General features: G+C 39.3%; 30 protein-coding genes, 16 long non-coding RNA genes and 13 pseudogenes across 92 annotated transcripts in view; 28 read left to right on the top strand and 31 right to left on the bottom strand.

Annotated features, from left to right (window-relative positions):
* Positions 1–44,827: 44,827 nt before the first annotated feature.
* Positions 44,828–46,502, bottom strand: LOC148725991 (uncharacterized). The gene has a single exon (XM_088729335.1). It carries the CDS (start codon positions 46,417–46,419, stop codon positions 45,847–45,849), a length of 573 nt encoding a protein of 190 aa, XP_088585461.1. The 5' UTR covers positions 46,420–46,502; the 3' UTR covers positions 44,828–45,846.
* Positions 46,503–52,242: 5,740 nt separating this feature from the next.
* On the bottom strand, positions 52,243–69,891 carry LOC111346006 (uncharacterized). Its single transcript, XM_088731681.1, is given in 18 exon segments — positions 52,243–52,444; positions 53,156–53,363; positions 53,674–53,862; positions 53,954–54,040; positions 54,278–54,390; positions 55,480–55,546; positions 55,809–55,859; positions 56,326–56,440; positions 57,029–57,098; positions 57,481–57,557; positions 58,218–58,264; positions 58,392–58,517; positions 58,975–59,103; positions 59,653–59,746; positions 60,240–60,347; positions 61,825–61,861; positions 69,126–69,200; positions 69,539–69,891. Coding segments are annotated over 18 exon segments (1,914 nt in total). The 5' UTR covers positions 69,661–69,891; the 3' UTR covers positions 52,243–52,245.
* LOC148725990 (uncharacterized) lies at positions 62,791–67,298 on the top strand (annotated as a pseudogene). Its single transcript, XR_015991166.1, has 5 exons — positions 62,791–62,892; positions 63,338–63,420; positions 64,199–64,254; positions 64,754–66,656; positions 66,862–67,298. The product of XR_015991166.1 is annotated as an uncharacterized LOC148725990 (transcript).
* A 15,772-nt stretch (positions 69,892–85,663) lies between the features above and the next one.
* Positions 85,664–88,148, bottom strand: LOC111346002 (uncharacterized). The gene is made up of 3 exons (XM_022953288.2): positions 87,962–88,148; positions 87,140–87,298; positions 85,664–87,057 (listed from the first exon to the last, which is right to left on the bottom strand). The coding sequence occupies exons 1-3, from the start codon at positions 88,146–88,148 to the stop codon at positions 85,664–85,666; spliced, it is 1,740 nt and encodes a 579-aa protein (XP_022809023.2).
* Positions 88,149–90,290: 2,142 nt separating this feature from the next.
* On the bottom strand, positions 90,291–97,543 carry LOC148725989 (uncharacterized). Its single transcript, XM_088731568.1, has 4 exons — positions 97,457–97,543; positions 92,546–93,895; positions 91,003–91,035; positions 90,291–90,599 (listed from the first exon to the last, which is right to left on the bottom strand). Exons 1-4 carry the CDS (start codon positions 97,541–97,543, stop codon positions 90,291–90,293), a joined length of 1,779 nt encoding a protein of 592 aa, XP_088587694.1.
* Positions 97,544–99,980: 2,437 nt separating this feature from the next.
* LOC148725988 (uncharacterized) lies at positions 99,981–108,224 on the bottom strand. 3 transcript variants are annotated; one of them, XR_015990997.1, is made up of 6 exons: positions 108,169–108,224; positions 105,977–106,755; positions 103,506–103,741; positions 101,777–101,812; positions 100,487–100,554; positions 99,981–100,081 (listed from the first exon to the last, which is right to left on the bottom strand). It is a non-coding gene; the product is annotated as an uncharacterized LOC148725988 (long non-coding RNA). The 3 variants fall into 3 exon arrangements; XR_015990998.1 differs by lacking the exons at positions 105,977–106,755; positions 108,169–108,224 and adding an exon at positions 104,108–104,194; XR_015990996.1 differs by lacking the exons at positions 105,977–106,755; positions 108,169–108,224 and having other exon boundaries at positions 103,506–104,009.
* Positions 108,225–113,288: 5,064 nt separating this feature from the next.
* LOC111319981 (uncharacterized protein K02A2.6) lies at positions 113,289–114,374 on the bottom strand. Its single transcript, XM_088731567.1, has one exon. It carries the CDS (start codon positions 114,372–114,374, stop codon positions 113,289–113,291), a length of 1,086 nt encoding a protein of 361 aa, XP_088587693.1.
* Positions 114,375–119,836: 5,462 nt separating this feature from the next.
* On the top strand, positions 119,837–126,246 carry LOC148725987 (protein brambleberry-like; annotated as a pseudogene).
* Positions 126,247–133,079: 6,833 nt separating this feature from the next.
* LOC148725986 (uncharacterized) lies at positions 133,080–134,139 on the top strand. Its single transcript, XM_088731566.1, has 2 exons — positions 133,080–133,476; positions 133,892–134,139. Exons 1-2 carry the CDS (start codon positions 133,080–133,082, stop codon positions 134,137–134,139), a joined length of 645 nt encoding a protein of 214 aa, XP_088587692.1.
* A 2,907-nt stretch (positions 134,140–137,046) lies between these two features.
* On the top strand, positions 137,047–138,069 carry LOC148725985 (endonuclease V-like). Its single transcript, XM_088731564.1, has 3 exons — positions 137,047–137,187; positions 137,381–137,420; positions 137,855–138,069. Exons 1-3 carry the CDS (start codon positions 137,047–137,049, stop codon positions 137,878–137,880), a joined length of 207 nt encoding a protein of 68 aa, XP_088587690.1. The 3' UTR covers positions 137,881–138,069.
* A 1,012-nt stretch (positions 138,070–139,081) lies between these two features.
* LOC148725982 (uncharacterized) lies at positions 139,082–158,210 on the bottom strand (annotated as a pseudogene). The gene is made up of 3 exons (XR_015990597.1): positions 157,838–158,210; positions 155,782–156,873; positions 139,082–139,613 (listed from the first exon to the last, which is right to left on the bottom strand). The product of XR_015990597.1 is annotated as an uncharacterized LOC148725982 (transcript).
* Positions 141,564–142,121, bottom strand: LOC148725984 (anaphase-promoting complex subunit 10 pseudogene; annotated as a pseudogene).
* LOC148725983 (uncharacterized) lies at positions 145,601–147,793 on the top strand. Its single transcript, XR_015990254.1, has 4 exons — positions 145,601–145,696; positions 146,064–146,109; positions 146,666–147,287; positions 147,403–147,793. It is a non-coding gene; the product is annotated as an uncharacterized LOC148725983 (long non-coding RNA).
* Positions 158,211–158,261: 51 nt separating the features above from the next.
* On the top strand, positions 158,262–159,399 carry LOC148725981 (uncharacterized). Its single transcript, XM_088730133.1, has 3 exons — positions 158,262–158,395; positions 158,518–158,676; positions 159,083–159,399. Exons 1-3 carry the CDS (start codon positions 158,378–158,380, stop codon positions 159,326–159,328), a joined length of 423 nt encoding a protein of 140 aa, XP_088586259.1. The 5' UTR covers positions 158,262–158,377; the 3' UTR covers positions 159,329–159,399.
* Positions 159,400–165,738: 6,339 nt separating this feature from the next.
* On the top strand, positions 165,739–178,631 carry LOC111332480 (unconventional myosin-X-like). 3 transcript variants are annotated; one of them, XM_088730130.1, is made up of 21 exons: positions 165,739–165,896; positions 166,405–166,501; positions 166,870–166,947; positions 167,060–167,134; positions 167,433–167,517; positions 168,604–168,716; positions 168,866–168,992; positions 169,242–169,360; positions 169,659–169,884; positions 170,612–170,718; positions 171,086–171,183; positions 171,295–171,370; positions 171,901–171,947; positions 172,660–172,716; positions 172,917–172,974; positions 173,580–173,660; positions 174,032–174,156; positions 176,998–177,147; positions 177,504–177,540; positions 177,795–177,866; positions 178,508–178,631. In XM_088730130.1, exons 3-18 carry the CDS (start codon positions 166,945–166,947, stop codon positions 177,059–177,061), a joined length of 1,461 nt encoding a protein of 486 aa, XP_088586256.1. In that variant the 5' UTR covers positions 165,739–165,896; positions 166,405–166,501; positions 166,870–166,944; the 3' UTR covers positions 177,062–177,147; positions 177,504–177,540; positions 177,795–177,866; positions 178,508–178,631. The 3 variants fall into 3 exon arrangements, with proteins under 3 accessions (XP_088586256.1, XP_088586258.1, XP_088586257.1); XM_088730132.1 differs by lacking the exons at positions 177,504–177,540; positions 177,795–177,866; positions 178,508–178,631 and adding an exon at positions 176,495–176,543 and having other exon boundaries at positions 176,998–177,145; XM_088730131.1 differs by lacking the exons at positions 177,504–177,540; positions 177,795–177,866; positions 178,508–178,631 and having other exon boundaries at positions 176,495–177,145.
* On the top strand, positions 177,202–179,636 carry LOC148725980 (splicing factor 3B subunit 5-like). The gene is made up of 6 exons (XM_088730134.1): positions 177,202–177,351; positions 177,504–177,540; positions 177,908–177,953; positions 178,508–178,631; positions 179,050–179,134; positions 179,250–179,636. Exons 1-5 carry the CDS (start codon positions 177,349–177,351, stop codon positions 179,095–179,097), a joined length of 258 nt encoding a protein of 85 aa, XP_088586260.1. The 5' UTR covers positions 177,202–177,348; the 3' UTR covers positions 179,098–179,134; positions 179,250–179,636.
* Positions 179,637–183,507: 3,871 nt separating this feature from the next.
* On the bottom strand, positions 183,508–184,310 carry LOC148725979 (uncharacterized; annotated as a pseudogene).
* Positions 184,311–185,468: 1,158 nt separating this feature from the next.
* On the top strand, positions 185,469–189,930 carry LOC148725978 (kinesin-like protein KIF20A; annotated as a pseudogene).
* A 14,222-nt stretch (positions 189,931–204,152) lies between these two features.
* LOC148725977 (protein brambleberry-like) lies at positions 204,153–209,906 on the top strand. Its single transcript, XM_088731563.1, has 9 exons — positions 204,153–204,386; positions 205,334–205,462; positions 205,595–205,780; positions 206,251–206,467; positions 206,857–206,973; positions 207,613–207,722; positions 207,990–208,266; positions 208,496–208,624; positions 209,617–209,906. The coding sequence occupies exons 1-9, from the start codon at positions 204,153–204,155 to the stop codon at positions 209,904–209,906; spliced, it is 1,689 nt and encodes a 562-aa protein (XP_088587689.1).
* An 11,189-nt stretch (positions 209,907–221,095) lies between these two features.
* LOC148725976 (endonuclease V-like) lies at positions 221,096–224,316 on the top strand (annotated as a pseudogene). The gene is made up of 6 exons (XR_015991122.1): positions 221,096–221,236; positions 221,430–221,469; positions 221,904–222,007; positions 222,327–222,398; positions 223,160–223,288; positions 223,761–224,316. The product of XR_015991122.1 is annotated as an endonuclease V-like (transcript).
* On the bottom strand, positions 223,133–226,189 carry LOC148725975 (anaphase-promoting complex subunit 10 pseudogene; annotated as a pseudogene). The gene is made up of 2 exons (XR_015990892.1): positions 225,409–226,189; positions 223,133–223,664 (listed from the first exon to the last, which is right to left on the bottom strand). The product of XR_015990892.1 is annotated as an anaphase-promoting complex subunit 10 pseudogene (transcript).
* A 3,513-nt stretch (positions 226,190–229,702) lies between these two features.
* Positions 229,703–231,846, top strand: LOC148725974 (uncharacterized). 2 transcript variants are annotated; one of them, XR_015990280.1, is made up of 4 exons: positions 229,703–229,745; positions 230,000–230,158; positions 230,712–231,340; positions 231,456–231,846. It is a non-coding gene; the product is annotated as an uncharacterized LOC148725974 (long non-coding RNA). The 2 variants fall into 2 exon arrangements; XR_015990279.1 differs by lacking the exon at positions 229,703–229,745 and having other exon boundaries at positions 229,879–230,158.
* A 4,564-nt stretch (positions 231,847–236,410) lies between these two features.
* LOC148725973 (uncharacterized) lies at positions 236,411–238,008 on the bottom strand. The gene is made up of 3 exons (XR_015991133.1): positions 237,711–238,008; positions 237,489–237,521; positions 236,411–237,102 (listed from the first exon to the last, which is right to left on the bottom strand). It is a non-coding gene; the product is annotated as an uncharacterized LOC148725973 (long non-coding RNA).
* Positions 238,009–238,844: 836 nt separating this feature from the next.
* Positions 238,845–243,607, top strand: LOC148725972 (uncharacterized). 2 transcript variants are annotated; one of them, XR_015991135.1, is made up of 3 exons: positions 238,845–239,328; positions 239,989–240,044; positions 240,946–243,607. It is a non-coding gene; the product is annotated as an uncharacterized LOC148725972 (long non-coding RNA). The 2 variants fall into 2 exon arrangements; XR_015991134.1 differs by lacking the exon at positions 238,845–239,328 and having other exon boundaries at positions 239,335–240,044.
* Positions 243,407–251,069, bottom strand: LOC148725971 (uncharacterized; annotated as a pseudogene). The gene is made up of 9 exons (XR_015991132.1): positions 249,750–251,069; positions 248,803–248,945; positions 248,416–248,470; positions 247,190–247,393; positions 246,924–246,994; positions 246,206–246,389; positions 245,630–245,743; positions 245,065–245,245; positions 243,407–244,505 (listed from the first exon to the last, which is right to left on the bottom strand). The product of XR_015991132.1 is annotated as an uncharacterized LOC148725971 (transcript).
* A 922-nt stretch (positions 251,070–251,991) lies between these two features.
* LOC148725970 (maternal protein exuperantia-like) lies at positions 251,992–255,739 on the bottom strand. The gene is made up of 3 exons (XM_088731607.1): positions 254,321–255,739; positions 253,731–254,069; positions 251,992–253,191 (listed from the first exon to the last, which is right to left on the bottom strand). Exons 2-3 carry the CDS (start codon positions 253,993–253,995, stop codon positions 252,395–252,397), a joined length of 1,062 nt encoding a protein of 353 aa, XP_088587733.1. The 5' UTR covers positions 253,996–254,069; positions 254,321–255,739; the 3' UTR covers positions 251,992–252,394.
* A 1,375-nt stretch (positions 255,740–257,114) lies between these two features.
* Positions 257,115–280,307, top strand: LOC111345675 (uncharacterized). Of its 2 annotated transcripts, XM_022952962.2 has the most exons (30): positions 257,115–257,607; positions 258,674–258,762; positions 259,502–259,717; positions 260,259–260,470; positions 261,103–261,181; positions 261,313–261,527; positions 262,577–262,620; positions 263,051–263,091; positions 263,196–263,293; positions 264,514–264,592; positions 265,140–265,256; positions 265,903–266,098; positions 267,262–267,354; positions 267,547–267,639; positions 269,351–269,471; positions 269,742–269,837; positions 270,432–270,480; positions 271,014–271,122; positions 271,418–271,484; positions 271,587–271,669; positions 272,180–272,264; positions 272,538–272,664; positions 274,068–274,131; positions 274,349–274,387; positions 274,640–276,501; positions 276,731–276,808; positions 277,434–277,482; positions 277,745–277,930; positions 278,412–278,483; positions 279,670–280,307. In XM_022952962.2, exons 1-30 carry the CDS (start codon positions 257,494–257,496, stop codon positions 279,805–279,807), a joined length of 4,911 nt encoding a protein of 1,636 aa, XP_022808697.2. In that variant the 5' UTR covers positions 257,115–257,493; the 3' UTR covers positions 279,808–280,307. The 2 variants fall into 2 exon arrangements, with proteins under 2 accessions (XP_022808697.2, XP_022808698.2); XM_022952963.2 differs by lacking the exons at positions 257,115–257,607; positions 258,674–258,762; positions 259,502–259,717 and adding an exon at positions 260,012–260,123.
* On the bottom strand, positions 264,594–266,752 carry LOC148725969 (uncharacterized). The gene is made up of 2 exons (XR_015991136.1): positions 266,202–266,752; positions 264,594–265,302 (listed from the first exon to the last, which is right to left on the bottom strand). It is a non-coding gene; the product is annotated as an uncharacterized LOC148725969 (long non-coding RNA).
* A 4,791-nt stretch (positions 280,308–285,098) lies between the features above and the next one.
* LOC148725968 (uncharacterized) lies at positions 285,099–288,865 on the top strand. 5 transcript variants are annotated; one of them, XM_088731611.1, is made up of 5 exons: positions 285,099–285,396; positions 285,549–285,711; positions 286,156–286,939; positions 287,343–287,747; positions 288,266–288,865. In XM_088731611.1, the coding sequence occupies exons 3-4, from the start codon at positions 286,528–286,530 to the stop codon at positions 287,411–287,413; spliced, it is 483 nt and encodes a 160-aa protein (XP_088587737.1). In that variant the 5' UTR covers positions 285,099–285,396; positions 285,549–285,711; positions 286,156–286,527; the 3' UTR covers positions 287,414–287,747; positions 288,266–288,865. The 5 variants fall into 5 exon arrangements, with proteins under 5 accessions (XP_088587737.1, XP_088587734.1, XP_088587735.1 ...); XM_088731608.1 differs by having other exon boundaries at positions 285,103–285,396; positions 287,256–287,747; XM_088731612.1 differs by having other exon boundaries at positions 285,106–285,396; positions 287,256–287,747.
* Positions 288,866–296,478: 7,613 nt separating this feature from the next.
* On the bottom strand, positions 296,479–299,459 carry LOC111345681 (high-affinity lysophosphatidic acid receptor). The gene is given in 1 exon segment (XM_022952973.2): positions 296,479–299,459. A coding segment is annotated over 1 exon segment (1,143 nt). The 5' UTR covers positions 298,878–299,459; the 3' UTR covers positions 296,479–297,734.
* Positions 299,460–299,880: 421 nt separating this feature from the next.
* Positions 299,881–317,569, top strand: LOC111345676 (uncharacterized). 3 transcript variants are annotated; one of them, XM_022952966.2, is made up of 13 exons: positions 299,882–300,105; positions 300,268–300,377; positions 301,185–301,359; positions 302,663–302,800; positions 302,949–303,034; positions 309,521–309,806; positions 310,224–310,350; positions 310,495–312,331; positions 312,534–312,770; positions 313,133–313,919; positions 314,085–314,387; positions 315,006–315,051; positions 315,276–317,569. In XM_022952966.2, exons 1-13 carry the CDS (start codon positions 300,021–300,023, stop codon positions 315,331–315,333), a joined length of 4,275 nt encoding a protein of 1,424 aa, XP_022808701.2. In that variant the 5' UTR covers positions 299,882–300,020; the 3' UTR covers positions 315,334–317,569. The 3 variants fall into 3 exon arrangements, with proteins under 3 accessions (XP_088587727.1, XP_022808701.2, XP_022808700.2); XM_022952965.2 differs by having other exon boundaries at positions 310,221–310,350; XM_088731601.1 differs by lacking the exons at positions 315,006–315,051; positions 315,276–317,569 and having other exon boundaries at positions 299,881–300,105; positions 310,221–310,350; positions 313,133–314,228.
* Positions 304,887–306,275, top strand: LOC148725967 (uncharacterized; annotated as a pseudogene).
* Positions 317,570–317,720: 151 nt separating the features above from the next.
* On the top strand, positions 317,721–323,476 carry LOC111345679 (dnaJ homolog subfamily C member 28). Of its 3 annotated transcripts, XM_022952970.2 has the most exons (5): positions 317,721–318,612; positions 319,792–320,090; positions 320,885–321,324; positions 322,848–322,915; positions 323,355–323,425. In XM_022952970.2, the coding sequence occupies exons 1-4, from the start codon at positions 318,212–318,214 to the stop codon at positions 322,866–322,868; spliced, it is 1,161 nt and encodes a 386-aa protein (XP_022808705.2). In that variant the 5' UTR covers positions 317,721–318,211; the 3' UTR covers positions 322,869–322,915; positions 323,355–323,425. The 3 variants fall into 3 exon arrangements, with proteins under 3 accessions (XP_022808705.2, XP_088587731.1, XP_088587730.1); XM_088731605.1 differs by lacking the exon at positions 322,848–322,915 and having other exon boundaries at positions 323,355–323,476; XM_088731604.1 differs by lacking the exons at positions 322,848–322,915; positions 323,355–323,425 and having other exon boundaries at positions 320,885–321,990.
* Positions 322,774–326,578, top strand: LOC148725966 (uncharacterized). Its single transcript, XM_088731613.1, has 3 exons — positions 322,774–322,915; positions 323,355–323,476; positions 325,355–326,578. The coding sequence occupies exons 1-3, from the start codon at positions 322,909–322,911 to the stop codon at positions 325,766–325,768; spliced, it is 543 nt and encodes a 180-aa protein (XP_088587739.1). The 5' UTR covers positions 322,774–322,908; the 3' UTR covers positions 325,769–326,578.
* On the bottom strand, positions 326,356–335,701 carry LOC111345677 (coadhesin). Of its 4 annotated transcripts, XM_022952967.2 has the most exons (9): positions 334,425–334,784; positions 332,382–332,453; positions 330,714–330,885; positions 330,053–330,282; positions 329,576–329,758; positions 328,797–328,964; positions 327,623–328,041; positions 326,962–327,127; positions 326,356–326,468 (listed from the first exon to the last, which is right to left on the bottom strand). In XM_022952967.2, coding segments are annotated over exons 1-9 (1,530 nt in total). In that variant the 5' UTR covers positions 334,543–334,784; the 3' UTR covers positions 326,356–326,466. The 4 variants fall into 4 exon arrangements, with proteins under 4 accessions (XP_022808702.2, XP_022808703.2, XP_088587729.1 ...); XM_022952968.2 differs by lacking the exons at positions 326,356–326,468; positions 334,425–334,784 and adding an exon at positions 335,605–335,701 and having other exon boundaries at positions 326,954–327,127; XM_088731603.1 differs by lacking the exons at positions 326,356–326,468; positions 334,425–334,784 and adding an exon at positions 335,562–335,579 and having other exon boundaries at positions 326,954–327,127.
* A 2,073-nt stretch (positions 335,702–337,774) lies between these two features.
* LOC111345680 (cyclic GMP-AMP synthase-like receptor 2) lies at positions 337,775–342,523 on the bottom strand. Its single transcript, XM_022952972.2, has 2 exons — positions 342,453–342,523; positions 337,775–340,876 (listed from the first exon to the last, which is right to left on the bottom strand). The coding sequence occupies exon 2, from the start codon at positions 340,846–340,848 to the stop codon at positions 338,824–338,826; it is 2,025 nt and encodes a 674-aa protein (XP_022808707.2). The 5' UTR covers positions 340,849–340,876; positions 342,453–342,523; the 3' UTR covers positions 337,775–338,823.
* A 3,154-nt stretch (positions 342,524–345,677) lies between these two features.
* On the top strand, positions 345,678–352,619 carry LOC148725965 (tRNA wybutosine-synthesizing protein 5-like). The gene is made up of 10 exons (XM_088731044.1): positions 345,678–346,300; positions 347,127–347,193; positions 347,874–347,996; positions 348,905–348,948; positions 349,328–349,420; positions 350,122–350,289; positions 350,373–350,448; positions 350,598–350,657; positions 350,926–350,997; positions 351,622–352,619. The coding sequence occupies exons 1-10, from the start codon at positions 345,876–345,878 to the stop codon at positions 351,766–351,768; spliced, it is 1,275 nt and encodes a 424-aa protein (XP_088587170.1). The 5' UTR covers positions 345,678–345,875; the 3' UTR covers positions 351,769–352,619.
* A 3,182-nt stretch (positions 352,620–355,801) lies between these two features.
* Positions 355,802–357,137, bottom strand: LOC148725964 (uncharacterized). Its single transcript, XR_015990329.1, has 3 exons — positions 356,951–357,137; positions 356,624–356,686; positions 355,802–356,024 (listed from the first exon to the last, which is right to left on the bottom strand). It is a non-coding gene; the product is annotated as an uncharacterized LOC148725964 (long non-coding RNA).
* Positions 357,138–362,578: 5,441 nt separating this feature from the next.
* On the top strand, positions 362,579–369,511 carry LOC111340629 (tRNA wybutosine-synthesizing protein 5-like). 2 transcript variants are annotated; one of them, XM_088730986.1, is made up of 11 exons: positions 362,579–363,181; positions 364,008–364,074; positions 364,207–364,244; positions 364,757–364,778; positions 365,788–365,831; positions 366,213–366,305; positions 367,007–367,174; positions 367,258–367,333; positions 367,483–367,542; positions 367,811–367,882; positions 368,513–369,511. In XM_088730986.1, exons 1-11 carry the CDS (start codon positions 362,757–362,759, stop codon positions 368,654–368,656), a joined length of 1,209 nt encoding a protein of 402 aa, XP_088587112.1. In that variant the 5' UTR covers positions 362,579–362,756; the 3' UTR covers positions 368,657–369,511. The 2 variants fall into 2 exon arrangements, with proteins under 2 accessions (XP_088587112.1, XP_088587113.1); XM_088730987.1 differs by lacking the exon at positions 364,207–364,244 and having other exon boundaries at positions 364,757–364,879.
* A 3,772-nt stretch (positions 369,512–373,283) lies between these two features.
* LOC148725963 (uncharacterized) lies at positions 373,284–374,510 on the bottom strand. The gene is made up of 3 exons (XR_015990912.1): positions 374,353–374,510; positions 374,026–374,088; positions 373,284–373,426 (listed from the first exon to the last, which is right to left on the bottom strand). It is a non-coding gene; the product is annotated as an uncharacterized LOC148725963 (long non-coding RNA).
* A 2,105-nt stretch (positions 374,511–376,615) lies between these two features.
* Positions 376,616–377,683, bottom strand: LOC148725962 (uncharacterized). Its single transcript, XR_015990913.1, has 3 exons — positions 377,425–377,683; positions 377,103–377,150; positions 376,616–376,813 (listed from the first exon to the last, which is right to left on the bottom strand). It is a non-coding gene; the product is annotated as an uncharacterized LOC148725962 (long non-coding RNA).
* Positions 377,684–380,000: 2,317 nt separating this feature from the next.
* On the bottom strand, positions 380,001–442,785 carry LOC148725959 (uncharacterized). 3 transcript variants are annotated; one of them, XR_015990896.1, is made up of 3 exons: positions 442,384–442,543; positions 442,072–442,119; positions 380,001–380,262 (listed from the first exon to the last, which is right to left on the bottom strand). It is a non-coding gene; the product is annotated as an uncharacterized LOC148725959 (long non-coding RNA). The 3 variants fall into 3 exon arrangements; XR_015990898.1 differs by lacking the exons at positions 442,072–442,119; positions 442,384–442,543 and adding exons at positions 380,554–380,601; positions 380,862–381,020; XR_015990897.1 differs by lacking the exon at positions 380,001–380,262 and adding an exon at positions 404,017–404,372 and having other exon boundaries at positions 442,384–442,785.
* LOC148725961 (solute carrier family 67 member A2-like) lies at positions 383,932–412,602 on the top strand. 4 transcript variants are annotated; one of them, XM_088731016.1, is made up of 5 exons: positions 399,670–399,815; positions 408,270–408,357; positions 408,745–408,788; positions 410,010–410,139; positions 410,367–412,602. In XM_088731016.1, the coding sequence occupies exons 3-5, from the start codon at positions 408,786–408,788 to the stop codon at positions 411,377–411,379; spliced, it is 1,146 nt and encodes a 381-aa protein (XP_088587142.1). In that variant the 5' UTR covers positions 399,670–399,815; positions 408,270–408,357; positions 408,745–408,785; the 3' UTR covers positions 411,380–412,602. The 4 variants fall into 4 exon arrangements, with proteins under 4 accessions (XP_088587144.1, XP_088587142.1, XP_088587141.1 ...); XM_088731015.1 differs by lacking the exon at positions 399,670–399,815 and adding an exon at positions 407,963–408,159; XM_088731017.1 differs by lacking the exon at positions 399,670–399,815 and adding an exon at positions 408,031–408,159 and having other exon boundaries at positions 408,314–408,357.
* Positions 411,835–418,942, bottom strand: LOC111340624 (peroxisomal targeting signal 2 receptor). Its single transcript, XM_088731019.1, has 11 exons — positions 418,705–418,942; positions 418,485–418,542; positions 417,324–417,438; positions 417,062–417,097; positions 416,816–416,893; positions 416,238–416,346; positions 415,165–415,274; positions 414,679–414,716; positions 414,383–414,458; positions 413,271–413,426; positions 411,835–412,733 (listed from the first exon to the last, which is right to left on the bottom strand). The coding sequence occupies exons 1-11, from the start codon at positions 418,811–418,813 to the stop codon at positions 412,674–412,676; spliced, it is 945 nt and encodes a 314-aa protein (XP_088587145.1). The 5' UTR covers positions 418,814–418,942; the 3' UTR covers positions 411,835–412,673.
* LOC148725960 (uncharacterized) lies at positions 435,741–439,766 on the bottom strand. Of its 2 annotated transcripts, XR_015990900.1 has the most exons (5): positions 439,497–439,766; positions 439,177–439,224; positions 436,892–438,865; positions 436,566–436,628; positions 435,741–435,965 (listed from the first exon to the last, which is right to left on the bottom strand). It is a non-coding gene; the product is annotated as an uncharacterized LOC148725960 (long non-coding RNA). The 2 variants fall into 2 exon arrangements; XR_015990899.1 differs by lacking the exons at positions 439,177–439,224; positions 439,497–439,766 and having other exon boundaries at positions 436,892–437,050.
* Positions 442,786–450,265: 7,480 nt separating the features above from the next.
* Positions 450,266–453,496, top strand: LOC148725958 (uncharacterized). The gene is made up of 4 exons (XM_088731021.1): positions 450,266–450,425; positions 450,509–450,584; positions 450,735–450,794; positions 451,760–453,496. Exons 1-4 carry the CDS (start codon positions 450,289–450,291, stop codon positions 451,904–451,906), a joined length of 420 nt encoding a protein of 139 aa, XP_088587147.1. The 5' UTR covers positions 450,266–450,288; the 3' UTR covers positions 451,907–453,496.
* A 2,449-nt stretch (positions 453,497–455,945) lies between these two features.
* Positions 455,946–457,390, bottom strand: LOC148725957 (uncharacterized). The gene is made up of 3 exons (XR_015990901.1): positions 457,095–457,390; positions 456,768–456,830; positions 455,946–456,168 (listed from the first exon to the last, which is right to left on the bottom strand). It is a non-coding gene; the product is annotated as an uncharacterized LOC148725957 (long non-coding RNA).
* A 2,048-nt stretch (positions 457,391–459,438) lies between these two features.
* Positions 459,439–478,214, bottom strand: LOC148725956 (uncharacterized). Of its 4 annotated transcripts, XM_088731022.1 has the most exons (6): positions 478,107–478,190; positions 477,636–477,848; positions 477,314–477,361; positions 474,485–477,024; positions 474,157–474,219; positions 473,415–473,557 (listed from the first exon to the last, which is right to left on the bottom strand). In XM_088731022.1, exons 1-4 carry the CDS (start codon positions 478,173–478,175, stop codon positions 476,944–476,946), a joined length of 411 nt encoding a protein of 136 aa, XP_088587148.1. In that variant the 5' UTR covers positions 478,176–478,190; the 3' UTR covers positions 473,415–473,557; positions 474,157–474,219; positions 474,485–476,943. The 4 variants fall into 4 exon arrangements, with proteins under 4 accessions (XP_088587149.1, XP_088587152.1, XP_088587148.1 ...); XM_088731024.1 differs by lacking the exon at positions 477,314–477,361; XM_088731023.1 differs by lacking the exons at positions 473,415–473,557; positions 474,157–474,219; positions 474,485–477,024 and adding an exon at positions 459,439–459,636.
* On the top strand, positions 462,703–469,646 carry LOC111345674 (tRNA wybutosine-synthesizing protein 5). 3 transcript variants are annotated; one of them, XM_088730892.1, is made up of 11 exons: positions 462,703–463,305; positions 464,132–464,198; positions 464,331–464,368; positions 464,881–464,902; positions 465,912–465,955; positions 466,337–466,429; positions 467,131–467,298; positions 467,383–467,458; positions 467,609–467,668; positions 467,938–468,009; positions 468,644–469,646. In XM_088730892.1, exons 1-11 carry the CDS (start codon positions 462,881–462,883, stop codon positions 468,788–468,790), a joined length of 1,212 nt encoding a protein of 403 aa, XP_088587018.1. In that variant the 5' UTR covers positions 462,703–462,880; the 3' UTR covers positions 468,791–469,646. The 3 variants fall into 3 exon arrangements, with proteins under 3 accessions (XP_088587018.1, XP_088587017.1, XP_088587019.1); XM_088730891.1 differs by lacking the exon at positions 464,331–464,368 and having other exon boundaries at positions 464,881–465,003; XM_088730893.1 differs by lacking the exons at positions 464,331–464,368; positions 467,938–468,009 and having other exon boundaries at positions 464,881–465,003.
* Positions 478,215–479,510: 1,296 nt separating the features above from the next.
* LOC111319535 (uncharacterized) lies at positions 479,511–480,531 on the bottom strand. Its single transcript, XR_002693778.2, has 3 exons — positions 480,372–480,531; positions 480,064–480,111; positions 479,511–479,772 (listed from the first exon to the last, which is right to left on the bottom strand). It is a non-coding gene; the product is annotated as an uncharacterized LOC111319535 (long non-coding RNA).
* Positions 480,532–480,656: 125 nt separating this feature from the next.
* LOC148725954 (uncharacterized) lies at positions 480,657–504,556 on the top strand. Its single transcript, XM_088731020.1, has 11 exons — positions 480,657–480,794; positions 483,109–483,334; positions 483,585–483,662; positions 484,049–484,092; positions 485,291–485,977; positions 486,061–486,136; positions 486,286–486,345; positions 486,615–486,686; positions 487,888–489,503; positions 495,642–495,919; positions 504,346–504,556. Exons 5-9 carry the CDS (start codon positions 485,841–485,843, stop codon positions 488,026–488,028), a joined length of 486 nt encoding a protein of 161 aa, XP_088587146.1. The 5' UTR covers positions 480,657–480,794; positions 483,109–483,334; positions 483,585–483,662; positions 484,049–484,092; positions 485,291–485,840; the 3' UTR covers positions 488,029–489,503; positions 495,642–495,919; positions 504,346–504,556.
* On the bottom strand, positions 493,406–528,816 carry LOC148725952 (uncharacterized). 6 transcript variants are annotated; one of them, XR_015990907.1, is made up of 4 exons: positions 528,678–528,816; positions 525,583–528,060; positions 494,230–494,292; positions 493,406–493,630 (listed from the first exon to the last, which is right to left on the bottom strand). It is a non-coding gene; the product is annotated as an uncharacterized LOC148725952 (long non-coding RNA). The 6 variants fall into 6 exon arrangements; XR_015990906.1 differs by lacking the exon at positions 525,583–528,060 and having other exon boundaries at positions 528,678–528,812; XR_015990904.1 differs by lacking the exon at positions 528,678–528,816 and having other exon boundaries at positions 525,583–525,741.
* LOC148725955 (uncharacterized) lies at positions 498,124–501,784 on the bottom strand. 3 transcript variants are annotated; one of them, XR_015990911.1, is made up of 4 exons: positions 501,517–501,784; positions 501,190–501,237; positions 499,220–500,897; positions 498,124–498,321 (listed from the first exon to the last, which is right to left on the bottom strand). It is a non-coding gene; the product is annotated as an uncharacterized LOC148725955 (long non-coding RNA). The 3 variants fall into 3 exon arrangements; XR_015990910.1 differs by having other exon boundaries at positions 498,124–498,437; positions 501,517–501,783; XR_015990909.1 differs by lacking the exon at positions 498,124–498,321 and having other exon boundaries at positions 500,542–500,897; positions 501,517–501,669.
* Positions 505,224–509,042, top strand: LOC111340616 (solute carrier family 67 member A2-like; annotated as a pseudogene). Its single transcript, XR_015990894.1, has 5 exons — positions 505,224–505,346; positions 505,457–505,544; positions 505,919–505,962; positions 507,139–507,269; positions 507,497–509,042. The product of XR_015990894.1 is annotated as a solute carrier family 67 member A2-like (transcript).
* On the bottom strand, positions 508,968–516,121 carry LOC148725953 (peroxisomal targeting signal 2 receptor-like; annotated as a pseudogene). The gene is made up of 11 exons (XR_015990895.1): positions 515,796–516,121; positions 515,576–515,633; positions 514,418–514,532; positions 514,156–514,191; positions 513,911–513,987; positions 513,329–513,437; positions 512,292–512,401; positions 511,806–511,843; positions 511,510–511,585; positions 510,404–510,559; positions 508,968–509,866 (listed from the first exon to the last, which is right to left on the bottom strand). The product of XR_015990895.1 is annotated as a peroxisomal targeting signal 2 receptor-like (transcript).
* Positions 528,817–532,248: 3,432 nt separating the features above from the next.
* Positions 532,249–533,302, bottom strand: LOC111340631 (uncharacterized). Its single transcript, XR_002695776.2, has 3 exons — positions 533,144–533,302; positions 532,808–532,855; positions 532,249–532,516 (listed from the first exon to the last, which is right to left on the bottom strand). It is a non-coding gene; the product is annotated as an uncharacterized LOC111340631 (long non-coding RNA).
* A 3,312-nt stretch (positions 533,303–536,614) lies between these two features.
* LOC111340628 (solute carrier family 67 member A2-like) lies at positions 536,615–541,340 on the top strand. Of its 2 annotated transcripts, none has more exons than XM_088731014.1 (5): positions 536,615–536,786; positions 536,900–536,987; positions 537,372–537,415; positions 538,753–538,882; positions 539,346–541,340. In XM_088731014.1, the coding sequence occupies exons 1-5, from the start codon at positions 536,679–536,681 to the stop codon at positions 540,122–540,124; spliced, it is 1,149 nt and encodes a 382-aa protein (XP_088587140.1). In that variant the 5' UTR covers positions 536,615–536,678; the 3' UTR covers positions 540,125–541,340. The 2 variants fall into 2 exon arrangements, with proteins under 2 accessions (XP_088587140.1, XP_088587139.1); XM_088731013.1 differs by having other exon boundaries at positions 536,617–536,786; positions 539,109–541,340.
* LOC111340626 (diphthine methyltransferase) lies at positions 540,687–543,242 on the bottom strand (the record flags this gene model as incomplete). The annotated part of the gene is made up of 4 exons (XM_088731029.1): positions 540,687–541,473; positions 542,012–542,167; positions 542,898–542,973; positions 543,184–543,242. Coding segments are annotated over 4 exons (351 nt in total), but the record flags the coding sequence as incomplete, so codon positions are not given.
* Positions 543,243–550,183: 6,941 nt separating this feature from the next.
* The window catches only part of LOC148725951 (uncharacterized), a 2,642-nt pseudogene continuing 1,504 nt past the window's right edge, over positions 550,184–551,321 (top strand). The window contains exons 1-2 of the transcript XR_015990840.1: positions 550,184–550,620; positions 550,957–551,321. The exon at positions 550,957–551,321 is cut by the window's right edge and continues 1,504 nt beyond it. The product of XR_015990840.1 is annotated as an uncharacterized LOC148725951 (transcript). The remainder of the gene's footprint in view (positions 550,621–550,956) is intronic.

The following is a 551,321-nucleotide window of genomic DNA, read 5'->3' as shown; positions in this document are numbered from 1 at the left end:
GCTTAAACAAAGGAATAGAGGATACCCGTCGAAGTTCCGGAGGAATATATGATTAGGTTATCTGCTCCGGTAGAGAAGGGTCACTCAAAAACAAAGAGAGTAGCACACAGAGTAAAACAGTCTTTTGTAACGTACTGTCACCCGGCTGTATCTAGCCTCAAGAACCTCCTGATAGGGAAATGGCACCTCTTTCAAAACCAACGAAATTAATCACATCGCAAAGGAAAGTCATCAAAATGTCTCCTGGTCAGAACTAATCTATGAAAGTAGAAGGTTAAAATCGCTAGCGAAAGGCGAAGTCAAGCAGGCTCATCAATAGTTCAAGTTCTAACTGGTCATTTGCTTCCTGTGACCTCGGCACTTCGTGCGAAGCTTGTCCACGCTTTAATGAAGCAAAATATCCCTAAATTGGTTGACTCTTAATGCTTGGACTATCCTTTTTGTCATTCGGCTGGTTGAAGTTTCTCGTCTGCTCCGTGGATTTAGGTCTTCATGTGAAGGAACGCCAGATACCATCGACGGTCCCTGTTATAAACAGAACTCTCTCGAGAAAATTGCTAGAAACCACTAAATTAACCATTCGGAATAAACCACAGGTATCCAGAGCACTGCCATGACAATTTAAGTCCTCAATATATTTAAAACGCTCAGATGCACTCGGATGAGAGACCACAATGAAAATTTCACTAATTTAGATGACATAGACTAGTAGTTTCAACGTTAAAGTGGATGCTGGCGTCAGAGCTTGAAGGAAATACTGATAATACGATTTGAAACTGAAACGGTATAGTAGGGGTTGATGTGGCTTTTTAAAAGAGAATTACGATTTTTCCAACTAGTTTTGTTTTAAAGGGCTTTTTGAAACAGCAACAGAGCCCCAAACTTTTTTCTTGAGTCAAGAAAAGAACGATTACTGCGATTGGAAGCATTTTTGCCTGAGCTCCATGAAGTAACTCCATTCGCAAATATTCGGCAAAATCTGCTCACATAATAGAGCAGCCAAACACATGAAAATCTCTTGTCTTCCTCGAGAGTCATCACCAAACCGTTCATGATCTTAATGAATACTTCTACAAGCTATTGAGTTAAGACATCTATTTTAAAAACTCCCCTCGTTTACCGTGTCCTTGATTTCAAGCAGAGCGGGACGGTTGTACACAGCTATTGTTTGAAATCGATCGATATTTCCATGTCCATTTTACGTGATGTCGTCACAAACACCCGGATATATGTCTCCGATCCTAAATCCCACAAATTTTGGCTTTTTCTCGTTATTGTAAAGAATAGGCTGCTGCCTCGCTAGGGTCCGCCGGCAAAAATAGCGGACTAACCGCGTAATGTCTTGTGGTTAAGCCAATTCATGCTGCCTGAGGTATTCCTCAGTATTGCACTGCGCAACCTGTACTGCGCATAAAAATCACGTACTCCGGCGAATCAGCTCTCGCATATTCTAAGAACATGGTATTCTTTTTCATTTAATAGACCGGGGAAAGAGGTTGGATAGCCTTAAGCTCTTGAACGAGCACGGTGACCTTTTTTTTATCTTTGCGTAGTTTTGGTGCACAAATTATCCCCTTTAAATTGGAGAACTTCAAAAAAATTAATCGAAGGAAAAAAAGGATATACCGTAAGAGCCCGAGGATAAATCTCACTCTTTTTTCTTAAAATCGTCGCTAGAAATTTGGGTTGCGGCTTATCTACGGGAACATTTGAGAAAGGTGTCGCGAATGTCCACTTTCAAGTCCAATCTAATGCCTGGTTACTAAGCTTGGAATGTTTTGCCCACGTTCTTGTTTTAATGTAAAAATCTATGGAAACAGTGCGTTGAATGAAGAAATTCCTGTCAACAAAGACCAGAAAAAGACCAATCATATGTCAAAGTAGGTAGAAACAGTGTTCATTACATTAAAGTGCTAACATTGTGGGTAACACTTTGAAGTATATTCCGTTGCATAGTCAATAACGAGTTTATGTTCGATGAACAGTGGATGAAGAAGACCTCTTAAGACTCAACTTTGGATTTCTTTTGATTTCTGTCTAAAAACTTTCCAAAAATTTGAGCTGCTAAATTCGGGATGCAGCTTATCCGCGGGCATTTAGGTATCTAAAAGCGTGCGTAAAGCGCGTTACTCGAAGAAGCAAATGATTACCTCGAAAGCAACGACTCGAGCAACGTTTTAGATCAGTGTCGTTTAAAATTTCTTGATTTTTCACAAATTATAAATCAAATTGTTCCATACACTCGAGACTTTCTACCTTTCCGATTTTTTTTCAAAAGTTTTTTCAAGTGTTTCCTCAAAAACCCTTGCTTCCTGCTACCTCAAAATATACCGTGAACCAATGACATGCAGTCTGTGTACACCCGCCCCCCTACCCTACAAAAGAGAATCGGGAAGGGCCCCCTTCTTTTGAATGGTAGGGGGGCGGCTGTACACAGACTAATTGAGTAACGCGTGTGAAAAGTGCCAGCACAGGCATAAATGGAGTAAGTTTGGCCCAGAATCTCTCCTAAACAAGCATGGAGACCTATCTTCTCGAATGAATTCTTCGAAACAGACATTGATAGGAAACATTTAAAGAAAATTTAAAAAACTTATTCGATAACTTCTTTCTGAGGAATCAACTTGACAACTCTTCCCTACAGCTTTTTAAGGGCTCATTCGTTAGTTGGGCAATTCTCTTATTTTTTCGTAGGCGAAGTCGCCCGAGCACAAGATAATCGGCAAAAAACAAACGGACGACATCCGCGACAAAGTGGACGATTTTACCCGCAAAACAGTCGTCAGCGGTAAGGTTATCTGATTCTATTACCTGATTAACACGCGTCAGTTTGTTCAATGAAGAAGTAGTCAATGGATATTGGAGTTGTGAATTCTGAGTTGCTTTAGCCTGCGTAGTGGCCCTAGAGAGAGGGGGAAGGGGGTGGGGAGCCGAGCGGAGAGAGGCTTGGGGAAGGGATAGGAGGGCGAGCGGAGCGAGGCTTGGGGAGAGGATAGGAAGCGCCTGCAAGCGACCACGTGGATTCTTCGAAATATCCGATCTCTCATGGACGAAGAATTCTCATTGGTCGAGATCAAATAACTGTCACTCAGCCGTTAAAGTGATAAGAAACGGGCATCCTAGAACAACGCGGAATCGATCTGATAAACGATCAGCGCCAAGCTTTGGAACAGCTCTACGTCAAAAAGAAGGATCTTGTAGCTATTTTGCTAACTGGGTTTGGAAAAAGTTTAATTTTCCAAGCTCTAGTGTTGCTTACACGCTTCGAGGCCAACGATGATAAACGGCCCGTAGTGTTGGTTATAACTCCACTTACAAGCATCATACAGGATCAAATATTCCAACTTGAATCTCTTGGTTTAACTGGTTGTAATCTAACCGAAGTTCTCGGTAATTTGGATTCATTATGACAAGTTGATCTGGTATACGCTTCGGCCGAGAGTGCAATCGATGAACGTTTCACAAACTTCCTTAAAGATAAAGATAAGGGATTTGTGTCCAGATCAGTTGCTCTGATAGTTGATGAATCACACACGATTCAAACTTGGACTGGCTTGAGGTAAGAAAAACTAAAATTCGAATACTTTGCTGTGCATGATACGATCAACACGAGAGGAATTCCGAGCCGCTCGCGAAGTAACTTTGTGTTCTGTGTACTAAATAACACTTACGACCAACATATTGAATTATAGCTCGAGTTCTCAACCGAAGATGGACATGAAGCTTTTTCCAAGAGTTCATAAAACTTGCAAGAAGTGTTCACTTTTCGGGCACAGGTAAGGCAAACAATTTGGGAGAGATTTGGCTGTTTTGCGAAGTAAAATCCAAGATCTCGAAGGCGATCCGCGATAACATATTGGAATTCTTCTCTCTGACTTGCTTTAAAGATACTAATAAAGCTTTTGAACCCAGTTCCTAAGTTGATTCTTAACTTATCTCTACAAAAGCGGCAAATTGACGGAATATTTATATTAGGCTTTCTACCCCTGTGAGGTTTTTCTTTCAAATTTTCCTTGTCGTCCGACATTTTCATTCACGTGCGGCAGTGTTTTGACAGTTTGCATGGGTCAGCGCTCTGTTATTTTTAGTATTTTCCATGCTTCACTGGCGTACGTCTTAAAATGGCGCTTCGTGATTGAATAGTTTTGACAGTTGTTAATTGACATTCGGAACACGATATGCATAATTAATCGGTGGGAGTTTGGAAGAAACCACGGGGTCGCTGGCAGGCTCTTTCTTCCCTTTCCCCAAGCCTCTCTCCGCCCAGCTCCCCATCCCTTTCCCCCTCCCTCTAGGGCCGCTACGCAGGCTAAGTTGCTTTGTTCGAGTGCCCATTAAATGCTGAATTGAAATCTCTTCGCAGGTCGAGACAGAGTCACTCAAAGTAGAATCAAAAAAGAGAAAACTTCTCCAAGACTTGCAAGATAACGTTGCAGGTATAAAGTTTTGTGAAGTTGTGATGCAATCTCGAGCCATGGACATTTCCTAATTCGTACAGGCGTGACTCTTATCGAGCTTTGAAGTGTATATCTCTTTCTCAGGTGAGGACAATGAAAAGGGCACATCGCCAACGGTAACTCAATCCTCCGCGGAAAAGAGAAAAAAAGCTGTTTAAGAAACGTGCGGTGCCAGCATATTTGTCTCCGGCAAAACAGGTACAATGATCCCCGTGAGGCACAATCCATCCAGTTTGAAATCACACGTTTTTTTCTGTCACAAAGAGTTTAAGGTGTAGCTCACTTTATATTTAATCTTTTGATACCTTTAGGGATGTCGTGAAGCAAAAACAGAGGAAGACTCCACAAGAGTAGAATAGTGTTATCCGTCCTTTCAAAAAACAGCGCCTGGAGTCATAAAATATACTATTCCAAAACAGTATAGTTTATGAATTAATTTTATGAATTCCACAAGAGTGTTTTAAAAGATATAACTGCGTTTCAGTATAAGCTATACCAAAAGATTGTTTTTATATGAGTATATATATATATATATAAATATATATATATACATAGAGAAAAGTATATTCAGCTATATTTTACATTCTTTTTTCGTGAAGAAAAATTCATATGTACACTACATGAGATGGCGGTGGCTTTGGTGATTAACAGCATAAAGTTGGTGTAAAATAAAGATCTACGCTGCCTTTAGTTGGCGTAAGGTTAGTGTAAAGCTGCCGTAAAGTTCTACTTTACACAGCTTTACGCCATATTTTCAATTCGTAAAGGCGTGCTTTACGAAATGTAAAAACGCGGCCTTTACGCACTGACGTAAAGCTAGAGTAATGAGACTTCTTTAAGAGACCTTTACGTACAGCCTAAAGATGGAGTAGTGTAGAGATTTACGCCGGCTTTACGTACACGCGTAAATATAGAGTGTAGGCGGCTTTAAGGTAAATTTACGCCTGACGTAAAGTTAGCTTCAATTTTTTTGTATGAATCAACTGTATCGACTGCTCAGATTGGGGATATCAGCTTTGTTTTATATTTAAGGGAAACATAAGAGCAAAGCTGATCAATCGGTTTTCCACTATCAAAGTTGAAAGTTGTGTGTACGGAATCGAGACAGTCAATGAATCAATCAATCTGCTGTTTAATATATTATTAATTTAATATATTATGAATATTTTTTAAAATGGCTGCAAAAACGTGACAAAATTGTACAATAAATGAAAAGGAAGTTAGAAATTTGAAAACACTGTTTCTATTTTATCTGTAGTATGACAACTTTGTAAACACAACGGATTGAAAATTGGGCGTATTGAATATTAAAAACCTTGCTCTGAAATCACTTATAATGGTGTAAAAAGAAAAATAGTAATTGAAAACATTGTTCTACAACTGCATTTAACATTAACATCTGAAATTGGAGCAAATGTCATCTTTAATTATTTTAATTACCTGGGGCATACGCGCATTTCAAATTTTGTGGTACACTTGCTTTCACAAAATTCTGCCCTCCCCAAACTATATTTTTGTGACCTTGTCTTGAAAACCTAACATATTTTAATTAGATTGATACTAATGATTAAATTTTCAGCTTATACCCTTAAAACTTCGAGATACATTCACACGAAATGCCAGTTAGTCCAAATTAAATAAATTGTATGCACAGATACATGTAGTTAAAAAAAATTCAACACATGAAAGTAGATTGACAATTGTTTTATTTGCAATTAAACTTCAAATTCTTGCCTATCTTTCTACAATTATAATGCTATTTAAATAACAAAACTATCACTCAATAGCTCTAAAACTCTCATTAAAAGTGCTCTAAACAACAATTTAAATGAAATAAAGGAAAAGTCGACCAAAAATTATGGGGCTTCAAAAAATTATAGACATTTACAAATTATTGGTTCAAAGTTACATTAAACCTTGATTTATTTACACTGATGCCAAATACCTTCTTTTTCAACAGTAATCAAGTCATGACTCTCTTTTTGAAAATAACTTAAGAAGTTGACTGATCAACAGAACCAAGCGAAAATATGAAAACTGCAAGGAATGTCTTACTTGGGTTTCAAATAGACTTATAGGCTAGTAGATCATGCTATACTTTTGGGTGGTCTTTGCTTATTTGAAAGAATGATAGAGTAAACTCCGCAGTTAAATTTCAACAGAATATACTGTGATATACTGACAATACACCAACTGGATGAGTTCTTAGCATCTTAAATCAAGTTTGTGCACAAACTGCCATAACCTTTTTTGTGACATCACGCAAAAGGCTGTTGTAGTCTTGTTTGTAATTAATTTAAACAAACCACCAGGAGCAATATCTAGCTTCATATGCACTTCACAGTGCAGCTCCTCATAAAACTTTGCAGTGATAAGTACAAACTATTTTAAAGCAGCTTACAATTGAGTATCGAAAGTAAATCTGGAATTGCTTTGATTTTGCTCCACTACGTACACTCTTGTGATTGGTTTAATAAACTCACACCACCTATTCAACCAATCAGATGCAAAACCTAAACCAATCACAACTTGGTCATGTGAGTTCTAATTTCCCATAATTGACATCAATTATGTGTGTTTGCTTTCAGCCTCCTTTTTTTGGCCTCAGTGTATGAAAATTGTCTGAGGGTTATTCAACAGGACTTTAGTTTCAGCAAGAAATAACATTGAACTAATAAAATAAGTAACTATAATTAACTACAAGTAAGGTCGTTGGTGTTCAACACATATGTACATTACTGTTCTATGTCGTCAGTATACAGTTGCCTCAAATATGCTTGATGTTTCTGTTTAGGACAAGTACACTTGATGTTTCTGTTTAGGACAAGTAATTGTTATTTCAGCTTTTGATATGTTAAGACAGGTCGCGCGTGGTTTTTCTTGGTCTTTCTTCAGCCACCACTGCTTTCGGCTCTTGGATTTGTTTCTCTATGCATTGAGTCCAAGTTTGGAACAGACATCCCTGTTGAAGGAGCGATCGGTATATTTTAAGGCCTCAATAAGGTTAAGCAGGCTTTATTCGGGCGTGTACTCTCTTTTTCGGCCTAGCGCACATTGCGTGAGGGACGTGTACAATGAGAGAACACGATCTTGTTGGTGGTGTGACAAAACAATAGCTTCCTTTGAACAATTGAGGTCGAAGGCCAACTATCGCACGAGCGGCCGAGGGAAACATTTTTGCGCGAGACTTAAGCCACATGTTGAGATGGAGCGGTAAAAAACTCAACTATGTCGGTTTTTCAAAAGTTTAAGCTTCCTCAGCTATTACGAAGAGGGTCACCTGGCAGCGAAATTGCAGAAGAGATTCTACGCTTCAAATGTAGTGAATTGCCGGTAAAACAGAGAATAGGAAAAGGTTCCTTTGGAGATGTTTACACAACCGAATACAAAAGTTCAGGAGATAGGAAGTGTTATACCGTTGTCGTTAAAAAAAATGCTGTAGTTTTAACTTGGGGGCGGTAGACGGCCATTTCTTATACATTTGAAAGTGAGGAAGGTGATTGTAGAATTTTCTAATAATAAAGTGTTAATAACACAACTGGACTGTGTTGATTTCGATCATTTCCATTCTTGATAGACCCTGGTACAGGTATTCCAATCAAAAATGCAAAACAAGATAACACAGTTATTCGCAAGATCGTGTCTCGTTCACTGTACAAGTCCGTCAGGCAGTGCGCGCTAGGCCAAAAAAGAGTACGCGCCCGAATAAAGCCTGCTTAACCTTATTGAGGCCCTAAAATATTCCGATAGCTCCTTCGACAGGGATGTCTGTTCCAAACTTGGACTCAATGCATAGAAAAACGAATCCAAGAGCCGAAAGTAGTGGTGGTTGAAAAAAGACCAAGAAAAACCACGCGCGACCTGTCTTAACATATCAAAAGCTGAAATAACAATTACTAGTGCTCGGGGTACTTCTACAATCGTACTTTCAAAGGATTGTCTGCTTTTAATAAAGGAATAAAGGCTGATAGTTTCGAAAGAAACTGTTTGGGGCTGCGTCGGTGGGAGTAACGAAATAATTTGGATATATCAACCAAGTTGAAATGGTAAATTGACCACCGTAACGATTACAATGATTAGGTAAATTAAAATGTCTAGCGACTGGTTACGATGATTCCTTGTCATTCTTTTCCACGTCTTGAAGGTGTTCTCGGAATCGGTCACCTAGTCTTCTGCCTGTTTCGCCGAGTGTATATCTTTTTGCGATAAGTGCATGTTATGCAATAGATTACATTGGCGGAGGTGCACGTGAAGTGACGGTGATCTTAATGGATCGTTTAGGTCCCGATATTTTATCAGTGTTGTGAATGAAAGGACACGTTTTGCATCGAGCACGAGCGCATTTAAAAAGTGCCTGGTTGGTCATTAGTCTGAAAAGAACTTCTGACCAAAAAATTGCCTATGTTTTTGTCGCGTTTGAATGTAACGAGCGGAGTTTTTAAGAATGATGGATTTAACTGAGTGGTTGTGATGGTGAAACGTGAGAGTGAATGGAATGCGGTCGGAATCTTCCTTATACGACGTTTGTAGTGCTGAATGTCGATCAATAAGTTGGGCGCGGTGGTAATCCGCTTGAACGACAGAAAAAGGGTAACCACGTTTATCGAAAAACTGGCACATTGACTCTGATCTGTGGTGGAAATCAGAGTCATCGCTACATAAACGACGAGGTCTTAGAAACTGACAGAAAGGAATGGAATTCTTAACGTGAGATGGATGCGAAGACGAATATAACAGTAATTATGCGAGTCTGTAGGTTTGTAATACACACTAGTGCATAAACCGTTGCCTTCAATTGAAACTTTGATGTCTAAAAAGGATAAAGAATTGTCAGAAATTTCCCAGATATATTTCAAGGCCGGGTGAAAAGAATTGACTGCTCTTATGAATTGAGTGAGCTCCTCTCTGGTAGAGGAGGTAGCGCCGATGTAGTCGTCGATGTAGCGACCGTAGAGTTCATTTTAATTTACCTAATCATTTTAAGCAACATATGGCAATCTGCGGTCTTTCCTTTCACTTAGGTAGCACGGAAAGCCGTAGAACTCTTGAACAAAAGCTCATCTTTCAAACAGGCAGTCTAAATTCCACAGGGATCAACGAACGCTTTTCATTCCAGTAATTTATTCGCGTTTTTCTCGTTGCCATGTTCCCACCAATAACGTAGCTCCATTTTCTGCCTTTAAAAGCACACACAACCCACAATTCCTCTATTCGCTCCGACGAAGGGCTAACGCTCGAAACGTCAACTTTTGTAATCGTTACGGTGGCCAATTTACGATTTCAACCTTGTTGATATATCCAAATTACTTTAATAAAGGGTCTTCGTTTTCGCACTACGAAAACAAATGACCCTGCATTAGCCAAAAGAATTGCTTATTTTTTAACTACAATTTTCCAGCAGAGAAAGCTTAACGACCGTCAGAATCTATTTTAGCAACGAAATACAGTGGAAATCGATTATTTATTGTCAGAACCCGAGTCATTTTTTCCTGTACAGAACGCTTTCTCTGTTATTCTGTCACGCAATGATAACTATAAATCTAAGGCGGCTGGCGACGGAATTCTGCCTGCTGTTCCAGAATAATAATATGTGTGGTAAGTTTACCCGGGGAAACCCTCGAGAATATCAAGAACCAAATTGGCTCGCATAGCGAAGCAGAACAGACAAGATGGGCCGTATAATAATACGGGCAGTATAATAATGGGAAGAAACGCGTGAAGTGTAATGTATTATATTACTAAGCGTTGTTACTGTTTAATGTGCGGTTAACTTGTAATTTCTAAGGTTTTCTGTTTACAGGGTCTTCGTTTTCGTACTACTTCGTTTTTCGGGTCTTAGGTTTTAGTTCTTCGTTTTCGATGGTCTTCGTTTTCGTAACACCCCTTAAGGATTTTTTTCTTAAAATGCGTCTTGGAGTGAGGAACAGGAAGTTCTAAAGATGGCGATTGATATCACTCAAAATGAGTGTAATTATCAGTTCTCAAAACAAGGAATGTGCACTGACAGTGAGTGACAAATACTGCCTAAAACTGATAGCAGAGTCCTAACTTTAAGGTGACTGAAGTTTCTCATAGTAAGACCTATTTTTCTCAAAATGATTAATTAAAGATCTCAAAAGAGAGCACTTACTCCCCAGAGATTGTTAAATAATACAGCATCCCCATGTCCTTGAGACAAGGATCCTAACTTCAGGAAGTGGTTCTTTCTAGTAATATTTTTTGCATGTAACACAGGTTAGCCAGGCCATACTACAAACTCAACAACAACTTTTAATCTGGCATGATAAACCTAAATTGCGCTTTCTTTTAAAATGTTTTACATTATTTTGAACTTAAAATACCTGCACAGAAACATGTTAAGACTTAGGTTACACCTCACTTCATTTGATGTAGATCAAATGTACAGCAAAGTGACATGACTTCATACCTAACATCAATTCCTCAAGAAATGGCACAGCTACATGTTAACTTAATATGCTGAAATTTTAACTATGCAATAAAAATCTTCATGCAGGTTTACCAATACCAAAATAAACATTATATAGCAGCTTCATGACAAACACAAATTCACCACGGAATAGGTATAGTAGCCTTTCCTTTGAATCATACTGAAGATTACTCTATCTCTTTGTCAAAAATCTTGTTACAGATTTCCCTGTACCTAAATGTTCGTCATAGAGGCTATACACCTAGGACATGTTCTTCAAGAAATTGATAGAGCAACTTTTCTTTTGAATCATATTGAGGATTAAAACAATAATAAGTTGACAGTGACAACAACAATCCCTTTACAAGGATGAATAACCTAGCTGATGTATGACTATAATTCTGTCAACTAGTGGTTTATATTTAGTTTGAGATTCTTTACTCTGGTTCAGTAATTTTTCGTATAATAATCACATGATTGTAAGTAAAAAATTACAAATGGTAGCAGTTTACATTCCATGCTTATTCTTCTGGAAGTTATAAATTTATGATTTATTTTGACAACCACTTTGATTGTCATTTGAAATTAAAAATTCTTGTGAATTACATGCAACAAGGATATTCCTAATGCTTTATATTTAGGGTAAACTAGGAACACTCAAAACTGTGGTTTTGTTTCATGAATCACAGATATTGTGTGTTGAAAGAAAAATTAATGTAAAAAAGTTTTTCAAATTATATTTATAGTTATATTTCCTTGGGAATTTGACAAGCACAATTCCACAAGTATTCCTGAAATTTTGGCAAGCATTTATCATATATCTAGTTGGACGAAGAACCTTACTACATAGTATGAATACTTGCTAAAGGCAAGGATTTGAGATATTTATTCAATAGTGGAAATACCCTTAAAATTAGAATTCAAAGTCATAGTTCTTAAAACAAGGAGTGTGAATCTTATTTTTCATGGTGGTATTCTTAAACTGGGGAACTTTCATTGGAGAGTATAAGATTCTTAAAAGCAGAAATCTTAATCCTTACATGTCAAGGAATTGACTCTCAAAATAAGGAAAAAATCCTTGTTTTGAGTATCCACTGACTTACCATAAGAATTCCGAAAAACATAAACTTTAGAGTGGTGTGAACATCGTTGTACTTGTTTTCATCCTCGTTGTAATCATTATCTCAGAAGTGCGAGACAGGCTTCAAGCGCTCTACTCAGTTGCAACACAAGCATAGGCCTAAACATAACAAGCTAATGCGCAGGTGCATAGCACAGCTGCAACATAAACATGAGCACAAGTGCTCAGTCGATGTTATGTTAAATAGGGACATGGTTGGTATAAGCAGTGTAGTGCTTGCTGATTGCCTGAAAGTCTTCCGCTTATGTTAATCCTTACGCTTATGCCAACCAAGTCTTAACTAGACAATATAAGCATAAAAAGAAAGCAACGTTTTGATAATCATATGCATATTATGCTTATTCTTATGTCCGTGCGTTCCATCCAGCGCATAAGCTTTTACATGCCTATCCTTATGCTTGCATCGCAAGTTAATACTGAGCTCAATATTCAGTGGAACAATAGTTTTATGATAAACAAAACAGCACCGTTTTGAACTTTTATTCCACCAGCCTTTACAGTAAAATCTAGAACAGTGATTGTCTTGCACTAAATCCTAATCGGGCCATATTTTCTGTCTTTGAGGCCTAATTTAGTTTCACATCATATTCCTCATAATGCTCATTTACCAGTCTAACGATTCATACCCTAGTATGGAAATCAAACACCCGTTTCTATTGAACACAGATTACATTGGCTTATCCAATTCACGAGTTGGCTCACAGGGCCTTTGATCTTGGTCATCGTTTTCTAGGTCATCGTTTACTAGGTAACCGTTTTCTAGGTCATACACTACTATCTCGCGGGGTACATGAAACGAAGGTGTACATTAATCATTAAATCAATTTTCCGCATAAGCGCGAAAATTTCTCAAATTTGGACTTTTAAAAATAGTTCGTTCCCCAATCCTGTTTTTATTAACACACTCCGGGATCGCTCATGAAAATAACCCTATGCAGTTTAAGTCAGTAAACACCTCAGTGGATCGTGTTCTAGCTCGCCGTTTTCTGGATCATCTTTTTCTAGGTCATAGGTCTTCGTTTTCTATGTCACCGTCTTCTAGACACCCCGCAGTCGTTGCATGTCAAGGCGATGAAATTTTCCTGTGTTCTTGCGGACCTGGTGAGCGTTCAGTATGGTTTCACAATTAATATGTTATGAGTACATCCGCGACACAGAAACCTGGTGAACTCTACTTGCTTACTTGTACGAACGTTTGCACATCGCAGCTTGATTAGCTAAACGTAAATTTACGTTATCATGCGGTCGCAATCGACTTTACCTTCTTTATCATTGCCGGTGCAAAGTTTTGTACAACGAAAGAAGAGAATTGGCAAGTGAATTTTGATACGAAAATCGCTTGATAGACATTACTCATATGATCACTTTCTAACAATATCAGCGCTGATAAAAAACGCGGCAAAACTGTTGTGGCTTTTTCTACAGAATTCTATCCCAAAGCGAAATAGAAAGAATGTATTGTGATACCGCAAAAATCATAATAGTAGTGACAAAGTTTAGAAATACATTTGATAATAAAAATTAACGGTAAAAAACTACGACGTTTCGAAGTCTGCATGACCTCATTATCAAGTAAAATGTTAAAACTGATGTAAAATTGTAGCTCAGAGATTATATACAAATAAAATGTGATAACTTCATTAGAATAATGAGCGTTCATTGTTATTGGTGTTTAGCATGTCAGATCGTGCAGTATATGTTTAAATAAATAATATTTAAACATATACTGCACGATCTGACATGCTAAACACCAATAACAATGAACGCTCATTATTCTAATGAAGTTATCACATTTTATTTGTATATAATCTCTGAGCTACAATTTTACATCAGGTTTAACATTTTACTTGATAATGAGGTCATGCAGACTTCGAAACGTCGTAGTTTTTTACCGTTAATTTTTATTATCAAAAGTAGTGACAAAGCTTTAAAAAATGCTTGAATATGCCGATCGCTAAATCAGAATTGCACAGTTTAATTTATCGCAGACAGAACTCAATTTGCAGGGAAACATTGCTCCCAGAGAGGAAATGTTCCATCAATTTAACAATTGGTTCATGCTATTGCGTGCACTATCGAGTTGTGGAGCACGCTGGAAGTTTGGAGAGCACAAAGGAAGAGTAAGAGATGCCCGAGGCGATAGGCGAGGGTAACTTTAGCTTCTTGAGTGCTCTCCAAACTTCCCAAGTGCTCCCTAACTCGATAGTGCACTGCTAAAAGCCTGAACCACTTGTTTCATAACATAGCCGGTGAAATTTTGCATCCGAAATCCGACGCGAATAACGGACAACACTATCTTAGGAGTGTTTGTTCAGGGAAGCGAATCGTGACGGCGCTGATACTGAGTCTCGTTTCCCGTTGTTTTTCTCTTTTTCTGCCTCAGTTAAGAATTCCAGCCAAAGGGAAAAAGTCGCAAAATTGTCTTCGTTTTGGGATTGGTGGGCCGAGGCTCTAATTTAGGACTTAGTTCCTAAAGAGCAAAGTCCATATTACAAACCAAATCTGATTGGTTGACACAGGAACCTACTTCCCAGAGAACTCATTAAAAATGTTTTTGAGATCTGATTGGCTTATTCAGGAACTAAGATACCTTTAATGTCAAGTACACTTGAAATGGTGATGTACACAAGTCAAAACAGTCTTCCCCGGCAATGTTGCTCTTGCGATCAGTTTTTAGACCGGTTTATGTTGCTTATCATAACATAGCTTGTAACAATTTTTTTTTCGCGAGAGTGACTTCAGCATTTGTGGCCTCTCACGCGAAAACGTTCCTAACGGTCGCCGTTCGAACAGTGAACGGAACGGCAAGCGAACGGGTGATGAACGGCTAGGAAAGCCGTTCGAGACGGATGCTATGAACGGATGAACAGCTAAATAAAATTTTTGAACGACTGAGGTCAAACGGATGAACGGCTTGTCAATTTTTTCGAACGGATGAACGGCTAATTAAAATTTTCATACGGATTAGGTCGAACAGATGAATTATGGCTAATTAAAATTATCGAAAGGATGAACGGCTAATTTTTCGATCACAGAGATGAGCTTCACAGATGAGATCGAATGGATAAACGGCTAAGCGGTCGAACAAGTGATTGCCTGTAGAAATTATTTGAACAGATGGTTTCGTCAAAACGAATGCCGACACAGGCGTCCCAAGCCCTCGTCTTGAGCCAAAGCGAAGGATTATTTCATGAAAGCGTTATGCGTTGGGTGACGCGGTGTTACGTTACGCGAGGTATTTGACACAAGCTGTGAAAAGATCACGTGAAAAAAGTCGAAACCCGATCGTTTGAATAACTCAACTTCGTTTTCGGCGCATTCAAACGTATTATAATTAATATTTTTATTATTGAATTCGACCGATTAAGATAAGGTACAACCAAGGAACTTGCACGCGAAAAGCATACAATTCGATACTTCTCAACTTCAATTCAGGTTTAAATTTCGATAATCCCAGCTTCCCTGTCAGTTCATCAAAATGCGTTGCCTTGGCAACTGCTAACAATTTGTGTCAATTATCGCCATTTCACACAATCACAAAATGGAGAATACAACGAGAGAAGATATGGATTGCGATCACACCGAAAATGTTTCTACCATCGTTGCCAAAGTGCCAAGTGAACGGCTGATGAATTTTCTAGAACGAAGAGCTCCAACCGTTCGAACGGATGATGAATATTCAAGAACGGATAGCTTGAGATTAGGTTTCCACTAGAGGAGAGTTTTCCAGATTCGTAAATGTTTCCGGATTCATCAATCTTGGAGTATTCGGATTCGAAGGCGTTTACACTGAAAGGATATTCGGATTCTTGACCGTTTACACACAATGACAACTCCGGGAACATTCGAATTGGAATGGTTACCAAGCCGAGTGTTGTTTCGTCGTTCGATCAACGAAGTGAAAATATGCCTCCCAAAAAAGGCTAGAGTAGATCCAGATGTCACTGAGGCTAATTTGAGTTGGACAGATGCCAAGCCATCTACGTCGTCGGCGATTAAGTGTGGCTGACGTTAAACTTCCTTGCAATAATAACTTGCGTTTCCTCAGAAATACTGCGGTACGCATGACAAAATTTATCGCCTGAACCTGCAACAAGATTAGGCAACCGGAGACCGCCAGCAATGTTAGCACCGGATCCTCCATTTTGGTTTCGTGGCAAACTCAAAAGATTGCAGGCGGAAATAATATCCGGATTCGAGAAAAAAAGCGGTTACACGACAAAACTTTCCGGATTCAAAGTTCCCACTTTAAATTGCGGATTCAAAATCTCCGGAGACACGACCAAACCGGGGAGTGTTTATTTCGGACTCGTCCACTTTCGTGTAAACGGAAAAATCAATCCGGTACCAAAACGTTTCGGATTCATCACGAATCCGGAACAATTTCCTCTAGTGTAAACCTAGTCTGAGGCGTTCAAACGGCATGCCAATCCAGTCGAACGAATGGTGAACGGCTATCCGTTTAAAAACGGCTAACCGTTCGGAACGTCTTCCCGTGAGAGCTCACATTTCTCATTAAAAACCGGGGAAAACTTTCGTAAAAAAGTTAAACTAGACATGGCAACAAGCGAATAAGCCGATGAAGATCTGCCTAATTTTTCTTTGGAAATGGACTTTTTAACTCGCGAGAGAGAAGAGGAAAACAAAGAACTCAACGCTGATTTCATCTCGTTTCGCGACTGTAAGTTCATTTCCACGCATGGATACACCTGTCAGTTTTTGACCGACCCGAGACCAGATCATTGAAGCGAAGCAAAATACTCTTCCGAAACAAAATAAACAACGCATTTGAAGGGTAGGAGAGGAAATTTCTGCCCTTTACACCTACACTACAGCGTTAAAAACGTTAAAAAACGATTGGTTGAGTAAATATTTCACGCGGTATCTGTACCCTAGAGTATCGGTTAAACAGATTTTCTCGCATTGCGCAAGCGAAGAGTGGTGGATTTGTGGCTGTTTCGAAAACGCGAAGTGCGGAGTCTAAAAAAATTTATAAAAAATAAAATGAAACAATTAAAAGAATAATTAAAAACATAAATACACTAGAAATAGAAATTTAAGAAATGAAAATAATAGTTATTAAAAAATTCACGCCGCCTGAAGTATGGTATATTAAACTCAAGATTTCCATAGCAGTTCACTTTTACCACTTATTACCAGCCTTAAATGAATATATTAAGTACGTTTAACCCCGTCACATGCCTTTCCATGTCAATTAATTGAATGCCTGGGCTAGAGGAGACAACTCATTCCTCAGCCTCTTCCAGGCGTTCGGTTAGTTGAGTCATAGCTCGGAAAACGGTGAGCGAAAAAATCGGGAAAAAGTGCTTTTTTTGCTCTGTTTTGCGTTAAAAGCCGTCAAGGACTGTGTATCAATTTAACTTTATTTCCACCTTGAAATCAGTAATTTTCTTCCAGAGAAGATATTAGATTCTAGCAGAAAAAAATACATGGCCGCAGTCACGGTAGTTGCACGTAGAATTGACGAGACAAGCAACCCTGTGCCGTTAAATGGCTTTTTGGGAAAACATTTTATTTTTATTATTTGATTTCTCAAAGTGCAGCTTTACCTGTGTATTGACTTGTTTCTCTATCTGTCAATCTATATTTTTCATCTTGCTATTTTTTCAGCGCTGAATATCTTTCAAGGTTTTAGGTTGACCTTTGCGAGAGCTTTAGGACGCGCAGTTGACAAGTTGTAAGAATGGTTCAAGGGTTAATTCACACGGGCAGTTTATTTTCGGAAAGCAAAGCTTGAGATTGTTTCGAGGCAGTACGACTCTCCAGCAAAATCGAGGGTGCAATTTCTCGCATTTCCTAGACATGGTCAAAACTGGACTGATCTTTACTTTTTTTCCGTTAAAGTGAACCGCTAACTGTGAAAATCTTGAGTTTAATTTACCATATTAGTAATATACATGAAAAAATTTCTCAGTTCTGATTGGTTAAGATAAATGCAGTTTTCAGTTAATTCAGTGCCGAAGAGAGTTAATTCAGTGCAGAAGAGGGTTAACTCAGTGCAGAGAAAGAAACAAACCAGACATTCTGATTGGTCAGAATGACTGGTCAATGTAAATGCCAAGGTCAAAGTCAAAGTCAATGTCACTTGCAGGGTTTGAATAAATTATTTTTGCACCTGCTGCGCGCTCTTTTCTTCTGCGTAGTTATGAGAAGCTACCTCGTATTTTTTCATGTGTATTATTAATACATAATCACATGATTTTCTCGTGCAATTTGGCATAAATAAGCAGTTGTAAATTATTTCAAATACCACAAATTGCACTCGCCCTACGGGCTTATGCAATTTTGTTGGTCTTTGATATTCTTTTAGGCTCCGCGCTCCGCACTCCGCACTCCGCATTCCGCGCTCCGCACTCCGCGCTTCGCACTCCGCACTCCGCACTCCGCACTCCGCGCTCCGCACTCCGCACTCCGCGCTCCGCACTCCGCACTCCGCACTCCGCACTCCGCACTCCGCACTCCGCACTCCGCGCTCCGCACTCCGCACTCTGCACTCCGCACTCCGCACTCCGCACTCCGCACTCCAGCCGTGGATTTGTAGTTAAATGACGAAAAACGGAACGGCAGACAATTTGAATCATATATCCGACGACGAAGAGTCAGAATGGCTGGCAAATATAGATCCAAGGTTACTAGATGAATCAAACGAAGAAGAACAGCTCGATGTCCAGGAAACTTCTTCCTTTAATTTTTTGAAGAAAATAGAAACGGCAACAAAACAACGGGCCAGTTTGGTACCGCTTGTTGTAGAACCTTTACACCCATTATTAGGACTTTGCTTGTTTTGTTATATTTCGCATGACTAGCGGCACACTAAGTGAGTTATTGTTTCTTTACCTCTAATAGAGACAGGTAGAATTTTTGCGGATTTGACACTAAATTTACTCCTATATAAGCCATTCTTGGCGGAAAACGTTATTTTGGACAGCACAAAATAGTTTCATATGATGCACGATCCTCGCAGCTGATAGCGCTATTTAAGCAATAGCGAAAATCAGACCTGAAAAAAATCAGGCCTGTACGGGATTCGAGCCACTGACCTCTGCGATACTAGTGCAGCGCTCTACCAATTGAGCTAACAATCCAACTGGGAGCAGGCTGTTAAGTTGATTCGTAATAAACCCGTGAAAGTGATAAATGAGATACAATAAAATATATGAAGCTCATATATTTTTTACTGCGGTATTAGATAAATATGATGCACGTTCCTCGCAGTAGATAGCGCTATTTAAGCAATAGCGAAAATCAGACCTGAAAAAAGCAGGCCTGTACAGGCTTCGAACCACTGACCTCTGCGATACTAGTGCAGCGCTCTACCAATTGAGCTAACAAGCCAACTGGGAGCAGGCCGTTAAGTTGATTCGTAATAAACCCGTGAAAGTGATAAATGAGATACAATGAAATATATGAAGTTCATATATTTTGTACTGCGGTATTAGATACATATGATACACGATCCTCGCAGTAGATAGCGCTATTTAAGCAATAGCGAAAATCAGACCTGAAAAAAAATCAGGCCTGTACGGGACTCGAACCACTGACCTCAGCGATACTAGTGCAGCGCTCTACCAATTGAGCTAACAAGCTCAATTGGTAGAGCTTGTTAGCTCAACTTAACGGCCTGCTCCCAGTTGGCTTGTTAGCTCAATTGGTAGAGCGCTGCACTAGTATCGCAGAGGTCAGTGGTTCGAATCCCGTACAGGCCTGATTTTTTTCAAGTCTGATTTTCGCTATTGCTGAAATAGCGCTATCTACTGCGAGGATCGTGCATCATATGTATCTCATACCGCAGACAATATATATGAACCTCATATATTTTATTGTATCTCACAAAATAGTTTGGAAAGTGTTTTAGTTTCGAGTAGACAAATGGTCATGATCTTGTATTTTTTAGAGTTTAGATTCTTGTTGTTCTACTGGGCCCATTGCGAAATGCAGTCGATATTGTTCTGCAGAGATGACGCCTCCCCCAAGCTGGTAGCCTCGGATATTGTAACATCATCGACATACTTCCAGTGGCTCGAGCGGAGGGGAGAGTGAATAGCCAGGTCATTAATCATTATCAGAACATGTACGGTCATCCACTCTGAGACGGAGTCCAAGAGCTTAACAGCCTGACGGCGGTCACTGAGGAAGCTGCAAATCCAACTGATCAACCCATCCTCCAACACCTAGATGGATTAGCTTGGTCACCAGGATGGTGTGGTCAATATGATCAAATGCTTTGCCAAAGTCTAGAAAGCACACACGGAGGAACTTGCCAGGGCAGTCAAGGGACGACAGCAAGTTGTGCAGCATATCCAATAGGCAGTAGGTTGTGTGGAAGTACCTTTAAGGCTACCGAACTGTTGGGGATCAATATGATGTTTAAGGTCAAACCCGTCACCGGTGACGGGTTTGACCTTTGGGACGGGTGTTAGATGAGACTCCTTCCACCGTTCTGGAAACACGCCAGATGACACTGAGCAATTGAAGATCGCAGTTACTGGTTCAGCAAACTCGGGTGCAAATTCTTTGACTGAGGATGTGCGCAGGAATGCGCTAGAGCATATCTGCTTTTCATTTCATCAATGAGTTGTTCAAGGCCCTAACTTTAATGCTATTGCAAAGGAAAACTCACAGATAACTTCCGACTTACATTGACAAGCCATGGACAGGACAGTATTTCAATATTTCGAGTTTCGAAATTTGGCTCGATCCGCACTTAACCGTTTTTATTTAATTACTCTCAAATAAAAAATTAGAACAAACTAACCCTGTTTTCGATACTTTGGTACAAGGGTCAATCAATATAGAAAGTATGAGCGAAGTCGATTTTTCAGCTGTGTCCGCGATTTTGATGATCAAAGCTCATTTTTACTGACACTGCCTCTAATTCTTCCGGTGGGTTAAAAAAAAAATTGGCGCTAATACCGAATCGAAAATAAGCTTTCTGTCAATGATTTAGGAAATTAGCACATGAGCACTTAATCAATTCTTTTGCGTTGTTTGAAAAAAAACTCCTTGGCGCAAATACCGAAAATAAGCTTTCGGTCATTAATTTGAAGAATGTTAATGAAGGAACTTGTTTGATCTAACAACAAATTGTCAGAGCTGAAATCTTGTTAAAATAAGTAGCGGAGAGTTCGGAGAATTGTTTATCTTGCGGGGGGGGGACGATTGGGAGTGAAAAGATTAAGGAAAAGCTTCCATTGGACCTCAGGGTAACAATGAACTGAGGTTTCTAGAGTTCACTGCTCAGTTCAGAAGTGCTCAGTAAACATTAACGAAATCAAAATAACGACGATCGGTTAGTTTCAACTGTAGCTTTCTCAATGTCCATTTATGAACCTCGAGATGAGTTGCTTTAGTCAATGACAATCGCCCTCTCTGATAATAGGGACCTTAAGAAACGCGACGGCGACGGCAACGAGGACGTGGAAAAACAAGAGATCTAATTGGCAGAACAATAGCCCAGCACGTGCGTTTTGAAACTTTGTACATTTCTTAGCCGTCCAATGCAAAACAAATGAATAAAGGCTGATAGTTTCGAAAGAAACTGATTGGGGCTGCGTCGGTGGGAGTAACGAAATAATTTGGATATATCAACAAAGTTGAAATGGTAAATTGGCCACCGTAATGATTAAAAAAGCTGACGTTTCGAGCGTTAGCCCTCCGTCGGAGGGAATAGAGGAATTGTGGGTTGTGTGTGCTTTTAAAGGCAGAAAATAGAGCTACGCTATTGGTGGGTGCATGGCAACGAGAAAAACATGAATAAAGAGAATAATGCAAAACATGAATAAAGAGAATAATGGAAGCCCGGGTGCACTAGATAGTCCCAAGGGAGTTGGGGAGTAGACGCGCTCCTCCTGCAAATCACCGACGCCGGAGTGGCAGGCGTGCGAGTGAGAGGCTGTCCACTATGAGGCACATGTGCTAGAGAAGGCGGTAAGCCTTGTCCTCACGCCTGCCACTTCCACGAAAGGCATAACAACGCGGCAAAAATGAAATACCAGGTGCACTAGATCTAGGGGAGCCTCGGGAATAGACGCACAACTCCGGGAGATCACGGGCGACGGAGTGGCATGCGTGAGAGTGAGGGGCTGTGCAAAAGGAAAGGGTGAGCCTTGTACTCAGGCCTGCCACTTCCACGAAACGCATGCCAACGCGGCCAAAATGGATTCCCGGGTGCACTGGATAGTCCCAGGGGAGTTGGGGAGTAGGCGCGCACCTCCTGCAAATAACGTGCGCCGGAGTGGCAGGCGTGCGACTGAGAGGCTGTGCAAAAGAAGAGGGTGCGCCTTCAACTCAGGCCTGCCACTTCCACGAGACACATGACAACGCGGACAGAGTGGAATACCGGGTGCACTAGATAGTCCCAAGGGAGTTGGGGAGTAGACGCGCACCTCCTGCAAATCACCGGCGCCGGAGTGCCAGGCGTGCGAGTGAGAGGCTGTGCACTATGAGGCACATGTGCTAAAAAAGGCGGTAAGCCTTGTCCTCACGCCTGCCACTTCCACGAAAGGCATAACACCGCGGCCAAAATGAAATCCCAGGTGAACTAGACCTAGGGGAGCCTCGGGAATAGACGCACAACTCCGGGAGATCACGGGCGACGGAGTGGCATGCGTGAGAGTGAGAGGCTGTGAAAAAGGAAAGGGTGAGCCTTGTACTCAGGCCTGTCACTTCCACGAAACGCATGCGAACGCGGCCAAAATGGATTCCCGGGTGCACTAGATAGTCCCAGGGGAGTTGGGGAGTAGACGCGCACCTCCTCCAAATCACGGGCGACGGAGTGGCAGGCGTGCGCGTGAGACGCCGTGCAAAAGAAGAGGTTGCGCCTTAAACTCAGGCCTGCCACTTCCACGAGACACATAACAACGGGGACAGAATGGAATACCGGGTGCACTAGATAGTCCTAAGGGAGTTGGAGAGTAGCCGCGCACCTCCTGCAAATCACGGGCGCCGGAATGACAGGCGTGCGAGTGAGAGGCTGTGCAAAAGAAGAGTGTGCCCCTTCAACTCAGGCCTGCCACTTCCACGAGACACATGAGAACGCGGACAGAATGGAATACTGGGTGCACTAGATAGTCCCAAGGGAGTTGGGGAGTAGACGCGCACCTCCTGCAAATCACCGGCGCCGGAGTGCCAGGCGTGCGAGTGAGAGGTTGTGCACTATGAGGCACATGTGCTACCGAAGGCGGTAAGCCTTGTCCTCACGCCGGCCAATTCCACGAAAGGCATAAACACGCGGCCAAAATGAAATCCCAGGTGCACTAGACCTAGGGGAGCCTCGGGAATAGACGCACAACTCCGGGAGATCACGGACGACGGAGTGGCATGCGTGAGACTGAGAGGCTGTGCAAAAGGAAAGGGTGAGCCTTGTACTCAGGCCTGCCACTTCCACGAAACGCATGCCAGGGCGGCCAAAATGGATTCCCGGGTGCACTAGATAGTCCCAGGGGAGTTGGGGAGTAGACACGCACCTCCTGCAAATCACCGGCGCCGGAGTGGCAGGCGTGCGAGTAAGAGGCTCTGCACTATGAGGCACATGTGCTACAAAAGGCGGTCAGCCTTGTCCTCACTCCTACCACTTCCATGAAACGTATGACAGCGCGGCCAAAATGAAATCCCAGGTGCACTAGACCTAGGGGAGCCTCTGGAATAGACGAACAACTCCGGGAGATCACGGGCAATTGAGTGGCATGCGTGAGAGTGAGACGCTGTGCAAAAGGAAAGGGTGAGCCTTGTACTCAGGCCTGCCACTTCCACGAAACGCATGCCAACGCGGCCAAAATGGATTCCCGAGTGCACTGGATAGTCCCAGGGGAGTTGGGGAGTAGACGCGCACCTCCTGCAAATCACCGGCGCCGGAGTGGCAAGCGTGCGAGTGAGAGGCTGTGCACTATGAGGCACATGTGCTAGAGAAGGCGGTAAGCCTTGTCCTCACGCCTGCAACTTCCACGAAAGGCATAACAACGCAGCCAAAATGAAATCCCAGGTGCACTAGACCTAGGGGAGCCTCGGGAATAGACGGACAACTCCGGGAGATCACGGGCGACGGAGTGGCATGCGTGAGACTGAGAGGCTGTGCAAATGGAAGGGATGAGCCTTGTAGTCACGCCTGCTACTACCACCAATCACATGAAAACGCGGCCAAAATGGATTCCCGGGTGCACTAGATGGTCCCAGGAGAGTTGGGGAGTAGGAGCGCACCTCCTGCAAATCACGGGCGCCTGCGTGGCAGGCCTGCGAGTGAGAGGCTGAGAAACTATGAGGCACATGTGCTAAAAAACGCGGTGAGTTTTGTACTCACGCCTGCTACTTCCACCAAACAAATGACAACGCGGCCAAAATGGATTCCCGGGTGCAGTAGATAGTCTCAGAGGAATTGGGGAGTAGGCGCGCTTCTCCTGCAAATCGCTGGCGTCGGCGTGACACGCCTGCGAGTGAGAGACTGTGCACTAAGAGGCACATGTGCTAAAGAAGGCGGTAGGCCTTCCACTCACGCCTGCCACTTCCACGAAACGCATGACAACGCAACCAAAATGAAATCCCAGGTGCACCAGGCCCAGGGCAACCTCGGCAATAGAGGCGCAACTCCGGGAAATCTCGGTCGACGGAGTGGCTTGCGTGAGAGTGAGAGGCTGTGCAAAAGGAAGGGGTGAGCCTTGTACTCACGCCTGCTACTTCCACCAGACACATGACACCGCGGCCAAAATGGATTCCTTTGTACACTAGATAGTCCCAGGGGAGTTGGGGAGTAGGAGCGCACCTCCTGCAAATGACGGGCGCCGGAGTGGCACGCCTGCGAGTGAGAGGCTGTGCACTATGAGGCACACGTCCTAAAGAAGGCGGTGAGCCTTGTACTTACGCCTGCCACTTCCACGAAACGCACGAAAACGCCACGAAAATGAAATCCCAAGTGCACTAGACACAGGGGAGCCTCGGTAATAGAGACGCAACTCCGAGAAATCACGGGCGACGGAGTGGCATGCGTGAGAGTGAGAGGCTGTGCAAAAGGAAGGGGTGAGCCTTGTAGTCACGCCTGCTACTCCCACCAATCACATGACAACGCGGCCAAAATGGATTCCCGAGTGCACTAGATAGTCCCAGGGGAGATAGGGAGTAGGCGCGCACCTCCTGCAAATGACGGGCGCCAGCGTGGCACGCCTGCGAGTGAGAGGCTGTGCACTATGAGGCACATGTGCTAAAAAAGGCGGTGAGTCTTGTACTCACGCCTGCTACTTCCACCAAACAAATGACAACGCGGCCAAAATAGATTTCCGGGTGCAGTAGATAGTCTCAGAGGAGTTGGGGAGTAGGCGCGATCCTCCTGCAAATCACTGGCGTCGGCGTGACACGCCTGCAAGTGAGAGACTGTCAACTAAGAGGCACATGTGCTAAAGAAGGCGGTGAGCCTTATACTCACGCCTGCCACTTCCACGAAACGCATGACAACGCAACCAAAATGAAATGCCAGGTGCACCAGACACAGGGGAACCTCGGCAATAGAAGCGCAACTCCGAGAAATCACGCTCGACGGAGTGGCTTGCGTAAGAGTGAGAGGCTGTGCAAAAGGAAGGCGTGAGCCTTGTACTCACGCCTGCTACTTCCACCAAACACATGACACCGCGGCCAAAATGGATTTCCGGTTGGACTAGATAGTCTCAGGGGAGTTGCGGAGTAGGCACGCACCTCCTGCAATTGACGGGTGCCGGAGTGGCACGCCTGCGAGTGAGAGGCTGTGCACTATGAGGCACACGTGCTAAAGAAGGCGGTGAGCCTTGTACTCACGCCTGCCACTTCCACGAAACGCAGGAAAACGCCACCACAATGAAATCAAAGCTGCACTAGACACAGGGGACCCTCGGAAATAAAGATGCAACTCCGAGAAATCACGGGCGACGGAGTGGCATGCGTGAGAGTGAGAGGCTGTGCAAAAGGAAAGGGGTGAGCCTTGTAGTCACGCCTGCTACTTCCACGAAACACATGACAACGTGGCCAAAATGGATTCCCGGGTGCACTAGATAGTCCCAAGGGAGTTGGGGAGTAGGCGCGAACCTCCTGCAAATCACGGGTACCGGCGTGGCACGCCTGCGAGTGAGAGGCTGTGCACTATGAGACACATGTGCTAAAAAAGGCGGTGAGTCTTGTACTCACGCCTGCTACTTCCACCAAACAAATGACAACGCGGCCAAAATGGATTCCCGGGTGCAGTAGATAGTCTTAGGGAAATTGAAAGGTAGGCCCGCTCCTCCTGCAGATCACTGACGACGGCGTGACACGCCTGCGAGTGAGAGACAGTGCAATAAGAGGCACATGTGCTAAAGAAGGCGGTAAGCCTTGTACTCACGCCTGCCACTTCCACGAAACGCGTGACAACGCAACCAAAATGAAATCCCAGGTGCACCAGACCTAGGGCAACCTCGGCAATAGACGCGCAACTCCGGGAAATACCGGTCGACGGAGTGGCTTGCGTAAGAGTGAGAGGCTGTGCAAAAGGAAGGGGTGAGCCTTGTAGTCAAGCCTTCTACTTCCACCAAACACATGACAACGCGACCAAAATGGATTCCCGGGTGCACTAGATAGTCCCAGAGGAGTTGGGGAGTAGGCGCGCACCTCCTGCAAATGACGGGCGCCGGAGTCGCAGGCCTGCGAGTAAGAGGCTGTGCACTATGAGGCACACGTGCTTTTTAAGGCGGTGACCCTCGTACTCACGCCTGCCACTTCCACTAAACGTATCAAAAAGCAACCAAAATGAAATCCCAGATGCACTAAACACAGGGGAACCTCGGTAATAGAGAAGCAACTCCGAGAAATCACGGACGACGGAGTGGCATGCGTGAGAATGAGAGGCTGTGCAAAACAAAGGGGTGAGCGTTGTAGTCACGCCTGCAACTTCCACCAAACACATGACAACTCGGCCAAAATGGATTCCCGGGTGCAGTAGATAGTGTCAGGGGAATTGGGGAGTAGGCGCGCTCCTCCTGGAAATCACGGGCGTCGGCGTGGCACGCCTGCGAGCTAGAGGCTCTGCACTATGAGGCACATGTGCTAAAAAAGGCGGTGAGTCTTGTACTCACGCCTGCTACTTCCACGAATCAAATGAGAACGCGGCCAAAATGGATTCCCGGGTGCAGTAGATAGTCTCAGGGAAATTGGAAGGTAGGCGCGCTCCTCCTGCAAATCACTGGCGTCGGCGTGACACGCCTGCGAGTGAGAGACTGTGCACTAAGAGGCACATGTGCTAAATAAGGCGGTGACCCTTGTACTCACGCCTGCCACTTCCACGAAAAGCATGAAAACGCAACCAAAATGAAATCCCAGATGCACTAAACACAGGGGAACCTCGGTAATAGAGAAGCAACTCCGAGAAATCACGGGCGACGGAGTGGCATGCGTGAGAGTGAGAGGTTGTGCAAAACGAAGGGGTGAGCGTTGTAGTCACGCCTGCTACTTCCACCAAACACATGACAACGCGGCCAAAATGGATTTCCGGGTGCAGTAGATAGTGTCAGGGGAATTGGGGAGTATGCGCGCTCCTCCTGCAAATAACTGGCGTCGGCGTGACACGCCTGCGAGTGAGAGACTGTGCACTAAGAGGCACATGTGCTAAAGAAGGCGTTGAGCCTTGTACTCGCGCCTGCCAGTTACACGAAACGCATGACAACGCAACCAAAATGAAATCCCAGGTGCACGAGACCAAGGGGAAACCTCGGCAATAGAGGTGAAACTCCGGGAAATCACGGTCGACGGAGTGGCTTGCGTGAGAGTGAGAAGCTGTGCAAAAGGAAGGGGTGAGCCTTGTACTCACGCCTGCTACTTCCACCAAACACATGACACCGCAGCCAAATTGGATTCCGGGTGCACTAGATAGTCCCAGGGGAGATGGGGAGTACGCGCACCTCCTGCAAATCACGGGCGCCGGAGTTGCACGCCTCCGAGTGAGAGGCTGTGCACTATGAGGCACATGTGCTAAAGAAGGCGGTGAGCCTTGTACTCACGCCTGCCCCTTCCACGAAACGCATGAGAACGCCACCAAAATGAAATCCCAGATGCAGTACACCCTGGGAAACCTCGGCAATAGAGATGGAACTCCGACAAATCACGGGCGACGGAGTGGCATGCGCGAGAGGGAGAGGCTGTGCAAAAGGATGGGGTGGGCCATGTAGTCACGCCTGCGACTTCCACCAAACACATGACAACGCGGTCAAAATGGATTCCCGGGTGCACTACATAGTCGCAGGGAAGTTGGGCAGTAGGCGCGCACCTCCTGGAAATCACGGATGCCGGCGTGGCACGCCTGTGAGTGAGAGGCTGTGCACTATGAGGCACATGTGCTAAAAAAGGTGGTGAGTCTTGTACTGACGCCTGTTACATCCACGGAACAAATGACAACGCGGCCAAAATGGATTTCCGCCTGCAGTAGATAGTCTGAGAGGAATTGGGGAGTAGGCGCCGACCTCCTGCAAATAACGGCCGCTGGAGTGGCACGGGTAAGAGTGAGAGGCTGTGCAAAAGGAAGGGGTGAACCTTGTACTCACGCCTGCCACTTCCACGAAACGCATAACAACGCCTCCAAAATGAAATCCCAGGTGCACTAGACCCAAGGGAAGCTCGGCAATAGAGACGCAGCTCCGAGAAATCACGGGCGACGGAGTGGCATGCGTGAGAGTGAGAGACTGTGCAAAAGGAAGGGGTGAGCCATGTAGTCACGCCTGCTACTTCCACCAAACACATGACAACACGGCCAAAATGCATTCCCGGGTGCAGTAGATAGTCTGAGAAAAATTGCGGAGTTGGAGGGCTCCTCCTGCAAATCACTGGCGTCGGCGTGACACGCCTGCGACTAAAGAACTGTGTACTAAGAGGCACATGTGCTAAAAGAGGCGGTGAGTCTTGTACTCACGCCTGCTACTTCCACGAAACAAATGACAACGCGGCCAAAATGGATTCCCGGGTGCAGTAGATACTCTCAGGGGAGTTGGGGAGTAGGCGCGCACCTCCTGCAAGTCACTAGCGCGGGAGTGGCACGTGTGAGAGTGAGAGTTTGTGCAAAAGGAAGGGGTGACCCTTGTACTCACGCCTGCCACTTCCACGAAACGCATGACAACGCAACCAAAATGAAATCCCAGGTGCACTAGACCCAGAGAAACCTCGGATATAGAGGCGCAACTCCGGGAAATCACGCTCGACGGAGTGGCTGGCGTGAGAGTGAGAGGCTGTGCAAAAGGAAGGGGTGAGCCTTGTACTCACGCCTGCTACTTCCACCAAAGACATAACAACGGGGCCAAAATGGACTCTCGGGTGCACTAGATAGTCCTAGGGGAGTTGGGGAGTAAGCGCGCACCTCTTGCAAATCACGGGCGCCGGCGTGGCACGCCTGCTAGTGAGAGGCGGTGCACTATGAGGCAATTGTGCTAAAGAAGGCTGTGAGTCTTGTACGCACGCCTGCTACTTCCACGAAACAAATGACAACGCGGCGAAAATGGATTCTCGGCTGCAGTAGATAGTCTCAGAGGATTTGGGGAGTAGGCGCCCCCCTCTTGCAAATAGCGGGCGCTGGAGTGGGACGCTTGAGAGAGAGAAGCTGTGCAAAAGGAAGGGGTGACCGTTGTACTCACGCCTGCCACTTCCACGAAACGCATGACAACGCCACCAAAATAAAATCCCAGGTGCACTAGACCCAGGCGAACCTCGGCAATAGAGACGCAACTCCCAGAAATCACGGGCGACGGAGTGGCATGCGTGAGAGTTCGAGGCTGTGCAAAAGGAAAGGGTAAGCCTTGTACTCACGCCTGCTACTTCCACCAAACACACGAAAACGCGGCCAAAATGGATTCCCGGGTGCACTAGATAGTCCCAGGGGATTTGAAGAGTAGGTGCGCTCCTCCTGCAAATCACTGGCGTCGGCGTGAAACGCCTGCGAGTGAGACACTGTGCGCTAAGGGGCACATGTGCTAAACAAGGCGGTGAACCTTGTCATCACGCCTGCCACTTCCACGAAACGCATGACAACGCACCCAAAATAAAATCTCAGGTGCACTAGACCCAGGGCAATCTCGGCAATAGAGACGCAACTCCGGGAAATCAAGGTCGACGGAGTGGCTTGCGTGAGAGTGAGAGGCTGTGCAAAAGGGAAGGGTTGAGCCCTGTACTCACGCCTGCTACTTCCATGAAAACGCGGCCAAAATGGATTCCCGGGTGCAGTAGATAGTCCCAGGGGAGTTGGGGAGTAGGCGCGCACCTCCTGCAAATGACGGGCGCCGGAGTGGCACGCCTCCGAGAAAGAGGCTGTGCACTATGAGGCACACATGCTAAGAAAGGCGGTAAGCCTTGTACTTACGCCTGCCACTTCCACAAAACACATGACAACGCAAGGAAAATGAAATCCCAGCTGCACTAGACACAGGGAAACCTCGGCAATAGAGGCGCCACTCCGGTAAATCACGGGCGACGGAGTGGCATGCGTGAGAGTCAGAGACGGTGAAAAAGGAAGGGGTGAGCCTTGTACTCACGCCTGCCCCTTCCACCAAACACCTGACAACGCGGCCAAAATGGCTTCCTGGGTGCACTAGATAGTCCCAGGGGAAATGGGGAGTAGACGCGCACCTCCTGCAAATTACGGGCGCCGGAGGGGCACGCCTGCGAGTTAGAAGCTGTGCACTATGAGCCACACGTGCTAAAGAAGGCGGTGAGGCTTGTACCCACGCCTGCCAGTTCCACGAAACGCATGAAAACGCCACCAAAATAAAATCCCAGGTGCACTAGACCCAGGGGAACCTCCGCAATAGACGCGCAACTCCAGGAAATCACGGGCGACGGAATGGCATGCCTGAGAGTGAGAGGCTTTGCAAAAGAAAGGGCTGAGACTTGAACTCACGCCTGCTACTTCCACGAAACACATCACAACGCGGCCAAACTGTATTCCCGGGTGCACTAGATAGTCCCAGGAGAGTTGCGAGTAGGCGCGGTCCTCCTGCAAATAACATGCGCCGGCGTGGCACGTTTGACAGTGGGAGGCTCTGCAAAAGAAGAAGGGGCTGAGCCTTGACCTCACGCCTGCCACTTCCACGAAACCCATGACATTGCGGCCAAAATTGACTCCCGGGTGCACTAGATAGTCCCAGGGGAGTTGGCGAGCAGGCGCGCTCCTCCTGCAAATCACTGGCGCCGTCGTGGCACGCCTGCTAGTGAAAGGCTGTGCACTATGAGGCAACTTTGCTAACGAAGGCAGTGAGTCTTGTCCACACGCCTGCTACTGCATGCTACTTCCACGAAACACGGGAAATCAGGGGCGACAGAGTGGCATGCGTAAGTGTGAGAGGCTGTAAAAAACGAAAGGGTAAGGCTTGTACTCACGCCTGCTACTTCCACCAAACAAATGACAACGCGGCCAAAAAGGATTCCCGGGTGCACTAGATAGTCCCAGGGGAGTTGGAATGTAGGTGCGCACCTCCTGCAAATTAAGGGCGCCGGAGTGGCACGTGTAAGAGTGGGAGGCTCTGCAAAAGAAGGGGGTGAGCCTTGAACTCACGCGTGCCACTTCCACGAAACCCATGACAACGCGGCCAAAATGGATTCTCGGGTGCAACAGATATTCCCAGGAAAGTTGGCGAGTAGGCGCGCTCCTCCTGCAAATAACGGACGCCGGCGTAGCACGCCTGCGAGTGAGAAGCTGTGCACTATGAGGCACATGTGCTAAAGAAGGCGGTGAGTCTTGTACTCACGCCTGCCACTTCCACGAAACGCATTACAACGCCACCAAAATAAAATTCCAAGTGCACTAGACCCAGGGGAACCTCGGCAATAGAGGCGCTACTCCGGGAAATCACGGACGACGGAGTGGCATGCGTGAGAGCTAGAGGCTGTGCAAAAGGAAGGGGTGAGCCTTGTACTCAAGCTTGCTACTTCAACCAAACACATGACAACGCGGCAAAAATAGATTCCCGGGTGCACTAGATAGTCCCAGGGGAGTCGGGGAGTAGGCGTCCACCTCCTGCAAATCACGAGCGCCGGAGTGGCACGCGTGAGAGTGGGATGCTCTGCAAAAGAAGGGGCTGAGCCTTGAACTGACGCCTGCCACTTCCACGAAGCCCATAACAGCGCGGCCAAAATGGATTTCCGGGTGCAGTATATAGTCCCAGGGGAGTTGGGGAGTAGGCGCGCTCGCCCTGCAAATCACGGGCACCGGCGTGGCACGCCTTCGTGTGACAGGCTGTGCACTATGAGGCACACTTGCTAAAGAAGGCAGTGAGCCTTGGACTAACGCATGCCACTTCCACGAAACGCCTGACAACGCTACAAAAATGAAATCCCAGGTGCACTAGACCCAGGGGAATCTCGGCAATAGAGGCGCAACTCCGGAAAATCATGGGCGACGGAGTGGCCTGCGTGAAAGTGAGAGACTGTGAAAAAGGAAGGGGTTAGCCTTGTACTCACGCCTGCTACTTCCACCAAACACATGACAACGCGGCCAAAATGGATTCCCGGGTACAGTAGAGAGGCTCAGAGGAATTGGAGAGTAGGCGCGCACCTCCTGCAAATAACGGGCGCTGGAGTGGCACACGTGAGAGTGAGAGGCTGTGCAAAAGGAAGGGGTGAGTCTTCTACTCACGCCGGTTACTTCCACAAGACACATGACAAAGTGGCCAAAATGGATTTCGGGTGCAGTAAATAGTCCCAGGGGAGTTGGGGAGTAGACGCACACCTCCTTCAAATCATGGGCGCTGGAGTGGCACGCGTGAGAGTGGGAGGCTCTGCAAAAGAAAGGAGCCTACCTACCCTAACGCATGCCACTTCCACGAAACCCATGACAACGCGGCCAAAACGAATTCCCGGGTGCACTAGATAGTCCCAGGAGAGTTGGACAGTAGGTACGCTCCTCCAGCAAATCACAGGCAGCGGCGTGGCACACCTGCGACTGAGAGGCTGTGGACTATAAGGCACATATGCTCAAAAAGGCGGTAAGTCGCACTGACGCCAGCTACATCCACAAAACACATGACAACGCAGCCAAAATGGATTCCCCGGTGCAGTAGATAGTCCCAGGGGAGTTGGGGAGTAGGCGTGCATCTTCTGCAAATTACGGGCGCTGGAGTGGGACGGGTGAGAGTGGGAGGCTCTGCAAAAGAAGGGGATGAGCCTTGAACTCACGCCTTCCCACTCCACGAAACACATGACAACGAGGCCAAAATGAAATCCCGGGTGCACTAGATAGTCCCAGGAGAGTTGGGGAGTAGGCGCGCTCCTCCTGCAAATCACGGACGCCGGCGTGGCACGCCTGCGAGTGAGAGACTGTACACTATGAGGCACCTGTGCTAAAGAAGGCGGTGAGTCTTGTACTCACGCCACTTCCACGAAAAACATGACAACGTGGCCAAAATTAATTCCCGGGTGCAGTAGATAGTCCCAGGGGAGATGGGGAGTAGGCGGGTACCTCCTATAAATCACGGGCAACGAAGTGGCACGCGTAAAAGTGGGAGGCTCTGCAAAAAAGGGGGTGAGCCTTGAACTCATGCCTGCCACTTCCACAAAACACATGACAACACGGCCAAAATGGATTCCGGAGTGCACTAGATAGTCCTAGGAAAGTTGAGGAGTAGGCGCGAGCCTCCTGCAAATGACGGGCGCCCGAGTGGCACGCCTGCGAGTGAGAGGCTGTGCACTATAAGGCACCTGTGCTAAAGAAAGCAGTAAGCCTTGTACTCACGCCTGCCACTTCTACGAAACGCATGACAACGCCACCAAAATAAAATCTTAAGTGCACTAGACCCAGGGGAACCTCGGCAATAGAGGCGCAACTCCGGGAAATCACGGGCGACAGAGTGACATGCGTGAGAGCTAGAGGCTGTGCAAAAGGAAGGGGTGAGCCTTGTACTCACGCCTGTTACTTCCACCAAACACATGACAACGCGGCCAAAATGGATTCCCGGGTGCACTACATACACCCAGGGGAGTTGGGGAGTAGGCACGCAGCTCCTGCAAATCACGGGCGCCGGAGTGGCATGCGTGAAAGTGTAAGTCTCTGCAAAAGATGGGGATGAGCCTTGAACTCACGCTTGCCACTTCCCCGAGACCCATGACAACGCAGCCAAAATGGGTTCCCGGGTGCACTAGATAGTCCCAGGGGAGTTGGCCAGTAGGCGCACTCCTCCTGCAAATCACGGGCGCCGGCGTGGCACGCCTGCGAGTAAGAGGCTGTGCACTATCAGGCACATGTGCTAAAGAAGGCGGTCAGTCTTGTACTCCCTCCTGCTACTTCCACGAAACACATGACAACGCGGCCAAAATGGATTCCCGGGTGCAGTAGATAGTCTCAGAGGAATTGGGAAGTAGGCGCGCACCTCCTGCAAATAACGGGTGCTGGAGTGGCACGCGTGAGAGTGAGAGGCTCTGCAAAAGGAAGGGGTGAGCCTTGTACTCACGACTGCCACTTCCAGAAAACACATGACAACGCGGCCAAAATGGATTCCCGGGTGCAGTAGATAGTCCCAGGGCAGTTGGGGAGTAGGCGCGCACCTCCTGCAAATCACGGGCACCGGAGTTGCACGCGTGCGAGTGGGAGGCACTGCCAAAGAATGGGGTGAGCCTTAAACTCACGCCTGCCACTTCCACGAAACACATAACAACGCGGCCAAAATGGATTCCCGGGTGCACTACATAGTCCCAGGGGAGTTTGGGACTAGGCGCACTCCTCCTGCAGGTCACGGGTGCCGGCGTGGCTTGCCTGCGAGTGAGAGGCTGTGCACTATGAGGCACATGTCCTAAAGAAGGCGATGAGTCTTGTACCCACGCCTGCTACTTCCACAAAACACATGCCAACGCGGCCAAAAGGAATTCCCGGGTGCACTACCTAGTCCCAGGGGAGTTGGGGAGTAGGCGCGCACCTCCTTCAAATCACGGGCGCCAGAGTGGTACGCGTGAGAGTGGGAGGCTTTGCAAAAGAAGGGGGGTGAGCCTTGAACTCACGCCTGCCACTTCCACCAAACACATGACAACGCGGCCAAAATGGATATCCGGGTGCACTAGATAGTCCTAGGGAAGTATGTGAGTAGGCGCACAGCTCTTGCAAATTACTGGCACGGAGTGGCACACGTGAGAGTGGGAGTCTCTGCAAAAGAAGGGGGTGAGACTTGAATTCACGCCTGCCACCTCCACGAAAAACTTGACAACGCGGCCAAAATTAATTCTCGGGTGCACTAGATGGTCGCAGGGGAGTTGGGGAGTAGGCACTCAACTCCTGCAGATCACGGGCGCCGGATTGGCACGCTTGCGAGTGAGAGGCTGTGCACTATGAGGCACATGTGCTAAAGAGGGCGTGAGCCTTGTACTCACGCCTGCCACTTCCACGAAAAGCATGACAACGCGACCAAAATGGAATCCCAGGTGCACTAGCACCAGGGGAACCTCGGGAATAGACGCGCAACTCCAGGAAATCACGGTCGACGGAGTGGCATGCGTGAGAGTAAGAGGCTGTGCAAAAGGAAGTAGTGAGCCTTGTACTCTCGCCTGCCACTTTATCGGAACACATGACAACGCGGCCAAAATGGATTCCCAAGTGCTCTAGATAGTCCCAGGGGAGATGGGGAGTAGGCGAGCACCTCCTGCAAATCACAGCTGCCGGAGTGGCACGCATGCGACGAAGAGGCTCTGCACTATGAGGCACATGTGCTAAAGAGGGTGGTAAGTCTTGTACCTACGCCTGCCACTTTATCGAAACGCATGACAACGCGGCCAAAATGGAATCCCAGGTGCACTAGACCCAGGGGAACTTCGGGAATAGACGCGCAACTCAATGAAATCACGGGCGACGGAGTGGCATGCGTGAGAGTGACAGGCTGTGCAAAAGGAAGCGGTAAGCCTTGTAATCACGCCTGCCACTTCCATGGAACACATGACAACGCGGCCAAAATGGATTGCCGGGTGCACTAAATAGTCCCAGAGGAGTGGGGGAGTAGGCGCGCACCTCCTGCAAATCACGGGCGCCGTAGTGGCACGCCTGCGAGTGAGAGACTGTGCACTATAAGGCACATGTGCTACAGAAGGCGGCGAGCCTTGTACTCACGCCTGCCACCTCCACGAAACGCATGACAACCCGACGGATATGGAATCCCAGGCGCACTAGACCCAAGGGAACCTCTAGAATGGACGCGCAACTGCGAGAAATAAAGGCCGACGAAGTGGCATGCATGAGAGTGAGAGGCTGTGAAAAAGGAAGGGTTGAGCCTTGTACTCACCCCTGACAATTGCACGAAACACATGACAACGCGGTTAAAATGGATTCCCAGATGCACTAAATAGTCCCAGGGGTGTTGGGGAGTAGGCGCGCACCTCCTGCAAATCACGGGAGCCGGAGTGGCATGCGTGCGAGTGAGAGGCTATGCGCTATGAGGCACATTTGCTAAAGAGGGTGGTGAGCCTTGTACTCACGCCTGCCACCTCCATTAAACGACTCACAACGCAACCAAAATAGAATCCCAGGTGCACTAGATTCAGGGAAACCTCGGGAAAAGACGGGCAACTCCAGGAAATCACGGGCGACGGAGTGGCATACGTGAGAGTGAGAGGCTGTGCAAAAGGAAGGGGTGAGCCTTGTACTCACGCTTGCCACTTTCACGAAACAAATGACAACGCGGCCAAAATGGATTCCCAGGTGCACTAGATAGTCCCAGGGCAGTTGGGGAGTAGGCGCGCACCTCCTGCCAATCACGGGCGCCGGAGTGGCACGCGTGCGAGTGAGAGCCTGCGCACTATAAGGCAGATGTGCAAAAAGGGGCGGTGACCCTTGTAATCACCCCTGCCAGTTCCACGAGACGCATGACAACGCGACCAAAATGGAATCCCAGGTGCACTAGACGCACGGGAACGTCGAGAATAGACGCGCAACTCCGGGAAATCACGGGCGACGGAGTGGCATGCGTGAGAGTGAGAGGCTTTGCGAAAGGAAGGAATTATGAGCCTTGTACTCATGCTTGCCACTTCCAAGGAACAAATGACAACGTGGCCAAAATAGATTCCCAGGTGCACTAGATAGTCCGACGGAAGTTGGGGAATAGGCGCGCACCTCCTGAAAATCACGGGCGCCGGAGTGCCACGCGTGCTAGTGAGAGGCTGTGCACTATGAGGCACATGTGCTGAAGAAGGCGGTGAGCTTTGTTCTCACGCATGCCACTTCCACAAAACGCATGACAACGCGGCCAAAATAGGGTACCAGCTGCACAAGAGCCAGGAAAACCTCGGAAATAGACGCGCAACTTCGGGAAGTCACAAGTGACGGAGTGGCATTTGTGAGAGTGAGAGACTGTGGAAAACGAAGGGGTAAGCCTTGTACTCACGCCTGCCACTTCCACGAAACATATGACAACGCGACCAAAATGGAATCCCAGGTGCACTAGACCCTGGGGAACCTCGGAAATAGACGCGCAGCTGCGGGTAGTCACGAACGACGGAGTGGCAGGCGTGAGAGTGAGAAGCTGTGCAAAAGAAAGGGGTGAGCTTTGTACTCACGCCTGCCACCTCCACGAAACATATGACAACGCGACCAAAATGGAATCCCAGGTGCACTAGACCCTGGGGAACCTCGGAAATAGACGCGCAGCTGCGGGTAGTCACGAACGACGGAGTGGCAGGCGTGAGAGTGAGAAGCTGTGCAAAAGGAAGGGGTGAGCTTTGTACTCACGCCTGCCACTTCCACGAAACACAAGACAACGCGGCCAAAATGGATTCCGGAGTGCAATAGATAGTCCTAGGGGAGTTGGGGAGTAGCCACGCACCTCCTGAAAATCACGGGCACCGGAGTGGCACTTGTGCAAGTGAGAGCCTGTGCACTATGAGGCACATGTGCTAAAAAGGGCGGAGAGCCTTGTACTCACGCCTGCCAATTCCACGAAACGCATGACAACGCGACCAAAATGGGATCCCAGGTGCACTAGACCCAGGGCAACCTCGGGAATAGACGCACAACTCCGGGAAATCACAATCGACCGAGTGGCATTCGCGAGAGTGAGAGGCTGTGCAAAAGGAAGGGGTGAGCCTTGTAGTCACGCCTGCCACTTCCACGAAACACATCATAACGCGGCCAAAATGGAATCCCGGGTGCACTAGATAGTCCCAGGGGAGTTGGGGAGAAGACGCTTTCCTCCTGCAGATCACGGGTGCTGGAGTGTTAGGGATGAGAGTGGCAGGCTGTGCAAAAGAAGGGGGTGAGCCTCGAACTCACGCCGGCCATTTCCATGGAACACACGACAACGCGGCCAAAATGGATTTTCGGGTGAACTAGATAGTCCCAGAGGAGTTGGGGAGTAGGCGCGCACCTCCTGCAAATCACGGGCGCCGGAGTGATACGCGTGCCAGTGAGAGGCTGTGCACTATAGAGCACATGTCCTAAAGAAGGCGGGGAGCCTTGTACTTATTCCTGCCACCTCCACGAAACGCATGACAACGCGACCAAAATGGAATCCCAAGTGCACTAGACCCAGGGAAACCTCGAAAATAGACGCACAAATCCGGGAAATCACGGGCGACGGAGTGGCATGCGTGAGAGTGAGAGGCTGTGCAAAGGGAAGGGGTGAGCCTGGTACTCACGCTTGCCACTTCTACGGAACAAATGACAACGCGGCCAAAATGGGTTCCCAGGTGCACTAGATAGTCGCAGGGGAGTTGGGGAGTAGGCGCGCACCTCGTGCAAATCACGGGCGCCAGAGTGCCACGCGTGCGAGTGAGAGGCTGTGCACTATGAGGCACATGTGCTAAAGAAGGCGGTGAGCCTTGTTCTCACGCCTGCCACTTTTACGAAACGCATGACAACGCGACCGAAATGGAATCCCAGGTGTACAAGACCCAGGGGAACCTCGGGAGTAGACGCGCAACTCCGGGAAGCTACGGGCGACGGAGTGGCATTCGTGAGAGTGCGAGGCTGTGCAAAAGGAAGGGGTGAGCCTTGTATTCACGCCTGCTACTTCCAAGGAACGCATGACAACGCGACCAAAATGTAATCCCAAGTGCACTAGACTCAGGGGAACCTTACGAATAGACGCACAACTCCGGGAAATCACGGGCGACGGAATGGCATGCGTGAAGGTGAGAGGCTGTGCAAAAGGAAGGGGTGAGCCTTGTACTCACGCCTGCCACTTCAACGAAACACATAACAACGCGCCCAAAATGGAATCCAGGGTGCACTAGATAGTTTCAGGGGAATTGGGGAGTAGACGCGCACCTCCTGCAGATCACGTGTGCCGGAATGGCACGGTTGAGAGTGAGAGGCTGTGCAATATGAGGCACATGTGCTAAAGAAGGCGGTGAGCCTTGTACTCACTCCTGCCATTTTCACGAAACCCATGATAACAAGACCAAAATAGAATCCCGGGTGCACTAGACCCATGGGAACCTCGGGAATAGACGTGCAACTCCGGGAAATCTCGCTCGATGGAGTGGCATGTGTGAGAGTGAGAGGCTGTGCAGAAGGAAGGAGTGAGCCTTGTATTCACGCATGCCACTTCCAAGGAACGCACGACAACGCAACCAAAATGCAATCCCAGGTGCACTAGACCCAGGGGAACGTTGGGAATAGACGCGGAACTCCGGGAAATCACGGGCGACGGAATGGCATGCGTGATGGTGAGAGCCTGTGCAAAAGGAAGGGGTGAGCCTTGTACTCACGCCTGCCACCTCCACGAAACACATGACAACGCGGCCAAAGTGGAATCCCGGGTGCACTAGATAGTCCCAGGGGAGTTGGAAAGTAGATGCGCACCTGTTGCAGATCACGGGCGCTGGAGTGGCAGGGATGAGAGTGGCAGGCTGTGCAAAAGAAGGGGGTGAGCCTCGAACTCACGCCGGCCATTTCCATGGAACACACGACAACGCGGCCAAAATGGATTTTCGGGTGAACTAGATAGTCCCAGAGGAGTTGGGGAGTAGGCGCGCACCTCCTGCAAATCACGGGCGCCGGAGTGATACGCGTGCCAGTGAGAGGCTATGCACTATAGAGCACATGTCCTAAAGAAGGCGGGGAGCCTTGTACTTATGCCTGCCACCTCCACGAAACGCATGACAACGCGACCAAAATGGAATCCCAAGTGCACTAGACCCAGGGAAACCTCGAGAATAGACGCACAAATCCGGGAAATCACGGGCGACGGAGTGGCATGCGTGAGAGTGAGAGGCTGTGCAAAGGGAAGGGGTGAGCCTTGTACTCACGCCTGCCACCTCCACGAAACACATGACAACGCGGCCAAAGTGGAATCCCGGGTGCACTAGATAGTCCCAGGGGAGTTGGAAAGTAGATGCGCACCTGTTGCAGATCACGGGCGCCGGAGTGGCACGCGTAAGAGTGAGAGGCTGTGCACTATGAGGCACATGTGCTAAAGAAGGCGGTGAGCCTTGTACTCACTTCTGCCACTTCCACGAAACGCATGACAACGCCTTAAAAATGGATTCCCGGGTGCACTAGATAGTCTTAAGGAAGTTGGGGAGTAGACGCGCAACTCCTGCAAATCATGGGTGCCTGAGTGGCAGGCGTGAGAGTGAGAAGCTGTGCAAAAGGAGGGGGTGAGTTTTGTACCCACGCGCGCCACTTCCACGAAAAACATGAAAACGCGTCCAAAATGGAATTTAGGGTTCACTAGAGTCCCAAGTCCCAGGAGAGTTGGTGAGTAAAAGCGCAACCCCTGCAAATCACGGGCGCCGGAGTGGCACGCGTGAGAGAGAGAGAGGCTGTGCACTATGAGGCACATGTGCTAAAGAAGGCGGTGAGCCTTGTACTCACGCTTGCCACTTCCACGAAACGCATTACAACACCACCACAATAGAATCCCAGGTGCATTAGATAGACCCAGGGGAGTTGGGGAATAGACGCGCAACTCCTGGAAAGCACGGACGCTCGAGTAGCGTGCATCTGAGTGAGAGGCTGGGCAAAAGGAGAGGGTGAGCCTTGTACGCACGCCTGCCACTTCCACGAAACGCATGACATCGCGGCAAAAATGGAATCCCAGGTGCAATAGACCCAGGGGAACCTCGGGAATAGACGCGCAACTCCGGGAAATCACAGGCGCCCGAGTGGCATGCGTGAGAGTGAGAGGCTGTGCAAAAGAAGGGGGTGAGCCTTGTACTCACGCGTGCCACTTCCACGAAACCCATGACAGCGCGGCCACAATGGAATCCCAGGTGCCCTAGATAGACCCAGGGGAGTTGGGAAATAGACGCGCAATTCCTGGAGAGCACAGACGCCGGAATAGCGTGCGTGAGAGATAGAGGCTGTGCACTTTGAGGCACACGTGCAAAAGGAGGGGGTGAGCCTTGTACTCACGCCCTCCACTTCCACGAAACCCATGACAACGCGGCCACAATGGAATCCGAAGTGCACTAGATAGACCCAAGGGAGGTGGGGAATAGACGCGCAACTCCTGGAAAGCACGGACGTCGGAGTGGCGTGTGTGAGAGTGAGAGGCTGTGGAAAAGGAGAGGGTGAGCCTTGTACTCACGCCTGCCACTTCCACAAAACCCATGACAACGCGGCCACAATGGAATCCCAGGTGCACTAGATAGACCCAGGGGAGTTGAGAAATAGACTCGCAACTCCTGGAAAGCACGGACGCCGGAATAGCGTGCGTGAGAGTGAGAGGCTGTGTACTGTGAGGCACACGTGCAAAAGGAGGGGGTGAGACTTGTACTCACGCCTGCCACTTCCACGAAACCCATGACAACGCGGCCACAATGGAATCCGAAGTGCACTAGATAGACCCAAGGGAGGTGGGGAATAGACGCGCAACTCCTGGAAAGCACGGACGTCGGAGTGGCGTGCGTGAGAGTGAGAGGCTGTGGAAAAGGAGAGGGTGAGTCTTGTACTCACGCGTGCCACTTCCACAAAACCCATGACAACGCGGCCACAATGGAATCCCAGGTGCACTAGATAGACCCAGGGGAGTTGGGAAATAGACGCGCAATTCCTGGAAAGCATGGACGCCGGAATAGCGTGCGTGAGAGTGAGAGGCTGTGTACTGTGAGGCACACGTGCGAAAGGAGGGGGTGAGCCTTGTACTCACGCCTGCCACTTCCACGAAACCCATGACAACATAGCCACAATGAAATCCCAGGTGCTCTAGAGAGACCCAGGGGAGTTGGGGAATAGACGCGCAACTCCTGGAAAGCACGGACGCCAGAGCGGCGTGCGTGAGAGTGAGAGGCTGTGGAAAAGGAGAGGGTGAGCCTTGTACTCACGCCTGCCACTTCCACGAAACGCATGACAACGCAGCCAAAATGGAATTCCAGATCCCCAATAGACCCAGGGCAACCTAGGGAATAGACTCGCAACTCCGGGAAATTACGGGCGCCGGAGTGGCATGCGTGAAAGGGAGAGGCTGTGCAAAAGAAGGGGGTGAGCCTTGTACTCACGCGTGCCTTATCCACGAAACCCATGAAAACGTGGCCACAATGGAATCCCAGGTGCACTAGATAGACCCAGGGGAGTTGGGGAATAGACGGTCAACTCCTGGAAAGCACGGACGCCGGTATGGCGTGCGTGAGAGGGAGAGGCTGTGCACTATGAGGCACACAAGCAAAAGGAGGGGGTGAGCCTTGTACTCACGCCTGCCACTTTCACGAAACGGATGACAACGCGGCCACAATAGGATCCCAGGTGCACTAGACCCAGGGGAGTTGGGGAATAGACGCGCAACTCCGGGAAATCACGGGCGCCGGAGTGGCATGCGTGAGAGTGAGAGGCTGTGCAAAAGAAGGAGGTGAGACGTACTCACGCGTGCCACTTCCACGAAACCCATGACAACGCGGCCACCATGGAATTCCAGGTGCACTAGATAGACCAAGGGGATCCTCGGGAATAGACGCGTAACTTCTTTAAGGCACGGACGCCGGAATGGCTTGGGTGAGAGTGAGAGGTTGTACCAGTTAGGAGTTCCTCTCCAAAAGGTACATTTTCTTTTACCTTTCAGAAAAAAAATCTTCATAACAATATATGTGCATTGATATAATGCACCAAAGGTCCCATTTCCACTAAGGAATGCATTTCTTCTTCTCTACGATTTGCCAAATACCACATAGAAAACAAAATTTATTCATACCTCTTTCTAATAACATCAACGAAAGAAGAAGATAGAAGGAAGAAGAACAACAACAACTCGGAGATGGGGAGACTTTTTCGAATATTATCGGATCACGACCGGTGCATACAGTGGTGTAAGGATCACAACCTGCTTGTGACGTCGGTAAAGTATCTTCGAGCTGGGTGCAGCAATGAAGTTAGCTGGACGCGACGTGCTTGATCGCGAGACGGGTACGACGGGCAATGTTCAAAAAAGCGTTGCGATGGAATGGCTTCAATGCGCCGGAATTCACCGCACTAGTCCCTGCGGAGTTCTATTGTTATCGCTATTATTTTAATTGAACAAAGACTGAATGCATAATTATTGTATGGGGTTATATGGTACTCTTGCCCAGTGGAACTCTTCACACGGGATTTGATGCGCCACTCGGTAGTTTAGAGTTATGATGCCTTCAATCAGCGAGAGAATTGAACGAAAGCTTTTTATCGAAGCACAACATCCCTTACAGGAAATCTGGGGGCTTTATTGTAGCATGGAACGAAGAAAATCTGGAGAAATTGCCGAAAATTGTGGCTATTTCTCACAAAGCAGGAGTTTCGGACGTAAGGCAGATAACAGCTGAAGAACTTCTTGAGAAAGAACCGTACTTAAATAGTAATGCTCTTGGTGCTGTACATGTGCCTGGAGAGAGCATTTTGGATCCATGGAGAATTTCCGTCACGTTGGCCAGCTTAGCTCTGGCACAGAACGCAACTACTCAAACAACTGTCACGTGATCGGCGGAAAAGGCAAGGAAGGGATTGGCAGCTGTCAACATCTAAAGGTCCAATCATGGCTTCAGTTGTAGTCAGTTGTGCTGGTTTATATGGTGATGCGCTAGAAACAATACACAGACTAAGTCCATTTACCATCAAACCTCGGAAAGGAGAGTATGCGGTTTGACAAGTCTGCAGGCAAACTTTTGAACTCAATTGTAGTTCCTGTACCTACAACAAAAACTAAAGGGGTTCTTGTTTTTTCAACAGTCTATGGTAACATAAAAGTTGGGCCCACAGCAGAAGACCAAGCAGATCATTGCAATGCAGAGATTGACAGGACAGTTATTGACACCTTAATTAAACAAGCAAAGAGCATTCTTCCATCACTCAAAGAACATTCTGTGATTGGGACGTAGGCAGGTCTGCGGCCTGCAACAGAGTTTGAAGACTACTGCATCGAGTGTCAACCAGATAAAGCATGGATCACAGTGGGTGGCATTCGCTCAACTGGGTTGTCTGCTTGTCTTGGGATTGCAAAACATGTGGCATCTTTTTTACGTTCTCTTGGTTTTACAAACTGTAATAGTTCACCTGATAATGGTTTGACAAATGATGTACAAAAATGGAAAATCATGCATCCAATTACAAAGTTTGGGTTGTTAACTGACAAGAAAACAGTCCCCTAAATTGGACTTTGTAAAGTTGGTATACCTGTTTCACACCATGTATGCATTCAATTTCCAGATCTACAGTCAACATGGACATTAGAAAAACATTGAATTGGGTTCCATTCCCTTGTCTTTTAAACCAGATCAATTCTCAACATACATGTAACATGCAAAATTACAAATATAAATTCAAAAAAATCACCAAACCTCCCCAAAATTTAATAAATTGATTAGATACAATTACATCCATTATGCATGGTTGTGATGCTGCCATTAATTTATTACTACATATTGATAATATCATGATAATAATAAGTTTGAATTATTTATCTTTATTAACGAGATTGATCTGACATGTTTTATCATTAGAATAGAGAATTTTATAATCACAACCAAAAATTGTAAATTGAAAGCGCATTATTGCATTGCTCTCTATAATAAATAAATATACTTTGAAGACTGCAATAAAGTAAGGTCATAATAGATGTCAAAGTATTTTTTTAGAGTCATAACTATTATTGATAAATAAAGTGAATAATTATTTGTTCTGATATGAAATTCTCCTAAATTTTGACATGGAACTCTTTACTTTGCACATGCTGTGATGAAATGGAAGGCAAAGTTGAATGGAAAATAAATGATTAATTTCTAAAAAAGGCTTCTTTCGCTCGACACAAAAGAGACACACTCATAGACATTGCCCAACAATAGATTACTAAAAATAATAATAACAAAAAAAAATGATCATTTAAACTCCTTGTTAACCCTTTAACTACCAAAAGCAATTAACATGTAATTCCTCGCTGAGATAATTATCCCTACATTGTCCAGGTAAAGAGACTACTCAAATGTATCAGTTAAAAATTATCATCTTGATCTAACACCAACCTCTTAATACAAACTCACATGGAAATGTACAGCAGCTACATGTAGAGCAGAGGCTAAAAAATCACCTTGAGAGTTAAGGTGTGCGGGACATGCTGGACTATATGTTAGTGGACTCCAGATTGAGTAGTTTGGGTTTCGAGACCTGGCCGAGTCAATTTGCTGTTATCTTGGGCAAAACACTTCACTCTCACAGTGTCTATCTCTGCCCAGGAGTGTAAATGAGTACCAGCATAGTCTCATGAAAGGCTGGTGGGGGGAGGGGGGGAGGGAGGCAATATTGTGATGGACTAGCTTCCCATCCGAGGGGGAGTAGTAACACTCCTAATTGATTCATGATATCTCTTCCTAATGATGTCAATATATATCAGTCTGGAATTTAATGCCAAACTTGACTGGCCTTATAAGAGTCATAATTTCAACTCAGAGCTATTTCAGTTATGCCATTAAACAGATGAAACATGTAACTGTGGATTTTCTTTACAGGACAAATCATCAAGCTCATTATCAGATGCTAGATTGGTAGTCACATCTCCAGGGTCAGCTTTCTCTTTTTCTTTCTTGGCATCCCATGAAATCCACCAAGATGCCCACACTGAATCAGCCACAAGAATTCCAAGATGAATTAAAATCAGTGGCAAGCTTAGCAAACCTTGTTCAGCTTGTGTAAATGGAAGAAAACCAGCTATTGTTACAACAACTGCCAGGGATTTTTTAGTGGCCATTATCACAACTGACTTGAGAACAGGTTTTTCCAGTTTCAAAAGAAAACATGGAAAAATGACGATGATGATAAAGAGAAGGTGCACTGCCAGGCCCCATCCAACAACAGCGAAAAGGCTTCCAACAGAGATCCCAGTGAAAGCTCTTTGTGCACTTGCTTGACTGACCTTCAGCCAGGGAATCATGGTTAATAGTATGATGCTGATCACTTTCAGTGTATTGGAGTATTTCTTAACACATGGCTTCACGTGGGGTATGTATCTTAAACCCTTGCCAACCTGTATAGAGCATAACATTGAAAAGTTTATCTTAGCCTCGGCAGTGAAAGTCACCCTAAACTCCCAGGAGTTATCAAGACAGAAGTTCTCCTTACAATATCAATACACGTATGATGCACGATCCTCGCAGTAGATAGCGCTATTTAAGTAATAGCGAAATTCAGACCTGAAAAAAATCAGGCCTGTACGGGACTCGAACCACTGACCTCTGCGATACTAGTGCAGCGCTCTAACCAATTGAGCTAACAAGCCAACTGAGAGCAGGCCGTTAAGTTGATTCGTAATGAACCCGTGAAAGTGATAAATGAGATAGAATAAATATATGAAAATCATATATTTTGAACTGCGGTATTTGATACGTATGATGCACGATCCTCGCAGTAGATAGCGCTATTTAAGTAATAGCGAAATTCAGACCTGAAAAAAATCAGGCCTGTACGGGACTCGAACCACTGACCTCTGCGATACTAGTGCAGCGCTCTAACCAATTGAGCTAACAAGCCAACTGAGAGCAGGCCGTTAAGTTGATTCGTAATGAACCCGTGAAAGTGATAAATGAGATAGAATAAATATATGAAAATCATATATTTTGAACTGCGGTATTTGATACGTATGATGCACGATCCTCGCAGTAGATAGCGCTATTTAAGTAATAGCGAAATTCAGACCTGAAAAAAATCAGGCCTGTACGGGACTCGAACCACTGACCTCTGCGATACTAGTGCAGCGCTCTAACCAATTGAGCTAACAAGCCAACTGAGAGCAGGCCGTTAAGTTGATTCGTAATGAACCCGTGAAAGTGATAAATGAGATAGAATAAATATATGAAAATCATATATTTTGAACTGCGGTATTTGATACGTATGATGCACGATCCTCGCAGTAGATAGCGCTATTTAAGTAATAGCGAAATTCAGACCTGAAAAAAAAAAAAAAAAAAATCAGGCCTGTACGGGACTTGAACCACTGACCTCTGCGATACTAGTGCAGCGCTCTAACCAATTGAGCTAACAAGCCAACTGAGAGCAGGCCGTTAAGTTGATTCGTAATGAACCCGTGAAAGTGATAAATGAGATATCAATACAATATGAAGAGAGATAGATAGATAGTTTATTCACCTTAAAAAAACTTGCAGCCAAGAGCTGAATTGCGATGAGGTTTACAAATGCAAAATTTCTAACTTACTAAATTACAACTAATTGGTTAATTTAATAGTTAAAAAATGTTACAGAATGACAAATTCACAAACGTGAATCGAATTCCCATGTAAAGTAAGAAACAAAATAATATCTAACTATCACTTACAATATACGTAACTTAAAAGAAAACTATTCTTGCACCTTTCAGTTTTAGACCTCGCACGAATAAAACAATATTCTTTGTTCTCTCATATAGTAGCCAGGTTGGTATTTGCTTGGAAGTAGTTTATGAAGACTGTGAGATTGATTTTCACATATTTCATTGAACATTGAAGTTGGCAAGTACTGAAAATGAGGAAAAATATCAGTTAGGCAGTCATTAGTCTGTACAAAAATACAGTCTCTGAACTAATATAATAAGAACTGTATGCATACAGCAAGAAAAGTTACTAATTAATGAGATCGTAAAAGTATGTGTGTGAAATGTTTGTCAGGTTCACTAGCCCCAAGGGACCTAGGGAATAGACGCGCAACTCCGGGAAATCACGGGCGCCAGAGTGGCATCCGTGAGAGCGAGAAGCAGTGCACTATGGGGCACATGTGCGAAAGAAGGGAGTGAGCCTCGTACTCACGCATGGCACTTCCAGGAAACGCATGACAACGCAGCCAAAATGGAATCCCAGGTTCACAAGACCCAGGGGAGTTGGGGAATAGACGCGCAACTCCGGGAAATCACATGCGCCGGAGTGGCATACGTGAGAGCGAGAGACTGTGCCAAAAAAGGGGCTGAGCCTTGTACTCACGCATGCCACTTCCACGAAACGCATGACAACGCGGCCAAAATGGAATCCCAGACTCACTAAACCCAAGGGAACTCGGGAATAGACGCGCAACTCGGGGAAATCAGGGACACCGGAAAGGCATGCGTGAGAGTGAGAGCCTGTGCACTATGAAGCACATGGCACGTATGCGAAACAGGGAGTGAGCGTTGTACTCACGCATGCCACTTCCACGAAACGCATGACAACGCGGCCAAAATGGAATCCCAGGTTCACTAGACCCAAGGGACCTCAGGAATACACGCCAACTCCGGGAAATCAGGGGCGCCGGAGTAGCAAGCGTGAGAGTGCGTCCTACCGCAGTATGAGGCACATGTGCGAAACAAGGAGTGAGCGTTGCACTCATGCATGCCACTCCCACGAAACGCATGACAACACGGCCAAAATGGAATCGCAGGTTCACTAGACCCAAAGGACTTTGGGAAAAGACGCGCAACTCCGGGATATCAGGGGCGCCAAGGTGGCATGCGCAAGAGTGCGTACCGCCGCACTATAAGGCACAAGTGCGAAAAAAGGGATTAGCGTTGCACTCACGCATGCCACTTCCACGAAACGCATGAGAACGCGGCCAAAATGGAATCCCAGGTTCACTAGACCCAATGAACCTCGAGAATACACGCGCAACTTCGGGAAATCAAGACCGCCGGAGTGGCATGCGTGAGAGTGTGTACCCCTTACTATAAGGCACACGTGCGAAACAGGGGGTGAGCGTTGCACTCACGCATGCCACTTCCAGGAAACGCATGACAACGCGGCCGAAATGGAATCCCAGGTTTACTAGACCCAGGGGAGTTGGGGAATAGACGCGCAACTCCGAGAAATAACGGGCGCCGGAGTGGCATGCGTGAGAGTGAGAGGCAGTGCACTATGAGGCACATGTGCGAAAGAAGAGGGTGAGCCTTGTACTCACGCATGGCACTTCCAGGAAACGCATCACAACACGGCCAAAAAAGAACGCCAGGTTCACAAGATCCAGGGGAGTTGGGGAATAGACGCGCAACTCCGGCAAATCACGGGTGCTGGAGTGACATGCGTGAGAGTGACAGGCTGTGCCAAAGAAGGTAGTGAGCCTTGTACTCACGCATGCCACTTTCACGAAACGCATAACAATGAGGCCAAAATGGAATCCCAGGCTCACTAGACCCAGAGGAGTTGAGGAATAGACGCGCAACTCCGGGAAATCACGAGCGCCGGAGTGGCATCCGTGAGAGTGAGAGGCAGTGCACTATGAGGCACATGTGCAAAATAAGGGGGTGAGCCTTGTACTCACGCATGGCACTACCAGGAATAGAGGTGCAACTCCGGGAAATCACGGACGCTGGAGTAGCATGCGTGAGAGTCAGTCCCACCTGCGTTAAAGGCACATGTGCTAATTAAGGAGAGAGCCCTGCACGCACGCATGCCACGTCTAAGAAACGCATGACAACGTGGCCAAAATAGAAACCCAGGTTCACTAGACCAAAGGGAGTTCGGGACTAGAGGTGCAACTCCGGGAAATCACGGACGCCGCAGTGGCATGCGTGAGAGTCAGCCTCACCGCACTATTAGCCACATGTGCGAATGAAAGGGTGAGCCCTGCACGCACGCGTCCTGCTTCTAGGAGAGGCATGACAACGCGGCCAAAATGGAATCCCAGGTTCACTAGACCCAAGGGAGGTAGGGAATAGAGGCGCAACTCTGGGAAATCATGGACGCCGGAGTGGGATGCGTGAGAGGCAGTCCCACCCGCGTTAAAGGCACATGTGCCAATAAGGGGTGAGCCCTGCACGCACGCATGCCACGTCTAGGAAACGCATGACAACGCGGCCAAAATGGAATCCCAGTTTTACTAGACCCAAGGGAGGTCGGGAATAGAGGTGTAACTCCGGGGAATCACGGACGCCGGAGTGGCATGCGTGAGAGTCAGTCCCACCTGCGTTAAAGGCACATGTGCCAATAAAGGGGTGAGCCCTGCACGCATGCATGCCACGTCTAGGAAATGCATGACAACGCAACCAAAATGGAATCCCAGGTTCACTAGACGCAAGGGAGTTCGGGAATAGAGGTGCAACTCCGGGAAATCACGGCTGCTGGAGTAGCATGCGTGAGAGTCAGTCCCACCTGCGTTAAAGGCACATGTGCCAATTAAGGGGCGAGCCCTGCACGCACGCATGCCACGTCTAGGAAACGCATGACAACACGGCCAAAATAGAATCCCAGGTTCACTAGACCCAAGGGAGTTCGGGAATAGAGGTGCAACTCCGGGAAATCACGGACGCCGGAGTGGCATGCGTGAGAGTCAGTCCCACCACACTATTAGCCACATGTGCGAATGAAAGGGTGAGTCCTGCACGCACGCGTCCCGCTTCTAGGGAAGGCATGACAATGCGGCCAAAATGGAATCCCAGGTTGACTAGACCCAAGGGAGGTAGGAAATAGAGGCGCAACTCCGGAAAATCACGGACGCCGGAGTGGCATGCGTGAGAGGCAGTCCCACCTTCGTTAAATGCACATGTGCCAATGAAGAGGTGAGCCCTGCACGCACGCATGCCACGTCTAGGAGACGCATGACAACGCGGCCAAAATGGAATCCCAGTTTTACTAGACCCAAGGGAGGTCGGGAATAGAGGTGTAACTCCGGGAAATCACGGACGCCGGAGTGGCGTGCGTGAGAGTCAGTCCCACCTGCGTTAAAGGCACATGTGCCAATAAAGGGGTGAGCACGCATGCCACGTCTAGGAAACGCATGACAACGCAACCAAAATGGAATCCCAGGTTCACTAGATCCAAGGCCGTTCGGGAATAGAGGCGCAACTCCGGGAAATCATGGACGCCGGAGTGCCATGCGTGAGAGTTAGTCCCACCTGCGGTAAAGGCACATGTGCGAATGAAGGACAGGGCTCTGAACGCACGCATGCCACCTCTAGGAAACGCATGACAACACGGCCAAAATGGAATCCCAGGTTCACTAGACGCAAGGGAGGTCGGAGATAGACGCGGAACTCCGAGAAATCACGGACGCCGGAGTGGCATGCGTGAGAGTCAGTCCCACCTGCGTTAAAGGCACATGTGCCAATGAAGGGGTGAGTCCTGCACGGGATGGAATCCCAGGGATCTCGCAACTGAGATCAATGAACAGGAAAAAGCGAGAAAAGTTGGGAAACCAGTAGGAACTAATGTGTCACGTTATGACATTCCTGTAACTCAATCTGGAAGGTAACAACCATTAAAAGCAGCATTTAAAAAAGTTCTTTATGTATTTAAAAGTTCTCTTCGTTTTAAACTATTTAATCGTAATTATGTATGACGACTCCAGGATTAACAATTGAACCAACTGAGCGCGTTTCGTTGTTGTGTGTTATGAAGCTAAACTCATAGCAATCGTCACAGCCAATCGGGAGGAGGCAGACACTCGAGGGAGCCAATGAGAACTCAATGTAAATGACCAGAAGCGCAGGAAAACGTGCGTGATTTAGTCGCAGCAAGCTTTAGTGTGATTCTGATTGCTCGGGAAGGTAGCGAGCGTAAGTTTTCCAAACCAACCACAAATCAAAACCAACGAATCCCAGAGCAACTTCAAGACAGTTGAAAATAACGAAATGTTTTCAGTTTTTGTCAAGACTTCTTCGCAGCTAAAAACAGCGTTCGACCTGCTCTGAAATTTTTAGAGCGATAACAGATGGGGGAAGCCTAAATTTCCCACTAGGGGAATCAAAGATCGACAGAACGAAGCTTACAATGCACTTAAACTTAAGCAGCTCTTTAATTAGTTCATCATACGTGCCATATAATCACTCCTTGTACTCATAATCAACAAACTTGTAATGATCCACTCCCAATCTTGACTTCTCTGGAGCAACTCCACTTATCACCAAGTCCATAAATCGCTACGTAAAGTCCAGTCTCTTCTCCTTAAATTCTAAAGAAGTCATTTCCACATCCGGAGACATCAAGAGTTCAGGTGACAGCACTGGCTTTGGAGATGATTCAAAAGTTGACGGGGAATGTCGACAGATGGGTTTTAACCTACAAAATGAGAGGGATTTTCTTTTTCTCAAGTTTGATTGCGGTATTCTCTAAGCTCGACTGAATTGTCCTGAAGCTCCATCCAACTTAGGTATTATATATACAAGGCTAAAAGATTAGGAAAAATTTATTAAAATGTTTAAAATGTTTTTATTAAAAATGTGATTCCCGATGGAATCCCGATCACAACAATAGATTTCCGGCTAACCAAAACAGGTGCTTTCAATGACTATCGAAAAAGAACAACTCACAGTGTATAGCTAAACCTGTACATGTCTTTCACAATTACGCGCACTAGATGTACTCAGAGCGGTTTTTCCTTTTTTGCTTTCATTGGCAATAGTGATATCTCAAGTCTTTGTGGATAAAGATGTTTGCTAAATAATTTTGCGAATGTTTTAGGGAGAATTTAATTATCAATCACATCTTGGAATTTTAAAAAGTGTTAACAATGCGCCCTTCTAATTAACAATTATTCCACGAGCGCGCGTTGGATATGAGGTGATAGATACGCGCCTCGTTGGCTATAATCATCTCATATCCAACAAGCGCGAGTGGAATAATTGTTTTATTAAAAACGCCCCCAAGAAATTATTTTGTAAGAAGAAAATGGATTTTTTAGCTCCCTTTTGATTTTAAGCTGGCGCGTACGCTTACCATAATTGTAGATTATGGTATATTGGCTGATATACCATAATGGCTAAGCCAATAAAAAGTCTTGAATTGCATTATCCAATGATCCAGTTTTTAATAATTCACATTATCCTCCACTTTTATTGCTGTCTACTCACCACTGTCCCCACAGGGGTTCGTTGTCCCGCCAAGCATGGACTTCTCCTCACAGGACTCCCCAAACTTCCATAGCAGACCACGTGACGTCTTCTCAGTACATCTTTCCCGTTATTTGATCTTCTGCGGGATACCTTATTGTAACGATCATGACGTTTGTAATGGCCTACAGGCTTTTTAAGACCGCCTGCTACAAGAACAAGAAAGGGATATTACATGTGATTACAAAAAAAAGTTGACTGTAATTATGAATTCTTGGCAGGAATGGGTGCGTGACTGTGACATTACTCTCTGCAGGGATAGAGAAGAAAAATGTATGCGACCTTCTGCTTTAGTTGTCCTCTTGAGGTTCGAAAAAAACCCTTGTTCTTGGGTTTGATGTCAACACTTTTAACTGTTTTAAAAGCACTGCCAAGTGTAACTTGGCACTATAGATTTGCTACGGATTCACACGCTATTTCGTGACATGGGGCAGTTTATCGAGTGCCGATGACACAAACCTCTCCCGTGCTGTGCCTTTAGGGCTCCTACCGCTGAACAGCATAAGGAGGGCGTCAGTATACTTGGATTCTGCCCGCTGACCACAGAAAATTTAATCATCTTGATGTCAGTTGTAAATTTGGCCTCTGATTCGTCGTTCGAAGAAAAAAGTCCATTAAAGCGCTGGAAAAAGGACGGTTCAGCTGGTGCTACATGAAACGGAAAACAGCAAACATGAAAATATGATACATTTAGAAACAATTCTTTTCCTCATTTTCTAAATGCCTTTTGTTTATCTACCTTGAGAGGTTTGGTTGCTTAGGGTTCGTTGTCTTTTCCTGTTTCTGTCCTCATTGTGATTGTGCAAATTTCTCTTGTTACTCTTTGCTGTCAAGTCAAGGAATGAAAGTGTATCAATAAATCCGCCTAATGCAAATCATTCCTTCGTGAGGTAAAACCAGATGCAAAACAGAGGACTCGTGACAAAATCAAACTTCCTTTCCCAATTTTACAATTGGGAAAAATTGGGACAAATTGATGTCAGGCAAAAGGAGTCACTCAGCCAATAAGATTGCTGGAAACTCTTACATTTTTAAAGGTACACAACAAGGAAAATGAACACACTACCTTTACAACCAGCCTTTTCTTCATCTAGTATGGCTTGAATTGAGTCAATTTCCCACCTCAGAATTGGTTTCACTTTCCAAATTGCTGCAACTAGCTTTTCACGAGTGATCCTGAGGAGGCCATAAAACGGGACTCAACCCCTCATCCAGAGCTAATGAACCCTTTACACTTACATAAATGATATATTCTCCACACATTCATGCAAACATTTACTATGGTACCTACATGGAGAATTTGTTTGATGATCACAAAGCTCTTTAGTCAGTATCACTTCCTAGACTCTTGTATGTAAGGAGAGATTAGATGCTAGTTGCCTCTAAGGATTAAATGGTCAAACGATGAATAAAGATGCCAGACAGCTTGTTCATGCAGACAATTCTTTAAAGCTCTTTTTCACTTAATACCAAAGACTGTTTTGTTTTGTTAACACTCTTCATCTAAGCATTCATTTCTGGTGTCTTTTCATTGGTTCATGCATATCTATGTCTAGGAGGTGCAATTGCCTAGTAGTAGGTGAGCTGGACTCTCAGCTGAGAAGTTTGGGTTCAGGTCATTGCATTGTGCTGTTAGGGAATGCCTTAATGCATTGTGCTGTTACGCAATGCCTCAATGCATTGTGCTGTTAGGCAATGCTTCAATGCATTGTGCTGTTAGGCAATGCCTCGATGCAATAATTTGGATATATCAATTATTTCGTTACTCCCACCGACGCAGCCCCAAACAGTTTCTTTCGAAACTATCAGTCTTTATTCAATGACTCAATGCATTGTGCTGTTAGGCAATGCCTCAATGCATTGTGCTGTTAGGCAATGCTCAATGCATTGTGCTGTTAGGCAATGCCTCAATGCATTGTGCTGTTAGGCAATGCCTCAATGCATTGTGCCGTTAGGCAATGCCTCAATGCCTCTCTCCAGCTAGGAGTATAAATGATGGACCCTGAAAAGTGATAAAATGCATCTTTAACCTTATGATGGAATGGCATCCCATCAAGAGGGAAGTGGTAACAACCTTAGTCACTTCACATTACATGGAAACAGGGATAAGCTCCGACTGATTGGGTCACTTTGCTTGAGTACAGACTTAATCATACTTTACTGTCACTTCCCCGAGACAGCCATCTCTCTTGTAACAAAGTTCAACTGCATTACTCATGAGAAGAGAGCATTTGTTTACCATTCAATAAAGTTAAAATGACTTACAAACTTGCCGGAGGATGCAGCAATATTGGCAGCACTTGAGCTATTTCTGTCAAAGGAAGGATCTCGACTGCAACACCAAAGAATAATAACATTTGTGACTACCAGTGTCAAAAAGAACAAGTGCTACTTAAGTCATACACAAGCAGTGTCTTTGCATTCTCCAGGGTGGTTAAAAAAGTGGAGAAAAAAGACATGGGGTCTCTATTTGACACATTGCACAGCACCATGGATCAAACAACTTCTTCATTGTACAGCTAATGGATGTAATTCTTAACTACTTATAACCGCTACACCAAAAACAATATCAAGAATCAAACAAAATATCAAACCTGATAAAATATCCAGAAGTGCAAGGGCAACTTGGAAGGTAATAGACAGGCCTGAAATTGAGATGAGCAAAAATCAATCTATACGAAACTTTGCACACTTCTTGTTGTGTAAATATTGTTCTTCACTTGTGTCTAGTTTAACTTTTATTTTTGTCTATAATTGAAAAATTTGAACAAAGGATAAAATCAGCCTATAAGTAATGATTGTATGCAATGGAGGCAAAGTATTAAAAAAAAACCCTCTCTTTTTTTTTAACAGTTCAACCTTTAAGCGTGACTAGCATTTATATTCTGGTTACAATAATTATTACCCCTGAATCACTTTAAGGTCATAAGAATAAAGAGATTACCACCAACTAAAGAAGCTCTTGATCGTGCAAATAATTTTGCCCTCGTCAGCACTTTAGGAAAAGTACATTTAAAGAGAACAGTATGGAGAATATGGATGAAACTGATGTTACGGTGCATACGGTTACTCACAAAGAAAACCTCATTTATCACAACCACAGCTCATTACCTTCTGAGAGAAGTAAATCCCAAATGGTGAGCACAGCATCCCAGCATGGAAGAGATGTAAATAGGGCCATAAACCATGGGGTCAGGTACATGAGTGGTGACACACCTTGCACCTCCTAAGATTCAGATTTTAACATCACTACATGTAATTCTTGCTAAAAAAGAAGTCTTAATAAAATTATGTGCACTGCACTGCTCTGCTTTTCTCCAAAGAAGAAAGCTATGAATGTCAAAACCTGTGGATTTTTACAATTATACTTTAAAGCTTACCAAATTTTGAAAAAAGATGGCCTTGAAACAATACCTTTTTTAGATATTGGGCCACTGTAGCAACATGCACATTACAATGTCATGCTTCTCACAAATAACACTGATGATAAATTTTTTTAACCTCCCCTTCCTTTCTTAAAATTTCAATTCATCAATGTAACTACTTTGATTGTCAGGTTTTCTTCTAATTGGTCAAACACCCCGGGAGATTGCTGACCTGTCTGTTTAGTGTGATAGAAATGCTCATGATACACTCAAATGAAGGGGCCTGATACCAAGCTGATAAGAATCAATTATGAACCTAGTATTCAAAACTATTGTGGCACAACTTCATCACAATATAGCAAAGACCAGTTTTATCACTCCCAACCTCAAGAAGGCAGAAATGAAAGTGTACAACTAAGCAACCAGAAAAACATCAAAAAGGACTCTACCAGGTGTTTGTATAGCTTGGGACGTCTCTGTTGCATTAGTTTTTCAAAAACTGATGCATGTCTTTGTATCCTGTAGAAGTAATGAATGTCAGACTGTTATATCTTGTGACAATAAATTGATATGTAGTTCGTATCTGCAGGGAAGCTAGTTACACCACACAATCTGCTTTTCTTACATTATTTTGTTATACGATCTTTTAGAATTATTTCTCAGATTAAAAGTGCAATGCTAAAAAGTGTTAAATAGAATCAGCCACTGGGAACTCAAGTAAAACAAAAGAAAAGGAGTTGGCGAGGAAACTTGTTTTCAAAAAAGGAAAGAAGTTTTAATCATTATATCAGATAAATTGGTTGAATCACAGAGTGCAATAAAGCATAGTTCGTTGAAAAAGGAACAGGACAATATGGTCAATTACAAAGCTTTCTCATTGTGTTACTGTCAGGGAACTCACTTGCCAAGTGAATCATTGAAATAGCCAGCTAAGTACTTTGGTCTCTCAAACATGGACACCAAACACCAAAAGGAATCCTACAGGAAGAGGATGTATGTAGATACTTTTAAAACATTGTTGGAGAGTCAATTTTGTCACTGTATTCAATGCTGTGCTCTACGAAAAATTGAATGGAGCCCAGTGCTCTGAAAATGTGAAATCTAGGGTGCCCAGCATATGCTTTGTAGGAAAAAACTAAAATTCCTGAGTCACCCAAGAGCAAAAGTAAGGCGCCAGGGGCCGCCAGACACTGCTAGACCACAGCCTTCGTATTGCGAAAAAGGTTGAGCGTTTGAATAAATTAATTATAGTGTGAAAGCAAGCCCTGAAGTGCTGTTTTTTAAATTCCAAACAATTTGAATTCTGACAAAAAAAATTCTGTTGTTTCTTAATCATAAAATAAAAAATTAATTTGTCATTTTTTTCAAATTGTCTTTATTTTAGGGCAAAGTTATTCAGTGACAAACACATTCAAGAGTGCATGCTCCATTCAGATGTAAGATGTGGAATGGACCATCCTATTTTACATACTAGATCAATGAAACCCTTGGTTTATAGCATATTTATTTTTAAAATATAATCCAACATAACTTTCAATGCACCCCTTAGTGTTCTCTAATACCCTGTTTGCACTTGTTGAATAATTATTGAAAGGAGTCTAATAATTGAGAGAAGAGTCAAACATCGGATCAACCTACCTCCTCGCTCATGTTCATGAGAAGCATTCCTGCATTGTAGGACATGCCTGTGAAAATAAGTAGGAAAAATAGGAAAATGTTTCTTAAAAACTAAATATTAAGTGGGTAAAAAAAGTAGTTATTGAGAATCAAGGATCAAGACTCGAAGCTTGAGTGTCAGGTATCAAGGTTTACCTTGGCAATATGACACTTGGGGATTATACATTGCATAGACTGCCACAACTCTAAAGAGTGTGGCTCTTCCTTCTTTTCCTTCACGTGTCCCCTCTATGAACATCTTATGGCTGGGGAAAGATCTGTCTAAATTGATAATAACACACCCAATCCATTCATGAATAGCACATCAGTATAATTCAATTTATTACAATTAGACTGGTAAGTAATTATAGTGCCTAATACAATGCACCATCCACTATTTGAACCAAACTTTTCTGTAATCATCAATCAGAATGTATTTTCACTTTTTTTGTAAATAGTAACAGTACAATACTTGTGCTGTTACATGTATCTAGATTTATCATTTTGTTTGTGAGGGGAAACATGGATGTGACAAAGCACAGTACATGTGGAAGGAATTTTGTGATTCTTTAATTTGGGCTTCGCATGAGGCAGACAAAAACACACACATTAGTACAGGTATATTTAACTCATATCCTGTCAAAGAAGTCAAGTTTCATTTCCAGTTACTAGAGAGGTACAATTAAACTTCAAGTGGTATACAGCATATTAAGTAAAGATTACAAACTGTTACATTTACCTACGTCCAACATGATTTGTCTAAAAACTGAGATCTGTTTAATATGAAGATTCCTTTTCCACTCCCTTGTCATGATGACTGTATTGGGGTTATCTATTAGATTTTCCTTGTTGCCATCAGCCAGTGATCCTACAAATCAGAAATACAACGTACAGGTACATGTACAAGTACAAGTACATTGATCTGACTCCATAACAAAAGAGTTTGTAGGAAAGAGTTCTTGCCATTCAAGCAGAAATAAGGAATAATGAGTTTAACAACTATCTAACAATTGGAATGAAAAGAAAATCCTTGACTTTTGCATATTATAAAATAATTTATTCTTCTGTATCCATGCCACATGTTAATGGCTCTTAGATTGTTTTCTTCCAAGCTAAACTGTTTGAAAACCTGAAGCTGCCGTTGGGTATTTAAGACAGCTTATTATCGCAAACATTTAAGAGTAGAAAGTTGTCACCATTTTGGAATACATGTACAGCTGAGTTGGTTGGCTTGGAATTGAGGTGTCAGGTCAACTATAAAAACCAGTAGAAATCAAGGAGGAGCCTTTTTAAAGAGGCTCTTTACAATTTATCATTCCATGGCATGGATTATACTAAAGGGAAGATAGAAATCACACTTGAAAGCATTATACATTACGAAGGTAAGATCAGATTGAAATGCTTATCTTAATCTCACCAACAATATGTCCCAATCTTCAAATACAGTTTGCCACTCCATATTCACTGACTCCCAGGTCAACAAGAAGTTGGCGTATCTCTGCTAGGCAGGCCTAAGAAATAAATGCATGAAATTAAGTCTAGTAACTAAACCAAACAGGTACTTTCAAGTTTCTTAGGCTCAATGCCTACAGGTTAGGTTTTGTGCATCGTAAAATTATATGTAAACCTGTACCTCCCACTTGAGAAAAACTATAAAAATTAGTTTAGGAAAATATAGTTAGCCCAGAAAGAAACAAAATTTGCATGCATAACAATGTAGAGGAATTAACAAAGGCTACAAATGCTGGAGAAGAAGTAGTATAAATATAAAGCTGTTGAACATTGGCTTTTACAAACGTTTCAGCGGAAGTTGTGGTTTTCCAGGTTTGACCCTTATAAAAAACTTCCTTTAAATAAATGTTCAAAATGTTCAAATGCTCAACTTGGAAACTTTAAGTTAAACTTTTCATGATAGACGAGAACTGCGACATTTTCACAGTATCATGAGTTATACTAGCATTGTCAGGTCAATGAAATACTGATAATAACTGTCCTTGTGATTACCTGGTAATCAAATAAGGAGATAGCCTTGATCGCTTGGCTTCCAACCATTTTGTTCCAAATCTTTCCTCTCATGTCATCAGGTATACTTTGCTTAATGAAGCGCCGCACCTGTGTATGTGGAGATGCTTCACAGTATATATATCTTATTAACCAAGTGCGAGGGCTGTACTGGGAGAATATCGGCCTGAGGTCTTGACAGTACGGACTGAGCGCAGCGAGGCCCGTACAATAAAGACCGAGGGCCGATATTCTTCCAGTACGGTCCCGAGCAAGCTTGGTTTATAACAGATTTATTATGCGACTGAAGTTCAAAGGGACACAAGTGCGGTATCATTCAGGACCATTCGGGAGTGCCCGTCCAATACTGAGAGAATATTGACCGGCGATAGAGCATTTTGATTGGTTGATTTTAGTTATTGGCCCTCTGACTGCCCGAGTCTTGTAATAAGATTATGATCATGAACATGTAGGAATCCCTTAGTCAAAGAACCATATTGCAGCTATAGCTACAGTATGTACAAGGTACCTCAATTAGGGACTGACTGTCCTTAGTTTACTTAGAAATACTGCTAGATTGTGGGAACAAATTATAGGGTGAGGTCAGATTAATGAATAGTTGATGTTGGATTGATATACCTGTCAATGGTTGTACGATAGTGGACCAAATGTCAACCAACAGAGGGAAGATTACCAGTTCACTCACATTTCCTAAGAAATCACTTGTTTTTTATAACCTCATGATTTATGTGCAATAGTCATTAAATAAACAATTTATAACGACACTTGTTTATTCAAGACTGGTTAGCTCAATTGGTTAGAGCACTGGATTGTGTTGCGCAGGAGGTCGAGGGTTTGAGCCCTGGCCGGACCAATACTCATGGTCTTAAAATAACTGAGGATAATTTGCTACCTTTCTATAATATCAAGAAATGGATAGATATTCTAGTCTTCTCGGATAAGGACAAATAAAACCGTAGGTCCCATCTCCTGCAGGGTTAGGGGTAAGAGACGTTAATTTCCCACACACAAGATTACTGTGTGGTGGATGTCCTCCCCGGGGTGGGATGGTGGGCACAAAGGGGTTAGGTGTCAATTGGGATGAAAGCTCTGTTCCTTTCTCCTGCCATTTCTGTGGCGAACAAATTAAATTCCTAAATTCCAAACACTTTCACAATAGTTTTTATGTAATAAGTTGAAATACTCACACATTTTGGTCTTATTTAATGGAGGACAGATGTATAGATGTCATCACCATAAACAATTTTTTGATTTGTTATTGTATAAAAGAAATAGATTCTATGTTGTCAAGATAGATTATAGAAGATATCAAAATGTGATAAGTATATCAGTGACACACTCAGCTGTATCTTGTGTGCCACTTTTTCGTTCTTACCACATTTTCACATTATCTGTGATCTAGCTAGTATTGAACAGGCGCATGGCAACCTAGAATCTATTTGAAGTTGATATCACTATTTTCCACTTGTTGATCAACATCTAAACTGAGACAGCAGCCATGTGTCGCTTCCAAAAAATTTAATATTGCTTTCATTCATGAATGTCTTGACACATCTTTTTTGCTCACCCGTTTAGGAGAAAAGAGTTGATTTTCCTCGTAGTTACTAAAAGTTGGAATCACCTGAAACCACCTGAAACCACCTGAAACCATCTGCAACCCCCATGGAAACCATCTGAAATTACCTGAAACCACCCAAGAAGCCATCTAAACCCACGTGAATTAAACATTATCGCAAATCGGTATCTTAATTTTCAGCATGACGCAAAGCTTCTGCATTGCTAATTTACTCTACTTTACGTCTATTTTTATCTGTTATCCCACTGTCACTGACAATGAAAATAGTTTCAGTTTCGCGACGCATTCCAAGATCTCGTTTGATAGCGAAGGGAAGAGAGATAAATCTTGTAATTACACACTGTGTACACGTTTTTCGAGCTGCGCGGTCTGCGGTCTGCGTTGCGTTCTGCGTTTTTGAGGTCTGTGTTAACGAGACACCTGAGTTGCTTTGTACGATTGTACCAAAAATGATTTCATATAATAGAAGTACTTTAACGTGAAAACAGATATTCCGAGATCTTGTCTGATAACATCAATGACAAAAGAGAGATAGATAAATCTGGTAATTACACACTGTATACACAAAGGAAAACTGATTGCGCACACGTCGACTGACTCAAAAGGCGCACACATAACCTATGCAAGACTGGTACGGCTCGACAGTGGAGGGTCGTAACATAACCTAAGCAAGACTGGTACGGCTCGACAGTGGAGGGTCGTAACTGCGATATCTTCAATAAGAATTCAACTCCAATGTTTACATAGCAGTTTCGCTTACGCATTCCGTGATCTCGTTTGATAACAAATGGAGGAGAGATAAATCTGGTAATTACACACTGTGTAGACCTTTTTCGAGGCGTGGGTATTCGAGGTGTGCGGTTTGCGGTCTGCGGTCTGCGTTTTCGAGGTCTGTGTTAACGAAACACCTGAGAGAATATTGCTTTGTACGATATCACACGTACGTGTCATTGATCATCTAAAAGTATTGCATTTCTTCACGGTAGTACTTTGTGTGCCCCGGGCCTAAAGAACTTATGGCAGCTTCTAGAAAGCACTTGAGCTGGGAAGATCCTGAAGGTAAATCATCAAGTTGAACTTAGTATTGTAGTGCTAACCTAAAATATTTTGTTGTCCGAATACTTTAGAATATCAAAGTAAATAGCTGATGATGCACGGGTTTTGTTTAAGCCGGCGTTCAACATGTGTTAAGTAGCATTGTCAATGGAGGTCGATCCCTATCTCAGTCAGAAACACCAAAGTAACATGGCTAGAGTACAGTTCTAAATAGAATCTACATTAGTAAATCCTTTCCAAATAACTAAATAAAAAAGTAACAATTCTATAGCTGATAGTGTACATACTTCACATAGCAGATTGCCTGAAAATAAAATAACCTTTCCTGGACCCTGCCATCCAGGCAAAATATTTTTATTCGAGCTGTGGGTGCAGTAGAGTAGGTGCTAAATAAAACTCTGTCCTGTGTCAGTAATTTTTATAAGTGACAATTTGAACTTTTTTTCAGAAATAATATGTATTGATTCCGATGATGATTGCAGTACTAGTAAAGAAAATGTAACAGTTGCTCCGCCGCAGAAAGTGCCTAAGGTAAGTATTTTCGGCTAAATGTTTGGTGTAAATTGTATTCGTACGCTAAGTATTACTCGATAATGACACAGTTTTATGGTGTTGTGTTGTACGCGATTTAAACTCGAACCGAGATAAAAAGCTTTGAAGTTGTGTAAACAATGACTCTCTTTCTATCTGTCGTCGGGGTTACGATTGGTCACTTCATGCTTTCGCGGGAACTAACAAGATTGAATCACGAGCTGAGAAAATACACTAGAACGCGTCAAGAAGGTTAGAATTAAAAATCCTAAGCACAAACAGCGTTTGTTGCGTAATAACCACGAGAATATAATGAGCCCGATATATTCAGATCATATTTTTGTGCGAGAAGTGGTACGGGAATCTGTCACGTAAAGGTTTAGCTGCAAACAGTTTTTGAAGAAAGACAAGAAAAGATTACCGTATTACATATAAAAAAACTCAATATTTTTTAAAGTGTGTTTGCTATTTCTTTCTTTGAGCTCTTCCGTCTGATATTACCTCTTTTGCTGAAAGTTTGCTTCAAAATTTGATAACCAAACTTGAAAAAAGTCTTCTTTCCATTTTCGCTTTCCTCTTATTTTACACATTTATCATTTCGCTTTTCGTTTCACTTAATTGCCCTTGGTCAATTGGTTTTGCGGCGCAAGTTTAAAAAGTAAACCATAACAGGGAAAAATAACCCCATATCAAATATATGCACATTTGTCAATGATGTGATGGAATCAATTGCAAATATATCGTATTTTAACATATTTTCATATATTATTATCTGCAGATTGAAGATTCAGAAAACAATGTCTCGAAAGCTAGAGGGAATAACGGCGAAGAAAGGTAAGAACTCACAATTAGGCTTTCCAATATGATTGTTAAGATCAATTTGATGTCACTTTTTTAAACAAATATTGGGTTTTCGGAAATACTCTCTTAATATGCTAATTTGCATATTATTGGCTTTCACGGAAAACCATTGTTTCGGTACATGTGAAGTACAGACACCAAAAAATGTTCCAAGCAATCTGTGCAGTTACCTAATAATTATTTATTATATGGATAACAGTGTTTTACCTGAAACAGAAACACTCCTATTTTCCATATTTGTACTAGTGAAGTTATGCAAAGTTATGTTCCACGTCACATCCAGCCCGATGTACCTGCGTGTCTTCAAACAATTTCCTGCCAATTTCTTATGTTTCTACTTAATTTTGCCTCAGTTTGGCTTGAAGATATGAATTACACTGCACTCGCCCCTTATATATTGTTTTTACCAATCAAACATAAAATCGCGCAACCGTGTGATTTGTTTATTTATTCAATAAACTTTTTTTTTCAGTTCTACAATCCTCAATATCTTACTGGAAAGTCCCGAAGAGCTCATTTTAAAACATAAACCATCTGCTATTAGAGAAGACAAAATTTTTACACTGGACATGCGTGAGATACCAATATCATCAGCAGAAGCAGATGATAATGGTGCCTACATATCAAAAGGAAACGCGAAGAGGTTGTTTCAGTACAATGCCGATGGATCACGTATAGTCCACAATGAAAATAGAACCTACTATGCCAACGTTAAGACAGCCAAAGGATACCGACGGGATTACGTACCAGATACTGAAGTTTTCGAGCTTACAAGATTCTATAGAGCAAGTAAATGGAACCCAACATTCACTCGAACAATTGCTACTGTGAAGGGAATCAAAGAGAAAGAGTTAAAACCTTACTACCTCGTTATTTACAAGTGGACAGAGGGAGAAAAGGAGTTTGTAACTCAACGACATGGGAACGCAAAGAAGCCCACATCTTCAAGTTACTTCTGTAAGGACCCAGAGGTTTTCAATACCATCGACAACCTACTAGATAAAGGGATGTCCACCGACAGAATATACAGTGAAATGGCTGACAGGAATACCGATACTGTTAGTCAAACTATCTCTGACCCAAAAATGATCGCAAACAGGCGGTACCATGACAAATCGTCTGGTGATACAAGCACGGCAACAGAGTACAGTGAAGCGGAAAGTTTGATAGCTGGTCTACATAAAGTTCCCAGACTTAACAGCGTTACTTTCACGAAAGAGCAATATACATCTGTAAATGTACCAAGTCACGTGATGAATGACATTTATCGTTTCTGTGTTCTTGGTAACAGCATACTCCATGTGGATACCACCTTCGAGCTCGTTGACGGGCTGTGGCTTACAGACACTTCGTTTCAGCATGAAGGTCTTATCAACGAAAGAAATGCCAATAAACACCCAGAATTTCCCGGCCCAAGTTTCTGGCACTTTCGAAAAAACCGTGAGACCTATCGCAGATTTGCTGGCGAACTGCTGATACAGAAACCAGAATTGTCAGGCATACAAAAAATTGGTCACGATCTCGATAAAGCCATCGCCAGGGGAATGACAGATGTTTTCCAAGATGCAAAGAATGTGTGGTGCACGCAGCATATTAAAGAACGCGACCTACACCATCTGAAGTCAATTGGGGCTAACGAAAAGACACAGAAACGTATCCTGACCGATATTTATGGCTGTCAGCAAGATATTCTTCAGCAAGATGGCCTTGCAGATTCAGACGACGAAGAAGACTTTGACGCCAAACTTCAAAGTCTGAGACCTATTTGGGAAACCTTAGCGCCAGGGTTTCACTCCTTGTTCATCAAACACAGGTCAGAACAGTTCAAAAGCTGTTTAATTCACTCCGCCCGAGAAGATCTGGGCTTGGACGGAAGGTTTTATACTAACGGCCTTGAACTTAAGCATAAGCTCCAGAAAAAGCGTCTCCGAGAGGACGAAGTACCAAAAGAGGTCGCCGAAGTTTCTTCTACGCTGGAGAAGTGGACCAACGAATTTTATGTCGAAGAAGAGAGGGCCCTAAGGGGAATGGGAAAATACCGCCTTGCTCCTGGCTACGACCAGTTTAAGATCGATCCCGTTACCTGGAACAAGTGGGGGCCGGAACGACAGTCACAGCATCTGATTGCATTTAGGAATTTTCTGCCTAAATCCTTCAACATGTACAAAAGACCAAGCTCTGCTGGGCTAAAAAGTTTACCCAGTCACAAAGTTAGAAGGGCCAACCTTCCCGAACCAGAGGTGTTCGCCGATAGAGTGGACACTACTGCCTCACATGCATATTCCAGCGCCAAGCCAACTACCCAATCTGGCGCACAGCCCAAAACTGTCACTCCGGTACGAATAAGAAAAACTACGGATAACCAACAATGGGAGGTAACCTCATATTTCATTATTTTTTAATATTTTACTGTTGTTCATTTCCTTTTATCGTCTGGTCTTTTCTTTTCCTTTCTCTGTTTTAATTTAATTGATATAAGTGTTTGTTAGACAGGGAAAATGAGTGAATGGGATGAGACGCAGACGTGCTTAGAGCTGCCAAAGCAATTCCTCATAATTTAAATGTTCTGTCTTTGTCTAGGTTCAGAAAAGTACTTCCAACAACAAGAATGCTGCTGTGAATTTTCTTGACCCAGATAGAATTTCAGGGAAGTAGTATGAATTGGTTAGCAGGGATGACAATAAGCTGTGTCCAAGGGCCGTACAACGTTGTGAGCAGTGTAGAGTGTCCTTCAATCAGGCTGACATAGTGTTGGTCAAAAGTGTGGGAGTCCGTGAGCGGACCGATAAGTCTGGAAAGGTTGTGAGATATACCGGAAATGTGTACTTTCATTTTCTAACGAAGTGTTTGAAAGAATACGACCAGAAATTTGAATTTTCCGCCATTACTGTACCGTCACGCATTCTTCAGTTTCTTCCAGATGGCGGAAAAGCAATGCTTCAAGCCAAAGGTCTTCATGTCGAAAATTAGCTAATACGATCACGGTGCACTCAATACAGTTGCTCATGCAGTTTTTGTTCCAGTTCTATGTAAATCAAAGTAGTTTTTATGTCATGATAGACCTTGTACACACGGCATACATGCCTTGCAAATTAGTGATGATAATTATGATGTTGTTAAGGTATATCACTTTTTATTACGAAAACGTAGTGATTGGCCCAAAGATAAGATAAATAATTATTTTGCCCTATCTGTTAAAAGGAGTTGGTGCTCCGGCTCTATTATTTTTATGACACTTTTGTGATTTTTTATTTGATACATATGTAACTATGATTTGTTTAATAACACATGATACATGTATAATTTTTTGGATTAAAGTTGTAATCACTGATATTTAATATGTAGTAATTGCATTTAACAACGTGTAGTTAGCCATCGAGAAATATAGCCTAAATAATTTATTTGGAATATTTCGGTCTTAGCCCCTGTCTTTGTAATTTTGTGCAAGACATTTAAGGCACAGAAAAATATCCAAAGCGAGTACAGAGTGACAAAACAATCTATTGTTTTTGTTGAAAACACACTCTATTAGCTCTACAAATGGCTGGGAGTTGCACGGGAATATGCGAATTTATTTCTTGACAAAGCACTTGCGTGACAATATCAACATGCCGCCTGAAACCACCTGAAACAATCTAAAACCACAAAGGAAATCACCTGAAACCACCTAAGAAGCCATCTAAACCCACGTAAATCCATCTGAAATCGACAAAACAACTCGAAATAACCTAAAACGTCATCAAACTTAACAAACTAAAACGGACATAGTTCAAATTTATAAATACAGTTAACTCTCTCGTAAGCGACCACCTCGGGTCAGGAGAAAGTGGTCGCTTATGGAAGATAGTCGCTTACTAAAGAGGAAGACAGGAAGCCCAAATAATGACAATCCCAACAAAGGTAGTCCAAACAATTCACAATTTGATCTTGTGTAACAGCCATCAAAGGCTCGACTGCTTTATCAAAAATTTGAACGTTTTAAATGATAAAATGTCGTACAGCACTGTATAACCATTATCGCAAATCGGTATCTTAATTTTCAGCATGACGCAAAGCTTCTGCATTGCTAATTTACTCTACTTTACGTCTATTTTTATCTGTTATCTCACTGTCACTGACAATGAAATTAGTCTCAGTTTCATGACGCATTCCAAGATCTCGTTTGATAACAAAGGGAAGAGAGATAAATCTTGTAATTACACACTGGGTACACGTTTTTCGAGCTGTGCGGTCTGCGTTCTGCGTTTTTGAGGTCTGTGTTAACGAGACACCTGAGTTGCTTTGTACGATTGTACCAAAAATGATTTCATATAGCAAAAGTACGTTAACGTGAAAACAGATATTCCGAGATCTCGTCTGATAACATCAATGACAAAAGAAAGATAAATCTGGTAATTACCCACTGTATACACAAAGGAAAACTGACTGCGCATACGTCGACTGACTCAAAAGGCACACACATAACCTATGCAAGACTGGTACGGCTCGACAGTGGAGGGTCGTAACTGCGATATCTTCAATAAGAATTCAACTCCAATGTTTACATAGCAGTTTCGCTTACGCATTCCGTGATCTCGTTTGATAACAAAGGGCAGAGAGATAAATCTCGTAATTACACACTGTGTAAACCTTTTTCGAGGCGTGGGTATTCGAGGTGTGCGGTTTGCGGTCTGCGGTTTGCGGTCTGCGGTCTGCGTTCATGTCTGCGTGCTTTCATGTAATTTTCAGGTAATTTCAGATGGTTTCCGGTGGTTTCATTGGTGGTTTCAGATGGTTTCAGATGGTTTCAGATGGTTTCAGGTGGTTTCAGGTGGTTTCAGGTGATTCCAACTTTTAGTAACTACCGATTTTCCTCCCAGTTTTCCAGCATCTTTTCCCAAAATTGTATAACTCTGGACCTTTTGGCATCTGAAAGTTCTCTAGTTGAAAAAATGGAAGAAACATTTGGTCGAAAGTTAAAGGAACTTTCTCTAAAAGCACTAGGGAATGGTCTCAATTCTTCAACTGGAGATCACAATGAGAACCAGCTTTGGATTAGAGAAATTTAACTATACTTTTTAATACGTGAATGCGAAGCAACAATGTTTACGACAAAGTAATAACGCATTGTTTGATTTTATATCGGGCGTTTTGTTTAAACAAAGCAGCCCCGTCCGGTATGGCTAGTCTACAGAAAAATTTTTGTGAGCGAGCTGACCTCGAGGGCAGATCTATCTTAAACGCGCAACAATACCGTGAGAAATGACCACCATCTCACCTATATTCGTGGATTCTACAGTCATCAGCTGCAAATTCTGAACCTGGATCATACACTGCAAAGCCGTAGCGATCGTAAGAAGTTGCAAGCAAAACACGCGTTTCATTGGCACCACCTGCCATGTTTGTCTCCCTCTCTTGGCCTAAGAATAATTATTTTGCTTTTATCGAAGTTTTCAAGTGTTCAATCGTTATGTTCCCACAACTGGGAAATAGAGAACTTCCTTTTCTGTGAGACACGAAAGCTAAACTCGTTCGATGATGAGTGGCGTTGATTTTAGCTTAATATTTTCCTCTGAGTTCAACACTAACACTTTCGAAAACAACCGTCTTTTATGGCAAGTAATTCATGGCAGTCTCCATTTTGACTCCCTGTTACCCAGTCTCCGTATAGACTCCCTGTTACCCATTCTCCCTGTGTATCCTGTGTACCCTGTGTACCCATGTGTACCCTGTGTACCCATGTGTACCCTGTGTACCCATGTGTACCCTGTGTACCCTGTCTACCCTGTGTACCCATGTGTACCCTGTGTACCCTGTGTACCCTGTGTACCCTGTGTACCCTGTGTACCCTGTGTACCCTGTGTACCCTGTGTAACCTGTGTACCCTGTGTACCCTGTGTACCCATTATACACTTTGTACCCATGTATATCATGTATATCCTTGTATACTTCGTATACCCTGTCTACCTTGTGTACCCTGTACACCCTGTATTTAACAATTATTCCACGAGCGCGCGTTGCATTTGAGATGATAAATAGCCAACGAGGCGCTACGCGCCTCGTTGGCTTTAATCATCTCATATCCAACACGCGCGAGTGGAATAATTGTTTTATCAAAAACGCCCCCATGAAATTATTATTTTGTAAGAAGAAACTGGATTTTTTATCTCCCTTTTGATTTTAAGCTGACGCGTACGCTTACCATATTTGTAGATCATGGTATATTGGCTGATATACCATAATGGCCAAGCCAATAAAAAGTCTTGAGTTGCATTATCCAATGATCCAGTTTTTAATAAATTCATGTATACCCAAGTATATTCATGTACACCCAAGTGTACCCTGTATACCATGTATACAGGAAACCTGGCAAACATCAGTTGGAATCAATGGAAGCTCTCTGGCCGATCACAATCCCGTTTTGTACGTGCACAAATAGATTATGAATAACTTATTATGATTTTATTAGCCCGGGGGGGAAATCCCATATAAAATGGACAGGGATGTTCGTCTGGAATTTTGAAATAAACTCCTAAAGGAGGGAAATGTATGCGTGGCCCAACCGTTTTTGGGTACACAGGGTACACAGGGTACACATGGGTACACATGGGTACACATGGGTACACAGGGTACACAGGGTACACAGGGTACACAGGATACACAGGATACACAGGGTACACAGGGAGAATGGGTAACAGGGAGTGTATATGGAGACTGGGTAACAGGGAGTCTATATGGAGACTGCCATGAATTACTTGCCCCTTTTATTCGGTGGGGGATTGAGTCGAGGAATTTAGACACCAGTGCTAGCCCGGCCAACTACCAAAGAGCGTGAGATGCGCGCAAAAGGTGTCATGGGTAAGTTTTTTGGTTTAGTAAAGGCTGGTTTTCACTTGCGACGGAGTCGTAATCAGAAGCGTGGAGCGATGCGATCTAGTGAAAATCAAACCAACGGAGTCGGAAGCAGAACACCGACTCTGCCTATGACTCCGTCGCTTACGATCTAGTGAAAACTGCATTGTCGGAGTCGGAAGCGGAAGCGGAAGCATAAACCAACCACAATCCTCGATTCCATCTTTCCAAAATGCACAAATAGCCGTAACAAATTTAAACGTGTGAGCTTGACGGTAAAATTACGAAATTAAAAGTTAAAATACTCGAACTGAACCTACCGAAAGTACGATTCACGATCACCAAGTCTTAGTTCGCTGTTGAAGTTAGGATACTCTTCCTAGGCTGCTCGACGTCGATAGATATCACGAACCCAAAATTGCTTTCCTTTTCAAACGATATTATTCCTGCATTGTCTCTAGCTGCGCAAAATAATGATGAATAAGCGCCAAAGTTGCTCTTCGTCCGCCATGTTGTCTTTGGCGCCAAAACTTGTACTTTCGCGGGCCTGGAATCGAGCATTGTGATTGATTTATTCTTCCGCTTCCGCTTCCGACTCCGACAATGCAGTTTTCACTAGATCGTAAGCGACGGAGTAATAAGCGGAATCGGAAGAAAATGGGAACGATCTGATTCTTCCGACTCCGATTCCGTCGAGCTTACGACTCCGCTTACGACTCCCTTTTACGATTTTCACTGGGTCATAAGCGCTCTTACGACTCCGACTACGACTCCGACTCCGACTCTGTCGCTAATGAAAACCAGCCTTAAGAGAACATAATCATTAGTTACTCAAGTTCACAAGAGACTAAAACCACACAGTTGAGCAGTTTTAACCAAATTTGATAAAGATAAAAATAATCTTTTAAATTTTCTCAATTTCCCCACGAGATGGAAAGGAGTAAGAAAGTTTAGATTACTTTGTTACGTCATGAAAAATGTTTATTACGCAATAGTAATACTATAAACTAACAGTAAACCTCTTTCACTTAGCCTTATTTCTTCCAATGATTTCCCCTTTTCAAACAACGAATCTGGCCACTTTCCAAAACCCACGACATATGCTAGGGTAAGAAACCAAAACAGAGATTTGTTGTCAAGATGAACTAAATAAGAACAGAAAAATTTCATCGATAACAAAATCCATCCTCGTTTTCATTTAGCTATGCAGGCCATTGTCACCAAGCCAAGTTCTGGAATTATGGCGACACATTCGGTAACACCACAGCGAAGTATTTCCAGGACAGAAGGATAGCAAAGCTGAACAATAGTAAGGCGACACAGCCAGGAACATACGGTGATGGTAGACCTGAATTTCTCTCTGTTTACTCCAACACGCCTAACTTGGTCCTCGCTGCTCGAATGAAAACAAGAGAACGGCGGCGCAATGCTAAGAAATACTCTCTGTTTAACGAGCACGAAAGGGGACGAGAAGTAAAGAAATTTGACCAGTTATTTACTTCGGATAACTTGAGCGCGTCTAAAGTGAGCTTTGCGCTGAAGCAGCACGTACAAAAGAGGAGGTACGCTTCGCGGTGCGTCAATGCTCTACGCGCACCAAACTGAGTGCATGCTACACAGACCATCGCGTTGCAAAGTGCCATGCATTATTAATATTTTATGTCATAAGGCACATATCATGCCGGGTTCACTGGCTAACATGGTTACAGCGTAGAGTTCTGCCGGCGCTGTAAGTATCTAAAACTCCTTGAGAAGCCAAGCTCAGCCTATGGGCGGTTCACAAGAAAGTCTAATGAGTCGATTTAAGACCCCACCTTTTGAATTCTGACTCAAAACTTAGAAAGTTGCTCTTAAATCTGCAAAATCAGAACAGAAAGACTATTCGTAAAATTTGGTGGCAAAAATGCACGAGCCGTGATTTAGCACTGGAAAAATTAATTCGGCGTCTTTACAATATGGAGGACATCCTGATGCTTTCAGTAAAGTGATTCTACTCTAAGGCCAGTTTTCTGAAGTCACTTGTAAAAATCTCCAACTGAGCTTAAGAACTATAATCGTGTTTGATTGTTTGTTGCATTTTTGATCAAGCTTGCTCAGAGTCATCGGGAAAATTACAAGGATAGAAGTGGTACAGTTCTAAGAGTGGAGCAGTTTGTTATCCCCCGGAAAGTGCAGCCAGCAATAACCAGGTAAGATAAAATCGTAACGTAGCAGTCATTATTTAGAGCCGAGATGGAAGAGGGGGGGTGGGGGTGGGGAAGAAGGTTGGAGGATTTTGTGGGGATCACACGGTTTTCAGGGAAACCGGAGGAGGATCAGTCGTCTCTTACAGAGTTCAAAATGGAGGTCTATGGGAAATCGATTGCTAGTGATCTGAGAGATCAATAGAATGATTAGAATAATACAGAGCTTATGGGGGATTAAGTAAACTGTACTGTGATACAAACAAAATCCTTCGACCCTCTCCTCCCTACCCGGTGATAAAAAAAGGACTGGTTACCAATGCAAAACTTACATCGTAGAATTAAAGCTTGTTTAACACTTTTTTCCTTTCATGTCGGACAGAAGTCCGCTATGTGAAATGCTTGTAGAAGAGAATGGCTGTGCGTTCACCACCAATCACGGACTATCTTACGAAATGAGCCCTCCTATGGCCTGCACCTGGAGGGACCGGGGTCTCAGAGATGTGTACTTTGAGAAGAGATAAGATAAGGGACCTTCATAGCTTTAGACCTGTTACAATATGAAAATATTAGAGCTGTTTTATTTTAAATCAAAGATTTTTTACTCGTAAGGCTTTATCTATTTATTTTTTGCTCCAGAGAGTTTTTTTTCTGTATTCCTTACTAATTCATCTCTTAGTTGTTTATAGAGATGCTGTCACTATCTAGTTAACGCGAAAAAATTTAATGACTGGATCAATTTACAAGACATCTCTCTTACAACGTTGCAAATCCTGCAACTATTGCGAGATTCTAAGATAAACTACAATTCTTTTAACAGGTACATTTAATATTGGAATCAAAGTCGTCTTGAAGGTTCCTATCAGCGGTGTTCGGTGCTTTACTGTGTGCGGGGCTCTGCTGGGAAAAGTGTCAACGATGTAGACTTACGATGCCTTCCCTTCACACCGCTTCCTTGCGATTTCACTTGTTACTTGCCGAGCACATTGACAACCCTGCACGGCCGTTGTTATCACTGATGGATTCAATTTTGAACGAGAGGACGTACCGACGCACTGACCCGATAAATTGAGATGAGTCCCTTGGAACTGAGAGATTAGGTGTAACCTTGACAGAGAACAGTCATTCAATTTCGTCTAGGACCTGTTGCGACAGAACACTTGGGGATGGTGGAATACTGGAATAACGTGTCACGATCTTAATTCAGACAAATGATTTCATCGTCATCACCTGACTCAACCAGGTGAGCTCGTGAGGAAAGCTTTGTACGTTTAACACTCCTGGCAAAGTCATTACCATTGCAGTAATCTACGATGTTCGATGAATTGTGGATTGTCTTTGTGATACTCTTAACGTCAGGAGGATCAGTCATTTTTCTCACCAACTGTGCCATTCTTTCCATCCAGATCTGAGGAATTCAGAGTACGCTTGCGCGTCTTCTTCCTAATCTAGGCATACCAGAAGAAAAGAAAAAGTATAATAAAATTGAACTCAAATGTCAGTGTTTCCAGCCCGATCTCAGGCTAGATATTCTGGGAGAAATAAGGATGTGTGCTCTTCTCTGTCATAGCCGTATTGCGGAAGCGACTCACTAGACGATTAACACCCAGCTTGAAAATGTCTGTTACGTCAGACTACCTGTCATTCGTCCGGTGTGCCCGTCCCTGCGATTATGTTTGCTAATCGCTTTACAATTTCCTCGACAAGTGCTCCTGTCAAGTCAGTTACTCTCACCGAGAATTCTTCCATTGCAAATTCTTCCTTAATCTCCTTTGCGGCCTTGGAATATCTCTTAGCGAAACGTAGAGCGACTGCCGTTACCTTTGACAAGTCTCCCCTTTAAAAAACTGTTATGCCAAGCTTTGGAAACAGAAAATCTCATTATAAATATTTTTATCTGTTTTAACAAGATGTCAACTAACATTTTTCTGACAAGAATTCGTCCTGAGGTTCATGAATATCCTTTTGGCTCCTGATTTCACGACTCGCCTTGGATCCAGGTGGCACGTAGCTAATAGTTGAATATGGGGTAAAATGAAAATCTTCTCGCAACACGCCCTCTAGCAGCAAATAAACTATCACTCGTTCACAGTCTTCCCGCGAAAGATCCGGGAACTTGACTTCCCGCACGCGCAGACTCACCTGTCCTTTCCCGTTCCAGACGTCTACGAGTTTTACAGGAGTGACACGTTCCGAAAGAGAAACTGCTTGCTGGAGAATTTTGAGAATACCTTAACAGTGGTTTGTAAATGAAGATGACCCTGAACAGGAAAAATGTATCTTTTTTAAGAATCTGTTTTACAGTGCTAAAGGATTGCCTTGAACATTTGACGTGCTGCACTAACGCTGCAACTGTTTTCAATAGACTACAGAAAACTGACACTCTAAGGTATAACTACTCGTCGTCACAACTTCAACGTCTACGTGCATCTTACAAACAACGTATTCAGGATAAAAAGCGACCTTAGTCAACCGTGCTCCTTTTCTTGTTTACGAAAATCCTCGAAAAACTCTCCCGTCATAGAGCAATTTTCAACTGAGTGTCAAATTGGGGTTACTTTGCTCTTGCTTTAATTCACTCGCGATTGGTTTAGAAAAACCACACACCTCATTGACCAATCGGATTCTATCTTTCCTTGCTCACACGCGTTTTCCCGCGCTTCAGGCAGCTTGCTTGTTTTACTCGAGTTCTCATTGGTTCCTTTAATTACTTTCCTTTGTTCTGATTGACTATTCTAAAAATTTCGATACAAAATTCATCTTTAATTTTTCTAAGTCGTCATTGGCAATCCGTTTTTCAAATTTTCTCCATTCGCAACAATTCCCGTTCTTTTATCTTTTATCACTACTTAAGTTTAGCAAGCTACTGTAAACGCTGTATGCTGAAAGGACTTAATATATATTGACGTAGCTAAGCTAATATATATTGACGTAGCCCAGTCTTTTTACAGTTGTCGCACATTTCGTGGCAATCAACTGGGTTCCAGGACTCGCCGAAATGACGTCCAATAAGAGAGCGCCTGCAAACTTTTTGTTCTTGACAGTAAGCCAACATTCCATAGAGATTTTCCAAACCTGTGTAAAGAATATAGTGCAGTGTCGCGAGTTGCTTTCCGTGTAACTATTTTAAACTAACCGAAACGATTTAGAAAAGATTGCAAACGGCAAAGTTTATCCCAGCTGGCCAACACCACTGTTACATTAGCTCTGACGAAGGGCTAACGCTCGAAACGTCACCTTTTTAACTCGTTACGGTGGCCACTTTACTATTTCAACTTAGTTGATATAACCTATTACCTTTACAGTACTTGGTCACTCAATATATTTACTTAACTAATGAAGGCATACGGCTTTGAATAAAGCTTTCAAAAAGCGTAAAAAGGAGAATGAAATCTTAGTTTGAACTATAACAATCAAGAGAGCCATGAAAATTTCATCAAGAGAACAAAGGGCGACAACCAAGGCTCAAGTAACGACGAACGAATTTCCCAACGACCAAAGTTATTACCCATGATCTGAATTAATCGATTCATAATGAATGAAAAAACTTGCCAGTTTGCTTCGTGAAGACCATTGTGCTTTGTTGGAACACGTCAAAGGAACGATAGAACAAAATGCAGTGAGACTCTCTCTCATCCCTCCCTGCCCGTCAGCTTTCTTGATAAAAGTTCTCCATGGATTTGCTAAGGGAGTGATGTATAACAAACCGGACACCAGGCTTATCAATTCCCATTCCAAAAGCTACTGTAGCTACCACAACCGGGACAAATAAAGCAACAAACAACATCATAATTGATTTTAATTCTTCTTTCTCTTAAGAGTAATAGAAAAAAAGTCATCGTTGCTTTAATGGGCTCTCTTCAATATTAAGGAGTGGGTGGGTGGGTGGGTGTGGTGGCACAATGATTAGCATGCTGGTCTCTCAGTCGAGAGGTCTGCTCTCAAAGCCAGGCTGCAGCCATTTCGCTGTTTTCTTGGGTAGAACTCTTTACCCTCACAGTGCCCCTCTCCACCCAAGAGAGATCAGGTAATGGATTACGAGCAGTCACTCTTTTCCCACTAAGTCCATCACGTAAGTTAAAAAAATCAGTGGAAAGAAGAAATGATGTTAGACCAGAGTTCCGCATTGTGGGCCGTCATCAATGTTTTTCTCACTGCTTTTTTTTTTTGACTTGCATGACAGATATCTCCAACAAGAGGGGCTGCTTGTAGTCTAGTCAGCCAAGACCAAGTTAGTTCTCTGGGGATAACCTGCAGTGGACAAGCATACTACCCAGGCGGCAGCAAACGTACTTGTAGTCACTTTGTGCTTCAGAAACATTCATTTAATAAGTTTGATCCATTTAGCTTCTAAAGAAACTCAACCTTCCACGCACGCATGCCACTTCTAGGAAACGCATGAAAACGCGATTAAAATGGAATCCCAGGTTCCCTAGACCCAAGGCAGTTCGGGAATAGACGCACCACTCCGGGAAATCACGGACGCCGGAGTGGCATGCGTAAGAGTCAGCCCCACCGCACTATTAGCCACATGTGTGAATTAAGGGGTGAGCCCTGCACGCACGCATGCCACGTCTAGGAAACGCATGACAACGCAGTCAAAATGGATTCCCACGTTCAATACACCAAAGGGAGTTCGGGAATGAAGGCGCAACTCTGGGAAATCACGGACGCCGGAGTGGCATGCGTGAGAGTCAGTACCACATGCGTTTTAGCCACATGTGAGAATAAAGGGGTGAGCCCTGCACGCACGCATGCCACTTCTAGGAAACACATGACAACGCGGCCAAGATGGAATCCCAGATTCACTAGACCCAAAGCAGTTCGGCAATAGACGAAAAACTCCGGGAAATCACGGACGCAGGAGTGGCGTGCGTGAGAGTCAAGCCCACCGCACTATTAGCCACATGTGCGAATAAAGGGGTGAGCCCTGCACGCACGCATGCCGCTTCTAGGAAACGCATGACAACGCGACCAAAATGGAATCCCAGGCTCACTAGACCCAAGGCAGCTCGGGAATAGACGCACAACTCCGGGAAATCACGGAAGCTGGAGTGGTATCCGTGAGGGTCAGCCCCACCACACTATTAGCCACATGTGCGAATGAAGGGGTGAGCCCTGCACGCACGCACGCCACGTCTAGGAAACGCATGACAACGCGGCCAAAATGGTATCCCAGGTTCACTAGACCTAAGGGAGTTCAGGAATAAGGGCGCAACTCCGGGAAATTACGTACGCTGGAGTGGCTAGCGTGAGAGTCAGTCCCACCTGGGTTAAAGGCACATGTGCGAATGCAGGGGTGAGCCCTGCACGCACGCATGCCACTCCTGGGAAACGCATGACAACGCGGCCAAAAAATAATCCCAAGTTCACTAGTCCCAAGGGAGATCTGGAATAGACTCACAACTCCGGGAAATCACGGACGCCAGAGTGGCATGCGTAAGAGTCAGTCCCACTTGCGTTAAAGGCACAAAATGGAATCCCAAGTTCACTAGTCCCAAGGGAGATCTGGAATAGACTCACAACTCCGGGAAATCACGGACGCCAGAGTGGCATGCGTAAGAGTCAGTCCCACTTGCATTAAAGGCACAAAATGGAATCCCAAGTTCACTAGTCCCAAGGGAGTTCTGGAATAGACTCACAACTCCGGGAAATCACGGACGCCAGAGTGGCATGCGTAAGAGTCAGTCCCACTTGCGTTAAAGGCACATGTGCGAATGAAGGGGTGAGCCCTGCACGCATGCATGCCACTTCTGGGAAACGCATGACAACGCGACTAAAATGGAATCTTAGGTTTACTAGACCCAAGGGAGTTGGGGAATAGCCGCGCAACTCCGGGAGATCACAGACACAGGAGTGGCATGCGTGAGAGTCAGCCCCACCGCACAACTAGCCACATCTGCGAATGAAGCGGTGAGCCCTGCACGCACGCATGCCATGTCTAGGAAACGCATGACAACGCCGCCAAAATGGAATCCCAGGTTCACTAGACCCAAGGCAAATCGGGAATAGAGGCGCACTTCCGGGAAATCACGAACGCCGGAGTGGCATGCGTAAGAGTCAGCCCCACCGCACTATTAGCCATATATGTGAGTGAAGGGGTGAGCCCCGCACGCACGCATGCCACGTCTAGGAAACGCATGACAAAGCGGTCAAAATGGATTCCCAGGTTCACTAGACCAAAGGCAGCTCGGGAATAGAGGCGCACTTCCGGGAAATTACGAACGCCGGAGTGGCATGCGTGAGAGTCAGTCCCACCTGGGTTAAAGACGCATGTGTGAATGAAGGGGTAAGCCCTGCACGCACGCATGCTACTTCTGGGAAACGCATGACAACGCGGCCAAAATGGAATCCCAGGTTCACTAGACCCAAGGGAGTTCAGGACTAGACGCACAACTCCGGGAAACTACGGACGCTAGAGTGGCATGCGTGAGAGGCATTCCCACCTGTATTAAAGGCACGTGTGCGAATAAAGGGGTGAGCATGGCAGCATGCATGCCACTTCTGGGAAACGCATGACAACGCAGACAACGCAGCCAAAATGGAATCCCAGGTTCACTAGACCTAAGGGTGTTCGAAAATAGACGCATAACTCCGGGATATCACGGACGCCGGAGTGGCATGCGTGAAAGTCAGTCCCACCTGCGTTAAAGGCACATGTGCGAATGAAGGGGTGAGCCCTCCACGCATGCATGCCACTTCTGGGAAATGCATGACCACGCGACCAAAATGGAATCCTAGGTTCACTAGACCTAAGGGGGTTCTGGAAGAGACGCACAACTCCGGGATATCACGGACACCAGAGTGGCATGCGTGAGAGAATCCACCCCACCGCACTGTCAGCCACATGCGCAAAAGAAGGGGTAAGCCCTGCACGCACGCGTGCCGCTTCTAGGAAAGGAATGACAACGCGCCCAAAATGGAATCCCAGGCTCACTAGACCCAGGGGAGTTGGGGAATAGACGCTCATCTCCAGGAAGTGACGGACACTAGAGTGGCATGCGTGAGTGTCAGTCGCACCTGCGTTTTAGCCGCATTTGTGAATAAAGGGATGAGCCCTGCACGCACGCATGCCACTTCTAGGAAACGCATGACAACGCGGCCAAAATGAAATCCCAGACTTACTAGACCCAAGGAAGTTCGGAAACAGATGCACAACTCCAGAAATCACGGACGCCGGAGTGGCATGCGTGAGAGTCAGCCCCACCGCACTATTAGCCACATGTGCGAATGAATGGGTGAGCCCTGCACGTACGCATGCCACGTCTACGAAATGCATGATAACGCGGCAAAAATGGAATCCCAGGTTCACTAGACCCAAGGCAGTTCGGGAATAGACGCACAACTCCAAGAAGGCACAGAATCCGGAGTGGTATGCGTGAGAGTCAGAGTGGGTTAAAGTCACATGTGCGAATGCAGGGGTGAGCCCTGCACGCACGCATGCCACGTCTAGGAAACGCATAACAACGCAGCCAAAATAAAATCACAGGCTCACTAGACCCAAAGTAGTTGGGGAAAAGACGCACAACTCTGGGAAATCACGACGCCTGAGTGGCATGCGTGAGAGTCAGCCCCACCGCACTATTAGCCACCTGTGCGAATGAAGAGGTCAGCCCTGCACGCACACGTGCCGCTTCTAGGAAAGGCATGACAACGCAGCGAAAATGGAATCCCAGGTACACTAGACCCAAGGGAGTTTGGCAATAGACGCGCAACTCCGGGAAATCATGGACGCTGGAGTGGCCTGCGTGACAGTCAGTCCCACCTGCGTTAAAGACACATGTGCGAATAAGGGGGAGGGCCCTACACGCACGCATGCCACTTCTAGGAAACGCATGACAACGCGGCCAAAATGGAATCCCAAATTCACTAGACCCAAGGAAGTTCCGGAATAGACGCACAACTCCGTAAAATCACGGACGCTGGAGTGGCATGCGCGAGAGTCAGCCCCACCGCACTATAAGCCACATGTGCGAATGAAGGAGTGAGCCCTGCACGCACGCATACCACGTCTAGGAAACGCATGAAAACGTGGCCAAAATGGATTCTCCGGTTCACTAGACCCAAGAGAGTTCGAAAATAGGGGCGCAAGTCCGGAAAATCACGGACGCCGGAGTGGCATGCGTGAGAGTCAGTCCAACCCGGTTTAAAGGCAGATATGCGAATGAAGGGGTAAGCCCTGCATGCACGCATGCCACTTCTGGGAAACGTATGGCAACGCAGGGAAAACGGAATCCCAGGTTCACTAGACCCAAGGGAGTTCGGGAATAGACGCACAACTCCGGGAAATCACGGACGCCGGAGTGGCATGCGTGAGAGTCAGTCCCACCTGCATTAAAGGGACATGTGTGAATGAAGGGGTGAGCCCTGCACGCATGCATGCCACTTCTGGGAAACCCATTACAACGCGACTAAAATGCAACTTTAGGTTCACTAGACCCAAGGAAGTTCGGGAATAGACGCACAACTCCGGGAAATCATGGACGCCCTAGTGGCATGGGTAAGAGTCAGCCCCACCCCACTATTAGCCACATGTGCAATTTAAGGGGTGAGCCCTGCACGCACGCATGCCACGTCTAGGAAACGCGTGACAACGCGGCCAAAATTAAATCCCAGGTTCACTAGACCCAAGGCAGTTCGGGAATAGACGCACAGCTTCAGGAAATCGCGGAGTGGCATGCGTGAGAGCCAGCCCCACCGCACTATTAGCCTCATGTGCCAATGAAGGAGTGAGCCCTACAAGCACGCATGCCACGTCTAGGAAACGCATGACAACGCAGTTAAAATGGAATCCCAGGTTCACTAGACCCAAGGGAGTTCGGGAATAGAGGTGCAACTCCGGGAAATCACGAACGCTGGAGTGGCATGCGTGAGAGTCAGTCCCACCTGCGTTAAAGGCACATGTGCGAATGAAGGGGTGAACCCTGCATGCACGCGTGCCACTTCTAGGAAACGGATGACAACGCGGGAAAAATGGAATTCCAGGTTCACTAGACCCAAGGCAGTTCGGGAATAGACGCACAACTCCGGGAAATCACGGACGCCGGAGTGGCATGCGTGAGAGTCAGCCCCACCGCACTATTAGCCACATGTGCGAATGAAGTATCAGCTCAAAGTATCAGCTTAGAAAGTCTCATGGTTGCCAATGTACATTATCAACACAGTTGCCAAAGCAAAATAATTAATTTTTGTCATGTTTTTTTTTTTCCTTTTTAATAGAACCTTGTCATTAATTATTGTACTCTGCAGCCATTGTGTGGGATATTATAAAAGACTTCCCGCAATAAAAAGGCTGTGAAGGAAATTAGAGATTGGTTTTCCTCTTTCTTTACCCGTAGAATGTAGAAAACCATAGGTTTCACACTGCAAACAAAAATAACTTGAGATGGCATGTAGAGCTATCAGATTGATTGCATAGAGGTATAGATACCCATCTATCAATTAAACAATTACCTTTTATTCAGTTTGTACTTTTCTGCATGGTTATTTGTATAATTTGTTGGATATCGCTCCCATTGTATTTTTATTTCGTGATGATTAAATAATTACTTATCGATATCTAGAATTCATAATAAAAATCCAAGAACCCATACGGAAAGAGACCATCCAATAATAATGAAAATAAATTGATGAGACTAATGGAATAATTTATCTCGAGATGTAACAATTTACTTGAATTGGGAAGGTTACCAGCGAGCCTCAAGTTGGATTTACTGTCAAAAAAGTATGCTAACTTTCACGTTTCTCGCTGATTAGCCGTTGTTTAAGTTAAAGGCAACCTACCTTGGGTGTATTACCGAGCGATCGATGAAGTTAATGCATCTCATAAAGGGAAAGAAGACCTGTTAAAGAGAAAGAGGAAGCTGGAAGGCAAGAACGTATTGCGCATATTTACGGACAAAAATAAATAGCGACATTCGTTGTTCAAAGCTTCATTAGTGGTTCAATGTAGGACCCAGATCTAGATCGACATTCAACATTCATAAGGAAACGTTTAACATTCAAGCGAACACTCAATATTCAGACTCGAAAGTCTAAATGGACTCCCCCAGAGGGCCAGTTCGCATCATTAGACCTTTTTATCAAAAAATTCCGCCACGATATCAACAAACTCAATTTCAAACATATTAACAAATTTTCTAATCTCTCTTCTGAAGAGTGGGAGGCTCTAAAAAGTCTTAGAAAACGCCAAGACATAGTTATCAAAGCGGCCGATAAGGGCGGCTCAGTCGTTGTTTGGCGCACCGACCTCTACCAAAAAGAAGCTCTGCGGCAACCTTCTGACACCTCTTTTTAGCAAAAGGTCCACAAAGACCTCACTGCCAGCAATCAAAATTCCGTCAAGAATACGATCAACCAACTCATAACTAAACAAGAATTGCCGGCCACAGCAATAAATTTCATCATAACCACTCCTACAACTTCTCGTATTTACTTTTTACCTAAAATTCACAAACCTAACAGCCCAGATCGGCCCATTGTCTCGGCTTGCAGTTGCCCTACCAAACTTATCTCCAGCTATCTAGACAAAGTTTTGGCTCCCATCGTCAAAACTTTACCATCGTATATTAAAGATAGCCAACACGCGCTTCAAATTTTTCGAGACTTTATTTTCCTTGGCCAAAACAAACTTGTTTTCACCATGGATATTACGTCTCTTTACACTGTCATTCCTAATGGCGAAGGCCTTCTGGCCCTTAAACATTTTTTTTTGATCAACGTACTGTTAAGGAACCTAAATCTGAAACACTACTACGCTTAGCTGAACTAGTGCTCACGCTCAATTGTTTTTCATTCGGAAACAACTTCTTCAAACAAACCCATGGTGTAGCCATGGGCACTAAAATGGGACCTAGCTATGCCAATCTTTTTGTAGGTTTTGTCGAACATCAATTTTTCAGCCAATACAACGGGTCCAAACCTGAGCTCTACGGTCCCTACATCGACGACTGTATCGGCGCCACCTCCTGTACCAGAGAGGAGTTCAATCAATTCATAACCTCAGTCAATTTTTTTCACCCGGCTTTGAAATATACCTGGGAAATTTCTGACAATTCTTTATCCTTTTTAGACATCAAAGTTTCAAAGTGAAGGTGACGGTTTTTGCACTAGTGTGTATTACAAACCTAAAGACTCGCAAAATTACTTGTTATATTTGACTTCGCATCCATCTCACGTTAAGAATTCCATCATTCGCTCCGACAAAGGGCTAACGCTCGAAACTTCAGCTTTTGTCATCGTTACGGTGGCCAATTTACCATTTCAACTTTGTTGATAAATCCAAATTAATTCAATATTCAAGACAACTCGTCGTTCACGGTAACATTCATTACTCGTACCAAGCTTCTACATGCGGCGACAGAGCTTAATAACGTACACGCATTTGCCAGGTTTTTCCGCGGAAACACGGATTTTGAGTCGTTCGCATGGTTGATTTCCTATTCTGTTGCTTCGAGGCGTTGTTTTCCTTGCCGCTTTTCTTTTACAGAACAACCTCCAAAAATTTGGTGCACCTCCTGGTGGATTTTAAAAAATTAATATTCTCCTTTAAACCTTTGGAAATAGGAAAGTGCCTTCGACGAAAACAGAGTTCCTCGGTTTTAAAGGTCAGCCCTTATTATTTTCCGCTAATTTCGCTAAATTTTAGACCTAGAACACTTAAGCTCGCTTGTTGACCGCATACCTGCTGACGTAGCATTTCATTATTCAGCTCTGTCCATGCGTGCCAGACGATGATTATTTAGCATGCGTAGCCTGGCTCTTTTAAGGGAGGCGGGGTGGTAGGGAGGGTTTGGGAGTTTGGGGCAGAAAAAAAGCCTGCTCTCAGCCTATTCAAATTTTCATAACGCCCACTTTCGCGATGAAATTACCCTGGCCAATCAGCGATCAACGGAAGTGTAAACTGACTCAACACGCAACGCTTTACACAAACTGAAAATGAAGTAACACAGTTCGGAACATCCTCCCGCCAGATGCAGGGAGTGCATCACTACATGTAACTTGCCAACAAAGTTCAATAAAGTTCAACTGAAATATTCAACAAGTTCTCATCAAGTTCAGTTAAGTTCAGCAGCTAAGTCAGCATCACAGGCTTCAAATAAGTGTAGCCGTTGTACTGGACGACGGGTAACACTTCCAGATGAGGTTCAAAGAGTAACGGATCGGAAAAGACCATCGCGGCCTGTGTGGGTGTCTTCCACTCATGCACGTGACCACTGACCCCGAGCTAGGCAATCCTCACTCACCAGGACCAAGTCACCTTTACGGATTTTACGACCACTCTTATGCCATTTCTTGAGGGGTGTCAGGTATTTCAGATACGCTGCATGCCAGCGCTTCCAAAATCCATTTATGAGCCTCTGATGATACTAAAAACGTTTGGTGAGGGCTCTTGACGTCTGTTCTGAAACACGAGTGTCTTTAGTTGGACATACTTGAAGATTTCTGCCAATCAGAATATGTGCAGGGGTAATCACACTGTAGCCATCAGGGTCTGCACCAAGGTAAGTAAGAGGACGACTGTTTAGCTGTGCTTTAATTTCAGCCAAAATAGTAGTTAACTGCTCGGTGTCCAACATTGCTTTGGCAAATAGTTTCTTCAATGGCGTCTTGACGCTCTTTATAACTCGCTCATAAAACCCACCCCACCACGGGGCCTTCTCCACAATGAACTTCCACTGAATCTTCTTTTCGGACAAAACACTCTGTGTTTGGTCTGATTGCAATACTCTCCAACATTGCCGTAGCTCCTTGTGAGCAGCCTTGAAATTTTTTGCATTATCTGACCAAATAATGCTGCACATTCCTCTTCTTGCAATCATGCGTCTCAAAGCAAGGAGAAAGCGCTCAGCCGTCATATCACACACCAACTCTAAATGTACCGCACGGGTAACTGCACATGTAAATAAACAGATGTAGACTTTATCACCACTGTCTTTCAAATACAAAAGACCGGCAAAGTCTAAACCCACATTAGTGAACGGCGGCGCAGGCTTAATTCTGTCTTCAGGAAGTGGTGCCATCCGCTGACCAAAGGGCTTTGTAAGGTAATGGCCACAAAGTAGACAGTTCCTTAGTGTCTGACGGACAGTTAATCGTCCTTTGATCAACCGAAATTTCTGTCGCAAAACTGAGAAAGTGTGTTCAACTCCAGCATGTAGTTCACGACGGTGAACATCATCAATCAGCAACTTAACAACAGGATGATTAGAAGGCAAGATAATAGGATGCTTCTCCTCTTCTGGTAACAGTGACTTGTGAATTCTTCCTCGAACACGAAGAAAACCACTAGTAGTATACATGAACGGGTTCAAATTGGCCAGGTTGCCGTCTTTCTCTGGACCATGCTGTTTACTTGACGTAATTTCTTCAGGAAAACTTGCTTTTTGTACATGAGATATCAACCATCTTTCTGCATTCTGTATCTCTGAACTGGTTAAGATGCTGTCAATTCTTTCGTCTTCTTTCACCCTTGAGTTGGTAACAAATCTTTTGATCCAAGCAACAGTTCGTAGCAAGCGACTATACTTGCTGAACCTTGTGAAATCAATAAATGGCTCTTTGGGTTCAACAATACAACTGACACTAGCTTTACTCTTCCTCTCTTGATCAACAATTTCATCGGAAGGTTTTGACCTTAGATCCTCGTGCCAATCTTTCTCGGACTCTTGCAACCAAAAGGGTCCTTTCCACCACAAATGACTCTCTCCTAGCTGACTTGCAGATAAGCCTCGGGTAGGTAGATCGGCTCGGTTCTGCGGTCCTGGAGAATATTAATTTTTTAAGGAGAATATTAATTTTTTAAAATCCACCAAATGCGTGTAGCTCCACTTTAGGATTCTGACTTAATGGCAAATCAGTGTAACATCTTGGAATGGGAAGGTGTTCAAGTTCTGAAAGCTCTTGAACCCACTGATTCCGTTTCAATGAGACTTCCACGGGAACTTCTTCATCCCATCCAACACCTTGGGTCCACAAACTTTGCAGAATCAATTTTGACCTCACTGAAAAGGGTGCAATTAGACCAATCGGATCAAATATCTTTGCTGCTAAAGACGCCACCTTTCTTTTAGTGTACTCTGTCTTCGATCTCGACCTAACAATGTTCACATCAATTGCAAAGACGAGGCTGTCAGTTATCGTATTCCACTTTAATCCTAGTGCTTTTGTGATTGAATGTTATTCTGCTAGATTACTCTCCAAGTTGACAAGACTAACAGCTGCTCTGTCCCTCTCGGGTATGGCCTCCATAAGCTCAGACGAATTACTTGACCATTTTTTCAGACTAAAGGCAACTTTCTGCATAAGCTCAGTCGTACTTCGTTGCAATTTCAGCAACATAAGTGTTTCTCAAAATTTCGCTTGATGCAACAGGGAATGTTTCCTCACATCTTTTCACATGCTTTTGAAAAGTACCGATGGCAAGAAACAGACTGGAAACAACTCCAAATGTGACCCTTGCCATTCTATAAATCTTAGGCGTTACCTTGGGGTCCAAATCTCTCCATAGATACCGGTGTGAATCTCTGTCTTCTTCTTTTAATAAAATCTGCAGAAACATCCTCTCTATGTCACCTATTATGCCAACATAATTCTTTCGAAAACGCAGAAGAATTCCGACAAATACAATGCTGGCCCTGGCTCTAAGCAGCTGTTCAGAGAGATACCACAGCTATCTTTCGCTGACGCATCAAACACAACTCTTCTCTTGGTTGTCTGCTTGTCTTTTCTGATGACTGCATGATGAGGCAGATAGAACACAGGACGCCCATCTGTCGGTGTTATTTCATCACAAAGTACTTCTTCTGCAACACCATTGTCAACATACTTGTTAATCGCTTCTATGTACGACATAGCTTTCATTGGCTCTTGGAGCAGCTTTTTTTCTAGATTGTACAACCTACTTTCTGCTTGCTGGTAATTATCTTTCAATGCTATATTTCGAAGATAGACCATCTCGCTGGATGAAGATCCATAGCTTCAGCTGGCCGGCATATCACTGCTGTAGTAAGTGCTTCAATACGCTGAGGTTGTCCAGATTTGTCAACAGGTGCCACAGTAAATGCAATTCTCTTCCACAAAGTGCTTTTGGTAGCCTCTCCTCCAAATCCAGAGACTGCCCTTTTGACACTCTTCCCATCAAGACCAAGCTCATCAATTACACTCTACCGAACATACGATGTTTGAGAACTAAGATCAAAGAAACATCTCACAACTTTTGAACACCCATTCAGTCCACAAAAAATAGCTGGCACAGTCTGCAGAATCACTTTTCCAACTGAGCCCACTGCAACAGAATTTGCCACAACTGAAGATGGCACAGGAGGACCTGAGGACGAGGATGGTAATTCAGGGGCTGATTTCACCTTGACTTCGCACAAGTGAGGCCGAGCTGAATCCTGATGCAGGACACTGATGTCTTCCTTGGCAGTGCTTGCATGGAGGCTTCTGGCACACTTCAGCTCTATGACCAGTTTCAAGGCATCGGAAACACACGCCTTTAGACGTTGCCTTTCTGAAACTTTCTTTTACAGGCAATGATAGAAAACTGAGACACGACTTTAAACCATGGTTTTTGTAGCAAATGACTAACTTGCCCTCTTGCGTTGTCGCACATAATGCAGAGGTGGATGACTTTTTGTGAGCAGTTAAACTTGAAAAGTTTTTCACGATCTCCCGGATTTTCCTTTGCTGGTGTTTTTTAATCAAGAGAAGGAGGCTGGGAAGACTCTTTAGCTCTGATCAATTGTTTCAAGAAAGCAAACCGTGTTTTCACGTCTACACGGTCCTGCTTAGCCTTTTCCTTGCTGACCTCCAGTTCCCATTTTTCCATAACCTCCTTTGGCAGCTTGTCCACTATAAGGGGCACCAGAACTGGAGCCAAAGTCTCAGAGTTAAACTTTTCACCCATGGACAAGACAGAACGAACATGACCTATCACTTCATCGTAAAATTTACGCATGGAAGTTGCATCATCACAGTTCAAACGTGGCAAATGAATCAAGGATCTTACATGTGCATCAAGTATTAACCTTGTGTGCCCAGAGCTTTTCTTCACGATTTCTAAAACTGGTTCATAATTCGCTTGAACCACTGCAAAACCTTTCACTGCTTCAGCGGCCGAACCATTTAGCGACCTCATCACATACGCTAGCCTTTGGACATGTGCCAAAGGCTGGTAGATTGATCTTGGGTAGCTGAACTTGTACTTGAGAAGATGACTGGGATGCGGGTGGACTGTTCCCAGCCAATTTCACTTCTGAAACATGTTTACTTGCAAAATAACTCGTCATTTTGGCCATGCTCTCAATTATACGCGCTTCATACTCATTGTGAATCTCACATTCAGCATCAATGTCTGCATCTTCCAACATAATGCACATTGTGCCTTGCACCTCTTGCAAGTCGCTCCACTTACTTGCGATATTATCCTTCAACACTTGAACTCGTCCATGGCTATCTTGTTCTGACAGGGCTTCGTCGATTGACTTCAGCGTGTCTGTGACAGATTTTCTCAGAAATCTCCTCTTTTTCTTGATAGCCTCTAAATCTTTCCACATTTTCAAACACCACAAATTTCACTGACCTCAACTAATCGAAGTAACACAGTTTTTGCAAATTCAAAGACGTTCCACTCGATCAAGGTGCTGATGCAATACACATGTGTTTTGGCGCCAATCGCCGATATGCGAAAACCGACTTCTTCGCAGCAACAAACGAGAGTCAAACATTCCTTTTCGTTCGACCAGTCGTCGTTACCGTTTCTCCAAATGAACACGAAAGTACCATGAAAGTAAATGATTTACTCACTAAACGCAACGAACAACTTTGACATTACATCTCATTCCGACCATCTCGACCCGAACGTCGAGCTTACGTGTTTGCAATAAGTCATAAACTCCCACGCAGTCTCCACTCACTTGGACCCAGTGTCCACTCACTCAACACGCAACATCTTGCACAAACTGAAAATGAAGTAACACAAAACATAAGTTTTCAGTTCGGAACACTTTGTAACAAACCAAAACCAACCTGAGCTGTAAGTACTGTACTGTGTGAATACCCAGCAGCTAGTTTGGTCACTTGATAGTCATCAAGTGCTTGCACATGTGTTGGGAGGAGTGCATCTTTAATGCTGTCCACTCCTAACTGTCCATGGACTCCCCACCCCCACGACCCCACCCGGTTATCTGCTGACTGAGCCATGGAGTGATAATGTCCACACATAACTGCTATACATTTCTTGCCCAATAGCTCGGTAATGTAGACAGGCCTTGTCTGTTGCAGTGTGTCTCCTTGGCCAAGCTTTCGTCAAAATAACACAACATTGTTAAAAAAAATTATCATGTGAATCATGAAATTATTTCTAAATGCATTGTCTGATTCAAAGATTTTGTGTTCCAAGTTGAAAACTACCACCTCAGAAAAGGCATTCAGGTAGGGCTCTGCCTTTTATCCTTCAAGTCCCTATAACATCCATATAAATTATTATCCTGTAAACATGTAGTGAGATACTCAAACTTATCATGTAGAAATTGCTATCTTGATCTAACGTAAAATTCTTGTAACTAATTTCCAAGGAAATGTGTAGCAGTTAGAGGGGAGAATTGACAATCAGACTTTGGGGTTAAGTTAAAGGGTTAAAATCGAAAGGGACATCTTGCAAGGATGCTGATAAAATTTGCATTGACAAAGTTGTATTTCTTACCTGTCCATACTCTGATGATCCCCGAGAATACACCTATATGAGGGAAAATAATCAAATTAATCCCTGACCCATACTTCTTGCCAGCTGCCCTCACATCAATGAATCAAAATGTATCACATTTTGCTCAGAATAGAGGTCATGGTTAATAGTTCCTGCTTAAAATGAGAGCAGTTCTTCATACAAGTCTGCTGGGAATAATAATAAAATAAAAGACTTATACCGCGCCAGTATCCTACTGTTCAAAGGCGCCTACAAAGACTTTAACATTAACACTTAAGACAGCTAATATTAATTATAAAAGGCTTTTCTAAAAAGGAAAAGTTTTTAATCTACTTTTAAAAACAAACACAGACTGAGCATTTCTAATTTTACTTGGCAAAGCATTCCATAATGATGGTGCTGCTACAGAGAAGGATCTTGCGCCATATGTTTTCAAGTTATAGGATAGAGAAACCAGAAGGTGCTTGGATGATGAGCGTAGTTGACCCGATGGGGTGTAACATGTAAGCAAATCACAAATGTAGGTTATAAGTAAAGTCATAAATAATACGTTGATTAACGGGAAGCCAATGAAGATTGAAAAGAACAGGCGTAATGTGATCATGCTTTTTTTATAAGTGTGACGAGGCGCGACCCGGCATTCTGGACGTGTTGTAGCTTTTTTATAGTATAGGCTGGTAGGCCATACAAAAGGGAATTACAGTAATCCAGCTTCGAAGATACAAACATATGAACCAGCAATTCAGTAGTGGTCGCTGAAAGATATTTTCTGATATAGCTAATATTTCGCAAATGATAAAATGAAGATTTGCAAATGTCAGTAATATGATCCTTAAAGCAAAACTGGCTGTCGAGCATAGTGCCGATATTCCTCGCCTTTTGCACGGAATGGATAGTCTCACCAGCAATTGAAATTTCGTGAAGGAGTGGTCTTGGAAGATGTTTAGCGGAGATCACCAATAATTCAGTTTTCTTTATTTAATTTAAGGCGATTAACCATCATCCAATGACTGATTTCATCCACACAGCTCTCGATGCTACAAACCGCTAGATCCCTATCACCTAGTACGGTTGGTTGGAAAGACAAGTAAAGCTGTGAGTCGTCAGCATAAAAGTGATAGCTCAGGTTAAATCTCTTTACGATATCTGAAAGCGGTGAAGTATAAAGCAAATACAAAATGGGTCCCAGGACAGATCCTTGTGGCACTCCACATTTAAGGTGATGTTTTGTAGAAGTACCACCATCAACGGAGACATATTGGGTGCGACTCGATAAATAAGATTGCAACCATAATAGAGGCTTTCCAGCTATCCCAAACCGTACACGTAAACGAGAGAGGAGGATGGTATGATCGACTGTATCGAAGGCAGCGGAAAGGTCTAACAACAGTAAAACTACGACTCGACCATTATCCATGGCAGAAAGAATATCATTGTGAACACGAATAAGTGCAGTTTCAGTACTGTGATATTGCTTGTACGCCGACTAGAATGTCTCATTTAACTAATATTCGCTAATGTAGGAGATAAGTTGATTAGCTACCAATTTTTCAATTGCTTTGCTAATAAATGAAAGATTCGATACAAGGCGATAATTGCAGAACTGAGTATGATCCAAAGAAGGTTTCTTAAGGAGCGGGCGTAACATGGCAACCTTGAGTTGCGAAGGCATCTGACCAGATTCCAATGAGATATTTATTATTATGGAAATGAAATGCAACAGAACACTAAGTGCATTTCTTGTAACATAACCAGGAAGAGGATCAAGAGCACATGACTTAGCAGCCAGATTCATGATACTTGTATGAAATTCGTCCGCTGTTACCATTTTGAAAATATCAAAAGAATATGGACAGGCGTTATCAACGACAGGAACTGTATCTCGATGAGAGAAAGCAGCAGTCGTTATATGACCCCGTATTCTATCTATCTTTGTAGTGAAGTACTCAATAAACTTGTTGGCAAGATCAGTGGGCGATTTGCAGGGGGGATATTGAATATCTGTTTTCCTTTGTAGTAGTTTATCAGTTATCTTAAAAAGCTGTTTATAATTTGACTGATTCTCATTGATTAATGATGCGAAATAATTCCTCTTGGAGTCACGAATTAAGATGTTGACAGCATCACATCCCTTAATAAACAACTTACGATCAGAAGGAAGTTTGGTCATTCGCGAGCGTCGTTCAAGTTTTCTACGGGATCTCTTTAAATTATTTATCTCCTCAGAATACCAAGGTGAAGCGGGACGCAAAGTAACTATCTTGGTTTGCAGTGGAGCATGAGTCTCAGGTATGGAAGTAAGGACTCTGTTATATTGATCAATCAAATAATCCAAGGATGAAGATGACGAGGCAAAAAGATCAGGAGGGCTCCAATTCGTAACATCAGCATTGAAATTATCAAAATCAATCGATCGTAGCTTTCTGAATGAAATAATCTTCTTGTCGAGCGGCGGCTTATTAAGCGAGAGCTGGAAGTGAACAGCAGCGTGATCAGAGATGACAAAAGGAGAACCAATTGTTAAATTCGAAACAATATTATCATCAGATCTTGTAATCACAAGATCTAAGGTGTGTCGATCTTTATGTGTTGAGCCATGTTTATGTCGAGTAAGACTGAAAGAATCCAACAATTGGAGAACTTCAGTTGAGTGTTGAAAAGAACAGGTGTCAACGTGTATATTAAAATCACCAACTACTAATAGTCCACCGGGATCAGCGATATAGTGCTCCAGGAACGTAGAAAACTCATTAAGGAACAATGAGGGTGTTAAACCATTCAAGGTCGAGGGAGGTGGGCGATAAACAATAATAACTCTGAGTTTTAAACCGACTGTACTTGGCAATAACAAATCCATATATTCAAAGGACAAAAACCTCTTGAGCGGCTGCAACTTTAAGTTGAAAGATGATCGAAATAACAAGCTAACTCCACCTCCACGAGTAGAACCGGGTCTAGGAACATGATGAAATGAATAACCTGAAGGACATAAATCACGAATAATTAATTCATTGTCAGCATCAGATACGTATGATGCACGATCCTCGCAGTAGAGAGCGCTAGTTATGCAATGGCGAAAATCAGACCCGAAAAAAATCAGGCCTGTACGGGTTTATTGCGAATAATCACAGATTGATTGGTGTAAAACGGTATCAGTCAGAAGTAAAACGTTTCAATGAAAATCCCCAAAAAACTAGCGGTTCCTCAAATCGCATCGTTAAGACGCCTACTTTCAGAGGCCATAAGAAGGCCCCATAGTCTACAACCCAAAATTTTATCAACATGTGGAGCAACTAGTATAAAAAGAAACTGTTTCGCAGTTTCAATCGTTAGTCCTTCGCGAAAGCTACATCGATAGGCTCAAGATGTTTGCAGCGCGTTGAACTCCATTACAGGATCACACTTCTGGTTATGGTTATGTCAAGCTCTATTGGGCAAGATCAAAATGAAGATATACAAACACAAACAAAATAAGTAAATGAATAAATAAATGATAATAAAAATATAATTAAAAAATTGATAAAAAAATTTAAGGCCCAAAAGGGATGGGCACACTCACACCCATGCGGGGTGCCTACCCTAGGAAAATATTAGAATTTAAAATATGTACAAGTAAAAGATAAAATAAAATCTAGTTTAGTAAGAGGAAAATCTAATTGTTGGAGAATCTAATTGTACAAAATTGTCATCTAAAAGTAGAGAAATCTAAAGGAAATGAAAAATAAGATATAATCTTGATGCTATTCCTTTTGGAGTAGCCACAAGATTGAAAAGAAATTGCTCTGAAAAAGTATTTTTTGCCGAGAGAACAGCTGAGTACAAAGAGTACCTTGTTAACCGGGGTTACCCTTCTAAATTAGTTCTAAACAATTCTCCAAGGCCTCCGCCATTCCTAGAAATAATTTACTCAGGACTCGTGGAAAAGAAACGAAGAAACTATTTCCATTTATTATTAGATTTAATCCTAACTTGCCTGACGTAGGCAACATAATCAGAAAGCATTTGTTTATTCTGCAATCTAACCCCAAATTGAAAGAACTTTTTCCTCGAAGTTCTATCATATCATCTTTTCGTCGATCGAAAAATCTCAGAGACCAACCATTCCTCATAACAATGGCTGCTTTAAGTGCGATGGGAAAAGATGCGACCTCTGTCAGAATTTCTTTGTTAAATCTAAAACATTTCTCAGCTTTCAGACGGGCGAAAACTACACCATTCACTCTAGACTTTCCTGAGATTCTAAAAATGTGATTTACTTGGCTTCTTGCAAGAAATGTCGCCTGCAATACGTGGGATCTACTACTACCGACTTTAAAGTTAGATTTGGAAATCACAAACCTGCTATACTCACAAAGAAACCAACTTGTGAAGTAGCGATACACTTTAACAAAACACCACACACCCTGGACGATTTTTCGTTCCAATGCATTGATCAGGCACAGGCCCCTAGTTGCTCTGAGGAGATCGATAGGCTTTTAATCACAAAAGAGGCTCATTGGAGTGCTCAGTTGTTCTCTTTGGCACCCCAAAGTTTGAATAAAAGAAAGGAATTTCATTCTAAAAATAGAACTTGCTACAATTAATTTTCCATCTTATATTAGGCGCTACTAATTGATCGTTCAAAGGCCCTTTTCTTGGATTTTGTCGGCCCTTTAGGTGTGGATTGGACTCAGAGGCCCTGCCAAGGGATCTTATTATGATTAATATCATTTAAGGGCCCCGCCAGGGATTTTGTTGCTAATTTGCCCTTTCGGCCTCCAAAGCCCTTGTTTTGGGATCTTGTTACGGTTTACAGTTGTAGTTAAAAAGGGGCCTCTCCCTTTCTTTGCTTGCCGCATTGCTTCTTTGCAATTGGTCACGCCACTCATTTAACATATTTAGTATTCTTATCTCTTAGTATTTTGTCCACTGTTTTCTTTGTAATTAGGTTTTTTGTGATCTTTTTATTAGCACCAGTTCATTAGTCGTTATCTGTAGTTACGTAATCAGTAGCACTTCGATCTTATTTAATGCTCTTTTTTTATTTCAAAAGTTGTAAATAACTGAAGAAGGTCTCTGACCGCAACGTTTTCTATTAAACTATTTTATATTTTTGACGTCAGAAGTTGTCCATCCTCGCAATTTTTAAACTTTCTACGTTCGTGTTTGCTGTGAGGATTGGACTGCTAGTCTTTATTGATCCTCCTGGCGCGGTGCACCTTTATTGGCCTGATCGAGAATTCCACTAGCGACATATGAATATATATGAATATATATATATATAACTATACCTCAAGATTTAGGTTACTTGAACTTTTACTGCAACTCTCTCATGAGTTGCAGTAAAAGTTCAAGTAGCCTAAATCTTGGGGTATAATTATCCATAGCTCTAGCCCTGCTATTGAGCACTTTTTAGTAGATGATGATCTCATTCCGCTATTTTGGTTATATATATATAAAAATTCGCAGTCCAAACCTCACAGCAAACGCGAACGTAGAAAGTTTAAAAATTGCGAGGATGGACAACCTCTGACATAAAAATAAAAAGAATTTTAGTAAAAAACGTTTCGGTCAGAGACCCTCTTCAGTTATTTAAATAACTGGGTAAATAATTGAAGAAGGTCTCTGACCGAAACGTCTTTTATTAAAATTTTTTATATTTTTTTTTATATCTTTTACGTCAGAAGTTGTCCATCCTCTCAATTCTTAAACTTTCTGCGTTCGTGTTTGCTGTGAGGCTTGGACTCCGAATCTTTATTGATCCTCCCGGCGCGGTGCACCTTTGTTGGCCTGAGAGTTCCACTAACGACTTGCGATATATACATATATATATATATATATATATATATATATATATATATATATACAATATGTATCAAGCAATGTTTCACGGATATCAAGTTTAACCGTTCTATATATATATGTATTCAGTTAGTGACATGAACACTCGGTTAGACCACTTTGTTACATTTGTGGGCTATATACTGTCACATAATGGTTTTTAGATATCACTTCGTCGCATATCTATCAAATTCAATTACAATTTGATGTTAACAATAATAATAGCTAGAGCAACATTAACGATAACAGCATAAATTGACTGCTTCCCCAATAGTGCTTTACAGGGTTGATAAAACCAAATTGCAAACAAACATTGTAAATAACATAATGTTAAAAAATTCCAACTGGCAGGAGGCAGACCAGTCGACTATATACAAAGCACAGCCAAAGAGTTAAACCAATGAGAAGCAGCTGGAGGCTTGAACATAGAGCCACCAGATTACCAGTCCAACACTGTACTGCTTCTCTCATTTAAGGGATAATGCCTAACGTTTAATAGATTTGATTTATTTATTATTGAGATTTTCTATTTGAGGCTAAACGTGCATTTTTTAAAATAATGTAAAGAGAACCATACATCAAGTTGTCATAGGGTCATAATTTTTAACTGATATTGACTTCATGATTTGCTCACCTGATAACCATCTGCCTCGTTGTCTAATTCCCAGCCTTCCTTAAGATCCTCAAGTCTCACATTTATCTTTTCGCTGCTATTGTACATTTTGAAGGGTTTCTCAATCCAAGCGGGCCTCTATGATCTAAAAGACTGCTTGTCTTGGTTCTCCACCCGCTTATTAAGGCAAGATATGTACATCAGCGAAGTGGCGCACTGAGCATTTTCAAGAGTGACTACATGTAAGAGTGTTATTCTCTAAATTTCTAGCAAACTGCTTTTTTTTCTTTTGTTTTGCAAACGCAATACAAACCCCCTTCACACAAGTAGACATCTTTTTATCTACACTGCACCAATATACTCTCTGTACATAAAAATGCTGGTGGGAGACGCGATGACATTAAGGTTCGCACGTTAATCACAGGAATGTACAAGGAGTTGTATCCGACTAAAAGAAGTAGTAATATTCGTTGTCGCTTCAAGTCCTTGAGACTGGGTTATAATTATGCTCCAGCAGTAAGAGATCTGTCCCTAGTTGTTCGAAGTTTAATTGGGTAGCGTTATTCACCGGATGAGTTGCTATCCTTTGAATAGCGCCTTATGTTTTATGTTATATTAACCCTTTCCGCTGGATACCGATTTATCTGTAGAATAGTGTTATACTTCCTTTCAAAAAACGGCGCCTGGAGTCATAACATATACTATTCCAAAACAGGGATCACATTTTGTTCCTGGGCAACCGAGCTCGATATGCATTTGCCGTACTCGATTACCATTCCTGCTCGATGAGCAAACCACGTTTTATAATCGAGCTCGATAACTACAAGTCGAGCTCGATTGGATCACTCACAGTTTCTGGGCAACCAGTCGATTTTAAATCGTCACGATTTATAAGTCACTCGATAAACGATTTAAAGCGAGACTCGTTTGTTTGTGAATAGAAACGAGACTCGTTTATAGAAACGAGACTCGTTTTTAGGAACGAGACTCGTTTTTAGAAACGAGACTCGTTTGTAGAAACGACACTCATTTTTAAAAACGAGACTCGTTTGACGACGAAACGAGAGTCGTTTTGCGAAAGAATGCTCGTGTGCCAAACTTTGCTCTTGGCGCATGCGCGGATGTATATATTTTTTTTTTCCAGGGTAAAGTTTTAGGTTCAAGATAAGCTGGGATTTTGCTGAAATATGTTAAGGTAATCTCTATTTTCTTTTTCTTGGGATTATAAAGTGCAGGGAAGGCCTTAACCGATATTTTTATAGAGCTTCTAGCATGAATTTCAGCACATAAAGTAGCACTAATTAATTAACTAATTAATTAAGTTGAAATCTTGAATCGGATCCTATCCCATTACTAAAGTTACTTCATCTTTCCACAACAAGAGGGAAACCAGAAATTAAAACCATGAAAGATGTACATTTTGATAAATAAAAATTAAATGCTGAAACTTCGTATTCATTATGCAAGGAATATTTCATCATATTTTGCTGTTTTAGACTTTTTTTTCCCTTTAAGTAGACGCATAGCTGCTTCAACTTGGGCTTTCTATATCGCACATCTGGAGTTATCTTTAGGAGACTGCCCTGTTGCCATTGTTACTGTCGTTACGAAATTTTTTCATTTCCAATCATGAATAAGTCTACTTGTTTTTATTTTTGCTTGCTGGAGTGTAATGAATGTTGTTATGGTACTAGACAATAATCAAAATAATAGGAGTAGGTTCCTACAGGTGCTAAAGGTTGAAATTGAAGGGCTTTTCAATGACTTTGCCAAGTTTTAGATAAATTGAAGGACCTCTTTTGGAAAGGTTTGCATAAGAAAGTTTAAAAATTATTTAACATTATTTCTCAGCTTTTCTATTAAAGTACTGCAATTTTTTACTTGAAAATTGTTGAGAAAAAGCATTGCAAAAATCAAGTTCTAGTCCTCAAATTCAAGTACTTTCAAGACCTTGAATTTGTAATTTTTGAATTCAAGCATCTTCAAAGACTTTCAAGGCTTTTATGAACTATGAGTAGGTAATGTACTTGCCTTTAACTGCAAGGAGAAGGGAATTTTTTATCTATTATTGATATCGAATCAAAGTTTGTTGCAAAATGTTCACCCAAGGGGAGTTTTCACAAATCAGTTGATTGAAGCAATATTACTTTTCAATAGTTCATGTTGTTTTTAATAGAAAAATGTCTGAATATTGAATATCGCTGATGGCCACAACAAGAGAAGTTGTACTATTTACAGTTTTAGTATATTCAATTAGAGGGATTTGACTTTCATTAGATACCAAGAGGCAATACACATATTTTGACCTTTTAGTGGGTTAAAAATACATGTCATAAAAAAAGAACTGAAAACCTCATTGAAAACCCTGTGCATTCATTATTATTTCTTACAAGATTTTCAAGAACTGATTTGCTATTAACTGAATCAGACATTGTTCCTTCACTGTAATCACTTTTAGGATCTAAACTTAATTTAATTCAGATGGTTCTTATTATCTCCCTTTTTTTTTCCATGCTACAATAACTATTTTGCATAAGTCAGCCAGTACATTTCGATGATTTTTTATTAATATTCAAGATTTATTTATTTAACACATGATAAATATCATTGGTTTGCATTTCTGTGAATTCCCATCCCAGTCATCAACTGTGGAAGAGAAACAAATACAAAGAGTTAGGTGTGAATTGTGAGTGAAAGTCAATTTAAGATGACAGGCATGGGTAATAGAAAGATGAAACAATCTTCAACTAAAAAGGCCTTCTAGATGGATGATTTGACTTCCAAGAGACAAGAAGGAACTCTAGGCCAAAAATGATAAATAAGGTAAACCCAGAAATGGCAGTGATTATAACCATGGCAAAGAAGGGAATTAAAGAAAAAGGAGAGGAAGTTATGAACTAAATCAACTAACTTGTAAGAGAAAGGGCTGACAACTTGGCGTTTAGTATTCTGGTTATTTCCTTTTTTTTTTTTTTTTTGGGGGGGGGGGGAGGAAAGGTGGGGCATGTTACCTTAAAATTCCACAATAGGATTTAAATCATTCACACCTACCACCTCTATTCATTCACAGGTTCATTGTTACAATGTAAAGATCCATTACTTGACATCAGAAAGTTGTACTGGGGAAAAAAAGAGCAAAAAAGAAGTGGGAGTATGTCTTTCTAATGACAGAAAGACATACTCCCACTACAACTAACCCTATTTCAGAAAATTTGGCTGAAATAATTTTTTATTATAGCAATACCAAACATCTCAGTGAGTCAACCAGACTCGTTCTCAGCAAGCCAACTAGACTTATTCTCAGCGAGCCAACCAGACTTATTCTCAGCGAGCCAACCAGAATTATTCTCAGCGAGCCAACCAGACTCATTCTCAGCGAGCCAACCAGACTTATTCTCAGCGAGCCAACCAGACCTATTCTCAGCAAGCCAACCAGACTTATTCTCAGCGAGCCAACCAGACCTATTCTCAGCGAGCCAACCAGACTTATTCTCAGCGAGCCAACCAGACTTATTCTCAGCGAGCCAACCAGACTTATTCTCAGCGAGCCAACCAGACTTATTCTCAGCGAGCCAACCAGACTTATTCTCAGCGAGCCAACCAGAATTATTCTCAGCGAGCCAACCAGACTTGTTCTCAGCGAGCCAACCAGAATTATTCTCAGCGAGTCAACCAGACTTCTTCTCAATGAGCCAGACTTACAAAGTCCAGTATCCTCAGCAAGTCAAAGCCCAGTATCCTCAGCGAGTCAAAGACCAGTATCCTCAACGAGTCAAAGACCAGTATCCTCAGCGAGTCAAAGACCAGTATCCTCAGCCAGTCAAAGACCAGTATCCTCAGCAAGTCAAAGACCAGTATCCTCAGCGAGTCAAAGACCAGTATCCTCAGCGAGTCAAAGCCCAGTATCCTCAGCCAGTCAAAGACCAGTATCCTCAGCGAGTCAAAGCCCAGTATCCTCAGCGAGTCAAAGCCCAGTATCCTCAGCGAGTCAAAGTCCAGTATCCTCAGCGAGTCAAAGACCAGTATCCTCAGCGAGTCAAAGACCAGTATCCTCAGTGAGTCAAAGACCAGTATCCTCAGCGAGTCAAAGACCAGTATCCTCAGCGAGTCAAAGACCAGTATCCTCAGTGAGTCAAAGACCAGTATCCTCAGCAAGTCTAAGAGCAGTATCCTAAACAAGCTAAAAAGAAAGCATTTAATTTGGGGCCAGTCAAGGTATATGGATCCTCTACAAGTGATAGCTTTAGATTTGCAGCAAATTTAATTCCATTAAACACTATGAGTCTTAGTATTATAAGCAAGTTGAACTATAGATACAAAATAAGGGACAATCATACTAACCTTTGGAATAAAGCTCCAGGGGAATTGTCCAAATTTCTGTAAAAGAACAAATATGTTAGCCAAGTCACTGGTACCACTAAATGAGGAAAAAATCTAAATGAGAGTGAAAAGGAACCATTGAGTGCTGTATAATTTTTTAAATATCACCCTGAACTTTAATCAAGTGGAAACTATTTTAAGAAGTTGATTCTGTTTGCTTTACTTGCCTTTCATAAAAAAATAGCTGTTGATAATGGGTGCATAAATACTCCTTTTCTGAATTTTAACCTTGATTTCAATGTTTCCCATCAGCGGAGAGAGTGATCTCAGGATAAACAATGTTCTTCCTATTTTAAAATTTATAAATGAACTCTTAACATATTTCCAAGGTTGTGATAATTCCACTACCTAATTGACTTGGCAATTACCTGGTTTTTGATAATACATTTTTTACTAAGCCAAGTCATCTCCTACCTCTCCTGGGCTGGATATTCAAGCTCTTCCCCTTTATAACTTGGTTATGCAATATGGTTAAATTACTACAGATTGCTAAAATTTCTGTGCCTTTTCTCCTGAGCGAATAAATATGAAATGGAAAGTACAGAAACATATCTGCCTTCTGAGTTGTTTCAATTCTTCATAATGCATGAGATAAATGAATGAAGATCCATCAAAATCATAACCTCCACACATCATGGCTAATGTGGCATTACATTTCTATGTTTCTTTCCTTTTACTTCATCTGGTAATTTGTCTTTCAAATGGCTCTAACCCAATGATAAAGTTCAGTGGTTGAGATTCTGAACTTGCATCCATTGTTTGGACCTCACAATGAATTACAATAATTTATAAACAATATTTGGCAAATGAAAAGGTCAACTTTTGGTTTCACCGTGGAACAGCATACGAAGATCACTGTACTTAATTCTCACCTTGAAAAAAAATAAGGGGCCACCCTTACACTGGTTTTTCAAGTGAATAACCTTTTCACAGGGACAAAGCATTGAGCCCTACTGACTAAGATTTACCTAATATTATGGAAATAACAAGAAAAGGCCTTGAACCAGTTAGGAGCTTTCTTTTTAAATTGTTTATTGAATAAGAAATGTGGAGACAAATAATACCGCAAACAATGCTTAATGATAGTTGCTTGGTCGCGCCAGTTACTTATTAAAATTAGCTTTAATTTTTAATCCAAGAAAAAGGTAATCTTCGGAACGAACCAACATGACAGGGTTAAAAATCGATATTTTGACGTACTTGGTTAAAGTAGTCGATTAGCTTCTTCGTGTCCTTGAAAAATTCGGCGTTGTAACTGGGCCAGACTCCAAATCAAAGTAAGTTAAGAACGTATCCTCGTTTGCAAGTGAACTCAGTTCAAGGTCAGATCATGGGTCATCTTTACTTTCGGAACGTAGTGACACAGATTTCACAGGGAACTTTATAAAGAAAAATTTCCCAAATCCTTAGAGGAGCTGCGTTCGTTTTTGGATCCATCTCAAACCTCCAGTAAACAAGCCTGATTGTAAATAGTTATTGAATAATGAAACGCTGGGGCCAAATTTATTTAAACATGGAATTGTTTCGCGTAATTCCGCCCAAAAACCCTTTGGCTATTGGACAGGAGGGTAATCAAACCCTTTGCTTGGCATGTATGATACTGTAATAAGAATACGTGGCACTAGCTTACTTGTAACATAAGTTGAACTGTGAACTTATAAAATTCAGCTGAATTTAGTCACGTACTTACCCGACTCTCGACTCTTGCCTTGTAAACAACGTAGCAACCGGTATCATTTCAAAAGCATAGATGTGTCATCATGTAACAGAAATGGATTGTTTATGTGATGTATTCCACTACATTCTCGTTAAGCAACTTCTAAAACGACTGCCATTCTCGACACACGCGTACCATTGTGGCTGTAGCTGCTGGTTTCCTCTCTAAGCCATAACTAAGTCTAAGCTGTCACATCAAGTTGGAACACGCTGTGCTTGTTAAAAATTAAAAAAGCATCGAAGGGAGAAAAAGATAAGGCTGAAGGCGTGCACGAAGCCAGTAAATCTAAGATGTAAAATTACGACCTTGATGGCAAAGTAAAAATTTGAATGACATTGCGATTGACTCAAGGACCTTTGCCGGCGTGGGATAGTTCAATCTCGAGCCTAGGGGCATCTTGGCGTTTGTCAGCGGTATGACCTCAGGGAGAATGGGTTACCATAAGCGCCCAGCCTCAAATAAGCGCCCAGCCTCAAAAAAGCGCCCAGCCTCAAATAAGCGCCCAGCCTCAAATAAGCGCCCAGCCTCAAATAAGCGCCCAACCTGAAAGCCCAAAAATTAAGGTTACCTCCTACCTTCGCGGATGTCCTTCGGGAGAAAATTCGTACGCGCGCTAGTTGGAAGAAAACCCTAACAAACTAGACATCAAAACAAAGGTTACTAAATGCAATTTACGATAAAAATATAATTTCGGCGATTTTTTCACTTAGGAAGTGTCAGGAGCCGGAAAGGCGTGAAACGACCGAGTGTTTTTCTATTGAATTTATCAGGTATCGGATCCCGCGGCACGAGAAAAATGGCTGCCTAGTCTCATTCACAAGGTATCAATCAACAAAAGTGTGTCAGGCTTTTCCAATATTCTGATTGGTTGTCTGGATATTCGCATCTAAAGTTAGAGTAGCGAAAAATATGCGAAGCGTTTTGCGTAAATGGACACCACGTAAAAAATATTTAAAAGATCAAAATTTCCTGACACACTTTTGTTCGTCATCATCCCGGGAATGTTTTGGCGAAATTTCACGAAAATAGGTCAAATCTACATACCCTATAAATTCGTTCAAAGTGGATGTATTCCTCTCAAAATCAAATGCGAGATTTTAGCTCCCAAAGGTTTGTAAACAACTTGCGCCACACCAGGAGATTATCTCGCCTCCTGAAATCGCAAACCAATGAGAAAGACGAGACCCGCCGTCAATGACAATGGATCAAGATTGTCCCGGGAAAAGTATCGTGTAGCAGTCTTTTTTTTTTTTTTCTCGCCCTGTTGATCGTTTTGTAATGGACAAAGTCGGCGAAGAGAAAACCCTCGGCAGAAAGGGTAAATCTGTCGCATTCTTCTTTTTCTCCATCGGTTTCGTCAGATTCCAACGAAGAATCTTGTTTACAACCTTCTGTGGTGTTGACTTTAATTTTTCCGCTCTTTGCTCCAAGGATAATTGAATGCTGTCGATCTTCAGTGGATGCCAAGCTTGTCGACGGCTCCTGGCCAAACCAAGAACCTTTGTCGCTTTGTTTTGTTTTGTTTTGTTTTTTCTTTTTTTTTTGACAAAATGCTGCCATCTCTCTCTTCTTTGGACCTTATTTTCTTTTTCTTTACCCAAGGACTCTTCTGTAATTTTGAGTTTTGTGTTATATCCACGAGAAAAGACTTTCTACGAGCAGATTACTTCCACGTCTGAAATTTGTCAAGGGCGCGATGTAATATTCCTCCTAATATTCGAATATTACCCCGGGGGGTTCGCCCATTTACGAGATTATGACACCTTCCTGATTTATTAACTTTTATTCGAAAATACTTTTTTTTTTAAATAAGTCGGACGCTTTTTGAAATTTTTAATTTTTTTTCTTTTGCAAACACTAGTTAAAAAGTGTAACTTCAATCTAGTCCCAAAACAAATTAGCCTCTGAAGGTAGGAAGTAACCTTAAATAAGCGCGCTTAATAATGATAAATAATAATAATAATAACAATAATAATAATGGTCTCTATTGATTCAAAACAGAAAAATACAGTCCTAATGTTACAAGCAATTTGAGTTAAAAGAGTTAAAAGGTTAATAATTCCACAAAATTAAATTTACCACCTGATTACAGTTAAAAATTGTCATATAGGTTATGTCTAAAAATTAAACGACCAACGACTGTATTTTTAAAACGTTTACTTTTGATGCTTGTTCTGGTGCCAGACGTAGTCCGTAAACTGTAGCTGCAGGCCTTTACAAGCGGAATAAAAAGCGACAGGGGTGATTGGCGGCCTTAGAAACCTTTTTAAAAATACTACTGCTTCTGTAAAATTGATCGTAAATTGTGATTTCTTGTAATAAAATTCCTTTTCCAACGATCGAAAAAAACATTGTAGTGGGGTGAGGTCGGAGTCTGATGCTCCATATGGGCATATGTGAAATCGGGGAAGTACTAAGGAATCGAAAAGAAAGTCTATTTGTACCTGCTTATACCCCTCTTTACGTAGACATCTAAGGACATAGAGGCATTTAACATGTGTATTGAACCTACAGTCACTCTGAAAGGTGACACCTAGAATGCTCACATAAGTACAACTAGGGATCCCTAACACAGGAGGGTACAATTCATGATTGCCTTTCAAGGACTGTAAGCTCCTTACATTTGCTGGGGTTAAATAACATTCCATTTTTTCTATCCACTCTAAGAAATGTTTGACCAATGTCTGAGACATGTCTTTAACTTTGTAAACAGGAGCAATGATATTTCAGTGAAACAGCAGCATACTAGAATAACACTGGCAGGGTATCTAAATAGATCTCTAGATCATTTATAAAAATATGGAATAGTTAGTGTCCGCTTACGCTACCTTGAGTAGTACCTTGATTCAATAATTTCCAATCAGAAGAAATATTATTGTAGCAAATTCTTTGGTTTCTACCTTTCAAAACACACGGGTATAGTTTAATTATATATGGATTTAATTGGAGGATTCTCAACTTTCTTGCGAGCAAGAATCAGAATACGGCAATTGAATTTTTTTTATTGGTTGATTGAAAAGGTGATGGACTCAACACAGAAAGTGTGTTTTTCTGAAGGGATCGATCGATGTTTTAACAGTTTTTTTTTTTTTTGTCTTAATCAAAGTTTTCCATTGTAAACTCCCAAACTGCCACTCGATGCGTGGAAAACATCCAACCAAAGCCACTGCACAAAGCAATGACGGGAAGATGTTTTTCATGAAACGATGGATTGCTGTTGTTCCTGCCAAAGACGTACAAGTAGATATAAGTCATTTCATTAACTTGTTTGGAATAAAAAGTAGAAAAGAAGAGATTGTAGAGCCGGTGCAAGCGAGCGGATATGTAAATGTAGAAAAGTAAGATGTCATAATAGAATGAAATAACAAATTCAAAAAAAGAAAGTCTGTGATCATGATCAGCATCAAAGGAGAAATCGAGATGTTTTTCTTGATATGTAAAGAAAATCGCGAAAAATGGTTGGATGTTTGAAAACACAGAAATGAGGTGCGTCGCCATTCAAAGCCTTTCTCAGGCCACACTTTCAGCATCTGCTTACACTTAAAAGTAAACCGTTCTGAAAATCCATCACACCCACGTCTAGGGTAATCCGAGAAGAAACTTCAGATGTTAATACAGAGGGTTTCCTTTCATATTTATATATGAATCTTAAGCTGGCCTGTACTTCTGTGATGCACTTCACCCAAATATTAGTAAGATGTCATGGCCTCCGAAACCTACCGAGGTATGTGATAGTGCAGTCAAACTTTCAGAAGAACTAGATGCGTTTCTATACTCTAAACTGGCAACACACACACATCTCGGCGGAATATTCTGATCGCGTGCGGCGCCTTGTTACCTCTTTTGGCCAGGACATTATTTAAGGAGTTACGGCAGGAGTACAAAAACCACCCAAGCAAATACTGTTACCATATGCCGAACAATGTTCAACTTATCCAGATGCCACACCGATTGGGGCATGAGATCGGTCCTTTGCCTGAAACTATCAAGCCATCTATCAAAGCAACACTCCCGTGGGGTATTATAGATAGATTGGAGGAGACCCTTTCTGGTGCAGGAACCAAAAAGCCAGTGGCTAGGATGGATTTAACATTTCTGTCCTTAATGAGGTTCAACTGTCTCACCGGCTGTCAACAGGTATCTCCCGAGTATCGATGTGCCTGCTAATGACATGGCTACCGTTCACAAGGTTCTAGTGCAGTCTCTCAAGGTAAAGAACACGCTCAACTTAAAGAGCATCGGCTTCGTCATTGACTTAACACTGTATGCAAAGGCAAGCGAGGGACAATGGAAACAAAGCGCAAAATTGAAAGATATGGTTATGAAAATGGAAGTATTCCACACAGCATGCACCATGTTGTCCAACACTGGCAAACGCTTCCAGGATGCTGGCTTGCGGGAACTGTGTGTAGAGTGTGATGTGATAGCAGAAGGTTCTATTGCAGAAGTTCTAAAGGGACTTACTCGTGTATGAAGCCCGATACTGATAAATCCCTTGATTCCCCTATTCCTGGTAAGTGGAAAACTTTTCTTTACAGAATTTTAAAAAATTAAAAATGAAAAAATGAAGCTGTAAACCTATTTGTTTCTGTACTTCTAAACATAGCAAACTTTACATAGAGTAACAAGAAATCACCTTTATAAAGTTATGTTTTTATAGACTCATGCATAATACAAATTTAACTGCCAACTGGAAGAAGAAAAAAAATCAAGGCCTTTCCCTTTAACTTTAAAGATGACAAGGACATGGGAGGGCAAAGACATGACATTGAGGAGAGAAAAACTTTAAGTGAGGGTAAGATTTAACAAACAAAATTCATTAAGTTTCATGGCTGAAGAATTTCTCCAGTTTTCTAATTTGCTCAAAGCATTCCAAAATGGGAAATTCAGGCCAATCCCGCATGATCAAAAACCTATAAACAACTGACGACAACAATTTCTTCTTACTATCCTCACAGAACCAGAAAGGAAGAAAAAGAAGACCCGAAAGAGAAGAAAGAAGAAAAATAATGAATCTCAGCAAGAAGGAAACGAAAAACCTAGTTAAAGTGTAGATGAAGTTATTAATAAGTGCAAAAATTATCATGCAATGTCTTCTATATTGAAATAGCCTTAACTTTTCTTTCAATACCTGTCAAAAAGTTATCTTTGCAAATGTGATGAGAATAAATGATATAAAGTTTTCCAATATGTATTAGTCGACTGTAATCGGGCCAGATGGTATAATTTGACAACATTTTCCAGAGGCAAAGAGGTCAACGAGCTATAATTATATGCAACTGATAACAAAAGTTTTTGTTTCAGTCATCATGGTCATTATGCACTTATCAGCGGCCGTCCCAGGGGGGGAGAGGGTGACCCCGGGGAACCCCTGGGCATTTGCAAAGGAATTTCCTAAGCCCCCTAACCAACAATAACATTGTTCAATATAAAGCTACCGATGCCCTTCCCCTGGGGACAAAGAAGTATGCTCTACTAACTCAAACAATGTAATGCTCCAAAAGAATGTTATTTGCCACAAACTAAAACTTACTTCAGCTTGTGTTTACTATACAGGGCTATACAGGGCTCAAAGTTAAAAACATCCTATGTGGCTTTTTGCCGGCGACTAACTGGAAAAAGTAGTAGTAGTTGTAGTATTTTTACATCTGTAGGTATCAATGGTAATAGCCAGTCACCATGGTAAGGATCTTTTATTCTCAAGATGGCGGCAATGGTAAAAATCCAGTGGGTGTTTTCCCATGTGTCTCGTCTCGGAGGTGCAAATGCACTTCAATGCAAAATTGGCGACGAAAGTCTATTCCCCCGTATGACCCCAGGGTCGACCCCCAGGATGGCAGCTGCTAAGTGCATAATTATTAATATCGTCATCTGTTTCTTAAAAATTCACAAACAATCACTAAATCAAAGCTCTCTTTCTTAAAAATATCCTTACCGAAGCAATCTCATCTCTGTAATAATCTAGAAAATTTTCCTAAACATAAACATGTCAGAGCATTTTTTCATAGCGAATTAGATTTGTCATTTTGATTTGCGTTTATCTTGATGAGATCCCTGAGATAAAAGATAGTTTACGACGAAAAAATTCATTTTAAGAAAGAAATGATCATGTACTTTTAGATCATGTATTCTATGAATACAGTTTTCATAAATTACTCGGGCTTTCCGAAGGAAACGCCCGAAATAAATTCGGCTTTTTTTTTTTTCAATTTGAACCTTTGGCATCTGTAAGAACCTACTGCTATATAGTAACATATTTTTTTGATTATTGTCTAGTACCATAACAACATTCATTACACTCTAGCAGGCAAAAATAAAAACAAGTAGACTTATCCATGATTGGAAATGACAAAATTGCGTAACGACAGCACAAATGGCAATAGGGCAGTCTCCTAAAGATAACTCCAGATGTGTGATAGAGAAAGCCCAAGTTCAAGCAGCTATGCGTCTGCTTGAAGGGAAAAAAAGTCTAAAACAGCAAAATATGATGAAATATTCCTTGCATAATGAATATGAAGTTTCTGCATTTAATTTTTATTTATTAAAATGTACATCTTTCATGGTTTTAATTTCTGGTTTCCCTCTTGTTGTGGAAAAATGAAGTAACCTTAGTAATGGGATAGGATCCGATTCAAGCTTTGAACTTAATTCGACACAAATATCCAGTGCTACTTTATCTGCTGAAATTTATGCCAGAAGCTCTATAAAAATATCGGTTTAGGCCTTCCCTGCACTTTGTAATCCCAAAAAAAAGAAAATAGAGATTACCTTAACATATTGCAGCAAAATCCCAGCTTATCTTGAACCTAAAACTTTACCCTGGAAAAAAACTATACTTCTGCGCATGCGCCAAGAGCAAAGTTTGGCACACGAGCCTTCTTTCGCAAAACGACTCTCGTTTTGTCAAACGAGTCTCGTTTCTAAAAACGAGTCTCGTTTCTACAAACGAGTCTCGTTTCTACAAACGAGTCTCGTTTCTATAAACGAGTCTCGTTTCTATTCACAAACAAACGAGTCTCGCTTTAAATCGTTTATCGAGTGACTTATAAATCGTGACGATTTAAAATCGACTGGTTGCCCAGAAACTGTGAGTGATCCGCTCGATTACTAATCGAGTACGATTGCTAATCGAGCTCCATAACTTATCGAGCTCGATAACTTATCGAGCTCGATAACTTATCGAGCTCGATAACAAATGGAGCTCGATATTTTGTCGAGAGCGGTTAATAACGAGAAAGACTGGGAACGAGTCAAACACTGATTGAGGAGGACGATGGTGGGTAGTGGTGTCTTTGCAAGAACCTTGATCATTGGGTGAGTACTTCGTACGTTTTTAAGTTTCAGCGATAGAATTCAAAGGGAAGGTATAAAAGAAGTGGGAGCAAATATATTGGAAACAGAAGTTTTCTCAAAGCATGAAAACCCCGGGTCAGGTGTAGTCATTTCGGGTAAAGAAGGATACACTTTAATCTACACTTGATTAAAACTTCGCTCGAATGGGACTTAACACAGACAAGAACTTTAGTAATCCTTATTTTATTGTAAAACGTAAAAATTTGATGGTGAACTACGCAGGGGAATACTTGTATCCCTTATTTTCACTTAAGTTCTTCACTTGATTTCGATAGAAGAAATTAAAGGTCTCATCTTTACGTTCACTATAAAATTATGTACACTTTTTTAAACTCAAATAAAGCAACCTATGGTTTATAGCGAGATTTTTTAAACCATTCCATCACCTTGCAACGCAATTCCTTTCCTTTTTACTTAAGTAGCCAAAAGTAGCAACCTTTTAAAGCAAACTTGTGTCTCGAAAACCTCGACCTGGAGGTAACACTTCTGAGCACAGTGATATGGCTACTTAACTATGTTTTTCAAACTCTCATTCACAATAAGAGAAAAAATAATAAAATAACCCGGCTGAATATTTAGGCTTGCAGCTTAGAAAATCACTTAAGTGCTTGTAAATATGAGGATTTTTGTCTCTCACTGGATGTTCGTTTGGCCTTAGCTAGTGGAAGAATGTTGAGTTGTCTTACTATTAAATGTAACCTTGGTTACATCCAGCCCATCTACACTGACAACTAACAAGGGATTCTGAGGCATCCGAAGTTTGATCTATAGGGCTTAAGAGGCTTTCTCTTTTATTTCCACTCAGTCAATTTCGCCTGAAACTCTTTCAACAGAAATATTATACTTAGGAAAGAACTAAATTAGATCTGGTTTGATTCGAAATAATTTTCTGACTGCATTGGGGGCCATAATTATTTTGGGACTTTTGCAAGATCTTGAAAATTGAATTATAGGCATATTTGTAACATTGCTATATATTTGATTTGCATAGTTCAGCTACGAAATTCATATTAGATTGCTTAAAAACCTTTCTAGTTTGCAAAGAAAGTTTGAATTACCCTCTCAATATAATTATTTGAAAAGGCAAACTTAAGCATATTCTGGCCCCTATAAATCAGGCAAAATTATTTTTGACACAAAACTGACCGAGTGGAAATAAGGGAGACAACCTCTTAAGTATTTTTTTTTGTTTGGAAGAAATGGAGATGATCCTTTAGTCAAGGTGTTCGCAGAAATCCTTACAGCCTTATTATTAAGATTCTGGACTCAATGAACATACGGCCTAATTATAACAGAGGCATGGTATAGTGGATCTTCACTGAACTGAATGAACACAACTTTATAGGGAATCACTATCTTAAAAAGCTAAGGCTATGATTAATCCTTTGACTCCTATGAGTGACTAGCATCTAACTTCTCCTTACAATGTCACCCCTGAACTACACATTCAGGCCACAAAAATGAAGGAAATGATCACCAACTAAACACACTCTAGATTGTTAAAACTAATTTTTGTTGTTAAAACTTTGGAAATGTATTAAGACAGGTATTGAGAATATCCCTTCCTGATATTAGGGTTTAAAGGGTTAACAGTACACTTTCTGAATGAATGCAGTCATTGTTGTATTGTAGCCTTAACATGTTGTGTTCATTCAACTTTGGTATGACTTGTATCAACCCTCTACACTCTAGCATTAGTATGCACATTCTCCATACTGTTCTCTACACATTTCCTAAGGTGCTGACAAGGAGAGTTTGTTTATTTATCACGAGCGTCTCCAGTTAATGATCATTTCCTCAAACCCTCGTGGCCTTGTGTGTGATTGAAGGATGATATTGTATGGAGAAATTAGATCCAAGTCCCTTTAAAGGTTTAAGTAGGAGATTTTAAGTTATTGGGACAGTGGAACCTCGATTTAATGAACCTCTATACAACGAAGTTGTTGGTATAATGAACTGATACTTCAGTTCCAGCCTGGCTAAAGTTACAGTAATAGGAATGCTGTAGAACCTCTATAATTATAACGAACCCTCCATATAGGTAAGCAATTTCCCCAGTCCCTTGGCACTTCATTAAATCGAGCTTCCACTGTACATGTTATCTATTTCTATTTACTACTTGAAAGGAAAAGTTGAAGAAAAAAGTTGTGTTCCTGTTGAATTCGAACCTTTAATAGGCCTTACTTCACTTAGAACCTAACTAAAGACTAAATACAAGATGGCGGTTACGATAATAAATAGCCATAAAGTGAAACCGCTGGTCATGCAAAATGCGGGCAGGGCACAGGGAGCCCAGCCTTAACAACAGAACGGCAATATTACAACATTCTCCCTCCCTTAAAACGTAGCTAACTAACAGGGGGAGGCAGTGTTCAATGTTCCAAGCTTATAGTCGGCAGTGTTCTACCATCCATACCGGGATGGTGGCTTAATCACACGAGTAGAGCGTCTTACAGCAGGTGGCGTGACCGAATCATGATTAACTGCTCCATCTTGGCACTCAGTTGGCAAATCTTTGCTTTCAGTTGGTTGTTGGTCCAAAGGTATCGGAGCAGGGCACTGTGGTTCATTAACAGTTTGCACGATGACTGGAGGGCTTTGTGCCGAGGCTTGTGGGCACGGTGCTAAATCTCTGATGGATACAGTTGACTCTCGACCATCCATGTATTTTACGCGTGCATATGTAGGGTTTGCTTCTTTTAGTTCCACTTGGTCAACGATGGGATCATTCTTTCTTGTCCTCACATATCGACGAAGCAGCACTGGTCCAGCTGATTGTAGACAGGTAGGCAGTGAGGTGCCATGTGACGAACGACGCTGGAAGTTGAAGAACCTCTCATGTGGAGTTGGGTTGGTAGCAGCGGAGAGGAGGGATCTTATTGAATGAAGTACGTCTGGGAGTATCATCTCCCATTTGCTGTCAGGCAGGTTTGCTGACTTTAGGGACAGACGGACGGCCTTCCATATTATGCCGTTATAGCGTTCTACTTGGCCGTTACCTATTGGGTGGTAAGGTGTTGTCCTGCTCGTAGCAATGCCTCGCTGTGATAGGTATTCTTTGAGTTCCTGGGACATAAAAGAGGGACCTCTGTCTGAGTGGATAAACCCTGGTGTTCCACAAAGAGTAAATATCTGGTCCAGGCACTTGATGACAGTTGATGAATTCATGTTTGGGCAGGAAAAAGCAAAAGGGAAGCGTGAATATTCGTCCACAACTGTCAGCATGTAGGGGTTATTAGTGGTTGTGGGTAGTGGGCCCTTGAAGTCAATGCTCAGTCTCTCCATTGGTTGGGTAGCCTTAATGAGGACTCCTTGCTCTGGTCGATAAAATTGTGGTTTAAGCTCAGCACAGGCTCTACAGTTAGAGCACACCTTCTTGACATCCTCAGTAGAGTAAGGTAGGTTCTTTGACCTTACAAAGTGCAACATCCGTGTGACACTAGGATGGCATAGTGCAACATGAATTTCGCTGAGGCTCGTTGTCGGCATAGAAGCTGTGAATGCTCGGGTAAATGAGTCCGGAGCAACATTGTCCTTCCCAGGTCAGTAGTACAGGACTTGGGGCTCTAAAAAAACCAAAACGCCAAAAATGGTAAAAAATCAAGCTTTACCAAAGCAATTTATATCATTCTTCAACCGATTCGCAGCGATTCATTTTCGGTAGGCTCAGGACGACTTGATTTTCACCCTCTATAAAACCAAAAATAGTGAAAAATGAAGCTCTATCAAACTGTTTTGTATTACCATCAACCCTGATTATTCACAAGTTTGATAAAAAAACACTTAAAGAAAACTCACGTTAACAAAATATTTAGCATAAAAATCAAAGTAAAACTTGTGAGTAAACTTTTTGAGTAAAGATTGCTAAAATATTTTACTCCTAAAATTTATAATGTGTGTATTTTGAAATTTATAATGATGGAAATCATGAGAAAATTTATAATGAAGTGTATTTTGAAATTTATAATGATGGAAATCATGAGAAAAAATGAAAGTCGAAAAAATCAAAATACACTTAAAGAAAAATCACGTTTACAAAATATTTAGCATAAAAATTAAAGTAAAACTTGTGAGTAAACTTCTTGAGTAACGATTGCTAAAATATTTTACTCACAAAATTTATAATGAAATTTATAATGATGGAAATCATGAGAAAAAATGAAAATCGAAAAAATCAAAATACACTTAAAGAAAATTCACGTTCACAAAATATGAAGGAAATTATGGAAATATTGAATACAGAAAATCAAAATACACTTAAAGAAAATTCGCGTTTACAAAATATGAAGGAAACTTTGGAAATATTGAATACACAAAATCAAATGAAACAAAAATTATCTAACCAATATATAGACATGAATAGAAACGAATTACAGAATCTGACAAAAGATCGACTGGTTGAAATAATCATGAATTTAAGACCTGTTCCAAAATATCAACCCAATACATTGAAGCGTAAATTTAAATTCGCTCCACAGTTCAAAAATGTGAAACAGATGGCTCAAGATTATGAAGAAAACATTATCAAACCACCTATTCCTCTACCAAGAACAAAAAACCCTGTTCCTCTAACAAGAACAAAAATCAATGAGACAAATAAGGCCTTGAAAGGATATACTAAATCATATGAAATAAACATAAAAAATGATAAAGATCCATTACTTCAAATGCAAAGCATAAGATTAGCTGTTGGTAAATATCTTAAAAAGGTATTAGGCAAAATGAAAGGTTTCAAATTCACAGAGACGATGAAAATTACCTTTGAGAAACATATTGGTGATGAAGTTCAAACAAAAACGGCATACTTTAATAGCAAACCCCAAACAATAATAAATGGAACAGAAATAGTAGACTCTTTAAAATTAACAGAAGAACATATAACATTACAAATCGCACAATGGATTTCTGAAGGATCTGGTTGGCGTATTCAATCAGTTGATAATCACTACATAAATATTGTGAAATATAATCCAACCAAAGGTTCATCTTACATTGAGCTTCCATCAGAACTTAGGCATCATATGAAAGGTTTGATCAATCTAAAAAATACAGATAATGAATGTTTCCGCTGGTGTCATATAAGACACTTAAATCCACAAGAGAAGTATCCTGAGAGGATCAAAAAAGTTGACAGAGCTTTTGTTGAGAAATTAGATTACACAGGAATTGAATTTCCGGTGACTATTAATCAAATCAACAAGATTGAAAAACAAAATAAAATCAACGTCAACGTATTTGGCTATGAGAATAAAGAAAAATACCCAATATACATCAGTAAGGAAATGAATAAAAATCATATGAATCTTTTATTAATAACAGAAGAAAATAAGAATTCACATTACATACTAATTAAAGATTTTAATAGGTTTATGTATAGCCAAACTAAACATAAAGCGAGAAAGCACTTCTGTATGTATTGTTTACAGTGTTTTAGTTCTGAAAGAGTTTTAACTGACCACAAAGCTAATTGTCTCCTAATCAATGGAGTCCAAGCTGTTAAGATGCCGCCTAAAAACCACAACATATTAAAATTCAATAATCATCATAAGCAACTACCACTTCCATTTGTAATCTACGCTGACTTTGAAGCAATAACCGAAAAAGTCCAAGGTTGTCAACAAACTGATGTAAAATCTTTCACTGAAGCTTATCAAAAACATACTGACTGTGGATATGGCTACAAAGTTGTTTGCACTTACGATGACAAGTATACGAAACCTATTCAAATATATCGTGGCGAGAAAGCTGTTTATAAATTCATGGAACACATGCTTGAAGAGGCGAGATATTGTAAAAAGATTATCAAATCCAAATTTAACAAACCGCTTAAAATGACTGAAGAAGATGAAAAACAATTTCAAAACGCTGATACATGCCATATTTGTGAACAGAAGTATACCAATGAAGATATTAGAGTGAGAGATCATTGTCACATCACTGGAAAATTCAGAGGCTCAGCTCATCAAGACTGTAATCTGAATTTTCGGATCAGTGATAAAATACCTGTGATATTTCATAATCTGAGAGGTTACGACTCACATTTCATTATGCAAGAAATTGGGGAGATTGTAAAGTTTATTCTCATTAAATCCCCTGATGAGTGGGCGACCACGAAACAGGCTTGTAGGGATGAACTTGTAGTTTACTTGTCTTTTTCCTACCACAATATATACTTCGCTCTACTTCTATGTATTGAGCACTGTTCTACGAAAATCAAGTCACACTTTATATATATATATATATATATATATATATATACACAGAGAAAAGTATATTCAGCTATATTTTAAACTCTTTTTTCGTGAAGATAAATTCATATGTACACTTCGTGAAATGGCTGTGGCTTTGGTGATTAACACGCCACTGCATGTTTTTGATAATGACAACGGCAAAATCTTCACTTTCCTCCTTCTTCCTTTAGTTTAAAGCTTTTTTTTATCGGACTTGTAAAAACAAAATAGAAAAATTGTAACAGATGCAAAAAGTTTCACTCAAGTGTACAAATTACCTACTGCTGAAAGCAGACGGTATAAACGATCAATGGTTGCAGCGAAGGCAAACTTTCAACTGAGCTTGCTATAATTACCACTGACTTCGCTCTCTAACCCCTAAGTTTTTCAAACAGAAAGATTAATAACTTACCTCATTCACAGCCAGCAGGTTTTATGATTCTGTCACAACAAAAGTAAATATTTACAATTTACTTTAAACTGTTTAAAGGCACTCCGCAAAAGTTTGATTTTGCCGTTTGCCTTTCGCTAAAACGTGACATTTATATTTGTTTTCCTCATTGTAACAAAAATTTTTTTCCTTCTTTTTTCGATGGCATGACATGCATCAGTGCAAAGGCATAAATAAGTGATTATTCCAGATTTCTTTCTTGGGTTGCGTAGCGTATGAGTAGGGTAGCGTATGGGTAGCCATAGCGTATTGGTAGCGTTGATCCTGGATGCGATGGCGAGGGGAAAAAACTGCAAACGGGTTTTAAATCTTGAGATTTAAGTGCTTCAATTGACTGAGTTGGGTCTGACTGAGTCGATTGACTGATTTGTTTGGCTCTCAGTCGTGACTCACGGACCTAGTGTTGTCAAAAAGATTTTGATCAACCGGACTGGGATATAAAATAGGCGGCATATGGGGTCATCGATGACATGCCCCTAAGTTGCAAATTGGGCTACACACATTCGGAATAAATGACACGTTTGTAAGAGTAGACATTGAATCGCACCAATTTTCCAGCTTCCATGGACAACACTGTGAACCGTGAGATCTTGTTCGGCTGCACCAAACTCCGTCAATAGGTACATGGTATTAGCGGAACCCAAAAGGTATAATTTTGGTCTGGAATTTGCGTTCAAAACGCACGCATTTGAAATTTTTATGGACTTCGGTCTCTTTAAAAGTTTGAGGTTATTGCTATATTGAGTACAAATTTATGATATCTTTGTACTAAAACTCTTTATCTCAAAATTATGATATTCGGAGGCATTTCAACTGTGGGTCTGTTTCAATAAAGCTTAAAACTTTTCAGATGAATTGTGTGCGATTATTAGGCTGTTTGAAGGAAGTTGGGGATTATGTCTTAGAAACAAGAGGGGTTCCGCGGCCACGAGCTCCACCTTCCCGTCCCTACTACCCATGCCTCGGTCTCAGCCCTCGGCTTAAGAGCCGCCAAAGAGGACCGATAACATTTTAAAACAGGTACGAAATTATCTGCACTGGTGAAGTGACTAGAAATTGTTGGTCTCATCGGGATACAGAATCCCTCGTGACATTTTTCCGACCTCGACCTCTTTGCCTCAAGTTCTGACGTAGTCATGTTATGATGGTGAGGTATGGACTTCAATTACACTCGTTAGCTCACTCAGGAGATGGGTTCCTGGCCCATTCCATTCCTATCTGCCATGCTGGGTTAGGCGTATTTTCTTCGGCCTCCTCTTCCTAGGTTAGCTTCTGTCCCAGAGTCATGCTTTTGTTTATATCTGCCTTGCCGCTATCATTTCGGCGCCCCTTGGGGAAGAGAACGCGTAAAACAGTATACGGTATATTCATACCGTTAGAACAGTCTATTGTATATTCATACGGCTGCCAGCAAGCCCTCTGTTGCTCGCGTACTTTTAGAGGCAGCTGCGTAAGTATTGAGTAGTGTGGAATCCGCATGGGAAACTCAATTTTCTTTGTTTCACGTTCCTTGCAAATAACTAAACAGTGATTGCAGCCTTTCAAGTTTTCATTTGGACAAAAAAAAACGACTTTTGACACCTGCTCTTTCCTTCAAAGATAACGCGCGAATAATAAAACGTCAAAGAGGTCCTTTGAGAATTAGTTCGTGCGGTTAAAATTTCACGTGCAACTGTGCGCAGTACATTTAAAAGTCAACTACGAGGGTGTACTCAAATATTTCACTGCAAGGGAAAGTTTTTCAGGTAAGTTCTGAAGGCTCCTGGAAAATGTGCGCTCTGTTTGGCAAAGTCGAGTGACAGCTAGAAGCTCATATGCGTTTAGGCAGTAAATTTTTAGAAAGCTCCCGAGCGCGGAATTTAATAGCACGGTTACCTTGGCGAGAATGCATGCGTACGTTCGTCGAATGTTGTGGCTCGTTATTTCTAGAGCGACCACTGTTGCCTACGGTTTGAAATCAGCTATCTTTTTTTCAAATAACTTCCTAAGTAGACCTTTTTCAGAGCAAAACGAGGGGTTGACGACGAAAGGCTCTGACAAAGGATTAATGCTCGAATCGTCCGCTCGTTAGGATCTCTCTCTGTGGCAATTTACTCAACTCACTTGGAAAAGTAAATTATAATACCTATTGAGCATAAGTATCGCGCCTCTAGAACTTGAGGCTGTAATATGCTTTCAAAAATAGTCTTGGGATGTCACAATTGTTTTACCGTTGCATTGTTATTCTAAATCACCAATCCCCATCTTATTTTTTTTTTAGTAGATACAGAATGAATTTAAAGCGTTGTTTGTTCATTGGCAAGTTCTTGTGCATGTTGCTGGTATCCACCAATGCTTGGTGGCCATTTTATAGTTCGTCTACTGAAGAGACCGAAGCTGAGAAAGGGCGTGATTTGAAGAGCAGTCCAGTTCCTTTTGAAATGACGACCGTCGAAGAAAAAATTTTGGCCAAGGACAAGAGGTATATGGAAAATCTTGCACCACTGGACACCTGTCATCAGATTGTAAGTATGAAATCATCAAAGTATACAAACAGTTTTTAATTTCACAAATCTTGTTTTGGTAATAGCAGTAAATGTTATATTTTCCAATTAAAAGCAATTACATTGGTAAATGCAAATTAATTCCTATTCTGTCACGCGTAGCTCGTTGCGTTACACGTTTTCACGTATTGTTTTGTTAAGAATTGTGGGATAGCAGGAGGCATACTGTCGAAATAGAAAACTGTAATTTGTAGGTGCTTCGGTGAAGACGCTTTCTCGTTTCACCTTAAACGTTTGTTTTCAATAAACCCGGTTACACTGCCGAAGAAGAGTTCTGATCTCGTCTATTTCTCGGGTAATGGATCAGAGCTTGACAGATCGGAACGTTTCCGCTCTAGAGATGTTTTTGTATTACGGGGCATGCTTAGCACGCGAATATAAATACACGTGGGGTTTTCAACGCACGACTACATGTTCGTGACATTCGATTTGGATCACTTGCACCTTGTTCTTAAAGTTACAAATGAGTGCAACGAGGTTCATTGCTTCAAGGACAGCATACTATTAGAATGATTTTAAACGCAACCCTGAACCTTGAGCTAACTAACCCTTAAACTCCGAGGACCAAGACAAAAATTGTTCTGTCAGTATCAATCCTATATAAGGCAGACCAGGAAGCCGTTACCGGGCAGACAAGCTAGTGATGAGAATAAAGTGTAACTTGGGGGATCATTAGATAATCCAATAGCAAATGCTTCAGACTTAAATTCATAGAAGTCTATGGCGCGCAGTTAGGAGAATTACTATTGAGATCTGGGAGTGAAAGGGGGTGAGAGGGCAACAGGACTCGGTAATCGTTTAGATATTTTCCGCCAGTGTTAATTAAGCTCCAAATTGAGCCAAAAATAATAAAACTGTCATACAATTTAGTCATGTCAAAAATCCTTGCGACCATTTTTGATCCCTAGGTCATTGACCAAATCTCGAAATCATGTAGCGATATCAACGAAGTTGAACTGGCAAGGCTGGGCGTGGCTCTCTTAAACTGTCAATCGAAATGCGAAGGAAGGAAAACGTACGAATGCACAGACGACATGGTAAATGTTTAATTTCGTTTATCCATCGATCGCTTCTGAGTAGCAAGGTCAGTTTGGACAATCGCTACGTCCAAAAAGATGTGCAAACTAAAGTGAGGGTAACAAATTTTTTTTTTTGCAATTTCGGTTTAGGAATTGCGTGATTGCACAGCTGATATGGATGCCAATACTTGGGACAGTTATCGCATCATAAGCAGCAGGGCGCGGTCGATCTGCTATGCCACCCGGCAGCAGCAGCTCAGATTGAAGACAGAATTCACTGTCAATCAGCTGGCCGGTGAAGCAGAAAATCAAATGGAGCTTATGAACGGTTTAAAAGTAAGTTTCAATCACCCTTATTCTCTCCTCAAACAAGATATGTGTCAATTGGTGTGGGAACTTCAAGACATCCCAACATGACGATAGATCTGTGTTAAAGGTGGAAGCATCTCATTTAAAACACCTTTAAGTTGGGAGAAAATAACTAATGAGATTTTGTACTATATGAAGGTTGTGATAAGGAATGTTTCTCAGCAGATGTTCTGACAGTCATTAGAATATTTCATTAATATTTTGATCAATAAATAAAAACATTAATTAACCTGTCACTGACAGGCTTTGCTTGGAGGGGCTGAGAAAGAAATGGGTTCGAGTGAGGTGGGCGGCGCAAGGGGGACGGGAGGAGCGACGGGCTTTCTTGTTAGCCCCCCTCTCTCTGTTATCTCTTTTCCTCCTGCTTTCCTCCTCGCCCAACGCCCTACCAGAACGCCCGTTGATACGCGCAACTTCCATTTTTGTTGAATTGAAAAGGAAGGTCAAAGGACTCTGATAGAAGCGGCAGATGATACTGTGATTAGAGTGACCGCTTGTCAGGAACGTCTTGTGAAACAGCAAGAGCAACTGCATTCCAACTATGACGATGTACAGCGGTCGATCGCGTACTCATTGACAGGAAATGTCAGGGCGCTCATAGACAGTGGTTGGAAACAGCTCAAAGATATGGCAAAGGCGCTCAAAGAAAAGCTTGGTCAGTTTAGAGTTTCTTATCAAAGAAAAAGATTCTTCCTTCAACCCTACTTGATTATCGTCTCCCTCTTTTTACTGCCCGAGATTAATCACCTTTGAACTACAATCTTCAAATCACACTGAGGATCAATTTTCTACCTTGTCCTGGTAACGTATTCTCACGTAGCAATGTTTTCTTCTAGTGTGGTCGATCGATCCAAATCAAATCGTCATTGAAATAGATAAAAATGCATACACATTTATTAGTGTCTCGGGCAGTTTTGTTCTCAGCTGGGAAATTAGATGCAAATAAAATATTGAGGTGAAATTTAAATTAGAGTATAAAGAGTTAGAGATGCTTTTCATTGCACAATAACATAAAAGTTAGTATCTTCCGTTCTTAATCAACAGAGAATGCTACAATAGAAATTCAGAAGCATGATTTGGACCATGAAAAGAGACACCGTAGAATTGTAGAGGACTTGAACAAGATTCGCAGTAAGGCAGAAGAAGTGTGGAATAAGATAGGTAACTAAGACTCTGACTACATGGAGAAAATTAATGACCACATGAATAAGGTATCTCGAAAGAGAATACTAACAGTTTATATTGTCTTGTGAATGATTAACCCTTTACACTTCTACATTGGTATTCATACTCTCCATACTGTTCTATACGTTTCTTGTAGTGCTGGCAAGGAGAATTTGTTTGACAATCAGGAGTTTCTTGAGGTAGCGATTGTTTCCTTTATTCTTGTGACCTTAATGTGTAATTCGGAGAAATTAGATGCCGGTCACTCAAGGAGTTAAGGGGTTAATTTTTGATTATGAGCTCAACTGACAACCACCGAAAAAAATTTGATTGGTGCAGCTGAACAGAGCTGTATTCCACCAATTGTAATGTAGTATAACCTAGGGGATAGTCATCACAACGGCTAATCGTTATAAAGGAAACTATCGGGTGCTAAAGCGTGGGAAAGCGCGACAGAGCTTTCTGGATTGTTCTTAGTTTTGCATCTGATTGGCTGAGGAGGTGGCACGAACCTTCTGCGCCAATCACTGAGCACTGGTCCTTCTACCTCCGCTGGTTCACGACATTTTGAATCAAATCAGATGCCAATCGTTATTGTTTTACCTTCTGAGAAAGTTTGTTTGAATTCGGTTGTAGACCACAGCACACTTCAAATAAAATCGTACCACAGTGAGACCACTCAACATTACAATGAGACCATGGAAAATCTGAAGACTATCACCGATACGATTGGATACTTAATAGAGGTAAGAAAAATCTGGTTTGACTTATTGCAAGTGTGTGAGTAAATTAGAACTGCGCGTGATCACTTGTCTTTTAATTGAGTCTTTTGTGCTTAGAACCCCTCGCATATAAACTATATTGTTAAAAGATCGGCTTTTAATATTAAATTTAGGATGTTACTTTTATATTTCCAAATTAATTTTTTGAATAGAACCTCAACGATTTGCGTGAAATGATTTCTTCTTGAAAAGCTTCTGAAGCAACTATTATCGTGTAATTTATTTTAACAGGTAACCGATCACATGCAAGATAAGATCGACAACAGACTCGGTTGGTTGACGCGACATCTGGGAGGGACAGGAGACAAACCAGCGTTAGTCACCACCTGCTTGATGCATGCTGGGTATTTCCTCCTAGCAACTCTGTGTATCTTCTTCCTGAATACTCCTCTGTTTACTTGGCTTTTTGTCCTGGTTTTTGTACCGATCATTGCATGGATGGAGATCAGTTTTGACTCCAATTTTACGTGCGGTACACTTTCTTGTATCATCGCTGAAGCTCTGCTAGGTATGTAATGGTATTTACATTTTCATTTACGTGCCAATCGTATCACTGCCACAACAAAACAAAACAAAGCAAGCCTTGCTTTGATCAAAATCCTCAAGATAACTCGCAAATGTGAAATTCGTATGTTTTCCTTCAAATTGTCTCCATTTACGATGAAACGCGACCAGTTCACTGACGTGGTATTTTGCACACTTATCAATGGCTTATAATAGTTCCTATGATCCTATAGGGAAATGGTTATACATTTACCTGAAAAAGAAATTTTTTAATTACTTAAATTGGGCGAGCTCTCCTTGTCGACAAGAAACTCCAAATGATACAGAGAACATGCTGGATACAATAGGTAGGTGTTTGTTTTTTTTTTTTTTTTGGAATTATGTATCTACATACGTATCTACATAAATATATGCATGTTTTCGTTCCGAAATTACGCTTCAATTTTTTTCCTTAAACATTTTAAATTGTTCTCATACTTCGAGGCTAAAACTCGTATCACTGTGAAAGGTTTTCGAACACCCCCAATCTCTAATGGAGTTGCCTTCTTCATTCTGAATTCAACGCTTTACGCAAGGAAGAATAGACCACTTTCATAAATGGCTGCCGGATTAATACTCTTTTGTTTAAATTTAAATTTGCCTAGGTGGCCTCGTTCTCCAGTACAAAATTCAAAAGAATACATTATCTCAAGCGAGGCCACCCAGGCAAGTTTAAATGTAAACAAAAGAATATTAATCTGGCAGCCATTTATGAAAGTGGTCTATAGAATTCAACAGAAAAGCGCTTCATCCTAACGTCCCAGAACATGGCGAGGCAACGCAGGTGAGTCGACCAAGTAGGTCAATCCTGTCGAAGGTAATCCTGGATTGCATTGGTTTGGTCCACTTCGCTCTGTCATTGGTCCAAAAAACTTGCTACTTTCTCTCAACCAATCAGATGCAAAACTAGAACCAATCACGACTTGGTCGCCTGCGTTTCCTGCACGTTATTTTCAGTTCTCATTGGCTCTAAGGGTATTTTTCTTTCTTCTGATTGGTTGATGTGATAACTTTGGCTTTGGCTTACGGCACTTGAACACGATGGCGGGCTATAAAAGGAGAGGTGCCTTGGGTACCTCTGGACCATTTGTCAAACAACCGTCGTGTGATGTAGAACTTCAATAGTCAAGTCAGCTTGAGCTATAGCTGATCCAAAGCAGTGAAGAGCGGGCGCATTCCTCAAAATTGTTTCATGTTCTCATCACAATACAAGAATTTTTGAGATTTGTATTTCTTTTCTCCAATGGAAACTGTCTTTATTCGTGGCAGTAAGTTTGAAATGGAAGAAGGTGGCTCGCATTTTACATCATTGCCACCATGCTGGTGGAAGTAAACATCTCGTTAGCTCCATTTGTTTGTCTACCAGGCACCTAAGGGACCTCTCCTTTTATAGCGCACCTTCGAGTTTAATCGAAAAACGCTTCAAGGCCCTTTCTGTTGATAACTTCCATAGTTAATAAACCTTTCCCTTTTCCCTATTTCAGATAGTATCGAGAGCCTGGATGACTCAGCTGTAACTTTGAAACCCAAGGGACATGTGGGAAATACCAGACGTCAGTTAAACCTTGCATTCCCAGATGCAGCCTCGACCCCGAGTAGTAAGATAACCACTACACGCAGGCGCTGTGGTGCTCGAACAAAAACAGGCTTAGTCTGTAAGAGAGTGCTCTGTGATGGAAGCTTTAAATGTACTGCGCATTTACGATGTATTCCAGTTATATCCCGGATGAGTGTTAAGGAACAGACGCGTAACGGAGCTAAATTTAAGCATTAATATAAATATTGCAGAGAAATGCCTTAAAAATGGCAGGACAGAGCTATTTTTTGTATTTATCTATATCTATGAGTAGATGCCATGTATTATGTATAGCTAGAGCTTTTGCGTTATGTCCGAGTTATGTGATCGAGGCAGCGAGTCTCGCTTGTAACGGCACTATTTCTTGTAAGCGCAGTAGTATAGAAAGACAGCCGAATGGCCCTCGATGTCCTTAATTTGACCTTTCATCAGCACTCAATAAAATTCTCCAGTTTGAAATCAGACGTTTTTTCTGCCACAAAGAGGTTTTGGTGTAGCTCACTTTATATTTAATCTTTGGATACCTTTGGGATGTCGTGAAGCAAAAACAGAGCAAGACTCCACAAGAACCATAATTCCCAGACGATTGCGTCCGCGAGCTGTCAAATATAACTATAACTATTAAGTCAATTGCAAGTTAGCGCAGAAATAAAGTGACAGTTTTTCACTTGAGAATAGCACAGCATGAAAAAAACACTTAAGTTGGCGTAATATTATCCCAAAGCTACCGTAAAGGTCTACTTTACACAGCTTTACGCCACATTTACACTTCGTAAAGGCACTCTTTACGCGGCCATTACGCAGTGACGTAAAGTTTGAGTAATGAGACTAATTTAAGAGACCTTTACGCACAGCGTAAAGTTGGTGTAAAATAGAGATTTACGCTGCCTTTAGTTCGCTTAAGGTTAGTGTAAGGCTGCCGTAAAGGTCTACTTTACACAGCTTTACCCTGTCTTGAAAACCTAACATATTTTAATTAGATTGATACTAATGGTTAAATTTTCAGCTTAAACCCTGAAAACTTCGAGATACATTCACACGAAATGCCAGTTAGTCCAAATTAAATACATTGTATGGACAGATACATGTAGTCAAAAAGAAATTCAACACAAAGTAGATTGACAATTGTTTATTTGCAATTTAACTTAAAATTCTTGCATATCTCTCTACAATTATAGTGCTACTGAAATAACAAAACTATCACTCAAAAGCTCTAAACAACAATTTCATTGAAATAAAGGAAAGGTCGACCAAAAATTATGGGGCTTCAAAAAATTATAGACAATTACAAATTATTGGTTCGAAGTTACATTAAACCTTGATTTATTTATACTGATGCCAAATACCTTATTTTTCTACAGTAATCAAGTCATGACTTCTCTTTTCCAAAATAACTTAAGAGGTTGACTGATCAACAGAACCAAGTGAAAATATGAAAACTGCAAGGAATTTTTTACTTGGGCTTCAAATAGACTTATAGGCTAGTAGATCAGGCTATACTTTTGGGCGGTCTTTGCTTATTTGAAAGAATGATAGAGCAAGCTACAGTTACATTTCAACAGAATATACTGTGATATACTGACAACACACCAACTGGATGAGTTCTTGGCATCTTAAATCAAGTTTGTGCACAAACTGCCATAACCTTTTTTTGTGACATCACGCAAAAGGCTGTTGTAGTCTTGTTGGTAATTGATTTAAACAAACCACCAGGAGCAATATCCAGCTTCATATGCACTTCACAGTGCAGCTCCTCATAAAACTTTGCAGTGATATGTTAAGACAGGTTGCGCGTGCTTTTTCTTGGTCTTTCTTCAGCCACCACTGCTTTCGGCTCTTGAATTTGTTTCTCTATGCATTGCGTCCAAGTTTGGAACAGACATCCCTGTTAAAGGAGCAATCGGAATATTTAAGGGCCTCAACAAGGTTAAGCAGGCTTTATTCGGGCGCGCACGCTCTTTTTCGGCCTAACGCACATTGCGTGACGGACGTGTACTGTGAGAGAATACGATCTTGGTGGTGGTGTGACAAAACAATAGCTTCCTTTGAACAATTGAGGTCAAAGGCCGACTATCACACGAGCGGCCGAGGGAAACATTTTTGCGCGAAACTTAAGCGACATGTTCAGATGGAGCGATAAAAAATTCAACTATGTCGGTTTTTCGAAAGTTTAAGCTTCCTCAGCTAATACGAAGAGGGTCACCTGGCAGCGAAATTGCAGAAGAGATTCTACGCTTCAAATGTAGTGAATTGCCGGTAAATCAGAGAGTAGGAAAAGGTTCCTTTGGAGATGTTTACACAACTGAATACAAAAGTTCACGAGATAGGAAGTGTCATACCGTTGTCGTTAAAAAAATGCTGTAGTTTTAACTTGGGGGCGGGGGACGTCCATTTCTAATACAATTGAAAGTGAAGAAGGTGATTGTAGAATTTTTTTTAATAAAGTGTTAAGAACATAACTGGACTGTGTTTATTTCGATCATTTCCATTCCTGATAGACCCTGGTACAGTTATTCCAAGCAAAAATGCAAAACAAGATAAAACGGTTATTCGCAAGATCATGTCTCGTTCACTGTACAAATCCGTCAGGCAGTGCGCGCTAGGCCAAAAAAGAGAGTATGCGCCCGAATAAAGCTAGTTTCCCTCGCAGCCGTTTTTTGGATGTCACACAATGCTCTCCCAAAAGAATGGCTGCTGACAACCAAACTACATTCCTTTCTAATTGTCCTTACGTTTTGTTCGTGGTCTATTGAACAGACCAATCACATACCAGAAAATCTGAATGACGTAAGGTTTCACGCGAAAATGCGGATGTGGCAGATGATCTAGCTATCATGTCGGGAGAAACACTGAAGAAATTTGTCAATGAGAGTTCAAATGTTTCACATGTTCATCGTTGTGCCCTGGTAAAGATAGATTGTTTGAGCGGTTGTTAAAGTTTCAGCGAGCAACTGAGAAAGTAGAAGAGGCTAAAAACTGGACTGAGACTCTTTATTCGCACTACTTCAAGAGGTTACTACAGACTATAAAAGTCAGAATATATAAGAAACAGTAAATTACAACTGGACTGAGACTCTTTATTCGCACTACTTCAAGAGGTTACTACAGATTATAAAAGTCACAATATATAAGAAACAGTAAATTACATCAATAATCAAAACGAAATACAAGACGCCTTTCAATCGAGGCCAAGGGCTAAACACTTGCTTCGACCTACAGATGGAGATCAGGAGGAAAAAAGCGCGTGCTTGCCGTCAACAAACCGGGCAAAGGCTTCGAGAACACTGCAATTTAGGTCGGCCAACGTCTCCTACCCTACTTGTACTTCTTCATTTGCCAGTCTGCTGCTAGTTGAAGTGAACCCGATTAGTTATGTTTGTAGCTTCTTATCACTGGTACAGGTTTCCGCACGTTGGTACAACGCAACAACAGCAATATGACCACTTTCATCGGTAACATGGTGAAACATGAGCAGGAGTGCTTGATATATTAACTATTTCCCGGATCCTGTAGGCAGCTTAACAAAAACATCTTCTTTCTCGACTAAAACTTTTCTAATTGCAAGCTTCTGGTGAGCATTAAGCTCGAAAATTTTGAACTTTGACGACGCTTTGCAAAAAGCTCCTTCAAGCACCGCCATTTCTCTTGTGTTTTCCACATGAGGATCGTGATAGAAAACGATATCTGATTGGACGAGTCTCAAAATGTGAGTCTGGCGCGAAAAGATTCCTGAAAATGGAAACCGAGCTGCGATTGGCCAATTCGGAGAAAGGAATGTAGTTCGGTTGTCAGCAGCCGTTCTTTTGGGGGAGCGTTGCGTGACATCCAAAAAAAAACGGCTGCGAGGGAGACTAGAATAAAGCCTGCTTAACCTTATTGAGGCCCTAAAATATTCCGATCGCTCCTTCGACAGGGATGTCTGTTCCAAACTTGGATTTAATGCATAGAAAAACGAATCCAAGAGCCGAAACCAGTGGTGGTTGAAGAAGGACCAAGAAAAACCACGCGCGACCTGTCTTAACAAATCAAAAGCTGAAATAACAATTACTAGTGCTCGGGGTACTTCTACAATCGTACTTTCAAAGGATTGTCTGCTTTTAATAAAGCAATAAAGGCTGATAGTTTCGAAAGAAACTGTTTCATGCTATGTCGGTGGGAGTAACGAAATAATTTGGATATATCAACAAAGTCGAAATGGTAAATTGGTGACCGTAACGATTACAAAAGCTGACGTTTCGAGGGTTAGCCCTTCGTCGGAGTGTATAGAGGAATTGTGGGTTGTGTGTGCTTTTAAAGGCAGAAAAGGGAGCTATGTTATTGGTGGGAACATGGCAGCGAGAAAAACACGAATAAATTAGTGGAATGAAAAGCCTTTGTTGATCCCTGTGGGATTTAGACTGCCGGTTTGAAAGATGAGCTTTTGTTTAAGAGTTTTACGGCTTTCCGTGCTACCTGAGTGTAAGGAAAGACCACAGATTGCCGTATGTTGCTTAGAATGATTAGGTAAGTTAAAATGTCTAGCGACTGGTTTCGATGTATCCTTGTCATTCTTTTCCATGTCTCAAAGGTGTTCTCAGAATCGGTCACCTAGTCCTCTGCCTGTTTCGCCGATGTATCTTTTTGCAATAAGTGCAAGTTATGCAATAGATTACATTGGCGGAGGTGCACGTGAAGTGATCGGTGATCTTAATGGATTGTTTAGGTCCCGATATTTTATCAGTGTTGTGAATGAAAGGACACGTTTTGCATCGTGCACGAGCGCATTTAAAAGTGCCTGGTTGGTCATTGGTCTGAAATGAACTTCTGACCAAAAAATTGCCTATGTTTTTGTCGCATTTGAATGAAACGAGCGGATGGCTGCAAAAAGATAGTGCTTGTCTCTGGATCGTTTTGAAGTAATTTAAAGTTTTTAGGAATGATGGATTTAACTGAGTGGTTGTGAGGGTGAAACGTGAGAGTAAATGGAATGCCGTCGGAATCTTCTTTATGCGACGTTTGTAGTGCTGAGTGTCGATCAATAAGTTGGGCGCGGTGGTAAACCCCTTGAACAACAGAAACAGGGTAACCACGTTTATCAAAAAACTGGCAGATTGATTCTGATTTGTGGTGGAAATCAAAGTCATCACTACATAGACGACGAAGTCTTAGAAACTGAGAAAAAGGAATGGAATTCTTTCAGTCGCTCCTTGCAAATCGAGGCAATGTATGAGGCTGAGTATCGTCGTAGCAAAGGTCGGTCGGTTCGAGTTGTACAGGAGTCGCCGGTGGGCGAGAACAGCGAACTCGTTGAACTCCTCAGACAGAATACAGCTGCCATGAACCGAATGGTTAATTTCGTGCAACAACAACAGCAACTGCCATTGAAGGCAAACAAGCCCAAACAAAACGGTCGGGGACCAGGACCGAACGCAGGACGCGCGAGGGATCTTCATTTCCGGCTTTGTTTCAAGTGCCATAAAAAGGGACATTTTATGGCAGATTGTAAACAAACGTCTGTGGTATCGGGAAACAAGTCGTGATCGAGGCTGCGGGTCGAGCGTCGGTCTGGAAACTCAGGAAGACCCCAAAAACTAAAGAATATGTTAAAACGGCTGTAGGAATTCATAGTGTTTCTTGTGACACTGCTGTTTATGTGCCTGGTCGTGTTGGGGGCAACTTGTTGACATTTTGGTTGATACTGGCTCAGCAGTGACACTTGTGCATTCCCGTGTGTTAGACAAAGCAAAAATTGATCTCAAATTAGGAATGGTTGGTGAACCAGTAGTATCTGCATTAAGGGAAAATGTGAGTTGGACATTTCTCTTGGTGGGGTGAGTGTTGTTCACCCAGTGTTGCTGGCCACAGACGTGATGCAAGATTGTTTGCTAGGGATGGATTTCCTGGGCAAGCATAGTTGCACAATTGACCTAAATGAGAAATCAATTAAAATTGGCAAAGAGGTTGTATGCCTCAAGGGTAAAAATGAGTTGTCAAAAGTTTTTCAAATAGCATCGGCAGAAACTCTTGTGGTCCCAGGTTGTCATGAGATGATATTGCTGGCTAAATTTAAGGGCGCAGTGTTTGGTGATAGCGTACTAAGGATAGTTGAGCCGTCTCTGGGTTTTGCCGAACAGCATGATCTCTTGTTGGCCCGAGTGCTGGCGCAGCCGAAAGATGACATGGTGCCGATTCGTGTTATCAATCCATCACCAACTCCAGTGACCCTCTACCAGAACACCTCTGTTGTTACCTTCAGCCAGCTAGAAGACAGTGCTTTAAAACCAGCCTGTTGTAACCAGCTTACAACTAGGAAGCCAGAACAGGCGAGGCTGTTGGTGTCAGAACAGTTTAACCTGAACACCATGAACCTAACCAGCCCACATAGGAAAGAACTCACTAACCTCTTGGATGAGTTTACAGATATCTTCTCATCAGGCCCAGCAGACCTTGGACAAACAGGTATTGTGCAGCACCGTATTGATACTGGAGACCACCCTCATATTAAGCAGGCACCGAGAAGGGTACCAATGCACCAACAGGGGACAGTACGCCAACACATTGATGACATGTTGCAGCATGGGGTAATACAACCCTCCACCAGTCCGTGGGCCGCACCAATTGTCCTGGTCAGGAAAAAAGGACGGTACGACACGCTTCTCGTAGACTATCGCAAGCTGAATGACGTGACCAGAAAGGACGCTTACCCCCTGCCGCACATTGACGAGACATTGGATGCATTGGCTGGTGCAAAAGTGTTTACAACCCTGGATTTGGCTAGTGGTTATTGGCAGGTCGAGGTAGACGTTGCTGACCGTGAGAAGACAGCATTCACGACCCGCCATGGCCTCTTCGAATTCCAGGTTATGCCCATTGGTCTCTGCAATGCTCCAGGAACCCTCCAGAGGCTTATGGTATTTGTCCTGGCTGGGCTGCAGTGGCAGACATGTCTGGTTTATCTGGATGATGTCATCGTTTATGGTCGAGACTTTGACGAGCACCTGAAGCGGTTAAGGGAAGTCTTCGAACGACTCCACTAGTCAGGCCTGAAGTTGAAATCATCAAAATGTTTCCTGTTACGTCCCAGAGTGCCATATCTTGGTCATGCGATCTCCGCCGAGGGTGTCAGCACGGATCCAGCAAAGATTGCAGCAGTTCAACAGTGGCCAGTATCGTCGAAAGTGACTGATGTCAGAACTTTCCTGGGCTCAGCGTCTTATTACCGGAGATTTATCCAGAACTTTGCCGAGATTGCTTTACCTCTGCATCGCCTTACTGCCAAGACAGCAGAGAAGTTTAAGTGGAATGCAGATTGTGACGTTGCCTTTAGAGTCCTAAAACAAAAGTTGGTAGCAGCTCCTGCGTTGGCCTTCCCTTCCTTCAACCAAGAATTTGTAGTGGATTGTGATGCCAGTGACTATGGTCTGGGAGCAGTCATATCACAGTGGCAAGACTGAGAAGAGAAAGTGATCGCATACGCCAACCGAGTGCTCGAGGACCGCGAGCATCGGTACAGCACCACCAAGAAGGAGATGTTGGCCATGGTGTACGCTATCAAGCACTTCCGCCACTACCTGTATGGAAGACCCTTCACAGTTAGGACAGACCATAACGCACTTAAATGGCTTCAGAATTTCAAAGAGCCAGAAGGTCAGGTAGCCAGATGGTTGGAGACACTTGCACAATATGACCACAAGATCGAACACCGCCCTGGGAAAAAGCACCAGAATGCTGATGCACTATCCAGGAACCCCCTGCCAGTTGTAGAACATGTTCGCGTAACTGAGACTAACGCAGTAGACAGCAATGACCGAGCATGGCTTCAAGGTTGGACCGCGGCTGAGTTAAAGTTAAAGCAAGAAGCAGACCCAGACCTGAGACAGATACTGCGATGGAAACGGAACCAGGCTGCCCAACCAACACAGCAAGAAGTACAAGGTACCAGTAAAGCCACCAAGAGCCTGTAGGCACAGTGGAATCGAATACTGTTGGAAAACGGCATGCTCTACCGCCAGTGGCAGACCGAAGATGGTTGGGGTACCCGGTTGCAGCTTGTGCCTCCTCGCTCGTTAGTACCAGATATCCTCACAACATTCCATGATGCCCCATCAGCTGGACACCTTGGTGTGACCAAAACTGTTGAACGAGTACGAGAACAAGTGCGCTAGGAGGAAGTCCCCTCAGGCTACAGCCCGTGCACCACTAGTTAGCAACTGCCCGGGTTATCCGTTTAAAAGAATTGCACTGGACATCATGGGACCAATGCCAACGACTGAGTCTGGTAACAAGTACATCCTGGTGGTTGGAGATTATTTCACCAAATGGAAACAGGCGTTTGCTATCTGAAACCAAGAAGCAAAGACTGTAGCAGAAAAGCTGGTGAAAGAAGTCATTTCCAGGTACGGAGCGCCTGAAAAGATTCATTTGGACCAGGGCCAAAACTTTGAGGCCCAGTTGTTCCAGGAAAAGTGTGTCATGTTCAACATGGACAAAAGCAGAACCTCTCCATACCACCCAGAAAGTGATGGAGTGGTTGAACGAATGAACCGTACCCTGCAAGACATGTTGGCTAAGTACCTATCTGACCATCAGCGTGACTAAGATGACCACCTGCTGCTGGTGATGTTGGCCTATCGTTCCAGTGTACATGCCTCCACGCAGTACACTCCGTTTTACCTTTTGTTTGGCCATGAGGTACGACTACCAATTGATGTTATGTTTGGACGACAACCAAACCACAGGCCAGAAGTGTCAGAATATGTGAGGAACCTGCGTGACACCCTCGAAGAAGTCCACGAGCATTCCAGGGAGCATCTTTGAGCTGCCCAGAAACGTCATAAGGACCATGACGATCAGCGAATTGCTGGAGAGCAAATCGCGGTTGGCGATCAAGTATTCCTTCATGACCCAGCTGTGAAGAAAGGACAGACTAGGAAGCTACACTCACCATGGCAAGGTCCTAACATTGTGATGACTAAAATTGGTGATGTAACCTATTGCATCCAGGCAGTCGACAATACCCGAAAAAGGAAAGTGGTACACTTCAATCGCTTGAAACTCTGTGGAGTACCTAACCCGGTAGATCAGAGGAATAGTCCTACTCAGAATGCCATTATAGCAACACCTGGCATTCCAGTGCGTAATTAGACCGCCAACATGGATGAGCGACTTTGTATCTTGGTCAGTAGTTCTCTAACTCTATTGATTTCAGCAATTAGCAAAAGACATGCTTTTGATAGGAAAACGCTAGTTCTGTTACAATCTAGTCAGTCATATTTCTCTATAGCCCAGGCATGGGGACATGCCTTTTCAAGGGGAGGAATAGTGTTGTAAAGTTAAGCATAGCGTGACAAAGCGTGACAAACACGTAGGAACACTAGTTCCGCAGGATCCACTAAAGTGTCCTCCCATATCTGTGAAATTGCGGATACGTGGTAATTAAGTTGTTTATTCCAAGGGAAACTCGTATTATCTTCTGTATTTTGTATCACGTATGATTTAGCTACCATTATGTATATAAGACCCTTGATTCAAGCAATAAAGTAGATTAAGTTGATTGTAAAGCAGTCGAGTGTCCTGCACCCTGTGTGTAAGCTCACGTTAAACCCAACGTTTGCCTAAGCATCGAAACAGCTCGACGCTAACCGACCCTTGGCCGAAATTATACTACAATTTGAATTGCTCAAATCTTGTAATCGTTGGGCTTTTCTCTGACGTTTTATTGGCAGTGTGCATTAGTTTACTTTAATAAAACAAAGAAACGGTTACTTTTACGCAATGGATATAAATCGTTAGCAAGTCCTTTTTGAGAGGTGGCTGAAGGACACGACCAAGAGTCACCGGTTGAAGATTCAATCCTTGAATGTTGGAAAATGTTGGGTATATAGTGAATACCTAAGATAAACCGGCATTCTGAAAGCTTAATGCATTCCTAATTTTGACTTAAAAGTTACTCAAAGAACTCATGAAGTAAATTTTGATTTATTTGAGAAATTATAATTGATTTTGTTTCACAAATGTTTAGCTACTTTTTTTTATGTTGATAACCGAATCAGAAACGCTATTTTGCATTGTAGGGAACAACTTGAGTTAAAAAAGAAGCTGGTTTGCGAGGACTGCATCAGTTGGGGTGAATCCACTGATAAACCATCTAGTAACTTGCGTCTGATCGCAGGAGTTGACATATCATTTGTCAATTATGATCTTACACACGCTTGTGCTTGCTTGGTGGTGCTTTCCTTCCCTAAACTTGAGGTCTGATCTGATTATTAATTCTTCCTTCCAGCTGCTACACATTTCTTTGTAAATTAGTCATGAGAAATTGGTGTTGGATCAAGATAACAACTACCTGATAAGTTTGACTATTCTCATTACCTTTTTGTTGGATAATGTAGTATTGTTTCTTGTGCAAAGTAAAGTTTTGCGTGCGCTTTCTTTGTGTCATTACGTAACGTAGCATGTATTTAAACCATATTGTTCATCGTAGTTTGTGCAGTTTTTCCCAGTGCAGTTTTGTCAACTGTAGTTTGTATATTTGTTCTTTTCGCTTCGTGCAGCTTGTTCGCCACTAGGCAGGATTCACAACATCGCAACAAATGTAAGTTTGTATTATGTAGTTTTCATCGTCGTTTTCTTTGCAGCTTTCCAGGGTATTTAGTTTAGTTTATATTATAATAGGTTTTCGTTTGCTGTTTTATTTGCAGTTTTAACCGGGTTGTTTCGTGTCATGTCGTTTCGCCGTGTTAAAATCATGCTTGTTAGAATTAGTCGCCCGTGGCAGTAAGAAATGTATTTGATATCGCATGGAGAAGTTTCATGTTAAAAAACGGGAATTTATATTTGTTTGGCCTGAAAACTGGAACCTGAAAACATATAAATACCCTGGCTGTTCACACTGGCTTCCAAAAGCTAAAAGAATAGATTTAAAAAATAATCTCTCACAGCCTTTGAATCACTGGTATGGAGCCTTCGTAATAAGTGAACTATAACCTCCACACATTCCCTGTGGAAAATTATGCTTCTTCAATAAATTTTTTTTATTCTTATTTGTAAGCTAAAATATTGCGAATATATATATCTTATTAACCAAGTGCGAGGGCCGCACTGGGAGAATATCGGTCTGAGGTCTTGAAAAAGACCAAGGGCCGATATTCTTACAGTATGGTCCCGAGCAAGCTTGGTTAATAAGAGATTTATTATAAGACTGAAGTTCAAAGGGACGCAATTGCGGTATCACTCGGGACCATTCGGGACAGTGCCCGGTCCAATACTGAGAGAATATTGACCGGCAATAGAGAATTTTGATTGGTTGATTTTAGTTATTGGCCCCCTGACTGCCCGAGTTGTGTAATAAAGAAATTTATTCAACTCTACCTCAGTATCCTGAAGTAACTTGTAGTAAACATTACTACTTTTGGATACTGTAGAAGGTTCATCAAAACTGTGAACATTCTGAGTGCTGTTGGGATTCATTTCATGGTGTATTGTATCTCATGAATATTTAGTTTAATGCAGGTTGTGTATAAGGATCTTACCCTTGTACATCTGGAATTACCTTACATACCAGAATACCTGGCTTTCAGAGAAGTTGGGTTCCTAGTTGAAGCAGTTTCCAAGCTAAGGAGAGCTAAACCACATCTACTTCCACAGGTAAAAATATCCTTAAGATGGTTTTTATATCAATTAAAAGCTATACTGACCATTTTTTCATTAGTCAAAATAAAATAAAAATTAATTGTTATTTGGTATTAATATAAAACTTATTTAATAAGAAAGAAAATAAATCTAGATCAGATGAGTTCATGTGATTCCCTTAGTGTTTTTATTGTAGTCATTGTTTTAGATTATTTTAGTTGATGGGAATGGAATGTTGCACCCTAGAGGTATGTTTCTCAGTTTATCATTTTGATAAAGTATATTATAATCAGGATAGCTCACCGAATTTAATTATTTGTTTGGTTTCTTGGGCTGAACAAAGTCAATTGATCAGGATGATAAAATCATTTCACTTTTCACTACCTAAAAGACCAGTCACTGGGAAAGAGCCTTAATTTTTTTCCTTGAAAGACAAATTATATCATTTTAACCCTTTAACTCACAGAAGTGATTAACATGTAACTTTTCTCTTTAATATCCATACATGATCCAACAACAGGTATGGAGAATAATCAAACTTATCAGGCAGAAGTTGTAACCTTGATTGAACACCAAATTCTCACAACCAATGTACACAGAAATGTGTATCAGCTAAAGAGGAGAATTTATAATCAGATCTTGGGAAATATAGGGTTAACTTACTAGATCTTGTTATATGCAGGTTTTGGGATTGCTTGTCACCTATGAGTGCTGACAGATATCCCTACTGTAGGAGTGGCCAAGACTCTCTTCCATGTGGATGGGATTGAGAAACATGCAGACGAGGTCTCTTAATAAGAACAAAATTTCTTCTCCATTTGATGGTGTTAAAAATTTTTAAAGAGATGGATAGTACCAGAAAATATCCATACCAACCCTGGCCTAAGAAATGCTGTTAAAAACTGTAAAAGGTAAAGTGTGTTCAGCCAGGAGCCATCACTTTTAAAGAAATCGAGGCAAAATGAAACTGAAACTCCAGAGGAGTGAGAAGGTTCATGCAGACCAATAACCCTTTCTGGTGGGTGGGGGGGGGGGGGTTGTAGTTTGAGTGATTGGCTGACTCTCTTCTGTAGTATTACCAATAACAAATCCTTTCTTGTCAGATCAAAAACTGTTTAAAATCTAGCAGAGACAGTTTTCCATTGGAGGGCAACTCTGGCACAATTTGGGGAATGGTAAGATAAGTCAAATTTCCAAACTGTAACTAAAGGATAACAAAAAGAATGAAAAAATTGTGCAAATATTTTAATTCCAACTCCTGCTGCTTCTCCCCAGAAATGAGACTCTTACCTTTTCTTTCAGTGTTTTGTCCCAGCTTAATAAGCTATGATCAGACTCTTGTATGCTATAAAAAAAATTGATTTTTCAAGCAGATTAAAAATGGCAGGAGAGCATCTGAAGTAAACCAACAATATGTTAAAGTCTGGCACGTGAACTAGAATCTTATCAGTCTCATCAACTGATTTGGTGACAGATTTTTGAAAAAAAGTAACATTAGTTACTTCTTGAAGCATGATGCAAAATCTCTTTACTGTTTCTACTGTGACAAGTTTGACCGCCTCCCAATTAGCTCAATGGATAGAGCGCTGGACTGTTGGGCGGGAGGTCGAGGGTTTGAAGCCCGGCTGGACCAACACTCAAGGTCTTAAAATAATTCAGAAGAATATGCTGCCTTTCTATAACATCAAGAACTGGTTAGATATTCTAGTCTTCTCGGATAGGGACGAATAAATGGAGGTCCCGTCTCCTGCAGGGTTAGGGTTAGGAGACGTTAATTTCCCATGCACGAGATTACTGTGTGGTGGATGTCCTCCCCTGGGGTGGAATGGGTTGGGAGTATTTGATGAGGGCCACAGGTTAGAAAACTGTAACAGGTTATCGCACTTCCCTCTTTAAGTTAAAGAACATCACAATTTATTGTATTTTATTTACTCAGGCATTGAGAAGTACCCAACAATCTCATAACCCTATCTACATATCAGTGGGCCACAAGACAGGACTGGAGACAGCAGTGAGACTTGCACATGCCTGCTGTCAGTACAGAATACCCGAACCTATCAGACAAGTAAGGATCAAAACAGAGACTACTAAAAATTATAACTATGTACATATTACCTGAGTTTTGTCAGGCTGCTTGGGAAAATAGTTGGCTCTTGGTCATGACATATGGTGAGGTCTGTGCATCACAACAGAGAACCAAATATTTTCCCATCCTGCCCAACCAACTCAGTCAAAGAGTACATGATAATAGTTTTTAAGAATATATCGAGTTCAACACATACCAATCACTGAAAAAGAAACCAGCTCATTAACTGTATTTGTGTACTAGGTAAATGTCATAATTTGCTCCATGAACCATAAAAACATCTTTGCTGTCAAATGTACCCTTGATCCAATCAACTTTGTTTCTTTCTCAGTCAAGACCAATATTTCACCAAAAACTAGCATGAAAGGAACAAAAACAGAATATAAATGCTTTTTTAGTTGCTTTAAATAGTATTAAAAAAAGGTAGGTCTTATTTTTTTCATATTTCCAGGCAGATATCAGATCTAGAGCATACATCAAAGAGCATTCCCCTAAAGAATTGGAAACATGTTCCTGCAGGCTACAAAATGATGAAAGTAATCTCCTGAAAGAGGAAGATGATACAAAAAAGGAAGGGCAAGATCTAGTACATGAGACCTGCCAAAATTTTGAACAACTTAACATTAGTTAATTAACAAATAGATTCCATGTTGTCGTATGTTTGTTCAGTGATAGAGCACGGATGATGTTTAAATGGTAAGAACAAACATGTTGCAAAGAATAAGCAGCCTAGGAGAGATGGCTAAAAGAAGTTAATTCATCATACAAGGTTCCTCTTTTTAAACTGTATCAAGGTTGGAATATTCAGAATGTTTTTGTGAAACTGAATCTGAGCTGTAATAACTTTTATGAGCACATTGTAGTAATAACATTTCATCAATTTTTAAGCATTTTAAACATACCTCTTTAATACACTGCCTACTTTAATCAAGAGATGACAAAGGGTATTTGTACATCTTGTAAATAGTTTTATAAACTAAAAAAATACACTTTTTACTGGCAAAGTATTTTAGTCCAACCATAAATGTTTACAAAGCACACAGAGGATGCCTTGCCTGGGATAGTCTGGATCAACGTCATGGTTCAAAGATCTCTTCAATCCAGGTGTATCACAGGAACTAACAAATCCACTTTAGACAGGGATTTGTTAGTTCTTTTGATGCCCTATAATTGCATAATCTTGGATAACTCACCCACATTTACATTACCCCAACCGATTACACGATGAGGAGATAACCAGCCTTCACCCAGCACTTAACTACTTGCCATATGGGTGCCCTATACTTTAGCTTAAACACAGAGGCACGCTATAAAAGGAGCCTTATGTCCCACTGGACCAATTGTCAATCAACCGTCGTATGATATAGAACTCTTAGAGTGAAGTCAGCTTGAGCTTCAGCTACTCCAAAGCAGTGAACAGCGGGCGCATTCCTCAAAATTGTTTTTTTGTCTTCATCACAATACAAGAATTTTTGAGATTTGTATTTCCTTTCTCCAATATAAACTGTCTTTATTTGTGGCGGTAAATTTGAGATCGAAGTAGGTGGTTTGCACGTTACCTCATGCCACCATGCTGGCGGAAGTAAACAATAGATATCTCATTAGCTCCTTTTGTTCGTCTACCAGCATTTGAATTTGACCCGCACACGTCAATGGTGAGTGACAAATAAGCCTAGGTCTTCCCAGGGAAGACTTCCTTATATAGTGTACCTTCGTGTTTAAGATGTTGAGCATTTCATCCCCATTCCCCATGTAAATATTAAGCAATTACTGGATGAGGTTGAGCATGATACGAATTGTCAATGCCAAGGTCTGAGTAATTAGCTGAGACCAAGAGCTGAGGCAGATAACACAGACATGAAGTTTGATAGTTCACAATGTCATGCAAAAACTAAATTCAATAATTGTTTCGTATTTTTTAATCAAACTGCAAAAGAAAACACCTCTCTGAGTTTGGAAAAGTTTGAGAACACTACACAAACTAGGCAGACTTTGAACTCGACATGTATAATAACCCATGTCAACTTCACATGCTATTGGATATTGATTGTACGTTCTTAACCAATTTTAAGTCTATTTCATAATACCTTAAAACCTACCATCAAATGGTGTATCTCCAGATAAACTTGGCAGCCCTTCTTATCATACCAAATTGAACTACTTCAATTGATACAGTACACCAATAATCTACATGTACCCTTGGCTAACCCTATCTCCCACCATCTGCTGACAAACAGTGTAACGCGCGTTAACCAAAGCCAAATTCTAATTGCAGTCAAAGGTTAAAAACTATTTAACAGCTGTTTCACTTGATTGTGGTGTACATAGCACACTCTACAGATGTAAAAGTGGGCATTTTGTACGCCCCAGTATCTGTTAAAGGCGCACGAATCTTTTTCTGTCTCATGTGGGTGTCCCTTCCATTTTGATGATTGGACAAAACAGCTATTTGCAACATGTAAGTTTTCAAAGGCTTGTCCCCATCCAACAAAGACACTGTCAGCCATCCACTCGGTTCCTCAAGCTATATAAATTCTATCTGGTGCAGGTCATGAAAGTGATTCCCAGCACGAATGGATATTTTACTCGGTGTGTAGCTCTCATCGGCCTTGTAATCGGCATACAAGCAAATGTTTTGAATCGCTGTTTTCCGCTGGAACTGAATGCTCACCAAATGCGGTTGTGGTCCATCGGATTGCCAATACGTTTCTAGGTTTCCATCACGAAGCTTCTCCACTCCAAAGCCAGGTTTACATGACGATAACGACCAAACAGCTTGATCTCCTATCTCTCGGTATTTCTCGCCGTTAATGCCGTCAATTTGCGTCTCGGTGTTTGATAGCTCCTCCACCCGAACTGCCATTTTCGAATTTAGCGCGCAATAAGCATGCGTCGGCTAAAATAACCGCTGAGATGATAACACATACATGCGACACCGACGCCGTACTAACGCCATCGTGGATAATGATGATGATCATCATCATCATAGTTTATTTGATAAAGCAGGTTGAGGGATAGGCAAGACATTACGTCCTGATGTGGACCTGCATTAATTAAACTATCAATTAATAAATACCTAATTAGTGAATAGACTGAAAATGGTACGTAAATAATGACAATTAAAAGAAATAAATATTAATAACAATACGGAGTAAATGTTAAAAGTATTTAAAGTCAACAGATTTGTAGGAAACGCTGCAGGAAGCTTTAGCAAAACTGATAGATTTCAGAATTCTCTTATTTTCCCTGAGTTTTCTCATGAAGGAAGTTAAGTTTGAACTGTTCCTCATGTCTTCGGGAAGGAGGTTCCAGGATAGTGCAGCTCTGTGCTTAAACGAAGATCTTCCCATTTCTGTTCTTGGTCTATGAACCTTAACTTTTAGGGATTTTCTTAAGTCATAAGGAGTCTCGGATTTCACTATTAAGCATTTAGAGGATCGATGCTATTTCCATGATAGATATTCTACGTAATAACTAAAAGTCTCCTGATGTAAAATGAAACAATAGAGTTCCAGTGTGGAGCGTTCATGATGTCATCCCTGTGGATGCTATGGGGTAGGTTGTAAATAATTCTAGTAGCTCTTAAATGAATTCGATCATTATCATCCGTCAAGGTTGAAGAACAAGACCCCCCAGACTACAATGCCATACAAAACGCTAGGGATAATAGTTTTATAATAAATGTTTTCTAAGGTTGGTATCGGTAAAAACTTTATCCGATTCAGTACTGCGACTTTGTTGCTGAATGACTTACAAACGTTCTTTATGTGCTCCTGCCATGATAGCTTGCTGTCAATTGTCACCCCAAGACATTTATATGATGATTTGTACTCAATAAAGCTATTACCAAAGGCCAAGCGTGGCAGGGAGCCAATAAAGTTCTGGCTAGAAATTATCAGGGCTTCAGATTTCGATTCGTTGGCGATTAATCTGTTTGATTGACACCAGGTGTACAGCTGGTCTAGTACAGACTGGAGTGTTAAGATGATATCGTCGATGTTGTTTCCAATTGTAAAAATAGTGGTATCATCGGCAAACATAAATAATTCACCACTAGTTATTGATTCTGTAAGATCGTTTACAAATATTGAAAATAATAATGGCCCTTGTATTGAGCCTAGGGGAACTCCATGTGTGATGGTTTTGGGCCCGGACTGATATCCTGATATTTGGACAAATTGTTTACGTGCAGACATGTAATAGGTACGCCACGAATGAAAATCGCCAGATATCCCAATTGCCTTTAGCTTCTCTAGAAGGATGGTATGGTTCACTGTGTCGAATGCTTTTCGAAAGTCAATAAAAAGCACGCCCACTTTAAGGCCCTTGTCCAGCGCATTTTTCCAGGTCTCTGTTAGGTGAAGTAAGAGGCTTTCAGTTGAATAATTTTTCCGAAAACCCCACTGCCTATGAGATAACAAGCCTTGTGTGTGCAAATGGTTGTTCAGGGTATCACTGACAACATCTTCTAAGATTTTCCCAGGGATACTGAGGAGGGAGATAGGTCTGTAGTTGTTCACATCTGTTGGAGAGCCTTTCTTAAATATGGGGTTAACGCATGATAATTTCCAGCTTGAAGGGAAAGATGCGTCACATATACTCTTCCTGAAGATTGGTAAAAGACTGTGGATAACAGGGTCACCAATCATGGAGAGGACCCTGGGGGATACTTGGTCTGGACCAGTAGCCTTCTTGGGGTTGGCAGCTTTAGTCAGTTTGTTTTTTACCATTTCCCAGCTCATGTCAGTTTTGTCCCTGGTAGGAGTGACTCTAGTGATAAAGGTGTTTATTGATGACAAGTTCAATGGGTCAAGTTGCTTAGTGAGGTCTTTGCTGACATTCACAAAAAAGTCATTAAAATACTCTGTCTCCTCTAAATCCAACACGATCTCGTCCCCGAATGAAGGATTATCATAACTTCTCAATGTGACAAAATGAAGTGTAATCATTCAACATCGAGATGACCGTGAGTCCAATGGTAGACTGGAGATACTCAGGTAGCGCAAGTCACTAAGTAAAAAATGGCGGCGAAGAAGGCGCCAAGAACAAACATGAACAAACATGATCTTGATGCTCTGCTACAAGAGCAAAAAAGTCATTAAAATACTTTGTCTTCTCTAAATCATGGGTTATTATCTCCTCGTTGTGATCACAGATTGGACCAATGTTTTTAACTTTGTGTTTCCTCAAAACTTGGTTGGTCAATTTCCAATATTCACTAGAATCAGTAGCTTCATTGAATAATTTTTGCCAATAATCAGCCTCAGTACTTCTTAGTAGCTTCTTAACCTCATATCGCTTCTGTTTGTAGAGACCCCATAATTCAGGGTCGCCTGATGAATTTGCCTTTTTAAGGAGCTTCTATCTTTTGTTCATTTCTTTCCTGATGGAGGTGTTGATCCAAGGAAGAGACTTATCTCTTATTTTAGCATCTCGCGGGGGTAGGTGGTGATGTAATATTTCATTGTATAGACATTGCCAAGCGTCTACACTGTCATCGATGTCGTCGAATAAATTAGTTATATGCCAGGGAGCCCGGTCGAAGTCACTTCTAAGTTGCCTTGTGTCTAGTGATTTATAATTCCTGGTTGGGATAACTTTGGGTTTTGCATTACCTCTTGTAACTTTGAAGACTGCAAATATTAGGTTGTGGTCAGAGATACCCAGGTCGATGGAGCCAGAGGTTTGGATTTTTGAGGGTTGACTAGTGATCACGAGGTCAATAAGTGACTTGGAGGTGACAGTAATACAGGTTGGGCTGTTGATAATGTTCTTTAGTCCACAGCTACATAGAATCTCTCGTAGGCGTTTTCCATATTCAGATTCCCTATTGTTAAGTTTGTGCAACATATCAGAGTTGAAGTCACCAACAAGTATTACATTTTTTCTTTTCAGCCAGATATCAGAAATCAGGTCTCTGAAAGAGTCGAAAAAGGAGGAGTCATCGGGTGGTCTGTAGACACAGCCAACAAGGAAGGATTCAGATCTCATGGTGATGTTCAGCCATGATGCTTCTAAATTTGGTCTTTCCCAAGAAACAGAAGGGTATACAGTAAGATCTTCTTTAAAATGTATCTGAATACCACCTCCACAGGAACCGCGATCCCTCCTCAAGAATTTATATCCAGAAATTCTGATCCAATCGTCTGACACACTTGAGTTAAGGTGGGTCTCAGTAATACCAAGAAGGTCAAACTTGATCTTGTACAAGAGGTGCTGGACCTATGATTTGAAAGCCGCATTAAAATGGGGAGTTTAAGTCTTGTTTTAGGACTCAAAATGCTCGAAAACAAGATCGGTTTGGTTTTAGTCAAAGAAAGATAACTCATCGAATAACTATTTAACTCGCCAAATAATTTATTTGTAATTTAATGTAAGATTTTTGTCATTTTATCTTGCAGACAGATAGATACAACATTCACAGTCAACTTGAACATTGTAAGCATGCTTACACGTAACAAATTATTGATCATAATTAAGTATACAGCACTGTCACTGGCATTATTAAATCATAATCACCAGAGTCTATAATTTGATAATCATTTTTTAGTTACCTTTTTAAACAAAGAACTAAATAACTCGTGGTGTGTCGCTCGCATCAATCATATTTCCGCATATTTTTTACCTACGTATCGCATCATTAAACTTAAAGTTGAAAATGACAGTTTCAATCTCTGCTTTCGTCGACAAAGGGTGATCATTCTGCTGTTGGTGTGCCTGGTGGATGCGTTAAGATAGTAAAGCTTGCCAGGAAGGACCACATGGCAAAATTATACCGTTTAGCAAACTTTCTTCCTTGTTTCAGTACAATCAAAGTATGTTGGCACTGGCCATTCAGACACAACTAAATTGTCAGTCTTTTCATTTATTGCTAAATATTGTGTTGATCAATCAAGTATTGTTGTCAATATGTGGTTGATACAGAACTGAGATTGAAAATCTATTTCCTGGCATCTCTCATGCATGCTAATTCTCCCAGATTATCTAGGAATCTCTTGCTCTCCCATATGGTCCGCCAAATCTCCAGGATAAAAGCAATGGACTGGCTTTCAAAGACTTTGCTCGGCTGTAGGCTAACGTGGCATCCCAGATTTACTCAAATCAAAAACATTTTGCTTTTTGAAACTCTTCTTGCAGTTTCTCAAAAAATTTGTTATGCAACCATATCCTCACAGAAACTAAACAAAAGCTTTCTCTGTTTTCAGGGAAGGGAGAATGATTTAATGGGCGGGGGGGGGGGGGAGGCACCAGTTTGTTAGTTTGGAGGTGATGCTGTGGTGGCATAGGAAAAAATCTCCAAATTATAGATCTCAGGTTGGCATCTCTGATCTTATCCCAATCACGGAGATGCAGTATTGTTCTTGTCCATGTTTTTATTTAACATTGTGTTTGTTTTGATTTTGTCAGTGAGTGGCTAGTGAACCAGCACAGAGATAGTGCAGCTTCATATATTGGCCACTATAATCTACTGGATTACTTTGCTTTGGTTGAGAATGAAACACGAGCCAGAACAAAATTCAACCTTCTAGAGGTAAGTGTCTAAGTTAAGTATTTAGTGGACTTTTATGTCACTGAAATCTTGAACCAATGCTTGTCATGAATGAAAAAATTTATTACTCTTTCCACCATAGTTTTGCATAAAAAGTTCACGATGGCAAGAAAACCTCTCACAGAGATGCGGATCACTGTCCCTCTAAAATGCACTTGTGCTGCAGGCTAGTCCAATAGTGCAGCTTCTAAAGTATTGATCAGAAGGTTTTCATTTGTAACACTGAATTTTGGTTGACCTGCAGTTATAACCCCTACAATACCATGACTTTTATAAATTACATCACATTCTCACTGTATTGACCGTATTGCTCTTTAGCTTAATGCACTTTGATATAAATGTTAGATAAATAACATTGTCAGTTTGCCAACAAAATCATGCAATTTGTGTGATGGAAAATCGTACAGCCTTGTGGAAACCCACCTCACAGACCAGAGGACTGAAAAAACAGTACATGCATTTTGGACTGGATTAAACCTGGTAAGAAAAAATAAAGAAAACAAGCAAGGATGATTTGATAGTCCCTTTATGCCTGTTTGACTCCATTTCTTCTCGCATGTCTACTAATTACTCATTTGTCTTTTGTTTTTCCTAGATCGAAATCTTCCAGTAATCACATGTTCCCGCAAAATCTTAATGCGGTTTCCTAGCAAGAATCTGTAAACCTAACCCACAACTCAGGCAAATACCTTGTCTCTCTAATTTGTCTCTAGCTCTGCCAGTTGGGTCAAAGTGGCTTTTGTATCCAAACTTTTTGTCGAACTTTTTGATTGTTTATACTTTATGCCATGCTTTTTCTAGGCCAGTGCTTTGTTCATAGCAGTTATCTACCAGCAGTTGATTACATCTCATCTTAAGACACTGATTGTTCGCAGAGGCAGCTTTCTTAGTTTAAATGATCGTTTGCCAATCTAAAACGCAAGAAAAGAAGTGATTCCCAATTGTAGAGCTGAGCGTCTTCAAAATAAAATGAACTCGTTGAGGAAGTCTGTGCATCTTAGAGAATTTCGTGTGCCATGTTTGTCACCAACGTTAACCTTTTTCAGTCTGAAATTCTCGTTTTCCCTCTTACATACTTTCTACTTCTTCTTAATCAACCTAACCAACAGTTATTTGGAGACCCTCTATCTTGAGGGTAAATCTTTTGCGAGAGAAAAAGACGGACACGGCTCCTTAAGTATTGCTTATCCCATATTTGATTAAACTATATCTCGATGTGGATGTCTTACTAAGCAGAGGGTTGACGAGGAGAAAGAGGAGGAGAAAGACAAGGAACTTTCCTCGATGACACACCAAACTCTTAGCAATTAAAATACAAGGGATCGTTTCGGAGAATTCGAACTCCGATAGCCACTAAACAGCCATAGGCTCTTAGCGCAAAAATGGCGTTACATACTTTTATCGCCTTTGCTTTGCCCGTCTCTCGAGACGCCCGTTGGTTCCTGGCCCTGAAAAGCTAGTTTTTGTTTGCTGTGTTTACATACAAGGGAGACCTATGAAATGAAAACAATTAGAGTATCAAGACCCACTCCTCTCTTACTTCCTTGATATGGATTTTTCGAATGCATTCAGGCCCGTAATTTAGGGTGCAACTATTAGTTTTTCCTCTGTCATCTACAATTATCCCAAAGTTTTACACCTACCCCCTAGAAGAATCCACAACGCATTACCACCATTTTTCACCAGACAACCAGCCAGTTTAGTTCAAAACAACAGAAAAGGAACAAGATCGCTAACTGTAACTGCTGGTATTGGCGTACTGTTCAACCACTTAGTTATGTTTGGGAGTCCTTTGCCGGGGCGAATAACGCCAGTAAGTAGAAAACAAAACAAAACTTTCGGCAGTACAAAAACCTCAGGTGAAACTCAAAAAAAAAACGTGATCTTTCTCTTTTCGCCAGATTTAAGACCAGCCTGCTGGTCACAAAAGATTTTTTTATCCCCCAAATGGTAATTAGTACACAGTACTGATTATTGACTTGCACATCTAAATGAATGCGATCGAGCGTTCACCATGTCCCGCGAACGTTAAAGCGTATGTTTGTTCCTTGTTGAGGCAGACGTTGGAGGAGTCACTGTTGATCACTTTTGACTTCTCTTATCCACAAATGTGTATTTCTGTTTGATTAAGCCCTCTTAGGTGAAAAGCTAAGCTGACGCTTTGTTAGCCTTGAGGGGTCAATACCAATGCTACAGACGGCCATTAGTAAGGCTGTTAGTCATTCAGTTTTTTGTTGTTTTTTTTTTTTGCTCAATCAGTTCATGATTCTTGAATTATCGCGTTCTGTTCGGCTTTTTTAATTGGTTTTCATGAGTTAGACGAACGCTAATTTCTATTTCGCCACCCCAAAATCAGAAATTGCTAGGTTATCTTTAGTGTTAATTTTAGATGGAGGTAACTCTAAAACAAAATGAAAGGAAAGTAAAATTGGAATTATTTTTCCGTTTTACTGACTTTTCTTCAAAAAGCGGCTAAAGCCCACAATTACGAAATAAAGATTTTGATCTCCCTCGCTTTAATACCTGCTATTTGTCCATAAGAGCAATTTAGCAGGCATACAGATTGCAAGCGACAAAGACAGGCTTTTAATCTGAGCACAATGAACGCTTTCTTTTTTATTTCCTTCAGAAATACGGAAAATAAAGTTTGACAACTAACACACCAGATCTGAAAGTGAGAGATAACGGAATCTGCACTTCTTAAGGCAATTAAGTGTCCTCCTAATTTTGTAACCATCTTTTACTGTTTGAAAACAGATCACTGCGGCGGCACTGTCGTTCAGTAAATTAACCTATTGTGAGAGGGTTCTCAGTTTTCTTAGTGCAATATCATGTGTAATCAATAGAATTCATTATTTGCGAATTAAAACCCCCATGACAAACCTTTTGCTTTGTTTACTGTTCGAACAACGTGAAATTCTAATGAAATTTTTACAGAAACCAAGAACTACAGCCAACGAGACCTCTCAACGGAGTTGTAAAACTTAGTATTTTTGCAACCAGACACCTTAAAGACGCAATTTATATGGATTTGCTTGTTCCTTCAGCCCTTTTGGCTCCGTGAGAATCGAGCTCGGTTAGCAAAACAAGCCACTTTAAAACCAAAAGTCGGCAAGGCCAAAAAAAAATATCTGCATAAATGTCAATGATCATCTAATTCACTAATCCAGGCCACCAAAAACGAAGTGGAATCATTTAGCTATCATTATCATATGGTTTATTCGCGTGTACTAGCAAATGCTGCTTATTTATCTTAAGCTCAAGCTAGAGACAGATCGTGTGCAGTTGGAAACGCGCCGCAAAATCCACAAGGAAACCTTGCATTTTGAGGTCCGAACGATGCGTGGCGATAATTGATTACGGCTCAGTTGAAAGTTACTTTTTCGTTTTGCTTAATGAAAAAGCAGTATTTTTTTGTTTCTTGTTTATAATAACCTTTACATATGATGCACGATCCTTGCAGTAGATAGCGCTATTTAAGCAATAGCAAAAATCAGACCTGAAAAAAATTAGGCCTGTACGGCATTCGAACCACTGACCTCTGCGATACTAGTGCAGCGCTCTACCAATTGAGCTAACAAGCCAACTGGGAGCAGGCCGTTAAGTTGATTCATAATAAACCCGTGAAAGTGATAAATGAGATACAATGAAATATATGAAGTTCATATATTTTGTACTGCGATATTAGATACATATGATGCACGATCCTCGCAGTAGATAGCGCTATTTAAGCAATAGCAAAAATCAGACCTGAAAAAAATTAGGTCTGTACGGGATTTGAACCACTGACCTCTGCGATACTAGTGCAGCGCTCTACCAATTGAGCTAACAAGCCAACTGGGAGCATGCCGTTAAGTTGATTCGTAATAAACCCGTGAAAGTGATAAATGAGATACAATGAAATATATGAAGTTCATATATTTTGCACTGCGATATTAGATACATATGATGCACGACCCTTGCAGTAGATAGCGCTATTTAAGCAATAGCAAAAATCAGACCTGAAAAAAATTAGGCCTGTACGGCATTCGAACCACTGACCTCTGCGATACTAGTGCAGCGCTCTACCAATTGAGCTAACAAGCCAACTGGGAGCAGGCCGTTAAGTTGATTCGTAATAAATCCGTGAAAGTGATAAATGAGATACAATGAAATATATGAAGTTCATATATTGTACTGTAGTATTAGATACATATGATGCACTATCCTCGCAGTAGATAGAGCTATTTAAGCAATAGCGAAAATCAGACCTGAAAAAATTTAGGCCTGTACAGGATTCGAACCACTGACCTCTGCGATACAGGCCGGAATTTTTTTCAGGTCTGATTTTCACTATTGCTTAAATAGTGCTTTACTGTGAAGGATCGTGCACATATACGTTTCATAAGCGCAGTTCATATATATGTATTTCATATGTTTGTTGTTTGATTTATCATCTACGGGTTTATGTCGAATTAATTTGATGGCCTGCTCCCAGTTGGCTTGTTAGCTCAATTGGTAGAGCGCTGCACTAGTATCACAGAGGTCAGTGGTTCGAATCCCGTACAGGCCTGAATTTTTTTCAGGTCTGATTTTCACTCTTGCTTAAATGGTGCTTTACTGCGAAGGATCGTGCACATATATGATCTTTCTTATGTAACTCTTAAAGGTTATGTAACCCTCGAATGTTATGTAACTTTCTGGACTGATTATGTAATCACTTCGGACATTCCAATCGAGTTCTCGAGTTACACAAGTGAACATTGAGATAAGTTAGTCGTTGCCATGTTGTTGTTATATCGTTTGCTCTAAAGGTAACCTGCCCCTCAAGCAATTAAAGTTTGTGTTGAAAGAAGCTTACTGGACTCAGATTCCCTATCTTGCTCTCTCGCATCCTAAAGGACAAAACTAAAAGTACCGTTCACCTCTGAGCAGCCAATATAGGACAATTTGTTTTGGTTTTTGTGTGGGATATACTAAAACAATTATTCACCTCAGAGCTGGTTAACTAGAAGATACTTTTCTTGATGATGATGACAATCTTTAATGAGGAAACTTTTTCACTAAAAAGTGGTTTACAAAAAGGACCTCGAAAATTAAAAATTAAAAATTTACAATGAATAAAAATGCTAAAAGATGCTACTAAAAACTAATGTATCTTATGTGTAATACAAAACTTAAATCAATGAATTAAAAATCTTACGCTTCAAAATATTTACATTATCAGCGGCTCGTATAGTTTTGTCCAGCGAGTTAAAATCACTTACAGCATGATAGCCAGTTCTTTGTTTGCCCCAGTTTCTTTTAACGGATGGAATTTTGAGGTTTGCTTTATTTCTTGTGTTGTAACTATGCTGTTCTTGCTGAGTGACTAATGTTAGTTCGTGATGCGTGAGACTATTAAGACATTTATATACATGTACGCATCGGCGCTGGAAGCGCCTTTTTTCTAGTGTTAACCACTTCAGTGTAGTTAACGCATCAGACGCAGAGGAATACAGTGGTCGATCTAATATTATTTTAGCCGCCTTATTTTGAAGCACTTGCAAACTAGACATTAAAGTTACATTATGTTTGTCTCCCCAAACTAAATCAGCATACTCGAATAAGGGCATAACAAGGCTTTTATAAAAAAGGATGCGCGCCTTAAACGGTAACAAATGCTTAATGCGTCTAAGTAGGCCAAGCCTTTGATTAACTTTCCCTGCCATGTATTCGACATGATTTGTCCACGAAAAATCAGACGATATTAAGATTCCAAGATATTTAAAACAAGTAACATTGTTTATACAATGATCAAAAATTGAAACAGTTAGAGCTATTTTCCTCTGTAGCTTCTTGTTACTGCCTATGAGCATGCATTTGGTTTTATCCAGATTCAGTGTTAACTTATGTTCATTCAGCCATTTCGCCACAGCCAGGAGGTCTTGGTTGAGCTTTTCAGTCAGCTCCTGAGAGGAAGACCCATAGCAGTAGATCACCGTGTCATCTGCATAAAGTGATGCTTGACAGGCATCTAGAACGCTTGGCAAATCGTTAATGTAGATGACAAATAGCAGAGGACCCAGAATACTTCCCTGAGGGACCCCATGGGTAACTGGCAATTCATCAGACAACTCATTCCCACAACATGTACGCTGTTTCCTGTCAGTAATGTAAGAGCGGAACCACTGAAGCGAGTTCTCACATAAACCAATTTTGGAGAGCTTGCGTAACAAAATCCGATGGTCCACAGTGTCGAAAGCCTTGGTTAAATCCAAAAACACGGCCCCACACAGTTTACCTTGTTCCATGTTCAATAAGACTTCATCAGCAAATGATGTCAAAGCAGATTCAGTAGTGAGTCCCTTCCTGAATCCAAACTGTTTCCTTGTGAGAAGGTTGTTAATTACCAAGTGCTGGTACAGCTGGGAATGCACGGCTTTCTCGAGAATTTTACTGAGTGTCGGTAAAATAGAGATAGGTCGATAGTTCGATGCATTTGACCGGTCGCCTGATTTAAACAAGGCTGTAATTTTTGAGCATTTCCACAATTTAGGAAATTTACCAGTAAGAATCGATCGATTCAACAGCTTAGTGATGGAGGGAGTGATTGTATTAGCAGAGCTCTTGAGTAGTCTAGCACTAATTTTGTCCAAACCAATTGCTTTATTTGTCTTCAAAGAGGTAAGCTGCTGAAACACAAACGATTCCTCTAGTTCAGTTAACTGGAACTGAGACAACGGTTGTTCTAAAACCAAGTTGCAATTCGACCAGGTAGTCGTTATTTTGTCAGCTAGGCGCTTGCCTATGGATGCAAAGAAGCTATTCAAAGCAACAGCAATGGATTTGGAAGTGGTGTGCTGAATGCCATCGGAAATGATGCACTGAACCTTTTCTGAGGATGAATTACGATTGCATGCTTCGTTTACAGCTTTCCACATTTTGCCGTGATCTCCTCTGGCTTCCTCGATCATTTCGCAGTAATATTTCGACTTAGCAGATTTTACTAAGCGGTTTACTTTGTTCCTCAGTTTCCTGTAAGTGTTCCAGTGCCTTTCTGAGTTCGATTTACGTGCTTTACGATGATACCAGTCTCGATCTCTCATTGATTCGCTAATTTTGCTATTCATCCAAGGAATAGGTGTTCCCTTCACGCGTCGTCGTTTGACAGGTGCATGATCGTCTGCAACTTCTGAAAACAGTTTGTTCCAAGTTAATAAAGCGTCATCGATATTGTTTTCATTGTCAACGACGTGCCAAGGAACATTCCTAAGATCTTCGTTAAATGAATTCGCATCGAAATTCTTGTAAGAGCGATACTCAAACATTCTTGGATGTGCTTTTGTGTGCACACCAGTCTTTAGAATGCAAAACACCAGGTAATGGTCGCTCAATGGAAACGGAACAACACCAGATTTTACAATACGATGTTCATTATTGACAAAAATCAGGTCAATCAAGGTCCGTGAGGTGTCAGATATTCGAGTAGGCTCTTTTATCAGCTGTGTGAAGTCAAAAGCGCGCGAGAAGGTGAGAAGTAGTTGTTTGTCTTTCTTGGGCAATTTTGAATTAGGCATCATGTTTGCGTTTAGATCTCCTAAAATGATTACATCCGATTTTTCAAGATCAACAGCAGGCATACCATCCCGCAGAGACGAAATAAAAGTGCAGAGATCGGCATCTGGTGATCTATAAGCGCAGCATAATAACGTTGGCTTACATTTATCTCGAATTAACTCAATCCATAAACATTCCTGTCCACCAGTATTGATATCATTCCGCAAACGAAACGCCAGATCTTCTCTTACATACATAGCAACTCCGCCATATCCCTCTTTATTGCCAGTGCGATCTAACCTTATGCACACAAATCCAGGGAGTTTTATTTCAGCATCACTTGTTGAGGAATCCAGCCAAGTCTCGGACAGAGTTAGCACGTCAAAAGTTTTGTTGTTAATTCCCTCAAGACGCAAAGAGTCGGTTTTGTTTGCGAGACTTCGTATATTCAAGTGAGCAATCTTGAGACCTCTAGTGGACTTGATATCAGCAAATGTCTGGTAGCCGGGATTAATCTCAATGTCACCAGCAAGAGCAATAAGAGTCAAAGCAAAACAGGCACGATGAAAAAGCTTACAAAGCATAACACTCTTCAGTCGTCCATTAGACTCTTGCCTCCGGGTCGGTTCGTTTCGATGAAATGAAGCACCAGCAACTTCAGCCCTACAATACGTCTGGGAAACAAAAAACGTCTCTCTATCGTTAAGCAAAGTGTTCTCATATACATCTGAGAGCCTGAAGAACTCCAAAGTGATGTAAATACAGAGAAACACACATAAATTTGCGGAGAGCTTGAAGCCGCGTCCGAACGCCATGTTTGTCGAACCAGTCCCGAACGCCATATTTGTCGAACCAGTCCCAGTTCTTCACTTTGGTGAATAATAATATTGTTAAATAATTTGTAAATAACAAAATGGCAAAACAGTCTTCAAGAGAGATGTCTATCATATCCGTTACAAGTGTGATATGAAGAAAGAATCTGAGTCCCCCACAAGGAAATGAACTCCAGACTTAGTCAATTTTATGATTATAAAACCGCCTCCCAGTTAGCTCAATGGATAGAGCGCTCAGGACTGCTGTGCAGGAGGTCGAGGGTTCGAGCCCAGACTGGACCAACACTCAAGCTCTTAAAATAATTGGGAAGAATATGCTACCTTTCTATAACATCAAGAAATGGTTAGATATTCTAGTCTTCTCAGATAGGGACGAACAAATGGAGGTCACGTCTCCTGCAGGGTTAGGGGTAGGAGATGTTAATTTCCCACGCACGAGATCACTGTGTGATGGATGTCCTCCCCTGGGGTGGGATGGGTGGGTTTGTTGGAGCTTAAACCTCGTAGGGGACCCATGTCGTATTGTTTCTGCTCCAGTACTTGGTACAAATCATTAAATAAATAAATAAAATAAATAAATAAATATATTACCTGTCGATGAATTATACTTTTGACCTGCTCACCTGTCTGTGGTAGTTTGTTCCATTCTTTGTAAGACAGCTAATGCTCCCTCGACCCTTTCCTTCAACATCTGCTCTTTTAAAACCAAATTCTCCAATGTTTCACTGTTAACATCCATCAACATGCCTGTCAATTTATCAGCTTTTCCAGGATACCAATCATTTATTATATCATAGAGCTTCTCTCCTAAACTTTTTCTTGTTTCTGCTTCAGATTTTTCAGATGTTGGTAAATTGTATTGTGTTTCACTGTTGGTTTTTGTTCGGTTGAGAATGCTAGCAGCATATGCAGCTTTTTCTTGTAGTGCTGCAGAATCATTAAGCAACAGTTCTAGAGTGGCAACATTCATTTCAAGTAACATACCAGAGATTTTGTCTGCATTCTCTGGGAACCATTCACAAATTTTGTAAATAAATACAGTTGTTCACCATAAATTGCTTTGTCTTCCTGTTCTGTTGGGGGTGTTACTGTTTCAATTACTTCACTTACATCACTCTGATTGTTGAGTGCCATCAATACCCGATTTACTTTTTCTTTCAATACATCTTGGTCTCTGAGGATCACTTCTAAATCACGACCATCCATTTCAAGAAGCATTCCCGTTATCTTGTCAGCTTGATCACAGTCAATTTCACTAACCAAACCATAAAGTTCTTGTCCCATAGAGGTCTTATCTCCACATTGTCTCTGTGCTGGCTCCCTATGCCTATTTTCGATTTGTCCAGAGTCATTTTCCAAAAGTGATATGAATTCACCAGTTTTTTTCTAACAAGTTTGAATCCTCGATCATGAGCTCTAAACTTTGAACATCCATTTCCAGCAAAACTGCTGTCAATTTTTCTGCATCATCTGGATATCACTCTTCAATCAAAGCATACATCTGTTCACTTAAGCCTTCCTTTATTTGAAAACTGTCATTGTGGTATGTGGAAGTTCCAGATGATAAAAGTTTAGCTCTCTCCAATGTATTACTTATACCAGATATGTCAGTAGATGAGTCTCCTAAGTGTGAATTCCCCCTGAGAGAAGAGCAAAGATTTTCAGGGTTTCCACCATGTTCACTGTTGCTATGTTTGACCAGTTGACAATCTAATCTGCAGAAGTAGTGTATACATTGTTGTTCAAATATTTCTTTAATTCAATTTTTTTTCAAACTGTAACCATTCAAGTTGATTTTACCTTATTTCAGAAAATCTCATGGTACAACAGTTATGACAAAGAGAAAAATTTTTATCGAGCTTGAAATTTTTCATCCTAATAAAAATTTGAAACACAAGAAAGAGGAATCAGAACAAAATTTAACTTTTGTCATTTCAAAGTGATATGTTTTTTCTAAAAAGTTATTTTTACATGGAAAATGAAATTCACACTTGGATTCAAAACAATAAATTTTTATCACTAGCTCTATTTTCACTTTAAAAATGTCCATTTAAAAGATTCTAAACCTTGATAAATGATACTAACACTTATTTCTGTTACAATTATCGTTGTGGCAAGAACCCAAGATAGACAAACAGGCACCAAGCATGGTTTGTCATAATTCAAATTTGTTGATTTTTATAAATCTTTGTCAGAGTAATTTTGCATTCATTGGACAATTTCATGGACAAGAGGTATTTACGAGGGCTCTGTTGTTTGACGGAAATATATGGAATATCAACTAAAATACAAACTGGGAGTTTACCAACTATAGGGTCATTTGTTTAAGGTAAACTGAAAAAACAGCTGATCTGTTTTTATCTAAATCTTGCAAAGAATAATATCAAATCTACAAAAAGTTCAACAAGATTTAACACTTCTAATTGATGCTGTCATCTTTACCAATAGGAGATAGAAGAGGGATACAACTTTTGTGGAAAAAAATTAAAGAACACGACATTTAGAAAATCGTGGGAAAGCTACTGTGATAATTAATTTTAGGAACAACAGCTGTCTTTAATTCAGCTTCGAAATAAATTGAGAGGATATCAATCACGCGATCTTGAAGGTCGTTGGGGAAAAGATCTCAACTGTCGAAAGGGGAGTCTTTATGCTCACTAATTGGTAATTTTGACTTACCTTTCGGGGAGAAAGTGTTTTGCAGCTTGGTGAATCTTACAAAGAAGCTCTTCATGATTTGTTGAGGTTAGACTTCGTTTGAGTTCATTGTTGTCTAACTCCAATAACATACCAGTAATGTAATCAGCATGTTCTGGATATATTTCTTCCACTATTTCGTATAATTTCTCACCAAATTCAGCTTAATTTTTCTCGCGTTCACTCTGTGAATTTCCCATTTTTTCTGCAGAAAGCGCTCAAGCGAATTACGAGGCTTAAGTTAAAGCCTTTCTAGGGTGGGGGGAGTTTAGAAGCGATTTAGGCAGTATTTTATTACTTAATAAGATATAATCCTTTCTTAAGTTAAAAAAATACAGAAAATTTAAAATTTAAATGCCTTCCATCTTGTCTGAATAGTGTTTTTCTAAAGCTTGTTTATTTTGATGTATTCTTTAAGCAAACCATATCCTCCCTCCCCCACAGGTGAGACAAGGTCCGTTTTTGCTCGAACCCAGGTCGTTGCTCTTATATGGACTTACCGCAGATTGGTCTTGGGTTCAAATGGCGCGGGAACTCCAGGTACACAGTCCTTCTGCATTTCTCTTTCTGTCTTGGCTTCCCCATGATTCAGCAAAGTTTCTTAACGCAATACTTGGAATAAGCACTTCGAGTCTAACGCTACTGAACATTTTTTTTTTCAGGAAAAACATTCAGTGGAGATGCCATCTTGTTTGCGTGAGTTCTTTGAACAAACAAGCACTGAACAGCCAGACAAATGGTTTGCAAACAACGCTCGTTTTTCGACGAAATCGCGCAAATCGATACTGTCATTCAATGGCATGGACCTTCCACCACCTCTGGTAGGATTTTGAGTGCTATAGTCGTTATAGAAAGAAAACATTTGGAGCCGTAAACCTCAAATCCGATTTACTTTCTGTTGCGAGCTTAAATGTTGACACAATGTTTTGGCGTCATCGCCAAATAAATTTAGTTTGTAAATACAGATGTACTCGTATTCTGTTTTCCTTAGCTCTCTCCATGCTCTTTTGAATCGGTAATCGCACCGAAACTCACCACTCGCTCCTGCACTCGGATGTTGTAGATGCAGTTTTATGCTTAAATTTGTTTCCTTAATCAAATTTTAAACAATTCTCCACAGTACACAAGTTATAAACAGCAGCCTTTCAGTTTTAAAATTAAACATGTCTAATTATGTATTAGTGAGTATTATTTGAATTATTATTTCTTTAAATTGATGTTTTTTAGCTTACAGAGAAAGAACGAGCTGAAATGCGTCAGTATAGAAGAGAGGCAGTCAAATGTGAAGCCAAAATGTTTGAAAGAAGAACAGAGAGGTACTCAGATCTACTCTTACAAGTCATGTCTGTCACAGATAGGATTCAGGTGAGATATATGACAAAAAAAACTAGCTCTTTAACCGTAAGGAAAACATTGCTAACAAATACAGAATATAGAGCATATTCCCTGAAAGAGGTAGTTTCTAATTTATAACAATTTACTGCAATAATCATTCTTGTGATGAAGTCACTTTTCAAAGGAAACAAAAAGAATCAACTGCAGACTGTTACTTTTAATCAGTATTTTAATGAGGATAATGATTGTTTTGTTTTTTAAGAAACAAAGGGATTTGAAGAAGTCAACTGAAGCTCAATTTGATGATCAAGATTTGAGAAAGAGGACACATACTACTGAAAACGATGAGACAGGAAGCCGAACTTTACATCTCGATAATATGCAATCTACTTTATTTGAAACCAACTTTGACAGAAGATATTCCTGGGATGCTAGTTCTGGTAATGAAAGAAATTCAAAACGATTACAGTTCGATTCATCACTGCGAGATTGGACTGAAAGCAGCATTTATAATGAGCAACCAAGCAGAGTGAACAGCCAAATGGATTATTTATCAGAATCTACAAATACTAACTCTACAAATCAAAGAGAAACATACAAATACCATGGCCAGCTGCCAAGAAATGGGAATTCCAGAGAAGAAGTTACAAGTTTGCATAGAGAATTTGCAAGAAAAGATTTCCCATTTAGCTCTACCCAAAATGAGGAAACCTTTGAGTTCAAAAGACCATTTCCAAAACTCTATGTTACTTCTAATGGATTGAGTTATCCTGAAGATGAATCAGACATTACTTTGCGAGGCTCCACTGCATTGTTTCCAGAGAAGAGTGGGCAAGTGTCTGATTCACTTGCATCTACTGTTTTGTCTGTGGCAGCCTCGGGTGAGATTTTAAGGGAATTATTTTTAATTGCTTTTCCCCTTTTTGTCATAAAGCTAATTTACTTAAACTACTACATGTGCTGCTGTTATGTGTTTTCAATTTTGTAAGGCATGGCATCTATGATTTGATAAGAAAGTGTTCAACAATGTTGCATTTTCAGAAACAGTGTGAATATTATAACTTCATATCAACTTAAACATTTCTTTTAAGAATTGTATTATAACCTATGCAGTTACCTCTTATGGTGACATTACTTAGAGGACTGTAAAAACTTAATGAATAAAGGCTGATAGTTTCTAAAGAAACTGTTTGGGGCTGCGTCGGTGGGGGTAACGAAATAATTTGAAGATATCAACAAAGTTGAAATGGTAAATTGGCCACTGTTACAATTATAAAAGCTGACGTTTCGACCGTTAGTCCTTAGTCGGAGCAAATAGGGGAATTGTGGGTTGTGTGTGTGAATTAGTATTAAATAAATTATGACAATTATCACAATATTGATAAAGTTGGTGGCTGTGCCAGAGTGTTCGCTCAGAGTACCATGTGCTCCTGTAGAGGGTAACAGCAACAGTAAAAAAAAAATAGATGTTTATCTAATAAAGAAAAAACTAAAATTGGAATAGTTAAATACATTTTTTTTAAATTATTGGACGTAATTTTTTCATCCATGAGTACAGTAAGTAATGTAAGTCAAACAACAATTCATTAAATTTTTAAGTCAGAGGATTATTGTTAGTATTATTTTACTCTATAGATTACAGTGCCACAGCTATACGATCATCTTTTATAGAATCTCAGCCCACAAGATCTTCCATTAAACAGAGTAGAGATTTAACGGCTAAGAGCATTGGATTCCATGACAAAAACTCTGAAGACCAGACAGGGTTGCCATCCACAAGGCAAATAACAAACCGTCAGACTGACTCAAAGACAGTTTCAGAAAAACAAGAGTCTGAGAAACAAAAAGCTAGAAATATAACAGTTGTCCAAGACCAAGATAAAACTCTGGCAAATTTGGAAAAACTGAGACAAAAACTGCTTGAGGAGAAACAAAAGCAACTAGATGCTCTGAGGCAACAGGAGCTGAAAAGGCTCCGAAAACAAAAAAGGGGACAAGGAATTGATTTTGAGCATACCCATGCTTCATTTTATAGCCACAGCCAACACCCTTCAACAGGGAGACGACAGTCTAGTTCTGTACCTTTGACAAAGCAATCAGACTTGACACAGGCACTCCTTGAGGAATCAGAAAAAGATACAGTTACTGACAGATCATCTGCGGATTATCACAGACCAGGAAAAGCACCCCTGCGTAGACCTATTTCAATGCATCCAGGTGAAATGTACTCTATTTTGGAGCTAAGTGGAGAGAATCTTGATTTTGATAACCGCGATGAAGACAATGTTGAACCTGAATCATCTTCTGATAAAGAGAACCATGTTGGAGAGGAAGCTTTAAGAGGAAACAGACACAACACTGTTGCTGAGAATATTCTTGGTGGTGTTACGGTTAGAAGAAAAAGTGAGCAGAAACACATGAATCCTTTCATTACACAGATGGATCCCAAGATCTTCCCACAAGAAGTGGATGATAGGGTATTGTTAACTTCTATATTGGACATATCAACTGTGATATTTAAACTTGATGACAATTCCATTTCAAGATACCCAGGGCTGCAAATAACGGCCGGTCAATGGACAATGTCTGGTCAAAATTGGGTACTGATCGGACAAATCCTTGGTTTGCCGGACATCTTGTCCGGTCCTTTACCGACTCGTTCAAAGAAATTTTTAATTTTTAACCATTTGCTAATCACAAGGGACACAGTCATGTTTCCAAAAGAAAAAAAAACCAATATAAAAGTAGACAAATTAGTGGTTGAGAAATTCCCGGCAGTTGGAAATTTCCGCGATGTCATCAAGTCCTGTCGCGACCGCAAATCACCATGTCTGCCGTTATTTTATTTACTTTATTTAAGTGTTTCCAGTTAGTAGAGGGTTTTACCTTTGGCTAGATACCATCATTTACTCTTCAATAAAGTGATTGATTGTTTGATCGATTGAATGATCAGAAAGCACCCTCACGAAGAATAATCTTGTTGCATCGAGAATACTCCAAGTAGCATTTGTTGCAAAGTGCAAAAAGCGAGCAAAAGGCCCAAAACCTGGAGATTCCGACTACTCTTTTACTCTAAAAAAAAATTAACAACTGTAACTTTAAAAAAAAGGGCTTTGAGTGTAATTATTAATTATAAGTGATTTTGCCAGATGTAAAGTAAAACGGACAATTGCGGTTTTATCTTGCATAACCATTCCACGTACTCAATGCAAGGCTGCTTCTGCAGTAAAGAGTAGTAAAATTATTGACTTGTAATTTTTATTGTCAGACCGACTTGGATTCAGTTGTTTTTTAGTTGTAAAAGGATTACTGTGCAATCTGGGTTCACTATCACAAGAGTTCGGACTGTTAAAATTTGACCGGCCAAAAACGGGTAGTGTCCGAGCAAAAGCATGTTTGACCGGACAACGTGACCGGCGACTGTCCATTAGTTATTTGCAGCCTTGATACCTGTAGTTGAGTCATCTTTAGTTAATGGAGTGGTTGTCTATGTATTATTGTGTCTGCTCATTTGCTGAAATTTCAACCATCTTGCCTTGTTTGCACTAGATATTTGTTGCACCTCTTTTGGTTTTGTTTCTTCATTTTGGCATTCTTTTGATCTTAATGCTTTGGAAAAATGTTCTTACCAAGACTTAATAATTCTGCTCTGTGGAAGTGAGGCTAGGGTGAAATCTGCTTTACTTTATGGAAAATTCCAGTTCTCCAATTTTTCTATATCACTTTGAGATTTTAATCATCTCCCAAAGAATTGAGTCCAGTCAGTTTATTTTCATATGATAAATTCTTTCTGTACAATATCTGGGAGGAATCAATTTTGTAGAGTCACTTTGGGTCTCAGACAGTTTGTATTACATTCCTTAGTTTGTGTACAATGGAAGGGATAAATTTGCCAAACTCTCAGCCCATGCCAAAGGATTTCTAACAAGATTGTTGATGACAACTGACAAAGTACAAGGCCTGATAAAGACAGTCAAGGTAAGGAAGCTTTTTTAAGAACTTGTACTTTATTTTTAAATGGGAAAGCATGACAATGAGTACAATCAACTCAGCACAATTATTAGTAGTATATTAACATCAGCTTTGCTTTTACAGGACACCAGAGATGTCTTGGAAGATATATGTAAAGAAGAGACACAGTCTGTCCAGGAAAAGATGCTCAAAGAGAATGTTGAGGGCCATGTATGTTTCACTTCAACTGAATTAATTGACAAATTTTGGGGAGATTTCCCTGGCCATCTCATTGTGGGCACTTATGTTTGAGTTCCAATTGAGTGAACTACTTTTCTGCCCCCTCTTTTTGCTTCCATGATTAAAGTTCTGGTTTGGAAAGTCTTTTTGAAAATGAAAACTACCTTTCCTTTATTATAGCTAAGGATAGCAAGAGGTAGTCTACATGACGTGTTCTTTAAGATATCTGTGAAGGAGAGAATGTCCTACATAGCCCATTCCAGGGAACTAGCAAGAACTAAAGAAGCTAAGTGTAGAAACACCAGGGTTAGTGAGAACTGTTTAAAGCATTTTTCTTATTTGTTGATGCAGTGAAACCTTATGACAATGATAGTCTTAATTATTAACAGAACTCCCTTGCGAGTGTGAAGTTGGAGAAGGTGGAGTATTTGAACAAGTGGCATGATGCATTTGGAGTTGAACAAGATAGATTGGCTTTTAACTGAATAACAGCTTATAACAAATTTAGGAAAAAAATTGTCTTGTATGCTGTTCTCAGTTTTTTTACAGCTCTTTATTGATAAGAAAATGGAAGTGAAGTGGTCCTTCCCTATTTTATCATCCACTTTCACTGAAGCATTGGTTTAATCTTACAAACCTGTATTAACAAATCATATTTTCTTCATTTTTTGACATAATCAGAGCTGGATAGGTCAATCAAAACTATCTGCTGTCACTTTACGGGCAATACAGAGAAGACAGGAAGGATTGGACAGGTATCCTTACCATGATTATAGAATTATTTTGATTGAGAATTCAAATAACATTGCCATTTTAAAGACAACATTGTTTTTGTCTAATTGTTTATAGTCCTTAATTTTTTAATTTCAAGCTCTGTGACACAAACTGCCAATTCAGAGGTGAAGCCAAAACCTGAACCAAAGGAAGAGAAGAAGAGAAAAACTTGGAACATTAGGTTAGTTTGTGTGGGAGCAATTGGCAAACGTATAGTTCTCTTTAAATATTATGTTAAAACTTGATTTTCTTGGGCATGCATCTGAATTTTTTCTGTAGGTATGATGTAGCCAGAACAGTAGCAGTAATGATTAACTAAGTGCTTGTGGCCATTCTGAGGTGGCATAAAACTCAAGGTAGCATTCACTGATAATGACTTCAATGCGTCATTTACCAACTTTAATGTGTTTGAATGTGCACAGGGTTCTAAAACCACAGCAAGGACACACTTCTCCACCTCTACCGGACAGAACAAGGTATCTTTAATAATTTTTTTTCTAACCAGAATCATTTTGCAAATGCACACACACCGTAGACTCATTAATTTGCTGTTTCTCACGGGTCAGTTACTCTGTTATCAGTTAACTCTCCTGATAAGGCAGTGAAATTCTGGGGATATTTCTTGTTTTCTTTATTTTCTGAGTTTGATTGATAAAATGTTTTGTTTAAAAACTTTATATAGTGTTAGTTTGGTCAGTGATTAGTCTGTTTGATCAAGACTGGTTTCATTTGCTTTTTGAATCTTTTCTGTATAATCTCTAAATTCATCTGTTTTCTCAGGTTTGTGTTCAGAAATGCAGATTGTAGGTTTCATATCTGGGAAATCAATATGATTTGCTATTTACATTTTGTGGTGCTCAAGGTTTTGAATATCCAAGATATATTAATCGTTGTCAAATAACTGAAACTAAGCTATCATTTATTGCACAGATATACCCATAAAAAACTAAAGTTTATTTATTAAACTGATAGACTACTCTTTTTTACATGCTTTCCAGTGTAATAACTCAGTTGGGATGCTAGGAGAAACTAAAAAAGTTTGAAAATCACTCATCTAGCCTTGAATAAGGGAAAGAGATAGATGACCTCAAAGTTTTTTTCCTAATCCATTTTCTCTTTTTTTTAATAATAATAATAATAATAACTTTTATTTATATAGCGCTCATATCCTGAGCTCATGGCGCTTTCCAACACTGTACAGGGGACTTTTACCAGACTGCTAAGCAGTTTACCATCAAATAAAGGCAAATCTAACAGATGCCCCCTCCCCCCAATTCCCAATAAACAGGCCAGACCACATCACAGTAATCTCATGAGTGGGTTCTTTAACGTCCCCTGCCTAACCAAATTAACTAATTAATAGATGCAGGAGATGGGACCTTCGGTTTATTTGTCCTTATCCGAGAAGACTAGAATGTCTATCCATTTCTTGATGTTATAGAAAGGTAGCACATTCTCCTCAGTTATTTTAAGACCCTGAGTGTTGGTCCGGCTGGGGTTTGAACCCTTGACCTCCCACACAACAGTCCAGCACTTAACCAATTGAGCTAACCGGGAGGCGGTTTTTCATTTCTCAGACTCATTTAGGTTCTGTGATGATTGCCATTAATTCATTTGATCAAACTCAGTCAAAGACAGGCCTGCCTCAGAGCTTCTCCGATAATCAAAGACTACAGACAGTTATTCAAAGAGTGACAAGGAGGTTGGCCTATTCCAGTGTTCCACAAGTTATTGTTCTAAGGTAGATGTTTATATTTCTTCCCTGTAAATTTTTAACAACACCATACAGAGCAGTCTCAGTCTCGAAATTGAGAACAACATTGACATTTCCTAATGACGAGAAAACATATTAATTAAAAAAACACTTCACCAATCTTTGATCACTACTAGCTGCAGTAGAGATAAACTGCATCAAACCAAAATATTGAATATCTTTGCCTGGACCTCCTAATTAATCCAGCAAACAGTGCACTGGACTGGGCAAGAGGTTAATAATACACCTTCCTCATGTAAAATAAAAAGGGATTAACCCTTTGATTGCCAAGATCTGATTATTAAATCTCCCCTCTAGGAGCCCTATAAATTTCTTAGGAGAATTTGGAGTTAGATCAAGATAACATCTACCTGATAATTTGAATATTCTCACTACCTGTTTGCTGGATAATGTATAGGATATTGTTGGGAGAAGTTACATGTGAATCACTTCTGAGAGTTGAAGGGTAGAGTTTGTTTGTTTTTTTTTTCTTCAGCGGGAGTGGAGGCAGTGGCAAGACGTTTACAGCCCAGGCTCTCGTCCATCATCTGTTAGAATAGGCTGGGGGAGGACTAGATTCTGATATCAGTAAGGTTAGGATTTATTTATAGAAACATCCACTACAGTGCTGAAGATCCAGTGGGTAATTTTTATGATAACAAGGAGGAACGTGTCTGTGACTGAGGTCATCTACTTTATGAAATCAGCCTCCTGGGCAACAGCAATATTAACGTCAGGAATAAATGATAATTTACAGATCGGAGGATTTGGCCATAATATTATCTATTGAACATCTTCATATCTAGATCTGAGTAAAAGAAAGGAAGTTAACTTGGCAATGCAATGATTACAGGCCATAAATAGAGCTGTCCAATGCTAAGAATGTTAATTTAGAGAGCTTAGATCATATCTGAGTTCATTGTCCTTTGATAGTGATTGTCCACTCTGTTTTATTCATCAGCATTTTCTTGCCTCTGTTGCTGTGATACAATCTTTAGGAAATGCAAAGACCACAGCAAACTCAGATTCCTCCAGGATGGTATGATTTTACTATCAGAATTTTACTGCTAGTGTGTTTTATTTCTTCCATATTCAATTTTTTTTTTGTTTGAATAATATTAATTTGCTGATTGTGTTTCTTGACATCCTAGGGAACTCTTTTTGAATTCCATTTGTCTGATGGTTTGATATCAAGAACCAAAATCCAGTGCTATCTCCTTGATTCTGTAAGTATCTGCAAAGTGTTCTGAATGAAGAAAGAATTTACCCTTGGAAATCTTAATCGAGTTTCTAGTTTATGCTTATGATCAAAGCCATCTTGCACTTCAACCCTTATGTTGCGAACACTTCATTAAGAGTGTGCAGGGAGTAAGGGACAGGTCAGAGGTATTACAACTCTTGTTCCAACCTGAGATTGGGAAAAATGTTGTTATCAGGATTGTCTTTGAGTTGGCTCATTTTTATATGAACTGGCAAACCATTTCCTTTGCAAAAACCCTGAGTGCTAACCTTTTGTCTTTACAGACAAGAGTTGTACATCCACCAGACAAGGAAAGAAATTTTCATATATTCTATCAGCTGTTATATGGGATCACCCAGGAGGAAAGAGGTTCTGTATTGAAGCCGTGTTTCAAATATATTTTTGTTTAACCCTTTCACCACCAAGATCTAAATACCAATAACAGTTTTCCACACTGTTGGCTGTACATTTCTTAGAATTTTAGGTCTGAGATTTTAATAATTATAATAATTATAATAAACTTTATTTACCCTGCAAAAAATGTGTCAGCAATTCCATGAGGAACCACTGGCTTTAATACATGTGCAGCAAATATAAAACTATTAAAAATATTAAAATGGAAAATTATATATATACATACATATATACAATATAACTATGTTAAAACTATGTTAAAAAAAAATTAGTTACTATTGAACAGAACAATTATGATCACGCTTATCACATTGAAATAAAAAAATTATAAATATTTGATTTGAATTTGTGGAAGATTTAATAGGTGTTCATCTTTCAGTGTTCTTGTTCGAAGGCTCGAGCATTTTGGCAAATAAGAAACCAAATGTTCAGGGACATTTGTAATTGTACACAATTTTAAAAATAAGTTGAAAGCGAAGAAATCGCCTACGGTTTCTTAACGACAGTATACCATACGTCTCATTCATCACTTGGGAACAAGTGTTTTGGTGTTAACTTATGCAATACATCTACTTGCATAAGTTATCATCAACACATGTTCAATTCTGCTTGAACATGTGTTCATGTTATAAGTGGAAATTCATCTTTGGTCCCTTTAAAAGACAAATGCATGACAAGTTTATTGAATTTACCATTAGGTCCTTTGTCGTATGAAAGCATGCAGGTACAGCTGTATAGAGACTGATTTTAAATCAAAGGTGTCTTCCCTTAAGATGATTGTTTATGAAATTATTTATATAGCATCAATTTGAACTCTGCCCATGTCTGTTGTATTTTCAATTATTTACAATCACCTTCATGCCAATGAAGGCATTCTTGTATCGTGTTCACAGGCAAGACACTCCCCAAATTTTTTACTTCTTCATTCAAGACCAAACTTTCAGTTTGCCTCAAATAGACTTACACTAAGGAGAAGCAGTTCCACTGGTTGTGGAACATTGGGCTGCCTTAACTTGCGCTTTTGCCCTTCATATTTTTTAGTGAAGCTTCATCTTCAAGGCTATAGTGTACACTCTTTGTCCTACCTGAGTGGCAGTCCTATTCCGTACAGTGAAGACGAGGAGGTCTTCAGAGCTAAATTTGAGAGATGGAGGGTAACTTTTCAATCATCTATTACTGTTCATTTTAACTCTTACTGAATGATATTGTACTCTGTTCGTCTGCCATGGATCTTTGAGTCTTGGTTTTCCATGATATGATTAAGCATTTTTTCCACGTTGATGGATTTTTCTTTTTTCCACAGGAAGCTCTGGCCTCATTAGGCATCCCATTTGTGGATGTTCTCAGAATTTTAGTGGCAATTCTTTTGCTTGGAAATGTAGAGTTTGTTGACAGTGAAGGTCTCGAACTTGATGTCAAGGGAAATAATGGTAGGTGAAATAATTCAAGTATAGTCAAACCTGTATTAAGCGGAACCATTTTAAGCTGACACCCTGTATTAAACAGTCAGTTGTCAAAGTCCCAAATTTTGTTCCCTTAATCACTTTAATATTAAGTGGTCGGGTGACTATTCAACACAGGTTTGACTGTATCAGGGAATAATCCACTCATCAAATGAAGGGTCTCAATTATGATATTAAAGGGTTGAAAATAATAATTCTTTTTTATTTTTTTGACAGAAATCAAAGCTGTTGCAGCTCTTCTTGGTGTTTCTGGGGTTTCATTGTACAGAGGTCTGACTACAAAAACGAAGAATGTGAGAGGACAGATTCTTAGATCACTGTGTGACTCTGTTACTGTAAGTTGATCAAAGTTTAGGTGACTGTGTAACTGAGTGACAATGTCCACTAACTAAGGTGGTGAACAAGTGGAAATTTGTGGTATACCTAAATATGAATGTAGATAAACAGTGAAAAAAATGGAAGACTGGATTGTGCAGTGTTGCTTAGTATGCTAAGTTGAGAGTAAAATGGGGTCTAATTTGTTGTGTACAGAAAAACTCCAAAATTCCATTAGCTTCAAATTACTTTCAACTCTTCCAATCCACTTCTCCATGCAGGACTGACTCAAAGGGTCATTTGATTCCCTTTTGTTAGGCAAATTCAAACAGAGACTGTCTTGCCAAGGCACTATACTGCAGGACAGTAGCTGCTATTGTGCGGCGAGTCAACAGCTATAAGAGACCAGCAAGTATGATATCAGTGTCGCCCCAAGGATCTCATGAGTCATTACGGGCTGCATTGACTTCTCAAGGATCAACAGGGTCACTGGGTAAAAGTCCAGTAACCTCCAGCAACGGTTTGCTGATGGCATCATTTCCTGGTATTGTAAAATTTAAAATGTTGATTTTAAAATGATTTTTTTGGAACCTTGTGCAATTTGTTTGCAAGTAAATAAACTTCTTCGGCTAGAGTGTAACCTCATTTTTTTCTTTTGAGAAGACTGGAGCAATATATTCATCCTCTTGTTATTCAGCTGGTAGCATGCATTTCTTTCGAGAACAACAAGAGTATCATGCAGTTGTTAAGCCTGCTGATAGAAATTTGTTTGGCTCATTCCGAAAAAAAAATTATTTTAAGAGGCGAGAAGGTTTATGGATTTCTCCAGACGTACATCAGTGAATCAGTGAGTTAACATTTTCTGATTTTTTTTTTTTTTAGCATAAAACTCTTAAGGGTTGACTAATGTAGACCTAGATATTCAAGGTTCAGAGGCTGCCATTTGTTGGTTTCTTTTTTTTGTTTTTTTTTTTTAATAATTTGTTAGTCGAGATTTTCATGTATTTTTCGATTTTTAAGGATTTTATCTTAATTTTTTTGTAACTATTTTTGAGGATTAGAGTGAATTATCGTTATCATAGTGTGTATCCTCTAGTTTTTCTTACATTTTTATGAGACATTTTAACACATTTTTTTCGATTTTCAAGCATTTTATCATAATTTTTGTTATAACTTTTTGTGATTATGGTGAATAAAGGATTATTTTCTTGTAATTAAGGGTTGACTCACTACCTCCAATTTATTTTCCATCTTGTTCAATATTTTGTCAGTGATTACTCCCCCATCCACTCCCAGCCTTGATGGTAGTTTCCAGTTCACCAACGGAGCCTCTGGACTCGTCGGCATCATTGATATGTTTGGCTTTGAAAACAGCGAGGTATGACATAGACTAATTACTGTCAATAAGTCAAGAAATGCACTAGGTATGTTTAACATGAAAGCTACAAACTTCAGTGTTTTTTCCCAACAAGTTTTGTACCTGTAAGAGGATGTCTCCCCTATCCGTCCCTCTTTTTGTTACCAGAGTAGCCCGTCCTTTTCCTGTCACCATCGCTGAGACGAAGAATCTTTGTAAGTGTCATGGTCTCGGAGGTGTTTTTTTGTCGTTGTTGTTTTTTTTGTTTTGTTTTGTTTTGTTTTGTTTTTTTTTAGAGAAACATGCCCTTATCTATCTAACAGAATAGACGTGTTAGCAATTCTGGTACCCATTCATTGTTGTGTTTTGGCCCCTTTTTCTGTCATAGGTAAATCATCTGGAACAGCTCTGCGTGAATCTGTGCTCTGAAACATTACAACATTTCTACAACACTCACATATTCAAGAGTAGAGAAGAGTACAGCAGGTATTACTTCGCACTTGTTTTTTTTTTGTTTACTCGAGATTTATTCGCGAGGGAGAATACAAGGAAAGTTTGACATAAGTGCTTTTTTTTTTAACTCTCCTCATGCTACAGGGAAGAAGGTGTTCTTTCAGATTTTGGAGTGGATTATTTTGATAACGCTCTGTGTATTGAGCTACTCACTTGCCAGGTACGTATCCAAGCCTGAGAGAAATTTCCAAAACGTTTAACAAGAATGTTGAAAGCTATTCGGGAATACATTGGTTTTGCTCTCTATAATTGGTCGAGGAATCTCTCGCCATTTTCCTAGCCAATTAGATGCAGAAATGAAACAAATTGCGTGTTGGTTGTTTGCGTTTTCCTACGCTTGAAGCGCCCTCTGCTCCCTGTCATTGGTCCATGAAACTCTCGCCATTTTGTTAACCAATCAGATGCAAGACCTAGAGGAACCGTGTCATGATCGTCCGTGTTTTCCCGCGCTTGTGGTCATTTGCGTGTATCTGTCTTGAGTTCTCATTGGCTCCTTTTGAAGTTGACCTTTGTTCTGTTTAGCAGTAGTCATGTACAGTGTACTTTAGTGAAAGCCACCCTATAAGCTGTTAATCGCGCTATCAAAAAATTCTTAATATCTAATATGCAGAACTGTTATGATTACAACTTGCCATAGTAGGTAGACTTTAAAGTTGTTAGGTTTTGATTTCTTGTGATTCTTTATTATAGCGTGCTGGAATTTTGACAATGTTGGATAAAGAAAGCCTATTCGCAAGGTAAGGCGTGATCACGTTTTGCAACCCCTGTTTTTTTGGAAAAATCTTTCCGTAAATAGTGCAGGTCTAGCTTTGTTGCATTCTGTCAGAATCGTTGTCTTTTCCACTTTTCTTATTCGTACACGTATAGAGTAATTTTCAGTTGGTTATTAAAAACATTTAGGATTCCTTTGGTTTTACTTAACTTCGCTCTGTGATTGGTCCAGAAAACTCACAAAATTCCTTCAACCAATTAGATGGTAAACTAAAAACAATCGTGACTTGTACATTCGCAATTCTCCCGCGCTTTGAGTTCTCATTGGCTAATTATGATGTAAACCCTTGTTCTGATTGGTAGCTAAGATTACTTTGGATTTGGTTTTTCGACACTCAGTGGAAACCTGTTCAAACAGGTATAATAACAACAAAAAATTCATGAAAAAACCAAAAAACAAAAAAAATTAATCCTTCCAACTGTTAGTGCTAAGGCGGGAAAACCTGTGACGCGTTTCTATCATGCTGGGAAAACGAGTAAAAAGGTATATGTATCAACAATATATGAGCAACGGTTCTTTTTAAAACTGTCTATGTGTAATAAATGGTAAAAGAAAAATTGTTAATGATCAATCCAACGCAATGAAGAACTGTTCAGAAAGTTATGGATTTACAGCGAAGATTGTACGTGAAATGATAATGTTGTGAAAGTATCAACAAGGCTAAATATTTCTTACAGAGGAAGCTACCAGAATTTCTTACAAAAAGTTAAGGGACAGCATAAAGACAGCAATTGGTAAGTTTAAAAAGGTTAATTGATGTTCAATAGCAACTTTGAATGATGGAGAACTGTATTTTGGACAGAATTTAAAGGAGAGGATCAAAATTATATAATGTGTTTGTATAGTTCGATACGGAAGGTGGTCAGATTCCAAACCGGTACGGGAATAGTCAATCAGAAACTTTGTACTTTCTGAGATGTTTCCTTCGTTTCAGTTTTTTCGATCCAGATTCCGAAAGTTCGTGTTTTGGAGTATCGCACTACAATGGAAACGTGAGTCGAAGCCTGTTACTGTCAATCTCGTTTCCAGGTTCTTTTCTCTCCTTTTCTTACCTCTACTCTCTCTCCTTCTCGCTTCAGTGCAGAGGGAAAACGGGTTGGGGGGAGGGGGAGGGGAGGGGGAAGGAGAGAGGTCCTTGGAAAGAGGTTACTTCTTCCCTCCTTTTAAACATTACAGGGTTAGATTGTCGTCAAACCGAAGCAGTGTCATCTCACTCTTTTCTGATTGGGCACCTGTTATGGAAGGGTCTTCTGAGACAGCGACGTACTAAACGCAACGTTTTTCTGTACGCTTTTCATTCCACTAATTTATTCGTGTTTTTCTCGTCGCCATGTTCCCACCAATGGCGTAGGTCTGCTTTTTGCATATAAACCCACATATAATCCACAATTCCTCCATTCGCTCTGACGAAGGGCTAACGCTCGAAACGTCAGCTTTTTTATTCGTTACGGTGGCCAATTTACAATTTCAACTTAGTTGATATAACCAAATTACCTTGTTACCCCCACCAACGCAGCACCACAGTCTCTTTAGAAACTTTTAGCCTTTATTCGTCTGTTTTTCTGTACAGACTGACATTTGTTCTGCTTCTCTGTAGATCGTTTACGATGCCAGCTCTCTTTTGAACATAAACAGAGACTCCATCACTGATGACATTATCTGTGTGTTCTCGAGACAGGTATTTTATTCAGAGTGACTTCTTCTCCGGGTATGTCATTGAGACTGCCGGGCTGATAAGCACACCTGGAGAAGATATTTGACGCGAATCTATAAGTTAGTGCTTTAGCAACATTTCTACACAATTTAGACATGCGGCCAGATGCAAAGTGGCGAAAGACTGAATGTGTCTTGTTATTTCTACCTTCCTCCCTTTAATGGTTTGATTTTTTATTAACTGGCGGTAGACAATAAAGCTATTCTGTCACACCAATCGTGTTCACCAATTATTGTTTTTTGTGGCTCCTAATCAGACTAAAAACGCGGATTAACAGACAAGTGGAAGTGGTATATGACGGCGAGTGTATTTTTTTTTATTTTTTTTATTTTCAGAACTGTAATTTTGGTTTCGCCACGCATCTTTTCACCAGTGATTTGAAACCGCAGCAAGGGCAGGCAACTGCTCCCAAAGGGGTGCTATACAGGATATCACCCACCCCCACTCAGGAGGCGCAAAGGTGAGAGGCAAAGCGCCGGAAAGCACGAGTAGTTGCCAGGTTGCGCTCGGTTGCAGTTTGCATCTGATTGGTGGAGAGAGTGCTGTTACTTTACTTGACCAATCACAGAACGATGTAAAGAAAAACCATTGCAATACAGGACTGCTTTCGAACTTGAATTGAGAGAATAGTACAGGCTAAAGATACTGTGTTAGCCCTCTAACCCTTAACACTGACAAGCATCTATTTCTGTTTACGTTATTACTGCTGAAAATACGGGAAGCGACCATCCACTTAAGAAGCTCTTGATGTTCGGACAAATGCTCCTTGTCAATACAATGGTAAATGTATAGAGAACAGTGTGGAAAATATGCACACTGGTGTTAGGGTGTCAGTGGTCAAAAGAATAAGTACTGGCCTCTAACGGTATCATTTGATTTACTTAAATAACAAAGGCTGATAGTTTCGAAAGAAACTGTTTGGGGCTGCGTTGGTGGGAGTAACGAAAAAATTTGGATATATCAACAAAGTTGAAGTGGTAAATTGGCCACCGTAACGATTCCAAAAGCTGACGTTTCGAGCGTTAGCCCTTCGTCGGAGCGAATATTTGCTTCGCGGCCAAATATTCATTTTTCGGATAATCTCTCAGCTGCGGACATTATCAGCTGACATACCAGCAACCCGAAGGGGTTTATTTACTAAATATACCCCATTCGATTCTATATCTATCGCCCAATTTTATAGACAAGACAAAACAAATGAACAAGGTCAAATTTTCAGGTCCAACTTTTTAATAAAATCTGTGTATCTTTTTAAACAGTGTGAAAAAGAAACACCTTCTCGACCAACTGTCCATTCTTTAGTAATTTGAATATATCAACAAAGTTGAAATGGTAAATTGGCCACCATTACAATTATAAAAGGTGACGTTTCGAGCGTTAGCCCTTCATCGGGGCGAATAGAGGAATTGTGGGTATTGAAAATATTTGGTTATATTAACTATGTTGTTGAATTGTAAATTGGCCACTGTAATGACTAAAAAAGTTGACGTTTCGAGCATCAGCCCTTTGTCATTCGCTCTGACAAAGGGCCAAGGCTAGAAACGTCAGCTTTTTTACTCGTTACAGTGGCCAATTTACAATTTCAACTTTGCTGATATAACCAAATTACCCTTGTTACCCCCACCAACGCAGCAACACAGTTTCTTTTGAAACTTTCAGCCTTTATTGAAAATATTGGCAAACATAGCCCTACCCCTCATACATCAGGGTAGAGAAAGATGGAAATTGCATTGATGAAAACAATATATTAGCTCATGGCCTTTTATTTAATTAACTTTGAACCCCTTGCTATCAGTTGTAAGTGAGACAGTGCGAACTCAAATTGACAGCTTTCCCACGTGTGCAACTATTAGCGTACGAATGACGCCGAAGTATCGGCCGCGCTTAAAAGGAGATGGTATTCTATATATTTATAGAAAACATATGGACTACTGATCAAACAAAAATTCGAAAATATGTTCAAAGAATACAGAAGCCATAACGTTGACAACCTCAGTGTAATTTTTGCGGCGGCTATTTTGGCGACCCCAGTCGAGAAGAAGCCCGCAGATAAAACCGTCGACTACAATTTAAGCACTTGAGAATTTTATGTATTTCTCTAGCATTTACCAGGGCACTCTAAACTTACATTTTGTTGAGAACCTTAAAGCTGAATGTTAATTGGAAAATTGGAATGCTTGAAAAATATATGTATCATTCGCAATCACGTACTCATGAATATTCACCAGCATCTAATGTCTGAGTAATTCATAACTTATTATACGAAAACAATGTTTACTTACCTTCCATGACAGCGGACGCCATGAATCAAAATGATAGCCCGAAAAAAGCGAGGAAAGCGAACACAAGTGACCGAATAAGGCACCTACGACAGCACCGAAGCAATCGAAATCACCCGGGAAAATCATCTCTCAATAGATCTGGTACCCAGGGTTCACCGGCCTCACGGTCATCTCGATGTTGAATGATTATACTTCATTTTGTCACATTTGAGAAGTTATGATAATGCTTCATTCGGGAAGGAGATCGTGTTGCTAAATCATGGGTTATTATCTCCTCGTTGTGATCACAGATTGGACCAATGTTTTTAACTTTGTGTTTCCTCAAGACTTGGTTGGTCAATTTCCAATATTCATTAGAATCAGTAGCTTCATTGAATAATTTTTGCCAATAATCAGCCTCAGCATTTCTTAACCTCATATCGCTTCTGTTTGTAGAGACCCCATAATTCGGGGTTGCCTGATGACTTTGCCTTTTTAAGGAGCTTGTATCTTTTGTTTATTTCTTTCCTGATGGAGGTGTTGATCCAAGGAAGAGACTTATCTCTTATTTTAGCATCTCGTGGGGGTAGGTGGTGATGTAATATTTCATTGTATAGACATTGCCAAGCATCTACACTGTCATCGATGTCGTCGAATAAACTAGTTATATGCCAGGGAGCCCGGTCGAAGTCACTTTTAAGTTGCCTTGTGTCTAGTGATTTATAATTCCTGATTGGGATAACTTTGGGTTTTGCATTACCTCTTGTAACTTTGAAGACTGCGAATATTAGGTTGTGGTCAGAGATACCCAGGTCGATGGAGCCAGAGGTTTGGATTTTTGAGGGTTGACTAGTGATCACGAGGTCAATAAGTGACTTGGAGGTGACAGTAATACGGGTTGGGCTGTTGATAATGTTCTTTAGTCCACAGCTACACAGAATCCCTCATAGGCGTTTTCCATATTCGGATTCCCTATTGTTAGGTTTGTGCAACATATCAGAGTTGAAGTCGCCAACAAGTATTACATTTTTTCTTTTCAGCCAGATATCAGAAATCAGGTCTCTGAAAGAGTCGAAAAAGGAGGAGTCATTGGGTGGTCTTTAGACACAGCCAACAAGGAAGGATTGAGATCTCATGGTGATGTTCAGCCATGATGCTTCTAAATTTGGTCTTTCCCAAGAAACAGAAGGGTACACAGTAAGATCTTCTTTGAAATATATCAGAATACCACCTCCACAGGAACCGCGATCCCTCCTCACGAATTTATATCCAGAAATTCTGATCCAATCGTCTGACACACTTGAGTTAAGGTGGGTCTCAGTAATACCAAGAAGGTCAAACTTGATCTCGTACAAGAGGTGCTGGACCTATGATTTGAAAGCCGCGTTAAAATGGTGAGTTTAATTCTTGTTTTAGGACTCAAAACGTTCGAAAACGAGGTCGGTTTGGTTATAGTCAAGGAAAGATAACTCATCGAATAACTATTTAACTCGCCAAATAATTTATTTGTAATTTAAAGTAAGATTTTTGTCATTTTATCTTGCAGACAGATAGATACAACATTCACAGTCAACTTGAACATTGTAAGCATGCTTATGCGTAACAAATTATTGATCATAATTAAGTATACTGCACTGTTACTGGCATTATTAAATCATAATCACCAGAGTCTATAATTTGATAATCATTTTTTAGTTACCTTTTTAAACAAAGAACTAAATACCTTGTGGTGTGTCGCTCGCATCAATCATATTTCCGCATATTTTTTACCTACGTATCGCATCATTAAACTTAGAGTTGAAAATGACAGTTTCAATCTCTGCTTTCGTCGACAAAGGGTGATCATTCTGCTGTTGGTGTGCCTGGTGGATGCGTTAAGATAGTAAAGCTTGCCAGGAAGGACCACATGGTAAAATTATACCGTTTAGCAAACTTTCTTCCTTGTTTCAGTACAATCAAAGTATGTTGGCACTGGCCATTCAGACACAACTAAATTGTCAGTCTTTTCATTTATTGCTAAAGATTGTTTTGATCAATCAAGTGTTGTTGTCAATATGTGGTTGATACAGAACTGAGATTGAAAATCTATTTCCTGGCATCTCTCATGCATGCTAATTCTCCCAGATTATCTGGGAATCTCTTGCTCTCCCATATGGTCTGCCAAATCTCCAGGATAAAAGCAATGGACTGGCTTTCAAAGACTTTGCTCAGCTGTAGGCTAACATGGCATCCCAGATTTACTCAAATCAAAAACATTTTGCTTTTTGAAACTCTTGCAGTTTCTCAAAAAATTTGTTATGCAACCATATCTTGACAGAAACTAAACAAAAGCTTTCTCTGTTTTCTGGGAAGGGAGAATGATTTAATGGGGGGGGAGGGGGGGGGAGGCACCAGTCTGTTAGTTTGGAGGTGATGCTGTGGTGGCGTAGGAAAAAATCTCCAAATTATAGATCTCAGGTTGGCATCTCTGATCTTATCCCAATCACGGAGATGCAGTATTGTTCTTGTCCATGTTTTTATTTAACATTGTGTTTGTTTTGATTTTGTCAGTGAGTGGCTAGTGAACCAGCACAGAGATAGTGCAGCTTCATATATTGGCCACTATAATCTACTGGATTACTTTGCTTTGGTTGAGAATGAAACACGAGCCAGAACAAAATTCAACCTTCTAGAGGTAAGTGTCTAAGTTAAGTATTTAGTGGACTTTTATGTCACAAATCTTGAACCAATGCTGAATGTTTGTCATGAATGAAGAAATTTATTACTCTTTCCACCATAGTTTTGCATAAAAAGTTCACGATGGCAAGAAAACCTCTCGCAGAGATGCTGATCACTGTCCCTCTAAAATGCACTTTTGCTGCAGGCTAGTCCAATAGTGCAGCTTCTAAAGTATTGATCAGAAGGTTTTCATTTGTAACACTGAATTTTGGTTGACCTGCAGTTATAACCCCTACAATACCATGACTTTTATAAATTACATCACATTCTCACTGTATTGACCGTATTGCTCTTTAGCTTAATGCACTTTGATATAAATGTTAGATAAATAACATTGTCAGTTTGCCAATAAAATCATGCAATTTGTGTGATAGAAAATGGTACAGCCTTGTGGAAACCCACCTCACAGACCAGAGGACTGAAAAAACAGTACATGCATTTTGGACTGGATTAAACCTGGTAAGAAAAAATAAAGAAAACAGGCAAGGATGATTTGATAGTCCCTTTATGCCTGTTTGACTCCATTTCTTCTCGCATGTCTACTAATTACTCATTTGTCTTGTGTTTTTCCTAGATCGAAATCTTCCAGTAATCACATGTTCCCGGAAAATCTTAATGCGGTTTCCTAGCAAGAATCTGTAAACCTAACCCACAACTCAGGCAAATACCTTGTCTCTCTAATTTGTCTCTAGCTCTGCCAGTTGGGTCAAAGTGGCTTTTGTATCCAAACTTTTTGTCGAACTTTTTTATTGTTTATACTTTATGCCATGCTTTTTCTAGGCCAGTGCTTTGTTCATAGCAGTTATCTACCAGCAGTTGATTACATCTCATCTTAAGACACTGATTGTTCGCAGAGGCAGCTTTCTTAGTTTAAATGATCGTTTGCCAATTTAAAACGCAAGAAAAGAAGTGATTCCCAATTGTAGAGCTGAGCGTCTTCAAAATAAAATGAACTCGTTGAGGAAGTCTGTGCATCTTAGAGAATTTCGTGTGCCATGTTTGTAACCAACGTTAACTTTCTCGATATTAAGCTTTTTCAGTCTGAAATTCTCGTTTTCCCTCTTACATACTTTCTACTTCTTCTTAATCAACCTAACCAACAGTTATTTGGAGACCCTCTATCTTGAGGGTAAATCTTTTGTGAGAGAAAAAGACGGACACGGCTCCTTAAGTATTGCTTATCCCATATTTGATTAAACTATATCTCGATGTGGATGTCTTACTAAGCAGAGGGTTGACGAGGAGAAAGAGGAGGAGAAAGACAAGGAACTTTCCTCGATGACACACCAAACTCTTAGCAATTAAAATACAAGGGATCGATGCGGAGAATTAGAACTCCGATAGCCACTAAACAGCCATAGGCTCTTAGCGCAAAAATGGCGTTACATACTTTTATCGCCTTTGCTTTGCCCGTCTCTCGAGACGCCCGTTGGTTCCTGGCCCTGAAAAGCTAGTTTTTGTTTGCTGTGTTTACATACAAGGGAGACCTATGAAATGAAAACAATTAGAATGTCAAGACCCACTCCTCTCTTACTTCCTTGATATGGATTTTTCGAATGCATTCAGGCACGTAAATTAGGGTGCAACAATTAGTTTTTGCTCTGTCGTCTGCGATTATCCCAAAGTTTTACACCTACCCCCCAGAAGAATTCACGACGCGTTACCACCAATTTTCACCAGACAACCAGCCAGTTTAGTTCAAAACAACAGAAAAGGAACAAGATCGATAACTGTAACTGCTGGTATTGGCGTACTGTTCAACCACCTAGTTATGCTTGGGAGTCCTTTGCCGGGGCGAATAACGCCAGTAAGTAGAAAACAAAACAAAACTTTCCGCAGTACAAAAACCTCGGGTGAAACTCAAAAAAAGAACGCGATCTTTCTCTTTTCGCCAGATTTAAGACCAGCCTGCTGGTCACAAAAGATTTTTTTATCCCCCAAATGGTAATTAGTACACAGTACTGATTATTGACTTGCACGTCTAAATGAAAGCGATCGTGCGTTCACCATGTCCGGCTAACGTTAAAGCGTGTGATTGTTCCTTGGTGAGGCAGACGTTGGAGGAGTCACTGTTCCCTTTTGACTTCTCTTATCCACAAATGTGTATTTCTGTTTGATTAAGCCCTCTTAGGTGAAAAGCTAAGCTGACGCTTTGTTAGCCTTGAGGGGTCAATACCAATGCTACAGACGGCCATTAGTAAGGCTGTTAGTCATTCAGTTTTTTGTTGGTTTTTTTTTTTTTGCTCAATCAGTTCATGATTCTTGAATTATCGCGTTCTGTTCGGCTTTTTTAATTGGTTTCCATGAGTTAGACGAACGCTAATTTCTATTTCGCCTCCCCAAAATCAGAAATTGCTAGGTTATCTTTAGTGTTAATTTTAGATGGAGGTAACTCTAAAACAAAATGAAAGGAAAGTAAAATTGGAATTATTTTTCCGTTTTACTGACTTTTCTTCAAAAAGCGGCTAAAGCCCACAATTGCGAAATAAAGATCTGATCTCCCTCGCTTTAATACCTGCTATTTGTCCATAAGAGCAATTTAGGAGGCATACAGATTGCAAGCGACAAAGACAGGCTTTTAATCTGAGCACAATGAACGCTTTCTTTTTTATTTCCTTCAGAAATACGGAAAATAAAGTTTGACAACTAACACCAGATCTGAAAGTGAGAGATGACGGAATCTGCACTTCTTAGGGCAATGAAGTGTCCCCCTAATTTTGTAACCATCTTTTACTGTTTGAAAACAGATCACTGCGGCGGCACTGTCGTTCAGTAAATTAACCTATTGTGAGAGGGTTCTCAGTTTTCTTAGTGCAATATCACGTGTAATCAATAGAATTCATTATTTGCGAATTAAAACCCCCATGACAAACCTTTTTCTTTGTTTACTGTTCGAACAACGTGAAATTCTAATGAAATTTTTACAGGAACCAAGAACTACAGCCAACGAGACCTCTCAACGGAGTTGTAAAACTTAGTTTTTTTGCAACCAGACACCTTAAAGACGCAATTTATATGGATTTGCTTGTTCCTTCAGCCCTTTTGGCTCCGTGAGAATCGAGCTCGGTTAGCAAAACAAGCCACTTTAAAACCAAAAGTCGGCAAGGCCAAAAAAAAATATCTGCATAAATGTCAATGATCATCTAATTCACTAATCCAGGCCAACAAAAGCGAAGTGGAATCATTTAGCTATCATTATCATATTGTTTATTCGCGTGTACTAGCAAATGTTGCTTATTTATCTTAAGCTCAAGCTAGAGACAGATCGTGTGCAGTTGGAAACGCGCCGCAAAATCCACAAGGAAACCTTGCATTTCGAGGTCCGTACGATGCGTGGCGATAATTGATTACGGCTCAGTTGAAAGTTACTTTTTCGTTTTGCTTAATGAAAAAGCAGTATTTTTTTTTGTTTCTTGTTTATAATAACCTTTACATATGATGCACGATCCTCGCAGTAGATAGCGCTATTTAAGCAATGGCGAAAATCAGACCTGAAAGAAATTAGGCCTGTACGGGATTCCAACCACTAAACTCTGCGATACTAGTGCAGCGCTCTACCAATTGAGCTAACAAGCCAACTGGGAGCATGCCGTTAAGCTGATTCGTAATAAACCCGTGAAAGTGATAAATGAGATACAATGAAATATATGAAGTTCATATATTTTGTACTGCGATATTAGATACATATGATGCACGATCCTCGCAGTAGATAGCGCTTTTTAAGCAATAGCGAAAATCAGACCTGAAAATAATTAGGCCTGTACGGGATTGGAACCACTGACCTCTGCGATACTAGTGCAGCGCTCTACCAATTGAGCTAACAAGCCAACTGGGAGCAGGCCGTTAAGTTGATTCGTAATAAACCCGTGAAAGTGATAAATGAGATACAATGAAATATATGAAGTTCATATATTTTGTACTGCGGTATTAGATACATATGATGCACGATCCTCGCAGTAGATAGCGCTATTTAAGCAATAGCGAAAATCAGACCTGAAAATAATTAGGTCTGTACGGGATTCGAACCACTGACCTCTGCGATACTAGTGCAGCGCTCTACCAATTGAGCTAACAAGCTAGCTGGGAGCAGGCCGTTAAGTTGATTCGTAATAAACCCGTGAAAGTGATAAATGAGATACAATGAAATATATGAAGTTCATATATTTTGTACAGCGGTATTAGATACATATGATGCACTATCCTCGCAGTAGATAGCGCTATTTAAGCAGTAGCGAAAATCAGACCTGAAAAAAGTTAGGCCTGTACGGGATTGGAACCACTGACCTCTGCGATACTAGTGCAGCACTCTACCAATTGAGCTAACAAGCCAACTGGGAACAGGCCGTTAAGTTGATTCGTATTTTGTACTGCGGTATTAGATACATATGATACACGATCCTCGCAGTAGATAGCGCTATTTGAGCAATAGCAAAAATCAGACCTGAAAAAAATTAGGCCTGTACGGGATTGGAACCACTGACCTCTGCGATACTAGTGCAGCGCTCTACCAATTGAGCTAACAAGCCAACTGGGAGCAGGCCGTTAAGTTGATTCGTAATAAACCCGTGAAAGTGATAAATGAGATACAATGAAATATATGAAGTTCATATATTCTGTACTGCGGTATTAGATACATATGATGCACTATCCTCGCAGTAGATAGCGCTATTTAAGCAATAGCGAAAATCAGACCTGAAAATAGTTAGGCCTGTACGGGATTGGAACCACTGACCTCTGCGATACTAGTGCAGCGCTCTACCAATTGAGCTAACAAGCCAACTGGGAACAGGCCGTTAAGTTGATTCGTAATAAGCAATAAAGTTAAACTAAACTTAACATGTTTTTATTCTGTCTACTGCTTCTTGGCAAGCTCTTGCAGCACAGCCACTAGTGCCTGGTTCTGTTGTTGTTGTTGCTGCATTATAGTAATTTGCATCTGGCTTAGCTGTTGAAGCTGCTGATGTTGCTGGTGCTGGAGGTTAGCAAACATTGTTCGCTGCTGCTCCTGTTGATGGATCAGTTGCTGTATCATTTCCTCTTGCTGCTTTGCTTGGGCACACTGTTCCTTTTCTTTAAGTTCTAGCTCTTCTTGCCTGATTTTAAATTCTTTTTCTTACTTCTCCCTCAGATATACCATGGTCTCTGCAGCAGATCTCCTTGTTCTTTTCTCTTTTTTCTCGGGCTCTTCACTAACCTCATCACCAACCACTCTTTTTCTTGTTGCTCCAACTTTCTCCAAAGCCTTGGCTCTAATATCCTCCACTTGCTTTTTCTCTTTCTCTGCACTGGCTTTTCTTTCCACTGATATCATTTGCTGATTTCTCTCTGCACCCTCAGCTTTCTCACATATTTCTTTAATTGCTGCATCAAACTCTGAAGGCTCATCAACTGCTATTCCACTGGCTTTGCTTTCTTCTGCAGCCTTTCTTTTGTGTTTCTTTATTAGAACCCGGTTTACACGGTCTCTTACAGACCTCAAAGAAACTGAGAAACGGGGCTCAGACACTGCACTCAGGTTCGAGGCAATTTCTTCCAACAGTCTCGCTCTCTCCCTACTTCCCTTCGGCTGGCTATAGGGATCAACAGTTAGCACTTCTCTTACTAAAAGTAAATCGTGATATTTCGTCTAGTACATTGGAGTATTCGACCTTAAACATAAACAAAGTTGATTGAACTGCCAGTACAAAACAGCTGATGAAGCACACTTATCATAGGGTAACCTTTCGACTAAAGAAAAAATAATAGCCTGCAGAATACAGGGCAACTTTCCATGGTTTAGTAACAAGTTCGGCTGGTTTAATTCACACAAAAAATGCCACGAAACCTATGTAATAAAATGTTATAACTTTTTTTAAATTGTGCCTTTCTATAAAAATACAGACTAGTTAATTAAATGTTATCATCTGCGGATAATAAAGCGACGGAAGCCTCGAAACGTCAAGATATTTTTTCCTTGTTTTAAGATTGCATTGGATTATTTTCACCTTCACAATCTCGAACATATTTACAAGCGATACACAGTCAAAAACTTTAAAGTTTTTGTTGCAGTAAATGCAGATTGTGGAGTTGAACGAACCACTGGATTCGCCTTCAAATAAGGCTCTGCCGTTGTGATGTTGAACCCAAAAATACGTTATAAAACCTAACATAAAGTATCATAATCCTACAAAGTAAATTGGAAGAATATATTCTCGTAAGATGTTTGTTGTGCTCGCAGATAAAAAACCCAAAACGGCTACAGAAGTTGTAGTGCTGTCTGCACTTTTAAATCTGGAAAGAATATCTTCTTTGTCAAACTGTTTGACTTTTGAGTGATTCTCAGCGGATAATTTTCGATTGATATCAGTGTGAGCCAAGTTTATTTACATTACAATTTCTTACTTACATGTTCGTCAATGGTTTAAGTCTCGACGTTTCTGTTTAAAAACAAACCATCAATTTAAAGAATAATCTCATTTTATGAAAGAAAAAAGCGATGAAAGTTATTTTTGATTGTCTCATGGGAATATTTAACGTTTAGATAGCAGAGAAAGGAATGCTCGCGTCGATAGCAGAGAAAGGAATACTCACGTTTTCGGCCAACGTCAAATTTTTGTTCGTAAATACGCGCCATAAGAACGAACCTGCCCACGATTCAATATGAGCGGCGGCATTCGCTGACGAACCAATCAGAAGAAAGTTAAATCAAGGAGTGGCAAGTTCAAAACTGTTTGTTCTCGTGTTTTTAGAAGGGAGTTGTTTGTGCACATTTGTTTGGTAAATATTGTTAGATCTACCGATTTTATCCGTTGAATATATTTCTTTGGTTGAACGAAATGTCTGAGCATCCACGTAGTTGTATTTCAGACGGCGAAGAAGAGCCTGATGATTGTCAGAACGACTATCCTATCTGTGACAATTATGCCGACATTCGCAAGAATCTCTTATATGAATTTGATGTTGTCACAAAAGAAAAGACCTCTTCCGGAACTTCTGGGAGAGAATGCGTGAAGGTTTATTTACGAGCACGGCCATTTAGTAGCGAAGAACTCGAGGCAAACGAAGATCAACAATGTGTAGAGAGAGAAAGCCGTACCACGGTTTTGATGAAGGCGCCAAAGGAATCGTTCGCATTTAAAAACAGCACTCGCGCTGGCGGTGAGATTTCGCATCGATTTTCGTTCACAAATGTGTTTAGTGAGGATACAACACAGAAAGAGTTCTTCGATGAAACAACTCTTCCTCTTGTGACGGACTTCATAAACGGACAAAATTGTTTGGTTTTCACCTACGGGGTGGCAAACTCGGGTAAGGTAAGCAAGCTTTCTGTTTTGTTTGTACATTTTGTAACTGCGCGTTCAGTGAGCTGTAACTTCTTTATCTTCTCTCGAATGCTATTGGATTCATGATGGTGTTGTTCCGATGTCATTTACACGGTGATTTTTTTTTTTATTTTCGTTCAGTTGTTCATTAACTTTAAAACATCTTTGTTCACGGTATGTTTTTAGACTTACACAATTCAGGGAACCCCCAAAGATGGCGGGATTCTACCTCGAAGTCTTGATGTGCTGTTCAACAGTATAGCGGGAAAGAGTTATGAGAGAATGAACCTCAAACCAAGATTCTGCACAGATATTATTAGGCTTACAGATGACGAGGAACAGAAGGAGAATAATTTCAAGAGTGCGTTACTCTCGTCTCTCAACAAAGTGAGTTACAGTAATTATAGGCACTGTTGGGTTGTGAGGTAAGCCTTTGAGGTATATCAACAAAGTTGAAATGGTAAATTGGCCACCGTAACGATTACAAAAGCTGACGTTTCGAGCGTTAGCCCTTCGTCGGAGCAAATAGAGGAATTGTGGGTTTTGGGCGCTTTTAAAGGCAGAAAATGGAGCTACGTTATTGGTGGGAGCATGGCAACGAGAAAAACAGGAATAAATTAGTGGAATGAAAAGCGTTTGTTGATCCCTGTGAGATTAAGACTGGTGGTTTGAAAGATGAGCTTTTGTTTGATTATTTAGTTACTCCCACCGACGCAGCCCCAAACAGTTTCTTTCGAAACTATCAGCCTTTATTCATAAACCTTTGAGGGTTTCCTAGCCGGGAAATATTTTTTTTAACCGAACTCTCACAATTATTAAATGAATACACTCTCTTTTAATAAAAACGTCTAACAAAAAATGGGCAAATAAGGACGTTTTTATTTAACTGACACTCAGTCTGGGTAGTTAGTATGTTCTTAAAATTTATTTTTGATCTCAGCCTTGTTTGGCTGATAGTGAAAAAATAGAGATTGTTTTGAAAGTAGGATACTTTTTGAGATGAGAAACTTATAGACGTGGCTATGGTATTACATGATATTTATCTGAATAAGCAGTGCATTGCATTGTTCTTTCAGACTTTTGACATAAATGCATTTCTCAAACTGCTCCAAGACTCTACAGCTCATTTGTCAAAAGTCAGTTGCATTGATGACTCCACTCTGCAGAGCCAGGATGAAGGAAATGAAGGCAAGCAACATTTGAACTAGATTGAATGCAAATTTACCTCAGCTGTAACAGAGTTTGCTAAGGACCTTTCCCAAGAAAGCAGTTCATCAGTATTTTCTCTAAATTCGATTTTTAGAGTCTTCCATTGATAACAAGGAGAATGTCTCCAGGGTTGCAGATGACACCACAATCAATGTAGATACACAAGGACCAGTTAAATTCTCTGTTTGGGTTTCTTTCGCCGAAATCTACAATGAAACAATCTTTGATCTGTTGGAGCCATATCCTACAGGGATCGGTAAAAAAAGAACAGCACTCAGACTAGGTGATGACTCAAATGGGAATCCCTATATCAAAGGTATGTGCTGATTAAAGACCAAAGTCAAACCTTTGAGATAGCCTTGTTGCTTTATTAATTGCTCAGAAATGATTAATAATTTAGTTTATTTTATTATTTTTACAAATTTGCATGTAATAAAATAGGTGACTGTCATGTTCCCTTTAGCTTGTATGGCACTGTATGCTTCATTTTGTTTTCCTTTGGCCTCTTCCTGGCAAACAGTGTGGTTTATTTATTACATTTGAAACATCCAGATTTTGAGGTGCAAGCTAGTAGTTTTTAACATACCTTGGCAGATTTGTGTTTTCTGTCTTCAGAAACAACAAGGACCTTGTGCTTGAGAATCTGTCATAGCTATCTATGGTTTCTCACTTTCAGAACTAATTTGTTTTAATGGTCAAGTTTTTTGACAAAACTGCACACTCAGCTAGACCTATCAAACGGATCATCAGTTGACAAGGATGTGACAATTAAGGAGGACTAAATTACCAATACCTGACTTTTCTCTTCCAATATGTTTTTGTTAATTTATTGTAACTTAAGACACTATTAGCAGTAAATAAATAATGCTATTAATAATGATAATTACCTCATAAAGTGGAAAATTTAAGGCAAGTTGCTAATGATGCCTATATACATTTATTAATAAAGGATTGAGAGAAATTTACGTCTCCAATGCTGATGAAGCCTACAAGGTAAGATATGCTTCCATCCTGCTTCCTTTCCACCTTCTGTTTTCCCTTCTCAGGTTACCTGCTCACAATTACCAATAATTCAAATATGGCTTGTTTACTTGCTCAGAGGGGTGACATATTCTGATATTAAACAATCTTTCTTTTCTTCGTGTATAGATTCTTAAGATTGGCCAGAACAATCAAAGAATAGCTTCCACAAAGTTAAATCAATGTTCCAGTCGTAGGTAAAAACAACAAAATGTTATTGTGAGCTACATTAGGGTCTTTTTTGGTCCATTCTATGGCATATTTGTTGCCAACTAGCTATGGTGAGGTGATGATGACGATGATGGTGGTTGTAATAGTAGTGATGATAATGATGACACATGGAAGTGGATCTTATCATTGCATACCAGTATTACTAACAAAGTAATTCTTTCAATCTTCAGTCACTGTATCTTCAACATTAAGGCTCTGCGAGTTGTAGATGATGCTCATGTAGCAAGAGTTAGCAGGTAAGAGGTGAACATATCATGCACTTTCTCTCAAAATTATTAATTTAGAAATCACAAATAGTTCAAAAGACATTGATTGAAAAATATTACATGTCATCTACTTGTAGTAAAGTATCCTCCAGAACCTTTATATTTATAGACATCTACAACTCCATGTTCTTACATGGATTCTCTTGACACTTTTCCCCTCTATATCTTCATCAACCTCTGTGAGGGTATCATCACAAGGGGCTGGGGTGTGAAGTGCCCCTTTGATCCATGGCACAGAGGGCCTAACTGGTTTGGAGTGTGTTTTCATTGCTCAGAGGGGAGACAATGCTCCACTTAAAGCAGTTACAATTAACATAACTTTTTTTTCTGCAGACTTTCATTTGTGGATTTAGCAGCATCTGAGCGCTACTCAAAAACCCAGAGCAAGGGAGACAGACTCAAAGAAGCTGGTAACATCAACACCTCCTTGATGACTTTAAGAAAATGCCTGAAATATTTACGTTACAATCAGAAAAACCCGTAAGTATAAGTTGTCCAGCAGACTGCAAATCCATGTTCATAGTAGTTTTCAGCTTTAGAATAAATGTCAATCATACTGTACCTTATGTTTTTATTAAAAAAAACTGTCATCTTTTACCTCAAGCGAAACTTTTAATTTATTTTTATAGGAATCAAACACTTACCATCCCATTCCGTGAAAGTAAACTCACCAGACTGTTCCAGGGATTTTTCTGTGGAAAAGGAAGGGCTGCTATGATTGTCAATGGTAACATGTGCGCTTCCATGTTTGATGAAACATTCCATGTCATGAAGTTTTCGGCTATCGCCAAAAAGGTGAGAAAATATGTAGATATTTCTCGTCTTTACGTGCTGGATATTACCTGACATATATCATTCATTGGCGAATTTAGTGCAGAAAGTTAATAATTAAAAGCCAAATCTTTCAGTATACAATTATTGATGTCTAATTCTCTCCTTGTTTATTGTCAGGTGACCACCAGAGTGTCCAAACCGGTGGATTAACCTCCCCCAGCAAAGAGGGCCGGTGCCTTGGCATCTACACCAGTTGTTATAATAACCCACAACTCAGGCAAATACCTTGTCTCTCTAATTTGTCTCTAGCTCTGCAAGTTGGGCCAAAGTGGCTTTTGTACCAAAACTTTTTGTCGAACTTTTTTTATTGTTTATACTTTATGCCATGCTTTTTCTAGGCCAGTGCTTTCTTCATAGCAGTTATCTACCAGCAGTTGATTACATCTCATCTTAAGACACTGAATGTTCACAGAGGCAGCTTTCTTAGTATAAATGATCGTTTGCCAATCTAAAATGCAAGAAAAGAAGTGATTCCCAATTGTAGAGCTGAGCGTCTTCAAAATAAAATGAACTCGTTGAGGAAGTCTGTGCATCTTAGAGAATTTCTTGTGCCATGTTTGTAACCAACGTTAACCTTCTAGATATTAAGCTTTTTCAGTCTGAAATTCTCGTTTTCCCTCTAACATACTTTCTACTTCCTCTTAATCAACCTAACCAACAGTTATTTGGAGACCCTTTATCTTGAGGGTAAATCTTTTGCTAGAGAAAAAAGACGGACACGGCTCCTTAAGTATTGCTTATCCCATATTTGATTAAACTATATCTCGATGTGGATGTCTTACTAAGCAGACGGTTGACGAGGAGAGAGAGGAGGAGAAAGACAAGGAACTTTCCTCGATGACACACCAAACTCTTAGCAATTAAAATACAAGGGATCGATGCGGAGAATTAGAACTCCGATAGCCACTAAACAGCCATAGGCTCTTAGCGCAAAAATGGCGTTACATACTTTTATCGCCTTTGCTTTGCCCGTCTCTCGAGACGCCCGTTGGTTCCTGGCCCTGAAAAGCTAGTTTTTGTTTGCTGTGTTTACATACAAGGGAGACCTATGAAATGAAAACAATTAGAATGTCAAGACCCACTCCTCTCTTACTTCCTTGATATGGATTTTTCGAATGCATTCAGGCACGTAAATTAGGGTGCAACAATTAGTTTTTGCTCTGTCGTCTGCGATTATCCCAAAGTTTTACACCTACCCCCTAGAAGAATCCACGACGCGTTACCACCAATTTTCACCAGACAACCAGCCAGTTTAGTTCAAAACAACAGAAAAGGAACAAGATCGCTAACTGTAACTGCTGGTATTGGCGTACTGCTCAACTACTTAGTTATGCTTGGGAGTCCTTTGCCGGGGCGAATAACGCCAGTAAGTAGAAAACAAAACAAAACTTTCGGCAGTACAAAAACCTCGGGTGAAACTCAAAAAGAGAACGTGATCTTTCTCTTTTCGCCAGATTTAAGACCAGCCTGCTGGTCACAAAAGATTTTTTTATCCCCCAAATGGTAATTAGTACACAGTACTGATTATTGACTTGCACGTCTAAATGAAAGCGATCGTGCGTTCACCATGTCCGGCTAACGTTAAAGCGTGTGATTGTTCCTTGTTGAGGCAGAAGTTGGAGGAGTCACTGTTCCCTTTTGACTTCTCTTATCCACAAATGTGTATTTCTGTTTGCTTAAGCCCTCTTAGGTGAAAAGCTAAGCTGACGCTTTGTTAGCCTTGAGTGGTCAATACCAATGCTACAGACGGCCATTAGTAAGGCTTTTAGTCATTCAGTTTTTTGTTGTGTTTCTTTTGCTCAATCAGTTCATGATTCTTGAATTATCGCGTTCTGTTCGGCTTTTTTAATTGGTTTTCATGAGTTAGACGAACGCTAATTTCTATTTCGTCCCCCCAAAATCAGAAATTGCTAGGTTATCTTTAGTGTTAATTTTAGATGGAGGTAACTCTAAAACAAAATGAAAGGAAAGTAAAATTGGAATTATTTTTCCGTTTTACTGACTTTTCTTCAAAAAGCGGCTAAAGCCCACAATTACGAAATAAAGATTTTGATCTCCCTCGCTTTAATACCTGCTATTTCTCCATCAGAGCAATTTAGCAGGCATACAGATTGCAAGCGACAAAGACAGGCTTTTAATGTGAGCACAGTGAACGCTTTAATTTTTATTTCCCTCAGAAATACGGAAAATAAAGTTTGACAACTAACACACCAGATCTGAAAGTGAGAGATAACGGAATCTTTTTTCTACTGCGGTATTAGATACATATGATGCACGATCCTCGCAGTAGATAGCGCTATTTAAGCAATAGCAAAAATCAGACCTGAAAAAAATTAGGCCTATACGGGATTCGAACCACTGACCTCTGCGATACTAGTGCAGCGATCTACCAATTGAGCTAACAAGCCTACTGGGAGCAGGCCGTTAAGTTGATTCGTAATAAACCCGTGAAAGTGATAAATGAGATACAATGAAATATATGAAGTTCATATATTTTGTACTGCGGTATTAGATACATATGATGCACGATCTTCGCAGTAGATAGCGCTATTTAAGCAATAGCAAAAATCAGACCTGAAAAAAATTAGGTCTGCACGGGATTCGAACCACTGACCTCTGCGATACTAGTGCAGCACTCTACCAATTGAGCTAACAAGCCAACTGGGAGCAGGCCGTTAAGTTGATTCGTAATAAACCCGTGAAAGTGATAAATGAGATACAATGAAATATATGAAGTTCATATATTTTGTACTGCGGTATTAGATACATATGATGCACTATCCTCGCAGTAGATAGCGCTATTTAAGCAATAGCGAAAATCAGACCTGAAAATAATTAGGTCTGTACGGGATTCGAATTACTGAGCTCTGCGATACTAGTGCAGCGCTCTACCAATTGAGCTCACAAGCCAACTGGGAACAAGCCGTTAAGTTGATTTGTAACAAGCAATAAACTTAAACTAAACTTAACATGTTTTTATTCTGTCTACTGCTTCTTGGCAAGTCTTGCAGCACAGCCACTAGTGCCTTTTCGCCGATATGCGAAAACCGACTTCTTCGCAGCAACAAACGAGAGTCAAACACTCCTTTACGTTCGACCAGTCGTCGATACTGTTTCTCCAAATGAACCCGAAAGTACCATGAAAGTAAATGATTTACTCACTAAACGCAACGAACAACTTTGACATTACATCTCATTCCGACCATCTCGACCCGAACGTCGAGCCTAAGTGTTTGCAATAAGTCATAAACTCCCACGCAGTCTCCACTCACTTGGACCCAGTGTCCACTCACTCAACACGCAACATCTTACACAAACTGAAAATGAAGTAACACAAAACATAAATTTTCAGTTCGGAACACTTTGCAACAAACCAAAACCAACCTGAGCTGTAAGTACCGTACTGTGTGAATACCCAGCAGCTAGTTTGGTCACTTGATAGTCATCAAGTGCTTGCAGATGTGTTGGGAGGAGTGCATCTTTAATGCTGTCCACTCCTAACTGTCCATGGACTCCCCACCCCCACGACCCCACCCGGTTATCTGCTGACTGAGCCATGGAGTGATAATGTCCACACATAACTGCTATACATTTCTTGCCCAATAGCTCGGTAATGTAGACAGGCCTTGTCTGTTGCAGTGTGTCTCCTTGGCCAAGCTTTCGTCAAAATAACACAACATTGTTAAAAAAAATTATCATGTGAATCATGAAATTATTTCTAAATGCATTGTCTGATTCAAAGATTTTGTGTTCAAAGTTGAAAACTACCACCTCAGAAATGGCATTCAGGTAGGGCTCTGCCTTTTATCCTTCAAGTCCCTATAACATCCATATAAATTATTATCCTGTAAACATGTAGTGAGATACTCAAACTTATCATGTAGAAATTGCTATCTTGATCTAACGTAAAATTCTTGTAACTAATTTTCAAGGAAATGTGTAGCAGTTAGAGGGGAGAATTGACAATCAGACTTTGGGGTTAAGTTAAAGGGTTAAAATCGAAAGGAACATCTTGCAAGGATGCTGATAAAATTTGCATTGACAAAGTTGTATTTCTTACCTGTCCATACTCTGATGATCCCCGAGAATACACCTATGTGAGGGAAAATAATCAAATTAATCCCTGACCCATACTTCTTGCCAGCTGCCCTCACATCAATGAATCAAAATGTATCACATTTTACTCAGAATAGAGGTCATGGTTAATAGTTTCTGCTTAAAATGAGAGCAGTTCTTCATACAAGTCTGCTGGGAATAATAATAAAATAAAAGACTTATACCGCGCCAGTATCCTACTGTTCAAAGGCGCCTACAAAAACTTTAACATTAACACTTAAGACAGCTAATATAAATTATAAAAGGCTTTTCTAAAAAGAAAAGTTTTTAATCTACTTTTAAAAACAGACACAGACTGAGCATTTCTAATTTCACTTGGCAAAGCATTCCATAATGATGGTGTTGCTACAGAGAAGGATCTTGCGCCATATGTTTTCAAGTTATAGGATGGAGAAACCAGAAGGTGCTTGGATGATGAGCGTAGTTGACGCGATGGGGTGTAAGATGTAAGCAAATCATAAATGTAGGTTATAAGTAAAGTCTTATAAATAATATGTTGATTAACGGGAAGCTAATGAAGATTGAAAAGAACAGGCGTAATGTGATCATGCTTTTTTTGTAAGTGTGACGAGGCGCGCCGCGGCATTCTGGACGTGTTGTAGCTTTTTTATAGTGAAGGCTGGTGGGCCATACAAAAGGGAATTACAGTAATCCAGCTTCGAAGATACAAACATATGAACCAGCAATTCAGTAGTGGTCGCTGAAAGATATTTCCTGATATAGCTAATATTTCGCAAATGATAAAATGAAGATTTGCAAATGTCAGTAATATGATCCTTAAAGCAAAAATGGCTGTCGAACATAGTGCCGATATTCCTCGCCTTTTGCACGGAATGGATAGTCTCACCAGCAATTGAGATTTCGTGAAGGAGTGGTCTTGGAAGATGTTTAGCGGAGATCACCAATAATTCAGTTTTGTCTTTATTTAATTTAAGGTGATTAACCATCATCCAATGATTGATTTCATCCACACAGCTCTCAATGCTAGAATCCGCTAGATCCCTATCACCCAGTACAGTTGGTTGGAAAGACAAGTAAAGCTGTGAGTCGTCAGCATAAAAGTGATAGCTCAGGTTAAATTTCTTTACGATATTTGAAAGCGGTGAAGTATAAAGCAAATACAAAATGGGTCCCAGGACAGATCCTTGTGGCACTCCACATTTAAGGTGATGTTTCGTAGAAGTACCACCATCTACGGAGACATATTGCGTGCGACTCGATAAATAAGATTGCAACCATAATAGAGGCTTTCCAGCTATCCCAAACCGTACACGTAAACGAGAGAGGAGGATGGTAAGATCGACTGTATCGAAGGCAGCGGAAAGGTCTAACAACAGTAAAATTACGATTCGAGGATTATCAATGGCAGAAAGAATATCATTGTGAACACGAATAAGTGCAGTTTCAGTACTGTGATATTGCTTGTGCGCCGACTGGAATGTCTCATTTAACTCATATTCGCTAATGTAGGAGATAAGTTGATTAGCTACCAATTTTTCAATTGCTTTGCTAATAAATGAAAGATTCGATACAAGGCGATAATTGCAGAACTGAGTATGATCCAAAGAAGGTTTCTTAAGGAGCGGGCGTAACATGGCAACCTTGAGTTGCGAAGGCATCTGACCAGATTCCAATGAGATATTTATTATTATGGAAATGAAATGCAACAGAACACTAAGTGCATTTCTTGTAACATAACCAGGAAGAGGATCAAGAGCACATGACTTAGCAGCCAGATTCATGATACTTGTATAAACTTCGTCCGCTGTTACCATTTTGAAAATATCAAAAGAATATGGACAGGCGTTATCAACAACAGGAACTGTATCTCGATGAGAGAAAGCAGCAGTCGTTATATGACCCCGTATTCTATCTATCTTTGTAGTGAAGTACTCAATAAACTTGTTGGCAAGATCAGTGGGTGATTTGCAGGGGGGATATTGAATATCTGTTTTCCTTTGTAGTAGTTTATCAATTATCTTAAAAAGCTGTTTATAATTTGACTGATTCTCATTGATTAATGATGCGAAATAATTCCTCTTGGAGTCACGAATTAAGATGTTGACAGCATCACATCCCTTAATAAACAACTTACGATCAGAAGGAAGTTTGGTCATTCGCGAGCGTCGTTCAAGTTTTCTACGGGATCTCTTTAAATTATTTATCTCCTTAGAATACCAAGGTGAAGCGGGACGCAAATTAACTATCTTGGTTTGCAGTGGAGCATGAGTCTCAAGTATGGAAGTAAGGACTCTGTTATATTGATCAATCAAATAATCCAAGGATGAAGATGACGAGACAAAAAGATCAGGAGGGCTCCAATTCGTAACATCAGCATTGAAATTATCAAAATCAATCGATCGTAGCTTTCTGAATGAAATAATCTTCTTGTCGAGCGGCGGCTTATTAAGCGAGAGCTGGAAGTGAACAGCAGCGTGATCAGAGATGACAAAAGGAGAACCAATTGTTAAATTCGAAACAATATTATCATCAGATCTTGTAATCAAAAGATCTAAGGTGTGTCGATCTTTATTTGTTGAGCCATGTTTATGTCGAGTAAGACTGAAAGAATCCAACAATTGGAGAAATTCAGTTGAGTGTTGGGAAGAATAGGTGTCAACATGTATATTAAAATCACCAACTAATAATAGTCCACCGGGATCAGCGATATAGTGCTCCAGGAACTTAGAAAACTCATTAAGGAACAATGAGGGTGTTAAACCATTCAAGGTCGAGGGAGGTGGGCGATAAACAATAATAACTCTGAGTTTTAAACCGACTGTACTTGACGATAACAAATCCATATATTCAAAGGACAAAAACCTCTTGAGCGGCTGCAACTTTAAGTTGAAAGATGATCGAAATAACAAGCTAACTCCTCCTCCACGAGTAGAACCGGGTCTAGGAACATGATGAAATGAATAACCTGAAGGACATAAATCACGAATAATTAATTCATTGTCAGCATCAGATACGTATGATGCACGATCCTCGCAGTAGAGAGCGCTAGTTATGCAATGGCGAAAATCAGACCCGACAAAAATCAGGCCTGTACGGGTTTATTGCGAATAATCCCAGATTGATTGGTGCAAAACGGTATCAGTCAGGAGTAAAACGTTTCAATGAAAATCCCCAGAATACTAGCGGTTCCTCAAATCGCATCGTTAAGACGCCTACTTTCAGAGGCCATCAGAACGCCCCATAATCTACAACCCAAAATTTTATCAACATGTGGAGCAACTAGTATAAACAGAAACTGTTTTGCAGTTTCAATCGTTAGTCCTTCGCGAAAGCTACATCGATAAGCTCAAGATGTTTGCAGCGCGTTGAACTCCATTACAGGATTCCACTTCTGGATATGGTTATGTCAAGCTCTATTGGGCAAGATCAAAATGAAGATATACAAACACAAAAAAAAAATAAATAAATAAATGAATAAATAAATGATAATAAAAATATAATTAAAAAATTGAAAAAAAAATTTAAGGCCCAAAAGGGATGGGCACACTCACACCCATGCGGGGTGCCTACCCTAGGAAAATATTAGAATTTGAAATATGTACAAGTAAAAGATAAAATAAAATCTAGTTTAGTAAGAGGAAAATCTAATTGTTGGAGAATCTAATTGTACAAAATTGTCATCTAAAAGTAGAGAAATCTAAAGGAAATGAAAAATAAGATATAATCTTGAGGCTATTCCTTTTGGAGTAGCCACAAGATTGAAAAGAAATTGCTCTGAAAAAGTATTTTTTGCCGAGAGAACAGCTGAGTACAAAGAGTACCTTGTTAACCGGGGTTACCCTTCTAAATTAGTTCTAGACAATTCTCCAAAGCCTCCGCCATTCCTAGAAATAATTTACTCAGGACTCGTGGAAAAGAAACGAAGAAACTATTTCCATTTATTATTAGATTTAATCCTAACATGCCCGACGAAGGCAACATAATCAGAAAGCATTTGTTTATTCTGCAATCTAACTCCAAATTAAAAGAACTTTTTCCTCGAAGTTCTATCATATCATCTTTTCGTCGATCGAAAAATCTCAGAGAGACAAACCATTCCTCATAACAATGGCTGCTTTAAGTGCGATAGGAAAAGATGCGGCCTCTGTCAGAATTTCTTTGTTAAATCTAAAACATTTCTCAGCTTTCAGACGGGCAAAAATTACACCATTCACTCTAGACTTTCCTGAGATTCTAAAAATGTGATTTACTTGGCTTCTTGCAAGAAATGTCGCCTGCAATACGTGGGATCTACTACTACCGACTTTAAAGTTAGATTTGGAAATCACAAACCTGCTATACTCACAAAGAAAACAACTTGTGAAGTAGCGATACACTTTAACAAAACACCACACACCCTGGACGATTTTTCGTTCCAATGCATTGATCAGGCACAGGCCCCTAGTTGCTCTGAGGAGATCGATAGGCTTTTAATCACAAAAGAGGCTCATTGGAGTGCTCAGTTGTTCTCTTTGGCACCCCATGGTTTGAATAAAAGAAAGGAATTTCATTCTAAAAATAGAACTTGCTACAATTAATTTTCCATCTTATATAAGGCGCTACTAATTGATCGTTCAAAGGCCCTTTTCTTGGATTTTGTCGGCCCTTTAGGTGTGGATTGGACTCAGAGGCCCTGCCAAGGGATCTTATTATGATTAATATCATTTAAGGGCCCCGCCAGGGATTTTGTTGCTAATTTGCCCTTTCGGCCTCCAAAGCCCTTGTTTTGGGATCTTGTTACGGTTTATAGTTGTAGTTAAAAAGGGGCCTCTCCGTTTCTTTGCTTGCCGCATTGCTTCTTTGCAATTGGTCACGCCACTCATTTTAACATATTTAGTATTCTTATCTCTTAGTATTTTGTCCACTGTTTTCTTTGTAATTAGGTTTTTTGTGATCTTTTTATTAGCACCAGTTCATTAGTCGTTATCTGTAATTACGTAATCAGTAGCACTTCGATCTTATTTAATGCTCTTTTTTTATTTCAAAAGTTGTAAATAGCTGAAGAAGGTCTCTGACCGCAACGTTTTCTATTAAACTATTTTATATTTTTGACGTCAGAAGTTGTCCATCCTCGCAATTTTTAAACTTTCTACGTTCGTGTTTGCTGTGAGGATTGGACTGCTAGTCTTTATTGATCCTCCTGGCGCGGTGCACCTTTGTTGGCCTGATCGAGAGTTCCACTAGCGAGATATGAATATATATATATGAATATAGGAAGTCTGCAAGTCGATTTTCGCGTGGAACAGTGCTCAATACGTTGAAGCAGAGCAGAATAAATATTATGAGAGGAAAAAAGGACGTAACTACATTTCCCGACAAGCCTGTTTCGTGAATCGCTTCACTCTTCAGGGGTTTAAACCCCTGAAGAGTGAAGCGATTCACGAAACAGGCTTGTCGGGAAATGTAGTTACGTCCTTTTTTCCTCTCATAATATATATGAATATATATATATATATATATATATATATATGAATATATATGAATATATATATATATATATATATTCATATCTCATATCTATTCATATATATATATATATAACTATACCTCAAGATTTAGGTTACTTGAACTTTTACTACAACTCTCTCATGAGTTGCAGTAAAAGTTCAAGTAACCTAAATCTTGGGGTATAATTATCCATAGCTCTAGCCCTGCTATTGAGAACTTTTTAGTAGATGATGATCTCATTCCGCTATTTTGGTTAAATATATATAAAAATTCGCAGTCCAAACCTCACAGCAAACGCGAACGTAGAAAGTTTAAAAATTGCGAGGATGGACAACCTCTGACATAAAAATATAAAGAATTTTAATGAAAAACGTTTCGGTCAGAGACCCTCTTCAGTTATTTAAATAACTGGGTAAATAATTGAAGAAGGTCTCTGACCGAAACGTCTTTTATTAAAATTTTTTATTTTTTTTTTTATATCTTTTACGTCAGAAGTTGTCCATCCTCTCAATTCTTAAACTTTCTGCGTTCGTGTTTGCTGTGAGGCTTGGACTCCGAATCTTTATTGATCCTCCCGGCGCGGTGCACCTTTGTTGGCCTGAGAGTTCCACTAACGACTTGCGATATATACATATATATATATATATATATATATATATATATATATATATATACAATATGTATCAAGCAATGTTTCACGGATATCAAGTTTAACCGTTCTATATATATATGTATTCAGTTAGTGACATGAACACTCGGTTAGACCACTTTGTTACATTTGTGGGCTATATACTGTCACATAATGGTTTTTAGATGTCACTTATCTATCACATTCAATTACAATTTGATATCAACAATAATAATAGCTAGAGCAACATTAACGATAACAGCATAAATTGACTGCTTCCCCAATAGTGCTTTACAGGGTTGATAAAACCAAATTGCAAACAAACATTGTAAATAACATAATGTTAAAAAATTCCAACTGGCAGGAGGCAGACCAGTCGACTATACACAAAGCACAGCCAAGGAGTTAAACCAATGAGAAGCAGCAGCAGGTTTGAACATAGAGCCACCAGATTACCAGTCCAACACTGTACTGCTTCTCTCATTTAAGGGATAATGCCTAACGTTTAATAGATTTGATTTATTTATTATTGAGATTTTCTATTAGAGGCTAAACGTGCATTTTTTAAAATAATGTAAAGAGAACCATACATCAAGTTGTCATAGGGTCATAATTTTTAACTGATATTGACTTAATGATTTGCTCACCTGATAACCATCTGCCTCGTTGTCTAATTCCCAGCCTTCCTTAAGATCCTCAAGTCTCACATTTATCTTTTCGCTGCTATTGTACATTTTGAAGGGTTTCTCAATCGAAGCGGGCCTCTATGATCTAAAAGACTGCTTGTCTTGGTTCTCCACCCGCTTGTTAAGGCAAGATATGTACATCAGCGAAGTGGTGCACTGAGCATTTTCAAGAGTGACTACATGTAAGAGTGTTATTCTCTAAATTTCTAGCAAACTGCTTTTTTTTCTTTTGTTTTGCAAACGCAATACAAACCCCCTTCACACAAGTAGACATCTTTTTATCTACAATGCACCAATATACTCTCTGTACATAAAAATGCTGGTGGGAGACGCGATGACATTAAGGTTCGCACGTTAATCACAGGAATGTACAAGGAGTTGTATCCGACTAAAAGAAGTAGTAATATTCGTTGTCGCTTCAAGTCCTTGAGACTGGGTTATAATTATGCTCCAGCAGTAAGAGATCTGTCCCTAGTTGTTCGAAGTTTAATTGGGTAGCGTTATTCACCGGATGAGTTGCTATCCTTTGAATAGCGCCTTATGTTTTATGTTATATTAACCCTTTCCGCTGGATAGCGATTTATCTGTAGAATAGTGTTATACTTCCTTTCAAAAAACGGCGCCTGGAGTCTTAACATATACTATTCCAAAACAGTATAGTTTATGAGTTAATTTTATGAATTCCTCAAGAGTGTTTTAAAAGATACAACTGCGTTTCAGTATAAGCTATACCAAAAGATTGTTTTTATATATATATATATATATATATATATAACTAACTGCAGACAGTACTGTTTCGGCCTTCTGGGCCTCATCAGTGCAGTGCTAATGCTAGGATGGAGGAGAACCAATATGGTCACCCCAAACGATCCAACCTTTGTGGTATCGTCTAAGTCATGCCAGAGTGCTCAAACTAGAGTACACTAGCGAGCATGCGCAATTGCAGAGCAATGACTCATCCTAGTTAGAGTGCTCAATTTGGACATGAAAGCAAAGCTTTGTATGCCAAAGAGCTATATATATATATACACAGAGAAAAGTATATCCAGCTATATTTTAAATTCATTTTTCGTGAAGAAAAATTCATATGTACACTTCATGAAATGGCTGTGGCTTTGGTGATTAACACGCCACTGCATGTTTTTGATAATGACAACGGCAAAATCTTCACTTTCCTCCTTCTTCCTTTAGTTTAAAGCTTTTTTTTATCGGACTTGTAAAAACAAAATAGAAAAATTGTAACAGATGCAAAAAGTTTCACTCAAGTGTACAAATTACCTACTGCTGAAAGCAGACGGTATAAACGATCAATGGTTGCAGCGAAGGCAAACTTTCAACTGAGCTTGCTATAATTACCACTGACTTCGCTCTCTAACCCCTAAGTTCTTCAAACAGAAAGATTAATAACTTACCTCATTCACAGCCAGCAGGTTTTATGATTCTTTCACAACAAAAGTAAATATTTACAATTTACTTTAGTCTGTTTAAAGGCACTCCGCAAAAGTTTGATTTTGCCGTTTGCCTTTCGCTAAAACGTGACATTTATATTTGTTTTCCTCATTGTAACAAGAATTTTTTTCTTTTTTTTTTTCGATGGCATGACATGCATCAGTGCAAAGGCATAAATAAGTGATTATTCCAGATTTCTTTCTTGGTTTGCGTAGCGTATGAGTAGGGTAGCCTATGGGTAGCCATAGCGTATTGGTAGCGTTGATCCTGGATGCGATGGCGAGGGGAAAAAACTGCGAACGGGTTTTAAATCTTTAGATTTAAGTGCTTCAATTGACTGAGTTGGGTCTGACTGAGTCGATTGACTGATTTGTTTGGCTCTCAGTCGTGACTCACGGACCTAGTGTTGTCAAAAAGATTTTGATCAACCGGACTGGGATATAAAATAGGCGGCATATGGGGTCATCGATGACATGCCCCTAAGTTGCAAATTGGGCTACACACATTCGGAATAAATGACACGTTTGTAAGAGTAGACATTGAATCGCACCAATTTTCCAGCTTCCATGGACAACACTGTGAACCGTGAGATCTTGTTCGGCTGCACCAAACTCCGTCAATAGGTACATGGTATTAGCGGAACCCAAAAGGTATAATTTTGGTCTGGAATTTGCGTTTAAAACGCACGCATTTGAAATTTTTATGGACTTCGGTCTCTTTAAAAGTTTGAGGTTATTGCTATATTGAGTAGAAATTTATGATATCTTTGTACTAAAACTTTTTATCTCAAAATTATGATATTCGGAGGCATTTCAACTGTGCGTCTGTTTGAATAAAGCTTAAAACGTTTCTGATGAATTGTGTGCGATTATTAGGCTGTTTGAAGGAAGTTGGGGATTATGTCTTAGAAACAAGAGGGGTTCCGCGGCCACGAGCTCCACCTTCCCGTCCCTACTACCCATGCCTCGGTCTCAGCAACGAAATTGTCTCAGCCCTCGGCTTAAGAGCCGCCAAAGAGGACCGATAACATTTTAAAACAGGTACGAAATTATCTGCACTGGTGAAGTGACTAGAAATTGTTGGTCTCATCGGGATACAGAATCCCTCGTGACATTTTTCCGACCTCGACCTCTTTGCCTCAAGTTCTGACGTAGTCATGTTATGATGGTGAGGTATGGACTTCAATTACACTCGTTAGCTCACTCAGGAGATGGGTTCCTGGCCCATTCCATTCCTATCTGCCATGCTGGGTTAGGCGTATTTTCTTCGGCCTCCTCTTCCTAGGTTAGCTTCTGTCCCAGAGTCATGCTTTTGTTTATATCTGCCTTGCCGCTATCATTTCGGCGCCCCTTGGGGAAGAGAACGCGTAAAACAGTATACGGTATATTCATACCGTTAGAACAGTCTATTGTATATTCATACGGCTGCCAGCAAGCCCTCTGTTGCTCGCGTACTTTTAGAGGCAGCTGCGTAAGTATTGAGTAGTGTGGAATCCGCATGGGAAACTCAATTTTCTTTGTTTCACGTTCGTTGCAAATAACTAAACAGTGATTGCAGCCTTTCAAGTTTTCATTTGGACAAAAAAAGACGACTTTTGACACCTGCTCTTTCCTTCAAAGATAACGCGCGAATAATAAAACGTCAAAGAGGTCCTTTGAGAATTAGTTCGTGCGGTTAAAATTTCACGTGCAACTGTGCGCAGTACATTTAAAAGTCAACTACGAGGGTGTACTCAAATATTTCACTGCAAGGGAAAGTTTTTCAGGTAAGTTCTGAAGGCTCCTGGAAAATGTGCGCTCTGTTTGGCAAAGTCGAGTGACAGCTAGAAGCTCATATGCGTTTAGGCAGTAAATTTTTAGAAAGCTCCCGAGCGCGGAATTTAATAGCACGGTTACCTTGGCGAGAATGCATGCGTACGTTCGTCGAATGTTGTGGCTCGTTATTTCTAGAGCGACCACTGTTGCCTACGGTTTGAAATCAGCTATCTTTTTTTCAAATAACTTCCTAAGTAGACCTTTTTCAGAGCAAAACGAGGGGTTGACGACGAAAGGCTCTGACAAAGGATTAATGCTCGAATCGTCCGCTCGTTAGGATCTCTCTCTGTGGCAATTTACTCAACTCACTTGGAAAAGTAAATTATAATACCTATTGAGCATAAGTATCGCGCCTCTAGAACTTGAGGCTGTAATATGCTTTCAAAAATAGTCTTGGGATGTCACAATTGTTTTACCGTTGCATTGTTATTCTAAATCACCAATCCCCATCTTATTTTTTTTTAGTAGATACAGAATGAATTTAAAGCGTTGTTTGTTCATTGGCAAGTTCTTGTGCATGTTGCTGGTATCCACCAATGCTTGGTGGCCATTTTATAGTTCGTCTACTGAAGAGACCGAAGCTGAGAAAGGGCGTGATTTGAAGAGCAGTCCAGTTCCTTTTGAAATGACGACCGTCGAAGAAAAAATTTTGGCCAAGGACAAGAGGTATATGGAAAATCTTGCACCACTGGACACCTGTCATCAGATTGTAAGTATGAAATCATCAAAGTATACAAACAGTTTTTAATTTCACAAATCTTGTTTTGGTAATAGCAGTAAATGTTATATTTTCCAATTAAAAGCAATTACACTGGTAAATGCAAATTAATTCCTATTCTGTCACGCGTAGCTGGTTGCGTTACACGTTTTCACGTATTGTTTTGTTAAGAATTGTGGGATAGCAGGAGGCATACTGTCGAAATAGAAAACTGTAATTTGTAGGTGCTTCGGTGAAGACGCTTTCTCGTTTCACCTTAAACGTTTGTTTTCAATAAACCCGGTTACACTGCCGAAGAAGAGTTCTGATCTCGTCTATTTCTCGGGTAATGGATCAGAGCTTGACAGATCGGAACGTTTCCGCTCTAGAGATGTTTTTGTATTACGGGGCATGCTTAGCACGCGAATATAAATACACGTGGGGTTTTCAACGCACGACTACATGTTCGTGACATTCGATTTGGATCACTTGCACCTTGTTCTTAAAGTTACAAATGAGTGCAACGAGGTTCATTGCTTCAAGGACAGCATACTATTAGAATGATTTTAAACGCAACCCTGAACCTTGAGCTAACTAACCCTTAAACTCCGAGGACCAAGACAAAAATTGTTCTGTCAGTATCAATCCTATATAAGGCAGACCAGGAAGCCGTTACCGGGCAGACAAGCTAGTGATGAGAATAAAGTGTAACTTGGGGGATCATTAGATAATCCAATAGCAAATGCTTCAGACTTAAATTCATAGAAGTCTATGGCGCGCAGTTAGGAGAATTACTATTGAGATCTGGGAGTGAAAGGGGGTGAGAGGGCAACAGGACTCGGTAATCGTTTAGATATTTTCCGCCAGTGTTAATTAAGCTCCAAATTGAGCCAAAAATAATAAAACTGTCATACAATTTAGTCATGTCAAAAATCCTTGCGACCATTTTTGATCCCTAGGTCATTGACCAAATCTCGAAATCATGTAGCGATATCAACGAAGTTGAACTGGCAAGGCTGGGCGTGGCTCTCTTAAACTGTCAATCGAAATGCGAAGGAAGGAAAACGTACGAATGCACAGACGACATGGTAAATGTTTAATTTCGTTTATCCATCGATCGCTTCTGAGTAGCAAGGTCAGTTTGGACAATCGCTACGTCCAAAAAGATGTGCAAACTAAAGTGAGGGTAACAAATTTTTTTTTTTGCAATTTCGGTTTAGGAATTGCGTGATTGCACAGCTGATATGGATGCCAATACTTGGGACAGTTATCGCATCATAAGCAGCAGGGCGCGGTCGATCTGCTATGCCACCCGGCAGCAGCAGCTCAGATTGAAGACAGAATTCACTGTCAATCAGCTGGCCGGTGAAGCAGAAAATCAAATGGAGCTTATGAACGGTTTACAAGTAAGTTTCAATCACCCTTATTCTCTCCTCAAACAAGATGTGTCAATTGGTGTGGGAACTTCAAGACATCCCAACATGACGATAGATCTGTGTTAAAGGTGGAAGCATCTCATTTAAAACACCTTTAAGTTGGGAGAAAATAACTAATGAGATTTTGTACTATATGAAGGTTGTGATAAGAAATGTTTCTCAGCAGATGTTTTGACAGTCATTAGAATATTTCATTAATATTTTTATCAATAAATAAAAACATTAATTAACCTGTCACTGACAGGCTTTGCTTGGAGGGGCTGAGAAAGAAATGGGTTCGAGTGAGGTGGGCGGCGCAAGGGGGACGGGAGGAGCGACGGGGCTTTCTTGTTAGCCCCCCTCTCTCTGTTATCTCTTTTCCTCCTGCTTTCCTCCTCGCCCAACGCCCTACCAGAACGCCCGTTGATACGCGCAACTTCCATTTTTGTTGAATTGAAAAGGAAGGTCAAAGGACTCTGATAGAAGCGGCAGATGATACTGTGATTAGAGTGACCGCTGGTCAGGAACGTCTTGTGAAACAGCAAGAGCAACTGCATTCCAACTATGACGATGTACAGCGGTCGATCGCGTACTCATTGACAGGAAATGTCAGGGCGCTCATAGACAGTGGTTGGAAACAGCTCAAAGATATGGCAAAGGCGCTCAAAGAAAAGCTTGGTCAGTTTAGAGTTTCTTATCAAAGAAAAAGATTCTTCCTTCAACCCTACTTGATTATCGTCTCCCTCTTTTTACTGCCCGAGATTAATCACCTTTGAACTACAATCTTCAAATCACACTGAGGATCAATTTTCTACCTTGTCCTGGTAACGTATTCTCACGTAGCAATGTTTTCTTCTAGTGTGGTCGATCGATCCAAATCAAATCGTCATTGAAATAGATAAAAATGCATACACATTTATTAGTGTCTCGGGCAGTTTTGTTCTCAGCTGGGAAATTAGATGCAAATAAAATATTGAGGTGAAATTTAAATTAGAGTATAAAGAGTTAGAGATGCTTTTCATTGCACAATAACATAAAAGTTAGTATCTTCCGTTCTTAATCAACAGAGAATGCTACAATAGAAATTCAGAAGCATGATTTGGACCATGAAAAGAGACACCGCAGAATTGTAGAGGACTTGAACAAGATTCGCAGTAAGGCAGAAGAAGTGTGGAATAAGATAGGTAACTAAGACTCTGACTACATGGAGAAAATTAATGACCACATGAATAAGGTATCTCGAAAGAGAATACTAACAGTTTATATTGTCTTGTGAATGATTAACCCTTTACACTTCTACATTGGTATTCATACTCTCCATACTGTTCTATACGTCTCTTGTAGTGCTGGCAAGGAGAATTTGTTTGACAATCAGGAGTTTCTTGAGGTGGCGATTGTTTCCTTTATTCTTGTGACCTTAATGTGTAATTCGGAGAAATTAGATGCCGGTCACTCAAGGAGTTAAGGGGTTAATTTTTGATTATGAGCTCAACTGACAACCACCGAATAAAATTTGATTGGTGCAGCTGAACAGAGCTGTATTCCACCGATTGTAATGTAGTATAACCTAGGGGATAGTCATCACAACGGCTAATCGTTATAAAGGAAACTATCGGGTGCTAAAGCGTGGGAAAGCGCGACAGAGCTTTCTGGATTGTTCTTAGTTTTGCATCTGATTGGCTGAGGAGGTGGCACGAACCTTCTGCGCCAATCACTGAGCACTGGTCCTTCTACCTCCGCTGGTTCACGACATTTTGAATCAAATCAGATGCCAATCGTTATTGTTTTACCTTCTGAGAAAGTTTGTTTGAATTCGGTTGTAGACCACGGCACACTTCAAATGAAATCGTACCACAGTGAGACCACTCAACATTACAATGAGACCATGGAAAATCTGAAGACTATCACCGATACGATTGGATACTTAATAGAGGTAAGAAAAATCTGGTTTGACTTATTGCAAGTGTGTGAGTAAATTAGAACTGCGCGTGATCACTTGTCTTTTAATTGAGTCTTTTGTGCTTGGAACCCCTCGCATATAAACTATATTGTTAAAAGATCGGCTTTTAATATTAAATTTAGGATGTTACTTTTATATTTCCAAATTAATTTTTTGAATAGAACCTCAACGATTTGCGTGAAATGATTGCTTCTTGAAAAGCTTCTGAAGCAACTATTATCGTGTAATTTATTTTAACAGGTAACCGATCACATGCAAGATAAGATCGACAACAGACTCGGTTGGTTGACGCGACATCTGGGAGGGACAGGAGACAAACCAGCGTTAGTCACCACCTGCTTGATGCATGCTGGGTATTTCCTCCTAGCAACTCTGTGTATCTTCTTCCTGAATACCCCTCTGTTTACTTGGCTTTTTGTCCTGGTTTTTGTACCGATCATTGCATGGATGGAGATCAGTTTTGACTCCAGTTTTACGTGCGGTACACTTTCTTGTATCATCGCTGAAGCTCTGCTAGGTATGTAATGGTATTTACATTTTCATTTACGTGCCAATCGTATCACTGCCACAACAAAACAAAACAAAGCAAGCCTTGCTTTGATCAAAATCCTCAAGATAACTCGCAAATGTGAAATTCGTATGTTTTCCTTCAAATTGTCTCCATTTACGATGAAACGCGACCAGTTCACTGACGTGGTATTTTGCACACTTATCAATGGCTTATAATAGTTCCTATGATCCTATAGGGAAATGGTTATACATTTACCTGAAAAAGAAATTTTTCTCATCGAACGCTGAAAATTACTTAAATTGGGCGAGCTCTCCTTGTCGACAAGAAACTCCAAATGATACAGAGAACATGCTGGATACAATAGGTAGGTGTTTGTTTTTTTTTTTTTTTGGAATTATGTATCTACATACGTATCTACATAAATATATGCATGTTTTCGTTCCGAAATTAGGCTTCAATTTTTTTCCTTAAACATTTTAAATTGTTCTCATACTTCGAGGCTAAAACTCGTATCACTGTGAAAGGTTTTCGAACACCCCCAATCTCTAATGGAGTTGCCTTCTTCATTCTGAATTCAACGCTTTACGCAAGGAAGAATAGAATTCAACAGAAAAGCGCTTCATCCTAACGTCCCAGAACATGGCGAGGCAACGCAGGTGAGTCGACCAAGTAGGTTAATCCTGTCGAAGGTAATCCTGGATTGCATTGGTTTGGTCCACTTCGCTCTGTCATTGGTCCAAAAAACTTGCTACTTTCTCTCAACCAATCAGATGCAAAACTAGAACCAATCACGACTTGGTCGCCTGCGTTTCCTGCACGTTATTTTCAGTTCTCATTGGCTCTAAGGGTATTTTTCTTTCTTCTGATTGGTTGATGTGATAACTTTGGCTTTGGCTTACGGCACTTGAACACGATGGCGGGCTATAAAAGGAGAGGTGCCTTGGGTACCTCTGGACCATTTGTCAAACAACCGTCGTGTGATGTAGAACTTCAATAGTCAAGTCAGCTTGAGCTATAGCTGATCCAAAGCAGTGAAGAGCGGGCGCATTCCTCAAAATTGTTTCATGTTCTCATCACACTACAAGAATTTTTGAGATTTGTATTTCTTTTCTCCAATGGAAACTGTCTTTATTCGTGGCAGTAAATTTGAAATGGAAGAAGGTGGCTCGCATTTTACATCATTGCCACCATGCTGGTGGAAGTAAACATCTCGTTAGCTCCATTTGTTTGTCTACCAGGCACCTAAGGGACCTCTCCTTTTATAGCGCACCTTCGAGTTTAATCGAAAAACGCTTCAAGGCCCTTTCTGTTGATAACTTCCATAGTTAATAAACCTTTCCCTTTTCCCTATTTCAGATAGTATCGAGAGCCTGGATGACTCAGCTGTAACTTTGAAACCCAAGGGACATGTGGGAAATACCAGACGTCAGTTAAACCTTGCATTCCCAGATGCAGCCTCGACCCCGAGTAGTAAGATAACCACTACACGCAGGCGCTGTGGTGCTCGAACAAAAACAGGCTTAGTCTGTAAGAGAGTGCTCTGTGATGGAAGCTTTAAATGTACTGCGCATTTACGATGTATTCCAGTTATATCCCGGATGAGTATTAAGGAACAGACGCGTAACGGAGCTAAATTTAAGCATTAATATAAATATTGCAGAGAAATGCCTTAAAAATGGCAGGACAGAGCTATTTTTTGTATTTATCTATATCTATGAGTAGATGCCATGTATTATGTATAGCTAGAGCTTTTGCGTTATGTCCGAGTTATGTGATCGAGGCAGCGAGTCTCGCTTGTAACGGCACTATTTCTTGTAAGCGCAGTAGTATAGAAAGACAGCCGAATGGCCCTCGATGTCCTTAATTTGACCTTTCATCAGCACTCAATAAAATTCTCCAGTTTGAAATCAGACGTTTTTTCTGCCACAAAGAGGTTTTGGTGTAGCTCACTTTATATTTAATCTTTGGATACCTTTGGGATGTCGTGAAGCAAAAACAGAGCAAGACTCCACAAGAACCATAATTCCCAGACGATTGCGTCCGCGAGCTGTCAAATATAACTATAACTATTAAGTCAATTGCAAGTTAGCGCAGAAATAAAGTGACAGTTTTTCACTTGAGAATAGCACAGCATGAAAAAAACACTTAAGTTGGCGTAATATTATCCCAAAGCTACCGTAAAGGTCTACTTTACACAGCTTTACGCCACATTTACACTTCGTAAAGGCACTCTTTACGCGGCCATTACGCAGTGACGTAAAGTTTGAGTAATGAGACTAATTTAAGAGACCTTTACGCACAGCGTAAAGTTGGTGTAAAATAGAGATTTACGCTGCCTTTAGTTCGCTTAAGGTTAGTGTAAGGCTGCCGTAAAGGTCTACTTTACACAGCTTTACCCTGTCTTGAAAACCTAACATATTTCAATTAGATTGATACTAATGGTTAAATTTTCAGCTTAAACCCTGAAAACTTCGAGATACATTCACACGAAATGCCAGTTAGTCCAAATTAAATACATTGTATGGACAGATACATGTAGTCAAAAAGAAATTCAACACAAAGTAGATTGACAATTGTTTATTTGCAATTTAACTTAAAATTCTTGCATATCTCTCTACAATTATAATGCTACTGAAATAACAAAACTATCACTCAAAAGCTCTAAACAACAATTTCATTGAAATAAAGGAAAGGTCGACCAAAAATTATGGGGCTTCAAAAAATTATAGACAATTACAAATTATTGGTTCGAAGTTACATTAAACCTTGATTTATTTATACTGATGCCAAATACCTTATTTTTCTACAGTAATCAAGTCATGACTTCTCTTTTCCAAAATAACTTAAGAGGTTGACTGATCAACAGAACCAAGTGAAAATATGAAAACTGCAAGGAATTTTTTACTTGGGCTTCAAATAGACTTATAGGCTAGTAGATCAGGCTATACTTTTGGGCGGTCTTTGCTTATTTGAAAGAATGATAGAGCAAGCTACAGTTACATTTCAACAGAATATACTGTGATATACTGACAACACACCAACTGGATGAGTTCTTGGCATCTTAAATCAAGTTTGTGCACAAACTGCCATAACCTTTTTTTGTGACATCACGCAAAAGGCTGTTGTAGTCTTGTTGGTAATTGATTTAAACAAACCACCAGGAGCAATATCCAGCTTCATATGCACTTCACAGTGCAGCTCCTCATAAAACTTTGCAGTGATATGTTAAGACAGGTTGCGCGTGCTTTTTCTTGGTCTTTCTTCAGCCACCACTGCTTTCGGCTCTTGGATTTGTTTCTCTATGCATTGCGTCCAAGTTTGGAACAGACATCCCTGTTAAAGGAGCAATCGGAATATTTAAGGGCCTCAACAAGGTTAAGCAGGCTTTATTCGGGCGCGCACGCTCTTTTTCGGCCTAACGCACATTGCGTGACGGACGTGTACTGTGAGAGAATACGATCTTGGTGGTGGTGTGACAAAACAATAGCTTCCTTTGAACAATTGAGGTCAAAGGCCGACTATCACACGAGCGGCCGAGGGAAACATTTTTGCGCGAAACTTAAGCGACATGTTCAGATGGAGCGATAAAAAATTCAACTATGTCGGTTTTTCGAAAGTTTAAGCTTCCTCAGCTAATACGAAGAGGGTCACCTGGCAGCGAAATTGCAGAAGAGATTCTACGCTTCAAATGTAGTGAATTGCCGGTAAATCAGAGAGTAGGAAAAGGTTCCTTTGGAGATGTTTACACAACTGAATACAAAAGTTCAGGAGATAGGAAGTGTCATACCGTTGTCGTTAAAAAAATGCTGTAGTTTTAACTTGGGGGCGGGGGACGTCCATTTCTAATACAATTGAAAGTGAAGAAGGTGATTGTAGAATTTTTTTTAATAAAGTGTTAAGAACATAACTGGACTGTGTTTATTTCGATCATTTCCATTCCTGATAGACCCTGGTACAGTTATTCCAAGCAAAAATGCAAAACAAGATAAAACGGTTATTCGCAAGATCATGTCTCGTTCACTGTACAAATCCGTCAGGCAGTGCGCGCTAGGCCAAAAAAGAGAGTACGCGCCCGAATAAAGCTAGTTTCCCTCGCAGCCGTTTTTTGGATGTCACACAATGCTCTCTCAAAAGAATGGCTGCTGACAACCAAACTACATTCCTTTCTAATTGTCCTTACGTTTTGTTCGTGGTCTATTGAACAGACCAATCACATACCAGAAAATCTGAATGACGTAAGGTTTCACGCGAAAATGCGGATGTGGCAGATGATCTAGCTATCATGTTGGGAGAAACACTGAAGAAATTTGTCAATGAGAGCTCAAATGTTTCACATGTTCATCGTTGTGCCCTGGTAAAGATAGATTGTTTGAGCGGTTGTTAAAGTTTCAGCGAGCAACTGAGAAAGTAGAAGAGGCTAAAAACTGGACTGAGACTCTTTATTCGCACTACTTCAAGAGGTTACTACAGATTATAAAAGTCACAATATATAAGAAACAGTAAATTACATCAATAATCAAAACGAAATACAAGACGCCTTTCAATCGAGGCCAAGGGCTAAACACTTGCTTCGACCTACAGATGGAGATCAGGAGGAAAAAAGCGCGTGCTTGCCGTCAACAAACCGGGCAAAGGCTTCGAGAACACTGCAATTTAGGTCGGCCAACGTCTCCTACCCTACTTGTACTTCTTCATTTGCCAGTCTGCTGCTAGTTGGAGTGAACCCGATTAGTTATGTTTGTAGCTTCTTATCACCGGTACAGGTTTCCGCACGTTGGTACAACGCAACAACAACAATATGACCACTTTCATCGGTAACATGGTGAAACATGAGCAGGAGTGCTTGATATATTAACTATTTCCCGGATCCTGTAGGCAGCTTAACAAAAACATCTTCTTTCTCGACTAAAACTTTTCTAATTGCAAGCTTCTGGTGAGCATTAAGCTCGAAAATTTTGAACTTTGACGACGCTTTGCAAAAAGCTCCTTCAAGCACCGCCATTTCTCTTGTGTTTTCCACATGAGGATCGTGATAGAAAACGATATCTGATTGGACGAGTCTCAAAATGTGAGTCTGGCGCGAAAAGATTCCTGAAAATGGAAACCGAGCTGTGATTGGCCAATTCGGAGAAAGGAATGTAGTTCGGTTGTCAGCAGCCGTTCTTTTGGGGGAGCGTTGCGTGACATCCAAAAAAAAAACGGCTGCGAGGGAGACTAGAATAAAGCCTGCTTAACCTTATTGAGGCCCTAAAATATTCCGATCGCTCCTTCGACAGGGATGTCTGTTCCAAACTTGGATTTAATGCATAGAAAAACGAATCCAAGAGCCGAAACCAGTGGTGGTTGAAGAAGGACCAAGAAAAACCACGCGCGACCTGTCTTAACAAATCAAAAGCTGAAATAACAATTACTAGTGCTCGGGGTACTTCTACAATCGTACTTTCAAAGGATTGTCTGCTTTTAATAAAGCAATAAAGGCTGATAGTTTCGAAAGAAACTGTTTCATGCTATGTCGGTGGGAGTAACGAAATAATTTGGATATATCAACAAAGTCGAAATGGTAAATTGGTGACCGTAACGATTACAAAAGCTGACGTTTCGAGGGTTAGCCCTTCGTCGGAGTGTATAGAGGAATTGTCGGTTGTGTGTGCTTTTAAAGGCAGAAAAGGGAGCTATGTTATTGGTGGGAACATGGCAGCGAGAAAAACACGAATAAATTAGTGGAATGAAAAGCCTTTGTTGATCCCTGTGGGATTTAGACTGCCGGTTTGAAAGATGAGCTTTTGTTCAAGAGTTTTACGGCTTTCCGTGCTACCTGAGTGTAAGGAAAGACCACAGATTGCCGTATGTTGCTTAGAATGATTAGGTAAGTTAAAATGTCTAGCGACTGATTTCGATGTAGCCTTGTCATTCTTTTCCATGTCTCAAAGGTGTTCTCAGAATCGGTCACCTAGTCCTCTGCCTGTTTCGCCGATGTATCTTTTTGCAATAAGTGCAAGTTATGCAATAGATTACATTGGCGGAGGTGCACGTGAAGTGATCGGTGATCTTAATGGATTGTTTAGGTCCCGATATTTTATCAGTGTTGTGAATGAAAGGACACGTTTTGCATCGTGCACGAGCGCATTTAAAAGTGCCTGGTTGGTCATTGGTCTGAAATGAACTTCTGACCAAAAAATTGCCTATGTTTTTGTCGCATTTGAATGAAACGAGCGGATGGCTGCAAAAAGATAGTGCTTGTCTCTGGATCGTTTTGAAGTAATTTAAAGTTTTTAGGAATGATGGATTTAACTGAGTGGTTGTGAGGGTGAAACGTGAGAGTAAATGGAATGCCGTCGGAATCTTCCTTATGCGACGACGTTTGTAGTGCTGAGTGTCGATCAATAAGTTGGGCGCGGTGGTAAACCCCTTGAACAACAGAAACAGGGTAACCACGTTTATCAAAAAACTGGCAGATTGATTCTGATTTGTGGTGGAAATCAAAGTCATCACTACATAGACGACGAAGTCCTAGAAACTGAGAAAAAGGAATGGAATTCTTTCAGTCGCTCCTTGCAAATCGAGGCAATGTATGAGGCTGAGTATCGTCGTAGCAAAGGTCGGTCGGTTCGAGTTGTACAGGAGTCGCCGGTGGGCGAGAACAGCGAACTCGTTGAACTCCTCAGACAGAATACAGCTGCCATGAACCGAATGGTTAATTTCGTGCAACAACAACAGCAACTGCCATTGAAGGCAAACAAGCCCAAACAAAACGGTCGGGGACCAGGACCGAACGCAGGACGCGCGAGGGATCTTCATTTCCGGCTTTGTTTCAAGTGCCATAAAAAGGGACATTTTATGGCAGATTGTGAACAAACGTCTGTGGCATCGGGAACAAGTCGTGATCGAGGCTGCGGGTCGAGCGTCGGTCTGGAAACTCAGGAAGACCCCAAAAACTAAAGAATATGTTAAAACTGCTGTAGGAATTCATAGTGTTTCTTGTGACACTGCTGTTTATGTGCCTGGTCGTGTTGGGGGCAACTTGTTGACATTTTGGTTGATACTGGCTCAGCAGTGACACTTGTGCATTCCCGTGTGTTAGACAAAGCAAAAATTGATCTCAAATTAGGAATGGTTGGTGAACCAGTAGTATCTGCATTAAGGGAAAATGTGAGTTGGAAATTTCTCTTGGTGGGGTGAGTGTTGTTCACCCAGTGTTGCTGGCCACAGACGTGATGCAAGATTGTTTGCTAGGGATGGATTTCCTGGGCAAGCATAGTTGCACAATTGACCTAAATGAGAAATCAATTAAAATTGGCAAAGAGGTTGTATGCCTCAAGGGTAAAAATGAGTTGTCAAAAGTTTTTCAAATAGCATTGGCAGAAACTCTTGTGGTCCCAGGTTGTCATGAGATGATATTGCTGGCTAAATTTAAGGGCGCAGTGTTTGGTGATAGCGTACTAAGGATAGTTGAGCCGTCTCTGGGTTTTGCCGAACAGCATGATCTCTTGTTGGCCCGAGTGCTGGCGCAGCCGAAAGATGACATGGTGCCGATTCGTGTTATCAATCCATCACCAACTCCAGTGACCCTCTACCAGAACACCTCTGTTGTTACCTTCAGCCAGCTAGAAGACAGTGCTTTAAAACCAGCCTGTTGTAACCAGCTTACAACTAGGAAGCCAGAACAGGCGAGGCTGTTGGTGTCAGAACAGTTTAACCTGAACACCATGAACCTAACCAGCCCACATAGGAAAGAACTCACTAACCTCTTGGATGAGTTTACAGATATCTTCTCATCAGGCCCAGCAGACCTTGGACAAACAGGTATTGTGCAGCACCGTATTGATACTGGAGACCACCCTCATATTAAGCAGGCACCGAGAAGGGTACCAATGCACCAACAGGGGACAGTACGCCAACACATTGATGACATGTTGCAGCATGGGGTAATACAACCCTCCACCAGTCCGTGGGCCGCACCAATTGTCCTGGTCAGGAAAAAAGGACGGTATGACACGCTTATCGTAGACTATCGCAAGCTGAATGACGTGACCAGAAAGGACGCTTACCCCCTGCCGCACATTGACGAGACATTGGATGCATTGGCTGGTGCAAAAGTGTTTACAACCCTGGATTTGGCTAGTGGTTATTGGCAGGTCGAGGTAGACGTTGCTGACCGTGAGAAGACAGCATTCACGACCCGCCATGGCCTCTTCGAATTCCAGGTTATGCCCATTGGTCTCTGCAATGCTCCAGGAACCCTCCAGAGGCTTATGGTATTTGTCCTGGCTGGGCTGCAGTGGCAGACATGTCTGGTTTATCTGGATGATGTCATCGTTTATGGTCGAGACTTTGACGAGCACCTGAAGCGGTTAAGGGAAGTCTTCGAACGACTCCACTAGTCAGGCCTGAAGTTGAAATCATCAAAATGTTTCCTGTTACGTCCCAGAGTGCCATATCTTGGTCATGCGATCTCCGCCGAGGGTGTCAGCACGGATCCAGCAAAGATTGCAGCAGTTCAACAGTGGCCAGTATCGTCGAAAGTGACTGATGTCAGAACTTTCCTGGGCTCAGCGTCTTATTACCGGAGATTTATCCAGAACTTTGCCGAGATTGCTTTACCTCTGCATCGCCTTACTGCCAAGACAGCAGAGAAGTTTAAGTGGAATGCAGATTGTGACGTTGCCTTTAGAGTCCTAAAACAAAAGTTGGTAGCAGCTCCTGCGTTGGCCTTCCCTTCCTTCAACCAAGAATTTGTAGTGGATTGTGATGCCAGTGACTATGGTCTGGGAGCAGTCATATCACAGCGGCAAGACTGAGAAGAGAAAGTGATCGCATACGCCAACCGAGTGCTCGAGGACCGCGAGCATCGGTACAGCACCACCAAGAAGGAGATGTTGGCCATGGTGTACGCTATCAAGCACTTCCGCCACTACCTGTATGGAAGACCCTTCACAGTTAGGACAGACCATAACGCACTTAAATGGCTTCAGAATTTCAAAGAGCCAGAAGGTCAGGTAGCCAGATGGTTGGAGACACTTGCACAATATGACCACAAGATCGAACACCGCCCTGGGAAAAAGCACCAGAATGCTGATGCACTATCCAGGAACCCCCTGCCAGTTGTAGAACATGTTCGCGTAACTGAGACTAACGCAGTAGACAGCAATGACCGAGCATGGCTTCAAGGTTGGACCGCGGCTGAGTTAAAGTTAAAGCAAGAAGCAGACCCAGACCTGAGACAGATACTGCGATGGAAACGGAACCAGGCTGCCCAACCAACACAGCAAGAAGTACAAGGTACCAGTAAAGCCACCAAGAGCCTGTAGGCACAGTGGAATCGATTACTGTTGGAAAACGGCATGCTCTACCGCCAGTGGCAGACCGAAGATGGTTGGGGTACCCGGTTGCAGCTTGTGCCTCCTCGCTCGTTTGTACCAGATATCCTCACAACATTCCATGATGCCCCATCAGCTGGACACCTTGGTGTGACCAAAACTGTTGAACGAGTACGAGAACAAGTGCGCTAGGAGGAAGTCCCCTCAGGCTACAGCCCGTGCACCACTAGTTAGCAACTGCCCGGGTTATCTGTTTAAAAGAATTGCACTGGACATCATGGGACCAATGCCAACGACTGAGTCTGGTAACAAGTACATCCTGGTGGTTGGAGATTATTTCACCAAATGGAAAGAGGCGTTTGCTATCTGAAACCAAGAAGCAAAGACTGTAGCAGAAAAGCTGGTGAAAGAAGTCATTTCCAGGTACGGAGCGCCTGAAAAGATTCATTTGGACCAGGGCCAAAACTTTGAGGCCCAGTTGTTCCAGGAAAAGTGTGTCATGTTCAACATGGACAAAAGCAGAACCTCTCCATACCACCCAGAAAGTGATGGAGTGGTTGAACGAATGAACCGTACCCTGCAAGACATGTTGGCTAAGTACCTATCTGACCATCAGCGTGACTGGGATGACCACCTGCCGCTGGTGATGTTGGCCTATCGTTCCAGTGTACATGCCTCCACGCAGTACACTCCGTTTTACCTTTTGTTTGGCCATGAGGTACGACTACCAATTGATGTTACGTTTGGACGACAACCAAACCACAGGCCAGAAGTGTCAGAATATGTGAGGAACCTGCGTGACACCCTCGAAGAAGTCCACGAGCATTCCAGGGAGCATCTTCGAGCTGCCCAGAAACGTCAGAAGGACCATTACGATCAGCGAATTGCTGGAGAGCAAATCGCGGTTGGCGATCAAGTATTCCCTCATGACCCAGCTGTGAAGAAAGGACAGACTAGGAAGCTCCACTCACCATGGCAAGGTCCTAACATTGTGATGACTAAAATTGGTGATGTAACCTATTGCATCCAGGCAGTCGACAATCCCCGAAAAAGGAAAGTGGTACACTTCAATCGCTTGAAACTCTGTGGAGTACCTAACCCGGTAGATCAGAGGAATAGTCCTACTCAGAATGCCATTATAGCAACACCTGGCATTCCAGTGCGTAATTAGACCGCCAACATGGTTGAGCGACTTTGTATCTTGGTCAGTAGTTCTCTAACTCTATTGATTTCAGCAATTAGCAAAAGACATGCTTTTGATAGGAAAACGCTAGTTCTGTTACAATCTAGTCAGTCATATTTCTCTATAGCCCAGGCATGGGGACATGCCTTTTCAAGGGGAGGAATAGTGTTGTAAAGTTAAGCATAGCGTGACAAAGCGTGACAAACACGTAGGAACACTAGTTCCGCAGGATCCACTAAAGTGTCCTCCCATATCTGTGAAATTGCGGATACGTGGTAATTAAGTTGTTTATTCCAAGGGAAACTCGTATTATCTTCTGTATTTTGTATCACGTATGATTTAGCTACCATTATGTATATAAGACCCTTGATTCAAGCAATAAAGTAGATTAAGTTGATTGTAAAGCAGTCGAGTGTCCTGCACCCTGTGTGTAAGCTCACGTTAAACCCAACGTTTGCCTAAGCATCGAAACAGCTCGACGCTAACCGACCCTCGGCCGAAATTATACTACAATTTGAATTGCTCAAATCTTGTAATCGTTGGGCTTTTCTCTGACGTTTTATTGGCAGTGTGCATTAGTTTACTTTAATAAAACAAAGAAACGGTTACTTTTACGCAATGGATATAAATCGTTAGCAAGTCCTTTTTGAGAGGTGGCTGAAGGACACGACCAAGAGTCACCGGTTGAAGATTCAATCCTTGAATGTTGGAAAATGTTGGGTATATAGTGAATACCTAAGATAAACCGGCATTCTGAAAGCTTAATGCATTCCTAATTTTGACTTAAAAGTTGCTCAAAGAACTCATGAAGTAAATTTTGATTTATTTGAGAAATTATAATTGATTTTGTTTCACAAATGTTTAGCTACTTTTTTTTATGTTGATAACCGAATCAGAAACGCTATTTTGCATTGTAGGGAACAACTTGAGTTAAAAAAGAAGCTGGTTTGCGAGGACTGCATCAGTTGGGGTGAATCCACTGATAAACCATCTAGTAACTTGTGTCTGATCGCAGGAGTTGACATATCATTTGTCAATTATGATCTTACACACGCTTGTGCTTGCTTGGTGGTGCTTTCCTTCCCTAAACTTGAGGTCTGATCTGATTATTAATTCTTCCTTCCAGCTGCTACACATTTCTTTGTAAATTAGTCATGAGAAATTGGTGTTGGATCAAGATAACAACTACCTGATAAGTTTGACTATTCTCATTACCTTTTTGTTGGATAATGTAGTATTGTTTCTTGTGCAAAGTAAAGTTTTGCGTGCGCTTTCTTTGTGTCATTACGTAACGTAGCATGTATTTAAACCATATTGTTCATCGTAGTTTGTGCAGTTTTGTCAACTGTAGTTTGTATATTTGTTCTTTTCGCTTCGTGCAGCTTGTTCGCCACTAGGCAGGATTCACAACATCGCAACAAATGTAAGTTTGTATTATGTAGTTTTCATCGTCGTTTTCTTTGCAGCTTTCCAGGGTATTTAGTTTAGTTTATATTATAATAGGTTTTCGTTTGCTGTTTTATTTGCAGTTTTAACCGGGTTGTTTCGTGTCATGTCGTTTCGCCGTGTTAAAATCATGCTTGTTAGAATTAGTCGCCCGTGGCAGTAAGAAATGTATTTGATATCGCATGGAGAAGTTTCATGTTAAAAAAACGGGAATTTATATTTGTTTGGCCTGAAAACTGGAACCTGAAAACATATAAATACCCTGGCTGTTCACACTGGCTTCCAAAAGCTAAAAGAATAGATTTAAAAAATAATCTCTCACAGCTTTTGAATCACTGGTATGGAGCCTTCGTAATAAGTGAACTATAACCTCCACACATTCCTACTGGAAAATTATGCTTCTTCAATAAATTTTTTTTATTCTTATTTGTAAGCTAAAATATTGCGAATATATATATCTTATTAACCAAGTGCGAGGGCCGCACTGGGAGAATATCGGTCTGAGGTCTTGAAAAAGACCAAGGGCCGATATTCTTACAGTATGGTCCCGAGCAAGCTTGGTTAATAAGAGATTTATTATAAGACTGAAGTTCAAAGGGACGCAATTGCGGTATCACTCGGGACCATTCGGGACAGTGCCCGGTCCAATACTGAGAGAATATTGACCGGCAATAGAGAATTTTGATTGGTTGATTTTAGTTATTGGCCCCCTGACTGCCCGAGTTGTGTAATAAAGAAATTTATTCAACTCTACCTCAGTATCCTGAAGTAACTTGTAGTGAACATTACTACTTTTGGATACTGTAGAAGGTTCATCAAAACTGTGAACATTCTGAGTGCTGTTGGGATTCATTTCATGGTGTATTGTATCTCATGAATATTTAGTTTAATGCAGGTTGTGTATAAGGATCTTACCCTTGTACATCTGGAATTACCTTACATACCAGAATACCTGGCTTTCAGAGAAGTTGGGTTCCTAGTTGAAGCAGTTTCCAAGCTAAGGAGAGCTAAACCACATCTACTTCCACAGGTAAAAATATCCTTAAGATGGTTTTTATATCAATTAAAAGCTATACTGACCATTTTTTCATTAGTCAAAATAAAATAAAAATTAATTGTTATTTGGTATTAATATAAAACTTATTTAATAAGAAAGAAAATAAATCTAGATCAGATGAGTTCATGTGATTCCCTTAGTGTTTTTATTGTAGTCATTGTTTTAGATTATTTTAGTTGATGGGAATGGAATGTTGCACCCTAGAGGTATGTTTCTCAGTTTATCATTTTGATAAAGTATATTATAATCAGGATAGCTCACCGAATTTAATTATTTGTTTGGTTTCTTGGGCTGAACAAAGTCAATTGATCAGGATGATAAAATCATTTCACTTTTCACTACCTAAAAGACCAGTCAATGGGAAAGAGCCTTAATTTTTTTCCTTGAAAGACAAATTATATCATTTTAACCCTTTAACTCACAGAAGTGATTAACATGTAACTTTTCTCTTTAATATCCATACATGATCCAACAACAGGTATGGAGAATAATCAAACTTATCAGGCAGAAGTTGTAACCTTGATTGAACACCAAATTCTCACAACCAATGTACACAGAAATGTGTATCAGCTAAAGGGGAGAATTTATAATCAGATCTTGGGAAATATAGGGTTAACTTACTAGATCTTGTTATATGCAGGTTTTGGGATTGCTTGTCACCTATGAGTGCTGACAGATATCCCTAATGTAGGAGTGGCCAAGACTCTCTTCCATGTGGATGGGATTGAGAAACATGCAGATGAGGTCTCTTCATAAGAACAAAATTTCTTCTCGATTTAATGGTGTTAAAAATTTTTAAAGAGATGGATAGTACCAGAAAATATCCATACCAACCCTGGCCTAAGAAATGCTGTTGGAAACTGTAAAAGGTAAAGTGTGTTCAGCCAGGAGCCATCACTTTTAAAGAAATCGAGGCAAAATGAAACTGAAACTCCAGAGGAGTGAGAAGGTTCATGCAGACCAATAACCCTTTCTGGTGGGTGGGGGGGGGGGGGGGTTGTAGTTTGAGTGATTGGCTGACTCTCTTCTGTAGTATTACCAATAACAAATCCTTTCTTGACAGATCAAAAACTGTTTAAAATCTAGCAGAGACAGTTTTCCATTGGAGGGCAACTCTGGCACAATTTGGGGAATGGTAAGATAAGTCAAATTTCCAAACTGTAACTAAAGGATAACAAAAAGAATAAAAAAATTGTGCAAATATTTTAATTCCAACTCCTGCTGCTTCTCCCCAGAAATGAGACTCTTACCTTTTCTTTCAGTGTTTTGTCCCAGCTTAATAAGCTATGATCAGACTCTTGTATGCTATAAAAAAAATTGATTTTTCAAGCAGATTAAAAATGGCAGGGGAGCATCTGAAGTAAACCAACAATATGTTAAAGTCTGGCACTTGAACTAGAATCTTATCAGTCTCATCAACTGATTTGGTGACAGATTTTTGAAAAAAAGTAACATTAGTTACTTCTTGAAGCATGATGCAAAATCTCTTTACTGTTTCTACTGTGACAAGTTTGACCGCCTCCCAATTAGCTCAATGGATAGAGCGCTGGACTGTTGGGCGGGAGGTCGAGGGTTTGAAGCCCGGCTGGACCAACACTCAAGGTCTTAAAATAATTCAGAAGAATATGCTGCCTTTCTATAACATCAAGAACTGGTTAGATATTCTAGTCTTCTCGGATAGGGACAAATAAATGGAGGTCCCGTCTCCTGCAGGGTTAGGGTCAGGAGACGTTAATTTCCCATGCACGAGATTACTGTGTGGTGGATGTCCTCCCCTGGGGTGGGATGGGTTGGGAGTATTTGATGAGGGCCACAGGTTAGAAAACTGTAACAGGTTATCGCACTTCCCTCTTTAAGTTAAAGAACATCACAATTTATTGTATTTTATTTACTCAGGCATTGAGAAGTACCCAACAATCTCATAACCCTATCTACATATCAGTGGGCAACAAGACAGGACTGGAGACAGCAGTGAGACTTGCACATGCCTGCTGTCAGTACAGAATACCCGAACCTATCAGACAAGTAAGGATCAAAACAGAGACTACTAAAAATTATAACTATGTACATATTACCTGAGTTTTGTCAGGCTGCTTGGGAAAATAGTTGGCTCTTGGTCATGACATATGGTGAGGTCTGTGCATCACAACAGAGAACCAAATATTTTCCCATCCTGCCCAACCAACTCAGTCAAAGAGTACATGATAATAGTTTTTAAGAATATATCGAGTTCAACACATACCAATCACTGAAAAAGAAACCAGCTCATTAACTGTATTTGTGTACTAGGTAAATGTCATATTTTGCTCCATGAACCATAAAAACATCTTTGCTGCCAAATGTACCCTTGATCCAATCAACTTTGTTTCTTTCCCAGTCAAGACCAATATTTCACCAAAAACTAGCATGAAAGGAACAAAAACAGAATATAAATGCTTTTTTAGTTGCTTTAAATAGTATTAAAAAAAGGTAGGTCTTATTTTTTTCATATTTCCAGGCAGATATCAGATCTAGAGCATACATCAAAGAGCATTTCCCTAAAGAATTGGAAACATGTTCCTGCAGGCTACAAAATGATGAAAGTAATCTCCTGAAAGAGGAAGATGATACAAAAAAGGAAGGGCAAGATCTAGTACATGAGACCTGCCAGAATTTTGAACAACTTAACATTAGTTAATTAACAAATAGATTCCATGTTGTCGTATGTTTGTTCAGTGATAGAGCACGGATGATGTTTAAATGGTAAGAACAAACATGTTGCAAAGAATAAGCAGCCTAGGAGAGATGGCTAAAAGAAGTTAATTCATCATACAAGGTTCCTCTTTTTTAACCGTATCAAGGTTGGAATATTCAGAATGTTTTTGTGAAACTGAATCTGAGCTGTAATAACTTTTATGAGCACATTGTAGTAATAACATTTCATCAATTTTTAAGCATTTTAAACATACCTCTTTAATACACTGCCTACTTTAATCAAGAGATGACAAAGGGTATTTGTACATCTTGTAAATAGTTTTATAAACTACAAAAATACACTTTTTACTGGCAAAGTATTTTAGTCCAACCATAAATGTTTACAAAGCACACAGAGGATGCCTTGCCTGGGATAGTCTGGATCAACGTCATGGTTCAAAGATCTCTTCAATCCAGGTGTATCACAGCAACTAACAAATCCACTTTAGACAGGGATTTGTTAGTTCTTTTGATGCCCTATAATTGCATAATCTTGGATAACTCACCCACATTTACATTACCCCAACCGATTACACGATGAGGAGATAACCAGCCTTCACCCAGCACGTAACTACTTGCCATATGGGTGCCCTATACTTTAGCTTAAACACAGAGGCACGCTATAAAAGGAGCCTTATGTCCCACTGGACCAATTGTCAATCAACCGTCGTATGATATAGAACTCTTAGAGTGAAGTCAGCTTGAGCTTCAGCTACTCCAAAGCAGTGAACAGCGGGCGCATTCCTCAAAATTGTTTTTTTGTCTTCATCACAATACTAGAATTTTTGAGATTTGTATTTCCTTTCTCCAATATAAACTGTCTTTATTTGTGGCGGTAAATTTGAGATTGAAGTAGGTGGTTTGCACGTTACCTCATGCCACCATGCTGGCGGAAGTAAACAATAGATATCTCATTAGCTCCTTTTGTTCGTCTACCAGCATTTGAATTTGACCCGCACACGTCAATGGTGAGTGACAAATAAGCCTAGGTCTTCCCAGGGAAGACTTCCTTATATAGTGTACCTTCGTGTTTAAGATGTTGAGCATTTCATCCCCATTCCCCATGTAAATATTAAGCAATTACTGGATGAGGTTGAGCATGATATGAATTGTCAATGCCAAGGTCTGAGTAATTAGCTGAGACCAAAGGCTGAGGCAGATAACACAGACATGAAGTTTGATAGTTCACAATGTCATGCAAAAACTAAATTCAATAATTCTTTCGTATTTTTTAATCAAACTGCAAAAGAAAACACCTCTCTGAGTTTGGAAAAGTTTGAGAACACTACACAAACTAGGCAGACTTTGAACTCGACATGTATAATAACCCATGTCAACTTCACATGCTATTGGATATTGATTGTACGTTCTTAACCAATTTTAAGTCTATTTCATAATACCTTAAAACCTACCATCAAATGGTGTATCTCCAGATAAACTTGGCAGCCCTTCTTATCATGCCAAATTGAACTACTTCAATTGATACAGTACACCAATAATCTACATGTACCCTTGGCTAACCCTATCTCCCACCATCTGCTGACAAACAGTGTAACGCGCGTTAACCAAAGCCAAATTCTAATTGCAGTCAAAGGTTAAAAACTATTTAACAGCTGTTTCACTTGATTGTGGTGTGCATAGCACACTCTACAGATGTAAAAGTGGGCATTTTGTATGCCCCAGTATCTGTTAAAGGCGCACGAATCTTTTTCTGTCTCATGTGGGTGTCCCTTCCATTTTGATGATTGGACAAAACAGCTATTTGCAACATGAAAGTTTTCAAAGGCTTGTCCCCATCCAACAAAGACACTGTCAGCCATCCACTCGGTTCCTCAAGCTCTATAAATTCTATCTGGTGCAGGTCATGAAAGTGATTCCCAGCACGAATGGATATTTTACTCGGTGTGTAGCTCTCATCGGCCTTGTAATCGGCATACAAGCAAATGTTTTGAATCGCTGTTTTCCGCCGGAACTGAATGCTCACCAAATGCGGTTGTGGTCCATCGGATTGCCAATACGTTTCTAGGTTTCCATCACGAAGCTGCTCCACTCCAAAGCCAGGTTTACATGACGATAACGACCAAACAGCTTGATCTCCTATCTCTCGGTATTTCTCGCCGTTAATGCCGTCAATTTGCGTCTCGGTGTTTGATAGCTCCTCCACCCGAACTGCCATTTTCGAATTTAGCGCGCAATAAGCATGCGTCGGCTAAAATAACCGCTGAGATGATAACACATACATGCGACACCGACGCCGTACTAACGCCATCGTGGATAATGATGATGATCATCATCATCATAGTTTATTTGATAAAGCAGGTTGAGGGATAGGCAAGACATTACGTCCTGATGTGGACCTGCATTAATTAAACTATCAATTAATAAATACCTAATTAGTGAATAGACTGAAAATGGTACGTAAATAATGACAATTAAAAGAAATAAATATTAATAACAATACGGAGTAAATGTTAAAAGTATTTAAAGTCAACAGATTTGTAGGAAACGCTGCAGGAAGCTTTAGCAAAACTGATAGATTTCAGAATTCTCTTATTTTCCCTGAGTTTTCTCTTGAAGGAAGTTAAGTTTGAACTGTTCCTCATGTCTTCGGGAAGGAGGTTCCAGGATAGTGCAGCTCTGTGCTTAAACGAAGATCTTCCCATTTCTGTTCTTGGTCTATGAACCTTAACTTTTAGGGATTTTCTTAAGTCATAAGGAGTCTCGGATTTCACTATTAAGCATTTAGAGGATCGATGCTATTTCCATGATAGATATTCTACGTAATAACTAAAAGTCTCCCGATGTAAAATGAAACAATAGAGTTCCAGTGTGGAGCGTTCATGATGTCATCCCTGTGGATGCTATGGGGTAGGTTGTAAATAATTCTAGTAGCTCTTAAATGAATTCGATCATTATCATCCGTCAAGGTTGAAGAACAAGACCCCCCAGACTACAATGCCATACAAAACGCTAGGGATAATAGTTTTATAATAAATGTTTTCTAAGGTTGGTATCGGTAAAAACTTTATCCGATTCAGTACTGCGACTTTGTTGCTGAATGACTTACAAACGTTCTTTATGTGCTCCTGCCATGATAGCTTGCTGTCAATTGTCACCCCAAGACATTGATATGATGATTTGTACTCAATAAAGCTATTACCAAAGGCCAAGCGTGGCAGGGAGCCAATAAAGTTCTGGCTAGAAATTATCAGGGCTTCAGATTTCGATTCGTTGGCGATTAATCTGTTTGATTGACACCAGGTGTACAGCTGGTCTAGTACAGACTGGAGTGTTAAGATGATATCGTCGATGTTGTTTCCAATTGTAAAAATAGTGGTATCATCGGCAAACATAAATAATTCACCACTAGTTATTGATTCTGTAAGATCGTTTACAAATATTGAAAATAATAATGGCCCTAGTATTGAGCCTAGGGGAACTCCATGTGTGATGGTTTTGGGCCCGGACTGATATCCTGATATTTGGACAAATTGTTTACGTGCAGACATGTAATAGGTAAGCCACGAATGAAAATCGCCAGATATCCCAATTGCCTTAAGCTTCTCTAGAAGGATGGTATGGTTCACTGTGTCGAATGCTTTTCGAAAGTCAATAAAAAGCACGCCCACTTTAAGGCCCTTGTCCAGCGCATTTTTCCAGGTCTCTGTTAGGTGAAGTAAGAGGCTTTCAGTTGAATAATTTTTCCGAAAACCCCACTGCCTATGAGATAACAAGCCTTGTGTGTGCAAATGGTTGTTCAGGGTATCACTGACAACATCTTCTAAGATTTTCCCAGGGATACTGAGGAGGGAGATAGGTCTGTAGTTGTTCACATCTGTTGGAGAGCCTTTCTTAAATATGGGGTTAACGCATGATAATTTCCAGCTTGAAGGGAAAGATGCGTCACATATACTCTTCCTGAAGATTGGTAAAAGTCTGTGGATAACAGGGTCACCAATCATGGAGAGGACCCTGGGGGATACTTGGTCTGGACCAGTAGCCTTCTTGGGGTTAGCAGCTTTAGTCAGTTTGTTTTTTACCATTTCCCAGCTCATGTCAGTTTTGTCCCTGGTAGGAGTGACTCTAGTGATAAAGGTGTTTATTGATGACAAGTTCAATGGGTCAAGTTGCTTAGTGAGGTCTTTGCTGACATTCACAAAAAGGTCATTAAAATACTGTCTTCTCTAAATCCAACACGATCTCGTCCCCGAATGAAGGATTATCATAACTTCTCAATGTGACAAAATGAAGTGTAATCATTCAACATCGAGATGACCGTGAGTCCAACGGTAGACTGGAGATACTCAGGTAGCGCAAGTCACTAAGTAAAAAATGGCGGCGAAGAAGGCGCCAAGAACAAACATGAACAAACATGATCTCGATGCTCTGCTACAAGAACAAAAAAGTCATTAAAATACTTTGTCTTCTCTAAATCATGGGTTATTATCTCCTCGTTGTGATCACAGATTGGACCAATGTTTTTAACTTTGTGTTTCCTCAAGACTTGGTTGGTCAATTTCCAATATTCACTAGAATCAGTAGCTTCATTGAATAATTTTTGCCAATAATCAGCCTCAGCACTTCTTAGTAGCTTCTTAACCTCATATCGCTTCTGTTTGTAGAGACCCCATAATTCGGGGTCGCCTGATGACTTTGCCTTTTTAAGGAGCTTCTATCTTTTGTTCATTTCTTTCCTGATGGAGGTGTTGATCCAAGGAAGAGACTTATCTCTTATTTTAGCATCTCGCGGGGGTAGGTGGTGATGTAATATTTCATTGTATAGACATTGCCAAGCGTCTACACTGTCATCGATGTCGTCGAATAAACTACTTATATGCCAGGGAGCCCGGTCGAAGTCACTTCTAAGTTGCCTTGTGTCTAGTGATTTATAATTCCTGGTTGGGTTAACTTTGGGTTTTGCATTACCCCTTGTAACTTTGAAGACTGCAAATATTAGGTTGTGGTCAGAGATACCCAGGTCGATGGAGCCAGAGGTTTGGATTTTTGAGGGTTGACTAGTGATCACGAGGTCAATAAGTGACTTGGAGGTGACAGTAATACAGGTTGGGCTGTTGATAATGTTCTTTAGTCCACAGCTACATAGAATCTCTCGTAGGCGTTTTCCATATTCAGATTCCCTATTGTTAAGTTTGTGCAACATATCAGAGTTGAAGTCACCAACAAGTATTACATTTTTTCTTTTCAGCCAGATATCAGAAATCAGGTCTCTGAAAGAGTCGAAAAAGGAGGAGTCATCGGGTGGTCTGTAGACACAGCCAACAAAGAAGGATTCAGATCTCATGGTGATGTTCAGCCATGATGCTTCTAAATTTGGTCTTTCCCAAGAAACAGAAGGGTATACAGTAAGATCTTCTTTAAAATATATCTGAATACCACCTCCACAGGAACCGCGATCCCTCCTCAAGAATTTATATCCAGAAATTCTGATCCAATCGTCTGACACACTTGAGTTAAGGTGGGTCTCAGTAATACCAAGAAGGTCAAACTTGATCTTGTACAAGAGGTGCTGGACCTATGATTTGAAAGCCGCATTAAAATGGGGAGTTTAAGTCTTGTTTTAGGACTCAAAATGCTCGAAAACAAGATCGGTTTGGTTTTAGTCAAGGAAAGATAACTCATAGAATAACTATTTAACTCGCCAAATAATTTATTTGTAATTTAATGTAAGATTTTTGTCATTTTATCTTGCAGACAGATAGATACAACATTCACAGTCAACTTGAACATTGTAAGCATGCTTACACGTAACAAATTATTGATCATAATTAAGTATACAGCACTGTCACTGGCATTATTAAATCATAATCACCAGAGTCTATAATTTGATAATCATTTTTTAGTTACCTTTTTAAACAAAGAACTAAATAACTCGTGGTGTGTCGCTCGCATCAATCATATTTCCGCATATTTTTTACCTACGTATCGCATCATTAAACTTAAAGTTGAAAATGACAGTTTCAATCTCTGCTTTCGTCGACAAAGGGTGATCATTCTGCTGTTGGTGTGCCTGGTGGATGCGTTAAGATAGTAAAGCTTGCCAGGAAGGACCACATGGCAAAATTATACCATTTAGCAAACTTTCTTCCTTGTTTCAGTACAATTAAAGTATGTTGGCACTGGCCATTCAGACACAACTAAATTGTCAGTCTTTTCATTTATTGCTAAATATTGTTTTGATCAATCAAGTATTGTTGTCAATATGTGGTTGATACAGAACTGAGATTGAAAATCTATTTCCTGGCATCTCTCATGCATGCTAATTCTCCCAGATTATCTAGGAATCTCTTGCTCTCCCATATGGTCCGCCAAATCTCCAGGATAAAAGCAATGGACTGGCTTTCAAAGACTTTGCTCGGCTGTAGGCTAACGTGGCATCCCAGATTTACTCAAATCAAAAACATTTTGCTTTTTGAAACTCTTCTTGCAGTTTCTCAAAAAATTTGTTATGCAACCATATCTTCACAGAAACTAAACAAAAGCTTTCTCTGTTTTTTGGGAAGGGAGAATGATTTAATGGGCGGGGGGGGGGAGGCACCAGTTTGTTAGTTTGGAGGTGATGCTGTGGTGGCATAGGAAAAAATCTCCAAATTATAGATCTCAGGTTGGCATCTCTGATCTTATCCCAATCACGGTGATGCAGTATTGTTCTTGTCCATGTTTTTATTTAACATTGTGTTTGTTTTGATTTTGTCAGTGAGTGGCTAGTGAACCAGCACAGAGATAGTGCAGCTTCATATATTGGCCACTATAATCTACTGGATTACTTTGCTTTGGTTGAGAATGAAACACGAGCCAGAACAAAATTCAACCTTCTAGAGGTAAGTGTCTAAGTTAAGTATTTAGTGGACTTTTATGTCACTGAAATCTTGAACCAATGCTGAATGTTTGTCATGAATGAAAAAATTTATTACTCTTTCCACCATAGTTTTGCATAAAAACTTCACGATGGCAAGAAAACCTCTCACAGAGATGCGGATCACTGTCCCTCTAAAATGCACTTGTGCTGCAGGCTAGTCCAATAGTGCAGCTTCTAAAGTATTGATCAGAAGGTTTTCATTTGTAACACTGAATTTTGGTTGACCTGCAGTTATAACCCCTACAATACCATGACTTTTATAAATTACATCACATTCTCACTGTATTGACCGTATTGCTCTTTAGCTTAATGCACTTTGATATAAATGTTAGATAAATAACATTGTCAGTTTGCCAACAAAATCATGCAATTTGTGTGATGGAAAATCGTACAGCCTTGTGGAAACCCACCTCACAGACCAGAGGACTGAAAAAACAGTACATGCATTTTGGACTGGATTAAACCTGGTAAGAAAAAATAAAGAAAACAAGCAAGGATGATTTGATAGTCCCTTTATGCCTGTTTGACTCCATTTCTTCTCGCATGTCTACTAATTACTCATTTGTCTTTTGTTTTTCCTAGATCGAAATCTTCCAGTAATCACATGTTCCCGCAAAATCTTAATGCGGTTTCCTAGCAAGAATCTGTAAACCTAACCCACAACTCAGGCAAATACCTTGTCTCTCTAATTTGTCTCTAGCTCTGCCAGTTGGGTCAAAGTGGCTTTTGTATCCAAACTTTTTGTCGAACTTTTTTATTGTTTATACTTTATGCCATGCTTTTTCTAGGCCAGTGCTTTGTTCATAGCAGTTATCTACCAGCAGTTGATTACATCTCATCTTAAGACACTGATTGTTCGCAGAGGCAGCTTTCTTAGTTTAAATGATCGTTTGCCAATCTAAAACGCAAGAAAAGAAGTGATTCCCAATTGTAGAGCTGAGCGTCTTCAAAATAAAATGAACTCGTTGAGGAAGTCTGTGCATCTTAGAGAATTTCGTGTGCCATGTTTGTCACCAACGTTAACCTTTTCCAGTCTGAAATTCTCGTTTTCCCTCTTACATACTTTCTACTTCTTCTTAATCAACCTAACCAACAGTTATTTGGAGACCCTCTATCTTGAGGGTAAATCTTTTGCGAGAGAAAAAGACGGACATGGCTCCTTAAGTATTGCTTATCCCATATTTGATTAAACTATATCTCGATGTGGATGTCTTACTAAGCAGAGGGTTGACGAGGAGAAAGAGGAGGAGAAAGACAAGGAACTTTCCTCGATGACACACCAAACTCTTAGCAATTAAAATACAAGGGATCGTTTCGGAGAATTCGAACTCCGATAGCCACTAAACAGCCATAGGCTCTTAGCGCAAAAATGGCGTTACATACTTTTATCGCCTTTGCTTTGCCCGTCTCTCGAGACGCCCGTTGGTTCCTGGCCCTGAAAAGCTAGTTTTTGTTTGCTGTGTTTACATACAAGGGAGACCTATGAAATGAAAACAATTAGAGTATCAAGACCCACTCCTCTCTTACTTCCTTGATATGGATTTTTCGAATGCATTCAGGCCCGTAATTTAGGGTGCAACTATTAGTTTTTCCTCTGTCATCTGCAATTATCCCAAAGTTTTACACCTACCCCCTAGAAGAATCCACAACACATTACCACCATTTTTCACCAGACAACCAGCCAGTTTAGTTCAAAACAACAGAAAAGGAACAAGATCGCTAACTGTAACTGCTGGTATTGGCGTACTGTTCAACCACTTAGTTATGTTTGGGAGTCCTTTGCCGGGGCGAATAACGCCAGTAAGTAGAAAACAAAACAAAACTTTCGGCAGTACAAAAACCTCAGGTGAAACTCAAAAAAAGAACGTGATCTTTCTCTTTTCGCCAGATTTAAGACCAGCCTGCTGGTCACAAAAGATTTTTTTATCCCCCAAATGGTAATTAGTACACAGTACTGATTATTGACTTGCACATCTAAATGAATGCGATCGAGCATTCACCATGTCCGGCTAACGTTAAAGCGTATGTTTGTTCCTTGTTGAGGCAGACGTTGGAGGAGTCACTGTTGATCACTTTTGACTTCTCTTATCCACAAATGTGTATTTCTGTTTGATTAAGCCCTCTTAGGTGAAAAGCTAAGCTGACGCTTTGTTAGCCTTGAGGGGTCAATACCAATGCTACAGACGGCCATTAGTAAGGCTGTTAGTCATTCAGTTTTTTGTTGTTTTTTTTTTTTGCTCAATCAGTTCATGATTCTTGAATTATCGCGTTCTGTTCGGCTTTTTTAATTGGTTTTCATGAGTTAGACGAACGCTAATTTCTATTTCGCCACCCCAAAATCAGAAATTGCTAGGTTATCTTTAGTATTAATTTTAGATGGAGGTAACTCTAAAACAAAATGAAAGGAAAGTAAAATTGGAATTATTTTTCCGTTTTACTGACTTTTCTTCAAAAAGCGGCTAAAGCCCACAATTACGAAATAAAGATTTTGATCTCCCTCGCTTTAATACCTGCTATTTGTCCATAAGAGCAATTTAGGAGGCATACAGATTGCAAGCGACAAAGACAGGCTTTTAATCTGAGCACAATGAACGCTTTCTTTTTTATTTCCTTCAGAAATACGGAAAATAAAGTTTGACAACTAACACACCAGATCTGAAAGTGAGAGATAACGGAATCTGCACTTCTTAGGGCAATGAAGTGTCCTCCTAATTTTGTAACCATCTTTTACTGTTTGAAAACAGATCACTGCGGCGGCACTGTCGTTCAGTAAATTAACCTATTGTGAGAGGGTTCTCAGTTTTCTTAGTGGAATATCACGTGTAATCAATAGAATTCATTATTTGCGAATTAAAACCCCCATGACAAACCTTTTGCTTTGTTTACTGTTCGAACAACGTGAAATTCTAATGAAATTTTTACAGAAACCAAGAACTACAGCCAACGAGACCTCTCAACGGAGTTGTAAAACTTAGTTTTTTTGCAACCAGACACCTTAAAGACGCAATTTATATGGATTTGCTTGTTCCTTCAGCCCTTTTGGCTCCGTGAGAATCGAGCTCGGTTAGCAAAACAAGCCACTTTAAAACCAAAAGTCGGCAAGGCCAAAAAAAAATATCTGCATAAATGTCAATGATCATCTAATTCACTAATCCAGGCCACCAAAAGCGAAGTGGAATCATTTAGCTATCATTATCATATGGTTTATTCGCGTGTACTAGCAAATGCTGCTTATTTATCTTAAGCTCAAGCTAGAGACAGGTCGTGTGCAGTTGGAAACGCGCCGCAAAATCCACAAGGAAACCTTGCATTTCGAGGTCCGTACGATGCGTGGCGATAATTGATTACGGCTCAGTTGAAAGTTACTTTTTCGTTTTGCTTAATGAAAAAGCAGTATTTTTTTGTTTCTTGTTTATAATAACCTTTACATATGATGCACGATCCTTGCAGTAGATAGCGCTATTTAAGCAATAGCAAAAATCAGACCTGAAAAAAATTAGGTCTGTACGGGATTCGAACCACTGACCTCTGCGATACTAGTGCAGCGCTCTACCAATTGAGCTAACAAGCCAACTGGGAGCATGCCGTTAAGTTGATTCGTAATAAACCCGTGAAAGTGATAAATGAGATACAATGAAATATATGAAGTTCATATATTTTGTACTGCGATATTAGATACATATGATGCACGATCCTCGCAGTAGATAGCGCTATTTAAGCAATAGCAAAAATCAGACCTGAAAAAAATTAGGTCTGTACGGGATTCGAACCACTGACCTCTGCGATACTAGTGCAGCGCTCTACCAATTGAGCTAACAAGCCAACTGGGAGCATGCCGTTAAGTTGATTCGTAATAAACCCGTGAAAGTGATAAATGAGATACAATGAAATATATGAAGTTCATATATTTTGTACTGCGATATTAGTTACATATGATGCACGATCCTCGCAGTAGATAGCGCTATTTAAGCAATAGCAAAAATCAGACCTGAAAAAAATTAGGTCTGTACGGGATTCGAACCACTGACCTCTGCGATACTAGTGCAGCGCTCTACCAATTGAGCTAACAAGCCAACTGGGAGCATGCCGTTAAGTTGATTCGTAATAAACCCGTGAAAGTGATAAATGAGATACAATGAAATATATGAAGTTCATATATTTTGTACTGCGATATTAGATACATATGATGCACGATCCTCGCAGTAGATAGCGCTATTTAAGCAATAGCAAAAATCAGACCTGAAAAAAATTAGGTCTGTACGGGATTCGAACCACTGACCTCTGCGATACTAGTGCAGCGCTCTACCAATTGAGCTAACAAGCCAACTGGGAGCATGCCGTTAAGTTGATTCGTAATAAACCCGTGAAAGTGATAAATGAGATACAATGAAATATATGAAGTTCATATATTTTGTACTGCGATATTAGTTACATATGATGCACGATCCTCGCAGTAGATAGCGCTATTTAAGCAATAGCAAAAATCAGACCTGAAAAAAATTAGGTCTGTACGGGATTCGAACCACTGACCTCTGCGATACTAGTGCAGCGCTCTACCAATTGAGCTAACAAGCCAACTGGGAGCATGCCGTTAAGTTGATTCGTAATAAACCCGTGAAAGTGATAAATGAGATACAATGAAATATATGAAGTTCATATATTTTGTACTGCGATATTAGATACATATGATGCACGATCCTTGCAGTAGATAGCGCTATTTAAGCAATAGCAAAAATCAGACCTGAAAAAAATTAGGCCTGTACGGGATTCGAACCACTGACCTCTGCGATACTAGTGCAGCGCTCTACCAATTGAGCTAACAAGCCAACTGGGAGCAGGCCGTTAAGTAGATTCGTAATAAACCCGTGAAAGTGATAAATGAGATACAATGAAATATATGAAGTTCATATATTTTGTACTGTGGTATTAGATACATATGATGCACTATCCTCGCAGTAGATAGCGCTATTTAAGCAATAGCGAAAATCAGACCTGAAAAAAATTAGGCCTGTACGGGATTCGAACCACTGACCTCTGCGATACAGGCCTGAATTTTTTTCAGGTCTGATTTTCACTATTGCTTAAATAGTGCTTTACTGTGAAGGATCGTGCACATATACGTTTCATAAGCGCAGTTCATATATATGTATTTCATATGTTTGTTGTTTGATTTATCATCTACTGGTTTATGTCGAATTAATTTGATGGCCTGCTCCCAGTTGGCTTGTTAGCTCAATTGGTAGAGCGCTGCACTAGTATCACAGAGGTCAGTGGTTCGAATCCCGTACAGGCCTGAATTTTTTTCAGGTCTGATTTTCACTCTTGCTTAAATGGTGCTTTACTGCGAAGGATCGTGCACATATATGATCTTTCTTATGTAACTCTTAAAGGTTATGTAACCCTCGAATGTTATGTAACTTTCTGGACTGATTATGTACCGTATTTACCCGTGTATAATGCGGGCCCGTGTATAATACGAATCCCAATTTCAGACCAAATTTTGAGAAAAAAGAAAAATAAACTACTCAACAAGAAGGTAAAATTGTATAACATTATTTATTTCAATTAACTTGGCAAACTAACGAAATGATGGTTACAACATCTTTCACATATCAAATCCTTCAAACTCGGACTCGGAGTCTGACTGGAACAGTTCTCTTGCAAACGAGTCATCGAGCTCGTTGTTGCAGTCATCGTTGGCCTCGTAAACTAGGTCGTCCTCGGATCCATCAAGGCTGTTGGTGATCCCGCATTTTAGTTTTTCCTCTTTAAATTAAGTTTTTCCACTTTAAATTAATATGCCTCCCTCTAAGCCAACCTCCCCCCCAAAGTCCGTGGAATAAATAAGCTCCCCCCTTCCCCTCCGGGAAGGCTTATTATAGGATTGATGGTATTCAGGTGCAGATTGAATTGACTTTGACACAAACCAAAACCAACCTGAGCTGTAAGTACTGCACTGTGTGAATACCCAGGATCTAGTTTGGTCACTTGATACTGATCAAGTGCTTGCACATGTGTTGGGAGGAGTGGATCTTCAATGCTACCCACTCCTAACTGTCCATGGTCTCCCCATCCCCACGACCACAACCGGTGATCTCCTGACAGAGCCATGGAGTGATAATGTACAAACATAACTGCTATACATTTGTCCAGTAGCTCGGTAATGTAGACAGGCCTTGTCTGTTGCAGTGTGTCTCCTTGGCCAAGCTTTCGTCAAAATAACACAACACTGTTAAAAAAAATTATCATGTGAATCAGGAAATTATTTCTAAATGCATTATCTGATTCAAAGATGCTGTGATCAAAGTTGAAAACTACCACCTCAGAAATGGCATTCTGGTAGGGTTCTGCCTTTTTATCCTTCAAGTCCCTATAATATCCATATAAATTATTACCCAGTAAACAGGTTGTGAGATACTCAAACTTATCATGTAGAAATTGCTGTCTTGATCTAATGTAAAATTCTTGTCACTAATTTACAAGGACATGTGTAGCAGTTGGAGGGGAGAATTGACAATCAGACTTTGGGGTTAAATTAAAGGGTTAAAATCAAAAGGAACATCTTGCAAGGATGCTGATCAATAATATTTGTATTGATAAAGTTGTATTTCTTACCTCTCCATACTCTGATGATCCCCAAGAATACACCTATGCGAGGGAAAATAATCAAATTAATCCCCGACGCATACTTCTTGCCAGCTGGCCTCACATCAATGAATCAAAATGTATCACATTTTACTCAGAATAGAGATCATGGTTAATGGCTCCTGCTTAAAATGAGAGCAGTTCTTCATACGAGTCTGCTGGGAATGTTTAGTCCCACTGCATACTACTCACTTTGAAAATTCAACTCTCTTGCTGAGATGGATAAGCTAAACCTCTCATCATGATCTTCTTGGGAGCTAGCAGTTCATGTTAATTAACTATGATTCCTTAGCCCATCACTGCAGAGAGCCAACATATGTACCATTCCTCAAGCCACTGATAACACATTAATCCCAAAACAAACAACATAATTACACTCAGTACATCAATAGCCATTTGCAACCAAAATTAAAACAATTAAAAAACACCATGAGAAAGATAAAAAATTGTTTTTGCAGCATCTCAAAATAATTTGAAAGCCTAAATCTCACTCCAATAAGACCAACCTGTGCATGTGGAGAATTTCAACTCGAAAAGGAACGGATTTTCCTTCTTCCTCACTTAAATCTCCATGTGACCCAATCTGCAGCAAAAAATTTGAAAGATTGTTTGTTCATACTCCACAAGATCTAATCAGCGTGATGAAGGCAGAACTGGTAAGTTCTAGAGTATAGAAAAATGCACTGGGTGAGTCGACCTGGTTTAGCCAGCAAATACCAACCAAAAATTTCCCACTCACCACGCAATATCTAAAGAAGTGTGGACTTCTTTCCACGTTGAAAATTTTCTGGTCCTCCGTGATAGCCAGCTGAAAACAGAGTATTCGTCATACCCTAATCATAACTCTGAAAACTTTCCTATTACTATTACTATTTTTTAATATTAAGGTAATTCCCTTGAAATTCTTCTACTATCAAAGGTTGTTTGAAACTTGGTATAATTAACATTCATGATATAAACATTGAAGAAATGTAATAAAAAAATGGTGTCACCGTGCTTGTTTATGCGTGAGCAGGCAAATAAAATGGGGTATTTTTACTGGTTGTGCGTTAAAAATTCGAATCACCTCCCTACAGAATTTAGCCTTGGTAACTTGAAAGAAACAAAATTTTATTTTGAAATTGAAGGTTCTTTTATCAAAATAAGCAGTATTGCTTCATTTTAGCTGTTTTTGATTGCTCGGTTGTGGGGATTTTGCACTTTTTCGGACAGTTCCGTTGTTAGCTTGAAGTGCGGAACTATTCTCCAAAAAAAAAATCATGTTCTACTATCAAACTTTTTTTATTCTTCAAATATGTTCTTTATTAGATTGTTCAAAGCAAATACCTGAAAAAAGAATCGGGTGTCACCGTTCTTGTTTCCTCACAGACTGCAGTGAAAGGTGGACATGGTTTACAGATCGTAGTGACAGGGCTGAATAACGTCTGCGCATGCGCGAGATGTCATTACAACAAGATCAGAAATTTGGGCGCGTACGTGATGCGTGGTTCTTTCCTGTTCAGTTGAATAACGACAAGAAAGGAACTGAAAATCTTCCATTATTTTTGCACCTAAACACAAATATCTCCTTTCTATGCTTTGGAAATTGAAAATTTGAACAATCCGAAGTTTTTCCCCAAAGAAATGCCGAGAAATACGAGAAAACTTGTCGTTAGCGCGGTAAATATTCTGAGCTTTGGAGACGACTTTTGATTCAACCGCCACGACGCGTTCTTCGTTTCGATTTACACTCGTCTGCTTCGTTTGAGAAAGAAATGATGTTTGGGAGACATTGATGGCAACATGAGAGTTTGGAAAAGTGTCGCTAGAGGTGAGTATTACGATCTTAGTTTGTTTTGTAATCAAAACGGCACCTTTCTTGCGCTAGTCGTAAGTTAATATTTATGTGAATACAAACGCTGTGTGTTATACCATGCCAGATGTCACCGCGGAAATACGTTTTTTAGGGCACGATACAGTATTTTACTGGTCAGCGGACACCTCAACGAATCCACGAAATGCCGGTAACTTTTACAATGTTTTTCGCCGTCAGTCAAATCGACAGCGTAAAAAGTCAAAACTTAGAAAGAATACGGTAAACTTAGCTTTGAAACTCGGCTCACCTTTTGGATAGTTTTAAAGCTCAATTATATAATTTGCCAAAGCCGAACTGAAGTTGCACACGATATGAAATTGTTGTTTTTCGCTGGCGGCTCCGTGGCAACTAAGGTTTGTTGTTTATAAAAGAGCTTATGCATCAAGGCTAACAATGAGACGATTTTTGAATGGTTGAGGCGGTGATCCGAGGACGCTGCACTATCAGGTCTGTAAAGCAGTGGCTTGAGCCGTATAAATCGGCATGTCAACGGCATTTCGGTCAGATTCGCCGAAAAGAAGACAACACATGCCCGTGTAGCACGGCCACCCTATCCCCACTAGTTACTGTATGTATCATAGTTGGCCAAAAAACCTATGACAGTACCATGCATAGGACTGAAGCCCCCAAAAGTACAAAGACTGGCTCAACTAGAGGAAGAATAAACCGAGGTATGCTTTAAGTACAAAATGCTCATTATAATGATAATAAAGAAGTTTTCACTTTCCACCTTAGTTTGTAATTTTTTTTTTTCTGAGAAGCTGCAATTTTATTTCTGAGCAATAGTTTTACTTTCCCAACAAGTATTTCTCATCACAATTATGAATAATTTGTAGTATGTCTTTATTTTAAGCTGCTTTTCCCTCACTAATCATTTTATTTTATTTATTTTTGCTTTTTCTTTTCTTTCTTTACTAACTTAATGCCATCTGCAACATAAAATGTACTGAGCTAACAGAATACTTCTTCTTTATTTAGCTCCCTGATTCACAGAGTAACATTACCATATTGGTACTACTAGAAAACAAATTTTTAAGAAACAAAACTACTGTAAGGTAAAATAATTATTATAATATAATTTAATCTATGTGAATAAAGCACTGCATTGTCTTTTCTCGTATTGCACCAGCCTTGAATGAATCAACTATCTTCTAAACTTGATTTCTTATATTCATAAGCTGCCTGAGTTATAAACAAAGAACTCTTGTTGGTGTTTATGGAGGTGTAAAGAACATAATGATTATGATGATTAATCTTCCAAATTAGAAATGTCAGAGGGAAATTATCAGAAGTATTTTCTGAAGTCGAACAAATGAAGTTAAAAAATGTTCAGGAGCAAATTGATTAGATTAAGTCAGCTGTTAATTCCCAGTTAACAGTAAGTCATGAGGAGTAACCAAAAGCTTGTAATTAGCCTGTGTACTGCTGTGCCCATCTAGTCAAATAAAAATCAGGGATGGGATATCCCCAAACATGAGCAATGATAGCACCACGCAGATGTCCTTTTCCCAACTTATTACAGTTCTACTGACAACAATCATTCACTTGACTCTGATGATGACTTCCGCACAGGTTGTCAAAACGTCAGTCACTGCCACCGACAACAGTCCTTCTCAGGACTACACTCACCCGGACGATCAGACTACACCTTCACATGTTACCCCCGGGTTCAAACCATTTACTGCACACAGTAACAAGCCGTAACAAGCCGTCACAAGTAGTAACTGGCCGTTACACACCGTCACAGATCGTCACAAGCCACTATACACAGTAACAAGCCGTAACAAGGCGTCACAAGCAGTAACTGGCCGTTACACACCGTCACAGATCGTCACAAGCCGGTTAACCGATATCTTTAAATGAAAAGCGAAAAATACACTGAGATACTGGAGAAAATCGAAGCTGAATGAATTGTGTCAAGATGAAATGTTTGAGTTTCTTTCGGCCAAAATTTGCCGGAGCTGGTCTTCCGAAAAATTTGCGAAACTTGCAACTTGCGAGTTTTCTTCCACTTTATTTTTTCTTATGGTAGGATTCGGACCTAAAAGGTCAATGTATATGTTGTACATATTTTTTTTTCTTTTTGATAAATTTATTTAAAGCATTTTATTACGTTTCCATAATACTTTTGTTGAAAAAAATAGTTACAATAAACGAATTTACTTTCGTTTATTGTAACTATTTTATAATTTACTCTAAATTGATTTCTATTTATTTTTTTCAACAGGACCCGCATTGATAGCAGTTTTATTTCCTAAATTGAAGCAGCAATCCTGTATAAATATGTTTAAATTATTATTAGTATCATTATTATTATGAAAAAAACAACTAGACACACGCACAAACACCCGTAGAGATAGAAAAATATTAAGCTGAAAGCCATACACAAATCTTCTACAGAAAATACAGTTACCCAGTATATAAGACAGGAATTGTGCCTTTGAGACGTACACAAAATAATAAAACTGTGAGCTCCACTTTTAGGCGTGGCTAGATCGATATATTAAGTCGTAAGGACTTTACACACCTTGACAGGTTGTAACATGTCAAAATTTATCCTTTATCAGTACCATGACTTATCCTATAGCCCTTTAGAGTAGCTTAGAAGTTGACAAGAATAATTGTGAAGAAAAGACTAAGTTCTTTTACAATAGTGTTTAATCGTGACAGTATTTGGTTGTGACAGTCGGCACCCTCGATTAGTCCTTTATCACTGGAATAAGCTCCCAACATTCCTCACCCTAACCCTCTTCAAATAAGCACCCACTTTGATTAAGCCACGCAAGTTCTAAAAATTTGATAAAGCTTCCAGCGGCTCATTTTCTCGAAAGGCTCGTTAACTTTTAGGTCGAAATCAACTTTTCAAATCGAACTAATATGCAAGTAACACCTTGTACAGACGTCCATACAGTTATAAGTCGCAATTTTTCAGCTTTATGTGTTACTACCATTTTTATGATGACGTGCTTCGCTGCGAGCTCCGCTATAAAGACTAACGAGCGTGGGTCCTGACCAACAAGCGACTCCATTTTGTTGCATTAACGGACAATTTTTTCACGTAAGATAAAAAGCTATCGAAACTTTTATAATAATAATATTAATAATAATGATAATAATAATAACTATATTATTATCAATATAATTAGTGGACAAGGCGCGCAAGATGGTAACACTACTGGAGATGAGCTGCCCATGGACCACAAAGACGAGGAGAAGATCATGAAGTACGCCCCGCTTCTTCTAGAGCTCAAGAGACAGTACCCGGGTTTTAATATCATTCAGTACAACATAATCATCGATGTCCTGGGAGGGTACTCGAAAGACCTCAAGAAGAGCGTCAGGGAGCTTGTTGGATCAGAAAGGAGTACAGGAGTGTTAGGTAGAATGCAGAAGTCTGTAGTCAGCAGTTCACTCAAGATCTTTGAAAGTCATGAGTTGAAGACTTCATCTTAGCCATATGTTATTTTGTTGAGTTTTTAAGACATAAGGAACTAGCCACTAGGGCTTTTTTTTTTAGAAGTTTTTTTTTTATCATTTTGTATAAGTTTTTCTTTTTTTTGGGGGGGGGGGGGGGTACATATGTAAATTCTAAACTTGTTAGCTGGCCAGGTCCTAGACGCCCAGCTTTCGTGTATAAGAGTTCTGGCATCCAGACATTTTAACTGCCACATAATATATATATATATATATAGACGTATTTTATTATTTCATGTTTTTTATTTATTTCTTTATTTACGTTCTCAAAGTTTAGGAAGATTTTAATCCTACGTGCAGCCTAGGTTATGTTTATCGCCCCAGTCCCCAGTCTTTGTATGATCTTATGGCAACATAACCTTTTAAAACTGTCGGATATTAATAATATTTTATTCAACTACATATCCGCTCAAACCTATGATACACGCAACAGATTTGAAAAAGTGAACCACGAGGCTATACCTATGAAAGGTCCCCTAACTAAACTGTAAAAACACGGATAAAAAAATCATTAGTGCAGGAGAAAAATGACATCATTAGGAATAATATTTTGATGAAATTTTATACAACAACAACAACAACTTTATTAGGTACTTCCATAAGTAGTACATGGCATTACCTAAGTAAGAATAAGTAAGAATAAATATTTAACATCAATTCGTCTTTAACAGAACTTCTTGTCTGATATTCATTATTTGGAATATAAAAGCAGAAATGAGTCTACAATAAATGATGACAATAAATGTTGTTTTCCACACAATGGCAAGTGGGATTCATAGTTAAATCAGGCAAGGTCATAACATGCAGATACTAAGCAAAGTGGCAGCTACGTAGAAACGCGAGCTGAGTAATAATAAGAATCATTGCCACCAAAACTATTTGATTATTTGGTGCACTGCTCCTTCCCAACAGTGTCCAGGAAACAGGTTCTTCCACTTGAAGTGTCTAAAGTTGACAAGAGTCCCAAAAGAGGATCCATGGTGAGTGCAGTGGAAGGGGATAAGAGAGATGGATTTATCTCAAGATTGCACTTTAAACCCATGAATACCGATCACATACCAATTCACCAAAATTATCTCTAAATTACCACAGAACAAGTAGATTAAGGCATTCTTTTCTCTTGCATGATTACTTTATTCATCCACACAACCTTTTCTCCTAACTATCTATTGATAATCACTGTTTGTCATGTTTGAGAATGAAGGGAAACTGGGCTATTAGCAATATAGTAATTTGGTTCCTTCATTAGCTGTCAATTTGCCTCATCTTTACAGAGCTTTCTTATTAAACTGGTTGTCAAAAGACATGTTTTAAGGTAAAGGCAAAGTGTAATGAGGTTTGCATAATATAGAAGTGAATATACATGTTGAATCACATATGATTACAGAAACGGGAAAGCCAAACAAAGGTCTGCTCTGCTGCCATAGTGTTAACATTTGGTAACTCCTCCTTCAGTTGGGCTGGATTGTACTTTGTCTTGCACTGTGGATCTCTATGGTTCTTGAGGTGCAAACTATCTATGAGTGTTTATTCCAGACCACATTTTGTCAAATGGTGGTGGTTAAGTGGCATGGTTTGGACGCAGCTTTCATGCCATCAACATGACACATGTTGTCGTATGCCAAGTATATATCACCCCAAGAAGATGGTCATAAGGCCTTCAAAACGATTAAGAGCCAATTAATTATTATCAAAAATGCTTGTGATGGACTCTCCACCCTGTTGGCATGAAATAGATATATAACCCTTCATAAGAAAACATTAAATAAAATTGATACCTCTGGTTTAACTTAATGGAGAGTCTAGCATATTAGATAACAAAATTCTCATGACTCATTTCAATAATCATAGGCATGGCTAAACCTACACTGAGGTCCAATTTTACATGTTTAACTGTATAAGTACAGGTAAGAGAAATGTACACCTGAGTTAAAGTACATAAAATGCAAACTCTGCTTGACTGGCTCAAAGATGAATCAAATCAACTCTGCAAATTAAGTCAAAGCAGTAGCAACATTTTTAATGTGATACTGTTTGCGTCTATTTATCTTTAACTTGACAATCGATCTGCACCTGCAAAAGGTGATATTATCATTAAAAAGAAAATTGTCCGGGGAAACATGACTCAAATCATACATATATATGTAAGCGGAAAGGGCAACATTTCAAAACAGCTATATATATAGTGAAAGAAGATTAACCAAGGTTCGCATATACCGGAAAAGGGGATTCCATTTGTCAATAAATCCACTGCCTCGAACAATAAAAAAATGTCCACGGGACCATTTCTGCAGGCGTTTTTTTTCACCAGTTTCTTTATTACAAGATGTTGGTGTTTCCTCTGCACAGTCAGCTAGTAATGCAGCCGAGGTAGGTTGAGATAAAATCTCTTCATTTCCTGTTGTGTGAGCAAGAAAAAATGAGTTTTTTTTCTTTTGGCACTTCAAATGTAACTAAAAGCTAATAAAACATGGTATGGTAGCATATCATAAAAAGGCAAACCTATTTATACGATTTCAAAACCATTATGCAGCCCTTAACCTGCAATGTGGAATATGTTTGACATCAACAGGCTCAGGGAGAAGTCAAAGATAACAGGAGTCGTGCACTTAAAAACGACACACTAAAAACAAAATTTTTTCCCTTAAAGCTGCATTGCTTTCAAACTTGTCATGGGTGATGCCTTTACAATTTCAGAAACATTTCAGCTGTACAAAAAGTTAAATATGCACAATTGGAAATGAATAGGCAAACTTATGGAGGGCCTAGGGGATAGGTTTACCTTGGGATAACACTGCTGATTGACCTACAGGTGTACTTGCAGTATCCAAAATGGAGTCTACCACAGATTCTACCTTTTTAGTTTCATCAGTGGTTAGGGTGATATTGTCGGCAACTGAGAAGTAAAAAATACGAATAAGTATATGAATAAGTGAGTGCTCGCATTTTAACTGGAAGGAAGTAGTGCTAAAAAGCACTGCCCAGAATTGAAATTGCATACAGCAATTACCAGACATGAGAGTGAAATAACATGTACTGACCAATATCAACATGACCCTCTAGCTAAGAAGATTGCTCACACAAATACTTTGGGAAACCTTCAACTTGAGTCATCTGATACTCAACCTCTTCTATCAGTTAGCAAGTGCAATTATTTGCACCATCTGGCAACCCACATATCAAAAGGGTAACATGTCGGATCTTTTATCGAAACATATTTATGATTTTTCATTTGGTATAGCAGGAAAAGATGAAAATGGTTGCACAAGAAAATTAAGGAACATCTATTCATCCTTCATGCGAAGTTGATGACGTGAAGAAATGAATCGTAAACATCCGAATGTAAATCACCACTTACCTTCAACAGCACTTGCATCCTTTAAAACACCACAATGTTTTAAAAAGCCTCTAATATCAGAAGGAATACTTGGATGCCTGGAGGAAAGAAAATCTAAATGTTACTGGCAAAATGCCATTCCATGGACAGGGGCAGCAGTGCAGACATCAGGATAATTTACCAGGGGAAGTCCATTGATAACATTCTAATGAAAAAATGTTAAAAAAAAGGAGATTCAACAGTAATGACCAAATGATTATTATTAAATTGTCAAATGTTTTAAAAAAGTGTGCCATTCTCAAATATAAGGGCTCCATAGCGAACATAACTGAAATCACATTCAGTGGAAGCACATTCATAATATCAGAATCCATTAGAGTCCAAACTGATTCATCCAAACCCTGACTCCATCAGATTTTTTTCACACTGGTCCTTCAAAATTTTATGCATCTATGAAATTTATTGTTATTTTTAAATAGCAACAAAACAAATGCAGTTCAATAAGAAAGTGAACATAGTAATTTACAACAAATTTTAAACTATGAATGTGATGTATTTTCTTTTAAAAGAAAAGTGAAAAAGCTTAAAGAAGAGAAAAAAATATGATAATCAAATGCCCAGAGAGTAATGTAAAACACTTTTTGTTGACCTTTCTCAAAAATATTGAAGGTGGATGAGTGGAAACAAGGATTTCAATTCTTAATGATATGAATCAGAAAATAAACATTAGGGCTTGCACCTTTCTCTTCATCATACAATGTGCGAACATCAACTTCCATTACCCGTCTGCAACCCAAAGCTTACCACATCCTTTCAAAGTAATAATGAAAGAGTCATTCCTAATCACAGATTGTATTTATAAATGACTTAGAAAATCCTCCAATCCAATCTGCTATTGGCTCCTCTGGTTTCAGCATTAATAGGAAACTACATTTCATGCAAAATGAAGGTTTGGGAAAAAAACAACTGCAAAAAGAGGGAACAGTTTACATTGCCATTCATCACCTCTAGCATTACAGTCTTCAGTGCAGTCTCCACGAGGATGTGAATAATTTGCCTGGGCTCTAAGCTTGTCAATGTGAGCCATGATTGCCTCTCTGTCAGCATCAACAAACATCATCCAGAACATGTCAAGTGCCTTTCTTTCTCTTAGTTCAGCTTCCAGCTCTCCATTCCAGAAAGCATTTGTCACTCTTTTCTCACTTAATCCTGAGGAGAAGAAACACATCTTAATTTTTACAAAGGATTTACAAAATAAAGATACAAAAAGCTTCCTTCTTGAATTTTGGATCTAAAACGAAACTATAGACCCGAAATGGCTGCTAGATTCATATTCTTTTCAGTATTAGTCGGTTTCCTTTTTTTTGCTTTTTTTATAGGGCATCCTCGGCCACGGTCAGTGCAATGGCCAAACAACTATACTTAACAAAGCCGAAGTGCAATGGTTTTGCCAAGTAACGCCTGAAGGAGGGTACAACAGTACACCAAATTCGCCCAGGAATTCAACTAATGGCCCCCCGAGGATTGTAGTGTATTAAACAAGTGCAGGGATAAACACCACAAGTGATATTTCAAAATACAAATGTGTAAACTTGTATTTGCAGAACTAGTTTTCCTCTTTAACAAGTGCAGTCATAGGGGCTTCGTCCACCGGGAGCAGTTCTCGACCACAAGAGTGTGCAAGATTGCAAATAAACAACGCGTTATTACCACTCATTGTGGTTTCAAATTATCTTTAAAAGCCCACGTTAGAAAAAGAAGCTTTTGATCACCTAGTTTTTCCCTAAATGTAGTCAAGCGGGGCTTTTTCTAATGCTAATTAATTCAAGTACTTTACATTCATTATCTTCACGAAAACTATGAGCGCCTTTTAGTTTTGGTGGCCATCTGCAGGGTGGCCGACGAAACTGCGAGAAATTAATGAGATATTTAGAAGAGAATTTAAATCACAAATAAAAGAGGCCAAATAAAGTTTACATTTCAAAGATAGCTTTATCACTCGACCTTAATTATGGAAAGAAATGGCCGATTTGGGCCTTATATACAAATAAAATTTAAACTATATTCCAATAGCCGTAATGCGCCACCTACCTTCGCGTCCCCTCGACCTGCTCAAATTATAGAGTAGCTGTAAACTCCAAACTCGACAGGACGAAAAAGAACAGTTACCTTTTGGAAATAATTGCTTTTATTTATATTCATGGGCCCCATACTGGAATGGTACCACTTACCTGAATTAAGTCCATGGACTTCGTTAAAGGCGACTGCAAAGCCACTAAACGAGACCTAAGAACGACAACTTCCAAATTAAAAAACAAAGTCAACTAAAAGGAGTTGTGTCCAATAATTATCAACAAAAACAATAATAAATAACAGATTATAGAGAAAGACTTACGTTCACAAAAACAAGGTAACGAACAAATGGTTAACCGGCTGTACATTTAGATGGTAACGAACAGAGGTGTACATTTTGAGATTTAATTCAGTTTCACGCGGGGTCACGCTAATGCTCGCGAAAATTTAAACGACTATTGACTGGCAATTCAACAGTATTAAACGGCTCTATGTGCAAAAAGGAATTATAACAAAATTTCCGGAAACATTCAACAAGAACTTACGCAAAGGAAATTTGCCATTTTAAAAGAGACTTGTCCACAAAACACACATCCGAAACTTCAACAGCATTCCTTTCTTCTCCGGACAAATGCCATCCCATCCGTGGATTTATACCATGCCAGATATATTTTTCGTGCAACCCAGCCTAATCCAGGTGAAATACAATCATACAATAGCTAAAGCGACGCTAAACGAGGCTTTTATACGGGCACAACGTAACCACATCCGTAACTAAAAAAATTCGCAACAAAGAAATCAAAGTACTTCGTAAACAAATTCGACTTAGGCTAAATGAATCCTTTGAGTATCCTTAAAAGTCAGTCTGATGAATGAGTCAAGTTCAGTCAATCGTTTTTGTATCCTTAACAGTCTGACGAGTGAGTCAAGCTCAGTCTACCCTCTGTTGTGACGGCTGTGACGGCTGTGACGGCTGTGACGGCGTCACACGCTCAAAGAACGAAATCGTACAGAATATATCGGGCATCAGATGTCGAAGTATGCACTCGATATTACGCTTATTTTCGGTTGTTTTTATGTGTTTGATATCCCCAAAACGGAAATTCATACTTGGAAAGGGTGAAAAAATAACATAGAATGGGGTAATTCAAGATTTAATGAGATTTTGAAGTTATAAGCATATAAGATGCAATGAATATATGAAGTTCATATATTTTGCACTGCGGTATTAGATACGTATGATGTGCGATCCTCGCAGTAGATAGCGCTATTTATGCAATAGCGAAAATCAGACCTGAAAAAAAAAATCAGGCCTGTACGGGACTCGAACCACTGACCTCTGCGATACTAGTGCAGCGCTCTACCAGTTGAGGTAGATTCCACAAGTCTCTCTTTGCAGCAATAGAGCTGTGAATTTGACATGTTAACAACTATTATTATAATTGTTATTTTATTTTTTATTTTTATTATTACTTACCTGGTTAGTAATTACCTTTTGACTAGATCAACACAAACATCAGCTTCCATAGCTTTTGACGAGCCTTCCCAGTTGAGCCTGCAGTTGTGCATGCGAGAGTTTTTCGACTGTCTGTTGGCAGTTTCACATGTTGCACACCTTTACAAAAGACATTATGAGTAAAGGTCCTGGGTAACACTTTCAAGAGGAGACAAATATGGGTGCTGTCATATGTTGAATGATTCTGTACTTTTTTGGTCAAATTGAAAAAAAAAAACATCGCTCTTGTTGTTTACAACAAGGTGCTAGTAGACAAAATATATTTCTATACATTACTTCTTTGACCTTGAACCATAGCAAATCACCTTGCCAGTTTTTAGGCCAACCATGGAGCCAACACCTAGTGGTGAAAGTAAGGATATATTTTATTTATTTATTAATTATTTAGTTCATTAACTTTGACCATTGGCTGACACCAAAACTGTCAGTAAGCTAAAGAACAATCCAGAGAAAAAAACAGCAGCTTTCTAAGAAAATGCATAACCAAATGCACCCTTTTTAATTCTTTCAGACGTTGAATTTGCAGTGTACCTCTCAGGCTGTTGTGGGCTTTTCCCCTTTTTCGCCATTCCATGTCATATGACGCTCCTATCTCCACATTTTCCTTTTCACTATCATCTTTCCACATGTTTCTTTCGCTTTCTAAACTTTTCAGACATGATTCCTTGGCCAACTCTTCAACTTGGAGCCCCACTTCCCTCTCGCGAGCCTTCAGCGTGGACTCTCCAAGTGATGGTATATTGATGGATGATAACTACTCGTTTACGTGGGTAGGATCTATGCCTGCGTGTAGCATCCCTGTAAATATTTCGATTCAACTTATTAACAAATTGGCTAGATGTTAAATGGATGCTGTAATGGTGGAAAACAAGATTTTTAGCCACGTTTAATGTAAATAAACCTGCAGCGAGCTTCGTGTTTACATCAAAGATTGGTCTCCCTCGCGTTGTTCCGGTGCTACGGTGGGTCTTGTTTGTACGACAGGTATTTGTCTCTCCACACTCAGAGTTTGAAGAGGATATGTACAGTAGTGATCCTAACCCAGACACCGGTTCTTTTATGCAGTCGAAGAGCTGTAGAGCTGCCTCACAGGGGGACATTGAATTCCACAACTCGACGGCCGCGAAGTGGAAATCCACTGCAGACTTCCGGATCACGCACATTCTTTCCATTTTCTTGTCTTACCAGAGCATTACCAGAAGCTTTCAGCCGATTTGCGGCATTCTTATTGCAAATAAAAGCTTTCGCTCTGCAAAAGCGGCCCTTGTTTGTTTTTCTAACGCTAGCATGAAGAACGGCCGCCATCTTGGATGTCGCAATGTTATGCGCAGAAAAGGTTGCGCAGTGCAAAACAAGGGAATCGCCTTAAGGTAATTCCCTTGAAATTGCTCTACTATCAAACGTTTTTTGAAACTTGGTATGATTAACATTCATGATATAAACATTAAAAAAATGTAAAAAAAAAATGGGGTCACCGTGCTTGTTTATGCGTCGGCAGGCTAATAAAATGGGCTATTTTTATTGGTTGTGCGTTAAAAATTCGAATCACCTTCCAACAGAATTTAGCCTTGGTTACTTGAAAGAAACAAAATTTTATTTTGAAATTGAAGGTTCCTTTATCAAAATAAGCGGTATTGCTTCATTTTAGCTGTTTTTGATTGCTCGGTTGTGGGGATTTTGCCCTTTTTCGGACAGTTCCGTGGTTAGCTTGAAGTCCTCGCCTTGGCCAAAATACACAAAGTACGGAACTATTTTCCAAAAAAAAAATAATGTTCTACCGTCAAACTTTTTTTATTCTTCAAATATGTTCTTTATTAGATTGTTCATAGCAAAAACCTGAAAAAAAAATCGGGTGTCACCGTGCTTGTTTCCTCACAAACTGCCGTAAAAGGTGGACATGGTTTTCAGATCGTAGTCAGGATGAAGAATTTGCACGGTGGGGACTGGGACGAGACAAAATGGTGTCCATCGTGCTCGAAGTATGCACTCGATAATAAGCTTCTTTTCGGTTGTTTTTATGTGTTTGATGTCACCAACACAGAAATTCATACTTGGAAAGCGTGAAAAAATAACAAAAAATGAGGTAAGTCAAGATTTGATGAGATTTTGAAGTTATAAGCATATAGTTGAAACAGTTTCGTAGCGCTGGCGTTTTGTTAATTCCAGTGAGCTAGGGTTCGATTTGTTTTGCTTGGGCAATAAAGGTTTGACAAAAAACTTGAAGAAAAGACTGTTGATTCGTATTTATATTTATATTTATCAATTTAATGGCAACATAGTAAACAAAAGAGAGAGAAAAAGGAGAAAAAATAATGCCATAGGGATAGTCCTTAAAGGAGTCAAGGACCCCATGCTAGACAGACAACCCAAATTCTTTGTATTCTTTGTATGTTGTCTTGTTTGGTTTCCATACACAGCAAAATGTGAATTCTTCACCCATCACTCTAACAGGAGTGATATATACAGTACAATGTAGTATACTCTGAAAAATACGAACTGCACTTTAAAATTTGCTTTTTATACTTCAGAACCACACTCCAATGTCTCACTGGTCCTCATTCTGACTACTACATTTTCCGTGCAAAAATTATTTCAAAACATTAATTGCACAAATCACAATCTTAATTTGCATTATCTGTAAAGTACTGACATATTTGCACCAGCACCCGCTTGTTTGAGGAGACTCTGGGTTTGTTGTCAAACCTCTCCATCAGAACTTGCTTCACCCCTTCTTCCTTGCCTCTTTGGTATACCACTCTCAGGTGAGGGAGACCCAAACCTGAGCTTGCACACTTAATGGCCATTGAGGCTGAAATGTACTTCTCTCTAACTAATGGCTGCAGGGTATTAACCAGAAGTTTCTTTTCTTTTAGGAGCTTCTGATAGGATGCCACCCATGAAACTTTGAAGCTGTGCTTTTGTAGCAGTTTGACATTTAGAAACTTGTTCACCAGCTGGTAAAGTGTTTGCACATCTGCAAGAGCATTGTGAGCTTCATAGGATTTACCCAGAAGACCTTGTACCAGGTTTTCTTGGCTTTGGGATTTCCTTTCAGGAAGCAATTCCCTGAATGCTGAAAGAGGGTCTGTAAAGCCAGAAACTGTTTTAACTAAGTCATCCATGACTCCATTTTTCTCTGCTGCTTGCACCAAGAACCTGGCATCAAAGGATTTGCAATTGTGTGCTACTAAAATGCAAGGCATTCTTGATTTGAGCCACTCAATGAAGGTCTTCAGTGCCACATCAATTGCAACAGCATCAGTTATTGGCTTCCCATCATAAAACAGTATTGCTCTTTGGAAGGTGAGTTTGTTCACAGCAGATGCTTCTGCTGATAGTACATTACGAGGCTTGATATAAATAGAGAACTCATCATTACCATCTGTTGCTGCAATTTGTAGGATTTCAGCATCATTACCTGTTTTAAGATATTGTAATCCAATTAATACTTTACAAAGATATTACAAAGAAAAATGTAATAAAAAGGCTTAGTGCATCTATGCAGGGTATATCTAAAATAAAAATAGGAGTGATTTCTGAACACCTGTCCTGCTAATTTGCATCTGACCTATTTTCTTTAAGAACAAGGCATGATAAAACAAAGGAATCTATGGGATGCAAATTAGCAGGACGAGTATTCAGCAATCTAGCAAAATAGCAAAACAATTCCATGATTAAATATAATTATTCTCTAATGTGCAATTCCAAAACACCCTGCTGGGACAAACATGGTTATATTCCAAGGCTGTGCTCTAACAGCGCCCAGTGGCCCCTGGCGCCTTACTTTTCTACTTGGGTGACTCGGAAATTTTAGTTTTTTTTTTATACAAAGCATATGCTGGGCACCCTAGATTTCACAGTTTCAGAGCACTGGGCTCCATTCAATTTTCCTTAGAGCACAGCCTTGTATTCACTTTGTTACTTTTTTGCCAAACTTCACCCTGCAAAGCTAATTACCCCTTCCAGATGTTTCCAAGTCAAATATGAATTGATGATAGTCTTTGGTTAACGATACTTTCTCAATCTTTGAGGCTACAGGTGGTGCTGAAATTTCCTGAGCAGCATCACGCCCATCAAAGCCCATTCCAGAACTATACTGTTGTCCTTCTCTGTTCTCAAGCTGTTTTGTCTTTTTCAACTGCTTCGCTTTCTTCTCAATTCTTTTCTTCTTGTACTCTCTTGTTTTCTGTTTCTGTTTCAAAATTAGTATTTTCTTGTCCATTTTCTTTACAAACTTTAAAGAATTGCCTGGCTCGACCCAAGGGGAGCTAGCTTCTTGGCATTTGAAGCATAAACCTAAATTGAAGAAGTAAATGGTTTTTATTCACTACAATTTGGTATCTCTTAAAGCTTGTGAAACGGAAAAAGAGGTTGATAGTCCTCTAACACTTATAGCGTTATCCCTTGCAGTTATTAATTTAATTTAGAATACAATCATAAGCACTAACACTATTTTCTAAGAGTTGTGTTCCTCTACAGGTAAAATGGTTGGCATTGGGAATTTGTGAGGAGCGAGCTGTGCCAGCATACATGTACACTGTACTTACTACTATGATCTTTTCCAGTGACTGCCTCAACCTTTTGTCCATCAGATCCTTGCCATGGGGAAGGCCTCTGTGTTTGTAGGACGCAGGACTTTTTAAGTAGCCACACCAGTCGCCACAAGAAGAATGGTCACCATGAGCATGGGGCACAATAGAAATGTTTTCCTCACCTTAAGAAAGTATCAACAGTGGTGCAAAGACTAAAATATAAAGTAAGAAAATTTGGCTAAATTACTTACACTTTCAAATGATCCACAACAAATTAAGTAAAGTTTCTCATTCTTTAAAGTCCGTACAAGCACTGGAAGTGTCTGCTTACTATTGTTTCCCAGTCCTAACTGACCATACAGTCCTAAGTAAAACAAACACCACAAGATACATACCTAAATGTCTTTACAAAATCAGAGACAACTAACCTAAACATCATTAAGGGATTAACATGAGCCAGGTAGTTCTGGAGAGCACAATGTATGTAGAGACAAAAAGTGTCCAACTACATGGATTTGTATTTTATATTCAGCCTAAACCATAAATTAAATCTGAGATCCAATAATACTAGCTTATCACTGGGAGAGTATCGAATTATAACACTGCTTAAAATTCAACACAGGGTTTTGCCCGATTGCCCTTCCCCTGTAAATCTCCAAAGTTCATAGCAACAGTCTTTTGTCTCATAACCCAGCTTAGTAAAACTTAGGTCAAAATATAATATTTGGTCAGGGCACAAAACCCACTAGGTGGGAAACATGGTAAACCATGGCCATCAGTTTGTGTGCTGAAGAATATTACTAGCACTCTGTGTTTCATTTTGTTCAAAAAGAAGTGATACTTATGAAGTTTTTCCTCTTTAAATTAAGTTTTTCCACTTTAAATTAATAAGCCTCCCTCTAAGCCACCCCCCCCCCAAAGTCCGTGGAATAAATAAGCTCCCCCCTCCCCCGGGAAGGCTTATTATAGGATTTATGGTATTCAGGTGCAGATTGAATTGACTTTGTAACAAACCAAAGCCAACCTAAGCTGTAAGTACTGCACTGTGTGAATACCCAGCAGCTAGTTTGGTCACTTGATACTGATCAAGTGCTTGCACATGTGTTGGGAGGAGTGCATCTTTAATGCTACCCACTCCTAACTGTCCATGGACTCCCCATCCCCACGACCACACCCGGTGATCTGCTCACAGAGCCATGGAGTGATAATGTCCACACATAACTGCTATACATTTGTTGTCCGATAGCTCGGTAATGTAGACAGGCCTTGTCTGTTGCTTTGTGTCTCCTTGGCCAAACTTTCCTCAAAATAACACAACATTGAGATAGAATAAATATATGAAGTTCATATATTTTGAACTGCAGTATTAGATACGTATGATGCACGATCCTTGCAGTAGATAGCGCTATTTATGCAATAGCGAAAATCAGACCTGAAAAAAATCAGGCCTGTACGGGACTCGAACCACTGATCTCTGCGATACTAGTGCAGCGCTCTACCAATTGAGCTAACAAGCCAACTGGGAGCAGGCCGATAAGTTGGTTCGTAATAAACCCGTGAAAGTGATAAATGAGATAGAATAAATATATGAAGTTCATATATTTTGAACTGCGGTATTAGATACGTCTGATGCACGATCCTGGCAGTAGATAGCGCTATTTATGCAATAGCGAAAATCAGACCTGAAAAAAATTTGCCCAGTCCGGCCCTTAGGATATGTGAATTTCACTACTACCGAATCCACCGTAGTGTGGAATGGGCACGAATTTTCACATTGCTGCCCCGCCCACTTTTGTTGATAAATACCTGAAATTCCTTTCTCCTTCGTCGCTGTGTGATAATGGAAAAGTATACGAGAAGTAAAGTGGGAAGAGTTTACATCAGAGGAAAGGCTTTATCCGAAGACATGAAAATGACCATTATTCAAGATATAGTTGAAAAGGGTGGAGATATTGTAGCCAAACAAACCCAGAATTCTTTGTAGGATGCCTTACAAGATTCTGGTATGGCGGATGCCGCGTGGAAAACTTAAAAGAGAAAGTGACTGCAAAAAGAGGGAAGAAGCGTGATGCAGGAGATACAACGCATAAATTAATTAAAGGAAAGGAGCTGTATAATAATAACTGTCGAATTCAACGAAGAATAAGAGCCGTTTGCTCACGGTGGGTTTCGCAATGGATACAAAGAAACCACAAAGCACCCACAGTTCAAGGGGACTACCTGGGTAATTAAAAGATACCTTCCTGATGCTGTGAAGGGAATAAATGACATTGGGCAAACTGTCCAACAACACACCCAAAGGGCGGTTCTGATGTATCTTCTTGCAAGGAATTTTGCTCGCCAGTTGGAACAAAAAATCATTGGAAAACATCCATTTGGAGAGGTCCTAAGGTATAGAAAGATCTACTACGATGAAGATGATAAAGGAGAATTTGTGACTGCGGAGGAGATTATTGATGGACAGTTTACCAAGTACTTAAACAATACTGGTGATTGTTGGGTCGAGGAAACAGATGTTATGGGTCAGAAGGCTCAATGTCTAACCCATTTTTCTTATGAAAAGTCAGACAAAAAAACTCATGCTGCTAGACATACAAGGAAATGGGTATGAATTATTCGACCCAGAAATTGCTTCTCATGAACTTTTTGATGGTAGTGCATTCTGGGTTTGTTTGGCAGCCCTCGGCCATGTGGCAGCGTTCGGCCATGAACAATTTTTTATTTTTCCGACCACGAAAAAAAAAAAAAAATACTAGTGGCAGCGCTCGGCCGGGTAGTATTTAATTTTGATTTGATTCATTTATCTTTGGTTTCATTTTATTTCTATTTTACATTTTACTTTCACTTGCTTTTATTTTAAAAAGAAAAATGAGAAATAAATCGAAATTAAAAAAAAAGAAAATAACAAAAATTATTCCTACAGATTTGAATATTTTTAATGGCAGTTCTCGGCCACCATACAGGTGCACACTGATGGCGGACTAGCCTACATACCATATATGGAAGTAGCGCGAGAGACCCAACTCAGTCACACAGCGACTTCTCTGTCTAGCGACTCACGGAGCGGGAAGAGAGGGAATGCGTTGGAGGCGGGAGTGAATAATCCAGTTTGTTTATTATAGAGAGTCGCTCCAGAAGTCACACATGAAGGGCATGTGCACCCGGGATTTGAAATAGATGTAATAGTTATGAGACTTTACATTCGTAACAAAGTGAAATACGACCCATCGAATGCTGGAAAGCCATTGATATTTGTTGAATTCCCAGATCCGCGTGCGTTTACCGTTGGCCAAGTGAAAGAGGTAAGCGCGACGAAGTATCCTTCAGGTCGTTTCCATCCAAGCACGAGCTCAAAACAGCTGATTCGAAGTTTGCAAAACTTAATTCATCGTTGGATCGTTGTGCAAAATGCTTTGTTACGTTTAGAACCGAAGGATAAGAGTTTTTAATGGGCAAAAAGTGCTCAAGCCCATCTGAGGGAGCTCGCCACCCGAATCAATTTGTTGCCTTAAGTTAAGGCAATCTGTCGGATAACGGCGACTATCGGTAAACCCGACTTTCTATTCAACTGCCTAGCAATATGTCCGAAGGCCGATCGTGGGATGGTCTACTTCAACAAGAGTTGGGTTACCGGTGTAGGTTGCTGATGTAAAATTATGCGGTAATATGTTTCCACGACCTGTAATTTAATTTTGTACTGACAGCGATGGGTTGTCCTCTCTCTGGAAAGGTAAATTCTGTCAATATATTACACGGTTATGCATTGATCAATATTTGGAGCAGATTAGACTGCCCTGATCGATATCACCAGGCTCACACCCACTGGGGGGGGGGGGGGAGGGGGGAAGGCGGGAGATGCTCTTGTGCGGTTAGGCAAGATTGTTTAGGTGAAGCTGTGACAATGGTGTTGATGGCAAATTATACTCTGAATAATGAGAACCCTCATTAATTTTACTTGAAGGGTCTAGCTGTGTAGAGGCAACTATACTATTGATACAGCAACTGGTTTGAATGTGGGAGTGACATTAATTTTTGTGGTCTGATCATCGAATTGAAAGTAGTCCAGAGAAATACTGCTGTCAGTGGAGGTGACAGACATTTCGACAGTCTTAGTGTAAGTTGTCATCAGTCACTGTGAGGAGTTGTTGTTAATCAAATGTCAAATATCTGTTTTTTGTAAACTTAGTGGTTTGTTAATCTACAGTGTCATCAGCTGTGAGAGGAAAGTATTGTTACATTATTATCGTTTGGAATGGTAATCTTTGCTCTTCTCCTTAATGTGTATTGTAGAAAGAAAAATTATTTTTCAGAGGTTAGAAATACCTGTTGAGAAGATACTCTTTCACAGTTTTTGTTTCCTATTCTCAGGAATTCAAAAAGAAAGCCAGAGCAGCCAGAATAGACTCTTTGTACCTTTGTCAAGATGATGGTTCTTATGAGGTTTTAGCGGATGATAGGTAAGGTGTCCCAATATCAATTTCAGGAAATAAACGTGGATTAAATAGACTTGAAAGCTTGTGGCTCTTTTTATTTGAGTGGTTCTGCTCTAAGTGCAAGGGTTTTTTTATTAAGGGTTAGGCACCATGTAAATAGACTGGTTGCAAAGAGAGTTTTGCCCTCCTAGTTTGATGATCTGGAGGAAAGTTTATCTTATAAAGAAGTTCTGTTCAAAAAGTTTCGTCAGCTTGTGAAAACCAGTTGCCCTACTGCTGAAAACATTAATGAAACCCCTATAAGTGACTGTTCAATACAGGTGGAAAACAATAGAAACAGGCCGTTAAGACTCAAAAAGGGTGAACATGATTGCTGGATAAAAGAGATAAAGTTACAGTCTTTAAGGGAAAAGAATTTCGTGACTTTATCAATTGATCCCTTAGTACAGGATGACCGCCAAATATGATGGTGACTGTGAACTTATGCTGTACTAGCCAAAATAGTGTCCTATATTCAAATTGTCAGTCCAGGGTTCCCCCACCCTCCCCCCCCCCACCATGTGCAAATGCACTTAAGAGATCCACTTCTTAAAATATTTCTAACCATAGAATCCTCACTTTTTCTTCTGAGACCCTCAACATTAGGTTATGGGAATCCGAGGGAACCCTAAAAGAAAATTTTGAGAGAAAACCCTGTCAGTCAATACTGAATTATCCTATCAGTTAATTTTACATGAAAGAAAATTGCTTTAATTTGTTAAAGGACTGTGGGCTTCTACAACATACAAAATAATGATGTTTTGGAAACAACAAGCAATCCTTTTTGGGCTGCGACAATCTACTATAGACTGCGAGAGGTGGAAAAAGATCACAGTGGTGCATATTACACAGATGCAGACCTAAGGGCAAGTAGAGGATTGGAACAATCTTCCATCCAGAAGTACATGGCCTTAGGAATCCTTTTCAATGGAGGGAACAAGTAAGTCAGAAAGAATATATTTTTGTCAAAGAACTTCTTTTTGTTTTACTCCTTTTAAAAGGAGAACCTCACAGGAGAAAACAGAGCAATTAATTATGTAGCAAGTGACAAGTACATAAATTTTAGTTATAGCTTTTAATATGGAAGTTTTAATTATTATAGCAAACGGAATTGCTATGAAAGCCATTTTCATCACATCCTGTATATTTTCTTCAAGTCACTCAGGTGAATTGTCTCCATTTATCTTCCTGCAGCTATAAATTTGCATGAGGATACACTGATCAAAAATCATGTGATCGCTTACCTGAGAAACTTTGACCGTAATACAAGTCCTTTGTACCAGTACCAAAAGAAAACATAAGGGAAGGGTACAAAGATAGTGAATGCAGATGTTAGGGGTGTAAAGGTAAGTGGGGTGTGGGCAGGGGGAGCATGTCAAAGAGAAGAATATTACATGTACCTTCTGGATCTTAGATAATAAATTAACTAGAATACTGAAAATGACCCTATAATTAAGAAAGATGTTGTGTTTCTCCTTCAGTCGAACACAGCAGCAACCTCCATACTTTGCAGAGGTAGATCAGCTATTTGACCACCTTCAAACAGCTGGCAAAAAGCCAGTTCACATGTCACAACAAACCTTGGCCACACTAAAACAGCTGAAAGATGAGTATGAACAGAACGATATCCATGAAAAGGATTCCATTGGCCACTTTGTTCAAAGACAGGCTTTGAAATTAGGACTTATTTCAAGTAAGATACTAAATATACTGTGAAAGGTTTGAAGATTAATTTAAAATAAGTCATTGGGTGTGAAACATGGAATGATTTGTTGCTATTTTATCAGGCAAAAATATCAGTCTGCTTTTCACATTTCACCATTATTATTTTGCACAGTTTCATGGTATACATAGCTGGCTGAATTGAATTACGCTTGTATAGTGAGCATGGTATATTGCTAAGCAACAAGCCCCTTTTGAGGGGTCCAAGTCATTTTCTCTCCCCTCCTCCGGAAAAAAAAAATTGAAATTTGAGACTCGCAGAGAGGTGATTTCCTCCATTTTGGGGGGTGTTTGAATGAGAAACTTTCATTTGTAGCCAAGACATTGATGTTAGAATTTCAGAAAAAAATTAGTTTTCTGTCATTGATCACAGTTTACAAAGCAGCTTACACTAAATAGTCTGACAGCCAGCAGGTTTCCACTGCCTACCTCCTTCTAACTACAGGTCCCTGATTAAAGGCATCCATATGAGACAGTGCCCTATGTGTGTGAAAGAAATATAAGAGACACCAACTAAGGTTAATTGATTTTCTCCAGAAAAGGTTCTGTAGCACTGCTTTCAAGTTAGTAAAAGTGTATTTTTGGTGTTGTCTTTACTAAAAGGGGAGTCACTTCAAAATGGTGAAGAGTGTAGTGGAAACAATTTATATGCAAATGGAAGGGATGTGGGTGCAGTTCAGAGGTAAGTAACACTAAAATTTTCTGTCTGTGTATGTGAAAGGGAGGGGATAAATTCTGTCTGTTTGTGTTATATTGCTTGTTTGAAATTCTGTCAGCATTTGCACATCATATCTCTTCATATGATCACAATAGAGGTGGCGGAAATAAGGCTAGCAAAGGAGGGAGAACAGTCAATGGGGCTGGAAAAGGGGCAAGAAAAGCTCCACAGAGGCAGCGAATGTGTGGAGACTGTGAAGAAAATGTGGCTACTCTGTTCTGTCCTGACTGTCAGCCATCCTTGGTGCTCTGTGATGACTGTGCAGTTGTACTTCACAGGGGAGTAACAAGAAGAAATCACCATTTGAAGGGTGAGTTTTCATTGCTCAGTCACAAATTTAATTTTTGGCGCACTAACCCTTCGGGCTAGTAGACATCTCTTTTACTAACCAAATTATAAAGTTTGGTATCCAAGCTCACAAGTTATGATATCTCAAATATTCAACATTTTGATAATAATGAGTAGGACAAATTAAAGAGTAGCTGAAATTGCATGGTGACCTTAAAAACATTGACAATTATGCACTTAGTTTGGTTTAGTTTATTGAGATTTGCCACTGAAAAATACAATTAACAAGTAAATATATGAACAGAGACACGCAATAAATAAACAAAAATATAATGGCAGGAGAAAAATACCGGGTGAGCCCCAATTGATATTTGTCCCCTTACAAAATACAAAGAAGAGAAAAATATGGGTTACATAAATTATGAACTTATGTAGTTTGTCTATAGAATAAAATAATTTGCCAACCGACTGCGACACTTATTTTATTTCCCTCTCATTTACCATGATTAGTCAGGAACAGTACATCTAAAGCACATTCTCTAAAAAGAGTTTAAGTTGATTTAACAACTTGAGTATTTTAAGTATTCCTCTGAGAGTCGGGTCTACGTGCTCTTTGTCCCAAGGTCTACCAATGTTTAAATATGTTAAAAAATCTTACTAACCATGTCGGGTTAGTTGGACACATTTTTAGTAACCAAACATTGAAAATTACTAACCATTGGTTAACAGGTTACCGTCAATTTCGAGCCCTGCTCAGTGTAGTGTGCCTTATACCATGCATAAAATATTGCAGGCTTAAAAATTGTCCAAGAAGGTCCAATTTACACCACCTGTTCTTTTTCAGAATGCCTGTTAGGTACAATCATTGCTTTTGTTTGCATTCGAGAGAATGCCATATTTTCATAAGAGTCCACAGCTTCAGGGCAGCTGTTTAATTCCAGTCCACTGCACATACCACTGTTGTCAAATGGTGTGTTCTTACTAGCCAAAGTTAAGGGTTTTACTGATTAGAGCAGTTTCTTGAGAATACTTGTGGCTGGTAATACTTGTATCATCTTTCTGTTTTATTAGATGTAGTAGAAGCACCAGCCCCAAGCAAAGGCTATACCCCTAAGGTAACTACTGTATCATTATTGTAAGCTTATTTAGAAAGCCATTTTAGCACTGCCTTATTATATAGCTTTGAAAAGGCTTGAAAACTGGGCTTGTGAGTCTTCCATTTATAATGTGATGGAGTACCGATATATCACTGCCTATTTCAAACAGTTAGTAAATGTCTTTCATTGGGATATAAGAAATGAGAACTATTTTAAATTTACACAAAAAAACTTAAAAAGTTGCATTTTCAAAACCCACTAAAATATATAGGGTGCTGAGTAGGCTGCACAAACTCTTGTAAATGAAGACTAATTGTTATAATAATAAAATTTAATTTTTGGCAGATATAAGACCAGTTAATAGTATTTTTATAACTGACAGATGTAACTGATAGAATGAATAATAAAGTTCTCTCCTACTCAGGATTAAAAATGCTTCATTTTCCAGGCCTACAGAGCACCATTTGCCATGTTGGTTGCATTTCACAGGTAAGTTATAATAATTTTAGCTGTTGAATCAGTTGTTAAAGATAGTGTAAATAATGTTTTGGTTCAGCAAAGTATGTAATGAGAATTTCTCATCATGCTGACAGGGCTGCCAATGAAGTTCACAGCAAAATGAGTTTGACTGAAGATGAGTTAAAATCTAGAGCCCAGCCTCTAACAAACACAGATTTGGAGATCAAACAAGGTAACTGAATGTTTTGTCCTAATAAATAATGTCACCTAAAGTGATCATACCACTGACCAAACACTCTTTGATGTGTGAGAACTGTATTTTGATTCCAAACGAATCTTTACATTAAACAAAAATGGTGACTAAAACCAAAGCCAAAAAACAACAACAACACCATTAGGTCTCGAATTACGTCATTATCACATGATGTCAATCATAGGTACGTAAAGCGTACAAATTGAACTATAACAATGTAGTTATAGTCGCGACAAATAGAGACATTACTGAATAACCACAAGCAGTGAATTTCTCTCTGATTTTGTTATCTTTTGGAAAAAAGTTCCCATCAAGCCAGAATGAAGATCAACTTTATGCTTCACTTTCAGGAGGTGAAGTTAATGAATCATGCAATGTTGGGGCCTGCAGAGTTTAAATGTCTTTTTTTTTATTGAACTTGAAGAGAAGAAGCAGTTCTTGCTCATTGAAATAATTTGGATATATCAACAAAGTTGAAATGGTAAATTGGCCACCGTAACGATAACAAAAGCTGACGTTCCGAGCGTTAGCCCTTCGTTGGAGCAAAAGGGCTAACGCTCCGACTATTTTCACTCCGACAAAGGGCTAACGCTCGAAACATCAGCTTTTGTAATCATTACGGTGGCCAATTTACCATTTTGACTTTGTTGATATATCCAAATTATTTCGTTACTCCCACCGACGCAGCCCCAAACAGTTTCTTTCAAAACTATCAGCCTTTATTCTCCTGCTCAATGAGGTTGTTAAACTCTAGGAGAATGACTTAATAGTTTCTGTCTTACACACCAGAAATAATTATGATTTGAGAATAGCATGCAAGGGTTAAACCTAGATTCTTCAGTGCTAGAAAAAACAGGTGATAGAAATGTGCAAACTATGTGTAGTTTTCAAGAGCTGGGAAAACTTTACAGTTGCAATTGAAGAATTATCCATACTCTGGCACAAACCTTTGATAAAGATACATTTAGCCTCCATTGGCCTATAGAGGTCCCAAGATTTTTAAGACTTAAAAAGTCTAGAAAATTCCTTCAGTTTTTTGTACAGAAGTATACACAAACCCAATGTTCAGTAAAGTTTTGAAAAGGCCAGTTTTTTGTAACAAATGATGTTTGTTGGTGTGCAGAGGCAGTAACAAATAAAAAAAACAAAGACCTCATAAGCTTAGTGGCTCTAATTGTATACTTCTTTTTGATTTGCAGGTCGATGGTCGGGCTTTGACTCAATGGAGAGTGCCTTATTGAAGAATGAGCTGGTACAGAAAGAGGCTAGAACACCAAAGTAAATTAATCATTTCACTTTGTACTATGTTTTTAATTATGGTTTTTGTCACAGCCAGAGGGCCAAGTCAAGCGGCTACCTTTATCTATGCATGCATTTATTCTCCCATGTGCTTTCATTGTGTTAGCGTGGTGTTGTCATTGGTGAGGATAGCTTCTTAGTGTTCCCTACCTCCCTTCCCATTTTGATTTTTTTAAGGGGTTTTTGTGGGTTATACATTTGTTCACATATATATTTATCTATTTATTTATTTGTCTCCTTATTTTCTCTTCCACTAAGCCTTCCAGCTCTAGTGTGACAGGTGCTTGTTGGGGCTCAGCGCAGGGGGCTTGTGGCTGGGTTGTGGGTTGGGCAGGCCAGTCAGGTGTTCTTAAGTACTTTGGGTGCAACTGTGGTTGCAGTCCCCGGGCCCCTTGAGCACCTGACCTCCATTTGTGACTTGATTTTTGTCATGGCCTGATGGGTTCATCAGGATGCACTAAATTCTTGAGCTCAGTACTAAGCTTTTTCACCATCAATTGTGCAACTTCCCTCTTCAAATTTTTAGGTACTCTCTCATGGAAAAAGGCCAGCCTCTTGCTGCAAGGTGCTCTGAATTTGATTATGCTGTCCAGAATCTAAAACAAGCAGCTTCTATTCCAACCATACCAATTATGGCAGTGAGGTATTTGTCTTTTGATGATGTCTGATATAAGCAAAACTTTTCTGTTCTGTTGAGAGAAACCTTCATCACTGTTTCATTGAATACTTTATCAAAAGATAAGTTTGGAGCTGTTGCCTAAGTATGCAATGGCGTGGAGCTATGTACTAGGTAATTGTGGTAACCATGCAAGTACCAACCACCTGGCCTGGTCTCTGAACAAGGTGGTAGAAAATACACACCAATACCCTACTTACTTCCATTACGGTGGGGATTGTTGGGAGCAAGATCCAACAGCTACTGCTGGTGTAAATGGGAAATGGTCCAGAAAAATTGGCCCATGATGATTCATGAAAACAAGCAAAGCTCAATAATGCAAACACAAATTGGGTCAGCTCTTGAAGTCTTAGCTGCCGCATTGTATAATTCCTTCCTGCATTGGATGGAAGTCAAGTTAACTTTGCCCAAACTTAATTCAGACCCTCTGTTGAAAGTGACATTAGATTGATGTGGCAATTTAACAAAGGTTCTTTAAAGCAGGGCAACAATGGCAAAAAAGTCACATAAAAGCCTGCATGGTTAGTAAGATTTGTCAGTAGTGTTCAATTGTATCTTTATGTGAACTAGTAAATTAATTACAGTGTAGTATATAGTTTCCTATGTTTTGCAGGCCAGTTTTCAGAAGTCGCCAAGTATGCTTGTTAGTTGATAGTGAGGAACCTTCAAGGGAACGCTTTGTCAGAGTGGTGCAGCAGCATGGAATGTCAGCGAAGACCAGAAAACTACCTGTAGGTGATTTCCTTTGGGTCCTTCTACCCCCTGGAGTCAATCCTGATACAGTCAGAGACATGCCAGATCAGGAATTGGTATGTAGAAGTATGGCATACTTAATGCTAAAGATCTTCTATTTGGTTGATATTCATTTCTTTGTGTAAGAATATTTCAGATGACAAAAGATGACTCACTAACCTTGAACAAGACTAGTGTGCTACATATCCAGTCAAACTGAGCAAATTCTGGAAAGTCTGAAGCCCTGTTGGTTAATGGTTGCACTGAAATATCACTGTATGAGTTGCCAGCATTTTTCATCAGATTGCAATCATAACAGTCATTTGGTTATGGTTAGATGGAAGTTGTAGTATACTAGGACAGTGGTTGTACATGTGAAAGTATACATCTGGGAGAGTGTGAGTGCAGGAAGAGAGTGTTAAAACATGTACTCTGTGTACTATTGTCTTTCGCTTTCATGGCTGCCTTTTGTGGCTTACTTTTCATGGTAACACGACAGAAGATCAAGCTCGTAAACTTGATAGGACCCTTATAAGCTATCTGTTTGGCTATGATTGTAGGTTCCAAACGGACATTTCATGATTTTAACATGACACATCTCTAGTCGTTACCAGGCCGAGCGAGTGATCTTGTTCGGCCATGTGTATGATGAATTTTGTTCTGAAGATCGTGAATGTGAATCGTTTTTCATCCTATCGATTTCGACGAACATTTTCCAGTTATTTTGAGAAGGAACCCTTAGATTGTTTGTAAGTGTTCGACAATTCGATTTATTTGAGCTTTGTATACTTTCATTTTGCTTTATTTTGCTTCGCGTTTGCAAGTTTCGATGTGTAATTCTACTTTCAGAAACATATTTGTATGCCGTTTATTTGATGAACCTGGATTAAAAGACTCTAAAATTAACTGATCGATTCAGCGGCTACAATAATCGTGCAACTGGGATCCATTACTTTGTCTTTAAAAAAGGCTCTTCTCTTTTTCTGACTAAAAATCCTTACAACCTCAAGCTTTCCAGAGTCATATGATCATGGGCAAATGGAAATGGGAGGTTGATGATTGAAATCATTCTTGGTGTACATTCTTCATTAAACTCAGAGTTCTACCAATGTTAATCAGCTTTCTGAGTTTAAAAATGTAAACCCATCTGGGCATAAAGTGCTTATTGAAAGAAACATTTGTTTTGAGGTTCTACAGCCAAAGCAATTTACTTCATAGACACTTGCATAATTCTCTACAGGTTCTCCCCATGGTTGTAGAGAGGAAAACATGGGATGACTTGTGGTCCAGTCTTAAATCTACAAGATTTCTCAACCAAGTCAAAAGAATGAAGGTGACCTTAGAACAGAATAACTAATGTATTTCTCAGAATTTTAGGATCGATGCAAAAAAACAACATTAAAATTAAAGAGAGTTTTCTGTAATTTTAAAAGAAGAGTAGTTAGCAGTATAATCAGAAAGCTGTTTTCAGCTGTATTGCATTGTTATATAAAGAGTGTCGGGTTTAAGTGTAATTCTCTTTCAGAACTGTGGCTTAGAAAATCTGTTCTATCTTGTGGAGGGTAACCCTAAAGAACTGAAAGGAAATCCAGGCCCTGAAGTTGCACGTTTCTTGCAGGTACATAGTGCCAATAACCTGGGTTGAATGTATATAAAGCACAATGCACGATCATTCAGTGTGCCAGATTGGATAAATGTGACCTCTCATGTGAAAACATTCCTAACAGTAGCTGTTTGAACAGGGAACGGAATGGCAAGCGAACGGGTGACGAACAGCTAGGAAAGCTGTTCGAAATGGATACTGTGAACAGATGAACGGCTAATTAAAATTTTCGAATGGATGAGGTCAAACGGATGAACGGCTAGTGAAAAATTTGCGAACGGACAAGGTCGAACAGATGAACGGCTAATTAAGATTTTCGAATGGATGAGGTCGCATGGATGAACGGCTAATTAAAATTTTCAAACAGATGAGGTTGAATGGATGAACGACTAATGAAAATTATTGAATGAATGAACGGCTAATTTTTCGAACACTGAGATGAGCCTCACAGACGAGATCGGATGGGTAAACGGCTAAGCGGTCGAACAAGTGATCGCCTGTAGAAATTATTTGAACAGATGGTTTCGTCAAAATGGATACTGACACAGGCGTCCCAAGCTCTCGTCTTGAGCCAAAGCAAAGGATTATTTCATGAAAGCATCACGCCTTGGGTGACGCGGTGTTAAGTAACGTGAGGTATTTGACACAATCTGTGAAAAGATAACTTGAAATGAGTCGAAACTCGATTGTTTGAATAACTCGACTTCGTTTTCGGCGCATTCAAATGGATTATAATTAATATTTTTATTATTGAATTTGACCGATTAAGATAAGGTACAACCAAGGAACTTGCACGCAAAAAGCATAGTTCTCAACTTTAATTTGGGTTTAAATTTCCATAATCCCAGCTTCCCTGTCACTCCATCAAAAATGTGTTGCCTTGGTAACTGCTAACAACTTGTGTCAATTACTGCCATTTCACACAATCACAATTCAACGAGAGAAGATGTGGATTGCGATCACACCGAAAATGTTTCTACCATCATTGCCAAAGTGCCAAGTGAACGGCTGATGAATTTTCTCGAAAGGATAGCTCGAACCGTTCGAACGGATGATGAATATTCAAGAACGGATAGCTGGAGGCGTTCCAACGGATTATGAATATTCAAGAACTGATAGCTAGAGGTGTTCGAACGGATGATGAAGTTTCTGAAACGGATAGCTCGAATGTTTCGAACAGATGATGAATATTTCAGAACGGATAGCTTGAGGCATTCAAACGGCATGCCAATCCAGTCGAACTGCTGGTGAACGGCTATCCATTTAAGAACGGCTAACCGTTCGGAACGTTTTCTTGCGAGAGGTCACAAATTTTATATTTCCTTCATGTGGTCGATATTTTTGGGTGGTGATATGTTGTGTATGTCCCATAATCTCATTTGGAGGTAGGCCCCAGTCTTCTCCCTTAGTATTATGCCAAGTAAAATACATTTTGAAACCAGTAGAGCAATCCTTTTATCTCTTGAATTTTCAGGAATTCCAAGCTATTTTAGATGGTAATAAGAAATACTACAGGCAGTAATTTTTACTGGTTAAACTGCCCATACAAAATGAGATGTGTCTGCTTTACTTTGAAGAAGTTACCTAATGAAAAGCTTATGTTGCTTCTGTTGAGGGTTTTGAGAGTACACTTAACTTTACATGGCTAACTGTGGTAACATTATCATGATCACTGTTTCTGTTGAATTGTTCATATTTCTTTTGCAACAATGATTTTACCTTTAAGGATAAACTTGATAGTTTGGTATTAGAGGAGCAGTTTCTTGTGAATCGCACTGGCTCATGGATGAAAACTGTGGAATGGCTCTGCCATTTAACCAACTTGACAATAGAAGTTCTGCAGTCTGGTATGCAATACATCACTATGTCTTTTTCTTGAGGCAGGGTGGTTAAGTTTCATTCATATCAGATACAATGAAATATATGAAGTTCATATATTTTGAACTTTCATTCATATGTTGGTCAAGTGAATAAACTAGATGCTTTATAGTGATAAGATGTCTGTCAGTAATGATACGTAATTTTTGGAAAATGAGAGATTGTAGCCATTTTTAAGGCAAGAAATCAATATATACTATAATTTTTTTCTGAGAACCTTTTGTGAATCCCTTTTACAGAAGGAAGTCCCCAGTTGAAGACATACAGTGAATTCTCAAGAGGAAGAAAATCACAGAGAAACTTAGCTAACCTTGATGCAGTATCTGCCAATCCAGGTACATGCAGGTTTTCTCTGAAAGCTTATGAATATTCTTCACTACACAAGAAGGAGAATCAATTTGAGAAATATGCATACAGTCATGTAGAAGCATGAACCCTTTTAGTATTATTTCAAGATGTTTGAGAGGTATTTTGAAATTAAGTACAAAATGAGTGACTCAGAAAATTTTGTTCTCAGTTAGGAAGACATTTTTCCCGAAGAACTCCATTTTAAATTGCAGCAGTGCTTGTCCTTTGACTTCATAAAAGTTTATGATACCACCCTTTATAGTAAAACTTTGTAAAATACAGGTAATTTGCTAGGGAAGCCAGTCAGAGTAACTGCTGTGGGGTAACCTTAGGGTGGACTGTCAACTGATCCAGGGGGAAGTACTAATACTCCTGGTGGCTTTATGATAAATTGAGATAAGCTGCAGCTAGATGGGCCAATTGGCTCAATTACATGCTTTATCTACCTATAAATGTAGAATGAATTGATTGAAAGCAAAACATCAGGACTTTATTTTAAGGATCCAACACTACAACATCTGCAAATGGTGGAAGGGATGTTTTAATGAGGAGATTCATTTCTGCCTTCTTTTTGTCCTTAGTGGCTGCAACTGTCTGGTCAGCATCAGAGTTCACTGACATCATTAGAAGGTAGTAACTAAAATAGACTAAAGCAAATCTGTGGTAATTTTCAATTTGTTATGAAAGTTTAAGGCAGTCACTTGGTTATTGTGGTCTTTTCCTTGCCGGTTTATTGGTTCATTTTTTGTATTTTATGAAATAAATCAATATCATAATGAAAGAGTGCATTTTAAATGACTTTGTGAACCCTTTTCTCTCTAATTTGCATCACAAGCAACTAGCAATTTAAAAATGATAATGATTTGAGTTAAAATATGGAAGATGTGGTATAGTCATGATATAATTTAAAAGTGATGAGAAAACATTTTCAATTTACTTTCTTACAACTAGATTGACCTCAGCTGCTTAGTTTGCTAAAGTGTGTATCCTAGCTATGTTAATATCATTCTTTGGAAATTAATTTGAAATGCTATAAGTCACAAAAGTATGAAATTAATTCCAGCTTGGACTTTACTGGGACTGTAAATCCTATAGACATGTAACATTCCTGTATCTTCAAAAATTTTAATTAGTTTTGATTCATTTTCACATGTTATATTTAGCCATGGCCGTGGTGGGATGGAACTTCATAGTTTACCAGTCAGGGGTGGAAATGGTTTACAAGAAGAAAGATCTTTGATTGTGATTCAAGGCCTTACTCTTTATAACAAGGTAAGTCTTTTCAACCAATGCAATGAAATGTAAGGTATATGTTAACCAGCATCTGGGAGAAGAAAACAGAAAAGGGCTGTCAGCCATATGCCATGTACTTCATGAAAAAATTAATTTTTTTTATCAGTCTTTCTGTCAAAGTATATAAAATCAAGGTTGTGGATGATTCTAACAACCTTCTCTCTAACTAAGTAAGGACAAGATGAACAGGATGTAATTTGGTCAATAGTCATATTAATTTTAATGTTTTCTTATTAACTGACTCTTATTAACCTGTTGTGGATACGATATTTAGCAATGTCACAAGTTATTGGACAAAGCCCTGGCTGATCTTCTGAACAGCACGCATGAAACTGCAGAGGGTAATTCATTTGTTAGTCATCTTTTTATCAGTTGTTGAGTATGTTAGCATTATTTTAATACTTAGAGAATTGGAATTTTCAATTACCATTTTGCTCCCTCAGCTTGTGTTCAAAAACATCTTCAAGGTGTCACTGACCAGCTTGTTCATGAAGATGTTCCACAGTGGTACATTCTTTGGTTACAGGTTAGCATTCTCTAAAAATAACAAACAGTATTGAAAATAGGTTATTGACCCCTTCAATCATAGGAGTGATCAAGAAGTAGTTTCACGGAGCAATGTTTTACACACCATTGGCAAACAGGTGATTAGAACAAATATCAAAAAAGAAAATTTTTTTGGATTTTGACACCAAATTCTCAGAACTAATGTTATAAGAAATGTATGCAAGACAGTAAGGAGAAGTACTATTCATATCTTGGGATTGAAAGGGATACAAGATTTGTCGTAAGCACAGGTGAAGCTCCTGTAAGTGGGCTGGTAAGGTAGATCTCCATTGTTAGGGCACACATTGTACTTGCTTTAGCACAAAGAAAAAACGTATAAAATTACAAACAGTCCATGGATATCTTGAATGTTGAAAGCTGGAACTGATGGTAATGCGTCCAACAGGAAATAAGTAAAATTTTGCTTTTTATTCAAATTCCCTTAGTCCTAAATCAGGTGGAAGGTAAATTTGCTTTACTGTGCATGTAGGTTTCTAAAGGAGCAATGGTGCGAAGAACCGAGACAGCAGAAGAAACAGCAGAAATTTTGAGCAAGTTTTACCAAATGTCAGGAGGTAGGACAAATTGTTAAAAATTAGAAATGTCAGTGGTACAATATTACTGTGACTTGGTAGTAGATAAGTAGTTTTTCTTTGCTGCTGTATCGTGATCATTATCACCCTGTTTCCTGAAACGAGCCTTCAGGTAAGCTGGGATTTTATTTGAGAGCAAATCTTTGTTTCTTTTATAATTTATGATTGTTTGAACTAAGATCAAGACCTGAGAAAGGTTAAGAATAGAATGGTGATGCAAATGGCCAGAGGGTTTAATTGTGTCATTCATGTCAGGTGTCATAGATGTGCCCCTGCCTACTCTTAGTGATGGCAAGATTGGTGATGGCAAGATTGGCGATGGCAAGATTGGTGATAGCAAGATTGGTGATGGCACTCAGTTTGGGATCCAACCAGAGGAGAGGTACAAAGTTAAGCAATAAATTAATCAATACTTTGACAACATAACAGAAGCACTATAACAGCTAGTTAGTGAAACAGTAGCTTCGCAAGGGAACCACCACAACTTGCTATAGTAGTTATAATGAAGAGAAATGCACCAGTGACCACTTCTAAAACTGCTTGAAAAAAGCTGCCATGCCTCATACAACACAACATGAATAGCATGACACAAAAATTGTTGTTCAACCACATCACCTGCTACAAGTACAAGGACCAAAGGTATGGAACTCTCTTGGGCAAGATATAAAGTCAACCACTTTCAGTAAATTAAAAAAAAAAATTAAAAATGAATTACTATGCCAATATTAATGTCACCCTGGCTTTTTGCATTTACCAGAGTAATCAGTTTCTTCCTCTCTATTACTGTGATTTATTTGTTGCTCTACGCTTTTTCCTTTATTATAATTGTCTAGGATTTCATTTCTAATATATACATATATTTCCTTTACATATATATATATTTCTTTTTTTTTTCCATGACTTGTAAATTTCGTTTATTGATAATTATTTTTAGTTTAATTCTGTGTGGGTGTGTCCCGACCTAAACATTGTAATTCATTCTAGTGAAATTTGGCTTCCTAGCCTCGTTAACCTTCTGGTTATTTTAGGAAGCCAACACCCTCTTAATTTTAAATTTTATTTGATGTTAATTTAACCTTCCCAAGAGTAAGGGTGAATAAAGTTGTTGTTGTTGTTGTTGTTGTTTTGTTGTTTTGTTGTTGTTGTTGTCGTTACTGTACAGCAGACCAGAGCTTGACATTAACTTTTCAACTTACTAGCCAAGTGGCTAGTGACAACTTAGATGTTACAACAATTTTTTGTTTACCAGCCAAACTGGTTAGTGGAAATAAAAAACCACTAGCCAAAACTGAATTTCTACTAGTCTGTGGCTAGTTGGCTACCGTAAGTGTTGAGCCCTGGCAGACAAAAAATCTCAAATTTCATTAATTTAAGTTAATTAACAGTAAATATTTATATCGGTCTAACCATGATGAACAAAACATCTATTGTTTCTGCAATGTACATATGTGTCATAGCTTCCAAATAGGCTCTAAAATCTTAACAAGGGTTAACTGATGTCAAGTACAGTTGAAGCTCTCAATAGGATTTGTTTTGGCAGTGCTAAGACTACAGGACTGAAACATACATGTATACATGAATGTATATTAATTCACTTATTTAAGGAACATTGATGCACAGTAATGTATTCGGAGAACTTTTTTTAACAGCCTGGTAAGATTTGTTTCTTTATGGTTATCCATCATAAAAGGGACAAAACTTGCAACAGTTCTTTTCCATTGCTCTTACAATGCTTACAATAGTTTGCTATTTAAAACTTGTTTAAAATTTTTGTTTCATTGTTAGACTACCAGGGGATGAACTTGTGTTTGCTAGTGATTCACAAGAGGAAGATGCAATGATTCAACAGGTTTGACAGAGTTGTTTGCCTTAAAGTTTTTATTTATTCCTTCTCTCTTTGTGCTTTAATTTGTGATTCACATGCGGGAAAGAGAAAGAAAACTGTTAATCACTGTGTCACATGTGCTCATATCACACTCCTACTGTTTTGACCAGCCTGTCATTGTTCTTAGCCTTTTTTATTTCTTGTTAGATTTTTTGTTAATCAGCCTTAGTTTTCTTTGTAGGCTTTGCAAGCATCACAATATCAAGCCAAGGTTGTTGAGGTGTGTAACATTTATGTTTTTTATTTAGGTTGCTATAGACAGTATGTTGTTATCAGGAACAAGTACGATTCAACCTAGATGTCCTTGACTTAATCCCACTAAAGGCCTATACTTTTCTTGTTCTTTCTTGATACCAATTGATACACACTGGGACATAATTATGTAATATGTTATGATTTACAGACTAAGATTAATTTTAATTTCCCAAATTCACTCTTTTCATGCAATACGATGTCTTGAATTCTTTTCCAGGTCAGGCCACGAGCAGTTCAGCCATTCATTCCTTCCAGCTCAGATTGTGAACTTCAGAAATATTCCTTAGAATCTATTAATGAAAGAGAACAGCTGGTGCTGGCTATGAATCTCAGCAAAGTAGAATATGATTCTGAAAGATCTTACAAAGACATCAATCCTAACCAATCTGGTAAAATGACTGCAAGAAGTTTCACAGCAGATAAGCATATTCACAGCAACCCAAAAACTAAAGTGGATGTCTTCAAGCCAAAATGTACTACAGTTTTTGGTGGTAACACAAAGGCTAGCACTGCACATGATGAGCTTGAGAAAGTACTTAAACAAAGTCTGGAAGAGTTTGAAAACCTGAAGAAAATTCAGGAAGAAAAGAGGAAGATGTCAGATGCTAACAGGGACTTGCAGAAAGCTTTGGAACTGAGCAGATTGGAGTATACTCAGTTACAGTGCAGTGTCACATGTGACGAACTGATAGAAAGGCAAGTACATAATGGCAGCTGTTTGTCAAACAAAGATAGAGAGCTAGAAAGAGCATTGGATTTAAGTAAGCTGGAGGCTCAAACTGCCAAAAAGGATCATTGTACTGGCATGGTAGAAAAAGCCTGCAGTAGAGGGGAAAAACAATCAAGGGAACGTGAAGGAATTAACTTTGTGGAAAGTGACCTCCAAAAAGCCTTAGAACTAAGCAAAGGGGAGTATGAACAAGGAAAAACAAAAGCATCCATGAATTTGAATGCTGGAGGTAAATTAATGGAGACATCCACTTTGGAAGGCAAAGAACCAGGGAGCAATTCTTTGTCCAGCAACGAGGGTGACTTAGCCAAAGCCATACAAATAAGCAGAAATGATTGTGACAAAGTTGTAGAACATAATGGTGATGGAGTGTTAGACAAGGAAGAGCAGTACAACCGAGGCAAGGGTACAATGGTCTCTTTACAAGTAGAAGAGAATGCAGCAAAGGTATTGATACAAAGTTTTGATGGTAGCAGAGGACATTCCAGTGGCAGTGATCTTCACAGGGTCTTAGAGTTGAGTAGAGGTGAATATCCAAAAACTACTCGGGATGAGAAAGATAAACACACTGATGCTGATGTAGTGTTACAAGGATCAAATGCTGCATTGGTGCAGTCTAGGGAAAGACACGAGCTTGATCAAAATGCAAAGTATTCAACACCAGTTCAGGGGTGTGTTGCTAATGGTGATGTTGTTCCTTCTAGGGTACCCTTAGAATTAGATCAAGATCATGATTACCCTTGTACCTTTCCTGCACTGGGACATTCCACGCCAGCAGGTAGTGCAAAGTGTTCTGCAATCTTGCTGGATTCTCAGGAATTAGGTGACGAGCGTGAGAGTATGGATGCATCAGAACTTCAGATTGAAGAGGTAGCAGAGGATATTCCAGCAAACAAGAAACAGTTATGTCCTGCAGAAGGCAGAAGTGTTGATGATGACTATTCATATGCATTAAAACTCCAAAAGGAGCTCAATAGTTATGAACAAAGCTTTGATGGCCCTGTCAGGAGAAACAAGACTTCAGCAGCTGCTGCTGAGGTCCAAGATCAACTCAAGCTCTATCGAGAGTCACAGAAAGAGAAATATGGGACACGCGCTGGGAAGGGAGATAAATCCTCTCGTGGAATTGATTTCAGGAGAAATGTGGCTGCGATTGCCTGTGGTAAACCAGTGCAAATTGGTGTTGCTAATCCCATAAGTAGATCAGAACTTTCTCAGCGGAAGCAGGATCCACCTAGAGACCATAGGGACATGTCCTCACCTAAAAAACGGATCGAGAGAGAAGGAAAAAAATTACACTATTCACCCAAGAAACTAGGCTTTCACAGAGAGGATGTGTTTGTCATCAGGTGAGAAGAGAGATCATAAGGGAGCATAGTGATCCCGTAATTTTTCTCTGTTTGTTTGTTTCCCACCCATTTCCTACAGTTTGAAAGTATTGAAAAGTATCCATAAGAGAAAAGTATCCTTCAATAGGTAGTGGGTGTTGGTAATGATTTAATTTCATAGTTTCTACCCAAGCCCATTCTTCAATTTGGTGAAACAAGCGCAGTATATGTATTTGCGTTGACGTTTCAGGGATGAGGATGATGATGACATAGAACCTAAACCAGGTGGTTTTCCATTTTCTTCAAGGCCGTCCTCGTCAGGTTCAAGGTAGAGTTGGTCCTGTTCTGCACGTAAAGCCAGTTAAAAGAACAAATTGAAAAAAAAAACTTGCATTTAATCGTTTAAAAAGCCTTGATGCAGAAATATTTTAGTGTTGACATTAGAAAGAGTAATACAATCATGTGTGATCTGAACAGAGCAGGCGGCTGAATTGAATTAAGCCTGCACAGGAAGCATGGCGTCTTGCAATACGGTTCCAGGACCAAGCTCCTTGGAAAACTTTGAAATTTTGAAAGTCGTGTTTTGAGACTTATTTGAGTAACTTTATTTAACCAGTGAAGTTGTAATTAGTTCAGAGATACTTACAAGTTTTCTGTCTTTGATCACCACCCACAATATAGCCAGCGCAAAATGGCCTGAAAACTGGCGTGTTTCTATCACTTACCAGCTTCTGGTGACAACCCTACCTTTGAAATGTTTCGTGACTTCTCCTAAAACCTTCAAATCTTGCCAGAATGCGAATTCTTGATTTTTTTCTTGATACATGTACGTTTGCTTATAACCCAAAGTTTTTGTATTGGCTAACAAAACCGTATTGGTTAGAATGACTTTGTTACTATCATTCAGAGTAATTGATATTTCTGGTCTTTTTTTTTTTCTTTTTTTTTTGCAGCACTTTTGAGAGAGTTCATCCACGTCCTCCCTCTTTTTCAGGTGCTATGGTGGGTGGAATTAAAGCTTGTTCCATTGTCACTGATGTGTGAAAAAAAACAACGACAACAGCCAAAAACAAAGACAAAAATAAACAACAACAACGAAAAAACTAAAACAAGCAAAACAAGAAACATCATCTTTAGTGACAGCACCAAATTTTTTCCTCACCACATTTGAAGTCATCTGTGATCTTTTACTTAACAGAAGTACGGCAAGATGGAATCTTTTCGTCAATTTTAACTAAATTTTATTCTTTTTTTATTTTTTCAGCCTTCCCCTTCCCACCCCTTCCATCGTTCACCATGTGAGCCAAAAGATTCATCTACTAATCATGTTTCAAGCAGCAGTGACAAGCCGATGGGACCAAAGTGTAGCTCGTGTGGAACAGTTGGACATAACAAGAATTCAAAAGTATGCCCTAACTACTTTTCAGCAGAAGCTGTTCAGAGAAGAGAGGTATAGTACACTCAGCTGATTTAAGGGTGATTAACAGTCTCAGTAGGGCAGTTCCAAACATTTAGATGTTGTTCGATTTTGTTTGTATGTCTGAAAGCTAGGGTGTGCAATATCTATATCTAGTATAGGCTGAAAAGGTCAAAAGGTCGATCCTCAAGCACTTCCTGACATTGATTTGTCAAACATGAGCGCATGTTTGATCAGTTTGTGGCCTCGGGTTAGACTGTGACTAATAAGAATCCAATTGTTAATTCTCCCCTCTTGTTGCTACAAATTTATTCGTAAATTAGTTATAAGAATTGGGTAATAGATCAGGATAACAAAATTCTACCCGGTAAGCTTGAGTAATCTCATTATCTGTTTGTAGGATAATGTATCGATATTACTGGGGGAAGCTACTCGTTAATCTCTTCCGGGTGTTTCTTGGTTAAGGTTTTCTTTTAGCCCGATAAGGAGACTGTTTGATTCCATATCTTCTCAGGAACAATCAAGGAAGAGGAAAGCAAAGAGAGAGGAAGAAGAGAGAGAGTTTAATGATCGCCTGGGTGCATTGGTATGTCGGGTTATGCTAAGTCGCAAACTGTTTTGAACTTGAGTTGATTTCACACAGAATGAGATTTACACTGTGAGGTACTATCGTTCGTGTCTCTGTGTGGACAGAGGATGTATTTTCATAGTCGTTCGCTTTAATTCTTTGAAATGTGTCGGTCAGTTAGAATAAATCTCAGTAAGCATAAAATGAAAACGTCGTCCATGGAAAATGCTTGAACGATTTTTATTCACTGTTTGCGATGCGTAAAAAAAACTCATTCGTTCGCTGCGCGTACTCTTTCGTTTTTCGATTCCTTTGCAACTCGTGAATAAAAATCGTTCGTGCGCGCTTTCCATGGAATAATCTCTCTATACGGATAACTAAACAAAGCTTATAAGCCAAAAAGTCCTTCCTGTTGGAGTTTCTTCGGGTTCCAGGAGCATGGGGCAACTAGAAGGCCGGTATATACGATTGCTCTTCCTCTCTGGACCCCGAAATACTGGGTTACGTCTCAGCATTTGCTTAAAGATTTTGGGCAGTTTGACTGTGCCCATTGCCTCGTCCAAAACAACTGAGTGACACGGCCAAGGCTCAGTGTTTACTTCCAGTTTCAATCTCTGACTTCCAACGTCAAACCGTTCATATGTGACACTTGTCCAGCTTACTGCCAGGATCATCAATGTCAAAATCGTCATGTGCGTTAATAAAAAGAGAAAGATGTTTTTATGTTTCACGACTGTAGGACAAGGAAAAATTGAGGTTGTTTGTTCACCATAAGATGACCTTGAAATAGAAATCGTAGGTCTATCTTGCTAGACGTTTTGGTGGGTATTGTCGCTGAGTATTTGTACGAGTTTTACCGTATTTTCACCTACCCGTAGGGCGAGTCATAGTACAAACAACTACACACCGAAACGTTTAGTAAGTTACTTATTATCCAACTTCTTTATTTAATATACATTTCTGAAAAGGAGGGAAAAGCGAAGCAGTTAGAGAAGTTAGAGAAGAAGCGTAACACGCGCAGCAGACTGGTTAAACAGGTTTTTTTTTTAGAGTACAAAATAACCAACCGCTCAAATATCGTGTACTCGATTCACACGTTGTACTCTACTTAATGCAGTGGGATAGTAAATGTAACAATAATCAGTTTTCACAACCGGGCTGTTCTTGATTTATATAATTTTTTGTTGGATTTTTTCCTCTTCAGGCTGCTCAAAGATTGGCAATAGAGGATCGATCCAGAACATTGGGTGAACAACTGGATGAACTTAGAAGACAGTCGCAAAACATGGCTAACACCCAGAAGATGGTTGAAGATGCGATAAAAAGAAGAAGAAAGCGATAGTAAAGAAACAAAAAGACATGGATAAACTAAGTCATAACAAACTTTCGCACAGTGCTATAGAGCTTTTACTTCCTGAGTGGTATAATTGTATTTTGAGAGGTTTATTAGTGACCGAGTGCTACACCACTCAAGAAAATAGCTTTTTCATGTAATAGTTCATTTGTTTAATTTAGTGAGATATCGTTTTGTTGGTGATATTTTAATATGATCGTACAGCGCTAAAGAGCTTCTATTTCCAGAATATTTTAATTGTATTAATGGTTTTTGTGGGAGGTTTATAGGCGACCCTATGCCACACCACAAAATGAAATAATTTTTCATTTGTTAAATGTAGTGGGACATTGTTTTGTAACATTTTAATTGATTGTACATAATGTAAGACCATTAATTCAGAATTGAGAAAAAAAAGTTCGTCTTTTATTTTGGGATATTTTATTGGTTTATATAAGTGTAATGGTTTTTACCTACAAATAGAATAAAAAGTTGAAGATTTAAAACCATTTTTAGATGAATATTGAAATATTTTAAAGCCTTGCATAGCATACACATGTATGAAGATGAAAAAGGCGGGCAATTACAGTGTACAGTAGAAAAAATCGGTTACTTTAATAACATTGATGAAAATTACTTGTGAATTTCTCATTTAAAAGCTTCATGCATATATCTATGGAAGGTAAAGGAGGCTAAATTCCTTCAAAAGTAAAATTTAAAAGAAAAACTGTTGAAAATGAGATACAATGAAATATATGAAGTTCATATATTTTGAACTGCGGTATTAGATACATATGATGCACGATCCTCGCAGTAGATAGCGCTATTTAAGCAATAGCGAAAATCAGGACTGCCTTTAAAAGCACACACAACCCACACAAATTACATCAATTTGATTGTTGACCTTTGTACAAATGTTTTTATCATAGCTGTTGATCTACAGATTTTTGTCAATGTTCGCTCCTGAGAGGTCAATGTTATCTTTTACCGGAATATTGGGGGTCATTCACTGTAAAACTGAAGGTGTAGTTTGTATTCCTGCGTAGTATTTGTCAGGATTTGTAATCATGCAATTGACATTTATACCAAACCCGGTTTCGAAGAGTTGGCATTGAAGTTTCATTTGTAACTTCACTGGATCTTTATCAGAGGCATAAATTTGCTCATCATCAGCATAAGCATTGATACAGACTCCTTTCAAGAGGTAAAAGAAATCATTCATGAATACATTGAAGAAAAGGGGTCCAAGGGACGGATCCCTGAGGTTCTCCTTCTATAACCGGCAGCCAAGAAGAAAACTTGTCGCCTACTTTTACTCTCTGCGATCTTCCAGATAACAACTTCGCAACAGAGCAACGCCATGTTCAGCGAACCCGTAAGCCTTCAACTTAGCTCGCAGAAACTCGTGTGGTACACAATCAAAGGCCTTGGAAAGGTCTAAAGATATCACAGCAACGAGTTCTTTATTATCTAAGCCAGCCCTCCAATCTTCTGTTAGACGCAGCAGTGTGGTCTCACAGCTATAATTCTTGCGCTATGCAGAAATGAAGTCAGACAATATGTCTTTGAAATATACCGATAATTGGTCAGACAAGACTCTCTCATAGATGTTATTTGAAATTGGTAGTACCATCAGCGGTCGATAATTCTTCTGCTAGAGCTCATCATCTTCTTTAAATAGCGGTGTTACTTGGTCCATTTTCCACCTAACACGAAATGATTGAGGAATTAATTATTTTTGACACTGGAAGCGCTGTAATCGGAGCAGATAATTTGAGTCAGCTTCGGATGTAGCATATCATGACCACAGGATTTGCGACTGTTTGTAGAACATAATAGATTATCCACTTGGGGTGAATTCACAAGGTCAAAGCTGAAGGCTTCCCTTTCCACCTTATTGTGCATTATTGCTCTGATACTTGCATGTTCAATGAAATCTGTACCATAATCCATTTCCGTGATCTCACGCTCATTGGTAACTTCCAAGATGTTTACAAAGTAATCATGAAAAAGCTCAGCAAGAACTTTTTTGTCATTATGAAGTTACCATCTTCTTTAAGTAATATGTCGTTTGCTTGGCCAGAGCTCCTGGAGTGCAGGAATGGACGATACATTTTCCAAAAGTTAGCTGGGTTTTGGGATCATTCAGCTTTGTTGTGAAAATATTTCTTTACTGCTTTGCGTCGAAGTGATGTGCATAAATTCCTTTGCGCTTTGTAAATATCATAATTTGCGTCGGTCCGCTCTTTTGCAAAACGTCTCCAGAGACTATTTCTTTTCCGTATGGCTGAACGGCATTGATTGTTCATATATGGTACATGATTACATGATTTCCACGTACGTGTGCCTATTTCAGTGGCGAATGCTCATCAAGAATGTCATTGTAAAGTGCTTCAAAAACATACGACAACATGTCATCTGGATCATCGAAAATGTCCATAATATGAAAAGGAGCGGCACTGAGACCTCCATAAATTTATCTCGATCAAAATTTTTAAGACTACGCAATGCGACTTTTCTTGACCTTAGTCGCGTTGATGTAACTCGCATAATAGTGTAAACCAGCCAGTGATCGCTGATTTGTGTATCTACGACACCAGTTTGAAGAAATCTTCTTTTGCTGTTAGTCAGTATCAAATCGATAAGCGTTTCCATAGATTTTGTTACTCGTGTGGATTGCGCAACCAAGTTTTTAAGATGATGAACATCCAGTAAGTCCATGAGACGTATGGTGGAAAGGCGAAATATCCTACTACGCGGAATGCCTTGTTGCAGAAGACAAAAGTCTCACAAAAGAAATAGGAAAAGAATTTGAAATTAACAGGCAAAATTAAAAGGAGCATAGTTTAATAATTATTGGAGCTTATTAGAGGATTGATTCATAGAGGAACAGTGAGTTTCTCAATCTGTGGGATGCGGCAGGTTTCCTGTTTCGAGACAAATCTTCTGCATGCAACACTACCTTCTAGCATCATGATATAAAAATTATGCTGTATCCGTAGCTACATGCAGTCTTAAACTGCCTATTTTTCAGTTCTTGCTGTGACAAAGGATGATAAAATAAATTTCACAGTGGTATCTCCGGCGCGTAGTTGAAACCAAGACTTTTCCTTTGATCCGCGCATTGCGAAAACTCCTGAAGGAAAATTTTATGTGAGATTTGGAGCTTGCGGACAAGGAGTAACACGAGTCAAACTGGTCTGGGGGCCGAATAACTCCTCTCCGTGAAGTTCGCATTTTGTCTTTGCTGTCTTTTTTACTTTTTCCCATATTATCGTCATTTTTTATTTTCTTATTTCCTTTTTTTGCACCGATGCACGTTTGCACCAAGATGTTTAAAGATTGACTTGGATAAAAGGTACTGTGCATAATATCTAAGGGACTAGGGTGTAGGAAAAATCTGGTGTAACATTTGTAACCGTTGTATAAATACGTTATTTATCGAGCGGGAGGTTCGTATTGGAAAAAAATGTGCTCGAAGTCTTGAGTTGAGCACAGTTTTAATTTTTTGCATACGGACCAACTCAGACCCAAAGACAGTAGACTACACTTAAAGACCGGTCATTTATTAGAGGGGGGTGGGCTGGTGCATTTTAATTTTCCTTTACATAATTTCCCGTGGGCCTGTTCTTGCTACTGCATAACATAATGTGGCCCCCTTTCGAGTGTGTACATGAAATAAGATGGCCCGCCCTCAACCAAAGAAACAGTTTTAATACAACTTAAATAAAGCTCACCGAACTTGTATTTAAAGCAAATAGCGAAAATGAGAGAAAGGCACACTGAGAAGAGAAAAGCTAGACGAGAAGAAGAGAATTCTGGTTTAATCTCCAAACTACTGTCTGATGGTGAGATTCCAGTTAAGGAAGTCAGTGTGGCTGCTCTAATATCCTTAAGTGGGACGCAAGTTTACTGGCTAAAGCAAATGATGGAAAGAGGGCTTATAAGTCATCAAGCTTGTACACTAATTAAAGAGTACTTGCCCTTTATCAGCTCTTCAAACGGTGAATCAGAGCTAGGACAGTGATGCTAAGTAATACTGAGAAATCACTTAGGGGCCTAGTCTCCCTCGCAGCCGTTATTTTTGGATGTCACGTAACGCTCCCCAAAAAGAACGGCTGCTGACAACCGAACTACATTCCTTTCTCTGAATTGGCCAATCACAGCTCGGGTTCCATTTTCAGGAACCTTTTCGCACCAGACTCACCTTTGGAGACTCGTCCAATCAGATATCGTTTTCTATCGCGATCCTCATGTGGAAAACACAAGACAAATGGCGGTGCTTGAAGGAGCTTTTCGCAAAGCGTCGTCAAAGTTCAAAATTTTCGAGCTTAAAGCTCACCAGAAGCTTGCAATTAAAAGTTTTAGTCGAGAAAGAAGATGTTTTTGTTAAGTTGCCTACAGGATCCGGGAAATCGTTAATATATCAAACACTCCCGCTCGTGTTTGACCATGTTACCGATGAAAGTGGTCATATTATTGTTATTGTTGTTGCGTTGTACCAACGTGCGGAAACACTCGATAATTCGGGCCGATTTCCTGTACCGGTGATAAGAAGCCACGAACATAACTAATCGGGTACGCTCCAGCTAGCAGCGGACTGGCAAATGAAAAAGTACAAGTAGTGTTGGAGACGTTGGCCGAGCTAAATTGCAGTGTTCTCGAAGCTTCGCCCGGTTTGTTGACGGCAAACACGCGCTTTTTTCCTCCTGATCTCCATCTGTAGGTCGAAACAAGCGTTTAGCCCTTGGCCTAGATTGAAAGGCATCTTGTATTTCCTTTTGATTATTGATGTAATTTACTGTTTCTTAAATATTCTGACTTTTATAATCTGTAGTAACCTCTTGAAATAGTGCGAATAAAGAGTTTCAGTTCAGTTTTTAGCTTCTTCTACTTTCTCAGTTGCTCGCTGAAATTTTAACAACCGCTCAAACAATCTAGCGTTCGTGTCGTTGACGTGGCAGTTGACGTCTACGTTAAGCTTAGATTCTATGATTTCAACGAAATTGTGAGAAGTTTTCCCAAAAATATATACTCTATCTTTACCAGGGCACAACGATGAACATGAGAAACATTTCGAGCTCTCATTCACAAATTTCTTCAGTGTTTCTCCCAACATCTACATTTTCGCGTGAAACCTTACGTCATTCAAATTTTCTGGTATGTGATTGGTCTGTTCAATAGACCGCGACCAAACCGCAAGGACAATGAGAAAGGAATGTAGTTCGGTCGTCAGCAGCCGTTCTTTTGGGGGAGCGTTGCGTGACATCTCAAAAAAAAGGCTGCGAGGGAGACTATTAGGGGCCCGAACCACCCCCTAAATGTTTAATCAGAATTTGGGAAAAAAATTTCAAGATGGCGGTAAACAAGCGCGCAAAGGCCTCTGGGTGTGCTGGCCGTTTCAAGGGGGGCTGAAAAAAGTCAGTTTTCCGGGGCCTGGTACAAAATACAGCTTACAGGCGGGCATTTTCAACTTGTTCGGCTCACAAGCTTTGCAATGGTCTGTCTTGAAGCCATATTGGTGGTAGTAGCGGCGAACAATTAGAGGATGATTGGAGGAGAAAATATCGAACTTGACGTTCCTAAAGAGTCCCCACGGTGAGTTTTTCCTTTGCAGTTTTCTTTGTTTGTCGAAGTTCATTTGAAAATCGAAAACCATACGATTTTAGTTTGACATCCCCTCGATTTGTCTGTATATTTATTCCCGCGCTTTGTCCTCGTTTAACTGAGAAAAACCAATGCTCTTTTAGGGCACATTCAAAGAAACGCTTCCCATTGGGACTGTACAGTCACCTTAGAAAGGAGCGAATGCGTAACGAATTGCAAAAGAAATTGGATGGTGATGAGAAGATTAAAGCAATGGAGGCTCAACTTCACCGTACAGAAGAGCGAATTCGTCATAAGAAACGGAAGGTAGTGAGCTTAATTACTGAGGTAGCTAGATGTATGTTTAAAATCCAGCTAGTGTCAGGATTTAATGCATGGAAACTAAGTAGTAAGTTATATTTATTTAGTACTCACTGGCCTCACTTTCTTTCTCATTTATCTACTTCTAATTAATTAATCATGTACTCTATATATGCATAAACACAGTATAACTGTATTGAATTAAATTTACTTTCCAATTTTACCATTTATTTTATTTGTAGGTCTTATTTAATGTTATATAATTAAAAATATGTTATGGGTGAGAGAAGAAAGCCCTAAGTGATTTCTGATAAACTGTGTAATTCTCCTTTCAAGTTGCCCTTGGTACAGTGCATTTCCATGTGAACAAAAGGAAAATTTTACATTACATCAAAAGTCAGTTAAAGCTTTTATTCCATGCACCCCTTTTTTAAATTTATTATCCTACAGATTGATGAGGTGACAGATCAGAGTGAATGTGAAATAGTAGAAAACAAAAAAGCAAGACTCCCTCACACAACAAGTGAGCTTCATTTGCTGTCAAGTTAGAAACTAAATCATTTGAGGGCACAGGCTATGCAAAGGAGAAGAAAAACTCTTGAATTACTGAGGCCAATTCATTGTGGGAGAAAGAAAATATCAAACCAGCCTGACAAACCTATCATGGGTGGTATGTGGACTACACTGATAAACACTGCCCCCAAACAATGCATGAAAGAATACATTACCAAGTAAAAAACCTGTACAGATTTTATAATACCACAAATTGTACAGACCAACATCCACGAGTACGAGAACAGTTTGCAAAATAAAGTGTGAAGCATGCGTGTTCTGTATGAAGGTGGGCTTCTAAGCAGAAAAAAGTACACCAGTATTCGGAACACCACAGATGTAGTAAAGGAAAGTGGAAAAAATTGTAAAAACAAGAAAACTGAATTTATGAAAAATTGTGAAATTCCCAAGATTGTGTCTTACAAGGCCTTGACAAGTTTTATTCAAAGCATTGATGCTGGTGAGATGATTGATTTGGAGACATTGGCTGCCAGATTTAATGTTGATGCATTTCCTGGAGTGTACAGGCCTCTGAAGCCATTTCTCTTACACCTGGCTGACCTGTATCTGTTTCTTGATGAGAGAGTACCTTGCCAACATTGGTTTAACGGGGAAAAGAATGTTTTGTACAGTGCTATTGGGGCAGATAGGGCTCCTTTCGGAAGGAATGATACTGTGACTGGTAGGTAATTTATATATATCTTGTTAATAAAGCATAGGGCAATAATCATATACCCACTTTGCCGTAGTATTACAGTGGGGGATCCAGACCTTACGATAAGGGGGGGTGGTCTCGAAATTTTTGTTTGGCCCTTAGAGCCATAGCCTGCGAAGCGTAGCCTCGGTTTGGTCTAAAAGTAATGGGGGGGGGGGGGGCTTGGGCCCCTCCCTGGATGTGCCACTGTATTATGTGTATGGTTATAAAAATTAGTAATAACAAGCACTCAGGAATAGTGTGAATTTTTCTCATGTTTCGATTTGTATTTAATTACTTGCAGCATACCTTGTTAGTATCCTAAACTTATTACAAAGGGTTCAAAGTTGCAATGACGATCATTTACTAATGGGTTCAAACTCTCCTGAAGACAGCCCATTAATGAAGCATTACACTGATCATTTGAGAAGAGAGATGGAAGAAGTTGAAGGACAGCAGTAAACTACTCCAAAGGGCTATCAGATTACATTCAGAATGAAGCTGATCCCCTGTGACATGAAGTGGGCATCATCAATTTCAGGTGAACTAAACAACTCTGCCAGCCACTTTTCAGCATTTGCAAATGTAAACCAGAACACCAAAACAACAATGGATGGGTCAATTGGTGGTCCTAATGACACATGGCAAGAATGGGAGTATGAGAAGAGAATTGCAACAGCCAAAAAAGTTGAAGCACTGAAAGCAAAACTTCAGGATCCCTCAGGAAAGGAAAGAAGAAAGGTCACACAACTGATTTCAAAGGAAAAGTCACGACAGGAGTTTATCCCTCCTTTGGGTAAGTTTGTCAATCTGATAAAAGCAGAGCCCTTGCAATAACACAAATAATGCGTGGCGGCGTTAGTTTACTGATCTACTAACAGTAGTTATGCAGTACACTGACAATGTCCAACTTAAATCAGCAACAAGTTTATCAGATATGCCAGATGATTCACCAGTGACAAACTTTCTGACACATGTGAGAGAAAATGCAAAGTGTGGTAGGCTGTATAATTCTTTTGTCAGATTGTTTGGGGAAAAGAGAAAGAAAGGAATTTCTTTCACCTACTGATTTACAGGGTTATAATCTAAGAACTTTTCCTGGTACTTTAATGCTTTAATCCAGGATTAGCCCTGTCAATTATTCCAAGACTTTCACCAGACTCAGTTCAAAACCTCCATGCTTTGGCATTTATTGGTCTAATACTTAGGGATGCAGCATCCCTCTATTCAAGAGTAGACATTGCAAAGAAACGAGTAGATGAGTTAAAAACCTTGTGCCATGATTATTTCAAAGCTAATATGTTGTTTCTGAAGGGTGTGAACTCGACTGTTTGGACCCTGGGGTATGCCATACTACACCACACCACACCAAGAGGTTATTTAAAGAACTAGGGCATGGCCTTGGACTAAATTCAGTGCAAGGCCATGAGGCCAAGCATGTAAAGTTGGCAATGTACATTAAGAATACATGCAATCTGAAGAAGTCCAGGTGGCCAACTGTATTCAGACAGGAGTATGTGTCTTTGATTTGGCTGAAGAATCCCTATAGTGGATCCCTATAGTGTGTCCTATAAGCAGGGGTAAGGAAAGAGGAGTGAATCTTACATTCCAAAGAGTGTGAGAGAGAATGACGCGAGGTTCTGTCAATGTGGTCTGTTAGAGCACAACAACACTGGTTGCAATAATTATCTTCACCAGTTCAGTCACAAATCATATCAGGGAAAGTGTGGCTCCTGGAAAGATCGTCCAAAGAGCAGTAGATGTACAGCATTTGTAATGCTGACTACCAAAATTTCAGTCAAGATAAAGTTTTCTTCAAGATGGAAAATACAATATCATTTGTATTGTCATCCAGCTTGCATTCTCAGATTAAAACATGATCATTTCTCATCTAAACTGTGAATTTATGTTTTGTTCAAAGTTATTGTTCCCTGTGGGAGGGAGGGGGGTTCTTAGTTCACAAATTTGAAAGAATCAGTAATTAAAAATAATTTATACAGTATACTGAGCATGATAGATAAAAAGAAACATGTTGGCATGTGATGGTTATATTAAGTAGCTGCATATAAAGTGTTTTGCTTTGAAGGGTTTCTTTTTTAAATCATCAATGTAATGGAAATGGTGCTTTTTACCCTATGTGATTTTAGTGGGCATAAAGTTCAGTAATATTGAAAAAATGCTGTTGCAGATTTTTTCACATTGCTTGGTTTGAAAAATAAGGGAACTGCTGCTTTAGCCCAGCATGCTATGATATTTTAAGGGCGGCCCCATGAAAGATAGTGGGCATAAACTTGAATAATCAGCCTGGTCATAGTATCTATCAATGAAACCAAGCAGCAAATTCAACAAAAACTCTAATCATAACAGACTCAAACAGCAACATTTGATATCAACAACTAAACTATTACATAAAAGTATCAGCTTTGCTGTACAGTGTATAACTCTGCACTTTGAAAGAGTGCATTAAGGTATTCAGACAGTATAAATCTGGGTTATAGTATATGTGAAACATTTTGGTTTACAAGCCCAAAATTCAAGTTACAGAAATGTGAAACATTTTCCCTGCTTTAGCAACACTGCTTGACACCTACTTATATCTTATACTATTGAAATGTTGCTGCAAATTATTTTTATATTGCTAGGTTTGAAAAACAAGGGAACCGCTGCTTTTGTCCAGCTTGCTGTGATATTTTAAAGGCGGCCCCATGAAATATAGTGGGCATAAACTTGAGTAATCAGCCTGGTCTTAGGATCTGTCATTAAAATCAAGCAGCAAATTCAACAAAAAGTCTGATCCTAAGAGACTAAACCAGCAACATTTGATATCAACAACTAAACTATTACATGTAAGTATCAGTTTTGCTGTACAGTTTATAACTCTCCACTTTGCAAGAGCTCATCAAGGTATTCAGACAGTATAAATCTGGCTTGTAGTATATGTGAAACATTTTTGGTTGACAAGCCCAGAATTCAAGTAACAGAAATGTGAAAATGTGAAATATTTTCACTCCTTTAGGGACACTGCTTGACACCTACTTATTTCTTAATATACTATTAAAATGTTGCAGCATATTATTTTTACATTGCTCGGTTTGAAAAACAAGGGAACCGCTGCTTTTGCCCAGCTTGCTGTGATATTTTAAGGGTGGCCCCATGAAACATAGTGGGCATAAACTTGAATAATCAGCCTGGTCTTAGCATTTGTCATTGAAACCAAGTAGCAAATTCAACAACAACTCTGATCCTAACAGACTAAAACAGCAACATTTGATATCAAACATTAAACTATTACATAAAAGTATCAGTTTTGCTGTACACTGTATAACTCTACACTTTAAAAGATCTCATCAAGGTATTGAGACAGTATAAATCTGACTTATAGTATATGTGAAACATTTTTGGTTTACACGCCCAGAATTCAAGTTACAGAAATGTGAAACGTTTTCCCTGCTTTAGTGACACTGCTTGAGACCTACTTATATCTTATATTATTGAAATGGTGCTGCATATTATTTTTACATTGCTGGGTTTGAAAAACAAGGGAACCGTTGCTTTTGCCCAGCTTGCTGTGATATTTTAAGGGCAGCCCCATGAAAGATAGTGAGCATAAACTTGAATAATCAGCCTGGTCTTAGCATCTGTCATTGAAACCAAGCAGCAAATTCAACAAAAAGTCTCATCCTAAGAGACTAAAACCGCAACATTTGATATCAACAACTAAACTATTACATAGAAGCATCAGTTTCGCCGTACAGTGTGTAACTGCACTTTGAAAGAGCTCAATAAGGTATTTAGACAGTATAACTCTGACTTATAGTATATGTGAAACATTTTTGGTTTACACCCCCAGAATTCAAGTTACAGAAATGTGAAACATTTTCCCTGCTTTAGTGACACTGCTTGACACCTACTTATATCTTATACTACTGAAATGTTGCTGCATGTTATATTTACATTGCTGGGTGTAAAAAACAAGGCAACCACTGCTTTTGCCCAGCTTGCTGTGATATTTTAAGGGCAGCCCTATGAAAGATAGTGTTCATAAACTTGAATAATCAGCCTGGTCTTAGCATATGTCATTGAAACCAAACAGGAAATTCATCAACAAGTCTGATACTAACAGACTAAAACAGCAACATTTGATATCAACTGGTAAACTATTACATAAAAGTATCAGTTTTGCTGTACAGTGTATAACTCTGCACTTTGAAAGAGCTCATCAAGGTATTCAGACAGTATAAATCTGGGTTGTAGTATAATTATGTGAAACATTAAATCTTTTGGTTTACAAGCCCAGAATTGAAGACACTGCTTGACACCTACTTATATCTTAATATACTATTGAAATGTTGCTGCATATTATTTTTACATTGCTGGGTTTGAAAAACAAGGGAACCCTGCTTCTGCCCAGCTTACTGTGATATTTTAAGGGCGGCCCCATGAAACATAGTGGGTATAAACTTGAATAATCACCCTGGTCTTAGCATCTGTCATTGAAACCAAGCAGCAAATTCAACAAAAAGTCTGATCCTAACAGACTAAACCAGCAACATTTGATATCAACAACTAAACTATTACATAAAAGTATCAGTTTTGCTGTACAGTGTATAACTCTGCACTTTGAAAGAGCTCATTAAGGTATTCAGACAGTATAAATCTGGGTTATAGTATATGTGAAACATTTTTGGTTTAGAAGCCCAGAATTCAAGTTACAGAAATGTGAAACATGTTCCCTGCTTTAGCGACACTGCTTGACACCTACTTATATCTTGTACTATTGAAATGTTTCTGCATATTATTTTTATATTGCTGGGTTTGAAAAACAAGGGCACCACTGCTTTTGCCCAGCTTGCTGTGATATTTTAAGGGCGGCCCCATGAAAGATAGTGGGCATAAACTTGAATAATCACCCTGGTCTTGGCATCTGTCATTGAAACCAAGCAGCTAATTCAACAAAAAGTCTGATCCCAACGGACTAAAACAGCAATATTATTTTGATATCAACAACTAAACTATTACATAAAAGTATCATTTTTGCCGTACAGTGTATAACTCTGCACTTTGAAAGAGCTCATCAAGGTATTGAGACAGTATAAATCTGGGTTGTAGTATATGTAAAACATGTTTGGTTTACAAGCCCAGAATTCAAGTTACCATCTTGCACCCGTGATCACCAAAATTTTCAACTATGGCCCTTATTAAGTGCCAACACTTTTGGCTTGAGCGACTAGACCGAGATGCAGCTTTTGTAAGAGCCTTCTCATTCGATTTCAGTAAGGCCTTTGATTCAGTCTCCCATTGCATTCTATTCAGCAAGCTGGTGTCGTATGACATCAATCCATACATTAAGAACTGGATAATAAGCTTCCTGTGTGATCGCCGACAGAGAGTAGTGGTTGATGGGGTGGTTACCACTTTTCTCAACGTTAATAGAGGGGTTCCCCAGGGAACTGTGCTGGGACCCTTACTTTTCTCTATCATGGTCAATGATATTAAACCGGTCAGCCCCCAAACCCTACTGATCAATTATGCTGATGACATTACAGCAAGTGTGCCTGTCACAACTGGCCCTAATCTTACAGATTTATCACATTATGAAGTAGAAAATATCAAACCTTAGGGGGATAAAAACCTGATGACACTAAACATGAAGAAAACCTTTGAGATGGTTGTTAAAGGTAAAACCACAATGCCCCTTCCAGAGCCCGTGGACGGAATAACCAGAAAAAAGTGAACTAAACCTGCTAGGAGTTACAGTAAATGAAGATCCATGTAACTGGGATGTTCAATTTGAAAACATGCTGAGCAAAGCAACTTCTAGACTGTACATCCTCAGAGTCTGTAAATACTATGGCTTTTCACTACAAGAACTTACACTGCTGTTTGACAGTCTAATTATGTCACTTTTCACTTACGCAATTGAGGTGTGGGCTCCTGCCCACTACAGTAAATATCTCTCTCATATTGATAAGTTCTGTACGCGAGCTTTACGTTATGGTTACACCAGCAAATACACTCCCATAATGGATGTAATTAAAATGAAAGACAGGCTTCTTTGGGACGAGATAACCTCTGACAGCGCAAATCCATTACATGAACTTTTACCAGCTCAGAGAGCTAGGAGCCTCAGGAAAAGAGGACATAATTACAGCCTGCCTCTAGTTAGAACTGAACATTTTAAACATTGCTTTTTAAATAGATGTCTTTTCGAATTTGTGTAGCCACTTAGTCTTGTATATACATAATGAATTGATATATGTAGGAAATTGTAAGTCCAGACGTTTTGTCTCAGGTCATGTTTCTTTTATTTTTTCCAAGTCAATAAAGATCTTATCTAACCTCTGGAACCTCATAAAATCCAAGTTAAACTTCATACTTTTCTTAGGTTTTTGTTTTCAAAAAATCAACTCTGTCCTAGTCCTTTTAAATTCCAATCTTTTCTTGTAGAAGGAGCATTGAGATTTTCTGGAACTAAACTTGAAAGTAAATGTTTATGAACTTAATGGTGTGGGATACCATACTGGTTCCAGTACTCATGACAAAAATACACAGATAAGACATCAGTGTTCTTGTGGTATTTCAGTACCAGGAGTTTTTCTACACTGATAACCACCTCACACCTCTCTAACTCGTCAGAGATTCCTAAAACCCTTTTCAGAAGCTTGGTACGGGACACGATAACACAGTCTACGTTCATTTCGTTAAAAATGAAAACTGCCTTCCTCGTATCTGTAATGGAAACTTTGATGTAGGCTGGCGTTTCATCAAACCGGTGACCAAAATTGTTACTTTGAATGATGTGACGTAAGGTCACTTCAAATACCTCAAGTGGGACATCCATTGTAAAATCGCCCCTCCGTGGCGTCGCTAGACTTGGTCGCAGCCTTCTGATGATCTTGTCATGAATTTTCCTTAACATTCGAAGCACCATTCCTTGGCTCGGCAGGAGCTGATGTATTTCTCAATCTATGCTTCGTGACACATTGGACGCGTACTTTTCTTCTAAAGTGTTGACAGCTACCTCAAGTTGGGAATAAAAACTCCAAATTTACCTTATCCGTTTGAGACGTATATCGCCCCATATTCCGGCGCAAAAATCTGTTTATTTCCCTCGAAGAGGGATTCTCTTTAAGAAAACCTTCCGCCATCTTGAATTTTACCAAAGCCCACAAAAAAGAAAATCTCCCATGATATATCGCGCGCCTCTGAGCAAACATTTAGGGGGTGGTTGGCCCCTACGTGAATACATGAGGTTTTTTAACAATGTGAAAGGACTGCTATATACATCATGTTATGTTGATTTGTTATGCCATCATTTTGATAATAAATCATATTTGACTTGTTGTTGATTCCTTCAGTGTTGTTTGCTTTTTGTGGAACGGAAATTGAAATGCACAGAAATACATGGCCCTTTAGAAATGGTTGCACAATTTTATGTAGCCCCCCCATTTTCAAGTGCACAAAAAGGTATGACCCCCATCTCATTTGCACCAGCCCACCCCACCTCCCATCTAATAACTGACCGGTTCTCTACACATGCTGGGAAGCCCTCGTTTTTACCGGCAAAATCGTAACCGCGGTTGTTTAACGTGGAGGGTAATATCGTTTACTTCAATCTGATGTTTCAAATTTTGTTCACAAACAGGAAAGCTAAAGCTGTAGTTAATGAGACTTACGAATTAAATCTTCATGGCAACTCTGAGAAAAATTAAGTCTGAGTCAATTGTTTTGCAGTCGACAAAGTTTCTTCTTCAAAAATACAATATTGTCATTTGCGGATCTTCCATCGACTATTCCCCATAGATTGCATCCTCAGTAAAAAATGATCTTCGGCACAGTTCAGCATAGAGAGGTCTTCCTGAAGACAAAGAAAAAAAGCAGAGTTTTAATGTGTCACTGAAATCATTCATCGTCTAAAGTGACAAATTTAGATATTTTGAATTTTAATAATGTGTACTATGACGGCTGTTGGCCAAATGGCATTTAGCTGTAAGTTATAAATAGAAAACTGTGTTGATTTTTATAAAGAGATAATGCACAAATAGACCTCTTATGCAAAAAGGAAGTTGTAACCAAAATACATAATTTCACAACTTTAACAGTGAGATTTTTAATGAAAACCACAACTGAACAACTTGGTAATTTTAGTACCAAGCTAACTCCAACACCTTGACCTTTCATTGTGTTTCAGTTAATTTTTTGCATCCTGTGTAATGGCTTAGGGACAAAATGATTACTTAATGTGCATAATGTCTTTTGCAATTTAGTGCCTTTTAAATAACCTAGTATATTATATATTGTTAAAAACTAGATCATTGGATAATGCAATTCAAGACTTTTAATTGGCTTAGCCATTATGGTATATCAGCCAATATACCATAATCTACAAATATGGCAAGTTTACATGTCAGCTTAACTTTAAAAGGGAGCTAAAAGTTTAATGAAATTGAATAATTTAATTTAATGTTTTTAATAAAACAATTATTCCACTCGCGCTTGTTGGATATGAGATGATTGTAGCCAACTCAGCACTACGCGCCTCGTTGGCTATCTATCATCTCATATTCAGCGCGCAGTCATGGAATAATTGTTAAACATTCACTCTTTAAGTATATTATATAACATTCATCTTAAATGTCAAATGGTAGAAATAATCGTTCCCCTTTTTTCATAATTATTTTCTTTTTTGCCAAATTATTGCTGAACAACTGTGGAGGTAATTTTTTTCATCTAAGAAAATATGGTTCTGTTTGAAGCAAGTGTACCATTTCTTCACAACAGTGCAAATGCATTGGACTTACAGCACCTGCAATACTAAGCATGAATTATTTTCTTTCTCTTAGGGGTAGAACAGTAATCATCCTTTTAAATTTGAAGCCTTTTATGAGGTCCTCTGTCAATATGGCAAATGGGTAAATGTATAGTCCTTCTATGACCAAAATATTCATAAATGTTATTGAGAATGAGGTAAGCTCCATAGAATTTGATTTTAGGTGGAAACAAACAGTGATCATTAGGTGAATGAACTAATTTTAGAAAGCAGTATGGCACTTTCTGGTTTTTCCCCCTCCCCCTATGTTTTCTTTCAAGGTGGGGGTTTCAAAATTTTGAAAATTATACAGTAAAACCATCATCTCAAGAAGCAAGATAATTTGACTGGTAAGGGTGCCAGACCCTGCTTTGCTATTCTTTAAATTTTGACTTTAAAATATGGCTGGTTCAGTAACCAGGACTTTTAAGAAACAGGTCCCAGGGCACAGATCCAGAGTTCTAATTTCTAACCAACAAACCACATGCACTCCCTTTTTAACTTGGCAATTTTGCTAACCTAGACTGATTTCCTTTTCCTTGTCAAACATTAATTCTAAACTTGACTTTTCAAGCAACCTTATTACTCAAACCAGTTTTGTTTTCCTTTAACAGGTTGGATTCCTCTATGATATCTAATCCCTTTCAAGTTAAAACAAATATAAATTTCATTTTTTTTTTGCACCAGTTTCAGCTTGCAATGAAAGCATCAACAACTGTTCTTGCACTGTATTCCCTGACTTTATTAATACTTTTAATTCTGAATTATTATTTATAATTTCCAACTCTATTTATTTGAAATCTACTTCATTGCAATATAGCTACTATAATTCAGTGGACTTTGCTAAAAGAGAAATGATTTTGACCCCTAAACCACAAAATGAATCTGGACAAACTGACATACAAGGCCTCTCAAGGACCTAATTAAGCTTCAAACATGACTCTGTGTAGAACCCTAAGTAGTGGAAAACAACTTCAACATGTTGCGATAAATATGTCTGATTCACTGATGTAAGGGGCATTCTCACAGGACAGTGGCTGTTCACATTTTGGGAATGTAGCAGTTGTAAAATATTCTTAGGGAAGTCTGTAAATGCCAGTTTCTTAAATATTTTAAATAATTTTTATAACTTAACCACATTGTGTAAACTGCTATTGGGCAATTGTCATACTCTTGGAAATAATTAAAACTGAGTAACCGATGTGTTATTCTCACATGGATACAAAAGGTTCAGAGACAGTAAGATTTGAAAAACTCAAGAAGACATCAGAAATGTTTGGTTCTTCTGCTTGTAAGAAACACAGAGCTCTTCCTTGTCCTTAGAAGCCTCATTTGGCCATTTCAATCCCAGGGGTGACCAATAAGTAATTTCTCTGTATGGTATCTGCAGTACATTGATCAGCAGAACGGTGATGAGAAGACAAAATGAATCAGGAAATATCGCATGATTGATCTAAAACCAAATCCTCAAAGGTAAACAGTGAGAAGCATGTAGCACAGAGTAAGGAAAACTGATATTAATGTAATTAAGTGACATGTTTTTGGATCCAATTTGACTCTGCATTCTAACTTAAGGTCTTGAGTACAGAATTATAAATAATACATTATCCACATGCAGTCCTGAAGATTCATCTGTCTCAAACACTAGCTGCAATAGTTGTGGAAGCTTTAAGACTATGCTGAAATTGCAGGCAATTGAAACTCACAAATGAAACTAAATGGCAGGTTAAACAGAACTTAAATGCAGTAAATATCTCATTAAGAGTGTTATTTGTATGATGTTTTAAATTTACAACCACATTAACTTACAATAATTAATCTTTATAAATATATTTTTCAGGTATTGACACTCGACCAGCCTTTATCTATTGTTCACAGTTTGTGGCATGTGCAAGAAAAGTATAAAAATTTAAGTATCACTGTTAGTCTTCCTAAAATATCTTAAACAAAACTTTGTGGCGTAGCTCGGTGCTGTTAGAGCACTGATGTTGCAAATTTTTTGTCCACCTCATAAACCACATGTGGTCGTATGCGCCTCATTGTTCGTCCTGGTAGACAGTGTGGAACGTGGCACCAAGAAGGCATGATATCCAAGCAAGCTTCTCGGAATTTACTGATGCGAATGTAATAAATTATGGGCTTCAGGGTAGAGTTTAAGTAGGCTATTAATACAACCACAAGATCGGCTGTGTAAGACAATGACTTTTCATATCCTTCAAAAAGCAAATGAAAGCGGATCATAGTGAAAGGAAAACCGCAGATCACGAACAGAATAAACAGGATTAATATGGTGGTGAAAGCCCTTGTCTTGAAACTGTAGTCGATGTTCATCTTGCCTGGTCGGTGCATTTTCGTCATCACTCCACCAGGTACGGGTGGGTGATTTTGAATGCGAGTTGAGTTCCTTCGAACGGTTCTTAAAATAGACCCGAAGCAATATGTCATTACAAGTAGCGGAATTGAAAATGTTGCAATAAAAAAGAAAAGACCGTATGATAAATCAACGGCGTTTCGGCTGGGCCATTCCAGCGAGCACTGAATTTGACCCACCTCATAACCATATTTACCCCAGCCGAATACAGGAGGCAAAACTACCACAAAAGCCAAAATCCAAGAGATCACGATGTACATTTTCGCCTTTCGAGGGGTGAGAGTGTCTTTGCGTTGAACAATTATCATGAAACGGTCCACTGATATAGTTATCAATACGAATGTTCCTTCTGTCACCAAGAAGCTAAACAAAAAGGCATTTATTTCACAAAATATATCGCCAAAAAGCCACCTCTGAGCGATCAAGGTTACGATAGTAAAAGGCATACACAGCGATGCTGTGAGCACATCGGCCATCGCTAATGTCGCCAATAAGATGTTTATGGCTGATCGCATAGCAGGTTTTTGATAAACGATGTAGCAAACGATCGAATTTCCCAATATACTGACCAAACACATCAAAATAAACAGCAAACCAAAAGCTACCACACATGCTGTTGAAAATGGCATGACACTCGACGAGACTCGACTTAAACTTGAGGAACTGGTTGCACTCGGGTGTCCACTTCCACTCGTTAACTACACATTACTGCTCGCGTTGGGTATATTTTCTGTGTTGTTCAACATTACCTGTCAGCGGCAGGTTTTCTGTTTTAACGGCAGTAATCTCTTAGGTTCCCACTCGATAAAAAAAATCGCCGCTTTGGCAGCGTAGAGATTCGTGTGAGAATACGGACCACACAGGTTACTATCTGAGCTCGGCGTTCAATATCTCGATGGAAAGTCAAATTAAAAATACCAGATCGTTGGTCCTTTGTAACTTGATGTTTGTCTTTTCCGCTTATTTAACCACTGTCAATGGAAGCTAAGTTCCAAACTTGTACCGCGTAATTCTGATATCATTTCAAATAAAACCATGGCTACAGTCCGCAATTTAAAGATCTCCCGTTTAAATCAGGAGACAGCAGATGTTCAGTTGTATCCTCGGAGGATCACCGCTGTCGCCAACGGAAAAATGAACGTTCAGTGTCCTTCCATCTTATGAGCGAAATTCTACCTCGTCAAAGCTTCTGAGTGCAGTGCAGCTTTTTCTTGACGTGTTTCCATTCAAACGAAAGTAACTAAATTGAATTTCGTGCACATGTACGTACGGTTACAATATTCACGTCCTTCTTGAAAGCGATTGGAACCTTTACATAACTTTGAGCCCGCAAAAGTACAGCGGCAGCATGGAAATTTATTTTCTTATTATGTAACGTGTAATTAATCTGTAACTTCTTGATGCAAGGTAAAACTGAATTTAACTGAGTCTTTTTCAGCTGTACAGCAGCTTTTCCCTACTTCTCCTGACATGAGGACGATTAGAATGACGGACTGCTGGAAGAGTACGATTTATTTTATGAGAATTTTTTTGTTTGCTATTTTATTAATCCTTTGTTTCCTTTTTCCTTTCCATTTTCTCAGAGTGCGTTAGTTTTCGAGGAACACGTAAGAGAATGTTACTAGCTATTTGAGTTTTATCTATGAAAACACGATGACGTTTAAAAAAGTCCATTCCTCTCCTGCCACCCCTCCCCCGCCCATCACCATAGATCCCGCGCGGAAGATCTGGTGAGCAGTTGTATCAAATTTCATGCAAATTAACAAGACTTCCTGTCAACGCTCGAACTACCAAATTTGTGGCTCGCATTTTCATGCTTTTAACGAACAAATGAAATGTTCTGGGTGGTAATTGACCGTTGAGGAACTGAAACTGTTGTTGTCTGTGAGATGCAGTGCCCATTTTGCCAAGAAGAAGTTGGCAGTGAAGACGAATTGCAGCTTCACTGTTTGGTCTGCACATCGGCCTATGCAGGTAAGGTTGTCATGTGTTTGATAAACTTTTGTAGCTTGTGTTACGATGCGTTAGAACTTGAATATTTTGGCCTGCAAGAGTAGGGTAACGAGTTATTTCATTAGGAATAAGGCAATTGAAGATAAAGGCTGTTTAACTTTCGTTTTATTTACGATTTTACAGATTCTGTTAGCGCTCCAATTGTTCCTGGAGTGGACAGTGTTGTTGTTCGTTTTCGTTGGGTAAAATCGAGACCATGCATCGAGAGAGAAGTTCACCTCATAAGCTCGCTGGTAAGTTTTAAAAGCCCAAAAAGAGATTTCTAAGTGTCTCTGTAGGAACAGAAACTATTTTGAAGTGTATTGTATTAATCTTTTCTTTTGTTTCGTTACTTTGGTAATCTGATTTGGAAGATATCCGGAAGTTAAAGTGAAGAAATTGATTGTGCTTCTTTTGTTTACCTTTCAAAACGCGTTTCGTTGTCTTGAGTTGCTGTCTCAAAAACAACTTTTCATCCGAAATAAACTATTGTTGTTTCTCTAAAAGCTTAAGCAGTTAATTTATCTCGTATTGGTGTGAGTTCTTCTATCTAAGCATTTCTCGTCTCTGTACCAGCTTGATTGTGTAGTAACAGCATCTCTCTGCGAATGGATCTTTGTTTTCTTTCCACTTTCGTTTTCCCCGTTTCAACAATCTTGCTCCAAGCTGTTAGGCTGAACTCGTCTAAACAATTTTCAAGTGGCGAGACGTGTCTAACGTAACAAGAAGGTTCTTCATAAAATTTTAATGGCGATGTTTTGTCGTCGTAGAACTGAACAAATGACTTCTTCAAAGTTTAACGAGCCAGTTAAAAATGGCAAATGTTTATTGAGTTTTAGGTTAGATAAGTCAAATTTTCTCTTTGTGATTTTTCATTAGCATGTGGTAAATGAGTACAATTTCATAGTATAGATACAAAAGCTTTGTATTGACTGGCGTTTTTAAGTTAACAGGTTTTATTTTAAAAATGTGTTCTTGACACGGGCTTCAAAGCATGGATGGGACGATCAGCGCTTTTAACAGTAACCTAAGTTTCTGCATCAATTTTTTCGCTTCAATAGGCTGGCTCTGTGACTCTGAGAGGAAAGTTTGGAGAAGGATATTATGAGTCAGAAACTGTTGGGGTCCCAGTTGGAGAACACATCTGTCAGCTTGCTATTGGTGGTGATGTTATTTCCACTGAACCGTTTGAAGTCAATGCAGACAGTGATGTTATTTTTGTTATACCTCAAGAAGGTAATGCATTTCCACTTGGTCACTTTCCTAGTACAGGCGCAAAATAAGATACCTTGGAAGTGCAACCAAGAAAAAGTTCAAGATATAACGGTGATCTTGAGGTCTTAGTGAGCCCAGTATAGTTGAATTATGCAACCAGTAAGGCTGTTTGATGCTAGAATAATGAATTGTTAATTGAAGGTAATATTATAGAATGTGTTTGATTACTGTAATCATAGACGAGCATTTGCATGACTTCGAAATAGTTAATGACCCTGTAACTCCTTGAAGTGATTAACATGTAACTTCTCCCTTTTAATATCTATACATTATCCAGCAAACAGGTAATGAGAATACTCAAACTTATCAGATAGAAGTTGTTATCTTGATCTAACACCACATTCTCATAACTACTTTACAAAGAATTGTATAACAATCAGATCTTGGGTGTGAAAGGGTGAAGAGTTTGATCTAGGAACTCACCTGTGTCTCCAAAGCAAGTAGTATTATTATACATTCCCTTGCATCATACCTGCAGACAATAGAATTTATATATGTAAAAGTGATGTCATACCTACAGTCAATAGTTTTATGTCCTGTTATCTTTACAAGTGCAACTCAGGAATATGCATAATAAAACAATTATTGGATTCGGTTTTCACATGATAGTGATAATTATCAAGGCCTTAGTTTGTGTCATCTGCCTCAGCCCTCAGCTTCAGCAGATGTTGCAAACTTTAGCCTTGATAGTTATCGCTATCATGCGAAAATCGAATCCAATAATTGTTCATTATGACCAGTCCTTCTTGGTTAGATCCACCACAGGTTTCACTTTCTAGGTTCCACACACAGTTCAGGTGGGAGATTAGGGTGACCTTATGGTTGGTACATATAGTCTCTGGGTCAAGAGGTCTGGGTCCAATACCTGGATGGGTCAATGTGTTGTGTACTTGGGCAGAACGATTTATTCTCACAGTGTGTATCTGCCCCAAGGAGTATAAGTGGGTATTGACAAATTGTCAAGGAAGCCTGATGAAATGCAAGGGGGTTACCTTGCTATGGGTTAGCTTCCCATTCAGGGAGGAGTAGTGATACTCCTAGGTGGGGTGGGTGGGTAGGCCACTTGGCTTTAGTACAGACTTTTCCTTTTCTCACCATTCACAGAGGGATCCATCTTTTACTCCTTTGATGGAGAGAGAGCTGCTCTTAGGGTAAAGTTACTTCATCAGAATACTGCACAGTGTTGTGAAGCTCAATGGTCTTCAGGCAGTAGGCCATCATGTCTCTTACAGGCAGTACTAATTCTAATGTAACTAATTTCCAGATCCTTGTCAAAGTGAATTCAGCCATTTGACATTTGGTGAACGTGATAGGAGAGCAAGAATTAGCACTGATGAAGTGGGCTCTCCTCGACTTGAAACAGAACCAACAGAAACCGGTCACAGACTCCTACATCTACTTGGTAAGAAATGCTTACTGATAGTAACTCCTTGATTTAGACTGTGAGTCATCAACTTGCAGCTTCCTTTGCCAAGATTTATCATTTTAAATAACTTAAATATTTTCATTAGTGGAATGAAAAGTTTTCTTGATATTTTTTTTTTCTGCAGATATGGAAGCAAGAGAAACAAGAGAAAATACAGCTGAAGTTGAGAATGAGATGAGTCCACTTTACAGGGAGCTACTTCAACATCAGGTGAGCACAAGATCATTCATCACTGCTGAAGACCAGTCTCTATTGAGGTGTCTCTTAAAATTTTAAAATTTTATAGGGCTTGTTTTTTCTGTTTTGATGATCAATTTGTATTTGACATTGTTGGTCTGTTTGAATTGACAAGAAACCATATGCATGAAACTAATTAAAAGCTCTCAAACACTGACAACCATGTCATGTTCATGATCTTGATATTAAAGATAATTAAATTGCCTGAAACACTACTTGCTATTTTTGATAAATGTTCTTGCAAGTAACAAAATACATTACAACTTTGAACAAGTGGAAGTCTTTTAGAATTTCAGAGCGACCTGAAGTTAGAGATTTAACTCATCCAAGTAGTTGATTTACAGGTTCTACATTCAATTCAACCTTTTCTTTTATGATTTGGACACTTTCTGTGTTATCAACTAATTCCAAATCTAAAGCCAACTGTTGTCATGTATTCCAAGGGCCTTAGTTCAGTCTGAGATTTGAATGATGATTGCAACTGTTGAATCAGAATATGAGATTGATGGTATCCGAACCAACGTACAGTCTTGAAAATTTATCTATTGAAAATAGTTTGTAGGCTAATATCTGTTCCTGTCATTATGAAGAGTTAGCCCGATAAACTCCTAACACCTGAGCGCAGTTTAGCCCGACTGCCTAGGTACAATCCTCAACATACACTTCGCTCTAGTAATGCACCTTTGATAGAAATTTCTCTAATGAAGGGTACTTTTCAGGACTTATCAGTAACTTTATTACATCCATTTTGAAATCACTGGTGGTCCCTGTAATCTGATTGGCTTTAATTGGTGCGATTTATTCACGAATCACACCATTTTTGCTCTAAATCGCATCATTGTATGCTTGACTGAGTTTTTGACACATGACGTCAGTCTTTCTGTTTTGCATACAAAATAAGATGTAAAAGCGTTTCCGATTCCGTTTTTTATTTAAAAAACTGGCTCAGTACTGCATCAGTAAAATAATTATTTGAATTGATCGACCAAGTCCTGTATTTGGGCGATTTCAAAGTGCATATAATGAAGTGGTAATTGAACCTTGTGTCATGCAATTTTGGTCTGAAATCATACTTGTGATTTCAAATTGAACTTGCACAGGGCGCTCGTTCGATTTTGAAATCACACATATGATTTCAGCCCAAATTGCACTCCACTCAGTTAAATTACCATTATTTATTCAATGCCCTACCTGCAAGTGTGAATTAAGCAGTGTTCAGAGGTCAATATTTTCAAATTAAAATAATTGTTGTACAATTCTTAAGCACAGAGCAAACATGCATTTAACCTCATAAGTTTTCTTGATAAGGTTTCCTAGTTATGGTCTCTCATGATATCTATAGTATTTTAGATTATATTGTTTTAACAGTTTTTAGTGCTTTATGTGAGTAGTGAATGCTTCTTGAATAACATCATATAAGTCATTAGTTTTTAGTTAGTATGACAGATGTAGAGCTACCATGTAGAAATAGTGTCAATAAATCCTTACTATTACCTGTTATTATTAGTATTATTATTATTTTTATGATAGATTATTTAAAATTATTATTTTTATAGTAATTTTTTGTTATTATTCTTTTACGTTGAACTTTTGAAGACTTTGCATTTCCTTTGTCAAGAGACTTGAAGTAAGATATAGACTACCTAAACAGGACATTATAATTTTATTATTCATAGCCATATAATTATGTAGTTTAGGTTAGTGATATTTTTCTTTAAAGGAGAATTGTAACTTGCAAGATTTTTTTTATTTTTTTATACACTTTCATGTTAGATTTGATAAAGATTATTTCTTACATTATTATTATTATTATTATTATTATTATTATTATTATTATATTATGTTGACGAAAAAATTGAGGAATGGGTTGCACAAGTAACCAGACTGGCGGATTCGCTACAACACACCCTCAATCTAGTTATGCAGCCTTTGTGTTTGGACTAAGGCACCATTGGACATATCTCTTAAGAACTCTGCCAGGCTTAGCCCCTTTTCTCGAACGGCTAGAGCGTGCCATAGCGGATTTGCTTGTGCCGGCTATCACTGAGCATGCTACCACAAATGAAGAACAGGATCTTTTAGAACTCCCAGTTCGCTTAGGCGGGCTAGGGCTAATCAATCCAGCCAGAACCGCATCACAAGAGTATGAGGCGTCTGTTAAGATCACAGGCCCTCTTGTGCGGCAAATTATTAAGCAAGCCCAAGAGCCACCAGATGAGATGGAAATTAAGACCTTGCAAGCAAATGCACGAAGAGAAAAAGATGAATTGTTAAAGAGGCAGTGTGAGCAAGTGAGGGAATCCTTGTCTAGCAAAACTGAACGCGCGGTAGAGCTGGCTGCGGAGAAAGGGGCCTCGAATTGGTTGACAGTGATCCTGATAAAGGAGATGAATTTTAATTTGAACTAAAGAGAATTCAGAGATGTAATTAAATTGAGGTATGACTGGGAGATCGCTGACCTACCTGCCATGTGCACATGTGGGGACTTTTTTACGTTGATCATGCTATGGTCTGCTGGCATGGTGGGCTGATCATTCAAAGGCATAATGAGATTAGGGATCTAGAAGCGGAAATGTTGCGCATGGTTTGCACTGACGTAGAGACAGAACCAGTTCTTCAGGAAATCACTGGGGAAGAGCTAAACAGAGGCACAAACAGAGCACCCTATGCTCGACTAGATATCCACGCTCGCGGGTTTTGGGACAGACAACAATCTGCATTCTTTGATGTTTGGGTGTGTCACCCAAACGCAGATTCATATCGAGAACTGTCTCCGAAACAGATATTTTAACTACATGAAAATGAGAAGAAGAGGCAATACAGAAGGTGGGTTTTGGAAGTGGAGCAAGCGACATTCACACCATTAGTTTTTACAAGTACAGGTGGAATGGCCGATGAATATAAGAGATTCCATTGCTGCCTCGCAGAGTTACTTGCTTTGAAGAAAGGAGATAACTACGCTACAACCATATCTTGGATAAGGGGGAAGATATCCTTTGCCATTCTACGTTCAGCTTTGCTGTGTCTCAGAGGAACCAGGAGAAAGAGAAGAGTAGCCAATATATCTGAGACTGACATTACATCGGAAAGTGCGCAAGCCAGAATTTAAGTAGTCAATTTTTTAGTATGTAGCTTAGTTTACTGAACTTTTAATTTTTTTTTAGAGAACTGCTTTTTGTGAAATATTTTTAAGGAAAAATCTATTATTATTCTTAAGTTATAGCAAAGAGATTCAAAACTTTTCTCTCAGTTATAGACTTTTTAAACTTGTTTTGTAATATTTATACCTTAATTATGATCATCATTATAACTATTATAAGAAGTGTGTATCCATGAGCTTTTTCTGGGATTTTTACAGGACATTTTGACGCATTTGTTTTCGATTTTTAAGCATTTCATCATAATTTTTGTAAATACTTTTAGTGATTATAGTGAATAAAATTATTATTAAAAAATTATTATTAACTGAGAGAAAAGTTTCGAATCTCTTGGCTATTAACTAAATAATAATAATAGATTTTTCCTTAAAAATATTTCACAAAAAGCAGTTCTCTAAAAAAAAATTAAAAGTTCAGTAAACTAAGCTGTAGCGGCAAGCGAACATCAAGGCCGAACGAAGCGCCGAGAAAATCGCGACCGGAGAAATACGACCAAGCCAGGGGATACGTTACGGAGACTTATCTTTAATAGATCTCGTAAACTGTAGGCGAATTAAAAAGGAAATTTATATAATCGATTGTACTCAATTGAAACACGTGGCGACTTAACAGCGTAAATAAATCTAACATAACGAAAAGAACTAGTAAATGAACTAAGTGCCATGGCAAACAAAAAATATATATTTATAAAGATGAAAGAGCTTGCTCGAAACGAGATAAAGGAAAATTATGACTAGAAATAGCCGCTAGACGATACGACGGCGGCGAGTAAATAACACACACACAAAGCATAAAATCAGATCAAGAGAAACGCTACCTTGCATAAATGAGGCAAGCTACAGAGTGAGAACAAACGAATGCAACTTACATATCGGTCCCTATACGTCGGTGGCTTGAAATCAAAACTTAAGAAGTAACCTTAGGATGGACGCCGGACATAACAGTGAACAGTAAAGGAGCGTGCGATGCAACAACTAAAGAAAGAAAAACTATCCGAAAGGCTCAAATGGCACAAAGGCCAACTGTAACTGAAATGTCACGCAAACTTCAAGTCACACAATTAAAGTCGCGCATTTACATAAGCTACATACTAAAAAATTGACTACTTAAATTCTGGCTTGCGCACTTTCGGATGTAATGTCAGTCTCAGATAAATTGGCTACTCTTCTCTTTCTCCTGGTTCCTCTGAGACACAGCAAAGCTGAACGTAGAATGGCAAAGGATATTTTCGCCCTTTACTATTATTATTATTATTATTATTATTATTAATTCTCCCCTCTGGCTGTTATACATTTCATTGTGAAGAAGTGATAAGATTTTGGTGTAAGATCAAGTTAGCAAGTTGTACCTGACAAATTGGAATATTCTCATTACCTGTTTGCTGGATAATGTATGGATAGTGTAAGGAGAGGTTACATTGTAAATAGGTTGTGGTTTGTCATTATGGTATATAACACTTTAGTAGAGAAATGATTTTGTTTTTCTCACAATTTGGTCACTTCTGGATGTGGATTGTGAGATTTTGACTGCATGCTGCAAGTGTTCTACAGGTGATGAAGTCGAATGAGTAACCATTGAGTAGTTACATGCTATTCACTTCTGGGCCAGGTTGTTCAAAGCTGGGCTAAGGTAACCCAGGGTTAGCGAAAAATTTGATTTCATATCTGAAAGTATTAAAGGAAAAATTCGATTTAAATTATTTTGTCTACAATTAAATGATTGTATTTTTAAAAAGAATAACGAAAATTTTCCCAAAAAGGCTTTTGAACAGAGGATTAAAGAAACCTGGATTAAAATTTAACACTGGGTTAATGTTAATTGGCCTTCAAACAACTGGGCCCTGGGAGTTAAAGGGTTAGCTTTGTTTATTTGGACATGGTTGTGCAAGCTAAGTTGACATAAAAATAATAATATTACCTAAAACTGCAAAGTAGTTTAGCCTACTTGTGTACATCCATTTAATAGTCCAAAAAAATTTCTTTCTTGACTATTAATTTTGTAGAGATGGTGAGATCTTTACAACATAATTGTTGATGCACCTGATTTTTTCAGTGTCAATAACAGAACTATTGATTGGCAATATTCTTCCAGTCATAAAATTAAGTATTTGTTACTCCCAGAAGTGATTGAGATGCAACCTCTCCCAGAACATTTGTACCTCTCTTGACAAACAGATAATAAGAATATTCAATGTTATCAGGTAGAAGTTGCTGTTTTGATCTAACACTAAATTCTGAGAACTAAATTACAAGGAAATGTGCAGCAGCTAGAGAGGAGAATTAGCAATCAGATTTCGAGAGTTGAAGAGTTATGGATTTAGTGTTTGGTAGTATTGTAGTCACAGTTGCTGTACTGAATTGAGGTAAATATTTTTAATTAGTTGTCTTCATTGTGAAGAAGCATTTTATTTTGACTTCCAATCATTAAGTATTCATTAACAATCATGATAATTAACCACACTGTTGTCATTGAACACAAGAGGTACCCCATGATGTGCTTGTAAATTATTAGTGCATTCTTAATGATCTGTAATACTGGTAATTATTTTCTTAGTATATAAATTAAAATTTTCATTTGGGAAGTTTTTAGTTATCCAAAATCAGATGAAGACAAAACAAATATGTAAAATAAATTGCTTTCAATTATAATGTATTTTATGTCAGTATAACTAAATTGTTAATGGTATCTTCTTTAAAATGTAAATCTCCTTAATTATTTTTAAGTTAATGTTGCTTTAGTTAAAGTTTTGTAAACAGTGTGAATTTCAACATTGTACCATAAAATTTCAACAACTCTTCAGTCATATAACAGGATCTTCAGGCAAGAACTCTTTTCATTTACAATGTTGAGGCCATTTTTTCAACCATTTAACATAGAATGGTAATTAAAGGTTATTACATGTAGAATGGAAAAAAACATTTAGCATGCATGTTGATGATGCATGTTTCAATTTTAATTTTCAATTGGATCATGGATCATCGTAATAAAGAAGGATAATGCTATAAGCTTTTGCACTGATAAACTTGTTTTTGAAGTGTTGTTCAGTAGGAATAATTTTACGTCTTTGTATGTGGTTGTGCAATCTTATAACTTGATGATGTCTGGCAATTATGTGTTTTCTAAAACTTTATCAGATATTCACTCTTACACACTAAACAGACTTTGGGTGGAAGAATCAGTATTTCTGAAGTTAGTACAATCTTTTTGCAGTAAGCAAGGTAGGTAATTACCTTATGTTCTCTGAATATGGCTCTTTAAATTCCTGTAAATCAAACAATATCACTACTTTGTTTCTATGCAGCTAAGCCATGGTGCACCTTCTTGGGTCCCTGGAAGTGGTGTTCAGTCACCAGTAATGTCAGAAGTGGATTTCAGTGATCTTGCTGGCCTGAGACGCAGCAACGAGTCCCCTTCTCTGACACCTCAGCCAGATTCCATGGAGGAGTTACAACCACAGAGTCCACTCCCAATACGTCCTGTCCCTTTACAAGCAGGACATGAGGTGGAGGGCCTGCCAGGAGACCTTTCAGGTGAAAGCGACGGTGTTCAGTCACATGCTGGGGAGCAAGAGGATCAGGATCAAAGTGGTTAGATACTTTGAACTGTATTATTAGCATCCTTTATAACTTTCTGGCATAAGCTTTATCTTTTTGGTCCCAGAAATTAAGCAGGATTCTAACCCCATCCAACAAAAGTAGTTACTTGAAGGTATAGCGGGTGAAATGCCAATTTACTCAAACTGTCAAGGAAAAGCATGACAGGAATTTTCATTCTGAGCTTTTTGAAAGGGTGTTTTTTCTCGAAAGCCATTTGCCATCCAGATGTTACAAAAATATCAATTTGGAATCACCAAGCATACCAACCTGACTTATGTTAAGTGAACCATTACGGTAGAGTTTGGTGTAAAGATATTGGTCATTTTGGAGTTTTATCAATAATGCTTGTCTTGTTTTCATTACAATACAAAGTAGACTATTTTTTATAAATTGGGTTGTAACTAGCAGAAAATGAAGCAGAGGAAGTACAGGAAAGTTCCAGGCCTCCAGCAGCCCATTTATCCTCGTCTCCAGTCCCTAGTAGCCATAGTGAGCATGAAAGTCGATTATCATCACGAAACAGCCCTGCTAATAGGTTAGCAAGATTTCAATTGCTTTGTTTTGGCTCATTATTCTTATAATAATCCACATTCTGTTTATTTTTGTCAATAATTGAAAGAACACTTTCAATTCATACCTTTCTATTTCTGAGAGCATATATTGTCATTTGTGTTCGCAGTGTACCAAGTGAAGTAAGCGCCAGAGATGACGTCGTAATAAGTCCCTTACCAGATGAGACCCTGAGGCATGGAAGTCCACCTCCAATAAGTGGAAATCAATTTACTGAAGAACACACAAATGTTATTTCCCCACACACGTCTCCACGGATCACGCCAGGGGGAGGTCACCTCCCCACGGAAGAAACGGTCCATAGATCCTCTGCAGTTCAGACCTCTACTGAAGGTTTTGCTGTGGAATATGCCCATTCCTCATCTAGGACTAGTCCCGTGGGTTCTGTTCTTGAGACTGTTACAGTTCCTGTCACTGGCACCAATACATCAAACCGTGCAGAAATGCATAGTGATCGTGAAGCCAACACTCTCCCTCAGAGACACAGTCCTGCAGGATCAGTACACAGCAGTTCCTTGTTCTCATCTGGTTTACCAACTCCAATTATGTCTCCAAGAGGTCGCAGCCAGTCTGCTACGGATATGCCACCCGCTTCAAGAGGAAACCCTCTTGGATCCATACACGTCCAAACGCAGCTGCCATTAAGACCTCAGAGCCTTGGTGGGTCTGTAAATCTCACAGACATGGTCCCAATTTCAGCAAGTTTGTTAGCAGATCTAAACCCCTCATTGCAGCAGGAAAGTCCTCGGATACCCATTTCTGGTGTAGAGGGATCGCAATCCCCTCCAGCCATGAGGCGAAGTCCTCCAGGTTCCATTCATGGCTCCAGTGTCCAACCACCAAGGGGATTTGGAGTGGCTGATGATTCTTGCAGACACTCGAGCCAACGAAATACTCCCGTACTTTCCGTTCATAGTGGATCTGGAAGAGCGGCCAGCCATTTCATAGCTCCTCCAAGGAATTTGCCTTTGAGTGATCATGGGAGTGGTAATAGCACGTCTGTAGCACACAGTCCACAACAAAGGACATCAGGATCAGGGAGTCCGACTCAGTTTCTCATGGAGGCAATTTATGCACCAGCTACCGAGTCAGGTACAGCACCATCGCGTACTGGCTCAGCAGAGGCACCTCCCCCTGTTACGCCATTAGCAAATTTAATTGGAGACCACCGAGAACGTGAAAACAGCACGCCTGTTGTGGAGGATCCAAGACGTGGAACATCGGGAGATGAAAGTACATCAGATCACAATCCACCTTTAGTTCCCTGTAATGTCGCTGCCTCAGTACCACCTCTTGTATTGTCCTCATCAAGTTTTAGGGCAGGCCATCGAGAAAGCGAGAACAGTACACCCATCCTGAACCACTCAATTCATAGAACATCAACACCAGGAAGCCAGTCAGAACTTCTAGCAGAAACTACCCGCAGACAAGGTACGCCATCGACTGTTTCCCGCCATGGATCGATTCCAGGAACTCCTCCAGTACTGCCATCAACAAGCCCGAGGGCAAGCAACAGAGGCAGCGAGAATGGTACTCCAACCATTCTTAGCTCAGGGCTTAGAAGGTCAGGAGCGAGAAGTCCATCAGAACTGCTCGCAGAGATAGCCCACAGGCGAGGCACACCTCCAGTTTCCACACATGCCACCCAGAGGATGGGCTCTAGCAGGCAAAGCTCGGCTTCATCTGTCCACAGTCGACCCAAGCATTCACCTCCTCGTGTCGTTTCTCCCCCATTTCCTCATGAATCAGCCATCCCAAGCCGTGTGAGTGCATTTGCCGCTGTGGATGGGCAACGCGGGGCATCTTCAGCGGGACTAGCATCAGAGATAGAGGCTCTAAGAGTGGAAAGGGACTTGCTCACCAGGGACTTAAGGCAAAGGACGGCAGAGCTTAGGCAGACTCAGTCCATAAATCAGGACCTTCAACAGCAGATTTTGAGCATTGAGGTAGGTGTATTGCATAAAAATTTCATATTTCTCAGTGCCTCATCTAATTGGGTGCAATGAAATTTTGGATTGTTAAAGAGAAGTCCCTCGCTTGATCTACAATCTGATTTCTGTAAATGGAATACTCATGTGTTGGTTTTAAATCTCATTTTTCTGAGGAACATCTTAGAAACTTGGCGAGCTTGACTTTTTTCCTTTTCAGACTGTGGCCAATCTAACCAAACAAGATGGCGAGAAAACACGTGAGCTTGAGCAAACAGTACAGAATCTCAACCGAACCCTGCGCGATAAAGAGGAGGAAATGGGCTCACTACAGGAGTCCATGAGGACACTGGAGCGAACAAATCAACAGCTGAAGGAGGAGCTGGAGAGTTTGAAAACTGTGAACGAGCTACAACTTGATGACATAAAAAGAATCAATAAAGATCTCGAAACGGAGGTTTGTATACTTATTATACCTACTTTAAAAACTGCCGTGTATGTATCTGTAAAAATGCGATTGGGAGGCATCCCCAGCTTTCAATGTATTGCTGTGATCCGGTAGAGCCTATGTGTCACACGAGACCAACTTTTGTCACGGGCAGACTTGTCTAGTTTTGCTGTTATAAGGGCTTTAACGAGCTGGTCGCAGTCCAGGTCGCTGAAATCAGAGCCCCTTTATGTGAAACGTCTTAGTGCCATTAAGGCAGGGAAAGAAGGGTAAAGTGAGTCAGTTTGTCTTCTCTTGGGTAGGGTTACTTCAGGTAAGACTCCTCAAAGTCATTAGCTGAAGCATTGCTGATACTTGTTTTTACTTTTCAGTTGTCAACTACGCGGTTAGCTTTAGACTCAAGCAAAACCAAACGAGGAAGGGAGGAAGGAAAGGTTATAGAGTTGAAAACACTCAATAATACGTATGAGCAGCACATACGGCGACTCGAAGAAGAAAAGGCAGGTCTCAAAGAAAAATTAAAGAAAGCCAAGCGAGAGATTGAAACAATGAAAGCATGGGGTAGTTCTAGACTTGGCAGAGCCAAAAGTGAAACAGACCTGTCCAGAAAATTTGAGAAATACCCTGCAGTCGACGAGCGTTTTTACAGAGATCCAAAATCCTCAAGAGCGGTTAACTTTACCACTTCGAGTCGCCACTCCTCAGTGCTCGGAACCACTCGGTTTAACTCGTGGGATACGAATTACACACGATCGCCCGACATTGAAGTGTCGTCTCCCGTGATAATGAACGGTCATGGTTCGCTGAGGTCCGAAACCAAACCAAACTTTTCATATACGTGTTTCCGGGATGCGCTTCCACGCGAGCCATACACCACCAGGACCACAGTACCGAGGCACCGCGTAGGTTCCTTAGGAGAAGAAAGTGACATGTCGGATGATCTAGACCACGGTGTTGTTGGTTATCACACTGCAACTCAATCAAGATTGCGCCCACAAAGCCCTGATTCTTCAGCCTCATCTGTTGTTTCGTGGGACCGCGATTACAGTACAGATGAGTCAAGGTCGCCGAGGGCTAGCGCCTATAACCAAAGTTCGTCTCTCTATCGTGATGATAGAGGTGGGGGGCGTAGAGCAAGGCCGCACTCGTATCACGGAGGTAAGTGAATAGCTGATTGTAATTTTTTGTTGTTGAAGGAGTTGGCATGCTAACAACAAAGACGATCAATACCAATAAAACTGACTTCTTAGAGTCGCTATCCAGTGGGGAGTTTGGAAGTTTAATCACGGTGTTTGTGTTTCCCATCAATGATCATATCGTTAGGAATCATGGACAATCTGCACAGCAGCAGAGACGAAAGCTCTTCTTCACCTCTTCATCGTCATAGCGGTGCGTCAGGATTACTCGCTTCAAAACCTCACCCTCCCTCAACCAGTGCTACCCAATCACGTGCGAAACTCTGTGCAAAGCCTTTTGCGCCGAATTCAAGTCAGGATGTCCAACTGGGTATGGAGGTGCTAGTGACTAGGTCACGTGGACAGATTGGCCGTGGAGTAGTGAGGTATGTCGGGCCGATACCAGGCCGCAGAGACACATATATCGGACTGGAACTGGGACCTGGTCAAGGTAAGTACACATTAGAGCGAGGACTCAGGAAAATGATACTGTATGTACTCGCGTCACAGGCCCTTTCCTATCAAAAAGTTTTAATCCGTTCATCAGGGACATCTTTCTGACTTGTTTGCCAAGATAGCAATGAACAGGCTGGGAAATTTTCCATTCGCACTCCACTCCGGTCATCGGTTAATGGCACGAATTCTGAAAGACCGCGCCTTGTTTGCTCCCCAAATCGAACAAAAATTACCTTTATGGGCAGTGATAGGTCTGGAAACTCAGCTCTGACGGCTGAAATTTCCCACATAAATAAAGCCAATTTTTTCCCGTTGATTGGGCCTGAGCTTAGTTCCCGGCCGGGGCTCATGTTAAGAAGCTGTTAATATTTGTGTGTTTGCTTACGAGATTACAGCATTTGAATGGTGGAAAATGCACCGTTAAGTTTAGACCATAGAGTGGTTCAGGTGAACATAGCAGAGACATGTATTTGAATGAGGATGTACTGAGGTATACATTTTACAGACCAAAGAAAACTCCGCAATTTTATATACAATGCTCTTCATTATAAGGATGTTGTTTTTGTAAGTGGTATGTGGTATGCACTTGTTAACTTTTTATCTATATATGTAGAGGGTAAACACGATGGATCTCTTGATGGTCAAAGATTGTTTACCTGGTAAGTAAGAATTGAGCGAGTTACTTCATCTGTGCAAGGTTCTTATTATCTTGCAATTTCAATTAATTCACTGCCGCCCTTTTTTTTCTTTTTTTTTTTTTTTTTTTTTTTTTTTTTCTGAAATCATTAAAAACGACGAGTCATTTTTTTACCCCGGTTGAGTCAGGTGAAGCTGCCATGGATGGAGTTAAAAATGTTTTCCTTTTTTTTTTCTCTTTTCATAGTAAACCAAACCAAGGCATTTTCGTCTCCTTTAACAAAGTAGTCATGTGTTATGGTTAAGGATCAGACGACGAAGTTCCATTTTTACTCTGTGTGTAAAGAGAAGCTCGACTGTGACATTTGGAAGTGAGACATCCTGCGAAAAACCTTTTAATGAGCGAGGACAATTCCCTACAAGATACATTGCATATCTTACAACAGGTTTCCCTTAGTGACTCAAACACAAAACTACACAGTTGGATGGTTTTATAGAACTTTGAGCGTTGTTTTAGATGTTAACTTTCAGTATTTAATTCTAAACGTGAGACAGGTCTTTTAAAACGATGTAATATTCAGAACTCGCCAAGACCCCACATTCTACTGATATCAAGAATGCGGAGAGGGCCTTTCCCTCTTACTTACTGTTGTTTTAGTCCAGCATTCCTGTCCGGCTTTTGCTTTTAAAAAAGGTCTAAACTTAACGGTGCATTGGAGCTGTATCAAATGAATCTGACATCGAGATTAGTTCAAGAAGAGAACATAAGCCCGTCTCCATGCGCCTAATAGGTGACCAACGTAGTCAACAGACTTTCCGGCCTGCACGACTGGTCAAAACTCGGCCTAGATTCAAATTGAAGTGGAAAAAGAGAACGCTGAGAGGAGCGTGAAACGGTCAAACTAATAAAACAGTTTTGCAGGAGAAATACAGCGAGATACGTTTTCAGAAAGCAGGGGATGGGTGAAGTTTTTTTTTTGTGTAGTCGTTTCTTTTTGTGTTTGTATCATACTTTCGTAAGTACTTTATATACCTTGAATACGGATGGAAGTTTTTACTTCTATTACCAGAACATCATTTTATAAACTTTACGTTCACTTTTAGAATTAATAACGGGCACTCTCATCTCAGCATTTATTGATGCAGATTTTTACAACGCGTTGATATTTGACCTAACCTCAGCATGACGTAATTTATGATATTTATGAGTTGATATCGTACATTCGTGGTATAAAGGTATATTATGTATCTTGTAGAAATCACCCAAAGCTTAACATTGTTTTAGTGCTTGTAGACTGTGGAGGTTACAGGTATTTTCTCTACGCTCTTTTTCTCATGGTATTTATAACCCAGTTTATTATCCAACTACACTTCGTAGAGTACAAATAACGCCATAGACGAGTACAAATAGGTGGTTTGCACGTTACGTCATTTCCGCCATGTTGGTGGACGTAAACAATAGATACATCATTAGCTCCGTTTGTTCGTCCACCAGCATTTGTTCCTTTCACCATTGTTACCTGTGTCTCAAGAGATTGATTGCAAACCACCTATATCACGCGGTATTTGTACTCTAGAGTACCGGTTAAACAGGTTTTCTCGCATCGCGCAAGCGAAGAATTGGATTGTAATTACGAAAAAACAACTGGCGGACAATTTGAATCATATTTCCGACGACAAAGAGTTAGAATGGCTGGCAAATATAGATCCAAGTTTATTAGATGAATCGAACGAAGAAAAACAGCTAGACGACCAGGAAATTTCTTCATTTATTGAAGAAAGTAGAAACAGCAACACGATAATGCGCCAATTCCGTTCCGCTTCGCATACTTCTGTCACGCACTCCCCGTAAATAAATATCCGCGAAATTCGCCCGCCCTGAAATAACAGTTTGGCGTGTTAGATAATAAATGACTTATTAGACGTTTTGTTGTGTAGTATCGCTGATTATTTTTACTTGTTATTTGTATTTTGACTCGCCCTACGGGCTCGTCAAAATACGGTACAACTCGTAAAAATACTCAGCGATACTACACATTAAAACGTCTAATGAGATATATAGATTCCATATTTTACCTCAAACGTGTGCGAATATTTTACACTGTATTCGATTTTTAGAGGGAAAAAATCGGTAGACTGCCCGTAGCATTCTTATTTTTATGTGTTCGTCTGCTGATTATCTGTTTGTCCCATGAAAACTGTGATAAACAAGAGAGCTGTGCAGAAGGGGGTAGAAGGCGGGGAAAGTGATGAGATTTTTTGCTCGCCTTGCCCTCAAACTAACCCCTTAGTAGTTGGTGGCTGGTTCTCACTGTGTAGGTTGCATTGTTAGTTCAAGGTTTTCCCTAGGGTTTTAACATCCAAAGCGGACTGGTTATCGTATTAATCCAAAGAATAACTTATTTCAACTTGTTTGATAGAAGCGCTAAAATTAAGTTCATGTTTATAGATTTGATTATATTTACATACCCAAAATAATCATTATTCAAGTCTTCACTCTCAATTGTACTGTTTCGTATTAAACAGTGACATTCTGATTCAGCAGTGGTGCCAATTATTGTTTATGCAAACAAAAGGCAAGTTTTTTCCAGCTCCCTACCCGCCTCCCTTTCTCTCGTCATGACCCAGTGTATGAGCGTCAAGTTGGTGTGTTTGTTGCGTACGTCACAGTTCAGGTTGGAAAAGTTTGCTTGAAAGGCCGACGTGCCTATCTACCGAAGCATATACCGATCCCTGCCGTACAGAACTGAGAGTTTCTCCTGAAATATTCAGCTAGTTATTGTTTTACGATCCCGTGCATTAAAAACTCTACGTTGTGCGCTTCTAACATTTCCTCAGAGAATTGCATACAACTGGAAGACGATAGGTTGTACCAATGGTGTAAGCAAGAGGAACGCCTTTGCTAGGAAGAGCCTTTTTTCTTTTTAACCTCAAGAAATCTTTAAAGATAACCTTTCCCAAATTATTGTGTCACTCACTAATTTGCATGATGCTCATATGAGGTCATTTTCCCACCGACTTGTCAAGAAATTTACTTCAGTCAGCGAGTAACAATTCGTCCAGGAAGCTAATTCTAATACTGTCCACGAGACAGGATTCTTTACACATCAGCGGTTGCTATAACTGGTGAAAGGTACTTTATGTAACTAAGATTATGTAACAACCTCTGTATCAGCAACAAACATGGCTTCCCGAGTTTCAGGTACATTTCATTCCATTTTGTCGTGCATCCATAGAAATAAAACATATGTGAAGTTACAAGGCTACGTCCCCTTCACACTCGAATACCGTATGCTATGCACCTGGGAACGGAGTATAAAGGTGAAGGACTGCTATCTTATATTGGGAGTAGATTGGAGTGCCACTGTCATTGATGTTCGAGAGGCTTATCTGAAGCTCGCCAAGGTATATCACCCGGATTGTGGGAGAAGTACGGCCGATGCCACAGAGTTTTCCAAAATAGAACAGGCTTATAGAGTGGTCATGGATCATGTAACACGTACGTCCCAGAAAGGCTCAGAAGTAAGCGATCAAGAGTTCGAAAAAGAGATCTTCGATATTCATCACACGGCACCACAACATAGGTACTGTCCTTCACCGGCTGCCGGTGGTTATTAAAAATTCTGACCAATGAATGGTTAGAAGGGATCTTGTAGTGGGAATTTAATGGTGTTGTGGGGGGGGGGGGGGGTGGTTTGGTGGGGAGGGCTCAGCGTTAGCTCAGGTTGGGCAATGCCTCTGAGACCCTAAAGTCTTCACGACCCAGATTTAGACAAAGCAGGTTCTTGATTCACAATCACTTGTCATTATAATTGATCTAATTAACAGTTTATTTTGTCTTAGAATAGAATATCGTCTTGTTGCGAGAGTGGATCTAAGAAAAAACATCTGAGAAGTAACATGGAGATTCTAACACAGATTCTGTGCTCCAGAGGAGGTTCAATTTCATACACTTTCTCCAATTTTTTGTTTGTCCCACACTGGCGACAAAATGAATAATTGTTTTCTTTATTTGTTTGTTTGTTTTGTGAACCAATGCAAAAGAATTACGAGGGACACTTCCTAGTGCCAGGTGGTGGTAGATTTATTCTGTTGTCCTATCAAAGATTTAGGGTGTGATTGTCTAAGTAATCTAAATTTCTTCAATCAGGAAGAAACCAACCTGTTTAAAGAAGTTCCTAAAATCTCCTATTTAGCACATCAGGTCAACTCTAACACTATGGTTGTTTACTAGATGTTTTCTCATCAGTCCCTTGACAAGTCAATTGCTTGGGAGGGAGTGGGGGGTCAGTGGATTTTGGGGAATCGTGTGGGGCAAAAGAAAATTGACAGCCAATTAAGAGCCAATGAGGCTAGATCATAAGAATATTACAGAGCCTTATGGGAGGGATCAGGTATTTTTCATGCATACACCGTATGCTTAAGGGTTACATTTATCATGGCTCCAAACAAGACCAGGGGCCCGTCTCTACAAAGTCCCAGTAGCTTAATGGGCCCATAAAGCTGTTCTGTTTTCATTCAAGATGGAGATTTCAAAAGTTTTGAAAATGATGAAACAAAAATATCAGCTAAAGAAGCTAAAAGGACTGGTTTGGGTGCGGGAACCTGCTTTCCTATCTTTTGGGTCCATAAAGTTACCGGAACTTTCGGGAAACAGGCCCTAGATGACATTCATCATAGCCCTAAACATTGGGCCAGTTCTACAAGACATCAAACTTGGGCATTAATCAACTTTCCTGTCTAATTACATTTTTTATCTTCAGGCAATACCTGGAATATGGGGGAATTGGATTTGGCTCACCCTCCAAGAGACAGAAGCAGTATCAACAGCACCGAGTGCAGAGAGCTTCAGACAAAGTGATTGATCATAAATATGGGCATTTGGGAGAGCAAGAAACATCCATTGCAGAACCTGAAAAAAGGGCTATACGAAGGTCAAAGCACTCCAAAGTCATAGACAGATTAGTAGAGGACCTCATTCAGGAAGCCATGTCTAAGGGAGAATTTAAAAACTTAGCGGGAAGTGGAAAACCACTGAAACTGGAGCAGGATGTGTATATTGGTAGGTAACAGACCCTCAATTGGTGTGGCAATGAACTGCTTCTATGGATATTGTGCTATCATAGCAAGTAGTTAGACAGCAAAAAAAATCTTCTGGTATCAAACCATGAAGGAGGTTGTGTTCTTTTGGGGTGGAAACATGATTCATCCTCAGTCATCTCCATAGCATGGCAGTCAATGTGGCTGGCTTAAGAGTTGAGATGTCATGGTCAGGGAGAAAGATCCAGGGGGAGACCTCTCCTCCGTTTCCCCTTCCCATCTTTTTTTTTTTTCACCATATTCCTTGCCCATATATTATTCATGTTTTATCAAGACATACTGGCAAGAGTCATTTTAGAACTAAGTAAAGGATATTGCAGACCTCATTATTCTACCTTATTATATGGCTGTGTCTCACAAGGACTAGGAACTACCGAATTCACGAATTTGATTGGCTGAGATCAATATTAAAAGCAGTCCAGATTTTCCCATCTAGACCGGCATCTAGACCGGTCTAGAAAAAAAAGGGCACAAAGAATATAAAAAATTGGCATATAAGACACAGCCTTATAATAAACATTTTATTAATCGAGCTAGGTCTGTCTGTATGGGAGAATCTTGACCTCGGTCGCTGGTACAGACTTCACTGCGTTCGGTCTGTACTGGCGACCTCAGTCAAGATTCTCCCATACAGACCTCCCGCTCGGTTAATAAGAACTAAATATTCTACAAGGGGTCAATTTTTTTTATCTGCTTGGGTGCCCTTCAGTCAATATAATTACATAGATATTTTATTTCTTTACATGATGCTTTCAGATTCAACCACTCGAAGGCTCAATAAAGTACTGATTGATTCAGGATTTGCACCTGAGTGGATTGCGCTTGAAAAAGAGATCAGACTTGATATTGAGAGGCACAGAGAGAATCTTTTGCAGAAACGAAAGAAACTGGGACCTAGTCCTTTGACTCTGCTTTCAACCAATAAATGGGAGCGTCATCTGAAGGTATTTCACGACAAGTTGCGTGACACTAACAAAAAAATCGATAAATTCAACATGATTGTACCCATTCTAAATAAACAGAAAGTTCACACAAACTTTCAAAAGGAAGTCGATAGAGTCGTTAAGAATTACGGATATGGAATAATGGAATCTAACGTCGAAGACCCCTGGAAAAACGCCGGCGGCGAAAAGAGGAGCGATAAACCCAGAAGGTTTGCTTGGAATTTCCTCCAGAGACTGCTGGGAAACTACAAGGTCGGTTTTCTGGAGCGACTCACTGAAAGCCAAAAGACAATGAAATAAATTTAGGTTGAAATCGTTTTATTTTTTTACAAGTTTGGGTATCACAGATAGTTTGACTCTGCGAGATAGCTAGCGTAGAAAGGGGAGGAGAGAGGAAGGTACATTTGAACGTGAAGGGCGAATCGTGAACGAATCGAGTTCGTTGCTCGCAGTTCCTATCGACTGTGTGTAGCTCTCTCTTTCCTTTCTCCAACCCCCTTCTCCACGGGAGCTCAAATATAGTTTTACCCTCTCCTCCCCCCTTACATGCCAACCAAGTAGGCTATCAGTGGGTAGAAACTTCCTGTTATTCCTGTCATCGTTTAGCTTTGTGCAGGAGAAGCGTGGGCTCATTCCTCTCAACAGCGACTTTCATCCGAGCCACCTCGTACCCAGGGTGCTCTTCCCTTCCAATATGGGAATAGCTGTCTGGGAACGAGGTTGAATGTAAATCAAAGCGAAGGAAAAAAAAATAACCCAACCATTTTCACATTTGCCAACTTTGCTTTTCCTTATTCTGTTGTCACACTACTATCATGCCGGCCTTGATAATTTTTCTATTAACCACTCTATCGCAAATGTAAACTACTAAGCGAAATTTGAGATTGGAATAAATTTCAGACAATTAATTGCGAATAATTTTGTTATCACGGTTAGTTCATTAAAAAAAAAAAAAAAACAGGATACCAAGGCTAGAAAAAGAACGGTGATTTTTCCCGCTGATCATTTTCGATCATCTACAGAAGACATCGAAGACAACAGCTGGATTATTTTAATGTGTTTTTATAGCTTTCCCACAGTAATCTTGCCTTCGACCAACAAATGCGTTATCGCATATAATCTCCATGGCCTTTAGTGCATGGATTGGCAGATATGAACCACGGAAAAGGATCAACGGTTATTACCTGAGTAGCAGCAGTCAGTAAAACCGCCAACAAGTATACATTCCATGTGATATTCATAGAGTTTTTTGTACAATGCTCACAAAAGATCAAATTTTGTTGGTGTTTTTTTCTTTGCCCGCGGATATCAACTATGTTTACTTCGTATCCTTGAAAATTGATTCACGATTCTCAGTGGCAAAATGACTTCTCTTTTGCGAGAACCACTACTTCTCGCGAGTCACATTAAAGAACAGTTTTGAATAAGACATCAAAGAACAGCTTTGAATAATTGCTTGTGTCGCCATAAAAAAAACCGGAATCAGGAGAAGCCAATCGAATGCAGAATTTCCTGAGGCATGCCATAAATCAGTTATTCTTTTATATTATTGTTGACACACTTTGCTTTGTGGCGCTGAAATAAGATTACTCAAGAGTCGTAGATGGGTTTTTCCATTGGTTCATAGATAAACGAAAGCCCAGGGCTTCGAGATATTAGATATACCACAATTCAGTGATAGATAAGAAGGATTTCGTCAGGCTCCGCGGCTATTTGACAGAAATGGCCACTGAAATGTACGCCGCATTTGGGTAAATCTTGATGTATTCCTTTAGATCGCTCGCATATTTCAGTAACGATTCCATTCAGTTTTTGTGATACAAGACTTCTGGACAAATGTCAGGTATCTAGATCTCTTTTATTTTCTAATATTACATTTTTGTGGCTTTCCAGCGTTCCTTTTGGTACAGTTTAGCTCTGATTGATAAATCGAATCATTACGTAAACCGAGATGAAGTTTTCTTTAAATTAAACCTTTATCGAGTACAGCATTTGTTCGCGGTTAGCAACAGAGGCATTGTGAAGCAGTAAACATTTTCCTGCCAAGAAACTCGAAGTTCAGACTTTGTCTTAAGCCTAAAAAAATTATTTCTCTGAAATTTTTAAAGAGGTTTTCATATTAGCTGGGTTAATTATTTTAGCCCTGCTTAAGAAACTCAAATTTAAGGCTGACACACATTACAGCTTCCCAGCTAACAAAGGCATGCCTTTGTTTGACAGCTGGTTGCGTGCTCGGGATTCTTCTGTCCGTACCAAAATCTGAAAATACTCTTCGTTCACAGAAGGCGAGTATACCGAAGGCCAAGATCAGCCAATTACTGGCTCGGTGAAATGGTTTAATGTTGCCAAAGGGTTCGGTTTTATTACAAGAGACGATGCGAAAGGAGATGTCTTTGTTCACCAGGTAAGACATAAAAGTTTTTTTTAAGAAATACAATATGTAATCACTGAGTTTTTTCGCTGTTGAGGGGACTGTCTCGTTTTGAATGTTGCATCAGCGATGATATTGGGTATTTTTGCGGTGTACAAGTATTACTAAAATTTTTGTGTTTGTGCTTTGAAAAGCACTTCCAGTAATCAATTATTCATTGCTTAACGATAATTATTTCTCCGGCTCGAATTTCGCTTATCTGAAAAAAAAAAAAAAAAGAAAAAAAAAAGAAGAAAAGTGACAGTTACCTATTCGGCGATTTATTTTGTCTTTGGAATTTTGTCACACAATCAACATATATTTTCTGTTTGCCATATCTTTGTCAAACTTTATTTGAAAGCACGACATTAATTAGAGAAGTCGGTTTTCAAATTTTCTCGTAAAAGCCCTGTAGTTTATTAACGGCCATTCTTTTGAAAATTTCCGTTTTTTTTTACGAAATACTTCATTTTCGGCATGGTTTGCTTGCATCGACGCTTCGTAATTTTTATATTGATTCAGTTTACAAGTTTACCAATGATGAAATACTCGCTTTCAATTTTAATTTGGTTGGGCTTAGTTCTTTTCCTTTGTTTTGTCTACTCTTCCCACAATAGCCCCCAATCGCGCAGTTAATTTAATTTTCAGTCTATTCATATCCTGAAGCCGTAGAAACTTGATCTCCACAATACGATTTTCTTTTTCGAAGAATTAGCGTGTAGAAATTAAACATGCACAATTTTATGTACAGAATATTTCTCACTCAAAGCGTCTTGAGTAATTTTGGCATGTATTTTTAAAAAAAATCCTTTATAATTTCGTCTAATTTCGAACTCTGCCTCAAATTTATTGAACCTAAGACAGCTGTAAATATTTCTTGCGGTTTGAATATTATTCACCTTAATGCGTGCATACGCCATGAAGAAAAACAAAACACTAACGATAAAAGGAAGGCGCCATCGATCAAATTTCGTAGAAGAGAGATTGGACCCTCGAGGTTATATGAGCGCATTTCCCGCAAAAGATGAATGTTTGTATTTTAGTCTGTTAATGTTTTTGTATATCTCTCGAGGTGCCATCAAGCTTTCTTGTTTCAGTTCTATGATGACTCGTTATTTTTTCAAAAAACTTTTCGTCATCAGTTTTATTTTTTCTGAGATCGCAAAAATTGATTACTATTATAAATCGAGTTTTTACTTGGTTTCGTATCAAGCTCAGCGCCATCCAATGAAAGGGCGAAATAAAAGAGTATGTGCAAGATTAATTTTAAGAAGGCGCTTTCACTCTAAAAACGACTTAAAGTTTCCTGTACGCACTTGTTAACTGATATTTGTTTTCCGTGCACACCAAAAGGATCGCCGTACCTAAAATCGTTTGACTACATATTTGGGAAAGCGCAAAGTAAGGGTCTAACTGACCCACCGCAAAAAGTAATAAAGCACATTGGTAAGTATTTTCGAAAGGCGCAATTTTAAAACTGCTTTGCGTCCGTGCCTAAAGAGAAAGCTGGTGTTTTTAAATCCATCCGTTCTGAAGAGCGTTTTCGGTTCCGTTTTCAGTGAACAATTGATTTGTAATAGTGTAGTTCAGAAAGCGGGCCAGACAGTGGAAATACGATTGTGCTTCCAAAACATTTATTTATCTGGCGCGGTGTAGACTGGGCCCTAGAGTCAAAATACTAATTTCAGCCAATTAGAAACAAATTGAATACTATTTTGATTATCTCGGAGCTCGGAGGGGTAGTTGCGTGCGCTTCCGATACCCAATGGAGTACAATTCTTTTAAACTGACTGCAGGCAACCACGGCAGCTTCTATATGGCTGCAGATGTTGTATGAAACTGTTTTTACTTAACAATTTCTTCATTTTTCAGAGCGCCATAAAATCGAAAGGATACCGTAGCCTCGAGGAAGGGGAAAAAGTTAAGTTCAAAACTGTCAGTTCAGATAAAGGAACGATTGCTGTGTATGTGACTTCCCCGGATGGCGGAAACATCAGAAGATTGTCACGAAAATGCCGCGTTAAGAAAGGCGCGCGAAAATACACGAGTCTTTGTTACAACTGCAACACGAATGGACACAGAATGAAAAACTGTCCGATTGCGAGGCGAGTCGAACGAACGTGTCACAAATGTGGCTCACAGAATCACCTGATAAGAACTTGTCCAAGGCTCCTGGAACAGTTATCCGAACTACGCGCTGATCAAAGAAGAGAAGGCCATGACGTCTTTAATGGAAGGGAATTTTTACCTTTCGACTGGGCGAAGGAGCCGGAAGATTACTCATGAGTTTCTTGAAAAATTCTCACATTTCTACTCCAGGAAAATCAGCCTGAGATCAAGCAAGGTGGTGATAGTAACAGGATGAGTATGTTTCTTTCTTTATTCTTTCTTCTTCAAAGTTCCTGAACAAGACATGTACACATCAACGACGTCTTTCCGTCAGAGATCTTCTAGATGATCACTTAATGCTGAAGAAAACGAAACAAGCTCGCAGCTGAGAGATCTCTGTCATTGGCGACGGTTGTGAAAAATAGTTTGGTTTTTTCAACTGCGCTTTCATGTACATGAGTTGATTATGTAGATTGGCCACCGTAAATAGCTTCTGAGCTAACGTTTCGATTGTTAACCCTGTGTCAGAGCGAATGTTGAAGAACGTTAAACATTTTGGCCGTTTCGGTGAAGTATACACGGGGGTGGAACAGCACAGAGTATTCTGTGTAACATGTACCCCTTAACCCCTAAATATCAACACACATTTAACCAGCATGCTTTGAGGCCTTCTTTGAGGCTTCAGAAATCGGCGTTTTGACCAGGATGGGTTCTAGGAAAAGGAGAATTATGTCCACTTTTTCCTAATAAAAGTACACGAGATGTTTTCATTGGTTTTCTCCTTTTATTGATATATCCCTGTGTATATATAGTCTTCTAAACTATTTTAAACGGCAAAAATTGATGCTTCTTGTTAGTGACTGCTGGTATGATCCCTCTAAAAGTAAAAACAGAATAATGATTTCATGTTAGAAAGAAAGTTATTTGAATGTCATTTTCCTCTTTTAGCGCGTTGAAATAAAATAAACTGAGCTGACTGTAACACAAGATGCCGATCCAAGTTTGTTTCAAGGGTTGAGGAACGATCTCAACTTTAATCTTTCAGTCTTTGAAGTGATGAACAAGTCCTCCTTAAGAGAACGGATGAATACGTCAGTATCTGAGCAACTGCTCACCCACCCCTCCTCTATTCTAACATTAACCCTACCTTGTTATCAGTTGACTGTTGATGGATTAGGGGACGGGTAGGTGCCAAACTGCCCAGACTCTGACATCTATCCAAGTTATCAATACATCATCTCCCAAAACAAGTGATGGGAACTGTTTGACTTTTCATCGTGGTGTTCATGTCGATATAACCGCTCTGGACTATCTCAAAGCGCGTAGTAAGAAAATTTTTTATTGTCTCGTAATAATATAATGTCACTTACATTTTGACTCGCAGGAAGAATCGATGATTTCCTGCAGTTGGTCGAACAGTTTCTCAAAATCCTTACATTGGATGACATTCTCGTCAAAGCCCATAGCGATCGTTTTCAGCTCCTCGTGCTTGATATTGTTACCAACACCGACAGCAATAATTTTGACTCCTTTTTCCTGCGAAGAAGAAATCAATAAGGCCTAATGACCATGTGAGAACCCTTTTGAGGTGTTACATCGGGTAGTTTTGTCGTGCAACTTGTTTTGCAGTTTTGCTGCTTTTGCTTTTGATCAAACCGCACAAAGCACTCGCCAAAAGTATCAGTTTCCCGGCATCAGACATCAACCCACACGGACAGTGGTTTGAACGCAAAAAAGGTTTGTGTATATACATCGAGCCGAAAGAACAGTGACTTACAACCCTCTTTAGTGTTTTCCCACTGTCTAGATAGTGAGTAGCGTAGCCAATCCGATTGCAGCATTTGTGATAAAAAGCAAGTAGATTTATATTAACAGAAAATAGATTAGATGATAAATGCATGAGTTTGCAGGTCGCGAAAACTGCGGATCCAAATCAAATGAAATTATTCTGAGCCGAATAGCTGAAGAGTTGCCCACTCAAATCTTGCCTGGTTACAGAAGACTTATCGAGGAAAAAATTATCAAACCAACCTTAAGTGGTGGAAGCACGACATCGTATGGTACACTGTCCTTATTGGTTCGTCCATCAGTCACCAAAACAAGCACATCTGGTGCTTGAGGTCGATCTCCACCCTCAGCGGTAAAGAGCTCATCGTTTGCCTTGATCAGGGCTCTGTCTGTGAAGGTTCTTCCAAGGAGCTTGTTCGTGTCGTCTAAAATACTTTTAACGATCAGAGGATCTTGCTTGTCTTCCTCGTTAAACTTTGTTAGGATCGTGGCGTTAATGTTGTACACCATTAATCCAAGATGCGATCCACCGGGAGCGATGTTCATGCTATTCACAAGCGCTAATGCGAAATCCTTGGATTTCTGAAACTCGGCTTTACCCACACTTTTAGTTGCGTCCAGGATCACTGCGAGATCTAGTGTGCGAGTACATGGGGTGGGACCTGGAAAGAAGTTGTGGATATTGCATCAGATAACAGGTTAACCCTTTAGTTCAAGATTTATGGAAACATTCTCTTTAGTGAGCAAGGTATCCTTCATACCCCTATGCTAGTTGGAAAGGTTTAGAGCCGCTTCTTAGTCCAGCACTACCCTTTCTCGTGTCACTGATATAAGATATTCCACGTTATTCTATATAATGAACCAATACTTTACGCCAGCTCTGTGATTAGTCATTACCCGTGATCTATCAGAGTAGAGGCTCGGCTGAGGTGTTAGAACAACTGTTTTCTTTCAAGTTTGTCTAACAAGGCTGCCAGTTTTGAAAACGTTGGCGAGATTACTTGACGTGGTTAAATTATTTGAGACCACTAGCGTTCTTTGCGACCCGAATGACAACTTAAACAGAAACAAAACATTGAGAGGTCGCTTACCACGCGACAAGCGTGCAATTTCCCCCAATTTATTTTTCTGCTCTTTGTTTAAAGCAAATGTATTCCATCGACACCTGTGCCTGTTCATTTATAAATCTCGGAATAACCCAAAAGGTTGTAAGAACATCTGTTACACAATCGCCTGCATCTCGTATATTATTTTGACTTTACTACTACATTGATAGAATCTTTCACTTGCAACTGAAAACAATTGTAATATATAACTGTTATTTATAATTGTTAAATACTTCTGAGGCAATATCAGGTTCCTACCTCTTATGAGATACTCAAAATTGCGCTTTAAAGACAAGTCGTTCGTTACTCACATGGAAACTCGTTGCATGGCTCAGTTTTCTCGTTCGGCCCGACGCAGTCTTTACCTTCATGTTGAGGTGGAGGATTGGTGCAGGTTCGCACCAATTTCTGCATGCCACCTCCGCATGTCTTGGTGCATTCTGTGGCAGGTTCCCAGGGCGTGTAGCCCCCATCAATAGCTATGTAACAATTGAATGGTAAGGCAATTAGTAGCCGGATACCTCAGTGTCTGTTGGATGTCTGACTAAATTTTTGTAGTTGAGTTTGGGCTCTTGTGGAGAAAAAGGAAGCGATTATCGCTCCAGGTATGATTGCAGAGGCATTAGGAACATGAGCTAGGAGAAGTAAGCACGAAGAATGGCTATTTTTTTAACACAAGACGCTATATTAACCGCTGATGCTATCAGGAAGTAGGAGACACACTGAGAGAGGATAACCTAAGATATAGGAACTTCCATGTAGGTCTCTTTACAAAGAGTATCAATGCCTTTGAGTATCTTTTTAGACTAAGGATATCTGCACTCCTGGGAGTACTCAGTGCTTCACATTGTAAGATTAGACACTGGAAATTCGTGACAAAGTATGCGTTATATCTGGTTCTTTTGGGGTGAACGATAAAAGAAAGTGTAACAAGGCTTATCTCGTTTATTCGAGCGGAGAGACGAAGATCGAACTCGAGGAGAGGAACATAAATCAATCCGAGGTTTTACGCGTCCGGTACAGCTCAAAGAGCAACGGATAAGATGATTTTCACTGGTGGCATTAGGTTAAGATTTATGTAAACACTTACGACAATTAGTCAGCTTGCAATCTTGTACTTCCTCCCCTGACCCCACGCAGTCTTTGCCACCGTTTTCGGGTGGTGGATTGGTGCAGGTCCGCTCCCTAACCTGTTTACCAGTCCCACACGTCTTGTCACACGGAGTCCAGTCTCCCCAATCGCTCCATTCTCCATCAGTGGGTGTGCTTTGTTCTAAAATTTCATGAAAAGAAAGGAATTAAATAGATTTTAACGCAGTGTATTGAAATAAACCGAGATAGAAATAACTCAGACCTAGAAAGAGAAAGAGAAATGCATGAGTGTCACTAAAGCCTTTAATAACATCTATGCATTCATTTGGAAAATCTGCAATTTTCTAAAAGATAAAAAAGATTTTAAAAAAATTGAAAAATGGTGCAGATTGATATCTAGAATTTTCACGAAAACCAAAAAGGTTTATTCGAGAGTTCCGGAAGAAAAGTAAAACATGTACATCAAATGAGATACCTTTCTCCAGAGTGTAGACGTAATTTGTGTTATGTTTCCCAACACACTCTTGTTCTGAGTTGATATCGCAGGGTTCAAAGTCACTCATTATGCATTCATCAACATTGGCTGCACCAAACATCGAATAACGATCTTTGGCATTGTCTCCGGTCCAACACTCGCCGTAGAATTGAAGACCAAACGCATCGTAGCCGTTTTCTCGCGCTTTTTCAGCGCACAGGCACGCAAGGCTGAAAATATAGAATGAGACCTTGATATCCAGCAGGTTAAATACTATGAGCCAAATATTCTGTAAGTATATCACAGTTAGGATTTCACCTTTTGGAAGTTTTAAAGGATAATGAAAAACATCAATATTGGTTCGGGATGATATAAATGCTTTACTTAAGTGTTGCTGGAGGAACGCTTTCACTGAATCAATAAAGAAAAACACCCCCATTTCATATTCCCTTCTTATTAAATATCTATCAGGCTAGAAGGATGCAGTGTTTTTATATATTCCCCTGAAAAGGGAGCCTTTTTGTTATCCTTTCATTATCATCCCTACTTATGAAATAACAAGGACTGATAACTCAAAATGAAGAATGCTGATAATTTTCTTCGCTCGGCTATAACCATAAATCAGCTATATAAAACCATTATAAAACCATGTAACGCGTACTTGTGTATTGACGCCGGATACTTGTTCCAATCTAACTTGGGTGGGACAAAGACATTGCTTTTTTTATCCCGAATGTTGACCATTTGATTTGGAAGGGCCCTTTTACCACCTTCCCGATCTTTATAACATCCAACCTTTTTCCAGGTTCTCTGGCAGGTTTTGTAATCTTCGTCTGCGTACAGAGATAGAAAGACGAGACAAAGAAGACAGTCGCGAGAAAACGTCTCCAATACATTGAGAGATGGTGTGTTACGTCAATTATTGTAAATCTACCAAGTAACCTTGTTAAATATCGTGAGAGTAAGTTCTTATTAACCGAGCTAGGTCGGTCTGTATGGGAGAATCTTGAACAAGGTCGCCAGTACAGACCGAACGCAGTGAGGTCTGTACCAGCGACCGAAGTCAAGATTCTCCCCTACAGACCGACCTAACTCGGTTAATAAGATGTTTATTAAATGGCTGTTTCTTATATGCCAATTTTTTATATCCTTTGCACCTTTTTTTTCTAGACCGGTATAGATGCCGGTATAGACCAATATTGATTTCAGCCAATCAAATTCGAATATTGATTTCAGCCAATCAAATTCTTGAATTCGGTAGTTCCCAGTCCTTGTGAGACACAGCCATATAATAAAAGAGAATATAAACCAGTTTATAATCTCTAGCTCGAGGATGTTGTGCGTCTGCTAAAAAGAGTGTTATATACAGAGACTAAAACCGCATTAGGTTCTTAATTCTAAGGAAGCCCATCTTAAGTAACCTTAAAAATTTGCGGTCTCTGGACTACGACGAGTAATGATACATTTTCGTCGAGTTTGACAGGAATTTTCTATGTCCATAAGAAATGTGGCGTGACAATCATAACAGTTTCTGGCACAACGATTGGTAATTTTTACACCCTACTGGGACCTCCAATAAACAGAAGTGGTCTAGAAATAGAAAATATGGTTTACCTTAGGTACCTAACCTATCAGGTCTTTCGCTTCCTTTCCTCGCCGTGTTGCTTAGGAAATATTTCACAATCTTAACTCAGCCTCAGGAATACAAAAGTTAGTATTTGCCACTACAGATGGTTAATGAGTTTATGCAAATAGTGTTCGTTTTACTTTGCTTTGTTTTAATGTCTCTATTGTTTACATAACTGCTTCATACGTGAGCACGACCTTATTCCATGTCTGCCTTCAGTTAAATCAAAGCATTTCAGCTTGGGCAAAGTGATGTGGACTTCAAATCATCATTAACGGAATTATCGCCTTTCTTTACGATCCAATTCTTAATTTCAATTAACTTGACCCCAATCCGAGGTCTGGGTTGCGGTTTAGAAATTTTAAGAAAATACAGCACTGAATTCCAATTGGAAACACGAGCAATTCCTCATGACGTTCCCGTTCTCATGATGCGATATTTAATATGGCTTTAGATTTGACCATTGCCAAACAAAATTGATCTGCTTTCCTAATTGGAATTTTAGTTTCATGATGTTAACTTTGTTGGTCTATGTCTGTCGGACTGTAACAACAATCAGAAAGACAGCTTCTCTTTCTATTTCCAATAATGGAAACATCAATGTGAACATGGACAAAGGTCATGTGATTTAAATACTTTTTGTGGATAGACGCGAGAAAGAAGACGTTATCAGGTTAAAAGAAAAGTCGTAGATTTGCTTACCTGATCTTACACATACACTCCCAATGAAGCAGAAAAATATTACAACGTGAATCCTGGCCATGACTAGGATTTCTGGGAGAAAAGAAATTTATGTGATTTTCGAAACAAGTGGTTCACGTAGAGTTTTAAGCTATTCAAGGAGCCAAGTTAATTGAGCACTGGTAAAAGATTTAAGTGACAGCTAGCTAGTGTGCGAGCAGCCTGCTTCTTGGAGTCTGTAACCTTGGGATCAAGTGTTTTCTCTCTGGCTCGTTTCCATAGGACGAATGCAAGTCCTACGGCAATGTCAACAAATTAGTGTATTTCTAGTTACTACGGCAACCAATTTTCATGGATAATTCATTAGTGAACACGAAGCAGACAATAACAAGCTTTTCGTCTAAATCAACGTAAAAATTAGCCATGGAAAGCGACTCCCTTGTTAGAACGAGACAAAAGAGCGTCTATGTTTAATCTTATCATCAAATCGTAGCTATAGACGTTTTTCGAATATGTGACGATCTTATAGGTGGATAATATTGTCAGGCTATGAACGCTGATAGAAGGAAGATTTAGCATAATATTCGTCTTACTGATTTAAGTGAAATGTTTCTATTAATAGAACCATTTCTCTTTAATCAGTAAGACGAGGTTTGTAAAGCATGAATCCTTGCCCTAAAAGTGATAAAGACTAATAAGATAGTGGACGAAAGCAGCCAAAATTTTCAATTATATTACAAACACTCTCCTAGGTACATATAGTTTAATACTGAGCAGGTTTCCGCGGTGGGGGGTACCATCAAATTTCCTTTTTCCCATAGATAACTTTGTACGTTCCCCGAAATATAATTTTATCAAGATCTCCCACAAAGAGATCCACACTGAGCTCGTAAATTTCTAGCTCAATAGTCGGTAATAAAAGCAAAGGTTTTTTAAAGAGGTCTTCTTGTTTCTTAAATGTGAAAAGTCAAGTTCCTTTGTTCCTGAAAACATACTAACAGCGGGCGGTGCTGTTTTTTTTTTTTTTTTTTTTTCAGTAAAGCAATTAAATGCTTTAACAAAAGAATTATATCCAAAAACACCACGATATCTCGTGCCAACTTAGAGTGTGCTGAATGGAAAAAAGTTATTACTCAATACCTGTTTGTATTTTTCGAATGACAAGAGTTGCGTAGTCGCGAAATTAGAATTTCTGGAATCAAACGTAACCTTTTGTTTTCAAATAAGCATAATCAACAGCTTGTAAACTTTTTATAATCCCTTTGGGTGATATAATTCTTTGGAACTGAGCAGAGGCATGTCTAAACCATACTTTTTGGTTGTTAGTTATTCCGTAACGGATAGAACAGGATGGACCTTAACTATGGCAAATGTGTGTTCATTTGTTTTGGGTAGTAATTTCAGGGGCGATTGATTCTCTTTCAAGTTTTTCCTCGTAAACCCAGCACTGCGTAGCATACGTAGCTGAAGGTGTTCCGAGCACTTCATGAAATCGAAGTGGGACAGCGAGAGTGCTGACTTTAACAATCAGCGGTTTAATTTGTGGGTGTGCAGCACCGGCTGTATAAGACGTAATCATATTCTAGAGACCTCCATATTTTGAAAACAAATTGATAAGTCAAGCTGAGAAGATTAAAGTTTCTGTTTACCACTTTACGTTTCCCAGCGGACAGTGGATGTATATTTATTTTTAATACTTCTTATACTTCACGAAAAGTGAAGAAATTTTGCCATGCATAAAGTGAAGTGTTAACACAAAATAATTTTCATTCGAACAGAAGAACTGCGAAACAACTAAGTTCATTTCTGATCGTCGGCGATAGGAAAGCCCTATTCATTAGGTTCTGGTAACCTACAATTGAATATAATGGAGAAATAGCAAAGCTGTTAAAATTAACCATCTTCCTTATTTCTACGTAAATGTCGGAACCTTCTACAGGCAACTCAGTTACCTTCGCTCTAGCTGCATGGCTGAATTTCTTCTACCTCCTTTGAAAAGGATGTTCTTTATGCTTAGAATGGTATCGAGGCCTAACATCATTTCGTTTGCAAATATGCCCTTACCCTTCAGATCGCGGTTTCCATATAATCGTCCCTGTTGCAACAGTCGTCTCTGTTGCTTCCCGGGACGACAGAAGCGACGGACGCGACTGAAGCGATCCTTGCGATAACTGGTTTCCATTAAATCGTATGTATCGGATCAAATAGTGGAAAAACTGGGACTAGTCACTTTTTACTGCTAAAACCAAAATAAGAATGGCGGCAATCGATCGAAGAAGAAGATTTTTGGCGTGTTTTTTGTTTCTCCGAAATGTTTTGCGAAGAAGAAGGAGAGAATATTGAAGAACTTTTTCTCGGCTTCTGTCGCAGTAAGACCAAATTTCTGGCCGATCGTTTTCTGGGCGTTTTCTCTGGTCCTTCTATTTTTGGAGTCCCTGCAGAGTTTGTTGTACAAACACTCATAGCGCTGTATTTCTTCCATAAATGTAGAGTTGTTGTTGGAGTTGCTTGCTGCCATTTTGAGTCACGTGCTGTAATCAATCAGGTGCATCATGGGATATGTCGCATCGCTTCTGTCGCAAGGGTCGTTTTCACCGGTTTCCATTAAAAATATGCGATCGCTTCTGAGTCATTTCCTGTCGTCTCAGTCGCAAGGATAAAACTCGAGTCTATCTCGGACGAATGATCGTTTCTGTCGCAAGAATCGTCCCGGCTGATCGCAAGAGCGTTTCCACATGATCTTCCCTGTCGCTTCCAAGTATTTCAAGCGACAGAGACGACTGTTGCGACAGGGACGACTATATGGAAACCGGGCTTTAGACAGCATTACATTTTCAAAGTTTCTCCCGAGGATACAACATAAGAATCCGCAAAACAATTTGCGCAACTAAACCGAACCTCTTGAAACTATCAAAAACTATGAAGGAGAAGGAATTCTAGCCTTAAGATAGCTTTTTTTAATGAGAGCTATAACAATGAAGACAAATTTAACACCTTTTAGTACACAACAGGGAAAGGAAGAGGATGGCATACAGAGTTCGATGTAAATGGTTTCTGCATGAGGATTAAGGAATTTTTGTGCCTTTTTAACACATTGAGCCCAAATCACGAAGCTGGACGTCGTGAAAAGGCATTATCCGTCAGTGCGAATTGTAAATGCAATCCTTGCTATGAAATAAACTCAGCTCTAAGATTTCTTACCTTGGGCATCCAAAGACCCTCTATGGAGTAAAAGATAACTTACCAGTTCTGTTCGCAGGTCACAGAGGCTTTGATTTGCTAGTAAATGAATTGCCTCGCGTCTTCCTTGAGCTTTATTGCAAAATGAACAATTAAAATGACTAACGACCGTCAGAAACCGGTCGGCTAATCTGAAACCGCGGAAACTTTGAAGAAATTAAAAACCCAATATATCGTGCGAACTAGCTATAGCATTCAAGCGGTCTGGATAAGGTTCATACGAGCTTTTTAAAAGCAATTAGCGAATGATCAGCTATCGGAAATGAATTCCATTTTCACACAGTTGAAAATTTCATATTTTTCAGGTTTATCAAAACAAACAACCATGCAACCACGAATCGCCCCATTTCTTTAAGCTCTTTAAAATATATCAACGCGCTTGTTGATCAAAATTGCCAACACTGTCCAAACGAAAAAAAAAGTTTACAAAAGCTATTTTTCAATCTTGTATTTTGATTTTGACTGCATTTTGAGCTAAGGCAAACTTAACTCATCGCAATTAAGTAGCTCCCCGTTTGAAAACGATAATTGTCAACCACCCTTTAACCCTCAAAAAACAAACATTTGTTGCGGCAAATTACTGGGAAATCATGAAAATGGAAATAATTCTACCTACGCTGTTCAAACAAGTACCAAAAATCATTAAAAGAGCAGACGGAATAGAATCATTGAGACTTCTGCTAATGAAATGAATATTCAGTGATCGATGTTTTTATGTCTTCATCTCCAACGGCTTGGCTTTTGTTGTATTTTTTTTAGGCTTGGTATCACGATAATCAGTTCGTGTCGATAGACGTCACCAATTTTTTAAATAGCAAATTGATTTTTTTTTAAAGATGTTAAAAACCATTGAAAATAAATCCTTATGCCCCGCCCTATCCTTTGACATCTTGTCGAAAGGAAGGCATGTATTTTGTTACCACTTCATTTATACCACTGCTTGCTAATTATACGCGAAAGTGAAAAAGAGAATTGCATACGCTTCAGTTCTAAAACTTAATTTGAAATTAAGCTTTCAAACCTCGAGAATTACATGCCATTATACGTCATTTTTTACGTTCATGTTTTTTCAAATTTAGCCCTAAACTATAAAAGAGGAAATAAAAGCGGAAAATTTACAGCGCAGAGAGTGTTGGCTCACGTGCCTTAACTTCCTAATGGGGCTTGGCTGAATCTTTGTATCATCGCTGCGTTGCATTGTGTCTAGAACATAAACAGAATAAGAAAGATGATAAATTTTGAGCATTATAAAGAAACGGTGTGGGATGGGCCCCGGCCCCACGAGGAATCGAACGGCTCAGGCCTTTGGACTCTGCGCTCCGATGCTCTTCCACTGGGCCACAGCGGCTTTACGGTGGGCATAGCCAATACATGCTCTGCCTACATTAGATACACAACCAAAATAATATTATTATTTGAGCTGGTAATAAAAAATTGGTTTATCCTAACCTGCTGAATAAAAATTAATGAAAAGTTGTCGTGATTGTCAAGTATGAATTTCAGTAAGTGTACCCATTAATTTGGTCATAAAGTTAGCTTTAGCCGACAATTTTTAATGTTAATCTTATTCGAACTGCGGATTAAAATTGGAAGTTAAAATTTAATTAAAGAGGATAGAGGATGAAGTGAGGGCTGCAAGTCCCTGTTTAAATTACGTCTCGCATTGTAGCTCCAGATGGTTTTTGATTTATGAAGAATAGAAACTTTACAGCCTTGTTTGGACTTCCACATCAGTGTGTGAACCGAAGCAAAAGCTGACGACTCGTCTGCAGCTTGATGTTCGATTCTGTGTCGGTCTTTGGAAAAGATATAAAGAGAACAAAAGCAGTATTGAGCCATTTAACTGAAACTGGAACTGCTTCATGAGCCAATAAAGGAAAGCATTATATACATGGTAAAATCCGGCTAATAACAATCTTTGTTTTTTTTGTGAGAACATAGCGGACAAACCTGAACTGAGGAAACTATTATAAAAACTAGGGTAGTGCAGAGAAGTAGTTTTAAATGAATATGACGCAAAAAAGCGACGTAGGTTATGATCAGCAACAGATGTACTAAAAAACTAGGGCAAGTGTGGACTGGCACAAGAGATCCTGCTAAACAATAAAGCTGGAAGCGAAATTCAATTACGTGGGTTCCTCTCACCTTACAGAAATGGTTGTTGATGAAAGAAATTCACTTCAGTTGAATCCCTCTTCTATTTCCAGCAAACGGATTATATTCTCCCGAAACTAAATTTAATTAATAATAACAAGCTCCTTCTTTTCTTTAGCACTTGTCTCCGAATACTTTAATCATATTACTGTGAGGAACAAAAATTACAGAGAGATTAGGTGGTTCTCGCTTCTAAGTACTGTACACATTCTGTTTACTTAGCAATAGAACACATTTTCCCGGGCTCTTTAACGTGATAAACCAACGTGGGATGTTGGGAGAACCCGAGGAAAGCTTGTAAGTTCGTGGTTTACGAGCTTTTCCAGGGCTTGCCCTGGGATATTTTTTTGCTCGGCCGTAGGTTGTTCTAATCTGTTCAATACAGAATCGACTAACTTAAATGCATTATCATGTCAGACTTCCAAGGAAACTGCCTACGAAAGAAAAGAAAAATATGATATTGTATTCATAGTCTGTGATTAAGAGGACTCGACTCCAGAATAGTGAAAAATGAAAAAGAGACTGAAGGTGAATTTCTTTGGAAATGGCACCTATACTTCATTTATTGCGGTAAGTGTTCTGCGGCAGTTTTTCTTCTTTTTTTATAATTAACGACGCACTTTGTAATAAGGGTTGCGGCACATTGTAGTAACTTACGAATTCAATACCTATGACTAAATATGTAAATTATCGCAAAATACCCCCACAGTTATTAAAAAATGCGTCTTTTAATACAAACTGCCGGAGAACACTATGCAATTTCTTTACACAAATGCTCAATTCCGGGGAGTAGTTATGGGAGGAAAACGCTCTAGACATGCCAATTCTTTCTCCTTGGATTTGCCGGGTTAGACGAGATCTCAACGCCTTTGCTGCCTTAAGGCGCTGAAAGAAAGTATCCTAAAAGATTAGATAACTTCTGTTTGGACGGAAATTTTCCCATTTTTCATTAGAGCCAAAATACCCTTCACTCAAGGCTGATATGAATTTTGCACTTTCTAAGCAAATCTGCACAGACGCCTTGATTCTTGAATTTTAGCGTTTACACTTAATGTATTTAGTAAGTCAGTTATTTTAAGTTAAAATTTGTGGCGAAACGTTTTTGATTGAATGTTTCTGATGGAATAGTGACCGAGACAGAAAGTTCATGATCACGAATGAATCGTTCATATCCGCGTAAGAGGTAAACGCCTGAAAATCTGTAGGAGAGTCTTCCAGGATATGGCTCGTTAGGCGACAGTCCTTGGACGACGTTACTTTGGAGCTTATCAAGCTTTCGCTGAAGAGCTGTTTTATTATGTAGCAGTGACTTTAATTGCAGCTGGATTTTCAAGTGTTGTGACAGTAAACATGGAGCCAAGTAAAATCTTGGGCACCTTCCGTCGTGTTCACTTTCAAGGATCTCAATGACGTTAAGTATCGGTTTGTCGTGGAGTAAGCATTTATGAAATTTGGTAACTGAAATTCCAATACCTTCTAATGTTTTATGACAAGATTGTGGAAGTAAATCTGCCTGTCTTATGTATTCCATGGCTGTCGAAAAGCTTCCTTTGGTGTAAGCCTCGAATGCTTCATGGACTAGTCGGCTCATTTCATCTGCTTTACAAGAAGAGTGTTCTGGGGTAATTCTCGAACGAATGACTCTGGAACTTGGCTCGAGACGACAGATGCAGGAATTTACCATGTCAATGATTCTGCTGATGTGATGGTCATGGTCGTACTTAGCAAATATCCTTTCCATCTCCTCCCAGGATGCTTCTCCTTGCTGACGGGTCTGCATGAAGTTCTCCGTCAGAGAGAAGGTAATGACGCTGAGCAGTCTTGTCAAGTAGCCATCTATGTATGCTTCTAACCTTGTCTGGCGACTACTTTTCAGCTTGACCATGGCTAAACTCAGCCACCTCTCACTAGATGGAACACCCAAATCTTGCCGTAGGAGATTTCCCAGAATCACTTGCAACCGACATGGAATATTCTGAAAAATTTTTGCGTATTCAAGAACATTTTCATCCGTGATTTTATGGACCGGAAAAATATTACAATTTTCAACGAAAAAGTGAGGGATGTTAGCATCATTCAGAGCTTGGTAAACATCTTCCATCATTTCTATGATAAACTCTGTTGCTTTCTTGGATGTCCATTCCTCAGCAGGCGTTTGATCAATCTTCCACAGCATCAGTGTTTTGAGATGATAAGAGCTCAGAAGACCGCTCTCATGGAATAAAGTCTTGAAAACATACTTGACAATACCGTACAGTTTCCTCATTGGAGCTGTCATTTTTTTAAAGCAGGCTATTTCAACCATGGAAAACGAGAGCCGGAACTGCATGTCCTGTTCCTTAGACGTTGGATTTCCGGTTGGGACAAGGAATAGAGGGATATTTTTAACAACTTCTGATTTCCATTCATTTTGAAAAATTGCGTCACTACGGTTTTGACGGTGTATCCAACTCAAGGCTTCTCGTGGCCAACTAGCGAGTTTGAGGCAAGGGACGCCATCATATTCATTCATTGCACCTTGCCCAGATATCGAAGGACTGATGGTAGAAGGAAGGGCTTCGTTTCGTGTGTAATCTAATCCACAATTTTGCACAACATTCTCTTTAAACCTTCCAGGAATGAGTAAGAACGCATTCTCTGTTTGGTCAAAACTCATGGCCTCGGCAAATATCTTCCCATACATTTCATGACCTTCTAAATAGGCTTTGTAAGCCTCACTTACGTAAATCCTACCAAATGAGCTCGACGTGTCATATTTGGTATCAATGTCAGAGTTTTGGCGAGAACAAGACTTGAAGTATATAAAATCTTGGGTACCATTGCAAAGCACCTCAGCCCCCACGACCTCAAACATATAATCAACATCTGTCTGACCACCGATGGGTAAGATTCTTGTCTGTTTTTCAACTCTGCTGCCAGCACGGTGTTGCTTGATCAAGGGCGATAATCTGCTGCCTTTCCAAACTTCATGGTGCATTATCCTTATATTGTCCACTTCCCTCTGCCACAGGTCGAGTTCATCCAGGTATGACTCTAATACTTGGTTAACACTGTCTAAATTATCAACGGGATTGCACTCCAGGACGCTGGACATTTTCCGTTGCGTCGTTCTCTTGTAAGTCCTGTCGAAAAATAAGATAGAAATGTTTACTGAACAACGCGCGATATGTTAGATTTTTTTTACCAAACAGCTTTTTTTCTTTGTCTCGCAATGGAATCTCCATTTCTTTGTCGGATACTTGGCGGCAACGGCTTTTATCTTCCACCTTATGAGTAAGTTTTTTAATCTTTGTCCCCTCAGTCAGTGAATGCTTGAAATCTTTAAATAGCAATCACATTTAGTCGAGTGGCTGTCTCGTGCACGCTTGTTAACCGCTGAGTAGTAAAATCTACTAACTATTGAAATTGCAGTCAAAATTTTGAGTATCAAAAACATGTCTGCGGACTATTCTCTTCTTGGCCTTCTTTTCGTATGAAGCTTAAACGCAGAAAATTCTGCAAACCTGATTCAGTTTTAATGCCCCCATTCCCAGACAGACTAACCGGAACTTCATTTTCAATGAAGTATGTGATCAGTAAACTGTACTATACAACAGTAACGCATGCTTCTCGCGTGACATTTTTCTGAATATTTTACATGCTAAAGGCTAGTAGAGATTGTAAACATGACACGTTATTTTGACAAACTGAGACAGCGCGATTTCAACACTTTTCGTGTTGGTTATCACATCATACTTGTAACCAGCCAAGCGTTTGAAATATCTTTCAACAGAAACAATCGAGTCAGTAAGTAATTACGGGTTATCTTCAATGTCCGTGCAGGAAGAGACGACGCTATAAATTGTGGCTGATAGGTTCAATTATTTTTACATGTATAATGAAATAGGGCTCCTCTTAAAACTATGCAAGTGAAAGGTTAGCACGCGCTTCATTCGATGATCAAATCATAAATAGAATAGGAGACAGGAAGAATACATCGGATTGGAGACAAAATACGCCGTCGCAGTTTGAGATCAGCAACACTGAAAAAACTTGAAACGGCATAATAGAAGATAGTATTTGTTTTACGGAGTACATCGTAACCTGTTGTATAATTATAAACAATTGAAATTTAATTTTCCACTTAACAAATATCGACAGATCTTTCGCAGAACGTGGTAATCATTTCTTTAATCCTTAAAGTTCGTGTTGCTAATGTCCGGCTTTCATCAGAAGTCGTGATTTTGCGGGTGGAAAAGGACGTATCACAAAAACTCCGGATCCAGTGCACTGAACGATATAACTGACCTTGAAACCGTTTAAAATACTTTGCAGTGGTTTCCTTTGTTACGAAAGCTGGCGAAAAACACTTTGAGATGATATAAAATTCTACCTCAGCAGCGCGAACCAGAAATGCGACTCAGAGAAAGATCAACCGTAGTCACTATCATGTTTACCGGAAAACAGAGTAAAAAGCAAATGGGAAACATAATAAAGGAATAACATATCAAACGAAAACAGAAGTAAATGTGATGATACCCATTTCGAACAGATCGCCGGTGGGTAGAAAGAAAACTGTCCTCGTTGTAAGAGGGTACGATGATGACCGTACGAAGCACAGCTAGTGGCGTATTCTTACGTACAAAAATAGACAATAATTATTTTCAACGCGTGTGTAAGACAGAAGGGTAGACGAAGTCATCAAAAAGCAAATTTTACCTTTTATCTGGTATTGCGGTTTCGCCGATTTAGTATTCCCGGAAAGCACAAGTAGCCTGGCAAGATTATGGATTTACTAACCACGTGATCTCGCCTGACGTCAAGATGGGCACTATAACAAAGATTTAAAGTGATGGCCTGCACAACAGGCATCAATACCGTGTATCGCGGCGTTTATTAAATTTTGGAGCCTTAAATGCGGCGCTGATTTGAGAGGAACGCTTATTTTAAATTGGAATGCGACAAGAAAATGTTCGTTTTTACCTTAACGAAATATTTTAGATACGTACGGAAAATTTACAGTATCTAACAAAAGCATCTTTTAAATGTCACCATGCGCCCCTCCGGCACTTTCCAATTGCTCTACCAGTGGCGTCTTCATTCAACTCCGATCCCCTTTGATTCCTTCTTGATCTGGGACTGATCTGAATCTCCGAGCTGCAGCGTTGAAGGGTTATGCCTCTTCTTCGTTTTAATTGGTGCATTCAAGACTTGATCGATTTGTAATTGGAGTCCTCAAGATCTACAAGGGCTTAAGGGGCATTTCCCTTCCTATGTTACAAGGCTTCCCTACTTTGCAACCGTCTACTGGGAGGTTCAAGGTGTAGTTCGTGAAAGAATTCTTCGCATAAAAGCTGCATCGGGATCACAGGCTCATTCGGGGCGACAATTATTCGAGTGAATACGAAAGTTTTTGGCGTTTTTCAGGAGAGCGGAAGCGAGTCTCTCGCGCCCGCCGCGCGGTTACCTCCACTCGCCTGAAATGAAACAAGAAGAACTACAACAACAAAAGAAAGCAAAAAGCATCGGTTTGGTCTTATTTGGGTTCAGTAGGTGCATGGCAGTCATCAAAGCACCCTTCGCCCATCCTGTCTACATTTAGGGTCTATGTTAGCGTCTAAGTTGTTCTCTATCTCCTGCTACTTAAAATAAAAGATGGTGGCAATTAATGTATTTTACACCACATTCTGTAGGGCTTCTGCTGGGTGATCTTCCACCGACATAAATATGGATAAAATAAAGCCCCGAAGGCAATGTCCGTAGCCTGCAGTCAATTGGTAGGTTGTCCGAAGAATCGCTACGCACCAAATGATATTTCTGGGAAATATTATTACGAAGCTTCAGTGCTGGCGATTCTAAGAGACTAATGATTACAACGTCGTTGGAGATTTTCTTCTCTTACTACTTAGTGAGTATTCCATGAATGCTAACGTTGTTATAACCGGCAGTCTCAGAAGCAAGACCTGATAATTGCGACCTCATTTTCAACGGTTTCTTTCTCTTCATTCCTCCAGTGCAGATACGACACTGGGAACTGATGCCGAGAGAACGAAAACAAGAGCCTACAGAGTTCTTGGTCTGCGGATGATTATGCTGTTTTCACATTCTCTGAATTTTGGCGGGCCGTTCAACGGAGGTAATAATTTATTTTACTCCCTTGCCGTTGAAATCAACCATACTGAACCTTGTCGTAAGTTGCATATTATGAACTACAAAAATTCAGAGAAGTGCTCCGAACTAGAAATTGCTGAGAAGAAAAAAGAGTCCACAGAGCCAGATTTGAGATAGAATGAATATATGAAGTTCATATTTTTTGAACTGCGAGGATCGTGCATCATACGTATCTAATACCGCAGTTCAAAATATATGAACTTCATATATTCATTCTATCACATTCATCACTTTCACGGGTTTATTACGAATCAACTTAACGGCCTGCTCCCAGTTGGCTTGTTAGCTCAATTGGTAGAGCGCTGCACTAGTATCGCAGAGGTCAGTGGTTCGAGTCCCGTACGGGCCTGATTTTTTTCAGGTCTGACTTTCGCTATTGCATAAATAGCGCTATCTACTGCGAGGATCGTGCATCATACGTAGAGCCAGATTTGACTGAACAAGATCCCTGCTGTAGTGATCCAAAGAGGTCGAGACAGTCAAGCACCCGTCTGAAAGGAGACCAGGGCAACCAAAGAATGAAGTCAACAACAGAAACTAAAGGGAAAACAGAAGCTAATGAAGCCGGCAGTAGAACGAACGGCAAAGTATGGATTTACCACAAAAAGACATATCTTACGTTCAAAAGGAAGGTTATTCACTCATTTGGAGAGACATTTTATTACAGCAAGACTGCTGGGAGAAAGTGGAGCGGAAGAGAATCCAACAGCTACAGTCGGTATCATATTCGCAAATCTATGCGATTCTTGCAGGCGAATATGGAACAATGATGAACACTAATCGGCAGATTCTTACATAAAAAGCTGTTCTTTATTGTCAGAGCTAATGGAAGGCGGAATCACAGCGAATATTTTAGACTGACAACATAAATAATTTGTCTGTGTATGGCGTAAATGTTTATAAAAGTAGAGATCGATATGATTAAACATTAGGGGACTCTATCTAACGATGTAAATTCCAAGCGATGAAAAAAATGGATTGTTACCTGTTAAACTTTATAATACCTTGTTTTCTTGTTATTTCCAAGTGGTATTACCTTACCCCTCGTTGTATCTCAGATGTAGGTAAATAATTCCCAATAATGCTTTTGATATAGCTTTAGTTAATGAAAAGACATTCCTGTATTTAGGGCTTTCTTTTAAAGACTGAAAATAAACATGAAGAACAAGTTAGTTCGATTTCCATTGGAATGGATACGGACTCATTTCTGTTAAGCTGTAACCTCCGGAGGTCGTTTTCACGAAAATCAAGGGAAGCCAACAGATTATTGAATTGAGCAATCAGTATAATTAACCACCACAAAAGTTTCATGCAATGTGTACTAAATTTACAGGATTCAAAGAACTTATAACTCCATGCATCGTTAGAAAAGCAAAATCATCTACTCGTGTTCTGATATTTTAGGTAGGTAGGGAGTCAGACAACATTTTCCGCTCTCCTCGTACAATCGACTGCCATTACTTAACCGGTGCGAATCTGTCTTTCCAAGAATATTACAGGAAGTATATAAGTACTTCCTATTGAGGGAAAAAAATTTCTTCCATTGGCTTCAAAATGGTACAAAGGAGCCTGGGGACAAATTTTTGGAGGGTTTTCTCGCTTTGATGTCAAATCTTCGGAGAGTCAGTCACACTTTGGAAAGGGTTTTTTCTGCATTTGGCGCCGTAGATCCTCTCAAACTCTTATTTTGGAGTTTTGAACGAAAACAACAGGGTGAAAAGACTCCAGTCTTCCCATTCCGCGCGGTCCACTCCATGCTTTTAGTATTCGCTCCCAGATCGCCAAGCGCGTAAATTAGGAAGGAAGTTTCAATTTGAGATATACTTTCAGAATTCCTCGACTCTTCTTTGTTGTCTGGTTCACCTTTCCAGGGTGGTCAGCCGAGTCGCGATTGCAAAATGTTTTGGAAAACATCGGGGAAACGAATTTAAACCCACTTTATAGCGTGAAAGCTGATTTACATGCAACAGAATGTGGAGTATGAAGGGAACACGAACGGAAATCATCTTTACTGTATGGTTTGTGTTTGTCACAAAATTAAACGCTAGTCAAGGTAATTTGGAGGGACATCTTAAGCCAATATTCTCACACGGCAAGAGGGTCGAGGTAGAAGTTTATGATGGATTTCCAACTGCGGAAGAATTCTACAGAAGATTTGTTGACGTTCCAAAACCTGTTCTTCTCCGCGGCGCAGCGAGACTTTTTCCAGCTTTTTCATTATGGAATGACGAGTATTTTCTTTCCTTTACCGAGAGTGAGGAAGTTTTAGTAACGGTGGAAGTTGATAAAAAAGAGAATCGTTTAGCTCCTGGGGAAGATATACCGTTTGCAGACTTTGTACGCGATCTACACTCTTCAGGGAAGTATATGATAAGTTCAGTTCCTGAATTTCTAAGGTAATTTCCAAACGGAATTCTTACCCTCACAACAGGTCTTTTAATGCTTAATGTTTACATTCAATGTTCCACTGATTTCTGCATGTAGCGTTTCTTAACTCTCAGAAGTGATAGACATTTAACCTCTCCCTATAATATCCATACATTATCCAGCAAACAGGTAATGAGAATACTCAAACTTTTTAGGCAGAAGTTTAATATCTTGCTCTAACACCAGATTCTCGTAACTGATTTACAAGGAAATCTTTAGCAGCTTAAGAGGAGGATCGACAATCAGATCTTGGGAGTTGAGGGGTTGATATGAATTTAAAATTCTTGTTTGAAGAAAGACTTCTCCTGAGTTAGCCACAGTACTGTAAATACTTGAAGCAGCATGTTTGGGGAACAAGTGCTGTACCCCCCTACCCCCTTGGTATAGCCTACCTACCTACCTCCCTCACCTTGTTTTTATGGATGGATGATTCTGTTCCAAATGAAGAAGTAGCAAGACACATTCGACTATGTTTCCCTACGCTTCTTTCATGCTCTAGCTGCCTCTTGTGTGCTTTACAACAGAACAGATCACAGTCAAGGCTTCTTTATTTGTTAAACATTTTGAGAAAAATGAATAACGACTTTCCCTCCTGCCCCCCTTAAATGTGTCCCCTTGTCTTAACCTAGATCTGAAATAACTGCTCTAATTGACTAATTCCAGGAATTATGGTAACTACTAGTCTCACTTCAGAGGGTAGACAATGTGTCCTTTTCCCATAGCAGTTTGTTTAACTGTAAAGAATTCCAAACAGCTGTCACCACTGATGGCTTGCACATTTATATTTTATGCTAGGAAGGATATTCTTTTGCCATTTCCAATAGCTTGTCATGACATTACACAAGGAAACCTTGTTCAAGAGGTAAGTTTATGTACCTGAACACCGAACTCTTTTGCTTTATTAGGGTATTGTAACTGTTTTACTGCACATAACCAGTCTTACCTGTGGGAGGTGTTATGATTTTAAGTTGTTTAATGGTTTTCCTTTCAACAGAAGAAAGTACTGGTAGTTATTAAAGGGACATCATTCAAGTAATCATACATCATTCTCCTTTTGTTAGTTTATGTGGTCTTTAACTCAGTAATTTCCCATGGTTATTGTGGTGGGCCAATTTTGCTGTGGTTTGAAGTGAAATTCAAGTCAATGATTTGAACCCTTGTAAAATCATAACATCAGTATGTGCATTCTCCATACTGTTCTCTTTACATTTCCTGAGGTACTGAGAGGAGAATTTGTTCAACAATCAAGGGTTTCTTTACTTGGTGATCATTTTCTTTATTCTGGTGTTCTTAATGTGTGATTCAGGGGTGATATTGTATGTGAAAATTAGATGCTAGCCATTCCTAGGGGTTAAGGGATAAACTAGTTTTTATTTAGGTTTTTTTTCTTTTGTTTGGCAATAACATTACCATTCATGATCATAGTTCTTTAACAAAGGAAAGCAAAAACTAAAATTTGTTTTGCAATCATTTGAAACTGAAATCATCTTAAGCATGAACATACACACTCCTCACTGATGATGACAACTACTCTTTTTTCAGATATTGTGGTTCAGCAGTGGAGGCACCAAGTCTGTCCTTCACAATGATCATGCAGAAAATATCATGTGTGTGTTTCAGGGAACCAAAGAATTTTTCTTGATAGATAGTGCATATCAGGAGCAGGTATTAAATTGTTTTATGTTAAGGTTAGGCCTTGTAAATATTGAGTTTCCTGTGCACTAGGCCCGGTCTATGCCAAGGTTCTGCCATTCAACACTAGGCCAAACTTTGGCACACGTGTGCTTTTATTCCTTGTTAATTTTGCTTGTGTTCTTTGGATAAGGATCGTTTAAGCAGACACACATTGGAGGAATAGAACCTTAAGTAATCATATTGGATATTGTAGCAATTTTTAAGGTTATGAACAAGGATACTTGCTTGTTTGTAAAGATTTTTCATATAACAGTGTGTTGAATGTAGTTTATTACATCCATTTTGAAATCACTGGTGGTCCCTGTAATCTGATTGGCTCTAATTGCTGCGATTTATTCCCAGATCGCACCATTTTTTGCTCTAAATTGCATCATTTTATGCTTGACTGAGTTTTTGACACATGATGTCAAAGTCTTTCTGTTTTGCATACAAAATAAGATGTAAACGCATTTCTGGTTCCACTTTTTATTTAAAAACCAGCTCAGCACTGCATCAGTAAAATATTTGAATTGACCAAGTCCTGTATTTGGGCAATTTCAAAATGGATGTAATAAAGTGGTAATTGAACCTCATGTTGTGCAATTTTGGTCTGAAATCATACTTGTGATTTCAAATTAAACTCGTGCTGTACACTCGTTCGATTTTGAAATCACGTGTATGATTTCAGCCCAAATTGCACTCCACTCAGTTCAATTACCATTATTAATCAGATCAAATAAAAGTGGAATTGACACTGAATTGACAGCTGTTACAGGCTCCTTTGAGAATGTAGTGCTGCAATACCTTATGATCTGGGAGATATTTTAACACGAAAGACCATTCATTTTAAAATCATTGGCTACTCTTTGTAATGATTTGTTTGGTGTCTTAAAATGTAGGTTAATGTGACAGAACGTGGTTATTCTGAGGTAGATGTTGACAGGTTTGTATAATAACTACAAAAGATAAATATTTCCAATGTAATATACAGTTATCCATAATTAGATAAGATGTGCAGAACACATAAACTCGTTGTATATAATTGAATGATGTACATTTGAGTGCCAGGGGTTGGGGAAAATCAGTGTTATCGATTTCCTACCTGTTTGCAACCTTCAAGTTATTCTTAGCTTTCAAGCAGCCTTTTTTAACTGCAGAAACCAAGTCAACAACAAGTGTGCCCTGCAGACCTTTTATTGAAGTTTTGAGACTAAATTTTTGTAGGTTTAGCACCTACAATTTGGATTTAATTTACATAACCAAGCCAATAAATAGTGGCTTGTAATGTCATAATCACAATAATTGCTGCTTTACTTTTTAAGGGTGGACCTGCTTAAGTATCCAGGGCTTCATGGAATAGAACATCACTTTGCCTTCATTGAGCCTGGTGATTGTCTTTATGTTCCTTTTCTCTGGTAAGTTCTCAGTTTTAAAGATTTAACATTTTACATTCCCTGACATCAGTATGCAAATTCTCCATACACTTCCCATGATGCAGAAGAAAACAATTTCTTAAACATGCTTAACCCTTTAATCCTTTATACCATTAGGATAGCATCAGTATGTGTATTCTCCATACTGTTCTCTCTATGTTTCCTTAGATGCTGACAAGGAGAATTTGTTTAACAATCAAGAGCCTCTTTAGTTTGTGATCATTTCCTTTATTCTCCTGACTTTAATGCTTGATTCAGGGGTGATATTGTAAGGAGAAATTGGATGCTGGTCACTTTTAGGGGTGGAAAGGTTGAAGAAGTCTTTTGTTTGGCCAGGGCCGTGGCTACAGAAAAATATACTAATCTTATTTATCAGTCGTACCCATTTCTTTAAAACAAAATGCTAGCTAAATGGATGTTCCACCACTGAGCGTGATGTCATGTTATAGTTGGTGACTACTACGGGTAGGTCGGGCTCATTTGCACCCTCTCGGGTGGTCCTCTTTGATTACGTGTGAATCTTTTATCATGATCGCTTAGCTCACCTTGCTTGTTGTCAGCTGTTGCTCAAGTGGAAGAGCTTATGAAGGTTGAGGTTTGAAACCAAAGAAACTTTTTTTTTTACTTTACGCACACTGACGAAAAATTTATAACATTTCTCTGAATATGTTTTTCGTTACTAGGGTTCATTATGTGCGGTCCTATGACCTCAATATGGCTGTGAACATTTGGTGGAGGCAGGGGGTGAAAGTGAACTTCAGAAACTGTGACACGGAACTAGGAACAACCATTGAAGATTTGACTTTTATTGGGTTTGGAGCACTTCACAATGCACAGCAAAAGTTGATCAGGTTAAACATTCTTTTACAATTAAAAAAATTTCCATTTTGACAGAAAAGAAACGATTAGTGAAATCAACGCTTTTTCTATATAGAAACCGTTTACTTGAGGCACTGAAGTTACGTGGTGACAATATTTCACTTGAAGGACTTCAGGGGTTCTTTAATCAAGTAAGTGATGAGGGGTAACTTTTTACTAAAGTTTATGATGAAAAAATCGCTCTAGCCAAACAAACATCGCTTTCACGGTTGTCGGAGAACGCTATGATTTCAATACGGAACGTTCTTTTCTTTATTGATGTTGTATTTTTTTACTTTAGCCAGATGTTTTAGGCCATGACGTACACTGGTCTGAAGAAATGTTTAACGTCCTACAAAAGGTGAGTGAAGAGACCCTCCACTCTTCTTTGGAGCTTCTAATCGTATCGTTGTACTCTTCGAGTTTTTTCCTCACCTTGCGCCGATTCTGTTTCTTCGAGAGGGAGACCCCAGGTGGTCCTCTGAATTAGACACATGTGCTGTGACGAAAAAGCTGCAAATAATTTTGTCTTCGTTGTACTCGCTTGTTCGTGAAAGTTCTCCTATCTTAAAGCGAAGATTCGTCACGAGAACTCCCACTGATAACTTTCTCTATTTGTTTTGCATAAGTTGTTCAATGTCATAGACCGGACACAAGATGACAAGATGACGTCCGACGACCTGGTTCACTTAGATAAGGAGGTTTGCTCTTCTTTTTTTGGCATAAAGCATACGAACTTCTTTGAGACGTTACTCAAGCGGGGGGAGGAAGGAGATTGTGACAGCGTGAAGAGAATATTTTCTTCTCATCCTCATTCATAGCTGTGTATTGGAAATTACGAAACATTTGGGATGTTCGAGGAATCAGACGTAATCTTCTCGCACGTAGCCATTCTTCTCAGATGACGAGGGCTTTCGGTTCCATCGGTACGAAGCGAGTAGGGCTCAACACTGATTTACCTGATTATCCTGGTTATTAAGATACTGTTGAGTCACACACAGGTCACCCAACTTGAGGTTCAGTTACCCCGCCAGATCGTCCAAGCTTATTCAGTATGCTTTCCGTCTAGCGGAAGGCGCCGTGAAAGCAAACGGTTTTTTAGGTAATCACATGGTTCTCTGGGAAGATGGAGGGGGGGGGGGGGTTAGTCGTCGCTAACACAGTATGAAGGGGGTCTCTAGAAAATTGACTTCCTATGAAGGGGAATCATTTGAATACCACAGAGCTTTTGGAGGAGGGGATCATCCGACCCTCACCCTCAGGTGATATATAATGACCAGTCCTAAATCTCACTCGTTTCTGATATCATCTTTGTTTACGTCTAGGATTGGGAGCACATTCGTGTGTTGGTAACTGATTTGACAGATTTATCAATGGCGGAAAATGACATGAGAGAAGAGGAGATGACGTCGGAAGCTGAACAATTTGGAGAAATGAACCAGGATGAATCCGATTTACATACGGAACTGTGACAATAGTACTTAGGAAATTTTCAGTTCGAACCAGCGTAAGTTTGGCTCTGAGAATCAGGAAGCTAAAGTTAAATGCACGTCTTGACCCTTTGCGCCCTGACACGAGCATTCATATTTTCCACGCTATTCTCTCAACAATTCCCAGGTAAATAAAATATTCAATGAGCTGAGCAACTTAAAATAGATAATAAATGATTTAATAACTGAAAGAATGATTTCTATGATATCTCTTTTAAAGACACGATTATTCAAATGTTTAACCCCTCAGGCTTATATTGCCACTAGCTCTTCCAGGTAATTATGTCTTGATCGCTTTATTGAAGCTCAGTGTTCCTGTTTTATTCTTCATAAATGGTTAAATTTTTTTTTACCTTTTGTCTGCTCCGCCTGTTTCAGTTCGGTTACGAATATTGTGCTGCTGAGAGAAAAAAGAAAATCATGATTTCGTTATAGTCTTTGTTTCGTCAACACAATGAATTATTAACTTGATTTCCTGATTGACTTTGATTGACACTAAGTTACGCAATTAAGCCACGTGAATAAGTCTGCTTTCAGTTCAGATGTTTAGATGTTTTTGATTCGAAGTTACGTTCATGCTTTGCTGACCTGTCGCGCTGACCCGTATTCTGTTCTACCCTGATCTGTTATATCTGTTGCTGACCTGTATACCGTGAAACAATCCTACGAGACATCGCCAAAGAAGTAAGTTATCAGTGCTGTAATTCTAGCTGATAGTTTGACTCGTGTGTTCATGGTATATCGATAGATTCTGTTCAGTTTCTCAAATGTAGTTCATTCTCTTTTCTAGATCGAATAATAATATACTGGAATAAATTATACGATTTGCGTAAGCTAGTTGAATTGCCTGTTTGGTTTATTGGACCAGTCTTTACCTCTTTACCGTTTGGGAAAGGCAGATGGGCTCACTTTTTGTAATTCTTCGTATTTACTCAATATTTATTAATTTATATACTAACGATATTGATTTGTTATATGCGAGATAAAATTCGAAGGAAAGAACTTGAAATTCTCGGAAGTAGCGCCGCTACGGTTGTCAATTTAGCTACTGTAGAGTTCAGGTTTTAGGCCGTTGTACTGTTGGAGAATTGGTGCTAAATGTAGCCTACGAAAAGTTTGGCGCAGTTGGTTTCCATTTTGGTATCCGATGCTACACCCGCCCGTTAGTTTGTTTACAATATTTGTCCCTGAACAAAAACAGTCGTGTAAACACTTGTTCAGAAAGGCGATGTGGTGTTTCCGAGCGAGGTTTCTTGACAGTGCGTTAGTAGTATAGAAATGGAGGTATCTAGCGCAAAATGTTTATCTAGTTTTTTATTTATTGAATTTTATGCTATCTATAGTTTTTATTATTGAATTTAATGTCGTGCCAGCCCATTTTTTTTTTACTGTGGTTTTATAATTGAATTTAATGTCATACCAGCACAGCATAAGTAAGATGCATTAATAGTATATGTTTCAAAATTAGTCCCTACCTTATCAGATAAAACTAAATATGTACTTCATTATAGAAATTTACAACTTTGTATGAGTCTAGGATTAAAAGTAAAGAAAGTTCATAAAGTTTTACAATTCAGTCAATAAAAATGGTTAAAACCTTACATTAATTTTAATACACAAAAGAGAGCCAAAGCAAAGAATTCATTTGAAAAAGATTTTTTCAAACTAATGAAAAATTCAGTCTATGGTAAGACTATGGAAAACATTAGAAAAAGACAGTTTATAAAATTAGTTACAAATGAAAAACAAGCCGCTAAATGGTCATCCCGACCCAGCTATATTTCAAATAAAACTTTTGGCGAAAATACATATACATAGGTCAAAACATAGTATCACATTAGATAAACCGAGTTATGTGAGTATGTATATAGCATTAAATTCAATAAATAAAAAACAAGGTAAAAAATTTGCGCTAGATACATCCATTTCTATACTACTTACGTTGATCAAAAAAATGCTTGAGGGTTTGTCTTGGCCCACGAAATTGAAATCTTGACAAATTTCAAGTGCGGATTGGCTTTTTTTAATGTATGGCGGTAAAGATTTGGCGAAAGGTGCCATATTTTTCCTTAATAGTTAGAAATGATTTCGGCAAGACAACTACAGGCAGAGACGTCGAGTTGACCTGAGTTGTTAGATTTGTGGATTTCAGTTACAAAGAGAACACAAGAAGTCCAAGAAGTGGTAATGGTCAGATTCGTTGCAGTAACCGGCAATTGTTGTTTTGCTGTAAGGTCGTTAATAGTGTTGGTGATAATGTTAGGGTCGGTGGAAGTAAGATCTTTATCATCGACCTTTTTCCTAAAAAGAGGTATTGGAAAGTTGCTCAGTGCAGAAAACTGTCTGCGCGCTTTCTTATACTCTTCACTGCTGTCCACTACTCCGGAGAAAGGTGGGACAATTTGGTGTCATGATTGGCGTGAAGCTTGTTTTTTCCGTCTTTCTTTTTTTTTCATGATTGCTTGATGAAAAATCTGGAGGCGAACCGGCCCTGTGGGGAAAGTCCATTTAGACTTTCGAATCTGAACTGTCTCGAATGTATCTTTGTTCGAGGCGTTAGAGTGAAAACATGAACGAACAATTTCCCCGCGTTAGTAAACCCAAACTAAGCTTGAGAAGATTAGAACCGATTACAAATTCAAAACACCCTGGGGAAGGGTAAAGCCGCCATCTTTAGTTATCTTTGCACCAAGTTCCAGTCCTCACACCTGAATATTTACTTCCGTTTCAATGGGTTCCAATCCTCGTCCTTACCTATTCATTTCCGTTGCGGTTCGAATACCTATTCATACTGCCACAAACTGTGGCGTAGCTTCGCTCCGTTACAGAAACCGCCCCGAAATCAGGGTTTTATGAGTGAACAAAAGCCCTAGCCGATATATTTTTTTTTTGTGCTTGTCCAAGAGCCATTCGTTGTAGTGTAGACATAGTATGAGACACCTTATTTTTGTGATTACTGGCACAAGGCCAGCACGCGTCACGTCATCATGTTGTAAGTAGGGTAGTCCGTAACTTCCGAAGATATCCGGATCCCGAAGTGAGAGCAATTAAAAGTGAACGAGGAACCGAAGTTTATTTTTTCTAGCATCACATTGCATTGTGGAAGGGCTATTTCCAAGATGGTGGCCCCAAGTCAGTGAGTGTTTCGTGGACAAGTTTACCGATGATAATTCCGCAGTCACATGTACAATGCAACTAGGTATGCTATCCAGCACCTGTAAGCAAATGTCCTCTTGGAGGACTATTTTGAACTACTCTACTAATATTTCGTGCTCGTTAATGGAGGCCTGTATTCCGTATGGTTAAGTGGCCGGAAGCCAAGTCGAAAATAAACCAACAAAAAAATTAAATAAATTATATGATTTTACAGTTGTTTAAACCGAAAGTATTTGTGGATAAAAGAACGCTGCGAATAAAGGAAGGTGCCTTTCAAACAATAATTTGGTTTGGTACCTTCAATTTACAGACCCTTAAAAATGAGCAGATTGGTTACTAAAATGGTCTGTTTGTTCCAATTTACATTTTAGCTCCCTCTTGTACTGCAACGCACTCCCGAAATATCTTTAGAACTCGTGATCCTTAATAACCCCAATCTTCTTTCCATTCCTATTCTAGTTTTATTCCCTCTCGACCCTCGTTATTCATTTTGTTATTTGTGGCATTTTGTACCAATTTGAAAAAATGTTTTGCCATCCTTTTTTTTGCACCAGACCAGAAAAGTCATATTAATAAAATTAGAAACCTTTCCCGAAAGTACTCGATTGTTCCAAGATTCATTTATTTCTTAGGTAGTTTATTCATCTGTATTCTTTTATCAAATTTCTGCTAACCAGTAGCCCTGGTTAAAATCTCGCAAGTAAAGCAATTGTCCACAACGCTTGAGGAAACAAAGAAATCTTTTTCCATGATATCATCCCTGTCATTTATCTGTACTCAGATTAGTGAAAAAAAAAAAGAAAAAAAAAAAAAAAACTGGACCGCTGATATGATTTTAACAGATCACATACAATAAATATTTTCGATTATAACAGCCTTTATTGAATTCAACCTGCTAGGTATATTTTTACGTTGAACAACCTGCATTTTAATTTAATCATGCAATAGTGCAAGCGAACGTTAAATTATGATAAGCTGTGCTGTCTTCTGTTCATGTGAATTCATTTCTTTCGTTCCACTTCACATCCCAGCTCACGGGCCTGTAAGCAGATGTCTCTTCGGTACTGAGGCTGCTGTTGAGTCTAAACAAAAAATATAAACAGTAGCGAGCTCTTGCGAATAGTTATCTTGCAGGTGTTTACAATGGTTGATAAGTATGACAAAAGATATTTGTTCTATTTTCAAGTGCCATTTCCATATACTGTCCTCGGTTAGGGGATTTTGGTAAATTTTTGGGTGGTTAAATAGTACTTTCTGTATACTAAGAATCCAAATTTCATCAGAATGTCTTGCACTCTTAGATGCGTGAGAATTATCAACTGGTTGACAGAGGGTGTGGCTTGAAAATTCTGCGGTTGTTCACCTTTTTTGGACTAACGTTTTTTGCGTTACTTAGAAACGAACTTTTGCGGCTACAGATAATAGAAGTTTCTTCCGTGAACTAATATTCGAAATTTTCGAGAAAGAGTTCAACAGGAGGAGCGCATGCTATACAAAATCATGCGCTCCTCGCACCGGCCCTTCTGCAAGTTACGTCAACTTGAGAACTTAAAGACACTCTCCAATCATGATGCTTGGCGGGTTGCACACAACGGATGTAGCACAGTGACAGAAATGAAAAAGGCAAAACTTAAACAAATACCAAAAGAAGCTGTAAGCTACCGATCATGTCTACACTCACCTCTTCCAAACTACTGCGGTCGTTCATCAAGATTGTGGTCAAGTCTCTCGTCAACCCCTTTCTCTACAAATAGTTTAGTTAAAACGTCGTTTACGAGAAAGAAGATATCGAGTTTTACACAAGTTTGATCCTTAACTGAAATGGACAAAAGTTTAGCTTACATCGAAAATTTAACTCGTCCAAAAGAAGATGACAAACACGTAAACAGGTTAAAAAAATTAACAAAAAGAGTAAGTAATTATTATGATAAATTATAAAATGATTTACGTGGGTTTTGGAAAAGATTTTAGCAGAAGAGAAGCAAGTATTTTAAGATAACTAATTTACCACTCCAGGATGAGCAGGATTCACGATCATGTCTTCGACCAACACCAGATAAGGGAATGGTATCAACATCCAGGTCGCTGCGATTTTCATCTTGCTTGTGTCAGGCTCACTCACTCACTAACTTCTGACTTTTTTTCTCAAAACGTTTCGCGTATGAAGATATATAAAGGTGCGTCAGCCAGGGTAAGATGTATCCGGCTGTTAAGGAGCTCTTTAGTTAGCTCTAAGTGGAGAAAAGTGATGAATTTATCCGGCGGCAATAAGGCCGTTGCCTTTTACATTCATGCCACTACAACGCGATAAATACCTATGTGGCCAGAACGTTTCTGCTTACTTTTAAAAAAAGTGACTATTTTTCTTTTCAGAAAATATATTTAATTGCTTCTAATCGAAAATGTAAAGATGAAATAAACAATTTTTAAAAATCGAGTTTCCAGATGGTATCGAAAATGGTAACACTTTGAGACCCTTTGAGCGCATCGAATGAATAATAATTGACAACGCCTTGGGATCAGTTTGAAGCTGTTTTCAGGAAACAAATACGGTCCCTTTCTTTTTAACCCGAGTTTTATCCGCAACCATACAAAGATTTCTCGAGAACTCTTTCATCTCCATTCTCAGTTACACTTCTAAAAATTACGGAGGTTCGCATCAGCATCTTTGATCAGCTTCTTACTCCAGCTTCAACCTGTTCCATAAATAAGTCATAGACCTTGAGGACTGAAATTTACAATAGGTTTATCTATGGAAATTCGTGTGGTGGCCGATCACTGCCATTCGTTTTTTTAAAAAAGTCGGCGTTTAAACATCATTTTTTCTAATAAAATGTATTTAAAATGAATTGAAACAAAATCAATTTGACACAAAAACAAAATTGTAATTGTAAAAAATGCATTTTTCTTTTTAAAATAAATTTAAAACAAAAAGAAAGCAAATGTGGACAGATCAACCCAACTGGACCCAATTATGCCAAAAGTTATGTTTGCATAGAACTTTTCTGTGTGACGTTAGGCTTGAAAGTGAGTTATCTTTAGAGAAACAGAATTTTTAATGCTTATTGAGTATATATAAAACTTGAGTTGTTTATCTCGAAATGTTTTGGATTGTAGACTTCTCTAACGATAAAGCCCCAATGTGTTGCAGAGTCCAAGCACCTGGTGCGGATTAGCCCACGAGAGGAATATGCTTTTAAAAGAAACGGCGAATTTTCTTCCTTCTCAGAAAACTTCTTGGAGAAAATCTTCCCAAAGTTTCATATAGATTCACGTAAAACGATCCATAAGTGAAGCCAAGTCTGGAGATCGAACCTAGGCCACGGGCATTCTCATCACCGCGCCATCCCTGCCCCCATCGGCTTACCAGCGTATTAACCCACTTCGGATGTCGAGAGAATGCGAGAGCATTTATAATTGGACAATTGGATAGGTTCCTGCAAACAGTCTTGACCTGTAACCCGTCGCTTAGCTGTCTGCTGTGTTTACCAAATTTATCCGAAAAATATGTGACCAGAATTCAGTTCTGTGTGTACTTTTAAAAAATGTAAAACATATCTGGAATATCTTTGAGTCTTCTAAAGAACGAACAATAGTATCCAAAGGGAGTACCTCATTGTTTGTAATTCATCGGAAGTAGCTAGGTAAAAGAACTAGTCATGCTACTCATTAATAGAGCTCTCTATTCCATATTGTCTCTTCGCCGGAGGCCGAGCTGAAAAAGGAAAAAAAAAAAACTCCCTAAAATTATCATTTTGCAGATGACAGAACCCACAGTGTTCCTTTTTTTGGTTAGATTAGCATTCCGATTCGCTACCGATGAAAATGCTTTACTTAACTTTCTTCCATGAAATCGATGAATGATAATCGTGCTAAAAATAAAATTTTAACTTTTATTCGTTCAAATTCGTTCGCGCTTTAAAAGGCTCTCAGCAGCTGATAGTTTTTATTCAAAACCTTCGAGTGTGGCATTTAGTGCGAATTGAAATTCTTGTTATCTTTGTTTTTTTTTACATCGGAATAATTTTGGCGCGTTTTAATTTAAAATGTTTGGTTGCTCAGCTAAGGTGGGATAGATGGTAAACTAAAATAAGTAAAATAACAAAATTGTCTCGTCAACACTCGATTGTTTCAAGACTCATTTATTTATTAGGTAATCGATTCCGTCGTTTATTTATTGATCCACTTTTTGGCAGCCAATAGCTCTGGTTAAAATCTTGCAAAAAGACGGATCGTCCGCAATGTTTGACGAAGCAAGGACATGTTTTTCTATCACATCATCCACGGACTTTAAATTTATTGATTCCTCCACATTGTAACCAATTTATGTTTATCATAAGGAGAGAACCTCTTTCAGATTCAAACAGTTTATTATTACAGAAAACAATCTACATTTCGATGTAATTATTTAATAATTCAGTTGAACGTTAAATTATGGTATGCTGTGCTGTCTTCAGTTCAAGTCAATTCATTTTTTTCGTTCCACTTCACATCCCAGCTCACGGGCCTGTAAGCAGATGTCTCTTCGGTACTGAAGCTCCTGTGAGTCTGAACAAACAATATTACAAAACAGAAAAAAAAATTAGCGAGCTCTCTTCGCGAAACACGCGCGACAGCTGGGGCGCGTGTGTCATGGAAATTGCCCCTTGAGGCCGCGGTCCTCGCCTGTAAAATGAACAAAGGTGATGGCTCTTCTGCATGTTACTTCGACTTAGGACATCTAAGACATATGTAATACTACCCGTTGGATACAACGGATGTAACACAGTACCAAAAATAAAACAGGCAAACATTAAACAAACAAACAAAAACGCTGTAAGCTACAGAACTCAGTACTAACCTCTTTAAAGCGTCTGAGATCGTCCTTCTTCAAGATTCTTGATTTCGCCTTGTTTACAAATAAATAGTTTAGTAATAACGTCGTTTACGAGAAGTGATGATTTAAAAAAGTCAGTTCATACCGAACTGAAATCGATAATAGTATGGTTTACATTGAAATTGAACTCATTCAAGAAGAAAAGAAAAAGAGCATCTGATGAAATAGGTTACCTCGAAAACTTAAGTAAGTAATCATGAGGGATTTTATAACAGCGGGTTTGGAGGAGATTTAGGCTGACAGAAAATAAGATTCCAACAGAGATTATAAATACACCTTTGGAGCTGGAGCTTGTTTTTGACTTGGATTATAAAACAATCCTTCGACCAAAACCAAAGAAAGGAGCAATACCAACAACACCACAGTTTTCATCTTACTTGTACCAACTTCACTCACTAACTGATTTTTCTTCTCAAAACGCCTCGCATATGAAGATACATGTAGATACGTCAGTCAGAGTAAGATGTAATCAGCTGTTAAGGAGCTCTGTATTTACGTCATAATGAAGAAAATCAATGAATTTTTCAGGCAACAGTAAAAGCGTTTCTTTTTACATTCATGTCATTTTGACGTGATAAATACTTATTTGAGAAGAAAGTTAAAGATTTTTTCTTTTTTAGTAGATTATAGTCAATAACTTGCATCGACAACAGAAGTAATTTGGGACGCTTTGAATCTTCAACTGAATAATGATTGACAACGACTTGTGGTCTAAATGCAGTTGGTTTACACACGGCATCTATGTAAAGCAGAATTTCTTTATTTTTTTTTCTATTTCACTTTTAAATTTTAGATCATGTTTATATAGATTAAAATAGATTGTAACTGTAATAATAGATTGTAATAATATTATCATTTTATCTGATAGATTTACCGTGTCTAAATAAAAATAAAGTTCAAGTTCAAGTTCAAGGTTTCTAGTTATAAAGAAGGCTGCCGCGCTTAAAATTGAGTTTTATTCATAATCAAAGAACGAGTTCTCTAGAGTTCTTTTATTTGATTCTCAGTTTTAATTTACCTCTAAAAATCACTGAGGATCGCATCAGCATCTTTTAACTAACTTCTTACTCTTTGAAGTAATTTCCATATCGTGAGGGCTTAAATTGACAGTAGGTTTATCAGTGGAAATTCTTGTACACAATGGCTCAAGTAGATCCAATTTGAGAAATTGTGTTTACTTGAATTGGAACTCGTCTGTGTAACGTTAGGCTTCAAAGTGAGTTATTTCTTAAAAGACAACAAATAAATAATGCAAACTGAGTATCATGAAAATCGAATTTTTCCCGAAATAGTTTTGAACGTAGATTATTCTAAAGATAGAGTACCCCGCAATGTAGGTAACGAATCTGATCCAACCGACGCGCCGGCCAACGTGTCGGCCGACGTGTCGGTCGATATGTCGGTCGATATGTCCGTGAACTTACTTCCACATAGATAAATTCGCCGACAAAAATAACGTAAAATGTGTGGGCAAGTTTACTACGGTTCGGTAAATTCACCGACGCGTCGGTTAATTCAGAGATTACTAACTCATTGGTCATTTCCTTTTTTGTATGTGGTGGCTCCTAAAGGAGCCGTTTTTTTTTTATTAGAGAATCATTCACTGCAGAGGAAACTGCTCAGCGATGTCTTGCAGTAGCTGTGAGAATGGTGCGTCACCCCCGAAGTTACGGAACCACATGAATTCGTCCAAGTAAATCAACGTGTTGGTCAACGTGTTGGCCGACGCGTCGGTTGGATCAGATTCGTTACCTTTAGTAACGAATCTGATCCAATAATCCAATAATCCAATAATCCAATAATCCAATAATCCAATAATCCAATAATCCTTTAATCCTTTAATATTTTAGACTGACAACATAAATAATTTGTCTGTGTATGGCGTAAATGTTTATAAAAGTAGAGATCGATATGATTAAACATTAGGGGACTCTATCTAACGATGTAAATTCCAAGCGATGAAAAAAATGGATTGTTACCTGTTTATTTCCAAGTGGTATTACCTTACCCCTCGGTGTATCTCAAATGTTGGTAAATAATTCCCAATAATGCTTTTGATATAGCTTTAGTTAATGAAAAGACATTCCTGTATTTAGGGCTTTCTTTTAAAGACTGAAAATAAACATGAAGAACAAGTTAGTTCGATTTCCATTGGAATGGATACGGACTCATTTCTGTAAAGCTGTAACCTCCGGAGGTCGTTTTCACGAAAATCAAGGGAAGCCAACAGATTATTGAATTGAGCAATCAGTATAATTAACCACCACAAAAGTTTCATGCAATGTGTACTAAATTTACAGGATTCAAAGAACTTATAACTCCATGCATCGTTAGAAAAGCAAAATCATCTACTCGTGTTCTGATATTTTAGGTAAGTAGGGAGTCAGACAACATTTTCCGCTCTCTTCGTACAATCGACTGCCATTACTTAACCGGTGCTAATCTGTCTTTCCAAGAATATTACAGGAAGTATATAAGTACTTCCTTTTGAGGGAAAAAAATTTCTTCCATAGGCTTCAAAATGGTACAAAGGAGCCTGGGGACAAATTTTTGGAGGGTTTTCTCGCTTTGTTGTCAAATCTTCGGAGAGTCATTCACACTTTGGAAAGGGTTTTTTCTGCATTTGGCGCCGTAGATCCTCTCAAACTCTTATTTTGGAGTTTTGAACGAAAACAACAGGGTGAAAAGACTCCAGTCTTCCCATTCCGCGCGGTCCACTCCATGCTTTGAGTATTCGCTCCCAGATCGCCAAGCGCGTAAATTAGGAAGGAAGTTTCAATTTGAGATATACTTTCAGAATTTCTCCACTCTTCTTTGTTGTCTGGTTCACCTTTCCAGGGTGGTCAGGCGAGTCGCGATTGCAAAATGTTTTGGAAAACATCGGGGAAACGAATTTAAACCCTCTTTATAGCGTGAAAGCTGATTTACATGCAACAGAATGTGGAGTATGAAGGGAACACGAACGGAAATCATCTTTGCTGTATGGTTTGTGTTTGTGACAAAATTAAACGCTAGTCAAGGTAATTTGGAGGGACATCTTAAGCCAATATTCTCACACGGCAAGAGGGTCGAGGTAGAAGTTTATGATGGATTTCCAACTGCGGAAGAATTCTACAGAAGATTTGTTGACGTTCCAAAACCTGTTCTTCTCCGCGGCGCAGCGAGACTTTTTCCAGCTTTTTCATTATGGAATGACGAGTATTTTCTTTCCTTTACCGAGAGTGAGGAAGTTTTAGTAACGGTGGAAGTTGATAAAAAAGAGAATCGTTTAGCTCCTGGGGAAGATATACCGTTTGCAGACTTTGTACGCGATATACACTCTTCAGGGAAGTATATGATAAGTTCAGTTCCTGAATTTCTAAGGTAATTTCCAAACGGAATTCTTACCCTCACAACAGGTCTTTTAATGCTTAATGTTTACTTTCAATGTTCCACTGATTTCTGCATGTAGCGTTTCTAAACTCTCAGAAGTGATAGACATTTAACCTCTCCCTATAATATCCATACATTATCCAGCAAACAGGTAATGAGAATACTCAAACTTTTTAGGCAGAAGTTTAATATCTTGCTCTAATACCAGATTCTTGTGACTGATTTACAAGGAAATCTGTAGCAGCTTAAGAGGAGGATCGACAATCAGATCTTGGGAGTTGAGGGGTTGATATGACTTTAAAATTCTTGTTTGAAGAAAGATTTCTCCTGAATTAGCCACAGTACTGTAAATGCTTGAAGCAGCATGTTTGGGGAACAAGTGCTGTACCCCCCTACCCCCTTGGGATAGCCTACCTACCTACCTCCCTCACCTTGTTTTTATGGATGGATGATTCTGTTCCAAATGAAGAAGTAGCAAGACACATTCGACTATGTCTCCCTACGCTTCTTTCATGCTCTAGCTGCTTCTTGTGTGCTTTACAACAGAACAGATCACAGTCAAGGCTTCTTTATTTGTTAAACATTTTGAGAAAAATGAATAACGACTTTCCCTCCTGCCCCCCTTAAATGTGTCCCCTTGTCTTAACCTAGATCTGAAATAACTGCTCTAATTGACTAATTCCAGGAATTATGGTAACTACTAGTCTCACTTCAGAGGGTAGACAATGTGTCCTTTTCCCATAGCAGTTTGTTTAACTGTAAAGAATTCCAAACAGCTGTCTCCACTGATGGCTTGCACATTTATATTTTATGCTAGGAAGGATATTCTTTTGCCATTTCCAATAGCTTGTCATGACATTACACAAGGAAACCTTGTTCAGGAAGTAAGTTTATGTACCTGAACACCAAACTCTTTTGCCTTATAAGGGTATTGTAACTGTTTTACTGCACATAACCAGTCTTACCTGTGGGAGGTGTTATGATTTTAAGTTGTTTAATGGTTTTCCTTTCAACAGAAGAAAGTACTGGTAGTTATTAAATGGACATCATTCAGGTAATCATACATCATTCTCCTTTTGTTAGTTTATGTGGTCTTTAATTCAGTAATTTTCCATGGTTATTGTGGTTGGCCAATTTTGTTGTGGTTTGAAGTGAAATTCAAGTCAGTGATTTGAACCCTTTAGTAAAATCATAACACCAGTATGTGCATTCTCCATACTGTTCTCTTTACATTTCCTAAGGTACTGAGAGGAGAATTTGTTCAACAATCAAGGGTTTCTTTACTTGGTGATCATTTTCTTTATTCTGGTGTTCTTAATGTGTGATTCAGGGGTGATATTGTATGTGAAAATTAGATGCTAGCCATTCCTAGGGGTTAAGGGATAAACTAGTTTTTATTTAGGTTTTTTTTCTTTTGTTTGGCAATAACATTACCATTCATGATGATAGTTCTTTAACAAAGGAAAGCAAAAACTAAAATTTGTTTTGAAATCATTTGAAACTGAAATCATCTTAAGCATGAACACACACACTCCTCACTGATGATGACAACTACTTTTTTTTCAGATATTGTGGTTCAGCAGTGGAGGTACCAAGTCTGTCCTTCACAATGATCATGCAGAAAATATTATGTGTGTGTTTCAGGGAACCAAAGAATTTTTCTTGATAGATAGTGCATATCAGGAGCAGGTATAAAGTTGTTTTATGTTAAGGTTAGGCCTTGTAAATATTGGGTTTCCTGTGCACTAGGCCAGGTCTTTGCCAAGGTTCTGCCATTCAACACTAGGCCAAGCTTTGGCACACGTGTGCTTTTATTGCTTGTTAATTTTGCTTGTGTTCTTTGGATAAGGATCGTTTAAGCAGACACACATTGGAGGAATAGAACCTTAACTAATCATATTGTATATTGTAGCAATTTTTAAGGTTATGAACAAGGATACTTGCTTGTTTGTAAAGATTTTTCATATAACAGTGTGTTGAATGTAGTTTATTACATCCATTTTGAAATCAATGGTGGTCCCTGTAATCTGATTGGCTCTAATTGGTGCGATTTATTCCCAAATCACACCATTTTTTGCTCTAAATCGCATCATTTTATGCTTGACTGAGTTTTTGACACATGATGTCAAAGTCTTTCTGTTTTGCATACAAAATAAGATGTAAACGCGTTTCCGGGTCCACTTTTTATTTAAAAACCAGCTCAGCACTGCATCAGTGAAATATTTGAATTGACCAAGTCCTGTATTTGGGCGATTTCAAAATGGATGTGATAAAGTGGTAATTGAACCTCGTGTCGTGCAATTTTGGTCTGAAATCATACTTGTGATTTCAAATTGAACTCCCTCTGTATGCTCGTTCGATTTTGAAATCACACGTATGATTTCAGCCCAAATTGCACTCCACTCAGTTCAATTACCATTATTAATCAGATCAAATAAAAGTGGAATTGACACTGAATTGACAGCTGTTACAGGCTCCTTTGAGAGTGTATCGCTACAATACCTTATGATCTCGGAGATATTTTAACACGAAACACCATTCATTTTAAAATCATTGGCCACTCTTTGTAATGATTTGTTTGGTGTCTTAAAATGTAGGTTAATGTGACAGAATGTGGTTATTCTGAGGTAGATGTTGACAGGTTTGTATAATAACTACAAAAGATAAATATTTCCAATGTAATATACAGTTATCCATAATTAGATAAGATGTGCAGAACACATAAACTCGTTGTATATAATTGAATGATGTATATTTGAGTGCCAGGGGTTGGGGAAAATCAGTGTTATTGATTTCCTACCTGTTTGCAACCTTCAAGTTATTCTTAGCTTTCAAGCAGCTTTTTTTAACTGCAGAAACCAAGTCAACAACAAGTGTGCCCTGCAGACCTTTTATTGAAGTTTTGAGACTAAATTTTTTTGTAGGTTTAGCACCTACAATTTGGATTTAATTTACATAACCAAGCCAATAAATAGTGGCTTGTAATGGTATAATCACAATAATTGCTGCTTTACTTTTTAAGGGTGGACCTGCTTAAGTATCCAGGGCTTCATGGAATAGAACATCACTTTGCCTTCATTGAGCCTGGTGATTGTCTTTATGTTCCTTTTCTCTGGTAAGTTCTCAGTTTTAAAGATTTAACATTTTACATTCCCTGACATCAGTATGCAAATTCTCTATACACTTCCCATGATGCAGAAGAAAACAATTTCTTAAACATACTTAACCCTTTAATCCTTTATACCATTAGGATAGCATCAGTATGTGTATTCTCCATACTGTTCTCTCTATGTTTCCTTAGATGCTGACAAGGAGAATTTGTTTAACAATCAAGAGCCTCTTTAGTTTGTGATCATTTCCTTTATTCTCCTGACTTTAATGCTTGATTCAGGGGTGATATTGTAAGGAGAAATTGGATGCTTGTCACTTTTAGGGGTGGAATGGTTAAAGAAGTCTTTTGTTTGGCCAGGGCCGTGGCTACAAAAAAATGTACTAATCATATTTATCAGTCGTACCCATTTCTTTAAAACAAAATGCTAGCTAAATAATTGTTCCACCACTGAGCGTGATGTCATGTTATAGTTGGTGACTACTACGGGTAGGTCGGGCCCATTTGCGCCCTCTCGGGTGGTCCTCTTTGATTAGGTGTGAATCTTTTATTATGATCGCTTAGCTCACCTTGTTTGTTGTCAGCTGTTGCTCAAGTGGAAGAGCTTATGAAGGTTGAGGTTTGAAACCAAGGAAACTTTTTTTTTTACTTTACGCACACTGACGAAAAATTTATAACATTTCTCTGAATATGTTTTTCGTTACTAGGGTTCATTATGTGCGGTCCTATGACCTCAATATGGCTGTGAACATTTGGTGGAGGCAGGGGGTGAAAGTGAACTTCAGAAATTGTGACACGGAACTAGGAACAACCATTGAAGATTTGACTTTTATTGGGTTTGGAGCACTTCACGATGCACAGGAAAAGTTGATCAGGTTAAACATTCTTTTACAATTAAAAAAACTTCCATCTTGACAGAAAAGAAACGATTAGTGAAATCAACGCTTTTTCTATATAGAAACCGTTTACTTGAGGCACTGAAGTTACGTGGTGACAATATTTCATTTGAAGGACTTCAGGGGTTCTTTAATCAAGTAAGTGATGAGGGGTAACTTTTTACTAAAGTTTATGATGAAAAAATCGCTCTAGCCAAACAAACATCGCTTTCACGGTTGTCGGAGAACGCTATGATTTCAAAACGGAACGTTCTTTTCTTTATTGATGTTGTATTTTTTTACTTTAGCCAGATGTTTTAGGCCATGACGTACACTGGTCTGAAGAAATGTTTAACGTCCTACAAAAGGTGAGTGAAGAGACCCTCCACTCTTCTTTGGAGCTTCTAATCGTATCGTTGTACTCTTCGAGTTTTTTCCTCACCTAGCGCCGATTCTGTTTCTTCGAGAGGGAGACCCCAGGTGGTCCTCTGAATTACACACATTTGCTGTGAGAAAAAAGCTGCAAATAATTTTGTCTTCGTTGTACTCGCTTGTTCGTGAAAGTTCTCCTATCTTAAAGCGAAGATTCGTCACGAGAACTCCCACTGATAACTTTCTCTATTTGTTTTGCATAAGTTGTTCAATGTCATAGACCGGACACAAGATGACAAGATAACGTCCGACGACATGGTTCACTTAGATAAGGAGGTTTGCCCTTTTTTTTTTTTTTGGCATAAAGCATACGAACTTCTTTGAGACGTTACTCGAGCGGGGGGAGGAAGGAGATTGTGACAGCGTGAAGAGAATATTTTCTTCTCATCCTCGTTCATAGCTGTGTATTGGAAATAACGAAACATTTGGGATGTTCAAAGAATCAGACGTAATCTTCTCGCACGTAGCCATTCTTCTCAGCTGACGAAGGCTTTCGGTTCCATCGGTATGAAGCGAGTAGGGCTCAACACTGATTTACCTCGTTATCCTGGTTATTAAGATACTGTTGAGTCACACACAGGTCACCCAACTTCAGGTTCAGTTACCCCGCCAGATCGTCCAAGCTTATTCAGTATGCTTTCCGTCCAGCGGAAGGCGCCGTGCAAGCAAACGGTTTTTTAGGTAATCACATGGTTTTCTGGGAAGACGGAGGGGGGGGGGGGGGTTAGTCGTCGCTAACACAGTATGAAGGGGGCCTCTAGAAAATTGACTTCCCTATGTAGGGGAATCATTTGAATACCACAGAGCTTTTGGAGGAAGGAATCATCCGACCCTCACCCTCAGGTGATATATAATGACCAGTCCTAAATCTCACTCGTTTCTGATATCATCTTTGTTTACGTCTAGGATTGGGAGCACATTCGTGTGTTGGTAACTGATTTGACAGATTTATCAATGGCGGAAAACGACATGAGAGAAGAGATGACGTCGGAAGCTGAACAATTTGGAGAAATGAACCAGGATGAATCCGATTTACATACGGAACTATGACAATAGTACTTAGGAAATTTTCAGTTCGAACCAGCGTAAGTTTGGCTCTGAGAATCAGGAAACTAAAGTTAAATGCACGTCTTGACCCTTTGCGCCCTGACACGGGCATTCATATTTTCCACGCTATTCCCTCAACAATTCCCAGGTAAATAAAATATTCAATGAGCTGAGCAACTTAAAATAGATAATAAATGATTTAATAACTGAAAGAATGATTTCTATGATATCTCTTTTTAAGACACGATTATTCAAATGTTTAACCCCTCAGGCTTATATTGCCATTAGCTCTTCAAGGTAATTATGTCTTGATCGCTTTATTGAAGCTCAGTGTTCCTGTTTTATTCTTCATAAATGGTTAAATTTTTTTTTACCTTTTGTCTGCTCCGCCTGTTTCAGTTCGGTTACGAATATTATGCTGCTGAGAGTAAAAAGAAAATCATGATTTCGTTATGGTCTTTGTCTCGTCAACACAATGAATTATTAACTTGATTTCCTGATTGACTTTAATTGACACTAAGTTACGCAATTAAGCCACGTGAATAAGTCTGCCTTCAGTTCAGATGTTTAGATGTTTTTGATTCGAAGTTACGTTCATGTTTTGCTGACCTGTCGCGCTGACCCGTATTCTGTTCTACCCTGATCTGTTCTATCTGTTGCTGACCTGTATACCGTGAAACAATCCTACGAGACATCGCCAAAGAAGTAAGTTATCAGTGCTGTAATTCTAGCTGATAGTTTGACTCGTGTGTTCATGATGTATCGATAGATTCTGTTCAGTTTCTCAAATGTATTTCATTCTTTTCTCTAAATCGAATAATAATATACTGGAATAAATTATACGATTTGCGTAAGCTAGTTGGATTGCCTGTTTGGTTTATTGGACCAGTCTTTACCTCTTTACCATTTGGGAAAGGCAGATGGGCTCACTTTTTGTAATTCTTGATATTTACTCAATATTTATTAATTTATATACTAACGATATTGATTTGTTATATGCGAGATAAAATCCGAAGGAAAGAACTTGAAATTCTCGGAAGTAGCGCCTTTACGGTTGTCAATTTAGCTACTGTAGAGTTCAGGTTTTGGGCCGTTGTACTGTTGGAAAATTGGTGCTAAATGTAGTCTACGAAAAGTTTGGCGCAGTTGGTTTCCATTTTGGTACCCGATGCTACACCCGCCCGTTAGTTTGTTTACAATATTTGTCCCTGAACAAAAACAGTCGTGTAAACACTTGTTCAGATAGGCGATGTGGTGTTTCCGAGCGAGGTTTCTTGACAGTGCGTTAGTAGTATAGAAATGGAGGTATCTAGCGCAAGATGTTTATCTTGTTTTTTATTTATTGAATTTAATGCTACCTATAGTTTTCATTATTGAATTTAATGTCGTGCCAGCGCATTTTTTTCTTTACTGTGGTTTTATGATTGAATTTAATGTCATACCAGCACAGCATAAGTAAGATGCATTAATAGTATATGTTTCAAAATTAGTCCCTACCTTATCAGATAAGACTAAATATGTACTTCATTATAGAAATTTACAACTTTGTATGAGTCTAGGATTAAAAGTAAAAAAAATTCATAGAGTTTTACAATTCAGTCAATCAAAATGGTTAAAACCTTACATTAATTTTAATACACAAAAGAGAACCAAAGCAAAGAATTCATTTGAAAAAGATTTTTTCAAACTAACGAATAATTCAGTCTATGGTAAGACTATGGAAAACATTAGAAAAAGACAGAATATAAAATTAGTTAGAAATGAAAAACGAGCCGCTAAATGGTCATCCCGACCCAGCTATATTTTAAATAAAATTTTTGGCGAAAATCTTGTAGCTATATATAGGAAAAAACATAGTATCACATTAGATAAACCGATTTATGTGAGTATGTATATAGCATTAAATTCAATAAATAAGAAACAAGGTAAAAAATTTGCGCTAGATACATCCATTTCTGTACTACTTACGTTGATCAAAAAAATGCTTGAGGGTTTGTCTTGGCCCACGAAATTGAAATCTTGACAAATTTCAAGTGCGGATTGGCTTTTTTTAATGTATGGCGGTAAAGATTTGGCGAAAGGTGCCATATTTTTCCTTAATAGTTAGAAATGATTTCGGCAAGACAACTACAGGCAGAGACGTCGAGTTGACCTGAGTTATTAGATTTTTTTATTTCAGTCACAAAGAGAACACAAGAAGTCCAAGAAGTGGTAATGGTCAGATTCGTTGCAGTAACCGGCAATTGTTGTTTTGCTGTTAGGTCGTTAATAGTGTTCGTGATAATGTTAGGGTCGGTGGAAGTAAGATCTTTATCATCGAACTTTTTCCTAAAAAGAGGTATTCGAAAGTTGCTCAGTGCAGAAAACTGTCTTTGCGCTTTCTTATACTCTTCACTGCTGTCCGCTACTCCGGAGAAAGGTGGGACAATTTGGTGTCATGATTGGCGTGAAGCTTGTTTTTTCCGTCTTTCTTTTTTTTTTCATGATTGCTTGATGAAAAATCTAGAGGCGAACCGGCCCTGTGGGGGGAATCCATTTAGACTTTCGAATCTGAACTGTCTCGAATGTATCTTTGCTCGAGGCGTTAGAGTGAAAACATGAACGAACAATTTCCCCGCGTTAGTAAACCCAAACTAAGCTTGAGAAGATTAGAACCGATTACAAATTTAAAACACCCTGGGGAAGGGTAAGGCTGCCATCTTTAGCTATCTTTGCACCAAGTTCCAGTCCTCACCCCTGAATATTCACTTCCGTTTCAATGGGTTCCAATCCTCGTCCTTACCTATTCATTTCCGTTGCGGTTCTAATACCTATTCATACTGCCACAAACAGTGGCGTAACTTCGCTCCGTTACAGAAACCGCCCCGAAATCAGGGTTTTATGGGTGAACAAAAGCCCTAGCCGATGTATATTTTTTTGTGCTTGTCCAAGAGCTATTCGTTGTAGTGTAGACATAGTATGAGACACCTTATTTTTGTGATTACTGGCACAAGGCCAGCACGCGTCACGTCATCATGTTGTAAGTAGGGTAGTCCGTAGCTTCCGAAGATGTCCGGATCCCGAAGTGAGAGCAATTAAAAGTGAACGAGCAACCAAAGTTTATTTTTTCTAGCATCACATTGCATTGTGGAAGGGCTATTTCCAAGATGGCGGCCCTAAGTCGGTGAGTGTTTCGTGGACAAGTTTACCGATGATAATGCCGCAGTCACATGTACAATGCAACTAGGTATGCTATCCAGCACCTGTAAGCACATGTCCTCTTGGAGGACTATTTTGAACTACTCTACTAATATTTCGTGCTCGTTAATGGAGGCCTGTATTCCGTATGGTTAAGTGGCCGGAGGCCAAGCCGAAAATAAACCAACAAAAAAATTAGATAAATTATATGATTTTACAGTTCTTTAAACCGAAAGTACTTCTTTTGTTTCCTTTTGTTTTTTTAGATTCGGAATATTACCGATCGTTGCCTCCTTAACGCATGACATCAATAATACTTGTACTTATTTTAGCATTTCTAAACTTTATTCCTTCGGAAACAAATTCAATCCCTTTCCACAATTAAGGTTCTCAGCACCTGATAGTTACCCCATACAAAAACTTCGAGAATAACTCAATGCTAAGGAATGCTTTCATTCCACTAATTTATTCATGTTTTTCTCGTTGCCATGCACCCACCAATAACGTAGCTCCATTTTCTGCCTTTAAAAGCACACACAACCCACAATTCCTCTATTCGCTCCGACGAAGGGCTAACGCTCGAAACGTCAGCTTTTGTAATCATTACGGTGGCCAATTTACCATTTCAACTTAGTTGATATATCCAAATTATTTCGTTACTCCCACCGACGCAGCCCCAAACAGTTTCTTTCGAAACTATCAGCCTTTATTCAATGTTGAGTAGTTTGTCATCGTTAGAACTGCGGTAGGGCGAGATGTGGATGAAAGAACGCTGCGAATAAAGGAAAGTGCTTTTCAAACAATAATTTGGTTAGGTACCTTCAATTTACAGACCCTTAAAAATGAGCAAAATGGTCTGTTTGTTCCAATTTACATTTTAGCTCCCTCTGGTACTGCAACGCACTCCCGAAATATCTTTAGAACTCGTGATGCTTAATAACCCCAATCTTCTTTCCATTCCTATTCTAGTTTTATTCCCTCTCGACCCTCGTTATTCATTTTGTTATTTGTGGCATTTTGTACCAATTTGAAAAAATGTTTTGCCATCCTTTTTTTTGCACCAGACCAGAAAAGTCATATTAATAAAATTACAAACCTTTCCCGAAAGTACTCGATTGTTCCAAGATTCATTTATTTCTTAGGTAATTTATTCATCTGTATTCTTTTATCAAATTTCTGCTAACCAGTAGCCCTGGTTAAAATCTCGCAAGTAAAGGTTGATGGTCCGCAACGTTTGAGGAAACAAAGAAATCTTTTTCCATGATATCATCCCTGTCATTTATCTGTACTCAGATTAGTGAAAAAAAAAAAAAAGAAAAAAAAAAAAAAACCGGACCGCTGATATGATTTTAACAGATCACATACAATAAATATTTACGATTATAACAGCCTTTATTGAATTCAACCTGCTAGGTATATTTTTACGTTGAACAACCTGCATTTCAATTTAATCATGCAATAGTGCAAGCGAACGTTAAATTATGATAAGCTGTGCTGTCTTCAGTTCATGTGAATTCATTTCTTTCGTTCCACTTCACATCCCAGCTCACGGGCCTGTAAGCAGATGTCTCTTCGGTACTGAGGCTCCTGTTGAGTCTAAACAAAAAATATAAACAGTAGCGAGCTCTTGCGAATAGTTATCTTGCAGGTGTTTACAATGGTTGATAAGTATGACAAAAGATATTTGTTCTATTTTCAAGTGCCATTTCCATATACTGTCCTCGGTTAGGGGATTTTGGTTAATTTGTGGGTGGTTAAATAGTACTTTCTGTATACTGAGAATCCAAATTTCATCAGAATGTCTTGCACTCTTAGATGCGTGAGAATTATCAACTGGTTGACAGAGGGTGCGGCTTGAAAATTCTGCGGTTGTTCACCTTTTTTGGACTAACGTTTTTTGCGTTACTTAGAAACGAACTTTTGCGGCTACAGATAATAGAAGTTTCTTCCGTGAACTAATATTCGAAATTTTCGAGAAAGAGTTCAACAGGAGGAGCGCATGCTATACAAAATCATGCGCTCCTCGCACCGGCCCTTCTGCAAGTTACGTCAACTTGAGAACTTAAAGACACTCTCCAATCATGATGCTTGGCGGGTTGCACACAACGGATGTAGCACAGTGACAGAAATGAAAAAGGCAAAACTTAAACAAATACCAAAAGAAGCTGTAAGCTACCGATCATGTCTACACTCACCTCTTCCAAACTACTGCGGTCTTTCATCAAGATTCTGGTCAAGTCTCTCATCAACCCCTTTCTCTACAAATAGTTTAGTTAAAACGTCGTTTACGAAAAAGAAGATATTGAGTTTTACACAAGTTTGTTGCTTAACTGAAATGGACAAAAGTTTAGCTTACATCGAAAATTTAACTCGTCCAAAAGAAGATGACAAACAAGTAAACAGGTTAAAAAAATTAACAAAAAGAGTAAGTAATTATTATGATAAATTATAAAATGATTTACGTGGGTTTTGGAAAAGATTTTAGCAGAAAAGAAACAAGTATTTTAAGATAACTAATTTACCGCTCCAGTATGAGCAGGATTCACGATCATGTCTTCGACCAACACCAGATAAAGGAATGGTATCAACATCCAGGTCGCTGCGATTTTCATCTTGCTTGTGTCAGGCTCACTCACTAACTTCTGACTTGTTTTCTCAAAACGTTTCGCGTATGAAGATATATAAAGGTGCGTCAGCCAGGGTAAGATGTATCCGGCTGTTAAGGAGCTCTTTAGTTAGCTCTAAGTGGAGAAAAGTGATGAATTTTTCCGGCGGCAATAAAGCCGTTGCCTTTTACATTCATGCCACTACAACGCGATAAATACCTATGTGGCCAGAACGTTTCTGCTTACTTTTAAAAAAAGTGACTATTTTTCTTTTCAGAAAATATATTTAATTGCTTCTAATCGAAAATGTAAAGATGAAATAAACAATTTTTAAAAATCGAGTTTCCAGATGTTATCTGGAAGTTGTTTTCAGGAAACAAATGCGGTCCCTTTCTTTTTAACCCGAGTTTTATCCGCAACCATACAACGATTTCTCGAGAACTCTTTCATCTCCATTCTCAGTTACACTTCTAAAAATTAGGGAAGTTCGCATTAGCATCTTTGATCAGCTTCTTACTCCAGCTTCAACCTGTTCCATAAATAAGTCATAGACCTTGAGGACTGAAATTTACAATAGGTTTATCTATGGAAATTCGTGTGGTGGCCGATCACTGACATTCGTTTTTTTTTTTTAAAAGTCGGCGTTTAAACATCATTTTTTCTATTAAAATGTATTGAAACAAAATCAATTTGACACAAAAACAAAATTGTATTTGTAGAAAACGCATTTTTCTTTTTAAAATAAATTTAAAACAAAAAGAAGGCAAATGTGGAGAGATCAACCCAACTGGACCCAATTATGCCAAAAGTTATGTTTGCATAAAACTTTTCTGTGTGACGTTAGGCTTGAAAGTTAGTTATCTTTAGAGAAACAGAATTTTTAATGCTTATTGAGTATATATAAAACTTGAATTGTTTATCTCGAAATTTTTGGATTGTAGACTTCTCTAACGATAAAGCCCCAATGTGTTGCAGAGTCCAAGCACCTGGTGTGGATTGGCCCACGAGAGGAATATGCTTTTAAAAGAAACGGCGAATTTTCTTCCTTCTCAGAAAACTTCTTGGAGAAAATCTTCCCAAAGTTCCCTATAGATTCTCGTACAACGATCCATAAGTGAAGCCAAGTCTGGAGATCGAGCCTAGGCCACGGGCATTCTCATCACCGCGCCATCCCTGCCCCTATCGGCTTACCAGCGTAGCAACCCACTTCGGATGTCGAGAGAACTCGAGCATTTATAATTGGACAACTGGGTAGGCTCCTGCAAACACAGGAGTGCAAAAACAGTCTTGACCTGTAACCCGTCGCTTAGCTGTCTGCTGTGTTTACCAAATTTATCCGAAAAATATGTGACAAGAATTCAGTGCTGTGTATTCTTTTAAAAAAAGTAAAACATATCTGGAATATCTTTGAGTCTTCTAAAGAACGAACAATAGTATCCAAAGGGAGTACCTCATTGTTTGTAATTCATCGGAAGTAGCTAGGTAAAAGAACTAGTCATGCTACTCATTAATAGAGCTCTCTATACCATATTGTCTCTTCGCCGAAGGCCGAGCTAAAAAAGGAAAAAAAAAACTCCCCAAAATTATCATTTTGCAGATGACAGAACCCACAGTGTTCCTTTTTTTGGTTAGATTAGCATTCCGATTTGCTACCGATGAAAATGCTTTAATTTACTTTCTTCCATGAAATCGATGATAACCGTGCTCAAAATAAAATTTTAACTTTTATTCGTTCAAATTCGATCGCGCTTCAAAAGGCTCTTAGCAGTTGATAGTTTTTATTCAAAACCTTCGAGTGTGGCATTAAGCGCGAATTGATATTCTTATTATCTTTTTTTTTACATCGGAATAATTTTGGCGCGTTTTAATTCAAAATGTTTGGTTACTCAGCTAAGGTGGGATAGATGGTAAACTAAAATAAGTGAAATAACAAAATTTTCTCGTCAACACTCGATTGTTTCAAGATTCATTTATTTATTAGGTAATCGATTCCGTCGTTGATTTATTCATTCCCCTTTTGGCAGCCAATAGCTCTGGTTAAAATCTTGCAAAAAGACGGATCGTCCGCAATGTTTGACGAAGCAAGGACATGTTTTTTTATCACATCATCCACGGACTTTAAATTTATTGATTTCTACACATTGTAACCAAATTGTGTTTATCATAAGGACACAACCTCTTTCAGATTCAAACAGTTTATTATTACAGAAAACAATCTATCTTTCGATGTAATTATTTAATGATGCAGGCAAACATTGAATTATGGTATGCTGTGCTGTCTTCAGTTCAAGTCAATTCATTTCTTTCGTTCCACTTCACATCCCAGCTCACGGGCCTGTAAGCAGATGTCTCTTCGGTACTGAAGCTCCCGCTGAGTCTGAACAAACAATATAACAAAACAGAAAAAAAAATTAGCGAGCTATTTTCGCGAAACACGCACGACAGCAGGGGCGCGTGTGTCATGGAAATTGCGCCTTGAGGTGGTCCTCGCTTGTAGAATGAACAAAGCTGATGGCTCTTCTGCATGTTGCGTCATGTTACGACATCTAAGACACATGCGATCCTGCCCGTTGGATACAACGCATGTATCACAGTACCAAAAATAAAACAGGCAAACATTAGACAAACCAACAAAAACGCTGAAAGCTACAGAACTCCGTACTAACCTCTTTAAAACGTCTGAGGTCGTCCTTCTTCGAGATTCTTGATCTCGTCTTGTTTACAAATAAATAGTTTAGTAATAACGTCGTTTACGAGAAGTGATTAGTTAAAAACGTCAGTTCATACCTAACTGAAATCGATAATAGTATGGCTTAAATCGAAAATCATGGACTCCTTCGGGAAGACGAGAAAAAGAACATCTGATAGAATAGGTTAACTTGAGAACTTAAATAAGTAGTCACGAGGGATTTTAAAACAATTAGAGCGGGTTTTGGAGGAAACTCAGGCCGACAGAAAATAAGATTTCTACCGAGATTATAGATATACCTTTCCATGTGGACCTGGAACATGTAACATTCCTTCGACCAAAACCAAAGAGAGTAGCATTACCAACAACATCGCGGTTTTCATCTTGCTTGTGCCAGCTTCACTAACTAACTGATTTTTTTTTTCTAAAAACGCCTCGCATATGGAGATACATGTAGGTGCGTCATTCAGAGGAAGATGTATTCGGCTGTTAAGGAGCTACATATTTACCGCCAAGTGGAGAAAATCAGTAAATTTTTCAAACAGTAAAAGCGTTTCTTGTTACGTTCATGTCATTACGACGTAATAAATACTTATTTGACCAGAAAGTTAAAGCTTTTTCCTTTTCTAGAAAATTATATTCAATAGCTTGCATGGACAACAGCAGCACTTTAAGACCAACGACTTGGAGGCAACCGCGCTTTAAACTGAGTTTTATTCATAATCATGGAACGAGTTCTGTAGAGCTCTTTATCTCGATTCTTAGTTTTACCTCTAAAAATGATTGAGGATCGCATAAGCATTTTTTAATTAACTTCTCACTCCTCCATGTAATTCCCATATCTTGAGGGCTCAAAGTTACATCAGGTTTGTCTATGCCGGGAAATTCGTGGACACAATGGCCCAAGTGGAACCAATTTGAGAAGTTGTGTTGCTTGGAGCTTGTCTGTGTAACCTTAGTCTTCAAAATGAGTCATTTTTTAAGTAAATCAACTGTTTTCCCCGAAATATTTTTGGATGAAGATTAATCTAAAGAAAGAGTACCCCCCAATGTGCATCGCCTTCCAAGCAGCTGTTTCGATAAGCCCGCCACACGAGTGTATTTCAAAAGTATACGGCACATTTTCTTTAATTTCTCACGTAAAAATTCTCGGGAAAAACTTTCTCAGAACTCCTATACATTTTCTTACGTGTTTGCTAAGTCAGAGGAAGAGTTTTTTGGACAACGGGAGACTTCTAAACTAGAGACTTGACTTAAACGATGAGTAAGTAAGTAAACTCTTTATTTAAAGAGGGTGGCACTTAATAATAGCCAAACGGCTAATAGTAATGAACATGCGGCACTCATACAATACATATGATAATACTAATGCAAATACAGATATCAATGAGTAAATGCATTATTTTAAAAATAGTAGAACATTTAAATGAATGAAAAAACCTATGATAAAGTCTATAATACAAGTAGATTTCAGGATTAAATGACAGAGTCAGGAAACTATAAAAATAATCATCTGCTTTGCCAATTAAAAATTTTGAATGGAATTTCTTAAACTTAAATAGAAGGTGTAACTGTTGCAGTTTTAACGGTTCTTGCGGGTTACGGTAGATATCCACCACCAGCCACCTCCACTTTTGTGAATAGTTGTTAAATAGTACCTTAACTTAACAAACCCTTAAAGATGAAGTGATTCATCATGAAACTGATCTCTTTTATTTCAATTTAACAACAACAAACATATGAAACATATGTGTGAACTGCGGTTATGAGACGTATATGAGCACGATCCTTCGCAGTAAAGCACTATTTGAGCAATAGTGAAAATCAGACCTGAAAAAAATTTCAGGCCTGTACGGGATTCGAACCACTGACCTCTGCGATACTAGTGCAGCGCTCTACCAATTGAGCTAACAAGCCAACTGGGAGCAGGCCATCAAATTAATTCGACATAAACCCGTAGATGATAAATCAAACAACAACAAACATATGAAACATATGTGTGAACTGCGGTTATGAGACGTATATGAGCACGATCCTTCGCAGTAAAGCACTATTTGAGCAATAGTGAAAATCAGACCTAAAAAAAATTTCAGGCCTGTACGGGATTTCACTATTTTCACTATTGCTCTAATAGTGCTTTACTGCGAAGGATCGTGCTCATATACGTCTCATAACCGCAGTTCACACATATGTTTCATATGTTTGTTGTTGTTTGATTTATCATCTACGGGTTTATGTCGAATTAATTTGATAGCCTGCTCCCAGTTGGCTTGTTAGCTCAATTGGTAGAGCGCTGCACTAGTATCGCAGAGGTCAGTGGTTCGAATCCCGTACAGGCCTGAAATTTTTTTCAGGTCTGATTTTCACTATTGCTCAAATAGTGCTTTACTGCGAAGGATCGTGCTCATATACGTTCTTTCAATTTGTTTTCCAGTTCGCTGCAAATCATGTTGTGCCCGTACAAACTTTGGTTCTCTTGCTCTTTAATTAGCCCAGCCTTCTTTACATTCCGCTTCTTTCGTTTCTCGTTTTTTCCTCTCTTTTCTTTTCTTTTCATGTTGTAATGTGTGGCATTTTACATCGGCTTGAAAAATTTTTTGTCATCCTGTTTTTTTTCATCGGAATCATTTTGGTGCGCTTTATTTTGAAAAGTTCCAATCAAAATCTTCGGTTGTTCAGCCAAGGTGGGATGGATGGGAAACTAAAATAAGTGAAATAACTAAGTTGTCTCGTTAACAATCGATTGTTTCAGGACTCATTTATTTATTTATTTATTTATCCCCTTTTTGATAGCCAATATAGCTGTGGTTAAATTCTTGCAAAGAGACTGCCTGTCCGCAACGTTGACGAAACAAAGAAATATTTTTCCAGCACATCATCCAGAAATTTTATTTTAACACATTGTAACCAATATATATTTATCGTAAAGAACACAACCTCTTTTGGATTAATGCAGTTTATTTTTACAGCAAAAACAATCTATACTTCAATTTAATCATCTAATAATGCATTCGAACGTTAACTGGTAAGCTGTTTTGTCTTCAGTTCAAGTGAATTCATTTCTTTCGTTCCACCTCACATCCCAGCTCACGAGCCTGTAAGCAGATGTCTCTTCGGTACTGAACTTCCTGTTGAGACTGGACAAACAATATAAACAGAACAGAAAAAAAATTAGCGAGCTCTCTTCTCGAAACAAGGCCGACAGTTGGGGCGCATGTGTCACAAAAATTGACTCAGTGCCCCATGAGCTGGTTTTCCTCGCCTGTTGGACGAAAAAAGGTGATGGCATGCTACGTCGACTTGGGACATCTAAGACACATACGATCCTGCCCGTTGGATACAACGTATGTATCACATTACCAAAAATAAAAAGGCAAACATTAAACAAACCAACAAAAACGCTGAAAGCTACAGAACTCTGTACTAACCTCTTTGAAGCGTCTGCGGTCGTTCATCTTCAAGATTCTTGGTTTGGTCTTGTTTACAAATAAATAGTTTAGTTAAAACGTCGTTTACAAGAAGTAATTGATTACTAACGTCAGTTCATACCTAACTGAAATAGATAATAGTATGGTTTACATGGAAAATTGAACTAATTCAGGAAGAAGAGAAAAAGAGGTAAACAGAACACCTGATGAAACAAAATAACTTAAAAAAAAACCAGTTATTGCGGGTTTTGGAGGAAATTTAATCTGACAGGAAGTAAGACTTCTACAGACTGAGATTATAAATATACCTCTGCAATACTCAAGGGAATACCTCCTTCGACCAAAACCAAAGAAAGGAGTAGTACCAACAGCAACACCGCGGTTTTCATCTTGCTTGTACCAGCTTCACTCACTAACTGACTCCTTTACTCAAAACGCCTCGCATATGAAGATATATAAAGGTGCATCAGTCCGAGTAAGATGTATCCGGCTGTTTATGAGCTCTTTATTTGACTCATATTAATGAGTTTTTTTTACAGCAGTAAAACCGTTTCCTTTTACGCTCATGTCACTACAATGTGATAAAATACCTATGTGGCCAGAACCTTTATGCATCTTTCCTTAAAGAAATTATATTTAATGGCTTGCATCGACAAAGGAAGTACCTTTTGAACCTATCGACTGATAGTAATCGACAACGCTTTGTGATCTAATTTCTGTTCAGTTGTTTGGTGAGTTGAAATAAGGCCGTCGCGCTTAAACTTGAGTTTTATTCATAATTATCGAATTATTTTGAACTGTCGGATGTCGATTCTCAGTTATATTTCTAAAATTAATTGAGGTCCGTATCAGCATATATAATCTGAATTATCTTAAGGGCTCAAATTTATAGTAGGTTTATATATGGAAATTCGTGGACACAACAACAACCACATTGTAAGAAATCATGTTTTCATGGAACTTGCCTGTGTGACGCCAGGCTTCAAGGCTTTTTAGAGACAACAAAATATTTAAAAAAATTGTCTTGTTTTCCTCGAAATTTTTTTTGGATGAAGATTATTCTAATGACAAAGGACCCCACAATGTGCATCACAGTCCTAGCAGCTGGTTCGATTAGCCCCCGACTTGACTTTTAAGAATTGTCATCTACGTTACCCTGCTAAGTCAAAGTTGCCGTGAGGAATTTCTCAGACCCTAAATGGAAGGTGTGCGTTATTGCAGTTTTAAGAGTAAAATATCTCGTGGGTTAAAGAGCTATAAAATGTTAAGCTTAAATGAAAGCCGCAGTGCACATTGCAATGGATTTATGAAATTTAGTCATCGAATTAGATAAAAAAACTATCTCCCCCCTTTTAGCCTTTTGGAAAATGTGTACCAAAATTATGAATTGATTGACAAATAACTTCCACCCTATTGAATCTTAAGCATATCTATCCGTTAATAGGAAATATCTTTTAGGAAAAAACTTGAAATAATCGTCAGTTGAGAATTTCTCAAACTAGTTAATTGGATAGGTTCCGATAGAATACATCTGAAGGGAGAACAAATTGTTTTTACTCATCGAAAGTCAGTAAAAGAAGTAATTTGGATATGTCAACAAAGTTGAAATGGTAAATTGGCCACCGTAATGATTACAAAAGCTGACGTTTCGAGCGTTAGCCCTTCGTCGGAGCGAATAGAGGAATTGTGGGTTGTGTGTGCTTTTAAAGGCAGAAAATGGAGCTACGTTATTGGTGGGTGCATGACAACGAGAAAAACATGAATAAATTAGTGGAATGAAAAGCGTTTATTGATCCCTGTGGGATTGAGACTGCCGGTTTGAAAGATGAGCTTTTGTTCAAGATTTTTACGGCTTTCCGTGCCACCTAAGTGCAAGGAAAGACCGCAGATTGCCATATGTTGCTTAGAATGATTAGGTAAATTAAAATGTCTAGCGACTGGTTTAGATGTGTCCTTGTCATTCCTTTCCACGTCTCGAAGGTGTTCTCGGAATCGGTCACCTAGTCTTCTGCCTGTTTCGCCGATGTATATCTTTTTGCAATAAGTGAAAGTTATGTAATAGATTACATTAGCGGAGGTGTACGTGAAGTGATCGGTGATCTTAATGGATCGTTTAGGTCCCGATATTTTATCAGTGTTGTGAATGAAAGGACACGTTTTGCATCGTGCACGAGCGCATTTAAAAGTGCTTGGTTGCTCTACGTCCGGCGCTTCTGTTCCTTTTTGGCTGCCTGTGTCCTACTGGAGCGTCTCTGTCCTATTTCGAGCGCGTTCGCTCGATTTTGGACTCCTTCGGCGGATTTTGTCCTTCTTTGAAAGCTTTCGTCCGATTTTGGGCTTTGAGGTCCGTTTTTACGTCTTTCTGTTTTTGCAACATCAGCCAAAAACAGAAAGCCTTTTCTGTGTTTTACAAGGAAGGACCACAAAGCTGGAACGTGTGATAACATCAAACTTAAACGAAATGAAGAAACTCAACGAAAGTGAGAAACAGTATTTTACAAAGAAGTCATTTAAAATCGAAGGGTTTGCTACTCGCAGGAACACATTACCGTCTTCGTTCATTTGGATTGCACACTAGTATCTGGTATCGATTCATCTTATGTAAGAAATGAATCTATGTAACGTTCAATCTCCGCGGCCAGAGAATAAAAAAAAAAACAAAACAAAAAAACAGACTGACAAGGATTGTACAGAAGAATATTGAGCCTCGTCAATCTTAAATTCAGCATAGCTATACAATCCCAAACTTTCCAAATGGATGTTTCGACGGAGTTTTTGGCGGTGAAGCTCTGAAAAATATTCTTGTTTTTTTATTTTTCGTGGCTCTCTAATCTTCATGTTCTCTAACTGACTTAGCCAAAAATCACTATCAATTGCAAGTAGTGGAACTTGCTATTTTTTTTCATAAAGTATGCTTTCACTTCAAGAAACAAAAACAAGTCCAAATTATATTCATACGTTGTTTATAAAGCATGGAATTTGGCATGGAATATGATATGTTCTCTATTTTGCACACCTGCTCTAATGATACATGTATTTACACTTCAGGGACTTTAATCTTTAAATTCAACCCTGACTGGTGATGTTTCTCTCGGGTTCACTCGAAAGGAGGTTGCAAAGCAAATACAAGGCAGTTTTAAAGCATCACGCTATTGTCATGACGTAATGTTGTTGATGGCCAAACTGTTTGCGTGACGAATCAAGAGTCTGATCACGTGGAAGGACAAACCAATCAAAACGCGCCCAGACCTTCAGACGACCAATTTGAGATTTGGTTTGTATTTATTATAATCAAACAAATTGAACATGCATGGTGTTCTTGGTTCGAAGTGGCCAAAGGTGACTTTGGCTTCCTTTCTTAAAAAGAAAGAGGCAACGGAGCTGATTTACTGTTTGTACTGCGTAGGATTTCTGGTATGATCGACCAGTGCCGCTTTCTTTTTCAATAACTCAATCTTGTTGAGATGAGTATAATCAAACATTGAACAAGAGACCAAAGATTGTTGTTGTCTTATGTCCAACAGGATTTGTTCGCTGTAAGTTGCTTCTTACCTCTTCTTACTCACAGAGCTAGAGAGCTTGGGGCATCACCGTCGCTTGTTGGAGTGATAGGTTAGTGGATCCGTAAAAAGGCACACTTTTAAAACAAACGAACTTCCTCTACCTGGAAAACTTACTAGTTCATTGTTAAATTGCACCTGTTAATTCATTGTTTCACTATACATCACCTTGAAACCCTTGGTGTTTCTTCTCGATGGGAAGTTATCCGTCTTTATTCTTACAGTTCTTGAATTATAAATTGTCCCGAAAAAGATGCCTCGTTAAAAAAAAAAGAACAAGTTGAACAGAGACAGAAGATTCCTATTCTTTCAGCAATCTTGTGTGTCGTCAAATTACATACTCAAGACTTGGAATTTTGAAAAAAAATGCTTATAAAAAGTTGTTAAGGCTGGCTTTTTATCTGTATAATAATTAGTTTTCTGTTTTATTATGTCATAGGGTCTATATACGGTGCCCTTCAATTCTTTTCCAGTCCTGTCATGGTAAGAGTTTTGTCAATATTATTATTATTATTATTATTATTATTATTATTATAATTATTATTATTATTAAAATAAGTCTTCACAAAAAAATTGTAAACTGCGGCAAGCAGTCTGTTAAGTCCCTGCAAAACATTGTTAAGTGCTTACAGGCTTGCAATAAGTGCTCTATAAATTGTAATTTATTATTATGATTTATTGTTATATGCATAAAGTCACGCAACACTTTCACAAAGTATACTTAAAAACAAGATTATGAACTTGTTTTTTTCATGTGACAGTTGATATGGGTGAAGTCCAAATTGACCAAGGGGGGCATAGATATCTAGAGAGCATATTATGCAAGTGTTACAATTTGTATATATCTACTTGTTGTTCAAAACTCAGTATCAAGACCTGGGGTGGATCCAGGTGTGGTTCGGGTGGTTTGGTCGAACCCCTAAATTTTCCTTGAGAACGCTGGAAATCATGTTTCCGAAGACCTAATTTTCAAAATCTTGGACCCCTCAGAAGGAGAACAACTCTCCAAACCCCCCTCCAAACCCCCCTTGACTAAATCCTGGATCTGCCCCAGAAGACAGGCTCAGGCGTTGATTGTATTTTATTTACAATCTCACAGTGGTAGCCTACTCACTTCACCTACCAAGCACTACAGAATTCATAGTGAGTAGCATGAAGCTGATTAGATTACAAGGTTTTTTTATATTACCCTGTTTGGGAGGGAAGGATATTTGGTTAACTTGTGCTTGGTGTGTACCCGCATGTTATAGTTTATTCTTGAGCCAGTTAAACACCCTATCTTAGTCACTTTTAGGCAAATGTAATTTCCATCATCCCAACTTAGTAACATGGGAGTCCAGTGCTGAGAATATCTGTCATCAACAGTAATGATTGATGTTTCAAACACAATGGAAGTCATCATAACACTCTCCTAACATGTTACCTCTGTGTTCAAACCTGTTATGATAGATCACAAGTAAATTTACACTGACATGGAATGCCCCAAGATTTGCTCCTATTTTCACAATGTCGGCAAACCTTGACTAGTGTAATATACTGTGTGAGATATAAAATACCGTGGCTAACATAATTAATATGGCAGACTTGATCTTGAATGAGTTTGAATCAGCTTTGAATTATTATTGAACTTGAAGTTAATGTACATGTATATTAGTGGTACACTTTTTCCTATTCATAGGGCAAACTGAGTGATATATTTGGAAGAAAAAATGTTCTTTTGATTAGCTTCTTTGGTGCAGCTGTAGGTTCTATTCTGACAGGAATTCTAACAACATTACTTTTCCTAGCACTGAGCAGAGTTCCAGTAGGTGAGATCCTTTTTTTTTTTCTGGTTTATAAGTATGGAATGAGTCCACCTGTTCAATGCTTGTTAATTTTTACTGTTTACTGGGATCCATAGCTCCTGCAGAGGAGAGTGGGTATTAACATAAAATTAATATAAATCTAGTCAAGAATCCTGGTAGTGTACTGAGGTAGAAATCTTATTAAGGTCTTGTAAGATCTTCCAAGAATCTTGAAAGATTCTTATTAAGATTAAGATCTTAATAAGATCTTGTTTGACTCTTAAGATCTTAAAAAATCTTGGTAAAAATCTTGTAAGATCTTAAGAGGATCTTACAAGATCTTATCCAAAAAAATCAATATTCAACATTCTGAGATCTTAAAAAGTATCTTGTAAGATCTTAGAGAATCTTACAAGATCTTATCAGAAAAAAAAATCAGCTCAATATGGCTTTGAACATTTGGCAGAGACAGGGGGTAAAAGTGAACTTCAGAAACTGTGACACGGAACTAGGAACAACCATTGAAGACTTGACTTTTATTGGGTTTGGAGCACTTCACGATGCACAGGAAAGGTTGACCAGGTTAAACATTCTTTTACAATTAAAAACACTTCCATTTTGACAGAAAAGAAACGATTAGTGAAATCAACGCTTTTTCTACATAGAAAGCGGTTACTTGAGGCAGTGAAGTTACGTGGTGACAATATTTCACTTAAAGGACTTCAGTGGTTCGTTAATCAAGTAAGTAGTGAGGGGTAACTTTTTACTAAAGTTTATGATGAAAAAATCGCTCTAGCCAAACAAACATCGCTTTCACGGTTGTCGGAGAACGCTATGATTTCAATACGGAACGTTCTTTTCTTTATTGATGTTGTATTTTTTTACTTTAGCCAGATGTTTTAGGCCATGACTTACACTGGTCTGAAGAAATGTTTAACGTCCTGCAAAAGGTGAGCGAAGAGACCCTCCACTCTTCTTTGGAGCTTCTAATTTTATCGTCGTACTTCTCGAGTATTTTACTCACCTAGCGCCGATTCTGTTTCTTCGAGAGGGAGACCCCAGGTGGTCCTCTGAATTACACACATTTGTTGTGACAAAAAAGCTTCAAATAATTTTGTCTTCGCTGTACTCGCTTGTTCGTGAAAGTTCTCCTATCTTAAAGCGAAGATTTGTCACGAGAACCCCCACTGATAACTTTCTCTATTTGTTTTTGCATAAGTTGTTCAATGTCATAGACCGGACACAAGATGACAAGATAACGTCCGACGACCTGGTTCACTTAGATAAGGAGGTTTGCTATTTTCTTTTTTTTTTTTGGCATACAGCATGCGAACTTCTTTGAGACGTTACTCAAGCGGGGGGAGGAAGGAGATTGTGACAGCGTGAAGAGAATATTTTCTTTTCATCCTCGTTCATAGCTGTGTATTGGAAATTACGAAACATTTGGGATGTTCAAAGAATCAGACGTAATCTTCTCGCACGAAGCCATTTGTCTCAGATGACGAAGGCTTTCGGTTTCATCGGTATGAAGCGAGTAGGGCACATGTTGAGTCACACACAGGTCACCCAACTTCAGGTTTAGTTACCCCGCCAGATCGTTCAAGCTTATTCAGTATGCTTTCCGTCCAGCGGAAGGCGTCGTCAAAAGCAAATGGTTTTTTAGGGAATCACATGGTTTTCTGGGAAGACGGAGAAGGGGGGGGGGGGGGGTCAGTCGTCGCTAACACAGTATGAGGGGGGTCTCTAGAAATTTGACTTCCTATAAAGGGAATCATTTGAATACCACAGAGCTTTTGGAGGAGGGGATCATCCGACCCTCACCCTCAGGTGATAAATAATTACCAGTCCTAAATCTAAATGAATAAAGGCTGATAGTTTCGAAAGAAACTGTTTGGGGCTGCGTCGGTGGGAGTAACGAAATAATTTGGATATATCAACAAAGTTGAAATGGCAACAGCTCAGGTTCAAGCAAGAGAAAGACAATAAACACAACCGGTTTGCAGTTGCTGGGCAAACAATATTGCTAGGAACCATATTTCCTCCTACTTTCGGACATATTCCAATAGAATCGAGCCGATATATTTGGCACGCACTGCAGAGAGAAGCTGTCACCGTGTTAAAAAGAGAGGTCACCGTGATAAAATATAAGCCATCTCCACTTGTTTAAGGTGGATTAGAAATACCTATTGCGGTGACTGTGAAATGGGATGACAAAAATGCGATAGACATTTTGCGCAAGAAAGTTGAAGAAGTGAGTTATCCCCTTGAAGAAGACGATCGCTACACTGATGAATCTAAGGACATTTTGAACTTAATATTAAATGATGATGAGTCAACCGACTCTGACAGTGACGTAGAGTATTGTAGCTTTGCTTATAATAAAGGTGTCTAAATAACGATGCTTTCAATTAACGTCATTTTAATTAACAACTAGATAAATTAAGATACATAAAATTAACGCGAATTTTTGAAATTCGCGTTAATTACATGCATTGTTAATTTCCTATAATAAGGTATAAAGTTAAATGCACGTCTTGACCCTTTGCGCCCTGACACGGGCATTCATATTTTCCACGCTATTCCCTCAACAATTCCCAGGTAAATAAAATATTCAATGAGCTGAGCAACTTAAAATAGGTAATAAATGATTTAATAACTGAAAGAATGATTTCTATGATATCTCTTTTTAAGACACGATTATTCAAATGTTTAACCCCTCAGGCTTATATTGCCATTGGCTTAAAGGTAATTATGTCTTGATCGCTTTATTGAAGCTCAGTGTTCCTGTTTTATTCTTCATAAATGGTTAATTTTTTTTTTACCTTTTGTCTGCTCCGCCTGTTTCAGTTCGGTTACGAATATTATGCTGCTGAGAGAAATTTCGTTATGGTCTTTGTTCGTCAACACAATGTTCGTCAACACTTTGTTCGTCAACACAATGAATTATTAACTTGATTTCCTGATTGACTTTGATTGACACTAAGTTACGCAATTAAGCCACGTGAATAAGTCTGCTTTCAGTTCAGATGTTCAGATGTTTTAGATTCGAAGTTAAGTTCATGTCTTGCTGACCTGTCGCGCTGACCCGTATTCTGTTCTACCCTGATCTGTTATATCTGTTGCTGACCTGTATACCGTGAAACAATCCTACGAGACATCGCCAAAGAAGTAAGTTATTAGTGCTGTAATTCTAGCTAATAGTTTGACTTGTGTGTTCATGATGTATCGATAGATTCTGTTCAGTTTCTCAAATGTATTTCATTCTTTTCTCTAGATCGAATAATAATATACTGGAACAAATTATACGATTTGCGTAAGCTAGTTGGATTGCCTGTTTGTTTTAATCACCTACCGGTTAGCTCAATGGATAGAGCGCTGGACTGTTGTGCGGGAGGTCGAGGGTTCGGTTGGCCGGACCAACACCCCGGGTCTTAAAATAATTGAAAAGAATTTGCTACCTTTCTATAACATCAAGAAATGGTTAGATATTCTAGTCTTCTCGGATAGGGACGAATAAATGGAGGTCCCGTCTCCTGTAGGGTTATGGGCAGGAGACGTTCATTTCCCACGCACGAGATTACTGTGTGATGGATATCCTTCCCTTGGGGTGGGATGGGTGGGTTTACTGGGCCCGCAGTAATTGGCGCAAGCTGTTGCGGTGTCCCTGCCGGTCGGCGAAGCTTAAATAAATAAACATTTATTGGACCAGTCTTTACCTCTACCATTTGGGAAAGGCAGATAGGCTCACTTTTTGTAATTCTTGGTATTTACTCAATATTTATTAATTTATCTACTACGATATTATTTGTTATATGCGAGATAAAATCCGAAGGAAAGAACTTGAAATTCTCGGAAGTAGCGTCGTTATGGTTGTCAATTTAGCTACTGTAGAGTTCAGGTTTTGGGCCGTTGTGCTGTTGAAAAATTGGTGCTAAATGTAGCCTACGAAAAGTTTGGCGTAGTTGGTTTCCATTTTGGTACCCGATGCTACACCCGCCCGTTAGTTTGTTAACAATATTTGTCCCTTAACAAAAACAGTCGTGTTAACACTTGTTCAGTTAGGCGATGTGGTGTTTCCGAGCGAGGTTTCTTGACAGTACCTTAGTAGTATAGAAATGGAGGTATCTAGCGCAAAATTTTTATTTTGTTTTATATTTATTGAACTTAAGGCTATCTATAGTTTTTATTATTGAATTTAATGTCGTCCCAGCGCATTTTTTCTTTACTATGGTTTTATAATTGAATTTAATGTCATACCAGCACAGCATAAGTAAAATGCATTGATAGTATATGTTTCAAAATTAGTCCCTACCTTATCAGATAAGACTAAATATGTACTTCATTATAGAAATTTACAACTTTATATGAGTCTAGGATTAAAAGTAACGAAAGTTCATAGAGTTTTAATTCAGTCAATCAAAATGGTTAAAACCTTACATTACTTTTAATACACAAAAGAGAGCCAAAGCAAAGAATTCATTTGAAAAAGATTTTTTCAAACTAATGAATAATTCAGAATATGGTAAGACTATGGAAAACATTAGAAAAAGACAGAATATAAAATTAGTTACAAATGAAAAACGAGCCGCTAAATGGTCATCCCGACCCAGCTATATTTCAAATAAAATTTTAAGCGAAAATCTTGTAGCTATACATAGGAAAAAACATAGTATCACATTAGATAAACCCAGTTATGTGGGTATGTATATAGCATTAAATTCAATAAATGAAAAAAAGATAAAAATTTATACCTCCATTTCTATACTACTTATGTTGATCAAAAAAATGCTTGAGGGTTTGTCTTGGCCCACGAAATTCAAATCTTGACAAATTTCAAGTGCGGATTGGCTTTTTTTAATGTATGACGGTAAAGATTTGGTGAAAGGTGCCTTATTCTTCCTTAATAGTTAGAAATGATTTCGGCAAGACAACTACAGGCAGAGACGTCGAGTTGACCTGAGTTGTTAGATTTGTGGATTTCAGTTACAAAGTGAACACAAGAGTCCAAGAAGTGGTAATGGCGAGATTCGTTGCAGTAACCGGCAATTGTTGTTTTGCTGTAAGGTCGTTAAAAGTGTTCGTGATAATGTTAGGGTCGGTGGAAGGAAGATCTTGATCATCGAACTTTTTCCTAAAAAGAGGTATTGGAAAGTTGCTCAGTGCAGAAAACTGTCTTCACTGCTGTCCGCTACTCCGGAGAAAGGTGGGACAATTTGGTGTCATGATTGGCGTGAAGCTTGTTTTTTTTTTTTTTCATCCTTGCTGGATGAAAAATCTAAAGAGGCGAACCGGCCCTGTGGAGGAGTCCATTTAGACTTGCGAATTTTCGAATCTGAACTGTCTCGAATGTATCTTTGTTTGAGGCGTTAGAGTGAAAGCATAAACGAATAATTTCCCCGCGTTTGTAAACCCAAACTAAGCTTGAGAAGATTAGAACCGATTACAAATTCAAAACACCCTGGGGAAGGGTAAGGCCGCCATCTTTAGCTATCTTTACACCAAGTTCCAGTCCTCACACCTGAATATTTACTTCCGTTTCAATGGGTTCCAATCCTCGTCCTTACCTATTCATTTTCGTTGCGGTTCGAATACCTATTCATACTGCCACAAACAGTGGCGTAACTTCGCTCCGTTACAGAAACCGCCCCGAAATCAGGGTTTTATGAGTGAACAAAAGCCCTAGCCGATATATATTTTTTTGTGCTTGTCCAAGAGCTATTCGTTGTAGTGTAGACATAGTATGAGACACCTTATTTTTGTGATTACTGGCACAAGGCCAGCACGCGTCACGTCATCATATTGTAAGTAGGATAGTACGTAACTTCCGAAGATGTCCGGATCCCGAAGTGAGAGCAATTAAAAGTGAACGAGCAACCGAAGTTTCTTTTTTCTAGCATCACATTGCATTGTGGAAGGGCTATTTCCAAGATGGCGGCCCTAAGTCGGTGAGTGTTTCGTGGACAAGTTTACCGATGATAATTCAGCAGTCACATGTACAATGCAACTAGGGATGCTATCCAGCACCTGTAAGCACATGTCCTCTTGGAGGGCTATTTTGAACTACTCTACTAATATTTCGTGCTCGTTAATGGAGGCCTGTATTCTTTATGGTTAAGTGGCCGGAAGCCAAGCCGAAAATAAACCAACAAAAAAATTAAATAAATTATATGATTTTACAGTTGTTTAAACCGGAAGTACTTCTTTTGTTTCCTTTTGTTTTTTTAGATTCTGAATACTACCGATGGTTGCCTCCTTAACGCATGACATCAATAATACTTGTACTTATTTTAGCATTTCTAAACTTTATTCCTTCGGAAACAAATTCAATCCCTTTCCACAATTAAGGTTCTCAGCACCTGATAGTTACCCCATACAAAAACTTCGAGAATAACTCAATGCTAAGTAATTTGTCATCGTTAGAACTGCGGTAGGGCGAGATGTGGATGAAAGAACGCTGCGAATAAAGGAAAGTGCTTTTCAAACAATAATTTGGTTAGGTACCTTCAATTTACAGACCCTTAAAAATGAGCAAAATGGTCTGTTTGTTCCAATTTACATTTTAGCTCCCTCTGGTACTGCAACGCACTCCCGAAATATCTTTAGAACTCGTGATGCTTAATAACCCCAATCTTCTATCCATTCCTATTCTAGTTTTATTCCCTCTCGACCCTCGTTATTCATTTTGTTATTTGTGGCATTTTGTACCAATTTGAAAAAATGTTTTGCCATCCTTTTTTTTGCACCAGACCAGAAAAGTCATATTAATAAAATTACAAACCTTTCCCGAAAGTACTCGATTGTTCCAAGATTCATTTATTTCTTAGGTAATTTATTCATCTGTCTTCTTTTATCAAATTTCTGCTAACCAATAGCCCTGGTTAAAATCTCGCAAGTAAAGCAATTGTCCGCAACGTTTGAGGAAACAAAGAAATCTTTTTCCATGATATCATCCCTGTCATTTATCTGTACTCAGATTAGTGAAAAAAAGAAGAAAAAAAAAAAAAAAAAACCGGACCGCTGATATGATTTTAACAGATCACATACAATAAATATTTTCGATTATAACAGCCTTTATTGAATTCAACCTGCTAGGTATATTTTTACGTTGAACAACCTGCATTTCAATTTAGTCATGCAATAGTGCAAGCGAACGTTAAATTATGATAAGCTGTGCTGTCTTCAGTTCATGTGAATTCATTTCTTTCATTCCACTTCACATCCCAGCTCACGGGCCTGTAAGCAGATGTCTCTTCGGTACTGAGGCTCCTGTTGAGTCTAAACAAAAAATATAAACAGTAGCGAGCTCTTACGTATAGTTATCTTGCAGGTGTTTACAATGGTTGATAAGTATGACAAAAGATATTTGTTCTATTTTCAAGTGCCATTTCCATGTACTGTCCTCGGTTAGGGGATTTTGGTTAATTTTTGGGTGGTTAAATAGTACTTTCTGTATACTGAGAATCCAAATTTCATCAGAATGTCTTGCACTCTTAGATGCGTGAGAATTATCAACTGGTTGACAGAAGGTGTGGCTTGAAAATTCTGCGGTTGTTCACCTTTTTTAGACTAACGTTTTTTGCGTTACTTAGAGACGAACTTTTGCGGCTACAGATAATAGAAGTTTCTTCTGGGAACTAATATTCGAAATTTTCGAGAAACAGTTCAACAGGAGGAGCGCATGCTATGCGAAAATCGTGCGCTCCTCGCACCGGCCCTTCTGCAAGTTACGTCAACTTGAGAACTTAAAGACACTCTCCAATCATGAGGCTCCATGAACCAATGAAAAAGGCAAAACTTAAACAAAATACCAAAAAAAGCTGTAAGCTACCGATCATGTCTACACTCACCTCTTTCAAACTACTGCGGTCGTTCATCAAGATTCTCGTCAAGTCTCTCGTCAACCCCTTTCTCTACAAATAGTTTAGTTGAAACGTCGTTTACGAAAAAGAAGATATTGAGTTTTACACAAGTTTGTTCCTTAACTGAAATAAACAAAAGTTTAGGTTACATCGAAAATCTAACTTATTCAAAAGAAGATGACAAACAAGTAAACAGGTTAAAAAAATTAACAAAAAGAGTAAGTAATTATTATGATAAATTATAAAATGATTTACGTGAGTTTTGGAAAAGATTTTAGCAGAAGGGAAACAAGTATTTTAAGATAACTAATTTACCGGTACAGTATGAGCAGGATTGACGATCATGTCTTCGACCAACACCAGATAAAGGAATGGTATCAACATCCAGGTCGCTGCGATTTTCATCTTGCTTGTGTCAGGCTCACTCACTAACTTCTGACTTGTTTTCTCAAAAGGTTTCGCGTATGAAGATATATAAAGGTGCGTCAGCCAGGGTAAGATGTATCCGGCTGTTAAGGAGCTCTTTAGTTAGCTCTAAGTGGAGAAAAGTGATGAATTTTTCTGGCGGCAATAAAGCCGTTGCCTTTTACATTCATGTCACTAGAACGCGATAAATACCTATGTGGCTGTCATGTATTCGGTTTTTTATTTGTTTAAAAAGCACATGGAATACATAATGCGCACACGTGCGCATTCTTACGAGAACCAACCGCATACACTACAACACCTCCCCTGTAAGCCAGTCTCTTGTCCCCCTAAAGTCCTTAAGAATTTAAAAGTTTCCAAAAGTTCAACGCAACATGCTATCAGTAGAAATCCAGTCTCAAACTTCCCCCCCCCCCCCAAAAAAAAGGGTAGTTCAATGTTCACAGATCCATCCGAACTGGGGGTTGCCGCACTCTGGAAGAGTATCGTTTCACAGGAACATGTTCAATCTGGGTCGGTGAGCTGCTAGCGGACGATTCAGCCACTGGATTACATTTGGGTGACGGGCAGTTTGTCTCCCTCGAGACAACTTCTGTCTGTTCAGGTAGTTCAGCTACTGGGTGATCAGTGGTCGTGGCTGGGGGTGGAAAAGGCAAGGGGTATGAAACTGGCGGGTGTCTGTCTGTAACAGGAACATTGGAATCTCGGAGTTGATCCGTGTGTCGACGCCAAACTAGGTTAGGCCCAATCTCCACTTCATAAGACAGGGGTCCCAATCGTGCACGTACAATACCGGGTACCCACTTTGACTTTCCAGTGTAATTTCGTGCTATCACCCTCTGACCAATGGCAAAATGCCTTGTTACAGAACCACTCTTGGCAACAGACTGGTCTATCTGACGGTTGTTTACCTGGATGAAGAGATCTGGTTTTAACAAGTCCATTCGAGTGCGTAATCTTCTTCCCAAAAACAACTGGGACGGTGGCTCTCCGGTGGTTGAGTGGGGGGTGATTCTATAAGTTAGCAAAAATCTCGCCAACTTAATGTTCAAAGATGTCACTTCAGTTTCACTCTTCATGGCATTCTTGAAACTCTGGACAGCACGTTCTGCTATGCCGTTGGTGGCAGGGTGATAAGGTGCTGAGGTGATGTGTTTGATGCCGTTTCTCTTAAGGAATTGCTGGAACTCTTCTGATGTGAACTGAGGCCCATTATCACTCACTAACTGGGCTGGTACGCCATATCTTGCAAACAACTTCTGAAGGGTTTCAATGGTTTTCGCTGAAGTTGTAGTGTTCATTTTCTCTATCTCTAGCCAACGTGAATGTGCATCCACTACCACTAAAAACATGCTGTTAAGGAAGGGACCTGCAAAATCGATATGAATTCGTTGCCAGGGCAACGAAGGCCATTCCCATGGGTGCACTGGCACTGTACTGGGCTCCCTCTGTACTAGTTGGCAACCTGGGCAGGACTTAGCAGACAGTTCAATTTCTTTATCGATTCCAGGCCACCAGGTGTAGCTTCGGGCCAGGGCCTTCATCTTCACGACTCCCATATGTCCCTGATGAAGTTCCTTGAGAACTTGAGGGCGTAGTTTTGGGGGTATTATTACTCTTATTCCCCACATCAAACAGCCTGATTGTAACGTGATCTCATCTTTGTGAACAAAATAGGGGTTGAGTACAGGGTCAAGGTTGTTTGGCCATCCCTTCCTGGTCATTTCATGCACTTGGGCCAAGACAGGATCTCTTTGTGTCTCTCGTCTAACGTTGTCCACTGTGACTGGCAAAGGGTCAAACTGCATCAAATTAAATACACCCACTGGGTCAACCACTTCTTCATCTTTGGCTTCCGTTAACAGTGGTAGGCGGGAAAGACCATCTGCATTGCTGTGAACCTTAGTGTTCTTGTATTGAATGGAGTAGTCATAGCCTGCCAGGAACAAGGCATAACGTTGAAGACGTGCTGCGGTGACCACGGGGATGCTCTTCCGCGGATGAAAGATTGAAGTTAATGGCTGATGATCTGTGTATATAGTGAAAGGACGGCCAAACAGGTACATGTGAAACTTCTTGACACCCCAGATTATCGACAAAGCTTCCTTGTCAATCTGCGCATACTTTTGCTCAGTTTTTGTCAGTGTCCTTGAAGCAAAAGCTATAGGTCGCTCGGTACCATCGTTAATTACGTGAGAAAGCACTGCTCCAATGCCTACGGGGGATGCGTCACAAGCAAGTCTAAGTGGCAGACTGGGATCATAATGTGTTAGAACTTGCTCTGAAGTGATCATTTCTTTCACCTTGTGGAATGCTGCCTCGCATTGCTCTGTCCACTTCCATTGGTGGTCCTTTCCCAAGGGTTGAGTCAAGGGGTGGACAGTTGTCGACAGGTTAGGTAAGAACCTATGGTAGTAGTTGATTAGCCCGAGAAATGATCTTACTTCAGCTACGTCGTTTGGGCGTGGTGCTTCCAAAACCGCTTCTACTTTTGCTGTAGACTTGTGAAGGCCATCCTTGTCAATATCATGTCCACAATAGGTTATCTTCTCCTTGAAAAACTCACATTTGGCTTTGTTAGCTCTCAAACCATGAAACTGTAGCCGTCGAAGGACTTCTTCTAAGTTAGCCAGGTGTTCTTCATCACTCTTTCCAGTGATAATCATGTCATCAAGTATACAGATGTCCCTTCCAGCACTTGATCAATGGTGCGTTGCCAGATAGCGGGTGCTGAAGTGATGCCGAAGACTAGTCTATTGTACTGGAACAACCCCATGTGTGTGTTGATGGTGAGGTATTTTCTGGAATCTTCTTCCATCTCTAGTTGGTGGTATGCCTGGCGAAGATCAATCTTTGAGAATTTCTGTCCACCAGCAAGCTTTGCAAAGATATCTTCGATGCGGGGTAAGGGATATTGTTCAGCCTGTAGTTCTGGGTTTACCGTGCCCTTGTAATCACCACAAAGCCTGACCGATCCATCTTTCTTGGGGACGGGTACAATGGGTGTTGCCCACTCGCTCCACTCAACTTTCGTGAGAATTCCTTCATTCTGAAGTCTTCTTAGCTCTTCTTCAACTTTAGGCCTTAAGGCATAGGGCACAGCACGAGCTTTGCAGAAATGGGCTTGGCTATCTTCTTTAAGGGTTAGCTTTGCTTTAGCTGATTTGAACGTTCCAAGTTTGTCTTCAAAAACATCAGAGTATTTGTCTAGCATGGTTTGCAGCTGCTCCTTAGTAGTTGATAGGGTTTGTGAAGCTTTCAATGACTTAATAGCATACCAATCTAGGCGTACCTTGTGAAGCCAATCCCTTCCCATCAACACAGGGCCCTTGTTCTTAACCACATACAGATCCAACAGCAATGGTTGCTGGTCTTTGTACTCAACATTTACCTTCAGCACTCCAGCTGGGAAAATGTTCTCTCCAGTATAGGTTTTCAACATTAATTTAGTTTCTTGCAAGGGCTTGTCGTGAAATTTCTCCCTGTACAAATTATGTGGAATAATCGACACAGCTGAGCCTGTGTCCAGTTCCATTTTCAGTGGTTTACCTTCCACTTTCAGATCGATCCAGATTACAGTGCTGCTCGGTTTGCTTACATTGTGTATCTGTATGCTTCCTAATACATCTTCAAATTCATCGCTCTCACTGTACTCAATAGAATGGACTTGAGTGTTAAGCGGTGGTTTCGGTGGTTGTTTTGGCTTACCTTGTTGTTTCGAGCGACAAGCTCTTGAAATATGGCCCACCTTCCCACAATGATAACATGTTTGGTCCTTGAATCTGCAATTGTGCGTTGCGTGCGAGTCTCCCCCACATCGATAGCAAGCTTTAGTGGTGGGGTTCGGCGATGGCGCTTGTGTGTGGTTATCTGAGATCTTGTCAACGCGAGGTTCTGATTGAAGCTCACTTTGTAATTCCGCAGCATCGCGAATAGCCGTTTCCATTGCTATCGCTATTTCCAAAGCCTTGGAATATTTGAGTTTGGCTTCTGAAAGCAACCGTTTTTGTATCTGCACATTTCTAAGGCCACAAACCAGTTTATCTCGTAAAGCTTCGTTAAGGTTGGCCCCAAAGTTGCAGTGGGTTGCTAATTTCTTCAGGTCTGCTACATAGGTCAAGACAGTTTCTCCTTCACGCTGAATCCGTTTGTAGAAACGAAAACGCTCCGCTATTTCTAATGGTTTAGGACTTAAGTGTTGCTGAAGAGTCGTGACGATCTCCTGGAAGCTCTTCGTAGCTGGTTTATCTGGTGTAAGAAGATCTCTCAACAATGTGTACGTTTTGCTGCCCATCAAGTTTAACAAGGTTGGCGCTTGGTGGTCTTCATCGATGTTGTTTGCTAAGAAAAACTGTTCCACCCGTTCTACATAGGTTTCCCATTTCTCCTGTGTTTCATCAAAACTTTCTATCTTCCCGATAGCAGTCATATTTCCGACGGTCTCCTACGACTTTATCCTCGTCGCCACTGTCATGTATTCGGTTTTTTATTTGTTTAAAAAGCACATGGAATACATAATGCGCACACGTGCGCATGCTTACGAGAACCAACCGCATACACTACAGTGGCCAGAACGTTTCTGCTTACTTTTAAAAAAAGTGACTATTTTTCTTTTCAGAAAATATATTTAATTGCTTCTAATCGAAAATGGTAATACTTTGAGACCCTTTGAACGCATCGAATGAATAATAATTGACAACGCCTTGGGATCAGTTTGAAGTTGTTTTCAGGAAACAAATACGGTTCCTTTCTTTTTAACCCGAGTTTTATCCACAACCATACAACGACTTCTCGAAAACTCTTTGATCTCCATTCTCAGTTACACTTCTAAAAATTACGGAAGTTCGCATCAGCATCTTTGATCAGCTTTTTACTCCAGCTTCAACCTGTTCCATAAATAAGTCATAGAGCTTGAGGACTGAAATTTACAATAGGTTTATCTATGGAAATTCGTGTGGTAGCCGATCACTGCCATTGGTTTTTTTTTTAAAAATTGGCGTTGAAACATCATTTTTTCTAATAAAATGTATTTAGAATGAATTGAAACAAAATCAATTTGACACAAAAACAAAATTGTAATTGTAAAAAACGCATTTTTTTTTTTTAAATAAATTTAAAACAAAAACAAAGCAAATGTGGACAGATCAACCCAACTGGACCCAATTATGCCAAAAGTTATGTTTGCATAGAACTTTTCTGTGTGACGTTAGGCTTGAAAGTGAGTTATCTTTAGAGAAACAGAATTTTTAATGCTTATTGAGTATATATAAAACTTGAATTGTTTATCTCGAGATGTTTTGGATTGTAGACTTCTCTAACGATAAAGCCCCACTGTGTTGCAGAGTCCAAGCACCTGGTCCAAGCACCTGGTGCGGATTAGCCCACGAGAGGAATATGCTTTTAAAAGAAACGGCGAATTTTCTTCCTTCTCAGAAAACTTCTTGGAGAAAATCTTCCAAAAGTTCCCTATAGATTCTCGTACAACGATCCATAAGTGAAGCCAAGTCTGGAGATCGAACCTAGGCAACGGGCATTCTCATCACCGCGCCATCCCTGCCACCGTCGGCTTACCAGCGTAGTAACCCACTTCGGATGTCGAGAGAATGCGAGAGCATTTATAATTGGACAATTGGGTAGGTTCCTGCAAACAGTCTTGACCTGTAACCCGTCGCTTAGCTGTCTGCTGTGTTTACCAAATTTATCCGAAAAATATGTGACTAGAATTCAGTGCTGTGTGTACCATATCAAACTCACGGGGTACAAAAAGTCTCTTACTGAATTTCGTGACCACGCCCACTTCATCGGCCCACTCAAGTCGAGTGCGATTTTGGGATGTTATATCATCTTGCCGACTCTCTGTATAAAAAGTTAACAATGTACCACCGAAATATTGAACTATAATATCATGGCTTTCCATTTTGTGTATTTTCGTACTACAGAGTAAAGTTTTTCCCTCGTCATTTTCACCTTTTCCCGAGCGGGTCCGTCAAAATTAAGAAGGCGTTCGTTGTCAAAACTAGACCGAGCAAGGAGTCTTGGGCGATTTCTCTCTTTCGCAAGCGCAAATTGAAAATGTACCGCCAAAATTAAAGAGAGGAACAGATTTCCTTTGTTTTGATATGTAAATTGTCGAACAAGGAGCAGATTGAACCTCGTCAAATGGCTAGTCAAAACAGCCACACCTTCCTCCTTTTGCTCGTTTCCTGTTTTATAAGCGTGAAAGCAGTGGGAGAAGAATCGGGTAGCTCGGAAAGCGCTTCACCATCGTTTACTTACGAGATAAACAAGTAAGATTTGTAAAGTTATTATCCGAAAGAGTCGGAATAAATACATTTTTTTCAGGTTAGATTGCTGTTTTTACCCTAAACGTCGTCCAATAAATTTTTGTTGCAGCCCACTGATCTATACAATTTCGAAGGAAAATATTCAGATGCTTCACCGTCCCCGAAGGGGGGTCTGTCCTGGTGTACCGGTTCACAAGGGAATTACCATTGTTCTTTCTTTGTTTAGGAGTTATCGGTTAGCTATTGTGTTTTGTTTGGTCTTTTGTATTGGCTCTTGTGAACCGGTACACGAGGACAGAACCCTGAAGGGTCTCCGCTCATCGAAGCGTGTACTGTAGCCAATGTAGTGAATTTTCAGTCTCTTGTTGGGTTTGTCAACCTTCGTGACTTCAATATCATACAATTTTGTATCTTTTCTCTGTGAAATTACCTTTTTAATAGGGGTGTATGCTGAGTATTCGTTGCAGAATACTCTCTGGTTCTCTTATCTCTCTGTTTGGCCTGTCCGCCATTTTGAAAATTTGCTCAGGAGGGCATCTGGGTTAGCGGCCGCGCCAGGCTGGAACCGACAAAAACAAATGTCCATCGCAGTGGGGAAACAGTTTGATATGTTTAAAAAATGTAAAACATATCTGGAATATCTTTGAGTCTTCTAAAGAACGAACAATAGTATCCAAAGGGAGTACCTCATTGTTTGTAATTCATCGGAAGTAGCTAGGTAAAAGAACTAGTCATGTTACTCATTAATAGAGCTCTCTATTCATATTGTCTCTTCGCCGGAGGCCGAGCTGAAAGAGGAAAAAAAAAGAACTCCCCAAAATTATCATTTTGCAGATGGCAGAACCCACAGTGTTCCTTTTTTTGGTTAGATTAGCATTCCGATTCGCTACCGATGAAAGTGCTTTACTTTACTTTCCTCCATGAAATCGATGAATGATAATCGTGCTAAAAATAAAATTTTAACTTTTATTCGTTCAAATTCGTTCGCGCTTTAAAAGGCTCTCAGCAGCTGATAGTTTTTATTGAAAACCTTCGAGTGTGGCATTTAGTGCGAATTGAAATTCTTGTTATCTTTTTTTTTTTTTTACATCGGAATAATTTTGGCGCGTTAATTTAAAATGTTTGGTTGCTCAGCTAAGGTGGGATAGATGGTAAACTAAAATAAGTGAAATAACAAAACTGTCTCGTCAACACTCGATTGTTTCAAGATTCATTTATTTATTAGGTAATCGATTCCGTCGTTGATTTATTCATCCACTTTTTTGGCAGCTCTGGTTAAAATCTTGCAAAAAGACGGATCGTCCGCAATGTTTGACGAAGCAAGGAAATGTTTTTCTATCACATCATCCAGGGACTTTAAATTTATTGATTCCTACACATTGTAACCAATTTATGTTATCATAAGGACACAACCTCTTCCAGATTCAAGCAGTTTATTATTACAGAAAACAATCTATATTTCGATGCAATTATTCAATAATGCAGGGGAACGTTAAATTATGGTATGCTGTGCTGTCTTCAGTTCAAGTCAATTCATTTCTTTCGTTCCACTTCACATCCAAGCTCACGAGCCTGTAAGCAGATGTCTCTTCGGTACTGAAGCTCCGGCTGAGTCTGAACAAACAATATTACACAACAGAAAAAAAAAATAAAATAGCGAGCTCGCTTCGCGAAAGACGCGCGACAGCAGGGGCGCGTGTGTCATGGAAATTGCTCCCTGAGGCGGTCCTCGCCTGTAGAAGGAATAAAGGTGATGGCTCTTCTGCATGTTACGTCATGTTAGGACATCTAAAACACATGCGATCCTGCCCGTTGGATACAACGGATGTATCACATTACCAAAAATAAAACAGGCAAACATTAAACAAACCAACAAAAACGCTGTAAGCTACATAACTCTGTAATAACCTCTTTAAAGTGTCTGAGGTCGTCCTTCTTCAAGATTCTTGATTTCGCCTTGTTTACATATAAATAGTTTAGTAATAACGTCGTTTACGAGAAGTAATTGTTTAAAACGTCAGTTCATACCTAACTGAAATCGATAATAGTATGGTTTACATCGAAAATCATGAACTCCTTCAGGAAGACGAGAAAAAGAACATCTAATAGAATAGGTTAACTTGAGAACTTAAGTAAGTAATCACGAGGGATTTGAAAACAATTAGAGCGGGTTTTGGGGGAAACTCAGGCCGGCAGAAAATAAGATTTCTACCGAGATTATAGATATACCTTTCCATGTAAACCTGCAATACGTAACATTCCGTCCACCAAAACCAAAGAAAGTAGCAGTACCAACAACATCGCGGTTTTCGTCTTGCTTGTGCCAGCTTCACTGACTAACTCATTTTCTTTTTTTCTCAAAATGCCTCGCATATGGAGATATATGTAGGTGCGTCATTCAGACTAAGATGTATCCGGCTGTTAAGGAGCTACATATTTACCGCCTAGTGGAGAAAATCAATGAATTTTTCAGGCAACTGTAAAAGCGTTTCTTGTTACGTTCATGTCATTACAACGTAATAAATACTTATTTGACCAGAAAGTTAAAGCTTTTTTCTTTTCTAGAAAATTATATTCAATAGCTTGCATCGACAACAGCAGCACTTTGAGACCAACGACTTGTGGTCTAAATTCAGTTGGTTTCTGGGTACAAATAAGGCCGCCGCGCTTTAAACTGAGTTTTATTCATAATCATTATGAATAAAACTCAGAATTCGCTCTTCATCTCGATCCTCAGTTTTACCTCTAAAAATCATTGAGGATCGTATTAGCATCTTTTAATGAACTTCTTACTCCTTCATGTAATTCCCATATCTTGAGGCCTCAAATTTACATCAAGTTTATCTATGCCGCGAAATTCGTGGACACAATGGCCCAGGTGGAGCCAGTTTGAGAAGTTGTGTTTTCTTGGAACTTGTCTGTGTAACATTAGGCTTCAAAATGAGTTATTTTTTAAGTAACAACATCATGATATATGTTGAAGGTTGAGTATCATGAAAATCAATTGTTTTCCCCGAAATGTTTTTGGATGTAGATTAATCTAAAGAAAGAGTATCCCCAATGTGCATCGCATTCAAAGCAGCTGTTTCGATAAGCCCGCCACACGAATATATTTCAAAATTATACGGTGCATTTTCTTTTCTCACGTAAAACTTTTGAGGGAAAAACTTTCTTAGAACTCTTATACATTTTCTTACGTGTTTGCTGAGTCAGAGGAAGATTTTTTCCAAGGACTGTCTTGAATTGTTAATCAGGTCATTTTTTGGACAAAAAGGAAACTTTAACGTAGAGACTTGACTTAAAAAATGAATAAGTAACTAAGTAAGTAAACTCTATATTTAAAGAGGATAGCACTTAATAGCCAAACGGCTGATAAACTTGTGGCCCTCATACAATAATATGATAATAATACTACAAATATAAATATTAATGAATAAAAATGATACGTTATTATAAAAATAAAAGAACAGTTAAAAAACGAAAAAACCAATGATAAAATCTAAAATAGAAGTAAACATAAGTATTAAAGGACGGGTAATAGGCTCCTGAGGTAATTAATTCATTGATTTATTCATCCACTTTTTGATAGCCAATAGCTCTAGTTAAATTCTTGCAAAGAGACTGCCTGTCCGCAAAGTTGACGAAACAAAGAAATATTTTTCCATCATATCATCCAATATCTATTCATCGTAAAGAACACAACCTCTTTTGGATTAAAGCAATTTATTTTTACAACAAAAACAATCTATACTTCAATCTAATCATTTAATAATGCAGTCGAACGTTAAATTATGGTATGCTGTGCTGTCTTCAGTTCAAGTCAATTCATTTCTTTCGTTCCACTTCACATCCCAGCTCACGGGCTTGTAAGCAGATGTCTCTTCGGTACTGAAGCTCCTGTTGAGTCTGGACAAACAACATAAACAGAACAGAAAAAAAATTAGCGAGCTCTCTTCGCGAAAGACGCGCGACAGCAGGGGCGCGTGTATCACAAAAATCCTCTCAGTGCCCCATGAGCTGGTTTTCCTCGCCTGTTGGGCGAAAAAAGGTGATGGCATGCTACGTCGACTTAGGACATCTAAGAAACATACGATGCTTTCCGTTGGATACAACGGATGCATCACATTACCAAAAATAAAGAAGGCAAACATCAAACAAACCAACAAAAACGCTGAAAGCTACAGATCTCTGCACTAACCTCTTTGAAACGTCTGCGGTCGTTCATCTTCAAGATTCTTGTTTTCGGTTTATTTAGAAATAAATAGTTTAGTTAAAACGTCGTTTACAAGAAGAAATTGATTAATAACGTCAGTTCATACCTATCTGAAATTAATGATAGTATGGTTTACATCGAAAATTGAACTCTTCAGGAAGAAGAGAAAAAGAAAAAAACAGAACATCTGATGAAATAGAATAACTTAAAAAAAAAAAAAAAACCAGTTATTGCGGGTTTTGGAGGAAATTTAATCTGACAGGAAGTAAGACCTCTACGGACTGAGATTATAAATATACAATTGCAGCTGCAGTTTTTAAGTAAATCGCTCCTTCGACCAAAACTAAAGAAAGGAGCAGTACCAACAACACCGCAGTTTTCATCTTGCTTGTATCAGTTTCACTCACTAACTGACTCCTTTACTCAAAACGCCTCGCATATGAAGATATATAAGGTGCATCAGTAAGATGTATCCAGCTGTTTAGGGCTCTTTATTTAGCTCATATTAATAATGAGTTTTTCCTACAACAGTAAAGCCGTTTCCTTTTACGCTCATGTCACTTCAACGTGATAAATACCTATGTGGCCAGAACGTTTTTGCATCTTTTCTTAAACAAATTATATTTAATAGCTTGCATCGACAAAGGAAGTACCTTTTGAACCTATCGACTGATAGTAATCGACAACGCTTTGTGATCTAATTTCAGTTGTTTTGTGAGTTGAAATAAGGCCACCGCGCTCAAACTTGAGTTTTATTCATAATTATAGAATTATTTCAAATTGTTGGATGTCGATTCTCAGTTATATTTCTAAAATTAATTGAGGCCCGCATCAGCATATTTGATCGGAATTATCTTAAGGGCTCAAATTTATAGTAGGTTTATATATGAAAATTCGTGGACACAACAACAACCACATTGTAAGAAATCATGTTTGCATGGAACTTGCCTGTGTGACGCCAGGTTTTAAGGCTTTTTAGAGACAACAAAATATTTAAAAAAATTCTCTTGTTTTCCTCGAAATATTTTTTGGATAAAGATTATTCTAACGATAAAGGACCCTGCAATGTGCATCGCAGTCCTAGCAGCTGGTTCGATTAGCCCCCGACTTGAATTTTAAGAATTGTCATCTACCCTGCAAATCCGAAAGTTGCCATTGGGAATTTCTCAAATTCTAAATGGAAGGTGTGCGTTATTGCAGTTTTTTAGAGTGAAATATCTCGTGGGTTAAAGAGCTATACAATGTTAAGCTTAAATGAAAGCGGCAGTGCACATTGCAATGGATTTATGAAATTCAGTCATCGGATTAGATGAAAAAATTATTTCCCCCCTTTTAACCTTTTGGAAAATGTGTACCAAAATTATGAATTGGTTGACAAATAACTTGCACCCTATTGAATCTTAACCATATCTATCCGTCAATAGGAAATATTTTTTAGGAAAAAAAACTTGTAATAATCGTCAGTTGAGAATTTGTCAAACTAGTTAATTGGATAGGTTGCGATAGAGTACATCTGAAGGGAGAACAAATTGTTTTTTACTCATCGAAAGTCAGTAAAAGAAGTAGTTTGGTTGACTTAGCGTGTGGCATGAGATTTTGTGGTAGTTTTTTTTTTGTGGACCAGTGTTCTTGTGAACGAATTTATCGGACGCAGTTTCTTCGGGGAACTTATTTTCAGTTGGGTTTTTCTGTTCCGAAAATAATATCATAAAATTTCACTGTTCTTTAAGTAATAGTACACGCTATTTAGAATTGGAAAAGGTTTTTTGTATCTTATGAAATTTTACCTCTTAAAAGGGCTGTCATGACATCAAACTAAAGCACAAAACACAGAGTTTACTCCTATCCTATTCTACTCCGATTTCGCACGCCTCCGTCCGATTTGGTGTGCTGTCCCATCACGCGCGCTTCCTCCCGATTTCGCGCGCCGTCCGATTACGCGTGCATCCGCACAATATCGCGCGCCGTCCGATTTCACGCACCTCCGTCCGATTTCGTGCGCTGTCCGATTACACGCGCCTATGCCCGATATCACAAACCGTCCGATTTCGCATGTCACCGTCCAATTTCGCGCGTCGTCTTATTTCGCACGCCTCCGCCCAATATCGCGCGCCATCCGATTTCGCCTGCCTCAACCCAATTTCGCACGCCTCCGCCCTATTTTGCATGCCTCTGTCCAATTTTGCAGGCATTTCCGCTTTGTTTTAGAGTGATTTCCCTGTACGTCCGGCGCTTCCGTTCCTTTTTGCCTGCCTGTGTCCTACTTTGAGCGTCTCTGTCCTATTTCGAGCGCGTTCGCTCGATTTTGGACTCCTTCGGCGGATCTCGTCCTTCTTTGAAAGCTTTCGTCCGATTTTGAGCTTTGAGGTCCGTTTTTACGTCTTTCTGTTTTGGCAACAGCAACCTAACTTCCAGTTGTAAATAACCACATTTCGAAACTTTTCAAATTCTGATAAAGCCTTTCTGAGTTTTACTAGGAAGGACCAGAAAGCTGGAACGTGTGATAACATCAAACTTAAACGAAACGAAGAAACTCAACGGAAGTGAGGAACAGTATTTTACAAGGACGTCATTTAAAATCGAAGGGTTTGCTACTCGTAGGAACACATTACCGTCTTCGTTCATTTGGATGCCACACTAGTATCTGGTATCGATTCAGCTTATCTAAGAAAGCTATGTAACGTTCAATCTCCGCGGCCAGAGAATAAAAAAAAAAAGAAAAAAAAAACAGACTGACAAGTATTCTACAGAAGAATATTCAGCCTTGTCAACCTTAAATTCAGCATAGCTATACTATACCAAACTTTCCAAATGGATGTTTCGACGGAGTTTTGGCGGTGAAGCCCTGAAAATATTCTTGTTTTTTTTGTTTTTTTTTTTTGGTGGCTCTCTAATCTGCATGTTCACTAACTGACCTAGCCAAAAACAATTATAAATTGCAAGTAGCGGAACTTGTTATTTTTTTCATAGAGCGGGCTTTTTACTTAAAGAAACAAAAACAAGTCCAAATTATATACATACATTGTTTATGAAGCATGGAATCAGGCATGGAATATGATGTGTTCTCTCTTTTGCAGTAGCACACCTGCTCTAATGATACATGTATTTGCAATTCAGGGACTTGAATCTTTAAATTCAACCCTTACTGGTGATGTTTTTCTCGGGTTCACTCGAAAGGAGGTTGAAAAGCAAAAGCAAAAGCAAGGCAAGGTTAAAGCATCACGCTATTGTCATGACGTAATGTTGTTGGTGGCCAAACTGTTTGCGTGACGAATCAAGAGTCTGATCACGTGGAAGGACAAACCAATCAAAACGCGCCCAGACCTTCAGACGAGTTTTGGTTTGTATTTAATATAATCAAACAAATTGAACATGCATGGTGTTCTCGGTTCGAAGTGGCCAAAGGTGACTTTGGCTTCCTTCCTTAGGAAGAAAGAGGGAACGGTGCTGATTTACTGTTTGTACTGCGTAGGATTTCTGGTATGATCGACCAGTGCCGCTTTCTTTTTCAATAACTTAATCTTGTTGAGATGAGTATAATCAAACATCGAACAAGAGACCAAAGATTGTTGTTGTCTTATGTCTAACAGGATTTGTTCGCTGTAAGTTGCTTCTTACCTCTTCTCACACACAGAGCTAGAGAGCTTGGGGCATCACCGTCGCTTGTCGGAGTGATAGGTTAGTGGATCCGTAAAGAGGCACACTTTAAAACAAACGAGCTTTCTCTACCTGGAAAACTCACTAGTTCATTGATAAATTGCACCTGTTAATTCATTGTTTCACTATACATCACCTTGAAACCCTTGGCGTTTCTTCTCGATGGGAAGTTATCCGTCGTTATTCTTACAGTTCTTGACTTATAAATTGTCCCGAAAAATATGCCTCGTTAAAAAAAAAGAACAAGTTGGACAGAGACAGAAGATTCCTATTCTTTCAGCAATCTTGTGTGTCGTCAAATTATATACTCAAGACTTGGATTTTTGAGAAAAAATTGCTTATTAAAAAGTTGTTAAGGCTGGCTTTTTATCAGTATAATAATTGGTTTTCTGTTTTATTATGTCACAGGGTCTATATACGGTGCCCTTCAATTCTTTTCCAGTCCTGTCATGGTAAGAGTTTTGTCTACATTATTATTATTATTATTATTATTATTATTATTATTATTATTATTATTATTATTATTATTATTATTATTATTATTAAAATAAGTCTTCACAAAAAATTGTAAACTGCTGCAAGCAGTTTGTTAAGTCCCCTGAAAAACATTGTTAAGTGCTTAGAGGCTTGTAATAAGTGCTATATAAATTGTAATTCATTATTATTATAATTTATTGTTATATGCATAAAGTCATGCAACACTTTCACAAAGTATACTTAAAAACAAGATTATGAGCCTGTTTTTTTTTATGTGACAGTTGATATGGGTGAAGTCCAAATTGACCAAGGGGGGCATAGATATCTAGAGAGCATACTATGTAATTGTTACAATTTGTATATATTTACTTGTTGTTCAAAACTCAGTATCAAGACCTGGGGTGGATCCAGGGGTGGTTCGGGTGGTTCGGTCGAACCCCCTAAATTTTCCCTGAGAACGCTGGAAATCATGTTTCCGAAGACCTAATTTTCAAAATCTTGGACCCCTCAGGAGGAGAACAACTCTCCAAACCCCCTCCAAACCCCCCTTGACTAAATCCTGGATCCACCCCAGAAGACAGGCTCAGGCGTTGACTGTATTTATTTACAATCTCACACTGGTAGCCTACTCACTTCACCTACCAAGCATTACAGAATTCATAGTGAGAAGCATGAAGCTGATTAGATTACAAGATTTTTGATATTACCCTGTTGGGGAGGGAAGGACATTTGGTTAACTTGTGCGTGGTGTGTACCCGCATGTTATAGTTTATTCTTTGGCCGGTTAAACACCCTATCTTAGTCACTTTTAGGCAAATGTAATTTCTGTTATCCCAACTTAGTAACATGGGAGTCTTGTGCTGAGACTGTCTGTCATCAGCAGTAATGATTGATGTTTCAAACACAATGGAAGTCATCATTGATAACACTCCTAAAATGTTTCCTTTGTGTTCAAACCTTTTATGATAGATCACAAATAAATTTACACTGACATGGAATGCACCAAGATTTGCTCCTATTTTCACAATGTGGGCAGGCCTTGACTAAAGTAATATACTGTGTGACATAAAATACCATGGCTAACATAATTAATATGGCAGACTAGATTTTGAATAACTTTGAATCAGCTTTGAATTATTACTGAACTTGAAGTTAATGTACATGTATATTAGTGGTACACTTTTTCCTATTCGTAGGGCAAACTGAGTGATATATTTGGAAGAAAAAATGTTCTTTTGATTAGCCTCTTTGGTGCAGCTGTAGGTTATAATCTGACAGGAATTCCAACAACATTACTTTTTCTAGCACTGAGGAGAGTTCCAGTAGGTGAGATCCTTTTTTTATCTGGTTTATAAGTATGGAATGAGTCCAGCTGTTCAATGCTTGTCAATTTTTACTGTTTACTGCAATCCATAGCTCCTGCAGAGGAGAGTGGGCATTAACATTAAATTGATATAAATCTAGTCTAGAATCCTAGTAGTGTAGTGTTTGGGAACATGCTTGGGTCATTTTTGTTGCACTACTTAAGATAAACTTGTATTGTTTGTTTTCAGGGATTTTCAAGCACAGTCAAAGTGTTGCAAAGACATATCTTTCAGATGTCTCACCCTCTATTGATCATCCTAAAGTGTTTGGGAACTTTAATGCATTTTCCAGTCTAGGTTTTGTAATTGGTCCTTTGATAGGTGGACACTTGGCCATGCAGTCAAATGGTTTCTCTAGGGTGACTGCCTTAACTGGATGCATTTTTTTGATCAATTTTTTCTTTGTATGGTTCTTTGTGACACCAGTTGAACAAGTAAGGAAGCAGTCTTCTACAAGGCAAGAATGTGATCCACTCCTTGCTGATGACAATACAGTAAACAACAAAATGGCTGACCACATAGAAAGTGAACTAGATAGGAAAGAACTGAGGGATAGAAAAGAACTCAGTAAAAAAGCAGGCACCTCCACATCCAATGGAACAAGTATATGCAAAATTTCTTCATTGAGTTCATCACTAGATTTGATAGTAATTCGTTTTGTGATGGGATTTTCGATGCTAGTCTTTCGCAGCAATTTCACCTCCATGTTAGAGTTCCACTTCAATACTAGTCCAAAAACCAATGGCTATATTATGTCTTACAATGGTCTAGTTGGTGGTTTTTCTGGAATTCTAGTGGGAAAGATAGCAAAATTGTACAATCACAATGATGCAAAGATGCAACTTCACTTCTCACTAATTCTTATGGCATCACTTCTAGGCATAACATTTTCACCCAGCATATTGTTTATTCCAATCTTCATTATGCCACTGGCAATCTCGAGTGCAGTCTGCCGTGTCTGCACAACTAATCTGACTTTCCGCAGGGGCAGGGAGGATGAGAAAGGTGTCATGTTAGGGATAGGGAACTCATTACTGTCATTTGTACGAATGATTTCTCCTGCTTTAGGTGGGTTTGCTCAGGAGGTTAGTGTTTATGGGCCTGGTTGCATTGGTTCCCTTATAGCAGGCATGGGTGTTATCATGGTACTCTTCCCACCTGATAGACCCAGAGTAAACAAAAGGGAGAAGAAAGAGCAATGAGAATTACATATGGCAGTATGCTTTTGATTTCATCCATTTTACAAAGAGCCATTTCCAAATATTTTATGCCATAAAAGTCAGAGTATTATGATCATATCTTTAAAAAGGATATCACTTACTCGTTTGGAAACAAAGGGTAGAAGGGATGAGAATGGTTAAAAATAGGGAGCATTAATTTAAGCAGACAAGTGATGAGAATAGTCGATCTAAAGCTGAATTCTCCAAACTAACATCATAAGAGTTGTATGGCAGACAGTAAGGAGAATTTCTAATGGATTGTAGGAGTGAAAGCTTGGAGTTCAAATAAAAGGAAAGATTAGATGCTAGCCAACTGTTTTGGCTAGCATCTAAGCATGTTCAAGACAAGCATTTACCACTATCCACACAATTCTGGAGTAAAATCCTAATCATAGTGCCAATGCTAGTCTTGGATTTTCTTTACTTGGGGCAAAGTATTCTTATAAAGTTTATAAGTAAATCTTTATTTCTTTGAAAAATTAAAATACATATCAATATAATTGATATTTCAATGTTGAAACAACTCTAAATTTATTTCACTGGGAAATTTTCACAAATTAATTCTTTATTCCCACATGTACAGTTACTGGTTCCCTGAATTGCAAAAGTATTTACTGTATCATTGAAAATTGTTTTAAATTGTGTGTTCTATATATAATATTTGTACCCAATCTCTGGGAGATGTTGGCCAGTGCAGGACGGATAATTAGTCACTGTCAGTGCTAATTATTTTAAATTTCTGGTATACATGTAGATGTTATTTTTGTGTGGAATTCGACATGTGAGTGATGTCATATTTTGTGTAAAATACTTGCAGATAACATACATGTATAAGTATTTGTCTAAAACACATTAAATGTAATTCAATCTATATTCAGTTCACAGGCAAGCAACAACACTTCAGACCATTATGGTTGTACTGTAGTAATTCTTGCATTTCAAATATAAGAATTTTAGAAAATTGTCTCAAATGTATTTTATGTTGGACAAAATATTTCATATCATAGAATTATTTACAAGTAAGGGAAAATTACATTGTGTAGAGCAAAATATTGGATCTGATGCATAATGCCCTGCTCATGGAATATAAATCATCAATGAACAAAACCAAGAGTTAAGTTTCACATCATTGTAAGCAAATTGTTCTCACATAAATAATTAAAGAAAGTAGTAGATTGGGCTAATAAAGATATTTTGTCATGTAAGAGTGTATCATTGAAGAAACTTTTTAAATTACAATCTACTGTATCAGTTAGTCATTTCATGATAGTCATCTTTACAGCAGAGAAGGTGGAGAGTGTATTTTCACTTTTTCATCCCATGAACAGTCAGCAATCTATAACATGGAAGAAGAATTAGAGGAAAATCTGCCTAAATTGATCATGACCAGTACTCTTTGCCATAGTTTTAACTGTTCACAGGGTCATTCTTTTTTTAAAATCCCCTCTATGAATGAAGCCAAGTTCAACACCTCAACTGAATTGATAATGTAAAATTTGCCATTGCAGAGTATTAAAGCTAGCACTTTGCAGTTCATCAAAGCGCTCTGATGAAGGACTAACATGTGAAACATTGCCTTCAGAGACTCTTTATGGTGGTTGATTTATAGTTACTATAATTACATGTATCAACTCAGTTAATAAAACCAAATTATCTTGTAGTACCAATAACCACCATGGTTTCTTCGGAGACTTAACCCTCTTGCCTCTCCAAATACTTGGCAACAACACAAGCTCATATCCTTCTGGAAATAATCACGATACAGCAATGTCTTCTAGATCACTAGATCTTTACTGCAGGCCTGGATTTTGGCAAACTATTGGTCTCATTATCACTAATATGTTGAGATATTTTTTTTTAATGTAAAAATTACCTGTCCTGGAAGATGAAGATTGAAATCTAATCCCAGAACAAATTCTGTGTGGTGTTCTGTAGTCTCTAATGGACATGTTCCGTTGGCAATGTTCCAAGTTCGAACTGTAAAGTCATAGGAGCAAGATGCCAGTAAGGTGCCATTATGGGGAGAGCACTGATGAGAAATAATAGATGAAGTGATAAATTTTTGTTATCAACCCTGATAATACAGTAAGTCTTCTTGATATGAAAACATATTTGGAAGATGTTCATACATATAACTGTGTACACTAATCAGGAAAGCCTGTTGATAACGGAAGGACCACTACTTTTACATGACTTTTATATCATTCTACAGTATCATCTTATTTAAGCTACTGTTTGTAACAGTTGTTTGAGCAGAATTAGAATTAATGAGAACTAGGTTGCAGTTGAGAACTACGTCGCATAATTATATTTTACCTAATTTTCAGACAAGCCATTTTAAATCAGTTTTTATTAATAGATGTCTTTTCAATAGTAATCAATACCTTTTCTTTTTCCTTATTCATTCTATTCATGTTAATTGTTGCACATCTGTTTGCACAATAGTTCTTAATAAAGACCTTTATTATTATTATTATTATTATTATTATTGTAAATAGTCAGCTTTCTTTATCCCAAGGGATTGAAGACCTCAGTGTCACTTTGCACCAAGAGATAGTACTGTTCTTGATTGAAAGTAGCAATGAAAATGACAAATAATCAATTTCAAAAAGAAAGACCTAAAACAAGTTCAATACAAAGTTCAATATTTCAGAGAATAAGGTAGGACCCTCCTTCCAAATATGAGGCTTACAGGGTGACTGAGTGAGAAATTAATTATCAAACTTGCCAGTTAGATTTTAAAATTTATGAGCTAAGGGTTGCAGGATTGCCAGGGAAAATTACACACCAGAGAATAAAACATTCTGTGACAGCCAAATGCATGTTGCCAATTTGGCCAGTTTTCCAAAAATTAGACAAAATGTTTTACTCCTCACCATAGTGACTGAAGTAGTTGCAAGTAGGATTGCTGTCTTAGTAAAAGGGAGTGGCATTTAGGCTAAACCTTTCCTTCCCACCTGCAAACTGGTTAAAAGTGGTTCTTACCTTCACTCGTCTTACTGCATACTGGTGGCCTTCTAGTGTAAACACAGGTGCGGTTATGTTTCTCAGATCCCAACCTCTATATATTGGAGGAAAGACAACCATTACGACATGAATTGACAAGGTGTATGTACATATAACTTTTACTGACTAAAATTCCACCAAAAATATTTATAAAACTATTATCAAAAAAGTTAATTAATCATCTATTCTATAATTCAATTTATGCTGTCTCACAGAACTATGTCCAACAACTGCAAAAAATAATTTTTTCATAAATGATATTACCAAATTGGTACCTGATTTTTGTATCCACTGATCCAGTCACCACTAAATTCTCCAAAAGATACAAAAAAATGTCGGACAATTAAGTGAAACATTCCTTTATATTGTTAAGTATTCAATTAATATGATAACCATTGACTATGTTCATTGTTAGGAGTCATCTTTAATACTACTGCATGTGCATTGAAAACAAAGAATGAACATTTTGTTAATAAACTGTATCCCAATGAAGGAAATTGGTACATTCAGTTGCAAATGATCACAGACATACATAGAACTAATAATTATCATCAGTCATCTCTCCCACAGCACCTGAGACAAACAAAACTCAGAACACAGTCCTACTGTACTGTACACACACACTGTATACTATTAGAATGACCACTGGAGCTATTTTCTTGAGATAAATGTACACATAAACTAAGTTAGAACTACCCTTCCCCTAACAGTTGCTGTCCCTAATTAAGTACAGGTACTGGTATGTCAATTGTGACCCTTACCACATCATATTTGGCCCAGTCACAAGTGAGGACCTCCCCATCATGAGCCCTAATGGTCTGTTGAGCATGTGGAGGGGCTGATATGTCCCATATCCTAAGGGTGTTGTCTCCTACAAAATTGTCCAGCGTTTTCAAGAATTATTGACATGTAATTACTAATTTTGTGGACATGAATCAAATTAATTTTCTTAATGACATGGTGGTCCTCTTTTTTGTTAATTCTAGAGTACTTAATCATTGCTATGCTGTCTAACACAAACTCTTGCCAACACAGGTTAAATTCTCTATCCATGGACTTCATCTCTATCCCACTTTGATCACTTCTTAACGACTGTAATTACTTTTAAATTAATGAGTCCAGTTATTGCTCATTCGCAATGTAAGCCTTCTTCATTTTAGGAGTGACTTATAACTAATTTCTCTTACTTAAACAACACATGGCCAGACAGACAGCTTATGAAAAATGCAAAAAAACCACCATCAAGAAGACAATGGTCAATTTGACTCTTTAACTCCCATGTGTGACCAAGAAAGAATTTCTCCACACAGTACCAATACAATATCAAGCTGACAAGTAATGAGAATACAGAAAAATATCAAATCAAGGGGATTTTCAGTTGATCAAATATCAAGTTCTCTTAGAATTGTATGGCAGTTTCTATAATCAAGAAATGGATAGATATTCTAGTCTTCTCGGATAAGGATGAACAAACCGTAGGCCTGTCTCCTGCAGGGTTAGGGGTAGGAGACGTTAATTTCTCACGCATTAGATTACTGTGTGGATGTCCTCCCTTGGGTGGGATGAGTGAGTGTTGGCCCTGAAAAGCTCCTATGGGGAGTGGTCAATTAACCTATGTATGTATGTATGTATGTATGTATGTATGTATGTTTGTATGTATGTATGTATGTATGTATGTATGTATGTATGTATGTATGTATGAATGTAAGAAGAAATGCAACACAAATGAGATATTTGGGGTGAAAGGGTTAGAAACAAATTCTCAGGCTGAACTTCTAGCATTATGGGCAATGGATCACAGGAAGGGCAACTAACAATGCGATGTTTTAGTAACCTGAAGCAGAAGCAAATGTCCTTGAAACATGTGGAGACCACACTGCACTGTAAACTACATGCTGATGATCAGCAAATGTAGCTAGAGATTGGGCTCCATTTGGATCCCACTGGGAAAGAAAGTTACAGTTAGTGCATAAACTAAGTGTTACTATAACAGTATTTAATATCACAGCTATTTTTTAATTTTACATGGAATAGATTAGCATCATAACTACTCTTATAAAACCTATGCATCATGCTTGTAACTTGACAGTTTCATAATACTCACACCCCAGTTGATGTCGCTGTGTAATTGGACAGCTAGCACACATGTACATATGCTGTTGCCACGCATTTCACCAAGTTCACTATTCTTCAATTTTCTTTTTTGAATGAAATGTGTAACCAATGGCTGGTTTGTTTTTCTAGTTTGTCACAGTTTCGATTAATTGGGAACAGGATGGTGTGTTGTACTGTCTGTTATCATACTAATGATTCACAAATCAGACTTGAGCTCCATAGCTGTCTGATTTTGTGACCCACAGATCTAATTACAAACCAAATTGGACTCAACTCAGCCCTATTACCATTATTTACCAGTTTTATGCTGTGATCCCAAGATGCACTCAAAAATTGATCAAGTTGTCTATTACAGTTCCAGTCCACACCATAGACCTTTAGAAGTACAGGCAAGAAAAGTAAACATGGTTTAAATCTACTGTGATGTGTTAAAATATAAGCAGGAGAAACATGTAGGATACCAAAATCATACTCTACCCCATTCCGAAGAGCAATATTTTCATTTTAATTTATAACTAATTCTTTTAATTTAGTCCTTCCTACCTCAGCACTGTGTTCTTTGCAGACCTTTATAGGACCCTTTAACAAAACACAGGGAGTTAATTTCCAACTGCTTTGACACTCATCGTATCATCATAAGTCAGATCCTAGTTCTCTTCTCTGAAACACAAGCAAAGTCCTGAGCTAACTTAATTGACTTGCAGAACCAAAGAGATCTTAATTGCCAAACTAACCAAAATTATCTTGATATGCCACAACTCAGTTTTCCAAAGAGACTCTAAAGGTCTAAGCTTCCAAGATGTACCTTAGGGTTTTTGAGATCCCACATCTGAATTGAACCATCTCCACTAGCAGTGATACTAAAATCCTGATTGTGTTCACTCCATGAACAGTCAAAAAGACCCTCTCTCCACTCCCATCTGTCAAAATGATGACAAGGATTTCAATAATTTTGTATAAACTGTGTTGCCTAAGTCGTCTGAAGTTCCTTGTTTCTAAGAGTGGGTCTTTTTTTACTGTGTTTGCAAAATCTTTTCTTTAATTTGTATCAGAACCAAAGGTTTTATTGGCCTATGATCATGTTACGAGGATCGAATTATTTTTACTGAATCTGTCATGCAATCCCAGACTTTTCTAGAATTATCTATAATCTATAATATTCCAGAAACTTCTTTCATGTGACTCAGCAGTTTCCAAAAATAGTACAACTTGTAATACGCTATAAACAGTAATAGAACATTCTAGATAACTAAAGTAAATGTATAAAGGCTGGCTTGTGAGAAGTACAAAAGAGATTTGCCCGAGGGCTTACCCTCATGGCTTGCTGACTGAACTTTTGGAAGCTATGATATGACAAGGCTATGACCTTTTGACCTTGCGATATCCGGAGAGAAGAAAGAGATGAAAAAGACGATAGTCGAGAGAGGAAGAAGATAGAGAATACAGAGTTTACTATGGAGTCCTCCGGTAAAGTTTGTGTACAAGGAAAGAATGCGATAAATCAAGAAAGCCAAGCGCTGTTGTCTTCAGTCGGCGGAAGTTGGAATTGGAGGTTGATCAAGATGACGAACACTTCTACGGCATAAAGGATTGTAAGCCTGCTTTATGAACTGCTTAACTTAATCTTTAACCTAAGTAAATTAGACAATGTAAAACTAATTAAATAATAGTTAAAATGGGTAACTGCTTGTTGTTACATTTTTGTTGCGTGCCATATATCGTACTCGGGAGTCTATTTTCATACATGCTTTGTTACCGGACATTTGTTGGTCATTCGTGCACGTAACAATCAGTACAATCGAATATAACTCCTGAAGCCTTTGAAGAAATAATATACAAATCTCTTTTGATAAGCCGGCAATTAAGCTAGTTCTAACTAAAGGTTGTATTTGAATGTGGCAAAAACTTAAAAAAAAAAAAAAATAATAAATAAAAAAAATAAGTTCCGCTTTAATCTGTAGCTCACCTTCCAATTACTTTAATTCCACTGGGAAGGATGTCTAGTACAAATAAAGTCCCACCACCTAACATGAGGTAAAAATCAATTTTACAAAAATCGAAGGTATTTTAATATGCTTCCTTTACACACATTTAACACAGAAGTAAATTCCTGAAGAAAGATTTACCTCCCAGCTGTAATATTCACTCTTCACATATTGTAAGCAATGTACCAAAGTTTTATTTACCTGCTATTCCATAATGTTGCGAAGTTGCACAAAGGAATCTTTGACCGAAGTATGGCGAAAACTTAACTGCATATCCATGGCGTCCACGTGTATAAAATGTCACAGCCATGACTTGACACAAAGTTTCCCAAAAAAAGATGAAATTACATGGTGTATATTTATATCTAAAAATTATAGTTCCCTGATCGAATCATACTTTCGACCGTACCAGAAAAGTGTGTTTCAACTTACAGTTAATGATTTTTTGCAGCAGACATCGCATCCAGAGCTGAATAGGCTGTGTAAGCGTCATGGAAAATGAGCGGACATTTTTCTTTGGAATACATGACAAACCACATGACATACAAACTGTACCCTGAGCTGTTTTAAAAATTGTCAGCTTTCTTGATACAGAACTGAGATTGCTACCAAAGGATGTCGGTGAAATTTCGTGGGGAGATCCATGCGCAGTGACGTAGTTTGTCAGTCAATGATAAAAAGCGAACAAGCAAACAAACAAACCGACAAACAAACAAATAAATAGATGACGAGCACAAGAGGATTTTGGCATTTTATTGTGTAGAAAAATACATGACAAAGGCGAAAAAAAAAAAAAAAAGCAAAAAAAAAAAACCCAGTTTCCTGTTCCCAGTCTCAGTAAGCCTCTTTCTTCACAGTGTTAAAATGTATATCGATGCCCCTGTGAGGATCTTATTTTGTACCAAAATCAATATATGATATACGGTACAGGCAAAAGGAAACGTGAAATGTTTCTTTCATGTATCAGCACAGCCACGAACACTTTTAACCTTTGTTAATTAATCTAACGTACCAATGAATGCCGCGTCTGGTTTAAAGCAAACCTAAAGCGAAAGCAATGTATTTATGATAAATGGGTCCACAGAGCACAGAGGCAAAAATTCGTGATACCTGGTGTGTAACATTGTGCCAATGTACACACTTGATAGCTTCTTCGAGCTCTGTCCGAATCGTGGTGGTTAACAAGCCCTGGTAAACGAGCCTGTCCGCCACTACCACATATGCTAATATTTCTCGTTGATATGGCTTCTATCCGAGTTCTTTGTATTACTTCATTTTCTTAACTGGAAACGCCCCATTGCATTCTCGGTCAGACAAACGTCCTTACCCTATCCCCCAACTCTTCACACCGACAATTAATACCAATATAACATTGAATTTCGAGATGGTCGACTGGTAATCGTGGGCGCCCAACGAGTGCAAGTGATGTCACAGAGGTCGCGGGTTCGAATCACTTTATAGAAGTTATTCTCGATCCGGCTTGCGGACCAAACAACTTCTCCCCGAGTATGATTTGGAGCTAGCGGACAAGGAGTAACTCTCAAACTGGCTTGGGGACCGAGTAACTTCTCCCCGTGAAATTCTTTTTCGTTTTTGTTGTTGCTGGTTTCTTTTTTCAATTTTTTTCTCCTTATTATCATGGTCTTTTTCCTTTTCTTTTTCCTTTTTCATCTTTTTTTCTGAGAAGTTATCTTTTTGAGCCACTATGGTATTTTTCTGGTATGCTTTTCGTATTTAATTTTATAGTGATATTGTTAAAAAGGGTTAAATTGATGGGGAAAATGTGGCTGAATTCTTCTTATGATTTGCTTTTGATAACACAAGCAAATGTAGGGTGGGCAAAAATAATAGATAACGCGTAAAATTTTGAAATAATTCTTGTTTACGCATCTGTTTCTATTGTTAGGCTTGCCTTTTCGTTGATTGAGTATTGTAATGTCACTTAATTCCTCCTACAGGTGCTATTCAGCCTCCCACAAGTGATATTTCCTCGTTATATTTTTTTTCGATTTTTACAACTTGGGCTTGCAGGAACGGAATCGTACGTTTCGTACTTTCTCTTTGTTGGCGTTCTTTCTATCCAGCGGACTGTAATTTTCGCGACTTTTCGTCGCCCCGGAGTTTGCATTTCCAACACCAGTTTGTTTCTGGTCTGTAAGTTTGGAAATATTTTCCAACGTGGTCAAACACCGATTAGGGATAAGTCAGTATTTGCTAGCTTAGAGCTGTGTCCCCAAGACGAAGGACACGAACATCGATTGTTATATATGATGTTCAGCAAGCACTCACACGAGGAAAAGAAGGAATTAGAGTTAATCCGGTCAGGTTGGTGCGGAGTCAGCATTGACGATACAATACTACACATAAATTGGAAAACATTTGTAGCTTCTTTTCCCCAAGAAAGGCCCCCGGTTATGACAATATTTCTATGCGTGTGATGCGAAATCCTTTGTGATTGCTAAAGGTTTACCCAGACAGACACCTTCAGCTGCCACTGCTTTCCTAATTAATAATTGAGGAATTTCAGTTCCATCCTGTTTCCTCTTCAGCGATACGCAAGATCGAACATTCCTTTCCCTCCAAATAAGGCGCTTGGGCTCGACAAGATCCCGTTAAAAAGGATGCCCTGCCTTACATTTTTTCCACTTTGAAAGATGTTCTTCTTTATCAAATAAGCAGTTGTCACTCAACGCTGAAGGAGGGGTACCATGAGTATCAAACAACAATCGCCCCATGCCCCTATTACCTGCATACCTGCATTTTGCAAAGTATGTGAACGTGCAGCTTTTAACCAGCTTATTGGAGCGAAAGAAACTCTTGTCCCAACCTCAGAGTGGAAACAAAAATCAAACATTCAACAGAAACATTAAAAATCCTTATCACAGACATGATTCTTGACACCGTGGACAAAAAAAGAAATGACTGCCCCTGACAGTTGAGGCCATTGACTGGTTTGAGAGAATCAGATGCTAATTAAAGAGATGCTGCCCGAGTCGCGGCCCCATGCGATTACCTATGCTAATCTAACAAATGATTGCCACGTCTTGCACAAAGTGAACATAAAGTAAAAGAAATGTATCTTTAAAATATGTCAAGGTAAAAATGCTTGACACCAGGCGTCTGACATTGTGCCAAGAGTACACACTTAATATACCTTCCTAAAGAAGCGTACGATTCGTCGTATTTAACGAGCCCCAGTAAACAAGGCTGTCCGCCATTACCACTTATGTTAATGTTTCTCGTGGATATCAATAATCAATTTGCGAATTACCCTTGGCCTCATTTTCAAAACGAGTCCTCGTGCTAATCCTTTCATAAGTTTCCATTCACATGCAAATTAAACTCATCTACGATGAATATATGAAGTTCATATATTTGAACTGCGGTTATAGATACGTATGATGCACGATCCTCGCAGTAGAGAGCGCTATCTATGCAATAGCGTAAATCAGACCTGAAAAAAATCAGGCCTGTACGGGATTCGAACCCCTGACCTCTGCGATACTAGTGCAGCGCTCTACCAATTGAGCTGATAAGCCAACTGGGAGCAGGCCGTTAAGTTGATTCGTAATAAACCCGTGATGATAAATCAGATACGATGAATATATGAAGTTCATATATTTGAACTTCTCCTCGATTAACTATGCTTGTATGCTTCATTTCCTTTATTCTTGAGAAGACACGCTCCATTGTACTCTCAGTCATACAAATGTCCTCACCCTACCCCCTAACCCAGTATTTGTAAACTCTTCACCCCGACAGTTAATATAACTATAGTCATGAGTTTCGAGATGGTCGACTGGTAATCGTGGGCGCGCAACGAGTGCATGCAAGGTCATCGAGGTGGCGGGTTCGAATAACAATAACAATAACAGTTTATTGTGAATATACGCTTAGCTACAATAAAGGCGAACCTTTACAGACAGAACGGGATCAGTATCTGCGAAAGCACTCCAGCTAATTTACAGGTATTCCACAAAACACAATAAAAATTAAAGTTAAAAGTTGAATATGGAATATACTATAGTTTTAATTACAATAATAAAATCCTAAAAATCGAGTTTCCAGATTGGATTAGAACCCACGACCCTCCGTGATCTAGTCGGATGCTCTAACCACTGAGCTACAGGAGACGCTATGGTGAGCAAGGGTCAATTAGTGGGTATTGACTGGAACCGCATCACGCGGCTACACAGCCAAACATCAGCTAGCGCATAGAAGCTCACTAACAGCATCACGCTGTCACATTAAAGCATCACATGCAGCCAACCAGCCTCCAAAGTGAGCATGTAAAGATGAAAATAAACAATTTTTAAAAATCGAATTTCCAGATGGGATTCCATCTGGAAACTCGATTTTTAAAAACTGTTTATTTTCATCTTTACATCTTTACATCTTTTCATCTTTACATCCCATCCCATCTTTAAATCCCATCTGGAAACTCGATTTTTAAAAATTCTTTATTTTCATCTTTACATGCTCACTTTGGAGGCTGGTTGGCTGCATGTGATGCTTTAATGCATTTGATGCTCTAATGTGACAGCGTGATGCTGTTAGTGAGCTTCTATGCGCTAGCTGATGTTTGGCTGTGTAGTTGCGTGATGCGGTTCCAGTCCGTACCCACTAATTGACCCTCGCTCACCATAGAGTCTCTTGTAGCTCAGTGGTTAGAGCATCCGACTAGATCACGGAGGGTCGTGGGTTCAAATCCCGTCTGGAAACTCGATTTTTAAAAATTGTTTATTTTCATCTTTAAATAAAATCCTAATAAATATATCTTGTAACGAAATAAATACTGAATTCAATTATTAAGCGTGAAAATTATAAAAATTGCATTAAGTCGACTTGTCTAATGGACCTCTTAAAAGACTTAAAATTCGTTATATTTCTAAGCCTGTTCGGAAGTGAATTCCAGAGTTTCGGACCAATATAACGGACTGAGTTCAAGCCCTATGTAGTAGACTTTGGCTTGGGTAGCGAGAGAATATAGTCACCTCTTAAATTATGCTTAACGTTCTTCCTATGAACTATCAGGTCTTGTGTACTTTTGGGCGCCAAAGAACTGTGAACGGCGTTGAAAATAGACAACATAATTTTAATTAATCTTTGTTGTTTTTAAAGATGAGAGGCCTAATGCGTTAAGAAGTTCTGGATAGCTCGTGTACTTACCCCGGGAAAAAAAAAAAAAAAACCTAATCTCGCGCTCGTTTATCCTTTCCAATTTATCTGCGGCACTTTTGCTACAGAAATAGCACTTAAGCGCGATGACGTCAAAACAATTTCTCGCAGCGTCAAACCGAGGCTTGGTGGTGATAGCTTCGCGTATTTTGTTGATGTTTAGAGAAAGAATCAATTCCCCTGGTCTGTTTTTTGCACTTTTTGTTCGAAATGCCTCAATGGTGTATTGCCTAGGGCTGTACAAACTCTTCAGACATGAAAATCAAAAAGTCCTGGCATCGCTTACCGCAGGAGAACAAAGAACTGCTTTCGAAATGGCTATGTGGCGACCACTTTGAGGCCGACTGTTTTAGGAAAATCCCGCGTTCCTTGCTTGTCAACTTTAAACCAGGGTGTATTCCCACAAAGTTTTGCTTTGTGCAAGAAAAAAACACCGAGGAAACCTCCATCAGAGCGAAAATTGGTCGAACAAAAGCAGCCGAGTTCGTACGTAAACACAGCGTCGGACGATCTGCCAGAAACATGTGATGGCTTTGAAAGTGACAACATTGGTGGTGATGGTTTCGCGGGAATATCAGAGAAAAATATATGTCACATCGGACATGGCTGTAGGAAATTCACCTAAAATCACTCTTTCTGAGGATGATATCGACGGAGCTTCCTTAAGAGTGATCACCCCTAGTCAACTGACTATTCCTGCTTTAAAGAGATGGCTTTCCCGCAGGAAAGGAGGGAAGTTGAGTGGAACGAAGCGATCCTTGGTCGAAAGGTAAATACACGTGAATAGCTTATTTCCCCGGCATACCGGTATTTTACGTTGGATGATCAAACTAAAAGAAATCAACTGTCCCTTTCAGAGTTCAAAGCTATATAAATAGTGCTCTCGATAAGGACCTTATTGATCCAGACAATGCTGTCACTTTCAAAGCCATCACATGTTTCTGCCAAATCGTCCGACGCTGTGTTTACGTACCAAGTCGGCTGCTTTCGTTCGACCGATTTTCATCATCATCATCATCATCATCATAGTTTATTTAATAAGCAGGTTGAGGGATAGGCAAGACATTACGTCCTGATGTGGACCTGCATCAACTAAACTATCAATTAATAAATACCTAATTAGTGAATAGACCGAAAATGGTATGTAAATAATGACAATTAAAGGAAATAAATATTAATAACAATACGGAGTAAATGTTAAAAGTATTTAAAGTCAACAGATTTGTAGGAAACGCTGCAGGAAGCTTTAGCAAAACTGATAGATTTCAGAATTCTCTTATTTTCCCTGAGTTTTCTCTTGAAGGAAGTTAAGTTTGAACTGTTCTTGATGTCTTCGGGAAGGAGGTTCCAGGATAGTGCAGCTCTGTGCTTAAACGAAGATCTTCCCATTTCTGTTCTTGGTCTATGAACCTTAACTTTTAGGGATTTTCTTAAGTCATAAGGAGTCTCGGATTTCATTATTAAGTCATTTAGAGGCTCAATGCTATTTCCATGATAGATATTGTACGTAATAACTAAAAGTCTCCTGATGTAAAATGAAACAATAGAGTTCCAGTGTGGAGCGTTCATGATGTCATCACTGTGGATGCTATGGGGTAGGTTGTAAATAATGCTAGTAGCTCTTAAATGAATTCGATCAATATCATCCGTCAAGGTTGAAGAACAAGACCCCCAGACTACAATGCCATACAAAACGCTAGGGATAATAGTTTTATAATAAATGTTTTCTAAGGTTGGTATCGGTAAAAACTTTATCCGATTCAGTACTGCAACTTTGTTCCTGAATGACTTACAAACGTTCTTTATGTGCTCCTGCCATGATAGCTTGCTGTCAATTGTCACCCCAAAACATTTAGATGATGTTTTGTACTCAATAAAGCTATTACCAAAGGCCAAGCGTGGCAGGGGGCCAATAAAGTTCTGGCTAGAAATTATCAGGGCTTCAGATTTCGATTCGTTGGCGATTAATCTGTTTGATTGACACCAGGTGTACAGCTGGTCTAGTACAGACTGGAGTGTTAAGATGATATCGTCGATGTTGTTTCCAATTGTAAAAATAGTGGTATCATCGGCAAACATAAATAATTCACCACTAGTTATTGATTCTGGAAGATCGTTTACAAATATTGAAAATAATTTTGGCCCTAGTATTGAGCCTTGGGGAACTCCATGTGTGATGGTTTTGTGCTCGGACTGATATCCTGATATTTGGACAAATTGTTTACGTGCAGACATGTAATCGGTAAGCCACGAATGCAAATCGCCAGATATCCCAATTGCCTTTAGCTTCTCTAGAAGGATGGTATGGTTCACTGTGTCGAATGCTTTTCGAAAGTCAATAAAAAGCACGCCCACTTTTAGGCCCTTGTCCAGCGCATTTTTCCAGGTCTCTGTTAGGTGAAGTAAGAGGCTTTCAGTTGAATAATTTTTCCGAAAACCCCACTGTCTATGAGATAACAAGCCTTGTGTGTGCAAATGGTTGTTCAGGGTATCACTGACAACATCTTCTAAGATTTTCCCAGGGATACTGAGGAGGGAGATAGGTCTGTAGTTGTTCGCTTCTGTTGGTGAGCCTTTCTTAAATATGGGGTTAACGCGTGATAATTTCCAGCTTGAAGGGAAAGATGCGTCACATATACTTTTCCTGAAGATTGGTAAAAGACTGTGGATAACAGGGTCACCAATCATGGAGAGGACCCTGGGGGATACTTGGTCTGGACCAGTAGCCTTCTTGGGGTTAGCAGTTTTAGTCAGTTTGTTTTTTACCAGTTCCCAGCTCATGTCAGTTTTGTCCCTGGTAGGAGTGACTCTAGTGATAAAGGTGTTTATAGATGACAAGTTCAAAGGGTCAAGTTGCTTAGTGAGGTCTTTGCTGACATTCACAAAAAAGTCATTAAAATACTCTGTCTTCTCTAAATCATGGGTTATTATCTCCTCGTTGTGATCACAGATTGGACCAATGTTTTTAACTTTGTGTTTCCTCAAGACTTGGTTGGTCAATTTCCAAAATTCATTAGAATCAGTAGCTTCATTGAATAATTTTTGCCAATAATCAGCTTCAGCACTTCTTAGTAGCTTCTTAACCTCATATCGCTTCTGTTTGTAGAGACCCCATAATTCGGGGTCGCCTGATGACTTTGCCTTTTTTAGGAGCTTGTATCTTTTGTTCATTTCTTTCCTGATGGAGGTGTTGATCCAAGGAAGAGACTTATCTCTTATTTTAGCATCTCGTGGGGGTAGGTGGTGATGTAATATTTCATTGTATAGACATTGCCAAGCATCTACACTGTCATCGATGTCGTCGAATAAACTAGTTATATGCCAGGGAGCCCGGTCGAAGTCACTTCTAAGTTGCCTTGTGTCAAGTGATTTATAATTCCTGGTTGGGATAACTTTGGGTTTTGCATTACCTCTTGTAACTTTGAAGACTGCGAATATTAGGTTGTGGTCAGAGATACCCAGGTCGATGGAGCCAGAGGTTTGGATTTTTGAGGGTTGACTAGTGATCACGAGGTCAATAAGTGACTTGGAGGTGACAGTAATACGGGTTGGGCTGTTGATAATGTTCTTTAGTCCACAGCTACATAGAATCCCTCGTAGGCGTTTTCCATATTCGGATTCCTTATTGTTAGGTTTGTGCAACATATCAGAGTTGAAGTCGCCAACAAGTATTACATTTTTTCTTTTCAGCCAGATATTAGAAATCAGGTCTCTGAAAGAGTCAAAAAAGGAGGAGTCATCGGGTGGTCTGTAGACACAGCCAACAAGGAAGGATTGAGATCTCATGGTGATGTTCAGCCATGATGCTTCTAAATTTGGTCTTTCCCAAGAAACAGAAGGGTATACAGTAAGATATTCTTTAAAATATATCAGAACACCACCTCCACAGGAACCACGATCCCTTCTCACAAATTTATATCCAGAAATTCTGATCCAATCGTCTGACACACTTGAATTAAGGTGGGTCTCAGTAATACCAAGAAGGTCAAACTTGATCTCGTACAAGAGGTGCTGGACCTCACTCAGCTTGTTTATAAGGCCATTGATGTTGAGATGACCAATCTTAAGGTTCTTATCGCCAACTGTTTGTTTAAGCACGAGAAAAGGATCTTCCTGGGATTCTGTAAGCTTGGTGTCGTTTACATTCGAGGTAGTAGTTGTAAGTGGGGATTCATTTCGGGAGATATTTGCAGTAATCTCAGTGGATTGTTGGCAGCGAGGACAAGACCACTCGAAGGTTGTCAGGCGTTGTAAGTTTTTGTAATCGTTGGGCTTGATGTTGCCGCATTGGATATGGCACCATTTTTCACACTGGTCACAAATCACGGCTCTGTGGTTGCAAGCGACGGTCTTCAAACAAACAGGGCACTTTGGAGGAGTGGAGCTCGGACCAGGATTGAGGGAAACATCGCCGCTTCTAAGGAGACGACTTTGTCGCTCCGATGGAGGTTTCCTCAGTGTTTTTTCTTGCACAAAGCAAAAACTTGTGGGAATTTACCCTGGTTTCAAGTTGACAAGCAAGGAACCCGGGATTTTCCTAAAACAGTCGGCTTCAAAGTGGTCGTCACATAGCCTCGAGGGCTCATTAACTGGCGTGTTTATTCGCCGAATTTTTGCAAGCCCTTTCGAGAGCAGTTCTTTGTTCTCCTGCGGTAAGCGATGCCAGGAATTTTTGATTTTCATGTCTGAAGAGGTTGTATAGCCCCAGGTATTACACCATTGAGGCATTTCGAACAAAGAGTGAGAAAAACAGACGAGGGGAATTGATCATTTCTCTAAACACCAACAAAACACGCGAGGCGATCACCACCAAGCCTCGGTTTGACGCTACGAGAAATTGTTTTGACGTCATCGCGCGTAAGTCCTATTCCAGGTTTCACTGCAATCATTGAAGTGATGAAGGATAAATGCTAAATATAGGTCGCGCCTTGTTTGGAAGGCAAGCAGTTCCTTCATTCTTCTAAGAACAGCTATTTGCTGTGAAACTTTCCTACATTTTTTTAGCAACATGATTGTCAAACTTCAATTCGTCATCTATCGTTATGCCTAACATCTCATTCTTTGGTCACCGGGATGCTGGAATTTTCACACTTGAAATCAAGTGTGGCATCAGATTTTCCCATCACAATGGCTTGATGCTTAGAATTGTTCCTTTTCAGACCATTATCCTCATACCATTTATCAACAAGCTCCAGATCAGAGTTTATAGCACTCTCAACTTCTCTCTAGTCATTATGAGCAAAGAAATTTGCGTGTCATCTGCGTAGCTAGAGAGTTTGCATTTTTTCACGATGGAGATCGTTAATGAAAATATTAAATATCAAAGGCCCGAGGATTGATTCTTGGGCGATCCCTCTGGAAATATTATTCCAGCTCGAATATTCTCCAGCTATTTTTACTCGTTGTTGGCGATCAGAGAAATATTTGCAGTTCTCTCGTCAGCATCGTATTCTTTGAACTTCCTCACAATGAGATCGTGTGGTAGAGAGTCAAAAGCCTTCGACAATTCCATAGAAACAAGGCCAATTATTTTCCTATCATTCAGCTCCAGTCGCCATTCCTCCGTAAGACTGAGCAGGGGTGTATCGCAACCATTCTGTTTTCTATAAGCGAACACGAACTTGTGGGGAATATTTCTGAACCGGGGACTGACTCTTGAGTGGATGAGCGTTTCAAAGACTTTTGACAAAGATGGAAGATTGGTGATAGGTCTGTAATTATCCTTTGACAGGCGGCAATCTTTCTTATACACAGGAGTTATTTCGCCCCTTTTCCACTGTTTAGGGATTTTTCCAACGTCCAGAACATAGTTAAAGAGAGTGCAGTACGGCTCACAAAACACTTCAGCAGAGTCTTTCACTGCCCTCGCGGGAATAAGATCATGGCCAATGGCTTTGTTTGTTTTCACATTACGCATAATTTCCTTCACTTCATTGGGGCAGGTATAATTTAAGGTGATCTGGCCGCTGGCGGAGTCGTGGAGAAAATGTGCGAAATCCTTCATGCGTTCAGTTGTCTTATCAGTGCCAACAATGTTTGAAAAGAACTCGTTCAAAGTTTCTGCAACTTCACGTGGCTCCCACATTATCTGATCGTTCTCCTTAAGAACAATAGGACTATTGTTCTTTTTTCTGCGTGAATTGATATACGGTCTAATTGTGTTACAGAATTTTCTTTGATCTGCGTATTTCTCCTTGCAAAGTGTCTTGAAGTGGTTCTGTATAGCTTTTCTTCTCATACTAACAACTCTGTTTCTTAAGGCACGATATTTTTCCCACTCAACAAGATTCCTGGATCTGTAATATGGTTTTTTCTGTTTGTCTCGGTCCCGCATGATCTTCCGAATTTCGTCTGTTATAAATACTCCAGCCGGTGACAGGCGTTTCTTGACTGTTATCTTGGGAGCGTGAGCATTCAGAGCTTGATCGTAGAGTTGATGCCAACACCAATACACATCGTCAGGATCTTCAAACACTTATGTGATAGAGAAAGGCACTGTTGATAATTCAGCTTGAAAATAATCCTTATCAAAAGTTTTTTGTGGTTTCTGCCTTTGATCGCATGTGTTGGGTTTTCAGAACCGTATATACGAGGTCATGGTCGCTTAGACCCGTATGAATGACACCCGACTCTTTGGCAAACGCGGGGACATTAGTGAGAATAACGTCGAGGCAGGATTCCCTGTTCTTACTGACCCTTGTGGGAACATTAATAAGGCTGTCAAGGTCATAAATATCACACAAGTCCAGTAAACATTGACCCTCCTTGTGATTGTCAAGTGGGTGGAGGATATCCAAATTTAAGTCCCCGGTACAAAGCAAATTGTTAGAAAGGCTGTTAGCTTATCAAGAAGATCACAGAGTTCGCGTTTAAATGTGTTTTTGTCTACAGATGGAGGCTTATAAGCGGTAATATATACAAACTGTCGTTGTCCGATTTTCATGTCAAACAACATTGATTCGACACATTTTCCTCTCAATTTCTTCCGAGAGGCGGCTGTGTTGTCTCTGATGTATACTACGATGCCTCCGCCGCCTTTGACTTTGTCGCGACGATAAAAGTTAAAGCCGTCGACCTGAAATTGTGAGCTCGGAAAAGTTGAGTCAATTTTGGTTTCTTGTATTGTCAAAACGAATGCATTAGTAGCTAGCCATAGTCAAACCTCATCGAACATTTTTGCAGACTGTTAATATTGAGGCAGGCAATAACACATTCTCTGCTGTGCTCGATTCTACTTTCTTTTATCTTGGCTAGAGCTTCTTCAGTATCGGTCGATTCATCTTCGCGCTCCTCGTCTTCGCAGTTGCTCTCGTTCGAAGTGAGTGAGCCAGTTTCGTCAAATCACGTTATAGGAGTTATTTTTGATCTGGCTTGGGGGCCCGAATAACTTCTCCCCGAGTATGATTTGGAGCTGGCGGACAAGGAGTAACTCTCAAACTGGCTTGGGGGCCGAGTGACTCCTCCCCATGAAATTCGTAGTTTGCTTTTGCTTTCTTTTCTCTTTTTCCCCGTATTATAGTAATTTTTTCCTTTTTTATTACCTTTTCCCCCTTTTTTGTCAATGTATCCTCATCACTTTCGATAACAAATGGACTGGAATGTGCATCCAGTGATACATACAATGTTTTCACCTGCAAAAACTGGAGCGATGGAAGACAATAGAGGGCCGTTATTAGATTGGTTAATCAATCAATTTCATTCAGAAATCTTTGGTCGGTTTTTAGTTTTTGCGTCTCTTAACATTATAATCTGCTCTCCTATATTGACGATCTTAGAGTTTTTATTTCCTCTTCTAGAATTGATTTTTTTAATAATCAGCGAGTTTACATTAGACTTCAAAGTACATAATAACGAAGTCTACTTGCCTGGCTTTGAACTTGTCAGGAAATATAGTAAATCTAACGGAAGGAGTGGATGTGGTGTTTGTATTTGCTTGCGCACAAATCTTAACTTCCGAATACGTAGCTATGTAAAAAGCGATGACTTGGAGTGTCTTACCTGTCGAAGTCAGTAAGCCATTCTAAGTCGGAATCTGGTACCAACCTCCAAAATCTCTACCTGATCTTTTAAGATCGGGTGTCATCCACCTTGGTAGAGGTGATCATTCTCCTGTTTTTTGGACACGTGGCAATTTAAGCACTTTGACGGTTACAAGTTCTTAAGGTATCTCAATCAAATGTCGTGGGGACATGTCGATTTGTATTCAGACCCGAGTTACACGTGGCGTGAAATGAAAAAATGTCTCTCACTTGTGTCGACAAGCATGCATCACTTAATGAAAAGAATCCGTAAAAATGTCCCTAGTGGATTACCGGTGACGTACTGAGCAAAACAAGAAGAGATTTCCTTAATAATAAGGCAATCTCTCCCGATAAATCAGCCCCATGGGATCAATATAAGCGTGCTAAAAACCGCGCAAGTAACGTAATTAAGTATGATGCACGATCCTTCGCAGTAGATAGCGCTATTTATGCAACAGCGAAAATCAGACCTGAAAAAAATCAGGCCTGTACGGGATTCGAACCACTGACCTCTGCGATACTTGTGCAGCGCTCTACCAATTGAGCTAACAAGACAACTGGGAGCAGGCCGTTAGGTTGATTCGTAATAAACCCGTGATGATAAATCAGATACAATGAATATATGAAGTTCATATATTTTGAACTGCGGTATTAAATACGTATGATGCACGATCCTTCGCAGAAGATAGCGCCATTTATGCGATAGCGAAAATCAGACCCGAAAAAAAATCAGGCCTGTACGGGATTCGAACCACTGACCTCTGCGATACTAGTGCAGCGCTCTACCAATTGAGCTCACAAGCCAACTGGGAGCAGGCCGTTAAGTTCATTTGTAATAAACCCGTGATGATAAATCAGATACAATGAATACATGAAGTTCATATATTTTGAACTGCGGTATAAAATACGTATGATGCACGATCCTTCGCAGTAGATAGCGCTATTTATACAATAGTGAAAATCAGACTTGAAAAAAATCTCGCAGTAGATTTTTTTTATGTCCCTGAACAAAAACAGTCGTGTTAACACTTGTTCAGTTAGGCGATGTGGTGTTTCCGAGCGAGGTTTCTTGACAGTGCGTTAGTAGTATAGAAATGGAGGTATCTAGCGCAAAATTTCTATCTCGTTCTTAGTTTTTGAATTTAATGCTATATATACTTTTTATCATTGAATTTAATGTCGTGCCAGCGCATTTTTTTCTTTACTATGGTTTTATTATTGAATTTAATGTCATACCAGCACAGCATAATAAAGATGCATTAATAGTATATGTTTCAAAATTTGTCCCTACCTTATCAGGTAAGACTAAATATGTACTTCATTATAGAAATTTACAACTTTATATGAGTCTAGGATTAAAAGTAATGAAAGTTCATAGAGTTTTACAATTCACTCAATCAAAATGGTTAAAACCTTACATTGATTTTAATACACAAAAGAGAACCAAAGCAAAGAATTCGTTTGAAAAAGATTTTTTGAAACTAATGAATAATTCAGTCTATAGTAAGACTATGGAAAACAATAGAAAAAGACAGAATATAAAATTAGTTACAAATGAAAAGGAAGCCGCTAAATGGTCATCCCGACCCAGCTATATTTCAAATAAAATTTTTAGCGAAAATCTTGTAGCTATACATAGGAAAAAACATAGTATCACATTAGATAAACCTAGTTATGTGGGTATGTTTATAGCATTAAATTCAATAAATAAAAAACAAGGTAAAAATTTTGCGCTAGATACTTCCATTTCTATACTACTTGTGTTGATCAAAAAAATGCTTGAGGGTTTGTCTTGGCCCACGAAATTGAAATCTTGACAGATTTCAAGTGCGGATTGGCTTTTTTTAATGTATGGCGGTAAAGATTTGGCGAAAGGTGCCATATTATTCCTTAATAGTTAGAAGTGATTTCGGCAAGACAACTACAGGCAGAGACGTCGAGTTGACCTGAGTTGTTAGATTTGTGGATTTCAGGTAGAAAGTGAACAGAAGAAGTCCTAGATGTGGTAATGGTGAGATTCGTTGCAGTAACCGGCAATTGTTGTTTTGCTGTAAGGTCGTTAATAGTGTTCGTGATAATGTTAGAGTCGGTGGAAGTAAGATCTTTATCCTCGATCTTTTTCCTAAAAAGAGGTATTGGAAAGTTGCTCAGTGCAGAAAGCTGTCTTTGCGCTTTCTTACACTCTTCACTGCTGTCCGCTATTATGGAGAAAAGTGGGACAATTTGGTGTCATGATTGGCGTGAAGCTTGTTTTTTCCTTTTCTTTTTTTTTTTTCATCATTGCTCGATGAAAAATCTAAAGACGGAGGCGAGCCGGCCCTGTGGGGGGAGTCCATTTAGACGTTCGAATGTATCTTTGTTCGAGGCGTTAGAGAGGAAACAAGAAACGAACAATTACCCCGTGTTAGTAAACCCAAACTAAGCTTAAGAAGATTAGAACCGATTACAAATTCAAAACACCCTGGGGAAGGGTAAGGCTGCCATCTTTAGCTATCTTTGCACCAAGTTCCAGTCCTCACACCTGAATATTTACTTCCGTTTCAATGGGTTCCAATACTCCTCCTTACCTATTCATTTCCGTTGCGGTTCGAATACCTATTCATACTGCCACAAACTGTGGCGTAGCTCCGCTCCGTTACAGAAACCGCCCCGAAATCAGAGTTTTATGAGTGAACAAAAGCCCTATCCGATATATTTCTTTTGTGCTGGTCTAAGAGCTATTCGTTGTAGTGTAGACATAGTATGACAAGGCCAGCACGCGTCACGTCATCATGTTGTAAGTAGGGTAGTCTGTAACTTCCGAAGATGTCCGGATCCCGAGGTGATAGCGATTAAAAGTGAACGAGCAACCGAAGTTTATTTTTTCTGGCATCACATTACATTGTGGAAGTGCTATTTCCAAGATGGTGGCCCTAAGTCGGTGAGTGTTTCGTGGACAAGTTTACCGATGACAATTCCGCAGTCACATGTACAATGTAACTAGGTATGTTATCCAGTACCTGTAAGCACATGTCCTCTGGGAGGACTATTTTGAACTACTCAGCTAATATTTCGTGCTCGTTAAGGGAGGCCTGTATTCCGTATGGTTAAGTTGCCGGAAGCCAAGCCGAAAATAAACCAACAAAAAAATTAAATAAATTATATGATTTTACAGTTGTTTAAACCGAAAGTGTTTCTTTTGTTTCCTTTTGTTTTTTTTAGATTCGGAATACTACCGCTGGTTGCCTCCTTAACGCATGACATCAATAATACTTGCACTCATTTTAGCATTTCTAAACTTTATTTTTTCGGATAGAAATTCAATCCCTTTCCACTAGGTTCTCAGCACCTGATAGTTACCCCATACAAAAACTTCGAGAATAATTCGATGCTAAGTAATTTGTCATCGTTAGAACTGTGGTAGGGCGAGATGTGGATGAAAGAACGCTGCAAATAAAGGAAAGTGCTTTTCAAACAATAATTTGGTTAGGTACCTTCAATTTACAGACCCTTAAAAATGAGCAGATTGGTTACTAAAATGGTCTGTTTGTTCCAATTTACATTTTAGCTCCCTCTGGTACTGCAACGCACTCCCGAAATATCTTTAGAACTCGTGATCCTTAATAACCCCAATCTTCTTTCCACTCCTATTCTAGTTTTATTCCCTCTCGACCCTCGTTATTCATTTTGTTATTTGAGGCATTTTGTACCAATTTGAAAAAATGTTTTGCCATCCTTTTTTTTGCACCAGACCAGAAAAGTCATATTAATAAAATTACAAACCTTTCCCGAAAGTACTCGATTGTTCCAAGATTAATTTATTACTTAGGTAATTTACTTATCTGTATTCTTTTATCAAATTTCTGCTAACCAGTAGCCCTGGTTAAAATCTCGCAAGTAAAGCAATTGTCCGCAGCGTTTGAGGAAACAAAGAAATCTTTTTCCATGATATCATCCCTGTCATTTATCTGTACTTAGATTAGTGAAAAAAAAAAAAAAGAAAAAGAAAAAAAAAAAACCGGACCGCTGATACGATTTTAACAGATCACATACAATAAATATTTTCGATTATAACAGCCTTTATTGAATTCAACCTGCTAGGTATATTTTTACGTTGAACAACCTGCATTTCAATTTAATGATGCAATAGTGCAAGCGAACGTTAAATTATGATAAGCTGTGCTGTCTTCAGTTCATGTGAATTCATCTCTCTCGTTCCACTTCACATCCCAGCTCACGGGCCTGTAAGCAGATGTCTCTTCGGTACTGAGGCTCCTGTTGAGTCTAAACAAAAAACATAAACAGTAGCGAGCTCTTACGAATAGTTATCTTGCAGGTGTTTACAATGGTTGATAAGTATGACAAAAGATATTTGTTCTATTTTCAAGTGCCATTTCCATATACTGTCCTCGGTTAGGGGATTTTGGTTAATTTTTGGGTGGTTAAATAGTACTTTCTGTATACTGAGAATCCAAATTTCATCAGAATGTCTTGCACTCTTAGATGCGTGAGAATTATCAACTGGTTGACAGAGGGTGTGGCTTGAAAATTCTGCGGTTGTTCACCTTTTTTGGATTAACGTTTTTTACGTTACTTAGAAACGAACTTTTGCGGCTACAGATAATAGAAGTTTCTTCTGGGAACTAATTTTCGAAATTTTCGAGAAACAGTTCAACAGGAGGAGCGCATGCAATACGAAAATCGTGCGCTCCTCGCACCGGCCCTTCTGCAAGTTATGTCAACTTGAGAACTTAAAGAAACTCTCCAATCATGATGCTTGGCGGGTTGCACGCAATGGATGTAGCACAGTGACAGAAATGAAAAAGGCAAAACTTAATCAAATACCAAAAAAAGCAGTAAGCTACCGATCATGTCTACACTCACCTCTTTCAAACTACTGCGGTCGTTCATCAAGATTCTCGTCAAGTCTCTCGTCAACCCCTTTCTCTACAAATAGTTTAGTTAAAACGTCGTTTACGAGAAAGAAGATATTGAGTTTTACACAAGTTTGTGCCTTAACTGAAATGGACAAAAGTTTAGCTTACATCGAAAATTTAACTCATTCAAAAGAAGATGACAAACAAGTAAACAGGTTAAAAAATTAACAAAAAGAGTAAGTAATTATTATAATAAATTATAAAATGATTTACGTGGGTTTTGGAAAAGATTTTAGCAGAAGAGAAACAAGTATTTTAAGATAACTAATTTACCGGTGCAGGAGGAGCAGGATTCACGATCATGTCTTCGACCAACACCAGATAAAGGAATGGTATCAACATCCAGGTGGCTGCGATTTTCATCTTGCTTGTGTCAGGCTCACTCACTAACTTCTAACTTTTTTTCTCAAAACGTTTCGCGTATGAAGATATATAAAGGTGCGTCAGCCAGGGTAAGATGTATCGGGCCGTTAAGGAGCTCTTTAGTTAACTCTAAGTGGAGAAAAGTGATGAATTTTTCCGGCGGCAATAAAGCCGTTCATGCCACTACAACGCGATAAATACCTATGTGGCCAGAACGTTTCTGCTTACTTTTAAAAAAAGTGACTATTTTTCTTTTCAGAAAATATATTTAATTGCTTCTAATCGAAAATGGTAACACTTTGAGACCCTTTGAACGCATCAAATGAAATTAATTGACAACGCCTTGGGATCAGTTTGAAGTTGTTTTCAGGAAACAAACACAGTCCCTTTCTTTTTAACCCGGGTTTATCCACAACTGTACAACGATTTCTCGAGAACTCTTTGATCTCGATTCTCAGTTACACTTCTAAAAATTAGGGAAGTTCGCATCAGCATCTTTGAATCAGCTTCTTACTCCAGCTTCAACCTGTTGCATAAATAAGTCATAGACCTTGAGGACTGAAATTTACAATAGGTTTATCTATGGAAATTCGTGTGGTGGCCGATCACTGCCATTCGTTTTTTTATCATAATCGGCGTTGAAACATCATTTTTTCTTATGAAATGTATTTAAAATGAATTAAAACAAAATCAATTTAACACAAAAACCAAGTGGTAATTGTAAAAAACCCATTTTTCTTTTTTAGAAAAAATTTAAAACAAAAAGAAAGCAAATGTGGACACATCAACCCAACTGGACCCAATTATGCCAAAAGTTATGTTTGCATTGAACTTTTCTGTGTGACGTTAGGCTTGAAAGTGAGTTATCTTTAGAGAAACAGAATTTTTAATGCCTATTGAGTATATATAAAACTTGAATTGTCTATCTTGAAATGTTTTGGATTGTAGACTACTCTAACTATAAAGCCCCAATGTGTTGCAGAGTCCAAGCACCTGGTGCGGATTGGCCTACGAGAAGAATATGCTTTTAAAGGAAACGGCTAATTTTCTTCCTTCTCAGAAAACTTCTTGGAGAAAATCTTCCCAAAGTCCCCTATAGATTCTCGTACAACAATCCATAAGTGAAGCCAAGTCTGGAAATCGAACCTAGGCCACGGGCGTTCTCGTCACCGCGCCATCCCTGCCCCCATCTGTTTACCAGCGTAAAAACCCACTTTGGATGTCGAGAGAATACGAGACGTTTGTAATTGGACAATTGGGTAAGTTCCTGCAAATGGTCTTGACCTGCAACCCATCGCTTGGCTATCTGTTGTGTTTATCAAATTTATTCTAAAAATTTGTGACTAGAATTCAGTGAATTCGCGTGTACTTTTAAAAAAGTAAAACATATCTGAAATATCTTTGAGTCTTCTAAAGAATGAAAGACAGTATCTAAAGGGAGTACCTCATTGTTTGCAATTCATCGGAAGTAGCTAGGTAAAAGAACTAAACTCATACTACCGATTAATAGAACTCTCTATTCCAAGCGAAATAATAAAATTGTCTCGTCAACACTCGATTGTGTCAGGATTCATTTATTTATGAGATAACTGATTCGTTGATTTATTCATCCACTTTTTGGCAGCCGATAGCTCTAATGATTCTTACACATTGTAACCAGTTTATGTTTATCATAAAGAAACAACCTCTTTCAGATTCAAACAGTTTTTTTACAGAAAACAATCTATATTTCAATGTAATTATTTAATAATGCAGTTGAACGCTAAATTATATTGTGCTACGCTGTCTTCAGTTGAAGTCAATTCATTTCTTTCGTTCCACTTCACATCCCAGCTCACGGGCCTGTAAGCAGATGTCTCTTCGGTTTTGAACCTCCTGTTGAGTCTGAACAAACGATATAAACAGAACAGAAAAAAAAAAAAGAAAAATTAGCGAGCTCTCCTCGGCGAAACACGCGCGAAAGCAAGGGCGCATGTGTCATGGAAATCATCTCAGTGTTCCTTAAGCTGGTCTTCCTCGCCTGTAGAAGGAACAAAGGTGATGGCTCTTCTGCATGCTACGTCGCCTTAAGACATCTAAGACACATGCGATGCTGCCCGTTGGATACAACGCATGTATCACAATACCAAAGATAAAACAGGGAAACATTAAACAAACCAATAAAAACGCTGCAAGCTACAGAACTCTGCACCAACCTCTTTAAGGCGTCTGAGGTCTTCCATCCTCAAGATTCTTGATTTCGGCTTGTTTACAAACAAATAGTTTAGTAAGAAAGTCGTTTACAAGAAGAAATTCAGTGTTTAGAAACGTCAGTTCATACCTAACTGAAATCGATAATAGTATAGTTTACATCGAAAATTGAACTCATTCAGGAAGAAAAGAAAAAGAACATCTGATGAAATAGGTTAACTTGAAAACTTAAGTAATCACGAGGGATTTTTAAACAATCAGAGCGGATTTTGGAGAAAATTTAGGCCGACAGAAAATAAGATTTCTACCGAGATTATAGATATACCTTTCCATGTCTATTCCTAATCAATCCTTCGACCAAAACAAAGGAAAGGAGCAATACCATCAACACCGTGGTTTTCATCTTGCTTGTACCAGCTTCACTCACTAACTTTTTTTTCTCAAAACGCCTCGCATATGAAGAGATACGTAGGTGCGTCAGCCAGAATAAGATGTATCCGGCTGTTAAGGAGCTATATGTTTACCTCAGAGAGAAAAAAGTCAGTGAATTTTTCAGGCAACAGTAAAAGCGTTTCTTTTTACGTTCATGTCATTATAACGTAATAAATACTTATTTGACCAGAAAGTTAAAACTTATTTCTTTTCTAGAAAATTGTAGCCAATATCTTGCATCGACAACAGCAGCACTTTGAGACCATTTGAACCCTATCGACAGGGTTCTAATTGACAACGACTTGTGGACTAATTTCAGTTGGTTTCTTGTTACAAATGAGGCCGCCGCACATAAAACTGAGTTTTATTCATAATCATAGAACGAGTTCTGTAGAGCTCTTTATCTCGATTCTCAGTTTTACCTCTAAAAATGATTGAGGATCGCATTAGCATTTTTTAATTAACTTCTTGTTCCTTCAGGTAATTCCCGTATCTTGAGGGTTCAAATTTACATCAGGTTTATCTATTCCGCGAAATTCGTGGACACCGTAGCCCAAGTGGAGCCAATTTGAGAAGTTGTGTCTGCTTGGAACTTGTCTGTGTAACTTTAGGCTTCAAAATGGGTTATTTTTTAAGTAACAAAATATATATGTTGCAGACTGAGTATCATGAAAGTCAATTGTTTGCGCCCAAATGTTTTCGGATGTAGATTAATCTAAAGAAAGAGTGCCCTTCAATGTGCATCGCATTCCAAGCAGCTGTCTCGATAAGCCCGCCACACGAATGTATTTCAAAAGTATACGGCACATTTTCATTTCTCACGTAAAAATTCTCGGGGAAAACGTTTCTCAGAACTCCTATACATTTTCTTACCAGTTTGCTGAATCACAGGAAGATTTTTTTCCAACGACTATCTTTTTGAATTGTTAATCAGGTCTTTTTTTGGACAGCGGGAAACTTTTAACGCAGAGACATGACTTAAATTTGAAGTAAAAAACTAAGTAAGTAAGTAAGTAAACTCTTTATTTAAAGAGGATAGCACTTAATAGCCAAACGGCTTATAAACATGTGGTCCTCCTACAAAACACCTGATAATACCAACACAAATATATATATATATATCAATAAGTAAAAATAAACACATTACCGTAAAATAAAAGAACAGTTAAAAAACAAACAAACAAACAATGATCGAATCTAAAATACAACTATATCTCAGGATGAAATGACAGAGTCAGAAAGCTTTAAAAATTATCATCTTCCCTGCTGAGTAAAATTCACCAAGAAAATATGAAAAAATGGAAGATGTGACTATGACAGTTTTATTTGTAATAGTTCTTACGGGTTACGGTAAATATCCACTCCGGTGAACAGTTGTTAAATAGTACCTTACCATTACAAACCCTTAAAGATGAAGTGATTAATCATGAAACTGTTTTCTTTTACTTCAATTTGTTCCAGTTCGCTGCAAATCACGTTGTGCCCGAAAAAACTTTGGCTCTCTTGCTCCTTAATTAGCTCAGCCCTCTTTCCATTTCGATTCTCGTTTTCTTCCCTGTTTTTATAATTTCATCTTGTCATATGCGTGGCATTTTACATCGAATTAAAACTTTTTTTCGTCATCCTTTTTTTCACATCAGAATTATTTTAGTGCACTTTATTTTGAAAAAGTTCCAATCAAAATCTTCGGTTGCTCAGCTAAGGTGGGATAGATAGTGAACTAAAATAAATTTCAAAACAAAGTTGTCTCGTAAACACTCGATTTTCCAACGATTCATTCATTTGTTACGTATTCAAATTCGTAGATTTATTCATCTACTGTTTGGTAGCCAATACCTCTGGTTTAATTCTTGCAAAGGGACTGACTGTCCGCAAAGTTGACGAACAAAGAAATCTTTTTCCACCGCATCATCCAGAAACTTTATTTTAAACCGACATTGAAACCAATATACGTTTATCATAAGGACAAAAACTCCTTCGGATTAAAACAGTTTGTTTTTACAGCAAACTATATTTCAAGTTAACCATTTAATAATGCAGGTGAAGGTTAAATTATGGTATGCTGTGCTGTCTTCAGTTTCAGTCAATTCATTTCTTTCGTTCCACCTCACATCCCAGCTCACGGGCCTGTAAGCAGATGTCTCTTCGGTACTGAACCTCCTGCTGAGTCTGAACAAACAATATTACAAAACAGAAAAAAAAAATTAGCGAACTATCTTCGCGAAACACGAGCGACAGTGGGGGCGCGTGTCACGAAAATCGTTTCAGTGCCCCTTTAGTTGGTCTTCATCGCCTGTAGAAGGAACAAAGGTGATGGCTCTTCTGCATGTTACGTCATGTTAGGACATCTAAGACACATGCGATCCTGCCCGTTGGATACAACGTATGTATCACATGACCAAAAATAAAACAGGCAAACATTAAACAAACCAACAAAAACGCTGCAAGCTACAGAACTCTGTACCAACCTCTTTAAAGCGTCTGAGGTCGTCCATCTTCATGTTTCCTGATTGCGGCTTGTTTACAAATAAATAGTTTAGTAATAACGTCGTTTACGAGAAGTAATTGTTTAAAAACGTCAGTTCATACCTAACTAAAATCGATAATAGTATGGTTTACATCGAAATTGAACTCATTCAAGAAGAAAAGAAAAAGAGCATCTGATGAAATAGGTTAACTCGAAAACTTAGGTAAGTAATCGTGAGGGATTTTATAACATCGGGTTTGGAGGAAACTTAGGCTGACAGAAAATAAGATTTCAACAGAGACTATAGATACACCTTTGGAGTTGGAGATGAATATGAAGGTGGATTATAAATCCCTCCTTCGACCAAAACCAAAGAAAGGAGCAATACCAGCAACACCACAGTTTTCATCTTGCTTGTACCCGCTTCACTCACTAACTGATTATTTCTTCTCAAAACGCCTCGCATATGAAGATACATGTAGATACGTCAGTCAGAGTAAGATGTATCCAGCTGTTAAGGAGCTCTGTATTTACCTCATAATGGAGAAAATCAATGAATTTTTCAGGCAACAGTAAAAGCGTTTCTTTTTACGTTCATGTCATTTTGACGTGATAAATACTTATTTGACAAGAAAGTTAAAGATTTTTTCTTTTCTAGTAGATTATAGTCAATACCTTGCATCGACAACAGAAGTAATTTGGGACGCTTTGAATCTTCAACTGAATAATGATTGACAACGACTTGTGGTCTAAATGCAGTTGGTTTCTAGTTATAAAGAAGGCCGCCGCGCTTAAAATTGAGTTTTATTCATAATCATAGAACGAGTTCTCTAGAGTTCTTTTATTTGATTCTCAGTTTTAATTTACCTCTAAAAATCACTGAGGATTGCATCAGCATCTTTTAACTAACTTCTTACTCTTTGAGGTAATTTCCATATCGTGAGGGCTTAAATTGACAGTAGGTTTATCAGTGGAAATTCGTGTACACAATGGCTCAAGTAGATCTAATTTGAGAAATTGTGTTTACTTGAATTGGAACTCGTCTGTGTAACGTTAGGCTTCAAAGTGAGTTATTTCTTAAAAGACAACAAATAAATAATGCAAACTGAGTATCATGAAAATCGAATTTTTCCCGAAATGGTTTTGAATGTAGATTATTCTAAAGATAGAGTACCCCGCAATGTACCCCCCAACGAACGCTTTTCATTCCACTAATTTATTCGTGTTTTTCTCGTTGCCATATTCCCACCAATCACGTAGCTCCATTTTCTGCCTTTAAAAGCACACACAACCCACAATTCTTCTATTCGCTCCGACGAAGGGCTAACGCTCGAAACGTCAGCTTTGATAATCGTAACGGTGGCCAATTTACTATTTCAACTTTGTTGATATATTGAAATTATTTCGTTATCCCCCGATGTTCATCGCATTCCGAGCAGCTATTTCGATAAGCACCCCACAGGAATATTTTTTCAAAAGTAAACGGCGAATTTTCTTCCCTTCTCACGTAAAACCTCTGGGGGAAAAACTTTCTTAAAACTCCTATAAATTTTCTTAGATGTTTACAGAGCCAGAGGAAGAGTATTTCCTTTTTTTTGAACAATGGGATACTTCTAAACGAGAGACTTGATTTAAACGATAAGTAAGTAAGTGAGTAAGTAAATTCTTTATTTAAAGAGGGTGGTACTTAATAGCTAAACGGTTAATGAACATGTGGCCCTCATAAAATACATAGGATAATGCTAATGCAAATAAGATATCAATGAGTAAATGCATTATAATAAAAATAGAAGAACATTTAAACAAATGAAAAACCCTATGATAAAATCTATAATACAAGTAAATTTCAGTGTTGAATGACAGAGTCAGGAAACTGTAAAAATGATCATATGTCCTGCCAATTAAAAATTTTGAATGGAATATTTCTTAAACTTAAATAGAAGGTGTAACGGTAGATATCCACCACCAGCCACCTCCACTTTGGTGAATAGTTGTTAAATAGTACCTTAACTTTACAAACCCTTAAAGATGAATTGATTCATCATGAAACTGATCTCTTTTATTTCAATTCGTATTGCAGTTCGCTGCAAATCACGTTGTGCCCGAACAAACTTTGGTTCTCTCGCTCTTTAATTAGCCCAGCCTTCTTTCCATTTCGTTTCTTTCGTTTCTCGGATTTTTTTCTTCTCTCTTTTTTTATTTTCATTTTGTTATATGTGTGGCATTTTACATCGGCTCAAAGAGTTTTTTTGTCATCCTGTATTTTATCATCGGAATAATTTTGGTGCGCTTTATTTTGAAAAAGTTCCAATCAAAATTTTCGGTTGTTCAGCCAAGGTGGTGGGATAGATGGTAAATTAAAATAACTGAAATAACTAAGTTGTCTCGTTAACAATCGATTGTTTCAGGACTCATTTATTTATTAGGTAAGTAATTCATTGATTTATTCATCCACTTTTTCATAGTCAATAGCTCTCATTAAATTCTTGCAAAGAGACTGTCTGTATGCAAAGTTGACGAAACAAAGAAATATTTTTCCATTACATCATCGAGACATTTTATTTTAAACACATTGTAACCAATATATATTTATCGTAAAGAACACAACCTCTTTCGGATTAGAGCAGTTTATTTTTACAGCAAAAACAATCTCTACTTCAATTTAATCAACTAATAATGCATTCGAACATTAAATCATGGTATGCTGTGCTGTCTTCAGTTCAAGTCAATTCAATTTTTTTCGTTCCTCTTCACATCCCAGCTCACGGGCCTGTAAGCAGATGTCTCTTCGGTACTGAACCTCCTGTTGAGACTGGACAAACAATATAAACTGAACAGAAAGAAAATTGGCGAGTTTTCTTCGCGAAACACGCGCGACAGTCGGGGCGCGTGTGTCACAGAAATCCTCTCAGTGCCCCATGAGCTGGTTTTCCTCGCCTGTTGGGCGAAAAAAGGTGATGGCATGCTACGTCGACTTAAGACATCTAGGAAATATACGATGCTTCCCGTTGGATACAACGGATGTATCGCATTACCAAAAATAAAGAAGGCAAACATCAAACAAACCAACAAAAACGCTGAAAGCTACAGATCTCTGCACTAACCTCTTTGAAGCGTCTGCGGTCGTTCATCTTCAAGATTCTTGTTTTCTTACATCGAAAATTGAACTCATTCAGGAAGAAGAGAAAAAGAAGGAAACAGAACATCTGATGAAACAGAATAGCTTAAAAAAAAACAGTTGGAGGAAATTTAATCTGACAGGAAGTAAGACTTCTACGGACTGAGATTATAAATATACAATTGCAGCTGCAGTTTTTAAGTAAATCGCTCCTTCGACCAAAACTAAAGAAAGGAGCAGTACCAACAACACCGCGGTTTTCATCTTGCTTGTATCAGCTTCACTCACTAACTGACTCCTTTACTCAAAACGCCTCGCATATGAAGATATATAAGGTGCATCAGTAAGATGTATCCAGCTTTTTAGGGCTCTTTATTTAGCTTACATTAATAATGTGTTTTTCCTACAGCAGTAAAACCGTTTCCTTTTACGCTCCTGTCACTACAACGTGATAAAGAACGTTTTTGCATCTTTCCTTAAAGAAATGATATTTAATGGCTTTCATCGACAAAGGAAGCACCTTTTGAACCTATCGACTGATAGTAATCGAAAACGCTTTGAAATCTAATTTCAGTTGTTTTGTGAGTTGAAATAAGGCCGCCGCGCTCAAACTTGAGTTTTATTCATAATTATAGAATTATTTCAAACTGTCGGATGTCGATTCTCAGTTATATTTCTAAAATTAATTGAGGCCCTCATCAGCATATTTGATCGGAATTATCTTAAGGGCTCAAATTTATAGTAGGTTTATATATGAAAATTCGTGAACACAACAACAACCACATTGTAAGAAATCATGTTTGCATGGAACTTGCCTGGGTGACGCCAGGCTTCAAGGCTTTTTAGAGACAACAAAATATTTAAAAAAATTGTCTTGTTTTCCTCGAAATGTCTTTTTGGATGAAGATTATTCTAATGATAAAGGACCCCACAATGTGCATCGTAGTCCTAGCAGCTGGTTCGATTAGCCCCCGACTTGACTTTTAAAAATTGTCATCTACCCTGCTAATCCGAAAGTTGCCGTGGGGAATTTCTCAAACTCTAAATGGAAGGTGTTCATTATTGCATTTTTAAGAGTAAAATATCTCGTGGATTAAAGAGCTATACAATGTTAAGCTTAAATGAAAGCGGCAGTGCACATTGTAATGGATTTATGAAATTCAGTCATCGAATTAGATCAAAAATTTATTTCCGCCCTTTTAACCTTTTGGAAAATGTGTACCAAAATTATAAATTGGTTGACAAGTAACTTGCACCCTATGGAATCTTAAGCATATCTATCCGTTAATAGGAAATATTTTTTAGGAAAAAACTTGTAATAATCGTCAGTTGAGAATTTCTCAAACTAGTTAATTGGATAGGTTGCGACAGAATACATCTGAAGGGAGAACAAATTGTTTTTTACTCATCTAAAGTCAGTAAAAGAAGTAGTTTGGTTGACTTGGCGTGTGGCATGAGATTTTGTGGTTGTTTTTTTTTTTGTGGACCACTGTTCGTGTGAACGAATTTATCAGATGCAATTTCTTCGGGGAACTTTTTTTTCAGTTGGGTTTTTCTGTTCCGAAAATAATATCATCAAATTTCATTGTTCTTTGACTAATAGTACACGCTAGTATAGTATTGGAAAAGGTTTTTTGTATCTCATGAAATTTTACCTCTTAAAAGGGCTGTCATGACATCAAACTAAAGCACAGAACACAGAGTTTACTCCCATCCTATTCTACTCCGATTTCGCATGACTCCGTCCGATTTGGTGCGCTGTCCCATCACGCGCGCTTCCGCCCGATTTCGCGCGCCGTCCGATTACGCGTGCTTCCGCACAATATCGCGCGCCGTCCGATTCCGCGCGCCTCTGTCCGATTTCGTGCGCTGTCCGATTACGCGCGCTTATGCCCGATATCACAAACCGTCCGATTTCGTATGTCACCGCCCGACTTCGTATGTCACCGCCCGATTTCGCGCGCCGTCCTATTTCGCACGCCTACACCCGATATCGCGCGCCACCCGATTTCGCCTGCCTCAGCCCAATTTCGCACGCCTCCGCCCTATCTTGCGTGCCTCTGTCCGATTTTGCACGCGGCTCCACTTTGTGTTAGAGCGATTTCTCTATACGTCCGGCGCTTCCGTTCCTTTTCGGGTGCCTGTGTCCTACTTTGAGCGTCTCTGTCCTCTTTCGAGCGCGCTCGCTCGATTTTGGACTCCTTCGGCGGATTTCGTCCTTCTTTGAAAGCTTTCGTCCGATTTTGGGCTTTGAGGTCCGTTTATACGTCTTTCTGTTTTAGCAACAGCAGCCTAACTTCCAGTTGTAAGTAATCACATTTCGAAACTTTTCAAATTCTGATAAAGCCTTTCTTTGATTTACTAGGAAGGACCACAAAGCTGGAACGTGTGATAACATCAAACTTAAACGAAATGAAGAAACTCAACGAAAGTGAGGAACAGTATTTTACAAAGACGTCATTTAAAATCGAAGGGTTTGTTACTCGCAGAAACACATTACCGTCTTCGTTCATTTGGATGCCATACTAGTATCTGGTAACGATTCAGCTTATCTAAGAGAGGAATCTATGTAACGTTCAATCTCCGCGGCCAGAGAATAAAAAAAAGAAAAGAAAAAAAAACAGACTGACAAGGATTCTACAGAAGAATATTCAGCCTTGTCAACCTTAAATTCAGCATAGCTATACTATACCAAACTTTCCGAATGGATGTTTCGACGGAGTTTTGGCGGTGAAGCCCTGAAAAATATTCTTGTTTTTTGTCTTTTTTTTCGTGGCTCTCTAATCTGCATGTTCACTAACTGACTTAGCCAAAAACCACTATCAATTTCAAGTAGCGGAACTTGCTCTTTTTTTCATAAAGTGCGCTTTTCACCTAAAGAAACAAAAACAAGTCCAAATTGTATACATACATTTTTTATGAAGCATGGAATCGGCTATGGAATATGATGTGTTCTCTATTTTGCAGTAGCACACCTGCTCTTATGATACATGTCTTTACACTTCAGGGACTTGAATCTTATTATTATTATTATTATTATTATTATTATTATTATTATTATTAAAATAAGTCTTCACAAAAAATTGTAAACTGCTGCAAGCAGTCTGTTAAGTCCCCTCCAAAACATTATTAAGTGCTTAGAGACTTGCAATAAGTGCTATATAAATTGTAATTTATTATTATGATTTATTGTTATATGCATAAAGTCACGCAACACTTTCACAAAGTATACTTAAAAACAAGATTATAAAGTTGTTTTTTTCATGTGACAGTTGATATGGGAGAAGTCCAAATTGACCAAGGGGGGCATAAATATCTAGAGAGCATATTATGTAATTACAATTTGTATATATCTACTTGTTGTCCAAAACTCAGTATCAACACCTGGGGTGGATCCAGGGGTGGTTCGGGTGGTTCGGGTGGTTCGGTCGAACCCCTAATTTTTCCCTGAGAATGCTGGAAATCATGTTTCCGAAGACCTAATTTTCAAAATCTTGGACCCCTCAGAAGGAGAACAACTCTCCAAACCCCCCTCCAAACCCCCCTTGACTAAATCCTGGATCCTCCCCAGAAGACAGGCTCAGGCGTTGATTGTATTTTATTTACAATCTCACACTGGTAGCCTACTCACTTCACCTACCAAGCATTACAGAATTGATACTGAGTAGCATGAAGCTGATTAGATTACAAGATTTTTGATATTACCCTGTTGGGGAGGGAAGGATATTTGGTTAACTTCTGCTTGGCGTGTACCCGCATGTTATAGTTTATTCTTGAGCCAGTTAAACACCCTCTCTTAATCACTTTTAGGCAAATGTAATTTCCGTGATCCCAACTTAGTCACGCGGGAGTCCAGTGCTGAGAATGTCTGTCATCAGCAGTAATGATTGATGTTTCAAACACAATGGAAGTCATCATAAAACTCTCCTAAAATGTTACTTCTGTCTAACCGCCTCCCGGTTAGCTCAATGGATAGAGCGCTGGACTGTTGTGCGGGAGGTCGAGGGTTCGAGCCCCGGCCGGACCAACACTCAGGGTCTTAAAATAATTGAGAAGAATTTGCTACCTTTCTATAACATCAAGAAATGGTTAGATATTCTAGTCTTCTCGGATAGGGACGAATAAATGGAGGTCCCGTCTCCTGCAGGGTTGGGGTAGGAGACGTTAATTTCCCACACACGAGATTACTGTGTGATGGATGTCCTCCCCTGGGGTGGGATGGGTGGGATATAGGGCGCACTTAATTTGGAGCCTCGCTCTGTTGTGCGACCCTCACCACACTCTGGTGAAAGTGATTAAATGTTCAAACCTTTTATGATAGATCACAAGTAAATTTACACTGTCATGGAATGCCCCAAGATTTGCTCCTATTTTCACAGTGTGGGCAAACCTTGACTAGTGTAATATACTGTGTGAGATATAAAATACCGTGGCAAACATAATTAATGTGGCAGACTTGATTTTGAATGACTTTGAGTCAGCTTTGAATTATTATTGAACTTGAAGTTAATGTACATGTATATTAGTGGTACACTTTTTCGTATTCGTACGGCAAACTGAGTGATATATTTGGAAGAAAAAATGTTCTTTTGATTAGCCTCTTTGGTGCAGCTGTAGGTTATATTCTGACAGGAATTCCAACAACATTACTTTTCCTAGCACTGAGCAGAGTTCCAGTAGGTGAGATCCTTTTTTTTTCTGGTCTATAAGTATGGAATGAGTCCACCTGTTCAATGCTTGTTAGTTTTTACTGTTTACTGCAATCCATAGCTCCTGCAGAGGAGAGTGGGTATTAACATAAAATTAATATAAATCTAGTCAAGAATCCTGGTAGTGTACCCAGGTGGAAATCTTATTAAGATCTTGTAAGATCTTACAAGAATCTTGAAAGATTCTTATTGAGGTTAAGATCGTAATAAGATCTTGTTTAACTCTTAAGATCTTAAAAAATCTTGGTAAAAATCTTGTAAGATCTTAAGAGGATCTTACAAGATCTTATCCAAAAAAATCAATATTCAACATTCTAAGATCTTCAAAAATATCTTGTAAGATCTTAGAGAATCTTACAAGATCTTATCAGAAAAAAAAAATCAGCTCAATATGGCTGTGAACATTTGGTGGAGGCAGGGGGTAAAAGTGAACTTCAGAAACTGTGACACGGAACTAGGAACAACCATTGAAGATTTGACTTTTATTGGGTTTGGAGCACTTCACAATGCACAGGAAAAGTTGATCAGGTTAAACATTCTTTTACAATTAAAAAAATTTCCATTTTGACAGAAAAGAAACGATTAGTGAAATCAACGCTTTTTCTATATAGAAACCGTTTACTTGAGGCACTGAAGTTACGTGGTGACAATATTTCACTTGAAGGACTTCAGGGGTTCTTTAATCAAGTAAGTGATGAGGGGTAACTTTTTACTAAAGTTTATGATGAAAAAATCGCTCTAGCCAAACAAACATCGCTTTCACGGTTGTCGGAGAACGCTATGATTTCAATGCGGAACGTTCTTTTCTTTATTGATGTTGTATTTTTTTTACTTTAGCCAGACGTTTTAGGCCATGACGTACACTGGTCTGAAGAAATGTTTAACGTCCTGCAAAAGGTGAGCGAAGAGACCCTCCACTCTTCTTTGGAGCTTCTAATTGTATCGTTGTACTCTTCGAGTTTTTTCCTCACCTAGCGCCGATTCTGTTTCTTCGAGAGGGAGACCCCAGGTGGTCCTCTGAATTAGACACATGTGCTGTGACGAAAAAGCTGCAAATAATTTTGTCTTCGTTGTACTCGCTTGTTCGTGAAAGTTCTCCTATCTTAAAGCGAAGATTCGTCACGAGAACTCCCACTGATAACTTTCTCTATTTTTTTTGCATAAGTTGTTCAATCTCATAGACCGGAGTGACACAAGATGACAAGATGACGTCCGACGACCTGGTTCACTTAGATAAGGAGGTTTGCTCTTCTTTTTTTGGCATAAAGCATACGAACTTCTTTAAGGCGTTACTCAAGCGGGGGGAGGAAGGAGATTGTGACAGCGTGAAGAGAATATTTTCTTCCCATCCTCATTCATAGCTGTGTATTGGAAATTACGAAACATTTGGGATGTTCGAGGAATCAGACGTAATCTTCTCGCACGTAGCCATTCTTCTCAGATGACGAGGGCTTTCGGTTCCATCGGTACGAAGCGAGTAGGGCTCAACACTGATTTACCTGATTATCCTGGTTATTAAGATACTGTTGAGTCACACACAGGTCACCCAACTTGAGGTTCAGTTACCCCGCCAGATCGTCCAAGCTTATTCAGTATGCTTTCCGTCTAGCGGAAGGCGCCGTGAAAGCAAACGGTTTTTTAGGTAATCACATGGTTCTCTGGGAAGATGGAGGGGGGGGGGTTAGTCGTCGCTAACACAGTATGAAGGGGGTCTCTAGAAAATTGACTTCCTATGAAGGGGAATCATTTGAATACCACAGAGCTTTTGGAGGAGGGGATCATCCGACCCTCACCCTCAGGTGATATATAATGACCAGTCCTAAATCTCACTCGTTTCTGATATCATCTTTGTTTACGTCTAGGATTGGGAGCACATTCGTGTGTTGGTAACTGATTTGACAGATTTATCAATGGCGGAAAATGACATGAGAGAAGAGGAGATGACGTCGGAAGCTGAACAATTTGGAGAAATGAACCAGGATGAATCCGATTTACATACGGAACTGTGACAATAGTACTTAGGAAATTTTCAGTTCGAACCAGCGTAAGTTTGGCTCTGAGAATCAGGAAGCTAAAGTTAAATGCACGTCTTGACCCTTTGCGCCCTGACACGGGCATTCATATTTTCCACGCTATTCTCTCAACAATTCCCAGGTAAATAAAATATTCAATGAGCTGAGCAACTTAAAATAGATAATAAATGATTTAATAACTGAAAGAATGATTTCTATGATATCTCTTTTAAAGACACGATTATTCAAATGTTTAACCCCTCAGGCTTATATTGCCACTAGCTCTTCCAGGTAATTATGTCTTGATCGCTTTATTGAAGCTCAGTGTTCCTGTTTTATTCTTCATAAATGGTTAAATTTTTTTTTACCTTTTGTCTGCTCCGCCTGTTTCAGTTCGGTTACGAATATTGTGCTGCTGAGAGAAAAAAGAAAATCATGATTTCGTTATAGTCTTTGTTTCGTCAACACAATGAATTATTAACTTGATTTCCTGATTGACTTTGATTGACACTAAGTTACGCAATTAAGCCACGTGAATAAGTCTGCTTTCAGTTCAGATGTTTAGATGTTTTTGATTCGAAGTTACGTTCATGCTTTGCTGACCTGTCGCGCTGACCCGTATTCTGTTCTACCCTGATCTGTTATATCTGTTGCTGACCTGTATACCGTGAAACAATCCTACGAGACATCGCCAAAGAAGTAAGTTATCAGTGCTGTAATTCTAGCTGATAGTTTGACTCGTGTGTTCATGATATATCGATAGATTCTGTTCAGTTTCTCAAATGTAGTTCATTCTCTTTTCTAGATCGAATAATAATATACTGGAATAAATTATACGATTTGCGTAAGCTAGTTGAATTGCCTGTTTGGTTTATTGGACCAGTCTTTACCTCTTTACCGTTTGGGAAAGGCAGATGGGCTCACTTTTTGTAATTCTTCGTATTTACTCAATATTTATTAATTTATATACTAACGATATTGATTTGTTATATGCGAGATAAAATTCGAAGGAAAGAACTTGAAATTCTCGGAAGTAGCGCCGCTACGGTTGTCAATTTAGCTACTGTAGAGTTCAGGTTTTAGGCCGTTGTACTGTTGGAGAATTGGTGCTAAATGTAGCCTACGAAAAGTTTGGCGCAGCTGGTTTCCATTTTGGTATCCGATGCTACACCCGCCCGTTAGTTTGTTTACAATATTTGTCCCTGAACAAAAACAGTCGTGTAAACACTTGTTCAGATAGGCGATGTGGTGTTTCCGAGCGAGGTTTCTTGACAGTGCGTTAGTAGTATAGAAATGGAGGTATCTAGCGCAAAATGTTTATCTAGTTTTTTATTTATTGAATTTAATGCTATCTATAGTTTTTATTATTGAATTTAATGTCGTGCCAGCCCATTTTTTTTTTACTGTGGTTTTATAATTGAATTTAATGTCATACCAGCACAGCATAAGTAAGATGCATTAATAGTATATGTTTCAAAATTAGTCCCTACCTTATCAGATAAAACTAAATATGTACTTCATTATAGAAATTTACAACTTTGTATGAGTCTAGGATTAAAAGTAAAGAAAGTTCATAGAGTTTTACAATTCAGTCAATCAAAATGGTTAAAACCTTACATTAATTTTAATACACAAAAGAGAGCCAAAGCAAAGAATTCATTTGAAAAAGATTTTTTCAAACTAATGAAAAATTCAGTCTATGGTAAGACTATGGAAAACATTAGAAAAAGACAGTTTATAAAATTAGTTACAAATGAAAAACAAGCCGCTAAATGGTCATCCCGACCCAGCTATATTTCAAATAAAATTTTTGGCGAAAATCTTGTAGCTATACATAGGACAAAACATAGTATCACATTAGATAAACCGAGTTATGTGAGTATGTATATAGCATTAAATTCAATAAATAAAAAACAAGGTAAAAAATTTGCGCTAGATACATCCATTTCTATACTACTTACGTTGATCAAAAAAATGCTTGAGGGTTTGTCTTGGCCCACGAAATTGAAATCTTGACAAATTTCAAGTGCGGATTGGCTTTTTTTAATGTATGGCGGTAAAGATTTGGCGAAAGGTGCCATATTTTTCCTTAATAGTTAGAAATGATTTCGGCAAGACAACTACAGGCAGAGACGTCGAGTTGACCTGAGTTGTTAGATTTGTGGATTTCAGTTACAAAGAGAACACAAGAAGTCCAAGAAGTGGTAATGGTCAGATTCGTTGCAGTAACCGGCAATTGTTGTTTTGCTGTAAGGTCGTTAATAGTGTTGGTGATAATGTTAGGGTCGGTGGAAGTAAGATCTTTATCATCGACCTTTTTCCTAAAAAGAGGTATTGGAAAGTTGCTCAGTGCAGAAAACTGTCTTTGCGCTTTCTTATACTCTTCACTGCTGTCCACTACTCCGGAGAAAGGTGGGACAATTTGGTGTCATGATTGGCGTGAAGCTTCTTTTTTCCGTCTTTCTTTTTTTTTCATGATTGCTTGATGAAAAATCTGGAGGCGAACCGGCCCTGTGGGGAAAGTCCATTTAGACTTTCGAATCTGAACTGTCTCGAATGTATCTTTGTTCGAGGCGTTAGAGTGAAAACATGAACGAACAATTTCCCCGCGTTAGTAAACCCAAACTAAGCTTGAGAAGATTAGAACCGATTACAAATTCAAAACACCCTGGGGAAGGGTAAGGCCGCCATCTTTAGTTATCTTTGCACCAAGTTCCAGTCCTCACACCTGAATATTTACTTCCGTTTCAATGGGTTCCAATCCTCGTCCTTACCTATTCATTTCCGTTGCGGTTCGAATACCTATTCCTACTGCCACAAACTGTGGCGTAGCTTCGCTCCGTTACAGAAACCGCCCCGAAATCAGAGTTTTATGAGTGAACAAAAGCCCTAGCCGATATATTTTTTTTTTTGTGCTTGTCCAAGAGCTATTCGTTGTAGTGTAGACATAGTATGAGACACCTTATTTTTGTGATTACTGGCACAAGGCCAGCACGCGTCACGTCATCATGTTGTAAGTAGGGTAGTCCGTAACTTCCGAAGATGTCCGGATCCCGAAGTGAGAGCAATTAAAAGTGAACGAGGAACCGAAGTTTATTTTTTCTAGCATCACATTGCATTGTGGAAGGGCTATTTCCAAGATGGTGGCCCCAAGTCAGTGAGTGTTTCGTGGACAAGTTTACCGATGATAATTCCGCAGTCACATGTACAATGCAACTAGGTATGCTATCCAGCACCTGTAAGCACATGTCCTCTTGGAGGACTATTTTGAACTACTCTACTAATATTTCGTGCTCGTTAATGGAGGCCTGTATTCCGTATGGTTAAGTGGCCGGAAGCCAAGTCGAAAATAAACCAACAAAAAAATTAAATAAATTATATGATTTTACAGTTGTTTAAACCGAAAGTATTTGTGGATAAAAGAACGCTGCGAATAAAGGAAGGTGCCTTTCAAACAATAATTTGGTTTGGTACCTTCAATTTACAGACCCTTAAAAATGAGCAGATTGGTTACTAAAATGGTCTGTTTGTTCCAATTTACATTTTAGCTCCCTCTTGTACTGCAACGCACTCCCGAAATATCTTTAGAACTCGTGATCCTTAATAACCCCAATCTTCTTTCCATTCCTATTCTAGTTTTATTCCCTCTCGACCCTCGTTATTCATTTTGTTATTTGTGGCATTTTGTACCAATTTGAAAAAATGTTTTGCCATCCTTTTTTTTGCACCAGACCAGAAAAGTCATATTAATAAAATTAGAAACCTTTCCCGAAAGTACTCGATTGTTCCAAGATTCATTTATTTCTTAGGTAGTTTATTCATCTGTATTCTTTTATCAAATTTCTGCTAACCAGTAGCCCTGGTTAAAATCTCGCAAGTAAAGCAATTGTCCGCAACGCTTGAGGAAACAAAGAAATCTTTTTCCATGATATCATCCCTGTCATTTATCTGTACTCAGATTAGTGAAAAAAAAAAAGAAAAAAAAAAAAAAAACTGGACCGCTGATATGATTTTAACAGATCACATACAATAAATATTTTCCATTATAACAGCCTTTATTGAATTCAACCTGCTAGGTATATTTTTACGTTGAACAACCTGCATTTCAATTTAATCATGCAATAGTGCAAGCGAACGTTAAATTATGATAAGCTGTGCTGTCTTCAGTTCATGTGAATTCATTTCTTTCGTTCCACTTCACATCCCAGCTCACGGGCCTGTAAGCAGATGTCTCTTCGGTACTGAGGCTGCTGTTGAGTCTAAACAAAAAATATAAACAGTAGTGAGCTCTTGCGAATAGTTATCTTGCAGGTGTTTACAATGGTTGATAAGTATGACAAAAGATATTTGTTTTATTTTCAAGTGCCATTTCCATATACTGTCCTCGGTTAGGGGATTTTGGTAAATTTTTGGGTGGTTAAATAGTACTTTCTGTATACTAAGAATCCAAATTTCATCAGAATGTCTTGCACTCTTAGATGCGTGAGAATTATCAACTGGTTGACAGAGGGTGTGGCTTGAAAATTCTGCGGTTTTTCACCTTTTTTGGACTAACGTTTTTTGCGTTACTTAGAAACGAACTTTTGCGGCTACAGATAATAGAAGTTTCTTCCGTGAACTAATATTCGAAATTTTCGAGAAAGAGTTCAACAGGAGGAGCGCATGCTATACAAAATCATGCGCTCCTCGCACCGGCGCTTCTGCAAGTTACGTCAACTTGAGAACTTAAAGGAACTCTCCAATCATGATGCTTGGCGGGTTGCACACAACGGATGTAGCACAGTGAGAGAAATGAAAAAGGCAAAACTTAAACAAATACCAAAAGAAGCTGTAAGCTACCGATCATGTCTACACTCACCTCTTCCAAACTACTGCGGTCGTTCATCAAGATTCTGGTCAAGTCTCTCGTCAACCCCTTTCTCTACAAATAGTTTAGTTAAAACGTCGTTTACGAAAAAGAAGATATCGAGTTTTACACAAGTTTGATCCTTAACTGAAATGGACAAAAGTTTAGCTTACATCGAAAATTTAACTCGTCCAAAAGAAGATGACAAACACGTAAACAGGTTAAAAAAATTAACAAAAAGAGTAAGTAATTATTATGATAAATTATAAAATGATTTACGTGGGTTTTGGAAAAGATTTTAGCAGAAGAGAAACAAGTATTTTAAGATAACTAATTTACCACTCCAGGATGAGCAGGATTCACGATCATGTCTTCGACCAACACCAGATAAGGGAATGGTATCAACATCCAGGTCGCTGCGATTTTCATCTTGCTTGTGTCAGGCTCACTCACTCACTAACTTCTGACTTTTTTTCTCAAAACGTTTCGCGTATGAAGATATATAAAGGTGCGTCAGCCAGGGTAAGATGTATCCGGCTGTTAAGGAGCTCTTTAGTTAGCTCTAAGTGGAGAAAAGTGATGAATTTTTCCGGCGGCAATAAAGCCGTTGCCTTTTACATTCATGCCACTACAACGCGATAAATACCTATGTGGCCAGAACGTTTCTGCTTACTTTTAAAAAAAGTGACTATTTTTCTTTTCAGAAAATATATTTAATTGCTTCTAATCGAAAATGTAAAGATGAAATAAACAATTTTTAAAAATCGAGTTTCCAGATGGTATCGAAAATGGTAACACTTTGAGACCCTTTGAGCGCATCGAATGAATAATAATTGACAACGCCTTGGGATCAGTTTGAAGCTGTTTTCAGGAAACAAATACGGTCCCTTTCTTTTTAACCCGAGTTTTATCCGCAACCATACAACGATTTCTCGAGAACTCTTTCATCTCCATTCTCAGTTACACTTCTAAAAATTACGGAGGTTCGCATCAGCATCTTTGATCAGCTTCTTACTCCAGCTTCAACCTGTTCCATAAATAAGTCATAGACCTTGAGGACTGAAATTTACAATAGGTTTATCTATGGAAATTCGTGTGGTGGCCGATCACTGCCATTCGTTTTTTTAAAAAAGTCGGCGTTTTAACATCATTTTTTCTAATAAAATGTATTTAAAATGAATTGAAACAAAATCAATTTGACACAAAAACAAAATTGTAATTGTAGAAAACGCATTTTTCTTTTTAAAATAAATTTAAAACAAAAAGAAAGCAAATGTGGACAGATCAACCCAACTGGACCCAATTATGCCAAAAGTTATGTTTGCATAGAACTTTTCTGTGTGACGTTAGGCTTGAAAGTGAGTTATCTTTAGAGAAACAGAATTTTTAATGCTTATTGAGTATATATAAAACTTGAGTTGTTTATCTCGAAATGTTTTGGATTGTAGACTTCTCTAACGATAAAGCCCCAATGTGTTGCAGAGTCCAAGCACCTGGTGCGGATTAGCCCACGAGAGGAATATGCTTTTAAAAGAAACGGCGAATTTTCTTCCTTCTCAGAAAACTTCTTGGAGAAAATCTGCCCAAAGTTTCATATAGATTCACGTAAAACGATCCATAAGTGAAGCCAAGTCTGGAGATCGAACCTAGGCCACGGGCATTCTCATCACCGCGCCATCCCTGCCCCCATCGGCTTACCAGCGTATTAACCCACTTCGGATGTCGAAAGAATGCGAGAGCATTTATAATTGGACAATTGGATAGGTTCCTGCAAACAGTCTTGACCTGTAACCCGTCGCTTAGCTGTCTGCTGTGTTTACCAAATTTATCCGAAAAATATGTGACCAGAATTCAGTTCTGTGTGTACTTTTAAAAAATGTAAAACATATCTGGAATATCTTTGAGTCTTCTAAAGAACGAACAATAGTATCCAAAGGGAGTACCTCATTGTTTGTAATTCATCGGAAGTAGCTAGGTAAAAGAACTAGTCATGTTACTCATTAATAGAGCTCTCTATTCCATATTGTCTCTTCGCCGGAGGCCGAGCTGAAAAAGGAAAAAAAAAAAAACTCCCTAAAATTATCATTTTGCAGATGACAGAACCCACAGTGTTCCTTTTTTTGGTTAGATTAGCATTCCGATTCGCTACCGATGAAAATGCTTTACTTAACTTTCTTCCATGAAATCGATGAATGATAATCGTGCTAAAAATAAAATTTTAACTTTTATTCGTTCAAATTCGTTCGCGCTTTAAAAGGCTCTCAGCAGCTGATAGTTTTTATTCAAAACCTTCGGGTGTGGCATTTAGTGCGAATTGAAATTCTTGTTATCTTTGTTTTTTTTTACATCGGAATAATTTTGGCGCGTTTTAATTTAAAATGTTTGGTTGCTCAGCTAAGGTGGGATAGATGGTAAACTAAAATAAGTGAAATAACAAAATTGTCTCGTCAACACTCGATTGTTTCAAGACTCATTTATTTATTAGGTAATCGATTCCGTCGTTGATTTATTGATCCACTTTTTGGCAGCCAATAGCTCTGGTTAAAATCTTGCAAAAAGACGGATCGTCCGCAATGTTTGACGAAGCAAGGACATGTTTTTCTATCACATCATCCACGGACTTTAAATTTATTGATTCCTCCACATTGTAACCAATTTATGTTTATCATAAGGAGAGAACCTCTTTCAGATTCAAACAGTTTATTATTACAGAAAACAATCTACATTTCGATGTAATTATTTAATAATTCAGTTGAACGTTAAATTATGGTATGCTGTGCTGTCTTCAGTTCAAGTCAATTCATTTTTTTCGTTCCACTTCACATCCCAGCTCACGGGCCTGTAAGCAGATGTCTCTTCGGTACTGAAGCTCCTGCTGAGTCTGAACAAACAATATTACAAAACAGAAAAAAAAATTAGCGAGCTCTCTTCGCGAAACACGCGCGACAGCTGGGGCGCGTGTGTCATGGAAATTGCCCCTTGAGGCGGTCCTCGCCTGTAGAATGAACAAAGGTGATGGCTCTTCTGCATGTTACGTCGACTTAGGACATCTAAGACATATGTAATACTACCCGTTGGATACAACGGATGTAACACAGTACCAAAAATAAAACAGGCAAACATTAAACAAACAAACAAAAACGCTGTAAGCTACAGAACTCAGTACTAACCTCTTTAAAGCGTCTGAGGTCGTCCTTCTTCAAGATTCTTGATTTCGCCTTGTTTACAAATAAATAGTTTAGTAATAACGTCGTTTACGAGAAGTGATGATTTAAAAAAGTCAGTTCATACCGAACTGAAATCGATAATAGTATGGTTTACATTGAAATTGAACTCATTCAAGAAGAAAAGAAAAAGAGCATCTGATGAAATAGGTTACCTCGAAAACTTAAGTAAGTAATCATGAGGGATTTTATAACAGCGGGTTTGGAGGAGATTTAGGCTGACAGAAAATAAGATTCCAACAGAGATTATAAATACACCTTTGGAGCTGGAGCTTGTTTTTGACTTGGATTATAAAACAATCCTTCGACCAAAACCAAAGAAAGGAGCAATACCAACAACACCACAGTTTTCATCTTGCTTGTACCAACTTCACTCACTAACTGATTTTTCTTCTCAAAACGCCTCGCATATGAAGATACATGTAGATACGTCAGTCAGAGTAAGATGTAATCAGCTGTTAAGGAGCTCTGTATTTACGTCATAATGAAGAAAATCAATGAATTTTTCAGGCAACAGTAAAAGCGTTTCTTTTTACATTCATGTCATTTTGACGTGATAAATACTTATTTGAGAAGAAAGTTAAAGATTTTTTCTTTTTTAGTAGATTATAGTCAATAACTTGCATCGACAACAGAAGTAATTTGGGACGCTTTGAATCTTCAACTGAATAATGATTGACAACGACTTGTGGTCTAAATGCAGTTGGTTTACACACGGCATCTATGTAAAGCAGAATTTCTTTATTTTTTTTTTCTATTTCACTTTTAAATTTTAGATCATGTTTATATAGATTAAAATAGATTGTAACTGTAATAATAGATTGTAATAATATTATCATTTTATCTGATAGATTTACCGTGTCTAAATAAAAATAAAGTTCAAGTTCAAGTTCAAGGTTTCTAGTTATAAAGAAGGCTGCCGCGCTTAAAATTGAGTTTTATTCATAATCAAAGAACGAGTTCTCTAGAGTTCTTTTATTTGATTCTCAGTTTTAATTTACCTCTAAAAATCACTGAGGATCGCATCAGCATCTTTTAACTAACTTCTTACTCTTTGAAGTAATTTCCATATCGTGAGGGCTTAAATTGACAGTAGGTTTATCAGTGGAAATTCTTGTACACAATGGCTCAAGTAGATCCAATTTGAGAAATTGTGTTTACTTGAATTGGAACTCGTCTGTGTAACGTTAGGCTTCAAAGTGAGTTATTTCTGAAAAGACAACAAATAAATAATGCAAACTGAGTATCATGAAAATCGAATTTTTCCCGAAATAGTTTTGAATGTAGATTATTCTAAAGATAGAGTACCCCGCAATGTAGGTAACGAATCTGATCCAACCGACGCGCCGGCCAACGTGTCGGCCGACGCGTCGGTCGATATGTCCGTGAACTTACTTCCACATAGATGAATTCGGCGACAAAAATAACGTCAAATGTGTGGGCAAGTTTACTACGCTTCGGTAAATTCACCGACGCGTCGGTTAATTCAGAGATTACTAACTCATTGGTCATTTCCTTTTTTGTATGTGGTAGCTCCTAAAGGAGCCGTTTTTTTTTTGTTAGAGAATCATTTACTGCAGAGGAAACTGCTCAGCGATGTCTTGCAGTAGCTGTGAGAATGGTGCGTCACCCCCGAAGTTCCGGAACCACATGAATTCGTCCAAGTAAATCAACGTGTTGGTCAACGTGTTGGCCGACGCGTCGGTTGGATCAGATTCGTTACCTTTAGTAACGAATCTGATCCAATAATCCAATAATCCAATAATCCAATAATCCAATAATCCAATAATCCTTTAATCCTTTAATATTTTAGACTGACAACATAAATAATTTGTCTGTGTATGGCGTAAATGTTTATAAAAGTAGAGATCGATATGATTAAACATTAGGGGACTCTATCTAACGATGTAAATTGCAAGCGATGAAAAAAATGGATTGTTACCTGTTTATTTCCAAGTGGTATTACCTTACCCCTCGGTGTATCTCAAATGTTGGTAAATAATTCCCAATAATGCTTTTGATATAGCTTTAGTTAATGAAAAGACATTCCTGTATTTAGGGCTTTCTTTTAAAGACTGAAAATAAACATGAAGAACAAGTTAGTTCGATTTCCATTGGAATGGATACGGACTCATTTCTGTAAAGCTGTAACCTCCGGAGGTCGTTTTCACGAAAATCAAGGGAAGCCAACAGATTATTGAATTGAGCAATCAGTATAATTAACCACCACAAAAGTTTCATGCAATGTGTACTAAATTTACAGGATTCAAAGAACTTATAACTCCATGCATCGTTAGAAAAGCAAAATCATCTACTCGTGTTCTGATATTTTAGGTAGGTAGGGAGTCAGACAACATTTTCCGCTCTCTTCGTACAATCGACTGCCATTACTTAACCGGTGCTAATCTGTCTTTCCAAGAATATTACAGGAAGTATATAAGTACTTCCTTTTGAGGGAAAAAAATTTCTTCCATAGGCTTCAAAATGGTACAAAGGAGCCTGGGGACAAATTTTTGGAGGGTTTTCTCGCTTTGTTGTCAAATCTTCGGAGAGTCATTCACACTTTGGAAAGGGTTTTTTCTGCATTTGGCGCCGTAGATCCTCTCAAACTCTTATTTTGGAGTTTTGAACGAAAACAACAGGGTGAAAAGACTCCAGTCTTCCCATTCCGCGCGGTCCACTCCATGCTTTGAGTATTCGCTCCCAGATCGCCAAGCGCGTAAATTAGGAAGGAAGTTTCAATTTGAGATATACTTTCAGAATTTCTCCACTCTTCTTTGTTGTCTGGTTCACCTTTCCAGGGTGGTCAGGCGAGTCGCGATTGCAAAATGTTTTGGAAAACATCGGGGAAACGAATTTAAACCCTCTTTATAGCGTGAAAGCTGATTTACATGCAACAGAATGTGGAATATGAAGGGAACACGAACGGAAATCATCTTTGCTGTATGGTTTGTGTTTGTCACAAAATTAAACGCTAGTCAAGGTAATTTGGAGGGACATCTTAAGCCAATATTCTCACACGGCAAGAGGGTCGAGGTAGAAGTTTATGATGGATTTCCAACTGCGGAAGAATTCTACAGAAGATTTGTTGACGTTCCAAAACCTGTTCTTCTCCGTGGCGCAGCGAGACTTTTTCCAGCTTTTTCATTATGGAATGACGAGTATTTTCTTTCCTTTACCGAGGGTGAGGAAGTTTTAGTAACGGTGGAAGTTGATAAAAAAGAGAATCGTTTAGCTCCTGGGGAAGATATACCGTTTACAGACTTTGTACGCGATATACACTCTTCAGGGAAGTATATGATAAGTTCAGTTCCTGAATTTCTAAGGTAATTTCCAAACGGAATTCTTACCCTCACAACAGGTCTTTTAATACTTAATGTTTACTTTCAATGTTCCACTGATTTCTGCATGTAGCGTTTCTAAACTCTCAGAAGTGATAGACATTTAACCTCTCCCTATAATATCCATACATTATCCAGCAAACAGGTAATGAGAATACTCAAACTTTTTAGGCAGAAGTTTAATATCTTGCTCTAATACCAGATTCTTGTGACTGATTTACAAGGAAATCTGTAGCAGCTTAAGAGGAGGATTGACAATCAGATCTTGGGAGTTGAGGGGTTGATATGACTTTAAAATTCTTGTTTGAAGAAAGACTTCTCCTGAATTAGCCACAGTACTGTAAATGCTTGAAGCAGCATGTTTGGGGAACAAGTGCTGTACCCCCCTACCCCCTTGGGATAGCCTACCTACCTACCTCCCTCACCTTGTTTTTATGGATGGATGATTCTGTTCCAAATGAAGAAGTAGCAAGACACATTCGACTATGTCTCCCTATGCTTCTTTCATGCTCTAGCTGCTTCTTGTGTGCTTTACAACAGAACAGATCACAGTCAAGGCTTCTTTATTTGTTAAACATTTTGAGAAAAATGAATAACGACTTTCCCTCCTGCCCCCCTTAAATGTGTCCCCTTGTCTTAACCTAGATCTGAAATAACTGCTCTAATTGACTAATTCCAGGAATTATGGTAACTACTAGTCTCACTTCAGAGGGTAGACAATGTGTCCTTTTCCCATAGCAGTTTGTTTAACTGTAAAGAATTCCAAACAGCTGTCTCCACTGATGGCTTGCACATTTATATTTTATGCTAGGAAGGATATTCTTTTGCCATTTCCAATAGCTTGTCATGACATTACACAAGGAAACCTTGTTCAAGAAGTAAGTTTATGTACCTGAACACCAAACTCTTTTGCCTTATAAGGGTATTGTAACTGTTTTACTGCACATAACCAGTCTTACCTGCGGGAGGTGTTATGATTTTAAGTTGTTTAATGGTTTTCCTTTCAACAGAAGAAAGTACTGGTAGTTATTAAATGGACATCATTCAGGTAATCATACATCATTCTCCTTTTGTTAGTTTATGTGGTCTTTAATTCAGTAATTTTCCATGGTTATTGTGGTTGGCCAATTTTGTTGTGGTTTGAAGTGAAATTCAAGTCAATGATTTGAACCCTTTAGTAAAATCATAACACCAGTATGTGCATTCTCCATACTGTTCTCTTTACATTTCCTAAGGTACTGAGAGGAGAATTTGTTCAACAATCAAGGGTTTCTTTACTTGGTGATCATTTTCTTTATTCTGGTGTTCTTAATGTGTGATTCAGGGGTGATATTGTATGTGAAAATTAGATGCTAGCCATTCCTAGGGGTTAAGGGATAAACTAGTTTTTATTTAGGTTTTTTTTCTTTTGTTTGGCAATAACATTACCATTCATGATGATAGTTCTTTAACAAAGGAAAGCAAAAACTAAAATTTGTTTTGAAATCATTTGAAACTGAAATCATCTTAAGCATGAACACACACACTCCTCACTGATGATGACAACTACTTTTTTTTCAGATATTGTGGTTCAGCAGTGGAGGTACCAAGTCTGTCCTTCACAATGATCATGCAGAAAATATTATGTGTGTGTTTCAGGGAACCAAAGAATTTTTCTTGATAGATAGTGCATATCAGGAGCAGGTATAAAGTTGTTTTATGTTAAGGTTAGGCCTTGTAAATATTGGGTTTCCTGTGCACTAGGCCAGGTCTTTGCCAAGGTTCTGCCATTCAACACTAGGCCAAGCTTTGGCACACGTGTGCTTTTATTGCTTGTTAATTTTGCTTGTGTTCTTTGGATAAGGATCGTTTAAGCAGACACACATTGGAGGAATAGAACCTTAACTAATCATATTGTATATTGTAGCAATTTTTAAGGTTATGAACAAGGATACTTGCTTGTTTGTAAAGATTTTTCATATAACAGTGTGTTGAATGTAGTTTATTACATCCATTTTGAAATCAATGGTGGTCCCTGTAATCTGATTGGCTCCAATTGGTGCGATTTATTCCCAAATCGCACCATTTTTTGCTCTAAATCGCATCATTTTATGCTTGACTGAGTTTTTGACACATGATGTCAAAGTCTTTCTGTTTTGCATACAAAGTAAGATGTAAACGTGTTTCCGGGTCCACTTTTTATTTAAAAACCAGCTCAGCACTGCATCAGTGAAATATTTGAATTGACCAAGTCCTGTATTTGGGCGATTTCAAAATGGATGTGATAAAGTGGTAATTGAACCTCGTGTCGTGCAATTTTGGTCTGAAATCATACTTGTGATTTCAAATTGAACTCCCGCTGTATGCTCGTTCGATTTTGAAATCACGCGTATGATTTCAGCCCAAATTGCACTCCACTCAGTTCAATTACCATTATTAATCAGATCAAATAAAAGTGGAATTGACACTGAATTGACAGCTGTTACAGGCTCCTTTGAGAGTGTATCGCTACAATACCTTATGATCTGGGAGATATTTTAACACGAAACACCATTCATTTTAAAATCATTGGCCACTCTTTGTAATGATTTGTTTGGTGTCTTAAAATGTAGGTTAATGTGACAGAATGTGGTTATTCTGAGGTAGATGTTGACAGGTTTGTATAATAACTACAAAAGATAAATATTTCCAATGTAATATACAGTTATCCATAATTAGATAAGATGTGCAGAACACATAAACTCGTTGTATATAATTGAATGATGTATATTTGAGTGCCAGGGGTTGGGGAAAATCAGTGTTATTGATTTCCTACCTGTTTGCAACCTTCAAGTTATTCTTAGCTTTCAAGCAGCTTTTTTTAACTGCAGAAACCAAGTCAACAACCAGTGTGCCCTGCAGACCTTTTATTGAAGTTTTGAGACTAAATTTTTTTGTAGGTTTAGCACCTACAATTTGGATTTAATTTACATAACCAAGCCAATAAATAGTGGCTTGTAATGGTATAATCACAATAATTGCTGCTTTACTTTTTAAGGGTGGACCTGCTTAAGTATCCAGGGCTTCATGGAATAGAACATCACTTTGCCTTCATTGAGCCTGGTGATTGTCTTTATGTTCCTTTTCTCTGGTAAGTTCTCAGTTTTAAAGATTTAACATTTTACATTCCCTGACATCAGTATGCAAATTCTCCATACACTTCCCATGATGCAGAAGAAAACAATTTCTTAAACATACTTAACCCTTTAATCCTTTATACCATTAGGATAGCATCAGTATGTGTATTATCCATACTGTTCTCTCTATGTTTCCTTAGATGCTGACAAGGAGAATTTGTTTAACAATCAAGAGCCTCTTTAGTTTGTGATCATTTCCTTTATTCTCCTGACTTTAATGCTTGATTCAGGGGTGATATTGTAAGGAGAAATTGGATGCTGGTCACTTTTAGGGGTGGAATGGTTAAAGAAGTCTTTTGTTTGGCCAGGGCCGTGGCTACAAAAAAATGTACTAATCATATTTATCAGTCGTACCCATTTCTTTAAAACAAAATGCTAGCTAAATGGATGTTCCACCACTGAGCGTGATGTCATGTTATAGTTGGTGACTACTACGGGTAGGTCGGGCCCATTTGCGCCCTCTCGGGTGGTCCTCTTTGATTACGTGTGAATCTTTTATCATGATCGCTTAGCTCACCTTGTTTGTTGTCAGCTGTTGCTCAAGTGGAAGAGCTTATGAAGGTTGAGGTTTGAAACCAAGGAAACTTTTTTTTTTACTTTACGCACACTGACGAAAAATTTATAACATTTCTCTGAATATGTTTTTCGTTACTAGGGTTCATTATGTGCGGTCCTATGACCTCAATATGGCTGTGAACATTTGGTGGAGGCAGGGGGTGAAAGTGAACTTCAGAAATTGTGACACGGAACTAGGAACAACCATTGAAGATTTGACTTTTATTGGGTTTGGAGCACTTCACGATGCACAGGAAAAGTTGATCAGGTTAAACATTCTTTTACAATTAAAAAAAACTTCCATCTTGACAGAAAAGAAACGATTAGTGAAATCAACGCTTTTTCTATATAGAAACCGTTTACTTGAGGCACTGAAGTTACGTGGTGACAATATTTCATTTGAAGGACTTCAGGGGTTCTTTAATCAAGTAAGTGATGAGGGGTAACTTTTTACTAAAGTTTATGATGAAAAAATCGCTCTAGCCAAACAAACATCGCTTTCACGGTTGTCGGAGAACGCTATGATTTCAATACGGAACGTTCTTTTCTTTATTGATGTTGTATTTTTTTTACTTTAGCCAGATGTTTTAGGCCATAACGTACACTGGTCTGAAGAAATGTTTAACGTCCTGCAAAAGGTGAGCGAAGAGACCCTCCACTCTTCTTTGGAGCTTCTAATTGTATCGTTGTACTCTTCGAGTTTTTTCCTCACCTAGCGCCGATTCTGTTTCTTCGAGAGGGAGACCCCAGGTGGTCCTCTGAATTAGACACATTTGCTGTGACAAAAAAGCTGCAAATAATTTTGTCTTCGTTGTACTCGCTTGTTCGTGAAAGTTCTCCTATCTTAAAGAGAAGATTCGTCACGAGAACTCCCACTGATAACTTTCTCTATTTTTTTTTGCATAAGTTGTTCAATGTCATAGACCGGACACAAGATGATAAGATAACGTCCGACGACCTGGTTCACTTAGATAAGGAGGTTTGCCCTTTTTTTTTTTTGGCATAAAGCATACGAACTTCTTTGAGACGTTACTCAAGCGGGGAGAGGAAGGAGATTGTGACAGCGTGAAGAGAATATTTTCTTCTCATCCTCGTTCATAGCTGTGTATTGGAAATTACAAAACATTTGGGATGTTCAAAGAATCAGACGTAATCTTCTCGCACGTAGCCATTCTTCTCGGCTGACGAAGGCTTTCGGTTCCATCGGTATGAAGCGAGTAGGGCTCAACACTGATTTACCTGGTTATCCTGGTTATTAAGATACCGTTGAGTCACACACAGGTCACCCAACTTCAGGTTCAGTTACCCCGCCAGACCGTCCAAGCTTATTCAGTATGCTTTCCGTCTAGCGGAAGGCGCCGTGAAAGCAAACGGTTTTTTAGGGAATCACATGGTTTTCTGGGAAGACGGAGGGGTGGGGGGGGGGGGTCAGTCGTCGCTAACACAGTATGAGGGGGATCTCAAGAAAAATGACTGCCTATGAAGGGGAATCCTTTGAATACCACAGAGCTTTTGGAGGAGGGGATCATCCGACCCTCACCCTCAGGTGCTAAATAATGACCAGTCCTAAGTCTCCCTCGTTTCTGATATCATCTTTGTTTGTTTACGTCTAGGATTGGGAACACATTCGTGTGTTGGTAACTGATTTGACAGATTTATCAATGGCGGAAAACGACATGAGAGAAGTGGAGATGACGTCGGAAGCTGAACAATTTGGAGAAATGAACCAGGATGAATCCGATTTACATACGGAACTATGACAATAGTACTTAGCAAATTTCCAGTTCGAACCAGCGTAAGTTTGGCTCTGAGAATCAGGAAACTATAAAGTTAAATGCACGTCTTGACTCTTTGCGCCCTGACACGGGCATTCATATTTTCCATGCTATTCCCTCAACAATTCCCAGGTAAATAAAATATTAAATGAGCTGAGCAACTTAAAATAGATAATAAATGATTTAATAACTGAAAGAATGGTTTCTATGATATCTCTTTTTAAGACACGATTATTCAAATGTTTAACCCCTCAGGCTTATATTGCCATTAGCTCTTCAAGGTAATTATGTCTTGATGGCTTTATTGAAGCTCAGTGTTCCTGTTTTATTCTTCATAAATGGTTAATTTTTTTTTTACCTTTTGTCTGCTCCGCCTGTTTCAGTTCGGTTACGAATATTATGCTGCTGAGAGAAAAAAAAAATCATGATTTCGTTATGGTCTTTGTTTCGTCAACACAATGAATTATTAACTTGATTTCCTGATTGACTTTGATTGACACTAAGTTACGCAATTAAGCCACGTGAATAAGTCTGCTTTCAGTTCAGATGTTCAGATGTTTTAGATTCGAAGTTAAGTTCATGTTTTGCTGACCTGTCGCGCTGACCCGTATTCTGTTATACCCTGATCTGTTATATCTATTGCTGACCTGTATACCGTGAAACAATCCTTCTAGACATCGCCAAAGAAGTGAGTTATCAGTGCTGTAATTCTAGCTAATAGTTTGACTCGTGTGTTCATGATGTATCGATAGATCCTGTTCAGTTTCTCAAATGTATTTCATTCTTTTCTCTAGATCGAATAATAATATACTGGAATAAATTATACGATTTGCGTAAGCTAGTTGGATTGCCTGTTTGGTTTATTGGACCAGTCTTTACCTCTTTACCATTTGGGAAAGGCAGATGGGCTCACTCTTTGTAATTCTTGATATTTACTCAATATTTATTAACTTATTTACTAACGATATTGATTTTTTATATGCGAGATAAAATCCGAAGGAAAGAACTAGAAATTCTCGGAAGTAGCGCCGTTACGGTTGTCAATTTTAGCTACTGTAGAGTTCAGGTTTTGGGCCGTTGTACTGTTGGAAAATTGGTGCTAAATGTAGCCTACGAAAAGTTTGGCGCAGTTGGTTTCCATTTTGGTACCCGATGCTACACCCGCCCGTTAGTTTGTTTACAATATTTGTCCCTGAACAAAAAAAGTCGTGTAAACACTTGTTCAGATAGGCGATGTGGTGTTTCCGAGCGAGGTTTCTTGACAGTGCGTTAGTAGTATAGAAATGGAGGTATCTAGCGCAAGATGTTTATCTTGTTTTTTATTTATTGAATTTAATGCTATCTATAGTTTTTATTATTGAATTTAATGTCGTGCCAGCGCATTTTTTTCTTTACTGTGGTTTTATGATTGAATTTAATGTCATACCAGCACAGCATAAGTAAGATGCATTAATAATATATGTTTCAAAATTAGTCCCTACCTTATCAGATAAGACTAGATATGTACTTCATTATAGAAATTTACAACTTTGTATGAGTCTAGGATTAAAAGTAAAGAAAGTTCATAGAGTTTTACAATTCAGTCAATCAAAATGGTTAAAACCTTACATTAATTTTAATACACAAAAGAGAGCCAAAGCAAAGAATTCATTTGAAAAAGATTTTTTCAAACTAATGAATAATTCAGTCTATGGTAAGACTATGGAAAACATTAGAAAAAGAATATAAAATTAGTTACAAATGGAAAACGAGCCGCTAAATGGTCATCCCGACCCAGCTATATTTTAAATAAAACTTTTGGCGAAAATCTTGTAGCTATACATAGGAAAAAACATAGTATCACATTAGATAAACCGAGTTATGTGAGTATGTGTATAGCATTAAATTCAATAAATAAGAAACAAGGTAAAAAATTTGCGCTAGATACATCCATTTCTGTACTACTTACGTTGATCAAAAAAATGCTTGAGGGTTTGTCTTGGCCCACGAAATTCAAATCTTGACAAATTTCAAGTGCGGATTGGCTTTTTTTAATGTATGGCGGTAAAGATTTGGCGAAAGGTGCCATATTTTTCCTTAATAGTTAGAAGTGATTTCGGCAAGACAACTACAGGCAGAGACGTCGAGTTGACCTGAGTTGTTAGATTTGTGGATTTCAGTTACAAAGAGAACACAAGAAGTCCAAGAAGTGGTAATGGTCAGATTCGTTGCAGTAACCGGCAATTGTTGTTTTGCTGTTAGGTCGTTAATAGTGTTCGTGATAATGTTAGGGTCGGTGGAAGTAAGATCTTTATCATCGAACTTTTTCCTAAAAAGAGGTATTGGAAAGTTGCTCAGTGCAGAAAAGTGTCTTTGCGCTTTCTTATACTCTTCACTGCTGTCCGCTACTCCGGAGAAAAGTGGGACAATTTGGTGTCATGATTGGCGTGAAGCTTGTTTTTTCCGTCTTTCTTTTTTTTTTCATCATTGCTTGATGAAAAATCTAGAGGCGAAGCGGCCCTGTGGGGGGAGTCCATTTAGACTTTCGAATCTGAACTGTCTCGAATGTATCTTTGTTCGAGGCGTTAGAGTGAAAACATGAACGAACAATTTCCCCGCGTTAGCAAACCCAAACTAAGCTTGAGAAGATTAGAACCGATTACAAATTCAAAACACCCTGGGTAAGGGTAAGGCCGCCATCTTTAGCTATCTTTGCACCAAGTTCCAGTCCTCACACCTGAATATTTACTTCCGTTTCAATGGGTTCCAATCCTCGTCCTTACCTATTCATTTCCGTTGCGGTTCGAATACCTATTCATACTGCCACAAACAGTGGCGTAGCTTCGCTCCGTTACAGAAACCGCTCCGAAATCAGGGTTTTATGAGTGAACAAAAGCCCTAGCCGGTATATCTTTTTTTGTGCTTGTCCAAGAGCTATTCGTTGTAGTGTAGACATAGTATGAGACACCTTATTTTTGTGATTACTGGCACAAGGCCAGCACGCGTCACGTCATCATGTTGTAAGTAGGGTAGTCCGTAACTTCCGAAGATGTCCGGATCCCGAAGTGAGAGCAATTAAAAGTGAACGAGCAACCGAAGTTTATTTTTTCTAGCATCACATTGCATTGTGGAAGGGCTATTTCCAAGATGGCGGCCCTAAGTCGGTGAGTGTTTCGTGGACAAGTTTACCGATGATAATTCCGCAGTCACATGTACAATGCAACTAGGTATGCTATCCAGCACCTGTAAGCACATGTCCTCTTGGAGGACTATTTTGAACTACTCTACTAATATTTCGTGCTCGTTAATGGAGGCCTGTATTCCGTATGGTTAAGTGGCCGGAAGCCAAGCCGAAAATAAACCAACAAAAAAAATTAAATAAATTATATGATTTTACAGTTGTTTATACCGAAATTACTTCTTTTGTTTCCTTTTGTTTTTTTAGATTCGGAATATTACCGATGGTTGCCTCCTTAACGCATGACATCAATAATACTTGTACTTATTTTAGCATTTCTAAACTTTATTCCTTCGGAAACAAATTCAATCCCTTTCCACAATTAAGGTTCTCAGCACCTGATAGTTACCCCATACAAAAACTTCGAGGATAACTCAATGCTAGGGAATGCTTTCATTCCACTAATTTATTCATTTTTTTCTCGTTGCCATGCACCCACCAATAACGTAGCTCCATTTTCTGCCTTTAAAAGCACACACAACCCACAATTCCTCTATTCGCTCCGACGAAGGGCTAACGCTCCGGCGAAACGTCAGCTTTTGTAATCATTACAGTGGCCAATTTACCATTTCAACTTAGTTGATATATCCAAATTATTTCGTTACTCCCACCGACGCAGCCCCAAACAGTTTCTTTCGAAACTATCAGCCTTTATTCAATGCTAAGTAATTTGTCATCGTTAGAACTGCGGTAGGGCGAGATGTGGATGAAAGAACGCTGCGAATAAAGGAAAGTGCTTTTCAAACAATAATTTGGTTAGGTACCTTCAATTTACAAACCCTTAAAAATGAGCAAAATGGTCTGTTTGTTCCAATTTACATTTTAGCTCCCTCTGGTACTGCAACGCACTCCCGAAATATCTTTAGAACTCGTGATGCTTAATAACCCCAATCTTCTTTCCATTCCTATTCTAGTTTTATTCCCTCTCGACCCTCGTTATTCATTTTGTTATTTGTGGCATTTTGTACCAATTTGAAAAAATGTTTTGCCATCCTTTTTTTTGCACCAGACCAGAAAAGTCATATTAATAAAATTACAAACCTTTCCCGAAAGTACTCGATTGTTCCAAGATTCATTTATTTCTTAGGTAATTTATTCATCTGTATTCTTTTATCAAATTTCTGCTAACCAGTAGCCCTGGTTAAAATCTCGCAAGTAAAGGTTGATGGTCCGCAACGTTTGAGGAAACAAAGAAATCTTTTTCCATGATATCATCCCTGTCATTTATCTGTACTCAGATTAGTGAAAAAAAAAAGAAAAAAAAAAAAACCGGACCGCTGATATGATTTTAACAGATCACATACAATAAATATTTTCCATTATAACAGCCTTTATTGAATTCAACCTGCTAGGTATATTTTTACGTTGAACAACCTGCATTTCAATTTAATCATGCAATAGTGCAAGCGAACGTTAAATTATGATAAGCTGTGCTGTCTTCAGTTCATGTGAATTCATTTCTTTCGTTCCACTTCACATCCCAGCTCACGGGCCTGTAAGCAGATGTCTCTTCGGTACTGAGGCTCCTGTTGAGTCTAAACAAAAAATATAAACAGTAGCGAGCTCTTGCGAATAGTTATCGTGCAGGTGTTTACAATGGTTGATAAGTATGACAAAAGATATTTGTTCTATTTTCAAGTGCCATTTCCATATACTGTCCTCGGTTAGGGGATTTTGGTTAATTTGTGGGTGGTTAAATAGTACTTTCTGTATACTGAGAATCCAAATTTCATCAGAATGTCTTGCACTCTTAGATGCGTGAGAATTATCAACTGGTTGACAGAGGGTGCGGCTTGAAAATTCTGCGGTTGTTCACCTTTTTTGGACTAACGTTTTTTGCGTTACTTAGAAACGAACTTTTGCGGCTACAGATAATAGAAGTTTCTTCCGTGAACTAATATTCAAAATTTTCGAGAAAGAGTTCAACAGGAGGAGCGCATGCTATACAAAATCATGCGCTCCTCGCACCGGCCCTTCTGCAAGTTACGTCAACTTGAGAACTTAAAGAAACTCTCCAATCATGATGCTTGGCGGGTTGCACACAACGGATGTAGCACAGTGACAGAAATGAAAAAGGCAAAACTTAAACAAATACCAAAAGAAGCTGTAAGCTACCGATCATGTCTACACTCACCTCTTCCAAACTACTGCGGTCTTTCATCAAGATTCTGGTCAAGTCTCTCGTCAACCCCTTTCTCTACAAATAGTTTAGTTAAAACGTCGTTTACGAAAAAGAAGATATTGAGTTTTACACAAGTTTGTTCCTTAACTGAAATGGACAAAAGTTTAGCTTACATCGAAAATTTAACTCGTCCAAAAGAAGATGACAAACAAGTAAAAAGCTTAAAAATTTTTAACAAAAAGAGTAAGTAATTATTATGATAAATTATAAAATGATTTACGTGGGTTTTGGAAAAGATTTTAGCAGAAGAGAAACAAGTATTTTAAGATAACTAATTTACCGGTGCAGGAGGAGGAGGAGGAGCAGGATTCACGAACATGTCTTCGACCAACACCAGATAAAGGAATGGTATCAACATCCAGGTCGCTGCGATTTTCATCTTGCTTGTGTCAGCCTCACTCACTAACTTCTGACTTTTTTTCTCAAAACGTTTCGCGTATGAAGATATATAAAGGTGCGTCAGCCAGGGTAAGATGTATCCGGCTGTTAAGGAGCTCTTTAGTTAGCTCTAAGTGGAGAAAAGTGATGAATTTTTCCGGCGGCAATAAAGCCGTTGCCTTTTACATTCATGCCACTACAACGCGATAAATACCTATGTGGCCAGAACGTTTCTGCTTACTTTTAAAAAAAGTGACTATTTTTCTTTTCAGAAAATATATTTAATTGCTTCTAATCGAAAATGTAAAGATGAAATAAACAATTTTTAAAAATCGAGTTTCCAGATGGTATCGAAGATGGTAACACTGAGACCCTTTGAACGCATCCAATGAATAATAATTGACAACGCCTTGGGATCAGTTTGAAGCTGTTTTCAGGAAACAAATACGGTCCCTTTCTTTTTAACCCGAGTTTTATCCGCAACCATACAACGATTTCTCGAGAACTCTTTCATCTCCATTCTCAGTTACACTTCTAAAAATTAGGGAAGTTCGCATCAGCATCTTTGATCAGCTTCTTACTCCAGCTTCAACCTGTTCCATAAATAAGTCATAGACCTTGAGGACTGAAATTTACAATAGGTTTATCTATGGAAATTCGTGTGGTGGCCGATCACTGACATTCGTTTTTTCTTTTTTGAAAGTCGGCGTTTAAACATCATTTTTTCTATTAAAATGTATCGAAACAAAATTAATTTGACACAAAAACAAAATTGTAATTGTAGAAAACGCATTTTTCTTTTTAAAATAAATTTAAAACAAAAAGAAGGCAAATGTGGAGAGATCAACCCAACTGGACCCAATTATGCCAAAAGTTTTGTTTGCATAAAACTTTTCTGTGTGACGTTAGGCTTGAAAGTTAGTTATCTTTAGAGAAACAGAATTTTTAATGCTTATTGAGTATATATAAAACTTGAATTGGTTATCTCGAAATTTTTGGATTGTAGACTTCTCTAACGATAAAGCCCCAATGTGTTGCAGAGTCCAAGCACCTGGTGTGGATTGGCCCACGAGAGGAATATGCTTTTAAAAGAAACGGCGAATTTTCTTCCTTCTCAGAAAACTTCTTGGAGAAAATCTTCCCAAAGTTCCCTATAGATTCTCGTACAACGATCCATAGGTGAAGCCAAGTCTGGAGATCGAGCCTAGGCCACGGGCATTCTCATCACCGCGCCATCCCTGCCCCTATCGGCTTACCTGCGTAGTAACCCACTTCGGATGTGGAGAGAACTCGAGCATTTATAATTGGACAACTGGGTAGGCTCCTGCAAACACAGGAGTGCAAAAACAGTCTTGACCTGTAACCCGTCGCTTAGCTGTCTGCTGTGTTTACCAAATTTATCCGAAAAATATGTGACAAGAATTCAGTGCTGTGTATTCTTTTAAAAAAAGTAAAACATATCTGGAATATCTTTGAGTCTTCTAAAGAACGAACAATAGTATCCAAAGGGAGTACCTCATTGTTTGTAATTCATCGGAAGTAGCTAGGTAAAAGAACTAGTCATGCTACTCATTAATAGAGCTCTCTATACCATATTGTCTCTTCGCCGGAGGCCGAGCTAAAAAAGGAAAAAAAAAACTCCCCAAAATTATCATTTTGCAGATGACAGAACCCACAGTGTTCCTTTTTTTGGTTAGATTAGCATTCCGATTTGCTACCGATGAAAATGCTTTAATTTACTTTCTTCCATGAAATCGATGATAACCGTGCTCAAAATAAAATTTTAACTTTTATTCGTTCAAATTCGATCGCGCTTCAAAAGGCTCTTAGCAGTTGATAGTTTTTATTCAAAACCTTCGAGTGTGGCATTAAGCGCGAATTGATATTCTTGTTATCTTTTTTTTTACATCGGAATAATTTTGGCGCGTTTTAATTCAAAATGTTTGGTTACTCAGCAAAGGTGGGATAGATGGTAAACTAAAATAAGTGAAATAACAAAATTTTCTCGTCAACACTCGATTGTTTCAAGATTCATTTATTTATTAGGTAATCGTTTCCGTCGTTGATTTATTCATCCCCTTTTTGGCAGCCAATAGCTCTGGTTAAAATCTTGCAAAAAGACGGATCGTCCGCAATGTTTGACGAAGCAAGGACATGTTTTTCTATCACATCATCCACGGACTTTAAATTTATTGATTTCTACACATTGTAACCAAATTGTGTTTATCATAAGGACACAACCTCTTTCAGATTCAAACAGTTTATTATTACAGAAAACAATCTATCTTTCGATGTAATTATTTAATGATGCAGGCAAACATTGAATTATGGTATGCTGTGCTGTCTTCAGTTCAAGTCAATTCATTTCTTTCGTTCCACTTCACATCCCAGCTCACGGGCCTGTAAGCAGATGTCTCTTCGGTACTGAAGCTCCCGCTGAGTCTGAACAAACAATATAACAAAACAGAAAAAAAAATTAGCGAGCTATTTTCGCGAAACACGCGCGACAGCAGGGGCGCGTGTGTCATGAAAATTGCGCCTTGAGGCGGTCCTCGCCTGTAGAATGAACAAAGGTGATGGCTCTTCTGCATGTTGCGTCATGTTACGACATCTAAGACACATGCGATCCTGCCCGTTGGATACAACGCATGTATCACAGTACCAAAAATAAAACAGGCAAACATTAGACAAACCAACAAAAACGCTGAAAGCTACAGAACTCCGTACTAACCTCTTTAAAACGTCTGAGGTCGTCCTTCTTCGAGATTCTTGATCTCGTCTTGTTTACAAATAAATAGTTTAGTAATAACGTCGTTTACGAGAAGTGATTAGTTAAAAACGTCAGTTCATACCTAACTGAAATCGATAATAGTATGGCTTAAATCGAAAATCATGCACTCCTTCGGGAAGACGAGAAAAAGAACATCTGATAGAATAGGTTAACTTGAGAACTTAAATAAGTAGTCACGAGGGATTTTAAAACAATTAGAGCGGGTTTTGGAGGAAACTCAGGCCGACAGAAAATAAGATTTCTACCGAGATTATAGATATACCTTTCCATGTGGACCTGGAACATGTAACATTCCTTCGACCAAAACCAAAGAGAGTAGCATTACCAACAACATCGCGGTTTTCATCTTGCTTGTGCCAGCTTCACTAACTAACTGATTTTTTTTTTCTAAAAACGCCTCGCATATGGAGATACATGTAGGTGCGTCATTCAGAGGAAGATGTATTCGGCTGTTAAGGAGCTGCATATTTACCGCCTAGTGGAGAAAATCAGTAAATTTTTCAAACAGTAAAAGCGTTTCTTGTTACGTTCATGTCATTACAACGTAATAAATACTTATTTGACCAGAAAGTTAAAGCTTTTTCTTTTCTAGAAAATTATATTCAATAGCTTGCATGGACAACAGCAGCACTTTAAGACCAACGACTTGGAGGCAACCGCGCTTTAAACTGAGTTTTATTCATAATCATGGAACGAGTTCTGTAGAGCTCTTTATCTCGATTCTTAGTTTTACCTCTAAAAATGATTGAGGATCGCATAAGCATTTTTTAATTAACTTCTCACTCCTCCATGTAATTCCCATATCTTGAGGGCTCAAAGTTACATCAGGTTTATCTATGCCGGGAAATTCGTGGACACAATGGCCCAAGTGGAACCAATTTGAGAAGTTGTGTTGCTTGGAGCTTGTCTGTGTAACCTTAGTCTTCAAAATGAGTCATTTTTTAAGTAAATCAACTGTTTTCCCCGAAATATTTTTGGATGAAGATTAATCTAAAGAAAGAGTACCCCCCAATGTGCATCGCCTTCCAAGCAGCTGTTTCGATAAGCCCGCCACACGCGTGTATTTCAAAAGTATACGGCACATTTTCTTTAATTTCGCACGTAAAAATTCTCGGGGAAAAACTTTCTCAGAACTCCTATACATTTTCTTACGTGTTTGCTAAGTCAGAGGAAGAGTTTTTTGGACAACGGGAGACTTCTAAACTAGAGACTTGACTTAAACGATGAGTAAGTAAGTAAACTCTTTATTTAAAGAGGGTGGCACTTAATAATAGCCAAACGGCTAATAGTAATGAACATGCGGCACTCATACAATACATATGATAATACTAATGCAAATACAGATATCAATGAGTAAATGCATTATTTTAAAAATAGTAGAACATTTAAATGAATGAAAAAACCTATGATAAAGTCTATAATACAAGTAGATTTCAGGATTAAATGACAGAGTCAGGAAACTATAAAAATAATCATCTGCTTTGCCAATTAAAAATTTTGAATGGAATTTCTTAAACTTAAATAGAAGGTGTAACTGTTGCAGTTTTAACGGTTCTTGCGGGTTACGGTAGATATCCACCACCAGCCACCTCCACTTTTGTGAATAGTTGTTAAATAGTACCTTAACTTAACAAACCCTTAAAGATGAAGTGATTCATCATGAAACTGATCTCTTTTATTTCAATTTGTTTTCCAGTTCGCCGCAAATCATGTTGTGCCCGTACAAACTTTGGTTCTCTTGCTCTTTAATTAGCCCAGCCTTCTTTACATTTCGCTTCTTTCGTTTCTCGTTTTTTCCTCTCTTTTCTTTTCTTTTCATGTTGTAATGTGTGGCATTTTACATCGGCTTGAAAAATTTTTTGTCATCCTGTTTTTTTTCATCGGAATCATTTTGGTGCGCTTTATTTTGAAAAGTTCCAATCAAAATCTTCGGTTGTTCAGCCAAGGTGGGATGGATGGGAAACTAAAATAAGTGAAATAACTAAGTTGTCTCGTTAACAATCGATTGTTTCAGGACTCATTTATTTATTTATTTATTTATCCCCTTTTTGATAGCCAATATAGCTGTGGTTAAATTCTTGCAAAGAGACTGCCTGTCCGCAACGTTGACGAAACAAAGAAATATTTTTCCAGCACATCATCCAGAAATTTTATTTTAACACATTGTAACCAATATATATTTATCGTAAAGAACACAACCTCTTTTGGATTAATGCAGTTTATTTTTACAGCAAAAACAATCTATACTTCAATTTAATCATCTAATAATGCATTCGAACGTTAACTGGTAAGCTGTTTTGTCTTCAGTTCAAGTGAATTCATTTCTTTCGTTCCACCTCACATCCCAGCTCACGAGCCTGTAAGCAGATGTCTCTTCGGTACTGAACTTCCTGTTGAGACTGGACAAACAATATAAACAGAACAGAAAAAAAATTAGCGAGCTCTCTTCTCGAAACAAGGCCGACAGTTGGGGCGCATGTGTCACAAAAATTGACTCAGTGCCCCATGAGCTGGTTTTCCTCGCCTGTTGGACGAAAAAAGGTGATGGCATGCTACGTCGACTTGGGACATCTAAGACACATACGATCCTGCCCGTTGGATACAACGTATGTATCACATTACCAAAAATAAAAAGGCAAACATTAAACAAACCAACAAAAACGCTGAAAGCTACAGAACTCTGTACTAACCTCTTTGAAGCGTCTGCGGTCGTTCATCTTCAAGATTCTTGGTTTGGTCTTGTTTACAAATAAATAGTTTAGTTAAAACGTCGTTTACAAGAAGTAATTGATTACTAACGTCAGTTCATACCTAACTGAAATAGATAATAGTATGGTTTACATGGAAAATTGAACTAATTCAGGAAGAAGAGAAAAAGAGGTAAACAGAACACCTGATGAAACAAAATAACTTAAAAAAAAACCAGTTATTGCGGGTTTTGGAGGAAATTTAATCTGACAGGAAGTAAGACTTCTACAGACTGAGATTATAAATATACCTCTGCAATACTCAAGGGAATACCTCCTTCGACCAAAACCAAAGAAAGGAGTAGTACCAACAGCAACACCGCGGTTTTCATCTTGCTTGTACCAGCTTCACTCACTAACTGACTCCTTTACTCAAAACGCCTCGCATATGAAGATATATAAAGGTGCATCAGTCCGAGTAAGATGTATCCGGCTGTTTATGAGCTCTTTATTTGACTCATATTAATGAGTTTTTTTTACAGCAGTAAAACCGTTTCCTTTTACGCTCATGTCACTACAATGTGATAAAATACCTATGTGGCCAGAACCTTTATGCATCTTTCCTTAAAGAAATTATATTTAATGGCTTGCATCGACAAAGGAAGTACCTTTTGAACCTATCGACTGATAGTAATCGACAACGCTTTGTGATCTAATTTCTGTTCAGTTGTTTGGTGAGTTGAAATAAGGCCGTCGCGCTTAAACTTGAGTTTTATTCATAATTATCGAATTATTTTGAACTGTCGGATGTCGATTCTCAGTTATATTTCTAAAATTAATTGAGGCCCGTATCAGCATATATAATCTGAATTATCTTAAGGGCTCAAATTTATAGTAGGTTTATATATGGAAATTCGTGGACACAACAACAACCACATTGTAAGAAATCATGTTTTCATGGAACTTGCCTGTGTGACGCCAGGCTTCAAGGCTTTTTAGAGACAACAAAATATTTAAAAAAATTGTCTTGTTTTCCTCGAAATTTTTTTTGGATGAAGATTATTCTAATGACAAAGGACCCCACAATGTGCATCACAGTCCTAGCAGCTGGTTCGATTAGCCCCCGACTTGACTTTTAAGAATTGTCATCTACGTTACCCTGCTAAGTCAAAGTTGCCGTGAGGAATTTCTCAGACCCTAAATGGAAGGTGTGCGTTATTGCAGTTTTAAGAGTAAAATATCTCGTGGGTTAAAGAGCTATACAATGTTAAGCTTAAATGAAAGCCGCAGTGCACATTGCAATGGATTTATGAAATTTAGTCATCGAATTAGATAAAAAAACTATCTCCCCCCTTTTAGCCTTTTGGAAAATGTGTACCAAAATTATGAATTGGTTGACAAATAACTTCCACCCTATTGAATCTTAAGCATATCTATCCGTTAATAGGAAATATCTTTTAGGAAAAAACTTGAAATAATCGTCAGTTGAGAATTTCTCAAACTAGTTAATTGGATAGGTTCCGATAGAATACATCTGAAGGGAGAAATTGTTTTTACTCATCGAAAGTCAGTAAAAGAAGTAATTTGGATATGTCAACAAAGTTGAAATGGTACATTGGCCACCGTAATGATTACAAAAGCTGACGTTTCGAGCGTTAGCCCTTCGTCGGAGCGAATAGAGGAATTGTGGGTTGTGTGTGCTTTTAAAGGCAGAAAATGGAGCTACGTTATTGGTGGGTGCATGACAACGAGAAAAACATGAATAAATTAGTGGAATGAAAAGCGTTTATTGATCCCTGTGGGATTGAGACTGCCGGTTTGAAAGATGAGCTTTTGTTCAAGATTTTTACGGCTTTCCGTGCCACCTAAGTGCAAGGAAAGACCGCAGATTGCCATATGTTGCTTAGAATGATTAGGTAAATTAAAATGTCTAGCGACTGGTTTAGATGTGTCCTTGTCATTCCTTTCCACGTCTCGAAGGTGTTCTCGGAATCGGTCACCTAGTCTTCTGCCTGTTTCGCCGATGTATATCTTTTTGCAATAAGTGAAAGTTATGTAATAGATTACATTAGCGGAGGTGTACGTGAAGTGATCGGTGATCTTAATGGATCGTTTAGGTCCCGATATTTTATCAGTGTTGTGAATGAAAGGACACGTTTTGCATCGTGCACGAGCGCATTTAAAAGTGCTTGGTTGCTCTACGTCCGGCGCTTCTGTTCCTTTTTGGCTGCCTGTGTCCTACTGGAGCGTCTCTGTCCTATTTCGAGCGCGTTCGCTCGATTTTGGACTCCTTCGGCGGATTTTGTCCTTCTTTGAAAGCTTTCGTCCGATTTTGGGCTTTGAGGTCCGTTTTTACGTCTTTCTGTTTTTGCAACATCAGCCAAAAACAGAAAGCCTTTTCTGTGTTCTACAAGGAAGGACCACAAAGCTGGAACGTGTGATAACATCAAACTTAAACGAAATGAAGAAACTCAACGAAAGTGAGAAACAGTATTTTACAAAGAAGTCATTTAAAATCGAAGGGTTTGCTACTCGCAGGAACACATTACCGTCTTCGTTCATTTGGATTGCACACTAGTATCTGGTATCGATTCATCTTATGTAAGAAATGAATCTATGTAACGTTCAATCTCCGCGGCCAGAGAATAAAAAAAAAACAAAACAAAAAAACAGACTGACAAGGATTGTACAGAAGAATATTGAGCCTCGTCAATCTTAAATTCAGCATAGCTATACAATCCCAAACTTTCCAAATGGATGTTTCGACGGAGTTTTTGGCGGTGAAGCTCTGAAAAATATTCTTGTTTTTTTATTTTTCGTGGCTCTCTAATCTTCATGTTCTCTAACTGACTTAGCCAAAAATCACTATCAATTGCAAGTAGTGGAACTTGCTATTTTTTTTTCATAAAGTATGCTTTCACTTCAAGAAACAAAAACAAGTCCAAATTATATTCATACGTTGTTTATAAAGCATGGAATTTGGCATGGAATATGATATGTTCTCTATTTTGCACACCTGCTCTAATGATACATGTATTTACACTTCAGGGACTTTAATCTTTAAATTCAACCCTGACTGGTGATGTTTTTCTCGGGTTCACTCGAAAGGAGGTTGCAAAGCAAATACAAGGCAGTTTTAAAGCATCACGCTATTGTCATGACGTAATGTTGTTGATGGCCAAACTGTTTGCGTGACGAATCAAGAGTCTGATCACGTGGAAGGACAAACCAATCAAAACGCGCCCAGACCTTCAGACGACCAATTTGAGATTTGGTTTGTATTTATTATAATCAAACAAATTGAACGTGCATGGTGTTCTTGGTTCGAAGTGGCCAAAGGTGACTTTGGCTTCCTTTCTTAAAAAGAAAGAGGCAACGGTGCTGATTTACTGTTTGTACTGCGTAGGATTTCTGGTATGATCGACCAGTGCCGCTTTCTTTTTCAATAACTCAATCTTGTTGAGATGAGTATAATCAAACATTGAACAAGAGACCAAAGATTGTTGTTGTCTTATGTCCAACAGGATTTGTTCGCTGTAAGTTGCTTCTTACCTCTTCTTACTCACAGAGCTAGAGAGCTTGGGGCATCACCGGAGTGATAGGTTAGTGGATCCGTAAAAAGGCACACTTTTAAACAAACGAACTTCCTCTACCTGGAAAACTTACTAGTTCATTGTTAAATTGCACCTGTTAATTCATTGTTTCACTATACATCACCTTGAAACCCTTGGTGTTTCTTCTCGATGGGAAGTTATCCGTCTTTATTCTTACAGTTCTTGAATTATAAATTGTCCCGAAAAAGATGCCTCGTTAAAAAAAAAAGAACAAGTTGAACAGAGACAGAAGATTCCTATTCTTTCAGCAATCTTGTGTGTCGTCAAATTACATACTCAAGACTTGGAATTTTGAAAAAAAATGCTTATAAAAAGTTGTTAAGGCTGGCTTTTTATCTGTATAATAATTAGTTTTCTGTTTTATTATGTCATAGGGTCTATATACGGTGCCCTTCAATTCTTTTCCAGTCCTGTCATGGTAAGAGTTTTGTCAATATTATTATTATTATTATTATTATTATTATTATTATTATAATTATTATTATTATTAAAATAAGTCTTCACAAAAAAATTGTAAACTGCGGCAAGCAGTCTGTTAAGTCCCTGCAAAACATTGTTAAGTGCTTACAGGCTTGCAATAAGTGCTCTATAAATTGTAATTTATTATTATGATTTATTGTTATATGCATAAAGTCACGCAACACTTTCACAAAGTATACTTAAAAACAAGATTATGAACTTGTTTTTTTCATGTGACAGTTGATATGGGTGAAGTCCAAATTGACCAAGGGGGGCATAGATATCTAGAGAGCATATTATGCAAGTGTTACAATTTGTATATATCTACTTGTTGTTCAAAACTCAGTATCAAGACCTGGGGTGGATCCAGGTGTGGTTCGGGTGGTTTGGTCGAACCCCTAAATTTTCCTTGAGAACGCTGGAAATCATGTTTCCGAAGACCTAATTTTCAAAATCTTGGACCCCTCAGAAGGAGAACAACTCTCCAAACCCCCCTCCAAACCCCCCTTGACTAAATCCTGGATCCGCCCCAGAAGACAGGCTCAGGCGTTGATTGTATTTTATTTACAATCTCACACTGGTAGCCTACTCACTTCACTTACCAAGCACTACAGAATTCATAGTGAGTAGCATGAAGCTGATTAGATTACAAGGTTTTTTTATATTACCCTGTTTGGGAGGGAAGGATATTTGGTTAACTTGTGCTTGGTGTGTACCCGCATGTTATAGTTTATTCTTGAGCCAGTGAAACACCCTATCTTAGTCACTTTTAGGCAAATGTAATTTCCATCATCCCAACTTAGTAACATGGGAGTCCAGTGCTGAGAATATCTGTCATCAGCAGTAATGATTGATGTTTCAAACACAATGGAAGTCATCATAACACTCTCCTAACATGTTACCTCTGTGTTCAAACCTGTTATGATAGATCACAAGTAAATTTACACTGACATGGAATGCCCCAAGATTTGCTCCTATTTTCACAATGTTGGCAAACCTTGACTAGTGTAATATACTGTGTGAGATATAAAATACCGTGGCTAACATAATTAATATGGCAGACTTGATCTTGAATGAGTTTGAATCAGCTTTGAATTGTTATTGAACTTGAAGTTAATGTACATGTATATTAGTGGTACACTTTTTCCTATTCATAGGGCAAACTGAGTGATATATTTGGAAGAAAAAATGTTCTTTTGATTAGCTTCTTTGGTGCAGCTGTAGTTTCTATTCTGACAGGAATTCTAACAACATTACTTTTCCTAGCACTGAGCAGAGTTCCAGTAGGTGAGATCCTTTTTTTTTTCTGGTTTATAAGTATGGAATGAGTCCACCTGTTCAATGCTTGTTGATTTTTACTGTTTACTGGGATCCATAGCTCCTGCAGAGGAGAGTGGGTATTAACATAAAATTAATATAAATCTAGTCAAGAATCCTGGTAGTGTACTGAGGTAGAAATCTTATTAAGGTCTTGTAAGATCTTCCAAGAATCTTGAAAGATTCTTATTAAGATTAAGATCTTAATAAGATCTTGTTTGACTCTTAAGATCTTAAAAAATCTTGGTAAAAATCTTGTAAGATCTTAAGAGGATCTTACAAGATCTTATCCAAAAAAATCAATATTCAACATTCTGAGATCTTAAAAAGTATCTTGTAAGATCTTAGAGAATCTTACAAGATCTTATCAGAAAAAAAAATCAGCTCAATATGGCTTTGAACATTTGGCAGAGACAGGGGGTAGAAGTGAACTTCAGAAACTGTGACACGGAACTAGGAACAACCATTGAAGATTTGACTTTTATTGGGTTTGGAGCACTTCACGATGCACAGGAAAGGTTGACCAGGTTAAACATTCTTTTACAATTAAAAACACTTCCATTTTGACAGAAAAGAAACGATTAGTGAAATCAACGCTTTTTCTACATAGAAAGCGGTTACTTGAGGCAGTGAAGTTACGTGGTGACAATATTTCACTTAAAGGACTTCAGTGGTTCGTTAATCAAGTAAGTAATGAGGGGTAACTTTTTACTAAAGTTTATGATGAAAAAATCGCTCTAGCCAAACAAACATCGCTTTCACGGTTGTCGGAGAACGCTATGATTTCAATACGGAACGTTCTTTTCTTTATTGATGTTGTATTTTTTTACTTTAGCCAGATCTTTTAGGCCATAACGTACACTGGTCTGAAGAAATGTTTAACGTCCTGCAAAAGGTGAGCGAAGAGACCCTCCACTCTTCTTTGGAGCTTCTAATTTTATCGTCGTACTTCTCGAGTATTTTACTCACCTAGCGCCGATTCTGTTTCTTCGAGAGGGAGACCCCAGGTGGTCCTCTGAATTACACACATTTGTTGTGACAAAAAAGCTTCAAATAATTTTGTCTTCGCTGTACTCGCTTGTACGTGAAAGTTCTCCTATCTTAAAGCGAAGATTTGTCACGAGAACCCCCACTGATAACTTTCTCTATTTGTTTTTGCATAAGTTGTTCAATGTCATAGACCGGACACAAGATGACAAGATAACGTCCGACGACCTGGTTCACTTAGATAAGGAGGTTTGCTATTTTCTTTTTTTTTTTTTTTTTTGGCATACAGCATGCGAACTTCTTTGAGACGTTACTCAAGCGGGGGGAGGAAGGAGATTGTGACAGCGTGAAGAGAATATTTTCTTTTCATCCTCGTTCATAGCTGTGTATTGGAAATTACGAAACATTTGGGATGTTCAAAGAATCAGACGTAATCTTCTCGCACGAAGCCATTTGTCTCAGATGACGAAGGCTTTCGGTTTCATCGGTATGAAGCGAGTAGGGCACATCACTGATTTACCTGGTTATCCTGGTTATTAAGATACTGTTGAGTCACACACAGGTCACCCAACTTCAGGTTTAGTTACCCCGCCAGATCGTCCAAGCTTATTCAGTATGCTTTCCGTCCAGCGGAAGGCGTCGTCAAAAGCAAATGGTTTTTTAGGGAATCACATGGTTTTCTGGGAAGACGGAGAGGGGGGGGGGGGGGGTCAGTCGTCGCTAACACAGTATGAGGGGGGTCTCTAGAAATTTTACTTCCTATAAAGGGAATCATTTGAATACCACAGAGCTTTTGGAGGAGGGGATCATCCGACCCTCACCCTCAGGTGATAAATAATGACCAGTCCTAAATCTAAATGAATAAAGGCTGATAGTTTCGAAAGAAACTGTTTGGGGCTGCGTCGGTGGGAGTAACGAAATAATTTGGATATATCAACAAAGTTGAAATGGTACATTGGCCACCGTAATGATTACAAAAGCTGACGTTTCGAGCGTTAGCCCTTCGTCGGAGCGAATAGAGGAATTGTGGGTTGTGTGTGCTTTTAAAGGCAGAAAATGGAGCTACGTTATTGGTGGGTGCATGGGAACGAGAAAAACATGAATAAATTAGTGGAATGAAAAACGTTCATTGATCCCTGTGGGATTGAGACTGCCGGTTTGAAAGATGAGCTTTTGTTCAAGATTTTTACGGCTTTCCGTGCCACCTAAGTGCAAGGAAAGACCGCAGATTGCCATATGTTGCTTAGAATGATTAGGTAAATTAAAATGTCTAGCGACTGGTTTAGATGTGTCCTTGTCATTCCTTTCCACGTCTCGAAGGTGTTCTCGGAATCGGTCACCTAGTCTTCTGCCCGTTTCGCCGATGTATATCTTTTTGCAATAAGTGAAAGTTATCCAATAGATTACATCTGCCTCGTTTCTGATATCATCTTTGTTTGTTTACGTCTAGGATTGGGAACACATTCGTGTCTTGGTAACTGATTTGACTGATTTATCAATGGCGGAAAACGACATGAGAGAAGAGGAGATTACGTCGGAAGCTGAACAGTTTGGAGACCAGGATGAATCCGATTTACATACGGAACTATGACAATAGTACTTTGGAAATTTTCAGTTCGAACCAGCGTAAGTTTGGCTCTGAGAATCAGGAAACTACCTTATTATAGGAATATAACGAAGCATGTTAATAACGCGAACAAAATTTACGCGTCATAAAATTAACGCGAATTTTCCAAAAGTTATGTTTACATACATTTAATTGACGCGAATTTCCGTGCGGTATGTTGCATAATTATTTCCACATTGAAATTCAACACTGCTTTAAGAGGTTATCACGTGTATCGCACAAGCTGGAAATCTTAAAGCAACAGCTCAGGTTCAAGCAAGAGAAAGACAATAAACACAACCGGTTTGCAGTTGCTGGGCAAACAATATTGCTAGGAACCATATTTCTTCCTACTTTCGGACATATTCCAATAGAATCGAGCCGATATATTTGGCACGCACTGCAGAGAGAAGCTGTCACCGTGTTAAAAAGAGAGGTCACCGTGATAAAATATAAGCCATCTCCACTTGTTTAAGGTGGATTAGAAATACCTATTGCGGTGACTGTGAAATGGGATGACAAAAATGCGATAGACATTTTGCGCAAGAAAGTTGAAGAAGTGAGTTATCCTCTCGAAGAAGACGATCGCTACACTGATGAATCTAAGGACATTTTGAACTTAATATTAAATGATGATGAGTCAACCGACTCTGACAGTGACGTAGAGTATTGTAGCTTTGCGTATAATAAAGGTGTCTAAATAACGATGCTTTCAATTAACGTCATTTTAATTAACAATTAGATAAATTAAGATACATAAAATTAACGCGAATTTTTGAAATTCGCGTTAATTACATGCATTGTTAATTTCCTATAATAAGGTATAAAGTTAAATGCACGTCTTGACCCTTTGCGCCCTGACACGGGCATTCATATTTTCCACGCTATTCCCTCAACAATTCCCAGGTAAATAAAATATTCAATGAGCTGAGCAACTTAAAATAGATAATAAATGATTTAATAACTGAAAGAATGATTTCTATGATATCTCTTTTTAAGACACGATTATTCAAATGTTTAACCCCTCAGGCTTATATTGCCATTGGCTTAAAGGTAATTATGTCTTGATCGCTTTATTGAAGCTCAGTGTTCCTGTTTTATTCTTCATAAATGGTTAATTTTTTTTTTTACCTTTTGTCTGCTCCGCCTGTTTCAGTTCGGTTACGAATATTATGCTGCTGAGAGAAAAAAGAAAATCATGATTTCGTTATGGTCTTTGTTCGTCAACACAATGAATTATTAACTTGATTTCCTGATTGACTTTGATTGACACTAAGTTACGCAATTAAGCCACGTGAATAAGTCTGCTTTCAGTTCAGATGTTCAGATGTTTTAGATTCGAAGTTAAGTTCATGTCTTGCTGACCTGTCGCGCTGACCCGTATTCTGTTCTACCCTGATCTGTTATATCTGTTGCTGACCTGTATACCGTGAAACATCCTACGAGACATCGCCAAAGAAGTAAGTTATTAGTGCTGTAATTCTAGCTAATAGTTTGACTTGTGTGTTCATGATGTATCGATAGATTCTGTTCAGTTTCTCAAATGTATTTCATTCTTTTCTCAAGATCGAATAATAATATACTGGAACAAATTATACGATTTGCGTAAGCTAGTTGGATTGCCTGTTTGTTTTAACCACCTACCGGTTAGCTCAATGGATAGAGCGCTGGACTGTTGTGCGGGAGGTCGAGGGTTCGAGCCCCGGCCGGACCAACACTCCGGGTCTTAAAATAATTGAAAAGAATTTGCTACCTTTCTATAACATCAAGAAATGGTTAGATATTCTAGTCGTCTCGGATAGGGACGAATAAATGGAGGTCCCGTCTCCTGTAGGGTTAGGGGCAGGAGACGTTAATTTCCCACGCACGAGATTACTGTGTGATGGATATCCTTCCCTTGGGGTGGGATGGGTGGGTTTACTGGGCCCGCAGTAATTGGCGCAAGCTGTTGCGGTGTCCCTGCCGGTCGGCGAAGCTTAAATAAATAAACATTTATTGGACCAGTCTTTACCTCTACCATTTGGGAAAGGCAGATAGGCTCACTTTTTGTAATTCTTGGTATTTACTCAATATTTATTAATTTATCTACTACGATATTGATTTGTTATATGCGAGATAAAATCCGAAGGAAAGAACTTGAAATTCTCGGAAGTAGCGTCGTTATGGTTATCAATTTAGCTACTGTAGAGTTCAGGTTTTGGGCCGTTGTACTGTTGAAAAATTGGTGCTAAATGTAGCCTACGAAAAGTTTGGCGTAGTTGGTTTACATTTTGGTACCCGATGCTACACCCGCCCGTTAGTTTGTTAACAATATTTGTCCCTGAACAAAAACAGTCGTGTTAACACTTGTTCAGTTAGGCGATGTGGTGTTTCCGAGCGAGGTTTCTTGACAGTACCTTAGTAGTATAGAAATGGAGGTATCTAGCGCAAAATTTTTATTTTGTTTTTTATTTATTGAACTTAAGGCTATCTATAGTTTTTATTATTGAATTTAATGTCGTCCCAGCGCATTTTTTTCTTTACTATGGTTTTATAATTGAATTTAATGTCATACCAGCACAGCATAAGTAAAATGCATTGATAGTATATGTTTCAAAATTAGTCCCTACCTTATCAGATAAGACTAAATATGTACTTCATTATAGAAATTTACAACTTTATATGAGTCTAGGATTAAAAGTAACGAAAGTTCATAGAGTTTTACAATTCAGTCAATCAAAATGGTTAAAACCTTACATTACTTTTAATACACAAAAGAGAGCCAAAGCAAAGAATTCATTTGAAAAAGATTTTTTCAAACTAATGAATAATTCAGACTATGGTAAGACTATGGAAAACATTAGAAAAAGACAGAATATAAAATTAGTTACAAATGAAAAACGAGCCGCTAAATGGTCATCCCGACCCAGCTATATTTCAAATAAAATTTTAAGCGAAAATCTTGTAGCTATACATAGGAAAAAACATAGTATCACATTAGATAAACCCAGTTATGTGGGTATGTATATAGCATTAAATTCAATAAATGAAAAAAAGGTAAAAATTTATACCTCCATTTCTATACTACTTACGTTGATCAAAAAAATGCTTGAGGGTTTGTCTTGGCCCACGAAATTCAAATCTTGACAAATTTCAAGTGCGGATTGGCTTTTTTTAATGTATGGCGGTAAAGATTTGGCGAAAGGTGCCATATTCTTCCTTAATAGTTAGAAATGATTTCGGCAAGACAACTACAGGCAGAGACGTCGAGTTGACCTGAGTTGTTAGATTTGTGGAATTCAGTTACAAAGTGAACACAAGAACCGAGTCCAAGAGGTGGTAATGGCGAGATTCGTTGCAGTAACCGGCAATTGTTGTTTTGCTGTAAGGTCGTTAATAGTGTTCGTGATAATGTTAGGGTCGGTGGAAGTAAGATCTTGATCATCGAACTTTTTCCTAAAAAGAGGTATTGGAAAGTTGCTCAGTGCAGAAAACTGTCTTCACTGCTGTCCGCTACTCCGGAGAAAGGTGGGACAATTTGGTGTCATGATTGGCGTGAAGCTTGTGTTTTTTTTTTTTTTCATCCTTGCTGGATGAAAAATCTAAAGAGGCGAACCGGCCCTGTGGAGGAGTCCATTTAGACTTGCGAATTTTCGAATCTGAACTGTCTCGAATGTATCTTTGTTTGAGGCGTTAGAGTGAAAACATAAACGAATAATTTCCCCGCGTTTGTAAACCCAAACTAAGCTTGAGAAGATTAGAACCGATTACAAATTCAAAACACCCTGGGGAAGGGTAAGGCCGCCATCTTTAGCTATCTTTACACCAAGTTCCAGTCCTCACACCTGAATATTTACTTCCGTTTCAATGGGTTCCAATCCTCGTCCTTACCTATTCATTTCCGTTGCGGTTCGAATACCTATTCATACTGCCACAAACAGTGGCGTAACTTCGCTCCGTTACAGAAACCGCCCCGAAATCAGGGTTTTATGAGTGAACAAAAGCCCTATCCGATATATATTTTTTGTGCTTGTCCAAGAGCTATTCGTTGTAGTGTAGACATAGTATGAGACACCTTATTTTTGTGATTACTGGCACAAGGCCAGCACGCGTCACGTCATCATATTGTAAGTAGGATAGTACGTAACTTCCGAAGATGTCCGGATCCCGAAGTGAGAGCAATTAAAAGTGAACGAGCAACCGAAGTTTCTTTTTTCTAGCATCACATTGCATTGTGGAAGGGCTATTTCCAAGATGGCGGCCCTAAGTCGGTGAGTGTTTCGTGGACAAGTTTACCGATGATAATTCAGCAGTCACATGTACAATGCAACTAGGGATGCTATCCAGCACCTGTAAGCACATGTCCTCTTGGAGGACTATTTTGAACTACTCTACTAATATTTCGTGCTCGTTAATGGAGGCCTGTATTCTTTATGGTTAAGTAGCCGGAAGCCAAGCCGAAAATAAACCAACAAAAAAATTAAGTAAATTATATGATTTTACAGTTGTTTAAACCGGAAGTACTTCTTTTGTTTCCTTTTGCTTTTTTAGATTCGGAATACTACCGATGGTTGCCTCCTTAACGCATGACATCAATAATACTTGTACTTATTTTAGCATTTCTAAACTTTATTCCTTCGGAAACAAATTCAATCCCTTTCCACAATTAAGGTTCTCAGCACCTGATAGTTACCCCATACAAAAACTTCGAGAATAACTCAATGCTAAGTAAGCTAAGTAATTTGTCATCGTTAGAACTGCGGTAGGGCGAGATGTGGATGAAAGAACGCTGCGAATAAAGGAAAGTGCTTTTCAAACAATAATTTGGTTAGGTACCTACAATTTACAGACCCTTAAAAATGAGCAAAATGGTCTGTTTGTTCCAATTTACATTTTAGCTCCCTCTGGTACTGCAACGCACTCCCGAAATATCTTTAGAACTCGTGATGCTTAATAACCCCAATCTTCTATCCATTCCTATTCTAGTTTTATTCCCTCTCGACCCTCGTTATTCATTTTGTTATTTGTGGCATTTTGTACCAATTTGAAAAAATGTTTTGCCATCCTTTTTTTTGCACCAGACCAGAAAAGTCCTATTAATAAAATTACAAACCTTTCCCGAAAGTACTCGATTGTTCCAAGATTCATTTATTTCTTAGGTAATTTACTCATCTGTATTCTTTTATCAAATTTCTACTAACCAATAGCCCTGGTTAAAATCTCGCAAGTAAAGCAATTGTCCGCAACGTTTGAGGAAACAAAGAAATCTTTTTCCATGATATCATCCCTGTCATTTATCTGTACTCAGATTAGTGAAAAAAAGAAGAAAAAAAAAAAAAAAACCGGACCGCTGATATGATTTTAACAGATCACATACAATAAATATTTTCGATTATAACAGCCTTTATTGAATTCAACCTGCTAGGTATATTTTTACGTTTAACAACCTGCATTTCAATTTAGTCATGCAATAGTGCAAGCGAACGTTAAATTATGATAAGCTGTGCTGTCTTCAGTTCATGTGAATTCATTTCTTTCATTCCACTTCACATCCCAGCTCACGGGCCTGTAAGCAGATGTCTCTTCGGTACTGAGGCTCCTGTTGAGTCTAAACAAAAAATATAAACAGTAGCGAGCTCTTACGTATAGTTATCTTGCAGGTGTTTACAATGGTTGATAAGTATTACAAAAGATATTTGTTCTATTTTCAAGTGCCATTTCCATGTACTGTCCTCGGTTAGGGGATTTTGGTTAATTTTTGGGTGGTTAAATAGTACTTTCTGTATACTGAGAATCCAAATTTCATCAGAATGTCTTGCACTCTTAGATGCGTGAGAATTATCAACTGGTTGACAGAAGGTGTGGCTTGAAAATTCTGCGGTTGTTCACCTTTTTTAGACTAACGTTTTTTGCGTTACTTAGAGACGAACTTTTGCGGCTACAGATAATAGAAGTTTCTTCTGGGAACTAATTTTCGAAATTTTCGAGAAACAGTTCAACAGGAGGAGCGCATGCTATGCGAAAATCGTGCGCTCCTCGCACCGGCCCTTCTGCAAGTTACGTCAACTTGAGAACTTAAAGACACTCTCCAATCATGAGGCTTGGCGGGTTGCACGCAACGGATGTAGCAGTGACAGAAATGAAAAAGGCAAAACTTAAACAAAATACCAAAAAAAGCTGTAAGCTACCGATCATGTCTACACTCACCTCTTTCAAACTACTGCGGTCGTTCATCAAGATTCTGGTCAAGTCTCTCGTCAACCCCTTTCTCTACAAATAGTTTAGTTGAAACGTCGTTTACGAAAAAGAAGATATTGAGTTTTACACAAGTTTGTTCCTTAACTGAAATAAACAAAAGTTTAGCTTACATCGAAAATCTAACTTATTCAAAAGAAGATGACAAACAAGTAAAAAGGTTAAAAAAATTAACAAAAAGAGTAAGTAATTATTATAATAAATTATAAAATGATTTACGTGGGTTTTGGAAAAGATTTTAGCAGAAGGGAAACAAGTATTTTAAGATAACTAATTTACCGGTACAGTATGAGCAGGATTGACGATCATGTCTTCGACCAACACCAGATAAAGGAATGGTATCAACATCCAGGTCGCTGCGATTTTCATCTTGCTTGTGTCAGCCTCACTCACTAACTTCTGACTTTTTTTCTCAAAACGTTTCGCGTATGAAGATATATAAAGGTGCGTCAGCCAGGGTAAGATGTATCCGGCTGTTAAGGAGCTCTTTAGTTAGCTCTAAGTGGAGAAAAGTGATGAATTTTTCCGGCGGCAATAAAGCCGTTGCCTTTTACATTCATGTCACTACAACGCGATAAATACCTATGTGGCCAGAACGTTTCTGCCTACTTTTAAAAAAAGTGACTATTTTTCTTTTCAGAAAATATATTTAATTGCTTCTAATCGAAAATGGTAACACTTTGAGACCCTTTGAACGCATCGAATGAATAATAATTGACAACGCCTTGGGATCAGTTTGAAGTTGTTTTCAGGAAACAAATACGGTTCCTTTCTTTTTAACCCGAGTTTTATCCCCAACCATACAACGACTTCTCGAAAACTCTTTGATCTCCATTCTCAGTTACACTTCTAAAAATTACGGAAGTTCGCATCAGCATCTTTGATCAGCTTTTTACTCCAGCTTCAACCTGTTCCATAAATAAGTCATAGACCTTGAGGACTGAAATTTACAATAGGTTTATCTATGGAAATTCGTGTGGTAGCCGATCACTGCCATTGGTTTTTTTTTTAAAAATTGGCGTTGAAACATCATTTTTTCTAATAAAATGTATTTAGAATGAATTGAAACAAAATCAATTTGACACAAAAACAAAATTGTAATTGTAAAAAACGCATTTTTCTTTTTTAAATAAATTTAAAACAAAAACAAAGCAAATGTGGACAGATCAACCCAACTGGACCCAATTATGCCAAAAGTTATGTTTGCATAGAACTTTTCTGTGTGACGTTAGGCTTGAAAGTGAGTTATCTTTAGAGAAACAGAATTTTTAATGCTTATTGAGTATATATAAAACTTGAATTGTTTATCTCGAAATGTTTTGGATTGTAGACTTCTCTAACGATAAAGCCCCACTGTGTTGCAGAGTCCAAGCACCTGGTGCGGATTAGCCCACGAGAGGAATATGCTTTTAAAAGAAACGGCGAATTTTCTTCCTTCTCAGAAAACTTCTTGGAGAAAATCTTCCCAAAGTTCCCTATAGATTCTCGTACAACGATCCATAAGTGAAGCCAAGTCTGGAGATCGAACCTACGCCACGGGCATTCTCATCACCGCGCCATCCCTGCCACCGTCGGCTTACCAGCGTAGTAACCCACTTCGGATGTGGAGAGAATGCGAGAGCATTTATAATTGGACAATTGGGTAGGTTCCTGCAAACAGTCTTGACCTGTACCCCGTCGCTTAGCTGTCTGCTGTGTTTACCAAATTTATCCGAAAAATATGTGACTAGAATTCAGTGCTGTGTGTACCATATCAAACTCACGGGGTACAAAAAGTCTCTTACTGAATTTCGTGACCACGCCCACTTCATCGGCCCACTCAAGTCGAGTGCGATTTTGGGATGTTATATCATCTTGCCGACTCTCTGTATAAAAAGTTAACAATGTACCACCGAAATATTGAACTATAATATCATGGCTTTCCATTTTGTGTATTTTCGTACTACAAAGTAAAGTTTTTCCCTCGTCATTTTCACCTTTTCCCGAGCGGGTCCGTCGAAATTAAGAAGGCGTTCGTTGTCAAAACTAGACCGAGCAAGGAGTCTTGGGCGATTTCTCTCTTTCGCAAGCGCAAATTGAAAATGTACCGCCAAAATTAAAGAGAGGAACAGATTTCCTTTGTTTTGATATGTAAATTGTCGAACAAGGAGCAGATTGAACCTCGTCAAATGGCTAGTCAAAACAGCCACACCTTCCTCCTTTTGCTCGTTTCCTGTTTTATAAGCGTGAAAGCAGTGGGAGAAGAATCGGGTAGCTCGGAAAGCGCTTCACCATCGTTTACTTACGAGATAAACAAGTAAGATTTGTAAAGTTATTATCCGAAAGAGTCGGAATAAATACATTTTTTTCAGGTTAGATTGCTGTTTTTACCCTAAACGTCGTCCAATAAATTTTTGTTGCAGCCCACTGATCTATACAATTTCGAAGGAAAATATTCAGATGCTTCACCGTCCCCGAAGGGGGGTCTGTCCTGGTGTACCGGTTCACAAGGGAATTACCGTTTGTTCTTTCTTTGGTCTTTTGTATTGGCTCTTGTGAACCGGTACACGAGGACAGAACCCCGAAGGGTCTCCGCTCATCGAAGCGTGTACTGTAGCCAATGTAGTGAATTTTCAGTCTCTTGTTGGGTTTGTCAACCTCCGTGACTTCAATATCATACAATTTTGTATCTTTTCTCTGTGAAATTACCTTTTTAATAGGGGTGTATGCTGAGTATTCGTTGCAGAATACTCTTTGGTTCTCTTATCTCTCTGTTTGGCCTGTCCGCCATTTTGAAAATTTGCTCATGAGGGCATCTGGGTTAGCGGCCGCGCCAGGCTGGAACCGACAAAAACAAATGTCCATCGCAGTGGGAAAACAGTTTGATATGTTTAAAAAATGTAAAACATATCTGGAATATCTTTGAGTCTTCTAAAGAACGAACAATAGTATCCAAAGGGAGTACCTCATTGTTTGTAATTCATCGGAAGTAGCTAGGTAAAAGAACTAGTCATGTTACTCATTAATAGAGCTCTCTATTCATATTGTCTCTTCGCCGGAGGCCGAGCTGAAAGAGAAAAAAAGAAAACTCCCCAAAATTATCATTTTGCAGATGACAGAACCCACAGTGTTCCGTTTTTTGGTTAGATTAGCATTCCGATTCGCTACCGATGAAAGTGCTTTACTTTACTTTCCTCCATGAAATCGATGAATGATAATCGTGCTAAAAATAAAATTTTAACTTTTATTCGTTCAAATTCGTTCACGCTTTAAAAGGCTCTCAGCAGCTGATAGTTTTTATTCAAAACCTTCGAGAGTGGCATTTAGTGCGAATTGAAATTCTTGTTATCTTTTTTTTTTTTTACATCGGAATAATTTTGGCGCGTTAATTTAAAATGTTTGGTTGCTCAGCTAAGGTGGGATAGATGGTAAACTAAAATAAGTGAAATAACAAAACTGTCTCGTCAACACTCGATTGTTTCAAGATTCATTTATTTATTAGGTATGAATGAATAAAGGCTGATAGTTTCGAAAGAAACTGTTTGGGGCTGCGTCGGTCGGAGTAACGAAATAATTTGGATATATCAACAAAAGTTGAAATGGTAAATTGGCCACCGTAATGATTACAAAAGCTGACGTTTCGAGCGTTAGCCCTTCGTCGGAGCCAATTTATTAGGTAATCGATTCCGTCGTTGATTTATTCATCCACTTTTTTGGCAGCTCTGGTTAAAATCTTGCAAAAAGACGGATCGTCCGCAATGTTTGACGAAGCAAGGAAATGTTTTTCTGTCACATCATCCAGGGACTTTAAATTTATTGATTCCTACACATTGTAACCAATTTATGTTATCATAAGGACACAACCTCTTCCAGATTCAAGCAGTTTATTATTACAGAAAACAATCTATATTTCGATGCAATTATTTAATAATGCAGGGGAACGTTAAATTATGGTATGCTGCGCTGTCTTCAGTTCAAGTCAATTCATTTCTTTCGTTCCACTTCACATCCAAGCTCACGGGCCTGTAAGCAGATGTCTCTTCGGTACTGAAGCTCCGGCTGAGTCTGAACAAACAATATTACACAACAGAAAAAAAAAAAATAGCGAGCTCGCTTCGCGAAAGACGCGCGACAGCAGGGGCGCGTGTGTCATGGAAATTGCGCCTTGAGGCGGTCCTCGCCTGTAGAAGGAACAAAGGTGATGGCTCTTCTGAATGTTACGTCATGTTACGACATCTAAGACACATGCGATCCTGCCCGATGGATACAACGGATGTATCACATTACCAAAAATAAAACAGGCAAACATTAAACAAACCAACAAAAACGCTGTAAGCTACAGAACTCTGTAATAACCTCTTTAAAGTGTCTGAGGTCGTCCTTCTTCAAGATTCTTGATTTCGCCTTGTTTACAAATAAATAGTTTAGTAATAACGTCGTTTACGAGAAGTAATTGTTTAAAACGTCAGTTCATACCTAACTGAAATCGATAATAGTATGGTTTACATCGAAAATCATGAACTCCTTCAGGAAGACGAGAAAAAGAACATCTAATAGAATAGGTTAAACAACAACAAACATATGAAACATATGTGTGAACTGCGGTTATGAGACGTATATGAGAACGATCCTTCGCAGTAAAGCACTATTTGAGCAATAGTGAAAATCAGACCTGAAAAAAATTTCAGGCCTGTACGGGATCCTCTGCGATACTAGAGCGCTGCACTAGTATCGCAGAGGTCAGTGGTTCGAATCCCGTACAGGCCTGAAATTTTTTTCAGGTCTGATTTTCACTATTGCTCAAATAGTGCTTTACTGCGAAGGATCGTTCTCATATACGAAGAATAGGTTAACTTGAGAACTTAAGTAAGTAATCACGAGGGATTTGAAAACAATTAGAGCGGGTTTTGGGGGAAACTCAGGCCGGCAGAAAATAAGATTTCTACCGAGATTATAGATATACCTTTCCATGTAAACCTGCAATACGTAACATTCCGTCCACCAAAACCAAAGAAAGTAGCAGTACCAACAACATCGCGGTTTTCGTCTTGCTTGTGCCAGCTTCACTGACTAACTCATTTTCTTTTTTTCTCAAAATGCCTCGCATATGGAGATATATGTAGGTGCGTCATTCAGACTAAGATGTATCCGGCTGTTAAGGAGCTACATATTTACCGCCTAGTGGAGAAAATCAATGAATTTTTCAGGCAACTGTAAAAGCGTTTCTTGTTACGTTCATGTCATTACAACGTAATAAATACTTATTTGACCAGAAAGTTAAAGCTTTTTTCTTTTCTAGAAAATTATATTCAATAGCTTGCATCGACAACAGCAGCACTTTGAGACCAACGACTTGTGGTCTAAATTCAGTTGGTTTCTGGGTACAAATAAGGCCGCCGCGCTTTAAACTGAGTTTTATTCATAATCATTATGAATAAAACTCAGAATTCGCTCTTCATCTCGATCCTCAGTTTTACCTCTAAAAATCATTGAGGATCGTATTAGCATCTTTTAATGAACTTCTTACTCCTTCATGTAATTCCCATATCTTGAGGCCTCAAATTTACATCAGGTTTATCTATGCCGCGAGATTCGTGGACACAATGGCCCAGGTGGAGCCAGTTTGAGAAGTTGTGTTTTCTTGGAACTTGTCTGTGTAACATTAGGCTTCAAAATGAGTTATTTTTTAAGTAACAACATCATGATATATGTTGAAGGTTGAGTATCATGAAAATCAATTGTTTTCCCCGAAATGTTTTTGGATGTAGATTAATCTAAAGAAAGAGTATCCCCAATGTGCATCGCATTCAAAGCAGCTGTTTCGATAAGCCCGCCACACGAATATATTTCAAAATTATACGGCGCATTTTCTTTTTTCACGTAAAACTTTTGAGGGAAAAACTTTCTTAGAACTCTTATACATTTTCTTACGTGTTTGCTGAGTCAGAGGAAGATTTTTTCCAGGGACTGTCTTGAATTGTTAATCAGGTCATTTTTTGGACAAAAAGGAAACTTTAACGTAGAGACTTGACTTAAAAAATGAATAAGTAACTAAGTAAGTAAACTCTATATTTAAAGAGGATAGCACTTAATAGCCAAACGGCTGATAAACTTGTGGCCCTCATACAATAATATGATAATAATACTGCAAATATAAATATTAATGAATAAAAATGAATACGTTATTATAGAAATAAAAGAACAGTTAAAAAACGAAAAAACCAATGATAAAATCTAAAATAGAAGTAAACATAAGTATTAAAGGACGGGTAATAGGCTCCTGAGGTAATTAATTCATTGATTTATTCATCCACTTTTTGATAGCCAATAGCTCTAGTTAAATTCTTGCAAAGAGACTGCCTGTCCGCAAAGTTGACGAAACAAAGAAATATTTTTCCATCATATCATCCAATATCTATTCATCGTAAAGAACACAACCTCTTTTGGATTAAAGCAATTTATTTTTACAACAAAAACAATCTATACTTCAATCTAATCATTTAATAATGCAGTCGAACGTTAAATTATGGTATGCTGTGCTGTCTTCAGTTCAATTCAATTCATTTCTTTCGTTCCACTTCACATCCCAGCTCACGGGCTTGTAAGCAGATGTCTCTTCGGTACTGAAGCTCCTGTTGAGTCTGGACAAACAACATAAACAGAACAGAAAAAAAATTAGCGAGCTCTCTTCGCGAAAGACGCGCGACAGCAGGGGCGCGTGTATCACAAAAATCCTCTCAGTGCCCCATGAGCTGGTTTTCCTCGCCTGTTGGGCGAAAAAAGGTGATGGCATGCTACGTCGACTTAGGACATCTAAGAAACATACGATGCTTTCCGTTGGATACAACGGATGCATCACATTACCAAAAATAAAGAAGGCAAACATCAAACAAACCAACAAGAACGCTGAAAGCTACAGATCTCTGCACTAACCTCTTTGAAGCGTCTGCGGTCGTTCATCTTCAAGATTCTTGTTTTCGGCTTGTTTAGAAATAAATAGTTTAGTTAAAACGTCGTTTACAAGAAGAAATTGATTAATAACGTCAGTTCATACCTATCTGAAATTAATGATAGTATGGTTTACATCGAAAATTGAACTCTTCAGGAAGAAGAGAAAAAGAAAAAAACAGAACATCTGATGAAATAGAATGACTTAAAAAAAAAAAAAAAAAAAAAAAAAAAAAACAACAGTTGCGGGTTTTGGAGGAAATTTAATCTGACAGGAAGTAAGACTTCTACGTACTGAGATTATAAATATACCGGTGCAGTTGCAGGTTTTAAGTAAATCGCTCCTTCGACCAAAACTAAAGAAAGGAGCAGTACCAACAACACCGCGGTTTTCATCTTGCTTGTATCAGCTTCACTCACTAACTGACTCCTTTACTCAAAACGCCTCGCATATGAAGATATATAAGGTGCATCAGTAAGATGTATCCAGCTGTTTAGGGCTCTTTATTTAGCTCATATTAATAATGAGTTTTTCCTACAGCAGTAAAACCGTTTCCTTTTACGCTCATGTCACTTCAACGTGATAAATACCTATGTGGCCAGAACGTTTTTGCATCTTTCCTTAAAGAAATTATATTTAATGGCTTGCATCGACAAAGGAAGTACCTTTTGAATCTATCGACTGATAGTAATCGACTTCGGTTTGTGATCTAGTTTCAGTTGTTTTGTGAGTTGAAATAAGGCCACCGCGCTCAAACTTGAGTTTTATTCATAATTATAGAATTATTTCAAATTGTTGGATGTCGATTCTCAGTTATATTTCTAAAATTAATTGAGGCCCGCATCAGCATATTTGATCGGAATTATCTTAAGGGCTCAAATTTATAGTAGGTTTATATATGAAAATTCGTGGACACAACAACAACCACATTGTAAGAAATCATGTTTGCATGGAACTTGCCTGTGTGACGCCAGGTTTTAAGGCTTTTTAGAGACAACACAATATTTAAAAAAATTCTCTTGTTTTCCTCGAAATATTTTTTGGATAAAGATTATTCTAACGATAAAGGACCCTGCAATGTGCATCGCAGTCCTAGCAGCTGGTTCGATTAGCCCCCGACTTGACTTTTAAGAATTGTCATCTACCCTGCTAATCCGAAAGTTGCCATTGGGAATTTCTCAAATTCTAAATGGAAGGTGTGCGTTATTGCAGTTTTTTAGAGTGAAATATCTCCTGGGTTAAAGAGCTATACAATGTTAAGCTTAAATGAAAGCGGCAGTGCACATTGCAATGGATTTATGAAATTCAGTCATCGGATTAGATGAAAAAATTATTTCCCCCCTTTTAACCTTTTGGAAAATGTGTACCAAAATTATGAATTGGTTGACAAATAACTTGCACCCTATTGAATCTTAACCATATCTATCCGTCAATAGGAAATATTTTTTAGGAAAAAAACTTGTAATAATCGTCAGTTGAGATTTTGTCAAACTAGTTAATTGGATAGGTTGCGATAGAGTACATCTGAAGGGAGAACAAATTGTTTTTTACTCATCGAAAGTCAGTAAAAGAAGTAGTTTGGTTGACTTAGCGTGTGGCATGAGATTTTGTGGTAGTTTTTTTTTGTGGACCAGTGTTCTTGTGAACGAATTTATCGGACGCAGTTTCTTCGGGGAACTTATTTTCAGTTGGGTTTTTCTGTTCCGAAAATAATATCATAAAATTTCACTGTTCTTTAAGTAATAGTACACGCTATTTAGAATTGGAAAAGGTTTTTTGTATCTTATGAAATTTTACCTCTTAAAAGGGCTGTCATGACATCAAACTAAAGCACAAAACACAGAGTTTACTCCTATCCTATTCTACTCCGATTTCGCACGCCTCCGTCCGATTTGGTGCGCTGTCCCATCACGCGCGCTTCCTCCCGATTTCGCGCGCCGTCCGATTACGCGTGCATCCGCACAATATCGCGCGCCGTCCGATTTCGCGCACCTCCGTCCGATTTCGTGCGCTGTCCAATTACACGCGCCTATGCCCGATATCACAAACCGTCCGATTTCGCATGTCACCGTCCGATTTCGCGCGTCGTCTTATTTAGCACGCCTCCGCCCAATATCGCGCGCCATCCGATTTCGCCTGCCTCAACCCAATTTCGCACGCCTCCGCCCTATTTTGCATGCCTCTGTCCGATTTTGCACGCATTTCCGCTTTGTTTTAGAGTGATTTCCCTATACGTCCGGCGCTTCCGTTCCTTTTTGGCTGCCTGTGTCCTACTTTGAGCGTCTCTGTCCTATTTCGAGCGCGTTCGCTCGATTTTGGACTCCTTCGGCGGATTTCGTCCTTTTTTGAAAGCTTTCGTCCGATTTTGAGCTTTGAGGTCCGTTTTTACGTCTTTCTGTTTTGGCAACAGCAACCTAACTTCCAGTTGTAAGTAACCACATTTCGAAACTTTTCAAATTCTGATAAAGCCTTTCTGAGTTTTACTAGGAAGGACCACAAAGCTGGAACGTGTGATAACATCAAACTTAAACGAAACGATGAAACTCAACGGAAGTGAGGAACAGTATTTTACAAGGACGTCATTTAAAATCGAAGGGTTTGCTACTCGCAGGAACACATTACCGTCTTCGTTCATTTGGATGCCACACTAGTATCTGGTATCGATTCAGCTTATCTAAGAAAGCTATGTAACGTTCAATCTCCGCGGCCAGAGAATAAAAAAAAAAAGAAAAAAAAAACAGACTGACAAGTATTCTACAGAAGAATATTCAGCCTTGTCAACCTTAAATTCAGCGTAGCTATACTATACCAAACTTTCCAAATGGATGTTTCGACGGAGTTTTGGCGGTGAAGCCCTGAAAATATTCTTGTTTTTTTTTTTTTTTTTTTTTTTTCTTTTTTTTTGGTGGCTCTCTAATCTGCATGTTCACTAACTGACCTAGCCAAAAACCATTATAAATTGCAAGTAGCGGAACTTGTTATTTTTTTCATAAAGCGGGCTTTTCACTTAAAGAAACAAAAACAAGTCCAAATTATATACATACATTGTTTACGAAGCATGGAATCAGGCATGGAATATGATGTGTTCTCTATTTTGCAGTAGCACACCTGCTCTAATGATACATGTATTTGCAATTCAGGGACTTGAATCTTTAAATTCAACCCTTACTGGTGATGTTTTTCTCGGGTTCACTCGAAAGGAGGTTGAAAAGCAAAAGCAAGGCAAGGTTAAAGCATCACGCTATTGTCATGACGTAATGTTGTTGGTGGCCAAACTGTTTGCGTGACGAATCAAGAGTCTGATCACGTGGAAGGACAAACCAATCAAAACGCGCCCAGACCTTCAGACGAGTTTTGGTTTGTATTTAAAGTGCACCTACACCCAAAAAATTTTTTTCGCTTAACGAAGTAAGCTTATTTTTTTGAGTATTTCTGCGCAAAAATTTTTTTATTTGCTCAAATCTTCAATTTTCTATGCCCAGTCAAAATATGGAAAATCGGCCGCCATCTTGCCCCACGACCGAGTTTAAAGAAGAATGGCTCTAGCGGGTAATGTGACGTCAAATCGAGAACACGAAAGTCTGCATCTCACACATTTTCACTTGTTTGGGAAGATTGTCGTCGATATCGTCCGAAATATGCCGACTAGGTGTGTTGTATGAAGATTGTATGGAGCGCGATACCCTCTTGCAAATTTCGCACGTTGCTACATCCTTCTACAACACACTTAGTCGGCATATTTTCGGACAATTATCGACTACAACCTTCCCAAACAAGTGAAAATGTGTGAAAAGCAGACTTTCGTGTTCTCGATTTGACGTCACATTACCCACTAGAGCCATTCCTCTTTAAACTCGGTCGTGGGGCAAGATGGCGGCCGATTTTCCGTATTTTGACTGGGCATAGAAAATTGAAGATTTGAGCAAATAAAAAAATTTTTGCGCAGAAATACTCAAAAAAATAAGCTTACTTCGTTAAGCGAAAAAAATTTTTTGGGTGTAGGTGCACTTTAATATAATCAAACAAATTGAACATGCATGGTGTTCTCGGTTCGAAGTGGCCAAAGGTGACTTTGGCTTCCTTCCTTAGGAAGAAAGAGGGAACGGTGCTGATTTACTGTTTGTACTGCGTAGGATTTCTGGTATGATCGACCAGTGCCGCTTTCTTTTTCAATAACTTAATCTTGTTGAGATGAGTATAATCAAACATCGAACAAGAGACCAAAGATTGTTGTTGTCTTATGTCTAACAGGATTTGTTCGCTGTAAGTTGCTTCTTACCTCTTCTCACACACAGAGCTAGAGAGCTTGGGGCATCACCGTCGCTTGTCGGAGTGATAGGTTAGTGGATCCGTAAAGAGGCACACTTTAAAACAAACGAGCTTCCTCTACCTGGAAAACTCACTAGTTCATTGATAAATTGCACCTGTTAATTCATTGTTTCACTATACATACGGCGTTTCTTCTCGATGGGAAGTTATCCGTCGTTATTCTTACAGTTCTTGACTTATAAATTGTCCCGAAAAATATGCCTCGTTAAAAAAAAAGAACAAGTTGGACAGAGACAGAAGATTCCTATTCTTTCAGCAATCTTGTGTGTCGTCAAATTATATACTCAAGACTTGGATTTTTGAGAAAAAATTGCTTATTAAAAAGTTGTTAAGGCTGGCTTTTTATCAGTATAATAATTGGTTTTCTGTTTTATTATGTCACAGGGTCTATATACGGTGCCCTTCAATTCTTTTCCAGTCCTGTCATGGTAAGAGTTTTGTCTACATTATTATTATTATTATTATTATTATTATTAAAATAAGTCTTCACAAAAAATTGTAAACTGCTGCAAGCAGTTTGTTAAGTCCCCTGAAAAACATTGTTAAGTGCTTAGAGGCTTGTAATAAGTGTTATATAAATTGTAATTCATTATTATTATAATTTATTGTTATATGCATAAAGTCACGCAACACTTTCACAAAGTATACTTAAAAACAAGATTATGAGCCTATTTTTTTTTATGTGACAGTTGATATGGGTGAAGTCCAAATTGACCAAGGGGGGCATAGATATCTAGAGAGCATACTATGTAATTGTTACAATTTGTATATATTTACTTGTTGTTCAAAACTCAGTATCAAGACCTGGGGTGGATCCAGGGGTGGTTCGGGTGGTTCGGTCGAACCCCCTAAATTTTCCCTGAGAACGCTGGAAATCATGTTTCCGAAGACCTAATTTTCAAAATCTTGGACCCCTCAGGAGGAGAACAACTCTCCAAACCCCCTCCAAACCCCCCTTGACTAAATCCTGGATCCACCCCAGAAGACAGGCTCAGGCATTGACTGTATTTATTTACAATCTCACACTGGTAGCCTACTCACTTCACCTACCAAGCATTACAGAATTCATAGTGAGAAGCATGAAGCTGATTAGATTACAAGATTTTTGATATTACCCTGTTGGGGAGGGAAGGACATTTGGTTAACTTGTGCTTGGTGTGTACCCGCATGTTATAGTTTATTCTTTGGCCGGTTAAACACCCTATCTTAGTCACTTTTAGGCAAATGTAATTTCTGTTATCCCAACTTAGTAACATGGGAGTCTTGTGCTGAGACTGTCTGTCATCAGCAGTAATGATTGATGTTTCAAACACAATGGAAGTCATCATTGATAACACTCCTAAAATGTTTCCTTTGTGTTCAAACCTTTTATGATAGATCACAAATAAATTTACACTGACATGGAATGCACAAAGATTTGCTCCTATTTTCACAATGTGGGCAGGCCTTGACTAAAGTAATATACTGTGTGACATAAAATACCATGGCTAACATAATTAATATGGCAGACTAGATTTTGAATGACTTTGAATCAGCTTTGAATTATTACTGAACTTGAAGTTAATGTACATGTATATTAGTGGTACACTTTTTCCTATTCGTAGGGCAAACTGAGTGATATATTTGGAAGAAAAAAATGTTCTTTTGATTAGCCTCTTTGGTGCAGCTGTAGGTTATAATCTGACAGGAATTCCAACAACATTACTTTTTCTAGCACTGAGCAGAGTTCCAGTAGGTGAGATCCTTTTTTTATCTGGTTTATAAGTATGGAATGAGTCCAGCTGTTCAATGCTTGTCAATTTTTACTGTTTACTGCAATCCATAGCTCCTGCAGAGGAGAGTGGGCATTAACATTAAATTGATATAAATCTAGTCTAGAATCCTAGTAGTGTAGTGTTTGGGAACATGCTTGGGTCATTTTTGTTGCACTACTTAAGATAAACTTGTATTGTTTGTTTTCAGGGATTTTCAAGCACAGTCAAAGTGTTGCAAAGACATATCTTTCAGATGTCTCACCCTCTATTGATCATCCTAAAGTGTTTGGGAACTTTAATGCATTTTCCAGTCTAGGTTTTGTAATTGGTCCTTTGATAGGTGGACACTTGGCCATGCAGTCAAATGGTTTCTCTAGGGTGACTGCCTTAACTGGATGCATTTTTTTGATCAATTTTTTCTTTGTATGGTTCTTTGTGACACCAGTTGAACAAGTAAGGAAGCAGTCTTCTACAAGGCAAGAATGTGATCCACTCCTTGCTGATGACAATACAGTAAACAACAAAATGGCTGACCACATAGAAAGTGAACTAGATAGGAAAGAACTGAGGGATAGAAAAGAACTCAGTAAAAAAGCAGGCACCTCCACATCCAATGGAACAAGTATATGCAAAATTTCTTCATTGAGTTCATCACTAGATTTGATAGTAATTCGTTTTGTGATGGGATTTTCGATGCTAGTCTTTCGCAGCAATTTCACCTCCATGTTAGAGTTCCACTTCAATACTAGTCCAAAAACCAATGGCTATATTATGTCTTACAATGGTCTAGTTGGTGGTTTTTCTGGAATTCTAGTGGGAAAGATAGCAAAATTGTACAATCACAATGATGCAAAGATGCAACTTCACTTCTCACTAATTCTTATGGCATCACTTCTAGGCATAACATTTTCACCCAGCATATTGTTTATTCCAATCTTCATTACGCCACTGGCAATCTCGAGTGCAGTCTGCCGTGTCTGCACAACTAATCTGACTTTCCGCAGGGGCAGGGAGGATGAGAAAGGTGTCATGTTAGGGATAGGGAACTCATTACTGTCATTTGCACGAATGATTTCTCCTGCTTTAGGTGGGTTTGCTCAGGAGGTTAGTGTTTATGGGCCTGGTTGCATTGGTTCCCTTATAGCAGGCATGGGTGTTGTTATCATGGTACTCTTCCCACCTGATAGACCCAGAGTAAACAAAAGGGAGAAGAAAGAGCAGTGAGAACTACATATAGCAGTATGCTTTTGATTTCATCCATTTTACAAAGAGCCATTTCCAAATATTTTATGCCATAAAAGTCAGAGTATTATGATCATATCTTTAAAAAGGATATCACTTACTCGTTTGGAAACAAAGGGTAGAAGGGATGAGAATGGTTAAAAATAGGGAGCATTAATTTAAGCAGACAAGTGATGAGAATAGTCGATCTAAAGCTGAATTCTCCAAACTAACATCATAAGAGTTGTATGGCAGACAGTAAGGAGAATTTCTAATGGATTGTAGGAGTGAAAGCTTGGAGTTCAAATAAAAGGAAAGATTAGATGCTAGCCAACTGTTTTGGCTAGCATCTAAGCATGTTCAAGACAAGCATTTACCACTATCCACACAATTCTGGAGTAAAATCCTAATCATAGTGCCAATGCTAGTCTTGGATTTTCTTTACTTGGGGCAAAGTATTCTTATAAAGTTTATAAGTAAATCTTTATTTCTTTGAAAAATTAAAATACATATCAATATAATTGATATTTCAATGTTGAAACAACTCTAAATTTATTTCACTGGGAAATTTTTACAAATTAATTCTTTATTCCCACATGTACAGTTACTGGTTCCCTGAATTGCAAAATTATTTACTGTATCATTGAAAATTGTTTTAAATTGTGTGTTCTATATATAATATTTGTACCCAATCTCTGGGAGATGTTGGCCAGTGCAGGACGGATAATTAGTCACTGTCAGTGCTAATTATTTTAAATTTCTGGTATACATGTAGATGTTATTTTTGTGTGGAATTCGACATGTGAGTGATGTCATATTTTGTGTAAAATACTTGCAGATAACATACATGTATAAGTATTTGTCTAAAACACATTAAATGTAATTCAATCTATATTCAGTTATCAGGCAAGCAACAACACTTCAGACCATTATGGTTGTACTGTAGTAATTCTTGCATTTCAAATATAAGAATTTTAGAAAATTGTCTCAAATGTATTTTATGTTGGACAAAATATTTCATATCATAGAATTATTTACAAGTAAGGGAAAATTACATTGTGTAGAGCAAAATATTGGATCTGATGCATAATGCCCTGCTCATGGAATATAAATCATCAATGAACAAAACCAAGAGTTAAGTTTCATATCATTGTAAGCAAATTGTTCTCACATAAATAATTAAAGAAAGTAGTAGATTGGGCTAATAAAGATATTTTGTCATGTAAGAGTGTATCACTGAAGAAACTTTTTAAATTACAATCTACTGTATCAGTTAGTCATTTCATGATAGTCATCTTTACAGCAGAGAAGGTGGAGAGTGTATTTTCACTTTTTCATTCCATGAACAGTCAGCAATCTATAACATGGAAGAAGAATTAGAGGAAAATCTGCCTAAATTGATCATGACCAGTACTCTTTGCCATAGTTTTAACTGTTCACAGGGTCATTCTTTTTTTAAAATCCCCTCTATGAATGAAGCCAAGTTCAACACCTCAACTGAATTGATAATGTAAAATTTGCCATTGCAGAGTATTAAAGCTAGCACTTTGCAGTTCATCAGAGCGCTCTGATGAAGGACTAACATGTGAAACATTGCCTTCAGAGACTCTTTATGGTGGTTGATTTATAGTTACTATAATTACATGTATCAACTCAGTTAATAAAACCAAATTATCTTGTAGTACCAATAACCACCATGGTTTCTTCGGAGACTTAACCCTCTTGCCTCTCCAAATACTTGGCAACAACACAAGCTCATATCCTTCTGGAAATAATCACGATACAGCAATGTCTTCTAGATCACTAGATCTTTACTGCAGGCCTGGACTTTGGCAAACTATTGGTCTCATTATCACTAATATGTTGAGATATTTTTTTTTAATGTAAAAATTACCTGTCCTGGAAGATGAAGATTGAAATCTAATCCCAGAACAAATTCTGTGTGGTGTTCTGTAGTCTCTAATGGACATGTTCCGTTGGCAATGTTCCAAGTTCGAACTGTAAAGTCATAGGAGCAAGATGCCAGTAAGGTGCCATTATGGGGAGAGCACTGATGAGAAATAATAGATGAAGTGATAAATTTTTGTTATCAACCCTGATAATACAGTAAGTCTTCTTGATATGAAAACATATTTGGAAGATGTTCATACATATAACTGTGTACACTAATCAGGAAAGCCTGTTGATAACGGAAGGACCACTACTTTTACATGACTTTTATATCATTCTACAGTATCATCTTATTTAAGCTACTGTTTGTAACAGTTGTTTGAGCAGAATTAGAATTAATGAGAACTAGGTTGCAGTTGAGAACTACGTCGCATAATTATATTTTACCTAATTTTCAGACAAGCCATTTTAAATCAGTTTTTATTAATAGATGTCTTTTCAATAGTAATTAATACCTTTTCTTTTTCCTTATTCATTCTATTCATGTTAATTGTTGCACATCTGTTTGCACAATAGTTCTTAATAAAGACCTTTATTATTATTATTATTATTATTGTTAATAGTCAGCTTTCTTTATCCCAAGGGATTGAAGACCTCAGTGTCACTTTGCACCAAGAGATAGTACTGTTCTTGATTGAAAGTAGCAATGAAAATGACAAATAATCAATTTCAAAAAGAAAGACCTAAAACAAGTTCAATACAAAGTTCAATATTTCAGAGAATAAGGTAGGACCCTCCTTCCAAATATGAGGCTTACAGGGTGACTGAGTGAGAAATTAATTATCAAACTTGCCAGTTAGATTTTAAAATTTATGAGCTAAGGGTTGCAGGATTGCCAGGGAAAATTACACACCAGAGAATAAAACATTCTGTGACAGCCAAACGCATGTTGCCAATTTGGCCAGTTTTCCAAAAATTAGACAAAATGTTTTACTCCTCACCATAGTGACTGAAGTAGTTGCAAGTAGGATTGCTGTCTTAGTAAAAGGGAGTGGTATTTAGGCTAAACCTTTCCTTCCCACCTGCAAACTGGTTAAAAGTGGTTCTTACCTTCACTCGTCTTACTGCATACTGGTGGCCTTCTAGTGTAAACACAGGTGCGGTTATGTTTCTCAGATCCCAACCTCTATATATTGGAGGAAAGACAACCATTACGACATGAATTGACAAGGTGTATGTACATATAACTTTTACTGACTAAAATTCCACCAAAAATATTTATAAAACTATTATCAAAAAAGTTAATTAATCATCTATTCTATAATTCAATTTATGCTGTCTCACAGAACTATGTCCAACAACTGCAAAAAATAATTTTTTTATAAATGATATTACCAAATTGGTACCTGATTTTTGTATCCACTGATCCAGTCACCACTAAATTCTCCAAAAGATACAAAAAAATGTCAGACAATTAAGTGAAACATTCCTTTATATTGTTAAGTATTCAATTAATATGATAATCATTGACTATGTTCATTGTTAGGAGTCATCTTTAATACTACTGCATGTGCATTGAAAACAAAGAATGAACATTTTGTTAATAAACTGTATCCCAATGAAGGAAATTGGTACATTCAGTTGCAAATGATCACAGACATACATAGAACTAATAATTATCATCAGTCATCTCTCCCACAGCACCTGAGACAAACAAAACTCAGAACACAGTCCTACTGTACTGTACACACACACTGTATACTATTAGAATGACCACTGGAGCTATTTTCTTGAGATAAATGTACACATAAACTAAGTTAGAACTACCCTTCCCCTAACAGTTGCTGTCCCTAATTAAGTACAGGTACTGGTATGTCAATTGTGACCCTTACCACATCATATTTGGCCCAGTCACAAGTGAGGACCTCCCCATCATGAGCCCTAATGGTCTGTTGAGCACGTGGAGGGGCTGATATGTCCCATATCCTAAGGGTGTTGTCTCCTACAAAATTGTCCAGCGTTTTCAAGAATTATTGACATGTAATTACTAATTTTGTGGACATGAATCAAATTAATTTTCTTAATGACATGGTGGTCCTCTTTTTTGTTAATTCTAGAGTACTTAATCATTGCTATGCTGTCTAACACAAACTCTTGCCAACACAGGTTAAATTCTCTATCCATGGACTTCATCTCTATCCCACTTTGATCACTTCTTAACGACTGTAATTACTTTTAAATTAATGAGTCCAGTTATTGCTCATTTGCAATGTAAGCCTTCTTCATTTTAGGAGTGACTTATAACTAATTCCTCTTACTTAAACAACACATGGCCAGACAGACAGCTTATGAAAAATGCAAAAAAACCACCACCAAGAAGACAATGGTCAATTTGACTCTTTAACTCTCATGTGTGACCAAGAAAGAATTTCTCCACACAGTACCAATACAATATCAAGCTGACAAGTAATGAGAATACAGAAAAATATCAAATCAAGGGGATTTTCAGTTGATCAAATATCAAGTTCTCTTAGAATTGTATGGCAGTTTCTATAATCAAGAAATGGATAGATATTCTAGTCTTCTCGGATAAGGATGAACAAACCGTACGCCTGTCTCCTGCAGGGTTAGGGGTAGGAGACGTTAATTTCTCACCCATTAGATTACTGTGTGGATGTCCTCCCTTGGGTGGGATGAGTGAGTGTTGGCCCTGAAAAGCTCCGATGGGGAGTGGTCAATTAACCTATGTATGTATGTATGTATGTATGTATGTATGTATGTATGTATGTATGTATGAATGTCAGAAGAAATGCAACACAAATGAGATATTTGGGGTGAAAGGGTTATAAATAAATTCTCAGGCTGAACTTCTAGCATTATGGGCAATGGATCACAGGAAGGGCAACTAACAATGCGATGTTTTAGTAACCTGAAGCAGAAGCAAATGTCCTTGAAACATGTGGAGACCACACTGCACTGTAAACTACATGCTGATGATCAGCAAATGTAGCTAGAGATTGGGCTCCATTCGGATCCCACTGGGAAAGAAAGTTACAGTTAGTGAATAAACTAAGTGTTACTATAACAGTATTTAATATCACAGCTATTTTTTAATTTTACATGGAATAGATTAGCATCATAACTACTCTTATAAAACCTATGCATCATGCTTGTAACTTGACAGTTTCATAACTGATACTCACACCCCAGTTGATGTCGCTATGTAATTGGACAGCTAGCACACATGTGCATATGCTGTTGCCACGCATTTCACCAAGTTCACTATTCTTCAATTTTCTTTTTTGAATGAAATGTGTAACCAATGGCTAGTTTGTTTTTCTAGTTTGTCACAGTTTCAATTAATTGGGAACAGGATGGTGTGTTGTACTGTCTGTTATCATACTAATGATTCACAAATCAGACTTGAGCTCCATAGCTGTCTGATTTTGTGAGCCACAGATCTAATTACAAATCAAATTGGACTCAACTCAGCCCTATTACCATTACTTACCAGTTTTATGCTGTGATCCCAAGATGCACTCAAAATTGATCAAGTTGTCTATTACAGTTCCAGTCCACACCATAGACCTTTAGAAGTACAGGCAAGAAAAGTAAACATGGTTTGAATTTACTGTGATGTGTTAAACTATAAGCAGGAAAAACATGTAGGATACCAAAATCATACTCTACCCCATTCAGAACAGCAATATTTTCATTTTAATTTATAACTAATTCTTTTAATTTAGTCCTTCCTACCTCAGCACTGTGCTCTTTGCAGACCTTTACAGGACCCTTTAACAAAACACAGGGAGTTAATTTCCAACTGCTTTGACACTCATCGTATCATCATAAGTCAGATCCTAGTTCTCTTCTCTGAAACACAAGCAAAGTCCTGAGCTAACTTAATTGACTTGCAGAACCAAAGAGATCTTAATTGCCAAACTAACCAAAATTATCTTGATATGCCACAACTCAGTTTTCCAAAGAGACTCTAAAGGTCTAAGCTTCCAAGATGTACCTTAGGGTTTTTGAGATCCCACATCTGAATTGAACCATCTCCACTAGCAGTGATACTAAAATCCTGATTGTGTTCACTCCATGAACAGTCAAAAAGACCCTCTCTCCACTCCCATCTGTCAAAATGATGACAAGGATTTCAATAATTTTGTATAAACTGTGTTGCCTAAGTCGTCTGAAGTTCCTTGTTTCTAAGAGTGGGTCTTTTTTTACTGTGTTTGCAAAATCTTGTCTTTAATTTGTATCAGAACCAAAGGTTTTATTGGCCTATGATCATGTTACGAGGATCGAATTATTTTTACTGAATCTGTCATGCAATCCCAGACTTTTCTAGAATTATCTATAATCTATAATATTCCAGAAACTTCTTTCATGTGACTCAGCAGTTTCCAAAAATAGTACAACTTGTAATACGCTATAAACAGTAATAGAACATTCTAGATAACTAAAGTAAATGTATAAAGGCTGGCTTGTGAGAAGTACAAAAGAGATTTGCCCGAGGGCTTACCCTCGTGGCTTGCTGACTGAACTTTTGGAAGCTATGATATGACAAGGCTATGACCTTTTGACCTTGCAATATCCGGAGAGAAGAAAGAGATGAAAAAGACGATAGTCGAGAGAGGAAGAAGATAGAGAATACAGAGTTTACTATGGAGTCCTCCGGTAAAGTTTGTGTACAAGGAAAGAATGCGATAAATCAAGAAAGCCAAGCGCTGTTGTCTTCAGTCGGCGGAAGTTGGAATTGGAGGTTGATCAAGATGATGAACACTTCTACGGCATAAAGGATTGTAAGCCTGCTTTATGAACTGCTTAACTTAATCTTTAACCTAAGTAAATTAGACAATGTAAAACTAATTAAATAATAGTTAAAATGGGTAACTGCTTGTTGTTACATTTTTGTTGCGTGCCATATATCGTACTCGGGAGTCTATTTTCATACATGCTTTGTTAGCGGACATTTGTTGGTCATTCGTGCACGTAACAATCAGTACAATCGAATATAACTCCTGAAGCCTTTGAAGAAATAATATACAAATCTCTTTTGATAAGCCGGCAATTAAGCTAGTTCTAACTAAAGGTTGTATTTGAATGTGGCAAAAACTTAAAAAAAAAAAATAATAAATAAAAAAAATAAGTTCCGCTTTAATCTGTAGCTCACCTTCCAATTACTTTAATTCCACTGGGAAGGATGTCTAGTACAAATAAAGTCCCACCACCTAACATGAGGTAAAAATCAATTTTACAAAAATCGAAGGTATTTTAATATGCTTCCTTTACACACATTTAACACAGAAGTAAATTCCTGAAGAAAGATTTACCTCCCAGCTGTAATATTCACTCTTCACATATTGTAAGCAATGTACCAAAGTTTTATTTACCTGCTATTCCATAATGTTGCGAAGTTGCACAAAGGAATCTTTGACCGAAGTATGGCGAAAACTTAACTGCATATCCATGGCGTCCACGTGTATAAAATGTCACAGCCATGACTTGACACAAAGTTTCCCAAAAAAAGATGAAATTACATGGTGTATATTTATATCTAAAAATTATAGTTCACTGATCGAATCATACTTTCGACCGTACCAGAAAAGTGTGTTTCAACTTACAGTTAATGATTTTTTGCAGCAGACATCGCATCCAGAGCTGAATAGGCTGTGTAAGCGTCATGGAAAATGACCGGACATTTTTCTTTGGAATACATGACAAACCACATGACATACAAACTGTACCCTGGGCTGTTTTAAAAATTGTCAGCTTTCTTGATACAGAACTGAGATTGCTACCAAAGGATGTCGGTGAAATTTCGTGGGGAGATCCATGCGCAGTGACGTAGTTTGTCAGTCAATGATAAAAAGCAAACAAGCAAACAAACAAACCGACAAACAAAAGAAATAAATAGATGACGAGCACAAGAGGATTTTGGCATTTTATTGTGTAGAAAAATACATGACAAAGGCGAAAAAAAAAAAAAAAAGCAAAAAAAAAAAACCCAGTTTCCTGTTCCCAGTCTCAGTAAGCCTCTTTCTTCACAGTGTTAAAATGTATATCGATGCCCCTGTGAGGATCTTATTTTGTACCAAAATCAATATATGATATACGGTACAGGCAAAAGGAAACGTGAAATGTTTCTTTCATGTATCAGCACAGCCACGAACACTTTTAACCTTTGTTAATTAATCTAACGTACCAATGAATGCCGCGTCTGGTTTAAAGCAAACGTAAAGCGAAAGCAATGTATTTATGATAAATGGGTCCACAGAGCACAGAGGCAAAAATTCGTGATACCTGGTGTGTAACATTGTGCCAATGTACACACTTGATAGCTTCTTCGAGCTCTGTCCTAATCGTGGTGGTTAACAAACCCTGGTAAACGAGCCTGTCCGCCACTACCACATATGCTAATATTTCTCGTTGATATGGCTTCTATCCGAGTTCTTTGTATTACTTCATTTTCTTAACTGGAAACGCCCCATTGCATTCTCGGTCAGACAAACGTCCTTACCCTATCCCCCAACCCAGTGTTTAAAAACTCTTCACACCGACAATTAATACCAATATAACATTGAATTTCGAGATGGTCGACTGGTAATCGTGGGCGCCCAACGAGTGCAGGTGATGTCACAGAGGTCGCGGGTTCGAATCACTTTATAGAAGTTATTCTCGATCTGGCTTGCGGACCAAACAACTTCTCCCCGAGTATGATTTGGAGCTAGCGGACAAGGAGTAACTCTCAAACTGGCTTGGGGACCGAGTAACTTCTCCCCGTGAAATTCTTTTTCGTTTTTGTTGTTGCTGGTTTCTTTTTTCAATTTTTTTCTCCTTATTATCATGGTCTTTTTCCTTTTCTTTTTCCTTTTTCATCTTTTTTTCTGAGAAGTTATCTTTTTGAGCCACTATGGTATTTTTCTGGTATGCTTTTCGTATTTAATTTTATAGTGATATTGTTAAAAAGGGTTAAATTGATGGGGAAAATGTGGCTGAATTCTTCTTATGATTTGCTTTTGATAACACAAGCAAATGTAGGGTGGGCAAAAATAATAGATAACGCGTAAAATTTTGAAATAATTCTTGTTTACGCATCTGTTTCTATTGTTAGGCTTGCCTTTTCGTTGATTGAGTATTGTAATGTCACTTAATTCCTCCTACAGGTGCTATTCAGCCTCCCACAAGTGATATTTCCTCGTTATATTTTTTTTCGATTTTTACAACTTGGGCTTGCAGGAACGGAATCGTACGTTTCGTACTTTCTCTTTGTTGGCGTTCTTTCTATTCAGCGGACTGTAATTTTCGCGACTTTTCGTCGCCCCGGAGTTTGCATTTCCAACACCAGTTTGTTTCTGGTCTGTAAGTTTGGAAATATTTTCCAACGTGGTCAAACACCGATTAGGGATAAGTCAGTATTTGCTAGCTTAGAGCTGTGTCCCCAAGACGAAGGACACGAACATCGATTGTTATATATGATGTTCAGCAAGCACTCACACGAGGAAAAGAAGGAATTAGAGTTAATCCGGTCAGGTTGGTGCGGAGTCAGCATTGACGATACATTACTACACATAAATTGGAAAACATTTGTAGCTTCTTTTCCCCAAGAAAGGCCCCCGGTTATGACAATATTTCTATGCGTGTGATACGAAATCCTTTGTGATTGCTAAAGGTTTACCCAGACAGACACCTTCAGCTGCCACTGCTTTCCTAATTAATAATTGCGGAATTTCAGTTCCATCCTGTTTCCTCTTCAGCGATACGCAAGATCGAACATTCCTTTCCCTCCAAATAAGGCGCTTGGGCTCGACAAGATCCCGTTAAAAAGGATGCCCTGCCTTACATTTTTTTCACTTTGAAAGATGTTCTTCTTTATCAAATAAGCAGTTGGCACTCAACGCTGAAGGAGGGGTACCATGAGTATCAAACAACAATCGCCACATGCCCCTATTACCTGCATACCTGCATTTTGCAAAGTATGTGAACGTGCAGCTTTTAACCAGCTTATTGGAGCGAAAGAAACTCTTGCCCCAACCTCAGAGTAGAAACAAAAATCAAACATTCAACAGAAACATTAAAAATCCTTATCACAGACATGATTCTTGACACCGTGGACAAAAAAAGAAATGACTGCCCCTGACAGTTGAGGCCATTGACTGGTTTGAGAGAATCAGATGCTAATTAAAGAGATGCTGCCCGAGTCGCGGCCCCATGCGATTCCCTATGCTAATCTAACAAATGATTGCCACGTCTTGCACAAAGTGAACATAAAGTAAAAGAAATGTATCTTTAAAATATGTCAAGATAAAAATGCTTGACACCAGGCGTCTGACATTGTGCCAAGAGTACACACTTAATATACCTTCCTAAAGAAGCGTACCATTCGTCGTATTTAACGAGCCCCAGTAAACAAGGCTGTCCGCCCTTACCACTTATGTTAATGTTTCTCGTGGATATCAATAATCAATTTGCGAATTACCCTTGGCCTCATTTTCAAAACGAGTCCTCGTGCTGATCCTTTCATAAGTTTCCATTCACATGCAAATTAAACTCATCTACGATGAATATATGAAGTTCATATATTTGAACTGCGGTTATAGATACGTATGATGCACGATCCTCGCAGTAGAGAGCGCTATTTATGCAATAGCGTAAATCAGACCTGAAAAAAATCAGGCCTGTACGGGATTCGAACCACTGACCTCTGCGATACTAGTGCAGCGCTCTAACAATTGAGCTAATAAGCCAACTGGGAGCAGGCCGTTAAGTTGATTCGTAATAAACCCGTGATGATAAATCAGATACGATGAATATATGAAGTTCATATATTTGAACTTCTCCTCGATTAACTATGCTTGTATGCTTCATTTCCTTTATTCAGTTGAGAAGACACGCTCCATTGTACTCTCAGTCATACAAATGTCCTCACCCTACCCCCTAACCCAGTATTTGTAAACTCTTCACCCCGACAATTAATATGACTATAGTCATGAGTTTCGAGATAGTAGACTGGTAATCGTGGGCGCGTAACGAGTGCATGCAAGGTCATCGAGGTGGCGGATTCGAATAACAATAACGATAACAGTTTATTGTGAATATACGCTTAGCTACAATAAAGGCGAACCTTTACAGACAGAACGGGATAAGTATCTGCGAACGAAAGCACTCCAGCTAATTTACAGGTATTCCACAAAACACAATAAAAAATAAAGTTAAAAGTTGAATATGGAATATACTATAGTTATAATTACAATAATAAAATCCTAAAAATCGAGTTTCCAGATGGGATTAGAACCCACGACCCTCCGTGATCTAGTCGGATGCTCTAACCACTGAGCTACAGGAGACTCTATGGTGAGTAAGGGTCAATTAGTGGGTATTGACTGGAACCGCATCACGCGGCTACACAGCCAAACATCAGCTAGCGCATAGAAGCTCACTAACAGCATCACGCTGTCACATTAAAGCATCACATGCATTAAAGCATCACATGCAGCCAACCAGCCTCCAAAGTGAGCATGTAAAGATGAAAATAAACAATTTTTAAAAATCGAGTTTCCAGATGGGATTCCATCTGGAAACTCGATTTTTAAAAACTGTTTATTTTCATCTTTACATCTTTACATCTTTTCATCTTTACATCCCATCCCATCTTTAAATCCCATCTGGAAACTCGATTTTTAAAAATTGTTTAGTTTCATCTTTACATGCTCACTTTGGAGGCTGGTTGGCTGCATGTGATGCTTTAATGCATGTGATGCTCTAATGTGACAGCGTGATGCTGTTAGTGAGCTTCTAAGCGCTAGCTGATGTTTGGCTGTGTAGCCGCGTGATGCGGTTCCAGTCAATACCCACTAACTGACTCTCGCTCACCATAGAGTCTCCTGTAGCTCAGTGGTTAGAGCATCCGACTAGATCACGGAGGGTCGTGGGTTCAAATCCCATCTGGAAACTCGATTTTTAAAAATTGTTTATTTTCATCTTTAAATAAAATCCTAATAAATATATCTTGTATCGAAATACTGAATTCAATAATTAAGCGTGAAAATTATAAAAATTGCACTAAGTCGACTTGTCTAATGGACCTCTTAAAAGACATAAATTCGTTATATTTCTGAGCCTGTTCGGAAGTGAATTCCAGAGTTTCGGACCAATATAACGGACTGAAACAACAACAAACATATGAAACATATGTATGAACTGCGGTTATGAAACGTATATGTGCACGATCCTTCGCAGTAAAGCACTATTTGAGCAATGGTGAAAATCAGACCTGAAAAAAATTTCAGGCCTGTACGGGATTCGAACCACTGACCTCTGCGATACTAGTGCAGCGCTCTACCAATTGAGCTAACAAGCCAACTGGGAGCAGGCCATCAAATTAATTCGACATGAACCCGTATGTAGATGATAAATCAAACAACAACAAACATATGAAACATATGTATGAACTGCGGTTATGAAACGTATATGTGCACCATCCTTCGCAGTAAAGTACTATTTATGCAATTGCGAAAATCAGACCTGAAAAAAATCAAGCCTGTACGGGATTCGAACCACTGACCTCTGCGATACTTGTGCAGCGCTCTACCAATTGAGCTAACTAGACAACTGGGAGCAGGCCGTTAGGTTGATTCGTAATAAACCCGTGATGATAAATCAGATACAATGAATATATGAAGTTCATATATTTTGAACTGCGGTATTAAATACGTATGATACACGATCCTTCGCAGTAGATAGCGCTATTTATGCGATAGCCAAAATCAGACCTGAAAAAAAAATCAGGCCTGTACGGGATTCGAACCACTGACCCCTGCGATACCAGTGCAGCGCTCTACCAATTGAGCTAACAAGCCAACTGGGAGCAGGCCGTTAAGTTCATTCGTAATAAACCCGTGATGATAAATCAGATACAATGAATATATGAAGTTCATATATTTTGAACTGCGGTATTAAATACGTATGATGCACGATCCTTCGCAGTAGATAGCGCTATTTATGCAATAGCGAAAATCAGACCTGAAAAAAATCTCGCAGTAGATTTTTTTTCATGTCCTTGAACAAAAACAGTCGTGTTAACACTTGTTCAGTTAGGCGATGTGGTGTTTCCGAGCGAGGTTTCTTGACAGTGCGTTAGTAGTATAGAAATGGAGGTATCTAGCGCAAAATTTCTATCTCGTTTTTAGTTTTTGAATTTAATGCTATATATAGTTTTTATTATTGAATTTAATGTCGTGCCAGCGCATTTTTTTCTTTAGTATGGTTTTATTATTGAATTTAATGTCATACCAGCACAGCATAATAAAGATGCATTAATAGTATATGTTTCAAAATTTGTCCCTACCTTATCAGATAAGACTAAATATGTACTTCATTATAGAAATTTACAACTTTATATGAGTCTAGGATTAAAAGTAATGAAAGTTCATAGAGTTTTACAATTCACTCAATCAAAATGGTTAAAACCTTACATTGATTTTAATACACAAAAGAGAGCCAAAGCAAAGAATTCGTTTGAAAAAGAGTTTTTGAAACTAATGAATAATTCAGTCTATAGTAAGACTAAGGAAAACATTAGAAAAAGACAGAATATAAAATTAGTTACAAATGAAAAGGATGCCGCTAAATGGTCATCCCGACCCAGCTATATTTCAAATAAAATTTTTAGCGAAAATCTTGTAGCTATAGATAGGAAAAAACATAGTATCACATTAGATAAACCTAGTTATGTGGGTATGTTTATAGCATTAAATTCAATAAATAAAAAACAAAGTAAAAATTTTGCGCTAGATACTTCCATTTCTATACTACTTGCGTTGATCAAAAAAAAATGCTTGAGGGTTTGTCTTGGCCCACGAAAATGAAATCTTGACAGATTTCAGGTGCGGATTGGTTTTTTTTAATGGACGGCGGTAAAGATTTGGCGAAAGGTGCTATATTTTTCCTTAATAGTTAGAAACGATTTCGGCAAGACAACTACAGGCAGAGACGTCGAGTTGACCTGAGTTGTTAGATTTGTGGATTTCAGGTACAAAGTGAACATAAGAAGTCCTAGATGTGGTAATGGTCAGATTCGTTGCAGTAACCGGCAATTGTTGTTTTGCTGTAAGGTCGTTAATAGTGTTCGTGATAATGTTAGGGTCGGTGGAAGTAAGATCTTTATCATCGAACTTTTTCCCAAAAAGAGGTATTGGAAAGTTGCTCAGTGCAGAAAACTGTCTTTGCGCTTTCTTATACTCTTCACTGCTGTCCGCTATTCCGGAGAAAATTGGGACAATTTGGTGTCATGATTGGCGTGAAGCTTGTTTTTTCCTTTTCTTTTTTTTTTTTTTGTTTTCATTATTGCTCGATGAAAAATCTAAAGAGGCGAACCGGCCCTGTGGGGGGAATCCATTTAGACTTTCGAATCTGAACTGTCTCGAATGTATCTTTGTTCGAGGCGTTAGAGTGAAAACATAAACGAACAATTTCCCCGCGTTAGCAAACCCAAACTAAGGTTAAGAAGATTAGAGCCGATTACAAATTCAAAACACCCTGGGTAAGGGTAGGGCCGCCATCTTTAGCTATCTTTGCACCAAGTTCCAGTCCTCACCCCTGAATATTTACTTCCGTTTCAATGGGTTCCAATCCTCGTCCTTACCTATTCATTTCCGTTGCGGTTCGAATACCTATTCATACTGCCACAAACTGTGGCGTAGCTCCGCCCCGTTACAGAAACAGCCCCGAAATCAGAGTTTTATGAGAGAACAAAAGCCCCATCCGATATATTTTTTTTGTGCTGGCCTAAGAGCTATTCGTTGTAGTGTAGACATAGTATGACAAGGCCAGCACGCGTCACGTCATCATGTTGTAAGTAGGGTAGTCTGTAACTTCCGAAGATGTCCGGATCCCGAGGTGACAGCGATTAAAAGTGAACGAGCAACCGAAATTTATTTTTTCTGGCATCACATTGCATTGTGGAAGTGCTATTTCCAAGATGGTGGCCCTAAGTCGGTGAGTGTTTCGTGGACAAGTTTACCGATGACAATTCCGCAGTCACATGTACAATGTAACTAGGTATGTTATGCAGTACCAGTAAGCGCATGTCCTCTGGGAGGACTATTTTGAACTACTCTGCTAATATTTCGTGCTCGGTAATGGAGGCCTGTATTCCGTATGGTTAAGTGGCCGGAAGCCAAGCCGAAAATAAACCAACAAAAAAATTAAATAAATTATATGATTTTACAGTTGTTTAAACCGAAAGTACTTCTGTTGTTTCCTTTTGTTTTTTTAGATTCGGAATACTACCGCTGGTTCCCTCCTTAACGCATGACATCAATAATACTTGTACTTATTTTAGCATTTCTAAGCTTTATTCCTTTCGAAAGAAATTCAATCCCTTTCCACAAGGTTCTCAGCACCTGATAGTTACCCCATACAAAAACTTCGAGAATAATTCAATGCTAAGTAATTTGTCATCGTTAGAACTACGGTAGGGCGAGATGTGGATGAAAGAACGCTGCGAATAAAGGAAAGCACTTTTCAAACTATAATTTGGTTAGGTACATTCAATTTACAGACCCTTAAAAATGAGCAGATTGGTTACTAAAATGGTCTGTTTGTTCCAATTTACATTTTAGCTCCCTCTGGTACTGCAACGCACTCCCGAAATATCTTAAGAACTCGTGATGCTTAATAACCCCAATCTTCTTTCCATTCCTATTCTAGTTCTATTCCCTCTCGACCCTCGTTATTCATTTTGTTATTTATGGCATTTTGTACCAATTTGAAAAAATGTTTTGCCATCCCTTTTTTTGCACCAGACCAGAAAAGTCATATTAATAAAATTACAAACCTTTCCCGAAAGTACTCGATTGTTCCAAGATTCATTTATTTCTTAGGTAATTTACTCATCTGTATTCTTTTATCAAATTTCTGCTAACCAGTAGCCCTGGTTAAAATCTCGCAAGTAAAGCAATTGTCCGCAGAGTTTGAGGAAACAAAGAAATCTTTTTCCATGACATCATCCCTGTCATTTATCTGTACTCAGATTAGTGAAAAAAAAAAAAAAAGAAAAAGAAAAAGAAAAAAAAAACCGGACGGCTGATATGATTTTAACAGATCACATACAATAAATATTTTCGATTATAACAGCCTTTATTGAATTCAACCTGCTAGGTATATTTTTACGTTGAACAACCTGCATTTCAATTTAATCATGCAATAGTGCAAGCGAACGTTAAATTATGATAAGCTGTGCTGTCTTCAGTTCATGTGAATTCATTTCTTTCGTTCCACTTCACATCCCAGCTCACGGGCCTGTAAGCAGATGTCTCTTCGGTACTGTGGCTCCTGTTGAGTCTAAACAAAAAATATAAACAGTAGCGAGCTCTTACGAATAGTTATCTTGCAGGTGTTTACAATGGTTGATAAGTATGACAAAAGATATTTGTTCTATTTTCAAGTGCCATTTCCATATACTGTCCTCGGTTAGGGGATTTTGGTTAATTTTTGGGTGGTTAAATAGTACTTTCTGTATACTGAGAATCCAAATTTCATCAGAATGTCTTGCACTCTTAGATGGGTGAGAATTATCAACTGGTTGACAGAGGATGTGGCTTGAAAATTTTGCGGTTGTTCACCTTTTTTTGACTAATGTTTTTTGCGAGGAGCGCATGCTATACAAAATCATGCGCTCCTCGCACCGGCCCTTCTGCAAGTTACGTCAACTTGAGAACTTAAAGACACTCGCCAATCATGATGCTTGTCGGGTTGCACGCAACGGATGTAGCACAGTGACAGAAATGAAAAAGGCAAAACTTAAACAAATACCAAAAAAAGCTGTAAGCTACCGATCATGTCTACACTGACCTCTTTCAAACTACTGCGGTCGTTCATCAAGATTCTCATCAAGTCTCTCGTCAATCCCTTTCTCTACAAATAGTTTAGTTAAAACGTTGTTTACGAGAAAGAAGGTTATGAGTTTTACACAAGTTTGTTCCTTAACTGAAATGGACAAAAGTTTAGCTTACATCGAAAATCTAACTCATTCAAAAGAAGATGACAAACAAGTAAACAGGTTAAAAAAATTAACAAAAAGAGTAAGTAATTATTATAATAAATTATAAAATGATTTACGTGGGTTTTGGAAAAGATTTTAGCAGAAGAGAAACAAGTATTTTAAGATAACTAATTTACCGGTGCAGGAGGAGCAGGATTCACGATCATGTCTTCGACCAACACCAGATAAAGGAATGGTATCAACATCCAGGTCGCTGCGATTTTCATCTTGCTTGTGTCAGCCTCACTCACTCACTAACTTCTGACTTTTTTTCTCAAAACGTTTTGCGTATGAAGATATATAAAGGTGCGTCAGCCAGGGTAAGATGTATCCGGCTGTTAAGGAGGTCTTTAGTTAGCTCTAAGTGGAGAAAAGTGATGAATTTTTCCGGCGGCAATAAAGCCGTTTCCTTTTACATTCATGCCACTACAACGCGATAAATACCTATGTGGCCAGAACGTTTCTGCTTACTTTAAAAAAAGTGACTATTTTCTTTTTTCAGAAAATATATTTAATTGCTTCTAATCGAAAATGGTAACACTTTGAGACCCTTTGAACGCATCGAATGAATAATAATTGACAACGCCTTGGGATCAGTTTGAAGTTGTTTTCAGGAAACAAATACGGTCCCTTTCTTTTTAACCCGAGTTTTATCCACAACCATACAACGATTTCTAGAACTTTTTGATCTCGATTCTCATTTACACTTTAAAAAATTACGGAAGTTCGCATCAGCATCTTTGAATCAGCTTCTTACTCCAGCTTCAACCTGTTCCATAAATAAGTGATAGACCTTGAGGACTGAAATTTACAATAGGTTTATCTATGGAAATTCGCGTGGTGGCCGATCACTGCCATTCGTTTTTTTTTTTTTTTATCAAAATCGGCGTTGCGACATCATTTTTTCTCATAAAATGTGTTTAAAATGAATTAAAACAAAATCAATTTGACACAAAAACAAAATTGTAATTGTAGAAAACGCATTTTTCTTTTTAAAATAAATTTAAAACAAAAAGAAAGCATATGTGGACACATCAACCCAACTGGACCCAATTATGCCAAAAGTTATGTTTGCATAGAACTTTTCTGTGTGACGTTAGGCTTGAAAGTGAGTTATCTTTAGAGAAACAGAATTTTTAATGCCTATTGAGTATATATAAAACTTGAATTGTTTATCTCGAAATGTTTTGGATTGTAGACTACTCTAACGATAAAGCCCCAATGTGTTGCAGAGTCCAAGCACCTGGTGCGGATTGGCCCACGAGAGGAATATGCTTTTAAAAGAAACGGCGAATTTTCTTCCTTCTCAGAAAACTGCTTGGAGAAAATCTTCCCAAAGTCTCCTATAGATTCTCGTACAACAATCCATAAGTGAAGCCAAGTCTGGAAATGAACCTGGGCCACGGGCGTTCTCATCACCGCGCCATCCCTGCCCCCATCTGTTTACCAGCGTAAAAACCCACTTCGGATTTCGAGAGAATACGAGAACGTCTGTAATTGGACAATTGGGTAGGTTCCTGCAAATGTTCTTGACCTGCAACCCGTCGCTTGGCTGTCAGCTGTGTTTATCAAATTTATCCTAAAAATTTGTGACTACCATTCAGTGATGCGTGTACTTTTAAAAAAGTAAAACATATCTGGAATATCTTTGAGTCCTCTAAAGAATGAACGACAGTATCCAAAGGGAATACCTCATTGTTTGCAATTCAGCGGAAGTAGCTAGGTAAAAGAACGAAACTCATGCTACTCATTAATAGAACTCTCCATTCCATATTGTTTCTTCGCCGGAGGCCGAGCTGAAAAAGGAAAAAAAAAAAAAACTCCCCAAAATTATCATTTTGCAGATGACCGAATCCACAGTGTTCCTTTTTTTGGTTAGATTAGCATTCCAATTTACTACAGATGCAATTGCTTTACTTAACTTTCTTCCATGAAATCGATGATAACCGTGCTCAAAATAAAATTTTAACTTTTATTCGTTCAAATTCGATCGCGCTTCAAAAGGCTCTTAGCAGTTGATAGTTTTTATTCAAAACCTTCGAGTGTAGCATTAAGCGCGAATTGATATTCTTGTTATCTTTTTTGTTACATCGGAATAATTTTGGCGCGTTTTAATTCAAAATGTTTGGTTACTCAGCTAAGGTGGGATAGATGGTAAACTAAAATAAGTGAAATAACAAAATTGTCTCGTCAACACTCGATTGTTTCAAGATTCATTTATTTATTAGGTAATTGATTCCGTCGTTGAGTTATTCATCCACTTTTTGGCAGCCAATAGCTCTGGTTAAAATCTTGCAAAAAGACGAATCGTCCGCAATGTTTGAGAAAGCACGGAAATGTTTTTCTGTCACATAATCCACGGAGTTTAAGTTTATTGATTTCTACACATGGTAACCAATATATATTTATCATATGGAAAAAACCTCTTACGGAGTAAAATAGTTTATTTTCACAGCAAACAATCTATCTTTGGATGTAACTATTTAATAATGCAGGTGAACGTTAAATTATGGTAAGCTGTGCTGTCTTCAGTTCAAGTCAATTCATTTCTTTCGTTCCACTTCACATCCCAGCTCACGGGCCTGTAAGCAGATGTCTCTTCGGTACTGAAGCTCCTTTTGAGTCTAAACGAACAGTATTACAAAACAGAAAATAAAATGGGGAGCTCGCTTCGCGAAACACGCGCGACAGCAGGGGCGCGTGTGTCATGGAAATTGCCCCTTGAGGAGGTCCTCGCCTGTAGAATGAACAAAGGTGATGGCTCTTCTGCATGTTACGTCATGTTACGACATCTAAGACACATGCGATCCTGCCCGTTGGATACAACGGATGTGTCACATTACCAAAAATAAGAGGCAAACATTAAACAAACCAACAAAAACGCTGTAAGCTACAGAACTCTTTACTAGCCTCTTTAAAGCGTCTGAGGTCGTCCTTCTTCAAGATTCTTGATTTCGCCTTGTTTACAAATAAATAGTTTAGTAATAACGTCGTTTACGAGAAGCAATTGTTTAAAAACGTCAGTTCATACCTAACTGAAATCGATAATAGTATGGTTTACATCGAAAATCATGAACTCCTTCAGGAAGACGAGAAAAAGGATATCTGATAGAATAAGTTAACTTGAGAACTTAAGTAATTAATCACGAGGGATTTTAAAACAATTAGAGCGGGTTTTGGAGGAAACTCTGGCCGACAGAATATAAGATTTCTACCGAGATTATAGATATACCTTTCGATGTAAACCTGGAACACGTAACATTCCTTCGACCAAAACCAAAGAAAGTAGCAGTACCAACAACATCGCGGTTTTCATCTTGCTTGTGCCAGCTTGACTGACTAACTCATTTTTTTTTTTTTCTCAAAATGCCTCGCATATGGAGATATATGTAGGTGCGTCTTTCAGACTAAGATGTATCCGGCTGTTAAGGAGCTACATATTTACCGCCTAGTGGAGAAAATTAATGAATTTTTCAGGCAACTGTAAAAGCGTTTCTTGTTACGTTCATGTCATTACGATGTAATAAATACTTATTTGACCAAAAAGTTAAAGTTTTTTTCTTTTCTAGAAAATTATATTCAATAGCTTCCATCGACAACAGCAACACTTTGAGACCAACGACTTGTGGTCTAAATTCAGTTGGTTTCTGGGTACAAATAAGGCCGCCGCGCTTTAAACTGAGTTTTATTCATAATCATAGAACGAGTTCTGTAGAGCTCTTTATCTCGATTCTCAGTTTTACCTCTAAAAATCATTGAGGATCGCATAAGCATCTTTTAATTAACTTCTTACTCCTTCATGTAATTCCCATATCTTAAGGCCTACAATTTACATCAGGTTTAACTATGTCGGGAAATTCGTGGACACAATGGCCCAAGTGGAAACAATTTGAGAAGTTGTGTTTGCTTGGAACTTGTCTGTGTAACCTTAATGAGTCATTTTTTAAGTAAATCAATTGTTTCCCCCGAGATGTTTTTGGATGAAGATTAATCTAAAAAAAGAGTGCCCCCCAATGTGCATCGCATTCCAAGCAGCTGTTTCGATAGATGATAAGCGCCTCACAGGAATATTTTTCCAAAGGTATACGGCGCATTTTGTTTTTTCAAGTAAACATTCTCGGGGAAAACCTCTCTTAGAACTCCTATACATTTTTTCATGTGTTTGCTGAGTCACAGTGAGGAAGATTTTTTTCCAGCAACTGTCTTCTTGAATTGTCAATCAAGTCATCTTTTTGGACAAAGGGAAACTTTCAACGTAGAGACTTGTCTTAAATTATAAGTAAGGAACTAAGTAAGTAAGTAAGTAAACTCGTTATTTAAAGATTTTAGCGCATAATGGCCAAGCGGCTGATAAACCTATGGCTCATACAATAATATGATAATACCAACACATATATAGATATCAGTTAGTAAAGATAAATACATTATTATAAAAATAAAAGAACAGTTAAAAATACAAAAAACCAATGATAAATTCTAAAATACAAGTAAATCTCAAGATTAAATGACAGCTTCAGGAAACTATAAAAATAATCATCTGCCCTGCTCAGTATAAATTACCAAGGCAATACTTCTTTAAAAAAATGGAAGGTGTGACTGTGGCAGTTTTAATTGTCAGTAATAGTTCTCGTGGGTTACGGTAAATGTCCACTTCGGTGAACAGTTGTCAAATAGTTCCTTACCTTTACAAACCCTTAAAGATGAAATAGTCATGAAACTGGTATTTTTTACTTCAATTTAAACTCCAGTTCACTGCAAATCACGTTATATCCGAAAAGACTTTGGCTCTCTTATTCCTTAATTAGCCCAGCCTTCTTTCCATTTCGTTTCGATCTCGTTTTCTTCGGTGGCATTTTACACCGAATTCAATTCTTTTTGTCATCCTTTTTTAATTATTTTGGTACGCTTTATTTTGAAAAAGTTCCAATCACAATTTTCGGTTGCTCAGCTAAGGTGGGATAGTGATTTAAAATAAGTTTAAAAACAAAGTTGTCCCGTAAACACTCGATTTTCAAACGGTCCATTGATTTGTTAGGTATTTAATTCATGGGTTTTAACATCTAGTGTTTGGTAGCCAATAGCTCTGGTTAAATTCTTGCAAAGATATTGACTGTCCGCAAAGTTGACCGAAACAAAGAAATATTTTCCGCCACATCATCCATAAACTTTATTTTAAACACATTGTGACCAATATATATTTATCACATGGACAAAGAACATCTGATAAAGTAGGTTAACTTGAAAACTTAAGTAAGTAATCATGAGGGATTTTAAAACAGTTAGAACAGGTATAGAGGAAATTGGGCTGACAGGAGATAAGAATTCTACCGAGATTATAGATATAACTTTGCACCTATTCGATTAACCATCGCTCCTTCGACCAAAACCAAAGAAAGTAGCAATACCAACAACACCGCGGTTTTCATCTTGCTTGTACCAGCTTCACTCACTAACTGAATTTTTTTCTCATAACGTCTCGCATATGAAGATACACGTAGGTGCGTCAGTCATAGCAAGATGTATCCAGCTGTTGAGGAGCTATATGTTTACCTCATAGTGGAGAAAATCGATGAATTTTTCGGGCAACAAGAAAAGCGTTTCTTTTTACGTTCATGTCATTATGACGTAATAAATCCTTCTTTGAACAGAAGGTTAAAGACTTTATATAGAAAATTATAGTCAATAACTTTCATTGCATCGACAACGGCAGCACTTTGAGACCATTTGAACCCTATCGACAGAATTATAATTGACAACGACTTGTGTTTTAAATTAAGTTGGTTTCTGGGTACAAATAAGACCGCCGCGCTCAAAATTGAGTTTTCGTCATAATCATGAAACGAGTTCTGTAGAGCTCTTTATCTCGATTCTCAGTTTTACCTCTAAAAATCATTGAGGATCGCATTAGCATCTTTTATTTAACTTCGTACTCCTTCATGTAATTCCCATATCTTAAGGCCTCAAATTTACATCAGGTTTATCTATTCCGCGAAATTCGTGGACACAATGGCCCAGGTGAAGCCAGTTTGAGAAGTTGTGTTTGCTTGGAACTTGCCTGTGTAACGTTAAGCTTTAAAATGAGTTATTTTTTAAGTAACAACATCATGATATATGTTGCAGGTTGAGTATCATGAAAATCAATTGTTTTCCCCGAAATGTTTTTGGATGTGGATTAATCTAAAGAAACGTACCCCCAATGTGCATCGCATTCAAAGCAGCTGTTTCGATAAGCCTGGCACACGAATATATTTCAAAATTATACGACGCATTTTCTTTTCTCACGTAAGACTTTTGAGGGAAAAACTTTCTTAGAACTCTTATACATTTTCTTACGGGTTCGCTGAGTCAGAGGAAGATTTTTTCCAAGGACTGTCTTGAATTGTTAATCAGGTCATTTTTTGGACAAAAAGGAACTTTAACGTAGAGACTTGACTTGAATTATAAATAAGTAACTAAGTAAGTAAACTCTATATTTAAAGAGGATAGCACTTAATAGCCAAACGGCTGATAAACTTGTGGCCCTCATACAATAATATGATAATAATACTACAAATATAAATATTAATGAATAAAAATGAATACGTTATTATAAAAATAAAAGAACAGTTAAAAAACGAAAAAACCAATGATAAAATCTAAAATAGAAGTATTTATAAGGATTAAAGGACGGGTAATAGGCTCCTGAGGTAATTAATTCATTGATTTATTCATCCACTTTTTGATAGCCAATAGCTCTAGTTAAATTCTTGCAGAGAGACTGCCTGTCCGCAAAGTTGACGAAACAAAGAAATATTTTTCCATCATATCATCCACAAACTTTATTTTAAAAACATTGTAACCAATATATATTCATCGTAAAGAACACAACCTCTTTTGGATTAAAGCAATTTATTTTTACAACAAAAACAATCTATACTTCAATTTAATCATTTCATAATGCAGTCGAACGTTAAATTATGGTATGCTGTGCTGTCTTCAGTTCAAGTCAATTCATTTCTTTCGTTCCACCTCACATCCCAGCTCACGGGCCTGTAAGCAGATGTCTCTTCGGTACTGAACCACCTGTTGAGACTGGACAAACAATATAGACAGAACAGAAAAAAATTAGCGAGCTCTCTTCGCGAAACACGCATGACAGTATGGGCGCGTGTGTCACCAAAATCGTCTCAGTGCCCCTTAAGCTGGTTTTCCTCGCCTGTTGGACGAAAAAAGGTGATGGCATGCTACGTCGACTTAGGACATCTGAGACACGTGCAATGCTGCCCGTTGGATACGAAGGATGCATAACATTACCAAAAATACAAAGGGCAAACATTAAACACACCAACAAAAGCGCTGTAAGCTAGAGATCTCAACACTAACCTCTTTAAAGCTTCTGCGGTCGTTCATCTTCAAGATTTCTGCTGCCGGCTTGTTTACAAATAAATAGTTTAGTTAAAACGTCGTTTACAAGAAGTAACTGTTTAATAACATTAGTTCATACCTAACTGAAATCGATAATAGTCTGGTTTACATCGAAAATTGAACTCATTCAGGAGGAAAAGAAAAAGAAGCAAACAGATCATCTGATGAAATAGAATAACTTAAAAAGAAATGAGTGAGTAATCGTGAAGGATTTTTAATCAGTTATTGCGGGTTTTTGAGAAAATTTAACTTGACAGGAGATAAGACTTCTACAGACTAAGGTTTTAAATATACCTTTGGAGTTTTAGCTATTTTTTGATAAATCCCTCCTTCGACCAAAACCAAAGAAAGGAGCAGTACCAACAACACCGCGGTTTTCATCTTGCTTGTACTAGCTTCACTCACGAACTGACTCCTTTCCGGCTCAAGACGCCTCGCATATGAAGATATATAAAGGTGCATCAGTCAGAGTAAGATGTGTCCGGCTGTTTAGGAGCTCTTTGTTTATCTCATATTAATGAGTTTTTCTTACAGCATTAAAGCTGTTGCCTTTAACTTTCATGTCACTACAACGTGATAGATATCAATGTTGGCAGAACGTTTTTGCATCTTTCTTTGAACAAGTTATATTTAATGGTTTGCATCGACAAAGAAAGTACCTTTTGAACCAATCGAATGGATAGTAATTGACAACGCTCTGTGATCTCTTTTTTTGTTTTGCCGGTGAGTTCAAAAAAGGCCGCCGCGTTTAAACTTGAGTTTTATTCATAACCATCGGATTCTCTCGAACTCTTGGCTGTCGATTCTCAGTTATATTTGTAAAATTCATTGAGGCTCGCATCAGCATTTTGAATTTTAATTAACTCAGGCTTTATGCTTCAGGTTATTTTCGTATATCTTAAGGACTCAAATATATAACAGGTTTATCTATGGAAATTCGTGGACACAACAACAACCACACTGTGAGAAATCATGTTAGCATCAAGTGAACTTGCCTGTGTAACGCTAAGCTGCAAAGCGAGTTTTTTTTTAGTTTTCCTCGAAATGTTTTTTAGATGAAGATTATTCTAATGATAGAGGACCCCTCAATGTGCATAGCAGTCCTAGCAGCTGGTTCTATTAGCCCCCGACTTGCTTTTACAAACTATCGTCTACTCTGCTAAGTCAAAGTTGCCGAGGGGGAATTTCTCAAACTCTAAATGGAAGGTGTGCGTTATTGCAGTTTTAAAAGTAAAATATCTCGCGGGTTAAAGAGCTATACAACGTTAGGCTTAAATCAAAGTGGTAGTGCACATTACAATGGATTTTTGTTATTTTTTCATCGGATTAGATCAAAAAATTATTTCTCTTCTTTTAACCTTTTGGAAAATGTAGACCAAAATTATTAATTGGTTGACAAATGAATTGCACCCTATTGCATTTTAAGCATGTCTATCCGTTAATAAGGAAAATTTTAAGAAAAAACTTGAAATAATCGTCAGTTGAGAATTTCTCAAACTGGATAATTGGATAGGTTCCGATAGAAGACATCTAAAAGGAGCACAAATTGTTTCTTACTCATCGAAAGTCAGTGAAAGAAGTAAACTGGTTCAATAGGCGTGTGGCATGAGATTTTGTGGTAGTTTTTTTTTGTGGACCAGTGAGTTTTTTTGTTCCGTGTGAACGAATTTATCGGATGCAACTTCTTCGGGAAACTTATATTCAGTTGGGTTTTTCTATTCCGGTAATAATATCATAAAATTTCATTGTTTGTTGAGTAACAAATCATACATATATCTTATTAACCAAGCGCGAGGGCCGTACTGGGAGAATATCGGCCCGAGGTCTTGAGAGTACGGACCGAGCGCAGAGAGGTTCATACAAAAAAGACCGAGGGCCGATATTCTTCCAGTACGGTCCCGAGCAAGCTTGGTTAATAAGAGATTTATTATACGACTGAAGTTCAAAGTGACACAAGTGAGGTAACATTCGGGACCATTCAGGACAGAGCCCGGTCCAATACTTAGAGAATATTGAACCGGCAATAGAGCATTTTGATTGGTTGATTTTAGTTATTGGCCCTCTGACTGCCCGAGTCGTGTAATAATATCTAGTATTAGAAAAGGTTCTTTGTATCCCATGAAATCTTACTTAAAAGGGTTGTCATGACATAAAACTAAAGCACAAAACACAAAGTCTACTTCTACTAGCTCCCTGCAGCGTTTTATTTCACAAAATTTATGTGCCAGCAGGAACTTAATTTTACGATTAATTAAACGATCCTCAAAAACTAAAACCGTAAGATTTTCGTATGCTGAAAGACTATGCACAGTCGAAAAACAGGAAATGTAAGGATAAGATCGATAGCTCCTGATAAAGGAAAAAAAAGCGCTTTGGTGTTGATGTCACGTATGCCGCTGCTGACAGTTGCCTGTAATGCATGCCTCACAGTACCAAAAATAAACGAAACAAATCGAACAAAGAGAGTTTGATCTGACTGACTTACCAGCTCTGAAGTTTTGTCAAAGGTTCAAACACGTCAAGGTACACGCCTCCACCCGGATTTCGCGCGCCGTCCGATTTCGCACGCATCCGCTCGATTTCGCGCTGTCCGATTTCGCTTGCTTCTGGCAAATTTCGCGTGTTGTCCGAGCTTCCGTTCGTTTTCGGTGCCTGTGTCCTACTTTGAACGCCTCTGTCCTATTTCGAACGCGTTCGCCCGATTTTGGACTCCTCCAGCGGATTTCGTCCTCCTTTGAAAACTTTCGTCCGATTTCGGGCTTTGAGGTCCGTTTCTACGTCTTTCCGTTTCGGTAACAGCAGCCTAACTTCCATTTACAAGTAATCACATTCGAAAATTTGCAAATTCTGAAAAAGCCTTATTGTGTTTTCCGAGAAAGACCACAAAGCTGGAACATGTGATAACATCAAACTTAAACGAAATGAAAAAACTCTCAACGAAAGTGAAAAACAGTGTTTCACAAAGATGTCATTTTAAATTGAAGGGTTTGCTATTCGCAGGAACACATTACCATCTTCGTTCATTTGGATGCCACACCAGTATCTGGTATCGATTCAGCTTATCTAAGAAAGGAATCTATGTAACGTTCAATCTCGGAGGCCAGAGAATATAAAAAGACTCACAAGGATCGTACAGCAGAATATTCAACCTTGTCAATCTTGAATTCAACATAGCTATATTATAAAAAACTTCCCAAATGGCTGTTTCCATGGAGTTTTTGGCGGTGAAGCCATGAAAAATATACTTGGTTTTTTTTTCGTGGCTCTCTAATCTTCATGTTCCCTAACTGACCACGCCAAAAACCGCCATCAATTGTTAGTAGCCAAACTTGTCCCTTTGAGATCGATAGTGCTAGTAAAAGTAGCATATTTTGCAACTAACACTACTCGAGTTTTTCTAAATTATTCGCAAAATTATGCTTTTTTTTTTCATAAAGTATGCTTTTCACTAAAAGAAACAAAACTAGTCCATAAATTGTTTATAAAGCATGGAATATGATGTGTTCTCTATTTTGGAGTAGCACACCTGCTCTAATGATAGATGTATTTACACTTCGGGGACTTGAGTCTTTAAATTTAACCCTGACAGGTGATGTTTTTCTCGAGTTCACTCGTAAAGAGGTTGAAAAGTAAAAGCAAGGCAGTTTTAAAGCGTCACGCTATTGTCATGAAGTAATGTTGTTTGTGGCCAAATTGTTTGCGTGACATCTGTTTTGCGTGACGAGTTAAGAGTCTTATCACGTGGAAGGACAAACCAATCAAATCACGCCCAGTCCAGACGACCAATTTGAGTTTTGGTTTGTATTTGTTGTAATCAAACAAATTGAACATGCATGGTGTCCTCGGTTCGAAGTGGCCAAAGATGACTTTGGCTTCATTTCTCAAGATGGAAGAGGGAACGGTGCTGATTTACTGTTTGTACTGCGTAGGATTTCTGGTATGATCGACCAGTGCCGCTTGCTTTTTCAATAACTCAATCTTGTTGAGATGAGTATAATCAAAAATTGAATAAGACACCAAAGATATTTGTTGTTGTCTTATGTCTAACAGGATTTGTTCGCTGTAAGTTGCTTCTTACCTCTTCTCACTCACAGAGCAAGGGAGCTTGGGGCATCACCGTCGCTTGTCGGAGTGATAGGTTTGTGGATCCGTAAAAAGGCACACTTTTAAACAAACGAACTTCCTCTACCTGGAAAACTCACTAGTTCATTGTTAAATTGCACCTGTTAATTTATTGTTTCACTATACGTCACACTGAAACCCTAGGTGTTTATTCTCGATGGGAGGTTCTCCGTGTTTATTTTTATAGTTCTTGACTGATGAATTGTCCAGAAAAAAGATGTCACGTAAAATAAAGAACAAGTTGAACATAGACAGAAGATTCCTATTCTTTCAGCAATCTTGTGTGTCGTCAAATTACATACTCAAGAGTTGAAATTTTGAAAAAAGTTGCTGATAAAAAGTTGTTAAGGCTGACTTTTTATCTGTATAATAATTAGTTTTCTGTTTTATTATGTCACAGGGTCTATATATGGTGCCCTTCAATTCTTTTCCAGTCCTGTCATGGTAAGAGTTTTGTCAATATTATTATTATTATTATTATTATTAAAATTAGTCTTCACAAAAAATTGTAAACTGCTTCAACCAGTCTGTTAAGTCCCCCGCAAAACATTGTTAAGTGCTTAGAGGCTTGCAATAAGTGCTACATAAATTGTAATCTATTAAATTATTATAAATTATTATATGCATAAAGTCACGCAACACTTTCGCAAAGTATACTTAAAAACAAGATTATGAGCTTGTTTTTCTTTTTATGTGACAGTTGATATGGGTGAAGTTAAAATTGACCAAGGGGGGCATGCATAGATATCTAGAGAGCATATTATGTAATGGTAATGGTTTATTAGATATGAATTCGACAATGTAATTGTTACAATTTGTATATATCTACTTGTTGTTCAAAACTCAGTATCAGGACAGGCTCAGGCATTGATTGTACTTTATCTACAATCTCACACTGGTAGCTTACTCACTTCACCTACCAAGCATTACAGAATTCATAGTGAGTAGCATGAAGCTGATTAGATTACAAGATTTTTGATATTGCCCTTTTGGGGGAGGGAAGGATATTTGGTTAACTTGTGCGTGGTGTGTACCATGTTATAGTTTATTCTTTGGCCAGTTAAACACCCTATCTTAGTCACTTTTGGGCAAATGTAATTTCTGTGATCCCAACTTAGTAACGTGGGAGTCTAGTGCTGAGAATGTCTGTCATCAGCAGTAATGATTGATGTTTCAAACACACTGGAAGTCATCATTGATAACACTCTCCTAAAATGTTACCTCTGTGTTCAAACCTTTTATGATAGATCACAAGTAAATTTACACAGACATGGAATGTCCCAAGATTTGCTCCTATTTTCACAGTGTGGGCAAGCCTTGACTAGTGTAATATACTGTGTCAGTGGTGGATCCAGGGAGAGGGTCCAGGGGATCCGGACCCCCCTAACAGACCTGACGCTTACAACTTTGAAACTGAAATTCCTACATCGACAGTATTGTATATCATGTTTTAACTGGCTGATCTTTTCAATGAATCTAAGTAAACGGTACTCTTGCGGCCAAGGAATTATAACGTGCAACCATGACTGGTGGATGGTGGGTGTGGGGGAGAAGCAATTTGCCTCAAAAGTCCAACAGTCCTTTCTGAACCAAAGTTTGGAACCCCCCCCCCCCCAATCAAAAACAACTGGATCTGCTCCTGTGTGTGGTATACAATACTGTGGCTAGCATAATTAATATGGCAGACTTGATTTTGAATGACTTTGAATCAGCTTTGAATTATAATTGAACTTGAAGTTAATGTACATTTATATTAATAGTACACTTTTTCCTATTCGTAGGGCAAACTGAGTGATATATTTGGAAGAAAAAATGTTCTTTTGATTAGCCTCTTTGGAGCAGCTGTAGGTTATATTCTGACAGGAATTCCAACAACATTACTTTTTCTAGCACTGAGCAGAGTTCCAGTAGGTGAGATCCTTTTTTTTCTGGTTTATAAGTATGGAATGAGTCACCCTGTTCAATGCTTGTTGATTTTTACTCTTTACTGCAATCCATAGCTCCTGCAGAGGAGAGTGGGTATTAACATAAAATTAATATAAATCTAGTCAAGAATCCTAGTAGTGTAGTGTTTGGGAACGTGCTTGGGTCATTTTTGTTGCACTACTTAAGATAAACATGTATTGTTTCTTTTCAGGGATTTTCAAGCACAGTCAAAGTGTTGCAAAGACATATCTTTCAGATGTTTCACCCTCTATTGATCATCCTAAAGTGTTTGGGAACTTTAATGCATTTTCCAGTCTAGGTTTTGTAATTGGTCCTTTGATTGGCGGACACCTGGCCATGCAGTCAAATGGTTTCTCCAGGGTGACTGCCTTAACTGGATGCATTTTCTTGATCAATTTTTTCTTTGTATGGTTCTTTGTGACACCAGTTGAACAAGTAAGGAAGCAGTCTTCTACAAGGAAAGAACATGATCCACTCCTTGCTGATGACAATATAGTAAACAACAAAATGGCTGACCACATAGAAAGTGAAGTAGATAGGAAAGAACTGAAGGATAGAAAAGAACTCAGTAAAAAAGCAGGTACCGCCACATCCAATGGAACAAGTATATACAGAATTTCTTCAATGAGTTCATCACTAGATTTGATAGTAATTCGTTTTGTGATGGGATTTTCGATGCTAGTCTTTCGCAGCAATTTCACCTCCATGTTAGAGTTCCACTTCAATACTAGTCCAAAAACCAATGGCTATATTATGTCTTACAATGGTCTAGTTGGTGGTTTTTCTGGAATTCTAGTGGGAAAGATAGCAAAATTGTACAATCACAATGATGCAAAGATGCAACTTCACTTCTCACTAATTCTTATGGCATCACTTCTAGGCATAACATTTTCACCCAGCATATTGTTTATTCCAATCTTCATTACGCCACTGGCAATCTCGAGTGCAGTCTGCCGTGTCTGCACAACTAATCTGACTTTCCGCAGGGGCAGGGAGGATGAGAAAGGTGTCATGTTAGGGATAGGGAACTCATTACTGTCATTTGCACGAATGATTTCTCCTGCTTTAGGTGGGTTTGCTCAGGAGGTTAGTGTTTATGGGCCTGGTTGCATTGGTTCCCTTATAGCAGGCATGGGTGTTGTTATCATGGTACTCTTCCCACCTGATAGACCCAGAGTAAACAAAAGGGAGAAGAAAGAGCAGTGAGAATTACATATGGCAGTATGCTTTTAATTTCATCCATTTTACAAAGAGCCATTTCCAAATATTTTAAGCCATAAAAGTCAGAGTATTATCAGATCTTTAAAAAGGATATCACTTACTCGTTTGGAAACAAAGGGTAGACAAGATCAGAATGGTTAAAAATAGGGAGCTTTAATTTAAGCAGACAAGTGATGAGAATAGTCGATCTAAAGCTGAATTCTCCAAACTAACATCATAAGAGTTGTATGGCAGACAGTAAGGAGAATTGCTCATGGATTGTAGGAGTGAAAGCTTAGAGTTCAAATAAAAGGAAAGATTAGTTGCTGGCCAACTGTTTTGGCTAGCATCTAAGCATGTTCAACACAATCATTTACCACTATCCACACAATTTTGGAGTAAAATCCTTATCATAGTGCCAATGCTAGTCTTGGATTTTCTTTACTTGGGGCAAATTATTCTTATAAAGTTTATAAGTAAATCTTTATTTCTTTGAAAAGTTAAAATAAATATCAATATAATTGATATTTCAATGTTGAAACAACTCTAAATTTATTTCACTGGGAAATTTTCACATATTAATTCTTTATTCCAACAGGTACAGTTACTGGTTCCCTGAATTACAAAAGTATTTACTGTATCATTGAGAATTGTTTTAAATTGTGTGTTCTATAGTATATTTGTACCCAACCTATGGGAGTTGTTGGCCAGTGCAGGACAGATAATTAGTCACTGTCAGTGCTAATTATTTTTAATTTCTGATATACATGTAGATGTTATTTTTGTGTGGAATTCCACATGTGAGTAATGTCATATTTTGTGTAAAATACTTGCAGATAACATACATGTATCAAGTATTTGTCTAGACACATTACATGTAATTCAATCTATATTCAGTTCACAGGCAAGCAACAACACTTGAAACCATTATGGTTGTACTGTAGTAATTCTTGCATTTCAAATGTAAGAATTTTAGAAAATTGTCTCAAATGTATTTTATGTTGGACAAAATATTTCATATCATAGAATTATTTACTAGTAAGGGAAAATTACTTTGTGTAGAGCAAAATATTGGATCTGATGCATTGCCCTGCTCATGGAATATAAATCATCAATGACCTAAGCCAAGCGTTAAGTTTCACATCATTGTAAGCAACTTGTTCTCACATAAATAATTAAAGGAAGTAGTAGATTGGGCTAATAAAGATATTTTGTCATGTAAGAGTGTATCATTGGAAAAAAAATTCTTAAATTACAATCTACTGTAGCAGTTAGTCTTTTCATGATAGTCATCTTTACAGAAGAGAAGGTGGAGAGTGTATTTTCACTTTTTCATCCCACGAACAGTCAGCCATCTATAACATGGAAGAAGAATTAGAGGAAAATCTGCCTAAATTGATCATGACCAGTACTCTTTGCCATAGTTTAAACTGTTCACAGGGCCATTCTTTTTTTAAAATCCCCTCCAGGAATGAAGCCAAGTTCAACACCTCAACTGAATTGATAATGTAAAATTTGCCATTGCAGAGTATTAAAGCTGGCACCTTGCAGTTCATCAGAGCACTCTGATGAAGGACTAACATGTGAAACATTGCCTTTAGAGACTCTTTATGGTGGTTGATTTATAGTGACTATAATTACATGTATCAACCCAGTTAATAAAACCAAATTATCTTGTAGTACCAATAACCACCATGGTTTCTTCGGAGACTTAACCCTCTTGCCTCTCCAAATACTTGGCAACAACACAAGCTCATATCCTTCTGGAAATAATCACGATACAGCAATGTCTTCTAGATCACAAGATCTTTACTGCAGGCCTGGACTTTGGCAAATTATTGGTCTCATTATCACTAATATGTCAAGATATATTTTTTTTAATGTAAAAATTACCTGTCCTGGAAGATGAAGATTGAAATCTAATCCCAGAACAAATTCTGTGTGGTGTTCTGTAGTCTCTAATGGACATGTTCCATTGCCGATGTTCCAAGTTCGAACTGTAAAGTCATAGGAGCAAGATGCCAGTAAGGTGCCATTATGGGGAGAGCACTGATGAGAAATAATGGATGAAGTGATAAATTTTTGTTATCAACCCTGATAATAACTCTTCTTGATAATGAAAACATATTTGGAAGATGTTCCTACATATAACTGTGTACACTGATTAGGAAAGCCTGTTGATAAGGGAAGGACCACTACTTTTACACGACTTTTATATCATTCTACAGTACCATCTTATTTAAGCTACTGTTTGTAACAGTTGTTTGAATAGAATTAGAATTAATTTATTGTTAATAGTCAGCTTTCTTTATACCAAGGGATTGAAGACCTCAGTCACTTTGCACCAATAGATAGTACTGTTCTTGATTGAAAGTAGCAATGAAAATGACAAATAATCAATTTGAAAAAGAAGTTAGGACCTAATAAAAGTTCAATATTTATTTCAGAGAATAAGGTAGGACCCTCGCTCCAAATATGAGGTTTACAGGCTGACTGAGTGAGAAATTAATTATCAAACTTGCCAGTTAGATTTTAAAATTTACGAGCTAAGGGTTGCATGATTGCCAGAGAAAATTACACACCAGAGAATAAAACATTCTGTGACAGCCAAACGCATGTTGCCAATTTGGCCAGTTTTCCAAAAATTAGAGAAAATGTTTTACTTCCCACCATAGTGACTGAAGTAGTTGCAAGTAGGATTGTTGTTTTAGTAAAAGGGAGTGGTATTTAGGCTAAACCTTTCCTTCCCACCTGCAAACTGGTTAAAAGTGGTTCTTACCTTCACTCGTCTTACTGCATACTGGTGGCCTTCTAGTGTAAACACAGGTGCGGTTATGTTTCTCAGATCCCAACCTCTATATATTGGAAGAAAGACAACCATTGCGACATGAATCTACAAGGTGTATTTACATATGACCTTTACTGACTAAAATTCCACCAAAAATATATACATTATCAAAAAAGTTAATCATCTATGCTATAATTCAATTTATGCTGTCTCACGGAACGATGTCCAACAACTGCAAAAAAATTATTTTTTATAAATGATATTACCAAATTGGTACCTGATTTTTGTATCCACTGATCCAGTCACCACAAAATTCTCCAAAAGATACAAAAAATGTCAGACAATTAGGGAAACATTCCTTTATATTGTTAACCCTTTAAGCCCCGATAGTGCGTATCTGCACTCTTACGTGACTGCGTCACATTCCCGATAGTGCGTATTTGCACTCTGTGGAGTGCTTGTGCTTTGACCAATAAAAAAAAACGCTTTTACTTGGTTGCTAGCTGGTTGTAGTTTGTCTTAGCCAATAGCAGAGAGTTTTAGTTCTTTTTCAATATGCAAATCACTATAGGTTGTGACTTAGTGTCACGCTGAAAATTTGAATTGAAGTGAGTAGAGTGAAAATGGCTACTGAGAGTGAGAGCGAAAGCGCAAACGAAGAATTCCTGGGGTTTGACGAAGAAGCACAAGCTGCTGTTTTTCGACCGAGAGAAGAAGAATCGGAGTCAGACGTTTCAGTATCTTCTGTTGCGACTGAAGAGTTATCAGACTCGTCCGAGAGCGAAGAAGAAGACGACGACGATCAGTGGAATGACAACAACAATCCGGTCGAAGTCTCACCGTTCACCGCCGCCACTGGTCCGACCTGGGGAGTCGCAGAGGATGGAACTGCGATTGACTTTTTCTATTTAATGTTCCCAGAGGACTTGATTGAACATATCCTCAGTGAGACTAATCGATTTGCACAAGAGTGCATTGCTGCAAAACCTGACCCTAAATGGCGTGAAACGACACTTGAAGAGATGAAAGCGTTCCTCGGAGTACACGTGTTGTTTGGCATCAAACAGCTGCCAGTAAATCACCTCTACTGGAGCAGTGATCCACTCATCGGTGTTCCATCTGTACAAAAAGTCATGTCCAGAAATCGCTTTGATAAATTGTCTCAGTACTTTCATTTGAATAACAATGCAAGACAAGTTCCGCGAGAAGATCCGAGACACGACAAGTTGTTCAAAGTTCGCCCCGTACTGGACTGCGTTGTTGAAAATTGTAAAGAGAAACTACGACCGGGGAGAAATTTGTCCGTGGACGAAGCCATGGTTAAATTTAAAGGACGTCTTGGCATGAAGCAATATTTACCAATGAAGCCTGTAAAGCGTGGCATTAAAGTGTGGGTTTGTGCGGAAGCGTCAAGCGGGTATGTTTGCGATTTCCAAGTTTATACTGGAAAGAAACAAGATGGCGCGACGGAACAAAATCTTGGTTATCTTGTTGTTCACGATCTGACCCGCAACTTTGTCGGAAAAAATCATCATGTTTTCTTTGATAATTTCTTTTCGACTGTTAAGCTTGCCGAGGATCTCCTGAAAGACGGCATATACTGTTGCGCAACGGCACGAGCGAACAGAAAAGATTTCCCCAAAGATCTTGCCGCGAAGAGTCCAATTGTGAAGCGTTTGAAGCGGGGAGAGTCTATTCATAGGCGAAAGGAGAACGTTGCCGCAACCGCGTGGAAGGACAAAGAGATCGTTCATTTTTTAAGCACGCAAAGTAATCCTATTGGAAACGAAACCGTTACCAGAAAACAACGAGATGGAACGATTATTCAAGTGCCGAGCGTCCCTGTCGTCAAAAGCTACAATGCGAGCATGCGGGGAGTCGATCTTCACGATCAACTGCGTGGCTACTACTCGCTTGGAAAAAAATCAAAGAAATGGTGGCGTTATCTTTTTTGGTTTGTCATGGATCTGAGCATAGTTAATGCCTTCATCCTCGAAAAGAAAGCCATTAATCACCCCTCAAGAACGCAACTAGCGTTTCGAATCGAACTTGCGAAAGACCTGATCGCAGACTTTTCGAGTCGGCAAAGAAGTGTTTGTTCTGGGCAAGTTGAGGGTGGACACTGGCCGATAAATTCCAGCAGAGGCCGTTGCAAGCGATGTCTTAAACGGAAAAGGACAAAGTTTACAATGATGGCTTGCCAGAGCTGTGAGAAGAGACTTTGTTTGGAGTGTTTCCCAAATCATGTTGGGGACGTGTAATTCGTCACGAGTGCGCGAAATTCAAAATGATCAAGCAACAAACATTTGACTTCAACTTGTTTTTATATCCTGAACTTACCACTCATGGCAATGTATTTCAAATTTATAATGATATTTAGGGACGTGTTCAAGTTCTGTTGAGTTCTGAGCCATGTTAATAGTTTTTTTGCCTTTTTATTGTCACAATATATAAGGCGATCACAGAATTGAATGGAGAAATGTCAGCTTTCTTGATACAGAACTGAGAGTGCTACCAAACGATGTCGGTGAAATTTCGCGGGGAGATTCATGCGAAGTGACGTAGGTTTTCTGTCAAAAATAAAAATAAAAACAAACAAACAAAAAAAATAGATGACGAGCACAAGAGAATTTTGGCATTTTATTGTGTAGAAAAATACACGACAAAAGCAAAAAACAAAAAAAAGAAAAAGCAAAATAAAAATCCAGTTTCCTGTTCCCAGTCTCAGTAGGCCTCTTTCTTCACAGTGTTAAAATGCATATCTATGTCCCTGTGAGGATCTTATTTTATACCAAAATCAATATATGATATACGGTACAGGCGAAAGGAAACGTGAAATGTTTCTTTCATGTATCAGCACAGCCACGAACATTTTAAACCTTTGTTAATTAATCTAACCAAAGAATGCCGCGTCTGGTTTAACATAAAATGAAAGAAATGTATTTATAATAAATGCGTCCACAGAGGCAAAAATTAGTGATACCTGGTGTGTAACATTGTGCCAATGCACACACTTAATAGCTTCTTCGAGAACTGTCCGAATCGTTGTGTGTAACAAGTCCCGGTAATAGAGCCTGTCCGCCATTACCACATATGCTAATACTTCTCGTTGATATGGCTTCTATCAGTTCTTTGTATGCTTCGTTTTCTTTATTCTTGACCGGAAACGCTCCATTGCATTCTCAGTCAGACAAACGTCCTCACCCTACTCTCCAACCCTGTATTTAAAAACTCTTCACACCGACAGCTAACACTAATATATCATTGAATTTCGAGATCAGGGTCGACTGGTAATCGTGGGCGCGTAATGAGTGCAAGTGAGGTCATCGAGGTCGTGGGTTCGAATCACGCTACAGGAGTTATTCTTGATCTGGCTTGGGGGCTGAATAACTTCTCCCCGAGTACGATTTGGAGCTGGCGGACAAGGAGTAACTCTCAAACTGGCTTGGGGGCCGAGTAACTTTTATCCGTGAAATTCTTTTTCGTTTTTGTTGTTACTGTCTTCTTTTTTCAATTTTTTTCTCTCTGTTATCCGGGTCTTTTTCCTTTTCTTTTTACGTCTTTTCTCTTTTTTTTCTGAGCAGTTATCTTTTTGAGCCACTATGGTATTTTTCTGGTATGTTTTTGGTATTTAATTTTTAAAGTGATATTGTTAAAAAGGGTTAAATTGATGGGGAAAATGTGGCTGAATTCTTGTTATGATTTGCTTTTGATAACACAAGCAAATATAGGGTGAGCAAAAATAGTAGATAAAGCGTAAAATTTTGAAGTAATATACGCAACTGTTCTTATTGTTAGACTTGCCTTTTCGCTGATTAAGTATTTTAAAGTCACACTTAATTCCTCCCACAAGTAATATTTCCTCGTTTTTTTTTTGTTTTCTTTTGTTTTCGATTTTTACAACTAGGGCTTAAAGGAATCGTACGTTTCGTACTTTCTCTTTGTTGGCGCTCTTTCTATTCTGCAGAATATAATTTTCGCAACTTTTCGTCACCCCGGAGTTTGCCTTTCCAACACTAGTTTGTTTCTGGTCTGTAAGTTTGGAAACATTTCCCAACGTAGTCAAACACTGACTAGGGATAAGTATTTTCGCTAGCTCAGAGCTGTGTCCCCAAGACGAAAGACACGAACATATCGATTGTTATGTATGATGTTCAGCAAGCAGTCACACGTGGGAAAGAAGGAATTGGAGTTATCCGGTCAGGTTGGTGCGGAGTCAACATTGACAATACGATACTACACATAAATGGGAAGACATTTGTAGCTTCTTTATCAAATACAGGAGCGGATCCAGTAGTTTTTGACTGGGGGGGGGGGGGGGGTCCAAACTTTGGTTCAGAAAGGAACGATGGACTTTTGAGGCAAATTACTTCTCCCCCACACCCCCCGCCCCACACCCCCTCACCCCCACACCCCCCACCCACCAGTCACGGTTGCACGTTATAATTCCTTGGCCGCTTCAGTGCCGTTTACTTAGATTCATTAAAAAGATCAGCCAGTCAAAAAGTGATATACGATACTGTCGATGTAAGAATTTCAGTTTCAAAGTTGTAAGCGTCAGGTCTGTTAGGGGAGGTCCTGACTCCCCGGACCCTCCCCCTGGATCCGCCACGGAAATGAACAGTTGTCATTCCACTGCTGAAGGAGGGGGATCATGAGTACCAAACAATAATCGCCCCTATTACCTGCATACCTGCATTTTCCAAAGTATGTGAACGAGCAGCCCTTAACCAGCTTATTGGAGCGAAAGAAACGCTTGTCCCAACCTCAGAGTGGAAACAAAAAACAAACATTCGAAGTTTGAAGTTTGAAGTTTATTGATTCATAATACGTAGTAGTTAAAAAGAAACTGAATTGCGTAATTACTCACATAATACAGATAGTAAAATTAAACTAATTTAGATATTAAGTAAATACATAGTTACGCGCGCAAGCTTCGCATCACGTTTTAACTTTAAATAACGTATGATAACGATCTTCGTTTTTCATATCACTGATGAAGTCTTAAGCATTAGCCGAAACGTCTGTTTCAAAAATAGCAACAGTCAGAGGCAACCAATTTCTATAAAACTCTAGATATTAACTACTTTGTTATTAAAAGGCCTTCAATCGGCTAAAAAAAGGGAAAGCTAAGATGAGTTCGCTTTATGACATCAGGAAATAATAAAACTATTCTTAAAACGGTTGGTTTTGAAGCGTTGTACATTAAAAGGTCGAACACGCCTCAACAAATAGGTGACAAAAGAAGTAAACAGGTTAAAAAAATTAACAAAAGAGAAAGTAATTATTACAATAAATCATGAAACGATTAAAGTGGGTTTTGGAAAAAATTTAGCAGAAATGAAACAAGAACTATAAGATACCTAATTTACCGATTGACGATCACTTCTTCGACCGACACATAAATAAAGGAATGGTACCAACATCCAGGTGGCTGCGACTTTCATCTTGCTTGTGTCGGCGTAAATCATTAACTTAGGACTTTTTTTCTCAAAACGTTTCGCATATGAAGATATATAAAGGTGCATCAGCCAGAGTAAGATGTATCCGGCTGTTAAGGAGCTCTTTATTGAGGTCTTAGTGGAGAAAAGGGATGAATTTCTCCGGCAGCAGTAGAGCCGTTTCCTTTTACATTCATGCCACTACAACACGATAAATACCTATGTGGCTAGAATGTTTCTACTTACTTAAAAAAGTGACTTTTTTGTAAAGAAAATATATTTCATTGCTTCTATCGATAATGGTAACACTTTGAGACCCTTTGAACGTATCGAATGAATAACAATTGACAGGCCTTGTGGTCCGTTTGAAGTTGTTTTCAGGCTACAAATACGGTCCATTCGACTTTTATCCACAACCATACAACGATTTCTCTAGAACTCTTTGATCTCGATTGTCAGTTATACTTCTAAAAATTATGGAAGTTCGCATCAGCATCTTTGAATCAGCTTCTTACTCTATCAGGCTACTCCCATATCTTGAGGGCTCAAATTTACAACAGGTTTATCTATGCAAATTCGTGGACACAACAGCGCAACTGGACTCAATTATGTAAAGTTATGTTCGCGTAGACCTTCTCTGTGTAACGTTAGGTTTCAAAGTGAGTTGTGTTTAGTGAAAACAAAATGTCTAATGACTACTGAGCATATATAAAAATTGAATTGTTTATCTCGAAATGTTTTTGGATTGTAGGCTACTCTGACGAGTACCCCCAATGTGTTTCAGAGTCCAAGCACCTGGTGCGATTAGCCCACGAAAGGAATATGCTTTGAAAAGAAACGGCGAATCCTCTTCCTTCTCACGGAAACATCCTGGAGAAAATCTTCGCCAAGTCCCCTATAGATTCTCGTACAACATATTTCAACCCAGGCGGTGTGCGCACTCCGATTGCATCGCATTGTGGTAGCGTTATTTTCAATTAATGGCGGTAAAAGTCGCAGAAATCGGCAGATTTTGACTTAACATTCCGGAAAACTTAGGCTGTTTCTTTTTCCTTTTACTATATGTACCGCCGCCTGGTTAGCTCAATTGGGAGAGCGCCGGACTGCTGTGCGGGAGGTCGAGAGTTCAATACCGGCCGGACCAACACTCAGGGTCTTAAAATTAACTGAGAAGAATATGCTTCCTTTCTTTAACATCAAGAAATGGTTAGATATTCTAGTCTTCTCGGATAGGGACGAATAAATGGAGGTCCCGTCTCCTGCAGGGTTAGGGGCAGGAGACGTTAATTTCCCACGCACGAGATGTCCTCCCCTGGGGTGGGTTGGGTGGGTATACAGCGCTTTGGACAATTAGTGGATTTTAGCGCTATATAAATATAATTATTATTATTATCATGTAAATATAATTTAATATATTCTGAATGTGTAGAAGCATTTTTTTTGTACGTATTTGTCGCGTATTCTATCGTTCTCAAGGACAAACGCAAGCACTGTTTTTGAGCTTGTTATTTGAGACCGGTTTCCGAGAGGGTCAAATTCGTTGTGCGTCGTAGTTTAAAGCCTTTCAAAGATTTGTACGGCCCCTTTGATCCTTCTTCAACAGTGTTTGAGACCCTTTTATGGAGCGAAAAGGCCCATTGTTGCGTTTAGTGTGTTGCGTTATATAGTGTTACTACTGCAAGGACATTAATCATATGTGCTCAATCGTGTTGTAAATCTACTTTCCTAAATGAAGGAAAATTAACTAATCGCAAGGGTTGTGCGGTAAATCTTCTATCTTGATCACTGAATGAAGGACGGTTTGATTAGAGCAATGAAAAGAGTCACTTGATTTTACGGTGGCCCACAACTGTCACGGCAAAACAAAAAGTCACGGCACTACAAACTTTACTCACGGCAAAACTAAATTAACTCACGGCAAAACAAAATTAACTCACGGCAAAACAAAATTAACTCACGGCAAAACTAAATTAACTCACGGCAAAACAAAATTAACTCACGGCAAAACAAAATTAACTCACGGCAAAACAAAATGAACTCACGGCAAAACAAAATGAACTCACGGCAAAACAAAATGAACTCACGGCAAAATAAAGAAAACGAGTTGGTCAGCGGTTGGTCAGCGGTTGCTATTTGCATTTGAAATGGATTGTCGTGTAACAATAACACAATACTCGCTCGGAAACCGCCATTTTTCGAGTTCATCATGTTTTGCTCCGCGTGTGGTTCGGTAGTAGATGAAGATGCAAACTTTTGTAAAAGCTGTGGTAAAGGTACATTTCTTAATTTAAAGTTTTCGTATTTGCATTTCTTTTAGTTCCAAACAACGATGGGCGCGAAGACACTGCTACAAATTAGCTGAGTAGCACGTGTCTGGAATGAGATTGTGCATGTAGCCTGTGTGTAAAAAGAAACATTTATTATGTATGTGCCTTGGTGAATTAAGGATTTTTCAACAGGTGGAAAATACTGTACGCCTGCAAAGTGTCTGTCAATTATATTTTTTCTCTTTGTTTCTCTTTGTATTGTATTGTGTTGTATTGTACATGTTAAGAGGTAGAAAAAGTGGTCTGTGTTCATCCCTATATTTTTTTACATTGACGTTTTAGACCTAAGGCTAGAAGATTCAAGTGAAGAAGAAGACTCTAGCAATGAAGTTGAGGTGGAGATTGACGAGGAGACCATTATCAAATATTATTTTCAACGTGGTTTTAGTTATGAAGAAATCATTCATTTCCTTGCTAAGCGTCATGACCATGAAATAAGTAAGAGCACACTTTTAAGGCGATTGAAGACATATGGACTCAAGAGAAGGAGTTTTTTCAAGGCGAATGATTCTGGTGAGGTTTTAGAGGCAGTTAGAAAACGTATCCTTGAGATTATCCATGGACCTGGATCATGTGGCGGATACAGGACGGTATGGCACACCTTAAAGATGGAAGGTTTGCATGTTCCTCGTATAATAGTTCAAGAT

Source organism: Stylophora pistillata, chromosome 8, assembly GCF_964205215.1.
Source record: "Stylophora pistillata chromosome 8, jaStyPist1.2, whole genome shotgun sequence".
Classification (NCBI taxonomy): Eukaryota; Metazoa; Cnidaria; class Anthozoa; order Scleractinia; family Pocilloporidae; genus Stylophora; species Stylophora pistillata.
Note: the sequence above shows the minus strand (reverse complement) of the source record. Positions and strands in the feature narration are given on the sequence as shown.

Bases quoted from the DNA above. Each gene is read 5' to 3' on its own strand.
- LOC148725991 (XM_088729335.1), bottom strand. From the start codon at position 46,419: ATGTTATGCTCTATACAGGTTGGCAAGGGTTTAAGATACATACCCCAC.
- LOC111346002 (XM_022953288.2), bottom strand. From the start codon at position 88,148: ATGTCGTACATAGAAGCGATTAACAAGTATGTTGACAATGGTGTTGCA. The intron at 87,299-87,961 runs GTATCTCTCTGA...CACCCTTTTCAG, and splicing joins GTCAGCGAAAGATAGCTGTG to TGAGGTCAAAATTGATTCTG. The intron at 87,058-87,139 runs GTCAGAATCCTA...AATATTCTCCAG, and splicing joins TTACACTGATTTGCCATTAA to GACCGCAGAACCGAGCCGAT.
- LOC148725989 (XM_088731568.1), bottom strand. From the start codon at position 97,543: ATGTACAATAGCAGCGAAAAGATAAATGTGAGACTTGAGGATCTTAAG. The intron at 93,896-97,456 runs GTGAGCAAATCA...TTCAACTTAAAG, and splicing joins ACGAGGCAGATGGTTATCAG to TTGCAGCCGCTCAAGAGGTT. The intron at 91,036-92,545 runs GTAGCTAATCAA...TCCCTCATATAG, and splicing joins GCAAAGCAATTGAAAAATTG to GTGTATTCTCGGGGATCATC.
- LOC111319981 (XM_088731567.1), bottom strand. From the start codon at position 114,374: ATGCCGACAACGAGCCTCAGCGAAATTCATGTTGCACTATGCCATCCT.
- LOC148725986 (XM_088731566.1), top strand. From the start codon at position 133,080: ATGGTGTACGCTATCAAGCACTTCCGCCACTACCTGTATGGAAGACCC. The intron at 133,477-133,891 runs GTACCAGTAAAG...TCTGAAACCAAG, and splicing joins AACACAGCAAGAAGTACAAG to AAGCAAAGACTGTAGCAGAA.
- LOC148725985 (XM_088731564.1), top strand. From the start codon at position 137,047: ATGCAGGTTGTGTATAAGGATCTTACCCTTGTACATCTGGAATTACCT. The intron at 137,188-137,380 runs GTAAAAATATCC...TCATTGTTTTAG, and splicing joins AACCACATCTACTTCCACAG to ATTATTTTAGTTGATGGGAA. The intron at 137,421-137,854 runs GTATGTTTCTCA...TGTTATATGCAG, and splicing joins TGGAATGTTGCACCCTAGAG to GTTTTGGGATTGCTTGTCAC.
- LOC148725981 (XM_088730133.1), top strand. The intron at 158,677-159,082 runs GTAGGATTTTGA...GATGTTTTTTAG, and splicing joins TGGACCTTCCACCACCTCTG to CTTACAGAGAAAGAACGAGC.
- LOC111332480 (XM_088730130.1), top strand. The intron at 169,361-169,658 runs GTAAGTTGATCA...CCCTTTTGTTAG, and splicing joins CACTGTGTGACTCTGTTACT to GCAAATTCAAACAGAGACTG. The intron at 172,975-173,579 runs GTGAGTCGAAGC...GCTTCTCTGTAG, and splicing joins TATCGCACTACAATGGAAAC to ATCGTTTACGATGCCAGCTC.
- LOC148725980 (XM_088730134.1), top strand. The intron at 177,541-177,907 runs GTAAGCATGCTT...TCCTTGTTTCAG, and splicing joins TCACAGTCAACTTGAACATT to TACAATCAAAGTATGTTGGC. The intron at 178,632-179,049 runs GTAAGTGTCTAA...TTTGTGTGATAG, and splicing joins CAAAATTCAACCTTCTAGAG to AAAATGGTACAGCCTTGTGG.
- LOC148725977 (XM_088731563.1), top strand. From the start codon at position 204,153: ATGAATTTAAAGCGTTGTTTGTTCATTGGCAAGTTCTTGTGCATGTTG. The intron at 205,781-206,250 runs GTAAGTTTCAAT...TGAATTGAAAAG, and splicing joins AGCTTATGAACGGTTTACAA to GAAGGTCAAAGGACTCTGAT. The intron at 206,974-207,612 runs GTAACTAAGACT...ATTCGGTTGTAG, and splicing joins AGAAGTGTGGAATAAGATAG to ACCACGGCACACTTCAAATG.
- LOC148725970 (XM_088731607.1), bottom strand. From the start codon at position 253,995: ATGGACAAGAAAATACTAATTTTGAAACAGAAACAGAAAACAAGAGAG. The intron at 253,192-253,730 runs GTAATTAGCTTT...ATCTTAAAACAG, and splicing joins CTTGGAAACATCTGGAAGGG to GTAATGATGCTGAAATCCTA.
- LOC111345675 (XM_022952962.2), top strand. From the start codon at position 257,494: ATGAGACTTTACATTCGTAACAAAGTGAAATACGACCCATCGAATGCT. The intron at 267,355-267,546 runs GTGACCTTAGAA...ATTCTCTTTCAG, and splicing joins ACCAAGTCAAAAGAATGAAG to AACTGTGGCTTAGAAAATCT. The intron at 271,123-271,417 runs GTAAGTCTTTTC...TACGATATTTAG, and splicing joins GCCTTACTCTTTATAACAAG to CAATGTCACAAGTTATTGGA.
- LOC148725968 (XM_088731608.1), top strand. From the start codon at position 286,528: ATGCGTGTTCTGTATGAAGGTGGGCTTCTAAGCAGAAAAAAGTACACC. The intron at 286,940-287,255 runs GTAGGTAATTTA...AATTACTTGCAG, and splicing joins AAGGAATGATACTGTGACTG to CATACCTTGTTAGTATCCTA.
- LOC111345676 (XM_022952965.2), top strand. From the start codon at position 300,021: ATGCAGTGCCCATTTTGCCAAGAAGAAGTTGGCAGTGAAGACGAATTG. The intron at 300,378-301,184 runs GTAAGTTTTAAA...TCGCTTCAATAG, and splicing joins TTCACCTCATAAGCTCGCTG to GCTGGCTCTGTGACTCTGAG. The intron at 312,771-313,132 runs GTTTGTATACTT...TTTACTTTTCAG, and splicing joins ATAAAGATCTCGAAACGGAG to TTGTCAACTACGCGGTTAGC.
- LOC111345679 (XM_088731605.1), top strand. From the start codon at position 318,212: ATGGCTTCCCGAGTTTCAGGTACATTTCATTCCATTTTGTCGTGCATC. The intron at 318,613-319,791 runs GTACTGTCCTTC...TTTTATCTTCAG, and splicing joins CACACGGCACCACAACATAG to GCAATACCTGGAATATGGGG. The intron at 320,091-320,884 runs GTAGGTAACAGA...TGATGCTTTCAG, and splicing joins GGAGCAGGATGTGTATATTG to ATTCAACCACTCGAAGGCTC.
- LOC148725966 (XM_088731613.1), top strand. The intron at 323,477-325,354 runs GTAAGACATAAA...TTCATTTTTCAG, and splicing joins GAGATGTCTTTGTTCACCAG to AGCGCCATAAAATCGAAAGG.
- LOC111345677 (XM_088731602.1), bottom strand. From the start codon at position 334,542: ATGGAAACCAGTTATCGCAAGGATCGCTTCAGTCGCGTCCGTCGCTTC. The intron at 330,283-330,713 runs GTACGCGTTACA...CTATATTTTCAG, and splicing joins TATCCGGCGTCAATACACAA to CCTTGCGTGCCTGTGCGCTG. The intron at 328,042-328,796 runs GTGAGTAACGAA...ACTTCTTTCCAG, and splicing joins GCCATGCAACGAGTTTCCAT to GTCCCACCCCATGTACTCGC.
- LOC111345680 (XM_022952972.2), bottom strand. From the start codon at position 340,848: ATGTCCAGCGTCCTGGAGTGCAATCCCGTTGATAATTTAGACAGTGTT.
- LOC148725965 (XM_088731044.1), top strand. From the start codon at position 345,876: ATGTGGAGTATGAAGGGAACACGAACGGAAATCATCTTTACTGTATGG. The intron at 347,194-347,873 runs GTAAGTTTATGT...CTCTTTTTTCAG, and splicing joins AAGGAAACCTTGTTCAAGAG to ATATTGTGGTTCAGCAGTGG. The intron at 349,421-350,121 runs GTAAGTTCTCAG...TTTCGTTACTAG, and splicing joins CTTTATGTTCCTTTTCTCTG to GGTTCATTATGTGCGGTCCT.
- LOC111340629 (XM_088730987.1), top strand. From the start codon at position 362,757: ATGTGGAGTATGAAGGGAACACGAACGGAAATCATCTTTGCTGTATGG. The intron at 363,182-364,007 runs GTAATTTCCAAA...ATTTTATGCTAG, and splicing joins TCAGTTCCTGAATTTCTAAG to GAAGGATATTCTTTTGCCAT. The intron at 365,832-366,212 runs GTTTGTATAATA...TTACTTTTTAAG, and splicing joins TCTGAGGTAGATGTTGACAG to GGTGGACCTGCTTAAGTATC.
- LOC148725961 (XM_088731015.1), top strand. From the start codon at position 408,052: ATGCATGGTGTTCTCGGTTCGAAGTGGCCAAAGGTGACTTTGGCTTCC. The intron at 408,160-408,269 runs GTATGATCGACC...TATGTCTAACAG, and splicing joins TGTACTGCGTAGGATTTCTG to GATTTGTTCGCTGTAAGTTG. The intron at 408,358-408,744 runs GTTAGTGGATCC...ATTATGTCACAG, and splicing joins GTCGCTTGTCGGAGTGATAG to GGTCTATATACGGTGCCCTT.
- LOC111340624 (XM_088731019.1), bottom strand. From the start codon at position 418,813: ATGGCTGTGACATTTTATACACGTGGACGCCATGGATATGCAGTTAAG. The intron at 417,439-418,484 runs GTGAGCTACAGA...TCATTTTGACAG, and splicing joins GGAATTAAAGTAATTGGAAG to ATGGGAGTGGAGAGAGGGTC. The intron at 414,717-415,164 runs GTAAGGGTCACA...TATCTTTTGGAG, and splicing joins ACTGGGCCAAATATGATGTG to AATTTAGTGGTGACTGGATC.
- LOC148725958 (XM_088731021.1), top strand. From the start codon at position 450,289: ATGGCTGTGAACATTTGGTGGAGGCAGGGGGTAAAAGTGAACTTCAGA. The intron at 450,426-450,508 runs GTTAAACATTCT...TTTTCTATATAG, and splicing joins GCACAGGAAAAGTTGATCAG to AAACCGTTTACTTGAGGCAC. The intron at 450,585-450,734 runs GTAAGTGATGAG...TTTTTACTTTAG, and splicing joins TTCAGGGGTTCTTTAATCAA to CCAGACGTTTTAGGCCATGA.
- LOC111345674 (XM_088730891.1), top strand. From the start codon at position 462,881: ATGTGGAATATGAAGGGAACACGAACGGAAATCATCTTTGCTGTATGG. The intron at 467,459-467,608 runs GTAAGTGATGAG...TTTTTACTTTAG, and splicing joins TTCAGGGGTTCTTTAATCAA to CCAGATGTTTTAGGCCATAA. The intron at 467,669-467,937 runs GTGAGCGAAGAG...TTTTTGCATAAG, and splicing joins TGTTTAACGTCCTGCAAAAG to TTGTTCAATGTCATAGACCG.
- LOC148725956 (XM_088731023.1), bottom strand. From the start codon at position 478,175: ATGGGAATTACATGGAGGAGTGAGAAGTTAATTAAAAAATGCTTATGC. The intron at 477,849-478,106 runs GTAAAACTAAGA...TTTCTCCACTAG, and splicing joins ATCCTCAATCATTTTTAGAG to GCGGTAAATATGCAGCTCCT. The intron at 477,362-477,635 runs GTATATCTATAA...TTTGTAAACAAG, and splicing joins TTCCAGGTCCACATGGAAAG to ACGAGATCAAGAATCTCGAA.
- LOC148725954 (XM_088731020.1), top strand. From the start codon at position 485,841: ATGGCTTTGAACATTTGGCAGAGACAGGGGGTAGAAGTGAACTTCAGA. The intron at 485,978-486,060 runs GTTAAACATTCT...TTTTCTACATAG, and splicing joins GCACAGGAAAGGTTGACCAG to AAAGCGGTTACTTGAGGCAG. The intron at 486,687-487,887 runs GTTTGCTATTTT...GTTTACGTCTAG, and splicing joins TGGTTCACTTAGATAAGGAG to GATTGGGAACACATTCGTGT.
- LOC111340628 (XM_088731013.1), top strand. From the start codon at position 536,679: ATGCATGGTGTCCTCGGTTCGAAGTGGCCAAAGATGACTTTGGCTTCA. The intron at 536,988-537,371 runs GTTTGTGGATCC...ATTATGTCACAG, and splicing joins GTCGCTTGTCGGAGTGATAG to GGTCTATATATGGTGCCCTT. The intron at 538,883-539,108 runs GTGAGATCCTTT...GTTTCTTTTCAG, and splicing joins ACTGAGCAGAGTTCCAGTAG to GGATTTTCAAGCACAGTCAA.